This window comes from Peromyscus maniculatus, chromosome 12 (genome assembly GCF_049852395.1).
Source record: "Peromyscus maniculatus bairdii isolate BWxNUB_F1_BW_parent chromosome 12, HU_Pman_BW_mat_3.1, whole genome shotgun sequence".
Classification (NCBI taxonomy): domain Eukaryota; kingdom Metazoa; phylum Chordata; class Mammalia; order Rodentia; family Cricetidae; genus Peromyscus; species Peromyscus maniculatus.
The window spans coordinates 29,693,599-30,270,314 of NC_134863.1; the positions used below are offsets into that span (position 1 = coordinate 29,693,599).

Sequence of the window (576,716 nt, forward strand, 5' to 3'; positions counted from 1 at the left end):
ATTTACTGTGGTTTTGATTTGCATTTCTCCAATGACTAACAATAAAATAAATAAATGTAGAAAACTTGAGATATAACTCAAATTACGTAAAAGTTATCTTTTAACATGTTGGATTAAGTGGTTTTTTTTTTTTGAAAGTACATTTACAATGTAAGGAACCATCACACTATCTTATTGTAGAACGTTTCATTAACCCCTCTCCCCTCAAAAAACAAACAAACAAACAAATTATTAGTTACTACCCATTCTCCCTCCCCAGAGCCCTTGGCCAGCCTTCTATTTTCATGGCTTTCCCTGTTTCAGACATTTTACAAAAATGGAATCTTACAATGTGTAGTCTCCGGATGAGCGTTTTCCCACCTAGCATAACATTCTCAAGGTCTGTCTGCAATGCAGCATGCATTAGCCCTCTGCTCCTTCCCATGGCTGAATATATTACTCTAACCAAATTCTTCATCTTGCGTATCCATTCACCAGCTGGGGGAAAATTCAGCTGTTTCCACTCTCTGGCTAATATGAACAAAGAAGATTCCTCCATGTGTATATTATGTGTGTGTGTGTGTGTGTGTGTGTGTGTGTGTGTGTGTGTGTGTGTATACAGAAAAGGTTTTTTATATTTTTGGCTATAGATCCAGGAATGGGCGGGGGTAACTCTACATTTCATTCTTGGGGAACTGCCAAAGTATTCTTCAAAACAGCTCCCACTGGCCAATCGAGGAGGATTCCAATCACTCCACACCCTTGTCAACACTTGTTATTGTCTATGGTTCCCCATGGTCATCCTCATGGGATGTGCTGGTATTTACTGTGGTTTTGATTTGCATTTTGCTGATGGCTAATGATGCATAGCATCTTTCTCTGGGGTGATCGGCCATGTGTGTATCTACTCTGGAGACGGTCTTTCAACTCAACTTTTAGTTGAATTGCTTGTCTTTTTGTGCAGTTATAATAGTTCTTGAAATATTCTGGATGCGAAACCATCATCACATCCACTTTTGGCAAATGTTTTCTTCTAAGTGGTGAGCTGTCTTTATGCTTAAATATTTTTTTTTAATTTAAAAAATTTGAAATCATAATATAATTACATCATTGTCCTCTTCCCTTTCCTCTTTCCAGACTCTTCCGCATACCCCTCCTTGTTCTTTTTCAAATGCATAGCCTCTTTTTTCATTTATATATTGTTACATGCATATATGTATATACATATATATTCCTAAATATAACCGGCTCAGTCTGTATAATGTAACTCATACACATGTTTTCAGGGCTGACAATTTGGTATCAGATAGTCAATTGGTGTGCTCTTCCCCAGAGAAGGCTGTTTCTCCCACTCTCAGTAGTTCTCTGGGTAGGGTTGAAGCCTCGTAGTCTTCTCTTCACTCACTTTGGCATGTCTGTTGGTGCTGTCCTCGTTCAACTTATTATGTCTAGTCAGCCATGTATACGGGTATAGGGTCTAACCTTACAGGGAAATACAGCATCAGTGCAAACTCCCTGACCCTCTGGCTCTTACAAACTTTAACCTCTCTCATCCACAATGTTCCCTGAGCCTTAGGTGCAGCAGTGTCTTGTAGATGTATCTACTGGGACTGGGCTCCACAACTCTGCAGTTTACTTGGTTGTGGTTTTCTGTCGTGGTTTCTGTCTGTTGCAAAGAAAAGTTTCCTTGGTGAGGGGTGAGGACTACACTTACCTGTGGGTGTAAAGACAAATATTTAGAATGCAGTTAGGGATTTTGCTGGTCTAGCAAAGTAGTGGTTGTAGGTTCTCCTCCAAGATCCATGACTTCATGATCATTGAGTAACTTAAGGTTTTAAAAATTGATTTATTTCATTTAAAAATTAATATCTTTTCAAGCATAGTGGTATAAGCCTCTAATCCCAGCATTGGGAAGACTGAGGCAGGCAGATCTGTGTGTTCAAGGTTAGCCTGGTCTACTTAAAGAATTCCAGGATAGCCAGGGCTACATAATAAGACCATGTCTCAAAAACAAGTGTCTCAAAAACAAGTAAGTAGATAAATAGATAAAATTAATGTCTTAAGCTAGAATACAAAGACGCATACATAGATAAGTAAAATTTTAAAACTCAATTTGTCATTGGCAACACTGTCGTTGTTAGCGTTTTTGGTATCAGGAAGAGAATTTATCTCCAGTGTATGTTGTGTGTATGCCTTGGTCCTCCGCTAACACACGCACAGGAAATGATGCTGCCAACGATGCAAACTGCTGCTTGTCACACAGATCAGGGCACACAAATGCAGAGGTGAATTCTCCTTTGGGATCTGTCAGTATTCTATTCAAGGCCTCGAACTCACAGAGATCCGCCTGCCTCTGCCTCCCAAGTGCTGGGATTAAAGGTGTGCGCCACCACCACCCAGCTAGCATTTTCTATTCTATAAGCAGAGCCAGCCCAGCAAACAGACGAAGTTCACCTCTGTTTTGAAACATGAAAGTTGATTCAGGAGAGGCTAGGCCAGCTGCCCCACATCGCACAGCTCCCCAGTTCCGAGTTGGGCTCCAACCCCAGCTTTGTCGGATGCCACAGGCCATGCCTTTTCTGTGACGTCACTGGGGTGCGACGCAGAACGGAGAAAGTCCCAGGCCTACCAAGTCTTTCTCTTTAGGACAGGACCTGTTGTTAGCCGCGCTGCCTGGGGAGGACAGAAGAGCGGTCCTTGGCTGCCAGAGTGACAAAAATTCCACCACCACAGGCCAACCTAGGTGTTAAACATCTCTACTCAGGAACCACTTAAAGTGTCTTTGGAAAGGTTGCAGAAGAATACAAGTGGCTTTTAAAAAATGAAAAATACTTCCAGAACTGGGTGTGGTGGTACACCCCTGTAATTCAAGCTGGAGGCAGGAGGTCAAGGGCAGATTGGAGTATGAGAAACAGTATCTACCAACTACCAACAAAAACAAAACCCCAAACCAACCAATCAGCCAAGGAAAAAAACCCTGCCTTGTTTTATATATTAAATGGCTGGGGGGTGCGGATGGGGGCTGGAGAAGGGAACGAGGACACCACTGGAATGTTAACAGTGACTGCCTCTAGAATCTAGAGTCTAGATAGTGGAGAATAAATGGCTTGCTTTTCCAAGTTTTCTGAAGGAGCAGTGCTTTCTAAAACTGGGGTTCTGAAGAGCAAGTTGGAAGAAAAGAAGCTGGAGGCCTTCCCGAGACCAGTGAGGCAATGTCATGTTTGCGGAAGTGCTTCCCATGAGGCGATTGCCCTCATTAAGCAGAAGTGTTTGCCCAACCTGCTGGCAAGACCTCCAAGGACCAGCCCTGTTCTGCCCAGGCTCCCCGGAAAGACTCCAGTCATGAGCCTGTTCCTAGAGCTCAGGGCCCAGGGGCTCACTGGGTCCTCCCCTCACTACCTCCAAGGTCTCAGATGCCAAGTCAAGCCACATGGGCCTGGATACTGTCACTATTTTCATCCATTGCTGGGGGCCCTGGGTGCAGTCAGGACAACCACCTTAGGAGGGAATTATTCACCCTGTTATACAAACGAATGCACAACTTAGAGGTATTGAGCAACATGGCCAATGGGAAAATATCCAACAAAACATGTTAAGGGCTTTAGACAGCCACAAAAGATTGTAACTGGTGCGTTTTTGTTTTTGTTTTTAAAGACTGAGCACAGTGGTGGGGTATAGGCAGGGATTTCGGGTTTTGGCCAAGTCCAGGAAATAACGTGCATTTGCAGGACTCCAGCTGTGCGAGAGGGATCATGTTAGAGAGTGCTGAACCTGGACCTTCACACTCAGGCCTTACTGTGTTAAGACAAGTGGGATAAAGGTGGTGGTGGTGGGGCATGGGATGGCAGGGAAGTGGCGGGGAGAAGGGCAGGGGGACGGGATGGACGGACAGATGGACCCTGTCTGAGCCATGCAATGGAATTCTAACCCTGAAACAGGACTGATTTGAAGTGATGGGATATGCACTGTATGTCTGAAGAGTGCTTGGTCAGCTAACTGTCTGGCACATAATAAGCACTCGGTGCATGGTGAACAGAGGATGGTATAAACAAGGTAGAACCAGAGAAATAACGCTGCGAACCCCAGGAATGCTGCCTAGACCAGTCTGGTGGAAGGCTGCAGGTTAATAGGGGAGTTTTTAAATGATGGCCAGGAAAGATTGCATTCTGTCTTGATCTGTACAACCAGGTAAGTCTTTCCAAACCACCACCTGGACAATAGTATTCCTCTTTGTGAACATGCCACATGGCTTCTCTAGAGTCAGTTCTCACCCAGGCAGCTCCTGGGCTAGATCTGCAGCTGCCTTGAGGGGCAGACTCTGAGAGGACAGGACTGACACAGGGCGCCTCCCGGTGGGTGTATGTATGGGGTGGGGGTGGGCGTAAGCATGCTGCTGAGCTAAGTGTGGAGTGCAGCGAAGAGGCTGTAAGGAGTACCCTGCTTGGGGCCTTGAGCTGGGCTAGTTCACCTTGCACACGGAAATCCAGGATTCCTGTCTGTTTGCTGACAGACTATGTGTAATTTGAAAAGATTATTATTATTATTATTATTATTATTATTATTATTATTAAATCCTTTCCATTACCTGTCTGTGAATAAGGCTTTGTTTTGCTCTTAAGGGATTTGCTCCTTTCTACCAGTCTGGGGTGGCTCACAGGATAGAGCTCTTTCAACCTCCAACACATCCCCCAAGCCCCATTTGTAAGCAAGAACAGATCGTGTAAAATGCATAGAATCCCAGCTTCACTGCTTAAAAGAGCACGATCATTCTGAGCCGCCAGCCAGAGACTGTACTTGCAGGGACCAAGGATGTGACGCAGCTGGTATAGAGGGCTGGCCTAGTCCAGCATTTTGTAAGCAAAGGCCTGATGGCTCATGCCTAAAATCCCAGCACTTGGGAGACAGAGGCAAGAGGTTATCCTTGTCTACATGTAAAGTTCAAAGCTAGCCTGGGAGATCCTGTCGCCATATGTACACACACACACACACACACACACACACACACACAGATATACAGGTATATATACACACATACACACATATGTACACACACACACACACACACACACACACACACACACACACACACATGTTTGCTGGACAGGCAGCTTTATTGCTACCAGCTTTTGAAGGAGCCTTTGAGTGAAACCCCTCCCTGGCAGTGGTCACACCTACCTACAGACAAAAAGTCTCAGGGAGAGGAGGAGTAGAAACCCAGGAGGCCAATGGGAGTCAAACAAGAAAATAAATCTGTTTCTCAAAGGATGCTTAACTGGCATCAGTCACCTTAAACAGGAGGACAACGAAGCCTGCTCCTCCCTTGATCACGTGTCCAGGCCACTGTTACTTGCATGTCCCCAGGGCGGTTGGGGCAGGGATGACCAAATGCTCTTGGAACCACAAGCTTTGTTATTATTTTATTTATTCTCATAACTCTGAGGAGGAGGCATTGCTATTCTTATTTCCTTAAAAAAAGAAAACGCTGTGTGTCTGTGTGTCCCGTCCTTTCAAAGTCTATCCCAGGAGGTGGCAGCAGGTTTAAAGCCAGGGCTGCCTGGACTGGACCTTACTCTGGGGAAGCCATGGAGCTCACTGACAAAGAATGTTATCATCCTGAAGGCGCTCTAGGAAGACTTACCCGGCAGTAGAGCTCAAGGGTGCATGCGCATGTGTGGTCACATGTAAAGGACTGAGGTTGATTTGAGGACATCCTCATCATTTCTCCAATTTCTCGACTTTATTTTCTGAGACAGGGTCTCTCACTGAACCTGGAGCTTGCTGTTTGGCCATACTGGCATGCCAGCGATCATCTGGGATCCCCCGGTTTCAGCCCTCAGTGCTGGGGTTACAGGCATTTGCCACTGTGTCTGACTTTTACATGGATTCTGGAGATCAATGCTTGCTAGGAAGCACTCACCCACCAAGCTAGCTCCCCAGGCTGTGATTCTTATTTTTCTAGGTGGGAACAAAGACTATGATAGACCAAAGAACTAGTAGTATAGCACTGGGATGTCATGACGAGTCTGCCTGCATCTAAAGTTCTTGGACTTTTCACTAGGTTTTAATAAGCATAACCCTGTCCCAGGGAAACCTAGACACAGGCCAAGGCTGGGCAGAATGGAAAAAAGAACAACGCGGGGCACTTCTTGAGTCATGAAGGCAAGGGCTTAGGTGAGGAGTTAGAAAGCCTGGATGCTTCCTGACCCACAGGAGTCAGACTTTTGAGGAGAACAAGTCACCCCTTCTTTGAATTGTGACAAGAAACTCTCAGAACAGCAACATGAGTCAGCAGAGGTCCTGGGCCATTCGCTACTTCCAGCCTCACACTTTTATCTATGCTGGGAGCCAGTTCTGGATGGAGTGAGTGAATCCTTCCGCCATGTCATTTCTGGGTCAAACGTCTTGCATGACCCAGGCCTGAGCACATCTGTCCCTCTCCCTTATCTTAATAAAACTCTTGTTAGTGGATTCTGTCATGTTTCGTGACTTTTCTTCGCAGGGTAAGAGCGCCCCAAAAACCAACAACAGTGAGGCTGATGTTCCCTTCTGAACTAATGTCCCAAGATCTACCAGCTTTCCGGATAAAGCTGGAAGGGCAGGCTGGGTAAGAACGTAAGAGTCCAGTCCACCTGCTGATGTTTGGGTCCTTGCTCATGCTGGTTTACATCAAGGTCTTCCTGGACAAAGGACGACAGTTACTCTTGCTAGCTCGTTTTGTTTTTGTTTCTCATTTGTATTCTCCGGGACTCTCCAACTCACCCCACCCATAGGAACGGAAATTTCTGCTAAATAAAACACAAACTTCAGTCTCAGAAGGTTTAAACGTATCTGCTTTGGTATGGCTGGACTCCCATTAACCCCAGTGCTATATTTACTCTGCCAGTGTGGGAGTCCTTCGGGGACTTCACTGTACGTGGTGGTTCTTAGTTCATCTAAGGTCCTGCCCTCTACTGATGTCACCGCCCCCTCCTGCTTATTGTGCCCTCTGGTTTCCCGGGTGGCACAGCTTCCTAATGGTTTCCAGATCCCTGACGCCGCGGGGCTCCTGTCATGTGGGCAGCTTTTCTGACATCAGTTTTGCCGAGGGGAGATGGGGAGAATTCAGAGAATGTGATGTCATCCTGGGAAGACCTGCCAGGTAGCAGTCTGTCAGCTTCTCAGTGCCCCCACCCCCTCCCCCACCCCAGCACCTTTTTCATTTCCGGTCCAATATTCCTGAGCCACAGGCAGCCATTGTTTCCAGAACGGCTCTGCTTGGAAGCCTTGGTATGGAGGCCTCCCAGTGCTTCCTGTTGTTACAAGACTTCTTTTTCCTGCTGAAAACAAGGGCACCTTCCTGCAGCATGTAACCCTTTTCAGGCAGTTGATGCTGTGCGCAAGCGTGTCCAGTGATTGAGAACACTGGGTGCTCAGTACGCTTATTTTATTTAACGTGTCTTAAAAATTATTACTAGAGGCTGGCCAGTTGACTGAGTGGGTGAAGGTACCTGCCGCCAACCCTGATGACCTAAGTTCCATCCCCAGGCCCCAAACGATGGAAGGAGAGAACCAATTACCATAAGTTGTCCTCTGACCTCCATACCCTCCAAGACCCAAGTAAATAAATATAATGAATTAAAAAAATTTTAAATTATTATTGTACAAGTACTGCAAATAATTACTAGAAGAAAAAAAAAAAACTACAGGTGAATTAAGAAAAAAGCCACCAAATATCATCCTCTGTATTAGCAATGAAACCATCTTTGGTGTTTGTGACTTAAGAGATGTGTCTCCAGCCACACAATTTACCACGGGCCTTGGGCCTTGCAGTAGGGACTATTCCCAAGAATCGAAATGAGGCAGGGAGATCTGTCCAGAACCAGCGTCCCGAAAGGACAGCCTCCTGGAAGTTCTCCATATCAGTGTACAAAAGGGTCTCCTCAAAGCTGACAGAAAATGCTAACCCAGGAAGAGTGCCTCAAAAAGTCTCAGGAGCACCCTCGGGGAAAGATCTTTAAAGAGCATCTGTCTGTCTGTCCGTATGCACTTGAGGTAGCAGAGATCTTCGAGATCCCTCCCTCAACATCACTCTACTTACATCCAACTTTTTGCAGGACTCTGGAAAACGACCCCTCACACCTTTTCCAGATTGAAAGAGCGCCATCAGATGCTTGGACTGTGTTCTTCAACACCCACCCGAGAGAAGCCATCCCTAAGGCTGCTAGCCTTGCCACTTAAGAGGAAGTCATTTTCAAAGTGACTCCAATCCCTGGGCACGGCTGAAGTTTCTGAGCATTTGCATCTGGTGCAAGTCATGAGAACCTGAGTCGTTTGAGTCTTGGATTTGTGGCCCTAGGGAACAGAGCTGAAGGCTAAGGGTGAGCACCCTGCCTCCTCTCCAGATCACTAACTAGTTCTCAGTGTGCTTCTGCAGGAGGGCTGGACCTGCACCTCAGCAGACAGCCCCTTATCTGTCCTGGAAAATCAGGCAAACCCTTGGAGCAATCTGTGGTTTGTTCAAACCACGAGGGATGGCCACTTTCAGGCTTCTGTCCTGAAGTTTTGCAGCCCAAACATTGGTTGTACCCTATTTGACGACTAGCACCCACCCAGAGGCCTGCCCTGACCTCTCCCTCCTCATCTGCTCCCTTATTCTTCTGATGTCAGGGCTATCTTCAGATGGGATTTTTGCCAGATATATTTAGGAATAAGGCTGGAAGATGATGACTTGGAAAGGATGTTGATAAACATGCTTCACTCTGTGCCAGGCACCTGAGGCCCCAGGAAGTTCAGGGCCCCATCCAAGGCCACCCAATTCAATAGTGGCAAAGCCCAGAGCTGGAGAGAGATTGAGAAGGGTAAGAATGGTTTGCCAAGTGCTTCAGATTTCCTTTCTCTGTAATTTACAGAATTAAGGTTTAACTACCCAGTAGGCTTTTCTTTGTGACCAAACTAATGCACACTTTGATGGTAGATGTAATTCAGGGTGTTTAAGCTTAGACACACCCTCAGTGGTCAAATCAAATTAATCACGTTTATCTGATCCCCACATGTAAAGTGCTGCGCTATGATTCAAAGATATACCTTATAAGACACTACCCGTGACCTCGGCTTGCAAGTTAGTTCAATTACATGCCGCTAAATGGTGGGTAGAACAAAAATGTCAGGCAGAGCCCTTGTTCATTCTATAGCTGTGGGCCAGAGTCACTGGATTTAATGACATCTTTCTGAAGAGGAAAGGGAGCAGGCTGCCAGAGAGTGCCTCTCCTCTGTAAATATGCAATATTCTGAAAAAAAGAAAACCAAAAAAACGAGTCGCTGATCCCGTGCAGAGAGGAGGAGTTCGTTTATTTTTGTAAGGATCTGGGGATTCCTGTTTGAAGAGGGTGTAGGCTGGCAATGGATTGTCCTAGGCTTAAAGTTCCTGCAGAGAGATGGAAGTAGGAGGGTGTGGTCACAGCTGGGAGGGTGTGGCCTCAGGTTAGAGCTCTGAGGACTGCAGAGAAGAGGAGATCCGCAGGACATTCCAGGGGATCAGCGCCATAGGGTGTTCCCAGGCCAGGGTCCCTGTGGAGGCTCAAGGGGACTGGTCAGGCCCCAGGAGATGTGACCCATTCCCCACCTACAGGATCTGGATGGGGGAGAGTAGGCGGTGGGCCCTTGAGTGACCACATAGGAGAGATGTCCAAGGACTGATGGCTTTTATGACCTGACCTGAGGAAAGAAGCCTCTGTCCTGTGGTTTGCAACCACGTGCTGATCTCACTTAGCGAACTTCTGTAGTGCTATTTAAGCATCTGAGACAGGGGATAGAACAGGGAGAAAAGAGGTCACTCACTGTTCAGGTCCTCTGCGCGAGACAAGCCGTGGTCATATGCGACCCTTCTTCAAAGGCTTCCCAGGTTCACTGGCCCATCAAGTACTTCTTGGCACCTACTCTATGCATAGGGACTGAGAACTAGCACATAGCTAGAAGCAAAGGGTGGAATCCTCACCTCCAGGGAGCCTTGGGTCTTGTAGGAAGAGGTTCACGTACATAAATATTTTTCTGGTTTCTAGTTAAGCAGATGAGCTCGGGAGCCAATCTGCCTGGGTTTTTAACCCTTCCTTCCACTGTTGAGACCAGGACATGTATTCTGTAGGTAGAATACCATCCTCCTACTGTGCAGGGAGGGGCAGGTCCAGTTTACGATAGCTTCCTCCCCTTTCAAACACTTCCCATTTGGAGGAAAGACACCATACGATCACCTGACTGAGAAGGTTTGGTTTGCTTACTTGTAAATCCGAGTTAATAATAAAAATCTACCTAAGGGTAGTTGTTAGGATTTGGGGAAAGTGCTTAAAATCATAGCCCACAGCCACACATTATGTGGAGAGAGAGAGAGAGAGAGAGAGAGAGAGAGAGAGAGAGAGAGAGAGAGAGAGAGAGAGAATGTTTTTGCAACACACAGCTCTAAAAGAATGTCGCCATCAAATCTCTCCTCTCAGAGCTCAGGGAATCCCTCAGAAGAGGTGGAAGGGGTGTAAGATCCAAAGATGGATGGAGGACACCAGGAGACAAGGCCCTCCCAGTCAGCTAAGCAAGGCTCGTAGGAACTCACCGAGACCGAAGCAGCAGTCATAGGCTGACGACTGTACCAGGTCCCGTGTATATGTGTGTGTGTGTGTGTGTGTGTGTGTGTGTGTGTGTGTGTGTGTGTACATCATAGCTTTCAGCTTAGTGTTTTTACAGGATTCCTGAGTGTGTGAACGAGTGGGTCTCTGATTCTTATGCTGGCTCTTGGGGCTTTCTTCCATCTGTTGGTTTGCCTGGTCCAGCCTAGATGAGATTTTTTTTTTTTATCTTATTATAGTCTATTTTGTCATGTATGGTTGTTATCTCTTAGAAGCCCGCTCTTTTCTACCGAGAGACCAAAAGGGAGTGGATCTGGAAGGGAGGAGAAATGGAGAAGAACTAAGAGAAGTAAAGGGAGAGGAAACTGTAAACAGGACAGAGTGTATGAGAAAAGAATCTATTTTCAATAAAAAATAAAAAAACAAGAAAAAAACCAAACCATCTTAGAATTTCAATGATGTGAACAACTTCCTCGCTTCTCTCTGTATCCCTCACACCCCGTACCTGCCCTGTACAAGGAGGGTGGCCATGCCTACACAAAGGGCTTCATGAAAGACTCTGTCATAACCGGGTGCAACTGTAAGACAGTAGGTCACTGGGTAGCCCGAGACGCTGTGACTCATCTAGTCCCAGACAAATAGGACCATGGTGGTCCCTCACTCCCTTCCGAGCAGGGCTGCCGTATAAAGTGCAGTTTGAGTTCCACATAAACAATATGTAACTGCTGGTTTCAGTATCGTCCCAATGTTGCACGGACCCTCTGTTAACACGTGATTTGCTGTTTGCCTGATGTCAAATTCAGTTGGGTATCCAGCATCCCAACTCTGACCAGTTCCGAGTCCCCTCCTGCTCTGCTTCCCACAGGCTAGAAGCAGTGTTTCCAGGAAGTCTCATCTCACAAAGCTGCAAATGGCTCTTACTTGCCCTACAGGCCAGCCCCAAGCCTGAGCTCTGGACACTTCTCAAATGACGTAGCTCCTTCCCCTAAAGAACTGGAGAATGAGAGAGCGGCAGATACAAGGAGTTGTGTGTGTGTGTGTGTGTGTGTGTGTGTGTGTATGTGTGTGTTTGTTGTGGTGTGGTGTGTGTTGTGTGTGTTGTGTTGTGTGTATGTGTGTGTTGTGTTGTGTGTGTATGTGTGTGTTGTGTTGTGTGTATTGTGGTGTGTGTTGTGTGTGCTGTGTGTATGTGTGTGTGCTCAGTGAGCAGGCCTTCAGGGTGCTCAGATGAGCCCGAGGCTTCCTCCCATGCAGAGAAGGTGAAGCTTTCCTCAACTTGGTCTCCAGGAGAAGAGAGCAAGGATGAAGACAGCTTTGGCATCCCAAGCAGGCTTTCTCTTCCCATGGGAGCCCTGCCTCCCACCTGTCCCAGCATGCTCCCTGCTTCTGTTTCTTCTTGGCTGCCAGGCATGTATTTGATCATAGAAGTGTGTAGACCAATATCTATGCCTTAGAAAAAGGGTTGAGGAGGAGTTTACTGAGCTATCTCTAAGTTGAAGGCTCTTCCCTCACTTAAAATATTAATGCTGTGCTAAACATGGGCTAAGTGTCTGATAGATAATATTTCACTCACATACACACCACATACACACACACACAAATATACACACACCACACACACAAACATACTATATCACACACACACGTTAGACACCACACACGCACCACACCACATACAGAGCACACCACACACACATAAACACAAGCACACACATACCACACCACACCACACACACAACACAAACCACAAAGAATCTAATCCATCATTCCTTTGATAATTCCTGCCAGATGAGCTTACAGGGTAAACCGTACGGCAACTGTAAGTATCTTCATTTTACAGATAAGAAATCAAAGGCTGAGTGAGTTTCACTCCCTTGCTGAATAGCTCATATGTGAGCAGTAAAGAAGGTCTTTAGGGCTGTCTCTCTGACTCCCAACCCCACTCCAAAGCAGCTTGCTAGTCCACCTTTTCCCCATACCCACCCTGGTACTGATTAAGCAATCAGTAAATATTCCTTGAATGAATGCATGATTGAATGTACAAATGAATGTAAACAGACCCAGGGAGGCATGTTTACATTGTAGGCTCATCTGACAGGAATTATCAGAGGAATGATTGATAGACTGTATCTATATGTTTTGATTTAAAAAGTCACTATTAATTTGTGTGTGTGTGTGTGTGTGTGTGTGTGTGTGTGTGTGTGTGTGTGTGTGTACGCACTCACTCATGCACGTTGGGCATGTAGAGGCCAGAGGATAACTTTCGGGAGTTGGCTGTTTCCTTCCGCCATGTGGCTCCTGGGGATCAAATTCAGGTCATCGGGCTCAGCAACAAGTACCTTGACCTTCCGAGCCATCCTGCCAGCCCAGATTTTCGGCTTTGAAAATTCATCGAAGTTTTTGGAGTATAGAGTGTCCTTGAATTTGAAGCAATCCTCCTGCCTCAGCCTCTCAATCATGGGGTTTCAGGTATTACCACCGTACGTAGCTAGCAGAGTAGTCTGTGAGGAGATGCTTCATGCCTGCCAGTTTTGTGACAGTATTTGGTGTCTTGCATGTTTTTCCTGCAGGTCCTGTACCATAGCTGATGTTCTCAACATCTGCCCCACTCACTGCAGTGTTTGAGAGGAACACTTTTCTGTGGAATTCAGGATTCACAGGGGTTTGTTTGTTTGTTTGTTCGTTTTCTGAGAGGGGTCATCCTTTTGGAATTCTTAATTCAGAGCCTCTGGCTGGTCCTTCCATTTTTAAGGATTTTATTGAGACACATTCTGACCTTCAATTTTATGCGAAACAGCGGTACCCATGGTCTCTGCACGGTTCTGAGTATCCCATTGAGAAACTTATTTCTTCTTTTGATCTCACTGTACATTTGGTATTCATTTTTTCTTGGTGTGTTTCCATTTACACACGAATGACCTCAGTCCGGTTTTAGCTAGGACTGGATAAAGATGCAGAGCTTCCTAACCGAAACCCCTGAAGCTGAGGCCTCGGTTACAGCTGCTCTTTCAAAGCTCAGTTTGTGCACATTCTGTGTTACACACACACACACACACACACACACACACACACACACACACACACACACACACACACAGAGACAGAGAGAGAGAGTCCCAAGACAGCAGGGTGTGAAACAGAGGGTCTACCCTGAAGAAGTGTGACAAGGAATATGAAAAGCAAAAGCCCATCATCTTGAGAAAGGAGCAGTAGGACCAGGTTGGTTCCAAGCTGTGACATCAGGTCTGGGATGGTTTTGATCAACATTCCAAGAGTGTTTACAACTCCTGAGTCTCTTGACAGAAAGTGAGAGGAGGCCTGGGAGGTCCTGGAGAGTTGCAGGGATAGATCGCATACAGATTTCTGGTTGCCTCATGACACCAGTGACGGGCTTTAACCCATGCGTGACATGTTCCTACCACCAGGGCAAGTGACCGCAGTAGAGTGGTCCCATAAAAGGCATCGTCAGAAAGGCTGAATATAAGCCGACAATGAAGGACTGCAAGCAGGTAATGGTCACAAGTTATGAAAGAGGGCATAAAGCTAATTGTTTTTCTAACTCTAATTCTGGCATAGATTTTTTGAGTTTGGTGGTAAAGAAGTGCATAAAACACATTCAACACTGAAAGTGTAAAATTTAATGCAAAGCTCCACACTTTCTGTGCCATATGCCTAATCTAACTGTATAGAAGTTCATTAAGCTGTATAGACTTTGGATCTGGTTAATCTTGGTGTGTGATGTTTTTATTGATCTACAAGTTTTTCAAAACAATAAAGCTTATCAATTAAAAAAGTTAAAAGGCATTGCTCGTCTTTGTAGGAATATACTTCAAGGGTTAAGAGTCGTGCTGTTCTCAGCAGATGGATCTTTTTGTTCATCATTAGGACCACATTTGAAAGGCTAACAGTGCTAATCTGGGAATAGTTTCTTCTTGCTATCTGTGTGACCTTGAATAAAGTTCTTGACCTCTTAGTGCCTTAGTGCCCTCATCTGCCAAATGAGGACGCCGTAAGCATCTCATACAGCTGCTGAGCAGATGAAATGAGTTAACAGAGTGCTTGGCATGTCACAGCACTATGTATACAGGTTTGCTATCATCATCAATGCCATCACCATCACCACCATCATCACCACCACCATCATCATCACTACCATCATCATTATCAACATCATCACCATCATCACCAGAACTGCCACCACCACCACCACCATCATCATTGCCACCATCATCACCACCACTACCATCATCATTATCATCACCACTACCATCATCATCATCATCGTCATCATCACCAGAATTGCCACCACTAACACCACCATCATCATTGTCACCATCATTACCATCATCATTGTCACCATCATTACCATCATCATTGTCACCATCATCACCATTATCATCACCACCACCATCATCATTGTCACCACCGCCATCATCATCATCACTGGTGGCAGCAGCAGTAGCTTAAAGTGACCGTGAACGCCATGTCCTCTGTGCATCTTTCCTGTGTCCCACAATTAGATGACCCTTCTCTCTCCATCCTGGTATGGGCTTCTTTCTTATTCCATCTAAATATAAACTCTCTCACATCCTTGCTACTCATTTCTCTTTTCCCTAATAATGATCATCAACACCACTGTTCTGTTCTTGGTGCCCAGTGTATAGTAATTGCTTGGTAGGTCATTTCTAGTTGATTCCAGTCTCTCCAGATGCTGTTTGGATGTGCCCTGACTCCCTACTCCTTGGCTGCCTTTGATTCCAAATAGCTTCCTGAATAATACAACATCTGTGTCTTCCCATTCTCAATTCGTAGTCTTTTGCAAAATCAAAACTCTTGTTTTTCATTCAACAAGTATTTACAGGTACCTGCTTTGTGTAAACTCTGCTAGGCACTTACGAGAAATCTTGCGGTGTTCCCATACAATCCACACATTGAAGGAAAGCCCCAGCAGACATTTGGAAAGCTCTATCCACCAGCTAAATGAACAAGGGAAGAAATGGGGTAGAAGCGAGATCTTGCATTTTTGAAAAATAATCAAGATACATACCCAGACACATATTAGCAGACTTGTGAAAACAGCAGAGGGGGAGTAATGCATTTGAGAATATCCTAGATATTATTGGCCAGATGGTCAACAAAATTAGACTTTTCCAAAAAGACTCATTGAACTTCTTTCTGAGGCTTGCATCCTTGGCTTTTGTACAGAAGCAGTGTACATGGCAAGCCATGAACATGTGGAAGGCTATCACACATCCATGGTGTTGGTGCAGTCTTCACAGCATCCAATACACTAAGAATTATCATTCTCATTTTCAGAGGTGGAAATTGTCAGCAAAATGGGTTCCTTTTCCTCCCACACAGCTAAGCAGTGGTCCAGGCTCTGTCCATCCCACAAGACTTGCTCATTGGGTCAAATGGTGCCGATTTTCACAAACATAAAATGCATTCTTTCATCTAATCAGTCACTAAGCCTTTCTGGAATTAGATGCTTTGGAAGAGGTGCACTGGGAGACCCCTATGAATCTCCAGTTTTAGGATGCTACTAGAGCACTTAATTTCTATAAAAACATGACAAGAAAACACGTGACATTTAGCCTGGCCACCAAAGTTAGCGCAGCTCTTAGCAGCTGAGCGCCCCCTCCTGGGTCAGCTCTTTCCCTGGGAAGAGTACTAATTTCCACATACCAGACACACCAACCATGTGCTACAAATGTATGGCTCAACCAAAGTAAGAATACTATAAGACATGTGCCTCATTGTGGATTTAAATTTGATTTTCTAGCGGCTGACGAAGCAAATGCCTTTTCCTGCGTTTCTCATCTGGACACCTTCTTCAGTGAAATGTCTGCTTATATCTTTTGTCCATTTTCTATATTTTTGGTTGTGAGCCTAGCCTTTAACGACTGAGCCATCTCTCCAGCCCTTTTGTCCATTTTTTAATTGGATTGCTCTATTTTTTTTTCTGCTGAGGTTGAAAATTTCTTTCCATATTCTATGCACTAGTCCTTTGTCAGGCTTGTGGCTTGCATATATTGCACATATTTCCTCCCTTTCTGTAGACGATCCTTCCATCTCTTAGCAAAGTCCTTTGTTGAACAAAAATATTTTACCTTTAGTGAAGCCGAGTTTATCCATGTTGCTGTTTATAGATGATGCTTTTGGCACCAACTCTAAGAATTTCTTTTTCTAGCCAAGGATTCCAAAGATTTTCTTTGAATTTTTGTAAGAATTTCACTGTTTTGCACTTTATATTTAAGTCTATGATCACTTTTCAGGGCTGGAGAGATGGCTAGGCAGTTAAGGCCGTACACTCAAACACCTCTTGCACTGAACCTGAGTTGGTTCCCAGCACCCACAACGGCAGCTCACAACCTCCTGGAGCTATAACTCCAGGGAATCCAACATTCCCTTCTGACCTCCTCCAGAACCCGCATGCAGGTGCACTTTCCCCACACATAGACACACGGACATTATTTATTAAAAATAAAAATTTTAAAAATCTATAATCACTTTAAAGCTAATTTTTATATAAAGCATAAACCATACAGTAAGATTCTTGTTTTGTTTTGTTTTCAGACAGAGTCTCACATAGCCAGATCTAGCCTCAAGCATCCTCTGTATCTAAGGATGGCCTTGAACTCCTGATCCTCCTGTCTCCACATCCTGAGTTCTAAATTATAGATTTTTTCGCCATGCCCAGCTCAAACTTTGTTTTAGTCCACGAATGCAAATTTCTCTAGCACCATTTCTTGAAAAGGGTCTCCTTGCTCAACTGCATCACTTACATACTCCTATAAAATCACTTATACATCGTATAAAAATGGCTTGGTGGATGGTCTGGGAGCAGGTTTTTCCATTCTCCTCCACTGGCCCACACATCTACCCTTTGCTACTACAACACTGTCTTTAGACTGTAGCTACACACTAGGCCTTAATATTGAGAAGATTGATCCTTCATATTTTATTCTTGTCTAAAGTTGTTCTTGCCACCTCACTGCCTGTGTTTTTTTCACACGAATAGTAGGATAAGATTGTGTTTATTTAAAAAAACAAAAACAAAAACCCCAAAACCTGCCTGTATTCAACAAAGTAGGCCAATTTCAGGGAAAATTGATGTCTTGCCTATGTTCAATTTATGAGATCTTTTCAACCTGTCCCTTCTCCATCCTTATAACTACCACCCTGAAAGAGAGTATAAGCAACTGATCAATGCCTGTACTTCCTGGCCAGTCTTATAACCACTCTTTGGATTGTGGTCATCTGTTGTCTCCATTCATGCTAAATGTGTGTGAACCTCCAACTCACCTCCAACGGGGTGCTTTTTAAATTCAGGAATCCCAAACTGCTTTCTACTCCAGATTCAGGCCTGGTTTTACCCTCTTGTTCAAGCTCATAGAGCTTCTAATTCTCAGTCTTGACAATTCAGGTTCTTTCTGACTCTACACTTTTCTTGGCCAGGAATTCCGGTCTGTTTCTTGCCTTCCAACCCAAGCTCACTCAGTGCAAAAAAAAAATAGTTGGGAAATAGCTCGCTTGGTTTGCGCATGTTTGTATACAGCGGTGGCCCGGAACATCTGTCACCCAGAGCAGGGCATTTCTTTACTTCTTTGTTCGACAGAAGGTCTCAGTGCAGCCCTAGCACTTGTTACATAGCTAAGGTTGGCTTTGAACTGTGGATCCCATGCTTCCCACTTCCCAAGTGCTGGGATTCCGAGTACGTGCAACTGTGCCAGGGCTAGAGCAGATCATCTATAACGTGGAATGGAATCATGCTCAGTTACAGGCGTATCATCCAGGAGCAGTAATCACTGACATTTTATTATCGCATTGTTCAGTTTTAAGAAAATTGGCTGAGAAATAATATAATTTGACTTTAACCAGTTACTACTTCATTGTTGTAGGCATGTGCCTGACTTGCATGTGTGGGTGTTGTTCCCGCAGTTCACATGCGGAGGTGAGAGGACAACTCTGTGGAGTTGGATCACTCCATCTACCTCTACGTGGGTCCCAGGGGTTTTCAGGCTTCTGGGCTCTTGTGACAGGTGCCTTACCGACTGAGCCATCTCACCAGCCCCCGCCCCCCAATTCTATTTTAAAGTTGTGTAATTCAACAAAATAGTTAATTCACGTGTGAAGATTTGCACATGTGAAATAAAGATATAGTATCTTTAAGTTGCCATTGTTTTTATTGTTCTAAGTTTTTGGCTTATGTAAAAACACTTTAAGCAGTCCCACACCAGTTTGGGGTCTGCTTTTTCTCTCTGTTTATAGTCATTGTGCTCTTTTGGCTAACTTCACAATTATTATTTGTGTGGATACTATATGGGTGCAGGGATTGGAAGCACTGAACATACCAGAGGGATGTCAAACTATTCATGCCAGGACGAGTGAGCACGTAGTTCAAATGAGTCCACATGTGTCAGGGCGGACTGTAACTAGGTCTTCAAATCACAGTCGAAGAGAGTGCAAAGCTTTTTAAGGAATAAATGGTAAGAATCTACTCATATCTTCCCTAAAGTACTAATAAAAACACACCAATATACTAATCTTATCTGCATATGTTATTAGAATTCATGGTCTCTAAAAATGCTAACCTAGTTTTAACATGTGACTAGCAATTCCATTCCTAGGTATGTCCATCCAAGAGAAAGAATAACATACATTCAGGACAGTGGGTAGAGTGTTTACCTAGCATGCATAAGGCCACAGATTTGATCCCTAGACCCTCATAAAAACAAAACTCAGACAAAACCCAACCAAATGCTCATACAAAAATTATCATAACTAATAATATTATTATCAAAATATGTGTTATCATAAATGCTAATAGCAAAAGTAGGAAAAACTCAAATGTCCATTAGCTGATGAAGAAACAACCTCTGGTATATCCACACAGTAGAATACAAACTTTGCTATAAAACGACTTAAGTACCATTACATGCTTCAGCATAAATGGATTTTGAAAATACTATGTTATGTGCAAGAGCTCACATGGAAAATATCACATACCATATAATCCCATTCATGTGACATGCCCAGAGGAGGGAAATCTACAGAGACAGACAGCATATTGGCAGTCACCTAGGGCTGGAAAGAGTAGGTAGGAAAGCAGGAATGGGGTCACTGTGAGGCTGGTGGAACATTCTGAAATAGTCTGCAGTTGGGGCCTGCACAGCTACACACTACTGCCCTGTACACTTTCAGTGGGAGAGTCGTGTTGGATGTAAATTAGACTCAACAAAAAGTCTTGTAAAAGCAACAATAGCTAACAGTGCAACTGTTTGGAATTCAGACAAATAAAATATTTTGGAGACAAAGACTATTTTATCATGGTTATTGTTGGATTAGGAGTGCACGGTGATTACGGAAAGTGGAGCTTTTCCTAGTTGGTTACACCGTCATATTTAACTTTCTTGCAGACAAGTGTGTATTATTTATTTCAGGTGTGTGGGGAGGCTCTCCCCATCTGTTACGTATTGAACTATTCTCATTTCCACAGCTCATCTAGAGATGGGATGATAGAAGACCTTACTCACATGCAGAGAAAAGTCCAATTTGAGACCTAGAAGACATTTTGAGTGAAAAAGTGAGCCCCCTGTCTGGAAGGGAGAGGGTTGAGAGCCGGCGAGTCTTTGTCCCTGTTTGATCTAGAAACCACTCTTCATAAGTGCACTTAACCCAGCCTCTAGATCTCTTGTAACCCTGAGCTCTAGGCTCAGGACCTGGGAACAGAGTGCTCGTAAGAATGCTTGCTGTTCTTCCCAGTTCCAAAGCAGTCAGAGCTCCCATTTCCATAATGGTAGAGATCATGAGCCAGAATTGTCTCAGCCCTGGACCACAGACCAGTGCCCTCACTTCAGAATCTGGCCCCTGGGCAGCACCACTGCCTTGGAGCCCATGAATCTTCTCCCTCCATAAGCCCTTTTCCTCCTTAGCTCTTCTTTCCCCACACTCACCTCCCCCACCCAGGAAGTTTTGTAACTTTCCTCAGAGTTTCCCAACCCTGCTTTATTCTGACCATCCACCCTCCCCCCCAACCCCACCGGGTTAGGGAGATATATGTCTCCACTCTGGGAACCTTACTTGCTTTTTGGCAATGTTGTAAATGGTGGCCAGTTCCTATACCATCATAAGCACTATTATTCTTTTTTCTTGAGACAAAACCTTGTTTATCCCAGGCTGGCCTTATAGCTGAAGATGACCTTAAAGTTCCGAGTCTCCTACCCCAAACCCTTGAATGCTAGGTTTACAGGCATGCACCACCACACCAGATTTTATGTGGCGCTGGGGACCACTCTCAGGGTGTCATTGCATGCTGGGTAAACGCTCTACCAACTGAACTCCACCCCCAGCCCTAAATGCTGTTTTCAGAAAACCTCTTACGTACATTCTTATCTATAAGTCTTGCAAATTTTGGAAGCTAGACGTGGTCTTGACTTTGAAAAGTCTATGGCTCAGAGAAGTTTGTCTCAAGGCAAACAGTTGATCAATACAGGAACTGTGATAGAAACTTTTACTCTCTGCTTCCTGTTTTAGTTTAGTGTTGTACAGAGGGGCAGACCTCAGTGAAATTATAGTCTGCACAAACTTTTTTGTGAGTTGGGCTTGGAGCCTAACCACCACTTTAGACTTTTTTTTTTTTTTTTAATTTTAAACCATGGGAAAATGCATTTCGAATCCCAAACAATCAACATACAAATGTTCTTCTAAAAAAGAGCAATCTTGAATTTGGGGCCTGTGTCTGGTGTCTCTCATACTGGTCAGGGCCCAAAGGGAGGATTAGAAAATAAAGGCCCATTACTCATGAGATGTTTCTTCAAGTTACTTTTTTTTTTCTTTAAATTTAAAAGAAAGATTTGTTTGTAGTATATGGTTTCTCTTGTTTGGGTTATCTCAGTGTTGGGGAAGAAATAGGTCCTTGATAAATATGTATTGAATCTATTTGAAAATACATTTTTAGGCCGGGCGGTGGTGGCGCACGCCTTTAATCCCAGCACTCGGGAGGCAGAGCCAGACGGATCTCTGTGAGTTCGAGGCCAGCCTGGGCTGCCAAGTGAGTTCCAGGAAAGGCACAAAGCTACATGGAGAAACCCTGTCTCGAAAAACCAAAAAAAAAAACAAAAATACATTTTTAGTGTAGTTGAGATGACTCGGCAGGCAAGGGTGCTAGCTACTGAGCCTGACGGCCTGAATGTGACCTCTGGGACCCACATGAGGGAAGAGGAGGATCAACTAGGACCCACATGGTGGAAAGAGAGAACTGACTCTTTCAAGATGTCCCCTGACTGTGATACCATGGCCTGCAACACACACACACACACACACACACACACACACACACACACACACACACACACACACACATGCCCACACACATACAAATTAAAATGTAATAAAATTAGTTTTATTTTAATGGATATTCAGTGTCTGCGTGTGTTTATGAGGCCCAATGTGACATTTCCATGCATGCGTGTAATAGGTAGTGATCAGATACGGGTAACAGGCACATCTAGCGCTCTAATATCTGCCTTTTTCATGTTAGGAACATTCAAAGTCATTATCAAGTAAGTTACTTAATTTCTTGGAGTCCCTGTTTCCTCTGTAGAATATAGGCAACTTTACAAAAAAAAAGATTAGTGTAAGAATTACATAAACAATTCCTGCTTGGACTAAGCACCTTACAGGGTCTAAGATCAGCTTGCAGTGATTGTGGAATACTGCTGTTGTGTAAAATGGGAATTCAACCTGACGGACTTGAAAATAGGTAGCTGTAAGAATCGCCTGCAACACCCCCCCAGTGGGCAGCTCTTGTTTATGCGCAGTGTTGTGGGAGGTGGTTATGAGCATTCCCTTCCATTCTTAGTGTTCCCCCAAATGGGGATGGTAAGTTACACCGTCACCCTACCTAGAGATGGGTGACTGGCAGGTCCCAAGAGTTGACACTTCAAAGGGTCAACACAGATCCAAGGACAGTGCTCCTTAATCACGGGGAAATCTAGCCTTTGTCAAGAGTATCACCAGTGAGCTGAGAGCTACTGTTTGGATGTTTCCAGAAGCAGTGCCCAGGTTCCTGTTGAGAGTCTGAAGCCAGGGTAGAGCTTGCCAGGGTCTAGGGAGCCCAGCCAAAGGAACCAGCGGTCACACAGTTTCTGGTCAGGCAGAAGCCTTGTCAAGGGGCCAGGCCATAATGGTAGGGTGGGGGCTGGAATGGGGGCCAGGACAGCAAGCCAAACAGGAGGTGAAGGGAAGCCAGGAGACAAGGTGTCAGGGACACACTGGTAAGGGAAGGCAGCAAGGTACCGGAAGGACAATGGGTTTCACTAGCTCGGGGCATCAGTCCCTCCTCTGGGGCCTGGCTCCATCCTTCCTCATCTTTAAAAGGATTGAGGCATTGTCTAGCATATATCCGGGTACACCCTCTATGATGCTGTGCCCATGTGCCAGGGTTGAACGGTGACGCCCTAGGAGACTGTCGGGGGCTAAGAAGGAGCAAACACCGAGTGGCAGAGCCGCTTAAACCTCCCACCGCGTGGCTTTCTCCCCTCCGCGCCAGTGATACGTTCTGTAAACAGAACGGGAGGACTGTTTTCTCCGAGTATCAGAGTCTCCCTAAATAACTGCAGGAATCACTTCTCACAAGGGATGCGCACGGTCAGAAGCCCCGTTAAAAAGGCATGGTGTGGGAGAACAAGGAACAGGGGCTGGCAGGCAGAGCAAGGTCCCGTCAGCTGCTGCAACCTCGCTTCACACCCTTGTGACCATTTCTTCATCTGCTAACCCAGATGCCCACTGTCCTGAAGACAGGGAGACTGTGCATCCCAAAGACAGGGGCTGCCACACAGTGCCCCCCCCCCAATGGTGAACAAAGTATCTGTCCTTTCTAAACTAAAGTCACCATTCTTTATGGCCCAGAAAAATAACATTGTATTTTAAAAGGACTGTAGTCCAGGTAAATATGACAAATTCTAATTTTTCTGAAGAAGAATGACTCCAAATATTGAAAATCGTCTCTTTAAATGTTGTGTGTCCATGAGAGTTGCCAATTCTGTCTTCTTCTGGAAATACAAAACAGAAATGACAAATCTCAAGCCAAAGTGTGGGAAAGCTATGGGGATGAGAACTTCAGGGTATAATATTGATATTTTGTGTAAGGGTGTGGAGCTGTACGCGATCATATTCATATATGCAGGCGTCTTGCCCACGCATGTGCGTGGAGGTCAGAGGTCAACACTGGATGTCTTCCTCTATCGCTCTCTACCTTTTATAAATATTTGTTTAATTTTATGTGTATGAGTGCTTTGCACACATGTATGTATGTGCACTACATGCATGCACAGTGCCCATGGAGGTCAGAAGAGAGTATTGGATCCCTTGGAACTGGAGTTATGGATGGTTGCGAGCCACCATGTGGATGCTGGGAACCGAACTTGGTCATCTGCAAGAGCACCAAGTGCTCTTAACTACTGAGACATCTCTCCAGCCCGTCTACCTTATTTTTTTTGAGATAGGGTTTCTCGATAAACCTGATCTGGCTGATTTGGCTGGACTGGCTGTCCAGAAAGCCCCCAGGGGGCCCACCTTCTCTATTTCCCCAGCACTGCATTACAGATTCAAGCCGCCGTGCCCAGATTATACGTGGGTTGCTGGAGATCTGAACTTAGGACTTCATGCCTGTATACCGAGCATTTTACCCAGAGAACCATTTCCCCAGTCGATAGGATATTAATATCAGTGAAAATTCAGAGCCTCCTTTTGAAGAAGAAAGGAAAATCTTGTTTGAACCAGAACACTAGGATATGTTGTTTTGGGTCATAGATTTCCAATATGTTGACCAGACAGCACCTTTGATCCGGGCGTCGTAATGTGACACAAAAATGAGCCCGAGCTCTGCCATCTGATGAGCCTGGCTCTGCTCCAAGTTGGCCCTGGCTGATTCCGTAAAACCGTAGGCAAGTGCCTCACTCATCCCCTGTGTCCTCAGGTGGAAAATGGGGACAGCTGTGTCGACCTCCTAGGTTAAATGAAGCAACATCTGCCTGCTTTCTATGACACAGACGAGGACGAGGAAACGCAGGTTCTCATCATCCTAATGGAAGGGCCGTGACCTCTCTTTCCAGCATTGCCAGGAAGCCAGAGACAAAGACCAGGGCAATTATCTGCTGCTCATCAGCGTGAGTGAGCAGCTGGGCGAGGAGGCTGAAACAGCTAACACAGCCATTCTACACTAACAGAAACACAGGATCTGCCACGTGCATGCGTGTGTTTGCCTGTGTGTGCTATGTATGAAATGCCTGCAAAATCCCTTCCACTGCTTGAGGAAGCTCTTTATAGTACTGAAGGATCAAGGAGAGACCAGATTACTTACAGCAGTGGTTCTCCACCTTCCTAATGCTGTGACCCTTTAGTACACAGTTCCTCATGTAGTGCTGACCCCCCCCCAAGCATAAAATTATTTTCACTGCTACTTCATAACTGTAGTTTTGCTACTGTTGTGAATCATAATGTAATTATCTGATATGCGACCCTTATGAAAGGGTCATTTGACCCCCCCAAAGGGGGTCACAATCCACAGGTTGAGAACCACTGACTAAGAGCCCGCCTCATGTGGAGAAGGGTTAAGGACTCTGGGAAATTTAGCCTGGAAAAAGAGAATTCTAACTGCAGAATGCTGTTTTCAAATATTTCAGGGTTGTAAGCAGAAGTAGGTGAAGCTATAGTTTCTGTGACTCTGTAACTCAAAACAGAACTCAAAGGCAGAGTTAGCGAAGCTACTGTTTAGCTCAGTCACATGGCAACCCCCATCCCCTCACCTCCACCCCGGGCATAGGCTGCTCTGAGGTGGTCAGCATCCCGTCACTACATGTGACTGAGAGAAGCTGTCGGCTTCCTGACTCCAGAATTTTTCACAGGGTCAGCTACCCTGTAAGATGTCTTTGTCATCAATTAACCCTTAATAAAATCCTGGTTTCTACAATCCTGTGAAAATTGGTCCCTGTTAAATCATATTTTATAGATGTCAAGTTTTTCCAAAATGATTGTTCAATGAATACCCCTGAACATTGTTGGTAGATTCAGAAACCTCAGATAATTGTCATTAATATAGAATTAATATTTACAAGTTCCCAGGAAGTTGTCCACCATACCCTCCCAAATTACCCCAGCCCACCTTGGAGTCACAGTCCTGTTTATTTACTGTTTCATCCAAAACAAAAATACTTTAAAATGTAGTTGTTTTTTTTTTTTAAATGTAAAGCCTTTAAGTAGTTAATATCACTTTGCTTAGCTCCTTCCATTTTTTTGTTCTTTCTCTCATCTTTATGAAGTTCAGAGCTCATTCGGGCAGACACAAGTGCCACTCATGGACACAGGGATATACCGTAGAAGGAAACAGAGTACAGGGCTCCTTTCGACTGCCTTTTTCTTACAAACGCAACTGTAAAGGTTACATTGGCTATCTCTTGTCAAGCGTGGAGCCCTGCCGAGATGTGACTGAGGGCAGACACAATGTTCCATTATTCACCACAGGGACCCCGGGGCAGTTCGAGGACCCCGTGGTCTAGCTTGTTTGGTTAAGAGCAGACTATCAGAAGTGGACATGTGAAACATGTCAGCAGTTTCAGAGGCGCACCCAAATGACATTTTAATCTGAAAAATGACAAACAACCGCGCGCCTCCCACTGGCCATGGCACCTCCTGAGGAATGCACAGTGGGGTGGATGTGAAGGAGCCATTGATAAGGATGGCAGCTTCCAGGGCCCCAACCAGGCGAGAGTTTGACAGCTGAGATTATTTTTTTAATGCTTTCAAAGGCACACGCTCCATAGACCCATCGAAACACAGACCACAGAGCTGCTGCACATACCATGCACACAGCACACCCATTTAGTTCCGACTTCTAAGTGTGTGAAAGATAACGACACCAAGAACCCCAAGCACCCCCTTCCTGAGCGTAGATATTTGGTACAAGCATCGGTACTTGGAGGCTGTCTCCATTTTTATCTTTCTACAGATAAGGAAGCTAGGGTTCCGGGAGAGGGGAGGTGACATACTGAGTGTCATCAGACAATCAGGCTTTAGAGTCTCTGATACTGATGAGTTTATTATGTGGCTGTAGAAAGTAAATATCTGCACTAAATAACACAAAACAACCCTACAGACAGCCAGAGCCGCTGGTGGCTGGGCATACTGGTCCACCTCTCAGAAGAAGGCATTGCAGCATCTCACGGCACCCTGTGTTTCAGCCACTGCAAACCAGACCATGGGGTGCTCACAGTGGGTCAGGTGACAGCCTTGGTCTTCCCTGTGAAGCCAGCAGGCTGAGCAGCTTACAAAGAATAGAAATATACCTATACCATCTTTCATCACCGGGTGTGTAGGGGTGTGTGTGTGGCGTGTCTGGAGCCTCTAAAGATAGGAAACGGCACACGGGGAAACAAATAATCCTATCTCCTACATTTTCCCCGAGTGAACTCCTACCCTTTGAGCATTGCTTGCTCTTTTCACACATCACAACACTGGCTGGAACTATGAGGATCAGTTGGAATAATCAGATAATTGAAGTATGTACTCCCCCCCCTCAACCCCCCCCTCCCCACCAAGTTGATGATATGAAGCAACTGGTTCATTGAGTCACAGATGATGGCGGAAGAGGCGCCCTGCAAAGACACAGCCCTATTCTCTTCTCCTCTTTGACCAGTCAGTGTCTGCCTGTTTACCCAGACAGGGTCTTCATTTACCCCGATCTTTAGCACTAGGGAGGCCTTGCACAATGAAGTTGGACGGTGCTCCAGTGAGGGCGCTGTGGATGGACGCCTCTCAATCCGCTCATGTTCGGTCACAGAACAGGCTGTCCTTTCATGGCCCGGTGGAATGAGCGCCAGCTCTGTGCGCCGGCACGCAGGGCATCCTCTGTCCGAGAGCCAAGGCCTGTTCCCAAGTTCCCCATGGTAGCCTTGGATACGGCTGCATGGGGGTGGGAGGCCTGTGAGAGGCCTTTGTCCCCCGAGACTCTGTGGAAGGAGGCCATGGACAGCTGGCTTCTGGGCCCGCCAAGGAGAGGAAAGGGATGGTAAGGGACTGAACCAGGTGTGGATCTACTGTAGCAAGCGTGCCCTCCAACACCGTTGCTGTTGTGTGGCAAGGTGTGTGGCTCTGGTTATACAACAGTACCTAGGTGAGCTCTGGTGACATGATGTGGGATGGGTTGACATGTGGCTCATGGCGGTAGGGGAGATGGACAGACAAGCTTGGAAACTGTTTGCCACCATGACCTAAATGGCAACAGAGTGACAGGGCCCCCAGTGTCCAGTTCCTGGGATTCTCTCGGGACTGTGCACTCTAGGCTCACCTGTATCTCCACACTTGCTTTTCTGTAGGATTTTCAGGTCCTTCCCAAAGTATATGATCATGTCTTGAGGTCCCAACGTGGGCAATGCAATTGCCCAATAGCATGTTCATGGGATGGTAATGATGATTATTATCTTCTAGGCATCTGTTTAAATCACCCATTCATTGTATATCAGTTATTGCTTATATAGCTTCATATCCTTCTAATGGCAATCCTAGAATGGGTATTATTATTTCCTTTAATAAACAAGAGCAGCAGCAATTGCTTCTTTTTTTCCTTCACTTGAGGCTGTCTCCAAAGCTCATATCGCCATTGTATGTTGGTGCAAAAGTAGTACGTAAATACTGCGTTCAGTTTGAAACTATCTTCATATATCTCCTACTGTCACACAATGTACATTCAACTTTTGTCATCATATCTTCGTCTCTGGGGGCACAGACTGTCGTCTGAAAGATGACAGCAGTTACAAAGAACACTGTGTTTAAAATGACATGTGGTTGACAATGGTATTCCTACATCTTAGGCTGCATTACCACAGAAATATAGGGTCTAAAAAGAGGGAGTGGAAGACACCCCCCCCCCCCCCGCCCTGCACCATCCAGGCTGCCTTTCTTGGGGACACAGTTAAAGAGAGGTACAGACGACCTGGCATTTCAGAGCCATCTGAAATGTTAAAAGGGCATCTATCTGACTTTGACAGCAAACTTGTGCAGAAAAACGAAGTGGAGACGTTTCTAGGCTGAAAAAAACCCAGAGGAACCAAGGTGCCTCGGCGTCAAGAAGAGTCTGGATGCCTGAGTCCATGTTGTGGCTAAGGTAGGCTGGCCGAGAGGAAAAGGAGATCTTCAAAGTTTGAAAAACATTGTCCTAAGAGTGAGGTCCTCCAGTGGGGTAGGTTGAATGGCCCTGGACCCACCGAAGGGTATTGCTAACGGTTCAAGGGAAGGTCCTGCCGGTATTTGGAGCTGTTCATGAGCGAGCAGTCAGTTTTGTGAGGGGGTGAGCTGGAGATGTCCAAGCAGAGGCAGGAATGGGTGACGTGCGATTTTCTGGAGTCAAGCATGGCGGCGACTTCCTCAGTCATCAGTTAATCCCCCTCCCTCTCCATTTTCCCTCCCCAAGGTCTCGTTTGACTATAATCTGTTGCATGCAGGCCTTTACCTTTTCTCTTCTTTTGAGACACAATTATATTTTAAAATATGTTAATACCAATCACTGATGGGGTTTATGAGGCTTTCTTGAAGTAATTTAAATAGTGACGCTCTTTGGTCACACACTGGGCTTCCAACATAGAACATCTAGAAGCAAATCTCCAGCCCGTGGGGAGGGCAATTTATTTTTATGCCCTGGCTATTTCAAATGTTCCTCCCTAATGACCAAATCCTGTCTTAATTTCCTCTTCTTTGATGGAACAGTTGCAAAACGGATCCTCTTGGTTTCTCCTGCCCATGAATGTTGAATTTACTTGTTCTGACACCAACTATATATATGCCCTCATTTGTTCATTCATTCATTCATTCATTCATTCATTCATTCATTCATTCAACAAACAGGGACAGAGCATGCAGATTGTTCTAGGCACTGGGGAAAGCAGCGACCATCACCAGCAAGATTCTCTCTCACCAATAAACTGGAGTTGCATTTAATGGAGGAGACAGGCAGTAAGACAACGAGGTAAATACACACAAGCTAAAACATAGAGTTCATGGTGACAAGCTCCCAAGGGAAGGCTCCAGCAGGGAGGACTGCGTGGGAGGAGGGAAGGGAGAGAAAGAGGATGCAGCCCTTTAACTGGGGTGGGCAAGTCCCTTGAGATCTTATTTAAACAGGAGGAGCCCCTCTAGGAGGTGATAGGCTTAACCAGGCCCAGCATGCATCAGGCCGGCGGGATAGCAGAAGCAAAGCTGCGGCCATGTGCTGAAGCCCTGCCAAGTGCTTTAGCATCGTGTGTCCCAAACAGAACTGGAACACCCACCCCTGAACACCAGGATCTTGAAGAGGAAAGAACACATCTGCACCCCACACAATAGGCTCTTCACTGCCAAGTGCTAAATCGGGTAGATCGGATCACCTTATTTATGCTGGACCAGCCATTGTCCCAGGAAGCCCTCCTCACATGCCCCCACCCCCAGGACTCTGACTGAACCACCTCCTCGTCTAGAACCCCTCTTCCTACACATGTGCGTTAGAGCTCAGGTGCCCTTTGAGACCCACCCAAACTCCCCCTTCTTTGTTACGCATTTTCTGACCACATAGCACCCAGTGTTTTTTTTTTTTTCTTTCTTTCTGACTTTAGGAGGTAGCGGGTCTCATACAACCTACAGAACCAGAACTCCAGCTGCAACACACTCACAAGGGATCAGGGATGCACCCCGAAGTCTGAGAAGCTCTGCACACATTGTCAAATGTCACTGCCCCTGTAAAGCCCAGGAAAACTTTCAAAATCCCTGCGCCGGCTCCTACCTTCTGAGATTCCAATTAGTCAGTCTCAATGAAACTGGGCATCAAGGTTTTTTTCCCCAAAACTTTCCAGGTGATTCCACTTTGCAAGCCAAGTCTGAGAATGACCAGTAGCAGCTCTTTCATTTCCCTCCAATTCTCCCCACCTGTGTTTGCTGAGGCTGGGGGGGAAAAGCCTGTCTGAAAGCCACGTCATTCATTCTTCCCCTGAGTTAGAGTCTTAGGTATATGGCAGCAGAGGCTGGTTTCCCCTCCACCCTTCCTCCTCTGGCTCAAGGCTCCGAGACTGGTCTCATAGAAGCCTTCACAGAATGAGGAACAGTAGCAGTGGGCAGAGGCAGGAGGTAGACTCATGGCCTATGGTCAGAACTTTGGCAAGTCACTTAAATAGCTTCTCTGTAAAGGAGGAATGGAGATCGATGTCTTTCCAGTCCACCTAATGAACACAATCTTGGAAAGACCAGTAGCGAACATATATGAATGTGCTATTTATTTTTATTAGTAGGGCATTAATAGACATGCAAGTTTGGGTGGACTCTTATTTAATAGTCCTAGGACACTTGTTTCAAAATTTAAAACCATCGTAGCTCCTACCCTAGAGGTAGAAGCAAGACTTTTAAGCAAAATTTTATCGTAACATCCAAAGAGGAAGTATATACGTGTGGTCTCCACATTGGCATGGGTAGAAGCCATGCAATAGTCAATAGTCACCACTTCATCTATTCATTATTAGTTGGAAGTTATTGTATGACCTGAAAGTGATTTAAATTAGCACCACACACTAGGAGAGTATTCAATATTAACCAATGAGGGTCAATTTAAGACGGTACCAAATTAGTTCTCATGCTACTCCACTGAAGGCTGCTTACTCACATTACCTAGCTTTTCCTTTTAAGGAAAAGCACATTTTCAGTTAGCTATTCTGTTGATCTGCTAACTGAAAGACCAAAAGACTCTGGCTTATTTAAAGCAGGATTTCGGTTTCACTACAAGCAGTAGTCCATTAAAATTTACCTTTCAAAGCTGAGGATATAATTTAGTGGTAGAGCCCTTGCCTAGCTTGAGACTCTGGGTACAATCCTTGGTACAGGATTTAAAAAAAAATCACCATACAGTGCTGTATGCCAGAAGTTAGGATAGCTACAATTGTACTACTCTAATTTAGACCAGGGCTTCTTGAGTTTCTTTTACTGCTCATGATTCCTTTTTGCCTGAGAATTTTTTACTTGACTCTAGGTATAGCTAATAGGCATACAAAGCAACCATCGACTGGTAATTTAATAATTTAAAAACAATTATTGGCTATACAAATAATTTTACCATTTATTAAAGGTGGAAGCACATTTCCATACTAATGAGATGGTGTACTTATTTTTACATGAAGAATTAAATCTTGGCTGAATATTGATACTGCCCTGATATAGATCCTCTCCAATGGGTTTTCAAGTTTACTGATATTTGATTTTATAATTATCAATCCTGAGAATGTTGCTTTGTAAATACTTAGTTCAGAATAGCAGAACTATCTTTTAGGGTCAAGATAGTAGGAAAATATTTTTTTTTAAAAAAAAATCATTGTTTCCTGCAGTTAAACCATCGTATTTCTGTAAGAGCAGAAGACTGTGCTTGTGTACAGTAAAAATACTGCAACTCACAACACACAGCGTTCTTGACTCTGAGGTGAAGTGTTTCAGGAGATCTCCATTGGTTCTGTCTGATGTAGCACTCACAGGGCAAGCCTTGCAGGCTGTGTGTTCAGAACCAAGGCTGCAATGAAGTCCCTTGATGGGAAACGCCTTGGATTTATTACATGTTTGATTTTGAATTAATTTTTGGTGTGGCTGTGTGCTCAGAAACTTTTCACTGTTGGTTTCTGGGGACCTCCCCAATTCAGTTATGTGACCCCACTTTAAGAATCTGTGATCTAAACTAAGGAATTGAGGAGGCTCTTCTGTCTACATATGAACCAGATGGTGAACGGGACCACTGTGCTTACGCCTTTTTGATTTCACAAATCAAGTTTGAAAGATGTGGGGGACCCATACAGGATTGCTAGACTTCCCCCCCCTTTTAAGAAACAACATCAACTGACAATAATGACAATGACCACCATTTCATAATAGAATGGACAGTTTGAGATACATAAAGCTATGAAGACACGCATTCTCAGCATAAAGAGCTGCTCTTTCTATGGAAGGGCAACCCTAACCTAATACAGTCAGGGGAGCATATACTGTGGCTCTAGATTGCCTATAGTCTGCATCTGAGCGCCACTATTCAAAAGTTCAGGAGGAGCTGAATCGAGTTGAAAAGGTCTGGCATCTTATAGGAAGGACCAGGGCTAAAGTGGAAGGCATATTCTAAAAGGGGAATCTGGAAGGGCAGAGAAGTGAACCACAGCAGTAATTTTACCTGGGATCACCTACAGGTACAGATCACAGAATGCTTCGGTGTGGGCAAAGGGGGATGCCAGTCCTTGGTTACTGAGCAGGGATGCCAGGAGCCCCACCCACTGATTTCTGAAAAAGAGACATGTCAGTGGCAGAGCCCTCCTCGTGCTAACTTGTCTTTGATTCATGAGCTCATGTCTCACTTTCTTCCAGGACCCAGGAGGGAAGAGGAAGTGGAAACAGTGCGCAGCCCGAACATAAACTAGAAACGCAATTTCCATTTAAGGAAGGGTGGAGGAGGCAGGCTCTGAACTTGAACACTTTCACAATGAAAAGAATCCCTGCCCAAAGGGCCAGAAAACGTTCTCTGGTATAGACGATCTCCATCTGGGGGGGAGACCGACACTGTTAGGATCCTCTCCATGCCGTGCACCTGGTGAGCTCACAGCCTGGGCCCCAGCCTCAGCTCCCAAGGCCACACCAGTGGTTTCCTTTGGCCCTCCCTCCCGCAGTTCATCATATGTCCCATGAGGCAGTTAAACAATTTCCTTAAATTATGATGCATCCTCTCTCTTTCTGTGACCAGGCAGGCTTCGACTCTCCTTGGATATGGCAAAAAAAAAAAAAAAAAAAAAAAAAAAACCATTAACAAGAACAACAAAAAACCCTCCAACTGAGTCAAAACTACATTTTTGCAGAGGCTGCACTGGAGTCAAGGAGCGGGCAGGGGCCTCTGAGATGCACGACCCCACCCCCACCCCTGGCTCAGGACAGATGCAGCACAGCGGGCAGGCTGGAAAAGCACGGCCTGGGTACCATGGGGGAGGCGCAGGCCATGGCAGGCTGAGGGGCCTCATGTGGCTGACGACCTAGGAGCAGGGAAGGGATGCTCAGCCCAGGACCGACTCTCTTACCTCAGCCGCTTCTCCACCAGAAACTGTTTTGTCTTCCCCGTGGGCCTCTCCAGGGCCGTGGGGAGATGGCTAGGCTGAGCAGTAGTGGGGACAAAGAGGGGGTGCTGGGCGCACCCTGGCACAGGGAGACTTCCAAAACTAACCCTGAAGGCGCCAGCAGGGCAGTATGGGAGCTAGGCCTGGAAGAACGATTGCTCCCAAGGCTCACCTGCCAGGCAAAGCGAGCTCATTAATGAAGCCTTGACTACAAAACGAGGCGAGGGGCATTTGCACATTGTATAATCTTAGTTTTTGTTTATCTCTAAGATAAATGCTGTTATCCCATTGTAGAGACAGAAAAAAAGAAATCTAAATCCTGGTCTCTGGTCCTATCTTCCTAATCCCAGACCCTGTAATGCCAAGGGATTGTCTCTGTTAGTGACCACCACCACCCATTTTTTCTCTCATGTTAGAATTCTTTCATTCATAACCAAGAAAAGTCCAGACTAATAGTATAACTTTAAATTCAGTAATTTTGCTTGGGACAATATATTCTAAAGAACTATTATAACAAAAGAGCCACACACTTACAAAATATATGCTGTGGCCTTATTTATGATATTAAAATGATTATAAGTGAAATATCTAGTAACAGGGAGAAAAAAACAGGTACTTATATAAAAATATTATTAGGTCTTAATGTTTTATTTATGATCTTATAAAAAAAGACAGGCCATAATAAAAAAACATAGGCTCAAAATAATAAGTTATATGTTATTATATAACACAATCACAATATATAGAACACACACATATAAACAGTGATAGAAAGAATCGCCCCACATTACATCTATAAATGATATAATTATGCCCACTTTTCCTTTCTATGACATGCTTTTCAGACTTTCTACATTCAGGATAAGTATGTATTATTAGTTAAAATAGGAAAGCATGATTAAAAATTTTATATATATATTTGAAATCACTGCTGAAAAGGAACCTCACTAATCCTTGGGCAAAAAAATGAATTTGTCTTGGAGCATTTTTCCTGTATCTTAAAAAAGCACATGGACATTGAGAAGGATATGCTAATTTTTATATGTCTGAGGCATAGCCGAAAAGGAAGGACATGCCACGGTGTACCAAGCATGGAGAAATCTTTGAGATTTAAACACAGAAAAAGGAAATGATGAGATTTTAGCTAATCTTATTGGCAAGGACGTGCCCATTCATGGGCAGAAGAGACTGGGAATGGAGACTTGAATGGTAAAGAATACATCACAACGTGACTTAAGAAAGGAAGAAAGGGCATGCTGAGCAAGGAGATGGTATCAGAAGAAGATTTAAACAAAAACAAAAACACCAGAATACTTTCTAACCTCAACATCAATGAACTTCATTGAATGAGTTCACGTTTAACCTGGAGTTGCTGCTGTACTTGAACATGGGTGTGGATGTGTTCTTGGGTATAGGTGCATGTCAAGTGTCTTCTTCTGTTGCTCTCCAACTTTTGCTCTTGTCTTTTTTCTTTCACATTTATTTACTTGTGTGTGAGAGCATGTGTGCACTCCTTCCGTGGCCTGCAGGTGGAGGTCAGAGGTCAACTTGCAGGACTCAGGTCTCTCCTTTTGCCTCAGGTCTTCCGGCTTGTCAGCAAGTTAGTGATCTTATTAGCAGAGCGTGTCCCTGACCCTTAAGTTTGGAGACAGGCGATCTTACTAAGGCTGGCTAGAAGTCTCCAGGGATCTTTCTACCCCTGCCTCCCCAGTGTTGGGATTAAAGATGTAGCACCTGGCTTTTAAAGGGAGTGCTGGGCATCTGAACTCAGGTACTTGTCCTTCCAACTGAACTCTCTCCCCAACCAGTATCTTTATCTCAACCCAAGCAAGAGGATGGTCATGCTCATTTGAGGTTGGAAAAGGCCCACCAAGCCAGCGGTCACCATATTTAGGGCCTATTCCTATTCTATGGGGTGGGGTTGGGGGCGGGTGAGAAGAAATCAGGAGGGCCTCAATGTCTGCACAGAGTGGCAGCGGGAGTCAATACTACTTAGTAGGTTTTACCTTGTTTAAGAACTATTTCATCTTTTGTGAAGGTCTGATGGAATACAGAGAATGAAGCACGTCCCTCAAGTAACCTCACACTACCTATCATATTTTGAATGATTTACTGTGCTGAAGTCTCGTTTCAGGAATGGGACCAAGGTCTCAGAGTCTCTGGGTGGTACATGTAGAAGTTACCAGGCCATATATAGAGCTCTCTTTTAGTTTTCAGGAACTCCCATTGGTTCCAATTCCCCTCCCTCTCTTCTCCTGGGTAAGAGAGGAGAAGTTGTACTTGAGCGATTCCCCCATTAGTTAAACAGTTTTACATCATTTAAAAGAGCACATGAAAGAGGGAAATCCCTTCCCGGACTTCCCTTCTCAAAGTGATCTCACCAAGTGTGGGCCAGCCCGCCTGCCTTCCTTTCCTTTTTCCACTACCTCTCTCCCTCCCCTCTAAATCTTTTTTACACTAATTTTTTTTGTGTGTATGTGTGTGTGTGCATGTGTGTGCATGCATGTGCAGTGCATGTCTATGCACATAAATGTAGGAACTAAAGGTCCTTCCTTTTTTTCTTCCTTTATCATTTTCCCTCTTCCGCCTACTGAAAACTCTGCTGTTTTCACCAGGGATAAACCCAGAGGACTCACTAGGTCCCAGCTACAGCCTGGACTCTCACCTAATCGTTGTCTGCTCCTTCCCCACCAAGCTGGTTTTCAGTCACTGGGAGATGAGAGAGGCAGCAGGAAGCACCCACAGTTTTCACGCTTTTGAAAGAAAAGGGTACCGGTACGGGAGCCAGAATATGTTCACAATGGGAAAAATCTATGCTGTGTACTAATCCTGGCTTTGTGTTGGCTATGACTTTGTATTGGTGCCGAGATGGAAGATGGAGACTGTCTTGCCTGATAGCCAGCAATGCACGCGATTCAGAGAGATGCTGCTTTCTCAAGATGCCTCATGATGCTGCCTCGTGCAGTGATTTCTCAACAACCGCCATCCAACACTTCTAAAAGGTGGCGCGGGGACCATCTTTACAATCACAGCAGAAAAGGGTTCTGTTTGTTTTGCTGAAAACTCCAAACACCAACCTAAGCATTGGCACGACGACGACGCTTGGACTCCACCGAGCTACGGAGTTTCCGACTGGGCCCTAAAAGAAATAAATGAAGCCGCCACCCAGTTCTCTCAAAAGATCACTGTTTGAAAATATGGGATGAAAAGGGGGTGGGGGGGGAGGTGGCTTTTATCTTGTAACAGCCTGTGGTCGGTGTCTTGTTCTGTTTGGGAATACGTTTGAGTTCAGCTGTGGAATTCTCTCCTAGTCAAACATCTGCTCTCCAGTTGTTTAGGTTTGTTTGGTGTTGGCCCAAAGGAGGCAGCACAAGGGGAAGAATTCTTGACAATGAGTCCCAAGATAGATCAGGCCAGCCACACTGCTTATTTTGAAAAGGCATTTCTCTCTCTCTCTCTCTCTCTCTCTCTCTCTCTCTCTCTCCCCCATCTGACCTGAGTGTGAAAAAAAAAAAAAAACAACAACAACAACAACAAAGAATGAGCAAGTCACTAGAGTAAGGGATGGGTGTCCATCTGTTGCTGGAATGTAGTTTAACTTGTTTTCTCAAATTTTTTTCCCTCAGAAATTCCTCACTGAAATATTGCTGTATCGCCTACCCGAGAGCCTACTTTTTGAATGTTTGGAAATGTGAATATTTAACTCAAAATTTTGAGATTTTTTTCCCCCAATATCTCTTCAGTAGTGTACAAGAATTAAAAGCTTTTAGAACCAGAAAAATCAACCTCACAGTTGTGGTTAGACGGTGACATCTCTAAAAATTTGTAAATTTCTCTTAGCCAAGAAAAGAGGGAACTGCCTCCTCTTCAGCTCCAAGAAGCTGAGCTGAATTATTTGGTAAGAAAACAAGAGATCTCCTTAGACACCTACAATCACGCACAAGGCAAACTAAGCTGATCCCTATTTTCAGAGTAAAGCTTCATTTAACTAAAAATTCAAATTATTGGATGACATTTTCAAGAAATATCAGAGTTCAACCTTTTTGGTCAATAACACTATCTCTAAAAATATTCTTTTATATGCTCAAGAGTTCTAATGGAGATAATATATCATGATTTTGAATTTTTATCCATTGAAAAACCATTGAGACCTAGTATTTAAAACTGTAGAAACAGCTGGGTTTAGTTTAGGAGCAGAGAGAGAGAGAGAGAGAGAGAGAGAGAGAGAGAGAGAGAGAGAGAGAGAGAGAGAGAGAGAGAGAGAGAGAGATTGATTGAAAGAGGAAACGACCCTAATCTCTCAGACTAACTGTTCAAAGACAGTGAGGAAGATGATGGCAGGTTCTTAATCTGAGGAGGCAGTGGTCCCTGAGCTCTACAAGCTTTCATTCTTTGCACTATTTAAAATGTCCTCAAAACATCCCTGCGAGGTCTACCACGTGGAGGTGCCTGCATTCCTGTTCCTGTGTGTAGGTGGAGGCCAGAGGACAACCTCAGATGGTGTTTCTTGAGTTTTTTGAGACAGGGTTTATCACTAGGACCTAGGATTCACCATGTAGGCTCAGCTGGGGAACCCTAGGGATCCACTTGTCTCTGCCTCTCCAGTGCTGGGATTACATGCATGTACCACTGCATTTCTTTCTTTCTTTCTTTCTTTCTTTCTTTCTTTCTTTCTTTCTTTCTTTCTTTCTTTCTTTCTTTCTTTCTTTCTTTCTTTCTTTCTTTCTTTCTTTCTCTCTCTCTTTCTCTCTCTCTCTCTCTCTCTCTCTCTCTCTCTCTCTCTCTCCCTCCCTCCCTCCCTCCCTCCCTCCCTTTCTTCCTTCCTTCCTTTTTTTAAATGTAGTGTTGGGGGTAGAACTTAGATTCCCGAACAGCAAGCACTTTATCAGCTGAATTATTTCCCCAGTTCCCCAAGCACTGTAATCCTCCTATTACCCACAAAGAGATTGAAGTCTTGCCAGACATTGTGGTGGACACCTACAATCCCAGAACTCTGGAGGTCAAGGCAGGAAGATTATCAACTGTTCAAAGCCATCTTGAAAAACACAGACTCTGTCTAAAAACAAACCAAAAATAAAAACAAGACCGAACAAAGACAACACCAACTACTCCCCCAAAATACCTAACACACACACACACACACACACACACACACACACACACACACACACACACACACACACCCCACATGAATAAAATGAAAAAGAAAAAATGTAAGTGATGTTTAGAGAAGAAACTTGCTTTCTGTCACACCAACCTTCATGAATAAGGGCAGGAATCTCTCCCAGGCTGCTGACCATTTCTAGTAATCTAAAGCCACTTTTGATTTCTCTGTATCTGTTTCCAATCTCCATTTTTTTTTTGTCTCCTTTCCTTTCCCTCTGTCCTTTCTTGGCTCTCCCCATTCCTCTCGTATTAATTGTAACATATCTCTGGTGATGGAAGTTGTTCCGTGTTAACTAATGTTCACGTAAGAGACACATAATACCTTCATAGGGACTGATGGTACAGCCTTCTAATCCCAGATAGCTCAGAAGCTGACACAGAAGACTCACGTGTTCAAAGTCACTATAGGCTACAGAGTGAGTTCAGGGCATGCCCAGACAACTTAGAATCTGTCTAAAATTAAAAATAAACATTAAGAGAGGGTTGGGGTGTAGCTCAGTGGTAGAGTATGTGCCTAGTATGTGCCAAGCCCTGGGTTTCATCTCCAGGACCAGGGGAAATGGAAGAAGGGGGAAGAAAAGCAAAGGAATAACTGCTTGCAGAAGTATGGGTGGGGTTGGAGAGATGGCTCAGTGGCTGAGTGATAATGCTCTTGCAGAAGGCACACATTTGGTTCCCAGCGCCCACGCTGAGTGGCTCACAATTGCCTGTAACTCAGGCTCCAGAGGCTCTGTCACCTCTGACCTCCAGGGGTACCTGCACTTATGAGCACATACCCCAACACAGACACGTGTTTAAAACGATAAAAATAGAGTGGCATTTAATGCTATCTCTATAAGTCTGCCTTATTTCTTTATTGTTTCCCTTGAAAGTAAAATTTCCATTATCATACAAAGCCCAAGTTAGCACATTGCAGACTGCTATATGCTCGCTCTTCCTTCCTTCCTTCCTTCCTTCCTTCCTTCCTTCCTTCCTTCCTTCCTTCCTTCCTTCCTTCCTTCCTTCCTTCCTTCCTTCCTTCCTTTCTTTCTTTCTTTCTTTCTTTCTTTCTTTCTTTCTTTCTTTCTTTCCAAATCATTGATTCTGTGTGTCTGGAAGAGAGGTCCTATGGTGTAAGCCTGAGGCTGACAGACCCCCCAGAAGGAGTTACTGAAGAGGTGAGCAGAACAAAAACAAGAAGAGCTGGGAGGTGACTTGGCTGGCTGGGTGACCTTCACACAAAAAGAACTTTTGGTTCGGATTTGCACGTTTAAAGAGCCATGATGTGATCTCCAAACCCATCTAATGAAAAGCATATAATACCTTGTTCAGATACATGTTCCCCAAGCACAAAACAAAGAACACTGACAAACAGAGCTCTCTGGCCAAAGTGGGCTGAGGAGCCCCAAGCCCTCCCTCTAGGCCCCTCTAGTGGTCCTAGCTTAGCTCAGAAATAAAATTACTCACCCTTATATCCCTCAACATAAACAGGCAAAACCAATTTCTTAAGATTAGAGGAGGGCCCCACAGCAACTATTCCCTCCAAGCCCCTAACTCAAGCCCACTGCAAGTCAGGGATTGCCAAGCCTAAAGGCAGCAGGCCAAGAATTCCACGCTTTCTTGGAAACCTGATTACTTCTCTTCAGAGCTGAGTCTACTCTAACCAGAGCGAGGGGTGTGAAAATAGAAGGTTTGGCTTCCTAGTGAAATGGCTGGGGGGTATTGGATTGCTGTGAGCTGTATTAAGTTTGTCCAGTCTTAAAATAACATTTCTGCATGGAGAAAATTATTCCCCCAAACATCTCCCTCCACACTGCAACTGAAGAAACTGTTCGAGTTTCGTATTCCTTTAGAAACTCAAGGTAGTCAAGACGTGGTATTTATTTTTGTGCCTTTATTTTGCCAGATCCTGTGACCTCCCGAGGCGAGCTATCATTACCTCATTTTGCAAATGAGGAAGCTGAGGCTGAGAGAGTTAGGAAAAGAATCCTTCAGAGTCACGGGACTAGTCTACAGGTTTTCTGATTCCTACCAGGGCTTGAAATGTGCACACTGCATAGACCTGACATCCTAGAGTGACTCTAGGACGCAGAGTTGATATTGGCAGCTCCATGTCCTTGGAGAATGGGTGTCCTTTTTGTATACCACGTCTAACAATTACCTGCCTCACCTACGTCACAGAATTTAGAAGAACAAAGGAGATTCAGAGCAAGTACTCTGTCACATGCAAAGGGTTACTCCTTTGTTTCTCCTAGCCCAACGCGTTGGCAGGCTCTCTAGCCTTCTATTAACTTGGACCTCGCTTTTCCAAATCCAATCCAATCCAATCTGTCCTACATTCTGTAGGTATTGTGCAAGTCTCTTTCTATGTCAGCAGCTGGCTATGGGCCAGGGCAGCCAGCTAACCAGGGTTTTGTACAACCTCAAACCAAAGCTCCTTTTCTCCCCTCGTTAGGGATTTGAGGACACTTTGCCAAAAGTTCTGAGGCTGCTCTACCCGGAGTCCCAAGCAATGGCTCTAGGGACCATGGGTCAGGCTGATGTCTTAGGAAGGGCCTCAGGGCAGGCAGAAGGGGTGCTGGGCCTCCGTGGGGGTCATCACCTGCCAGGGTCTCGTCTTCAGAACTTGAACTTGGCCGGTGCACCTGAGAGGATCTGTCCTCTGCGGCTAAGTTCAGAAGGACATGACTTTGTAGAGTCAAATGGAAATTTAATCGTTTCTTAAAAATAGCAGTTCGAAATTGGGCTTTGGCTTTTTATAGACGAGGGCTTCCCTGAGGAGTGTTGCTGTAAATGACCGAATTCATTTCAGAATCAAGAAAGCTGGACTCATTTTGGGTTGGGTGACGATGGTTCACTGAGTGAGAGCAGCTTGTGACATACGTAATTAGAACCTGAGTTTGGACCCCTAGCACCCACCTCAAAAGCTAAGTGTGGCAGCAGTGGGGGATGGGAGTGAAGACAGGGGGATTACTGGGACTCGCTGGCTGCCTGCCTAGCTGAAAAATGGCCAGCGCCGGCTTCACTAAGAGGCCCCGTCTCAAGGGCACAAGGTGGAGAGAGACAGAAGAGGACACCTGATGTCCTTCTCTGGCCTCCACGACCACGAGCACATGTACAGCACACATTTATTTTTATGTCGAATTAATTTAGGGAATAGGTACGCTTTGATAAAATGAAAACAACTTTTCTTGGGTTTCCAAACTCTAAACGTTACGCATGTTCCTGGGTATGGGAGGCGCAACAGAAAATTCAGAGAACACACAAACACATCAATGTACGAATGAACACAGAAGAGAGAAACATCCATCCAAAGGGAGGTATTGGCAATGTGTATGTAGATATCCTTAAGTATTTGGTAAAAAACAGAATTACACTATGTAGGCTGCTTGTAAGCTTTTTTTTTTCTTAACACACACACTGTGTTCTTGGATATATTTCTGTTCCATTAAATATATGTCCTACTTGTAACTAGCTATATTAAAAGGGGGCATTTTTTTTTTTTCTTAAGCTGTGAGATAGGCTGCGAACTGTCTCTTTCCATCAGAAGGCACCACCGTCTGATGGCCTGTCTCCTGAGACCCTGGTGCCTGTGAGCAACTCACTGACCTGTTGTTTCTGGCCAACACAAACAGGCAGCCAAAAAAGCAGCTGCTGCTTCTCAAGCAAATGACTTCACCCTCCAGGGCCTCAGGTTCCCCTCAAGTGAAATGAGAGGCTTGGCTAGCGATCTGCTGCGAGCCGTTCGGCTCTTAAAAAAAAAAAACGCCGCATTAGCTTCTCATTCACTTGTGTCTGTGTTTGTCTTGGCGCGGGGTAACCCCAGGACCGTGTAAGAAGGGGTCCCACAGGAGCACTGGCTGTACACCTGATGTCACACTCCATGGCCCTGAAGAAGTGTTGCTGGCGGCAGATAGTTGGACCTGGCAAGGCTGGGGGGGGGGCGGTATAGGCCTGTGCAGGGTTACATTAGGAAAAGTCACTCTGCTAACTTCCACAGTGGCAAAGGCCGCGTTTGCCGGAGGCATCACATTCATAGCATAGGAGTAAGTACAACCTTCGGGGCCGGTTAGCACTTCCTGAGCGGAAGTCAACTGTAGGATAGCTGCGAATCTGGGTCTCTGTTTTGGAAGCCCGAGTCTTGCTTCTGTTATCTGGTTTTCAGCCCTCTTTTTAGTTATCTTACTTGTTTATGAAGGGGAAGCACGGAGTCTCACTATGTATGTATTCCACAATGGCCTTGAAGTCTCGATCTTCCCGTCTCTGCCTCCCAAGTACTGTTTTCAGGTTGAGCCACCAGAAGAAATCGAGATTCAAAAGTAGCGTTCACTAGTCTCAGAGCAGGTGACAGATGCAGAGAAAGACTCAGGCTGTGTTCCACGAGTGGATTCCTCCCCAGCCTCCAGTTTCCAAGGGGATGTACGCAGACACATACAGATGCACGCACATGCGCAGATGGTTCACATAGATACCTTCACCATCCCTGCCTCATCGACACACAGGACCAACACAGTATGGCCTTTTCCTGGATCGAGCCACTCGCCCAACAACTATTTCTAAGCATTTTTCTAAGCACTGGGATCAGGGGACGACACAGGATGCATGGCTTCTGGAATCGTGGAGTTCACCCAAGATCCTCTCGAGGGTGTAGGGTGAGGTGGGGGGGCAGGTTGGAGGGGAGCATGCTATACACAGTCAGTGTGAGGAAGGGCTGAGACCTGCGTTGGGGAAGCGTGGGGGTAAAAAGGAAAACCTGGACAGGACATTCCTTCTTCCTCAGAGCAGCGAGGGAAGGCATCACGGACATCCAAGCTGAAGTCTAGAAAGCTTGGTGGAGCCCAAGACAGAGTGACAAAGAGTGGTGTGGGAGTGTTACGTAGGGGAAAGAGCACGTGCAGGGACTAGAGGTGGGAGGAACGCGACACTGGGCACACCTGTGGGAGCTCCAGTGTGGCTAAGACTAATGCTCAGGTGGGAACCGTCGGGGCTGCTGAGGAGACAGGCATCTGAGAGTGAAGAGCTGATCTGTCTGGTGTAGATGGAGTCATCATCTGCCCTGAGCATGTCAGGAAGCCTTACCGAAGGGCTTAGGAGCACACTCTGTTCAGACACTCCCATTTCGCCCATGTAAGATTCTAGGTGGATAGCCATTTTGAGATGCTGTATTAAAACACACTCTCGCTGTAATTTCTGCAGAGATGGAACTGTTCAGCGTCAGCGTAGTTTTCCAGTTGGAGCTGCCCTGCCTTTTCACCTGCTTCTGCACTCTGCCCGGGTCTCTGTGGGTGGCGCCAGGTTAGTTCAGATAACTGGTATGATTAGATACCATGGCTATGTGGGTATGGGGGCCAAATAGCGTCTAACTGTCCCTCAGCCTCTGCCTTGACCCCTTGCCTCAGATTCTAGCTGATAGAACACCGACCAACCAGATAACATCCCTCACAAATCCTGAAAAGCAAGTTTACAATTTGAAGCACACGGCTAGCAAATTTTACTCTCGTCCTAAGCAAAATGAAACAGTGTTAGTATCCAATAAGCTAACAGAAATTGCTGACATGGATGATGCATGGGTCATACAACATGTTCAATAAATGATTGATTTATTTATATTTAATCAATGAGAGGTGTCCTGAGGACACTTGTAAAACAGGGATATATAAAGAGCTAGATAAATACATTGTGATATTTTTTATTAAAATATCTATATTTGCCTGCACATGTATGCAGGGTAGCCATGGAAATATTTCCAAAAAAATTAACAGCCATTTATTTTAGGGAGAGGAATAGGAAGGCTATGGTTGGAGATGGGAGGGAGAGGTTTTTTCGTCATACACTTCAGAATCTTTTATGTTTCTAGCCACAGGAACGTGGTACTTGATTTATTAAAAAAAAAAACTGCACAGCAGAATTCCATGTAGTAAAAATGAATAATATGAACTTACAATTGTAAACAAGAGTAGTTCTCCAAGATTTACTATTGTTTGAAATAAGCATCTTTCAAAACATATGCATCTGCTGAATAGTTTTATGTCAACTTGACACAAAGCTAAAGTCATCTGATAGGAGGGAACCTCAGTTAAGAAAATGCCTCCATAATATTCAGCTCTAGAGCATTTTCTTAATTAGCGATTGACGAGGGAGGGCCCAGGGCCCAGCCCATGGTGGGTAGTGCTATCCCAGCGCTGGTGGTCCTGGGTTCTATAAGAAAGCAGGCTGAGAAGCTGGGCGTGGTGGCACACGCCTTTAATCCCAGCACTTGGGAGGCAGAGGCAGGCGGATCTCTGTGAGTTCGAGGCCAGCCTGGACTACCAAGTGAGCTCCAGGAAAGGCGCAAAGCTACGCAGCGAAACCCTGTCTCGAAAAACCAAAAAAAAAAAAAAAAAAAAAAAAAAAAAAGAAAGCAGGCTGAGCAAGCCAGGGCAAGCGAGCCAGTAAGCAGCACCCTTCCATGGCCTCTGCATCAGTGCCTGCCTCCAGATTCCTGCCCGGTTTGAGTTCCTGTCCTGACTTCTTTTGATGATGAACAGCGATAAGGAAGCATAAGCCAAATAAACCCTTTCCTCCCCAACTTACTTTTTGGTCATGGTGTTTCATTGCAGCCATAGAAACCCTGACTAAGACAGCACCCTGTAATTTTTTTTTTTTGTGAAAAAATGATGAAAATTATTTTCTATGTGTATTTTTCCTCTGTGCACATAGGACAGTTATCAGCACCACAGCACAACGCAAGGGCAACGAGCCACCCACTCTATGTGTATTTCGATGAAGGAAAACAAAAGCTTCATTCCCTCAGTAGCACTGTGCCATTCAGGGCCCAATAGTCATCTCTGGCTAGTCAATGCTACATTCGAATATCTGGAGCTTTTCCATCGTGCAAAAAGGTTCTGCTTGATAACGCCAGTGTAGATCAACCAGCCCAGATTGGTAACTGACCTACAGAGTGGGATGAAAACCTTGTGAGATGCAACTGTATATTTTCTAAATCTTCTCATATTGTTTGATAGTGTTTTTTTTTTTTTAAACTACTTTTGTAATTTTACAGGAGGGAAGGATAGCTCGCATCTGTAGCAGGTGTTCATTTCTCATTGAAATCATACCCTGATTTTTTTCCCCCTTCTCTGTGTGTTGGCTAGTTTTATGCCAACAGGACACAAGCTGGAGACATATCCGAGAAGAAGGACTCTTAATTGAGAAAACGCTTCTCTAAGATTGGCCTGTGGCAAGTCTGTGGTGCATTTTCTTTACTGGTGATCGATGTGGGAGAACCCAGCCCCCACATCTGGGCAGGTGGTCCTGGGTTCTATAAGAAAGCCCGGTGTGCCAGCCATGGGGAGCAAGCCAGTGAGCCGTGCTTCTCCATGGTTTCTGCTCCAGTTCCTGCTCCCCGTTGGTACCTTGAGCTCCTGTCCTGACTTCCCTTCATGATGACCTGCGACTGGGACATGGAAACTGAAATAATGCCTCCCACGTTGCTTCGGGTCATGGCGTTTATCACAGTAATCGAAACCCTAAGACACCAAGAGTCTAACATTCCACTCAGGAGCCAAGAGAGTTACAGAAAGGGTTGCCAGAGGAGCTGTATTCATTTTGTTTTACTACAATGAAACACCCGAGGCAGGCCAATTTTAGAAAGAAGATCGCTGATCATTTTGGAGGCTCATGGGCACCGGGCTAGCAATGACTCAGCCTTGGTAAGGACCTTATAATGTGATAATAGAATTTTAAGTGAGAGGAGGAGATCAAATCACACTGAGAGGCAGGAAGCCAAAGAGCCTGATACCCCATGATGCCTGGAGGGAAACCACCTTCAGCTGACTTCACGATCTGCCATTGGACCCACATCTTTTTTTTTTTTTTTTTTGGTTTTTCGAGACAGGGTTTCTCTGTGTAGCTTTGCGCCTTTCCTGGAACTCACTTGGTAGCCCAGGCTGGCCTCGAACTCACAGAGATCCGCCTGGCTCTGCCTCCCGAGTGCTGGGATTAAAGGCGTGCGCCACCACCGCCTGGCCTGGACCCACATCTTAAAGGTCCTCCCATCTAACCTTGAATACCCTGGGGACCAAGACACATGAAATCTGGGATGGAGGTGAAACACAAAAAAGCAGGAGCCATTCTGGTAAAGATGTAATGAGATGCCAGAGCGAATTCAGCTTAGGAGCAGCTTATCAGGCCGTGGTGACCATTGTGCCCCATCTCCGTCCCTCCTGGACTGATTTTTTAGTAACACAGGATAAAAACACTGTTAGCACCTGCCCTCTGGTAAAGTAAAGCTTCACTCCTTTCAATTCTAAAGGAGGAGGTGGGATCCTGGTCGGAGAGATCCACTTCCAAGGAAACCTGAAGTCTCCCAAGAGACAAGGACAGGGAAGGACACAGCTTTGAGGGGGGCGGGCAGCTATCTGCGTAGAACAGGAATCAGAAAGGGAAAAGGAATGGAATGGAAGCATGACCAGGAAGCAGGTGGGGGAGAAACATCACCAAGCTTTTCACCACTGAGGAAACTCCGGATTTGGAATGTTAAACAGCCTTCTGGTTAGCGTCCACAAGACAGAGCAAGGCAACATTTCCTAAGGTTATAAATAAATGGGACAGGCTTTGAAACTCTGGTTTACAGTCGCTCGAGGCAGACCTCAATTTCCCTCCAAATGAAAGAAGTTCATTCCTTGACTGGGGATGGTGTTTTCTCTACTGCAAGGACAGAAACCAGGGAAAGGACATGGTAGCTTTAGAGTGGCGGCGGCGGGTCTTTTGGAGATTCTTCCTTTATCACGTGCATTGAAGGAGACAGGTTTGTCCAGATCATTCTCTTCTCCCTGGAGGAGTTGTTTGTACAGCCAGGACTCTGCCTGTTCCTGAAAACATAGCCCATATGAGGAGGTACCATCTGCCTAGTGCTCTCCTGAGAATGTGGGTCTGGCTTGCCTGTGTTGTACCTCCGTGCCTTTGTGTAGCCTGTGCCTCTAATCTAGACTATCTCCCCTTCAGGGAGATAGCCCACTCATCTTACAGGATTCCACTCCTCTGAGTCAGAATGATGTTATCCACTTCCTACTGGGATGTGTATGAAGATCAGCTTGGGACAAGTCTGTCTTTTGAATGAGATAGTGATTCTCCCTTAGGGACAGAAAATGCTTGTTCATTCCTCTGTTCCTTCTGACTCAGTGGCTGATGTGGGCTAAGAGTGTCATTAAATGTTGGTGGCATTTGATGTCTTTCTCATCCTGCACCTATAACACCAAGTTACTGTTATCATTAAACTGACCATATGTACTAGGAGAAAAAAAAAAAGACTGTGGTTGGTTGAGTAATTTTTCCCCTTCCCCAAAGAAGTCTACATCCTTATTCCTGGAATCTGTGACTGCTGCCTTATATGGCAACAGGGACTTTGCACACGTGACCAAGTTAAAGATCTTGAGATGATGAAGTTCTCTTGGATCACTTAAGTGGTCTTCTTGTGACCATGGGATCTTTATAATAGAGGTGGGAGATGCAGATTTGAGAGAGACGGGGTGAAGACAAATGATATGATGGGGGTCAGAAGTCAAGGCATAGGGATGGCTTCTAGAAGCTGGACATAGATTAGACTCTTCTGTCTTAGAGCCTCAGGGAAGCCGCTAACCCCTCAGGTCCAATGCAGAGGAGGAGTCAATGGTCCCGGTCTGCACAGAGCTCATTTGCTTTGACTCAAGGAAGGAAATAACTTAATGGAATTCTGACAACTGATGGAGGGGAGGGGTAGTGGAGGTCTATACAGGGGCAGGAACCTTGGGAGTGGGAAGGGGGGACCAGCTGGGGCTGTGCTGGCGTTAGAAAGGACAGGAATGTGGGGAGCTAGCGTCAGAGGTGGAGAGTCTGAGTTCTCCACACCAGGTCCTTTCATCTATCACTTTCTGCCTGGTTGGATTTTAAGGCATGCCAGACAACCCACCCCGCCCCATCTCACCCAAGCGCCTGCCCTTCAGAGGTATCTTTTCTGCTCTAAAAAGCTTGTCTCTTTAATTCTAAGTTCGTGTTGGGAAGACTGAAGCTGATCAGACCCCTTCCTGCTGAGATGAGGACAGTTGATAGCACCTTTAATCTCCCAGAGCCCCAGAGCTCTGGAGCCTTTATGAGGCGTTAGAGAACTGAGTCTCTCTAAGTGAAGCTCTCTAAACCCTGGTGCCGAGGCAAGGCCTCCTGACCTGGTGAGTCATCGGCTTAAAAGCATTTGAGAATCTCCTTCTTGGTGTACTACCTGGTGGTCCTGGGATGTTCTTTCACCATCTCTGACTGTCCTCCTGGAGGTCTTTCCAAGTCTCATCTAACCAGTTCCCTCCGAACGGAGTCTCACGGTACAGACAGGCTGGCCTGGAGTTTGCTATACTATATAGCTCATGATAGCCTCGAACATGAGATCTTCCTGCCTTGGCCTCCTAAATGCTGGGACTGTTCACGTACCATTCCCAGAACCAGTTTGTTCTTGTGGCCATTTGAGCTGAACCTGGGCTGCCTGAATGGCAGGACATTGAGTTCTTCGCTGTCCTTAGCTCTCCTCTAGCTACCTGTCAGGTGAAGCTCACCTCTGCCTGATGACAGAGTAACTTAAGAAGGGATTATACAGCCAGAGTGGGATGGGCCTCGCTTTGAACTTGGATTTGCCAAGTACCACTTATGTGGTCTTGGCAACATCACTTCTCTGAGCCTTTCTTTTCTCGTTAAAAAAAAAAAAATAGTGGCATTGTAAGTGAAATAATCCAGCCACAGAGGGACAAATACTTCTCTCCCATGGCTGTGCTGTCCTTAGAGTCACATCCCTGGAGATGGAAACTAGATTGGAGATTCTGGGTCTGTGGGAGGGAAGACCAGGGAGTTAGCCTTTAATGGGGACAGGACGCAGTTAGGGAAGGTGAAGTAATTCAGAAGATGGATATGATGACAATTGTGCAAGAATGTGAATGTGCTCACTATTGCTGAACCATATACTTAAGATGGCAAAAATGCTACATTATATGTTATGCATATTTTGCCGTAATTAAAAACAACCGCTGGCATAGCTCAGTGATAGAGAACTCACCAGCATGCTCAGGGCCTTGGGTTCTGTCCCTATCTCTGCAAAATAAATAAATAATTAAAGCCTACAGAGTAAAGCTATTAATAATACCTACTTTTCGTTATTATATCTAACCATGCTACCAAGCTATAGTGACCAAAATGGCATGTTTGACATTAAAAACAAAACAAAACAAAACAAAAAACAGATAGGAATAATGAAGATCCCAGAAACAAGCTAAGAGATTTGCAGCCAGCTAAATCTTTACAAAGGCACCAAGACCATACAGTCAGTCTCTTCCATCAGCTGTGCTGGGAAAACTAGATACATAATTGTGTAACAATGAAACCACATCCATAGTAAATAAATCACTGCATAATAAGTCAACTCAAAATGGACTGAAGACCAATGTAAGACCCCAAATGATGAAATAACTAGAAGAAAACCACTGAGGAACTGTCTCAGGACATTAGTCTGGGCAAGGATTTCTCAGACAGGATCCCAAAAGCACAGAATCCAAAGGTGAAAGCAAAGTCAGTGTTTAACATGGGGAGAGACAACTTGCAGAACGTGAGAAAATATTTGCAAACCACTCATTTGGAAAGGGAGGAATATCCAGAACACACAAGGCACTCCAAAAATGCTACAGTCAAACCACCCTATTAGAACATATGCTAGGGCTAGGGTTATAGCTCAGTGGGTAGGGTGCTTGCCTACCATTCGAGAGGCCTTGGGTTCAATTCCCCACAATGAATAAACTGGACGCAAAGACATACTCCTGTAATGCTAGCACTCAGGAGGCCGAGGCAAGAGCGTCACAAGTCCAATGTCCTCCTTAGTTGCATAGTGAGTTCAAGGCTACACAAGACCCTGTCTCAAACAATAACAAAAGAACTGCAAATAATCTGAATACACGTGTCTCAAATGAAGAGATGCAAGTAGCTAAAAATTATGGAACAATTTTCAATATCACAAATCAGGGAAATGTCAATCAAAGCCACATCAGCTGTCATCTCATCCTACTTAGAATGGCTACCATCAAACAACAAAAATAACAAATGTTAGCGGGTGTATGGAGAAAAGGGAAGTCTCTGAACACTGGGGGCACGAAAATGATTATAGTCAGTATGGAAAACAGTATGGAAGTCTCTCAGAGGACTAGGAATAGAATTACTGCATGATCCAGCAATTCCACTTCTGGGTTTATATCCAAAGAAAAGGAAATCAGTATGTAGGAGAAATTTCTACAGTTCCACATTTATTGAAACACTATTCATAATAATTAAGATTAGAGTGTCAAGCTAGGTATCAACAGATTAATATCATATGTATATATAATATGTTTGTGTATGTATGTATATATGTGTGTGTGTCATTCATCTGTTGATGATGCCTAGCTTCATACACACACATACACACACACACACACACACACACAGGAATACTATTTGGCCACTAAAAAGAAAATCCTGTCATTTTGGCAACAGGGATACGCCTGGGGAAAAATGTAAAATATGCCAGGTAGAGAAAGGTAGAGAAAGACAAATGCTACTTATTTTTATGTGTGGAAAGCTAAAGAAGTTGATTACCTAGAAGTAGAAGTATAATTGTGCTTATCAGAGGCTGGGAAAGACGTGAGTCTGAGAGAGGATGATTAATGGGTCCGGTCGTGTAACTGGTTAGGACTAACTTAGTGTTCCGTAGTACAGTTGGGTGATGACCATTGACAATAAATTACAAATTTCAAAGAGCTAGTAGAACAATTTAAAATGTTTCTAAAACAAAGAACTGATCGATCTTTGAGGTGATAGACATGCCACTTACCCTGATCTGATCATTACTCATTGTACTGAAATTTCACACTGTACTCCACGCATGTGTGCAGTCATTGTACGCTAATGACAACGTAATAACCTGCCTCCCAGAGTTGTTTTTGGAGACACATGAGTCAACGCTGCAAGGCCTGGTGTGTGGCCTTCTCCATAAACAGAAGCCTTAATCCCACACCTCTGGCCCAGCAGAGTCCTATCAGGCAGCATGACCAGCACACAGTACAGACAGAACATCCAGGAGACTGTCTGGTTCTACACAGACCCAGACCTTAACAAGGATTTTTGTTTCCAGGAATCCACAATGGAAGGGTATTTCCTTTTAACAGCTTAGAACTTGGATTAACATCACACAGTTACCAGGTGTTGGGGTTGGCGAAGATCTCAGAGCTTATTGGGGAATCTCGGTGACTTGCCTTCAGCTCTAATCCCTGGAATCTTTGTAAGCCATGCTTAAGTTGAAGACCTGGAGGTGGAGACAGTGTCCTAGAGATAGGCCAGGTCAAATCCTGTGGGTCTTTTCAGCTGTGGGAAGAGTGACTGTGTGACCGGAAGAATGGTCAGAAAGCCAAGTGTCACTGGCTTTAAAGAAGAAGGGTCCAGAAGCCAAGGAATGTGAGTAGCTTCCAGAAGGTGCAAAGGTAAGGAAATGGATTCTTTCCCAGCGCCCTAGAGAGGAAAACACTCCTGGCACGTGGTGAGACATGTGTCGGGTCGGACTTCCAGAACTGAAAGGTAGTGCTCCAGATTTATGTTATGTTGCTAAGTCTGTGGTGAGTGGTTATGGCAGCCACAGGAAATGAGCAGGAGGGGCTACAGGAAGGAGGGCCACCTCAGTGCTTAAAGCTGCTTTTGCTTGCTCACAAGTAACGACACTTGTCATACTCAGCATTTACAACCCATCACTGTCTAGATCACCTTGAATGACTGTACACACACCACCTGCTGTGAAACGCAGCCATCTGCCTCAGAGGGCGGGACACACCCCTTGGCCTGCCCTATGCCGGCTGTTTCTCCAGCCCAGCAGAATGCACCTACTTCACACTTAGATTCCGAGATCAGCCCACCTTGAGGTTGTGGGGCAGAGACAGGCACACGGGAAGGGCCCCTTGCCCTGCCCCCCCATCAAAGATGGACACAGGCTTTCTGTTCAGCGTTCCCCTTCTCCTGAAGCCCAGATGGAAAGAACATGGCCGTCACTGTAATGACAAAGTCCCACCACAACACACGCCCCCACCCTTATTTGGGGTTTTCTTGGGAGATTACTAAAGAAATGTGAAAACTTGAAAAGTTTGCCATGGTCCCACCCCAACTATGGTTACCAACAGACAAGATTCTTAAAGCTGGCTTTTTTTTTTTTTTGAGCCATAGGAAGGAAATAATTTTGTGTACCTAAGAGACTAAAAGAAGCCGCCACGAGGGACAAGTGGGACCATGCAGTGTTTGTGCTCGGGGCTCTCAACGTCCACAGCTCTGGTGTTCTAAGGGATGAGGCTGAGCCTGGGTAGGTCACCCTGACGCCATGCTGAGGAGAGCTGCTCACAACTCCGGGAAACCACTAAGGCAGCCCTGGTTCCTTCACACTCGAGAACAACCCAGAGGAGAGGTTGACGTCCTAGGAAAAGCACCCGACAGACTTCCTCCAAAATAAAGCTGGAAACAAAACTTCAACAACTCCAGACACTCTGTTCCCATAAAAATTTTTAAACAGTTTTCTTTTTCTCTTCTGACTTAAAAAAGTCATAATTCATGTCCCCTGTGGACACTGGGGACAACAGTAGAAGAATTCAGAAGAGGACGATCAAGTCACGTGAATTCACGTCACGGCGTTTTCCCAGCAGCCAGCTCACCGTGGCTGTACCTGAGATCTTCAGGCCGTAGCCGCCGGCATGGCCTGAATGGAGCTCATCTAAACAAGCCTGGGAAAGCAGATCCCCCAGGAAGATCCCGGCAGGAGCAGCCAGCACGGCCCCAGTCCACTTTCCGGGCCCACTGGGTGGGATCATGTGTTCCCAATGGAGCCACTTCAGCACCTGGGCAAGCAGCCATTTAAACCTCTATTCCGTGTTCAGTTGGTTTTCAAGGGATACAAGCACGCACACAGGGAATTTAAAGAGGATCTGACTAATCTTTTGTTAACGTTAGTTTTGAATTTAATTTTTTTTTTTTTTTTTTTTTTTTTTTGAGACTGAGTCTCTTTGTGTAGTCCTGGCCATCCTGGAACTCACTATGTAGACCATGCTGACCTTGAACTCACAGAGATAGATCCTCCTGCCTCTGTCTTCCAAGTGCTGCTACTGTAGGTGTGCACCACCATGCCTGGTCTTTAAATTAAATCTTGAAAGAATTATATTTTTCTCATTGTAGCTTAAAATTTTTTCTAATTCATATTTCAAAACTCATATTCATTCTCCCTAGGGATTGTATCCCTTTCATTCTGGAGCCAAATTGTCTCTAAGGGCATAAAGGAAAGGGAGGTGGGATCTATGCTCCATTCAGAAGTGCAGCTTCGGATGGGGGAATACAGGATGTTCAAAGATGACGTCATAGGTGTATTTTCCTGACCTTACACTGTAGGCCTGGTGCCCCGGTCACTACAGTTTTCAAGCTACTCCACTGGGGGCCTCCAGGCAGGATTCTGTTGTTGCCTCTGAGCATACCTCAGAGTCTTGCCTTGAATACTGCTTTCTCTGGAGAGGAAAATGGCCCCTCTCCATTAACACCGAGCCCACGTTCCAGCCATTAGCCAAACAACAAAGGATTTCCCAAATATGGACCCAAAGAGACACGTGCACTTTGAAGGCCTCACTGAAACTTAAACAGCTAATGCTTGTTAGGAAAGCCAACCGTTGATGCCAAACGCTGCTGAGTCCCTAAGCGAACAGCAAGACAAAAGCCAGAAAGAGGAACAGAACTATGCATTGAAGGGGCGGGGCCAACAGGGAGGGGCCGATTTACACAGAAGGACTGACATCATTGTTTCCCAGTCGACTCAGCGTGCAGGAAACAGGTGGCTAAGAAGTGGTGGAGGGGGGCTACTTAGGGTCACAGGGGCGTGTGGTGCTCCCCATGGGGTGCCACTGGGAACCCACGCGGGGAAACTTTACTTTGAAAAACCAGGAGTGGGAACTCTGTTGTCAGAGTTTTACAGTTATTTCAGACCCCGCCGAGGTTAGTCTGGCAACACATGTTCAAAACGGAAGTCTCCATTGCCCACTGCCAGCAAAGCTATGGCTATTTGGGACAGGAGCAGGCAAAAGCCACCGAGAGAAACTCAGTGTCCATCAGATATGGTTGGTGTCTGGTTTCTTCCAAGTCCTGGGTAGGTGGCAGGCACTACAGTGACTGTCTGAGTCGGTCCTCACTTGTCAAATAGAGATAGATAAGGTTGAGGGTGAACGTTTTCATGGCCTATAGCTACAGACATCAGAAACCCGATTAGCCATGTGTGTTGGCGAACGCCTTTCATTCTAGCACTTGGGCAACAGAGGCCAGAGTGGTTTAGACTCTGGCCAGCCAGGGTTAGTAAGACCACGTCTCAAAAATTTTTTTTTCTAAATTAGTTTTTAAAATGGGGGTGGGGGGAAGGGTTGCCACACAAACCTGGCAACCTGAATTGGATCAGCAGATTCCATGGAGGAAGGAGAGAACCAACTTCCACAATTGTCCTCTGATTACTTCATGCAAATACACAATAATAATTTTTAAAAAGAGAGAAAGGAAATCAGGGTGGGCAGGATCTTCTCTTTCTCTGAGCGTGTGTGTGCATGTTTGTATTTGTGCAGGTGCGTGTGTGTGTGTGTGTGTGTGTGTGTGTGTGTGTGTGTGTGTACTTTGTGGAAGCCAGAGGAGAACCTCAGGAGTTAGTCTTCAGGTGCGTTGTCCATCTTGTTCTTGAGGCAGGGTCTATCATTTGCCTGGAACTCACCAAGTAGTCTAGGCTGCCTGGCCAACAAGCCACAGGGATCCACACCTGGCTTTTTTTTTTTTTTAATTTTTTTAATATGGGTTCTGAGGCTCAAACCTGGGTTCTCATGCTTCCATAGCAAGCACTTTACTGACAGATCTGTCTTTCCAGGACTCTTTTCTTTATTTCTGCTATCCTGTTCCTTCTTTCATTCCTCCCTTCATTTTCCTTAGGTTTTAGTAGTTTGTCTTCCTCCTCCTCCCCCTCCTCTTCCTCCCCCTCCTCTCCCTCCCCCTCCTCTTCCTTCTCCTCTTCCTCCTCCTCCTCTTCCTCTTCCTCCTCTTCCTTCTTTCTTTTGATAGAGTCTTGCTATGTAGCCCTGGCTGGCCTTCTAGCTGCCTTCAAACTCGCAATAGAGTCTAAACTGGCCTCAAAACGACAATATTTCCTACCTTGGCGTCCCGAGCACTAGAATTATAGGTGGGTGACGCCAGGACCTGCACAGTTAACATCTATTTTTTTTTTTTTTTGAAAACCTTATCTTTCTGTAAAACGTCTTATTTTTCTGTGTCCAGGCAAGAAACGGGTACGGGCCCAGGCAGTCAGACCAGTGGCCATTCTTATCCTTGCAGCTGCTATGTGCTGGCCTAATGGTGGAGTCGCTCTCCTGCCCTGGAGACAGGCTCCTGTCTTCCCCATCCCTTAGCTGCCTTTCCAGAGTTGAAATTTCCTCCAGGCTACACAGGCTGTGACCAACCACAAGGATCAGGCGAAGCCACATAGTTTCCGGCCTCTAGACTCCAGCCACCCTTCTCCTCATTCCTCTGCTGTTCCTCACAGTCGATGATCTCTGTTTTATTGGCTTTCCCAGCTACATAACCTCTGTCCAGTGGCTGTCCGTCCGCTGCTACCTGTGTTAGCATCCCTTGCTTAGACATCCTTTATAGCCCTCACCTCACTCTTTGTACTTTTTCGAAAGCTGTCTTCTTGTCTTTTGATCACCTCTAGGCCAAGACCAATATGAGAACACACATTTCTAAACCCAGTAGTGCGGTGGTTCTCAACCTTCCTAATGCCAAGGCCTTTTCATGCAGTTGCTCATGTTGTGGTGACCTCCCCCGGCCATAAAATAGTCGTTGTTGCTGTTTCATAACTGTACGTTGGCTAGTTATGAATCATACTGTAAATATCTGTGTTTTCCAATGGTCTTAGGCGACCCCTGTTGAGAACACTGCACTAGGGTCAAGTGTACTACCATTCCATTCAATCTTGGTTGCTTTAATTCGAAGTCCCACCAAGCTAGTTTCGGATTGAAAACCTAGGGATGAGTTTGGATGTGTAGGTCAGTGCTACAGCGTTGGCCTGGCATGTGCAAGGCCATGGGTTGCACACTCAGTATTGACTCCCTGCCTACACACACACACACACACACACACACACACACACACTAAAAATTGTTTTTAAAAAGCAGAACAAAACAAAAAGTAAAATCATAACACTCCAGGGAAAGAGATATGCACATGAGTTTCCCAAGCACGGTTGACTTATTTATCTGCCAGCTTTTTCCAGCTGTGGTCTAACATCTGTAACAGTATGAGCTGGTATACAGTACTTTTCAGGGGCATGAGTAACACTCAACCCTCTCCCCACCAAGGGCACTCTGGGCCAGCATCAAGCTGTGGGTGTGGTACCAGACAGAGCATGATGTACCAGCCAAGCCTGAACTGGAACAAAAAGTGCCAGAGACTTGATCTCAGAAACCCAATTGGTTCACACCAAGGAGTGAGATGGCAAAAGGCAGTTTCTGCAGAGTTCCATGCACAGCCTGGGTTGTTTTCTATCTGGGACTAGCTGCAAACCCTCATGGGACCATGAAAGAGTCTTGGATTCCTGATAACACAGCTTTGAGCAGAGTCCTCATCATCAGATACCTAAAAGGGCTCCAATACCCACTTCCGAGATAGGAAGATAGATCCTCGATAGATACCAAGCAACGCTCTTGTGCCCACCACAGGCTCACAGAGGCAGGCACAACCTACTACATCTGTGTACTACCTCAACTGAGCTCGCCACCTGCCTACCCACACAGCCAAGAACAGCACAGAACAGTGGGCAGAATGGAGAAGTAACTCGGCGCCTCGGACTCTAAGGCTGTGGGTATTTCCAGAAGGAAAAGGCTTGTGGTTGCATTGGTCAAGAAAGGGCCTATGAGGATTCGAAAGCTGGTGGATTTGGATAGAGGTGTGTGTGTGTGTGTGTGTGTGTGTCTGTGTCTGTGTGTGTGTGTGTGTGTCTGTTTTTTCAAACGCATGCACAAGATGTTCACAAAGCAGCTTGCAGAGGATAAAGTGCTTCTCAGTCCCCAGTTGTTATGACTATTTCTGGTTTGGGTTAGGAGAAAGCAAAACAGAAGATAAAATATTTTTTTGGGGGGAGGGTTGTGAAGAATAAAATGGGTTAAGTGCAAAATTGTGAATTATTCTCTTCTGGGAGATACGATTCCAATCTAAGACTGTGGCCTTGGGTATCTTATAAAGCTGGATTTAAATCCTCCATGTCCCATCTGGATAATCTTGGTGAATGATTTAACCTCTCAGAACTCAATTCTCCTCTATAAAATGGGTGGGTGTGAAAACATCCAATCTTAAAGAGGTTGAAAACATTCCTCTGTGTGAACAAAGTGATTGGCACAAAAATTTAAAAACAATATTGTAGTCATTTCTGCTAATGATAAAGATAGCAATATGGTCTTATTTGGAACCCAGCCTTCACACTCTGTCCCTTCTCTCTTTCCAAGAAAACCTTCCTTTAATTTCCTCCCCTACCCCCCGCAACCTGCACCCCCCCCCCCGCCACCTTTCCCCCCCAATCACCTAGCAAACTGTAGCCAACCTTCTTTTTCCAGTGGAGGAGAATTCTTTATTTGAACCTTTATCTAAGGTTGCATCCAGGAAGAGTAGTTCTACAGGGAAGGCTGGCCAGACTCCTAGAGTTCCAGCAGGCCGTGGCCCCGCCTTACATAGTACTCGAGGCCAGCCTTTGGAGGGAGAGAGAGAGGCGCCAAGATCAGTTCAACTCAAGCATGGCCTTTGTGTTGGAGCCTTGGGAGAAATACTTAAGAGGACTGGTCGGCACATGCACTCATAAGATTAATTTGAAGAGTGGGGGTGGGGGGGGAGGGATGCTGCACTTGATTTAAATGTGTGGCGAACAATATGTGGGAAAAGAACTCATTCCAGGTCCCTGGCTCCAAGACTGCCCCTGTAGGAACCACAAGAAGGAAGTGGGATCCTGAGACCCTCGGGCCAGAGCAGAGAGGCAGCTCCAGCGTGGGCAGTCTGCTCTGGAGGGAATGAGCAATAGGACGCCCTGACCAGGTGGTTTTATCACTACTGTCTTCCAGAAACATTAGCTCCAATATCCAGTGGCAGAGTGGGTGGTGGTTCAAGGTTCCCATGCCCAGCCTGAGTCTTGGAACTTTCAGTCCCACCCACTTCTTCCACTCACTGCTCAGAGCCACCCACAGCATCGAATCCCAGGAAGGCTTTTTTTTTTTTTTTTTTTTTTTTTTTCTTTTGTAGGGAGGCTATATCCCTGGGGAACAAACTGTCCCTGCAAGTGCTTGAAAATTGTCTTGGTCAACCAAACCCTGGAGTTCTCAGTGTTTTCCTCCCTAACAAGAAAGCTTTCAGGGCTAGCCCACAGATGCTGTACAGCACTGATTGGCCTCCAACCCACAACCAAGAGGATAGACAATCGCATCCAACACTAGAGTCTGGGTGGTGCTGGAGAGCTTGTTTCTCTTTGGGGGATGACATGCTCTTTCTCTGTCTGTTTCCTTCGGCTCCAGTCTAGGAGTGACCCACAAGCACTCCGCTGCCGGGCAGAGAGGTCTCTGGCTCCAGGTAGGTAGAGTAGGAGGGCGCAGGCTTCCTTAGAGGCAATGGCACCAGGACTTCCTGAAGTTGGGAGGCATTTGGGAGGCTGCCAGGGGCTGCCAGAGGGGAGGTGAGGGTAAGGCTGTTCCTGTGGTCAAGGAGCTCTTGGCAGAGATCTGAAGAGCCTGCAGAAGGGAGCCGCGTGGTAGGTGGAAGTAGCTGTTTCCATTCTTTGGTTGGGTTGTTTGTTATACCCAGAAACAAAGTAGTCCCTGCTGGCCTGAGGGTTGGCTAGGCAGTTTGCTCTGGGCCTGATTCCTTGTCCCCCCCCCCCCCCCCCCCCACACACACCCTTGCCTCTTCCAGTTTCACTCTGGCAGTCCGGGGTGGGGATGCCTCTCTACCCTTAAGCCCTTCTGGTTGCTCTTCTGTCTTCACAATCTCCCCCAACCGTGACCAGGCTTCTCTTTCAGTTTTCCGAGGCCTAGAAGTAAGTGGCTGTCTCTGGTCTTTCAAAAGCTGGCTGGATAGCCCAGGCTGGCCTCCAGCTTGAGATCTAACCTAACCCGGCCCTCAGATCTACTGAAGCACTTTTCTATCAGGTTGACATTTGTCTTTTCCACGCCTGTGCGCTGATGGTCTTCTCAGCAACTCTGGGAAGGCACCGCATCCACTGGACTCTCTCCCAGTGTGGCAAGCAATCCCGCTCCCATTCCCTCTGGGTGGTTGATGAATGCCCTCACTGATGAAAGAGCCTCATTCAGTCTTGGCGGTTGTGGTAGGGTAAATCCAGGCTATTTGGGCAGTAACAGGTTACCAAGTGTGTGTCCTCAGATAGGTGCTTTACCCATATTAACCCATGTGCTCTCACATCTGTCCTATCTATTATCTCTGTTTCACAAGAGGGGAAACTGAGGCCCAGAGGCAGGAAGCAAGCCTCTCGAGGGCCAGTCATTTGGGAACAAGCAAAGTTGAGATTCTAGGCAGGAGACTTCCAGCAGTCTTAGTGGAAGCCCCCAACCAAGTCCCCTGACTTGGGTTAGGGAATGCTTCTAGAACTTTCCATAGCCGAGACCCGCTTGGTGAGGAATTTGCTGGGGAAAGGTGTGCAAATGATGTGCCAGACCAAGATTAAGCTGCAGAGGATACTGCCCCGTCCCCCCGTTCAGCACTAAATCGTAAACAGAAAAGTATTAGCCTTCTTTGTTATGGCCTTGCTCTGTTTATGTCTGTACAGTATCTTGTTATTTAACGGGAGACCAAACTTTTCACATTTTCTCCTACAACTGCCTCTTCAGAGTCAACTAGTGTCTGAAGGTTGATTGGTTCGCATCCCTGAGACTACGCATTTCTGATATCCAGGGCCCATCTTTCTTTCCCACTGCATCCAAAACATGGCTGGACTAGAGTTTTGTTTACTGGATTAATAAATAAAGGAAACGAATAAACCAAGCGAGGGAACTATTTAGCTTCAGACATGAAATGAAAAGAAGCGACGACTGATGTTCCCACTGCTCACCCTCATCCTTCGGAACACCAGCAAGCTCCCAGCAAGCTTAGCATTAGATTTGCATCTGTCAGTAATTTGTTATGAACCTCCTCTCACCTCTCAAACTAAATCTACGTTATACCTATACATTCTTTGTTTTATATTAATATACATGTTTTCAGCCTGCTAAGGATGAGAAAAAAATTCCTCAGCAATTAAAAGGTTCACACTTTTCATGGAACATTCAGAGGGGACCCTACTTATGCAGGGAACATGGCCTACAAACCACGCACTGTGTACAGGCTCTTCACCCTGTCCACATACCAAAACCATCTAGGAGAGAGTCTGATTTAGTTGGTCTGAGATGGGCCCTTGCATCCCCATTTTTTCTTTTTTCTTTGAGAGATGAAGAGAGGATCTGGCCATGTAGCCCAGGCTAGTCTCAAACTCTTAATCCTCCTGCCTCAACCTCCCAATCCTTGGGACTATAGGTGTGTGCTATCATGTGCAGTGGCATCAACCTTTTAAAAGACTTCCCAGGTGGTTAATATCTGTCACCATCATGGAGTGACATTAAGGCACTAGTTGAGATCAGCCTTGCTTTTCACCAAGGAGTAGGTAAAACGAGCAATGATGGATTAGAAAGACAAGGAAGTCAGCCCAGCCCAGGCCGGGCGATGGTGGTGCACACTTTTAATCCCAGCACTCAGGAGGCAGAGCCAGGGGGAATCTCTGTGAGTTTGAGGCCAGCCTGGGCTACAGAGCGAGCTCCAGGACAGGCACCAAAACTACACAGAGAAACTCTGTCTTGAAAAACAAAACAAAACAAACAAACAACAACAACAAAAAAAGTGTGGCCAGCCCAGAGGACGAAACAGTTTCTGTCCTAGCACCTTTTACTTGTTCCCTGGGCTCCTGGTCCCACCATCCCCAAGCTCTGCTAGAAGACGCAGAATACTTGGCCCACAAGGGAGAGTTAGGAAATGACCCTGAACACATTCCAGGTCTCTGGGTTTCACTCACACCCTAATGCCATCGGTAACAACAATCGGGTGTCGTTTTTAATCACATAGCTGTAAGAAAAGACCTCCACATGTAGTGATGGAAAAGAAGGAGGAGAGAAGCAGACTCCTTCCAGCAGCAGTAGGGAAGCGATCCCAGATAGGAAGAGAGAATTAGCCGGTTCCCAGGGGAAGCGCTTCAGACAGGGGCAGCAGTCACTCTGCTGGTGAGTAAGTGACAAAGGTTCCCCGCAGCCACCTTATGGTCTGCTGTGGGTCTCTTATCAGGTGACAGTCAAGTGGCCAAAGGCTGGGGGTGTAGCTCAGGGTTAGAACACTTGGCTACCCGTGGGGAATCCCCCCCCCCTTGATCCACGACACTAGGGGTTGAAGGGGGAAAAGTGAGGAGTTGTCACACCAGGCTTCGGGGCTTCGAGGGATGGTCACAGCAGAGGGTGAACCTGTCATCTCTGTGCAGCTCTGTGGCTACCTGCAGGAACTGCACATTCAATGTGTGTATGTGTGTGTGTCTAAGAAGAGGTAGCTCAGCTTTCATCAGCTTCCCACAGATTAAGCACGATAGCTGGCCATGAGTAAGACTCATTTCAGGCTGAAAAAGAAAATGTCACTTTTGCACCCTGCCCTCTCTGATTTGACCAGTCGGAGGTGGCAAGGCTCGGCTTGGTGAATTAGGGAAGTAGCTAGCAGCCATCCTTTGTGCTCAGCCTCTCTCCCTTTTCCCCTGGAGCTCTCTTCACTCAGAGCTGCAGCTTCCCCATATGCAGAGGGCCCAGGCTCAGCCAGCGCTCCTCCTCACCAGCTTTGTCCTCCACCCCAGCCTGTGGCTTTGCTGGCTGTCTCCCTTCTTCCTCTGTCTCCTTGCGCTCACAAGTGAAACCCATCGCCCTTCCATTTCTACCTAGGTCCAGTGCCCTGCCCTTTGACCCCAAAGTTCAGTGACCATGACACGACTCTCAAAAGGTCCTTCCTAGCTTCCTGGTTCCTGGCGACCACTCTGATTTACCACCTCCAACACCCTGAGAAGCTCTTCCAAGGTTGTGAGCAAAGGGATGGTGCCTTGCTCAGCCTTTTTTCACCTGGGTCAGAATCTGAGTCTTGTCTGTTAACTAATATATGTCTCTATATCACTTTAGAAAAAAAAATTATATATTCTATCATAACACACACACACACACACACACACACACACACACACACACACACACAAGGAAAACAATGAATTTGGCTGTGTTGGGGCAGAAACTCTATTTAGTCTCATTTCTATAAACTGCTTATTATTCATGGCTAATTCCCATGTCGTACATCCACCGTGTGGGGACCAAGAGTGCCAGCCGCCTTTCATTTCAAAACCAAACTCTGTTCAGGTATGTCCAGTCTGAAAAGGTTGCTCATCTGCGGCGGGGGCTGTTTGCTTTCTATCCGGGGGCGGGGATCATTAAAAGAGAAGGTTGACCTGCACACAGGAGCCAGAAAGAGGTCTGGAGCCTCTCCACCCTTGGTGATGGATGAGCCCTGTGTGTCTACTCCTCTTGGGGCTTCCCCTCTCCTTCGCTGAATGGAAAGCACGGAGTACCAGCACTCCGTGTTTTCTATTGAACATCAGTCCCCTTCCTCCTTTCCCATATGAAGCACACACAGAAGTCCAAAACACAAAAACAAGCTGGAAAGAGGAGCTGCCTAAGGGTGCCTCTGAAGTTCTCTCCCAGAGCCTGAGGGTTTTCAGGTTCTTCCTTAACCTGTGACGATAAACGAGTGGGGCGTGGCTAGCAGGCCCCTATTATACAGCTCTCACTGTGTGTGTGTGTGTGTGTGTGTGTGTGTGTGTGTGTGTGTGTACACAACACCCACATGCAGGAGGTGGCATCCCAGGAGCATGCCCAGTGTACCTACAGGTTAACATGAGGACCCCTGCAAAAACAAGGGGAGACAAACATTTCATTCTTAATTTCAAGCCACCGTGGCTAAGATGTGTACTTGGGCTTCCGTCAAGTTCAAGAAAGCTCAGTCGGAATGATTTTTGTTTCAAAACCTCTCCGGAGAGTTGTTGAGAATTCAGTGAATTGACTTCAGTGACGCCTCAATTTCGGAGGCGGTTTGGAAACCAGTGGTTCCTCCGAGCTCTAAAATACTAAGCCATTTGTCCTAATAGTACAGCAGCCTGGACTCCCGAATACCACAGGAATATCACACCACTGCAAATTACTAGGGGTGCTGAGTCTTCAAAAAGGGGAAGCAAAACAAAAGCTCTGCACTGTTTCGGGGATGCACGCTTGATACGGACAAGCCAGTTGTTTGGGGGAAGAGTTTTCCTGGAGGCAGAATCCCTCTGCCCAGATACACGGCCCTAGGTTGACTTTTACTGTTCCTATCTCTGTATAAACACATGGCCCACATAGTGGGCCCTTTTCTCTTTCTCTGAAGCTCCCAGAGAAGCTTTTTTTTTTTTTATGTCATGGTTAAGTGCAGACTTTATAAGTCGACTTTATAAAAGCAGTCATTTAATGCTCAATTGTCCCAACTTTCCTCTATTACAAACTTTCACCCTCCGATGGTCTTATTGGACGGAGCCGAGATGGTTTTCCTTCTGCCTCAACCAACAAGTGTTTAAATTGTCTCTGCTGGCTCCTCTTTTTCTTTTTCCAAGCTAACTTTGATTTTTTTTTCTTTACAGCTTAAACTGTTTTAAAGCCCTCTGACCTTTTTACAACAAACTTCTCGCATGACGCACCAAAGGCGAAAACTGAAAACCAAAGAGGAGGTAAAGGGTCTGGTTGGGGGGTGGGGGCGTGGGGGGGCAGAGTTGGGGGAGGTACTATATAGATTTGGCATCGACTCAGAAATACAGAAAATGTTTGTGCAACCACTCCCCCCTGCCAGGATTCCCCGCCCCACCCTCACCCCACCGCCTCCTACCACATTAATAAAAAAGGATGTGGGCGAGCAAACCTCCGACGCTACAGGAGGGACATCGAAGCTGGTTACAGTAGCACATCCAGAAAAACCTACCGATGACCGCTCCACGCTTCAGTCACCTCCCCCCCCCGCCCCTCCCATCCCCAATCTTTCCCTTCCAACACCCAGAGTTTAAGATCAGAGCCTCCCGGGGGTTCAACCTCAGGAATGGCCACAGCCGGTCACCACCACAGCTACACCGCCACTCATCAACCGCTCCTATGACACGTCGGAAGGACAGACGTAGCTCCTGAACGTCGGGGTGGCAGGGCTGTGCTTAAGCACAATGTCGTCCCCCCCCCCTTTTTTTAAAGTACAGTGAGCGCCTGGAACACATTAACTTGTGAACTGCATCCAACACACCCCAAGAGAACCCATCGCTCTTAAACAAACAAACAAACAAAAGTGTGTGGTGGGGGGGGGGGGAGGAAGGGGTACATTACCATCCTGTCCCGAGCTTTCCAGATACTCCGTCAGGTCACATCCAAACGCACTGGCGGCTCCCTTTCGTTTCAGCTTCTGCTTGGCACCCTTGTTCTTCATGAGTTAGTCCCACAGAGGCTGCCCCTCCGTCTCCGCTCTCTGCTCCGCACCGCTGACGAGGGTTTCGGGGTCGGGTCACCGGGGCAGAGCGGCGCCGCGGGTCGGCATGGGCGCGCAGATCCGGCCGTGCACCGCCCCGGGCGGGTGTCACCTCCCTACTCGGGCTCCCGCGGCGGCGTTTTCCCCGCGCTTCTCCGCTGAGCCTTGCGAGGAGCAGGGGCCGGGGCGCGGCGGCGAGGGGACCGCCCCGGGGCTGTGAGTGTGCTCCGCCCTTAGGCCCGCACTCTTGCTCAGCCTTCAGACCGCTGGGGGACCCCGAACAGCCAGCATCCCGTCCCGTCGCCCGCCCTCGCGCCGTCCCTTTTTTTTTTTCCCTGTCTTACAAATCCCAGGATCGTCCAGCTCAGGAAGCGCTGGAAGGAAGTCAGCTCGGGAGGGGGGCGGAGGTTGGAAATTTTTGGCAGCTCTGAGTGTGTGTGTGTGTGTGTGTGTGTGTGTGTGTGTGTGTGTGTGTGCAGTCGAAGGAAGTAAGTGGGTGGGTTGAGCGGAGCGGGGCTAGGGGGAGAGATCGAGCTCTACCGAGGCGGGTCTGCGAGTCCAGCGATCGCCCAGGGCCGCCCCCGGGAGGAAATCGGCCTCGCGAGGACCCGCGGCCGGCCGCCCGCTTCCTGCCGCCAGCCGGGCTCTGTGCAGAGCGCAGGAGGCGGTGCCGGGCTCTGCCGGGAGGGCGCGGGATGGGTGCTCACGGAGTTATCCTCCTTGACATCCCAGTCCTGACACTTTCTATTTCAGTGCCTGCCTTTCCCCCCTTCAAGCCCTTAGTGACATTAACAAAGACTGGGATTGCAGAAACCTGACCAGCGGAGCCTTTCCGTTGGCCACTCCCATCTCTCTTAGCCAGGGTCTGAGGTCCCTGAAGCCCAGACGGCTCCTCTCCCACGCTGAGGTTAGGATACCCTCGGGCGAGAGAGGTGCAGCTTTGTAACCACGGCCCAGGAAGTTATATTTCTAGCTACAAATTCAAGTTCACACACACACACACACACACACACACACACACACACACACACACACACACACACACACACGCTCGCCATGCCAGCGGTGCTAAATGTGAGGGATTTGAGCAGAGAACCCAGGACTTGAGGGGGCTCTGTCATTTTGCCATTACGCAGAGTACAGTCTCCCAGGTTGTTTTTTAAAACTTGAGGCCTGTGCCTTCAGGAGGGCATGTTTTTCCTTCGCTTAGTTGGAATTCCTTGAGTTCTGTGTACTCAGCACACAGTGAGCACTCAAAGTCTTGTGCCCTAACAGTTTGAAGATTAGATTAAACTTCCTGCATACATTCAGATCCATATATAGGCTTGGAGGGTAGGGACAGCCATAAGGCTGGCAAAGACATTATGTGCAGTATTTCAGTTACTGATTTCCCCCCCAAAAGTTACTTATGTACCATCGTGTCAGTTTATGAACTTTGACCTCTGACCTTGTCTCTCTGTCTGGACATAACCTGATAGCCAGCCTACCAAATCTGGCCTACAGATGTGTGTGTGTGTGTGTGTGTGTGTGTGTGTGTGTGTGTGTGTGTGTGTTTGGAACACATCCTGTTTTTAAAAAATTAGCAGCCAATATTAAAGACTTAAGGTATTTCTTCATAAGAAATCTGGATTTCTGCTGTTTCCTATGAAATAGGAGCTCTGGTTATAGGTAGGACAAGTGTGTTCTCACACAGCAAAGACTGTGGGTGCTAAGACACGGCAGCCCCCTTTAGAGATGAACCTCCTAGTCTGGAAGTCCCCTCGGCCTGTCTTTGAGCCTTTTTACCTGCCTGGCTTCTGTAGCCACTGGAGTCTGTGCCCAGTGCCCAAGGTCCCCTTCGTTCTGTTTTCCCATCTCTCTCAACGACACCACCACTGGCTCAGTCACTCTGATGAGACATCTTCAAGTAAGCACTGACTCATTGCTTGCTCTCCTCCACCTTCCAAGCTAGTCCAGCCCCAAAAGGATGAGTCTTTCACAATGCCTCTCATTTCGGGTTCTTCATGGTCAGGCCTCCTGGGGAGCAGTCACATCCTCCTCCATGGTTAGAATTACTCCCCCACCCCTCCACCCCCCACCCCCCCACCCCGCCTTTGCTGAGCCCAAGCTCCTCCCACCTCACCCATCCTACAGACTAGAAGCCTGATGGGTTCTTCTGAAGTGCTGCTGTTGTTTATAAGCTTGCTTGCTCAAAAATCTATCAATGACTCTCTGTTTCCAGTAGCCAGAGCAGCAATTCCTAAGCATCCTGTAAGCTGTTTGGATTGTTTAACATATTGGCATATTTCTCCTCTTATTTCTTGAGAAGCATCTCTTTGTGGAGCTGTTCACATTTGCTTAGCAGTTTACTTTAGCAAGAACTTTCAGAGTCTTATTGTTTCTCTCTCTTCTTGCTTACTTGAAGCAGATTCTTTTATAGGACCATGGTGTGTGTGTGTGTGTGTGTGTGTGTGTGTGTGTGTGTGTGTGTGATCAGATTTGGGTTCCAAAGGGTTCTTCTGTTGTACTGCGGATTTCCTAGGATGCAAGGGTATACAGTGATAGAGTAGGAATGTTCACTGAAGCAGTAAGTAAACTATCTGGTGATAAGTTATGAATATACTGGAAAAGCGTTTTTGCTTACTGACACCTACTGGGTACCTACTGAGGACAGATGGCTACCTAAATCTTCCTCACCATTAATAAGTAGAAACCAGACAAGCAGTATTAATAGGTTTTAGCATCACCTGTGGTTACAACCTTTTCTTTACCCAGTTCGCCCATACAACTAGACTTAGTATCAGCAACTTCATCATCCATCTCCCTCTTCAGGTAGCCAATTAAATGCTCTCCTAAGACTCCTTCCTGGAGTGTCAGTCGGTTGTCCAGCCAGCTACATTTCTTCCCTACTTCCTTCTCTTCCTGCTTCCAGCTGTCCCTGTTTTAAAGGTGCTCGGATAATATCTGGGGGTGAGACCAAGTGTTGGGGAAACTCTTCCGTGACAATGCCTTGTGTCTTACCTTGCCCTCTGTACTCCAGGGTTCTGAGGCCAACAAAGGACAGAGGATGACCAGGGTCAATGGACTTCAGAAAGCTGGCACCCCGGGCTCCACCGTCGTACTTCTTGTGCACGGTGCCTAAGTGTATGTTACATTGCCAATGGCTGCCTCTGAAGATCCAGAGGAGGTGGACCAGGCTTTCTTAGAGGGCATGCAAACTGCCGAAGCCACGCTGCCAATCCCTGACAAAGCACAAGTGAAGAACTCTACTTCATGAGAGAAGAGCAATGAACAACGAGAATCGGTTCTCCATCCTGACCAGTCCGTTGCCCAGGGCTCCGTCAGCTCCAGGGCTCTGAAAACCAGTGTTGTTTCTAACAGGACTTCCAAGAGTGAGCAGGGACAGTGTTGCGAATGAGCCAGGAGAGATTTCAAAGGGTCTCCCTCATCTCAAATATGGTCTGGAATAGTCTGTCTGTCTGTGTGCCTGCCTGCCTGCCTACCTATTTCTTTTGGATTCCACACTTGGAAAGCTACATTACTCAAGGTGAGAGCTCTATGTACATTACTTTGCTCTCCCAACTGAAGAAGTTAAGTAAGTAGGAATTTGGGGACAGACAGGGTGGAAGAGAAAGGAAATATTAGACAAAGACTAGGTTACAAATGGCCTCCTCTCCTCCTCCCTAGACTTAAAAAGTCTAGATGTAGGAAGGTAGTAGAGTCAATGGCCAAACCAAGTTCCTAAGAACTTGGCACGGGTTAGGGTAAAATTCTCTCAACTTCTCTGAACATCAAGGGCCACACCAGAACTTTCAGGAATAGTCTTTGACAGTATGAAAGGTCAGGCAGAGTAGAACCTGATAAGACGGAAGATGAGTTATCTACATGTAATATTTGAAACAAGTTCCAAAAGTAAAATTTCCTCACCAGTATTCGTCACTCTCTAATATCTTTACAGTGAATACTGTCACTGTTTTTTTTTTTTTTTTAAATATAAGAGGTCTGGAGATTTTCTGTGTTCCCTGAATGTTAAAAAACAAAAACAAAAACAAAAAAACAAAAAACCATTGTGACATTTGACCCACATGCACAGTTTGCAGTTAGCATTTCAGACGCCATGAGTGAGCACAAAACTCACTTGTCCCACTCCACATGGGCCCCCGAGGCTGCCAAAGAGCAGCGGGACACTTCCTTCCTGGTCAAGTACCGAGAAGAGACTTCAAGGCCAGAGGGAGAGAGCCAAGTGTCCCTGCTGAATGGCCATTATGCCCACATCAGAACCTACACAGCCCACATCTGAACTCGCACAGGGCCCGGCCTTAGGCTCTGAGTCTGAGTTTGCATCCATTTGGCTTGAGGTCTTTGATCGGCGGCCCAGAGAGAAAAATGCCTGGGCTGTTCTGATTTAAGAGTGGTCCCAGAAGCTTGGCAGGTCTGTCCTGAGTGTCTGGAGGTGTTTTCTGATCCTCTCCCCCGCCCCCCCCCCCCCAGTAGCTACAGCTTGAGATCATTTCTTTTGCTATGTCTTGTCTTTGAGTAGGAAAACCATTCTCCATTGACTAGGGGCGGGGGTTCTCGGGATAAAACACGTCTTGCCTCTTTGACTTATTTCTATAATCCTGGTTTGGTTCTGTTGCCTCCTTCAGCCTCTACTTCCTCTGGATTCTGCACCCTTTGGGCACGTTGCCTTTTTTTTATCTGACTTGGAAAAAGAAAACTATAGAAGGATCAGAGGCCGGGCTCCGAGCCCCATCTGTCTCCCTCCAGGGTCCCTCCACACTGGAGCAAGCGATTTTCTTAGGTGGGTGGGGATCTGTCCCCGCCCCGTTCATTGTGTTCCCCAGTTTCCTGTACACTGCCTGTAACCCTTTACCAATCTGCCAGGCGCCTTGTAACACAAAAGAAAAGCGAGGGGGCAGGGACTGCTGAGGAAAAACATCCCTATAAATAGCCCTCTTGAACAAAATTGTTTTCCTCATACACAGTTGTTGTTAGGCCTTGACGCCCGGTAGTCTTCCTCCACACTCTCCTCCCCTGCCCCTCCAGCCTTCCTCTCCGGGCTTGCTTTTCCTCCTCAGGCCTGCTGAGAGATGCAGGTGTAATTGGGGGCTGGATGGAAGCGGCAGCAGCGCTCCAGCCCAGGTTGCTGCTCCCAGCTGCAGGGAGAGGCTGCGGGCTGAGGTGGATCTGGGTCCTAGGTCAGGCACTGCTGAGTTTTTGCCCTAGGACCTCGGCAAATTTTATAGCGTTGCTGAAATGTATAGGGCCCTCATCTTTAATGAAGGTGGTGGTGACACCTTGTAGAGTTGCTACAAGGATTTAAAAAGATATTGTAAAGGCCTGGCGATTAATCTATACCTACATAGGTCCTGCATACCCGAACGACAAACAAGTGCTTTTTTTTCTTGCGTCTCATCCAGTGTTTTTGGCATGTCTATCCCCCCCCCCCCCCCCCCCCCCCGCCCCGTTTGTCATCCTGGTTTCCTATCCCATATAAATCGGTTGGTAAGCCTTATGTTTATTTAATTTTTTATTTATTTATACCTTCCTCAGTTCCAACATGAATGCAGCTAATTTACTTTATATGTAAGTGGCTCGAACCTAGTGGAGTTTTCAAAAGGGTAAGATAGTCCCTTCCTGGAGCACTTCCCCAACTCCAAGGGGACAGTGCCTCTTGTAGGTGCTTTGGGGGTGGCTTTGGCCACCGGCTCCCTCTCTTCTGCCGTCTCATGGATCCCAGGATCTGCTTTCATTCCTCCCTTGGGAACAGAGCACGTAGAAACTAGTATGAAAATAAGAGGTAAAACAGTCACATACACACACACACACACACACACACACACACACACACACACACAGTTGTAGGGTTTGGGGGTAGTGAAGAACTGGCCCAAGTTAACCAAAATCACACTTGAAAAATGATTTTACAATGTTCTGCATTTTCAACCGTTAGTTCACAAGCATTGAATTCTTCATACCAATCCAAAACGAAGCCAGTCAAATACGCACACTCTGATGTACTATGATGTACATGTATGTGTATGTCCACATGTCTGTATTCATGTCTGTGTCTCCATGTAGTGTGCATTCATTAGATTTCATGGGAGTCCTCCCTAATTCCATTGGACCTAATACTGTAAAGGACCCACAGGTTTAGGCTCGAATCTTACAGATTAAGCAGAAATTCTATAATTCAGAATTTTCCTATGGACATTCTAAAATCCTTTCTGAGATAACATGTCCCGTCCCCCCCCCACAGTCCCAATTGCACACATTCTGCCCCTCCCCCCTGCTTCAAACCAGAGGGTGCACTCTGCTTCTTTCTTTAGACAGTGCAGCCAATGTTAGGTTGAATTTTGTCCTCCCAAAACTGCTGAAGTCCTAGTAATGTAGGATGTGACTTTATTGAGAACAGAATGGTCATGATGTAATTAGTTAAGACGCAATGAACTGGAACAGGGTAGGTCTCTGACCCAGTATGGCAGGTTTACTTGTAAAGGGGGGGTAGTTTGTATACAGACCCTGACACAAGAAGGATGTCATGTAGAGATGAAGGCAATTAGAATGCTGATCCAACAAGGCAAATGTGGTGGTTTGAATAAGAGTGGCCCCCAGAGGCTCATATATTTGAATGCTTAGTCATCAAGTAGTGGCACTATTTGAGAAGGACTAGAAGAATTAGGAGGTGTGGACATGGAGGAAGAGCGTCACTGGGGGGTGGACTTTGAGGTTCAAAAGCCCACATCAGGCCCAGTCTCTCTCTCTCTCTCTCTCTCTCTCTCTCTCTCTCTCTCTCTCTCTCTCCCCATGTCAGGGTGTAGTTCTCACTACTCCGATGGCACCATGCCTGCTGCCATGCTTCCCACCATGATGGCCATGGATTAAGCTTCTGAAACCATCAGTAAGCCTCAGTTCAATGTTTTCTTTTTAATAAGAATTACCACGGTCATGGTGTCTCTTTACAGTAGTAGAACGATGACTAAGACAGCAAGGAACATTGACGATGGCCAGAAAGCCACCAGAAACTTGGGAAGTTTACCCCAGTGATGAGATTGGAAACAGTCTAAGTTATCTCCGAATCCCTCCTGGTGGGGGTCTCCGGACAGTATCTATAGCTCCGGCTGGGAGGAAGCTAAGCAACTGTATACAAACACACATCAGCAAGAAGCCCCAGGGTGGTCGAGGATGACTGCTATAAACATAGACAGAGATGCCTGTGGTTTAGAGGATGCTGGGATGTGGGCAGTCAGGGGCCTTCTTCCCACATACTGTGGTCCCCTTTGTCCATGGGAAGATGCTTCGAGACCTTAGTGGAGACCGAACTACAGTACCAAACCTTATACATAGTAGTTTTTGTTTGTTTGTTTGTTTTTGTACATGTATACTTATTCTCAAATTTAGTGTATAAGTTAGGAACAGTAAGATAATAACAACAAAAACATATTGGAATAGAACATTTTTGTAACAATATCATTACGCATTCCCATCTAGCATTTTTAGACTCCAGCGACTCCAGGTAATGGCAACAGAGGGAACTATCACATTTTGAAGGACACCAGAGTCTTTTGTTTGGGAACCAGAGAAAGGGAAGCTCTGTGGATCCACCTTAACAGCCCAGCGTCTCCCCACTCCCTGGGTCACCAGAGGCTCTTACTCTTTGCATGAGAAATTTGGTGATTCTATCCCAGGGCCCCAACAGTGACATTTTTGAGAGTCCGTGAAATCTCTTTATATTTAGCATTTGTTCATGGCTTGGACTGGCCTGTCAATACCATTTTCAGGACAGCAAGGAAGGACCCAGTGTGGGGTAGGATGGTATAGATTTGAGATCAGTCTAGGTCCTAGAGTACAGGGTCAGCTAACCCTGGGTGGTGGGGGGACAGTAGGCAGTTAGTTACAGGAGAGGTAGCACAGCTTCCTCAAAGCTCCTTCCCCATGCCTTAGTGAGAGAGGAAGTGTGCCCTGGCTCAGTGTCTCAGCCCAGGATTGAGGTTACTTGGAGTCCTAGCTTTGTCTTGTCACATACTTTGGTCACACAGTTAGTTTAGGTACGCCATCAGATGGTTTTGTTAAGGGAATTTATCTATATTAAGACTGTCAGTTTGCATGGACGATGAGTAACAGTAGACTCAAGGAGTGATGATGTTGTAAGTTTACCCCGCATTCCTAGAAGTTATCTGTAAGATTGCCATCACAAAGTTGATTTGCATAGTCTTAAGCGATATACAATATTTTGGCCTTTCAGGAATTGGGCTTGGGTTATTAAAATTTCCCAGACTTCCAGAAGGAGGATCCCAGTCAGCACTAACATTTGAGATGTGGGTTTGCCATCTAGTGGGCATCTTTGAATATGTATGTGTTATAAATACACGTGTAACATGCACATGTGTGCAGACACGTGGGCACCCGCCCTTTCAGGGTTTCAACAAAGTTATTTACCTTTCTTTCTCATCCTTAATGCTTAAAGTTCAAGCAGGATTTCGGACACAACCTGATTGGCAAAAGCGTCTGTTGTCTCAGCTTATGTGTGTCAGGGTAGAAGAAGGATTCATACTGTGTGTGATCGCACATATAGTAGAGAGTACCTGAGTTCCGTGGGGGCTCATTTGAACTTTCTGTACTTCTCCGTGCCTACCTTTCATGCTCTGCTTGAGAGTCACTGAACCAGAACAGAACACCGAGGGACACATCCCAGGCACTCTGCCTGTCCCACAGCAGATACTCAGTAAACATTCACTTCCTTCCTTTTCAGTCACGCCCACTTTCAGAAGAGTTGTATTCCACATGACAGTTTCAGTGTGCATTTGGTGTGTGAGGCTTTGCCATGTTCGAAGCATTGCTACAGTCCAGGGACTTACTTTTGTGAATGCAGAGCTGAAGAAAACCTAGTTGAGGACACACGGAGCTGGAAACAAGAGTTTTGCAAGAGATTCCAGCAGGTTAGTTCTCAGACATTTGGAGTAGATTTTCTGGAATTTCAAGCTAGACTTTCCCTTGGAAGGACTATCACACCCATGCTGGTTTTCCCCGACAGGGAGTGTTCTAGTGGTCAGGGAAGAAATGGACACAAGGAGGAGACTCATCATCTCCCATGGGGTGTGAGATACTGAGTGAAGGTCGGAGAGGGGATTTTAAAAGGTTTTGTTCTGATTTATGAAGGGAATCCCCCATTGATGTGCTCGTGGCATGGAGGTGGAGACTTAAATTCCCTTTCTGTTATTTTTGGATGTGGGTTAGCGTTTCTTTGGAAAACAACATCGTGTGGAGACAGGCTGTGAAGTGGCTGAGCTTCGTCTGGAAAACATAAATGTACAGACCATAAAACTTTAAAAATAGACATATTATACTTTCCTCATGTGTCTTTAAGTCTAAAATTAAACGACAGCAAAATGATAAAGTGGAACATGGGACGTTTATTTTAAAAGTAATACATATGTTTGGTTAAAGAATTCAGAAAGTACAAAATAATATCAAATAGAAAAGGGGCAAGTTTTCTCGTCCAGAGCCTGTCTTCCGTTCCTTTGGTGATTAGCACTGTGACTGTAATGTCTATGCTGACGTCACAGCTTCCTGATGGCACAGCCTGATTCAGTGTCTACTAACTCCCTGCTGTGAATGATGAGAAATACAGTCACATCTGAGGCCTTTCCATTTCCTGCTCCCCTCCTGTGTTTTTCTTACTTTATTGTTTTCCTCTTTATTTTTGGTTGTGACTGTAAATTTATTTCTTTATCTTTCTTTGACAGGGTCTCACAATGTACCCCTGACTGACCTGGAATTTGCTATGTAGACCAGACTGGCCTTGAACTCACAGAGCTCCACATGCTTCTCAAGTGCTGGGATTATGCCCTGGAACTTTAAATTCTTGTTTGGTCAGTATTAGTGGTGGCCTCATCAAGGCTCTGTTGCAATACAAAATACCTACATATGAAGAACAGAGGTTTACTTTGGTTTATGGTTCTAGAGGGATCCATGATCTAGACTAGACTTATGGGTTATTGACGGGAATATTTATCTTCTGGTTGAAACTGTGGATGTGCCCATTTCTCAGCACATATTTTGCAGGGTTTTTTTTTCTCTTCTGCATATGCATCAAGGGTCTGTTATTCTGTTTATTGATATTTAGGATTGTATTTTCCCCTTAAGAACTGACCCATTCTTTACTGGTATAAAATGACCTTCTTTATCCTATTCATAGTTTTTGCTTTGAGGTATTTTGTGTTTTGCTTGACTTTGAAAACAAAACAAAACTGACCTCTCATTTTCTTTCTTCCCTTCGTTGTATGTGTTTGTGTGTATATGGGGGTCTCTCTCTGTCTCCCTCTCTCCCTTCACCTCCCTATCCTCTGCTCTGGCGATTGAACCCAGGGACTTGTGCATGCTAAGCACATACTCTACTATTGAACTGTAGTCTCTGTTTCATCTTAAAAACTTTTAATTACACTTTATTTATTTGTATGTGGGTGGTGGTGGTGGTGTGTTGGAGGAGGGGCACAGAATGTATGTAGAAGCCAGAGGGTAACTTGGCAGAAATCAGTTCTGGATTCTAGGAATTGAACTCAGACTTTCAGACTTGATGGCAAGCACCTTTGTATGCTGAGGCATCTTGCTGGTCCTTTGTATTTCTTGTGATTTATATTAGTGGTTTATCTTCTCCCCTTTTAAAAAACATTTAATTGGTTGCTATACCAACTCAATAGTTACATTTAAAGTGTGCTTTGCAGGCAGTGTGTAGTAGATTCTTGCTTTTGAAGAAATGTTTTATTTTAAATTAAATGTTTATGTGTGTCTCTGTGGGGGTATGTACTTGTGAATACCATGCCCACAGAAGAGGGTGTCAGTTCCTCTGGAGCTGGAATTACACGAGGCTGTGAGCTGCGTGAGGTCGGTGCTGGAAATTGAACCCTGGTCCTCTGCAAGAGCAGTGTGTGCTCTTAACTACTGAGCCTTCTCTCCAGTTCCAAAGTTCTAATTGGTGTTCTAAAATATAATTAGTAACATTGTTCAAGAAGATCACCTTCTGTTTGTTTTCTATTTGTCCCATCTGTCATTTGCTCCACTTTTTCTGCACACCTTTAAAATTTATTTTACTAGCTTCTTAAAGGTTAAAATACAATTATTTTTTCCCTCTATTCCTTTCCCTTCCTCAAATTCCTCCCATGTCCTGCTCCTTTGTTCCCTTCCAGACTCCTGGTATCTCCTCTCCCTAACTGGTATCGTTATATATATAAACATGTAAATATATAGATGAGTCCTATATATTTCTATTGAGTCCTTCAGTGGCCCATGTATACGATTTCAGGGCTGACCACTTGGAATCGGATAACCAATTAAGAAATTCCTCCCTGAAGGAAGATTCTTTGTCCATTTTTTTTGAACTAATAGAATTTGTGAGCATGGAGTATGGGGCAGAGGTATAGTTTCTGCACACACACACATGCACACTGAGGCCAGAGGAGAGCATAAAGAATTCCCTTCTATTGCTCTTTGCCTTGTTCCTTTGAGGCAGGGTCTCTCCCTGACCCTGTAGCTCATGTTTTTCAGCTAGGCTGGCCACCAGCAAGCCCCAGTGATCCTCTTGACGCTGCCTCCATAGTGTTAGCTTTAAGGAAAGTGAGAGACCATGCTTGGCTGGTTACATGTGAACTGAGATCTGAGCTTAGGTCATCAAAGCTGTGCAGCAAGCACTCTTAGTCATGAGCTAGCTCTCCAGCCCCATAGAAAACTTCACAATTTTGCTTTATCTCCTTTATTGCTATATCAGCTAGAATTTATTTTTGAGGCAAGCACAAAAAACAGCTCAGTAACCTGGGACTCTATTTAGGTTGGGTTATGCACTTCCTGAACTTTGCTTCTAATAATGCAATCGATAGCCCAGCTCCATTACCAGGAAGTGCTATGCATATACAGTGCTCTCTGAATAATGGACCCAGCAACTCTGGACCCCCACCTGCATAGAGCTACACATACATCCCCTCTCTGATCTGTGGGGTAATTTTTTCCCCCAAGAAATGAAATTTTTTTGTCAATTCTTTGAGAATTCCATACAATATATTTTGATTATATTCACCACCTACTTCTCCCCCAGATCCTCCTTTCCTCTTTTATTTATTTATGTGTTTTTTTTTTTTTGACAGGGTCTTTTTATATAGCCCTGGCTGTCCTGGACCTCGCTCTATAGACCAGGCTGGCCTCCAACTCACAAAGATCCACTTGCCTCTGCCTCTTTAGTGTTGGGATTAAGGATATGCACCACCACACCCACATGCTCTTCCTCCTCCTCCTTCTCTTCCTCCTTCTCTTCTTCTTCTCTCTCTTTCTCACTTTCTCTCTCTTTCTCTCTCCTTCTCTCTCTCTCCCTCCCCCTTCCCTCCTCTCTCTCTTAAATAACTCACCTCCAGTTTGTTCAGACATACACTCCAGGGTTTATCCAGGGGAGCATGGTCAATTGTGCAAGGGGCCACACTCTTTAGTAAAAGTGTCTCTCCATCCCTTAGAGGCCAGCAACTGTTAATAGTTCCTTGGTTGGGGTGGGAGCTCACGGACAAGCCAGTCCATGTTATAATGTTGATTGTCTTGATCTTGTGCAGGCTTTGTGTAGATAACCACAACTGTTGTAAGTTCACGAGTGCAGAGGTCCTGTCATGTCCAGAAAATATTGTTTGGTTCTTGTCCTCCAAAACTTCTGGCTCTTGCAGTCTTCTGCTCCCTCTTCAGTGATGGTCCTGAGCCTTGGGAGTGAATTCATGATGCAGGGCCCCATTATTCTCTGCACTTTGTTCGTGAAAGACAGTTTCAGTTCATATACATTACCAATGTATCTGGGCACAAAGAACGGAAAGATCTGGCTCGAAGTGGTTTAGAGTTCATTCACAATTAAATCAAACTGTGTCCTCAAGTGAACTTCTAGGGAGAATCCCCAACTTACCATCTCATACCTATGCATACTTGAGCACGCATATGATTAAAATCAGATGCATTGTGGGCAGGGGCACATACCACAGAAAAAACGATTACACAGAGTAATCTATCAGTTAGAAGAGAGAACCGCTCTCACTGTATCCCTTAGCGACTGAAGTCACCCTTTCACGGAACTCCAGAAGAGGAAGCCCTGAACAATAAGAGGGACACTTCAGAGTCTCCATTCATGTGCTCACTGCTGTCTTGCAGCGTCTTCTGACCTGTTCTATTATTTTGCTTTAAATAAGGTTTCTTTGCTACTTTTGCAAATCTGTGTGGGCTTTGATTTCAACTCTTCCAATAAAAGGCCAAGAACTTCGAACCCCCCGATCCTGACCCAACCAACGGTTGTTGGTTTTGTCCCTTTAGTGGCTGCTCAAAAGCTTATATTATCTATCATTTTTTTAATCTTAAAATATTATACACATATAGTGTAGGAATTTTGCTGTAAATTATATAGCATGAGAGCTTTACAATAGGGGTTGGAAAAGATGGTTTAACAGATAAAAGCATCTGATGCTCTTGCGGGAGACTCAGATTCAGTTCTCAGCACTCACGAGGTGGCTCACGACTTATCTGTAAGTCTATTTTCAAATCGGATGCCCTCTCCTGACCTCTGCAGGCACCTGGAATGCACGTGGTGCACATATATACATGCATGCAGACAAGACGTTTGTACACATAAAATAAAATTTTAAAAAGAACCTTATAAGAGTATACTTCCATTTCTCCCCTCTGACATGTTTTGTCATACGGCCTACCTTTCATTTCTATAAGTCCAGTTAGAATCTTTCTTAAAAAAAAAAAAAAATCCCTGCCCCACTTTGAGATAGGGATTTATACAGTCAAGGTGACCTCTGTAGTCACCCATGTAGTTTTGGATTATCTTGAACTCCAGATCTTCCTGTCTCTAGTTCCCAACTTCTAATATTACAGGCATGCGACACCACACATGGCTTTTTGCTGTTTAATGAGACAGTCTATGAAGCCAAGGCTTGCTTCAAACTCACATCCGTCTTGCTGCTCCAATTGTTGAGAATACAGACATGAGCCACTACAACCAGCTCAACTTGTTGAATGTGTAGAATATACGTGTAGCTGTCTTAACACCCATCTCTGCTAATTCTAGCATCAATTCCAGTTCTAGATCACCTTCAGTTGATTGTTCTGGGTAGTGGTTGTTTCCGGCCGATTTGCGCATCTGACCACTTTGGATGTCAGGCATTATGAATTTTTATCCTGCTGGATGTTGAGTACATTTTTACATCTCTATAAACGTTCCTGATTCATTGGTTACAATTTGCTCCTCTGGGATCTTGTTAGGCAGGTCTGGAGCAGCACTCAGGGTAGGCTAATTTTCTACTGAGGCAGGCAAGGCTTCTTTGGGTGCTCTGCCCAGTGTCCTGTAGATAAGTTTTTCTACTCTGGTCATGGAAACCAACACTATTCCCAGCCCGAGCAAAGGACCAGAACTGTTTTCTCTAGTCCTTAGGGTTCCTTGTTTTCTTTGCCCTCCCATTCTTCCTGATCCTCCCCAAATGACATTCTGTCACAGCAAGAAATCCCACTCTGGGTCCCAATCTCTGTCTGCTTCCCATTGCTGTGACAAAACACTGCCCCAAAGCAGCTTTCCGAGGGAAGGGTTTATTTCAGCTTACAGTTGTAATCCTTCATAAAGGGAAGTCAAGGCAGGAACCCAAGGCAGGGGCTGAGGCACAGCCATGGAGGAGTACTGTTTACGGGCTTGTTCCGCCTGTGTTCTTGTATAATGCAGGGCCCCCTGCCTAGGGTTGGCATCCCCTTCAATGAGCTGGGCCCTCCCACAGTAATCATTAATAAAGAGAATGTGCCACAGACTAATGACACAGGCATTTTCTCAGTTGAAATTCTGTCTTCTCAGATGACTCCAGCTTTTGTCAAGTTAAAAAAAAAAATCTAACCAGGACCCTATACTCCTTCCATGTGATAAAAGCCTGATTCGTGGATGTCTAGCTGTTCCAAGTATGTTAAATTCTTTCTTTTTTTTTTTTTTTTTTTTTTTTCTGAGACAGGGTTTTTCTGTGTAGTTTTGTGCCTTTCCTGGAACTCACTCTGTAGACCAGGCTGGCCTCGAACTCACAGAAATCATGCCACCACCGCCCGGCTCAATTAGTTAAAAGCTTTTCTTTTTACATTTCTTGGGGCGGCGAGTAGTTCTATGGTGTATTACCTTAGCTGTCATTCACATGTGGCCCCTTGGCTTGGTGACTGTTCTAGCTTATTGGTATTGTGATAAACAAACACCATGACCAAAAGTAACCAGGGGAAGAAAGGTTTTTATTTACTCTTGTGTGTTACATTGTATCCTTGAGAGAAGCCAAGGCAGAGACCATGGCAGAGACCATGAAGGAACTCTGTTTGCTGGCTTGCTCTCTTTACTTTCGTATATAGCCCAGGACCATCTGCCCAGGGGTTACACCACTTATGTGGTGACCTTCCCACACGACCTAGCAATCCGGAAAATGAATCCACAGACCCACAGGCTGGTCTAATGGAGGCCATTTCTCACTTGAAGTTCCATCTTCCCAGATGACTCTAGTTTATGTCAAGTTGACATAAAATTAATTGGTATAATTATTTTAAAAGGATTTTGGACTCAAGGTGTGCTTGTGAGGAGAGGCTGGGAGTGGTGATGGTAATGTGTAGTTGGGTGGTAGTTTTGTCTCAGGGTAGCCCAGGCCTTGATTCCTGTCCTTAGCACTACACGGTAATTAAATACATAAATAAATGAAAATTGAAAAATTGTTAACTTGTATCCATGGGACCAAATTGGGACCAGTTTTCTAAAGGGAGTTTCCATTGCTTCTGCCCAGATCACAGCAGTCGTGGGACCTCTCTAGTGTTCTTCAGAGGCTTCTGCCTAAGGCAGGAGGCTCAGGCTCCAGCATCTGTATATCACTCCCATGTCACAGTGATGACTAGGACATGTGATCAGAATGGCCTTAGACCTGTTTAAAGCTCAGTGCCTCAGGGCTGCTTCACAGTCTGCTCCTTGAGAGCAGTGATTCTCAGCCTTTCCTAACACTGCGACCCTTTCATGCGGTCCCCTCATGTGGTGGTGACCCCCAGCCACAAAATTATTTCATTGCTACTTCATAACTGTTTTTGCTACTGTTATGGATTGTAATGTAAATAGCTAATATGCAGGATATCTGATATGCGACCCCTGTGAAAGGGTCGCGACCCACAGGTTGAGAATCGCTGCGTTAGAGGGAAATGGATGGGGTGGTTTTCATATAATTTTTCTGAGAGAGCTGGTAGCATGTGGTCTGCTGTCCTGTGTGCCTAAACAGAGCCCACCATTATTTTTCAGTCAAATTTTTAGCGTAAACATCATTCTGTCTTCAATTTGGTACGATGTATGGCTGAGAAGGCTGCAACCTGTCAGGACTTTAGAGTTGCTAAGTCCAACCCTTGGCCCAGATTAGTTATGAATTCAGCCCAACATAAAATTGTAAACTTAATTAAAATGTTATGAAGGGTGAAGAGCTTTTTTCCCCCCCCCCCTCCATTTCAGGGTTCTCGAGCGTGAACTTTGTAGATGACGATGTCGCCTGGTAATGTCACGCAAAGTAAACACGGAACTGCGGACCTCTGGATTCTAGGATGTGGCCTTAGGCCACTCTTCACTCAGCATTGCCCAGAGAAGCGAAAGGCTTGCACATTCCAGCGAGTCCAAAGCGTCATTTTCCTGCTGTGTAAAGCAGGGGGTTTCAATCTCTTTTCCAGGTTCCGGTGACGTCCCCGGGGAGATGCGATCTGAGAAGCACCAGGGGCCTAGCTCGCTAGCGGCAATAAGGTTTGTGATCCCCCAAAGGCTGAGCTGTGCATCCCTTCTTTTTCTCAAGCCCCCGCTGCGCGTTGATGGGGCTGGCCTGGCCGGCCGGTGGCGCCAAGTCCCAGGAGAAGCGGGCAGACCCGCCCCCGATGGCATTGCACTCGAGGCGGAGCCGGGCCTCCAGGGCCGCCTCCTGGCGGCGCAGTCCAAGAGGGAGATCCTTGGGGCTGCTCCTCACCACCTCCCCTTCCCCGGGCGGCCTCACGGTGGCCGCGTCCGGGGTGAGTACCAGGGGCTGGAGCTCCGCGGCTGCGCGCTCCGAGCTCTGCTCGCCCGGCTGCGGGGCTGGCGGGTCCACGGGATGGGACCGGGCGGGCGTGGAATCGGCGCGGTCAGGCCTCGATGCGGCTGTCCAGCCTGGCGAGCGGCCGGCGGGGCTGGGGAACCGGCAGAGGCCCACCTCGGCGGGGCTCCAGCTCGGGCTCCGGCTCGGGCTCCGGCTCTGGCTCCGGTTTGGGTGCCGGCGCCCCAAACGCCCAGGGCCGGGGAGATGTTGCGCGCAGATGGGGAGATGCAAGGCGCATCCGTGACGTCCCGCGTCCCGGTGCTGGCCCAGGCTCCTCCACCAGGCAAAGGCCCATCCTTGTGGGTCCGGGTTAGATAGACAAGGTTTCACCTGGGGAGACAGCTCAATGGAGCTGCACAGGTGAGGGCCGGGCGAGCGCTGAGCTTCCTCAGCAAGAGGTAGTCACCGGGGATTTGAAGGACTTGAGACACACCTGCTGTGGGTCGGGCATCTGATCCCTCTAGGGTCTGTGGATCCGTATCTCTTGATGGTCTGGCTTTTCTTAGATAAAGGTGATTAACTCTTGGTTTGGGGTTCGGGTGTTGAAGGGTGTGGGTGATAAATACGGAGCGAAGGCCTTTGGGGGCGGTAACCTTAAGATTCCAAGGGCGCTTGTGGTTGCAAAGTGTGGCCAGCTGCCCTGGTTCTGACTGGTCTCCCCACTGTTTTGGTGATGAAAGAGCAGACTGGTCTCCCCACTGGTTTGGTGATGAAAGAGCAGAAAGAAAGGTAATTTGAGAGCTGAGAAAAGGCCTCTCTGTCTCATTTTAAAAACAATTCTCTCTCTCTCTCTCTCTCTCTCTCTCTCTCTCTCTCTCTCTCTCTCTCTCTCTCTCTCTCTCTCTCTCTCTCTCTCTCTCTCTCAAGAAATCTCAGGTTGAGCAAGTGAAATTCAAGATAGAGTGTTTTGGAAAGCTGTTCCAGCACTCTGCCAGAGAGTGATGGGACCTGTATCCCGGAAAGGAGACAATGCTTTGTTGGTTAGTTTTCCTTTTCTTCGTTTTAAAGTTAGTTTTAAAGAACGGATTTGGGCTCTGCGGACACTGAAAACTCCATGAGATAGCACAAACGTTTGTGTACCTGACCGCTTTGGAGAGAGGTCCACAGTTTTGAGGGTTAAAAACAATCTCAAAGACAATTGCTGACCATGCTAAACTGTTTGAGGAAGAATAGGCAGGGCCCTAACAGCGACTCCTTTTATTACATTTTATGTGCCACTTGATGTAAGTATTTAGTACCTTTTCTAAGCTGGGCTAGTTATGGTGTGTGCTTTATCTGGAGAGTCGTACAAATGCTTTGGGAACCAGCCACTGAATCTCTCCTTGAAGACCTTTTATCCACAGTGGGGACATCCGAAGCAAGTCAGTCCTAACCTGGAACTCACAATTACAGTCCAGACTGGCCTGGGAGTTGGGTGGGTGGGTGGACGATTCTTCTGCTCCAGTCTTCTCAGTACTGGTATTATAGCCATGAACCACAGGTGACTCCTGGCTATTCTGGTCTTTTTTTTTTTTTTTTTAACCCATCAGTGAACAATGGTATGTGTCAGAATTATCCAGGTTCCTGTTTAAAATATAAATTTCTTGGCTCCTCCCCAGACCATTGGAACAAAACCTTTGGGTGTGGACCCAAGAATAGGAATTTTAAGAAGAGTACACAGGGTTACCGTTCTCTGGCTAGTGCGGAAGTTCGCTGACAGCTCTCTCTCTCTCTCTCTCTCTCTCTCTCTCTCTCTCTCTCTCTCTCTCTCTCTCTCTCTCTCTCTCTGTATGTGTGTGTGTGTAGATAGGTGCTGTGGGATGTCTTTCTGTACTCTGCGAATATATGTTGCTCTGATTGGTTGATAAATAAAGCTGTTTGGCCAATGGTGAGGCAGAATAAAGTTAGGCGGGACATTCCAACTGGAGAGAGAGAAGATGAAAGCCTCTGAGTCTTTATCCAAAAGGGTCTTAGATGAACTGCTTTAGTTCCTGTTTCCTCACACCTTATATACCTTTCTCTGCCCTGCCGTCACTTCCTGGAATTAAATATATATTGGCTATAATAATGGCATTTTAAAATTTTAGAATATTTTAATGGACAATTACTTACTTTTACCAGAAAGCAACAACATTATTTCTGGTAATGAGCCACCCCCAACCCTGAATTAGAAACTTTCTCAAATTTGTTTCAGTGACTATTTCTACTATTTTGTACAGGTAGAAGAAGTCATGCACACACACATATGTTGCAGAATTGGGGTTGTGTTTTATGACATCTTTATGTTTTTTTTTCCCTACTTGTCTATGGGTGAGCCCTTCTACCATAGTTAGTGTCTTTTAAACACCCACTTTGGGGTGTGCATGCTTATGTGCACACTTATGTGAACATGAGGAGGCCAGGGGACCACCACTTGTGTCATGGGTTAAAAGCCTGTGTCAGCATACCTGGCTCTTTTCGGTGGATTCTATGGATCAACATCAGGTTCTTATATGGTAAGCACTTTACTGACTGAACTCCAGTCTCTTATACACCCTTTTAATAAAAGCATATGTTCTAGGATTTAGTCTGTCAGTCAAATCAGGTTCCTGTATTAACTTTTAGGTTCATTTCAAGGTTTTGTTATTTTAGCAATGCTGATATAAATACCAAGATCTCCTCTGATCATATACTCAATGATGGAATCAAGAGTTTTATGTATAGCAAAATGCATTTTAAACATTCCATTTTCATATATCTTCTTATTGTTTTTCCTCACCAGAAGGAAAACTGATATATCTCATGGTTCTCTTTCATCCTGGGTCCATTCTCTTTCACTGGCTCTCAGACTTCACTGCATGTATGAGTCACCTCTTGTATAAGTTTCAGTCTGGGTCTCAGAGGTAGCTGTTTGGATCTGTCAGTTCTGGGGTGGAATTTGGAAATCTGCCACTTTCCACACTCCTCTAGAGAGCCACCAATGCACATTTGGAGCCACAGATGAGAAATGCTTTTAAATACACTTAGAGAATCCAGATCACTTACCTGTAAACAGTCACACACTTGGTAAGAAGTTGAACTATCACTTTGAGATATCAGAGGCCTGTTTCCTCCTCCCCCCAAATTATCTTAGAGCTTCTCAGCTCTTAGGGTCATGGGTAGACCTGACCTGTAATGACTGCAGAAGGTGAACTTTAAAAAAAATTTTTTTTAATTTGTTCTTTCACACAATACATCCCTACCAAAGTTTCCCCTCTTCCTCTCCTCCCAGTTCCTCCCCATCTCCCCTCTCCCCTAAATCAACTCCTCCTGTTTCTCTTAAAAAACAACCCCCCCCCAAAAAAACAAACAAACACAAACAGGCCTCCCGAGGATATCCACCCAACATGGCCTAACAAGTTACAATAAGACTGGGCATAAACCCTCATATCACAGCTGGACATGCAACCCAGTAGGAGGAAAAGGGCCCCAAGTGCAGGGAAAAGAGTCACCCCCCCCCCCACTCCCATTGTTAAGAGTCCCGATAACACCAAGCTACACAACCGTAAGGTATATGCACAGGTCCTGGCTCAGACCCATACAGGGTCCATACTTGTCACTTCAGTTTCTGTGAGCCCTGCCTAGTTGATTCTGTGGCCCATGTTCTCTTACAATAAGAAGGTGAACGTCTACTGACCCCACTGCAGAGTTCTCAGAGAGCTGGAAATGGCATAGAAAGACAGACTCAGTGAGCCTCTACTGAAAACTCCCAGCGGAAATTCTTGTGACTTCTGCAAACATATATTACATAAAACACCTTTCAGTCATTTGCTAGTTGGGTTTGCTTCATGTTTCCTGGCAACTTTGGTTATAAAATGGGTGTTGTGGAGCCACATGCATGCCCTTGACGGGGGTAGTGGATCCTTGCCCCTTCCTCTTTCTCTTACTTTTTGGCTCCAAGGTAAGAGCTTGTGCTTCCTACAGGCTGCCTACCATGATAGGTTGCCTCACCACAGCCCATAAACAATGAGGCCAATCGACCATGGGCTGAACCAGGTCAAATTGTGAGCCCAAATAGTTCTTTTCTCAGCCCATTATCTCAAGACTGTGCACTCTCGGACAGAAAGTTAGGAGCGGCTCCCACAGTACAGCTTGGGTTCCCGGAAGGGGTGAGCTGGGTGGTAGAGGGAAGTGGTGGGTGTGATCCAGAGCTGCTTTAGAAAGGAAAATGGAAGGGTGCTAAGGTGAGCCTTTTCGATTGTTAAACGTCTAAGATGATACTTTGTATCTGTTTAATACCTTTTCTTCTTCCTTAATCTCTGTTTTCCACATTCTCTCTCTCTTCCTCTCCCCTCTCTCTTCCCCCTTTCCTCCCCCCTCTCTCTTCTCCCTTTCTTCTTCCTCTCTCTCTTCCCCCTCTTTCCTTCCCCCTCTCTCTCTCTTCCCCCTCTCTTCTTCCTCCCTCTCTTCCCCTCCCTCCTTCCTCTCTGTCTCTCAGTCTCTCTCTGTCTCTGTCTCTCTCTCTTAAATATAGTCCCCCTTTCTTCAGTAGGCTTGAATTATGTCATATCCTTATTCATATAGTATATTTTAGAAAGTTATGTGTTAGGTTGATTTGGGGCATCAGGAATACACAGAGTTGGAATCTTTTTGAGAATTGAGTTAACTGGAGCTATACTCAGATTCTGACTTTATGATTTTTTTGAACATTTTATAATACTTTAATTTTAGGTTGCTTAAAAGTTTTGAAAATGCTAGAGAACATTCATCTAGCTTCTTCTAATATAGTGACCCCTTTACACAGCCATGAGACCTTTTATCAATACTATCTAGACTTCATTTCTCAATACTGTTGATGGCCTTTATTTGTCAATACAATATTAACAGGTTTGCAAGGTGGGCAGGTCTCACCTGGTGATGTGATAGCCTCTTGAAGATTATGTTAGTTCCTCTGTGAGGTTAGCACTTGACTGAGAATCTTTGCAGCTAAGCAGAGCACAAAACTGTTCATCCTCAAATTTCCTCCATTAAATTTAATGTCCATTGGTGAAACTGGCTGGAAGCAATGATGGCTGTAGTATGATTTTTTTTTTAATTCCTGGCTCCTAAATTGAAAATTTCCTGCAAGAAAGAGCTACCTTTTTGTCTCCTATCCCTTTCTTTTATTACATTACTTATATCAGTATACACTCATGGAAATTCATTGTATTCTGTGTGTTAAAATACAGGGCCGCATTAAAAAATATTATTAAGCATTTCCAGTGTGGAAGTTGAAATGACTTAAATTTTAACACTTGTTTATTTATTTAGTGAGTGTGTGCATTTGTGCAAATCACCTCTGCACATGTGTGGAGGTCAGAGGACAACTTGTGGGAGTGAGTTCTATCCTTCTACCATGTGAGTTCTAGAGATCAAATTCAGGCTGGCAACTTGGTGACAGGTGCCCTTATCTGAGAAGCCATCGTGCTGACTCCTATGTGGTAGTGGTTGTTATCCATTTCTATACCATTCTTACCTCAAAGGTGCCATAGGCATCAGGATAATGGTCACTCAGAAGCTCCCTAGGAGGTTAAAATTGAGACCTAAGGAAAGTGGGAAAATATGTACAGTAGTCAGTTCCTGGGAGCTCTGGTGGAGTACCAGTATCAGCTTTTCCTCTGTGCTGCCCCAGAGAGTCTCAAGCAGCAGAACCAAATGTCCAGGGCTACGTGCCCACTCACACACCCTGTCTATGGTACATGTGGGTAGCCTCAGAGGTATTGAGATGCTGACGTTAGTGTTCATCAGCTGCCGAATGCCACCACATCCTTTCTGTGTGGTGCAATGAGAACACATAGTGCATAAATGTGTGGTACCTACCATATCTGCCGTGGAGGCACGGAGAGGATGTATTGCTAAGAGATTTCCCGAGAATGGATGTTTATGCCATGTTGCTATTGGTTATAACTTCCTAATTAGATTATTTTTATTATTATGGAAAGTTTAAAAAACACAGACATAGAAAGACAAGGGGCCCTTAGGTTAATATCACTTACCTAGCTCAATGTTTTACCAATCTTGTTTCATGTGTTACTATTCTTTGGAGTGAGGAGGGGCAAGCATATTTGAAAAACAAGTTGCAGACATTTAAGGTCTGGGAAAAGACTCAACTAAATAAAGGCAATACTTCCCTTTCTGGCCCGTGGATGTCTGAGCCTGTGCTTATAAGTGGCAGGTGCTCAGAGTGTAGTTGTTGTGTTGAGGGAAGAGAAAATAAAAACAAAGTCTAGGGCAGATTTCTAGAAGGGAAAGGTGGGTGAGGGTTGCCCTTAAATAGTTCCTTGATGTTGTCTGAATTTGCTTTCTGCAGATTGCTCTGTTATATCCCATATCAGTGTCTCGATTAAATATAAGAATGGCTCTGGGAAGAGGGAGAGTTTCACAGTTACTTAAAGAATAGGACAAATAAGCCCGACGTTGCCTTCCCGAGCACCATCCAGGAGTCACCGACCCTAGAGAGAATTTCCTTTTGAAAAGCCACCCTGTTTTTAATGATAGAAGTATTATATACTCATTAAAGAAACATGGACATTATTGTTAAAAGTATCTGTACTTCAGCAGCATTATGGTTATTATTTTGGCTAATATTCTGATAACACATGAGTCAGAATGATAGACGACAAGTGCTTGTAGCTCTGGGAATATATAGCAGGTGTTTGGGTGTGCCTTCTCATTAAATTCTTACAACATCATTATGAAGTGAGTATGTTCCAACCTCCCAAGCTTTATATAAGCTAGGGAACTGTGGAGAGAGGTTGTCCCCAAGCCTCTGGTCACTTAGCTGACATGCAGAGAATGGGGTGGGAGATCCCTCTTGAGTACAGAGAGGTGTTTTAACCACTTCGTCTGTTCTTTTCCCCACAGAAACAAGTTTTAACCTTGAACTTTCTTCTGTATCATCAGTTTTATGGAAGACACTTAAGCTTATAAGGGGTAAGTGATTGTTTTTTTTACCTGGGCCAGATTTAGTCTCAAGTGGGATTAGGAGTGGAGGACTAATGATTAAGCATTAGTCACACTCTTTGCTTTGAGGATAAGTGTCTTGTCTTTGAACAAATTCTATATATTGCAGTTCAGAAATATGAGTTTGTCATTATTCATAGCTCTTTAGTTCTCAGGTAGAATTCTTAAAAAATATTTTTAAGGCTGGTGAGATGGCTAAGACTACTTATTTCTCTTTCAGAGGACTCACATTCAGTTCCTAGCACCCACATTGGGCAGCTCACAGCTGCCTGTAACTTCAGCTGCAGGGGACTTGATATTCTTTTCTGGTCTCTGTTGGCACCTGCACTCACACGCATATACCCATACACAGACATATACATAATTACAAATACAATCTTAAAAATTATTTAGCACAATTTTAGATTCACGGAAAAAAATTGAACAGAAGGTATGAAGTTTTCAGACCTCACTCCCATCCCCTGTAGTTATTTACTTATTTATTTACTTATTTTGTTTTTTTTTTTCGAGTCAGGGTTTCTTTGTGTAGCCCTGGCTGTCCTGAAATTTGCTCTGAGACTAGGCTGACCTCAAACTCACAGCAATCCTCCTGCCTCTGCCTCCCAAGAGCTGGGATTAAATGCGTGTGCCAGCACCACCTGGCTTGGCCAGGTTTTAAAATTAAGTCAAGCCTCCCCACATCCTGTAAATGAGAGAGCTACATGTGTGTTTTTTTTTTTTTTAAATCTTTTCTGCTCCTTACACTGCATTCATTTTGTGATCATAGGTTCCTTTAATTCAGTGAGAATTTCCAGGCAGTGTTTCCATAACTAGCTTTTAGAAAAGCCGTGTTCAAAGGCCATATTTACAAAAGCCTTGTATAAAACACGATCACCAATCCCCACATTTAAGTTTCCTGAAAAGAAGTTCACCAGCCCACAAGGGGTTGTCTAGCTGGCCCAGAATCCTGATGGCTTCCTGCCAACTGAGAGGAAGAGAGCAGGCCTTGAACTAGTCCCAAGGATAGGGACCGGAAGATGTGGAGAGTGAGAGGGCCACGAGACGCACCTGGATGTTTCAGTTGCGTGCATTGAGCCTATCCAGGCATGAAGGAAAGAAATGAACTGTCCACATGAGGGGTGTGGCTGATGAACACAGGGGCTTACACCTAGTTCCCCTCTTTAACCAGCTGTGTGGTCCTGGGCAGGCTAACTGGCCTTTGTGAGCCGGTTTAGTGGGCCAGGGTGCTTGCAGATGAGTCTGACACCCCAGTTTCACCCTTGGGGTCCACATGATGAAATGCAAGAATGACAGTTCCCACAAGCTGTCCTCTCACCTCTGTGCCCAGCCCCATAGATAAATGCCGTTTTAAAAACTAAAATTCTTACAGAGAATTGTTTGCCTGTTGTTCCCAATTTTCCATATGTATTGAAGTCTTAGTTCCCAATGTGATGGTACTTAGCACAAGTACCCCACTCCTTTGGGACTTTTAGGTTAAGGTGAGGCCATGAAGATACAGCCTTCATGTTGGGATTAATAGTCATATAAAAAGAACAAGAGAGCCGGGCAGTGGTGGCGCACGCCTTTAATCCCAGCACTTGGGAGGCAGAGCCAGGCGGATCTCTGTGAGTTCGAGGCCAGCCTGGGCTACCAAGTGAGTCCCCAGAAAGGCGCAAAGCTACACAGAGAAACCCTGTCTCGAAAAACCAAAAAAAAAAAAAAAAAAAAAAAAAAAAAAAAAAAAAAAAAAAAAAAAAAAAAAAAGAACAAGAGATATGCAATCTAGATTTTAATTCTCTCTCTCTCTCTCTCTCTCTCTCTCTCTCTCTCTCTCTCTCTCTCTCTCCCCCTCTCTCCCTCCCTCTCTCCCTCCCTCTCTCCCTCCCCCCCCCTCTCTCTCTGTGTGTGTGTGTGTGTGTGTGTGTGTGTGTGTGTATACATAAATACCAAGGAAAGGCCATTGGGGATTTAACAGTACCAGGGCCCCTAACTAGAGGCTGACCCTACTGGACCCCAATCTGAGATTGCCAGAAAGCCTCCAGAAGCGGGAGAACTGAAGTCATGGTGTTTTCTTATAATAGTCGAGCAGGGGTGAGGCCGAGGGACTGCTGTCTGTGAGGCTGCCTAGGAAGAACAGGCCCACAAAGAACCCCAGGTCACCTGGCAGACAGGTCTGCTTAGTGTACACAGGGAACTGTAGTTCCCATTAGGGAGAGGTCCAGCCTGCTCTGATGAGGACCTCAAGTGGGGGGTGGGGTGGTATACGTACTTTATGTATGTATGCATGCCTTTCTTTTTCCTTTCTTGTCACTGGTGATTTAACATCTTGTGCTCAAACTCTCCTACCCCGTTGGTTTAGAAATTATCCCGAGTCTGGCTTTAGCACTAGCTGCATACTGAGGCGTAATGGGACTTCGCTGGTGCAGAGAGGATGTGGGGGGTGTTGTAAGCTGTGCCCCACAGGTCCTCAGCAAGTATCCTTACTATCTAGTGAATTTACCGGTCTCAGTGGTAGACCTTAAGTACCCTGAAAAGCTGCATTTTTTGTTAATAACGAAGCATGGCTCCTCTTAGAGGCGAATTTATATTATCCCACCTCGTGATATTGAAGTATGAAATCAGGATACTTTATCACCTGTGAGGAACACCATTGATAAAGTGGTGGTCCAGGTGGCTGCCAGTACATCTGCCCACTGGCCATCCCTGGACTAGTATCTTTAATGCAGCAGCGAGAGTGATTGTGACTATTTGGTGGCTGCTTTAGTGTGTGCCAGGAGGCTGGTCAGTACTTTATTTGCTCGTCCAGCCCTATAGGAAGGTAGATGTTATCTAGCTAGGTGTTTTTTTTACCCCCACTTTCCAGATAAGCAAAGAGAGGCTCAGTAAAGTGACTGGGAATAGATCTCATGGCTAATATGTGGTAGAATTGTGGTTTCTGTCTGAACCCAAGTCACAGATCTTTACTTGTTTTTCTCGTAGATTGTTGACCTCCTCTCTTTGGGTCCTCTGGTGTTTCTTGTCCCACCCTGCCTCTGTTGGACTCTGCCCTGGACTAGCATCTCCCTGAGACTGTGACTTGGCTGGGATCGGGTTTCTAATATGTGCTGAGGCCTGTCATTTTAGAACAGGATTTCTATTTAAAACAACACATCCTTTGTGATTGCCTTTCAGTGGTTTCTGGACCAGAACTGCTGGGCAATGGCAATCATCACTCCTAAGTTACCTTCTTAGATTGGAAAAGTCTGGAAACTTCTCCACTCCAGCTGAAGCGGAGATACGCGCTGCTCACAAAATAAGAGACATGGGCTGTAAGCCACCGTACCACCTCTCCTATAGATTACGATTATTGTTGCTCTTTACCCTATGCCTGACTGTGGTTGGATGGGCCACCAGCAACTACTTTGTGGGTCCTATTCAAGTGATCCCCAAGGCAAAGATCTTCATGGCTAATTTCCACAAGATGCTACCTCTGGGGAAGGAAGACACTCTGGCCCATGATGTAACCATGAAAAAAGCAGAACTTGATGACTGCCCTTTTGTGTCTCCAAACCTCAGTAAGTATTTGCTGTTTTTGTTTTGTACTACAAAAAAATGATTTAATAGATGTGCAGAGAAGTACAAAAGTCAGGAGAATACAGCCTAATGAAGTTTCACAAAATGAATATACCTTGGAGTCAGCATGCCAGTTAAGAAATGATGTCTCTTAAGAATTTTGTAGGACCCATACTTTTCTCCTTCCATATCCTGACTTTAGGATTCACTGGTCTTTGAACCTGACACGGGCAGCATCTGTTGTGACTCAAAATTATGCTCAGCTACTACTTTGTTTATTCTCGTCCATATACAGTTCAATCCTATCATTTGAGTGAACATCATTTTATCATCCATACTGCGTTAGGTCAGCTGATCTGAACTTGTGGTTCTGTTCCACGTGCTTCTCACTTTCTTTCTAAGACAGCGGACTGCCTGGGCATGCTCTCCTGAATTAATGATGGAAGATGCAAGCGTGGGCAGTCTTTCACTGGCGTCTTATCTGTTAGTGCTCCTTTGGCCAGAGGAGTCAAGAGATAAGACTAAGTTCTTCAGCGTTGTTTTAGGCTTATTTCTTCAGGATCTTGTATGTTTTGATTTCTTGCCTTTCAGCATCAATGAACAATACATTGGTTTTAGTGGACATGGTATATTGGAAAGAGAAAAATTTTCACATATATTGATTCTTCAGAGCATCAGAGGGCTCATACTTTCCCAGAAAGCTCTTTAAGTCCTGTCATGTATTGGTCCCTGCTGTCTTTTTTTTTTTTTTTTTTTTTTTTTTTAAATGGTTGCTGCCTTTTAAGCCACAGCTGTCTGAATCAGCAGCTGCAACTCCATCACTAACAGCAGCAGTTAGGCCGCAAGGGCCATAGCCTGGAGGGAAATCTGTTCCCTCAGGCTCCAACTCTCGCAAAGCTACGAAGGGAACTTAACTAAACCTCTGTCCCCCTAAAGAACTCAAGATCCAAAGGTTAAGGTGGAATTCTGCTCTTCAGAGAGGCTGAATAGCAAGTAGCTCACCTCCTCTCCTTGCTCCAAAAAGCCCCGTACTTCTTGTCCCTCCTTATAAACTGCTTTTCACCTGGCTCTCCTCCCTACCACTTCCTGTCAGCTAGTTGCTGACTCAGCCTCCTGAATGCAGATGAATTTTATTTCATCAAACACATCTTTGCATCATTAAACAAACGTTCCAGAGCATAAGCGAAAATAACACACCTTGAAATAACATTCTACAGCAGGTCCCCTTACCCAGAATGTCTTTCCTCAATCCATGCCTGTCTAGTGGGTTCCTATGTAATTACCTGAAACTCGGCTTAGATCGCTTTCCTCTTCTAGGAAGGACTCAGGGATTGCCTTGGCACCAGCCCCAGCCGGAGCCCCAGGAAATCTCAGCTCCTTGTGTGCTACACCTGCTGTTCTGGTCACAGTGTGGTGCTCATCTGTTTGTGTTTCTTTCTCTGGAGAGACAATAAACAGCAGTATGTGGACTGGGTGCCCTGTTCTGACTGCATAGTCCAGCTGCTCTCCCAGACAGGCATCTCTGGCTCCCTGTGTACACTAAGAGAATGGTTTGTTGGGTGGCCTGGGGCTCTTTGCAGATCTCTTCCTAACCTGATATGGAAACTGCAGTCTCTCTATCTTAGTATGCCTCAGGCTATTGAGAGAGGCCACAGGTACAGCGTGTAAACAGCTTGAGAATTTAAAGCCCGTTCCGTGTATGTGGGGGTCTCAAAGCGGGTGTAAGGTATAAGGAAGGTTATCTTAGTCCCTAAGCAGAATTCTGCCTCCTCCCTTACTAGTCAGTACAGCCTTTGAATTCAGGTCAGAAAATGGGGATGCTTTACTGCAGTCTGATATTTGAAGCCTTGCCCAGGATTGATTACCATGGACAGTCTTGAGTTTCACTGGCAGGTGCTGTGTTAGCTGGAAATGTCTACCCTAGTGGCATTATGGGAGAGGAGTTGCAGAGTGTAGGTGGTTGTCACCCTGGCTAGGGAGTGAGGTGGCCTTCAGCTCCTTCCTAGCGCCTTGCCTGCAGGAAGCTAAGCATGAGGGGTGGAGGGCAGAAGTAGGAGAAGGGCCCTGTGCAGGCATTGAGTCTGCAGAATGTTCTTGGCTTTTGTATTCCACTCTTCTTTCGGTGGAGGAGTGACTCAGTCTTTTCTGGTCTCTAGTGAGCCGTGAGGTGGCAGGCACGCCTCGTTCAGAAATGGATCCTAGAGCCCAGAGTTGATTGCCCAGGCACAGGACATGCTCTCAAACACCAGTTATGTGCTTTGTCACCAGGCTGGCATTGTCTTACCGTTCTATGTACAGTTCATGACGACATGGGACTCCTCTGGTGCCCACGGTGCACCAGGCAGAGGGCCAGCCAAGCCTTCATCCGAGTCAATTGTGCAAACCCCAGGGCTTTGTGCCACAGCCCCTCTTACAACACGTGTTGATTGCAGGAGGCCAGAGCAAGCTCATTTTTAAGCCAGACCTCACTTTGGAGGAAGTCCAGGCAAAAAACCCCAAAGTGTCCGGAGGCCGCTATCGCCCCGAGGAATGCAAGGCTCTGCAGCGGGTTGCCATCCTCATCCCCCATCGGAACAGAGAGAAGCACCTGATATACCTGCTGGAACACCTGCACCCCTTCCTGCAGAGGCAGCAGCTGGACTACGGCATCTATATCATCCACCAGGTGAGTGTGGGGCTTTCCCCGGGTCCCGTACTCCTCGGAGGCAGCCTCAGGTCTGTCTTTCTGTCTTGGGTGAAAGGATTATCATCAAAAGGAAAGTTTTCTTCCTTCAGAGAGCAGAGGAAATTCTGATCCCGAGTGTGGAGTCACGGACCAAGCGCCGTGTGAAATGTTACTATCCTAAAATGTACCCTGGAAGGAAGCCTGTTTTTTTTTTTTTTTTTTTTTTTTTTTTTTTTTGCAAGCCCTCCCACGTTAACCAGCACTTGCCCATGCACACCCCTGAGCTCTCCTGCCTCTCCTGTTCCTTCTGGGTTGGACTTCTGCCTGTTGTTTATTGAGTGTGGCTGTGCAGGAGAGATCTCAGGGATTTCGTGGAGGGCCAAGTGGTACAGCCAGCCAGCCAGTTCTGTGGCTTTCTAATCGCCCCGGCCTTTAACTCCACCACTGTTTATCATGCCAAACAGGCGAGGTTTATTTTTCACTTTCCCGACTCACTCATTTGGCTTCCAGAAGCAGTTAGGAGGAACAGCACGTAACCAAGGGTAGGCCGCCTTGGAAGAGCTCAGCTTTAAGGTCAGTCAGTCAATGGTGGGCGTCTGAAGAGGCCTCTGTTTGGTATTAACGTTTATTAAAAGAGAAATAGAGCATCAATTTAAACATCTGTGTCTAATCTTTTTATTATCATCCTGGGCCATTTAAATAACACCCCTTCAGATCCTTATAAACTAAGAAGAGCGGGGGCAAAAAGTCATTACTGCTTACTTAATATTGGATGTAGCTGATAATACCAATTTTGGGTAGAATTGACAGCTCTTGGGTTCTCCTGTGTAGTATATACTTTGAAAGATTTGATAATCAGGGCCTTATCTAGTCCATCTGTGTCCAGTTTTTAGGCCTTGAAATAAAACTTTAGAGTTTTCTTTTTTAAGATTTATTTTTATTTTATGTAGATGAGTGTTTGCCCACATGTATGTAAGTACATACTAGTGTTCATGACTGGTGTCCACCGAGGTCAGAAGAGGGTGTTGGGTTCTCTGGAACTTGATTCACAGACGGTTGTGAGGCGACATGTGGGTGTCGGGGACCAAACCCACATCCTCTGCAAAGCAGCAAATGTTCTTAACCACTGAGCCACCTCCGAAGCTCCTGTAGCTTCTTGTGTGTGGTTTCTTCTTTGAACGGGGTCCTATGTCACCCAGGCTGGCCTGAAACACAGCCAGAGATGATCTCCAACTCCTCAACTTCCTGCCTCTGCTTCCCAAATATTGGCATTGTAGGCAGGCATCCCCACACCCACTTCCACTGGAGGTTGAACTCAGTGCCTTCTGGGTGCTGGCAAGCATTCTACCAACCGAGCTAAATCTCCAGCCCACTTACTTGGTTTTAGAATTAATTTTGTTTTTTAATGTCATTGGCCAAAATGGTGATTTATTGAGTCTGAGTTATTACTCAGGATGGGTAGCTACCAAAGTGTGGCACTATTTTTAGTTTGCTTTCAAAAATTATTTGTGTGTGGGTGCTTGTGCTTGCTGGGGCATGATAGCTTGGGTTGTTTGTCTCCTTCTACCGTGTTGAGTCAGGGTCTCGCTTACTGTGTCTGCTGTTAATACGGCACATTAGCTTACCTGAGAGTTTTCCAGGCCATTCTGTTTCTCCCTTCCATCCTACACAGGAAGGCTGGAGGTGCAGCGGGTGCACCCCATCTGGCTTCTTTTTTTCTTCAGTTGGACCGGTCATTGGTTGGCCACTCCCACAGTTCTGTACCACCTTTCTCCCAGCATGTCTTGCAGGCAGGACAGCTTGTAGGTTGAAGGTTTCATGGCTGGGTTGGTGTCCCAATCCTTCTACTGGAAGCCTTGCCTGGTTACAGAGTCATCTGGCTTTTTTACTGTGAGTTCTGGGGATCGAACCCAGGTTGTTAGGCGTGTGTGGCAGTCTCCCTAGCCCCCCTTTTGTCTCCCGCTCCTCTTCCTGCTCCTTCTCCTACCCCTCCCCCACACAGATTGGCCAAGTTAGCCTGATGAAAGCCTCAATCCTCCTGCCTCTGCCCCTGAGTACTGAGATCATAAGGAGCATGTGCCATCACCCCGCCTGGCTAGGTCTTCTGTCATTTGTATGAGCAGAAACGTATCTACTTTGTTACTCTTCCAGGAAAGTGCTATGGTAATATCTAAATTGCATGTACTCTTGTTACGATAAACTGTCAAATCAGACTTTATTCTCACAGAGTTTGATTTGCCTTGAACAAAGCAATACTGAAAAGTCCTTGGGTCATAGTCCATATGGAGTGTTGATGGTATTGCAGGTCGAGTTTCGTTAGATCCCTCTGTAAGGCCACTGAGGAATAGCCTCTGCCGTGAGTGGTGTAACAAGATTTTTTTTTCTTTGTTTCCAAGAAAGTTTTAAGTAGCTTAGAAGTATTAGCAACAACCTTCTCTGTTGATGGGTCACAATTTCTTGATCTTTGCTGGCAAGCTCTTAACTTAATCTCTCGGAAGTTCAGTGCCAGTGTGTAAGGTTAGCCGGAGGTCAGCGGAGGGCTGACAGGACAGTAGTGACGCGATGTGACAAGTCCATTCAAGAGGCTTTGCAGTTTTATATGGAGTAATAAAGATACTCTAGAAATCGAGCTTGGAACACTTAACATGAGCTCTAGCCTCGGAAATCTAAGTGCCCCATTAATGTTGTTTCGTTTTTATTTGTATTTTTAAGCTACATTAAATTTTTTTTTGTGTGCTAAAATACCACATAAAATTTATCATCTCAGCTGTTTTGTTTTTCATTTTTTAAGAACTATCTCGTTAACTTTTAAGCATACTTAGTATTAAGTATGTGGGGTGCGGTGGGGTGTGGGAAGATGATTCAGCAGTTAAGAGCACATTGTGCTCTGGCAGGGGACCAGTTTGGTTCCTTGCACTCAATTCCAGCAGCTCACATCTGTTTGTAACTCTAGCTCTAGAAGATCTGATGTCTTCTTTGAAGGCACTTACTCTCTTGTGGCATATGCTCACATGAGCATACACACACACACACACACACACACACACACACACACACACACACACACAGAAAAGTATTTTTAAAACAGTGAGGATGTTTTCTGATCTGGTATAGTGGGTCATTCTGTTATCTCAGCATTTGGGAGTCTGAGGTAGGAGGATTGCTGCGAGTTCTGGGCCAGCTTGGTCTACAAAAGGAGGAATGTCTCAAAGACAAAAAGAAAATGTACTGTCATTAAACTTTTTAGTCTTTCTAAGCATATTATCCACCATCAGACACCTTGCCAGACTCAAGGGGATGCTTTTAGATTGCAGAATATAAATATGTGTGCAACGCGAAGCCCAAACCGGTCTTTTGTGATCATTGCATTTCCTCTCTGGATCCTGGTGTGTGTTGTCTTGTGAATTCACAAGGGTAATGTGGCACCCCGGAATGGGTGTGGAGGGGAGAACACTGGGGAACCTCATCTCCAGAGCTCTTTTTATTTTGATTTCCCTCCTCCACAGACTGGAAGTAAAAAGTTTAATCGAGCCAAGCTCCTGAATGTGGGCTATCTGGAAGCTCTCAAAGAGGAAAAATGGGACTGCTTCGTATTCCACGATGTGGACCTGGTGCCCGAGAACGACTTCAACCTTTACACATGCGGTGATCAGCCCAAGCACCTGGTGGTCGGCAGGAACAGCACTGGCTACAGGTAAGGCCGCTCTGGCTGTGCAGTGGGTAAGACTGATCCAGGCTGTAATGGATCCAGAATGAGTTAGGGAAGCAAGAGATGGGGGGCGGGGAACGACCCATTTTCCCTTAATGTGCAGAACAGCAATTAAAGGATGAAATGAGGGGGGAAAAAGACCTCCACGGCCTTGACAAGAAGCACAAAGACAAAGGGAAAGGAGAGGAATGTAGTTCAAGCATAGCAAATCCTGGTGGCCTCACCCTGCAGCACCTGTGGCAGGACATGACAGGCTTTCGCACACAGTGGGATTCTAGTAACCGCCCATCCGTCCTGATTTCCTCCATTGGACATGATGGCGCCCCCTTGGCCAGTGTTTGGACATGCTGTCTCTTTTGAAGATAGTTTGCCAGAGTTCTAGGGAAAGGTGAGGGTGCATGTGTCCACCTTAAGAGTCTGTTTGGGGGACGGGCGGTGGTGGCGCACGCCTTTAATTCCAGCACTCGGGAGGCAGAGCCAGGTGGATCTCTGTGAGTTCGAGGCCAGCCTGGGCTACCAAGTGAGTCCCAGGAAAGGCGCAAAGCTACACAGAGAAACTCTGTCTCGAAAAACAAAAAACAAAAAACAAACAACAACAACAACAACAACAACAACAACAACAACAACAAAGAGTCTGGGAACCAGGATATCCAGGACAAATTCCTGTCTTTCAGAGCCACCATGGGAAATGCCACCATTCCTTCATTCCTCTCCATTTCGGTCCCCAGGTTTTTAATTGTATTTTATTCCAGCTCCTAGTCAAAGACAACTGAAGGGAAATATGGATCGAGATAAGGTCTAGGGAAATTAAACTGAGTGCGTGCAGCACACACGTCCCTGTCACCTTCCTCCAAGCCCTGCCATTCATGTAGACACTAGGCTAGGGGTCAAGAGGCCAGGTTGAAGAGGCAGAGTAAGTACTGGTAGACTGGGACAGGAAGCGCCTATGGACATGTGTTAATCTGCAAACACAGCTGTGAGCACTTAAGTTAGGAGGGTGGGAGAGGAAGTCGGGACACAGCTAAAACTAAACGGTGAAATATGGTGGGGGACTCTGGCAGAACATACAGAGTGTGAAAGGGAAACCGAGTCTCTTGACGCTTTCCTTGGTCTTTGCTTCCATGGTGCGTCTGCAGTACAGGCCTCTCACTTTGGACTGACTACTTAAGTGGTTTCTTTTGTAACTCTCCTGAGAATTTCTCTCAGGGTAGGAGCGTAACCCACATCTGCACCCTGCTTATGAGGTCCCTGGAATGAACCAAAGTTTGATTCCACCAAAGTTCACCCTCTGAGGAGCAATGTGTTTATTAGGCTTATTTATATAGATCATAGGTGAGAGGCCGCTGCAGTGTAGAAGGATGTGTGACCCTAAAGCAGCCTTTCTGGATGGTCTGCACTAAGCATGGGGGTCAGTTTCCCAGTGCCCACATAGATGGTGGTCCATTGGGCTAACCTTCCCTAGCCCAGGTCATGTAGCTCAAGGCCATGAGACCTCAAGGCCATGTGTAGTTAGGGCGTTTCATACATATGTCTGGGAGGAGTAACTGGGAACAGAGGTGAGGGTCCAGTGATCCTCTCTGCTCCCTCCTTCTATACAGAAATGTCAACAGTCCACATGCCCGATTGGGATTGACTCTTTAACTTTGAACCTTAAGCCTCTCATTCTGTCTGAGCAGTTACACAGGATTGTTAAGGACAGATCTTGGACTGCGAGTCTAGAGGGCATCAGTGTGTTAACCGGCCATCAGCGGGCAGAGATAATTGCACATTCCTGCTGGGAACTGCTGGTGACTTATACTTTGGTGTCCCCCTTATGGATTCCATCAGATGCTGTGCACGCTGAGAGACAGCCCATGCCTGAATCTTGCAGTTTAATTTGTCCTTCCATTGCTGCTATTCCCAGACACCACCCACAAGCCTTTGTCTTCCTTGCATAACTGAATATGCTTACCTTTTGATTTAAATGCAGCTCTGAGGAAAATGGTGACCCTCTTTTAGAAACCAAAAATAATCTTGCTTGATGACGTGTGTGTGTGTGTGTGTGTGTGTGTGTGTGTGTGTGTGTGTGTATGTGTGTATGCATGCATGCACGCGTGTGTGCACACATGCTGATTGATGGGAGTTAAACATAAGGCCCTTGCAATATGCAGGTTCTCCATCACCGAGTTATGCTTGCCTGTACTCCCCATCTTCATCTGTTCAGACTTAGATTTCATATTGTATTACTTTCATTTTCCCTGTCTTATTGTATGCATCATGCAGACGCCTCAGCTTTCGTGGCTGGGGAGAGGTAGGCCTTCTTTCTCCTTAACTTTGCTATCATGGGCAAAATTCTGCTGGTGTCTGGCAAGTCCAATTGTAAGCACTCAGTGTCTCCTGCTGGCAGCTCTGTATTCTTGTGTCATGGAGCATCAGTCAGCTCAGTGGGGTTCACTGTCCCCTTTCGGCCATGGGAGCCATCTTCCAGTAAGTTCCCCAAATGACAAACACAAAGGGAAAGAGGAAGGACACCAGCTGTATGTACTCTAGGCCTTTTAGGAAGCATAGACTCGTTCCTTTGGCCACATGCAAGTGAGTCTACAAGAAGGGTACTGTTGTAGACATCAAGGGAATGGGCACTGTTCAAAAAGGATTGCCCCATTAGTGTTATCATGGCAAACCGGGAAGCGTCCACCGCATTACCCAGCATGCTGTGGGTATCATTGTAAACAAGCAAGTTAAGGGCAAGATTCTTGCCCAGAGAATCAATGTGCGGACTGAGCACACCAGGTTCTCCCAGAGCCAAGATGGCTTCCTGAAGCAGGTGAAGGAAAACTACCAGAAGAAAAACGAAGCCAAAGAAAAGGGCTCCTGGGTGCAGCGGGAGCACCAGCCAGCCGCTCCACTCAGAGAAGCACACTTTGTGAGGACCGACGGGAAGGAGCCTGAGCTGCTGGAGCCCATTCCGTGTGAATTCATGGTTTAATGTACAAGAGGGAATAAACAGCCCCGTCTGTGAAAACAAAACAAACAACAAGAAATGTTTTCACTTGCCACACGCTCAGTGCTCAGAGGAAGTTAAAGTGACTTGCCCAAGTAGTTCAGCCGCATGGCGACTTTTACTGCGAAGGATCCCTCTGAACCTCCCCCCCTCCCCCACATGTTCTCCAAGGACTCCATTGTTATTGTGTGACTACATTTTCCTCATTCTGGGGACCTTACAGCCTTTAAAATATATGTGTAAACTCACCCGAGGGCCAGTTAAAACAGAAAAGGGACCAAAAGCAGAAGGCAGTAGACACAGGCGTTTGCTGGAGAGCAGTAGTGAGAACAGTTTTGTAGTTTTCCATGGGCGCGCCTGCTCCTCCTCCCTGTAGCAGAGCTGGTCTCAGGTGCTCTGGTCCTAGTGCTCCTCAGCCTATGCTTGTCCTCACCAACTTCTCACCACCGGCTCCTCCCCTTTTCTGCAGATCTGGGTCCTTCCAGGCGCTACTCCTCTTGCTGTGGCAACGAGTCCTTTCTAAGAACCCTGGTGGTGGTCAGTTCTGAGCTCTAGGCAGGAAGAGCCATGATGGCACTGTGCTCTCAGCCAGCTGCTGAGGCGTCAGGCGTGGTGGTATTGGCAGTCCCCTCCAGCTCGTGCATGCTGGGTCTCTCATGGAGACTGCTCTTTGGAAGGTTGTCGTGTGGGCTGATATTTCTCTCCACAGGGTCCAGATGTAGCTGCTGCTTTGGTAGTTAAGAGTCCCTCCCCTATTAACTAGACCTTGGTAATCTTAAATGATAGTAATAGCCATGTTCTACATATTTTACTTCTTTTTTTTTATATATTGGTTTTAGGTTGAAAAATGTCATTTGCCAGAATTTTAGATGCATGCATGTAACTGTGACAGTCAGTCTTGGTTGTCAACCTGAACAGACTGAGAAGTGCCAATGAGTTACTTGGGTATACCTCCGAGATACATATGAAGGCATCTCTAGAGACAATTAGATCCTGAGGGCTCTGACCTAGTCAGTGGTTTCAGTGATGGGTTTGTAATCTAATGGCATTAATGGGAAGTAATGGATATTTTCAGAGGTGGGGTCTACTCGGAGGAAGTAGGTTTCTGGAAGTGTGTTCTAAGGGGTATATCTTGTCCTGCTCCCCTTCCTCATCTTTCTTGACTGTCTTAGAGTAGCCTTCTCCACTGGCCATACCTTTCCATCATGACACTGTCAATTGCCACAGGCCTGAAAGCAATGGAGCTAGCTGGCCATGGATTGGAACTACGAGCCAGAATAAAAATTTCCTCTTTTAAAATTGTTTCCCTCAGATATTTGTCGGGATTACAATCTGGTTAGCATGGGTAACTCTGTTTCTATGATGGCGTACCTAGGGTTACTAGATTGTAACTAGGTGTGTAGAAACTCCTCAAGCTCAGAGAAGCCTTGGGATGTCACTTGGTAGGTGGGAAATGTGTACAGTGCATTGTGTCTTCCTTTTTGGTTTTTCTTCTTGTCTGGGAAACATCAGGATTCAGTTGGCTCCAGACATTTCGAACTGAAGTTGATTGAAGTTAGAAATCCTCCGTGCGGTCCCTCCACCTGCAATTCCAAAGGCTGTCAGAGTTGCATTGAGGGCTAGCCTCATCTCCGCTTGCAATTCCAAAGGCTGTCAGAGTTGCATTGAGGGCTAGCCTCCTCTCAGCTTGCTGATGTGTCACTATAGTCTGGAGGATTTGTGATGTGTCTCCCAGTCCTTTTCCTGGGCTCTTAGCTCCCACTGTTCCGTGTCAGTCTTCACAGCAGTTCCACAGATGCTCAGCTCTTCCTGATCACTCTGTTGTTGTCCAGTGGGTTCCTGCTACTCCAGGATCTGCAGGTGCTCACAACTGCCGAGTTATCCATAGCCACAGGTGTCTTGTGAGCTTGGACCCTGCGTCCCTTGCCTGTTGTCAAAAGGCCCAGGAACATATCAAATTTAGCCAAAGAATAATTTATTGTCTTGCTCTCAAAACCATACTCAATTTTCATGAAAGGCACTGCATTCCACACCCAGTTGCCCAAGCCAACAGTTCAGGGCATTGGGGTGGTGTGTTGAATTTTGTAGGAAACTAACTCTAAGATGGAGATTGGCAGAGTGAGCACACTCATAGCATGGGCTGGAAGTGTCTCCCAATTCACACTTCTTCACTCCCAAAAGAGAAAGAGGTAAAAAAAAAAAAAAAAAAAAACAAACAAACAAACAAAAAACAAAACAAAACAAAAAAAAACTCATCATGACACTCATTCATGCTGAACACGGATCCAACCCAGAATCCTTACTCACCTGCTGCCCTTCACACTCATCGGACTGGTATGTGGGATGAGGTCTTTCATTGACGTTTGAGCAATAGTGCACTCTTAGGTATCTTTACGGATCTCCGAATACCAGTGTTATCAATAACAGGTATGTGGGTCTTAGTGACGTCAACAGTAGATTGCGTGCCAGGAGGACAGGGTGGTGGACACGAGAAAAGACTAAATGGATAAAATGGGCAGAAGTGTATCCTCCTCAGGCGGTCCTGGAATGCCATCCCCAGAACCAGAGATAACCAGTGTGTCCGTGGGACCAAAGGGTTCTTGTGCTAAATGTCACCACTTTTCTCTCTTCTCTTTTGCTGCAGGTTACGCTACAGTAAATATTTTGGGGGTGTTACTGCCCTCAGCAGAGAACAGTTTTTCAAGGTGAATGGATTCTCTAACAACTACTGGGGATGGGGAGGCGAAGACGATGACCTCAGACTCAGGTGAACAACAGAGAAGGGGGCCTTCATGGGGCTCTTCTAATCAGTGGTGACTCTGGAAACCTGTGCTTGTGTGCTGCTCCTGTAAATGACAGGCCAGCAAAGGGTGGCAGGGTATGAAGGGAGGGCAGAGTGGCCTAAATTGTTCTTTGTCAATTGAAGTCTAGACACCAAGGAGGGTCATCTGTTGCTGGGTTTGGGGTGCAGAAGTGTTGGTGGGGGCCTTGGGCACACTAGTGAATGGGAAGGCCCAAACTTAAGGTTGTCTATGAGACTGACACTCTGAGAATGGCCTATGATAAGTCTTGTGCTTTTCTTCAGCGCCCCAGCCCCCGCCCCCCCCCCCCCCCCCCCCCCCCCCCCCCCCCCCGGCCCTGACACTGTTCCCAGCATGTGGAGCAGAGTGCTGTCTCCTCTATCAGAGAGAGATACCCTGACTTAGAAGACTCACTCTGGGCTGCTGGTGTAACTCCTGGATCCCTTTAGACAACTTTCTGCTCTGGAGGACCAAGAGAAACTCCCCAGGATGCCTGGCCTCCTCTTTTATTTTCTTCCCGAGAAGTCTTTTTCTTTTCTTTTCTTTTCTTTTCTTTTTTCTCTTCTCTTCTCCTCTCTTCTCTTCTCTTCTCTTCTCTTCCTTCCTTCCTTCCTTCCTTCCTTCCTTCCTTCCTTCCTTCCTTCTTTCTTTCTTTCTTTCTTTTTTCTTTTCTTTCTTTCTTTCTTTTGTGTGTGTGTGTGTGTGTGTGTGTGTGTGTGTGTGTGTGTGTGTGTGTGTGTGTTTTGATGGTTAAAGATGTTCCCATTGCCCGGACAATTCTACCTATTCAAAAGCCCAGAAATTCCTAACTACTCAAAAGCTCATGGCCCGTATGTCAGAGCTGTAATCGCAAGGGCCTCCTGGCAGTCAGGGGACCTTTTCCTCTTCCCACTGCCGCTTGGAAAGCATGTTCTAAGCTGCAGCTCTAATTTAGTAGATGTGTGACTATCAAGTTCCCACTGGGCTGGCGTGAAGGAGCCGAAGGCCTCGTGCTGCTCAGTCTTGCTCCCTTTGGGCAGAGAGCCTTTGCAGTTTTCTGAAGAGGGAGATTTTCCTGCCTATGGGCTCCATGTCTCCAAGCCCCTCAGCAGTCACACAGACTGCTCAGTTCAGGGTAGGATAGAGAGGGTTGGAGTTTTTTTCTGCAGCCAGCTGAGATCTCTAAAAAAGCATCCTTGAGGTTACCAAATGAAACCAAAACAAGAGTTTCCCTCTCCCTTAAAGCTGAAGGACAAGCCAGTAGAAAGCAGAACTGGAATTTACTTAAGGGCATTCTTAATATAGATTAGGTGCAAGTGTTCATATAAATAGAGGTTTTTGTTGGGGGGGGATGGGGTAGGGAAAGAATAAGAAATACCCATATGTAGGTGTAGACTTCTTTCAGGGAAATTATGCATGTCTCATGTGCGCACGCACATGCACACAAATGTTCGCACACAACGTCTTAAGAAACTGTTTAATCTTTATTTTTTATTTTATATGTATGAGTGTTTTGTGTGCACCATGTACCTGTGGAGGCCTGCAGAGGGTTTCGGAATCCACCCGGGACTGGAGATGGTTGTGAGCTATCACGTGGGTGCTGAGGATTAAACACAGGTTCTCTGGAAGGGCAGTAAGTGCTCTTAACCATTGAGCCATCTTTCCGGCCCCACAACAAGGTTTAAAGATTAAGTAGCACTTAATGTCTAAGTAGAATTTAAAATCTATGAGCTGGCTTACTTATTTCTCTCCAAAAATTCCCTTTTGCAAATGAAATTAGAATGTGGTTTTAGGAGGTGGGTGATCTAGATTTAGGGATGAGAGCGGAGTGCTAGCATGGAAAAACTCAAGGGTATAAACATTCTGTCTCTAGGCAGACACAGCTTGTTGTGTTTAGCATCCTGGTGTGAGGTGTCTGTAGGAAAACCCTGCATTATCTCTGCAGGCATTTTTGGCCTTAGCAGTGCTGAAGTTTCCTTGCTGTCTGCAGGAAAGGCATCTAGATCCCAGGGTGAGGGGCTCTTCTTTTTCTCATGTCCCTCTGCTTTTCTGTCTTTCTCTTCTGCCTCTATGGGAACATCAGTGGTCTTCAGAACAGCCCTCCATTAATGCACTGGATAAGCCGGGAAGGACAGAACATAACATGGGCTGAAATGTGCTAATGTTGAGCACCACGTCTGTGCGCCTACAGACTGCATTACCAGCTGCAAAGCACATTCCATTGAATCCTGTTATCTGGGCCTTTGAAATGCATTCTTTGTCCCCAGCCTCACTTCTAGAGGAGGCTGAGATCTGGGAGAATGAGCTGACTGACAGAAGTTGTCAGGTACAGAGCTTAGGCTGAACCTTGGTTTGTGGCTTTAAAGATTATAACTTTGCACAGCCCTTCCTTTTCTTGTGATGGGCAATGTTATTAATTAGAGAGCCCGACAGACTTAATTGCCTTGCTTTTTGGAATGTATTAAAATTAGTATTTTTTATCAGGTCTTCTCTCTCTTTTTAAAAATAATCAACTGCAAATTGGTGTTTCTCCATTAGTAAGTGTTAAATATTACTTCTTTGTTTATGAGACAGGGTCCCATCTGCACCTCAGGTCAGCTTGGAACTCGATATGTAGCTTAGGCTAGTCTCAATTTCTCACTGCCCCTCCTGCCTCTGATCAGCAGCTCCACTCAACCTGCTGGAATCACAGGTGTATGTTACCACTCGAAGCTCCTTTTAGTGCTTGAATGATCTTTTTCTAAAATAGGACGCTGAAATTTTTGCAACAGTTTTTTTTTTTTTTTTTTTTTTTTTTAAAGAAATCACATAGGGTTGCAGGATGCATTGTTTGTTAATTCCTTCCTTACAAGATAGGACTGTGAATTATCTGGTGGCACTTTGGTTACAGAGGACAGTGACTATGTCTCAAAGATAATATTTGCTCATGTTAGTAGCCTCACACTGTGCCAGCCACCTTTGTGTGTGATTGTTTTTCTTGAATCACAGGTGATTCTTTTAAGGACTTAACGATAAATAGATGGGCTAGATTTCAAAATCAACCTCGTTGTCTTTCTAGGGTTGAGCTCCATAAAATGAAAATCTCCCGGCCCAGCCCTGAAGTGGGTAAATACACTATGATCTTCCACACCAGAGACAAAGGGAACGAGGTGAACGTGGACCGGTAAGATCTGGATTCCCCCACCTGGCATCCATCTCGTGAGTCTCCTGTGTAGCCAACACACCATGCTGAGATTGATCGCATAAGCCGGTTGACCTTGTTAAAAGCTTTTTAGGAGCCGGGCGGTGGTGGCGCACGCCTTTAATCCCAGCACTCGGGAGGCAGAGCCAGGCGGATCTCCGTGAGTTTGAGGCCAGCCTGGGCTACCAAGTGAGTTCCAGGAAAGGCGCAAAGCTACACAGAGAAACCCTGTCTCGAAAAAAAACCAAAAAAAAAAAAAAAAAAAAAAAAAAAAAAAAGCTTTTTAGGAAGGAGCTTTTAAAGCAGAACCCAAGTAAGGGAGAATAGTCCACAGACCCCTTGTTTCTGCAAGGGTGAACTCCTGGCTTCTCTGCCTTGTCCCACTTTTTTCTTCTGTCCATTGGATTCTTTATCATAGCGTCTGTGTATGTATTTTCACATGCATCCTTAAAATATAAAGAGTCCTATAATGAGAACCATAGTACCGTTATTATGCCTAAAATAAAATTAACAAAATAATTCATTATGTCTGTTATGAATTATGCACGCATGGGAAGCCCCCAGCTGGCCTGGCCAGGGTATCCCACGATGCAGGGGACCGAGCTGACATGCTGCAGCGGATGTGGTGGCAGGTGACGGCATGCCATGCAGGCATGGCGTGGGCAGTGGCAGGTGGACATTCACAACCCCGAGGCTGCATCTGCTTGGAAGTGGTTTATTATAACTAGGGGTAAGGAGAAAGATAGGAAAAGACAGAAAGGAGAGGGAGGAAGAGAGGTGCGCACCTCTTGAGAGGAAAGCAGAAGAGAAGAAGGGGCGGAGTTTTTCCTTAAAAAGAGGCTTTTAGGTCAGGACGCAAGGTGGCACCAAGGGGCAGGATTCCAAGGGGCGGATCAGAATATTAACAATGTCACCGCATGTCCAAAATCCGTTTTTAGATTTCCTGATTGTCTAATAAGGACCTTTAAAAAAAGCATGGGTTTGTTCAGTGTGATAAATAAACAAAGTCCGCATTATTATCAGGATAACCTTTGGCCTGGAGGTTCTCTTTTGATTCTTTTTTGAGACAGAGTTTCACTGTCCACGTAGTCCCCTTTAGCCTCAAGTGACTCCACTGTCTCACCTTCCGAGTGCTGGGAGTGTAGATGTGTACCACCGTTCCCTACCCTTTCTTTTTGTTTATTCCTTGCAATGCATTGTTGAACGTATCAGGTAGTGTATCCAGTAGATTCAGCAACAGTAACCCCCTTTAGGAATTTTTGCTAATTGCCACCTAGAGATTTGATGTGTTCCTGTGACCTCTGTATTTCTTTTTTATTTATTTACTTCTTTATTTCCAAACTAGGAGAACAGGTTTGGTGTCAGGATTGTTCTGGGGCTTGGGTATGGTTGGCCGGATCTGCTCATTTTGAGATTTCTCATCAGATCTTTACCTAGTGATTTTTAGCACCTGTTGCCCATCCCTTCAATCAAGGGTTTCAAAGCTGTGATATCCTGATTCTACCACTCTTTCTTCCTTTATTAAATCTTCTTACAAAGAAGGACATACTCTCTTTATCTGTTTGAGTACCGTGGGGTATAGTTCCTTTAGGAAAGGCAGACCGAAGGGTGAGAGGCCAGCACTGATGGGTCGTTTTCCAGAGTAATCACCAGGTATCTCTGAGCGTCCTTCAGTTTGTGGTTCATGTTCTTTTTGATAAGAAAGTGGTCTCACCGGGCGGTGGTGGCGCACGCCTTTAATCCCAGCACTTGGGAGGCAGAGGCAGGCGGATCTCTGTGAGTTCGAGGCCAGCCTGGTCTACAGAGTGGGATCCAGGAAAGGCACAAAGCTACACAGAGAAACTCTGTCTCGAAAAACCAAAAAAAAAAAAAAAGAAAGTGGTCTCGATTCTGATCAGCTGGAGCGCTTCAAGCTGGCCCCAGTCCCAAGGATGTAACTGCGGCTGTCTTTGGGAGCTTCCTGCTCTGTGCTCTAGGGAGAGGTGATGTCCTAGCCCTGTCCTGTATCTTCCTGCCCAGCTTTGGCCCTTTCACTGAGGAACTCTGGCAGATAAACACATTGTGGTTCTGATGGAAAAATTTATGTTTTTTTGTTCTGAGTTTGTTCCCTTTGAAAAGCTGTATTCAAGAATTTTCTTGCCCATTTATTAATCTCTACATGTTAAGATGGTGTTAAAAATCTTTTTAGCTCTTTTGTTAGAGGCGACAATTTCAAAGGAATAGACTTTTCTATGCCTTTCCAGTCGTTATCAATAGTTGTGCACTTTTCTGTTTGTTATTTAATACTTACAAGAGAATACTTATAAATTGTATGACAAGTATGAAGTGTCTTGATCCCCACACCGACCCCTTAGGTATGTCTGTGTGGCCTCCCTAAACCCACACCTTCCTTTCAATACCCACCCCTGCCCTAGGTGACACTTTGCTGAACTTTGTGATACTTATTTGTCATAATGATAATCCTTTAGGCTGTTTCTTCACTTATTATTTGTTTTAAAGTTTTTTTTTTTTTTTTTTTTTTTTTTTTTTTTTTTTTTTTTTTTTTTTAAATTGAGACAGGGTTTCTCTGTGTAGCTTTGCGCCTTTCCTGGGACTCACTTTGTAGACCAGGGTGGCCTTGAACTCACAGAGATCCACCTGCCTCTGCCTCCCAAGTGCTGGGATTAAAGGCGTGCGCCACCACCGCCCGGCTGTTTCTTCATTTATTGTTTTCCATACTTTCTTTATTCCTAAATCAAACAGAAATTAGTTTTGCACATCTTCAACTGTGTGTAAGTGAAGTTATACTGCATTTCTTCTCCTTTGACGTTATGTAGCTCAACATTGTGCTTCTGGTCTCCAACCATGTTGTCACTGTCATGGCTGAGGTCCTAGAGAACTCTTCAATGCCTACTTCTCTACCCCTGTTGCTCAGCTCCTCCAACTACAGGGGCAGACTATCCTTCCTCAAACGCATCCTGTTCTTTTGTCTGCCTGTGCCTCTTGCCCAATAGTGTTTGCTTTCTTTCCTTTTTCACTTCCTGAATTTCATATTTTTAACCTTCTGTGAAACTATCACCTCGATGTGTCCCTCCCTAGAGTCTTTCAGGAAATAAGGCGCGTGTGCGCGCGCACACACACACACACACACACACACACACACTGTTTTTGAGACTCTTATGAGAACTGTGTACCCTCTTGTCTATAGACAACTTCTCACAATAGTGGAATGATCAGAGATCCCGTGATGCTCAGCCAAGGACGTATTCCGAGTGGGCAGCAAACCCCCTTTCTGTCAGTGGTTCTTGTAACCCCTCTGCCCTATGGATGGGAGCCCATGGGAGGCAATGTCCACTCTTGGTCCAGGGCCTGATGTAGGGTTTGATCCACAGATACACAGCTGTCATTAATGCCTAGTCAGTGAGGAAAACACTTTTTTCTTTTTTTTTGTAATGGGAAACTCAGCAAGTATAGTGAATTGTAAAATTGCTTGTGCTACACTCTGGAGAAGGACAAAATGCAGTGGAACTGCGTGCCGTGTTCTCATTTTCATCATTCTCGTTTGCTTTTTTTTTTTTTTTATCTTAGGATGAAGCTGTTACACCAGATGTCACGAGTCTGGAAAACAGATGGTTTATCGAGTTGTTCTTACAGATTACTCTCTCTGGAGCACAATCCTTTATATATCAACATCACAGTGGATTTCTGGACTGGGGCATGACCTAGATCTTTGGATGGTGTTCAAGAGAACTGATGATTTGATTGTAATCATTTTGGCCTAGAGACTTCCACAGTAATACACGTTAAGAACTTGTTCCAGCTGATTATTGGGCCAAATTTTTCCGTTTCATGTTTTTTTCAGCAAGAGCTCTTGGTTATGTGGAATGTAGAACCATCATAACAGGACAGCTTTCTTAGCTGTTTTGATCATGGTAGTGAAATGGCGTAACGAACATACTTGAAGGACTAAAGATAAAAGGTTGCAGTGAAGGCAACTTGAGAACTGTGTCTTCAAAAGATTGACTTCAGCAATGCATTATGAGATTAAGGAGTGGGGGAATCAAATTCCCACGTGTCTTAGAGAACCAGCATTGACAGGTCTAAGATAGGAAGGTACTAAGATGCGTCTCTGTTACTCATCTCTCCTGCATGGCACCCTGTGAGGTGATGGATTTTGGATGAGAAGAAAGCCATGGAAGACAGGAGCAAAGTCAAGAATCAGATGTCGAAAACTTGACCATGAAGAGGTGGCGCTGGGCAGAGGGTGGGGTGAACTGGCAGCAGTGGCTGTGCTGGCTGCTGCCCCCAATCCTCCATGGTGGATGCTTCCTCACCAGACACACCTTCCAGTCTGCGGCCACCCGACCTTGAATGTACCCAGTCTCTTCAGAGGCACTCACTAGTAATAGCCTATCAGAGAACACACTCTCTCCTAGTTTTTAAAGCATTTTTATAAAATGATTTTGTACGTGTAGGATATGAATGAGCAGATAATAAGCTACATAATGATCAATAATACATCTATAGAGTACCTCTGTAGTAAAATATGAAAAAGCTTCTGGCTCTTGGTCTTGTTTTTTTACTGTTCATTTAGGCAGGAGGTTTATTCATTTCAGCCCTTCTCATTGTAAATGTCTTAAAAATCCAACAGTGGACTGGAGAGATGTCTCAGCATTCAGGAGTAGGTGCTGCTCCTGCAGAAGACTTGGATTTAGTTCCCAGAACTCCCTTGAGGGGGGTAGCTTATAGCTGCCAGCTTCAGGGGATCCAATGCCTCTGGCCCTCACAGCCAACTGCTTCATGTCACATCTCAGTCTTCTTCCCTGGCCTCTCTGAATTCCTCTGTGTGTCCTTTCCATAGTCTGAAGTGGGAACGGCGGAGCTTTGGGAGCGTACCTGTCTGGTTAGTGCTCAGGCGGGGTGCAGGAGGCCCTTGAGGGGGCAGGGCCTGCCATCTGGAATACCGTTGGGGTTGCGGTACTGACAGAGAATTAGAGAGGTGTGAGAGAGAAGGCCCCAGCACCGATGAGCTGCCTGAGGAGCAGGGCAAAGGTGAAGTGGGAGAAAGGTAGTGGAAGCCATCCTGTTTCTGAGTCAGAAGCGTAGTAGGAATATTTCAGTTGCTTAGGAGGATGAAATCACAAGTAACACAGATGTTCTCAAGTATTGTGTGGCTGCATCCCAGGGCCTCTCAATCCATCTTCATTACGTGATTCCGTCTCCACTAAACCTGGTTAGTAAGTGTAAATATCTATTTCTGCCAAACGAGGAAGAAGGATTTGAAAGGTTGTTATTTTTTAATAGGCTTGGCAGGTTTGCTTAGGGCTAGTCTGGTTTATCAATAACTCCACATAGGAAGTAGAAGTTGTATTTTTTTTTTCCTCTGTTTAACAAAATTGTACTCATGGTTTTCCTGTTTTTTTTTTTTTTTTTTTTTTTTTTGTGCCAAACCTTATAAAGGGAGTTGTGTTCTTGGGAGATTGGGTAGTGAGAAAGCCCCTCCAACTTCCCTTCTTTTGATGATGAGACTTTGGTATTGGTCCTATTTCCTCTGATGATGAAGGGCTGAAGGTTGGAGCCAGAGGCTCTCTGAACGCGATTGCGGAGGGTAACAGAAAAGAAGGGTGTGGTAGGGGATTTGAGACTCAGACTCTTAACGGAAGCAGAATATAGTGAAGGCCATACAGAAACTGCCTGTCTTTTGTTGCTAGTCACAGGCATCTGTGTTAACAAAACGTTGGGGACCACTGAAATGTGCCTTTCACTTTTCTTCAGCTAATTCTTTCCACTAGGAAAATGTACAATGATATGTTACAAAATTTCTTGAGGTGAGGGCAATCTTTTGGGACCTTCATGCCACCCTTGTGCCATTTGACTTGTGCAGGTGGTCCAAGGCCCATTGAGGGGCTGGAGCCCTGGAGTACCTACTTGCTAATACCTACCCCTCCCCAGCTGGTTTCAAAGGAGCCAAGCTCCCAATTCCTGCGTACGAATTTGGTCACAGTCAGTGCCATAGCATCACACATTCTGAATGTTAAAGGTAGAGATGCCTACCATATCATGGTTACTAAGAACTATATGAGCGTTGGCTGTTTGGGCATTGAAACTCCCTATGGTCATGAATGGCGGTTGCACAGTTTTTAATTGGTTTTCAAAAATTACTTGGGCTGGCACTCATTTTTATGAGGCTTGCAGGTTGTAATGTTTTTTATATAATCTCCTGAGATTAGAGGACTATGTGAAGGGGTGGAGGCCCAGAACAGATGGGCAATCGCTAGAAATCTCACAGTTGGGCAATAGCAGAGTCAAGCCCAAATTCAAGTCATCTGACTGTAAGACCATTGTTCCATATTGTCTCTAGCAGGGCTTCATTCTTTGGGGGTAACTTTCCTGAATCTATATCCCTGCTGTGACTCCTAAAGAGATTTGGTATCTTCTGGACCCTAAAAATGACTTTCAAGAATTCATCTGCTCTCGACCCCTAGTTACTTGGCTCTTAACCAGCACCCACACTTCCTCCTACACCCCAGCTGGGTGTGTTTCTTGGAGGTGCCCACATTTTCTGTGGATGGACTCCTGAAGGAGATGAAAGACGTTTTCTGCTAGACTCATACTTTCCACTTTCCCCCAGGTCCTACAGAAGCACAGCACCTACTAAGAGCCATCGATATGTGCTACAAGATGGAAAATATTAAGGCATAGTCTCAAGTTCTCGTTTGCCAAGATAGTTTAGACTGTTGTACTTTCATTGTTTGTAGTATAGGGAGCACTCATGTCTGCTGAGAAGGACAGACAGGTCTCTAAAGTGCACTCATGTAAGTGGCTCAGAGGTCCCACCTCCAGGGAGCACACCTGAATAGACAAAGGGTCCATTGACGACTGTTGAGAATTCAAATAAATCTTGAGCCTTGAGTATGCATGTGTCTAAGTGTGTAGTTTGGGAGCTTAGAAAAGTCGATGAAGCATAGAATACAACTGAATGTTTATTCTGTATCCATTTCTCTCTCTTTTAAAACTCTATCTCTCTGTCTCTCTCATGTGTGTACAAATGTGGGTGACTACAGAGGCCAGAAGAGAGTGTCAGATCCCTTGGAACTGGAAGTACAGTCAGTTGTGAGCCCCGGATGAGGATGCTGGGAACCAAACTTGAGTCTTCTGTAAGAGCAGCAAGCTCTCTGAATCACCCAGCCACCTCTCCTCTGTCGTATTACTGTTTGTTTTATTTTTTATGGTACTGGGCCTCCTCACACGTGCTAGGAAATGCTATACTACTGAACCACTTCAAACAGAAGCAAATTCTTTATTCTGGTTCCAGGGCTGACAATTACAAGCAGTGGGCTGTAAAGTGTTCAGTGTAACCAGGCCGCCACGGCTTAAGGGTAAGGCCAACCAGAGACGCAGTGACCTTTCTGTGTGGCAGTCAATAAAACTTGCCCCAGAGTTAGCCTGGCTGGTTTGGGGTTTGGTGATAACTGGTGGACAGGCTTATGGCTGAGAAAAGGAAGGTTTCCCAGATGGCCTGTCTGGGTGGCTCTCATGTACAACAGCCTTCCCTCTCCATTGCCTGGTTTAGGGGCGCTGGGCCTGGACCCTGCTGAGCTGGGGCTGGCACCTGAGGCTTGCCGCCCTATTTCCAGTTCCAGGAGCTGAAGGAGAGAACGAAGCTAGGGGCACCAGAGAGAGAGGCAGGGGCGGACGTGGGAAGCTGTGAAGAAATCCTGGGTGACCTGAAGGGAGTGGTCATGGTGGTCACAGCTCACGCCTGGGAATGGCAGAACCAGGAAATGAAGGCTTGTCCCTTTTAGGCACTGCTCTCAGCCACTGGGGTACCTGGGTTCACCATCCTTCCCTGGTTTGGGGAGGAGCAAAGCCTATTCCTGTGGGTAATGGAGCTGGAACTTTCTATACTGTGCTTTTGAGGCTGAGATCCAGTCACAAAGAGATGAGGGGTTTGCAGCAGAAAGCATTTTGGAGCATAAAGCTGAGAGGGAAGGCAGGGGTAGGTTTGGGCAGGAATCACTCAGCCAGTGGAGCCCAGTGGAAAACCTAGTTAATGGTGGAAAACAAAGGGCACCAGGAGGCAGGCATACAGCTTAGTGGGCAGAGTGCTCGCCTGGCATGCATGAAGTTCTGGGTTCAATTCCCAGTGTGTATGTGTGTGTGTGTGTGTGTGTGTGTGTGTGTGTGTGTGTGTGTGTGTGTGTGTGTGTGTGTGTATTTTAAAGGCATCAGACGGGAAAGATAGTTTAATTCCACACATCTCCCTCCTTTTAAGAACCACAGTGCAGGTGTTATCCTGGTACCCAAGTGCAGGTGTTATCCTGGTACCCAAGATGCCTTCTTCCGAAGAGACAAAGTCAGGTGGAGGGGGCTGGAGGCAAGCTATGCTCAGGGTCAGAAAGTGGGCTTCTGCTGCAAGGGAGTCCACTCCTCTTCTCTGACTGCTCCTCTGCCCCAGGGTTCTGCCTAACTACAGGGACCTGGTGAGGCGGGACGTCCAGTGCCTGGGTTGACTGTTCCTAAGTGATGGGTGTGTCTTCTGCATAAGGAACACGATTGGGCTGGGCATGTTCTCTGCAGAAGGAACATGCTTGGCTTGCTGGTATCACATGTGCTGGCTCCAAGTATAGAGGAGCAATAGCTTCAAAGGTCAGTGTAGCAGGAGAGGAAAGAAAGAGAATTCCAGCCATCTCCTGTCCTTCCGGACAGTCTGCCAGCCATCAGGAACTCACGGGTGTGTGTCCCCCACTTCTTCTGCTTTAATCCCCACAGTTGGGGCTCTTCTTTTGGAAACCCTGTTTTGTTAGACTCACGCAGGACCAGTTGAAATCAGAGGAAGTGGGCATATTTTATGGGCCTCTTGTTAAGCAAACAAGGGTGAGTTGTCAGGACTTCCTGCAGGATCAAACTATTTTGACAGCAAACAAAAGTTCCTATAAATCACCTGCTCTAATAGCTGACTTGGATCTCCACGTTGAAACCGTTGAGGGCAAAGACTGAGCTGGTGTGAAATGGGCAGTGTCCATGTCCCTAACGTTTATATACTTTCAATTAACCGAGAATGAAGTTGCTAAATGCACGTCACTCCACAGGGCAGGAGAGGAAGTTGGAAACGCTTATTAAATGAAAATCAAGGATCATCCCAGAGAATAAAAAGTATCCAAAGGTGGTGGGTGTGTCAGGAGCACCGCCAGTGTAGACAGAAGCCGTGGCAGAACCAGAAGCAGAGGCGCAGCTCTGCAATTCCCTTCCCCCCCTCCCCCAGTCCACACGGTGACAAGCAAAACCCTTGCAAGGTCGAAGAAAATAGTAAGAGATACAGGCTCCCTGTTTCTTGAGTTTGCTATTAAATGCAGACAGAGCTTATGATGGTAAGGCAGATTCCCTCGAATGTCATTGTGCCCCCACCTTAAACATGAGCAGGAATGAGAGTCATCTCCACTCTCCAAATTTTCTGTCTCATAGTACATAAATATGTTGCAGAACGTTAGCCAAGGATGAGAAATATTTCTGCTGAGGACTGCAGCAGCCTGAGAGTCTAAAGGAAGCCCATTCCACCTGAACTGGCATTTGAGTGAGAAAAGCATCTGTCGCTATGGAGCACACAGAAGGCATGTGATGAAGCAGCGGGCTCCAGCACCAAATCCAGAGTCACCCGAGGAGGGAGGTATGGCGGAGACACTGTGTGCTTAATATTCAATTCTGCTCCAGTAGAACATGGTACCCAGGAGAACCCAAAACTAGAATTAAAATGGGAAAAGGAAAACAAACGATTAAGACAGGATTGTAAAAACATCCACCTTAATATAAAACAATGACATTCATTTTGTTCAGACTTAGGCGACATGGAGTTTCTAGCAGTAATTTAAGTGACGGTAATCTTAGGGGCCAGCTGCGGCTGTGTCCATTCCACGTGAGAGCATTGCTTACAATCTGCCACTCAGAGCAATTTCTCCATTCCCTGTGTGCCCAGCACTTCCTACGCTCTCTCTCTGACTTCACAAGTACTCTACCCATTTCTGCACTGAAATAGCCTTGGGGAAATTCTTCCTGCCTGTTATCAAAGCTAAGGACTCTCCTGTGATACTGTTTCTAGTTGGAAACTTGCAGGAGGCCAGGGGAGTATACAGCAGGTGACAACTAGTATTTAACAGGTCAACCCACCAGACCCACCTGATGGGGAGCCCTACCTGGAAAGGCTGTTGAGTCACTGACTGTAAATGACTGGTTGTTTCTGTCTGTAATTTCTCTCATGTGCCACTTCATTTCTTCCTTAATAACAGCTATGGGTATTCTCCCTACCGCCTGTGTGTTTATCGAGAGAAAATATCCCATCTTTGGGCACACACACTGCTGTGGATAGTCAGGAAGATGATTTCTGCTTAATCTGTATAATTCTGATAATACTAGAATATTTTTCATAGCTGACACAGGAAAGTAACAGTATTCTCAGTCACAAAGACAGCTAATTTTAGATTTCAGAACAAATTCAAAAACAGAGCAGCTGAGAATACACAAGGACAAATTCCCAGGTGTTCATTGCTAAATCAAGGTCAAATATGAAGCAACTTTGGTAGACATAACCCTCTGCAGTAATTCTCTTTCTGCATGTACCCCAACCACTCAAGGTTCAGCAAACTACTGTTGATTGTTAAGTCCTGAATTTCAATGACATTCTCTGCTTGGAAATGCTAACCACTCAGGCTACGTGTTTGGCCAAGCATTACTCATTGGTCAGTCAGGACGAGCTTCCTAGCCTGAGAAAAACTGCGTGACTTATCATATGTTATGAGAATGGGTCAGACCTTGAAAATGTAACATATAATTGTCCAGAGTGTGGCTGTGTGAGAGAGAGTAAGGTGAGAGAGTGAGTGAATAATGTAGAAGTGTGTGTGTGTGTGTGTGAGAGAGAGAGAGAGAGAGAGAAAGAGAGAGAGAGAGAGAGAGAGAGAGAGAGAGAGAGAGAGAGAGAGAGAGAGCAGTGTGAAGGAGATGCTGCTGTGTAGAGGAGCTGTGGAAAGAGTTAGTTGTGAGTGTGTGTTAGATTGTGTGTGTGTGTGTGTGTGTGTGTGTGTGTGTGTGTGTGCATGGGTGTGCAGAAGGAGCTGAGGAAAGAGAATGAGAAGCTAGGCAGGAGAGAGAGCAAAAGAAATTTTTCAGAAAGAGATTCTGAGATGTGTGTTTGCAAAGAGAGATATATAGCTGTATGTTAAGAGATGTAGCTGTGTGAAGACAGATTTTCAGAGAAAGAGATTTTTTTTATATGAAGTAAAAGAGAAAGTTACCAGCAGAAAGAGTGTGTTTTGTTATTTTTTCCCCCTCAGATAGAAAAGGTTTAGCCCTCACTGAATTTGTGGATTTTTTTTTTTTCATACCCTGGTAGTGACTAGAGGCTGGCCCTCCAGCTACCAATAGAAACTGCATAGATTATTTATCTTTTTGATTTTTATTTATTTGTTTATTTTTGAGATGGGGTCTCCTGTAGCCTAGGCTGTCCCTGAACTTGCTACGTAACTGAGGATAACCTTGGAATTTTGACCCTTCTGCTTCCAGTTTCCAAGTAATGGGATTATAGGCATGGCAACCATACTTGCTTTGTTCAGAGCTGGGGTATAATTTGGGGGATTGGGCGTGTTCAGCAGGTGCTTCACCAACTGAGCTACATCTCCAGGCATTTGGGTCACTTTCTCCTTCTAATCTTGGAACCCTTTCCTCCTAAAATGCCTGCCACCTGGAATGACTGCCTCTGAAGACTCCCGCAGAGCCTAAGACCTCTCACTCAGGTGTGGAGTTGGAAAGTCCGGCCTGTGCCAGATCTACCGTCTACTCCCAGGGATCCTAGCCCTGCCATTTTACTTTCCTGAGCCCCAGTCTCTGCGTGAAATAAACTTCATACCTTCTCCCTCTCCCTCAGATCTAGAGCTGTGAGGGAGACAATGAAATAATTCCTGGGCCTGATGTTTATTATAACTTGTATGCACCGGGCACATTTGTTCTCAAAATTCTCTGAAGAATTTGAAGCACAGGGAAGTAACAAACGCAAAGACATAGAACCCAACAGGCTTTAGGGAAGCGGTTCTCAGCTTCATAACTGTATTTTTGCTACTGTTATGAATCATAATATAAATATCTGATATGCAATCTACAAGGGAGTTGCGACACACAGGTTGAGAACAGGAAACCCCTCTGTGAGCAGAGGTGAGCTGGTTATGCTAGGAGTTCTTCTCAAGGACGGTTCCTTGTTGGGCAGACCTATTGATCTTGAGGGCGTTTCGTGTGAAGACTAGCTGACATGATGTCTCATCCATAGCAGAGCCTCGATATCTCTAGCTCTTATCCCCCTCTCCTGAATTTCAGGAGATTTACAATATCTATCATTTAGAGTTTGATACTTGTGTACAGTCAGTTGGCAACCCCATGATGCTCAAAAGCCTTTAAAGGTCCTGTAACTCGTGGTAGCACAGGACCAATGGACACTTCCCTGTTGTCATTTAAATGGACTTAGTAAATAACTGAGCCTTTACTCTGTTAGGCTAGGTGTTGGGGAACTAAGAACAGCTGGCCCTCGGCCTCTGGCAGCATCAAATATGCATTGGGACATTGTTTCACAACAGACATGAACTCCTAAGAGTGATCATAAAACACTTCCTGAAGGAACAGCTCTCTCTCCTCTCCCTCATTTTATACCCTCTCGCTCAGTACTTTCCAAAGCATAATACACAGACACCCTTCAGGGGCCAATGAGGTCAAGAATATTTAGGTAACAGGACTTCATTTGCCTCGTCAGTGTCTTTTACATGGGCACTGGTGATACAAGATCAGCACAAGGTAAGACTGCCAAGTCGCAGAGAGAGACAAGGCAGAGGCACTGAACTGCATTAGTTCTCCGTGTACTCTGCATGGCTGTGCGCTTGTGGGGAGAAGGCAGAGGCAGGGGTTTATCTGGGATCGTCCTTCATGGAGCAACCAAACCTACCGATCCTATTGTACTGTGACCTTTGATTACCCATCCTTTTAATATTCTGTATGATAAAAAACACACCAAGTCCCATGGCGTATTGAAATACAGTTGTGCAAAAGGGAATCACATATGTAGTTGGTTATACATTGACCCAACTTTGTTTTTCTTAAAACACCATTTTTATTTGAAAAAAAAAGTTAAGAAGTTATGGTTATTTAGGCTTGGATATTTGGGCAGATATTTTCTTCAAAACTTACAAAATTAGTCTGTTACCTCAAGGAAAACACTTAACAATATGTGGATGAATAATAAATTTGAGTTTTCAAGCAAAAAGTCAGATCTCTGGAGAATTAATTGATATGCTGCCATGGGTTTGATAGTATCCTATTCGAGATCTTTTCCAGGGTGACAGCATTAATGAATATGATCTTTTGGTGTCCCATAAAGAAATCAACAAACACCAGCAAATGCTGTGAAGCATAATGAGGCAGCATTTCCCCAAACAGCCAGTTCGTGACTTAGGTATTGATCCAAGATTTGTGCAAATAGTACAGAAAGTTCTTCATTAATCTAGTTTCAGATTCTGTATTGCAACTGATCTTGAAGAAGCTTGTACAGAAGGGCACACAGTTTCAAAGGAATATTCATGATATTCATCTTGAATAAGGTTACCAAAACATTCCTGTTTATAACGACACACTGTAATGAAGGATCTAATTTCTTCCTGTCCTTCAACGGTGGTGATGTGTTAGCATAGAGTGAATGAAGGAGCACTTGTGAGAGACCCAGCTTCCTTTACGAAGCCAGATTTCGACAGGATCGGAGGAACACTCAAAGCAATACTACTTCACGAATTTTTCATTTTGTAAAATAGTTGTTATTTTCTTATCAGGGTTATGTTGTTTATATGAACTCGTAACTATTAAATATTTAATTTTTTCAGTCATTATACTTAGTGGAAATAAATGTCAGTAGTCACTGGCCACATAGAGAAAAATATATATATATATTTTTAAATCCTTAACACATTTCAAGGTGTACAAGAGTAACCAGTATCAAAGTTTGGGATTGTTTCCCAAATATCATGGTTCTCAGCTGTAACAGAAATTTAGAATCATCTAGAAAAATTACTAAATCAAAACACAAACACAAGCCAAATAAAACAAAGTGCCCAGGCCCAGCTGTAGGATCAAGTGAAGAATCACAGAGTGGTTGGTACATACAGGTTCTGTCTGTCTAGGAAGTTTCAATATGCAGCCAGGGCTGGGAGCCAGGGCTCTGACCTCCCTGTGTTTTCCTCACAGAGAGGCAGCAGAAAGTGATGAGACCGTGGAAAGGAGCTAGACAGCTAATGTTGGGCCTCAGAAGCTGTCTAGAGAGGTGACAGGATGGGCCTTGAAGTCTAGTTGCAATGAATGACTTCAATGTGGAACACAGCTGGAGTTCACTAAGAAGCCCAGGTGGATTCATCTGGGACATCTAGAAGAAGGGTTTCTAGAGTAGGCCCATCCTTTCCCTGGGAGGGAGGTTGCCATCCCCCACCTCAAGGGAGCCCATCATCCTTGGTCTGGTGGTAGAAGTCTTCTGACTACCTTAGCTGCAAGAATTGGTGTCCAGACTTTTTAGGACTGTTGAATTAACGAGGGACCTTCTCAAGGTCTCTCATTATTGCCCCTTTCTGAAATAAAACATGTGCTGAGGATACTCACAGTCCAGCAGAGGATGGCAAATCCAAACCAGGCAACTCCCCAGGCATGCCGATCCATTGGTCCAGAGATCAGTTCATAGCAGCCCTGGGAAGGCAGCATGAGTTACATTAATATGGAGAGGCTAGAGCAGAGATAAGAACTGATGCCATTGGATTAATAATTGACAACCACGCAAGGCTAGAGTTGCCATCTAAGGGACTCTACACAATCTTAGGGATCACAGGGAACACCCAGGAAATGCACAAGCCCGGCGATTCCATGCACTGAAAAGGTCCAGAGGCAAGTGTGCTGGATTTGTCTGCAAATTTCAACAACTATTCTAGGTTGGCCATGAAGTTCAGGCTCCACCCAGTGGCTACAGGTGTGCACTTGAGGTTCTGTCTCCCATGATTCGGTGTCCTCACCTTCTTAAGCCATATACATGCCGATTTCCTCCACCCCTGTGCTTTAATAGTTCCCTCAGTTCCTCTATTACATTGCAGAATGCCCAAATGAAGACTCCTGAAATTTTCCTTGCTTTCTTTATCCAACATTCAACACATAAGCAAATCCTTTAGGGTCTATTTAAAAGTATCACAAATGCAGACACTCCCAAGTCTTTTTCCTTGTACCACTCTGGCCCCTACAGGGCCTCACTTGAGGGTTAAGCCCATCTCCAAGAAGAGCATGCATGGGCATCCTCCTGTGTTACTGATTCAGCAGATCATGGGACAGGGCCTAGCACATCTGACCCCACTCAGTAGATCTAGGTTTAACCATCCCTTCTAGACATCTCACAATCACTCTGGCCTTGTAAGGCTCCAAAGTGCTAAGGATTGTACAGGCTGCTTCCTTTGCTTAGAAGTGTTCCCTAACACTCCAGTTCCCCATCTCCGCATATAATTCAGAACTCTGCAGATATCATCTCAACAAAGGCGTTCTGGACAGCCGCAGAAAAAGCAGCTTCCTTTTTATCATACTCCATTTACAAACCCTGCTTTATGTCTGCCCCTGGCATTGCCACTTCCTGGAATTTGTGTATTTGTGTGCAGTGGGTTCCTTATTTGTCATCTATAATAAAAAGCAGCCTCCACAAGGGCAGAGGTTTTGAGTGCTTGGCATCTAGTAGGTACCCAACAATACTTTACAGAATGAGAGCTTGTAATCCCAGCATTTAGGAAGCTTAGGCAAGAGAATTATAAATTCAAAGCCAGTCTGAGTTACATAATAATGAGTTTAAGGCCATTCAGAGCTACATAAAGAGTTCAAAGCCAGCCTGAGCTACAGAATGACATCTTATCTTAAACAAATGAATGAATAAATGAAAGAACAAGAAAACAGACAATTAAAAGATACTAATTAATGTTTACAATCTTCACTTGGAAAACACAGAACACTCCCATTCTCTTGAAAATCTTGGGAGGTAATCATTCATCAAATACTATATGTAAAAGACAATTTATGCCACGTGCTGGATCCTGACTTGGTCACTTAGCTGGGGCAAGACAGAAAGGACTCTTGTCTTTGTGGGACTCACAGTCAAAATCTCCAGTTTTCCAACTCATTACTGAGTTTCCAGGAGGCTAATCATTTCATTAGGACTTTACACTCTTAGTATATATTAATATTCTTGAGGTAAAGTCATCAGAATTTGTATGTAGCATTTTTCAATGCTTATGAAGCCTAAGTGTGTGTGTGTGTGTGTGTGTGTGTGTGTGTGTGTGTGTGTGTGTGTGTGTGTGTGTATTTGACCTACTATGTGGAATTCTGGTTGATTTCCCTCATTACTATACTTAGACTCTCTTTTCTAGTTTTACCAGTTTTTATAGCCGTAGCCACACTTTGGAGCCTTGCGAGTGTTGAAAAGCTTCAGCATGCTTACGGAAGGGGGAGTCATCCACTCCTTCATTCCCTTATCCACCCACCGAACAGTTATTGAGTATCTGTCTTGTGCTAATCATTGCGTCAAGTACTGGAGATAGAGAACTAAGCAACGCAGTCCTTCAGGCAGCTCATAGAAAGTCATGGACAAGGTACATTGAAAAACAGCAGCAAAGCATAGCAGATATTGGGTGGACTGTTTTCTTGTGTAGCCAAGGATTGCTGGAGCAGAATTAGCAGCACCTGTATGTCAGAAAGTGGGGATGTATGGGAATCTGGGGGAGCGAGATAGGGGGAGTCAGGCTGATAGATCTGCTTAGGTTCAGGGTGAAGAGTGAGTGAGATTGAGGAAGTGGGGGCGAAGGAAGAGAGGGAGAGATGTCAGAACTTGGGAGCTCCGTTGAAGAGTGGGGATGACTGGTGATGTTTTATGCCTGTGCTTCAGCTGGCTGGTGGTGGAGATGGAGACACGGAAGGCAGGGAAGGTCAAAGGACGGTGTCCAGATGGGTGTGGAGGTCCCAAAACAGTCGAAAGAAGAGGAGTGAATTTGTGTTTCGCCTTCAAACGCACCTATCTAAGCCTGAGTAAGTGGTTTTAGTAGGTTTTCATAGCTGGAGTGTTCTGTATTGCAGGGGGAAGACAAGGCTTTGCAATAATTGGAAGGTGGATGCCCTTTTTGTCCCTTTTAGAGAGAAGACACTGTTGGCACATGACTGTAATTCAGTAAAGACTGGTGTGCATGGGCCACTTCCAATGCTGAAAACATTTCATGTTTTGAATGTTTCATGAGTAGTTTGAATAGTTGGAGTGATGGTTACATCTTATGCTGATTATAAGCAATACATTTATTTTTTTATTACAGCCCGAGTATAACTGACTAAAACAAGGCCATAACAAGGTAGCTATAAAGCTCAGTGAGGGTTGCTCTGCTACAAAATCGTCGGTATCACTCCCATGTCCTTTGTGAATGAACACATCCACTTGCAGTCCAGGTACCTGCCAGGTGTAACAATGGCGTCACTCACTGCAGATGTATGGATGGCTTGTGGCATTACTTCTGTAGGGAAAAGCCTGATGCTTCTCAATTATTCGACAGACTGACGTACTGCTAGGCTTCCTCACATTGACCACTCCCAAAGCAGGGCAGCAGAGTGTTTCGGTGTGCTGTGTCAACAGATGCCGGTTTACAGGGTCTGGGAAAGCTCACTAAGACTTTGGAGGACTATTTCCAAGCCTTTATGGATGTGGGGTCTGTGCTTTCAAGCTCTATGGCTTGGGGTTGAAGCCTGGCAGGCATTTACTAATTGTGTGAACTCGGGCAAGGCCCGATTAGCTTCTCTCGCTCATGTACAGACCACAGAGCACAGCCAGCAGTGATGTTGGAGCACCCCAGGCATTATAGTCTGTGTGTGGCACAGGACACAACATCTGGCCTTCAGGAAGACCTCAGTAAGTGTTTCGTGATCATCATCAGGACGCTTTCATCAGCCCAGAAGCACTCTGATAAAAACCATATGCATGTAAATATTTCAGCCCAAATCTCCAATCTAATCCTGCTAGACACTGCCCGCCTCTGACCTCAGCAACTGCCATTGTTTTGGAGCTGAATAATATTCTCTTCGTATATCAACCTTTCCGATTTACATTTTGCATGCCTTCCTCTAATGCAGATATTTCTCATAGAACCAATTCTAGACATTACACAGATTCTAAATGAGCACTCACAGAGACGGAACTAGATAACACGAGGTGTAGGGAAACATGTAGACTTCCTTACGACATTACTCACAGCTGACCATTATTTTCTTCATAAAGCGCAGAAGCACTTCCTGCTAGGTCTTCGGAGGGGAAGGGACTCACCTGACTGTGGTAATAACCCGGCACTCCGAGTTTGCAAGCGTCCAGGTTGACAGGCTCCATAACCTTGTTCATGACGCAGCACTGCCGAGGCCAGGGAAAGTCAGCATCGTTATTCTTCTCCCGGAAGGCAGAGGTGTATTTCTGCCAGTCTGATGGACCATTTACACCACAGCAGTGGTCCTGCCAGAGGATAAGAGACACAACGTTATCTTTATGACCCATACCAAAGCCATCAATGTCACAACCTAAAGCTTTGTGGACAGAGTACTAGAAAGCATACCATATCTTACATGACTCAAATATTTCCAAGCTGGAGCTCAAGGTTTTTATGTTTTTAATTTACCAGCCATTAATGAACATAACACTGTAAGTTTCTAAGGCAGTAGTTCTCAACCTGTGGATCACAACCCCTTAGGGTTTGGACTGACCCTTTCACAGGGGTCGCATATCAGATATCCTGCATATCAGATATTTACTTTATGATTCAAAACAGTAGCAAAATCACAGTTATGACAGCCAGGCAGCGGTGGCACACGCCTTTAATCCCAGCACTCAGGAGGCAGAGGCAGGTGGATCTCTGTGAGTTCGAGGCCAGCCTGATCTACAGAGTGAGATCCAGGAAAGGCATAAAGCTACACAGCGAAACCCTGTCTCAAAAAAACAAAACAAAACAAAGAAAGAATCAGAGTTATGGAGTAGCAATGAAATAATTTTATGCTTGGGGGTCACCATAACATGAGGAACTACAATAAAGAATTGTGGCATTGGGAAGTTTGAGAACCACTGTTCTAAGGCTTATTTCATTTGACTATAAATTTGAAATGAATATAGGACCTATCTTACAGAATTTTTGTGAGGATCAAGTGTGTTAATATAATTAATTTACTTGGTACAGCAACTAGCTTGTAGTAAACTCTTAATAGGCATTTACAGAGAAATAAGTTGTTTAAAAATCATAAAATGAAAAGTTTTAGTAGTAAAGACATCATTAGCAATTATTCTTGTTTTCCTTTTATGTATTTGTAATATTTTCCTAGAGTAATTATGCATTATATTTATTTATTTATTATTTATTTATCTATTTTTTGAGACAGGGTTTCTTTGAGTAGCCCTGGCTGTCTTAGAACTCACTCTGTAGACCAGGCTGGTCTTGAACTCACAGAGGCCTGTCTGCCTCTGCCTCCTGAGTGTTGGGATTAAAGGCCCGTTTCAGCACCTCAATTTATAAAGGAGAAAGTAAACTGGAAAAATATTTCAGACCTGGTGGCACACACCTGTCCCTCTACATAAGAAAAGGGGGTCAAGCAGACACACATCTGATGCCCATGACTCTGTACACACTGGAGAGAGGCTATAAAATCCATACTGTGTTCTCTCCTTACCATTATCTGCTAAAATGTTTCAGGGAGGAAGCAAAAATTATAGGCCTCCTTCAACTTTTAGAATGAATATAGCCAAGCAAATCTAAGGACAAAGATCATCTTGAAATAACGTGCAATTTCACCATTTAGATATAGGATATAGCTAACCAGGAAACAGACTAATTCTGTGTTGTGTGTGTTGTGGTGTGTGTGTGTATGCATGCACATGCATTGTCAATACTGTAATCCTCAGTGAAAGCAGGGGATGACTGGAAGGTGGTGATAAAAAGCCCCAGTAAGGAGACCACAGGCTGATGGCGTGGACTTCAAGTGTTTGAACAAAGAGGGAACCAAGGGAAGAGAGAATATAGAAGCTGTGCAGAGAAGGGGGGAAACCTAATCAATTTCTAGGTTTTTAGGGCACATGAGGGTAAGAAGACAGGCAGGGGACAGTATTTGGAATAAGTTTGGATATATGGAATGATGGCCACTTAAAACTGGGTGATTAAATCAAATCACATCTCCTGATACTTAGCAGAATTCTTCATAGGAGATAATAAAAGGTGAGACAAGTACCTATCACTATTTGAGTTTGCTGTGGGGGGGGGGGAGAGAAGGCCCCCTGTTCTGTCAATGTAAGGGAGACCTAACATCATAAGAGGCAGAACATATTATTAATCTAATGTTTTTTTAACATACACTCTATAAAGGTCGGCTAATCAGCATTATAGCTTGATATAAAATATGGATCCCGAGGCCTCACTGAGTTGTGTTTAGCATTCCCCCTTCCTCACCCTCACCAGTAAACAAGAGGCATTTCTGACCCAGCCAGGAACAAGTCTCTACCTGAAGGAAGCCGCTGGAGACACTGACCTCACTCCCACCCACATTCAGGTTGTTCCTGGTTCAGATGTGCAGTGGCCCACCGCAGGACCACACGCCTTACCTGCAGCATGAGCCTATCCCAGGTCTTGGTAACGCCGGCGTTTTTCCACTCATCATCATTGGTTGGGGGGCTGTTGTTTTGATACCTCACCAGCATCTGCTTCAGGAAGAGGTTGGTTGTGAACTGCAGGGGTTGGGGAAGACACAAGAGGGAGCCTCAGCACACCTGCTCCCAAGAAAGGCAACATCTTCTGCGGAGCCGGTTGTCGAGGACACTGAGCATCCTCTTGGAGAGAGGCTAAACTTGGGCACCGAGCACAGTTGGCTGGGGCTGCTGCGGGTTTCCATAGAAGAAACTACCGCCTGACTGGGGTAGACGGGTGTTCTAAGATGGGATAGATTAGGGAAACAGTGAGAAATAGAACAAGAAAGAGTCTGAATTGTGTCTTCCACAAGGCAGAACGTGCAGGGAGGCCACAGCATGGTCGAGTGATGACCAATGCTGGGATCACAGGCTGGGCATTGGGAATCAGGTTTCCTAGGATCGGAAGTCTTGCTGTGGTCACTTGTCAGTTATGCGTCTTTAGATAACTTTCTTTGCTTTTAAGGTCCCTTGCTCTTTCTGAAGGAATCGCCTCTCTCTTTTCATTTAGAAAAGACAAGCAATACTTCCCATTCTAGGTTTCTGAGTATTCAGTAAAAACGCACTCATTAATAGTGTGCATATCAGCATAACCAGCACACAGCCAGGGTTTAAAGCATGTCGGTTGCTCCCGTGCCAGCCAGTGTGGCTGTCATTTTTGCTCTATGCTTTGGGGACCATACTCACAAAGTCTCGCTGTGTCGCTGCTGTGATACAAGATGCCACTTCAAAACCATACACTATGAACATCATAATGAAGTACTGGGAAGGAAACAGAGAATTAGAACAGAAATCCCGCCACGTGATTCCTGTGAGTTTTAGCAACATTCGTCTAAATGTAATACCCAAGTACTGAGTAGTACAAGCTCTCTTTGATCAGGTGCTTGGAACAAGGCTAGTGCTAGGTACTAGGGACAAGGTGGCATGTGGGTCAGCTCGGTTCTCGGCTTATCTCTAGAGAAATGGCCATTCAATTCAGAGTTTTCTCATCCAGCACCATGCATTTCGATTTTAACTTGGGGGAGCTGATATAAACAATGAAGGAATGTGCAGGGGTGGGTGTGGGTGGGTTCAGAGTCTTCGTGTACACACACACACACACACACACACACACACACACACACACACACACACACAGTGACTGGCAAGACAGCCTTGGTGCTTCATACACGACACCAAGCATTGTAAATCTCATCTAAGTGGGAGTCACTGTCTTCATGGATTGCTGAGAATGTAGAACTACGGAAGCCAGGAAAAGATGACAGAACACCTTCAATGCCCTGTGTCTTTCCTACCCAGGCTCAGCTGTAACAAGCAGGCAGCCTTCAGTCATGGAGACTCACTGGTGAGCTCCTGCCACCGGCCCGTGTGACACCATCTCTGGTGAGGGCAGAGCAGAGCTCTCTGTGCGCTGCTTATGCTGTGCGTGCAGGCGACGAGCCACTGTGGGTGGCCAGCTCTGCACAGCCCTGACCCCAGTGTCTGGCTGGAAAACAGCAGAACAGCGAGTGGATGCCTTTCAGTGCGTGTCAATCTCTTGTGAGAACTTGATCTCTGCCTTGCACACTTTTATACATGCACTGTTGCCCCTTATGTCCTCTTTGTGCAGAAGGACTATGGGAGTCAGTGGGGGGAAGACAGGGGAAGCTGTCTTCCCTTTTGTGGGGTATCTGTGCGTTCAAAGGTCAGGGCCATTTGCTGCTTTCACTATCTGGCCCTAAAAACAAACCAAAACAAACGCAATCGCCTCGGTGAAAAAAATCAGTAAAAAGGGCCTTCTGAGACACCAGAGACCCATACCCCCCACCCCCATATTGGCTGTTGCCCTTGTTTCCTGTCTAGAGCCTTGGTGGCTCCCCTCACAGATCCTCAGGATCCTCTACAATTAGGACAGAAAGGAGGCATTGGTATAGGCATTTCTCCTTCAGCTCCATAGAGAGGACTCTGTTCCTTGCCTTTCTTCCCCGGCTCAGTTCTGATTTGTCAGACACATATGGCTGGCCCAGAAGGAGCCCAGGGTGCAGTGGAAGCTGTCTTGAGGAAGATCCCCCTCTTCTCTCCCTCCCCACTCCATCACCCTCCCCCCCGCCCCGGCCCCGCTCTCTCAGAGTGGGTGTGTTTGCCCTGGAACTAACTCACCCAAAGGGGTCACAGAAGGTAAATATTCTGTGTTCCCAGGCACTAGGGCAATGCTTTACCTTAGGGACGTGAACCAGCAAAGTCCCTTAAGCGGCCGAGCTTCTTCTGTAGAAGTGGGACTCAGGGTAGGAGATTGACTTCAGGGGGAAAGAGGGGTGGGTGGGTGAGTGTGTATGTGCATGTGGTCACGATGGCATAAACTGATGGCCTGGGGCCCAGGAGCACAAGGCGGAGGTCTAGACCCAAGTGAGTTTCTTCCCTGCTGGCTAACATTTCCATTTGCAAAGGCAGAGCGTGATCTAGTGAGTGGCTTGAGACCACAGAGTGGTGTGAACTGGGTCACTTCCCATGGTGCTGTTCAGGGTCTTCCAGGGTTCCTGGACGGCAGACCCAGTGACAGTGTGGGAAGTCCGGGCCATCGCACAAAAACCGTAGGCCTTGAACTCAAAAGCCTTCAGGAAGGTTCTGGTTTGCTTTGAAAATTTCATGTCTGTTTTGTATCTTAACATACCAATATTTGACTAATATTAAAACAATACTTAAAACTAGTATACTTTATACTTAATACTTAAAGCTGTTCAAGGGAAGAACAAAATCAAACAAAAAGGCTCCCCCCTGCCTGTGTCTTTTCTCCTGCTCGTATAATTCCTGGCTGCGAATGTTGGGCACATGCAGACGGTAGGTGAAGAAGAATGTATCGGTGCACATAGTCACTAGACCACCTACAGGTGTTTCTGTTTTCAGTTATTTTTACTGGCACCTGAACTTGCAATCATGGAGGGCATCTTTACAACCTGCATGGATGATCTCGCAACAGGGGATCTCCATTTGTTGTTATTTATTTATTTTTTTTTGTTTTTACCACTTACCTGGGACTCTTCTTCCACTTAGCTCAGTGCAAACCAAAGCTCTGTGCTCAATGGAGAAAAAACAGTTCAGCAAAATCGGCCCAGGAAAACAACTGCAGAGAATTTGTTGTTGTTGTTTTGAGGAAGAGTCCCTTGTAACACAGGCTGACCCTGAACTTGCTACACAGTCAAGGATTACCTTGAATTTCTGATCATCCTGCCTCTACCCACAGAGTGCTAGGATTGTAGATGTGCAATACCATACCCAGATAATACGGTGCTAAGGTTTGAACTTATGTGTGCTAGGCAGGCACTCTATCAACTGGGCTACACCTCCAGCTCTCAGAGCCTTGTAAGGTCTTACCGCCAAGAGGATTTTCCTGCTGGACTTCATAATTCCTACAATGGCTAGAACGGACAAGCAGAAGAGGCAGATGCCCACAAACATGCCTATCCAAGCTGCCCCGTAGATATCATCATTGTTGGTGGCTTCAAGCAGTGGGTAGAGACTGTGTTGGTCGGATACAAAGAAGATACACTCTGCCGTCAGGGCGATGCCACACATCTGGAAACAAGCCACGAATGGATTTGTCAGGCTGGTGGCCAAGAACAGAGCACTGGGAAGGGGATGGGGGCAGGGTACGTTCTAGAGCCAAGTCCCTTCCCTTACAGAGGCTTTATGCAATGGATTCCTCATTGCCAGGAGATCCAACAACTATTTGTACTTTGCTCCCTTCTTCATATACCCTCTGTCTTTGATGCTTTCTTCCACATATAACTCTGTCTGTTTGCTATTTGGGAAAAGATTTAGGTAATCTCAGACCATCCATTAAGCCCCTGTGATATGACCCACTTAGCACTTTCTTGTATGAAAGTTATTCCCCATATCCTGTCTCATTGCAAATCTTCCTCTGTTGTAATACTTGAAGTGTCCTGGCCATTGTCACAGTGGTTCTGGAATCCTAGTGACTGTCTTCCCAGTGTTCATATTCTATGGGTGAGGAATCATGGCCCCAAATGATGATGACTCATCCACAGCTATACATAGAGAGGCAGAAATGGAACGGAGCCACAGACCAGCTCTCTTGACTCCTTGATTAGTGCTCTTCCCTTACCCTCATGCCCACACAGCTTGGCCTCTGAGACACTCTCACACTCTGTACAGAAGAACGTCTATCCCAGCACCTTCAATAACAGAGTCCCCAAGTCAAACCAATGTGAAACTGAACAGAAGCATAAAGGAATGTTCAGCAGGTGTGTTTGGATGTTGACCTTGGTGAACACGACTCTTAAATTCATTATGTCTTAAAATTGGAAAGGAAATATCTATTTTAAAGTTGATCATGGTGTTCTGTCATAACAGGTAGTTATATATGGCTATTTTAAGATTCTAGCAAGTATATTTCTTACCACATTTCTTAAAATGAAGGTGCTATAAAGGGGAGCAGTAATTATATCATTTTCTTAAACTTTCACTTTTAATTAATCTAAAAACCATGCTTACAAGAAGAATACGATTTTTTTGAAAACTACTTATGACTTACACCAACAATCACATGTCCAAAAATCAGCAGGCCCTGTAAGCAGCGAACAGTGGAATCATCTTTGGCCATCTTCAGGAGTTCCCACAAGCTGAGGACACAGTTCAGAGTGTTAGAGTTTGATGGGAGCAGGTAGCAAATATTGCTTCAATGTCTACACCGTCACCAAGTCATGACATCACCTGTTTCCTTTTTTGCATCCAAATCAAAGTTGTGAGAGCTTTTAGTAATGGTAGCAATTTGATACCCAAGGTCAGCAATCATGGAAGTTTTATAAAGATTTTTAAAAAGGCCTTTATAAAAATAAAGGCTGTCAGAGTTTGATCAGTGCCTATCAGGAGTCCTTAGGGTATGAAGGCCTCCAGTGTCATTATCCTGAGTCATTATTCTTCAAGGTTCCCAGGGGAACAAAAAGTAGGTCTGTCATGGTGATGACCAGGCTGACAGACACTGATAGTCCCTGGTATGGGCTCTGCCATGCTTGGACAAGGCCATCTGCAGCCACAGGGAAACAAAAAGAGTTGGCTGAGATCACTACGGCCTGTGGGTAGATGTTAAATATTTTGTTATGCTAAAAAAGACATAAGTTGCACATAACAACGTTTTCTGTTATATAGGAGACATGCAGAGAAAAGAGGGATATTTAGCTCCCCTGTGCACTCTTCTAGGAACCTCATGTACATACCAGATTCTCAGAACCCAGCTAGAGCAACAGTGTGGGAGAGAAGGAGGCTCTTTTGCACACCAGGAAATCAAAACCTAACTAACTGATAAATCAGTACCTCTGAGGCCACATAGACCAGCGATAGCAGATACGGTGGCGTCTTTGGTCTGTGTGACTCCAAGGCCCACACTCTTCCCTGCAGCTTACACTAGCTCCTAGACACTATTTATACTGTTTATGCCAGATGCAACTAAACACGGACCTCTGTCTCCTTGAGGATCCTCTGGAAGGAACACAAGGTTAAGTGTTTGGGTCAATCGGTTTGGCTTCTGCCCTTGAGACACTGAGAAAGGCTGTTCACATCCCTTGACACTTAAACTAATTGCCATTATAAGTCTAAAGGTATTAAATTACAAAAGTGCATGTTGGGGCACGTAAAGATGCATAAGGAAGATCGTTACATTCTAGGATTTTGTGCTAGAAGAGAAGCTAAGTTCTCAAGTAGCTATAATACTTAAGTAGATGTCTAAATACATGAGTGGGGTCTGGGTGCGAAAGACTCCAGCCTAGCTGATTATAGAGTCAGCCTTTGGATCAGGAGAGGAGAGGAGGATGTGAAGGGGGAAAGTGAGATGGACGGTAGGCATTCCAACGAGAGGACCAGTGAGGGAGGAGATTCTGAAGAGCGACGTGAAGACAAGATAGCGCGTCAGCCAGTTTGGCTGAACTCCTGGGTTGTGGACAAGATCTGCTGGGAGGAGCGTCTTGCTTGTTTTATTTCTCCCCTTCATGTTTGCCTTCTTAAAATCAGGTGTGTTTATGTGTCTGTGTGAGTGTATGCCGTATGTGTGTGTGTGTGTGGATGCCTGTGTAGACCAGAGGCTTTGGATCCCCTGGAGCTGGAGTTAGAAGCTGTTGTGAGTCACCTGGTGTGGGTGCTGGGACGTGAACTTAGGCCTTTTAGAAGAACAATTTGTGCTCTTAACTGCTGAGCCATCTCCTTCAGCCCAAGTCTCTTATACGACTCCGGCCTTGATAAATGTTAACTCCATTGTTGTACTATAATGTATTAATAGCCTAAGTAATTTAAACTAAATTACTAAATATTTTTCTATTTCTTTTTACCTTAAAGGCCGTGGCTATTTAAGGAGTTAAAAATGTATGAGTGTTTTTGGCTCAGGGTTTGGCACATAAACTCCTCCGTCAATGTTTGTCAAAGAAACAGAAGAATCTGGGCCCTTGTTACACCATCTTTCGACACCACCCACCCTGCGGAGTTTCTGCTTAGAGATGCCGTTTATTTATCTGGAATAATTCTTCCACATCAGAAGGGTAGAACCTACGGCGTCCAGAAGGCTCCGCCAGGAAGAACCTAACTGGTACAGCCGGATCAGTTACATTGTAGAGTTCAGTATTGGCATGCACGGACATTAATCCTGACCAGTTGGGCTGCTCTCTAAACCAGACACACAAATAACCCGACTTTGAAAGATAGAAATTCGGATAATAGGAACAGAGAGTAAAGGGCAAATATCTGGAGAGGCCAAGTTCAACACTGTCACTGACCAGCCGTGTACTGACTGACTCTGCAACCATTTGTCCCACAGCCGTCTCTTGGTAGTGGTTCGTTGGCCTCAAAGGACAGAGAATTTTTTCTTTCTTTCAGGGAATCTAAAGGGGGACTCTAGCAACATGGATTTAAAAAGCACATTCACTGGACCCAGTGCTAATTAAGGGAAAGCTTTGAGGGATGCGGAGAAAAAGGAAGGGGACCAGGTAGAGGTGCAATAAGGGGTCTTAACTGGTCCAGAAGGAAGCTGAAGGGATCCTGAGCAAGGGATGTTGCCCCAGTGACTGACAATGATTTCCCAAAGATGCTTTTGTCACCGAGCTTTAGAAGTGGGTAGTTACTGTTTGGCTTCCTGGCTAAAGCCGGGTGGAATAAGAGGCAACGACAGATCAGCACCACACGGGAGAATTCCCAGAGTCAGAATTAGGATGAGAAAATGCCGACCAGCATGGAGAAGAGAAGGGAGGGGGCAGGCAGGAAGCTGGTCTTGGGCAAGAAGAACCTGGGAGGAACCTAGACTGTGGCTCCAGCTCCAGGGGATCCAATGCCCTCTTCTGGCCTCCAAGGGCACCTGCATGCTCGTGCATGTACCACTCTACTCCCTGACACCTAATTAAAAATAAATCCTTTTATTTTTGTTCTGTTTTGTTCTAAAGAGAACTATGCTTATTTTCCAAAATGACCAAAAGGAATGCAAGCTGCCACCTACCAGCGCCCACAGTGCTCTCTATTCTGTGTCAAGTACCTTTTGTTCATCTTCTCAATAGACCTAATAAATGGATATTTTTGCCAAAAAAAAAAAAAAAAATCTGTGCTTGTTTCTTATTGCCATAGTAACAGATTTCCTCAATCTTACAAATATAATATCTGACAGCTTGGGGTCAGAAGTCTGAAATGAGAGTCAGTGGGTTAAAATCTGTGTTGGCTGGGCTGCACTCCTTTTAAAATTTTAAATGTTTTGCATTTCTTAGAGTTTCATGCATGAGTACTGTACTTACAATCACTCACACTTCCTTTCCTCTCCCCTCTAACTCGTCCTGTGCTTGCTTAATCCCTCTCAAATTTATGACTTCTATAATTATTATTGTTTTACACACACACACACACACACACACACACACACACACACACACACACACCCTACTGAACCCATCTAGTGTTACTCCTATGAACCTGTATTTAGGGTTGACCACTTGGGGTTGGATGACCCATCTGGGGGCTGGCCACAGAGAAAAGGGGTTCTCTCTCTCAGCAGCCATTGACTGCCTACAGCTCTGCATCTAGGGGTGGGGCCTTGTGAGATTTCCCCATCCACACTGGTGTTGTTGTGTTGAGCATCCCTATTGTTGAGATTTCACAGGATACATACTCCTTAAGGATCTAGACAGAGAACCTTTTCCCTTCCATCTTGACAATGAATAAATTCGGAGAGACTCATTTGCTCAAGGCCATGCTGCCAGAAAGCCCAGGACCCAGAGTCAAATCCGAGTCATCCTGACTCTAAGTTATTTAACACCAGAGTTTAGCAGCCCTGACACAACACTAACACTTTAAGTAGAAAAAGGAATGCCTGTCTAGCTTCCTTGCCAACTTGGGGACAAAGAGAACACATACGTTTTCTCTCTTCAGAAGAGCCTGTCTTGACAAAGGTCAGAAATGCCAGGCTGCCCTCGAACACTTGACTAGTTTCTTGCCGTAGCCTTTTCATGGGGCATTAACACACTAATATTTCCCCACTGTTATCCAGGATCCCGTACAGATGTTTTCCAAGCCCATAGCTTTCCCTTCTACTTTCTGGAGATAAAGGGTGCAGTGTGAAGTCAGTGGGAGACCGGCGTTTGACAGCATTTCCTCAGCCACTTGCGTGCTCTTTCATGGCGATAGGGTCTTTGGCGATCGTCCAGACTAACCTCAAACGTGTGAGCTTCCCACCTGGGCTTCCCAAGTGTGCCACGATGCCTGGCTTTGTCTCCTGTTTAGATGAAGTAGGTGTTTGTGGCAACCCTCTCATAGCCATAAATGTCTAGAGGAAGCCAAATGCGAGCTTCCTGTTGGTCACGGTATAGTCTGGTAGTTGTGGTCTAATGCTGAGCACGCTAAACTAGGCGGCAGGATGCCAGATTCGAAGTCAAGCCTTCCTGTCCAGAGTTACTCTGAACAGTGACCAATCTTCCTCGGGTCTATTTCCTCATTTATAAAATGGGTAGAATACAAGTTATTTCACAGGACTATTATGATCATCAAATACTAAGATGGTTTACAAACAAGACATTGTTAATGATGACCAGTTTGGAAAGGAGAGGGTCTTGGGTTAAGGTTATGTTTAATACCCTAGAGACCCATGGAACATAGGGAGGAGGTACTAATGATGACTGGTTGGTCCTACTGTTAAGGACTGTTAAGGACTCCCAGGTCAAGGAGCCTTGTCACTGATGGGCAGCTACTCTGCCAGAGGGCACTGGAGGCCTCGCACCCACTCGTACCCTTTTGTGATTCTTTTTGTTTCCATGATTGGCTTGAAGAGGTTAAAAAAAAAAACTCACTAGGAGAAGAGAAAAAAGCTTCCTAGCTGTGCTGGGGTGTGGCTAGTGTCAGGTACCAAGTTGCACGTCTGTCTTCAGGGAGGGTGTCTGTACATTCCATCAGCATTCCTGCCCAGTTAACGCTTGCCCTTGTGCCCTGGCCGTTGCTGAGCCCTCTGACTCAGACCATAGTGATGAAGACATGACCTCTGAGGTTTCTCTCGCACAGGGGATGCTTTCTGTCTCTTTTCTTCCCCTCTGTAAGAACGTAACGTTAGAATCCAGCTGCTGCTCAGGCTGGCATAGCTCGCAGCAGCTCTTTCTCTTCTATAGATGCTGGCAGGAACCCTACAAGGATACTGTCTGTGAGTCTCTAATGGACAGACTTCCAGGTGCCTGGATCTGTCACCTGGGATGTGAGCTTACATTAAAGGCAGGTATTGGTGGCTACACATCCTGTTCGCCTTCTCTGCCTCCTTCCAGGGAGCCTGGGTTCAGGCTTGTGCTTTGAAAGCTCCCACATCCCCAGTTGGGTATAAAAAGAGACCCCACTTCCGCCATGTGGTCCCCGATTCCTCTCTTTAGAGACCCTGCGATGTTGTCTGTCTCTGATCCTGGGGCCTGAACATTTCTCCGAGGCTCCACCATGCTGCTGCCTCTGCCTGCCTAGGCATGGCATCAATAACTGTTCTAATAGACTTTTCACTCCCCACGTTCCCTCTGTGTCCTTCTTGAATGGCACTCTCCTGCAAACCCTTTACTCTTAGTATTTCCCATGGAGGGTTTCCTGAGTGTTATAGCAAGAGGCTCCCCAATGGAAAGCACTGGTTTCTGTTATACTTGTTCCGCTCCCAGAGTGGCAATAGTGTCTGACACACAGGAGGCATTCCGGCATTTTTCTGAATAAAGAGAAAAAGTACATGGATGTTTGTTTGAAGAAGTGAGCGCGTAACTGAACGTGTGAATGAGTGATTTGCCTAGAGCTTGTTGCAGATGAAGTTAAGGAATAGGGAGGAGCAGAGAGAATATGGGCTTTGGCTAGATCTTGGCTTGACTCTTAGTTTGATCACTTGGTTCTGGGACACCAGGACTCCTGTTGAGCTCTATCTGTTAAGGAGAATTACAAGGCCCAGGATCAAGAGTTCTGCAAAAATCAAATGAGACTATGCAAAGGTCTCAGGCCCATATTGGTTGTCTGGCCAATATTAATTTTCTTGGCTTTTTGCCTCAGCTTCTTGAGGCAGTCAGAGGAGCTCTGACAAGCCAGGAAACATTGAAGGCAGCAAAAGCAGTGGTTTCATTTAAAAAACAAACAACACAACACAGCACAGCCGTGATTTCAAAGGAAATGAAGATACACGATTTCAGTCTGGACTCTAGTATATAAGAGCAGCTCAAAGTGGTGCTTCCTCAGCTGGAAGAGAGTAGGGAGTCTGTGACCCCAGAGCACCCCCCACCAGCTCCCCATCTTGTCCAAAACCAGTGTTCTAGGACTACCAGAAAAGAAAAATGTAAGCAGATCCCTAAGCTCAGAAGACAGTCACCCAAAGAATTTATGGAGTCAGACAGCCCTGGCCACAACGGATGTTGACAGCGTACAGTCTCTGTGCAAAGGGACCCCGAGTCAATGGAGGAAGTCTAGAAATTGTTCCTGGACAACGGACAAGTGAACTTACTTCTGTCACACACAACTAGAAGGATATCTGGAAAAAGATGCGCTCCTAGTACGGAGGGAAAAGGAGACAGGATTTGTGTGAAGGCTCATAAATGCCTGGAGGCTGGGGATGCTGCTCAGGTGGTAGGGTGCTTGCTTCATCCATCCAGTGCCCTGGGTTCCATTCCATGCACCACATAAAACCAGATGTGGCACATGTCTGTTATCTCAGCACTGGGAGGCAGAGGCAGGAGAAGCAAAGGCCGAAATCTTCCTCAACTCCATGGTGAGTTCCTGGCCAGCCTGGGGTATGTGAAACCCTATTTCCAAACTAAACAAATCCTGGAGAAAAGAGTGGACTAGTACATGTTTTGGATTAAAGCCAAAAGGTTTGATGAAGTTCTATTGTGAGAGTTATTTTTAGCTTTTTAAAAACCTTTTATTTTATTTTATGTGTGTGGGTGTTTTGTCTGCATGTATGTCTGTGTACTATGTGTTCACAGGGTCCAGAAGGGTCGGATCCCCTAGTACTGTAGTTACAGACCAATGTGAACGGACATGTTGGTGTTGGTAATAGAACTGAGGACCTCTGGATGAGCAGCCAGTGCTCTTAACCACTGAGCCATCTCTCCAGTCCCCTGGTAGTTATGTTTTAAAAGACACTATGACTATCTTACCTTTCCAAGAAGAGAAAGAAGTGGGAAAGCACAAACAGGCACTTCTCCACACACAGGCTACAAACTGTTCTCTTCGCATGTTTGATAAAGAAGTATTGAATAAACTTCTTACTAGGGTTAATTAAACAATTTTTAAGAAGATTTATTTATTTTATGTGGGTGAGCATTTTGTCTGTATCACATGCATGCCTGGTGCCCTCTGAAGTCAGAAGAGGATGTCAGGTCTCCTGACACAGAGTGGGGCGTGTCGGCCACCATGTGGGTGCTGAGAATCGAACCTGACCTGGGTCCTGTGGGAAAGCAACAAGTGCTCTTAACTGCTGAGCCATCCCTCCAGTTTCTGTGGTTGCTAATATTATGCGTCAACTTGGGTAGGACATGGTGCCTAGTTTTGGCTTGTTTTTTATTTTTATGTTTTCATCCCTTGAAATACCAGTCTAGGTATTGCTATGAAAATTCTTTTGTTCAGATGTAACATTTAAATTAGTAGGCTATTTTTTTTAGATGAGGTCTCACTGTGTATCCCAGACTAGCTTTGAATTTGTGATTCTCCCACCTCAGCTTCCCAAGTGCTAGGATTAAAGGTGTGTGCCACTGCACCTGCAGGGTCAGTAGATTTTAAATAAAGTAGCTCAGGAAGGCCTTCCCCAGCCATTTGAAGGCTGTAAGTGCAAACAGTGGCCTACTTTCTAAGATTATAACATAGAAACCCAGCCTGAGTTTCCAATCTGCATGATCAACTCTGAGTTTCTAGGCTGCTGACCTGTTGTGTAGATGTCAGACATGCTGGTAGCCAAAATCGCACAATCTAGCAATCCAGTTCCTTAAGATCAAGCTCCTCTTAATAGATCAACACACACACACACACACACACACACACACACACACACACACACACACACACACACACAGGCACTGGTGTATGTGTTGTGTGAATATGGGTGTGTGCATGCTATCACCTACGTGTGGAGGCCAGAGGACAACTTGAGAGAGTTGGTTCTCTCTTCCTTCAATGGGTTCTAGAATTGATCTTAAGTCATCAGGCTTGCTAGGCAAGCACCTACCTGATGAGCCGTCTCACTGGCCCTAATATTTCTTCTTTTCAAGATAAGATGTTTCCATTTATATTTAAAACTGAGAGGCGTTTAACTCCCCTGCCATTGACCTGATTTTATTCTCACAGTTAAGGGAATCTTGTATACAAAACCACCAGGAGGGAGCCTTCCACCCTCTCCCACTCCTCCTCTCCTGCTCAGCCTTCTCTCTTCCCTCTAATTCATGAGACACCATAGATACAGAATCACTCCTAGGCTCCCGACTAAAATGCAAAAACTTCCAGGAGAATCATGGCGAGTTTGCTGAGCTATCAATAGCAATGCCTCATTGCGAGTGATTTCATTAGATCTTCCTTCTTACTGATCGTCAGAAGGAGAAGAAAGGTACTACCGGAAGGAAACAGACCCCAAAAGGAAGTACGACTTAAAAAGACAAACCTCCCTGGTCAAGCCTGGAGTCTCAGGCAGGGTGTGGTGGCACGTGTCTGCATTTGCATCACTCTGGGGCCAAGAGAGGAGAGCTCTGAGTTAGAGGTCAGTCCGGGTGACACTGTGAGAGACCCAGTTTCAAAACACAAAACAAGGCTGGGGATGTACCTCAGTGGCAGAGTGTCTACCTAACAAAACATAAAACAATGACGACGACGACGACGACGACAAAAAGAAAAGGTAAAGAGACGGAGGGAGAGAGGAGGGAAAAGAGGCAAACACAGATATACACACACATAGAGTCAGAGACAGATACAGGGAGAGACAGAGAGAGAGGAGAGAGAGAGACGAGGAGAGACAGAGAGGAGAGGAGAGAGCGAGAGAGCAAGAGAGAGAGAGAGAGAGAGAGAGAGAGAGAGAGAGAGAGAGAGAGAGAGAGAGAGAGAGAGAACGCACAGGCACACCTGTGGCTTGGGTCTTTCTCTCTGGATAGATGACTCCCAGAGATGTAAGATGTCCTCTTATCTTGAATTCCGTTCAGCACACAGCGCTAGAGACTGGCTCACAACTGTGACTTTCTGAAACGTCCCACACTATTCTCACATACCATTTCCCTCACATATGTTCAGTTTCCTTACCTGGCCGTACTAGAAAGGAAATAGGCAGGCTGAGATGAATTACACAAGCGTCAGGTAGCAGAGAGCAGAGAAATGGCTGTGCACACTTAACAGTGACGGCACCGTTGGCTGACTGTGTGCCTCCCTTTACGGGTTTCCATGTAAGGGGCCCCACCCTAATGAAGAACAAGTCCCAGTGACCCAGCACCTCCGTGATTTAATTGCTCAACACCCTGGGAGGACCTTTGCTTTTAGAAGTGCTGATTTTTTTTTTTTAGAGGTTAAAAATGTTTTTTTTTCTTTTCTTGTGCGTTCATTAAGTTTTTTTCTTTTCTTATGAAGTTATTCACACCCAGGGTGTTGATAGCTCCAGACACGTTGAATAGGTTTAAAAACAATTGCTCACCGCACAAGCTGATGTTCAGAGCAGAAGAGAGGTGAGGCTCACCTACCCGTCATGAGATTGTCTTTCCAACTCATTACTTCCTTTTCTTACTCAAGTTTCTTGCACCGGAGAATACACAAACCACACCTCAAACTCATGCTAGAGAAATTTGGATTAAGAAAATGGGAGGGAGGGATGTGGGGAGAGGGAGAGAGAGAGGAAGACAAATCAGGGGCCTTCCTCATCAGCGTGGTCTCTGCCCCTGGTAGGCAGCACTGGCTGGCTCATCGGGTTTTTGGGCGGCCTGCACAGCCATCGGGCCTGGATTCCAGAGCTGGGCACAGCTGATTCTGCCGTGGATTTAAGCTGTTGCTCGGAATGTAAGCAAAAGTGGAAAAAAAAATTGATGTTTCACTTACTTTTTTTTTTTTTGGTCTACGGGTTGCCTAACTTTTCTTGCTATCTAAATGTTTATGAGCCTTTCTACATAGTTAAAAAATATAGGAAAGTTGATAAGTTGATTTTGTAAGCCTAGTACAGCAGAAAGCCAAACAGTGTGCTGTAAGGGGTCGGGGGAGCATTTTTACACTTATTAGGAAGATTAATGAAGAGGAGAACTGCTTTCTCATGGAACTAGAAAAAGTACAGCCACCGTGTTACCTGTGAAAATGAAATGATGCAGAGGCGAGAAACACAGTGTCTTCTTCCGGCTGTGCTTATCAATTCTACTCAGCAAGAAACGGTCCACAAGCAATTGCCCTGACTTTTTATAAGGACCTTAAAATTAATAAAAATTCATAAATGTTCTTAAAAATACCTAAAGCTACTGATAAATGGAAATTTAGGCTTACAAACAGAATCATAAAAGTATAAATACCCAATAATACCAGTGTTAGTTGAAACAATTTGTGTAGAAGTACTAGAATAAAAATAATGCGTATCGAGGACCTGCAGATCCTGGTGGGTCGACTCATTGGCGAACAGTAAACATCGGTCCCTAAAAGTGGCCTTGATTAGATAAAAACTAATCTGTTGACTTATTCCAGACCACACACTGATGAAAGCAGAACTGTTTGCAGGGAAGACGCATGAAGAAACTGCCTCACAAATTCTTTCAAGGCTTGTCAGACCAAATGATTTTTGACAAGAACAGGGAACTTCTTGTCAGGCGAAGAGGCACAGGTAATTATCGAAAGAACATTTCCCAGAAGAGTTACAAGATCTCAAACGACAAAAGGGACAGACTCTAGCCATTTGGGGTATATCCCCCCCCCCCTTTTGCTCAATCCCACTTCCCTGCTCCCAGGAGAGCGGAGAGCTCAGCAGGCTTCCCTGAGAAGTTCCTGTACTCACATAGTGGCTGCCGGGTGGGGTGGTCTCTTCTCCCTTCTCCTCCCGACCTTGGGCTGCACTGACTCACTCTGAGGTGCACAGCAGCCCAAGGTGCTTTTCTACCCTACTGCGTTCTCTGGAGCTCCAGTCCCACGGAAGGGTGGTCTGTGATTGGGAGGAGGCATCTCACATGGGCTGAGTCTGATGCTGCCTGAACCTGCCCTGCTGAGCAGGAAGCGCTGTGGGCAGATTTCTGCTGCTTTGGAATGTACATCTCTGATGGAGAGTTCAGCTTTTCTCCTTGAATAGAAACTCAGGAATTTTGTGTTTCGCTGATGTTCCTTCGCTTGAGCGGACCATTAAGTTCTCTAGCGGTTGCGTATTAAAGAAGCCTGCTCATTCTTCCTTCTCTGTGTACTTGCACAGGGTGAGGGCCAGGCTCAGTTTCTGTGACCACAGGTTATATTCTCAAGGACAGTCAATGCTTAAATAATGTTCATATGGTGAGTGGTACAGCAACTGGTAAAAAGAGAAGCAAGTTAGAAACATAGATGGGGAAATGCAAAAAGACGGGAACAAGTAATTATTTGATATCTAACTAGGTCCTTCCTTTCTCTTCCCTTCTCTTTGCCCCTTCCTTCAGGACCACTATGAGTCGCACATGAAGAATATTGCTTTTAATGGGTAAACAGCAGCACATGGTTAGTTTAGCCTGGTGTTGAGGGGTTAGGAAGGGCAGTCATATTAGAAAGGACTAAGCACTTTGATCAATAGACTTGGGAGTTCCTCACAGATTAGTGCCATCTCACCACAGGCAAAGCTCTTCTTACTCAAGGGACAGCATTAGTATGTAATTTGCTTCTTAGGTAGTGCCCTGAGATCCATACCCACAGGGACTCAAGCACAGCAAAGGGGGGACAACCTCAGGCCATGCCCTGGCAGCTTTGAGGTTTTTGGCCTGTCTAAGCGAGGGTCACCCAAGGAAACAGATTTTTATAGCTGAGGCCAATTCCTGAGCAAGGCTGACAATGGGAGGCAGTTAGTCTTTGAAAGGGGACAGTATGGCATGTCCATGTCCCTCTGAATGCCTTTTTCCTCTTCAGTGTTCCAGAGTCTGGTTAGATGAATTGGGATACATCACACAATAGAATTCTACACAATGGTTAAAAATGAAGCCATGGGAAGACAGTACCATGGGAATAAGTTTAGCCATTTATTCAACAAATGTTTATGAGAACCCATGACATGTCAGGGCCAATCCTAGAAGCTAAAGATGAAAAACATCAAATTGCAACCGAACAGAACAGCTCAGCTTACACAATAACCTCTCTGATTTGAGACAACTTTATTTTTACAAATTATATATGAATTTCAACTTTAGGAAGAACATTCAGCAGATATTAACATGAATCCATTTGGGTGGTAAAGTATGGGTGATTTTACTATTATTTTACAGTTCATCTCCTTCCAGCACCTACATGACACCTTTACAAAGAGAGACATAAGTCATTAAGAGCGTGCTCCCTTGGGAATCTGTAAGCACAATGGCGGAGTAAGGAAGCCTAAGGAAGCACTCGGCATAAGGTCCATGTCCCTCCACTCACTGCGCCTTCAAAGCTGCCCATGTGTTCTTGTCCACCTCCCGGGCACCGTTGGAAACCTCTTCCTCCTGGCCATTACCAGACTGACGCCACCCGACTCTTAGGTGCATCTGGGCTCTCTCATGCCAGCTGAGGAATCCTGTCCAGTTGCTCTTACCTCCTTAGATGTGTCTAACGTTTCCGGTGCTCACAAGTAATGCTACTTTCGTTTACATCACCCTGTGTCATTTCCTTCTATAAAAGAATCAAAGTCGAGCTGGAGAGATGGCTCAGCAGTTAGGACCACGTCCTGCATTTCTTGAGGCCCTGTATTCAATTTCCAGCCTCCACACCTGGTGGCTTCCAACCAACCCCCTGTAACTCCAGCTTTAGGGGATCTGACACCCTCTTCTGGCCTCCATGGATCCCCTGCGTTCATGTGCACAGGCACACACACATATCCACATAAGTGAAAATAGATCTTTTAAAAAAGAACAGAAGCTTGGCATTGCTGTTTGTGTTTTGTTCCTTACCCACCCAAACAAGCCAGAGTAGTATTGGATGAGAAAAGCATTTTCTTACTGGGGAGGGCTTAAGGTGGATTAGTTCTACCTGGTCTCAGAAAAAAACAAAACAAAACAAAACATGATTGCTGCATAACCAATGCTTGAAAAGAAACCTGAAAACATAGGACCAAAGTGCCAGTCATATGACATTTGCTCTAAATTATTTTCTGCTTTTAACATTCATAATTTTAGTCTGATAACAAGACTGATGTGTACCTATGAGAGAGAATAACCACCCGTATTTCCTTTAGTCCCTTGCTCACTGGAAGACACAGAACAATTTGTAGTAGAATCATTCCTTCAGGAACTATGGAGAGGTCCTCCATGTTAGAGACAGTTTCAGCACGAACCAAACACGTGCAACCCCTGCTCTCCTGTTTCTTTGCATTTCACTCCACAGGACTGGAGTCACAGTGTCTCTTACACCAGGTATTTTCCCTTAGAAATGGTACACATGAGGCTGAGGAGACGGCTCAGTTTGCTAAGCTGCCTTCCATGCATGCAGAAGGACTCAAGTTCAGATCCCTAGAACCCACATAAAAAGCCACGTGTGGCAGCTGGTGTCTGTGACTCAGTGCTGGGGAACAGGGACAGGTGGGTCCCTTGAGCTCACTGGGCGGCCAGCCTGGTCAACCAGTGAGCTTCAGGTTCAATGAGAGACCTTGTCTCAAGAAATACGGTGGGGAGTGACCAAGAAAAGCTGCCATGGTCTAGCCGCAGCCTGGGTTCAGGTCCTGAGATGGGGAAGGGGCGTCGGCGTGAAGAAATGAATGGTCCGACCATCAGATGGGTTTCACACAAGCGGTGAGCCTATGTAGCTCCAGCTGTCTTTATTTATACATCAAAAACAAGCATGTGTTTTCCATACTAACAAACAAGTTTTTCCCATCCTCCAACATTAACCTCCAGCAAAAACAAATATGTCAAATATGTCCCCCCCCAACTTTCACATCAAAACATCTTTAAGCCCAAAACAACACTTATCATTTTGCTAGCTTGGCCAAATACCAAGCCAGGTACACCCTGTCTTTACAAAACCAAAGGTGATAACATACACAGACATTTTCAAGAACAATGCCGTTCAAAACATATTTACAGAAATAGGGGTGAACTGCCTCCGATCCTGTCAGCACTGAATCAGAACAGCTCCTGGGGCCTGGAGCGACAGCTGGCATCCCCAGACAAGAAACCTGAGAAGCATCAGCTCCCAAGGAATTTTAAGGGAAGATATTTGAGAAAAAAACAAACAAACAAAAAATGGAGTTTCCAGGAATGATTGATTATATGTGTCCCATGCATGATTGACAAAATGACACTAAAACTGCCAAGAAAATCATCAATATTGCAAGAGAGAAGAGAGCATGCAGGCTGAGTGGTCCCAGCAGTGTTCTGCGCTAGCCTGCAGTCCACTGGTCCCTGCTGAGTGAGATTGTCCCCGTGGGCTTTGCCTCATCTGGAGACTCAATGGACAAGCACTCATCTACTGATCTGAAACTAGGCTGCACGGCTCTCAACAGAAAGCATTCAGTGCTAACCTCTGGACTCCACATGCCCGTGTACCTTCATGTTCATGTTCACAACCCCACATGAACATGTACATATCACATACAGAGAGATAACTATGCTTATTCACACCACAATTTTAATGGATTTATTGTATTCTGCTTTATGAATTTGAAATAATCTTCCTGGTTGAAAATTCAGGTCACTAAAAAAGTTCCTGTTGTTATAATAATGTTGCAGAAAATGTAGGACTTTAAATACTCATTATTTCCTTGGTAAAAAAAAAATCTTAAAATTTAAAGCTGTGGCTAAAGGCTATGTTTATTTTAAAGTATTTTGATTTATGAGCATTTCAGAGATGTTGTGAAATGATTGCTTCTTGGAACAGTGTAAGAAAGTCCCCATTTATCTTCACTTTTAGATACTATCTTGAGATAAAAAGGCATTTAAAAAGTCTTTAACTTTTTAAAAATTTCTGTTTCTTTGGTCAGTCACAAGCTTTCATTAGCAAATGTCTTAATTTTATATTGCTTATATTGTCATGACAAAAACACCATGACCAAGGCAACTTATAAAATAAAGCATTTAATTGTGTTCATGGTTCCAGAGGGTTAGAGTCCATGGCTATCATGGCAGACAGCATGGCAGCAGACACACAGGCATGGCACTGAAATGGTAGCTGAGATCTAACATCTATCTGATCTACGAGCGTGAGGCACAGGGAAATACAGATTAGGAATGATGTGGGCCTCTGAAACCTCAAAGCCCACCACCAATAACACACCTTCTCCGATAAGGCCACACCTCCTAATCCTTCCCAAACAGTTCTAGCAACTGGGAACCAAGCATTCAAATAGGTGAGCCTATGGGGACCATTCTCATTTGACCCACCACAGTATATTTTCTTTCATGTTCTTGGCCAATTTTCTTTAAGTGGCAGCGTGTGTTGTCTTACAAGTTAGCCTGAGGAAGTCTTGATACATTTTTGAGATTAGTACATCGTGTATGTTGCAATTATTTTTTTAAGATACCCTTTAGGTTTCTCAGTTACCCTGTAAGTTTTGTTTGTTCATGTCAATTATGTATAGCTCTTAATGATTTCTGATTTGGGCATTATATTTAAAGGCTTTTTAACTCAAGATTTTATATTATCCTATTTTTCTTGATTTCATCCAGTTTTTATTCTTTTCATCTATTTGACTGTCTTTGTCTATGCGTGTTTGTTATTATGTATGTCAAAAGGTATTTTATGATGTGGGTTAGATCATATACTCACACATAATAGTAGTAACAGCAACATTATTTGGTTTACTGTAATTGTATTTACTGTAATTGTATGTATTTGACCAATGAAAAGTTGGACAGTTCTGTGGTTTGACAACTATCCTCACGTTTTTATTATAAAAATTTGACACAAATCTTCCCTATGAAACCCTCTAAACTCAGTGCCATTTCTGGAGGTATAATTCATCCACTTGAGTGGTTTTGTAGTGAGGGCAGTTTGGGTGATGCCTATGTGTGATGACTAACAATTCTAAAGGTCATCAGAGAAGGGAGTCTCCCAGTGACTCACAGTCATGTCGAAAACACAGCTCTCTCTGAGTTTTGCCCTCACAATGGTCCTAACTAAATGCTTCCCTTCCTTGAGGCTGAGGATTGAACTCACAGCCCCATATGGCTGTCATGAAGAGTAAAGGGTAGTTAGAGCTCCTGGGACACAGGTACCCTGGAACAACACGTGTCTACATCTCTACCTACACAACTATCAGAGAAGACAAAACCACCACCAGGCATAGTTGCACTTATGTGTTCTCATCTGTACTACAAGATAGAAGATAGAAAAGTAGGCGGGGGCCGAATGGAGTCAATACAGGGCTGGCTATGCAAGAGCAAAAGAAAACATGTAGAAAGAATGACTGGATAAAGCTAAGGATGGGTTACTAACAAGTTTCTTGAGTAGGGGACTAATTTTTTTTTTTTTTTAAATAAAATCTTATGACAGTGACCTAAGAGCAAGATGGTGGGACTGTTAGAAATGGGGAAATAGAAAGATAATTCTAGAAGACTTGCACATTCCTGTTCTGAGTTTCACAGTGATTTCCACCCTCTTTTCTGTTTTCCTGCAAACTTAAAAAATGTTCTCCTCCACATTTTTATATAAAAATAAATTTATTAAGCTATGATTACATCTCACAAAATTTTATCTCCTAGAAGCATTCCTCATCCCAACTGACATGCGCTGATCTCTGTCTATGCCCCAGCTTTCCCGTTCTAGAGATTTAGTGTAAGTGAAATCATGAGATCTATGCCTACTAGGCCTGTTTGTGCCACAGCCACGTGTTCTGTGTTCCCTCCCCTTTCATTGCTGAATAACACCACAGTGTGTGGACACACCACCTTCCCATTTTGAATTTAACAACTGTAGAAATAGCACACACTATTCGCTACATTCGTGTGCTAAGTGTACAGTCTGGAGTGTGAAGGACGTGCACATTCTTGGGCAGCAAGTTTCCATAGTTTTCATCTTCCAAAACAGGAAAGTTGACTCTAAGTGGTTTCTAACTCTTCCTCTCTCCTTTAGCTCCCAATAACCACACTGTGCTTTCCGTTTCTATAAATCTGAATATTTGTAAATACGTAAGTATTAATTACCAGCATCAATATAGTTAATAGTAACATTTGATGATTAATATTAATTATTTAATTATTAACAATGAACATTAATAAATAATTGTTGACATTAAGTAAAATCGTACATTTCATTCCTAGTTGATCTTATTTAGAGCAACACTCTTGAGATTCATCTAGACCACAACATGTGCCAGGGCTTTCTTCCTTTTCAAGGGTGCATAGTATTCTAGTGCACATCTATCATATTTGAAAATCCATTTTTGGGTTCATGAACAGGTTGTTTTCAGTTTTTTGGTTATTAGGAATTCTCCTCTGAAGATCTGCCAATAAGCGTATGTTTTCAGTTCTTTCGGTATAGATTGCTGGGTCATATGAAAACACCGTGTTTAACTTTTTGACCAACTGCTAAATTATTTTCCAAGGTAGCTGTACTATTTTACACCTCCACCAGCAGGATATGGGGGATTTAACTTCTTTACACTTCTGCCAGTACTTGCTACTGTCTCTCCTTTTGACAACAACCGTTCTGCTGAGTGTGAGGTGTTGTTTTATTGTGGCTCTCATTACATTTCCCTGATTACCAATGATGCCCAACTTCCTCTTTATGAGCCTCATGCATTGCCCACTGTGCTAACGGACAGGGCAATAGAATCTTTAAATAGCAGAGGGAGGGTCGTTCAGCTGGCCCAGTGCTTGCTAGGTGCACACGGAGCCCTCGGTTTGGTCTCCAGGACTGCACAGAACTGGGTGTAGTTACACACCTAGAATTCCAGCATTTGGAAGGTAGGGATAGAAGTAGCAGAAGTTCAAAATCATCCTTGGTTACAAAGCAAATCTGAGGCTAGCCTGGGCTACATGAGACTCTGCCTAGAAGAAGGAAGAAGCAGAAGGGGAGGGGAGGAAGGGAGAGAACATGGAAGCATGGGGAGAGAGTACATTTGGTTTCTGCTACTGTGAGGAAGCCAATAACTAGAGTGAGGGGGATCCCATCGCTCAGGTCCAATCGGTGTTATTCCTGTTTATAAAAAAACTTCTAATATAATAATGCTAGCTACTGTCCTAGGTGCTTTTTCATATATTATCTCGAGGACAGCAGAAGGTCTGGAGATGTAGTTCAGTGAATAGAGTGCTTGTCCAGCATGCCTGAGGTCCTGGGTACTACAGGAGTCCAGCATGGTGACACACACCTATAAGCCTTTGTACTTGGGAGGCAGAGGCAGGAAAAGCTGAAGCTCAAGGTCTTTCTCAGATGTACAGCAAGCCTGAGACCAGCCTGGGTTGCTTAAGTTTCTGTCTCAAAACAAAAACAATACTTGAGACACAACTCGTAGCCCTGAGAGTGATTCTTTCACAACCATCCTTGAAAGCTTCCTTCAAGAAATCATGCCTTTCAAGCCAAGCATGGTGGTATACACCTTTAATCCCAGCACTGGAGAGGCAGAGGCAGACAGATCTCTGTGAGTTTGAGGCCAGCCTGGTCTACAATAGCAAGTTCCAGGACAGCCAAGGCTACCCTGTCTCAAAAAAACAAATAAAATGAACCGCGTGTTCCAATCTCAGTTTACTGTCCACTGAGACTTTCTCTGCATTTTACTCATAAAGGGCCAGTTCCGAGAGTCCCACCTGTTCCCCCAACCCGTTTCTGTTCCACAGTTGTCTGCTCTCAGATTCCCACGTTGAGTGTTTACTTCTGGCCTGTGAGGGACTACTTCCTGCTGCTGAGGGACTCCTTTTGGTCGATCTGCACTGGATGCCTTTCTGGAGAGAGCCTGAGTCACTGCGTGTGAAGTGTTGTGTACATCTTCTTCTTTCTCAGGTAACTATGTGCAGAAGGAATCACAGGCAGCTGGTCCCCTTTGGTCCACTGCCTCTCTATGGAAGGTCACAAATGGACGATGACGGTGACGAAAGGCATCCGAAACAACCTAAGGGTGGAGCTGCAGCTGCCGGAGAGGTTGGATCTGAGGTGTTCTGCCTCTAGAAACTTGAGAAAACTTGCTAATACTAGGGCCAAACATGAACTAAATTCAATGCTTCAACGTTGATTTTTCTTTAGTATTATTGCTGTGAAGGTCTGTGTGTGGCATGTGAATGATGCATGTGTGGTGAGGGCATGGTGGTGTGGGGGAAGACATGGTGGGACACGTGCACCGCAATGACAGTGTAGAGGTCAGAGGACAACTTTTTTACCCTCTCCCAGAGTCAGTTCCTTCATTTGACTGTGGGATTCAGGGGTTGACCTCAGGTTGTCCGGCTTTTGAGGAAAGTGCTTTTATGCACTGAGCCATTTTATCAGGCCCCTTTTTTGTTTCCTTTTATATTTGAGATCATCTTGTTACATAGCCCAGGCTGGTCTTGGACTTCAGATTGTCCTTCTTTGGTTTTTAAATGCTAGAATTAAAAGTATGCAGCACCAACCTGGCATGGATTCAACGCTAATACACCATGGCTAATACTCCATATTCCTGTCACTAATAATAGGAATGGCCTCTCAGTCCTTAGGTTATTTTGTTCGACCGCACAATTAGTTTACATCACTCTAGTTTGTTCCATAGGTTCCCGCTGGTCAATCAGCTTTCAGCTCATCTTCCAGGCTGACATCAGCAGGCAGTATCTTTATCTGCATAGAGAACATTTATTGAGTTTGAACACATGCACATTTCATGAACAACTTACAGGAAAAGCTAGATAATCTTGAAACCAGACAGGAATGTTTGGGGTAGAATTATGAGAAATAAATGTCAGAGACAGGACAGCAGAATTTGTGTGTGAACGTCAAACAAGCAGAATCCATTGCAATACAGCCACGTAATCTCCCCACATCATTAGCTAAAAATACAGAGTCAAGTCCGCCCCAGTGTTTGCATAGAAAAGTTTAAAAATGTTCGGCATACAAAAATAGAAACAAATAATCATCTCAAGCATGATTTCTGACCAGATATTCTCATACCAGATTAGGCTGAGTTAAAGTGTTTGGCTGTTCAATACCAGTTGGACTGGTAGCACATTCCACATGATATAGATTTCTTTAGAGGATAAAGGTGATGAGGAAGTGACATTTTTGCCTCACCTATACAGATGTATATGGGGTAGTAAAACGTGTCTGAACTTTACTGTAGGCTAAAAACCAGGAGAAGATTAAATCTCATTCACCAATGGCAGAATGAAGCAGGCAGTGATGAGAAAGAAAATAGTACTAATATTATGTTGCTGTTAATACGAAACATCGCTAATCCTAATAATCATTTGTTAAAACAATAAAAATGTTTTCCACACATTTTCTGATTGAAATTTTGTGAGCAGCTTAGAGCTGGGTAAGGTTCTCATGCTCTTGGAGAGGCTGAGGATAGTTACGAGTGGTCTCTTGTCCCTTTTGAGACCTGATCCTTTTCTGGTTCAGGCTTTGTGGGAGCAAGTACTGAAATGCCAATGCACAGGTAGCCATAATGTGTATATTTTGTGTGATTTTCCCAGAGATATCTCTAACAGTTATGTGCAATTTACAAAGGTACCCTACGCATTCTGACCTAAAAATCGAGAACACATTTAGGCAGAGTCACCACCAATGCCTACTGAAAACACATTTGTCGAGAGAGAGCGGAGCGCAGCGCGGCCACCGATGGCAGAGGACACGAGGCTGGCGAGAGGCTCGTCTTCAGATGCTTCGCCGCTGTTCCCTGTATCTGATCATCTCCTGTACCTAAGGAGAACAAGAAAAGGGACAGTGTCCATTTGGAATTTTTATCTACTCAGAATTACTACATCTTTGTGGGGGTTAAATATGTCGCACTTTAAAACACAGAAGCCCTTGAGCGGAGCCAGTACAAGTAATTTGGACTCCACAGATTAAGGCTGCATGGTGTCATCTCTAGATAAAACGACTACAAAATAGAGATACAGGGGCTGGGGGATGGCTCCGTGGTCAGAAGCACACCCTGCTCTTGCAGAGGACTTGGGTTCGGTTCCCAGCTCCCTAGTCTGGGGGCTCACAACTGCCTGTAACTACAGCTCTAGGAGCCCTCTTCATAATGGTCATTTTGATATTGCTATGAATCATAATGTAAATATCTGTTTTCCAATGGTCTTGGGAGAACCCCCAAAGGGGTCACGACCCACAGATTGAGAACCACCGGCTGAAGAAGACACCAATGACTGAACCGCTCTTTGAAATATTAACGTGCTGGATAGGTGGAGACAGGAGGATACCTTTAGGAAGGAAAAAAGGGTGACGGCTTTTTATGTGGGTGCCAGGGACCAAACTCAGGCCCGCATGCCTACGTGGCAAGCAGTTTACTCAGCCCTCATGAAGTGATTTTTCTAATTCAGTTCTCAGTGATAAAATTTCTACTCAGGGGCTGAGGAGAGGGGGAAAAGTAAAAGTACTTGCTGTATAAACAGGAGGGCCTGAGTACAAAATCCACATAAGGGTCAGATGTGAGGCAGGAGCATTTTTTTCTTTTTTTTGAGATAGGGTTTCTCTGTGTAATTTTGGTGTCCTGGATCTCACTCTGTAGACCAGGCTGGCCTTGAACTCATAGAAATTCGCCTGCCTCTGCCTCCCGAGTGCTGGGATTAAAGGCGTGCGCCACTGCTGCCGGGTGTGGCAGGAGCATTTTTAATCATACTGTTTCTGCAGGGATATGGGAGGTAGAGAAAATCTGAGGAGACTCTCAGAGCCGGCTAGCCTGGTATGGTCAGCAGAAAAACAACAAAGAGACCCTGTCTCAAACAAAGTGGAAAGTGAAGAACGATGTTCCAGGTTGCCCTCTGACCTCTGCATGTGTTCCAAGGCACCCACAATGCCCATGTTCTCACAGATGAATACACACACACACACACACACACACACACACACACACACACACTGTACATGAGAGAAGATTCCTTCACTGTGTTTGTGAGCCCCATGTATAAACCTCCATCGGCTCCCAGAAACATGAACTCACAGGACAGATCAAAGTAGTGTAGCCAATGCTTGAGCATTTGATCGGAGGTAAGACATCAACCACAAAAGATAAGCTAGAACTCAGGGTTTGACGCTTAGCACGTTACCAACCAGCAAAACTCCCACTGTTCACCGAAGGACTATAGCAGAACTCAGTCTGCATACTGTGTTCACACCGTTCAAGACTGTCTAAAGTGATCTTACAGACACCTAAAAATGCCATGCACCACGAGCAGGAAAAGTAGAGAATGACTCAGAGATAATCTTATTGTTGAGATGGTCAAAACAGGGCCTCTAAAGTCAGATCTTTGTCTAGGAAACAAAAAGTACACTGAAAAGAAAAGAAAAACACAGGAAATGGCAGAAGTGGAAAAGATCAAAACGATCGAATAGAAATTCTTCACTCATTTTTTAAAAATTAAGATACAATGATATCATTTTCTTCCTTCCTTTTCCTCCCTCCAATTCCATCCATGTCCTTCTTACTCCTTCTCAAATCCATGGCCTTTAGTGTGTGTGTGTGTGTGTGTGTGTGTGTGTGTGTGTGTGTGTGTGTGCAGTTATGAAGCAGCAATGAAAATAACGTTATGGTTGGGGGTCACTACAACATGAGGAACTGTGTTAAAGGGTCACAGCACTAGGAAGGCTGAGGACCACTAGCTTAGGCTCACTGCACATCTAGCCCAGCCCAATTAGTGAACTTCATGTCTCATCTTGTCAGTCAGTCAGTCTGTTTTTTTTTTTTTTTTTTTTTTTTTTTTTTTTTTACACAGGGCTGCCTAGAATTCACTACATAGCCATATAGCTATCTTCAAACTCACCACAATCCTCCTGTCTTAGTTTTCTAAGCATTGGGATTACAGTTTTGAATCACCACACACCACTCCTCTGTATTTATCATATTGTATTCTGTTGTTTCTTATAATTTTATTCCACATTCATTTATTTTCTATCCTCCTCTTCTTTTTCTTCCCCCCCCTTCCCTTCTTTTTAAACTACCTAGTTATTTATCTCTCTAGCTTTGATATTGTTTAGACTCTTAGCTCATCCTGAAGATGTTTAATTCTCATCTAACCTTATCGGAGTGCAGTTCATTCATTCATGTTTCTATGGGGTTTTTGTTTGTTGTTTGTTTTGCTTTTTGGTTGTTGTTGCTACAATTAAATATATAATCTCTTTTGAATTGCTTTTATTACTGCTGTCTGAGGTGACTGAAGACAGGTTGAGGAAATTTCACATTCAGACAGCCATAAAGAAAAAAAAATACACACACGAATATAACCATAACTTTGAAGAACCTTGGGATGTGATCAAGAGGCCAAACCCCAGAACCCATTGTGTAGAAGAAAGAGCTGAGATGAAAAATTAAAGGTTGGCTCTCTGGTTAGGAGAGCTTGCTGCTCTTCCAGAGGAACCAAGTTCAGTTGCCAGAACCCATGTTAGGTACTTCACAATCACCCAAACTCTATGTTGCACTAGCATCAGTCATAACAACCCACATGGGCTCACTGATGTCTTTTTCAGAATAGAGAATTTACAAATAAAAAGGAAGGACGACACGGATCCTATGAGTGAATCTCATTAGGAGGTTGCTGATCAAAGAAGAAGGCTCTTAAGTAATCAGTACATATTTAGTTCCTGTCATATTAAGTTTTTAAAGGATTTGACATTTTGTGTAGAGAAAGGGTAAGGCACAAAGTTGAGTTCTGAGGAGCTGGCAATATGATGTCTCTTGATTTTGAAGGAAGAAAGTAGGACTGTGAGTCAAAAGGTTAACTCTAGAACCTAGCAACAGACAAGACTGCCCTTCATGGGTGGTGGTGATGCATGCCTTTAATCCCAGCACTCGGGAGGCAGAGCCATGTAGATCTCTGTGAGTTCAAGGCCAGCCTGGTCTACAGAGTGAGCTCTAGGACAGGCACCAAAACTATACCGAGAAACGCTGTCTCAAAAAACCAAAAAAAAAAAAAAAAAAAAAAGAAAGAAAGAAAGAAAGAAGGCAGGAGTTGGGGGCTGGAGAGATGGCTCAGAGGTTAAGAGCACTGACTGCTCTTCCAGAGGTCCTGAGTTCAATTCCCAGCAACCACATGGTGGCTCACAACCATCTGTAATGAGATCTGGTGCCCTCTTCTGGTCTGCAGGGATACATGCAGGCAGAACATTGTATATATGATAAATAAATAAATCTTAAAAAGAAAAAAAATTGCCCCACAGGCATTCCTATGTCATCTCCTGGAGATTATTCTATGGCTTGTATGATGGCCCCTTCCAATGAACAGAAAAAATAACACCACATTTAGGAAGTAAAACCTAGGATATTCCCAACGAGACACACATGTATATGAAGAGTGTCCCAAGGTCACTTTGGGATGTCATAAAGAACTTATGCTCAATAAGGATGAGGTTATATAACATAGGTCAGTCCAAGGAATACCCACTCCTTCTGGGAGCCCTTCCCATCCCCTTTAAAATTAAAAGCCCCTGGATTGGTAACAAGGCAGCTCTTGAGCTATGCGTTTGCCTGAGACTGACTCTGCTCTGTGGAGTGTACTCTTTGCATTCACTTTCAATCAAACTGTCTTAGTCAGGGTTCTATTGCTGTGAAGGGACACCATGACTACAGTGTTGGGTCCTGCCTGACTATTGAACAGTCCTTTAAGGGAGGAGTGAGGATTAAGAAATAATAGATATGAAAAATGTATGATGTAAAAGGAAAAGACTGATACATAGAACAGCATTGGGAGGGCTCTGGGTCAATACCACAGTTGCCCTGAGTTTATTCCTCGTGGGCTTTTTATACACAAACAAGGAGACAGGCAAAAGACCACCCCCTCTTTCAAAGACACGATGATTCAAGGTACCAAGTACAGAAAAGTGTAAACAATTAATTCTCAAAACATCTAGTAGACATGCCTTATGGCAAAATATCCTGAAATTAGGCCTTGAAGCATAAGACACCTGGTAATCATGCATTTGGCCAAAACACTCTATTATGCAGCCTTGCAGGGCAAAACAAACTCGGACTTTCTGACCTTGAGTCAATATGAAATAAGGCCACACCATGGTGTCTCTGTGGGTCCCCACACCACAGCAACTCTCATAAAGGAAAACATTTAATTGGGGCCTGGCTTACAGTTCACAGAGGTTTAGTCATCATGGTGGAAAGCGTGGAGGCATGCAGGCAGACATGGTGCTAGAGAGGAGCTGAGAATTCTACATCTGGATCCCCAGGTAGTAGGAAGGAGGGGAGAGACTCTAGGCCTGACTTGAGCATCTGAGACCTCAAAGCCCATCCCCAGTGACACACTTCCTCCAACAAGGCCACACCTACTCCAGCAAGAACACACCTCCTAATAGTGCCAGTCCCTATGAGCCTATGAGGCCCTTTTTATTCAAACTACCACAAAAAGCTATGCTCTTGCATTGATTTTCTGTGTTTTGCTCCATGCTTTGAGTCCCTTAAGACTCATCCTCTGATAACAACTTGGTTGGTGATTTCATAGACCCAATCACTTAATATTAGTCAATTAGGCTAATTTCATCTGCAATTTTCTGCATGTATGATTGAAAAGTTCTAAAAAATGAAAAAATTCTCCCCTTTGAAAGAGCAAATAGTTACTTCCATTCAGCATTAATTATTCTGGAGATTTCTAACCTGTGTACTGTCTCGGTCATTATCCCAACCAAAACAGCAACCAGAAAAACAGATTGTATGTTCACAATAGAATTCTATGAAGGTGATTCATAAAGGGGTTACTTAAAAAAGAAATAGGTTTAGAGAGTCATATGGAACAAGGTAATCATTTAAAGCTAGAGATAGTAGAAGTAACTTTAGGCCTGAAGGGTGTGTGTGTGTGCGTGTGCGCATATGTGTGAGCACACACATGCCTGCGCTGAGGTGGGATATGAATATTATTGGAATCCAAAAGGTAATAGTCATGCAAAACAAGATGCCTCCAGACAGGCAGATCAAAATGTACTCAATAAAGAAGGCTGTAGAATAAACCTGAGCACACCTTTCTTTTTTATTCTTATTCTTCGTCCAGGGTTTTCCATTGGTTTACCCCAGTGGAGAATCAGGATACAAGCTTAATTTAGTCCCTATAGACCAGCCTCTCTGTAGGGTGGAGAAGAGAGGAAGATGGTTGTGAAGTATCAAAGAGAAGACCTGCAATACATGTGATAAGACAAAGGGTCAAGAAGAGTTATTGGGAAGGTCAAAAGACGACTTGCAAATGACATTGTGAGGAAACCCCCAATACTTGAATACTGGAAACACTTTGCTAGAATCAAGTCAGGTTCAGTGAGGCTAATGACTATCAGAATAGCAAAAATATTGTATTTCTACATGCCAGCTAGTTAGGTCCTAAAATTTTAAAAATTTCTGTGCACAGCAAGTAGCATCGAAACATTAAATGCCCATAAGAAAAGCCAATAAAATACATGCATAACATGCATGCAAATAATAATTGTACTAAGAGAACTTAAGACCTAACTGGAGGGCAAGGAAGGATGGGGAACACTCATTTTAAAGCTGCCACGTCTTCCCAAGGAAAAACCCAGTTGAGACCGAAGGAAACCACACACAAAAAACCTACTGGTGTATGCTTGTATGTACATGGAGGTACACATTTGTGTAACTTCATGAATAATTCTTAAAACTCTTAGTATGGAAATAGAGGTCCAAGAAGATCAGAGATATGTTTAAAGAATAATAAAGTGGGCAAGCTTCTCTATTGAGTTATTCCAGTCACAATAATTAAGAGTCTTATTTTGTAGCAAAAGTATAAATAAATATGTGGGATGATTGAAATTCAGAGCAGTGTATAAATTATGGCCTTTTACTAAAAGGAGCTGCTTTCTGGATGAATGAAAGAAGTGAATCTTTACCCAATCCCCTATTATACACAAAACTGATCCAAGATTGTAGACATAGATGTGAAAGGGACAAACAAACCCTGTTTCATTACACACACACACACACACACACACACACACACACACACACACACACACAGTAATGTAGGAAACCATAGTCAAATGTGGGTGAAACTTCCAGCAGAAGACATTGGAAATGATAATCATAAAGAAAAATATTGTTACATTTAATATTAAGCTTAGGCATTTCTGCTCATCGAAAGATATAAGGTAGAAGGGGCAACAGGGAGTGGAAGGACAGACAAAACAGATGTGATTAACCAAACACCATAGCCAGAATACACAGATGCCTGTTGCTAAGGAGTAAGGCATAAAGCAATACTATAGAAAAACAAGTGTTTCCAAATGGCCAGTAAAGAGATGGAAAAGCCTGCAAATGCCTACCAGCTAGGAAAAGGCAAAGGGAGACTGTAAATGTTACCTACTGGCTTACCTGAACAGCCAAGGCTAAACACAGTGGCGACAGTGAACACTGGGAAAGCCACAGAGCTGCCGGGGGAAGAGGTGCACACTGGTGCACTCATGTTGGAAAATAAAACATTCCATGTGAAGCTAAGCAAATACGTGTTCTACAATCCGGTGATTAAAGTACGCAGTGTTGTTCACTGAACGACATGAATGGGAAAGCTCACAGCAAGATTTTTTGTAATAGCTCCAAATGGGAAATAATCTGCATGTCCATGAAAAAAAAGAATGGCTCAGCCGTAGTGTTCTACGTGATGAATAGCATGGAGTGATGAAAATGCATGAACACAATAGATGGATCCATCTCATAGACATAATTTTGGGCAAAAGAGGTAAGACAAAAACAGTACTGAGCATAGATAGTTCAATTCAGAGAGCTCGCAGGTCTAAACAAGTGTTTCACGATTCATGTTCAGCAGTAATATTTTAAAGAAAAGTGAGCAAGTTATTGCAAAGGTCAAAATAAGCAATTCCTTCGTGGGAAGTCATGATGAGGAAGGCTTCTGTGATGCCAGGGATGTTCTTTGTCAGTTGGAGACAGGGTCTCACTACGTAGCCCTAGCTGGCCTCGAACTCACAGAGATCTGTCTGCCTCTGCTTCCTGAGCACTGGCATTCACGATGTGAGCCACCATCCCTAGCTTTGTTCTGTACTTCAATGAAAACTCTCGAATGGAAGCTGCGGTGTGTTTCCTTCACGGCGACTCGGAGCTGTTCACGGCTTGCTTTGTGCGTCTGTCTGTGTAGGTCGTTTTCTGACAATGAGAATAGAAGGGTTGTCCACTCTCCCACTCCGTACCTGGTCGAGCATGAAATACAGGGGATCATCTGGCTTTTCATAGACGAGGTTTTCAGTGATATGCTGAGAGAAAACACAACGCACCATGCTTGAGAGGTTTGCGGTCAGCTCCCCACTACCCAAGGGTATAACATAGTCCATGTTAAAGACATTCACATGTCCCCAAGTAACATCTTACTCTCTTTATTTGAATGAGGTCAGACAAATTAAGATCAAATTTGGAGGGATAAAATTTTAATTTAAGGAGCAATGAATATTTTTTGGTTGTTTCCAAGACCAAAGAGGTGGTGGGTAAGTTGTAAAGCATTTTGAGAACTGTCATACTGCTAGATGATCAGTCAATAAACTGTTTGCTTGAAAAAGAATCAAAGGATGGTGTTTTGAATAGAAATAGAAAACACTGGGGATTTACATATGATCTTCCAAAATGTTTGACTTTAAAATGTGAAAATTATGTTTAGTTTTTGTATTAAATGAGGAAGGATATATCAGATTTATGAGACAGACTTTATGCTTTTTGCTGTTATTGAATAACTTAAAATGTTATCATAAAGCAAGCAAACATTTCATTTTCAGGGAATAATCATCAGGTCCATTTCAGGAATAATACATCCAAATATGATCAATGTATCTGTATTATGTATTCAACATATACTTGGAATTTTTAATTTAATTAATTAATCAATTGATTTTATAGTGCTGGAGACCTTGTGCATGTGAGGCACATATCCTCTCGCTACATCTCCAGCCCTTTCATACATATTTTTATTGAACAATATACATATTTGATAATTTATTTTCCTTAATATCACACTGCATTCATAAGCATTATTTTTTCTTTAATTTGAAAAATTATAGAATCATTAATTTTTAAAAAAATATTTATTATTACTGTGTATGTATGTGTGTGCTTGTGTGTGTGTGTGTGTGTACCTTGGTACATGTAGGGAGCTTGTATTAGTGTGTATGTATGTGTGTGCTTGTGTTTGTGTGTGTACCTTGGTACATGCGGGGAGCTTGTATTAGTGTGTATGTCTGTGCACGTGTGTGTGTGTGTGTGTGTGTGTGTGTGTGTGTGTGTGTGTGTGTACCTTGGTACATGCGGGGAGCTTGTATTAGTGTGTGTGTATGTCTGTGCATGTGTGTGTGTGTACCTTGGTACATGCAGGGAGCTTGTATTAGTGTGTGTGTGTGTGTGTGTGTGTGTGTGCACCTTGGTACATGTGAGGAGCTTGGAGGCCAGCTCTGTGGAGTCAGTTCTCTCCTTCCCCCTTTACATGGGTTTGGAGGACTGAACTCAGGTCATTAAGCTTTTTAGACCAAAAGGCCAGGGCTTTTACTCCACTGAACTATCTTGTCAGCCTTCAAACTCGGCTTTCCTAAATACGTTCCCTCCTTCTATTTAGCGGTGACTGATTAAAGGCAGAAACCTAGCCACTTGTACTATACCAATCAGAGGACATTTTTTTTTTTTTTGGTTTTTTTCGAGACAGGGTTTCTCCGTGTAGCTTTGCGCCTTTCCTGGAGCTCACTTGGTAGCCCAGGCTGGCCTCGAACTCACAGAGATCCGCCTGGCTCTGCCTCCCGAGTGCTGGGATTAAAGGCGTGCGCCACCAACGCCCGGCCCCCCAGAGGACATTTTAAGAAGGAAACACCACAAAACAGACCTAACGAAACAGATATTTTTAAATGCCTATTTTATACGAGGAGTCTGAGTAATATCCCCCACTCATGGAGCTGTGCCAACTTAGAGTTTGAATGGTGGTGCTCAGAGAGTGTGGTATTTATACTCTTCCCCTGGACCAGTGGTTCTCAGCCTTCCTAACGCTGCGACCTGTTAATACAATTCCTCATGTTGTGCTAACCCCAACCACAGACTCATTTTCGTTGCTACTTCATAACTGTCATTTTGCTACGGTTATGAATCATGATGCAAATATTTGTTTTCTGTTGGCCTTAAGTGACCCCTCTGAAAGGGCCGTTTGACCCCCAAAGAGGTCTGGGCCTACAGGTTGAGAACCACTGCTCTTTACCCTACTTCAAACTTGTCTATTTTGGATGCTTTCATTAGGGGCAAACTGCTCTAGTTTTACACCTGTCTAAAACAGATACTCTTAAACACACACTGTTATAGGTGGATATGTGGGTTGCTTGTCGAATAATAGTACTGTGAAAAGAAATGTACCTGATGAACAAAATCAAGCCACTGCATTATAGCTGCAATAATCTCTCGTAGCTCCATACTGCTCAAGAAATCTCTCTAAAGGAAGTTTCCGCTTTAAACACTGTGATCAGTGAGATTTATGAATTCAGGAACTGGAAGGAATTTGTTAATTCTACCATTTCCTTCCGAAGAACGTTGCTCTCAGTTGGTCCTGAGAATGGCCTCTTTTTGAAGACCCAGCTCTAAAAAGCTCTTTAATTATGTTTCTCACTGATTTTTTTTTTTTATAAACTTACTTAAAACTAAAAAGTTAATTGCTGGCCAAATTCTTCCCCAACAACCATCCTTCATGGTCTCCAATGCCTTTGATGGTCTTAATGCTACAGTATCCTTTGCTGGATGTTTCTCATCTACTCCTTTTGGTAAAAACACTAATTGCTGAAATAGACCCGTGCTGCCCCACCATGCCCCCGCCTTTTTCAGAAGATTTCTTCTACCATGTTTAAAGCCCATACCAGGAAGGAAGGTTAAGCATTAAGAGCTTTACCTGGAATATCTGGAGAATGTTGTGCTTTTCCATGTAGCGGAGTGCAACTTGATAAGGGTCTTCAAAAATGATTGGAGGGAACCGCCTCGTGTAGGTTTGACTGGTTCTCTGAGAACCCTTTCTTTGCTCAATTTCGGTTTGAATATCCTGAAATTGAAATATTCCCCCAAAGATTTATCTTTTTTTAAAAAAATAAATCTAAAAATAATAGCACATTTTTTTGCTGTTTTTATCAGTGGGATCTAGATTTGATGAAATTTAAAATTAAGAATTAAGATTTAACACCAAGAATTAAGGATATGTAAAGTATCTACTATTAAGTAGATATGGCTATGTTACTTTCATGGTGTGTGTGTGTGTGCACGCACGTGTATGAGCATGTGTGTTTGTGACTAATGACCTTCAGGGTTCCTTATAGGAGTGTGGTTCAAAGGTTATTTACAGAAGCATGGCTAACTGTAACCAGTGGTTATGCTATTGAAGAAAATATATCTGTCCCAGTAACCACTAACTGCCTATGATCCTCAGAGCCAGTTCTGTGAGAGATCCAACATATCCTTAAGCACTATAAAGCACCTCAAAACTTGGTGGGAGGCTACCTTAAGCTTTTCTACTTCAAATACTTTCTCTCACACAGGGATTTCCAGTTCACTTCAAACCTACTCACTATGGTAGAAACCTAGCGTGGGAAATGATTGAGTAGCACAGTGTTAGAAGCAGAACGGGAAACCCTTGGCTTCCTAAATCCTGCTTCACTGATCCTTCCTGAGAGGCCTGAGGATAATTAGGAGGCAACATACCTCTGTTTCACATCCTTCCTGAAACTTATGGATTGCGTAGAAGATGTTACATGGGTTTATTCCTCATCTCTGATTTAGCATGCATCGTTCTACCCCTGTGTTCTGGTTCCTAACCCCACGGGTCCTGTCCTGTCCTTTAACCTCCCAGGCAGGTATCAGAATGTCCCTTTTACCTACAGTAGTGATTTCTGTGCTTTGAAATTTGTCTTGGCTGGAGGAATAGTACGTTTTGGTTGTGATGGAGGGCAGTTTTTCGTACGAGGACTGCGAGTCACTGGTGAATTCGGTATCGTGTAGGTTGTAAGCTTGGATAGTGGTTGTACTTTCTGTTTCCCCAGCAGTTGAAACCTTGGATTTGAGGTCCGTTTGGCTATCTTCAAATGTGCAAGGCTCTATTTTGAAGTCGGCTTCTTTGACCTCTTTGGTGTCACCAATATCAGCTAACGACCGGTTCTCAGCCTGGGCAATTGTTTTGTAGTATGAACGGTAGTCAGCCGGTTTTTCTGTCTCATGGCTAGTACTGTCATAGTTCCATTCCGAACCTTCACTAAACTTACGTTGATCAGTGGCATCTTCAGCCAGGACATCAGCTTGGTTGGTGACCTGGCGTTGACTCTTTCCTGATGTTCTATAGTCATGTTGGTCTGATAAGGTGTGTTCGCCATACTCCCCAGTTCCTTCATCAGCCTGCTCAGAAGTTTTCCCACCAGATGGCAAAGACGCTTGGTCTTCTATCTTCTCGGAGACTTTTCTCTCGTGTAGGCTGGGCAGTTGCTGACTAGTTGGCTTAGAAGTTCTTCTCTCAGCCTGGCCAGATGATCTACGGTCAACCTGCTGAGATGGTCTCCTGTCAGTGTGACCAGGGGACCTGTGGTCAGTCGGCTGAGAAGCCTCTTCTGAAGTTCTTTGGTCAGTCTGTCCGGATCCTGCACTCGCATCTTGGTTGGATGCCTTGTCACCAGTTTGCTCGGATGGTCCAACCCCAGCATCATCAGAACCTCTTTGAGGAGCCTGGCCTGCTCCTCCTTCTATGTAGGTCTCCTGGTTATTTGGGGACTGGTCTGGGTTTTCATGGTTCAAGGATCCATCTGGAGCCTCTTCTGGAGGCTCATCCATTTTCTGCTGCACCTCTGACTGGCTGGCCTCAGTTGCCAGGCAGTGTGGGAGGGGCCTGGGCTTGGTTGTCTAGGCAACCTTCCATGGGCTTTGTTCTGCCTCTGCTAGGGCAGCTCAGAGTAGGTGGGTGGATATCTGGCTAATGACTGGGCAACAGTCACTGTCAATAGGAAGACTGCCCATGGGCTACTGCAGTGTGAGCAAGAGCTGGGACACTGTCTCCTGAGAAGAGAAGAGGTGAAACCCATAGACAGGCAATCTGGCTCTATTACTGCCTAGTGTAGTGTAGTGTAGTGTAGTGTAGTGTAGTGTAGTGTAGTGTAGTGTAGTGTAGTGTAGTGTTTTTTTTTTTTTTTTTTTTTTGCCAAGACAGTGTTTTTCTGTGTAGTTTTGGTGCCTGTCCTGGATCTTGCTCTGTAGACCAGGCTGGTCTTGAACTCACAGAGATCTGCCTGGCTCTACCTCTTGAGTGTTGGGATTAAAGGCGTGCACCACCACCACCCAGCTTTGTTTTTTTAACTCTTACTCTTTTGGCTCTTTATTCTTTGGAGGCCTGCCAACCAGCTCCCAAATAAATCACACAGAGTCTTATACTTACTTATGAATGCCCGGCCTTAGCTTGGCTTATTTCTAGACAGCTTTTTTTTTTTTTTTAACTTATTCCATTTACTTTTTGCTCTGGGTATTTTCCTTTTCTTACTTCTGTATATCTGACTTTCATTCTTACTCCAAGGCAGGCCCCTGGCATCCTCCTCTCCATTTCTCACTCTTCAATCCTGCTTGCTCTTCCCTGGTCTCTCCTCCTATTTATTCTCTCTGCATGCCAGCCCCACCTATCCTTTCTCCTGCCTAGCTATCAGCTGTTCAGCTTTTTATTAGATCAATCAGGTGTTTTAGACAGGCAAAGTAACACAGCTTCACAGAGTTAAATAAATGCAACATAAAAGAATGTAACACATCTTTGCATCACTAAACAAAAATTCCACAGCATAAACAAATGTAACACATCTTTAACTAATATTCTACAACAGCCTAGCAGTGAGGTCTCATAGGCATCTAGAACTGTTCCTCTTCTTGTATTGTTCTCTGTTTATTTAATTTTTTTTTCAGGCAGGATTAGGCAGTGTGGGCACTAGGTACCACCCTCAGGCTCCACTCTTATAATCAACTCCTCCCACTAAACCACATGAGGGTCCCACACCTGAGAGGGTAGGTTAATATTGCCATTAAACTAAATTCACGCTGCTTTGGGGTAAGACTTCGCCTTGTCACATCCATTCCCTGTAGCGTGTGAGGCATTTTCTTGCTGAGTTAGATGAAAGGTCTATGGCTGGAATGACAGCGGGCAGATCAAGTGAGAATGGGTTCTAAAGGCATCCTGTCAAGTCGTCTTAGAACAAATACAGTGTTAGGGTGAGAAGGCCAAACCAGAGTTCCAGAAAGGAAGAAAATGAAGTGTGGACATATACCAAAAGAAGAAGTTTGACAAATAGAGAATTTGCACTTGGTAGTGGTGGCTACTGGCCACCAGGTTTTAAGATTTGCACCCCTCTTCTGAAATAAAATTTAAATAATGCATGTGTGAGGTCAGATAATCTATTACCGTAAGTTTAATTGCATTTAACAATTAGAGATTTAAAGTTCAAAAACCAATAGTTGGGGCCAATCTGTGGAGGGAGTGGGAACTTGGCTCCAAATTCAGGAGCAGAGAGGGAACTCCAGAGGCACTGAGAGAAAGCCATTTGTGAAGTGCCTAAAACAGAGCAGTACCTCAAAGAGTGTCTGCTGAATGAAAATTTATAAATGATCTGCCATATTTAAGACCATATAGGAGAAATGGACACCATGTTAGCATAAGATAAGTGATGAACTGCCTTATAGCTTGTACCTTCCAAAAGATATGTCTGTGTATCTGCTTTTCATTTACATACAACCATCATAGAAAGAGAACCATAAAGAAAACATTTCCTTAATATTAAGGATACTTTAATATTGATATGCATATGCATATATTTTTTAAATTTTATTTTATAATTATTTAATTTTACATATCAGCCATGGATTCCCCTGTCTTCCCCCCTCCCACCCCCACCACTCCCACCTTCCCCCCAGGCTCCCCATTCCCATCTCCTCCAGGGCAAAGACTCCCCTGGGGATTCAGCTCAATCTGGTAGATTCAGTCCAGGCAGGTCCAGTCCCCTCCTCCCAGGCTGAGCTAAGTGTCCCTGCATAAGCCCCAGGTTCCAAACAGCCAGCTCATGCACTAAGGACAGGTCCCAGTCCCACTGCCTGGGAGCCTCCCAAACAGTTCAAGTTAATCAACTGTCTCAGTTATCCAGAGGGCCTGATCCAGTTGGGGGCTCTATGGTGATATTTTATTTGTAATGAAATGTGATTTTCATTGTATGTTAATAAATAAAGTTCCCCGGGGGTCAGAGCTATTAGAGCCATAGCAAGAGTGTGGTGGTGGTGGTGGTGGTGGTGGTGGTGGCGGCGGCGGCGGCGGCGGCGGCGGCGGCGGCGGCGGCGGCGGCGCACGCCTTTAATCCCAGCACTTGGTAGAAGAGCTAGGTAGATCTCTGTGTGTTCAGGGATACAGCCAGCATTGGAGACATATGCCTTTAAGACCTGGAGGGTAGTACTTACAGGCAGTGACGAGGCAGTCATGTGTTTGGGTTTACAACCAATGAGAAGGCCGAACAGAAAGACTATTTAAAGACAGACACACAGGAAGAAGCTCTCTTTCGGGGAAGCTAGGAGCACTGCAGGAGGTAAGATTTTAGCTCTGAGTTCTGACCTCTCGGCTTTCTCTTTTACATTGGTTCTGTGTTTCTTATTTTAATAAAATGGTTGGTTACATCTACAGGGCTCCTCAGCTATTGGTTCATAGTTCATGTGTTTCCATTAGTTTGGCTATTTGTCCCTGTGCTTTTTCCAATCATGGTCTCAACAATTCTCGCTCATACAATCCCTCCTCTTTCTCGCCAATTGGACTCTTGGAGCTCCACCTGGGGCCTGGCAGTGAATCTTTGCATCCACTTCCCTCAGTCATTGGATGAGATTTCTAGCATGATAGTTAGGGTGTTTGGCCATCCTATCACCAGAGTAGGTCAGTTCAGGCTTTCTCTCAACCATTGCCAGTAGTCTATTGTGGAGGTGTCTTTGTGGATTTCTGGGGACCTCTCTAGCACTTTGCTTCTTTCTATTCTCATGTGGTCTTCATTTATCATGGTCTCTTAATCCTTGTTCTCCCTCTCTGTTCTTGATCCAACTGGGATCTCCAGCTCCCTTAAGCTCTCTTTCCCTCGGACCTTGCCCTTCATTACCCCCACTCACGTCCAGGTTGCTCATATAGATCTCATCCATTTCTCTGTCATTGGGCAATCCCTGTGTCTTTCTTAGGGTCCTGTTTTCTAGGTAGCCTCCCTGGAGTTGTGAGTAGCAGTCTAGTCATCTTTGTTTTACATCTAGTATCCTCCTATGAGTGAGTACATACCATGTTTGTCTTTCTGAGTCTGGATTACCTCACTCAGGATGATTTTTTTCTAGATCCATCCATTTGCCTGCAAACCTCATGATGTCATTGTTTTTCTCTGCTGAGTAGTACTCCATTGTGTATATGTACCACATTTTATTTACCCATTCTTCAGTTGAAGGGCATTTAGGTTGTTTCCAGATTCTGGGTATTACAAACAATGCTGATATGAATATAGCTGAGCAAGTGCCCTTGTTGTATGAATGAGCATTCCTTGAGTATATGCCCAAGAGTGGTATAGCTGGGTCTTGGGGGAGATTGATTCCCAGTTTTCTAAGAAAGCGCCATAATGATTTCCAAAGTGGTTGTACAGACTTGCATTCCCAACAGCAGTGGAGGAGAGTTCCCCTTGCTCCATATCCTCTCCAGCATAAGCTGTCTTCAGTGTTTTTGATCTTAGCCATTCTGACAGGTGTAAGGTGGTGTCTCAGAGTCATTTTGATTTGCATTTCCCTGATGATTAGGGATGTTGAGCAGTTCCTTAAATGTCTTTCAGCCATTTGAACTTCCTCTGTTGAGAATTCTGTTTAGTTCTATAGCCCATTTCTCAATTGGACTGTTGGTCGTTTTGATGTCTAATTTCTTGAGTTCTTTATATATTCTGGATATCAACCCTCTGTCAGATGTGGGGTTGGTGAAGATCTTTTCCCATTCTGTAGGCTGTTGCTTTGTCTTGTTGACCATGTCCTTTGCTCTAAAAAGCTTCTCAGTTTCAAGAGGTCCCATTGATTGATTGTTTCTCTCAGTGTCTGTGCTACTGGTGCTATATTTAGGAAGTGATCTTCTATGCCGATGCGTTCAAGACTATTTCCTACTTTCTCTTCTATCAGGTTCAGAGTAACTGGATTTATGTTGAGGCCTTTGATCCACTTGGACTTAAGTTTTGTGCATGGTGACAGATATGTATCTATTTGCAGTCTTCTACACGTTGATATCCAGTTATGCCAGCACCATTTGTTGAAGATGCTTTCTTTTTTCCAGTGTATAGTTTTGGCTTCTTTGTCAAAAATTATATGTTCATAGGTGTGCGGATTTATGTCAGGGTCTTCAATTCGATTCCATTGGTCCACATGTCGGTTTTTAGATATGCATATGTATATTAATATGTATATGTCATATCTATACATGTCCTATCTATAGGCCTGCATACATATTACCAAATGATCATGTATTTGAGGTCTTTCTTGGGTAGTGTAGATATTTGTAGTCACACATTTTGCTCTCTTGTCGACCCTGCTGCTTCCCATAACTTTTTGGTGCATTGTGCTTTGTTTTACCCATCTCAATCTATTTTCTCACATCCCCTTAGGAGTTCTGATTTGGCAGGTTATCTAGATATTTAATTTCTAACATTCATGAGTTTTCAGGCTTTCTTGATTAATTCCTAGCTTCAACCTTATGTGTTCTGAGAGGACACGATCTTTTCTAATGCACAGAGGCTCACTGTGTGCCCTAACACACCACTGTCTAAAGACAAGGCCCATGAGAGGAGTGTGTATTTCCCATTGTTGGGAAGAGTGGCTTTCCTGTGTTAGATGTCTGTTTTCTTATGTTGTTCATGTCCCATAGTTGCTTATTGAATAGTTTAAACATTCTATCCACTATTGAAAGTGAGGTATTGAAATCCCCAAGTGCTTTTGTAAAACTGCCAAATTTCCCCCTTCAAATCTGTTAAGATTATTTCATGTTTTGAAGTCAGCAAAATTCCATAAAAAATGTGGTTACAATTCTTCTACCTTTGTGTTTAGTTGTCTGTTTTATCAGTATGTAATAGTTTATGACCTAAGTTTTATTTTCTTTTGTCTGATATTACTCTAGCAAGCAAGCTCTCTCTGGTCACGGTGTGTGTGGTCTTTTCAAAGGCCTTCACTTTCAACAATTTGCAGTATTAGAACTAAGAAGAGTCTCTGGTAGACAGCACACAATTGGATCATCTTTTCTAAAGTCTTTTCTGACAAACTGTTTCTTTTATTTGAAGAGTTTAGTTCATTGATATTTAAATTGATCATGGATATGGAAAGACTTCTTCCAGTTTGTAATTGATCTGTTTTCTATTGTCGTAGCCTTCGTTGCTCTATTACTGTCTTTCTTTGTGTTTGATGATTTTTTTGGTAGTCTACCATGTTAATTCCCCTTTTGTTCTTTTTGTGAAGGTAATTTTTGTTATTAGTAGTTATCAGGAATTTTTTTTTGGAGATAAGGTTTCTCTGTGTAATGGTCCTGGTTGTCCTGAAACTCACTCTGTAGACCAGGCTGACCTTGAACTCACAGAGATCCACCTGCTTCTGCCTCCTGAGTGCTGGGATTACAGGCGTGTGCCACCACTGCCCGGCTACGATGAACTTTTAAACTCATACCACCTATTAAGTCTATTCATGAGCTGCTTTACAATTATTGATATGCACGTGTTGCATCACTCCTGCATCCCTGGAATGCAACCGAGTAGGTCATAATACACCATCATCTTCATGTGCCCCTGAGATGTGCAGGTATGTTTTGGGGAATTATTTTTCTAAATTCACCAGGGAAATTGGTTTAGTAATTGTTGTTTTTCATTGTGTCCTTATATGATGTTAGTACCAGGACAGTACTGGCTTTGCAAATTTAGTTTGGAAGTCTTTATTCCTTTTTTTAATGGGACAGTTTGAGAAGCATTGGTGTAGCACTTTATTTTTAAACAAAAAATTTTTTCATACAATATATTCTGATTACAGTTTCCCCTCATCCAATTCCTCCAGGATCCTCCCATCCACCCAACCCCATGCCCTTCCTTTCTCTCTTTTTTAGAAAACAAACAGACAAAGAAACAAACAAAATCCCAAACAAACAAGAATTAAAAAGAAAAAACACAAGAAACGCATACAAATAAAACACACAGACGCAAAACACAGACAACACACACACACACACACACACACACACACACACACACACACACTATAAAAACACAAGAGTGGAAACCATAATATAAACCATAATATGCAAGCGAAAGACCAGTGAGACAAAAAAAATGTCCAAACAAAGCAATATGAGACAGAAAGTCGGTAAAAATACCACTGAGTTTGTTTTGTATTAGCCATCTACTGCTGGGCACGGGGCCTTCCCTTAAGTGTGGTTAATATAACCAGTGAGACTCCATGGGAGAAAACGAAATTTTTCTTTGGAAGCATATATCAATTGGAGACAGCTTCTTGCTTAAAGATGAAGGAAGCTCATGTCCATTTCCCTGTCTTAGCAATGCGACATCATGTGGCTTGAAGCTGTGCAGGTCCTGTGCATGCTGCCACAGTCTCAGTGAGTTCATCGATTTTAGCACTTTCTTGAAGATTTGGTATAATTTTGTAGTACATTCATCTGGTCCTAGGTTTCTTTTAGAAGGGAGACTCTAGTAGTCCTTCAATCATAATACTTGTTGTGGATCTGTTTTAGTTGCTTATATACTTTTATTTTTAAAATTAGATTTATTCATTTTATAAACTTGTAAGCATTTTGTCTGCACACATGTTTGTACACTTCTTACATTCTTGGTGTCCATGTAGGTAAGAAGAGGACATTTTTCTTGGAACTGGAGTTACACAGACAGCTGTGAAACACCGTGAGGGTCCGGGGAATTGAACTCAGGTCTTTGTGAAGAGCAACAACCGTGCTTAAAAGCTGAGTCATCTCTCTAGCCCTATATACTTCTATTTTTTTACGAAAATATTTTTATTTTACATATATGTGTGTTTTGCCTGAATGCATGTATGTGCCCACAGGGGCCAGAAGAGAGTCAGTCCCCTGGAACTGTAGTTACAGATGACTATGAGACACCATGTGGGTACTAGGAACTGCCCTCAAGTGTTCATAGCCACTGAGCCATCTCTCCAGCCCTATGGTGTAGTCTAATTCTAAAGTTTCTTCATTGATTTGAGTCTGGGTGACCTATCTGAATATGAGCATTAAGTCATCCTCTGATACTGTCTCTGTAGCTGTCTGGCCTTTTATTCCCATTAGTGTTTGTTTAGTTAAACTGAGACCTCTAACAATTACTGAATATCTATTTCTGGTTGTTATATATATTTTTTTCAAGATAATTGTTACCTTTATTTTTATGTAGTGATTTTTACCTCTTTTGACTAGTTTTGGATTGAAGTATACTTTATCAGGTATCAGACTAGTCATGTCGACCTATTTTCAACCTCAGTTTTATCAATAAGATTGCCCTCTATCCTTTGAATCTCTGTCTGTGGGTGTCTACCAGTGAGGAGTGTTTCCAGGAGACAGCTGATAGTTGGATGTAGTTTTCAGTCCAGTTAACCAGTCTTTGGTGGTATACTGAGGACAGTGTCTTAGTTACTTTTCTATTGCTGTGACAAAACGTGATGACCAAGGCAACTTACAAAAGAAAGTTTGGGACTTATGGTTCTAGAGAGTTAGAGTCCATCATCCCCGAGAGGACATGGCAGCAGGCAGGTAGGCTTGGTGCTGGGGCAGTAGCTGAGAGCTTATATCCTGATCAGCAAACAGGAAAATGGGGTGGGGGGGAGAGAGAGAGGGGTGGAAAGAGAGAGACTGGGAATGGCATGGGATTTTGAGACCTCAAAGCCCACCCCAATGACACACCTCCTCCAACAAGCCCATATATGCTAATCCTTCCTAAACAGTTCCATAAACTGGGAACCAAGTACTGAAGTATAGAGTATATCAGGTCCATTCTCATTCACACCACCACAGGCATTTGTATTTGCAGTGATTGTTGAGAGGTGCTTAGGAGCTCCTGGGCCTCCTTACTGGTTGTTTTTACGGTTGGTTGGATTGTTCATTCTCTTATTTCTCCACTATGAGGAGTAGGTGTCTTCTGGTTCACTGTGTTAGACATGATGGATTTCTTCCAATCTCTCCTTGGTTAACCAACATATGAAATGCATTCTTTCCTGCCATCTCATGATGGAAACTTTTTCTTCCTTTGTATACAGTTCCTTTAAGTACCTTCATCAGTGCTGGCTTTGTTGCCATGAACTGTGTTATTTTTTTACCTGTCTTGAAATGCCCTCATTTCAACATCAACTTAAAAAGAGAGCTTTGATGATGTAGCAATAATGATTGGAAGGTATCTGTTCTGAGGCTTGAAATGCAGAGTTCCCTTCTTTCCTCACATCTGGATAGCTAACGAGAGAGCTGATGTTCTGATCTGTTTATCTGTGTGAGTGAGCTGGTACTTTCCTCCTTTTAACATTGTTTCTTAGATTTGTATCTTGACTCTAATATGCCATGGAGGAGTTCCCTCTGGTCATGTATCTGTGGTTCTAGATGTGTTTAGTGTTTATATTTCTGTTTCTCTTGGTTTGGGGGAATTTTTTTGCTAGAATTTAATTGAATAGCTTCTTGATGCCTTTAATTTTAGATCATAGCAACTCCCTCTATTCCATGAATTCTTCGGTTTGTTTTCTTGATAATATTCCAGAATGCTTAGATGGTGTGGCTTTGCTCATTTGTGTTTTTAAATTATTGGTATTTGATTTGAGGGTAATTTTTTTTCAAGACAGGGTTCTCTGTGTAGTTTTGGTGCCTGTCCTGGAACTCGCTCTGTAGATCAGGCTGTCCTTGAACTCACCGAGATCCACCTGCCTTTGCCTCCCGAGTGCTGGGATTAAAGGTGTGTGGTACCACTGCCTGGCGAGGGTAGTATTTTTTGAACTTGTTTCCATTCCTTCTTTTTTATTCTTGGTAGAATGTGTTGATGATGCTTTCCACGGTTTCCAAACATGTCTATTTCTTTTCCTAAATTTTAAATTTCTTGGCTGAAGTTTTCATTGTTGCTGACACTCATCCTTATTGCTGATTTTCTCATGTGTTTTCCTAACTTTTCCCACTATGTTCATTTCTTTTCCAGGCCCCAAATTAAATTAATCTGTTTGTTTCTCTCCTTTTTAAGGTCTTTGCCATTTTTGAAAGCAACATTTGAAAGCCTCATCTGCCATTTTTCCTATTTCAGTTTAAATCCCGTAGGTGAAGAGCTATGATCTTTGGGGGAGTCAGGCTGCCTCACTTTCCCCTACTCTTTTTGTGTTTCTGGGATGCGATCTGTGTACCTGTTGGCTCCATATTTCTTCTTGTTTTCTTTGGGGCTCCTCTTACTAAGAAGCCTACTCTAGATGGCTCAAGTGAAGAGAGAAATCCTTATAACATTAGCAACACCAAAATAAATGAGATAGAGAAACACATATCACCAACAAACATAAGGCAGAAAGTGGGAGAACTAATGTAGAATGTGCTATACATTTAAATGTTTTAGAGAAAAGTGGAACTAGTATGAGGCTGGGACACACATACATACACACACACACATATACACACACATACACAGATACACACACACACAGACACACATACACACAGACACACATACACACAGACACACATACACACACAGACACACACACAGACACACAAGACACACACACATACATACATATACACACATATACACACAGACACACACACAGACACACACAGGCACACAGAAAGCAGAAGGTAGAATCAAAGTGAGGTTAATAAATGTGATGAAGAATAGCTGGGGTGGAGAAGCAAATGATGGATGTAAAGAGAAAAGAATAAGGGATTAGGAAATAAGAAAAGGAAAAAATTAGATTCTAATAATGAAGTTCAAAAGTAAAATTAGGAAACTGTGAGAAGGCCAACAGAAAATTAAAATGTGAGTTTTTAAAAAAACTGAATTGAAACAAACTCAACTCAACCCCAAATAGATCAGAATAAAAGGAAACAACCCAAAACTCAGTCAGTTAAACTAAAATTTCTACTAAAAGTAGAGGTGAGGGGAAGGGAAGGAGGGAGAGAGGAAGGGGGAGAAATATAGTGGGCAGAAAAGGAAAAGAAAAAGAGAAAGAAATGACAAGAAAAAAAGATTTCCTAGTGGTGAAAAAAAGGTACAAACAAAATTATATAAAAATATGAAGGCAAATAAGAAAATAATTGAATATAATAAAGTAAAAGCACACTAAAGTGTGAGGGAAAGGGGGCTGAGGCTGTAACACCTAGCACGCACCAGGCTTTGAGAAGTGGCCCAGGGGAAGAGAGGCTACCTGAGGGGAAGGAAGCGCAAAAGGAACCCGCTGCAGACTTGGGGCAAAGGGAATGGCATTGTGCTGAGACAGGAAGAAACTCTTAGGATGGGACCGGCTCCAGGCACACAGCCATAGGGCGGGAGGGTTGGACAGGAAGCCACACAGCTGCTTGGTCTCGCTCTTCTCATTTGCCTTTTCCTGCTTCTGCTGCAGGATCTCTGAGTCCGTCTTGCTTGCAGGCGGCTGCAGACATCCCATCATTCTCGGCCTGCCTCTGTTTCGTCCCCTCGTTTGGGCCTGTCTTCATACTTTTAAGACCTCCTTTCACCTCCCTGCTGCGGGGATGTGGCCATGGTAGCCCACTGGAACATCGTCAGAGTTTTTAGCCTCTGAAGCTAAGAATGGTGGCTTCAGGGCTTGACCCACCTGCTGACTCGAGGCTCCGCTAGCCAAGATTTTTCTCAATTGATGAGCTCCGCTCCTAGCAGCTGAGGTGGGGTTACGTCACCCTCCGCATTTCACAGCCTGCACCCCACCAGCCAGCTTCTTGACACTTTAGAGCTGCTCAGCATCAGGACCTTCTGCTGTCCCAAAACCACCAGAGTTGTAGATTAAACTCATCCTTCCTATGATCAGTCCCTACCCCTTCCCCGTTCTTGTTCAGTTTCAGGCAACCAATTCTCTGTCAAGATAGCGCCTGGCCCCTAACCTCCAAGTCATACAGAGAAACAATTGGGGTTTGTGTTCCCTTGTTAACACAACCAGTGGAGAAGTCACTGCGTGCGTGGTTTGTAAAAAAATGGCCTTCAGAGGGAGTGACACTTTTGGGAGAGGTGTGGCCTTGTTGGAGTAGGTGTGGTCTTGCTGGAGGAAGTACGTCACTCTGGAGGTGGGCTTGAGGTCTCATATATGCTCAAGCCAAGCCCAGTGAGCCAGTGAGCCAGTTCACTTCCTGTTGCCTGCATATCAAAGATGTAGAATTCTCAGCTCCTTCTCTAGCACCATGTCTGCCTGCATGCTGCCATGTCCTGCCATGATGATGATGGACTGCATCTCTGAACTGTAAGTGAGCCACCTCAATTAAATGTTTTCCTTTAGAAGAGTTGGCATGGTCATGGTGTCTCTTTATAGCAATAGAAACCCTAAGACAAACACAATGAATCTGAGGCTAGTGTAGGCTGTGCGGGCTTGCCCTGAGTCTCTTCATAGGGGTCTTCTGATCCCTTCCCCATGGGGACCATATTGTTTGAGCTGTTTCACTTTGTCACTCTCCCACTTAATCATCCATCTTCCACTCTGTATTTTCAGTATCTTACCCCTACCTTTGTGACTCTCTGAAGCTCACCCTCTCTTGGGATGAAAAGTTTCTCTTCTGCCGTCTTACCTAGAGGACACCAATCACCTTCCACACAGCCTTTGACAGGCTGGATCTCTGATGAGATAATCTGCCAGCTGCCGTCACAGCATCACAGATGGAGCAGAGAACAGTTCGTGAGTCTCATACGCTCAGCCTTGTCGGAGGAGAGCATCACGCGTCACCCAGGGCTGCACAGTGCTTGCCACCAGGAACAGGGGTTGTGTGAGTGGCAGGTTTTATAATCACAAAAAGTGAGTGGCCTTCCCCGCCCGCAACTCTCTTGCCTACTATCAATTCTCATGAGATATCATTGGCTTGTCAAGCCATACTGGCTGGCAGGGAAGTGAACCTGTTAGGTGGAGGGCCAGGAACCACTGGGGCCCGAGCTTTGCTTGTGTTATTGCATATCTGGTGGGAACAGGAACTCGAGGACCTTTGTTGACATCAAGACAACTCTTGAACATTGAGGGCTGCCCTATGGATTTCTTCTTATCCATGTTGTATGCTCAGGTGCAGATGTGAGTCAGGTCCTTTGCTCCATTGCTGAGCTTGCTTATTACTTCTAATTCCTTAGGAATTTAAAAACATACATCTTCCCATTACATGAAAGTAAAGATAGTTTTCATTTTTTCTTTCCCTCCTCTCTTTAAAAACCGTTTTTCATTGTGTATATTCAGTGTACACAGTATTGTTGCATAAGGACGTTTTCGGACAAGTATTATATGTTGAGCGTATTCCCCATGAACACCCCTACTTTCTCCTTTCTTACTCTGTTTCTCTCCTTTGTCTCCTAGACAGTTTCATATATTGTTGGGAGCCGTGCGGCCTAGTTTCAGATCAGTAGATGAGTGCTTGTCTATTGAGTCTCCAGATGAGGCAAAGCCCACGGGGACAATCTCACTCAGCAAGGACCAGTGGACTGCAGGATAGCGCAGAACACTGCTGGGACCACACAGCCTGCATGCTCTCTTCTCTCGTAATATTGATGATTTTTTTTTGGCAGTTTTAGTGTCATTTTGTCAATCATATATGGGACATATATAATCAATCATCCCTGGAAACTCCATTTTTTTTTCTTGAATATCTTCCCCTAAAATTCCTTGGGAGCTGATGCTTCTCAGGTTTCTTGTCTGGAGATGTCACCTGTTGCTTCAGACCCCTGGGAGTTATTCTAATTCAGTGCTGTCAGGATCAGAGGCAGATCACCCTATTTCTGTAAATATGCTTTGAATGGGATTGTTGTGTTTGAAAATGTGTGTTTATGTCAATCACCTTTTAGTTTTGCTTATTTATTTATTTATTTATTCATTTATTTATTTATTTATTTATTTATTTATTTATTTATTTATTTTGGTTTTTGGAGACAAGGTTTCTGTGTGTAGCTTTGCTCCTTTCCTGGAACTCACTAGGTAGCCCAGGCTGGTCTCGAACTCACAGAGATTCACCTGCCTCTGCCTTCCGAGTGCTGGAATTAAAGGCATGCACCACCACCGCCCAGCTACCTTTAGTTTTGTAAAGACAGGATGTACCTGGCTCAGTATTTCGCCAGGCTAACAAAATGATAAGTGTTTTTTGGTTTAAAGATGTTTTGATGTAGAAGTTGGGAAAAACCATATTTGACATATTTGTTTTTGCTGGAGGTTAATGTTGGAGGATGGGAAAAACTTGTTTGTTAGTATGGAAAACATACTTGTTTTTGATGTATAAATGAAAATGGCTGGAGCTATTCATTTTCGCTTGTGTGAAACTCCTCTGGTGGCTGGGTAGTTCACTTCTTTGCACCAAGGCCCTTTCCTGTCTCAGGACCTGAACACAAGCTGCAGTGGGACCATGGTAATATAAATGTTCATGTCATATATGCATTAAATTTTTTTGCATACACATTTTTATGCATATAACATCTAGGGATCACAAATGAGAGAAAATAGACAATTGTAGAATATTATTTTAAGATTTGTTACATTTGTTTATGCTGTGGAACATTTGTTTAATGAAGAAAAGATGTGTTTCATTCCTTTATGTTGCGTTTGCTTAATTCTGTGAATCTGTGTTACTTTGTCTGTCTAAAACACCTAATAGGTCTAATAAAGAGTTGAACATCCAATAGCAAGGCAGGAAAAAAGATAGGCAGGGCTGGCAGGCTGAGAGAATAAGTGGGAGGAGAAATCTCTGAGGAAAAGACTTAGGAGCAAAAGAACAAGAAGAGGAGGACATCAGGGGCCAGCCACCCAGCTACACAGCCAGCCACAGAGTAAGAGTGAAAGTAAGATTTACAGAAATAGAGAAAGGTAAAAGCCCAGAGGCAAAAGGTAGAGGGAATAATTAAAGAAAAGCTGGCAAGAAACAAGCCAAGCTAAGGCTGGGTATTTATAAGGAAGAATAAGCCTCTGTGTATTTATTTGGGAGCTGGGTGGTGGGCTCCCCAACAGAGCAACAGAGTCAAAAGCATGACAAACAAATGACAACAGACAATATTTGTCTTTCTGAGACTGGCTTAATTCTCTAGTTGCATCCATTTCCTTGCAAACAACACAACTTTGTTCTTTATGGCTGAAAAAAAAGTCAGTCCATTGTGCATGTATTCCTTGTGTCATGTTTTCCTTATCTATTCCTCTATTGATGGACACCTAGGCTGGTCTCTGACTTAGCTGTTGTGACTAGTAATGCAAACAATGTTGGTGTGCAAGAGTCTCTGTGAGATGGTGACTTGGAGGCCAGCGAGTGGACATCCAGAAGAAGTCTGGGTAGTGTGGAATATCTATGTAGTTTTTGAGAAGTCTTCATACTGATTGCCATAGTAGCTGGATGAGTTTACATTCCCCTAAGCAGTGTGTGATTCCTTTTATCCACATCATTGCCAACATCTGTTATTTTCTTAATGACTGACATTCTAATTGGGATGGGATCTCAGGGTAGTCATTTTAATTTTGTAATTAAACATTTTATTATTATTTTAAATTAAAATATAATTATATCATTTCCCCCTTCCCTTCTCTTCCTCCATCTCTTCCCATGTACCCTGACTCACTCCCTCTCAAATTTTTGGGCTCTTATTTTCTGAATTGTTATTTTAACATATATGTGTAAATGCATAAATATTTAAATGCAGCCTTCTGAGCCATTTAGTGTTGCTTGTGTGTCTTTGATTTCAGGGCTGAGAACTTGGAATTGGATACCCAGTTAGGGGCTCATCTCTGGGGACAACGAATTTCCCCTCTTTTATCAGTCTTTGGGTGCCTGCAGTATGTATGAGTGAGACCCCGTGAGATTTTTTTTCCTTTTCACAATAGCATCTCTATTAATATTGTCATTGTTCAGGTCCTATTGAGGCAGCCATATTGTTGAAATATGATGGGTATAGCTTCCCTTCATTTCTAGGAGATATGGTCTCACAGGAGATTTCCCGATCCTCTGCCCTTGCAATCTTTCTACGCTCTCTTTCCTGATGTTCCCTGAGTCTTAGGTTACTAATTATGTTTTAGATACATTCACTGGGTCTGGGCAATCCATGATCAGTTGGTTTGATCAGTTTTGGCCTTCTGTAATGGTCTCCATCTGCTGCAAAGAGAAGCCTCTTTGATGAGAGATGAGAGCTATATTACCTGTGGGTATAAGGGTATGCAGAATGCGATTAAGGAATTATGCTGGTTTGGTAAGGTGGTGAGAGTAGGTTCTCCTGTAAGATTCATGACTCTACTAGCCTTGGGAATTGGGTAGGTTTCTAGTCACAGGCATGGTTTTCCTCTTGTTGAGCGAACCGTAAGTCCAATTGGACATCGGTTGGTTACCACCAAGGGGTCATTGTTGCAATTGCACCTTTAGGGATATCTTGCTTCGTTCATTGTTGTAGTTCACAAACATCATTGCTGGGTAGGACTATTGCTTGCTTCTCTCCCTTGGCAGCATGGAAGTACCTTCTGGTACTCTGAAAGCTAGTCTTCAAAGAGGAGGCTTTCAGATCAAATCTAGCTTGAATCTTCTGAGTCCTGTGTGTGAAGACCCTTCAGTAATTAGGTCTTATCTTCAACCAAGGACAACAGCAATAGCTTAAATTGTTTGGCGATCTCTTGAAATCCTCTATCCAACAACTCAAAAGGAGGTTTCTTATGCCTGGTTCTGGGGTTGAACCATTATTTTCTGAGTGACTTATGCTGATATTTTTAAGTGTCTTTCCCTCTAACAGTTTAAGAGCTTCGGGTTTTTGATCTATTTGGTTTGGTTTTGCACAGGGTGAGGGAAAGAGATTTAGTATCATGTGGGTATCTAGTTTCCCCATCTTCCTTTGGTGAAGAGGCTGTCTTTCCTCTAATCTATGGTTTTGACATCTTTGTCAAAAATTGGGTCATAGTTTGTATTGGTTTATATGACTCTGTTCTGTTGGCTACATGTCTGTTTTTGTGCCAGAAACTGCCTCTTTGTGGCTATGGCTTTGTAGTCTAACTTGAAATCAGGCATGGCATTGAAATCGAGCAGTAGCGTTTTTTTCAAGATCGAGTTGGCATCAGCCCCATTCTCTCTTTTCCTTCTTAATCGTTTTCTTTTTCTGCCTCTGGCCACAGCCCCTTTATTGCCTCCTTTAATATAAGCTGTTTGAATCTCACCTTGTCGTGTGATCGATCTGATTAAAATTCATCAATTTTGTTTTTCTTTTAGAAAAATCAACTTAATGTTTTTCTCTAACCTTCTATTCTCTATTTTATAACTTTTTTTCTCAATCCTTATTACTTATTATTTATTCCTCCTGTATTGTGTGGGTGTAGTTTTTCTCTTTATATAGTCTTATAGAAGAAATTTAGGTTATTAGTTAGGATTTGGGTTAGTAAACTTTTTTTCTTCTGTACATTGTTCTTCTGAATTCCTTGTTTTGGTACATTCTGTTTACGTTTAGATTTATCTCAAAGTATTTCCAAACCCATCCCTACTAAAAAAAAAAAAACATTGCTTATTCTGGAATGTGTTATTTGATTTTCACATATTCATGAATTTCCTGATTTTTTTTTCTGTTATTGATCCCTAATTTAATTTCATTGCACTACATACTTTGTACCATTAAAACACTGTGATGGTATTTTACTTAAATGAATACTAAGCTTTCAACATTTCAACAAGTAATCATTGCATTAAAATAATTATTGAAATAATCTATACTTATATTAAGTGCTCACAATCTGTTGGGTGATCTCTTTCTGGAACATCTCAGTTCAGATAAGCCACATTTCTAGAGTTAAAGCCAAATATGGCCAGGGCCTGCTTTATGGGACGTATTCATTTAGAACCCGTTGATGCTTGTTTTATGGTCAAGCATATGGTGCTTCTCAGGAAATGTTCACTTGCACTTAAATGTATATTTCGTTATGTATGCAAGGAGGATTTCCTACAAGCGTCTATATTTTTAAAAATATGGAATTTATGCATTATGTCTTCACAATATTTTGTTCTTCTTCACTTCTTTACTGTTTTCAGATATACAGAGAAGATGTCTCTGGTGTCGACTCTTCTGCTGTGGTGGGACTGCTGTTCCCAAACTGGTGAGTGACGTGGTTGTTGTTTGCACCTATTACCTCAGTGGCCTGGATGAAGGCTTGGTGTTGGCGAGTCTTTATTATGGCTAGCAGCTACTACCCCATGGCCTGATTGAGTGAAGGGCTGTATGTGTACCCATCTCCTTCCACATCCTCCTAACATTGAGAAAAAGCTTCCATTTTTTAATCTTGAGAAACAACCAACTTCCCATTCCACACACAAACATCATTAGTCAGTGATCTCAATAGGAACCAAGAAATCAATCTTACTTACAATAGCTACTAAAAGAAGTGAAAAAATCGTTATGGTGAAGACTATAAAACATTGGTGAAGGAAATATGTACACATAAAATGGAAAGACAAACGTTCAGAGAGAAATCATATTGTTAAAAAATATCCATACAACACAAAACAATCAACACAGTCAATTCCTATCAAAACATCAGTGGCATTCTTCATAGGAGTGGAAGCAATCTTAGAATTTGTGTGGAAATAGCGTCCCCTTTTCCTCACCTCTTGCCCTACAACCAAAGCAATCTTGTGCAAAAACGAGAAGGGAAGGAGGCACTAGAATACTTGGTTCTTAATATATTGTAAAGTTGTATTGATCAAGACAGCATGGTCTCACAATCAAAACATACACACAGACCAATGGACTAGAAAATCAAGACATAAACCCACACATCTGTGTTCACTTGGTTATGTTTGCTCTTTATTTTTAGACAGATTTAACTCTGCTGGCCAGGCTGGTCTCTTATCAAAAATTGGCCTTGGGACGCTAGGGTCACAGGTGACAGATGTGAACTATCACACTCAGTATTAGTCAAGTGATTTTTTTTTTTTAAATACACGTGCTAAGGGAATTGTGTTTAGTAACTACTGCCAGGATTGGATAGTCACATGCAAAAGTGTGAAAGCAGGCCCATATCTCTCGACAGCTACAAAGTCAGCTGAAAAAATGGATTAAAGATCTAAAAGCAAGCCCCCACATCATGAAACTACTAGAAAAAAATTTAGGAAAATGTTTAGGATATTGAGATGTCAAAGGTATTTTTGTTAAGACCCCAAAGGCACAGGTAAGAAAAGTATAGACAGACAGTTGTGAGTCCATCCATCTGCATAACAAAGGAAACAGTATAGTACAGCCCAGAGAACAGGAGGAAATATTTGCAAATTGTATCTGAAAATGGGTCAGTTTCAAGAACATACAAGAACTCAGTGGTCAGAACCAACCTGATTAAAATATGTATGATTCATGTAAATAGACATTTCTTAAAAAAGATACAAAAATGGTCAAAAGGTTTTTGAAGAAATGCTCAATATCAGCAATCATCAGAACGCAACATCTCACAGCAGTAAGGATGGCCATAGTCAGAAAGACACATGATAGTATGTGCTGGTGGGGAAGGTAGATTAGTGTGGGAATTATGGAAACCACGTGGGGATTTACCTAGAAATTAAGGGAGCCACTGACTCCTCAATTCTACTACTGGGTGTAGAGCCACGGAAATGACATCAGTATACTGAAGACACATCAGAACTCCTATGTCTACCCCTATCCCAGCACTAGTCACAGTAGTGAAGAAATGGAAACAGCCTGTCATCAAGAAAATGTGGAATACAGACACAGGCAAAAAAAAAAAAAAAAAAAAAAAGGACATCCTGTCATTTGATTGTAACGAGGGGCCATTATATTAAATGAAGCAAAATAGATAGACAAGTACCACGTGATCTCATATGTGGAAAATAAGGTAGTTGCTTTTGTGGAGGTTAAGGATAGAATGAGGGTTACCAGTGACTTTAGAGAGTGATGTAGTGGTGGTCTGATCGAGTTAGGTTGATCAATGGTGGCTAGGGTATAGTTCTGAGCAAGCAGATGTGGTGTGTTATTCCATGTTATTCTGTTCCAAGTACAGACAACAATATACTCCATGTTTAAAAAAGCTGGGGGAAAGATTTTTAAGTTTTTACCAAGAGGAGATGATACACCAGGCAATAAACATGCACAATCTGAATTAAACATTAGGCAGTGTATGTATGTGCCAAAACATCACATGGTTCTCCATAAATAGGTATCATTTTTAATGTATCAGTTAAAAGTTGAAATATTAATGGAAATGTGCAGACTTCAGAAGGAAGTGGAGTACATTTAGTTATTTAGTTAATACTCCTGTTTCTGAAACTGAATCTCAGTGCCTGAAATACAATGATGTATGGAGGCAGACAGAGGGCTTAGGCCACCAAAGGTGATGGTTTGTTTGTTTGTTTGTTTTATTTAGTTTAAAAAATGTATTCTTCTCTAATATATTACATCACAACTGCAGTTTCCCCTCCCCCTCCCCTCCCACCCCCTCCCCCATCCACCCCGCCTCTGTTTCCCTTCAGAAAAGGGCAGGGCTCCCATGGATATCAACTAAACATGGCATATCAAGTTGCAATAAGACTGGGCACCTCCCCTCATAATAAGGCTGGATAAAGGAACCCAGTAGGAGAAAAGGGGTCCCAAAGGCAGGCAAAAGAGTCAGAGAGCCCCCACTTGCACTGTTAGTGGAATCCCACAAGAAGACCGAGCCCCACAACCATGACATACATGCAGAGGACCTAGGTCAGACCCATGCAGGCTCCCTGATCGTCGTCAGTTCAGTCTCTGTGAGCCCCTGTGAGCCCAGGTTGGTTGATTCTGTGGGGTTTTCGTGTGATAACCAAAGACGATGTTTTAGCTAATGACCTCTGTTCTTGGGAGATGATTTCTAACACAGTTCAGTTAAAATTAATTTAAATTTAAAAATCTATGATCAAACACTTGCTGTATGTCAAGACAATATCCATAGTATAGGAAACAGTTTTTCAACCTCACAGATTTTATATTACAGAAGGACTTTAATATGAAAAAGAAACAATTACACTATTCCGTGTGAAAAGACATGATGGGATGGCTTGGGATGCAGCTCAGTGGAAGAGTGTTTGCCTAATGTACCTAAGGCCCCAGTATCTGTCCCTAGCTTGGGGGGAGGGGGAGGGAGGGAGAAAAGAGAGGGTTGTGGTGGAGGAACTATGAACAGCTGCCAGTGGATATTTGAAAGTACTCAGAGATTCAGATTTCAAGTGTAGGACAAGTCAGACATCAGCTGACAAATATTTCATTAGCCTACCTCCTGGGTTTGGAATGTGAGCGTTCACTTTGGAAAACCAGAAAAGAATGGTGGTTTCCCAGACAGAGCTGGACCAGTCACGGGGAGTATCAGAGAAGAAGGGCCCCAGTGGGCACAAAGTTGCAGTAAGAATGGTTCCGCTGTTCCTGTGCGCAGCACTGTGACTACAATGCACAGTAATATTTTGTACATTTAGATGTTGGTGGGAGGGGAAAGTTTAGATCATTCCACCTTGAAGAAGATGATGAGCATGCTAATGAACCTGCTTTGATCGCTGCAAAACACATCCGTGCATGGCAACCACATTATACTACATATATTTGCCAAATTAATGTCAAATAAAAATTAAACAATAAACCAATAAAATGAGGCTTAGAAATGTAGGGTCAAGCTGCAACTTTTAGGCTTTTGTTATACATTTAAACATGAGGAAATGTGAAGTTGCACATTTTTTATCTCCTTTCTGTTCCCTTATCTAGTTCATAAATTGTAAAATTTCTGAGTCATGACAGACACAGGAATAACTTTGTCCTTTAAGCACGTGTGTCAAGTAAGCTAATGCTGAGGCTTCTCTACCGCTGTGATTTAGACACTGCCATCCACATCCGCTTAGCCGCTTAGACTCAAAACCCCAGAGACCTCTCCATTCTCTCACACTCATTCTCCAGACTGACTCACTCTGGCATCAGGTAACTACAGAGAGACTTGGTTCCTCCTCCTGAGACAATCTGTGTCTTTCCCCAATTGCCATTATAGCTACAGTTCAGATTCTCGTGTCTGGGCCATATCACCGCCCCTCTAGATTTCACGTTCTGGTTTATAATTTTTTTCCTTCTAAAATCATTGTGATCCCTTAAAAAATTTCAGCAACTCTTCAACGAAGATAAAGTCTGGGCCTGGGATGGCCTTCACGGCCCTCGCGATGGAGTTCCAATGAGGCTTTTTTTTTTTTTTCAATTGCTTTTCTGCATACAACTGTCGCTGCTAGACTTGTTAGACTTCTTCCTCAAAGTTGCTGCTGTACTTTTCCAATCCTGAGTCCTATTTCTGACTCCTCCCAAGATGCCTTTACTTATTTATTGAATACCTTCTCTGTTCTTCCAGAGCCTACCCACTTTCAGTCTACTGTAGGAAGCCTCTGTACCGTAAACTTCCCTTGCCTCTGACCTCTGGAGTTGTGCCAATAGTGGTGTTATGACAGATTGCTGCCTGTCTTACACAGCAGCACATGTGGCCATGGTTTTTCCTTTTTACATATAAAGACTATGTCTTTTTTTTTACATTCCAACCAACCCTCCCTTTACTGAGCTTTGAAGCTCATCAGCGCTCAGAAAATGTTGGTATTGAATTGAGGATTCTTCGTGACCCCTCTTGGGACATCCTAGTGATCTAAAATTGGGGTATAATCTGAAGTTAGGTAGCAGGATTAACTATGCACACTCAAGTAAGAATGGAACCGAAGGACCCTTGATACCTATTGTATTTATAAATGACTTCCTCCACCTGCAACTGCTTTCCAACTTTCATGTTGCTTATTTGAAAATTGGATATACTCGATGCAAAATTTAAACAGTGAAATATTGTTCCAGATCATCCAGGAGAAATGGATCTTGAATGCAAATAAATTATCTGAGACATTAATCCAAATGTTGAAAAGTAAAACCCTGAAAATGTATGAGATCAAAACATTGGAAAACACTTCCTTAGAAAATCTGTTTTGATTTTTCAGAAATGACATTTAGTTTTTTATTTATTCTTCGGGAATTTCACATATAACTATAATGTATTTGGAGTGTATGCTTCTAGTTAGCAGCCTGCTGAGGTCAGCACCGTTGTGTGCTATGTGCTGTTCTTCCACTAGAGGGCAGCAAAGATTCATGATTGAACAATAGTTAGACTTAGGGGGTTCTCTTTTTGGAATATAATTTCCTCTGCACATTTGGACAAAATACATTTACCATTATTTGAAAAACACACTTTCTAACTTTCTAATCAACTGTCAAGTAAGCTGAAGTGATAGCCTTTCTCTTAGTAAAGGACAGTGTGCTTCATTCTAGAACAAGGTTCCTACCTCGGCTTTTCAACCTTCATCTGACCATACGGCAAACTTTTTTTTTAATCTCACCACCCGACGAACATGAGTGTTAGGTTCTGTCTTTTGCTGGCAGCTGTGCAGTTCTGAGACAGCTGAATCAGACAAAGTTTCTGCTTCAGAGAACTCTGTCCTATGGCAAATCCTGTCCACACTAAGTAAACCCAGGGGTGGCATACTTGTAGAAAACACAGTATGTAGTGCAATGTGGATGTTTCCTGCTGTATTTGTTTTATCTCACTACTCAAAATAGCCATCATAAGTAAGAATTAACGTTTCCATTTTAGGGATGGGAAGTTGATCAAAGGGGTTGAATGTGTAGTATCACATAGAAGCAACAAAGTTGATGTTGGAACTTGGGCAATATTATATACCATGCCCCACACAAACTGTGTTCTGAAAACAAACAAAACTCCATCATTTATGAAGCACTTCCTCTTTAGGCCTGTTTTACAGTGTCAATAAAGGCACTTTCTGATATAGATTATAAATGGTTTGAGAAATAAAAAAAAGTATGAAAATGAAGTCCAAATCTTACCTTTATTGCTGAGACACTTTGAGGAAAGGGAGATTTTGGGTTTAGAACTGTTAAAGAAATCTGTTTGCTGGTCCTGAGTTTCAGTATGGATGGGCTTCATCCTCAAACCTCTATCTAGCACTCCCTCCCAGTAGGGCAGTCCCTGGAGGAGTAGAGAAGTGAGTGTCACTCCGGGCAGGAGGGAACTGTGAGGCCAGCACACCCCGTTTATTTTTCCCAAATCTACTGGTCAGATACATCACTGTCTCCTGTGAGCCAAGAGAAGTCAGGAGATTGCTTCTTAGGGAGGAAAAAGTTGTCAAGGGCTGGAAGTTGTGGTGATATTGTGTCCCCCAATATATTGTGTACCCTAATAAACTTATTTGGGGTCAGAGAACAGAACAGCCGCTAGATAGACATAGAGGCCAGAAAATGCTGGCACACACACCTTTAATCCTAGAATTCTGGAGGTAGAGATCCATCTGGATGGATCTCTGTGAGTTCAAAGCCACACTGGAAACAGCCAGGCATGGTGACACATACCATTAATCCCAGGGAGCGGTGGCAGAAAGCAGAAAGGTATAGAAGGTGTGAAAACCAGGAACTAGAGCTGGTAAAGCTTTTAGGCTTTTGAGCAGTAGTTCAGCTGAGACCCATTTGGATGAGGACTCAGAGGCTTCCAGTCTGAGGAAACAGGATCAGCTGAGGAACTGTCAAGGTGAGGTTAGCTGTGGCTTGTTCTGCTCCTCTGATCTTCCAGCATTGACCCCAATACCTGGCTCCATATTTGTTTTTATTAATAAGCCCCTTTAAGATTTGTGTTACAGAGAGTGCATCACTCCCTATTGCAGAGTGTGTGGCAGCTACTTATTGCTGAATTTTTATAAAGGTGTCCATTTACACCCCCATCCCTGGAACCTGTGAGTATCTCATATGGCAAGGGGGAATGCAGATTGTAGGTGGAACTTAGTTTGCTAATCATCTGAATTGGGAGGTTATCTTGGATATCCAACATCATCACCTTTGAACATTGTAGAGGCATGGGAAGAGTCACAAAGACAGAGAATGGCCTCCTAAAAGCCCCAGGAAATAGTTATCCATGGTCACAGAGATTTTGACTGATGGATGTGGAAGCTTTTCCCTTTTCTGCTCAGTTCTGAGTCCACACTCCCAAGAGCTTCTCTTCACTGTCCCACTCTCCACATGCTCCCAGCTCTCTTAACATCTTCTTGGAAGATATGACTCGATATAAGGATTGTGTTACCAGATCTATCAGGAGGTGCCTGGTGGCTGTTCTTCTGCTTTTCATGAACACAGGTCTACATGAGACAGGATCTGTGGCTGTTAGTGGTTCACCTCTGTTATTTGGGTTTTGTAGGAATATGCTATTATTTAACTTTTAATCAAACGTCATGTGCTTTTGACTTTGCTATTTAGTTACTTTACTGATTTAATATTCTGAAAAATGGAAGAACTCTGTTTGCATTGCCCATCTTTCTGGCATCCATACTAACTCCATCATCTATAACATCATTAGTGTGGCCAGTACACCCCTACCTACCACACACTGTCGCCAATGAGGATGTTTTCTAGGATGCCCCAGCTTTATGAAAACAGCCCTTAAAGTCTCTTAAGAGCATCATTATCTGATTGTATTTAGACTGTCTTCTGGTCCTAATTTTATTTCTCTCTCAGAAGGTGATCATGTTGATTAGCTGATGAATAAATGCCCTTGGATATTCTATTTCTCACTATGAATTATTTATTTATTCAATTCAGGTTAACCTTTCTTTGGGCCCTGCTGTTTATACCAGAAATTATGACTCAGGGTACAAGCGGCAGATAATTGAATGAATTGTAGATCCCGAACCAAAGGGCCTTCCAGTCCTTAGGGATCTGTCCTTCCCTCAAATGATGTCAGACCCCAGGAAACAACCACGGATGAAGAGAATAAACCTGGGTATTTTAACCCCCAAAGTCATGAACATATTTAGTCAGCTTCTTGGAGGTAAAAGGAGCTAAATATCTTTTCATTTCCAAGGGTGAGGGAATGACAGAGATGAAAGAAGAAGGCAAAGAGATAATGTAAAAATGAGTGAAAAAAAAAAAAACCCAAGAAAAATGGAGCTAAGAAGATGAAAAGTGAGTAGAACGGAGACAATGAGGAATAAGACGTGAAAGATGCAGAATGCCCTCCGGGCAGCCTAGTGCATCATCAAGGGCCATAAACAGCCAGTGGACGGATGCTGTTGAGTGGCTGGTGTTGGAATCATTGCGCCATCGCTTTACCTTCTCAGCAGCTGGGAAGCACAAACATCACTGCCATGAAAATTAAAAAAATACATAAACTCCAAACTTCCCGGGTAATATTTTAGTAGAAGGAAATTCATTAACGTGTTAACAGATTTTTGGTCTGCAGGGAAGTAGTTAGAGCAGGATGAAAAGCAACTGCCCCCCTAGGTACAGACCCTCTTCCCTTAAAGATGCAGATTAAGCAGCGCCTCTCAACTGTTACTTAGGAACGTTACAATTAGCCGCAGTAATAACTGTGCTCTCTGGTTCTGGCTTTGTTGTACAGTGACTCTAATTAAGGGCCTAGTGATGTCGGAAAGTCACATTAATTATTCATCTGCAAACATTTACATAGACTTCCCTGTTCCCCTTCAATAAGTGATCAACTTCACATCTCCATAATTTAATCAAAATGACTAAAAATACACCATCTCAAGCTTCGGCTCCTCCTCTCTGGTCTTTGTCTCTTCAGCGTTACTTGTTAGGAGAGAAGACTTCCAACTGTTACCAATATAGAGGAGAAGAAAATCTGTCTGTGGAAATCGCCGAGACAGTGTTTACTTTTTCCCACACTGTCACACTGATTGCTATAAGGCTGTGGTTTGCAAATGTCTGTGATTCTTTTTGCTGTTGTAGTTGAGCAAGATGAGAGGCACCATGGTATTGTGTTATTATTAAAAGCCCTACACTGCTATGGTTATTAATAGAAGCAGAATATGCAAGAATACAGGGACAATTCACACCCCCGCCCCACGCTCAGTATATGAAGAACTGAGGCTTCGACAGTTTAGCATAGAGAATTCACACACACACACACACACACACACACACACACACACACACACACACACGGAAACCTCAGGGGTTACAGCTGAAGCAGCATGGCTAGAGAATTGTATGCAAAACTAGAAATGCAACCTAAGAAAAACAGTCTAAGTAGACAGATGTGAATTCGATGGATTAAGCAGTCACTTAGTTGGTCTATAACTAACTCTTAAAGCTGGCAGCCAGCCAGTCAAACCTGAGGGCTCTTGAAGGGTGGTAATTGGAAAAAATGTAGATGTTGGAGTCAGCTGGACTCGAGTTAAAAAAAAATTCAGTCCTGATTTTCAGTAGTTTCTGAGCTGCTTAAAAAGTCTTATTAAAGTCCTGATAGATGATGTCCTGGTCCAGGATCGTTTGATTGAAAGGAGGAGAGGCTTCTTCAAGCCAATTAAATACAGTGCCCTGGCTGTACGGAACACAAGTGCCCTGGACAGACAGACTGCAGACAGCCTTTCATTTCTTCAAGTGTTCTGACTCTAATTCCAGTATGAAATTTGTATTTTCTGAAGGGTTGTAGAACAATGAAGCAGAAAACCATCCTGTGTTTATGGTTCAAAAGACATTGTTTAAATGGTAATACTCCCCCAGCTGACCTAGAAGTCCAACCGCCTCTCTCTCAGAAGCCAGTTTTTGAGATTTGGGCACAGAAATCAACAAGTGGGTCCTAAAATTCATATGAGTACCCCAGAGAACCAGAATAACCAAGACAACCCTGAAAAGGAAGATGTTAGGTTACTCACCCCTTCCTGATTTCACGATTTCCTATAAAGTCACAAGAACTAAGTGAGCATGGAGGTGGATCAGTGGAATAGAATTGGAGAATTATAAATGTGCACATACATATGGTCTAATTTGTTTGTTTTTTCGAGACAGGGTTTCTCCGTGTAGTTTTGGTTCCTGTCCTGGATCTCACTCTGTAGCCCAGGCTGGCCTCGAACTCACAGAGATCCACCTGGCTCTGCCTCCCGAGTGCTGGGATTAAAGGCATGTGCTACCACCACCCGGCTGGTCTAATTTTTTTTTTTTTTATAAGCTGCCAAATGTTGGCTAGGAAAAGAATAGTCTTTAAAGAGAGCTAGCATAACTGAATAACACCGTGCAAAGTAATGAAACTACACTCCTATTCCATACCACATACAAAAAAATTATCTCATGGATCAGTCATAGATCTGAAAGTGAAAGCTCTAAAACTCATAGGTAAAGCGGTCCACTTGTTCATGAACTTGGATTAGAGAATGTTTCTCCTCCCAAGTTTTTCCTGCCTGCCTTGTTTTTCTCCTTTCTCCCCCTTCTCATTTGAGATACTGTGTAGCCAAGGATGACCTTGAACTCTTAACTGCAACAACAAAAGTCCAGGCAACAAAAGAAACTGATAAACTGACTACATCAGGACTAAAAGTATTTGTGGGTTTTGTTTTTTATATCAGTCTCTATACATTCTAAAAATGTGCACTATCCCTGAGTTACATTCTCTTTGAGCTACACCAACAAATAGTATTGAGAAAATGACATGTTAACCCACAGAACAGGGGAAATTATTTGCAAATTATTTAGCTGATAAGGCCCAATATCCAGAATATATCAAGAGTTTCTGCAACTACATATGACAAAAAAGACCCAAAAAAGACAAACCAATTAAAAATTTGGCAAAGGACTTGAATAAGCATTTCTCCAAAAATGGGTAAACTATCAATAAGTATATGAAAAGATACCCAGTGTTGTAGAATCAGGATAAGGCAAAGTCAAAGCCATAGCAGAAACACCACTGTCTTAGTTAAGGTTTCTATTTGTAGTGATGAAACACCATGACCAAAAGGCAGGCTTGGGAGGAAATGGTTTATTTAGCTTACACTTCAGCATTGCTGCCCATCACTGAAGGAAGTCAGGACAGGAACTCAAACAGGGCAGGATCCTGAGGCAGGAGCTGATGCACAGGCCATGGAGGGGTTCTGCTTACTGGCTTGCTTCCCATGATTTGCTCAACTCACTTTCTTCTAGAACCCAGGACCAGCAGCCCAGGGATGGCACCACTCACCAACGGCTGGGCCCTCCCCCATTGATCACTAAATGAGAAAATGCCTTACAGCTGGATCTCAAGGAGGCATTTCCTCAGCTGAGGCTCCTTCCTCTGATGACTCTATACCTTGGGTCAAGTTGACACACAGAACCATCCAGTACAACCACATATACCTGGAGAGCTACAACCAAAGAATGATAGTGCCTGTGGGAGATGGAGAAATCAGAACTTTCACGTACTGCCAGTGGAATGTAAGATGAGATCCTCCCTTAGATTAGCCTGGCAGAGTGTGTGTTTATATATATGTGAAGTGTCCTATAAAGAAAACTCTATAAATAAAGTAGGTTAGTGGTTGTCTAGGGATGAGAAGGCATTGAGAGAGAGGGGAATGACTATCTATGAGAGTGAGGTTTATTTGGGGATGAGAAAAATGTCCTGATTTATTGTGATGACAGCTGTACTAATTTATGGATATGGCCAACCCATTTTGTTTTGATTGAATGTATTATGATGGCATGAAGAGTGTTTTAATAAAACTTTTTAAAAAGTTCTTATGTCCTGACTTCTGATGACTTTGGGTAAGGCAGGACTTTTTCATGCTGTGAATGGTTAGTACTAATTATTCACTTGACAGACTCTAGAGTCACCTGGGAGATGAGCTTGTGGTGGATTATCTTGACTTTAACCGATGAGAAAAGAGAGGACTACCAATTCCTAAAAGTGCCTACCACAGTTCTCCTATACCACGTGGTTTTACTTTTTGTAAGACAGAAAGACCTGTGAGTGTATGTAGCACCTGTTACAGTTGTTTGCGGCACGATTCTTCAGGAAAGCAGCCTGGCAGAGCTTACGTGACTCAAGTGGAGGATTGATCTTGACAAGCCTGTGTTCTTGGATCTTAAGAACGCTCCTAAGCTTCTGGGCTTGACAACATGTTAAGCTCACCATCCCCCCCAGCACAGCTTCATCCCCAGGAGAACTGTGAAGTGACAGTGATGAACTAGAAGCCATGGAGGGACTTTCAGAGATTGTGAGCCTCCAGAGTGTGCTTGGCATCCGTGGACAGCTGAAGCTTGTAGGGTGGGATTTCTCCACACTGCAACCTCCTCCTATTGGAATATGAAGTGCCTCTCTAAAACAGGGAAATATCTATGTGCATCTTGTAGTCTTTAATGCATAAAAGCCTAGCAATTGACAAGACAGTCTAGGGCAAATGGTGTGTAAATTCTGTATTTTTGCTTTTGAACTTCTGATAGAAAGTTCAACTGTTTCATTTGTGTCATTGAATTTGATGGATAAGATTAAGGTGGACAAGCTAGTATCCAGGATTCGCAGTTTTGTTCAGTATTATCTCATTGATGATAGAAAACAGATCACAGCACCAAATGCTTTGGCTGAGCCATACATGGAAAGATCTCTGCATCCTATATAACTTTTCACAATATAAAAATCTACTTAGTGTGTCAGATGAAACCAAGCATTTACAGTAGCTAAATAATTGGGGCGGGGGGGGGGTGCTTCAGGGGCTTCTGCATCTCCTATATGCTCATGGCTTTTTAAGATTGTATTTTATTATTTTACTTAGGTGTGTGTGTGTGTGTGTGTCCTCATCTATGTCCACAGAGGCCAGAGTGTCAAACCTTCTTGAGCTGAAGTAACAGGTAGTTGTGAGCTGTAAGACATGGGTGTTGGGAACTGTACTCCAATTCTTCATAAGGATAGCCAACATCCTTAATTGCTGAGCTATCTCTCCATCTCCCTTGTGGCTTATTACTAATGGCTACTTTAAGACCCAAAACCACTTCATAAATAGACATGAGAAAATGGAAAGGGGACTAGGTTTGAATGGACTTGTAACAATCTCTCCATTATTAACACAAATACTGTATCCTTTGGATATGTCCTTTGAACAATGAACGAACTAATTCCATGATCTTCTAATTTGTTAATAAGGTATGATAAGGAATAGATTATACATGTAAGCACAATGGCTGGCACAAAGACTGTTAAACAATAACAATGCAGGTTTGAACTTACCTTTGGGAAACAGATGTTTGCTTATTCTTACAGCTTAGGGCACATCGCTGTGTCCACACTATCTTTCCTGGCTCTCTCTACAATTTTGACACTATGATGGTGATCAGAGCTTTGAGTTTCCTTTCTTTCTTCAGACCTTAGTGGTAGCAATTGTCTCATAGTTCAGGTGCATCACCAGGAGACTGAATAATGGACGCTCTCACTGTGACTTATACATAAGCTCCTTCATTCATTGTAAGGATGTTCTGAGGTTAGAAGTTAACAGGAGTCATTGTCACCCGTGGGGATTATGAATTGCTGGCCAGTCCTCCATCCCTGGAGGTAAGCTCTTCTGTAATCAGAGCCTGTGAGAACACCAGGCACTTTCATCCTTATTTGGACCTTCCTGTTATTAGTTGGTTCTACTTTCAGTATAGCTTCAAGATCTAAGATTTTCCGTTTCTTTTCTCAAATTGTTCTTAGAATTTCATCTCATTCCAAGTTTTTGACCTTGCCTCAAGACTAGGTTAGAACTTCTTTGTCAATTTCTTTTTCTGGAACATACATAGTGTACCTTTGTTTACTTCTCTGTAGCCCAGTTTGGGACCTATTGTGGTTTGCCTGCCTCAGCCTCCAGAGTGATGCAATTACAAGCGTAAGCCACCATGCCCCTTCCTTTTACTTCTTCTAGCTTTCTGTCTCTAAATGAAGATAGATTGCTTGCTCTTGAAGTAGTCAATAATGTGGGAAATCAGCCTGTTAAAGCATTATACAACTCTTCATATTTGTTGCCCCACTCTGTGTGTTCAGTGGTTTAGAGCATGGGCAGAGAGCTGAGTGGGCAGCTGGAAGGAGAGTGCAGGGTGCCTTGGCCCCTGAGCAAGAGACAAAGCCTCCAGAGAAAGATGGCCTGTGGGGCACATACCTGTGGGCCAGGGAACAGGTGCCTCTGAGTCTGAGTGTACCCAGCTGACTTCATGTTCTGGGGACACTAGGGTCCCCGTGGATATGAGGTAGCATCCCCAAGGGTGGGACTGTGGCAAGGGCAGTGCTATGGACTGGGGGAAACTGCTTGCTGACAGGACGCCTGGGCAGGATGTGCCCTGGTGTGGAGAGTGCAGCAGAGGTTTTGAAATCCTTCCTGCAATGGAAAATGGAGGATCTGAGTCCTCTGCAACTGCAGCATGGGACCTGCTCAGTGAGGCAGAGCTGCACTCCAGGCTGAAAGTCGGAGATGCTGTACTGGAACCCAGCCCAGCCCAGGCTTCCAGTGATAGGGTGAGGAAGAGCCATGTGGCTGCCCTAAGGGCTTCCATAAGGCAGCACACAGAGGACACAAGGCCACCAGCAGGGCAGGTAATAGAGCCGCGGTACAGCAACCACTACTGGCCATGGCTGGGTTTCCTCTGGGACCTGGGGTGCTGAATGAGAGCCGCAGCTCATAGCAGCAGGGTGGCACCTTTAGCCCCTGTGGTTGAGAGCCCTTGGGCCCCAGGACACAGGGGTCCTGGATGGACAGGCCAGAGACAGGAGGTGCAAATGTACTGGGACTCTATAAAGCTGAATGGGATGGAGCCAGCAACCAAAGTTGCACAGCTTCTGTTTGCTGGTGGTGAACAATTGCATGGCTCCTTTAAGAGATGGTTTCCTGGTTCATGTTGGATGCATGGAGTGCTCTTTTGAAGAGATCTGTACTAGCCAACAACTGTGGTGCAGCATTTGCCCTGGAGCAAATTTCCTAGGAGAAGGCTACTGGCTGGAAAGTGCCTCCGTAGCTGAGAGTGAAGTTTCAGAGACTCTTGTTTGAACCGGGTTGTTGTATTCAAGGGAACTGCAACAAGTTTTTGGATGTGGGTTTCTTCATATTTGGAGCTTTTTGCTTCAGATTCATTATGACTTGGACAGCTATACAAAGACTTCAGGGCAGCTGGCGAGCCAGGCCCTGATCTTGGGCTTTCAATGGAATGATAAGACTGGTATCAGAACAGACTTTTTGGACTTTTCAGACTTAAGAATTGCGATGGACAGCAGTGATTCAATTGCAATGGGACAGTTTTGATTTCATCTACACACACACACACACACACACACACACACACACACACACATACTCACACACACAATTATCAACTGTGATGGCTTATGAACTGTTTTGTGTAAAAGTGGAACTGTTTTGTGTATGCATATATACTTTTATAAACTGTGGTGACTCATGATTTGTTTTGTGTAGGAATGGAACTGTTTTGTGGAAAAATGAATAGAAAAATTTGTTTTTTTTCTACTGAGGTTCAAGATGCAGCTTAAAAAATTACAAAGAAAAGGGGGAGTTATATCCTCAGTCACCTCATCATATATATATATTTTTAAAAATGTACTGATGAATAGGAGTTGGGATGAAGTTTTTACTGCTGGATTGGAGGAGCACAAACACAAAAACATTTTCTCATCCCTTGAGTGGATTAATGTTAGCCTGTGTTAATGTACCCTATGTTTTGTTAGCAGAAAATGTAAATAGTTGTATTAAGAAATTGCTTTTGGATGTTTGCTAAAGTTTATGAAGTGTAAATAGTTCTATTAAGAGTTTCTTTTTGGATGTAAGTTTGTGAGAATTGTAATTGTGTATAGTAATAGTCATAGTAGAATTATGATGTTAACCTGTTAATGTTAATGAACCATGGTATGGTGATGCTAAGGAATCCTTAGATTAGATGCGGTTGTATCAGGAGTTTACTGATTTATTTGATGCAGCTGCATCAAGAGCTTATTGATTTAGAAATGGTTTGAGGCAGCTAAAACTGCTATAGACATCCTGGATCCATTTAAAAAGGCCATTCTATCTTGATCATCCTTTACTTCTTTACTAGGAGGTATAGCAGCCATAAGGAGCAGGTGTAGTGCTATTCCAGCTATTTGCAAGCTCTTAGTGGAATAGCTGCTTCAGAGTCCCACGAGTTAGGTGCTGTACCTTCCTTTTCCAGAGGCTGGTAACCAAAGACAGGTAAGTCTTTCTTGCCAGCTGTCAACCTAACACAGGGTACACTTGGCAGAAAGTGTGTTTCAAAGATGGGTAAGACTGAATGGTTGAAGAAGGCAACCTAATACAGTCACAGTTCATCTGAGGGGTCTGAGGGACCTGTGGTGATATTTTATTTGTGCTTTAATAAAGTTTGCCTGGAGATCAGAGGAAATAGCAAGCCATTATAAGTAAACATAGAAGTCAGGCAGTGGTAGCACATGACCTTAATTCAATCACTTAGCAGACAGGGTCTCTGTGTGTTCAAGGCCATACTAGGGAACAGGACCAAGCATGGTGACACATGCCTTTAACCCCAATGCCAACTGTAGAGACCTGCAGGTCTCTACAGACAGGCAGTGACAAGGAAGTGAGGTAGCTGGGCTAAGAGAGCCAATGAGAGGGTAGAACAGCAAGGTAATAAAGGTGTGGGTAAAATAGGAAGTAGCTTGCATTTGGAAGCTGCAGAATGGGTGAGGTAAGGTTGGCTGGTGGCTATTCCTATTTCCTTGATCTCTAAGGCTCTCACCCCTATATTTGGCTTCATGTTTTTTTATTTAATAAGACCATTTATAAATTTGTCTACAGGAGCCCTTTACATTATAAATAAGGGGAGATCTGTGGGGGATTCACAGAGGCTCCCTAAGGTCTTAGTCAAGGTCAGAAAGTCTGAGCTTGCTTTGCCCAGCAGAGCTGCATAATGGGATGATTTGGTCAAAGGTGTAATTACCCGATATTTTGAAGGGTCTATTTTTGTTGGTAATTTATACTTCGACCTTGAAAGGGGAGGTCTTTTGCCCTTTCCCTTGCTGATATATAAAAATCCCATCATGAATAAAGTCGAGGCTACTGGGTATTGACCCAGGGCCTTCCCGAAGCTATCCTGTGTCTCTGTCTTTCTCATCATCTCCATCTATCTTTCTATCTAATACTTCTTTATTCCTCACTCCTCCCCACAAGATCCCTTTGACAGGTCAGAGCTGGTCCCCAACAACACAGAAACAAATAGCAAAATTAAGAAATTATGGGATATATATAAACAATGGAATATTGTTCATCCAATGAAAAGCAGTGTCATGGAAGATGTCTTAGGGTTTCTATTGCTATGAAGAGACACCATGACCATGGCCACTCTTATAAAGAAAACATCTAATTGTGGTGGTTTGCTTACAGTTTCAGATGTTCAATTCATTATTATCATGATGGGAAGCATGGCAGTGTGTAGGCAGACATGGTGCTGGAGTAATAGCTGAGAATTCTACATCTTGTAGGCAACAGGAAGTCGACTGAGGCACTGGATGGTATCCTGAGCATAGAAAACTTCAAAGCCCACCCTACAGTGACACACTTCCTCCAACAAGGCCATATCCACTCCAACAAAGCCACACCTCATAATACTGCCACTCCCTATGAGATTATGGGGGGCAATTACATTCAAACCACCACAGAAGACATTATGTTTGATAAAATAAATCAGATGCAGAAAGAAGTACTTCATGTTCTCAAATACATGTGGAAGCTAAAAACAACCAAACAAACCCCAAAACAAACCCAAACAACAATAACAAAAAGCAGCTGAACTCAGTCTGGAGCCGAATAATACTTATCAGAAGCTTGAGAGATTTGGGAGAGGAGGGAGCCTAGAGAGGTTGGCCAACAGTATGTAGTTCCAGTTAGACTAAAGAATAAGATCTGGTGCTTTTTGTACAGTGAAGTGACTACAGAAAATAAAATGTTTATTTCAAACAACTAGAAGAATCATAAACTGTAAAGAAAAAAGATATTTACCCTGATTTTAATCACTGTACATCGTGTGCATGTGTTGAACTACTACAATGTGCAACATAAATATGTACAATTAAAAAGCAAAGAAAAAGGTAAAAGAACAAATTCATTTTTCCATTTCTTCACTTCTCTTTTTTTCCACAGCCCACCACAGTCAAGCTGAGATGTCTTGGGAAAGGGCTACAAGTCAATGAAATTTTTGCCCTTGCTCTTTCTGTAGTTTAAATAAGTTGAATTCTTGGAAATTCAGATGACATCAGATGTGCTTAGCTCCTTCAGGGTGGTGTGGCTGTAGAATATCTTTTGTTAATTCATACATCTCCAACTGTGGCTTCTCTGATGTTACTCTTTATTTTTTTTCTCTAGTCTATATTTCTATAGCCTGTATTTGGATAATATCCCCTGAAGGGCTCTCCTTTCATGCAATCATTCTTTGATTTCTTTGCTGATTCATTCTATAAAGATTCCAGTGCCTAGTGTGCAAAAGGCACTGTTGGGTGTAGAGGTATAAAAACACAATGAAGCCATCATCTTCATTGACCTTAATTGTTTTTTCTATGCCGTACTGGCCATTGAACTTGGATCTTAGACACGCTCACATGCTAGGCAAGGGCTTTTCCACTGGCTTTCTCTCTAGCCCTTTTTAATTTTTATTTGAGACAGTGCCTACTCAGGTAAGGTTTGAACTTGTAATCCTCCTGCTTCAGTTTCCTGAGTAGCTGCGTTCAGAGTCCTGTGCCATTTGTTCTGGCTTATGGAATTCAATTTTTTTTAAAAGTTTTTCGAGACAGGGTTTCTCTGTGTAGCTTTGTGCTTTTCCTGGAACTCACTCTGTAACCCAAGTTGGCCTCAAACTCACAGAGATCCACCTGCCTCAGCCTCCTGAGTGCTGGGATTAAAGGCACGCATCACCACCACCCAGCTGGGTCTTAATTTTTTCCAGAGGTGAGCTGGAAAGGTGTGGCAATCTCTTCCTCCAGAAAGCCACATCCTGGTTTTGGAATCTATGAATATGTTGAGCTATATCACAAAGATGGCAGATGGAATGAAGGCCGCATATCAAAGATAAGGAAGATGTAATCTGAGGAAGAGACAAGCCTGAGGGAAGGCAGGACAAAAAGAGTTTTAAACCAAGTGGTATCAAGTACTAAACTAGTACTAACTAGCACTATCTTAGTATATGACAAAGGAAAGTGCCAAAGTGTGGTGACATTGGAAAGCTGCAGTGAATTTATTATATTAAAAATTCTACCTGGGAAGGTCCAGGGGACATATTCTGTGAAAAACAAATTTGTGATGAGAGTTGAATGCTCAGAGCCACTTGGTGGATGATTGGAGTACCAGGCAATTTCCATCACAGAGGTGCAGCACATTACTCTTACTAGAAAACATACTTACTCTGTAGATTTCCCTTTTCCTATACACAGTGCTTCTGCCAAAACTACTCTCTATGGATTTGTAGAATGCTTTAGCCACTGTCGTGGTATTCCACATAAACATCACTTCTGGCTAAGGAAGTCATCTCATAGATGAAGCCAATGGAATTCATCTGTCTTGTCATAGACCTGGCTGTGGTCAAGATTCTGTCTCAGCAATGGTGGAATGACTTTGAATAGGGAGCTACGGTGCCAGGTAGGTAGAGCTGAGGGAATGGCTTCAGGATGCAGAACATGTTCCATGTCCAGGGTTGAGTATGTGGTACTGTTTCTCCCGAAGCCAGGGTTCTCGGGTCCGGTAACCAAGGGCAGAAATTAGTACTGCTTCTCATAGTGTTCTCTAGTGATCTACAAAGTTTTACTTCCTACCTCCAGATTAAAGCTCTACTGGTCTAGAGGTCTTCATTCCAAAGGAAAGGATAATCTCTCTGGGAGGGTAGCCCATGGACTACAATGTTGAGGCTGCCAAGGTGCTTTGGCTCTTCATATCTCTCAATTCACAGGCAAGGGATGGGTTAACTGTCCAGGATGTGGTTATGAATTGTGACTGATCTATATGCTTTGAAATATGTAGATGAGAAGAGATATCAGAGATGACATTTACTAGACTTGAAGTGCCATCCTTAACTTGAACAGTAAATTAAGAAAATTGGTAATACTCGTTTACATTGCCAGTTGTGTCAAATTGTTAGATTACAGATCCCATCATATATAATGTCCCACCAGAAAGATACATGCATAGAGCATATGCCATGCTGTGATGGTTAGTTTTTGTCAATTTCACACAATCTAGAGTCAGCTGGGAAAAGGGAAATCTCCGATGAGTGCTGTAAGCGCAGGAAAATGTAATGGAATTCAGCTACCATCACAAAAGCTACAATTTGGAAAGGTCAAGGACTTTCCCAAAGGTCAAGCCATGGTTTAAGAAGTCTTGGTGATATTTTAGCTTTTGTATATATATTAGCTGATTCCTACAATGATTTTCTTGTATGCTATGTATGTTTCCAAGAACTCATAATAGTGTATTTTATCTAAAATACCTATCAAGCATCCAAGGCCAAACCATCTCCTGAATTAAGGCAAATAAGCACAGACTCTCTTTTCTTTAGACACCTAACATTTTACCTAACCACTTCTAGGAATGTAGATTGAGCACATAAATTCCCTTTTTGATGTATTAACTGATCTTAGCTCTCAGTTGACCTCCTCTTTTAACAACTCCTTTTTTGGGTTGTAAAAGAAAGCCTGACAGTCACTGCCTGAGGAAAACTCTTATCTGCCTTTATGACCCTGTAAGAATTCAAGCCTGGTGACCTTGCTCTGCCAGAGGATTGCTATTGCTTGGGTTTATAGCTGAATCCCTCAGAGACTTGAGAAGAACTGAGAGGTATAAGGAGATTTAGAGGAGGATTTTGACTAGAGAACTTGAGGATGAGATGGAAGATGAGGAAGAGCCGGATGGGGGAAGAAAGAGATGGGTAAGAATGAGATGAGAAAGACCAAGATGGGGCAGAACTGAGATGAGAGAATTAAGATAGAACTTAGAGGGGTCAGCAGATAAATGTAGAGAGAAATCAGGCAAGAAAGGAGCTAGGCATGAGAACAGTACTGAAGCTATGTAGACAGAATTTTATCCCAGAGGAATAAAGTAGATGGACAAAAGAGCTTGTTGTACTTAGATTCTTTTCCCAAAAGTAATTCTCTTCTGGGTCCCTGGGAAGAATATTATTAAGGCTGGTTCTTAATAATATTTGAGAGTTGAGGAATTGCCTCTATCAGATTGGCCAGTGGGTATGTCTGTGGAGACCTTTTCTCCACTAATGATAGATGTGGGAAGGCTCAGTCCACTGTGAGTAGTGCCACCCCTAGGCTGGTGGTCCTGGGTTATATAAGAAAGTGAGCCATGGGGAGCAAGCCAGTAAGCAGCACCCTTCCATGGCCTCTGCTTCAGCTCCTTCCTACAAGTTCCTGCCTTGGCTTCCCTTGATGATGAACTATATATAACCTGTAAGCCAAATAAATACTTCCTCTCCAAATTGCTTTTGGTCAGAAAGCTGTGGCTCTTTTTCCTCTTTAAGCATCCTACACACATGGTTTCATCTTAATACATTAGTTTCAATATAGAAGCATGTAACTGAAGTTTTCCTGTGTCCACCTGGCTCCTGCAGCCTCTCAGACCTAATCAAACACACAGAGACTTATATTACTTATAAACTGTATGGCGGTGGCAGGCTTCTGACTATCTAGTTCTTATATCTTAAATTAACCCATTTCTATAAATCTATACCTTGCCACGTGGCTCGTGGCTTACTAGTATCCTTACCTCTTGCTTCTCCATGGTGGCGGCAGCTGGCAGCATCTCCTGACTCAGCCTTTCACTTCCCAGAATTCTCCTCTCTGCTTATCCTGCCTATACTATACTTCCTGACTGGCTACTGGCCAATCAACACTTTATCAATCAGTCAGAGCAACACATTCACAGCATACAGAAAGATATCCCCAGCAGGAGCAGATACCAGGAATTCCTTTACAGAAACTCCCAGGAAAAGAGACCAGTTTATTTTTTTTTTGGAACCTTCAATGTGTAAGAAAACCACTTCTGCCTTGGTCCTCTTGTGGGACTCCTAACAGTGGGAACGGGCTGTCTCTGACTCTTTTGGGACCCCATTCCTCATACTGGATTGCCTTGTCCAGTCTTAATATTACAAGGGGAGGTTCTTAGTCTTAATTGCAACTTGATATGTCATGTTTTGTTGATAGTCATGGGAGGCTGGCTCTTTTCTGAATAGAAAGGGAGGATGAATAGATGGAGGGGATACAGAAGGGAGAGGGGAGGGGCTGGCAGGAGATGAGGGAGGGGAAACTGCGAGTGGGATGTAAAATTGTCTATCATCTATCTGCCTGCCTATCTATCTATCTCTACTTATCCTAAAATTTAAAAAAGAAAGAAAGAAAATCATTTCTGATACTCATGCAGAGGGCCTGGGGTTAAGATACACAATTTAGGGTGTTTTTTTGTCTGCAAAATCTCTGACAAAGAGAAAACAGCGTGAGTTCTGAGTCAGGAGCTGCTGGATTCTAGCTACCTGGTGACACACGAGGGAGGCTTTTAGATAAGGTCTTGCTAAGTAGCACAGGCTGGCATCTAGCTCAGCAACCTCCTCCCACCGCCTATGGAGTGCTGGGACTACAGATGTGGACCACCACCCCAGCCCATCCTAAGGTACTCTCCATCCAGGTGCCTTGAGAGCCCCAGCCATCTCCTTTGCAGACTGAATGTCATGTTTGCAAGGTGTGTCAACGTTGGGGATAAGTGAGATTATGCCTTGCACCTTGAGGAGCCCCCACAGCTGTTCCTTCCTCCTACACACTGCCTCATTCTCTCAGAATTGCCTCAGACTCGGGTGAATCATTGCTGTATGGGATTTTAAAGCTGGGGAGAAATAGGTCTCAATTTCATTGCCATGACGACAGACTCAGAGAAGTGAAAAATTTCCTCCTGAAACAGTGAGCAACTGTTAACACAGTAGCACCTTTTTTAATTGGTGGCAAGTGTGTGATTTCTTCCCTTCTTCCCCACCTTGCTGTTTTCCTTAATCCTATTTGTTTATTCTGAAAGGACAGAAGGAGAAGCTGAATGTTGACTTTTCTCCTTGCTGTGAAGATGTTAACAATGAGCTCTTGCCCTTTCATACGTCCACCCTGCTGCCCACAGAAGACTCTCAGAAGGAGTTGGGATTTTGTTATTATCTGAAATTGGACTGTGCCATCATCTGTATCTCTATGTTCTTCAGGTACCTTTGAGCCATGCTTATATTTTACTCACTGAGAAAACCCTCAGTGAGGCACAGTGGCCATCAGATCTTTCATACTCTAAATAAGACCATTTCCAAAAGAATTTTATAAAGGAAAATTCGCAAATGGAAGTGAAAAGTATTATTTTGAAATGCTAAGAGTTGATTCAACTAATGTCTAGGGAAATATTTGATATACCTTCGTAGTTTTGTGGTCTTACTTACCAATAAGACTTCCTAAAAGTGAAGCCCATTGCTCTTACAATGGCTAGTGAAAACAATTACTCATTGTCACTAAAAAATTGCTGTCCTTGCTTGCTTTACTGAAGAGGGACTCTAAATCCTAATTTTTCTTTTTAAGATCAAGGAATCATCCTTTTTTTGAATTGCTCTGTATCAAGCCATTGCAAGATAATGTTTCCTCCTTAAAAGTTATTTCTAAAACATTGCTTTTGTAAGCCTGCATTCCCAAAAGTGCTTTGGTAGTGACCAGTGAAGAAAGTACTTATTGACTCTGATTAGAAGAAATGAGAGATGCAGAAACATGTTACTAATATTAAAGGTTCCTTCTCCATTTCAGACAGGAAGGTGGGCTGTTTGTGTGCATTGTGAAATGGTAGAATGTGGTTTGGGCCTCCGATAAGGTACTTGGAGTGGAATATGATTCTTCACTTGGACAGTATATTTTAAAGGTTTTTTTTTAAAATTAAATTTACATACCCATGGGAATATTCACAAGAAGGAGATATTTTGTTTCGTCAGAGGCAATCATCAGATTTTAAGATCATTATGAACACAGATTAATTAGGTAGTATATGCCTGGGCTAGGATAGACAAACTGATCAGTGAAAGCAGAATAGAGGAGAAAACCCACACGTGTTCAGTCAGTCTATTTATATCAAACTTGTAGTTGGTAAAGGGAAGCCATTTGAATAAAAGGTGCTGGGTAAACCAGCTGTCCCTGCCCCACACCCTTTACAAAACTAAACCCCTATGGACTGAAGATGCACATATGAAAAGTAGGAGATTTTAGAAAATGTAGGTGACTGTATTCATGACTTTGCAGTACTTGCTCTGTGGTTTCTTCGTTCCATATTCACAGTTCCCCTGCCCACCAACCTCCTTTGCATCTCAGTCTCTTAACCATAGAACAGCTCTAACCATATGCGGTTCAGTGTGAGACTGTGTGTTGGCTTACCCATTAAGACTTTCCTCAGCCATTCATCTTCCAACATCCACTCCTAAGATACAACAGTTTCAACTTGAACTCTCCAGAAGGAAAGTGGGGACCTCAGGTTTGACCTCTTGCCTTCTCCCTACTTCTCTCCCTGTTCTGTTTCTGGAAAGTTTCACCTTCTTCTTTGCTAGAGTTAAAACTTCTTTTTATGCCCTATCCTCTGACTTGTGTGAGGATGACATAGAATGCATTTCTTTTGTGTGACTCCACCCAACTTGCCTTGACATTAAAAAAAAGACCTATTGGAATTTAACAAAACTACAAATAACAACAACAACAACAACAACAAACAACGAAAGCAGGGCTTTCTCCTTTTTAAATAGCATGCTGGGGGAAAAAGTATTCTTGGTTACTTCCTTTCATATAAGAATCATGAGTCCAGGAAACTCTTTCTAGATTTCTGTTTGCTAATGTCAAATTATTCTATTATAGGCCTACTTAAGACCAGACCCTCCAGGCAGGTGGTGGTGGCACACTCCTTTAATCCCAGCACTCAGGAGGCAGAGGCAGTTGGCTCTCTGTGAGTTCGAGGCCAGCCTGGTCTAAAGAGTGAGGTCCAAGACAGCCAGGATGTTACACAGAGAAACCCAGACCTTCCTCCTTCATAATACTTGTCTTTGTAGGTTTTATTTGATAATGGTCTGCCTTTTTGACTAGACTGAAAATCTTTGAGGGCAGAAATCACGGTTTTTGATGCTTAATGTATCACTGTGGTGGTTTGAATGAGAAATGCGCCTTCTAGGCTCAGGTATTTAAACACTTGGTCCCTTGATGGTGGTGCTGTTTGGGGGAGGTTGTGGAATCCTTATGAGGTGAGGCTCTGCTGGAGGAAGGATGTCAGAGGGAGTGGGCCTTGAGAGTTATTTATAGCCTAATGGCAGTTCTAGTTCAGTCTTTCTGTTTTCTGGTGTGTATGGGGATGTGATTGCTCAGCTTTGTGCTTTGGCTGTCTGCCACCATACCGTCCTCACCATTATGGACTCTCCATCTGGAACCATAAGCCAAAATACGCTCCTCCTTCTATGAGTTGCTTTTGGTCATGATGTTTCATCACAATGACAGAAAAGATACTGACACAATTACTGTAACTTGGACAGAGCCTGGGAATTGATAATGTCTCAAAAAAAATGCTGTTATACTGCACATCATCAACAGTGAGAATTGGTATATGAGTAGATCAACAATCTCTTATTCCATCTCTCTTTTTTTTTAAATCAAAGGGCAGGCAGAAATGTCCACTTTCTAAAGAATGATATGGCAAAATGAATAAAGTTCTAAGTGTAAATGATAAGTAGAGCACCTTGGGCAGTGGAGAGTGAGTTCATGTATATCATGGGCACAGTGGTACCCCACATCAATCTGTGCAGTTCCCTTTCTCTTCCTGGCATCCCCAAAACTTCACTGGAAAAACCAAGCAATACAGGATCTAGAGTCCCTTCCATCAGTGAGTTCGGTTGTAGTTCAAAATGGTTTTAGGAGGTGCTAAACTATCGCCAGACAAGGAGTGGATAGGGAGCCAGCAACAAGATCCTAGGAATTCTTGGCCGTCTATCTGGTCACTACTAGCCCAGTTACCTTATAAGCTCACAGTGTAAGAGTGCATTTTGCATGGTGATGCCTTAGCTTCCACTGATGTCATTACTCTTCTGTACTTGTTGAGTCAATGAAGGACTGACTGCCCAAGAGCTGTGAAAATCCAGTGATGTTCTCAGCACAGGGAAGGACTGGCTGTGAGGGAGAGGTGAGAGTGGTAGTGTTTTGAAGTCCCTCAAAGATTTATGTGGAGGTTTTCCTGGTGTGTTCTATGGAGATATTTTGATCTGCAGCACTAAGTAAGTGCAGGCAGTTACATACGTCTTCAAAATAAGATTCAGTGAAAAGTTTGAGGTGGAAATAGCAAGTCTATAAAAATGGATACATTATCCTCATGGTGGCAGACTTTGAAGTAAAACCAATTCTGCTGATAATGGTAATAATATCAGCTAACAGTACTTGCTCGACAGACTGATTATCTACCTGGCACGATAATGGACATTTTCACACATATTAGTTCATTGAATCCTAATAACAACCTGTGAAGTAGGAATTGTATTCCATTTTTGTAAATGTGGTAGTTGAGGCATAGAGAGGTAAATTGACTTCCCAAAAGGTATTATACTACATAGCAGAGTGGAAATTGAGCAAACCAGTTATAACTTCGAAGTTCAGTCACTCAAGCTCTGTTTTGTCTATGCTTTATTTGATTCTCATATCAGGAGAGCTACATTATGAAGGTGTTACAAAATCTCTAGGACAAGATGAGCGCTGTTCTCAGGATGCAGACATATAATTTAAAATAGCAGCTACTACAAAACAATGATAAAAGCGGTTAGCTGAGTCACACTGAGAACCGTGCACACACATATATAAAATCTAGGTAAATATAGGTCTCTCTGCCTGGATTCTCCTGATGATATGGCCAGAGCCAAGGCTTATATATAATTAGTTTGAGAAGAATTTTCAGGAGAATGCGAGTAATTGGTAGAAAAGTTAACAGAGGAAAAGCCAATTAAAGATGCATCTTCTGTTGGTTGATTAGTGATCATGCCAGAGCCTGAGGAGCCTGATAAAACATAACCAAGAACTGCTATGTGAGGGATAATGATGGGGAAGGATTGTATGATGACATTCATTCCACTCAGGAGTAGTCCCATAAATATTGACATCTGTGAGTTATACATGTGAGTGCCACCAGTTTCCTGCCAGTGCCACAGGACCAGTGGTGGTAGCATTTCTGAGACCCCAGGGCATTCTGTGCATCCACAGCCTCAGATGCTGAGAAGCTGAGATAGGAGAATAAGTTGAGCTCAAGAATTCAAGGTTTATGGGGGCAACACCAGGTGGCCCGTGTACAAAGTACTATTGTGTGAGAGAGGTTTATTGATGAATGGCTATTTTTTTTGTTGTTTCTTAAAGTAGTTTACTTGTCAAGTACTTTTTAGACTTTGACTCACATGCTTCAGTGTTTCGTATGGGATTGCTTATTCTGCTTCATTCTTTAGTAGCCATCTTTGTCACTTTTCTATGGCTGTGCCCAAACACTATGATCAAGGTAGCTTATATAAGAAAACGTTTAGCCGGGCGGTGGTGGCGCACGCCTTTAATCCCAGCACTCGGGAGGCAGAGCCAGGCGGATCTCTGTGAGTTCGAGGCCAGCCTGGGCTACCAAGTGAGTTCCAGGAAAGGCACAAAGCTACACAGAGAAACCCTGTCTCGAAAAACCAAAAAAAAAAAAAAAAAGAAAAAAAAGAAAAAAAAAAAAAGAAAACGTTTCATTGAGCTTAGAGTTTCAGATGGTTAGAGTCCATGATGGTGGAGCAAAGGTATGGTGGCAGGAACAGCTGAGAGCTCATATCCTGATGCACAAGTAGAAGGCAGAGAAAGGCACACTGGGGCTAGCAGGAATCTTTTGAAACTCTAAAATGCACCCCTAGTGACACATCTCTAACAAGGCCACACCTCCTAATCCTCCCCAAACAGTTCCACCAAGTAGGGGACCAGGTGTTTAAACATGGGAGCCTATGGAGGCTGTTCTCATTTGAACTACCACAGTAGGCAAATGAACGCCTTCAACTCCTGAACCCAGAAGCTACTGCTGAGCAGAAAGCACTTCTTCACTGGGCCGTGGCAAGCAAGACGTGGTTCCGGCTTGCAGCTGTGGGAAGTGAACTAAGTTTGCAGAAGGTGGTCCTGAGATAAGCAGTGTGCCCAGGAGAGTTCTCATACCATAGCACACTCCTTTAGGAACACATGATGCTAGTGTGTGGACATTGGTGATAATAATTATTACAGCATATGGATTTTTTTCTAAAAATTATATTAAAGCCTTGGACTGATATATTATAATTATAGTATCTCTTGGGCCATTTAATCTTTTCCTCATTATGTTGCTATAGAAACACAGCATAGCTCACTGTTTTTAATTTAGGTTCCAATTGTTATATGCTATTTTTGATTTTACTACTGAGATCATGTAAAAACCAAGCATTATTTAGTTTTCATTCTCACTGAATATAAAATTTAGGTTAATTTTTAAAAGGTTGGCATCTTATTTCACTGTGTCAAGGAAGAGGGTCATTAGCTGATATAGATAGGCTAAAATTTGAACAAACTCTTAGTATTAAAAGTAGAAGAATTATCAGCTGAAATGAGTCACATTAGTAATTCAAACAGAGGTAGTAGAGCTTAGTTTCCTTGTCTTGTAGACTAGAAACCTGGGAATACTGTTTGACTCTACTGTGTAAGAATGGTGTGATCTGACCATGCAGTTTAAACCTCCCTAAGACCTCTGGTTTCAAAAATTTATATTTATATTTTATTGTATGTATATGGGTATTTTATGTTCATGTTTATATATGCACCACATGTATCTGGTGCTCAAGGAGGTCAGAAGAAAGTATTGGCTCTTTTGAACCTGGAGTTATGATGTGGGTGCTGGGAATTGAACCTGAGTTTTCTCGAAGATCAGCCAATACTCTTAACCATTCAGCCATCTCCCCTAAATCTGTCTCCTTTATTCAGAAAAACAGATTGTATTAGTTACTTTTTATCATTACTATAACAACATACTCTATAAAAGAATGTTATGGCGAATCCCAGAACTCAGGAGGCAGAGGCAGGTGAATCTCTGTGAGTTTGAGGCCAGCCTAGTACAGAGAGTTCCAGAACAGATAGACTTGTTATACACAAACACACACACACACACACACACACACACACACACACACACACACACACACACACACACACAGAGAGAGACAGAGAGAGAGACAGAGAGAGAGACAGAGAGAGACAGAGAGAGAGAGAGAGAGAGAGAGAGAGAGAGAGTTATAGCACATGATTTAAGGGTTTGTAGTCCAACATGGCAGGGAGAGAATGTGAGGCAGCTAGCTACAGTCAGAAAGCAGTGAGAGGTGAATGTTCTGGCTTCTTCCTCTTTCTATCCAGGCTGGGACCCCAGCTCATGGCTGGTGCCACTTACATCCAGGGTAGGAGTTCCCTCTTCAGTTAAGGTGCCAACACCCTTACAGACATGCCCAGAGGTGTGTCTCCTAGATGATTCCAAATATAGTCAAGTTGACAATGACTATTGAACATCACAACAATAGCATGACCTATCACACAGAGTTGCTGTGAGGATTTGAATGAGGCCACATAGGTTAAAGCGTATCTCACAGCTTCATTGCAAAGAATGTAGTAAATATACCATAAGTACGAACTGAATTTAAATATGAACTACACACTGTGTTCTGACTTGACCTCCACATTGGCTGTCGAAGCCACTAGGCTGCAATTCAGTCCATCAAAAATCTTTTTTTCTTTCTCTTCCATGTTGCATTCTTGTCCAGATATTACTCCTTAACAAAGATTTCCTCTGATGACTTCATCAAGTTAAACCCTCTTTACTTTTGAGTTTTTAAAATCTAAGTCGATTGGTATCCCTAACCTAGAAATACAAAAACTTCAGAACATTTTAATCCCAAAGAGCTCCAACCCTTGGTTGCCAGAATAGAAATTTATGGTGACTAATGACAGCAGAGAAAGCCTAGGACTTTGGATAGCTCATAGACAGGAAGCCTGAAAATCACAACACACAGAACAGCCAAGAGGGGTGTGTTAGTTGCTGCTCTGGTTGCTTTAGAAAATATCTGGCAGAAGAAACTTGAAGGAGGGAGGGTATTTTTTTTTTTTTTTTGCTCACAGTTTGAAAGGACACACTCCAACATGGCAGGTGAGGGATGGTAGCATGTGAGGCGACCAGTTTCTTTGTGAGCACAGTAGTCGAAAACAGAGACAGGTGAGTTCTGATTCTCAGCTCACTCTCTCCCTTTTATTCCGTCCAAGAGGTGTGTTTCCATAGCGATTCTAAATCCATCAAACTTACAGTGAAGATGAACCATTACGAGAAGCTAGGTAGTCAAAATGATGCCATAGGAAACCTCCCAATGAGGATTTCTGAGCACCTCCCAGAACCACCCAAACAGCTGGTCTCAGGTCTTAGGGACATCTCCTCTGCTCAGAGGGTGGTGGAGTGCTTTCTTCCTTATTTTTACATCTCATGACTTCCATTTCCCCACTCTTACCTTAATCCTAATGTTTTATTTTTTCAAGATTTATTTATTTTTATGTGTATGAATATTTTCCCTGCCTCTATGAATGCATACCATGTGCATGCCTGAGTTTTAGAACCTCTGGAATAGAAGCTATAGAAGGTTTCCAGGTGCTGTGTAGGGCTGGGGAACTCAATCTGCATCCTCTGCAAGACACGCTGAAAGCTGCTGAGCCATTTTGCCAGCCCCTGCTCAAGGCTTACATTTCCAGAGGTATGCCTGTCCAATTGGCTAACATCTTGTTCTTTGACTGCACATGGGTTCCCAGAGGTGCAAAAGCATTTTTTGTCTCTGCTTCCCTCTGCAAATAAAACTGAGAAATTTTCTGTACACGGGGAGAAGGTCTTGATGTGAGGGGTTAAACATACTAGAAGTAAAATCATTGACCAAAGTATACTGGTACCCTTTCCTTTCATTTGTACTTAAAGAATACATAGAACATATATATTCTTCTGAAGACTGAAACATCACTCAGTGCTCCCACATTAGTCATCATGGCTTGAATGTGAAATATTTCCCTAATGCCCTTGTGCTGAAGATGGTCCCCAGGGCAGTGTTCAGAAATAGAACTTTTAGAATGTGGTGGGATCATGTGGGTTCTGACCAATGAATGCATGGATCCATTGATAGACTCATAATGGAATAGATCACCGGAAGCTGATAGAATTCAGGAAGATAGGGCCTGATGAAAGGAAGTAGGTTGCTGGAGGATTGGGGTCCTTATCTCTGCTTCTGAGCTGCCACGGGGTAAGCAGTGCCACATGATCCTGACGTGGTCAAGTTCTGTCATGCTTCAGGCCCAAAGCAATGGGACCAATCGACCTGGACACGAAGCTTCCAAAATGGTAAGCCAAAATCTTTCATTTAAGTTGTTTATTACATACATTTTTTTTTTTGGTCACAGGACACAACTCAAAGTTTGGCCAGTTATCATTTCAAGATTTTAGTACAATAGTGATTATTCTGTGTTCATATTTTTGTGAGCCGTAACCAATACCTATCACCACCTCCTAAAAAACTAGGAGTAAAGAGAGGGAAAGTGCCAGAAATGGTAGCTAGTGCTCTCTGTATGTCAGCCATACAGCTAGGGATAGGATAGCAATAGAGGCTACAGACTCTGTAGCTGATTATGAGACCTTGGCTATTTCCACCTTGTGGCGTCAAGAGACACCATTCTCTGAAGCTCATGCTGAGGAAGGATGGGAATTCACACCTGGCCCCAAGCCCAGATGCTAGGGCTTTCAAGTGACTTATCTTCTTTCTTTAAGCAATGTGGTGCCAGTGAACTTGATCACCTACTCCTTAGTTCATTCTTTCCCAGCCAGGGTTCTCAGTGGACTCTTTGCCAAATGATCACGTGGGGTTTCTCCAGTATTCTCAGTGTGATGAATGATATTGATTCACTTCAAATTCTAAACCAGGGTTATACTCCTGAAAGAAGTCCAGCTGGTGTGATGTATTATCCCTCCACATCAGCACAGCGAGGTGTAGTTGGCTAATACTATTTTGTATTTCTCTGCCTGTTATTTTTCTTTCTCCTATCACCTTTCTTAATATTTGATGTTCAATTTAATATTAACATCAGAAAATCAGGAGTGATTACTCTCTCTCTCTCTTTTAAAGATTTATTTATTATGTATACGAAAGAGGGTGCCTGATCTCGTTACAAATGGTTGTGAGCCACCATGTGGTTGCTGGGAATTGAACTCAGGACCTCTGGAAGATCAGTTGGTGCTCTTAACCTCTGAGCCATCTCTCCAGCCCAAAATTTGCAAATTTTTTTTGTTGTTGTTTTTTCGAGACAGGGTTTCTACGTGTGGTTTTGGTGCCTTTCCTGGATCTCACTCTGTAGCCCAGGCTGGCCTTGAACTCATAGAGATCCACCTGGCTCTGCCTCCTGTGTGCTGGGATTAAAGGCATGCGCTACTGCCACCTGGCTAGATAAGTATTTCCCCTCCTCCTCCTCCTTCTCCTTTTTAAAGATTTATTTATGCCAGAAGAGGGTGCCAGATCTCATTGCAGATGATTGGGAGCCACCATGTGGTTGCTGGGAATTGAACTCATGACCTCTGCAAGAACAGCCAGTGCTCTTAACCTCTGAGCCATCTCTCCAGCCTTTTACTTTTTTTTTTTTTTTTCCAGACAGGGTTTCTCTGTGTAGTTTTGTTGCCTGTCCTGGATCTTGCTCTGTAGACCATGCTGGCATTGAACTCACAGAGATCCACCTGGCTCTGCCTCCTGAGTGCTGGGATTAAAGGCGTGCACCGCCACCACCGCCTGGCCTCTTTTTTAAAAATAGTTTTCAAAATATTGTATTTTTGTTTCCAGAATATTTGGTAAAATCTGTTGATAGTCTAGATTTGGGTTTTTATTTCTAGAAAAAAGTTAAACTATTATTTCAATTAATTTAGTTACATAGGTGAGTATCCAGTTTTCCTATTTATTTACTTGTTTAATTTTTTTTTTTTTTGAGACTGGGTTTCTTTGTGTAGTTTTGGTGCCTGCCCTGGATCTCACTCTGTAGACCAGGCTAGCCTCAAACTCACAGAGATCCTCCTGGCTCTGCCTCCTGAGTGCTGGGATTAAAGGAGAGCACCACCAATACCGGCTTCTATTTATTTTTATGCAAGTATTAAGTTATAGTTTTCTAGGATTTTGTCCATTTCTTCCGAGTTTTCAAATTTATTGTCAAAAATGTTCATTATTTAACTTTTTAAATTCAAGTGGCATCTGTAGTAATATTTCTTTTTAATATTGATATGTCTCTCCTCCACACACAAGTGCGACTTGGGTGATATGGTTTCTTTTTTTTTCCTTTTTTCTTTTCTTTTTTTTCCGAGACAAGGTTTCTCTGCGTAGCATTGGAACCTGTCCTGGAACTTGCTCCGTAGACCAGGCTGGCCTCGAACTCACAGAGATCCGAATCGCCCTGCCTCCCGAGTGCTGGGATTAAAGGCCTGCGCCACCACTGCCAGGCTTTGATATGGTTTATTTTTAAGTCTTCATCAAATTTCATTAGAATCTGGCTAATTTAACCTTTTAAAAGTACTCATTTTCCCCTTTCTTATACTTGTGTCTGTTTTACCTTCTTTATCAAAATTATTAACCTATATAGTAACTTATTTGTGCCTTGCTATTTATCGTTACTAATATAAGCATCTAACATTTTAGGTTTTCCTTAAAGTAAACACTGTAGCTAAGGTTTTAGCATAAAATATTTGAATTTTTCTAACTATGTTTTAGTTTCCGTTATGATTTCATGGCTTTAATGTCCTGACTTCCCTAATAGCAAATGTGTGTGTATTTGTTGATATCTGCCTCGGTATTATTGTGGCCAGAGAATATATTCTGAATGATTTCACTCTGCAACATTTTTTTAGGGCTTCCTTTTTTCACTCAGCCATTATCTAGGGGCTGGGGAGATGGCTCAGTGGTTAAAAGCGCTTGCTACTTTTGCATGAACCTGGGTTCTGTTCTGAGCACTCACATGACAGCTTATAACTGTTTGTAGCTCCAGCTCCAGGGAATCCAATGCCTTCTGGTCTTGGTAGGTACCAGACATGTGGTGCACGCATATATGCAGGCAAAAAACATACATACATATGAAATTCAAAAAAAAAACTTTAAAAACATTTTCAGTGTCTACTACTGTCATGCATTTATGTTATAGGCACTGAGACTTGAGCAGTAAATAAAAACAGATAAGAATTCCTGTTTTTGTGGGCTTTATTAGATGAAGCAGATATTAAATAAGACTTTTTTTTTTTAAATGATGTGTTAGTGATGGGATACTAAAACCACAACAGGAAAAGGGAATTTTAAGTCTTTTAAACTTTATTTTAAAAAAAGTTCATAATTTTCTTTTTTTCTCCACCTTTTATTTATTCTTTATGGCTTTCACATCATGAATCTCGATCCCACTCATTTCCCTGTTCCCTCACATTCACCCTTTGGCCCTGCAACCTCCCCTCCCAAAACAAAATAAAATTTAAGAGAAAAGAAAAAAAAAAAAAAAAGAAAACTCTTGTTGTGGAAGTTGTAGTGTGACACATTGAGTTACACAGTTTCCCCTTTTATTCATATGTCTTTACTCGAAAGTGTTTGTTGCAAAGAGTCATTGGTCTTGTTTGAGGACTCTGGTTTCTGCTATTGACACTGAGTCCTCACTGGAACTCCTCTGTTGTCGCCTGTATCATGGAGATCCTGCAGCTCTGAATCTGCAGGACTGTGTTCCAGCAGATCATAGATGAGGTGGATGTTGGGGTGGACCAACTCATAGCCCTGGTTCTGGGCCTGGGTGGTTGCAAGGTTCTTCAGCCTGCCAGCCTATCCCCATTTTCAACACCAGGGTGACCTCTCTAGCCCTGCCCCTGCTAGTTTACCCTATGTAATCGAGAAACAAAGGACAAGGCTGGTTCTCCTGCTTTCATGCCCTCAGGGCCAGCTACCTACATCTACACCACCAGGGCCAGCTTGACTATGTTGCCCAGGCAAGGTGCAGGGGCTACTCTCCCAAGTTCTGCAGCTGATGAGGGACAGAGACAGCTCTCCCACTCTCTTGACCCCAGGACCAGCTCTCCCAACTGCTACAGGAGGTGAGGGGCAGAGGGGTTGTCTCTCCCTTGCCCATGCCTCCATAAGGCAGATGAGGGGTGAGGCCACTCACATTCTCTGGACCAGCTCACCTGTGCCCCAGTCAACAGAGTCAGCTCTACTGTGCTGCTCAGGTGCAGTGCAGGACCTGCTTTCCTGAGTGCTGAAGCTGGTAAGGGGGAGGATCAGCTCCTTTGCCTGGTCCTTTAAACTTTTAATCTTCAATATGATGGTCAGTTAACACAGTACAGGCTGTATACCAACAAAACTCTCAAGATGAAGAATAATGCCTTCCTAAAGATGTCCACTTCCTAATCCTCAAGATTAGTAAACATGGTACCTTAAAATGGCAAAAGGGAATTGAGGGTTGCAGGTAGATGATATTCAGTTGACCTGGATATGGCTTATCCTGGATTATAAGTAGGCCCACCATAATCACAAGGATCCTTACACATGGAAGAAGGAAGCAGAAGTTCAAAGGTTATTTATTATTATTATTATTATTATTATTATTATTATTATTATTATTTTTCTGGCAGTGCTAGGAGGTATGGCCCAAGGCTGTAGGCTTTAAAGACAGAGAATGGCAACTGTGAGCTAATGGAAGTGAATGAGTTCTAGAGGCTGGGAATGGAAGGGCATGAGTTCTGTGCTATAGCCTTATAGCCTCCAGAACAGAGCACAGCCCTGCTAATACCTTGATTTTTATCTCCCTGGGACTTAGTTTAATTTTTCACTCCAAAGCCAGTGAAATAATAGACTGTATTGTTTTATGCCATGGGTTTAAGGGATTGGTTATAGCAGCAATAGAAAATGAACACAGGCCCTCTCTAGTAATGCAAATTTTCACCTTCTCACTGACATGGAAATCCCAGAACATGTTGTGAAGGGGAATGACCTGGTGGATCTGGGAAGCCGCTCAACACGTGTTCACATAGACTGGAGACAATTCCCCTTTCCTTCTGGTTTTTGCCTTCTCTTTTCTATGTTTTGCTGAGGGCTCATCAGTTCATTTAAAACTTTTATAGCTTCCCATTTCCTTGTCAGTCAAGATTTCTAGTCTTTGTTGTTAGAAACAAGAGTCTGAATTATGTTTGTAATTGTGAAAAATCCACCAGGATTTGAAAAGAAACAACTGATTCCCAAAATAGACCAATATATAAAAGTGAATGATGAGTTGGAAGCAGATCAGCTCAATGAAAATTGGTGGCGACTTTGCAGGATGTTAATAAAAATTCCTCATAGCAAAGAGACTGTGGCAAACTCTTCAGTGGCATATAAAATGTTATGTAAGGTGTTTCTCTTGTCAAGTTTCTAAAAGTCACTGATGCCATTTAAAATGTGCCATTGGGAAGAATTCAGAATCATTTTGTTACAATGGATCCTATAGAAAAGTGACTTTATCTAAATACTAATGTGTTTGTGATGGATGGAAAGGTTTTAGAGAAAAGGGCTGAGATCCCAGTACTGGGAAGGCAGAGGCAGGTGGATCTCTGTGAGTTCAAGGCCAGCCTGATTACAGAGTGGGTTCCAGGACAGGCTCCAAAGCTACACAGAGAAACCCTGTCTTGGGGGGGGGAAGAAAAAAGAAAAGAAAAGAAAAGAAAGAAAGAAAAGGACTGAGGTTTTCCAATGGATGTAGATGCAGGAACTGTTTCCTTTGACAAAACTCACAATGATGATAGGGACTGGACATTGGGAGAGAGACGGAGATTGCTACTCACCTTTGTGTAAATCCTGTCTAGCCAGAGTTGCCAGGGGAGTGTGAAGAATTGTATAAGAGAGTTAAGCTATCAGTATAGCTCGGCACAGCTACACTCAACTTTCAGAAGGACATTGAAATGCTAAATGCTCTATTTATGTCAGCATATAAGGGACACTTGTTGTTGGCTTTCTTGCTGGTTTGTTTGGATAATACCATCATGTTCTTTTCTACCATTTCTTTGTTATTTTAGAGTTTTTTTCCTGACTCTTGTACCTGTTTCACAAAACCCCCAGAGACTTCCAAGGAGCTGGTTTCTGATGCAAGCACATAAGGGTCCTTTTATTGTCAGCTTTGAACCTGGGCCACTGCCAGGCAGATGGAGGGGAATGTGGTGGCGGTGGCAACAGTGGCGGGCCCAGGGGTAGAGAGTTTTTATAGGGAAAACCTGCAAGCTGGGAATTATATGCTTTGGCATCCTGGGATTACGTAGAAGGGATATGGGGCAAGGTGATTTTATGAAATTATTGGTCTAAACTTTTGGTGCGAAACCATATTTGAAACTATTGGGTTGGACTTTTGGTGGGGAATCACAACTTGCTGAGCTGCTCAGCAGGATTAGCTAGATATCTTCAAGGGTCATGAAATGCAGATAAGATGTCTGCAGGAGCATACTGCCCTGTATCTGTTCTAGTTGTCATGGCGCATCCCTGAGGTCCTTCTTGGAACTGAGTACAGCAGGTGGTCTAAGATAGAGTTTGTATTGCCTTCACGCTCCTTGTAAGGTGAGAAGAATTCCTCATATTTTATCTTTAAAAGGATCAACCGTGACTATAGACAGCATCTGGCTCTAAGCAGCTGGTCAAAAAATAATTATGGAATAAGTAAATGGCCCAAACAGCTCTTTACTAGCATTAAAATAATGTTCATATAAAACACTCCATAAATACTAAACCTCCAAATTTAAATGCAATTAATATTTAATTTATACACATCAATGGAAAGGGATCTGCGGTATTAATAATTTAAAATATCTAATTCAAAAGTAATTTATATTTAGCTTCAGAAAGCTTTATAATTCTATCACTTTTCTTAATTATATTTCTCCTATGCCAATAATAAAATTCATTTCCCATTCTTGAATACAAATGAACTGATCATGGAAAGAGACAGCCCAGCATTTTGATGGACTTAAAAGTTTGTCTAGTGTTAAATTTAAACTTGGATAAGTAGAAGTTGAATCTGTACTCATGCCATCTATGTTTGGAGTCAGGAGGGCTCTGTTATAACCACTGTAGAATCTTACCTGGTTTTCTTTCCTCAGTCCTTCTCTGCTCTGTGTAGGAGTTTAGTAGTCACTGTATGGGGGTAGATAATAGAATGGATAGCTGTTTTTTAGAAGTACTTTGACCTTGAAGAATCCTTGTGGAAAACAATGATTGTTTTGCTGAAGGGACATTGCAGCCATCCCACGACTTTGGCCACAAGATACCCCAGGCACACCTGAGGCTCTTGTATTATTGTGTATCGCAAATGATAAATAATAAAAGGACTAGACTCATGGGGTCTTGTGACGCTCTCCTTTAGTAAGACGTGTAAATTAGACTAGGGATCTTGGTATGAGGAAATACTTTGTGTAACAGTCAATAAATACGCCTTTGTATGGCTGTTTCTTTGTATGGCTGTTCAGTATTTAGCCCATCAGAGAGGCGGGACCTTCCTGCTGCCACATAGGCCTTAAAATTTCATCTTGGAGTGTCTTCTTTCATCAACCTGCACTACACGGTGCACCTTGGAGACCTCTCCATTTCTTTCTTAGGCCTGCTACAGTCGCCCCAATAAACCCTATCCAGCTGCTACTATGTGGGGGTATTGTGTAACAGTCTCCTACAGGATCAAAACACTCTATCCTGCTGGGGAGTGGGGAGGGAAAAACCAAAATAATAATTGCTGTGGGATGGTCTGAATGGCAAATGTGTTGCTCTGATTGGTCAATAAATAAAACACTGATTGGCCAGTGGCTAGGCAGGAAGTATAGGTGGGACTAACAGAGAGGAGAAAAGAAAGAACAGGAAGGCAGAAGGAGTCACTGCCAGCCGCCACCAGGACAAGCAGCATGTGAAGATGCCGGTAAGCCACGAGCCACGTGGCAAGGTATAGATTTATGGAAATGGATCTAATTTAAGCTATAAGAACAGTTAGCAAGAAGCCTGCCACGGCCATACAGTTTGTAAGCAATATAAGTCTTTGTGTTTACTTGGTCGGGTCTGAGCAGCTGTGGGACTGGTGGGTGACTAAGATTTGTCCTGACTGTGGGCCAGGCAGGAAAACTCTAGCTACAAATAATAATAATAATAATAATAATAATAATAATAATAATAATAATAATAACTTCAAGAACTTCCTGGAACTGTCCAGACACACCAGGCCTCTCTCCCTTTAGAGTAAGCAGAGCCCAGCTGCAAAGAAGACTGTCCGGCAAGGGCTCCTGGGAGAGGTTCAGGCAAACTGAGACACACGGACAGGACGTTCTCCAGCCTGTTGAGCTGCCTGCAGGCTGTGCAGTGTGCTCCAGGTTTCCCATGTCCCTTTGTGAGCTGTCACTCATGCTGGGGTCGCCTTTGGTGACACAACTGTCTTGGAGTCGGTTCTGCCCCTGTGTGTAACCCTCACCCCTACTGTGAATTCTAATTGGTCTTAATAGTAAAAACCCAGCATCAGGTATAGGGGTAAATGTGGAAAGATCAGAGAGGAGCTAGCCAAAGTCACCTCTTACCTCAGACCGAAAAGGGGCTGAGCTCCTCTTCCTCTCCCTTATATTACTGTCTCCACCTCCCTGGTGCTGGGATTAAAAGCACGAGCCTTCATCACCTGTCTCTGTTTCCATTTTAAACTGGGTCAACCTCATGTATCCTAGGGGCGTCTTGAACTCCTGATCTTCCTGCTTCCTCCTCCCAAATGCTGGGATTAAATGTGCATGCTACCACTTGCCTGGCCTCTGTGGTTAACTAGTGGCTTTCCCCTTTGTCTCTCTGATTTCTAGGCAACCTTTATTTGCTAGAGCACAAACAAAATATCACTACACTACATATTCCTACGAGCAACCCAGTAAAGCTCATTGGTTCACAAAGTTGGACTTTAGTGGTATCCGTACTCTGGTCTGTTGTGGGCTCGCTATCTGGGGTGAAGAGAAGAGTGTGTTTCATCTCCTCAAGGAAGGTTTTGTCACACAACAAGTGGTGGGTGGTTGTGGGGATGGTGGTGGTTCAGAGAGGGGGACACATACTGGGGAGACAACTTCAGTGTTCCTCTGACTAGCTTTCAGACACCATGATGTCTTTAAATGTAGTCAGCAAAGCTATAGGGAACATATTGAGAGGACCATGGTTCTGGTTCTACCCATTGGTATTTGCAGTCCCCTAGGTATCTTTGGTTCTCTTGAGACCCAGTATCCTCCTGTGTGAATGAGTGTTATAATACACAACTTTCCTACCCTCTGCGACTGCAGTAAAGATCAAACCAGATACCATATGCAAAAGCACTTTGAAATACAAAGTGTGATACAAATGTCTGATGATGTCTCTTGCTTTCTCACACAGAATGCTTAAGGGATTTAAAGAAATCCCACTGTGGTTATAGGAAGATTAGGATAAAAGAGCATGGCAAAATTCATCCTTGCTAATCATGCATCCAGAGCACATGGTGGTGGTGGTATTTCTGTGAATGAAAGAGCACACCTTTCCTGCGTTTCCTGGAAGAGCGAACAGCTGAGAGCCTTTGAGTCCAGCACAGGAGTTCCTAATTCTCCCTGTCTGTTCCCTTGAGTCCACTCTCCACCAGATGACCCCGTGCTTCTGTGTCTCCCAGACTCTGATTGTCCACGCTCCTCCTTCTGAAGCCACACGGGTCTTTCCTATTACAAGGGTTCCTCCATCAAACTGATACCACTGTGTTCTACTGACTCACCAGCTCCTGTCCAGTGGGCAGGAATTCAGCATGGTGACAAAGAGGTTATCCTTTCTCTGATGATTTGTGACAGCACAGAGGTAGTTCAGGTACAAGGGGCGTTTATCTGGGGGCAGGGATCACACCACGTAGTTCTGGTTTAACCTTCTTTCTGCCCAGTGCATTTGCGCTTAGTTAATATTTGCTGCATTTCTGTAATAAGTGTAGGCAGCAATTTGCTTTATCAGGACTTTTAAGCATAGGCTTTTAATTATCTATTTAACTGAAAAACAAACACGATTTGTGTCATTTAGCTTTGGGATTATGACAAGGCAGAATGAATGCTCTTGAGTAACACTGACTGCTTCCCAACTTCTTTTCTTTTCCATGCATATTGTTTCTGTGCCCTGTTGAGGACAGGGACAGACTCTATGCAAGAGAGAGTGAAGAACTGGATGGAGAAGATAAAATCCAATACTTGCCCTGGAGGGTAAAAGAATGGGAATAGGCTAAAGATGACACCAACATTGAAAATTTAAACTTGCTATTAATATGAAAGAGAAATAGGATGCGTGAGCAAAGCTGAAACATCCCTAACCCAGGAGAACAAATTATCTTTTCATGATACTCTTGTTGAAATGATGGGTATTATTTTACAATTTCTTTTTATCTCTATGAGTGTTTTGCCTTATGTTTGTATATATACCACATGTGTGCCTGATCCCTTCAGAGGTCAGAAGAGGGCATTTAATCCCCTAGAACTGGAGTTACAGATGGTTGTGAGCCACTATATGGGTATTGGAACAGAACCCAGGTCTTCTGCAAGAGCAACAAGTGCTCTTAACCACTGAGCCCTTAGTAATTGGCATTTTTAAACTTTTTTTTTACTTCAAAATGTAACATTTCAGTTTTCCAAAAAGTATATCTGTAATTCTACTTTCTTAATATTTTTTGTTTTTCTACGTAGTTTTCAATCTTTGTGCCAATGCATTTTTAAAAATGTTTTCTTGCTTATGAGTATACTATTGTTTCTGAGTTGTCCTTGTAGTAGAATATTTTAAGGTATATTACTTTTGTTTATGTTGCATTTGTTTAACTCTGTGAAGCTGTGTTACTGTACTTGTCTAAAACACCTGATGATCTAATAAAGAACTGGCCAATAGCAAGGCAGGAGAAAGGATAGGAGGGGCTGGCAGGCAGATGTTATATATAGAAGGAGAAATCTGGAAAGGGAGATCGCGAATGAGCCAGAGAAGGTGAAGACATCAGAGGCCAGCCACCCAGCTACACACACAGCAAGCCACAGAGTAAGAATAAGATACAGAAATAATAGAATAGAAAAGCCCAGAGACAAAAGACAGACAGGATAATTTAAGAAAAGCTGGCCCCAAACTAAGCCAAGATAAGGCTGGACATTCATAATTAAGAAAAAACCTCTATGTGTGATTTATTTGGGAGCTGGGTGGTGGGCCCCCCAAAAGAGTAAAAACAACAACAACAACAACAATGTGCCCTAGCAAGACTAATTGTTTGTGGTGTGGGGGCTCAGAATTCGGAATGGCTCCAGGCATTCTAATCTAGGTTGTTTAGAAGCTGGTCACATGGCTGGGCAGTTCCTGGGCAGGTGTGTCCTGACATTTAAAAGGTCCAGTGTAGAGGTGGAAGCAGAAAAATGGCTCTGGGCTGTAAAACAAAACAGAAACTTTCCAAATGGGAAAGGAATGGTTTCTGTTTCTGAGTGGTAAGGTAGCTCAAATAAGTAATTTCAGATGTTATGAACGTCTCTCCAACGTAACCACAGCAAACAAGACACAAAAGGCAAGAGTCCCTCTAAAGTGACCGCTGCCAGTGCCAAGGCACTTCCACACTCCGTGTATTAAAGCCAGTCTGAGGAAACCTCAGCATTGTAAGGGACTTAAAACGTTGGAGATGATAGGCGGGGTGGCAGGCCTGTAATCCCAGGACTTAGGAGGTGAATGCAGAAAAATCAGGCATTTAAAGTCATCTGGCTTTTAATTGAAACAGCATTGCATCACGTTTGCCCTCCATTTGTTCTCTCTCTCCAGCTCTTCCTAGTCCTAGGCACCCTTCCTAACAACACCCCATGTCTTCCTCACTCTCAGGTTGATAGCCTTTTTTTCATTGATTATTAGGTACATATGTACATAATTTATTTCCTTCCTTCCTTCCTTCCTTCCTTCCTTCCTTCCTTCCTTCCTTCCTTCCTTCCTTCCTTCCTTCCTTCCTTCCTTCCTTTCTCTATCATTTATATAATCTATCATTTATCATCTACTATATCTATCTATCTATCTATCTATCTATCTATCTATCTATCTATCTATCTCCATTCATCTATCCATCCATGGAGATACACCTGCTCAGTTGATTTTTTTATTTGTACCTGGTTTCAGGACTGACAACTCAGGGCTGATGACTCTGCACTGGACAGCCCATAAGGGGACTCATCTCTGGGAGAGGCTAACTCTCCTAAGAGTCAACAGTGACAATATTGGTTATTAGGTTCTTCCAGATTAATTGGGTTTCAGGAGCGATTAGAAAGAGAAATGGCTAGAGTAGGGACTGTCTAAAACTGCAGCTAAAAGACATGTCGGATCTGAGGGAGGCCACTCTGGGTTTCAGGTCCTGCCCCACCTGTCCTGGCAGAGTTCAGGGGGGACCAGAGCTGGTGGGCCCCGAGCCACCGCCAGCTGTGCGTTCTGGGCGTTTTGCGGGTGGCCGCCAGGCGTCGCGCTAGAGCCGCGGTTGCCCTGGAGACCGCTGAGCGAGCGGGCAGGCGGCGCCGAGCCCCTGGCTAGGGACTAGCTGGCGGGAGCCGCGGGGGGGAGTGGCCGCGACGGCCGGCCGGCGAGCCCGGGACGCCCGAGCCTGCCCCGAGCCTCGGCGGAGCGGAGCGGCCTCGGCGCTCCGGTGTCCCGCTCGGTCCCTGCTGCACCCCGCCGCCTCGGAGCCCGGTGGACGGCGGCTCCCGCGGCGGCCCCGGCATGACTCGGCGGCGCTGCGCTCCGGCGTCCTGGCTGCTCCTGTCGTTGTTGGGTGAGTAAGTAGCCCAGACGGTCCTCGCGCGGCCGGGACCGAGCTTGTTGGCTCCCGCGGGTGCTGGGAACCCGTTGTCCCGGGCAGTGGTGGGGGAGGCCCGCGTCACCCAGGTGTCCCCGAGCGCCGTAACCCCTGTGCGGCTCCTGGCCGCCACTTCCCCGAAGGAACTCTCGCTGCCGGTCCGGTTAGAAATCGTGTTTAGAATCGCTTGCCGTTATTAGAAGGCTCCAGAGGAAAACTTTGTAGCTTTACCGCAAGGTTTTAAGGAGATTTGAGATTTTAAAAGAATTAAATTGATTAAAATGCGTTCGCAATTTTTAAAAGGTAGCTTCATTATTACATTTAAAGCTCACGCAGGATTAACAATCTGTTTCTTTTTTTCTTAAACAATCCGTTAGTCTACTCGATTAGATCGGAAAGCAAAGTTTATTTACACTCTTAGTTTCGTAACCGAAGGACCTAAGTTGCCTCATAAAAGTACATAGAATGTAGCACTCTGAGGGAGAATTTGAAAGCACTTGCTTATTCAAATTTAATTTCTTTAATTTTCTTGCATTTTGTCGTCCCCCCCATAGTCATCATATGTAGGCTCTGAATTTCATTTTATACAATGCTCCCTTTGTGTGTGCATTGTTTTATGCAATCAAGTTTTCTGTCTCAACTAATCGGTTGCTGAGGTTTACGGAAATTTGTTCTGAAGGCCTTTATTTATCAAGCTAGTTTAGTGATGTAGAGTGCTGTGGTGAACTGTATTTCTCTCCAGAGAAACCTCTAGATTTAGATCTCTCTAGAAATCTCTCTGTAGCTTTCCAATCATTTTTTTTTTTTATGTCTAACTTGAAGTAACTCAGTTTTAGACTGTTCACCTAGAAGAGGAGAAACCAGTTAAGTGTATTTTTTTTTTGGTAGATGTCAGGGAAGATGAAAACATCATTGTTCTGACTTCTTGAAGTTCAGTACGCATATTTTTAGTGACAATATGCAGATAATTGTGTCGTACTCACCAATAGGTACTTTTGGGCACTTGGGCTTTCAAACTGTTTTTGTTGTTGACCACTCTGAGCAGGCCTGTTTCTCTTCCCTCCTGTTAAAGGAGACTGGAGAGGATACAGAGTCGATTCTTACAACCCCTGAACACAGCTGGACCGTTAGAAATGTTGCTGTAAGAACAGCTGAAATGTTTTTGATAGAAAAATCTATTGTTAAACTTGGTCTGTTGGCTAATAGTTTGGGTATGGGTTGACTTTGAATTGATTAGGCAGTACTTTTAAAGAGGTAATTTCATTTCTAGAATCAGCCAGACCTAGTCACCTGAGTGATGCCTTTGCTTTGCGTAGAACTATCTCTACTTAGTACTATAATGCTACCGAAGATTTCCAGCATAGTCTCAATCTTTGGGATAGTCTATTCTGGAGAGCCACTTTTCATCCTTAAAAAAAAAAAATGTGTTCCTCTGTTCAGCAGATATTTTCATTGCTACCACTGGGTGCATTTGGTGGGTAGGTTGGGCAGGGAGATGGTGGAGAGATATAAAGTTTGTCCGCAGCCCTTAGGAGATTTGCTTTCTTAAAAAGACTATCAGCATGCACAAATAATTTATGGCACGGCAGATACATGATGAATAACATTTGCTAGCGACATCAGGGACTCTTTACTAGTCACTGAAAAGTTAACTTTCGATCTGGACTTGGATTGCATAGAATTTAGAGGATGTAAATTGAGAGTGGTTGGGCTTTTGTAGCTCAAGGAACAGTGGGAATAAAACATACATGAAGGGAAAGTGCAGAGACATGTTCTTGAGAGGGCGGGCTTCTAGTTGGAAGGGCAGAGGGAGGGCAGAGGGAGGGTGGAGATGGCAGGTAGAGCTGAGTGCTGGCTTCGGGCTTCATCTTGGGAAAGGCCACAGGGATGTTTCCTTTTTGGCCGATGTGCTGAGAGTGTGGGCATTGCTGTTTCTGGTGTCCAGGAGAATGTTGTGTCCCTACTGAGTTCTTGAACCAGGCAGTGGCAACATTGGTTTGAGTGAATTGTGGTGTATCTTTAGGACTTCTGTGGAGTTGGCTCTGTTATAAGGGAGAGGGAGGTTGGATTCTGGATAAGTGACCAGCAGCAGTGATGGAGGAATCGTATACCAGAAGTAGAAAATGGGTGTCATGACATCACTGTTATTTTTGTTAAATTTCTGTGAAATAAGTTCATAGGGAATTTTGTTAGAAAAGTTTACTTCTGTGTAATTCCATCGGTGACTTAGACATGGTTTAAATGAGCCAGGTATGGTGGCTTGAGTGCCTTTAATCTCAGCACTCAAGAGGCAGAGGCAGGTGGATCTCAGTGAGTTCGAGGGTAACCTGGTTTACAGAGTTCCAAGTTAGCCAAGGCTGCATAATCAGACTCTTATGTACAAATAAACAAGAAATATCTGAAATATTTTTTTTTCTACTTGGGATTCTTTGAAATAGCAGATAATTTTGCAGAATTTGAGAAAGTGTTTTTTTTTTTTTTTTTTTTTTTTTTTAAAAAAAAAGGCCATATCAAAAACAACCACGAATCTTTTATTGTTGGTATTTGGAGAGGCTGATTGTAAATTTCTACTTCTCAGCTTTAAGTTTAATTATGTAACTGTTTTTGGAAGACTTCACTTTTTAGTCAAAATCTGTGGTTTGACCCTCTGGAAAGATGACAGATACCATGTGAAAATTTTAGAGACGTTTAGCTTACTCAGCGTACAGTACTCAGGAAGTGGTTTAAGCGTTAAGTCATTTAGAGTTTTTATAATGTTATGCTTAGAACTGTTATCAGACCCAAGGTGATGATGCAATGGCGAAGGTGCTTGTTTGGGCTCTTACCCCCCGGTGACAGCAAGTGGCACATTTTCAAATGTGTTTTCACACTTCAGTAGTGGAAACACCTATACCAAAAATTCCCATTTGAATCTTCAGACTTAAGCCATGTGATTTAGTGGCAAACAAGGCGATATATGCTGGGGCACAAGATTCGGTATCGTCCCAGTGACAGGAAGTGAGGGGTGGACAGTGTTTCCTGAGTTGGAACCAAGTTGGGGAGTTGTTGCTTTTCCCGTTAGAGATTCAGATGATCTCTAAACCTGTTGTGGTGGTGCATGTGTGTAATCCCAGCACTTGGGCGGCCAAGACGGGAAGATTACAAGTTAGCTTAGACTTAGACTACATAGCGAGTTCTGTGGTTGAACCTGGGCTATGCAATGGAGGAGGGTGGTCTCAGCTTCATTTTCCCACCGATCTCCCCTAGAACCAGCGTATTTAAAATAAGGGTTCTAGGTCTATTGTTATCTGGGCCGATCATAACAATTTATTTCGACTCCCTCAGCTTTTATGTGTGTTTGGCATTTTGAAGCAGGATTGCTGAATTTCTAGTCTTGTCTCTAGCTGTAAGCACAGTCACCCTAAATCCCCCCTTTGATGAGGACTAGCTGGCACCAACAGGTCTCAGCCTGCTCTCCAAGAACAGCACCCCTCCCGACCATCTGGAGGATGTCAAGTCCTCTCCTGATCACACTTGTGTGAGCAACTGGCTTAAGAGAGGTTGTCAGTTCCTGGGTGGCTTTCCGAAGTCGTCTGATTGGAGTTCTGTCATCAGGGCAGGATGGCAGTCAAGCGCATCTTAAAACCATGAAGTTTTTCTCTCCGTGTAAGTTTGGGTAGTTGACATCCCTCCGCCCCCTCCCACCCTCCGTAGGATTTCCGTGTGCAGGAGACTGACTTCAGCCGTGGTTTGCATTTGTTGCAGACATGGGAAGTCAGAGGGAGAAATGAGTTTTCTAATTTGCAGATGAGCCCTTCCTTCCCCAGCACTCCGCCCCAGTGTACCATGGCCAGCATCACTGACTGGGTGGCTCTGCCTCACTCCTGTATCATAGGAAGAAGCAGATGGCAATAAAGCATCACTCTACTTTTCTGATTAGGTTAGGATGAAACCAATACAAATTTGCCAGTGTGGACCAAGACTGCTCAATGGGTAGTCTTTTGAAAAAGTCGACTCGTTTCCATCCACTAAACTTTTGGATCTTAAGAGGAAAGTAAACTGTTACTATAAGAGATGGTACTTTCATGAGAAAAGTAAGGAAGTTTAAATCCTGGAAGAAGGTGCTGAGCTCAGGAAGTACATGTACCACATATTTTTTTTAGAAGAATTTTCAGAGAATTAAATTAACGGTGGCTTCGGCTGATGGTAGGTCAGGATTTAGGGTTAAAGTACATTAAGTTTGTGGAATAGGAACGTAGATGCCATGTTTTCACTGAGGGTCGCAGGGTAACAGTGAACACAACCTTGTCGTCATGGAGCCACAGCTTGGCTAGTCCTAAAAGACTCCTTCGTTGAATATTTTAAAACTCTGAAACGAGAAAAGCCTGTTGGAAATCTCACCACTGGAAACAAAACAAGGTCATCATAGAGCGGACATTCCTCCCCGACCCCTGTCCAAAGTCTCATGGTTCATAGCACTGCTTATGCGAAATTTCCCTACTGACTTCTCGCTAATGTCCATTCTTTTCATTTCTCTTTCCTCCTCCTCCTCGCCTGTTTTGGAGTCTGTTATGGCTTTCTGCTGATAGCATCAAATTCTTCGAAGGTAATCAGTTTAGTCATTCTTGGCTGCGTCTAGTTACTCATTTTACTAATTTTGCACCAACAAAACAGATGCAGAGATCGTCTCAGCTGCTGGGCATTGGTGGGCGTATGGAGTACTGAGTACTACATGGGGCATTTCCTCCTTGTTCTGTGAAGGTCACTCTGTGCGTGTTCTTGGAATACTTGAAAAGAATATTGTTTTCCTTTTTTTAAAAAAAGAAATTGTAGACTCTGTTGTCATTTCTTTTAGGAATTGGAATGCATTGTGTCAGTCTATTATATAATTTTATATATATGTAATACATATATATATTATATAAGTTATACTAAGGTTTGGCATATATTTTGTAGAAGAGGTGACAGAGATTTATCTTCATAGTTTCAAAGAAGTTCTGTGAATTGTTTGGAAATGTAAAAATATAAGTACTCACAGCTTTTGATTGATTCTTAGCTTATCTGTGATTTTGTTGATTTTTGAAATATGTTTTCCCCTGTGTGATTCTGAAGGTTTTGCTCTTTGTAGTAAAATAATCTTAGGCTTTAGGCAGTTCATTGTAACCTGAGCTTCCGACTTTCATACCGGGTACGTCGTCAAACCCTTAGGTCTGCACGTTAGAATTTGCTTTCCAAGGATGGAGTCATACAACCCTTTTATAGCCCCTCCTTTCCCATCATTGACCCTAAAACTCTAGATTTCTTTCCCTTCATTCATAGTTTATGCCAGCCCACAATGTCGGAAGTCATCTACTACTCATCACCCAATCCCCAACCATGTGCTAGAGATGGCTTAACTCTCAGCCAACACCAAACATCCATCACAGAGCTACCTTGTTTCTTTCGACTTTAGAGCATCGCTGTTAGGCACCCCTGTCAGCCCCTGGGCCAAGATCATCTGTCAGAACACAAATACACAGCAAAAACAGGCTACGGCACACTAAGTACTCCTGTGAGGCCAGCATCCTCATTGGGGGGGGGGCTGCTAGTGTTTTAGGCTTTCCTTGGTTAATTTGCAGCTGACTTACAGTGTTGCCCATGTGTAAACATAGGTTACTGTATCAGCTCTTGATGGCCAGGACTTAAGACAGTAGAGCATGTGAGAAACCTGTTAGTTACCCAATTGCAAAGATACTTCTGGCCTTAAAGATTGCCAAGGGTCACAGTGTGCTTTGTTTATGTAGAGTGTATCTGTATTCATTGTGCTAGAAATTAAAAATGAAATCAGAGGTTCACTAAGAAACATGAGATATCAATAGAAATAACATGTTTTCCTGACAAGTAATTATTTCCACCCAAACCAAATAACATGAGTATTTCTGTTTGACATTTTTTGGAAGTCTCTTTAAGATCTGGCTTATCAGCATACACTTGTTTCTGTCTCCTCTGCATTATAATCCACTGTTTTGGTTTTATCAAAGTGTAGGAAGTTTGTCTGACCTGGTATTTTCGTATAATTTTGGATACTCTTAATATTATTCTAAAATGTGATATAACTTTGGATACGCTCACTCTTCTTCCAAAAATGTGATATATTTGTTAAAGATTGGTTGCAGTGTGGAAGTGGACATGTCATTAAGTATTTTACACTTACTATATCAAAAAAAATCTGTTGGTTTGTCTTGGGCTTTGAGTAGATCATTCACACATACATCTTTTTTTAAAAAAAAAAATAATATTATACCCCAACTACCGGCAAATATTGATTCATTGGCTTAACTGTTAATATATGTCACATTATAGAATATGAAAAAGACAGCTGTCCCTCTTGCTACTGATTGCGTCAGAACAGTCTTCCAGAGTTTTAAGCGCACAATGCGGATACGAATTTTGTGACATTTGAATACTCGCTCCAGTTTTAGGTCATCCACAGTGACAACATCAAGGTGCTATGGGTCAGAGGAGTATATTATAAGAACTCAGCTGCTTATAGCAAAGCCACTGCCTGAGGGGATCAAGGAATTCCTTCAGAGGAAGCCAAATCCTAAGGAACATTTGATGTTATTTGGCTTGTTATATATCAGCTGTCTTTTGTTTTGAAAATCATGTGTGCCTTCATAATTTTCCCAATTGATTCTTCCCTAAGAACTGCTAACAGTGTGGACTGATCACTCTCTGGACATATACATTCAAGGTATTTGGAGCCTCAGGAAAGGCTTCCTTCCCACCAGCTCATCTGTTTCTCCCCTTTCAGCACTGGAATCAGATATCTCCCTTAGCCACTTTCAAGGACTAACAGAAATAACAGTCCAGACCACCACATGTAGTCTCCCGATTTAAGGTAAATTTCACAAGGAGACACCGTGGAATTTACCATAAGTCAGGTGGACCTTAAATAATAGCTTTATATAATTTAGCTTGGCTCCTCCTTTTTTTACAGCCTTACTAACTTTATAGACCCCTAACTTCTTACCTAACCACTTTTAGGAATGAAGACTGAGCACATAGATGCCCTTTTTGATATATTAACCGGTCATTAGCACTCAGGTGACCTCCTCTTTTTACCATTCCCATATTGGGTTGTAATAGAAAGCCTGGTGGTCACTGCCTAAGGAAAATTCTTACCTGCCTTTATGACCCTGTAAGAATTCAAGCCTAGTGACCTTGCTGAGGCAGAGGATCACTATGGCTTGGGTTTATAACTAAATACCCTAGAGAACTGGGGGAGTCGGAGAACTGAGAGGGAGAAGGAGGATTTTGACTAGAGAATTTGAGGATGAGACAGAGAAAAGAGAACAGAAGAACTAGATGGGTAAGAAGTGGAGAGGAATGAACTAGATGGGGAAGAACTAGATTAAAGGGCTAGAAGAGAGTACTAGAGGAACGAGATGGAAGATGAGGAAGAGCCAGATGGGGAAGAACAAGATGAGGAAGAACAAGATGAGAGAGAAAGGAGATGGGAGAGAAGCTGAGATGGGAAGGAACTAGATGGATGAGAACCTAGATGGGGCAGAATTAAGAGGAAAGAATTAAGATAGAACCTAGAGGAGACAGCAGATAAATCAGGTAAGAAAGGAGCTAGGCATGAAAGCAGAATAGAAGCTGTGTAGAGAGAGAACCATCACAGAATAATAAAGTGTATGGACTAAGGGGTTTCGTGTACATAGATTCATTTCTTATCCTCAAAGATTAATTATCCTCAAAGATTAATTAATTAATTAATTAATTCCCAGACCCTGGGAGGGGACTATCGAAGGGCTGGACCCCCTTAGTCCCTGATACGAAAGGATAGTTTCACTTTGTCCAGTTTTGAGAAAAGTTCTGTCAGGTCTGGAATCTCAACCACCGCCCTTTGTCTGTGTGTTGCTCTTTCAAGTCCGCGTGGTGAACTAAGAAAACGGTGTGTTCTCTGAGTTCTGAGCACACGTGGGTGTGGTGTGCTTTCCCTTGGGCCAGCCACTTTCCTTGTGTGTAGCACACGTGACTGATGTGTGACCCAGAATACTGTTAAAGATAAAGGTCAGGAGCTAGTCAGGTTACAGTTACGTTTTCATCAACCGTGTTGATGAAACCAGAACTGTTACCTCACGTTGGCGAGTGTGTCGTGGGGAGGACACCAGAGCCTACCAGTACAGCTTATTGTCACGGCCTTGGCCCCAAGTGATAAGGCACCAGCAGTTTCCCCCACCTCAGCCTCTGCGCCATCCCATCCCTGCAGATGTCAGCACCGGCTGGGAGGGAAACAGCGCTTTACTGTTACTAAGAATGTCCGTCTTCATCCCACAGACCTTCTGAAAGGGTTTGAGGCTCACGTCTCTGCTTGGAGTGCTAGTGTTGTGGCAATGCGATGTTAGATCCTTTATTTTGGAGACAATATATAATTAATATGTGCTACATAAGGTGGCGCTAAGTGACATGTGCTTATAGTTTTATTTTATGATGTAAATTTTAATCTCAAGGGCAACATTGTCGTTTTATGTAGATGTATATAGACAATGATTCAGTCCTGACTTCCACCCACTGGATACCCTGGTTTTCTGTGCATGGGTCTAGACTTGATTGTAAGCAGAAAACAAACCCACATACAGATCAGTTTCTTCTTAAAAAAAATCAGTCCACGACATAATGGTCTAATTTATTTTTAAAGCTCGGCAAGTTAATGCTGGACCCATTCTGCATCAGCAACATGCATTCATTTCATTCTTTGGGTAACAATTTTAGTACTTCATAGCACATAGAGGCCATGGTTTATTTCCTCATTGTTGTACCTTTGTGTTGTCTATGTGTATTTGATATCAGTGATTTTATAGTTAATGTATTTGTAGATACAGCCTGTAATCTGTGTAGGCATTTCTATAGTCCATTTAAACCCAAAGTAGAAGTACTTGCATGTACACATCTAACTCATTGTGGGGAAGAGCCCTATGCAGAAGCTCATGTACTTTTCTTTTTTTAAATGTCTTTATTCATTTTACATATCAACCACAGATCCCCCCTCATCCTTCCTCCCACTCCCCCTGCCTCCCCCCCCGCCCCCCGCCCCCGTGCCCCATCATCCCCTCCTCCAAAAGGGTATGTTCTTCCCTGGGGTGGAGGGAACAGCTAAGCCTGGTACATTCAGTTGAGGCAGGACCAAGCCCCTCCCCACTGCATAAAGGGTGAGCAAAGTGTCTGACCATAGGTAATGGGATCCAGAAAGCCAGCTCATGCACCGGGGATAGATCCTGATCCCACTGTCAGGGGCCCCTCAAACAGACCCAGCTACACATCTATCTGCTGTATGCAGAGGGTCTAGTCGGGCCCCATGCAGGCTCCACAGCTGTTGGTCTAATGTTCATGAGTTCCTATGAGCTTGGTTCAGTTGTCTCTGTAGATTTCCCTATCATGATCTTGACCTGCTTTGCTCATATATCATGCACTTTTCTAATCAGTCAAACCGAGTTTAAAATCAGTATCTCGCTATTTATTTTCCCCGTGACCTTATGAATGTTACGTAATGCCCAGGCTTGAATTTATCTTGTGAAGGAGAGGCACTTTTTTCTTATACTGAGGAAAACTAAATTAAACATCACCCAGCATTAGTAGGGATCTAGCATAACACCTGGCATATGGCAAATGCTTAGGGGCAATTGTAAGGATTAATCAGCCTTTTTAGGTCAGGGAGATGAGTGGTCTGTTTAGAGTACACACTAGAGGGGTGACCTGGGCATGTCTTCTCCAGGATGGCATTTACCTGGGGCTTGAAGGAATTAGATTATGGAATCTATTCCTTTAGTTTCTAAGTGGTAAGGCCATTGGTAGCAAAACAAGCTGAAGATATTTTTGGCTGGTTTTAACCTAAAACTTTCACAAAAGTTATTTGACTTTTTTTCTTCTTCATCCATGGTAAGATGAGTTCTAGGAAGTTGGACCATCTCCATCTGTTGTAAAGATTATAATAAGTAGTTAAGATGTAAATAATATTAAATTTTCACTTTGAGACTGATGTCTGCTCACTTTGCAAGATGTGTTTGTGCCGCCTCCCCAGCCTTAGATCTGTTCTATCTCAGACAGATTCTGTGTCAGAAGGGGGTCGTTCAAAGGAGGGTATGAAAATGGTGAGCATCTTTTTGTAACAGTGGCTGCATGGGATCCTTTTGCTTAACTCTGATGGTGTTTGTGTTTATTTAAGATAGGCAGATGTCCAAGTTTTAGCTTGTAGATCACACGGCGGAGAAGCTTTTCGCTGTTGCCTTGCTCTACCTACAGGATGACTGATTTTTTTTTTTTTTTTTTTTTTTTCAAGACAGGGTTTCTCTGTGTAGCTTTGGTGCCTGTCCTGGATCTCACCCTGTAGACCAAGCTGGCCTCGAACCCACAGAGATCCACCTGGCTCTGCCTCCCGAGTGCTGGGAATAAAGGTGTGTGCGGCTACCACCCAGCAGGATGACTGATTCTTAAGCTGAAAGCCTTGAGGGGCGTGGCTAGTCCACAGCTTGATGCCAGTTGTGTTATTGATGGGCCTTGTGCCATTGGTAGTGTTCTTTTGCATTTTTTTTTTGAAAGATGTTTGCACACAAAGCCAGATGGTCTCTAAGATGGGCAGAATCAGACAGGCTGATTGGGCCAGAATAGCTTTGTGATTCATAAACCCACCTAATATGTTAGTTACCATGATAAAAGAACCTTTTCTGCAGATGGACAAATTATTCCTGAATCTAAGCCATACTGATAAGAAGTGGTCCTTAAGTTTTATATGCCAAGATCACTACAGAAACTTAAACAGGAGCCATTTTCCTGTAAAATACTTCCTGGAGTTGTGACTTAAAATTGTTTTTAATTTGCAGTTTCAGTGGCTTCAGAACACAGCACACCATAGTTGCCTCTTGGTCAATTTGTAATGCTAGGTGCATTCTTAAGATGTGCGGTCCTTTGAACAAATGAGTTGTGCTCTTGCCCCACACCCCATGCTTGTTTTGAATCAGAAGGTCAAATTGTCTTTGTCATTAAGGAGAAAGTATGATGGGAGCTGTAGACCAGTAGGGTCTCGTAGAGCCCTTTAATTCCGTAATGTCCTTGATCTGATGGAGTGACTTGGTAAATCTCTTCACGATTTCCGTGACCAAGCCATCTGCCTGCATTAAAATAAATCAAATCTGCTTACTCCTCAGTGTTTAACAAATATTCTATAAACTGATGGTGATGAAGTGCGTGAACACAAAAATAATTTGCACTCTTCAGCACTTCCTCCCGAGCTCTCCGCCCAGATCCTCTTCTGCACTGGAACTTGGCAGACTGGCTTTCTCTGACTGCATTGGAGGGTAATTGTGCCATTCTCCAGCCCTTTTATTTCCCAACTGTGGCACGTGAACTGATTCAGATTTCACATGTCTGAGCTTTGCAAAGCCTTTGATTTATCATCCTGCTTCAAATACATTAAGAGAAAAAAAAATCACATTTTCCATATATGTTGTGTGTGTGTGTATGTATTTAAATCCCTGATTTTGTGGACTGAAATTATCCAGATTGTAAGGACTGTTGACTGTGGCTTTACTATACTCTCCAAGTGCTGGCTTGTTCATAGCTCATTCATTTCTTCTCATGACTGGTAACTGAAAGCCATCAAGTCTTGAACATCTTTCTTCCCTGTGATCTTCTTGCTATTTTCAGCCATCCCTTTCTCAAGTTGTATCTACATTAAGCTTATACCATTTCAGTTTTCTGGCTGATAATTGTCCTTCATGTCAATCCATCCTTTACTCTCTGCTGGGTTGGTTTCCTGTCGGACGTTGCTCTCTTTACATTCCTCTCCTGTCAATAACCACGGCAAACCCTGGAAGTCTTAAAGGATAATGTAGGGGGCACAGAGGTCCTTGTGCTCAAATATAAGCACCAGGGGAACCTGGAATGTTAAACACACAGGCTAGTTCCTCCAGAGAAGGAACACAGTACCTGTTATCCACACAGAAGGCTGGCAGCAGATGTGGTTAATAGCCTGGTGACCTACATGCTATCTGTGTGGCTGAGAACACATCAGATCCTCCCCCGCAGACCCTTTTGTGAGCATGTCAATCTATGGACCCTATCTTTGTGGAAGGCATCATGTGTAGTCAATCTATAGAACCCGCCTTTATGGAAAATGTCTTTATGAAGAGTTGCAATGTAGTCATGTCTTAAGACTTACTGTGCACAGGGGGCTGAGTTAATTATCACCAGGAAAATTTTCACCAAATTGCACCATGCTTAAATATGCCTAAAATAAACTACTCAGGATCAGACTCCTCAAGATGGGACCAGCACTGGCTATTGAGTTGTGTTGAACCAGCTACCTTTAGCCTCCCATGCCTCCCGTGGATTGCTCCTCTGCTGGCTGTGGTAGGTCACGGAGACCCACATGGTAAGTTTTGCGGGCCTAGGGAGATGTATGGCTCAGTTGGCAGAGTGCTCGCCCTCCACAAGGACCAGAGTCCAGTCTCGGGAACCCATGTGAAAAAAGCCAGTGGCGAAACAAGCCTGGACATGGAACACATGTTTGTAACCCCAGTGCTGGGGAAGCAGAAATGGACAGGTCTCTGGGACTTGCTGCCCAGTCAGTCTAGTTTGCTTGGTGAATTCCGGGACAGTGAGAGACCCTGTCTGTAAAAGAAAAGGAAAACATGGATGATGCAAAATAGATGACACCCAAGGTTGTTTTCTGCCCTCCACCTGCACGTATGTTTCAGTGCTTGAGTATCATTTGATGTCTTTTATGGCTTTGCACAGTCCCCTATTAACACTCAGGTTTTTTTCTCTCTTTAACTTTGTTGCTAGAGTACACATCTTTGTGTAATTCTCCATTTAACAGATTAAAAGTTTAAGAATCACAGTCTCAATAAATTCACGAACAGCTGACAACATACAAGAACCCCATTAAAAACTTCCAGTAAACTAAGAATAAAAGGACACCTGCAAAAACACTGTAGTTGGCACAGATGTGGGGCTCACTGCTTCTGTTGGCACCACATGGCACCAATGGGAAGGAGGCTTCTTCATTCCTGGTGCAGACCTGGCTTTCCATCTGCTATCATTTCCTGCTCAGAGGATGCGCATAGACATCTCCTGTTCTGCAGATCTCTCTTTGGTGATGTCTATCGTCTCTTTGTATCTGAAAACCACTTTAATGTACTTTTTTTCTTGCATCTGTGCTTTGCAGTAGCCTCACTATGCAGCCCAGGCTGGCATTGCATATCTGCATGCTGCTCCTGTTTCCATCTTCCAAGTGCTGAGGTGACAGGATTGTGGCATCATTATATCTGCCACCTTCTATTGGAAACCATTTTGACCCAGTGAGGAATTTTAGGTTGAAAGTTTTTTTTTTTTTTTTCCGTTCAAATGCCGAAGAGTCTTCTACATTGTCATGCAGCATAAATCTTTCCAACAGGAATTGCTCTCCATCCTTTGATTCTCTGTATGTGTTTTCTTTTTCTCCCTCATTTGTGTGCTTTTAAGATTTTTCTCTTTGTTTTTAAGCAATTTGGTTATGTTACAATATGTCTTGGCTTACTTTATTTCTTACACTTGTTATTCAAGAATTACTCTTTTCACTGATTTTTGGCAATTATTTCTTAACTTACCCTTCTTGTTTTGTGGATGTTAGATACATAAGCAACTCTTCTCATGAAATTGTCTGATAGCTTGCTGTTGATAGTTTTTAGTCTTTCATTTTCAAAATGACATTGTTTGTTTGTGTGTATGTGTGTATAATATGTGCATGCACACATACAGATCAGAGGAAAGCTTTTGGGAGTTATTTGTCTCCTTCCAACCACATGGGGACCCTGGGATTGAACTCAGGTCATCAGGCTTGGAAGGAAGCACCTTTACCCATTAACCCATCTCACCACACAGGTTTTCATCTTTCAAGTTTTCTCATCTTTTCCTTTGAAGTGTATAGCCTGCCCCACTTGGGTTCCTTGCAGCCATTCATCTAAGATAGTGTATATCTTAGTTAAGGTTTCCATTGTTGTGAAGAGACACAATTTTCTTATAAAGGAAAACATTTAATGGGGTGGCTTACACTTTCAGAGGTTCATTCCATCATCATCATGGCCAGACATGGCAGCGTGCAGGCAGACACGGTACTGGAGAAGGAGCTGAGAATCCTACATCTTGAGCTGCAGGCAACAGGAAGTAAACAGTCTCAGTGCGTATAGCTTGAGCATAGGAGACCTCAAAGCCCACCCCCAGAGTGGCATACTTCCTCCAAGAAGGCCATACCTACCCCAACAAGGTCACACCTCCTAGTAGTGCCACTCTCTTTGGGGGTCATTTTCTTTCAACCACCCCATTGTAGTTTTCATACGATCTGTTTCAGTGTTCCCCAGATTCCCCATACTTCACCTATTCAGCTCTCTTCCTGCCCTCAATTTCTGCAACCCACCAGTCAGTTGTGGTCATTTTTGCTTAGAATATGCATTTAAGATTCATCCATGTTTGTTTAACTTGTAACTCATTCCCATTCACTTCTTAACTTGTAGCTCATTGACTTCTTTACATCAAGATTTTTACAAAAACATTGATTTTTGCTTGGTGTGTGTATATATATGCCACAATGCATATATGGAAGTCAGAGGATAACATAACTAGTTTAATTTTTGTTTTGAAGCAGAATATCATGTAGTCAGGATGAACTTTTATTCTCTATGTAGGTAAGGCTGGCCGTGAACTCCTAATCCTCTTACCTCTATTTCTCAAGTGCTGATATTACAGGTATTTGTCATCACATTTGGTCTTGATGATTAATCATCAATCTCTCTCCCTTTCTGTCGTGTGTGTGTGTGTGTGTGTGTGTGTGTGTGTGTGTGTGTGTGTGAGAGAGAGAGAGAGAGAGAGAGAGAGAGAGAGAGAGAGAGAAATGAGTGATGTGTGTGTATGTGTGTGGTCAGAACTTGATGTTGTGTGTTTTTCTCAATCACTCGGTACCTTATTTGAAGCTTGATAATTCAAGCTTGACTGACTGCCTAGCTAACCAGAGGGATTCTGTTTTTCTCCACCATGATTACAGGTGTTCATCCTTAGCCTGATTTTTTTTTTAATTTAAAGTTTACTTTATGTGTATAAGTGTTTTCATCTGCTTGAATGCCTGTGCACCATAAAGGCCATAAGAAAGCATCGGATTCTCTGGAACTGGAGTTGTAGACAGTTGTGAGCTGCCACGTGGGTGCTGGAAATCAAAGCTAGGTCTTCTAGAAAAGCAACCAGCACTCTTCACTGCTGAGCCGTCTCTCTAGCCTCAGGCCTGGCCTCAGCACTGGAGTTCTGAACTCAAGTCTTTGTGCTTGCATCTCAAGCAATTTACTGAGTGCATCATTCTCTCAAGGCGTGATGGTTAATCTTCATTGTAAACCGGATTGGATAGAGAATCACCTAGGAGATTTGCAAGGCTTGCTTTCGGGTGTGTCTGAGGGCATTTCCAGGGAGAACTAACGAAGGGAGGAGAATCCAGCATGACGGGGGCAGCACAGCTGCTTTGCTTCCCGGCCACCCCGAGGTGAGGTGAGCCGTTGTCCCACAGGTTTGCTGTCACAGTGTTCAACCTCAGCCCAGGCACAGTGCGGTGGAGCCAGCTGGGACCAGACTCAGACGTCTGGAACCATGAACCCAAGCCTTTATCTTCAGTAAGTGTTTTCTAAGATGGGTGTCACGTGATAAAAAGGGACTAACACAGTTATCATTAATTCTTCTGTACAGCATGACACAAAACCAAAGTCACACTTTAGTGGCTTCTTACTAAGAACCAAGATGATGTTTGTCACCGTTTAGAGTCTAGACTAAAGGGAAAGCTAAGATTTATTTCTTTTCTGCCACAGTGCTGAAGTCAGCAGTATCGAGGTGCGGTTTCTTCACGTCCTTTTCTAGCGATAAAATTAACTTGCCTTTTGGCAGCCAGGCAGCCATAGCCCTTCATTAGTATTAGTGGTGGGTATTAGTGTGCAGCACACAGCCTAGGATCTGGGCACTGGATCTCCACAACACAGCTCTGTGGCTTAGTCTGGCTGAAGGTCAAGTTTTCAGAGATCAGCAAGTGGCCAAGAGCCTCTGGTGGCTTGTTCCGGGGTTGTCTCGGTCCCTCCTGAACGCTGGCCCCACTCGGCTTTCCCCAAGTCCGATCCCCTTACCTGGCCATGCACCTTTTACTCCTTGAACGTTTCCTGCTCTGCTCCACACACCCGGGCAAGCATAGCTTGGCAGGTTATGTTCCGCAGACACAGATCCTGTTCCTTTTAGTAAGTACTGCTGTCTTCCAAAGTGGTTGTGCCAATGCTTGCTTCTGCTGGTGTGCAAAGAGTACACAAGAGCTCTAGGCCCTCTGCATCCACCCTGTGACTGCTAGGTTCTGTCAGTCTAGGACATTTCCCTTCACTCATTCTGATGGGTTGTAATCTGTTCATTGTGTCGGCGTACATGTGTGTAGTTATTGTTTATTTTTTTTTTCTGGTTAGAAGCGGCATTACTTCCCCATCTCAATTTAAAAAAAGATTTATAATTTTAAAAATTAGGTGTATGTGGTGGGTATGTACACATGTGTATTGGGTGCCCCATGGTGAGAAACTAATAAATTCTAATTAATAATTATGGTCTCAAAAACCCACCAAAGGACCGCTAGAGGCTCAAATAGAACAGTGGGTAGACTTTGCTCTCAAGTAGCAGCCATTTATTCTTTCTTTTTCTTCTATTTGCTCATCTCCCTGTCTGTTTCTACGACACCATGTTTTTTAAATTAAATGTATTTCTGACACTATAAAATGTATTCCTATCCTTCTCCTCCCACACCCTCTCTTACACCCCCACACTACCCCCGTCAGTTCCTACCCTCTCCTAGGAATCGTCTATAGTCATAGTTTTCTGTTTTGTTTTGTGGCCCACTGAGTTTTAACCAGGGCTGTCTGTGTGACCATGGGTTTGGAACTATACCCTGGAGTCTAGTGGGCTAGCCTGTCCTACCACTGTTCTTATCATGACCAACTTCTCCATGAATATCTTCCCTATTTGGAGCTGCAGTTTTCCGTCTTATGATCTTAGTTTTCCCCCTGAATAGCATTTTCTTTTCAAAGGATCCGTTTGATTGTAAATAGCATTGCACATATTAAGCCCTTCACATCCTAATGCCACCAGTGTTTATTTTGTACAGGGGAGTTTAATTTTTGACCCAAAGACAGCATTTAAGGAAGTTCACAGAGATGTTACGGCCAACTTAGTGTTAGATGGCTTTTACATTTTTCTTTTTCTAGGAGAATTGTCTCATCAGCTTTGAAAGTTTGTTTGTTCTCTACAGTTTTCCAACACAGTCAAGAACCCACTCCACATATGCCGCTGTGGTTTATACAGCACGAGTTAATGTGGGTTTTAGGTACTTAACATATGTGTCACTATAGTTAGAATCGTAACTGTGGTTATAATTTGCAGACTTATGTGACTCAGAAAAGAAGTACTTGTAGAATACTTGCTGTTAGGATCAGGTAAGGAAACTGAAGTGCAGTTCCATCACAGCTAAAATGTCAGGTATCAGAAGATAAAGGCAGGTAGTCGTTCTTGTGTGCCACGTGTGAGGTCTTTATCATAGTGTGCGAGGTATGGCCTTTGCTTCTTATGTTCTCAGCAGATTTTAGAATCAACAACAACTTCCTCACCCGAGAGAGATTATTATGTTCTAGGCCTCGGGGGATAAGAAAGATGAAAAAGGTGTAGGGTCCAGTCTTCAAGTGGAAGTGGTCCAGCTCCTTCTGGTGCAACGATGTGTGTGGCATTAATGGTTTGAATCAAGTGCTGTCTCCTTTTCAGTGCTTATCCTCATTCTGACAGTGCATTCCATCCACAGGGTGCTGTGTTGGTTGGTCTGGGGCTTCTACAAGCTAAGCTGTCCACTTACGGCATGTATACTGGTGAGAAGGTAGTGGCCAGAACCAGGCAGAAAGAGGCAGTGCTGCTTTATTGAGGACCCACCTGTAAGCATGCGAGAGACCTAGTAAGGTGCTGAAAAGGATCTAAAGTTAAAAGAGGAGAGGTTGTCAAACTTCAGATTTTGAGAACAGTGTGCTACCATAGACTGGTGGGCTTCTAGACAACAGAAGTCTGTTTCTCATTGAGAGGCTAGGAGTCTGAAATCTTCGTGTTGGAAGATTTGATGCTTCCTACTTCTTAATTCAGCGACAGCCACCTTCCTGTGTCCCTAGGTGATGGGAGAGACAGCTCTCTTGTAAGGAGCTGACTCCATTCACAGTGGGTACCATCATGATCTAACCATGTCTCAAGAGTCCCCCTCACCCCCTGCCCCCCATGCAACCACCTTGGGGATTAGGTTTCAACATTTGGTTTTTGAGGAGACATGAACATTTAGTCTGTAGCAGTCATACATGAAGGTCTAGGGCCACAGAACAAAGCTGGAAACCTGCACATGCCCATCACACTTTTTTAAAAAAAAATATTTATTACATTTAATTTTACATATCAGCCACGGATTCCCTTGTTCCCCCCCCCCCGCCCCCTACTCCCCCCTCCCCCCATTCCCATCTCCTCCAGGGCAAAGACTCCCCTGAGGATTGAGTTCAACCTGGTAGATTCAGTCCAGGCAGGTCAAGTCCCCTCCTCCCAGGCTGAGCCAAGTGTCCCTGTATAAGCCCCAGGTTCCAAACAGCCAACTCATGCAACGAGCACAGGACCAGGTCCCACTCCCTGGATGCCTCCCAAGCAGATCAAGCCAATCAACTGTCTCACCCATTCAGAGGGCCTGATCCAGTTGGGGGCTCCTCAGCTATTGGTTCATAGTTCATGTGTTTCCTTTCGTTTGGATATTTGTCCCTGTGCTTTTTTTCAACCTTGGTCTCAACAATTCTCACTCATATAAACCCTCCTCTTTCTTGCCAATTGGACTCCTGGAGCTCCGCCTGGAGCCTGGTTGTGGATTCTCTGCATCCAGTTCCCTCAGTCATTCAATTAAGTAACAGCAACAGCAGTAATAGCAAAAAGAGGCCCCAGATAGGACAAGTGCTACTCACCATTTCTCTGTGAAGGAGCAGCTGGTCAAGGTCCTTTAGCAGAGGAAAATGGTGAACCAGAGAACTTCATGTGGATACGAGAGCCAACCCTTTCCTCCCCTGGCCTGGAATAGCTTGAGGAGCTACCTCCTGCATTCATTAAGACATTTTTCTTGGGTAAAGCAGGGCAAAGGGAAGAAATTCTAAAGACTATGTGATCCATCCAAGAGCAAGATGAACAAGTTTGCTCCCAGAAGCTGGTCGTGTTGGGTCGGCCTGAGATGTTGAGATTGGATGGACCTTAGTTTAACTTGCTGACTCCTGCTGACTCCTGCTGCCCATCCAGGATGCAAGTAGAATGTTATGGGGGTAGTGATAACCATTCCTGGTTGTCAACTTGACTGCTTCTGGAATTAACTAAAACCCCCAAATGGGAGCACCCCTGTGAGGGATTTTTGTTGTATTTGAAGAGGGAAGATCCATTTCTATTCTGGATCTTTAAGGTGGGAACACACATTTAATCCAGATCTTTTGAGGGGGGAAGAACTGACTCTAACCTTGGCCACACCTTCTCCTGCAAGCCTAAGTGAAGACAAGGAAGAACGAAGATTTTCCTCATTGCCTGCTTGTTCTCACCTCTCTGGCAAGTCCATTCCTTCACTGGCATTAGAGCCTACTTCTCTGGGATTCCAGCATATACTGAAGATCAGCTGATATATGTTTATATATATATATTTATATATATATATATATATATATATATATATATATATATATATATAGAGAGAGAGAGAGAGAGAGAGAGAGAAGAGGAGAGGAGAGAGATTCATTCTATTAGTTCTGTTTCTCTCGAGAACCCTGACTCATACACGGGGCAAGCATGGGAAGTGGCAAGATCAGGTCAGTTTGAGAGAAAATAGATTCTAAATAGATTCTGCTTTCCATATGCATATCTCCTAACAAAGGAATGAAAAAATCAATACATTGCTCCTCTCTTGATATAGTTTATTTAGATGCACAGCCAGGCCCATAGAACCTAGAGCCTTCTTCATCTACCCAGATGCACCCACTCTTGAGCCCTGTCCTAGTTTTTAACTTAAGCACGGAGCCATTGCACACACAGACTGTGCTGCTTTACCAGATCTCAGCAGATGACCTTTTCTTTCAAGAAAAGCCTCTTTATTTTCTTGATCACTTGGGCTGTTTTCTTTTAATACTTGGATTTGGCAGGCTTTTTTTTTTTTTCTTCTTTCTGATACCGAGGTGCCCACAGTGAGCTCAATGTGAGTAAACAGCTTGGAACACAGAAGCTGAATGGGCTCTGGCCACATGTGCCGAGTGGTGGCCAGCCAAGTCATCCTCCACCCAGTGCCAACTCAGAGAGGCTTCAGTTCTGGTGTCAACACCACTTCCCCAAGTCACACACGCATCCTCTGTTTTTGGTCCTGACATTTCTAGTCTGGGTGTCATTCAAATGTTGGGTACCTCCTCTATGCCATGCACCACCGTACACCTTTTGATGTGTGTTTACTCATTGGTTTTGAAGCTAAGCCTGTGAGGTATGTGATCATCCGTTTCCCAGTGGAGAAGTTGGCCGTGTGCTTACAGTGAGGGATGAATTTCAGTACCTGGAGTTAGTGCCTGGGGGAGGACATAAGATAAGACAGGAAGAGCCAGCCTCATGCCAGGCTCAGATGTCAGTAAGTGGATTAGATTTTGTCCTCTGAGCTCTGGCCTTTGTGGCAGTTTATTCTCTGTCTAGGAATGTGGGAAATATTTGTAAGAGTGGCGACTGGCCCCAAAAGGGCTTTAGGAACCTTTAAAATGGAAAAGTATCAAACTTTAAGCCTGAGGAAACTCAGCTATCCAGGAGGAGTGAGTCCTTCACGGTTCTGCAATTTTCCTCAAGAGACTACATTCTCCCTCATCTCTGTCCCCACATGACTGTGGTTTGGATATGCCCATTGGATAATTCAGCTCTGGCAATGAGAGTTCCTTTTCAAAAATTTGTATCATATAGGAATGCTAGAAGACTTGTGTTGTTACATTCTAAGAGGAAATGTTAAAAATTATTACATATGTTTTGGGGTCAATAAAAGGAAAGATACCCAGAGCTTACTTACCTGTCTTCACCGTGTTTATAACTTTACAGAAGAGAGAGAGATTTGTGAATGTGTAATAGATTCTAGGCTTTCCATATGCATTATTTAATTTGTCTCCAACATATCCTGGCCTTATTTTCATTTTATATTCAAGAAATGTGATGATCAGAAAGATCAAATAGGATCACATGGCTGACTTTAATTTTTATTAAGTGTAATAAACTTTAAAAATTTTAGACTTATTTTCTTGCTTGAAAATACAGTAATAAAATATTATCTCACCTTGAAGCCCCCCCTTCGTTTTTTTAAATTCCTGGGACTTGAAGGCAATGCTGATGCTTCAGCGCCCCACTGGGATTTCACTCCCAGAGCGGTCTCCCCAGACTCAGCTTTCTTTCTCTTTGTCTATGTACTGTGCCAATACCTTAACCCTTACCAGTTTACTGTTACTTACACACTTAACTGTTTGTGCACCCCTTCCTTTCTTAACTAGTCCTTAATAAATGCTCATTTCATAAACAGAAAGTGATAATTGTAGAGATAATTTAGAAGTGCTCCTGGAGCATGTGGAAGCTAATAGAGTCTTGCAGGGTCTGAGTAAGACTCAGAAGAGCTCAGAGGAACCCAAGTACTAGGCAGAACAGAGAGGGAGCCAGTGTCAGAGGTGGTCACGTGGGAGGAAGCAGCATTGCTTGTTCCTATTGGGAAGAAATGTGAGTTACATTTGGATGACATGTTTATTATTCAGCTCTTTCAAAACTACCCCTAATGGTATCTCTTTTCTGTTGTTTCCTCAAAATTAATTATCTTTTGGTAGCTATGGTAACTCATTCGAAGCTCTGTTATGCATGAGGTCTGTACACACTGACCTATTGCCTTCAGCATTCTAAACATTTTCGTGCTTAGTCGGTAGTTCTGCATTACACTGTTCCCTTCCTTCTGTTGAAGTTCGCTTTCCCCTGTAGACTTGTAAGGACAGTTTTATAAGGAATCCGGGATGACAGACTGGCTGACAAGTGGCAGGAGATGCCCACCATCGTGAGTAGTGTTTGTGCCGTGTGTTACCTGTATGCACATCTTCCTAGGCAGGTCTCATGTGGAGGAACTTTCAACACTTGGTGCTTACCGGCTTGGTTTGCCCAGCTTCCATGCTCTGGGACCCCATGCTCTCACTCTGTGGCTCTCACACTGTCCTTCCTTCTTGGGACCCAGTGCCTCCTGTCTGGCCCTGGTATAGCCAGTCCCACCTCTGGGTGTGTGGCTTTTCTTTCCCTGGGCTGCTTTCTCACCTGTCACCACCTTTCCAGCCCAGCTCCCTGCCTGATCTGGCCTCTGGTTTTGCCCTCCCTCATTTGGAGGACTTCCGAGCCTGAGCCTTAGCTCTCTGAGGTAGACCAGATCACCTCATTGTCTTTTCTTCTGTGGTCAGAGTATTGTTTAACTCTTGAGTCTTTCTTTTATGGGAGGAGGGACAGATAACCCCTGCTTGCCAAGTGATTGGGTTAGATAAAGAAGTGGACCTTGCAACTCCTGGTGCACAGTGAGTTTCCCACTCATCCTACAGCACCAGTATTGAAAAATGACTTTTTTTTTTTCCCTTAAGGAACTATTTAAACACTTTAATCATGGGCTAACCGTGTGACTGTGTGGGTATGTACGTGTGGATTCAAGTGCTTGTGGAAGCCAGAAGAAGTTGTGAGATCCCAGGAGCTGGAGTTAGTGGTTGTGAGCCACCCCAGATGGGGGCTGGGACCCGAACCCAGGTCCTCTGTGGGAGCATTCTGAACCACAGAGCCGTCTCTCCAGCCCCTGCTCTTCTTTCTTCATACTTGGTATTTACTTGCTAAATATTTACTTAGTGCCTGCTTCATGTTAGACTTTGTCCTAGGGGCTGAGGATACATCCTGGAGGCAAAGCAGACAACAACAAACAAAGAAAAAAAATAACATCTAAGGCACCAAAAGAAAAGAAGACTCTCACATGTCCATTTCAGTCACCCCTTAAAATATTCACTCACCACACATACAAGTAGACTAAGAACAGTATGACAGGAGAAGGTGGGTGTGTGAGTGTCCTTAAGGTTTTTAAATGTTTTTAATGTGTTTTAAAATGCTTTTGCATGTTTTTACAATGCTTTTTAGGTTTTTCAGTGCTTTTTATGTTTTAAAAAAATGCTTTTAATATTTTAAAAATGTTTTTAAAAATGTTTTAAAAACGTTCTTAAAATGCCTTTACCTCTGTGGGATGCTTGCCCATGTTCATGCTTCCAGGTGCAACATGGATTCCTTGGTGGCGTGACACGGTCGGGTCAGTCCCAGAGTCTTGGCCACAGATACCCTTGTATTCATGTTAAATAAGCTGGATTTTAGCCAAGCGGTGGCGGTTGTTTCTAGGTAAACGACTCCCTTTTGCTCAGAGCACCAACGGGAGCCTTCACCACTTCGCTGTCCCCCAGTATGGCATGTGCCACGGCATCTGACACAGGGAGGTGGCGCAGAAAAGGATTGTGGGCGCAGAAAACGCACATTTCTCCCGGGGAGCTTTTACACTCTGGGGAGGGGTGTTGGTAAAGTAAAGTTGTGCTTAAGTTGTAGTCCCTTTAGAAACACTTTTAATTTTCAGTATTTACCAAATAAATCTAAGCTTCTAAGATCAGTGACTCACACTTTTCCAAGATCCTGATGGAAAAAAGGTATATGGTTAGATATTTATTGACTGGCCTCTGATTTTAATGTTAATAGTTCCCCACCGGAAGGGGAAGAGTCCATCTAGGTGTGGCAGCTTCTTCATGAGAATTGGCATAGCTCTCTGTAGTCCCAGAGTTGAAGATGCCAAAAGCCTTCTCCCAGTTTGTTGCTCCCTTACGCTCAGCCCCTCCCCCTTACCTCTGTTCTTACATATCTCACACAGTGAGAAACCTGGAGGACTAACGTGGCCTTTTCCAAATAGCACAGCATGTCAGTGGAAAAGTTTGGACCAGAGTTTGGGGAAATGCTTTCTCCAAGGGGGGGGGGAAGGTAAAATAATGCAGCTATATAATGTTTCTGGTCCCTTTATTATTTTAAGCTCTTAAAGGGTCAAGCGTCGTATTCACCTGGGTCTCTCTGTCCCTGCATCCTACCCCACAGTGACTTTACCCCACAAGCACACACCAGCGTGCTTCAGCATTTGCATCAGGTCTATTTAAGCACAGTGGGGGTGCCTCATCGTGTACCAAGTATAACCCACGTTGGAGACCCTGCCCCTCAGCTCGTCTGCTTCTGTCGCTTTCCAACAGTCCAGGCTGACTAAGACGACACACAGGAGAAGATACTCCAGCTTCCCTTCAGGATCTGCAGCAGCTGGAGAGAAGTCAAACAGATGGGCTTTTCCACCCTGATTATCCCGACTTCCTAAATTTAGAAATACATGCTTTAAAAAAAAATGTAAATTACCCAAGGGGGTGGCGTAGCACATGCCAGGCTGTGCTAACGAGTGCAAATAGATGTCATCTGCCGGCTCGATGCTCGGCTCCCACTGCTCCGGCTCTATTTTGTTTCCTTTAAGTTTGTTTTATCTTATTACTGTTTTTTTTTCTTCTGAAGCTGTGCTGTCAAGTCTCTGTTCACATGTTGACTATTAGTTTAAGATTTCTTTCCTCCTTTCTTTCCTTCCTTCCTTCCCTCCATCCCTCCCTTCCTTTGTTTGTTAGTTCCTTCCTTCCTTCCTTCCTTCCTTCCTTCCTTCCTTCCTTCCTTCCTTCCTTCCTTCCTTCCTTCCTTCCTTTCTTCCTTCCTTCCTTCTGAGATAGGATTGTAGACCATATTGGTCACAAACTTTTGCTGTAGTCAAGGATGGCATTGAACTCTTTATCTTCTGCTTCCTAAGTGCTGGCAGGTATATAGGATATTAACCTAAAATGGCATGTGATCTATCTTTGAAGGACTCAGAAGTCCTTCAAACTAGTGGACCAGGCTAGGAGAGGAAGGTATTAGATAAGGACCTTCTCTTGTTTTACTTTGGCTATAAACTAGCTGGGTGGGTTTAGGCGGGACACTTCCTCCACTATATGGGTGCACTGGATTCAGTAGATTCTAATGAACCTTGACTATGAGTTATAAGGATCTCTCTCTTGCTTGCTTTAAAAAGTCTATTTGCAAGTTATTTTAAACATCATCATGCCCTAGAATATATAGCACAGTGCCCAACATAGATTAGATGTTTAAATATTGTCAAAAAAAATCAACATTATATATCTTACGTTTCCTCTTAGGAAAACTCATTGAGAAAACTTTAGAAACTAAATGTTTAATGACCATTTTGTTTTCGTTAGAATACACTAGACTAGTCTCTTCTGTATCCTATAGTTGTTGAAGGGACTGAACAATGGTCCAGAGACATGGGAGGCATGAACAGACATTGAGGAGGTTTAGACTTACATATCACCTTCCACTAGGGTGTAAATTATATGGAAGAATTACTTGATTCATTCGTTCATTCTTTTATTATCTGGATCTTGCCATGTGGCCAAGGCTGGCCTGATACTCACTGTGTAGTCCAGGCTGAATTTGAGTTTTTCGATTCTCCTGCTTCAGCCTTGATTGCTGGGATAATAGGCATGTACCATCATGTCAGGATGGGAATCATATTGTATGTGACATGAATATTTATAGGACCACTCTTATTCTAAAGTTCCAACAAAACACACACACACACACACACACACATGTATGTATGTATGTATGTATGTATGTATGTATGTATGTATAACAATCTGTGAGTCCATCAAAGGAAGTGCATTGAGTGGAGATAAGTCTAGAAGGTTTTTCTCAGAGGAAGAGTGGAGAGTGGACATTTAGGAAGCAGGAGGGTGATGGGGAAGAAGGGAGAGAACATGGCTGCTCTAGCCAATCTCAAGTCAGCAGGCAGTCCCAGAGCAGAGCCGAGCTTGGGAGGTGTGAACCTTTTCCTTGTGAAGGGAGGTGGGATCAAGGGAAGTTGAGGCTAGAGATCAGGGCAGAGGACAGCAGAGAAGTAGACATTTAGATCTTACCTGGTGCCCAGGGAGAAGGCTTCTAGAGTTTTACACAGAGGAGTAACTTGCTTCAGATTGCTTTAAGACATTTGACTTCAGAGTTGTGTGGAGGATGGGCTGGCCGTGGGCTAGGAGATAGTGGAAGAATCTGCTGGGATACTTCAAGATCCAGTGAGAGTCCTAATAGACAGAAGAAAGCAAGTCTGAGAGATTCTCAAGGAATCTGTTAAAACCTTGGAATTATTACTGTTTCAAAGCCAAAATAAAAGAAAAAGGATGTGTGTGGAAGCATTGTAAAGAGAGAACTTGCTTCCTCAGCACATATACTAAAACTGGAACAATACAGAGAAGATTAACATGGCCCACGTTCAAGGACGACATGCAAATTTGTGAAGCATCCCCCTTTTTAAAAAAATCAGATAAAGGTGATAAGACACATCATGGAGAAAATGAAAAAGAAAACAGAGGAGCAAGATAATGAAGCTATTGGGGATATTAAACCAGGAGGATGAGGGGGTCGAGGAACTCACTGATGCATGTAAAGAAAGAGAGCGTGGTTCTCGGGAGAAGAAAGTGCAACAGGAGATTTCTGAGGGAAACCGTTACCACAGCTCCAGCTGCTGCTCTTGCCTCAGCTGCTACCAAAGCTGAGCACCTGGTCACTGCGGGAGAGAGATGAAATCTCTGGTAGCTCTCCTGCGTGAAACACAGATGGAGAAACTAAAAAGTTCGGATATTTTGAAGAGCTGGAAACCTTTATGGACAGAGACCAAGAGGCCCCAGAACAACAGCGGCAGCAGTTAGTTACTTCCTGAACACCAGAACTTCCACGTGGAGCAATTGAAATACGCCGAGTTAGGAGGCCAACAACAAACGGAAGGGCAGCAGCATGGCCCGAACCCTCAGCGAGCACACCAGCACTCCAGAGGAGCTGGTCTGGCAGCGGGACACCCTGGCATGATGCCTCATCAGCGGCTCCCTCCCTACCCTCGGATGCTGTCACTCCCGTCTCTCCCAGCCAGGTCACAAGACTGATGCCTGGGCAGCCCACGCCAGGCTGCACGATTCCCACTGTGGCAGCCCACATCCACCCAACTGGGAGTGGCCCTGTCCCTCCTGGTATGCCTCCGATGCCTGGAAACCTCTCAGGACCCCGGGTACCCCTCACAGCACCAGAGGGCATGTATCTTCCTCCTCCACCACAGCAGCAGCAGCTGCCTCCGCTTGGGGATGGGGGTCCCTCCACCTCCCGCTCCAGGCCCATTTCCATGCCGGAACACAAAAGTCCATAGTAGAGATTTGCCTCCAGGTGGTCCTAGTCGCCATCAGAGTACCCAGCTACTTGAGCTAAGGAAACCTCATTCCTTCTTGTGTGTGTTCTAGACTCTTGGAGTGGAAATGGAAATGAGCTTGCCCCTCACAGAGGTGACAGACCCCAGTGCTTTGACAGTGCCCCCCCCCCCCTACTTCCCTCCATTCTCTTCCAAAGGAAACTCGCTCCAAATGCTCACCTCTCCCCCTGGAGTCCTAGAAGGAGCCCGGGATTCTGGTTCATACTGTGGTCCTTTGTAACCTTTTAATGAGATCGCTTTGCACTTTGAAAGATGCAGGTATAGGGATTTTTAAAACGCCGGTAACCTCCAGAACCCAAGTTCAACGCAGCTCTTTGTGTGTTTCATAGGTTTCAGTCCTGTAATAACACCCATTCGATTCTGTGAGGGCCGGGATACTGTGTGGGTTTGTCCAATCCACTCAATGTGGATTTTTTTTCTCTTGTTGCTTTGTTTATTTTTTTAAATGGTGGGAGTTTTGAGATTTTGAGAGAAAATGAGTGAAAGTAGCTTAATTTCTTCTCTTTCATTGGATAGATGAAATACCATTTATGAAAAAATCCTAAAGAGGCTATTTCCACCTTAGCATGGGGGAACAGGAAGAAGGAAAGAAGTGTAGAATTTGACGGAGTTTCAGTTAGTAGGCGAGGAATGTAAAACCAAAATCTGTTCATGGGGAATCAGATCCAGCCTTTAGTGTACATTGTCTGGTTCTAGTGTGAGTCAGCAGGCTGGACCTCAGAAATCTAGACTGATAGAAATATTCACTTCGTTCCCATGAAATAATACCCTTGAGCAGAAACTGAGTGAAAGTGTCTTTCTTATGGGGACAGGAGGATGTGAAGTATAAATGGATTGAATGAAGTCTGTAAAAATCCTAGTTTAGAACTTTGGAATCTTGTGAAAGGCTTGGAAAACACAATGCATGATTTTGAGACTAGCAGAACCCAGCAGATGTTCTCTTCCTGAATTTGTCTGGAGATTAATCACTGAGCCTGCCGGTTTTCCTGTTTCTCAGAGGTCCTCGAGACTCTCTGGCTGTCCCTTCCTCCAGGGCTTTCCTCCTAAGTTACATGTGTGTCGCTTGTCTATCTTATACTTCTGTGACTAGCCTGGGGGGGGGTGCTTTGCTCTGGTCCTCTCCCTTCCCCCTCCTCTCCCCTCCCTAATAGTCGGATATGAAGCTAAGTGAGCCGTGCTTATCAACGATTGCATCTTCTCATCCATCTAAATGATAAAAGCATAATTTTAGTGTGGAAATAAATCATGCCTTGTTTTACAGTTCTGATCTATAGGTTATAGTCTTTGTTGTCATCATGACAGTTTCCTGTAAAATGCCCATTATAAATGGTTCTACCTTGATGCATTAGTGAGAGGTTTAAGCAAGCTAATGTACACACTGGGCATGGTCACTAGCCAGGCGAAATACGCCGTGTGTTTTTGTGGCTTTCCTGTTCTCCACTGATGTCCCTTATTGCCAAAAAGACATCCGAGTATGCATCCCCTCTGCCAACTCAGATTTCCTAAGGACTATGTGTTTGACTTAAATGTTTGACGCAGTGGTGGCATGTGCCTTTATTCCGGGAGGCAGAAGCTGACAGATCTCTGAGTTCAAGGCCAGCCTGGTCTACAGAGTGAGTTCCAGGAGCTACACAGAGAAACCCTGTCTCAAAAAACAACAAAACACAATAAAAAGTTAGACAAAGACACATTCCTGATGTGTCATGCATGCTGATGCTCGGTGCTGCTATCTACAGAACATTGTTAGTCCCTCTCAGGCATAACTACTTTTTCTTGTCAACTGCAATGTAAGACAGGCAATTATCCTAATTTTAGAAATAAAGACAGAGGGGCTCCAGGGTGTGATTAAGCCATTCCTTGCTTGTCAGGGCTGTGGGAACTCAGATGAGAACCTAGGTGGGTCTGCTTGTAAAGTCACTAATCATGCCTCAGAGAAAGGACCCTTACATGGTTACTGACAAGGATTTTGTTGTTGTTTTCCAGTGAACTTCACTGAGGTTCAGTTAGCATTGAAACATTTTCAACTATATAAAGAGAATAGTTTTGAGATGGCTGGATATATCCATTGAGTCACCATTTCAGTAAAATTACAGGGCGTTTTTATTTGTGCTTACAGATTACCTGTAACAGGTGTAAGAAGCTGCTGGTCTGTTCATTGAGATTGTGTATTATTTTGTGCTTGGTAAGCTTGTTTAGATAGAATCCTATAGTATATGCATTTTAAAACCTAGTATGCTTTTTAAAAAAAAATAATTACTATTAACTCTGATTTATTTCCCCTTTTTAAAGATTTATTTTATGTGTAGGGATGTTTGGCCTCCATGTGTGTATATGGACCACATGTGTGCCTGGGAGGTCAGAAGAGGGCGTTGAACCGCTTAGAACTGGAACTATGGGTGGTTGTGAACCACCATGTGGGTGGTGGGAACCGAACTTGGGGCCTCTGCAAGAGCAGCATGAGGTCTTAATCTCTGAGCATCTCTCCAGCCTTGTCATAATGATTTAGAAACTCCTCTGAAGGCATCGATAGTTTGATTGGATTGTTGTTGGTGAGAACTTCATGTGGATATACTTGGTTTTTCCAATCTTCTGCTGGGGAACATTTGAGTTGTTTCTAGCTTGGAGATTACTGTGGACACATTTTATTCTTTTATTTTTTTGGGGGGGGGGTGGTTAATAAATGGTTGGTTTTATATTTCTTGGAAACTTTCAAATTGTTTTACAAAGTAATTGCACCATTTTCCTTGGTGAACTGTTTGTTCAAATATCTTGCTTGCTTCTTTCTTTTTTTTTTAAAGTGCCTTTGTTTTCTTACTATTGAGTAGATGTTAACTTTGAATAGTTCCCCATTTCTGTTATTCTATCTTGAAATTCATTTTCCTTCCTTTATTTTCTATTCTGCTTTTAAGCTTGTCCAATGAATTTTAAACTGCAGACATTTAAAACTTCTAGCTCTTCATTTTATTTCTTATAGCATTTATTCCTTAAAACTAAGATTTCCTGTATATTTATTATAGATGCCCATTTTCTTTGTTGAACATAATTGTGATAATTTAAAATCCACGCCTGAAAATTCCAGCATCTGACTCATCTTGAGACTTGCATCGTAATTTAATATGTCCTGTTACCTGGGCCTTGGGATGCAAGAAGCTGGTTAAGTATTATTCTGAGTGTGCCTGTGAGGTATCTCTTGATGAGATTAGCACTTAAACTAGTCGGCTGTGAAAGGGCGTCACTCATGTGGGTGAGCATCATAATGTTGACAGTCTGGAGAGAACAGAGAGAGAGAGAGAGAGAGGGAGGAGAGAGAGAGGTGGAGGGAAGAGAGGGGGGGGGAGGAGGAGGCTGGGTCCTGGAAGTGCCAGACTGGAGAAGCTGGGGTATAATTCTTCTAGCCTCCGTGCTTCTGATTCTCAGATCTTCAGAGCTGGACAGGAATAACATCCCTTCCCCTCTGGCTATCAGAGCTTACTACACCAGCTTTCTTGTGTCTGTAGCTCACAGCTGAGTGATGATGGGGCTTCTCCACCCCCAAGAATCATATATGCCACAGTACCTTGTTATTAGTCTGTCTATGGAAGTGTCTGTGTGTATATACACAGGGGGAGGGAGGGAAGGAAGAAGGGAGGAGAGAAAGGAGGGCGCAGAGAGAGAGAGAGAGAGAGAGAGAGAGAGAGAGAGAGAGAGAGAGAGAGAGAGAGAGAGAGAAGAGACTGTTTAATATAGCAGCCATCAATTGTCATTTTCTTTTAAAATTAGATTTTTTTCTGAGGCTTTTTTTATGAGGTGCAATTTTAAATTATGTCAGCAGTATATTGAATCAAGCGTAGTTTATTGGAATCTGGTTTCTGCTCCCTTGCCCCTAACATGCTGGTTGTTATTACTCATTCAGTAAGCAGCCAGTTCACTTGGTCAGAAAGCCTGTAAAGTGTGTCATGCCCATGGCGAGTGGTGGCTCGGAGCTCATGTCAGGCTACTCAAGTCTTCCTGTATGTCTGTGCTTCATTGTTCAGCAAGAGACTTACTTGTTCAATATGTCTGAAATTGTGGGGTTCACTTTCCCGCCCTCTCCTTTCTCAGGTTCCTCCCATATACTCTACTTGCCTTGACCTAGCCGGGTTCTTCCATCTATTAGATGGCAGGCATTCTAACTTAGGGTTTCTACATGCAGTGGTCATGCTAGGTGGTGGGCCCTTGACATAGTTCCCACTGAAATTTGGTTTGTCCCATGCTTCAGGTATACGTATTCAAGTATCTTCCAGAAAACTGGGTGGGATTCTCATATAAAATTTGACTCTCTCCTCAGTCATCTTCAAGGGTCTCCCTTATTCTCTTCTGGCTCCGGTCCCTTGAGCCGCTTCCTCTGCTTCTTAGGGATAATTGTTATGATGAACTTTTTTTTTTCAATGGGAACTTATGGTTGAGAGGCATCACCACTATGAAGCCATCCTTAGGACAAAGCTGCAAACACCTAAAACTCGTGTAGGCCAGGCACTTGGGCGGTTTGGACTCCCTGCTTACACTTGGTGAGTCTTCATAACTAGTCTACCAGTGCGATGCCAATCAACTCCAGAAAAGTCCTCAGAGAGACAGCAGAGGCAGTGTTTTTACCACTCATCTGGCTGTTCCTCAGTCCAGTCCAGTTGTCACATAGGCCGAACTACATAGGGGCTCCTGTCTTTTCCTGCTTCTTTTTTTTTTGTGTTTGGTTTTTAGTGACTTATAAGCAACATTGAAATGGGACGACAGCCGTGCGATTACATCTGGACGTCTGTGGCCTCATGAATACTGTTTTGTTAGAAGGTCCTTCTTATCCATGGTCTATCCTTTGCCACCTACAGTGGTTGTCTAAGCTCTGAGATAGGCCTGTGGAGAAGAGGCACATGAGAGGATGCTCCTAATAGGATGCTGATAGGAAAGGTTCTCTGCAAACCTTCCTCCATGTGTTTGTATAGCATCCCTTCGCTTCTCTTCCCTGATTTGCTCACTGTTACTGCCCTTCTCATTTGGCCTAATTTTACCAAATATATACCATCCCATGAAAGTATTATGTTCCATGCCATGGTTTGACTTTTCATGTTTTATTTGTAATCTGGGTGTCACATAATTGAAGCTAGAAATCTAGTCCTTTGTAGTGCTTTTAACTTTCTCAGTTTGTGTGGTACTTGTAAATAGCATGGTATCCCAGTGATGGGTGAAACAAAAACCTCCCACTGGAGAGGCTTGGAGAAAGAGCAAACTAATCTCCAATCTGTTAATAGTTGTCTCTTTTCATTTTTCATAATACAGGTTTTGCAAAGGACTCTGGCTTTGTGGGAGAAGAGAAAGACTGGATAATTGCATTTTGGATATGTTTGTTGGCCTCTAGAATTTAGTCTAGAAGGCTGCACACTGGCACAAGTGGATTAAATAGTGTATAGTTTGTATCTTCAGATGGTGTATTAGGGTTCTCCAGAGGATCAAGTGTACACACACATGTGTTCATGTATTCAGAGAAGTTTATTATAAGGAATTGGCCCCTGTGATTAGGGTGTGGCAATATCTGCAGAGCTAACATCCCAGGTTAGATCTAGGCAGAAGCCACTGTGGAACCAGAAAGAGCTGATGTCCAACTTAGAGCATCAGGCAGGATTTGCTCTTGCTCTGTCACCTGATTGAGACCTGCCCACAAGTGGAAGGCAATTTTCTTTCCTCATCCAGCCTACTTAAATGTATCCAAAAACACCTTCATGGAAACATTCAGAAAAATGTTTGACATACATTTGGGTATTCCTTTTAGCCCATTGATGTGACATTTAAGATGAACCCTCATAAGCAAAAATACTTATTTGTAAAAAGAAAATTAAACCCTAACTTTGGAATTCTTAAAGACAGGGTTTCCCTATGTAGCTTTGTGCCTTTTCCTGGAACTCACTCTGTAGCCCAGGCTGTCCTCAAACTCACAGAGATCTGCCTGGCTCTGCCTCTGGAGTGCTGGGATTAAAGGCATTCACCACCACCACCCGGCCCGACCACTGCTTTCTCTGCAAGTTCTCTTAACACTTAGATCAAGTCCTTGTGCTGTATCCGTGGCAGAGTGGGGAGGAGAAAAAAGACGAAATTTTTTCCTGGAAAGCCTTCAGAGTAGAACTTTTATCAGAGGTTTTAGCATTCATGAGCTCAAGGCCACATTCCAAAGCCAGCTGCAATAGGCTTGGGCAAACTGTTGGCATAGTTGGATTAACCTCCATTGCAGATTACCAGTGTGGCTTTCCTTTCTCCTTTGTGGGGATACCTGAGACCCTGAAGTTAACAATAATCATAATCTTGAAGTTGTATTTATTTGCTTTAATTTTTTTTAACCCAAGAAGAATCTATTCTCGTGGAAGGAAGGCTATTGAGATTTCAGTGTACCCTGACTCATTTTTACACTGGTCAAATTCATTTCTCTAATTCTCACTCTTGTTTAAAATATAGGTAACAGGTGAGCTGAAAGGTTTCCCTTGGTTCAGTGATTAAGCAGGATAAAGAAACCTTGATAACGCTATTTGAAGTAGAGAGTTTAAAAATCAAGTGTACATTTGCTGATGAAAGTGAAAGACCCTAACACTTCAGGCTTACACCCACCAAACCCCAGGAAAATGAGGAACTAAAAATCTAGTTCCAAGGGCAAGCTGACTCAACCATTACTGGATCACCCCTGCCACAATGTAACAATGTAAAGAGATTTCTATTAAGAGATGTGCTCAACTGTGACTGGGATATTTGCAAGTGTTCCAGAAAAGACCACTGTAACCTTTGTGTAACTTTCACTCCCACCCTGATATCCCCCTTGAGGTTTCAGGAAGAATGTGCATGCGGACGTGACTATACCCACCCTGTGATCAGACCGTGATCTTGTGAAATTAGCCTCTAGACATAAATCAATCAAAATGAAATTGTATGGGAATTGTAAAATACCCATGTGGCTGCAGTGGGGGCGACTCTTGCTCTCAGGACAAGAGTAGCCCAACTGTACAGCCGCATCAATAAACCTCTTGCTGTTTGCATCAACTGGACCAGAGTCTGGGTTCTTGGGGCGCCCACCCAAGAAGGTAGTACCCTGGGTCTGGGATCTATCAAAAGGAGGTGGCAATGGATTTGAATTTTAAATTTGTGCAACCTGGGCAGGAAAAGGACTGTTATGTACAGACTAAAAACTTGGAAACCTTGAGTCAAAATTAGTCCTTCCTGCAGTAAGTTGTCTGTGTTAGGTTGCATTGCCACAAAAACAAAAAAGTCTGACCAGCACATACGCAGATTGAAACTTAAGGTTGTATTGAAGTACTGGAAAAGAAATGAAAGGCCGAAGTAATCGCTCAATGGTTGAAAGTCTCCTCCTCCTACTTTTCCTCCTCCTCTTCCTCCTCCTCTTCCTCCTCCTCTTCTTCCTCTTCTTCTTTATGTGTATGTCATGGGTAGAACCCAGGATCTCATCAAGTGACACTTAACACTGAACTATATGCATGCCCAGCCGGAAAGCCTTACATTTTGTGCTTATTTTAAAAGTTGGGCTTGGGGGTCTGGAGAGATGGCTCAGTGGTTGAGGGTGCTTGCTGTGTTCTGGCAGAGGACTGGATTTCGGTTCCCAGCGCCCATGTTAACCAGCTCACAGCTAACTGCCTGTAACTCCAGCTCCAGGTGAGCTGATTCCTTCTTCTGGTCTCTGTGGGCACATGGACACACACATGCACATAGATGTGCACATATGTGTAAGTAAATTAAGTCTTTAAGAAATTGAGATTTCTTTAAATACAATAAGAGATACTTGCAATTGCTGCTTGTGAATAGCACAATAATAGAGTAGATGGTATCATTCATTGTCAGTGGAAGGTTAGTTTGCTGTTATGTATTTTTCTTCTCCTCCCTTTGATTTTGAAATGTCAGAGACATCCTGTTTTAAGGTATAAGAAATTCAACCAGATCAAATGAGCTGGGTAAAAACCTTGAGCTGAAGTTGCAAAAGGTAATGTTTATATTCTTTCTTTTTACTCTTTTAAAATGTTATACAATGCAGTGTATCTTGATTATACCCACCCTCCACTCTCTTCTTCCATCTCCCCTCCACACCCTTCTAGTGTACCTCCTTCCCAAATTCTCTCTTTCTCTCTGTTTATAGCCCACCCAATCTAATTCATTCTGCCCATATGTACATGGGTGAGGAAGCATACACTAGGGCAGAATACCAGTAGCCATTCATCAAAGACAAATTGTTCTTCTCCCAGGAGCCATCAGTTGCCAATTTACACTCCAAAGTATGGTTTCAGGACCCCCTCCATCCTGTAATTTTTGACTGGCTTGATCTTGTGCAGATCTTATGCGGGTAACCACAGCTGCCGTGAGCTTATGTGTGCAATGGCCATGTCATGTCCAAAGGACAACATTTTACAACATGCCTCCTCATCCTGTGGCTCTTCCATTCTTCAGCCTCTTCTAGGATGGTCTTTGAATCTTGGCATGGAGGGTGGGTATAGATATCCTGTTTGTGTCTCAGCACTCACAGTTGGTTATGCTCAGCTGTTTGAGCAGTTGGGAGTCTCTGCATTAATCACTTCCTACTGCAATAAGAAGCTTTTCTGGCCAAGGTTGGGAGCAGCACAAATCTATGAATACAAATAAATATTTAGAAGGCAGTCTGACAATATGACCATTTAGCAGAAGAATACCACCAGTAAATTCTTCCAGTTTTGGGTTTTGATCATGTTTTCAGGTTCTGCCTGATTTTATATCAACTTGACACAAGCTATAGTTATATGAGAGGAAGGAGCCTCAACTGAGAAAATTCCTGTAGAAGATCCGGCTGTAGGCAAACCTGTGAGGCATTTTCTTAATTTGTGATGGATGTTGGAAGTTTCAGCCTATTGTGGGTAGTACATCCCTGGGTTGGTGGTCCTGGGTTCTAAAAGAAAGTGGGAAGAGCAAGCCACTGGGGAGCAAGTCAGTAAGCAGCACCCTTCCATGGCCTTTGTATCAGCTCCTGCCTCTATATTCCCACCTGGTTTGAGTTCCTGCCTTGGTTTCCCTTATTAGACTATGACTCAGGATATGTAAGCCAAATAAACCCTTTCCTCTCAAGTTGCATTTGGGCATGCTGTTTCATCACAGAAATAGTAACGCTAACTAAGATACAGTACTAGGTATGAATTCCTTTTTGTAGAGCATGCCCCAAATGCAATCAAGAGAGTAATTGGTTACTCCAGTAAACTGTCCTGCCACTATTGTACAAGTGGGTGTATATACTTTCATAGTAGGGTGGTATTGAAGCATGCATGGTCCAGTGCTGGGTAAAACTATTGATGTCTTTTGTCCCCAGAAGTCTGCATAGCATCTTCCAGTACTATTAAAGCCAGACACTCGGCATGTAGTTTCCTATTGAACTCAAGATCAATTTCTTTATGTCCTACAACCAAAATATGTTGTGTCTTCAGCAATAGGGTATTACCATTAGTTATGGTAGGCAACCAAGAGAAATGGCAAAAAAAACCATGCTGTTTTGGGAGCATCTAGGACTGCCCTGACCAGTATTTTGTAAGAGGTAACCTGTGCCTGGCACTGAGATAATCATTTAATAACTTATGTTATTAAATGGGTTCTGGAAGTAGCATAATTGTTTATATTATATTGACTTATAGGTCAACCATTCTAAGGTGTGATAGGTTTAATCAGTGGTCCTTTCTAGTTATATTATAAATTATAAATCATATTACGTTAGGATCTCCAAAATTACCATTCTGCCTATTGTTGATGATTACTAGAATAATAATCCAAATTCTTAAGATGTAAGCTGACTCACCTTATGTTTTATAACTATCATGCATTATCCTTGCTGAAGGTGGAGGTTCTTAGCTCTGCTTTAAAAGAAAATATTTATATAATAGTTTTATATAGTGTCATAAGCATCAAAACAGCTATAGATACCATCACCAGTTTATGGAAATTGATGAGTTTACATATAGTAGTTAAGAAACCCCAAAGCTGGGAAAAGTAGAGGAGGGAAAATGATGTAGTATTGAACATTAGAATGTCTTTTATATCTGTCTTTAGAAGAATAACTTTGCTTATTAGACTGATCCTGAGAGTACTGGGTATTTGTCACAGTACTTCATAGTAAATGTTTTGCACAGTACTATCAGGAGTCCACTGTAGAGTATAATTTTATTATTGCTTGAAAATCCTTATAGTATCCATATCCAAAGACAGCCTAGGGAGTCAATAGAAGAGAAGAATAAAGGTGATTTTTGCATTAATTTTACCAATACTGAGAAATTCCCTGGTGTATTTGTCAGAACACAGACTTTCAGATGCACTGTATGAGAATCAGGTAAGGCTTATGACGAGTAAGGAAGTCACAGGTTAGCTGAGCAGAAGTATTGGAAAATAGTTGGAAGAAAGCAGCCATGTGACAGGCTTTGCCACCAACTTATCCTGGTGACGACACCACCATAGAGGCAGTGCCTGGTGGGAGGCTTCGGCTGCCCTTCAAATGCTGGCCTAGGACTAACACCAGAGCTGCAGGCTTGCAGCTCAGAGTGACCCTTTAATCTTTTCCAAGAAGTTGAGCTTGCTTCCAGCAAGTTAACTTAGTTCATGATTACCTGAAATAAACTTAATCCCATTGTCCTTATATAACACTAGTCATGGCATTCCTGACACTGAAAAGCCAGCTGTCAGTGTGGTCCAGGCCAATACTGCTAGTTGACAGTGGGGAACCTACTTTGACATTCATAGGCACCTCACTCCCAACAGGTCCAAAACCCAAGTTTGTTCTCTCGCCGAGACTTGATTCCTTCTTGCTCATTCTTTCAAAAAACATTGTCTACAGAGTATTGGGTACTGAGTACCAAAGTGTGCATCACAAGATTCCTTCTTGGTGATCAAACTTTAAATCAGGGAGTCCATTGAAAGGCTTTACAGTTTCAAAAGATTATTCTTTTGTGCAGAGTAAATTAGAAATGAGTCAAGGATAATAATGGAGCAAACAATTGAGGGACTATTGCAGAATGATAGTGGCCTGGGAACAGTAGCGATAGAGAGAAGTGATGGGTAGATGCAATGTTTTGACATTGTAATGGAGGTGGGGTACTTGGTGATGGACACAGTGTAGGGATGCAGTATCAAAGATGACTCATAGGTATCTTGCTCAAGCACCAGCGTGAGTCTGGTACAGTGAGCTGAGGTGATGAAACCATTCACACTGGAAGCATGTTTGGAGGAGGGGCAGGGGTTTAGTTTTGTGAGTTACTTGGTTTTGAGATGCCTTTAGGAAAGTCCTACCACATTTCATTTATATCAACAGTCATGCTCCTTTATCTAACCAAGAAATCACCCTTGATTTTTTTTTAACTTTCTACACATGGTAAGTGATAAGCTCATCTGAATTTTGTGTCATTTTAGAACTTTCTGGATTCTTTTCTCACCCCCCCCCCTTTTCCTGCCTTTATGCTTGCTTCAGGCACTGGTCATTTTCCTGCTGACCCATTGCACCAGCCTCTTAATCTCTAGTCTATTATTATTATTCTTTCCATTACGAGTAATAGTAACCCTTTTTACTCCCGAGTTTCCCACAACATCTTCTGTAGCATGAGTGTTTCCTCAGTGGTGGTCAAGACAGTGGTTTTGCCTAGATGGGGCTCTCACACTTACACCATTGCCTCAAACAGAAGAGCTTTTCTTTCCACATTGTGGGTTAGCGTGTGAAATTTCATTGGGAGGGTGGTAAAAAAAAAAAAAAGTATTTCCCTGGTTGAGATAAAGGCTGGAGAAACTTGACCCTAGTGAATCTTCACCTTGAAAAAGGTTGCTACAATTTTCCTAAAAGAAATACGCTCCGTTTATCCATCCTTTGAATACCCTTCAATGACTCACTCTTTACCTCAGGATGTGGTTTGAAATTTTCACCTTACCTACAGTCTGAGGTTAATTCCCCACACTCATTGTTGAGGATAAATTTTCCCTAAATGTTCATGTGTTAAAGATGGTACTGGGAAGTAATGGAACCTTGAAGGGGTGGGGTTTAGTGATAGATCCCTAGGTGCCTAGAGTTGGAGGGAATTGTGGGACTTGAGCTCTTCATCCTCCTCTTTTAATTCCTGTTCATGAGGTAAGCAGCTTTTTCTTTGTGTTCCCATTGGCACATTCACCATGCCTGATGCAGCAGGCCTGGCCAACCTTGGAATAGGACCACCTGAGCTGAGCCAAAATAAATAAATAATAGACTTAATACAAGCCTCCTATCAGATATACACATCATGGAATCCATTCATTCCTTTGGTTGTCTTTTCCCTTCTTTGGTGATGGTATTTGAATCATACTTTTTAAAAAAATTAGGTGAGGTTTATCATTTTTTTCCTATTCCTTGTGTCCTTGGCATTACACCTAAGAAACCATTGCTTAATGCCAGCAAAAAACTTTTCATGTCTGTCTTCTTTCCTTGGCCTTTTTCTTTTCAATTCCAAGTAGCCATAAAATCATTGTAACCACACTTGTACAGCGCCAGGGTCAGACTTATAAAACAGGGTGCCTAGGTCAGATGGGTCATTGCTATATGTGTGCTTGGAAGTGGGGTGAGGGTGACGATGTCTACATGCCCTGCTGGTCTTGGTGAGGTATTTGTGAAGCTCTATTAATAAAGACTTAGTTTCATCTTCCTATTGTAGATTCTTGTAGACTTTGTACTTTTTTTGCTAATGTTCAAGGAACACCATATAAATTAACTTGTGCTTGGAGTGTTAGACTGTGGTTTAATCTTGTGTGTAGTAGGGATCTTCAGAAGATATGAGTGAAACTCAGGGTGTGTAGCTCAGTAGTTGAAGGATCTCTAACATCCAGCCTATGCCTAGTGAAAGTTTCAAATGGCAATCAGTAATCTTTCTTATTTCACATTTTGAAATATTAGATGTTTGGGGCATATTTTTCTGCTGTTCCTCTTAGTGCCAGTTTAAGGAGTTGCTAATTGTCCATTCTTGCTGGAAAGTACTGATTTCCATTTGAATATAACAGTCTTTTTACTAAAACTTTCCTATGGTTGATTCGAGCAAAGACAGAAGCCTTCTGTTTGTGGACTGAATGTTCAGCCAGCCGTGACGTAGCCACTATTATCAATGAAGCTTATTCATCACTTTCTGCACTAGCGCATTGTACGGGCCTTGCCGAGGGTCTGGGGGACTTAGAATGCAGCCCCTACCCTCACCCCACTCCATACACTCTTGGTATTAAGTGAGTTTGTTCTATATCTTTCCTAGACCTTGTGTATAATTAGATCTTTTGTTTTCTCTTGATTCCCAATAGTGTTTTGCAGATGCTGGGCACTGATTGAGAATTTGTTCATTTTTTCTAAATTAAAAGAAAAGGGCAATTAATGCTGTTGGGAGATAATTTTGTTCTGCTCTTTTTTATGTGAACATTTATATCACAGGGCTGTTTTATAAGATGTAGGGAATATTATGTTTTTATAGAAATAAAATGAAGTGGCCATTGATGATCTTAGATTAAACACTTATGAGTTTTTGAGCAAATTATTCTCAATATTTAGTTTTGCACATGTCTTGAACAGTGAGTTAACTCACAGGTTAATTGCAGAATTTTACTTTCGCAGATCCAGCTGTAGAAATACAAAAGGGCTTGTTCTACTTCCTGACTAGAATGCCCTAGAAGTTACCAAACTAAGCCTTTGTAAAAATTTTGTGCCCTGAAATATGGCAGCTACTTTCTCTGCGTGCTTTATGACAGCCAATCTGCCATAACACAGACATTGAGCCTGGCCACACAACAGGGGCAGAACAATGGCAGTCCCTGTGTGTTGGCTGTGGGTGAGGGTACAGTGTATCAACGTTGGTCCAGTGTTAATGACCGAACAGTAATAGATTTTTTTTACTTCTAACCATCTGTTTCATTTTAAAAATTATTCCATGAAAATAGGAATCTGCTTGCCCTACATTCTGTGTTCCCAGTTCTTCTCAAGAACCTTGGTTATAGGGTCCTCCATTCTCAGAAGACACGGTGGGCTTGGGGTGGGGATGTATTCAAGAGTATCAGAGTTGTTGGTTTTGTTTGTGGGAATTATGTTGTCTGTGGAGGCATTCAGGAAACACTCACCTCCTTCAGAGGAACCCTTCCTTCCTACCCTCACCTCCATCTGGAGAGATTATCTGAGCCCACAGAATTTGCCTGGGTTGAAAATGAATCTCAATTTGTTACAAACTCCAGCAGCCACCTGAAGTCCGCTGAGGTCCCCAGCTGACTTCTGGGGGACCAAAGAGAGCACCAGTGAAGGCTATTCTTAGCTCCCTAAACCTTTCACGTGTTTATAGAATGTGCAAAATAAACGTGTTAGCGGTAAACCCTTCACCTAGTCTATTTCTGTCTACCACTTTAAGGCAATTAAAGCCCGAGATGATTTTAGAATCTGTATTTTACCACGTATGTGTCACAGTTCTCGTGGCAATTCATATATTTACTGAACCTTGACATTTGCATTTAGGATTTGCGTTTCACCAACAGCCATATTTCCTGTTGTCTCAGAACATGTTTATCCTCCTCCATTAATTATTCCTGATCCCCCTGAGTGCACACGATCAGGCCACACACTGAATTTAGTGAGCACCTGTTCATTTGCAAATCCGGATCCATATTGATAAGAAGGCAGGGATGCATAATACAGGAAACATTTCTTCTAGTCATTCTCAGCTATTCTCCTAGGCACACCCAGGACTCTTTGTAACTTGATTATTCTGGTATGGCCATGATTGATCGGTGCCTCTTGTTCCCCTTCTCCCTTCAGATCTGCCCATCCTGATGCCACAGTGACTCCAATAAAAACACAAACACACTCACCCTTTGCGTGTAGAAATCTTGAGTGCTTTCCTGTTGGGTTTTGCGAGAGCCCAGAGCCTACATTGGGAAGTCACAGCACTGTCTTTTACTTAGCTCTGTGCCCTTTTGCTGCCTGTCACTGTCTTTTAAGATCTGTGACTGTCCCCTCCACTTTTCTGACCCCAAGTCTTGTCAGATTTCCACCTTCTCTCATCCAAGCTGTCTGGAAAGCCTTTGCTCCTTGAAGTTCATATCTTCCTTGGAGTGTCTCTTCGTCCCTCAGGCAATTTCCATCCCTGTGGGCTGGTATTGTGGAGCAAACCTACGACTATTATATCACTTACTGCATGGCTACTCAGTCAGCGTGATTTTGTAAAATGCAATAAAAATTAGATAGTAGAAAAGTGAAATGTAAAACAGACACCATAGAAGCCGCATTCAAAAAGGTATTAGCTTCAAATAATCCCAACTTACCGATACAGTGCCATAAAAGTTTTTAACATGCGTAATGTCAATCTTTCTACTTTAGTGATCTGCCTGTAGCCAGCCATGGTCCAGCACTGCTGGTTAATGCTGAGCAAGTGGTTTTCTTATTTACTGTTATTCACCAGACAGGGGCTGTGTCTTGATCTTGTGTGTTACGTGGCTTCCCACCTTTAGTTTATTCCCCTCCAAACATTGGGTCTTAAAACAGTACCCTACGCAGTGAATCAGTAAGGTTGGTTGATTGAATTGAGTGGAGCATGACTATCCCAGTTGGCTTGCATATTAGTTGTCAAAGAGTGTCTTGGACCAAACTTTAGTTTATAGGAATATTACTTGAAACTTCCTGATGCTGTGTGGTTAAGGAAAGGGCTCCCTAACTCAGTCTGCAGCCGAGGCAATTTTGTTTGAAAATGCTTTAGTTTTAGTGGCCTCTAGCAACTGGAGCATATAGGCAAGTGACATCACTCGATTGTTAGCACGGTGATGAAATACTTGTTTGCCAAAGGAGAGGCAGTTAGAACCAGAGCCCCTTGGAAGCAGCCTTGTAGCAGATAGTTGCTTAAGAAAAAAATGCTGCCTGACAATTCCAAATGAAATGCTTTTTAATGTTCTGGTTTCACCGACAAACCGTGGGCGGTTGCTCTGCATCCTTCAGTTTTTCACCCTGGGAACAGCCAGACCCCACTGGTTCAAATGTTGTTAGGATCCGCACTCCTTTATTTATTTATTTTTATGTGTGTGTGTGAGAGAGAGAGTGAGTGTGTGTGCCTGCTTCTCTGTATGCACACCACATGTATGCTATATATGCTGAGGCCAGAAAAGAGCATCTGATCTGGCACTGGAGTTATAGCAGCTGTGGGCCATGTGATGTACATGCTGGGAATCGAACCTGGGTCCTTTGCAAGAGCAGCAAAGGTTTATAACCATTGGGCCATCTCTCCAGGCCTAGGGTCTTCATTTTTTTGAAAGCTGGATTCCCAGACTCAAGAGCCTAAACTTTTGGCCCTTTCCTCTGATTGCAGAACACTGTTCTGCTGTGGTGGGAGGCACGGGGAAAGGGAATCCAGCCCAGGGTTTGCTACCAGCTGACTAGCTCACTCACACCCTCCTTTGAAATCCAAACTAAATTGATTCTGTTGTTTTCAACTTCTCCTGGGCTCCAGGTCACTTGCCTTGCCTTTCTTTACTCACTTAACTCTGGCTAGTAATCTTTGTATACTACCATTTATATAGTGTGCTAACTTTAGTAGACCGCTTTAACCTTGTCTTTGATTCTCACTCCTCCTCCCAGTAGGTTGTAGCTTTCTCATCTTCAGCTCATCTGTTTTTCACTCCATGTCTCTCCACCCCTGGTCCATTCATGTTGGCTGATTTGTTAAGCTGAACTGCGCGAGGCTTTTGCTTCAAAGTTTGGTTTAGCAGTCTGCCTCTAGCAGGTGGGAAACTGACATACATGGGCTGTGTGTTTGAGTCCCGATTAATACATTACTGAGCTGTTTCAGCTTAGAAATGTTCCAAAGCCCAGTTGGAGTGATGTAAATAGTCATATGCCCATGCAAAACAGAAGAGCATTGTTTTTGTCCATTCATTGTTCTTAGAAAGGTCTCATTAATTATTAGCCCGATGGAGGATAGGAGTTGGTATTTCTCTGTCTGTGCCTTCTTGGCCTTTGGCAGCAGAGAAAAGGATGTGAATTCTGCCCACAGACTGGCCGCCCTGCAAGGCTGACTGCCAAGCGTCACATGCCTGCTGAGTTGATGCTGCATTCTCTTTCCTCCTTTGTATTTCTCAAGGCTACTGTTGTTGGCCTTTCTGCCTGGTGTCCCTGAGTTATAGCCCTTTTAGTTCTTTGAGTGATAAACTCCAAGCATTGTTGAGCAACCGAAGCAATTTTTATGGGGTTTGAATTACCTTCACTAAGGAAGCCAGGCATGCTCTTGATGGCTTGGCGGTACCAGGCTGATCTTCTAGGATGGCATGTGTTACACTTGTTATAGCCTTGGTCCTGAAACTTGTAGCTATAACTAATGCCAGCTTATGGTCCGCAATACTCACAATTTGCTCTCTGGTTCCAACCCTCCGGAGAGAGAGGAGGCAGGGGGAGGGGAGGGAAGAGGATCTAAGTAGTATTTGAGGCCTGTGGTCTCACCACAAGTCCTGGAGGAAGGGGTCTTCTTCTTCTTCTGGAAGGAGCACGTGAAATAGTTCTCACAGTGAGCCGACCTTGCCTTTTCAGGCCCACATTCCATCTTGTATTTCATTTGTGCTGTCTTGCCTTCTTTCTTTGCCACAGCTCATATACACAAATGTCCAAGCTTGGAAGGATGATGGCCAGGCATTGTAAATGAGCTTCTTTCCCATTTGCTGGCTCACGTGCTTGTGAAATGATTTGTAAGAGTTTCGTGAACCGTTGTCTGATGGAATGGAACTAATTAATGCTTAACTTCTCTACCTACTAACCTCAGCTCACCTTTATACTGTGTTCTAGCAACAGCTGTGGTCTTAGGTGACCCCATTACCCAGAGTTACCTATCTTGCTGATGAATGTGGAGAACAGAGAAAACTGAGGATAGGAAAAACCTCAGAGCATTTCTCTTTCCTTATTCTTTGTGTTGCCATTTCTTTCTGTGCAGTTTAAATAGTCCTCTCTTTCTGAAGTGGGAAGCACTTGAACTTATGTAAGACTTAGGTTTCAACACTGACCCTGGTGCTGTAGTTCCCTCTCTCTGGAATGCAGCCATGACTTAGTGGTTACCCTAGGTACTAAGCAGAATGGTGGCATAATGCCCTGTGAGGCTGGCGAGATCTACGTAAAGCCCCCTTTCATTCTCCTGCTGACCATACAAAATATTATTTGATATAAATCTCTCCGCTGTATCTTTATAGAAAAGCAAGATAGAATGTTACACACTATGTCAAGTGGAAGGTGAGGTAGTTAATGACTAGAGTTCAGCTTAGTGCTGTGGTAGTTGTCGCACATCGGGCACTATGGACAGAGAAGGTAACTTCCCTGCCCGGTTAGCGAGCTGATGAATAATGCAGATTGGCCAGTAGATGTTTTATGTGGGAGTCCCGGGTGCTGAGTGGGCATGGCTGCTTCCCACTGCAGTGAGCATGGGAGAAAGCTTGCTGTTGGGCAGTGGAAGACGAGCGAAGTGAGCAGAGGCAAAGGGCCAGGGAAGAGTCCTGGAAGGGGGCTCTTCTGCAGCCTGGCTTGTGGAAGAGGGAGCACGTTCTAGCACAGCGAATCATCTAGGGCGCGAGGGAAGATAAAAAAGCGTAGAGTCATCAACAAGAGCTGCCATGCGTTCGTTCATCAGCTTAACTGTAGGGAGCGAGGTGGCAAGAGATGGAAGATGAAGCTGTTAATGACACACAGGCACTGGGGCATGGAAGGCCTCTTTGTCATGCTAAGAAACTTGGTTTATGTCCTCTGCAGAATGGAGGCTATTCATTCCAAGCCCCTGTGCTGGGTGGTGACAGGATCTCCTTTGCATTTTGTAAGAATTACTCTGGTGTGGGGGCACAGAGAGTATTGGAGGGAGGGAGGCACTTTGGGGGAACGGCATGTTAAGTTTGTACAGAGGGGAGGAGGGGGAGGAGGGTCTGGCCCGAGGCACTAATGGACTGCAAGGATGAAGAGGAGACTTAACTGGGGGTCATTTCGGTTATCTCCATTGTAAGGGGGCCAGAGTGGCAAGGATGAGTCTCTTAGGTCCTTGTTTGGGGGTGTTGCTAATTGAAATGGTAAAAGAAAGACGGGATTTGGGGAAGATGATGAACTCGGGGATGGACTCAAGGGGAGTGTGAGAGTTCATCTCATTTGTCAGTTTAATAAGACCTAGAATTACCTGAGAGCTGCGCCTCTGGCTGTGCCTCTCAGGAATTATGTTCATCGCATCCGTTGAGATGGGACGACGGCCCCACTGTGGGTGGCACCATTCCCTGCACTCGATCCTGGGCTGACTAGAGGAGAGTAAAGGAGCCACAGAAGGCCGTGGTTGCTTCTTCAGGCTCCAGCTGCCTTCACTTCTCTGACGTGAGGTACTGAACCTTGAACTGTGGGCTAGAATAGACCCTTCATTACTGAAGTTTCTTTTGCCACTGCAACAGGGGGAAAAAAAAGATAGGGGATGAATACCAGCATCCAAGCTTGATACATGGGCTGGAGGCTTAATGGAGGTCAGGGCTAGAAACAGCCTCTGCTTTAATCTTAATTGATAAGAATGTTAGAATCAAGTGAAAGGAACTTCTGTCCCTACGCTGTGGCAGAGTGATAAATACATAATCTATCACAAATGAAGCTTTGTTGGAAATTGTCCAATAGATCTCTCCTCCGTCCCACCCGAGTTCTTTCTTTAGTGGAGATGGACCATCAGTGCCTCCCTTTTCTCTGTAAATTCCCATTTATGCTTTTCTGGTCGACATACAGTTTTGAAATGAGGTAAGATGGAGTTTTGAAGGGTGTTACATTTTAATGTGATCTTATATAACTTGAAGCTGCATTTTAATGTGGCTCAGCATCTCCCAGTGATTCTGGGAGTACTTCCAAGCAGCTATTATTATTATTATTAATTTTATCATTAGTCCCTAGACAAAAGTTTAGAGAAAATTATTAGCCAAGCAAGGAGGCCTTTTCCATGTTGGGGTAACTATAAGCACCCCAGATCTTTGGTCCCTCAGCTTCTCACTAATGATCTCCTGGAGGTTTTGAGGGACAGCCTTCAGTCTCCCAGTGCCTGTGTGGCAAATTATCTTCCATATCTTCATCATTTCCTGCATTATTCCATTTCCCCCTTATTTCAGAGGAGTTTAGCAAGCCACAGCCTCAGTGTTGATATTCTAAAGCTTTATAGTCAACATATGAGTCTAAGAATATGTTCTTATCAGCACCAAGGCTCTTAGTGGCTGTTCCCTTCCTAGCATTTTCTGTTTGAGTAGAGATGGAAAGTTCTGCTCATCTGGCTAGGCTCCATTTACACTGTGACTTCACCTGTCATTCATTCATTCATTCATTCTTTCCATCTCTCTGTTTCTTACCCTATTTTTCTTCCTTTGCTTTCTTCTTCCCCTTGCTCCTCCTCTTCTTCTTTTTTTCTTTTCTTTCTTTTTTTTTTTTCAAGACAGGGTTTCTCTGTGTAGCTTTGCGCCTTTTTCCTGGAACTCACTTGGTAGCCCAGGCTGGCCTCAAACTCACAGAGATCCGCCTGCCTCTGCCTCCCGAGTGCTGGGATTAAAGGCATGCACCACCACTGCCTGGCGTACTCTCCTTTTTTTCTTTTGTTAGTTCTTTTAAAAATATTTATTAGTGTGTGTGTGTGGGGGGGGGTGCCAGGGTGTACATGTGGAAACCAGAGGACAATGTATGAGAATTGGTTCTCTCCTTCAACCATGTTGACTCCAACGTTAAGATTCAGATTGTCACTGGGAGGCAGAGGCAGGTGGATCTCTGTGAGTTCGAGGCCAGCCTGGGCTACAGAGTGAGTTCCAGGAAAGGCACAAAGCTATACAGAGAAACCCTGCCTCAAAAAACAAAAACAAAAACAAAACAAAAACAGACAAACAAAAAAACCAGATTCAGATTGTCAAGGTTGGTGGCAAGTGCCTTTACCTGCCAAGCTATCTCACCAGCCTCCCCTCCCAACACCCCCCCCCCCCCAGCTGAGGACCGAACCCAGGGCCTTGTACTTGCTTGGCAAGCGCTCTACCACTGAGCTAAATCCCCAACCCCAACCAGCCCCTCTTTTTTATTTCTTGTGTCTTCTAGGTTAAAAAGTGCTTTATGTCTAATCATCCCTTCCTTTCAACCCAATTACATCTGGTAGGTCTGTATTTTATTCTTGCTGTGCAATCAACCATCCTTTTCACAGTTACGTCTTAATTTTCCGCAGCTTTGATTGTTAAAAGGACCGATAGCTTCTGAATCTCAGCTAAATCTGGAAGCTTGTAACCCCAATTAAGATTAGTCACCAAACAAATGAATGAGTAAAATGAAGTTAGCTTCCAGTCGGTGACTTAGGGACTCGGGTGTGTGTCTGCTCTGTTTAGTTGGAGCAATAGTAAGCTACAGTTAATACTTGCTGAGAGGCTGAGGCTAGATAGACTCGGGTTGAAATCCCAGCTGTGTGAGGTTATTTCTTCCCTCACGTCTGCTTCCTGATTTATTTATCTAGAGGAGTAATATCTACCAGGCTCACTAAAAATACTTCCCTTCATTTCGATTTTTCTGTCTCATTTCTGAGTTTGTGTTCACAAGACTCAAGGTTTATTGAAGTCTTTTTTTTTTTTTTTTGGATAGGAAAATCCTCTAGATATTTGAATGCCAGTTTCCTTAACAGTGTGAGCTCGTGTACCTTCTGTGCTTGGGAAGCAGCATGGCATCGTCTGTTCTGCGGCACGCTGCTTCAGTTGACTCTCAGAGAGGCCACTTAATCTCTTAGGAGAGTTACTTAACTCCTTGGGCCTTAATTTCCTTATTTGTGAAATGGAGATGGCAATAACACTTATCTTATGGAGTGGTTTCGGTAAAGACATTAATGCTTATAAACTTGCTGTGCACACAAGGCGCAAAGTACCTGGGTGGGTCAGAGACAACGCTGCATGTTCCTTTAGTCTTGTTTTCCTCTTAGAGCCACACAGCAGCCCTATCTTCCTGGTTTCCTTGCCGTTATACTGGGGCCGTGCACCTGTTCTATCTGGAACTGTAAATGAGGTAAGGGAATGAGGGGTGTCATTTATGGGCAGAGCGCTGCTGTGTTCATTGTGGAGAACACATGTTGAGATGCAGATTCACAGGATGATGATTGACTGGGTTCCTAAGGAGTTGTATGGGCAGTGAGGTCATGGGTCATGTCAAATGGTTGTATCTGGCAGTGCCAGGAAGAAGGTGTATAAGGCAGACATCTAGATTAATGACAGGGGGAGCCATGGGGAGACAGACAACCAGAAAGTATGTGAAGAGCCCAGGCCTTGCTATTGCTGTGATAATTATGGCATGTTTAAGAGGGCTGCTGAAATGCAATAAAACTCTTAGACTTCACTACAGTGCAGGAGGAGGTAGGCAGGTCCTACCTGAGCCCCTCTATCCCCATGGGCATAGCAATATGGTCCTTGAGGACCATCCCTGGTGAGTCACAAAATGCTGTCACTGTCCTGGAGCCCTGACACACGATGTGAATCAATAAGTACTTCCCCCTCTTGGGAAACAAATTCTCAAGTATTGTTAAGCACCTAACAGGAAAATCTGCCTTCTGCAAATGTTCTTAGTGTCAATTTTCTCTTTCTTAATTTTTAATTATCCACACACTTCTCAGGTTGACACACTATGACCCCGAATAAGGAAATACTGGGCTGGAGAGATGGCTCAGTGGTTAAGCGCACTGAATGATCTTCCAGAGGACCTTGGTTTGATTCCCAGCATCCATACACCAGTTCACCACCTGTTTGTAACTCCAGTTCCAGGGGATCTGACACCTTCCCACAGACATACATGCAGACAAAACACCAATACACATAAAATAAAAATGAATACGTTGTTTTAAGAAATTAAAACAACAACAACAAAAAAAACCCACCAAAATAAATTCTGAGAAAAATACAGCCCAAGTATTAAAGCAAATGACTTAGAGGTCTAAGCCTAGGCCAGCTTCATGTACATATTCAGATAAATATGGGGGAAAAAACCTGGTGGTGGTGGCGCATGCCTTTAATCCCAGCACTTGGGAGGCAGAGACAGGTGGATCTCTGTGATCTCTGTGAGTTCGAGGCCAGCCTGGTCACCAAAGCGAGTTCCAGGAAAGGCTCCAAAGCTACACAGAGAAACCCCGTCTCGAAAAACCAAAAAAAAAAAAAAAAAAAAAAAAAAAAAAAAAAAAAAAAGGGAAAAAAGAACAAAACAGAATCCACAGTGTGATTGCATCATTGCTCATATTTCTTGTGTGTTACTTCTCCATGCTTCTATAATGCCTGCTTTAAAGAAAACGTCAGTATCGAAAAGCGTTCCCAAGTTTTCTTGGAATGATTAATAGTGCAATTCTGCATAGGGGAAGCAAATAAAATTCAGTGTTCAGAGGTGGGATACAGGAAGTCGGCTTCTTAGAGAACGCCTCACTGTTTGAGACGAATAGGATGGGTCATTTCTGATGATGAATTTCAGTGTTGCCTTGGGGATGGGGTGGGGAGGGAGGACAGAGCCCTGGGGTCTGCTGGAGTACAGTGGTACATTAATCACGTAGTTGGAGATTTCATTAGAACCGAAGCAAGCGCATAGCTTTGGGGAAGAGAGGTTACCAGGAATTGGTTCTCACGGTATCTGCCGACATCACACTAGTGTGAAAAGAGACTTTCTATCTAGTCTCCCCCATGGCAGGAGTCAGGCTCTTCTCTTCCACCCACATCTTCTGCAATGGCATTGGGCATCCATCCAAGCTGTAGACCAAGGCCGCCCTGGTGTCTACCTCCTTTGCAGTATTAGGAGGCCGTGGAGGAGAGTCCTGGGCATGTGGTGATAATAGCTGTGGGATCATGCCTTTGTTATTTTATCTGGAAGAATAGACACAATAATATTAAAATAGTGGGAAAAGATAGTTTCAAGGTGTAAGCCTGTTGCCGTCAGCACACAAGGAAAAGTTAGGGAAGAAATTTCTCTCTCTTTTTTTTGAGTTGGGATTTCTCTACATAGCCAAGGCTAGCCTCGAATTCCTGACCCTTCGGCTTCAGCCTCTGGAGTGCCGGAATTTTAGGTGTGCACTATCATGCCCAGTGAACAAACTCCTTTTCAAAAAGACTTGTTTTTTATGTTTTGTGTATGGGTGTTTTGCCTGCATGTTTGGCTTTGTGCCAAGTACCAAATGAGGCCTGAACTAGAGTTAGAGACAGCCGTGAGCCACCACGGGTGCTAGGAACTGAGTGTCGGCTCCCTGGAAGAGCAACAAGTACTCTTAGCTGCTGAGCCATCTCTCCAGCCCCTGACAAGATCATATCTGAGGAAAAGATATTGAAGCATTTTTGGAGATTGAAGTGGTCGTTATTAGAAGGGTGAATTGAAGTTTGACACTCCAGTTGTGTGTGTGTGCACAGCTGGGATTATTATGTTTTAGAGACTTTTTTGTTGTTAGACTCAAGTTCCTTCTCTAATTCCATAATATTTTGTCAGACACATTGTTGAGGTCATAAGAGAGGCTTGTAGAAATATGTGCTCTGTAGCATAAACTCAAAACTTTCTGTGAGTATTTGGTTTTTGTTTTGTATCGTTCAACAAGGCCATTTTCACTTGTAACATAACTACATAAATGAAGAAATTAATTTTTTAAAGGAAAGATACTATCGAAGGAAGTAGAAAAGCAGAATAACATTTAGAGTTATATTTGGCTTTGTGAACAAATTATTTAATTTTGATTTTTCTTTTCAAGGCAGCGTTTCTTCAATAAGAGGCAAGAGAGAGGGGGGATTTCTTTTCGGTGGAACTTAATCTGTAGCCATCTGCTGCTGGATCTCATTATGTTCTTCGAGTAATTAGAGTAATTAGGATGCGGCTTGTGCCATATAGTGTGGTCTTGGAAAGGGGTTTGAGCTATTTCAAGGCTTGCTTTGAGACACCAGAGATTAATGGCCTAATCTTTTAGGTAAACTGATGGAAGCTGAGAAAAGCATTTAAGCTGAGAAAAGAAGGGTAATTGTGTTTGTTTATGCAATGATTATATATATATATATATATATATATATATATATATATATATATAATTTTATCATGATGGTAACTGTGTGTCTTGGGCAATGCATTTTAGTGAGTGTAACTTGTAACTCCAGAGGACACAGAGGAAAGGCTGGAGAAGGAAAGAGAAAGAAAATAGCAATGGTGGCCCAGTGTTCATGGAGGAAACCTGGCCACAGGCTGGACACCGCCCAGATTGGGGGGAAAAATGGCAGAAGAAGTCAAAGGAAATGGCAAAATTAGAGGTGTGCAGGGTTTTCTGGGCAAGGCAGGTGGTGTGTGGTTTTCACAGCAAAGAAGGACAAAATCAGGTTCCCAAAACACCTGTGTTTTGCGTGTGCAAGCACCGTGGGGCCCCCAGGTTAGATTAAAAAACCACTCCAAGCTCTTTTGAGATGCAGGGACCATTTCACATCCTGGGAAGGGCTTCCCATGAGGACTGACTGTTGTTGGTTCATCTTTGGTCTTTTGTGTGTGTGTGGGCTGCCACCCAGCTCCCAAATAAATCATACATGGAGGCTTATTCTTACTTATAAATGCCCAGTCTTATCTTGGCTTGTTTCTTGCCAGCTTTTCTTAACTTTATTATCTCATCTAGCTTCTGCTGTTGGGCTTTTACCTTTCTCTAATTTTAATTACCTTTCATCATTTCTTACTCCATGGCTTGCTATGTAGCCAGGTGACTGGCCCCTGGAATCCTCCTCCTTCTCTGGCTACTTCTTCTTCCCTCCCAGATTTCTCCTTCTATATATTCTCTCTGTCTGCCAGCCCTGCCTATCCTTTCTCTTGCCTTGCTATTGACTGTTCAGTTCTTTATTAGACCCTCAGGTATTTTAGACAGACAAAGTAACACAGCTTCACAGAGTTCAACAAATGCAACATAAACAAAAGTAACACACCTTAAAATAATATTTCTCAACAACTCCTTTTCTACTCATTTTTCTTCATTGTGGTTGCCAGTACATGAGTAGAAATCTTCATTGTGAATATTGACCCATTGTGCTGTTTGTCCAGCTGATCTGTCTCATGCCATTATATTCTTCAAGTCAGTCCACCCATGGCCATCAGATGTGCTGGTGAGAAATTCTACTATCCTTGTGTCTTTCATTCACATGGTTTTATTGAAGGCTTGTACTGTTCCTAGTGCCGGACTCTTACTCTGACATTAAAATGACCTGGATGGAGACCAACACACTTTATCTGCCGTGGAGAATGAGGTCCATTCCCAGCTAGTCTAGTGACCCCTATCTTTCCAATGTACTACATCCAGTCTTGCTTCCCTACATCTGCCATTGATCTTGCCTACCCCCTTTGCCCTCGGTTCTCAGTGTTCTGTGCCTCTCATGGTCCAGCGTAGCATCACTGTTGGAATTGTGTGTATCACTTATCATCTCTCACCACTTTATTTAACAGTCCTTCAGGGTGCAGCAGAGCCGTTGGCAGGAGAATCAGTGGTAGTGGTTGAAGCACAGGTCTGTAGAAACTGGAGCCTAGGAGGCCAAGATGGCCTGACTACTTTGAATGTCAAGTCGCTGTGGCACCAGGTTTTTGGGAACTGAGACAAGTCAGCTTAATGAAATGAGTGAGGTCCTTTATTTCTCCCTCCTCTGTTTCATCTTCTGTCAAAGCACTGGTGTCACTGATTCCAAGGCACCAAATTCCTGACTCAGGCTCTTGACAGAGAAAACCATTTTTTTTTTTTGCTGGAAATTATCCTGAATGCATTGAATGCCTTTCTCTACTGGGTGGGTGCCCAGGCCTTATACACAGAACAGTTAATTCTGGGCTGGCCATGCCCCACTCTATTCAGATCAGGACTCATTTATGTGTGCCAGGCCACTGCTGGGCTTGGCATATGTTGGTGAGCAGGAGAGGCCTGGCCTCTCTCTCTCTCTCTCTCTCTCTCTCTCTCTCTCTCTCTCTCTCTCTCTCTCTCTCTCTCTCTCTCTCTCCTTATGACAAGCTCTGCTCCCTGCTGGGAGGGGCAAGTGCCTGGTGAGAGATGGCTCAGTGTGAGAGGAGCAGAGAGAACTTTACCCTGAGATGAGAGACTGGGAGCAAGCAACCACAACAGAAATAAAAAGATGTGCTAAAAATAGAGGGAACTGAAATTCATATTGCCAATGGAAAGAGCCAGGTGGAGTGCCTTCCAGATGCCTTTTTTCCTTCCTTCTTCTGTCTTTTATTTACAAATTACATTGTTTATATACTCAATTATTTCTTTAGACATATCACTTTTAAAAGAAAGTGTGTGTGTGTATGTATGTGTGTGTGTGTTTGTGTGTGTGTGTGCTTGTGTAGGTCAGGGAACAACCTTGTGGAGTTGGCTCTTTCCTTCTACCTTTACATGAGTTCTGGGGATCAAACAGAAGTCACCAGGCTTGTATAGTATCTTAGTTAGGGTTTCTATTGCTGCAATAAAACACCATAACCAAAAACAACTTTGGGAAGAAAGGTTATATTTCATCTTGTAGATTATAGTCCATCATCCAGGGAAGTCAGGGCAGGAACTGAAGCAGAGTCCAGTCATAGAGCAATCTTACTGGCTGCCCCTCATAGCTTGCTCAGCCTGCTTTCTTATAGCACCCAGGACCACCACCTCAGGGGTGGCCCCACCTACAGTGAGCTAGGTCCTCCCACATCAATCACCAACCATCACTCAAGAAAATGTACCACTGGCTTGTCCATAGGCTGATCCAATAGAGGCATTTTCTCAACTACAGTTCCTTCTATCAGAATGATTCCTGTATCAAGTTGACATGAAACTATATTTAGCACATACATCAAGAGCCATCTTGCTGGCTTTGGATGTGTTTTCTTTTTTAAAAATCGATTTTTATTTTATGTGTAATTGCCTGCATGTATGTCTGTGCACCCCATGTGTTCAGTGCCCATGGGGAGGTCAGAAGAAGGCATCAGATTCTTTGGAACTAGAGTAACAAATGTTAGATGCCAAGTATGTGCTGCAAACCAAACCCTGGTACTCTGGAAGAGCAACAAGTGTTCTTAAACTGCTGAGCCATCTTTCCAGTCTCCAGGTGTGTATTTCTTAATGTTGTACATCCTCAAATTCATGGCCTGTAATTCTTGACCGTTTATGGTGTGGATTGCATGGTTTGGAACTTTTAAAATATATGTTAATTCTTTATTAAAAGTGCCCGTACTTTCCTTCCATCGGGGCTATTGAGCACCTCATTCTTTTCTAAATGAGAGTGAGGCTCTGGGTTACAAACTGAAAGTGTTTTCATTTGTGCTTGTCTCCCAAGCATTAAGCTGGAGTTGCTGTGACATCAGTTATAATTAAGAACCCTGCTCAACAACTAGCTATTGAACAGTGTTTTCTAATGTACATAATAGTGATTCAGTTCTTTCTGTCATAAAACACACATTTTATTTTGGTTGCGAGCCTAGCCTTTAATGGCTGAGTGGATAATAGATGTAAAGCAAGGGATAACCAGACTACAACCCACAGCTCCAGAGAAGCTAGCTAGTAAGGATGACCCTAAGAGGGATGCGTAGATCACCTAGCAAAGGAGAAATAGATGAGATCCACATGAGCAAACTGGGGGTGAGGGGAGGTAATGGAGGACAAGGGATGGGGGATGAGAACATAAGGGAACGGGAGGTTCGAGCTGAAACAGAGTGGGAGAGCAAGGAAAGAGATATTATGATAAATGAAGACATCATGGGAACAGGGAGAACCAGGGTATTAGGGAAGTTCCCAGGAGTCCACAAGGATGACCCCACCTTAGACTACTAGACTATTAGCAATAGTCGAGAGGGTGCCTGAACTGGCCTACTTCAGTAATCAGATTAGTGAATACCCTGTCATCATAGAGCCTTCATCCAGTGACTGATGGAAGCGGATGCAGAGATCCATGGCCAGGCGCCAGGCTGAGCTCCAGTAGTCCGATCAATGGGAGAGAGGAGGGATTCTATGAGCAAGGGACATTGAAATCATGATGGGAAAACATAGAGACGACCAGCCAAACTAGTGGAAACTCGTGAACTGTGGACCAGTAGCTGTGGAGCCCCCATGGGACTGGACTAGGTCTTCTGGATAAGTGAGACAGTTGTTTAGCTTGTACTGTTTAGGGGGCCCCCAGGCAGTGGGATCAGGATCCATCGCTGGTGCATGATCAGGTTTTTTGGAGCCCAGTGCCTATGGTGGGATACCTTGTACAGCCTTGGTGCAGGGGGGAGGGCCTTGGACCTGCCTCAACTGAATGTACCAGGTTCTGCTGACTCCCCATGACAGACCTTGCCTTGGAGGAGGTGGCAATGAAGGGTGGGTTGGAGAGGAAGGCTGGGAGGTGGGAGGAGGGAGGAAAGGGGGATCTGCGGTTGGTATGTAAAATGAATAGAAAATTTCTTAATAAAAATTAAAAAAAGTAAATTAGAATTAATTAAAAAAAATCCACACATTTTAGCAAGGCAGGAAGACAGTAAGCCTAAGTATGTACAGTGCCCTGGTAAGTGTTTTAGCAGGTGAGAAGCACATTGGAAAACAGAAAAGGTGATGAGAAAGGGTGTCCAAAAGGCTGAAAGGAGATAAGATAGTTGAATATTTCAGTTTGGATAAATTCAAACTTTTTATTCTAACAAATAAGCAATTTGAGGAGATTGCGTCTTTCCATGGGAGCATGAGGAACTCAAGTTTAGATCCTAGTATTTAGATGCCATCAAAATCATTGGTTATTTCTGGCCATATGGGATGCACAGAAATAAACTCCAAGTAGCAAGCCTGACTCCAGCTTTACTGAGAACATGCTCCACAGCAACACACCAGAGTTCTTTCCTGTCCGATGGTCTTGGGAGTTTTCTAGTGCTTATCTTTGTGTACATTATAAGGTTTAGGTGATTTTGATTAAACGTCCTGAATAGGTCTAAATATGATATTGCAAATATATTAGCTTAAACAGGAGCGTTTGTTGACAGTGCCATGCTTGCTAATCTTAAGGGTAGGAAGCACTGGACTGATTCACTGTCCTCTTTCATTACCAGGTTTTCCTTTTAATAACTGTAAATTTACCCACTGAGTCTTCAGTCCCAGATGTCCTGTTTCTAGCCTGCTTGGTTTAAAGTGGCATCAGTTGGAAGAGCTAACCATTGCTCTTCCCTGCCATGGCCTATTGTATTTATTCTTGTTTGGAATTTTAACTTTTTTTTTCAGGAAAAGATAACCATAGTATGACCTGCATCATAAATGTTTTTTCTTGGCTCTAAAACTTGGTGTCTAAGTCAGTTTTTCTTTTCCTTAGAAAAGTAGACCTTGGGGTGCTAACATAGAAGTCTGTGTTCCACCCAGCATGGCTGGAGAGCAGTAGAGGTGGCTGTATGTCTAGAGAGACCAGGTCCTCTGGCAGGGTAACCTGGGGGGGGCACTCAAGATGTCTGCATGGTTAGAAGGGCATGTACATGTGAGCTAGCCTCACAGAAGGCTAGCTGCAGGCTGACAGCAGGATCTAGGTGGAACTGAAGGTGGAATAACTACATTTTTTTTTTTTAAGGATAAAGGCCAAGGATGCCCCCATCCCCTTCTCTAGCTCCAGATGTAGAGTCTGAAAGCAGGCCTTGAATGGGGAAAAAGCACTGAAATGACCTTGGTTAGTTTTTAATCAGTCAACGGAATGGGAGCCTCAAAACAGATACAAAGTCCATTTTTCACAAAAAACAATTGTCTCTCAGAGCGAGTATGTGCTTTGCCACAGGCCCGAGGAGGCACTCCCGGGTGCCGCTGTTCCTTATCCTCATCTTTCCCCACAGCTTTTACAGGACACATCTGGATGTAGAGTCTCAGTCCGGTTCCCGCCACCTGTACCCACTCTTCTCCTATAGAAGCTCTTCTTCAGGGGTGGGTGGTATCTTCAGTAGTCCTGACTCACCAGATGGCTGCTGCTGTGGCTCAGATCTGGAATGTCCCCAAAGGCCTGTGTGCTGAAGGCTTGATCTCCAGTGTGGCACTTTGGGGAGGTAGGGGAGCCATTAAGAGAGAGACTTTAGCATCGGGTCTTCCTGTCATTTGTTGTGAAGGAAAGAGTGGGACAGTGGCCCCTTCCCCTCCCCTTCTTCCTTCCTGGTGATGAGGTGAGCAGTTTTGCACACACTTGCTCCACAAGCCCAAGGAAACAGGCCCACCAACCAATCACAAACTCAAACCTCCAAAAGTTGAAGCCAAATATTTTCCTCCTTCAAAGTTGGTTACCTTGGCTATTTGCTAACAGCAATGGGAGACCGAGTAACAGCACCCACCCAAACTCTATTCTGCTGGTTTTATTTTTTCATTTTATCTTCAGACAGCTTCTTAGGTAGAAGAGCCACAACCTGTATTTCTTACTGTTTTCTCTTGAATGCTGGCTTGTAGCTTCAGAGTAAGTACTGAAAACTTATCCACTAATAGGGTAGAAACCTTTGCTGTTTACATTATGTGTACGGGGTGATTTTTTTTTTCTTTGTTTCATCCTTTATGTAACTGTGTCTCCATGACTCCTGCAGAGAGAGAAGCAGGCAGTGGGTGGATGTACTGTGCACATCTCCAAACAAGCAAAACCAAGCGGGTTTGCCCTATTTTTAGAAAACTTGATGGTGTTAATTTTTCAAGTGTCACTTAAAAATAGGTAGCTGAATAAGTACTCTGTTTAATGCAGCGGCCTATGCTGGTGAAGACCGAGGTTGGGGGTCTGGGCCTCACAGGCTTGACATCAGTAGTCAGTACTGCCTCCATGACTGAAGGGATGGAGAAGTTATTTCTGTGTGTCAGGTCGTTTCGTTTGTGAAAATCTTGTGACATTAGGGCAGCCCTTTGACGTAGCCACAGATGAATTCTTTTGGTTACAGATGTTAGCTCTGTGCTTCATTTATGTGCTTGAAGGAGAACTAGCTTTCCTGCCTGGTCCTGCACTTAATGTCTGTTCAGTGGTATGGTTGTTTCTGCAGAAGGGTTCTCCATAGACTTGGAGGAGGCTGGGCTTCTGTTCCAGTGTTACCTCTTTGGCAGGTCTAATTCCCTGAGGGCCTAAAGCGGGCATCAGAGGACGGGAAGGGAGGGAGGAAGGAAGGAAGGATGGACCAGAAACTTGAGAGGCTTCAAGCGTACAGGAATCTCATTCTCGTTTTCTTTACCAACCCTCCCCCTCATTCATTGGTTTTCCCCAGGCCCTGAGAACAGCACTAAACCTACTTTGTAGGAGTAGGCTCTGAGCCCCTCTTAAAGGCTAACCTGTGAAATGTATATATTTTTTTTGCATGTAAAAATATAACACATGAATTTAAAAAAATCTTATGACCCTTTACAAATACTTTGCATTTTGACCCATTCAGTGTGCGAATCAACCTAATTTGCGGTACCTTTGCCCTTTCTGTTTTAAGAAACTTCCCTAGAGCAAAATCGATGCCACGCTTCCCCATGACCCTGAAAATAGCCTGGAATTCCTCCATGTCACAGTAAGGGTGTTGGAGTGCGTCCTTTCGAGACGAAAAGAGAATGTCCAGCGAACTTCTCTGTCTGACCTGTGGCTCTACTTGCCGGTGCACGAAAGAAAACAGACACTTCCTACCCAGAGAAAAGAGACGACTTTGATTCTTCACCTGCTTTCTCATTCACCTGTCCATTTGAACTGTTCCCAAGGAACAGACAGACAGGATGCTTTGGGAAAGAATAGCAGAAAGGGGTTCTGGGAGAGGGTCTTTAAAGTCATTATCGACTGAGACCTAAAAAGCAAATCAAGATTAAAGAGCAAAGGTGTTAAATGTAGTTGACATTGGGCCCCAGCGCAGAGACGGCGCATGCGTCAGAGGGTGGCTGATGGCAGACGCTGGAGGCAGCTTTGCTGAGAAGTGCTTGTGTTTAATTGGTGAAATGTGATTTTGGGATTCACAATTGGTGAATAAGCCTGGAAAGTGAAGTGGCTTGTTTTGGAGAATGAATTTGCCGAAGCAGGAGATTCCTACCAAGTTGTACTTAAATGTTCACAGAGAATATGCAGAAAGACAAGAGAAAAGATTTCACATAGATGGTGCTCTTGACCATGGCTTTGATGAACTTTTTTTTTTTTTTATTTTTTTATTTTTATTTTTATTTTTTTTTTTTTGTCTTTTTCAGGAAACAAGGGAAGTATTTGGGCATTTACATGAAAGACTTCATATATATCCATTTGTCTTTTAGTTTAATATTTTTGGTATTCTTGATGACTGGCATATTTAGCCTCTCTGTATGTTTAGGAACCTTTTAGAATGTTTCTCATTGTGAATCTAACAACATGGTTAAGCTTGGGCTCTCCCGGCCCCCAACATCTGAAGTCAAGAGTGGAAAGTAGTTTTCCCGTTGCTAACCTCTCCCTTTATTAGCTTATCTCCGAGGTAGGATTACAGAAGCCAGTGGGTGGAGTTGTCTCTTCTAAATGTGGCACTGTGTTACCCGTTCCTGTGCGGGCAGAGTTCTGTGTGTTCCAGAGACATCCTGGGAACAGAAAATAGACAAAAGGAGAGGGAATTTGATTGATGTGATTAGCTGCACAAATGTTCAGTTTATGAAAGGATAGAGTGGGCATGAGGGTTAGGAAGTAATGACTAGATTTTCACTGACTATTATTTATTTATTTTGAGATGGAGTCTCACTTTGTGGCCTTGGATGGTCTTGGAGTACTGTATGTCCAACGGTCTGGCCTTGAACTCATAGGACTCCTCTGGTCTCTGCCTCTCCAGTGCTGAGATTAAAGGCCTATATCATCATACCTGGCATACTTGACTTTTTAATGTAATTCTGATTGCTTAACAAGTCATCTGCCTGATTTTTTCCCTCTATTTTTCTAATAACTCTTTATATGCTTTATTTTAAAAAGTGTGTGTGTGTGTGTGTGTGTGTGTGTGTGTGTGTGTGTGTGTGTGTGTGTTTGTCTGTGTGTGTGAATGGGCCCATGTATGTGGGTGCCCGTAGAGGCCAGAAAATGGTAGTTCAGATCCCCCTGAACTAGAGTCACAGGCAGTTGGGGGCTGCCTGGCATGGGTGCTGGGAACCGAACTCAGGTCCTCTGCAAGAGCAGTGCATGTTCCTAACCACTGAGCCATCGTTCCAACTGCAAAGGACAGACATGTCTGTCACCTCCTTGCAGGCATTTCAGCTCTGGTCTCCCAGATGGCAGTGGGGGGATACTTTTATGCTGCCTTTGTGCTAAGCTGAACTTGTAAATCCTTGCATCCACCCCAGTGGAGAGCCGTGATATGGAGGTGAGAGTTGCTGTTTTCACTTCTGCTGCCTAGGAAGCCCCTTGTCAAATGCCTGGTAACAGAAACCAGAAAGGTTAAATGCTTTTTGGAAAACTTTACGTCATTCTGATTTTAGCCTGTGTACAGTTATAATTAGCCAAATAACTCAGGCTTGCAAGAGAGATGTGCTGTCGGGAGAGTCAGGCCTTCTGACACCTCTCCTCTGCCACGAAATGGCCATGTGACTTTAGATTAAAAACAACAACAACAACAAAAGCCTTTCTGTGCTGTTTCCTCGCATGTGAAATAGATATTAGCAATATTTACATAGGTCATCTGTGAAGGTCACAGTGCTCAGCATAGGCATGCATAACCCTTAATTTAACTCGGTAGTTGTTGAGTACATATGATGGGTAGGGTTAGGTAGAATAAAATATCTCTAGCCTTGTCTTCAGACATTTTACAGTTTAGCTGCTGAGACTTGAATCATTTACAATTACTGTCAAAAAAACATTATTAGTGCCATTTGTGCCCTCATGCTTTAATTCGGAGACCAGCGTGGTAGTTACAGGATCCTGTGGCCAGCCTCCCACATGACAGGAAAGCAAAGTGTATCAGCCTGTGGCTGGACCACGCGTAGTCGGGCGCCGGAAGAGTCGTCTGCTTTGGCTGCTGCCTTGGCTGATGGAGTACAGGAGGGGTCAGTCTTGGAAACAGGATCGGGGGAAGGAAGCCTCCATGGTTATGAAGAGAACACTGGGATCAGAGCAGAGCGAACAAGCACCGATGGCTTCAGGCAAACTGTGATGGACTGGTGGGTGTGTGGTGAGGACAGATGTACCACGTGGGCACACAACTCATAGGGATTTTGTTTTACTCCCTTTGCGTTTGTGTAAGAAGGACGACAGCCTTCTTGTGCCTGCGGTGAGGTCTGACTACACTTGTATCACCCTGTTCCTGGGACATGCTGCACTTGCTTTGTCCAAGCAGTATTTCTTACTGTTCTGTTTTGTTCTGTGGTGGTATTTTGTTGTTCTCTAATAAAATCAGCCTGAAGATCAGAGGACAGAGCCAGCCACTAGATTAAACATAGAGGTCAGGCAGTGGTGGCACACACCCTTAATCCTAGCACTCGGGACAGAGATCCAGTCCCGTCTGGATCTCTGTGAGTTCAAGGCCATACTGGGCTACATGAGATTGATCCAGTCTAGGAGAGAAACAGAACCAGGCAGTGCTGGCACACACCTTTAACCCCAGTATTTGGGAAGCACACATGCCATTAATCCCAACACTAGGAAGGTTGAGATAGGAAGTGAAATGGCTGGGCAGAGAAAGGCGTATAAGGCGGGAGGAGACAGGAACTAGAGACCCTTTTGGCTGAGGACTCAGGCATTCAGTCAGAGGATTTGTGGAGTTGGCAAGGTGAGACGTGGCTGTGGCTTATTTCCTCTGATCTTTTAACTTTCACCTTGATATCTGGCTCTGGGTTTTTATTATAAGACCATTTAGGATTTGTGCAACATTGTTTTTTTCTGTGAGTTCCTCTTTATCTTACCTTAATCTTTATATCTGTTCTTTTCTGAACACCACAAGTGTCTCCACTCCTCAGACCTCAACTACTCATCCTTTATTTCTAAAATGACATCTGTGTTGCTATTGCGTAAATATGTCTTGACAGATGCATCCCCCACTTCTGTGGTGTGGATGTGTGTGTGCTTGCACATTCTTGCGTGTGTGTGTGTGTGTGTGTGTGTGTGTGTGTGTGTGTACATGTGTACAGGTGTGTGATGGGGATCTAGCTTGCTTTGGGGATCCCCAGTCTCCACCTGATGAAGATGGAATTACAGGAAGACCAACACACCCAGGCTTCTGAGGATTTAAACTCCAGTCTCCTTTATCCACTGAGCCACCTCCCCAGCTTTAGTAGATGCATTCTTAATTGCAAACCTTTTCTGTAGGAGTTTTAGAAGATAGAAAAGGCCAAAGAAGAACATTAAAATAGCCCTTACTATTTAGCACGTGGAGAACATGTACGTGGCATGTTGGGCATATCTGTCCTCTAAAAGATAATATTTAGAAAGTGGTTTTAGTTTTCAGTGGACCTGCTAGCTATATATAGAAGACAATAGCTCCATCCACAGTTATTTGTGATCTCTGATAATTTAGATATTTCTTCAAAATTATAATCATTTCTGCAAGGCAGCATTTTGAAAAACCCTGTCCTTTATTAGATTACCATGGTCACTGATCTTGAATCATTTATTTGCCTAAAAAGTAGTGAAGTAGAGATAGAAGAAATGAGAGCCCTTTATTATATGGTCAGAATGTTTTCTTCTTCCTTTACTGTTTCTTCTTCTTCTTCTTCTTCTTCTTCTTCTTCTTCTTCTTCTTCTTCTTCTTCTTCTTCTTCTTCTTCTTCTTCTCCTCCTCCTCCTCCTCCTCCTCCTCCTCCTCCTCCTCCTCCTCCTCCTCCTCCTCCTCCTCTTCTTCTTCTCCTTCTTCTCCTTCTTCTCCTTCTTCTCCTTCTTCTCCTTCTTCTCCTTCTTCTCCTTCTTCTTCTCCTTCTTCTTCTCCTTCTTCTTCTCCTTCTTCTTCTTCTTCTTCTTCTTCTTCTTCTTCTTCTTCTTCTTCTTCTTCTTCTTCTTCTTCTTCTTTTCTCTCTCTCTCTCTCTCTCTCTCTCTCTCTCTCTCTCTCTCTCTCTCTCTCTCTCTCTGTACTCCTTTTCAGTTCTTCAGCTTAGCTAACAAATGGAGCCCCATCAAATCTCTGTAGCATCCTTTAGTGTAACTCATTAGGACTTGAGTATGGCTCTTTAATTATCTAATGGCCCTTTAATTATCTAACTTGTGGGTTCCCAGTCTGGGATGAGGAGGGACAGCTGTATTGCCTACAGTTATATGTTAGTATACACTTACGTGCACACTATTCAGATAAGGTGTTTGTTCTGAGAGTTTAATCAGATTCTCCAATGGTTGTCTGACTAGGAAAAAGATGTAAGGGACTGTGTGTGTTAGGTTATGGTTGTAGCTTTGCCCTGTGGTAGCTGTCAACTCTGACAGGGCACATACTTGTGCACAGTACACCTGGACCTCATAAAAAACAAAAAATTATGACAAATTTGGTTTATTGGTTAGAAAAAAGTCAAGGGGGAATTGTCAGGCATATGAGCTATCTATTGGGACTATATTGATAGATTGGCCACAAGAGTTCAAAGCACCAAAATGGTGATTTTTTTTAAAGCAGTTTCTTTCTTTTTTTTTTTTTTAAGATTTATTTATTTATTATGTATACGAAAGAGGGTGCCAGATCTCATTACAGATGGTTGTGAGCCACCATGTGGGTGCTGGGAATTGAACTCAGGACCTCTGGAAGAGCAGTTGGTGCTCTTAACCTCTGAGCCATCTCTCCAGCCCCCAAAATGGTGATGTTTTATTCTCCTCTACAAATTCTCGAAAACTAGACAAGATGTTCTTCAAGTCAAATAGTTTTAAAAAGTGATGTATATAGATCAGTTATACCCATATGATCAGGGTCTGCCCAATAATCTAACACAATTATAAATGTAAAATGCCTTGTCTTTTCCCTGATGTACGTCTTTTTTCTCTGCCTGTTTTTCTGCAAGAAATCTCTCTGTATGTGTCTGTCTCTCTCTTTCTCTCTCTCTTTCTCTCTGTCTCTCTCTCTCTCTGTCTCTGTCTCTTTCCTGTGTGTTGGTGTATGTGTGTTAAGCCGGTGCTCTCATTCTCTTCTCAACTTATGACACATTGCTGGCAAGCCTTTCCTGACCCCTTCTTCCTCTGTTACCTCTTCCATGCTCCAGCTCCCTCCAAGCCTTGCAGTCAGTGGAGTTGTGTGTGTGTTAACCATAAAACATCATGACTAGTCCACACATGGAGGTGTGACTCATTCAATTGAATTGTTTGTTCTTCTGTCTAACCCTCTCCCAGCACATATGCCGTCCTGGAGTGTAGTGGTGCTCCATGACCTGGAGTGTAGTGGTGCTCCATGACCTGGAGTGTAGTGGTGCTCCATGACTTGCAGTGTAGTGGTGCTCCATGACCTGGAGTGTAGTGGTGCTCCATGACCTGCAGTGTAGTGGTGCTCCATGACTTGCAGTGTAGTGGTGCTTCATGACCTGGAGTGTCGTGGTGCTCCATGACTTGCAGTGTAGTGGTGCTCCATGACCTGCAGTGTAGTGGTGCTCCATGACCTGCAGTGTAGTGGTGCTCCATGACTTACAGTGTAGTGGTGCTCCATGACTTGCAGTGTGGTGGTGCTCCATGACCTGGAGTGTAGTGGTGCTCCATGACTTGCAGTGTAGTGGTGCTCCATGACTTGCAGTGTAGTGGTGTTCCATGGCCATTATTTCCAAGATAAATTCTTGTATAGAATGCTGCAGATGAGTCAAAGAGGACATGAAGGGGAGGACTTGTTTGATGAGCAGGTCCTGTAGAAGGTGGGGGTGTTGTTATGCTTTTAGAAAATCCTATAGAAGCTTGAAATGCTTGACATCCCAAAGATCTTTCTGGCTTCAATATTTTAAGAGTTAAAAAGCATTACCTTGACAGAGGCCAGTACAAACAAAAGGCTTCTCTGCATGATTGAGTTCATAGGGTGGTTACCCATTGAGCTTGGCAGAGCCCATCATACAACTGTCATTAGTCAATTAGAGTCGATATCAATTAGGGGGTATTAATTAAAACTGTAGCCTCTTCCAAGGAAAAACCATTGATTCTAGAGGTCTCCCTATAAAACATTGACACTTTCTTTATACATATATATATGTGTGTGTATAGATAAAATATATGTAATTACAAATAGAAGTTTCATTTCAGAGAAAATGGAGACAAAAATGGAGTGTTTTTAGAATGTGTCTGTTAATTGAAACCTAGTGCTTTGGGATCGCATGGCCTCTTTTTTACACTGCACTGTAACTGTACACACCCATTAAAATGCTTTCCTTTTCACTCGCATTTTACACAGTGTACCTGGCCACTGCCCCGTGCCCGTGAGTCTCCTATTTACCTGTGAATGTGGTACCAGAGCTGTGGCTCCTTAGCCCCCAGCAGAATGAAGGTACTGCATGATCAAAATGAACAATAGGAATTAAAACCATCTCTGCCTGCCTGATCTTTGGAGCAGATCCATTGATCTCTGCATTCTGGGGAGATTGAGGGAATCATGCTGTTCTGTTTTCAGAGAGACAGTTCACTGAAGAATAGAAAGTCAGATGTTGAAGAGCATGTAGTCCATTGGGCTTGGGTTCTAGTGTGTGTGTCTAGGCAAAGCCTGGGAGCTTATTGAAGATACGTAGTCATCTTTGAGTTTTACCTCCTCAGATTCTAATTTCAGTGTGTAGTAGAGTCCTTGGAAACAGGTGCCCCTCTTGATGCTGATGTATGTGGTTCAGGGACCACATTCTCATGGTCACCAAGCCCAGGGCTTCCCAGCAGGGTGACCTGGCAGAGGCCCTGGACCATCAGTGATACAGTTCTAAGTGTCAAAGACCTGCTTGTGAAACCCTTTAGGGGCTAGCTTCCAGGCTTCATGAAAAATTAGCTTAAACACACCAGTTGTTTTTGTAAATGCTTACGTTTGCTATCCTCCCTGCTTTGTGTTTCTCCCTCTCCAGATAATTGTCTGTCCAACCATCTCTCCTTTTCTCTTTGTCCAGCTCCCCTTTCTCCACCTAGTGTGGGTGTGATACACTAGGCTATTAACATAGCCCTGGCTATTAACCTTTGTAGTTCCATGTAGCTCCATGACCTCAGTGGCCTGTGTGCTTGTGATTTCCAGACCTTGTTTATGTGGATTTCTGGTTACTTACTGGAAGGTTTTATGTGTCTGTCTGCAGAACCTCTAACTTAGCATCTAACATTAAACCCAAAGTCGTCTTCTCCACATCCCCCTTTACCTATGTATCTTTAATAAATGGACCCAGCAGTGCTGTGGGATGGTCTATATGTCAAATTGCTCTGATTGGTCAATAAATAAAACACTGATTGGCCAGTGGCCAGGCAGGAAGTAGGTGGGACAAGGAGAGAGGAGAATTCTGGGAAGTGGAAGGCTGAGGCAGAGAGACACTGCAGCCACCGCCAGGACAAGCAGCATGTAAAGACACCGGTAAGCCACCAGCCATGTGGCAAGGTATAGATTTATAAAAATGGGTTAATTTAAGATAAAAGAACAGTTAGCAAGAAGCCTGCCATGGCCATACAGTTTGTAAGCAATATAAGTTCTCTGTGTTTACTTGGTTGGGTCTGAGCGGCCATGGGACTGGCAGGTGACAAAGATTTGTCCTGACTGTGGGCAAGGCAGGAAAACTCTAGCTACCCAGCAGTAATCTACAAAGAGAACATGACAGATGAGTTTGATTATTTATTTACGTATTGAGACAGGGTTTTAGTACGTAGTACAGGCTGCCGTGGAACTTATTATGTAGACCAAGCTAACCCCATATTCACAGAGGTCCTGGTGTCTCCACCTACTGAGTGCTAGAACTAAAAGCATGTGCTAACATGCCTGGCTAGAGGAATTTATTTTAACAGCTTTCTTTTCTTTCTATATAGCTATTGTTTTCATTAATAGTCATGTTATAAAGCAATAATGGTAAAGAAAGACTGTTTTTCATATTGAAATATAATAATGTCAGGAAGAAAACACACATACTGCCATACAAAAAGGAGAACTTAAATACAGTGTATAATACTTGATGTCAAGGGCCAGGGGTGGGAGTGTTCATAGGAGCACGCTTCTGAAAGGGTGAAGTGTAAAGTGATTTGTAGTATGAGGACAGAGGTGAAACAAGTCACGTTGTATTTCTTTCTGTTGGTGCTCACTTTGAGGTACCTCTTCAGGCCAGGCATGTGCACATGGGTTGGAAACAGGAAGGACCAGGCTAGGCATGTGCACATGGGTTGGAAACAGGAAGGTCTTAGACTTGAAGTGGACCCAATCCTTCCCAGTAAGCATGTGTTGGGGACCAGGCCGCATAATTACACACAGCAAATGCAATCTTTGAAAGTTAAATTTCATGTGGAATTTAATGTTTGTCAAGGGACAGTAATGAGAATGTGCTAATGCCACATTTACATATATAATAAGTTACTGGAACTTAATGGTAACTAACTACGGCAGTTATTCAGAACTTAGACCAGTGCATCTTCTCAGAGGCAGATTTGCCTTTTTATGATATCAACTAGAATTGCTAATTCATGATGACAGTAAGAAGAAAATATATTATTTGATGTTAAATATTATTTCAAGTTGATCACCAACAGTCCGTCTGTAATTGTCTGGATTCCCTGTGGTCTTGTTTGATTTGGAAGCTAAGCAGGGTCGAGACTGATCAGCACTTGGCTGGGAGTCCTGTTCCCTTAGCATTCACTGGATTCTACAGTTAAATCAGGCCAGGTACTTTTGAGTCAGTTTGAAAATTTATTTTGTTCTATATTTTGGGGGTATATATTTTTTCTTTTTCTTTCTTCTTCTTCTTCTTTTTTTTGTGGGGGGGGGTTTGGTTTTTTCAAGACAGGGTTTCTCTGTGTAGTTTTGGTGCCTGTCCTAGATCTCGCTCTGTAGGTCAGGCTGGCCTTGAACTCACAAAGATCTGCTTGCCTCTGCCTTCCGAGTGCTGGGATTAAAGGTGTGTACCACCACCACCCGGCTTGGGAGGGGGGGTATTTTCATGTTCAGTTTTAACTCTTTCAATGTTTATTTCCTTAAATTCAAGCCTTCTTGGATAATATGGATATTTTTGTTAAATACTGCTTTTGAAACATACAGCTGCTTTCAAGTATGATCTCAATGAGTGTGCTATGGAGGTATGAGGGTCTGGGAGCAGCCAAAGCTAGCACTGGACACATGGTCTTCATGGCAGAGCTCACACTCTCTGGGACCACATGGCCCAGAATATGGGTCAGCAAACCTCTCCAAAGGTTCTTCCACGGCCACATCTCAGCAGAAGCCAGCCAAGAAGGGCTGCTTTGTAGCTGACAGAAGCAGTGACATTTCTGGTGTCACTAGTGAGACAGTGACATCAAGGTTCCCATTTACCACTCATTTAAAAAAAAAAAAAACAATGTAATTGATTCTTTGGGAATTTCATGTCATGCACCCCAATCCTGCTCACCCCATATCCTCCCCTCACTCTTGGATCATTCCCCCTAAACCAAATTGATTGATTAAAAAGTGAAACAAAGGGGCTGGAGAGATGGCTCAGTGGTTAAGAGCACTGCCTGCTCTTCCAGAGGTCTTGAGTTCAATTCCCAGAAACCACATGGTGGCTCACAACCACCTGTAATGAGATCTGGTGCCCTCTTCTGGCCTGCAAGGGCACATGTAGACACAACACTATGTATAATAAATAAATAAATCTAAAAAAAAAAAAAGGGAACAAAACGCACATGCGCACACACACACACACACACACACACACACACACACACACACACACACATAAACCCACCTTGCTCCTCCGTCTTTCCGACACTTCTTTATTCATCCTAGTGGCATTGGAGCTGCAGTGTGTCACACAGTGTGCCCTTTTGTCCAATCAGCCCCACCCATAAAATGTTTATTGCAATGAGTCATTGGTCTGTTTCAAGTCCTCTGGTGTACCATCATCAGTAGACCCTGGCTGAAACTCCTCTTGGACATCCTGCTGTTGCCCTGAGGCATGGAGATCCTGCAGTTATCCTTCTACAGGACTAGTTCCTTCATACACTCTAGCAAGTCATAGATGATGGAGATGTTAGGGTGGGCCAATTGAAGGCCCACCATGTTGGTCTGGGTGGTAGCTGAGCTGGTTGGTTTGGGGCACTGGAACCATCCTCCTCAATCGAACCAGCTCTCCTAGGCCCATGCCATAGTGGCCAGCTCTCCCATACCTGTGGTGGGGCTATCTCTTCTGCTGCAATGGCCAGTTGCAGGACAGAGCCAGCCACTCCAGGGACAGTGAGGGGCAGGGCCAGCTCAGCCCAGCCCTCATATTTCAACAGGCATAGTTCCTGTGACCCCCCTGTGGCAACATGGGCCATGGATATCATCGCAGACCACAACTACAGCAGGACAGAGCCACCTTCAGTACTGTCTCTCTCAGCCTTCCTAGAAAAAGACAGGGCTGGAGTGAGCTCTGAGAGATTGTCCTGAGATCTGCAGTCCAAAGAGACCCTTTAAACTAGCTGCTTGGGCAGTTCTGGTTGTTAATAAATATTTAAACCAAAGAGTTGTTTAAAATGGGAAAGATTGAAATTTTTCTGATTAGCATGTCTGATTTTCTCATTATCAGCTAGAATGAGGCTCCTAATAAGGATGGTTGAGTGCAGAAACTGAAGAAGCTCTGCTGTCTTTATACAGATGAGAGTTTGGAAAGTGTATTTGCTGTATTTCTCAAGAAATAATCCCTGCCCAAATTGTATTATTAGCTATGGTGATTTAAATGAGAATGGTCCCCATAAGTGCTATGGATATCGCTCTGTATGCTGTGAATATGTTGCTCTGATTTGGTTGATACATAAAATGCTGATTGGCCAGTAGCCAGGCAGGAAGTATAGTATAGGTGGAATAAGCAGAGAGGAGAATTCTGGGAACAGGAAGGCTGAGTTAGGAGACGCTGCTAGCCACTGCCATGAGAAACAAGATGTAAGATCCCTACCGGTAAGCCACGAGCCAGGTGGCAAGGTATAGATTTATAGAAATGGGTTAATTTAAGATGTGAGATCTAGCTAGCAAGAAGCCTGAGCCATTAGGCCATACAGTTTGTAATTAAGCCTCTGTGTGTTTATTTAGGTCTGAGCAGCTGTGGGCCCGGGTGGGTCTGGAAAAAACTTCAGCTATGTGTATGTTTGAATATTAGGTCCCCATTTGGTGGAACTGTTTGGGAAGGATTAGGGGCATGGCCTTGTTGGAGGAAATGTGTCACTGGGAGCAGGCTTTGAGGTTTCAAAAGATACTGCTCCCAGTTAGCTCTCTCTGCCTCCTGCTTTCTGATCAAGATGTGAGCTCTCAGCTCTTCCTGCCACCATGACTTTGCTCACAATCATGGACTCTGACCCTCTGAAACTTAACCCAGATTAAACCCTGTTTTAAAAGTTGCCTTGGTCAGTGTTTTGTCATAGCAACAGAAAAGTAACTATGACAGTACCTTACTGTGTGATTATAAAAACAATATAATACATACATGGGAAAAACTAGAACTATGGATTCCAACCACCTCCATCCAAGTACCAAGGAGCTGAAATGTTGTGTTTTTCTATTAATCTGCCTCTACCCTTAAATTGTCTGAAATTAATTGTATATTTTATAGCTAGAAGAAACAGACACAACTTTTATTGTACATAATTACATTACTACATTCCTTTATCACACATTTTATACATATATATTTGATACAACATTGCTGTAAGGTTTTATATTCTAAGTTTATCATCCATTTTACAACATAATCAGTTGCCCTTTTCCCTAAGTGCTCTATAAAAGCAGTATAAATAATAATTGTGTGTTTGTTTGTTGAAGACTTTTTCTGTTACTGTTAGGTTATCTAAAATTTTTCATTTTTATAATGCTATTATATATATGTATATATAAACATATTTATATATAAATTTCAAAACATATGTTTTTATATATTTGTTACATATGCATTTATATATATGTAACATATATGTGTGTGTGTGTGTGTGTGTGTGTGTGTGTGTGTGTGGTGTGTGTGTGTTTATTTATTTGTAATCCTGACATATTTGAGAGTTTTCTTAGGATAAATTACATGGAGTAGAACTGCTGGGACAAAACATTACTGGAATATTTCTAATGTCCTTTTTAATTTTAGTGATCTTGACTAAGGACTGAGGTATATTATCTGCAATTAGCCTTGATATTCTACAGTTTTTCATTTCTTAAAAACAACATCAGGGCCGGGCGGTGGTGGCGCACGCCTTTAATCCCAGCACTCGGGAGGCAGAGGCAGGCGGATCTTTGTGAGTTCGAGGCCAGCCTGGTTTACAGAGCGAGATCCAGGAAAGGCGCAAGGCTACACAGAGAAACCCTGTCTCAAAAAACCAAAAAAAAAAATAAAAAATAAAAAAAAATAAAAAAAAATAAAAAAAAAATAATAAAAAAAAAAAAACATCAGGGGCCGGGCAAATGACTCCATAGGTAAAATGTTTGCTGCTCAAGTGTGAGGACCCATGTAAGATGCCAGCTGTGGCAGAGCACATCTGTACCCAGTGCTGGGGGGAGCAGAGACAGGCAGGTCCTGGGGTCTTGTTGGCCAGCTAGCCTAGGAGAAACAGCAGGCTTCAGGCTCAGTCAGAGACACTGCCTCAGGAATTAAGATAGAGAGAGACACTTGGTATTGATTTCTAGCCTGCAGCATTGATGCTTTCTCCCTGGATTCACTGCTGGCTCCTCCGTCAGGAATGTGGTTCTATGTCCTTGAGGTTTAATTAATCATTTTCCTTGACTCTCCAGGTCTTACCCCAACCTCAGACCATCTGTAGTCTTATCTTTGAGCCAAGGGTGTCAAGCTCCTTCCTGTCTGACACCCAGAGACATACGTAATCAGAATTGGGCATCTTATTGATGAGCGTTCATCCTTTCTAATCAAAGAGTTGTAACTCACAGTTCACTTAAAGGTATGTCACATTGACTCCTTGTTTATAGAAAAATCTGCTTATGAGAGGGTAGGGGTCCTATTAGTGCTCCTTGCTGAGTCCAAATAATATGTCCAGTACTGTCCTCAACATCTAGTGAAACACACTCTGTCCAACTTTAGTTTTAGCAAAGTGGTATTTTCTACCTACAAATATTGGCTAGATGCCTTGAGTACATTAAATTAAGCATAGGTAAACATTTCTGCCAAGAGAAAAGGAGAGCTACCACTTGGAATTAATTAAATCAGATGACGGCTCAGCTGGCAGGACGGCTCAGTGGATACAGGCACTTGTCTCCTAGCCTGATGACCTGAGTTGGATATGGTAGAAGGAAGAGGCCCAACTCCCTTAAATTGTCCTTTGAGTGACACATGTGTACTGTGGCGCATGCACCCACCTGCACACACACACACACACACACACACACACACACACACACACCCCACACATTAATGAGTAAGGAGATTTCTATCAGCTTTGATTTGAATGTCCAGAATCTTTTTTGCTGCTTTTGTGTTCCCTGTGATACTTAACTCAGGGCTGTGGACGAAATGTGCCCTTCGTGACTGCCCTCTGTTCTTCTGCACTCCTGTTTTGTTATCACTGTGATAATGCCTCTGGTGATAATTAAATGTTGGAGAACAGCTATTGGGAGACACACAGATTAATCCTTCATGGTCCAGGCCGACCTTGCCCCTATCTCAGCCTTTTACTCACTGCGGTTAGATCCAGTGTGCTTTGGTTGAATCCGTCCCAGCAGCAGAAACAGGCATAGTTAACTATCAGATGTTTAGATAGTCATTCAAGTTACTACGGTGAACACACATGCACCATGTGGCCACCCTTGTTTATTCCACGGACTGGAGAAAGTTGGAGATGAATGGAATGCACAAGAAGACTCCTGGCCCACGGTCTGCATGTAAAGCCATCTTGGAGCACACTCGGAGTGAGAAAGTGAGGAAAGGGAGAATTCAGCCATCAGGGATCCTTATAAAATTTCCTGCTTCCCTCCTAAGGCTGAGTAAGCAGTGATGATGGTAACCATGCTTCCTGTTTCATTCCCACATTTGTGAGCTCATTATTCCTCTTCTTCACAAAGGAACGGTAATGATGCTCATTAGTAGCAAGGCTCGTTGTGAACTTTAACCTTTCCCTCGACGCTGTTGTGAACGTTCCCCGTCTCCTATGAAATGTCACGGAGAAAAACTGAAGCAGTAATGATGATTCTGAGAAATAGGAAAAGAGAGGGTCTGTGAGTGATGGCAGAGCAAGCATCACAAAGGTTTCTCTTCTGAGATTCCTCTTCTGTGTTTTGGCGCCCCTGCAGGTTTTATAACTTAGTGGGCTGCTAATGCTTCCTGATATAGTTTGGATATGAAAAGGCCCCCAGTGGGGCCATGCATTTGAACAGGGGTTCCCCGGCTGGTCCTCTGTGAGTATAGACTGTAAAACCTTTAGGTGGAGTCTGGAGGGCGGCGGGGATCAGGCTTTGAGGATCACAGGTGGGTCCCCCTCTGGTCTAGCTTTCTGCACCTCAACTGCTGTTCCAGTGTAACCAGTGACCTCAAGCCCCTCTTATCCCAGAACCTGCTCCTGCCACCATGCCTCCCTGCCCGGGTGGACTACACCCTCTCATCCCCTTAGTCAGAATCGATCCATCCCCCTTTAAATTCCTTCTTTCACAGTAATTGATGTATGCCCAATCAAAGTGAAGCTATGTGACAGGCCGAGGAGCCCAGAGAAAGTAGGAAAGGTGGAAGTTTGGCGACCAGTGCCCCTTCTTGGAGGGAAAGAAGGGGATTCTGCTTACTCTGCTGTTGTTCATGTTGGGAACAAAACCAGGTAGCTGTTCTCTTGGTTTAGCCTGTAGATGAAGCACCTTCCACCAAAGCTTGTGCTGACAGGTAGATGCTGTTTCCAAGTAGAAACGTTCCCTCCTTAGCAAGGGTGAAGTAGGGACCGACAGTTGCATCAGAAAAAACATGTTTGACATATTTGCTGGTGAGAAGGATGATCAGGGAAATTGGGCAGCCAAATAGAGGAGAGAGTATTGTGGCTGAGGACACGAATGGACTTTGGAACCAGACTTCTGACATTTGAAATTTGGCTCTGATAAGGCATCACTAGGAAAGACTTGATGCTAAAATAGTAATAACAATATGAACCATGAATTTCTTTAAAAAACCAACCTGCCAAACTTATACAAGAAGATATAGACAATATGAATAAGCTTATTTCTGATAATCAAATCAAATCAATATCAATAACTATGATGGTTGATGTTATATGTGAAGTTGAATGAGCTTTGAGCACTCTTATTGTTATGTAGATTTATTTATTTTACATGTATTAGTGCTTTGTCTGCATGCATGCCTGTATGCCATGTGTATGCCCGATGGCCATGGAGGTCAAAAGAGGGCATTGGGTCCCCTGAAACAGAATTTACAGATGGTTGCTAGCCAACTTCTGGATCCTCTGCAAGAGCAGCAGGTCTCTAAACCACTGAGCCATCTCCCCAGCCTCCATATTGTTTTTTCTACATGTATTTATGAGAATATTTTTAGATGAGATTGGCATTTGAATTGATACTTCTAGTAGATTGCCCTCTTCAGTGCAAGGGGGCATCCAAACATTTAAAGCATTTATAGCAATTACACACAATTTCTCTCAAAAGATAAAAGCAAAAGAGTACCCTAACTTGCTTTATGAAGCCTTTGTCACCCTAATACTAAAACTAGACAAGATCCAGAAGAAAACAGAGCTAACAGCTAATATCTCTCATGAACATACACGTGAAATATAGTACTATCGAAAAAAATCCAACAGTGAATAAAAGAATTATATGTCATGACCAAGTGAGGTTCTTCTCGCCTATGTGCAACTGACTCAGTGTTTCAAAGTCAGTACCTATAATCTATCACACGAGTAGACCGAATAAGAAAAATGATTGTATTACATGCTAAACGAAACCTGAATGTAGTTGGACTCGTCTGTTATCCTCGCAATTTGGGAGCTGAGACAGGAGAGTTGCATGTTTGAGGTCAGTTTGGGCTACATTGTGAGTACAGATCACCTTGGACTATCTAAGGAGACTTTATTTCAAAACCAAACCAACCAAACACACGCATCTTCAAAGGTGCTGGAGAAGCCTTTGACTTCTGAATTATGTCATCTGGGAACAGTTTTATTTCTGCCTTCCCAATCAATATGCACCTAAAGTCCTAATATTATTTCACTGTGTTTTCTTTTATGACCAATATAGTGTTGAAAAGAGTTGTAAGGAGAGAAACAAAGAGTCCTATTCATCCAAGCTTTAAAACATTTAGCATTTATATAGAAAAATCTAAAGGAATCCCTAAAAAAATAAAACCCTCCAGAAACTAATAAGCAAGTATAGGGAAGTTTCCAGATACACAAAGGGCAATTGTTTCCTTATGCACAAGTAAGAAATAAGTGGTCTATTACATGAAAAATGCAATAGATTAATATTAGCACCCTTAAAGTAAAACCTAATAATGTTAAAGAAGAAAACTACAGAACCATAATGAAAGAAGTAAAAGAAAAACGAAGTATGTGGAGGACTAGTCCCCATATTCCTGGGAGAGAGATCAGGCATTGAAAAGGGTCAATTTTTATCCGATATCATCTAGACATTCAGTGCAATCCCAGTTCAAATCCTAGCAGGTTATTTTATAGGTGTTGAAAAACTAATTCTGACATTTACATTGGGAGGCAAAGGACTCAGAATGGCTAATGTAGTGTTGAAGGAGAAAAGCTGAGTTCTGGAGGATTGATGCTCCCTGACTATAGGATTCAGTATGAAGCTGTAGAAAACCAAGGCAGTGCCCTTGAAAGGGAGGACTTGTTAGTGGAGCAGAACAGAGGACCTAGGAATAAACCCACCTAAATGCAGTCGGCTGCTTTTGATAAAGGAGCAAAGAAAGGCAGTACAGTGGGGAAAGGCTGCTTAATAGATGATACTGGGGGCTGGACTTCCCCGGCACAAAGCTAAGTAGACACGGGCCTACCACCGTTTAGTAAAATGAACTCAGCACAGGCCCTAGGTAAAAGTTTAAAATACAAAGCTAGAAAACTCCTAGAAAATTACACAGGAACATTAGATGACCTTGAGTCTATCAGTGACTTTTTAGACACAGCGTCAAAAATTGATGAGATAACTGCCAGGCTCAGCATTGTTAAAAGTAAACGTTTAGGGATAGGGTGTGCCTCAGCGGTAGAACATTTGCTGAGCACAGGCGCTCAGGAGTCTACCCTTGACACTGAGGAAACAAAAACCAATATTTCTTCCCTGAAGACTGTCAAGATTATAAGGTGAAAGGCAACAAATTGAAGGAAAATATTTCTTAAAAGCTCCTCTAATAACCAACTGAGATCCAAAATATGCAAAGAACCCCTCAACCTCAACAAAAATTGTTACCTCATGGAAACATTGACCAAAGACTTTAGACAGATACTGTACTAAAGAACACACAGAAGTCAAAAAGAAATACATGAAAACATGCCTGTGTTCCACAAGAAAGGGAAATAAAAGTGACCGCGAGATCTCAGTATACACCTGTGTCAGGACACGGATAACCTTATTGCAGCAGCAGGTGCTGGAATGAGCATGGAGAAACATACTCTGTATTAATGCAGATATGTATGTTACCTTTAGAAGTTTATGTATTTTCAGAGCAAGGAGACCAGACACCAATGAAAACGCATGGCCCAGGAGATCCAACATCTCAAAATGCCTCTGTTACAGTCACCTCAGAATTCTGCATCCAAACAGCTTCCAGGCTCTGACTGAGATGATCCAGCCTCACAGAATACTACAGCCAAGACTTAACAATTGCTCTGATTTTCTCAAGGTTCCCTCAAAGATTAAACAGTTCCCCCAATCAACAGGAAGTAGTCTAGAAAACTACGTCCGCATTCCCCCAAATGGGTTATGGATAATTATTATCATTTAAGGGGGGTTGGTTACAAGTTGTTATTGGTAATGGTATTGGTCAGGAAAAAAGCTAAACAAAGGAGTTTAGATTCAGGAATATCATTTTGAGGCAGGAAAACACTGTTACAGACCTTTGTCATAATTGCTAAAACTTGAAAGAAACTATATATCCCTCAGGAGATGAGTGGGCAAATAGCTGGGGTACTGCAAGCAATGTATTATTTATTGTTTAGGATTAAGGAGAAATGATCCACCTACCTGAGTGACTAGTATCTACATTAGTCTCATGTAGATATTTAAATAAAAAGGAAAAAAAGTCTGTTTCTTAGTCATACTAACTACAATTTAGGGTCAGAATATGTATCTAGTAGATTCCATCTGGGTGATATGGATATTAGGGCATTACCATTTTCACAGAACATTCCATTGGCTTGAGCTAATCCACTGGCATATAAAACTATTTGTTAAGTGTATACTGTCATGTGTACACACACACACACACACACACACACACACACACACACACACACACACACTTTGGTGAGAAATAGTCAATCCAGGGCCAATAGCTGTGTGTCACATAGCAATGGAAGTGGTTTATAATCCACTAGCAGCAGTTTGTAAGTTTTTAAAAAGCTTATTTATTTGATGACTTTAACATTTGATGACTTGCCAGTTTGAAGCACCAAAGGCAGAGTGATTTCCCCCCCAAGAACTTGAGATTCTTTGTGACTTTTCATGCAGGAGGGGGAAATGGGCTGGGATATATGGATATGAATTTGCTTGCGTGTGTATTTTTTGCTAACTTAGGAAAATGACAAATTGAGAAACCTAAACCTTCATTATGTGTTAAGGAATAGGTCAAATGCCTGCTTCCTTAGGCTGCTCTTGTAAAGTCTAATGCTGTACCTCATGAGAGCAATCCACATTTGCAATCCCTAGAATAACACGTCACAATTAGAAGTCACACACTTAAATGCTGGATGGTGGTGGTACAGGTCTTTAATCCCAGCACTCAGGAGGCAGAGGCAGGTGGATGTCTGGGAGTTTAAGGTCAGCCTGGTCTACAGAGTGAGTTCCAGGACAGCCAAGGCTACACAGAGAAAACCTGTCTTAAAAAACAACAAAACAAAATAAAACAAAAACAAACAAAAATGAACCAGAAAAGAAGTCACATACTTTAAGTAGTGAGTTGAGGAGTTTCTACTGTGTGAAAATTTTGCTAGAGGAAGCATGAGCTGGAGATAAGATGATCTGGTAGGTAGGGCTCTTTAGGCTAAGACCTCTGATGCCATTCACCACCCAGGGTAGACAGCACAGAGCCCAGGGATGGCATTGTCAGACAAGCTTTTTGGAAGAACCAGCAATTGCATTGGGGTTGCACATGCCACGGGGAATGACCTATTCTATCTGAACAAATCTATTTTTCTGTTCCTGACTCAATAAATATATAGCTAATCTTGTATTTTCTTTCTTTGTCGAGCTGGCTTTTCCATTAGCAGTTACCTCTCCTCCCTCCCACTTTATGTAACTGTAGGCTTCGGGCTGAAGGATGCAGTTTCGTTGGTGAGTTCCTTTTGGATATTACCCCCACAATAGAGTGAAGGTAGGTAGCCTTTCTCCTGAAGGTAAAGCGTGCATAGGTTTTTTTTTAAACCTGTGTCAGACTGCTTTCTGCTTAATCCTTCCTCTTGGGGTTGAGTGTTACCCTGGATAGAGAATGAACAGCATGAGGCTTGGATAATAGTCTTGGCTTTGACAAATTTCTTGAATTATTTTATGTAAGCTATTTAATCACTATGTCTTATTTTCTGAGTGTACAAAATGAAAAAAGATAGTACCAATGTCCATTTAACTCATGAAAGCATTGAAGATAATGTATGAAAAACTGCTCAGAGTCTTCAAGAAAAGAACAAAAGAAATCCCAGGCCAACAGTTCATTGCCAACATCTCAGCTACAAATATAGCATTGGAAAAGCCTTGTAGATTTTTAAATAGCTACAGAGTCTGTTTAGATTTCAGGAGACTCTTTCTTGCTTTTGAATGGTGTCTGTGTGTGGTTTTGTGTCTATGTAAATTGCCTGATTGCTATCTTCGCTTTTGAAGCTTTTGGCCAACTCAGAGTGCAATACTTTCCCCATGTATGGCTAAAGTAGTTCCAGTGAAGGTGGGTTTTTTTTTGTTTGTTTGTGTGTGTGTGTGTGTGTGTGTGTGTGTGTGTGTGTGTGTGTGTGTTTTCTTGCAATAGGATGCTGGAAAATCTGTTATTTTCCTTGTGGTCATTTAGCAGAAAGTTCTGGTTGACATTTTCTATTGGCTCTGGAGTCTGGTGTGACCTTACCCGAGTGGGGACAAGAAGTTAGCCTCTTTCCTACAAGTGATTTTATAGGGTTTTCCAGGGCATTTTTGCTTTTTTTTTTTAAGTGTTCTTTATATCTAATCAACTAACAAATGCATTGTATAATTATCATCTTGTGGTAAAAAACCACTTGATATCCACACTACATTTTTTTTCAAGAATACAGCATCACCACTGACTGTAGTTACTATGTTGTACAATACATCTCTTTTTGCTTCTTCACTGTGTTCATGTTTCCTTTGACCATCATTTTCTCAAACTTCTTCTTGACTCAGCCATCTAGTACCTCTCTACAACTACTATCTCACCCTTAGGTTCATATAGTATAGTATTTCCTTGCTTGGCTTATTTCATTTAACATACTATTCTTCATCATTGGCTTTATAATTGTGAGGGCAAAGTTACAATTGGCAATAACTTATTTTTAGTTCAAAGGACATCTACCTTGTCCAAAACTCTGTGTTGAGAGAAAGAGACCATCTCCAAAGTGAATAGAGCAAGTATTAGGGCAGTACTTACCCCAACGGGGTGTCTGTTTCACCCAGCCCTCCAAGGCTCAGGGACCATTACTGAGAGACAGAAGGATTGGAAGAGCCAGTTGGTGAAAAGGACTGGTGCTAAGTAGTGTCTTTTTGGACATGACAGACCACTGGGCTCATCACCTCATAGCAGCTGTGGTGGCCTGAACAAGACCGATACAAGATCAAGCTGGTCAACCTTTTAGCATTGAGGGAAAGGGGCTCATGAGCCCTACTCCCTAACTGAGGGGCTATGAACAATGATAGAATGGGAAAGGTTATCATTAAGGGTATGGCACTGGATAGATTGACAACACACCAGTGAATGTCCCTATACACAGGAGTATATGGGTAGTACAAATTGGACATAATAGGTTATTTAAAGCAACATCAAAGAAGACATGGATTTGGGTGGTGGGGAGGCAGGCAGATCTGGGAGGAGGTAGGGAGAAGAGTGTGGGGTGAATATGATCAAAGTACATTGTACGAAATTCACAAAGAATTTTTTGAAAAATGTATAAAAAGAGAGCTGTTTGATAACATACCTTACATTTTGCCACTAGAAAGCATTTATTGTTTTGTTTTTATACATACGTACACACACGTACATACACATTCACTAGTCTCTTCAAAGGACTTGCTGGTTGATAGGATTTGGATATGTTTCTAAACTATATACATCTTTTAGAGAAAGAGGGTACCTTGCCTTAGAGTTTTCTCAGAAGCCTAAAAGCCCATTGGGTGGTGTTATAGTTCATACCACCAACAAGAAATCCAACACATAAACATACAGACACAAAAATTGTTAAACCTTTTTTTTTTTTGAGTAACTGTTGCTCTTTGTCACCCAAATGCTTGTCAACAACAAAGTGGCTGAATACATAACAGAATAGTCCACAGCAGTAGAAACAAGGCGAACTTCAGCTTTATTCAGTAGTTGGGGAAGCCTTGCCAACAAAAACTTGGATCGGGGATGCAGCCAATACACTGACAACTATGTAGTTTGATTCTATTTAGTTTGGATTAAAAAAGTGTGACTGTAAAAGTCAGAATAGTAGCTACCTGTATTTGGAGAGGGTAGTGACTAGGAGAGGTTTCAGGAGGCTCGTGGGATTATGCTATGTGTTGGTTGTCTGTGTGCTTTTCATAAAATATTGTTGAGACCTCTGTATGAAATATGTGTGCCTTCAGTTACATCTGTTATACTTTAGATGCTTTACATTAAAAATGAAATTGTAGTTAGTCCATAATAGATTTGTGCTAATAGTCTTTCTTGATAATAAATCACTTTTAAAAACATTTATCCTTTCATTGTGTCTCCTGATTATAATGACCATTAAAATTGTAATTGCTTCATGGTGAAACTTTCTAATACAAGTATTAAGAGCTATTCAATTCTCTTTAAGTATTACTTTAGCTGCATCTCAGATATTTCAGGGAATAGCGACATATACCAAATGCTCAATTGGAAATTCAGATTTACTAAGAGAGTTTGTATAACGAAATGATAAAAGGCTCTTATTAACTTTTGTGCACCTATAATGTAGAGCCTGAATTAGCTTCACTTTGTGTTGGAGTGTATCATCATAGCGTAATTGATGCTGAACCCCAAATTACAGATCCACATAAAAATTTAACAGGCAATCCAATCTACAGAAATCCAACTAAATACTAATAAGGAATAAAGTAAATTTAAAGGAAATTAACCTCTTATAAAATAGGGCTCAAATAAATATGCCTCCCTAAACCACTGGAATTATTCCTTCGGTTAAATCTCCTAGACAGTTATAGTACCCATCAGTCTGGAATACCCCACAGTCCACGGTCAGCACCGGAGCTCTGACCCGTGAGCGGTAAATTAGCATCAGATTAGGTATTTGGCATCTACAGTTGACCTGCACACCCTCCTGCTTACACGAGTTAATGCTGCCCTAGATAGACTCATCAGAACTCTACCAAGGCCTATTTAGAGAGGAGATGATAGCACTGTTTAACGGCTCTGTTTTACTTAGTCTCAAAGTTCAACAGACTGAGTACATTTCACAGTTACTGTAATATTACTGTAATTGCTGTTTTGCTGGGACAGCATCTCATGTAACCCAGGCTGGCTTTATATTCGTAACTCATATGTAGCTGAGGATGACCTTGAACTCCTGATTCTCCTCCTTCCCAAGTGCTAGGATTATAGATGTTTCTCATCACACCTAGCTTGATGATCGTGATCTCAATATGTTGATCCAACTATTAAGGCCCATATTTTCAGTATTAATGAAATTCCTGGCTCCATGTAATCCACAACTGAATGGCATTTGCCAATACAGATTGAGCCAATATGATTTATTCCATGCCAGTTTCATCAATCTGCTTATACCTTTAAAGAAACATAATATACATTTATCCACCTGCCCAAGGGGGCTTCACCAATCTTGCTGGTCAACCATACACAAATCTCTGTGGCAGGGTCTTAACCACACCTGACTTCCTTCAGAGGCATAAGTAAGGTATGGCACCACCCTGATGACGTCAGCTTCATTTGACTTCCTTGTCCATCCAGGATTTCCTAATCCTCACAAAGGCCAGGAGTCATCACCTAATGCATGGATGCAGGACCTTGCTACTTTTGCTAAATCACTGAAAATTACTGGAGAGCAGAAAGCCATTGCATTCCAGATACTGTCAATAAATGGCTAATAGCCCTTCGAGCGGCAGCATATGTTACCACAGGCTTGGCTTGGGCAGTTGATTTTTGAGATTTTATATATACACATATATGTTTATATAACACAGACACATATACACGCATATAGAGAAAGTGCTCCTTTTCTTCCTTCTCCCTCCCCCATTTCCCTCCATCCCTCCCCACCCTCCTCCTTTTGTGCACCGGTTTGGATGACTTCTGTTGTTCTATCTCCAAGTTCATTGGCCTTATTTTTTTCTTCTGCAGTGTCAAACCTTCCCATAAGCCCATGCCAGGAATTTTTATTACCGGTTTCATACTTTTTATTTCTTGATTTTCTAGCTTCTTCCCTTTTGTATGGGAACCACTGTCTGTTAAAAAATCATTTCACTCACGAAGCCCAGCTTTTCCGTTGAATCCTTAGCATATTAAAGATAGCTGTTGTGGAGTGCCTGTCTGTTAGCTCTAACATTTGCCGTCTGTGCGCTGGCGTTTATTGATTTCCCCCCACCCTCACTTGAGGTCGTATTTGCTTGTCCTTTTATATCTGGTGGTTTGTATTAAATGCAGACACTGTTGATACTGTTCCTGGGAGTCCAGATTTAAATGTCAGAGTGCTGCGTTTTATTCCAGCAGGAAGATAATTAGCTGGAATATAAACTTGATTGATTTGAAACTTGGTAGTTTAGGTTATGTTAGGATTTGAAATCTGGTGCTTTGAGGTTATATTATGGCGGTGCTCAGGGCTGCCTTTACTCCAGGGCTATAGACACTATTACTCAGACTGGGGCTTAATTAAAAACTTTTAGGATTTTCAGTGCGGCCCTCCACTCTACCGACTCTGTTCCTCCCAGCACTACCAACCCACAGACCTATTCAGCTCACAGCTCCGTCCTGTCCTAGCGCATCTGCATTGACCCACAGGAAGTCTTGCCCTTTGCACAATGCACCAGAGTCTCCAATCAGACCTAAGGGGAGCTTCACGTAGATTTCTGAAACTCCTTTTCACACTTCCTATTTGAGTACTTTCTAGCACACTCCACAAGGTCTGTTCGTCACAGTCGCCCTGAGATTGAACCCCTGCTCACTTTCCTCGATAGGATAGCCCGTTGTTCTCTGCTTTGATCTCCTCCTTGGACACCAGGAGTGAAGGCTTCACTTCAGGGCTGAAGGCTGGCGCACAGCCTCTGTTCTCTTTCTGACGCTACCCAGCCTTTTCTGCCTGCACTTGCTTTGTGTATTTTGCTCAATTTTATAGTCATTTGCAATGGCAGGGTTAGCCTGAAATCATCCAGTCTTTTATGGCTGGTGACAGACATTACGGTATACTAATATTTAGTGGCAGTTCCTAATGTCAGTCTTAATTATGGGCTTTAATAATACCTTAGACCTAGCTTCATTTCTATAATCTAGAATAATTAATATTTTATCACGATCAGATTTTTATTTCCATTTCCTTTTCTTTTTTTCTTTTTGATTTTATTGAGACAGGGTTTCTCTGTGTAGCTTTTTGCCTTTCCTGGGACTCACTCTGTAGCCCAGGCTGGCCTCGAACTCACAGAGATCCCTGCCTGCCTCTGCCTCCTGAGTGCTGGGATCAAAGGTGTGTGTCACCACCGCTTAGCTTCCGTTTCTTAAATAGTTATGAAGTTACTGTTACGTTTTCTACACAATTTATACTTAATGCTATCAGCGTTAATTGTCTGTGGGTATAGTACATTAGCATATTTCATGCATTTTTACTTATTTAATTCAACTATGTAACATTTTACTAATTAAAAACTATACATGAGCCGGGCGTTGGTGGCGCACGCCTTTAATCCCAGCACTCGGGAGGCAGAGCCAGGCGGATCTCTGTGAGTTCGAGGCCAGCCTGGGCTACCAAGTGAGCTCCAGGAAAGGCGCAAAGCTACACAGAGAAACCCTGTCTCAAAAAACGGAAAAAAAAAAAAAAAAAAAAAAACTATACATGAGACTTTTGTATCCTATAAGTAGATTACCAGATACCAGCCACTCTGGCAATAGATGATGCCAGATACTCTTAGATACTTTATATGAGAGTTGGGGTGGCGGAGGGGTGTGCCATTAAAGCGCTTGTTTGAGTTCATGCAGAGACACTGACACTAACATTTGGCTTTCTGACGAGGGGATATTTGTTGCGTCTTCCCAGGAGCTGTGGCCAAGTAAGTTAGAAAGTGGAGAGAGCAGGAAACAGAAAACCAGGTATTTGTAAAATTCCCCAATTGCAATTTCTCCCATACAGTTTCAACCCCGCTTCACACCCACGCTTTGAACAACTGTACTGTCCAGAAACCATTAGACGGATTGATTTCTGAGTTGGTTTCTTTACTCTTACCTACCACTGGGCGAACAACCAGGTGAGTGGTGGCTTAAATCACGGCAGGACGCAGAGAGAAGCAGGGATTTCAGCGTTCCTGCTGAGAAGTCGCTGTGCATGGCTCCCGAGTGTCTGAGTCTCTGACCTCTGCGCAGCAAATGGGATGGCACCGAGACAGCACTCCGTGGAAAATGAGGTCACAGCACTGGCATTTCACACAAATGGCGTTTCCCGTGTGGGTTCACGGTTTTAATTTTCAAATGATCAGAGTGAATGATAGTAGGATGTGTTTTAAATTCCGAGACTTGAAAATGTAATATATGTATATTAAAATGATACCTAACACATAGGGTTTACCTTAAATGTTTATTTTTACATGAAAATTGAAAGAATATATAATCTGTTCTGTAAGGAAACTCAAGGGTGATACCTAAAACCATTCAAACCAAATACTTTCAAAGAAACTTTCCAAACTCACCTGCCATCTGGCTGCCGTCTTGGGTTCTGAAGAGTTGGGTAACTGATCCCTTTGTGAATAGCCTCTCACCGGAGGCGGAAACACTGAAGTGGATTTGTCTTGGCAATGAAAACTCAGATTAAGGTAAGATTTGTATAGTCAATAGATGGTATGTTCTTTATAAACATTTCAGTCTGTGAGGTTGGAAAGTGGGGTAGTTATTGGATCCTCTTTTATCTTTTAACTTATTTTATTTGAAAACCAGCTTACTAAAAACACCCCCTTACCCTACATTGGTGATTAAATACCACTTTTAATTTCTGCTAACACTGGTGGATGATGCCCCAGTTGGTGGCTTATTCTGTTTATTTTCCCCCCTCAAGCACATTCCCCTCCCCATTACAGATCCAGGCCAGATACACAGTTTGCTTAATGGTTCTTGCCACTGGATATTGATGTGTGACCATCTAGAGAAGGCTATTTTTATCAAATCCTAATTAAAACATTGGAAGTGACTATTTTTAAAGAAACAACTGCTGAATTTTAAAATGAGTGACTTATCAGACTCAGCTAATGTTCTTCAAGTGTTTTCATTGCTAGTATTATATATAATATTATGGTATACATATATAACACATGAATATTCATACACAAAATACACACCATGAATACTATGTATATATGTGCATATACATTTTATTACACACATATAACTCATTGTATAGAATGTTTATAAATACCATAAGATCACTAGCCTGTCATTTCCCTGTTTATTGATCAACTCTGTGGTCCTCATTGGAGACTGCCCTCCAAGGTGAGGTGAAGGTGGTCATGAAATGGGGAAGAAAAGAATGTCCTGTGATCTCCCATTTCTTAGGTTTCCTTTGTCCATCTTATTTTCATAGTCCTCCTGTTGTTCAAATCTTAGATGGCATTTTAATAAAAAAAACCCAGAGCCAGATATCAGAGTGAAAGCTGAAAGATCAGAGAAGCAGAGCAGCAGCCACTAGTTCTTACCTCTGTGAAATCCTCAGCCTAAAGCCAGTGAGTTCCTGTTTCCTCATGCCTTATATACCTTTCTCTGCCCTGCCATATTACTTCCTGGGATTAAGGGTGTGTGTGCTTCCCAAGCAAAGGCATGAGATCTCAAGTGCTGGGATTAAAGGTGTGTGCCACCACTGCCTGACCTCTATGTCTAATCTAGTGGCTGGCTCTGTCCTCTGATCCTCAGGCAAGTTTATTAGGGTACATAATATATCGCCACACCCTCCCTTTGAGAGCTACTTTAAAATTTTATTTTAATTAATTTTCATTTCTGTGTATATGTATGTGATCTTACAAGTGAATTGTACAGGTTTGTTTGGGTGTTTGTGCCTGTGCATGTGCAGGGGCCAGAGGGGGCATTGGGACTCTTGGAGCTGGTGTTATGGGTGTTTGGGCTTCTCTACTTGTTGTATAGTACCAGGATCTGAACTCTGGTCCTCATAAATGTGCAGCAAGCACTCTTAACCACTGAGCCGTTTCTGTGGCCCCAAGAACTACTATGAAACTGGTAGTGCTCCTGTCCTGTTGGTATCTAACCTGAGTAACTGGTTATCCTCTACATTCTCAGACTGCACATGTATACTTTTGTTGGACGCTTCACGATTGTCAATTAATTGTAAGATATTTTGCACCGAGTAGTCTTTTTCTGGCTAAATTTCTTAAACTTGAGACAGTTCTGAAGAGCTGTGGAGCTGGGGAGGGATTGCATTGGAGTGCCATGGCACTGTTGTTAGTGGGTCCAGGCTGTCTGATGATGTGCACACAATTGAGGAAAGGTGCAATGATGTCTGACACAGCCACTATGTCCCATCCAACTAGCACATGTCTGTGGAGGGGAGAAAAAAGAAGACATTTAAATTGCATGGCAGGAGCATACTAAGTCATCATGGTGCATTGGTTCGGGTTGCATTCTACCATTTTCCTCATAGTTGGTGGAATCATTTTAATGCACCGTGCCTTTTCATCATGAATAGGATAATTCACAATTATTGGATAATTCTTACTCTTAAATCATCACCTATACTGCTACTAAATTTCTGAGAAAACTATATGACGACTAAGTAGAAAGTTCTGTCTGTCCAGCCTGCTGTCTCCAGTTCTTTTTCTTTTCTATTTCTTTCTTTTTTTTTTTTTCATACCAAAGGAAATATCTTCCCACCAGCTCTCTGCAGCAGTCTGGAATGCCCTGTGTAACTGGCGCAGTGTTGGCAGGGCTGGATAACTGGAATGCGAGCCCACAGACCCCAGTGCCTGGGATCACAGAGTCTGCGGACCCCAGGGGAGGGTTGACTCTACTGTGCTAGCTTAATTCAGGTTTCAGTGGGAATCTCATTGGAAATGTGTAATTTCTTTTAAACCATTGGCTGAATTCAGTTTTGTAAGGGTCTTTACAAGTGTAGGCATTAGTCTCCTTCCTCCCTGGACCTGAAAGGAATTGAGTATATTCAAAACTTAAGTGCAAAGAAAAAAACATAGAAAAGAAACATTTAAAAAAAATGTTAGCAGGAAATACAAAAATCTAAATCTCTTCCATATTTATTATGCAAATGCATGCAACACACACATTTTTAAAATCTTTCCACCTATTTCTTGTCTCTGTGGTTGGTTCTGTAGTTGCTATGGGGAAGGGAGGTCATAACGGGGTTACAAATTCTCTGCAACCGAGACAGAAATAACAGCCCCTCACTGCACTCGGCTCCATCTCCATGCCCTCTGCCCTCACAGGCGGATTGGCCTTCAGCCCTGCTGGGCTGCCTGCGGAGGGGAGGATGCCCGAGGCTGCATTTTAAAACTCACATAGAGGAACCCGTCCTCTTCATTGTACTTCTCTTAAGCCTGCTCACTCTCCTCACTTTAGTAATGCTGCCATGGGTAAGAAGGTACAAGAATGAACTCCCATTCTGGGCCATTTGTGTTGTATGTGGGTGTTTTGTTCCTTCTCTTTTATTTGTGTATTTACATTTTAATTTTAATTTTTTTTTGCATGGATATGAGGGAGGGAAAGCTTAGAGACAGGACCTGATGTAGAACAGTTGGGATTTGGTTAATCTGCTTAGAAATAGCACTAATCGGTGCATCAGATGCTTGGACAACAGTGCCCCCACCTGCTGCTCCCTCGCTTTCTTCTGGTCCCTTGATTTCACGGAGAGTCATCCATTTATTTCCCACTCCTTTTTTTTTTTTTTTTTTTTTTTGCTTTATAATACTTCGTTTCTCTTTTATGTGTGCATTTCATTTTTGAATTTTACCACTGCTCCGTCCTGCGAAGTATTTAGCCCTTTGACCTCTTTTTCAAGTGGGTAGAGGGCATAGAAATACATTCAGTCATATATTAAAGTGTGTTTTTCCTTGACACATAAGTAAGAGCAGTTTTGTATTCCTTTTAGTAATCAAAGTTAAACATAGCTAAAGATTTGCATCAAAAAGAGACTACGGCCATACTTTTTTTTTTTGAGGGATCTTCTGTCAGTGGGGCCTTTAGAGGGCACACCAGAATCAGTCAGTTTTCTGACTATCAGTGCTTACAACTTAAAGACACTTTTATGAGATCAGAGTCAGTTACTGGTTATTAAAGATCTCTTTGTGCCAGGAAAATTTAAGGTATACTTTCCAAAGTGATCATGTGAGGTAGATATTCTTATCTGTTAAAAATACTAAACTCCTAAGGCTGACAGAATTTAGGTAACATGTTAAGAGTACACAGTCAGCCCACTGCCACACTGTCATGACAAGTAGGGACCATGTGACTTCGAGTTAGGAAAGATTCTGCAGTTATATTAAGCAATGAACTAGGCCCAGCTCCATCTCTGGGCCTCTGTGTCCTTATGCGTAAAATGTGACCGACAGCCACACGTCTATGACCTCCTAACCTTGTTGCTGAGATTTATATAAAGTGCTTGCGACACTATTTAGCACCTACGTTCCTGATGGCCTGCACACTGGGGATTCACTGTACTCTTGTCTTTGTGTGCTGGGACCTGGACAGATAGTTTCAATATAGAATCTAAGTGAGAAAGTTCTGCTCTAAGAGAATTTGAATTGTCACGATAATCTCAAGAATACCTAGGGTACCCACGGGCAGAATTGGAAGGTCTGTGAGGTGATTCGAGCCAAGAATATAGACCATCTGGAGAGCAAGGTGGGAGAGATGGCTGTGCTGCTGAGCCTGAGTAAATCTACTGAAAAGATAGGCAAAAGCCAAAGTAAGCAGGGTCTGCCTGGCCTGGGAGGCTGAGTAACGTATTTGGATTCATTATCAGGACTTGGTTCCATCTCTATCCTGTTTCTTTCTCTGTCAGTATTCCTAGAAAGATTCCCCCATCCCAAGTGCTGTTCTCTCATGTCCTCCCGTCTTATATCCCCTAAAGAATGTGTTAACTACTTACCAGTTAAGCTGGAACTGACACAAACACATCAAGGAGATCAAGGAAAAGAAAAACTAGAGTTCTATTTGGAAGAGGCACAGTGGAGCCGTGCTTAGAAAAAGCCCGTCCGTCTCGGAACATCGCATCCTTCTGATGGTCTCAGATGGCTTTATTTGTTCATAATAACTCCACTTGTTGGTTTAAGCCACTTCTATCATCTGAATGCCTCATTAAACAAATGGAGCTTGCTCACTGTCGCCAAGTGAGGATGCTCCACTGAGTGATGAGGTTGAGAGAACGCTTGTGTTTAGCAGCAAAGGCCATTACTCTGGCCTTTTGCCACCTGGAACCCTAGATAGCATTTCCCAATAGAAATAAATCTTGAATCCAGTAATCCAATGAATAGAGACCATCAAGTACAGTATGCCAGTGTCCAAAATATAGATTATTCTGCCAGTAAGGAAACCTAACCCAATAAAGAGAAGGTATGTTCTTCTTAGCCTTGTTTGAAAGACTATATTTTTCAAAAGTTCTAGGAAATTAAGCAGCAAGAATTTCAACTCCCCCCCCACCCCCGCCAACCCCCAAGAAGGCAAGTTTCTTACCAGTTCACATTTGACTGGAGAGTTATCATTAGAATGAAGGGATGTCCCCAAACACCAGAAACATAGCCCTCAGGTTCTGTCCGTTTTCTTAACCACCCCCACCCTGGAGATTAACCGGAGTTTCTGAGATTTGAAGACACAAAGATGACCTTTCATCTAGTCATTGATGCATTAATACTTCCTTTAAAATGATTATAATTCATTTCTAGGCTGACAGTGGTTAGCAAGAAATGTTTTTTTTTTTTTCAAGTTGTTTTAACTTAAAATCTGAAGCTCTTTTTTGGCATGGAATTTGATATCACTTATTGAGGCTCCTTTTGTATCTGCAAGGGCTTTTACAATGCTAGACTCTGAAGCAATCCTTTTTCTAAAGGCTGTCCTAAATCTTGCTCTGCAGATCAGGCTGGTGTGGAACTCACAGATCCGCCTGCCTCTGCCTCCTAAGTGCTGGGATCAAGGCATGCGCCACCACTGGCTGGCAGAAGTACCCTCTTAATTTCCTGTGGAATAACTACTGGTGTTTCCCTCCAGGGTCTTTGAAGTCTGCTCTGTAATTTCTGTGCTCGGGGAATCCTGTGACGATGAAATCCGTTTCCCAGGGTGGCCATCTTTTTCTGGTCTCGTCACTTCTTATTCTCTTATGTACAAAATAGAACACGAGTCTCCTCTTGTCAGGGAACTTGGACAACTTCCATTCCCCTGCCTCTGGACACTTTTATCCAGCTCAGTGGCAGCCGCCCCCGCCTCCTCAGAGGGCAGAGGGCTCATATAGGATAAGAGGGCAGGTTCAGCTTCCCACTCTGCAAGGCCATGCAGTGCATGATGGGAAAGAGGGCTGGGCAAGAGCAGGCATGGTGAGGTGTGGGAGAGGAAAGACAGACAAGGTTTTTGAAGTCTGCGTTTATGGCTGGCTTGAATATGCATGGTTGCCCATCGTATTTTGAATATTTCTCCAAGTCCGCGTCCGGAGTAGATGCTAGAGATGATGTCTCCAATTTCTCAGCTCACATGCAGAGATGTAGGTCTTCCATTCGGAACCCCATAGGTGAGATGTCACAGAGACACGAGCCACCAGAAGGAGTGTGCTGTGTGGCCTCTGCAGCCAGCAGAGATGGCCACAGAGCAGTGTGGCTTTGCAGCATGCTCCTGTCACTGGTGAGATAACTGAGATTGTTGTTAGTTGCAGGATTGCGGGAGGATCCAGCCACTTGGCCTATGCTTACAGGGGCCACTGCAGTGTTTCCGTATCAAGCCAGTTTCTCTGTGATGGCTTTGACTGCTTTCCTGGAAAATTAGTCTTTAACTTGTTTCTTTGGTCATGTCGCTGGCTGTATATTCTAACACACGTCTGCCCTAAATTTGTCTCTATTCAGGTCTTCTGTATTTGTACTGATATTTGTCTGTTCTATGAATTGATGTTAGAAAAGCCTGGCAGTCTCTAACAGTATTTATTTCCTTTTTATGTTTCATGTCTAGGAGTTTTTGCTTCCTGTACTCTGACGCACTCTTTAGTAATGAAGAGAGCCGTGTGCCTGTAACACACAAGAGGCCCATTAAGTCTTGATGGGCTGCCCTTTTCTCATGTAACATCCCTTCCTACCCTCATTTTAGTGATCTAGCTCTTCTCTTCACATACTGCTGATTTTCCCAGGTTCCTGACAGCAGGGAAGGTGGTGTTGGGTTTGCCAGACATAATTACACTTGATATGTCTCTTTTCCTCTCTGGTGTTGGAGACTGAGTTAGACCTTGACTATGCCAGATAAGCAGTCTATCACTGACTTACACCCCTAGCCTGTATTTGGTGTATCTTTAGATAAGACCCATCTCATAATAGCGTCTAGCCTGGAGAGGACTCTCTCTCTCTTTTTCTTGGTCAAGTTCTGATTCCCGGTGCAATTACAGTTATCTGGGATGTGAATGATCGGGAGCCTGCATCTCAGCTCTGGTGACTAACATGTAAGGAATTCCTTTCTGCTTTCTCTGAAGGGAATTTCAGCACAGAATAGTTAACATCCTCGTTTGCAACTCTGCAAAGCTGGTCTCTGCTTTCCTGCCTTGCTACTGTATGGTTAATTCTTACCACACACCTTATGTAAGCCTTAAAAAAGGCCTCACAAATGCAAATGCCCATAGGAGTTAGCAGCAAAATGACTGAGTAAAGTGCTGGACTGTGGAGAGACGGGGAGTGATGGGGCTCACTGTGTGTGTGTGTGTGTGTGTGTGTGTGTGTGTGTGTGTGTCTGAGGGCTCAGCTCTTGTGAATTGCCATGCCAGTTGGAGGCCTGGTGCTACTAGGTCTTCAAGATTAATTTGGTAATCGAGGCCTGTTTTATTAAGTTATAAATAATTCAAGGTTATTACAAAACTCAGTGAGTCATGTAATATCGGCGAAACAAAATATGTATATAAATTATGTGGCCGGTCTGTGGTACTGCGGTGACTAGATTTTCTATAATTACTCTTAAGCACTCCTCTGCATCCATCTTGCGAGACTGTAGTCACACTGAAGGGGGATTTCTAAGTGGAACAGAATGCCTCAGCCCATAGCTGGATATGACCTCAGGAGGGGGTGACAGGAATGTGACATTTGAAGAGGATTCTGAAGTTGATGATAGGGATTAGGAGACATCGCTGAGTAAATGGTACCCGGGATATATGTGCCATGCTGCGAGGATGTATGCACATACTCCGGAAGGTGACAGAGAGGGGCGGGTATCTACAGAGCTCCCTGTGCCTTGTCTCTCAGTACAGGTGTTGAAGTCCCCCTGTGTCTCTGCCTCATCTCTAGATCTGCTCTTTAGTGTCTGTGTCCACGTCCCTTGCTGTTCTGATCACCCTGGAACAGGCTGGTGATTAAAGAGGTGAAGTCCATGGGAAGGCACTAAAATGACTGTCATACCATTAAAATATAATGCCACGTGACGTAGTCTGTATAGTTGGGTGATGCTTCAGCAAGGAAATAAGGATAGGAAACTTCATGGTGCTGCTTCTGTATACCAACAATAAAATGCATTGTGTGAACTGGCACAAGGGGGCGATTTGGCAGCAATCCCATACATTGATTAATGAAGGTAACCAATGTATAATAGAATCATCTGCATTCATAAAATTAAACAGATATTAATCACTATTTACTATGGTGTTTATGGCCAAAATGTTTAATTTAATTGCAATTAATATAGACACATTTTTGGTTTCTATAGCATTTTTAAAAAGATCATATAGTAAGTCTAAAAATAATCTTATCAAATTAAATTTAATTAAAATACAGGAAGAAAGTCATCTGTTTTTTAAAAATCCCAGTGTTAAAGAATTGTAATATTTCCTCAGTTTCCTTCAGAAAATGTAGATTAGAAGTTTAATATGTTGAAACTTATTTCACTCTGATAGGAGTATAAAACCCAATAGGTTAGAGGAAATAGGTCAATATTCTGTTGTGCATATACTGGACAACACTTGTAAGGTCCTGTGTGAATAAGCCACTGAACCTTCTTTGAGTGTGACTGCTGCTAAACATGAGAACAAAAGGATAATGGAGGTTGCCCAAAGTGCTACAAACAGAAGGTCTGGTTTGCTTTGCCGACTGCATTCTGGGGGAAGTGTTCTGGGGGGGGGGCATTCACCCCAGACATTAGACAGTGCTCCATTTTTGAAATCTCAGTTGGGTTGCTTGGGCCAGTAGCCATTCTTAATTTCCACTGTTGATGGCCTTGCTGAAAGACATCTTGTCATTTGCATCTGGCCCTGGGCAGAGGGCTGGAACACATTCTTGGTCTCTTCTGTTGGCCGGGGATGATCCTTCAGGACTTTGCAGGGTTCCTAACTCGCATCTTCTGTTTGGATGAATCATACTTCTTGATCTGACATGGTATAAATTCCCTTTTGCTTTAAATCTTAGGAAATGAGTCTTTAGCCTTTAGAAAGAGGAAAGAAAACTTTAACTTTTGATCTCAACTCCTCAGAGGAAACATGGCTATGTACTTTACTCCTTTCTTATTTAACTGCGGAGCCATTCAGAATTCATGAGGTGACTTTAGTTTTGGGGGGAAGCAGTAAGAAAAGGTTGAACTCTGCAAAATGCTACCAATTCAGCTCTTGAATAATGCATTTTACATGTAAATATTGCAAATTGTAGGACGTCATAAGTGAATTTTTAGTCTAATATTTAGCATTAAAGTTTAAATCCTTGCCTAGAATTTTAAACATGGAAATATACTTGAAAAGAAAATTGGGTTTTCAGTTGATGTTTTACAGGTTGGGTAAGAATTAAGCATTTAAAATGTAAAACACTCACTACCTTATACTAAGATTTTTTTTTTTTTTTTTAAACATATTCGCTGCACTGAATGTACCAGAGTCCTGGGACATTGTTACAAAGCGGCATTTTTTTTTTCCCCTTCACACCCTTTGAGTCTGTTCAAAAGCAACTTCTTTTTAATCTAACGATGAAAAATGAAAGCAGGTTATACAACTTTTTTGATTATTCCAGATAAAAATTAACCAACAAAATCTCAGCTCATCTCCAGGAACATGTATGTTCTTGCCAGAAGGGTTTTCAGGCACAAATTCCCAGGAGTCCATGTCCCTCCACAGCTGCCTTCCCCTGAGCCAATCAGGCAGGCCCCTTGTGCAGATGACATGTATGTGTTCACATCTAATCTCAGCTGCCTTTGCTCAGATACATTTAGAACAGTGGTCCCCAACCTTCCTAATGCTGCAACCCTTTCATACAGTTCCTTATGTTGTAGTGACCCCCCCAACCATAAAATTATTTTTGTTGCTACTTCATAACTGTGATTTTGCTACCGTTATTGATTTAATGTAAATATCTGATATGCAGGATATCTGATATGTGACCTCTGTGAAAGGGTCTTTTGACCCCCAAAGGGTTTGAGACCCACAGGTTGAGAACCACTGATTTTGGGTGTGTAGACCCTTTCTGAGATAGAAATGGGGTGGTTCCTATCACAATCATAATTTAAATATTATCTCCATAAGACTCCTCTGTGTGCTTTTTCTCAAGAAAATGTATCTTCCTCATGTAGCCCTGCATCATGTTTTAAGATGTTTGTAGTGATGGAGAATGTCTTAGGTGACTTCAAAATTCCCAATTTATAGAGCAAACAAAATGTGCTGGCTAACTTTATGTCAACTTGGCACAGGCTAGAGTCATCTGAGAGGACTGGGTCCCAATTGCAAACGCCTCCTTAAGATTGGGCCGTAGGCAAGCCTGCAGAGCATTTTCTTATTAGTGCTGGTGTGGGAAGGGGCAGCGTATTGTTGTTGGGGACATCCCTGGGCTGGTGGTCCTGGGTTCTATAATAACACAGGCTGAGCAAGCCATGGGGAGCACGCTAGTGAACAGCACCCTCCCACGGCCTCTGCATCAGCTCCTGCCTCCAGGTTCCTAGCCCTGTTTTGAGTTCCTGTCCTGACCTCCTTCAGTGATGGACTGCAATGTGAAAGTGTAAGCCACATTAACCCTTTCCTCTCCTACTTGCCCCACAACTACAGCTGCCCGATGTCTGACAAAGGTGTCAGACATGTGTCACAGACAAGGCAGCAAAGATGCTGTTAACACATGTTAACGGATGCATTTGGATTTTCCACATGTAGAAGAAGGAAGGAAGACCGTTCTCTCTCACCCTGTACTAAGAGTCACTCAAAACAGATCAAAGACCCAATATAAGCCCTGGAACTTTGCAACTGCTAGAGACAAACTCAGGGAAAACACTTTAACATGCAGACACAGATGACAGACAGCTTTGTGGAAAAAATAAATCTAGTAGTATAGAAATGATCCAAAGAATTCACGAATAGGATTACATGAGACCAAGAAGCTTTTGAACAGAAAACGAAATCAGCACCAGAGGGAAGAGAGAACCTAAAGAGCAGGAGGAAAATCTTCTCCAACTCCACATCAGGAGGTGAATATCTAGACCATGTGAATAAATGCAAACTCTAAACACCAGGATGCAGTTTGAATCACTGTCCAGTGAAGGAGTAGTGGGGTGGGGCGGGATCTTGCTCTCTGCCCAGCCAACCTGTTCTCTGCCTCACTTGTCTGGGGGTTCAGCTGGATTTGAAATGGCTGGCGGTATGACTGGAAACGTTTCTAAAAGGCCAAGACCAAGATAATTTCCATCTGTAGTGATCTGGCTTGTGGGGTGTGTTTAGAGACATTGAAATCCAGAGCAGCCTCACTTGTGGGGTCTATTCCCACAGAGACCAGTGCGGCCTCCCTGGAGTAGCCCACTGAAGACCTGCTTGAACTGGCAGGAAACACCAGAATTCTTTTTGTTGTTGTTGTTGTTTTTCCGAGACAGGGTTTCTCTGTGTAGCTTTGTATCTTTCCTGGAACTCACTCTGTAGACCAGGCTGGCCTCAAACTCACAGAGATCCGCCTGCCTCTGCCTCCTGAGTGCTGGGATTAAAGGCATGTGCCACCACTGCCCGGCACATCAGAACTCAAACTGTGTTACTTACACATCACTTGCAACTTGGTTTTCATGGAGGTAAAGAGCTGGACTCTCATCAGAGCTATAGTTGCTGCTGATGGTGTTGCCCCAAACATCTCCAATCTCTGATTGGGAAGAAAGGACAGCAGAAGAGTGCCTGGGGTAGCTCTCTTCCTTATTACTTTAGAACTGTATTTTAAAGATTTCTCTGTAGTTTTTATATGTACAGAATGCATGCCTGGGTGTGTATGTGCATGTGAGTGGAGGCCAGAAGAAGATGCCTGGTCCCCTGGAGCTGGAGTTACAGGCAGTTGTGGGCTGTGTGACATGGGTGCTGGGACCTAAACTTGAGTCTTCTGCAGGAGGAGTACTTGCTCTTAACTGCTGAGCTGTCTCTCCAGCCCCAGGGCTCTAAATATTCTCAACTGCCAGGCAGTGTTGGTGATTTCAGTAGACTGTAATATGTGTGAAGAACACAGTTTGGGGGGAAGGGGGGAAAGAAATCATAGAAACAATCCCCCCATTATTATCCCAATAATGAAACCCAGAAAACAAAAACAACCCTCACAAGTTTGCCTTTTTGTAATTTTGTTTGAGCAAGTTAGGAAGTCAATTAGCTTTTCAACCAACCAGATTTCTGCATTTGAGTCTTAACCGTATTTAAGCATTCTTGTGGTTTCAAAGAAGGTGTTGATTCTGAAGCAGTGGATTTTGATTGAGTCTAATGTGATGTTTTTGTTTTTGAAGCTGTGGATTTTGTGATGCAGAAGTTATAGTAACACACATTTGATTTGGTGTAGGCATTATTTTCACTCTGGTGAATTAGGTCAATAAAAGACATATGTCCCAGACCAAGCAAGCAAACAAAAGTCAACCAAATGACAACAAAAAGCCTGATCACCCCTTGAAACCCCCCAACAATAATTAATTAATTAGTTTATCAATGAGCTAGGAACTGAATTAACAGTTCCAAAATGAATAATGTTTGATAAATGTTTGAAAAAGTGTTCCTTGGCCATCAGGGAAAGGCAAATTAAAATTGCTTTGAAAAACAAACAACAAATGTTGGTAAGGACATGGGGAAAGAAGAGCCCTGGTATACTGCAACTGACAGTGTAAACGTGTAAAGCCCCTGTTGAAATCAGCATGGTGGTTTCCCCCAAAACCAGAAATAGAACTACCATATATCCCAGCAGTACCACTCTTGGGTATGTACTCAACTAATTTTTAAGTCAGCATACCTCAGAGATTTGCTTGCACACCCATGTCTGGAGCTGTACTTTTCATAATAGCTAGGAAATGCAAGCAGCCTAGATGTCTATTAATAGATAAATGGAGGAACAAATGTGATACATGTATATGTTGGAACTTTATTCACAAAGAAAAAATGACATCTTGACATTGACAGGAAAATGGATTCAATTAGAAACCATTATGTTTAAATGAAATAAGATAGACTCAAATACTGCATATTATCTCATATTTAAACTTAAATTTAAAATGAAAAATTTTGGATGTATCCGTTGGTATGTGTGTGTGTGTATGTGTGTGTGTATACAGCATGCGATTCCTGAAACTACAAAGGAGATTATAGGAGAGGAAGAAGAGGGTAATGGAATATACACGTCATGAAAGCATGGAGCAGAGAGAAAGGAGTCTATGGGGAAAGGCAGAAAACCTCCACCAGAGTGGGGTGTCTCAGTTAGGGTTTCGGTTGCTATAAAGAGACACCATGACCGTGGCAACTCCTATAAAGGAAAACATTTAACTGGGGCCGGCTTACAGTTTCAGACATTTAGTCCTTTATCCTCATGGTGGGGCATGGCGGCATGCTACCCGACATGGTGCTGGAGAAGGAGCTGCAAACCCTACATCTTGATCTGTAGGCTGAACAGGAAGTGAACTGTTTACTACCCCGAGTGTAGCTTGAGCCAAGGAGCTTAAGCCCGCCCCCACAGTGACACACCTCCTCCAACGGGGCCACGCCTCCTAATGGGGCCACGCCTCCTAACAGCGCCACTCCCTTTCGGAGCCACTTTCTTTCAAACCACCTCACGGGGGAGGGAAGTCAGGGAGGGTCACGGATGAGAACAAAGTCTAATGATACATGTACGGAAATGCAAAATAAAACATGTTGTTTTGTATACCAACCTAAAAACGAATAAAGACATTTTAAGAAGAAAGGAGCCTGGCATGGAAGGGATGCTTTTGGTCGTGGACACTGACTTGAGATGCCGTGGAGATACCAAGTAGATGTGTCTGGGAGGTGATGATGTACGTTTGAGAAAGACTTTTGGAAACCATTGCAAATGAGGATCCAGTTCAAGACTGCAGATGTGCTTCTGCAGGGCAAGTGTGGAGATCAGGAAGTCCTTGGAGGACTACAAACACGTGAAGCCATGCAGCAAGGAGTGAAACTGCAGAGAGACCAAGAAACACTCAGGGAAGGGGAGTGGAGTTCAGACTGTCTCCCTTAAGCTGAGGGGCAGTGGGCTTCAACAGCGAGCCTGCTCATCTCTGGTGGATGCCCTTGAGGGTGCAAGAGAGATTACAAAGGCTGTGCAGCCATAAGGTCTCTGGGATGCCTGGGGAGGAGCTTTTAGAAGTGGTGGAACCGCATTGGATCAAAGACTGGGGGAGAGAGTGGTCAGTAGACAGCCAGTGTAGACAGGTCTTCAGAAAGAGTCACAGGAAGACTCTGAGGCAGCAGATCCTGGTGGGGGGAGTGGGGAGAACAGGACACTACTGCCCTTGGGCGAGGGAGGGATTGCTTTGAAACTGAGCAACTGGAGAATGTTTAAATGCTGCCAGGGAATTCCTGTGCAGAGAGAAGGCTTGAGATCCTGCAGTCTGTGGCAAGGTTACTAAGGGACCAAAGGGAGAGGATTCAGAGCTCTCCTAGTGGACAGTGGGCACGGCTCTAAATAAACTCTTAACAGTAGAGAGGGCATTGAGGCAGATGGAGCTGATTTGTAGGTTTACAGTCAGGAAATTGAGGTTTTCATCTAAGGGTTTTGTGTAAAAGTCTGTTATAGTTTTAAATGTTGTGATTGCTTAATGCAGTGGTAATAAACATTTATGAGATATTTTAGTGTATGTTTTCCTTAGGTAAACTGCATGGTTTGAGTCCAGAGTGTACATTTTTTTTTGTTTGTTTTTTTCAAGACAGGGTTTCTCTGTGTAGCTTTGCGCCTTTTCCTGGAACTCACTCTGTAGACCAGGCTGGCCTCCAACTCACAGAGATCCGTCTGGCCCTGCCTTCCAAGTGCTGGGATTAAGGCATGCGCCACCACCGCCCAGCCAGAGTGTACATTTACTAACCTTGTGGTTATGTGTCTTCGAACTGGCTTTTAGTTTTTCTCTGGGCCTCTATTTTCCGTTTTTGAGGGGACAAATTTTATTAGAACAACTCCCAACAAGGGGATCAGAAGGGCCCCAGAGGTGGGAGTTCCTTCTTGATTCTTTGTGGAATTAAATGAGTCTTTCTGTATTGTATTGGCTGTAGGCTTGGATGGTCAGCGCGCTCCATTGCCTCCCAAGCAAGGACAGTCATGGCGGGAGCCACCATCTCTGACACTCCTTCTGTGGCAAGTGGGTGGGAGCACAAGCCCTTTGTGTAGATGAAGCACCAAGTTTCAGAGATTAAGTGACTTGCTTGATGTTCCATAGCAGATTAGAAGCAAGAGCCAGATTGCCATTCAGACCCGTCCAGCTTCACCTGCCCCTTTGCAAGCTCTGGAAGCTCTCTAGAATGTTTCTTTTGCTGCGGTGCCAAAGTGTGGGATTCAAGAATCAGATGATATGAGAATGTAAAAATAAAAAGTGAGTGCAGCAGAGGCTTTCTCTTGCTAACAGGCTCCTCTTCCCTGCCCCATCCCTGCCCCATCCCAGCCCATTCCTGCCCATCCCAGCCTCATCCTTGCCCATCCCTGCCCATTCCTGTCCATCCTAGCCCCATCCCTGCCCATCCCTGTCCATCCCAGCCTCATCCCTGCCCATCCCTGTCCATCCCAGCCTCATCCCTGCCCATCCCTGTCCATCCCAGCCTCATCCCTGCCCATCCCTGTCCATCCCAGCCTCATCCCTGCCCATCCCAGCCCCATCCTTGCCCATCCCAGCCCCATCCCTGCCCATCCCAGCCCCATCCCTGTCTATCCCTGCCCATCCCTGTCCATCTCTACCCCATCCCTGCCCTCTGCATTCCCTGTTTGGGCAATTCCCCCCATTTCTAGCTGTTGCTTTCAGTTTGTTTTAGTGTGTGTGTGTGTGTGTGTGTGTGTGTGTGTGTGTGTGTGTGTGAATTATGTGAGTTCAGCATGAAATTAGTATATTTGAGGATGGATGATAAACATCACCTTGCATAGGTTAACAGGGGAAAGTGCTTTCTCTCCTGTATTGGAGCAATCTGAAGAACTTAATGGTGGACCCTCTGTGGCTCATTTTTTTTTGTTGCTGTTTTGTGAAGTATGGTCTTGCTGTGTAGCCCAGGCCCGCCCTTGCCTAGGCTATCCTGATTTCACAGTCCTCGTGTTTTCATCTCCCCACTCAGGAGGCCTTTGCCATAATGCTCAGCTCTTCCTCTCGCTGCCCTTCCCTTCCCCTCTCACTTCCTTTCTTTCCAGGCGGGGTATCACTGCAGTTCAAGCTGGCCACAGACTTGAGCTCCTCCTGCCTGTAGGTGTATACTACTGTTGGGATATTTGTACACTGTGTGAATATATATTACTGTGATTGGTGTAATAAAAAGCTGAATGGCCAATAGCTAGGCAGGAGGCATAGGTGGGACTTCCAGGCAGAGAGAGAGGAAAGTAGAAGATAAATCTAGGCACAGAAGAGATGCCAGAAGACACAAAAGAAGCAGGATGGGTGGTACATGTTGATTAATGGAAATGGGTTAATTTAAGTCATAAGAACTAGTTAGGAACAAGCCTAAGCTATAGGCAGTATGTATGTTCAGTGTCTGTGGAGACCAGAAGAGGGTGTTAGACCCCTTGGAACTGGAGTTAACAGAGGGAGTAAGTGACACGTGGGTGCTGGGAATTGAAGCTGGGTCCTGTGCAAGAGCAGCCAGTGCTCTTAACTGCTGAGCCATCACTTGAGCCCTTGACCATCGTTCTTTATTATGTTCTTTTACTTCTTTTGACTCTTTGTGATTCTTCCCTTTTCATGTGTGCGAAAATTAATTCATTGCCATGTACTTAAAAAGCCTAGTGGAGTTTTAATTGAATTTGCTCTGAATTTTATCAATTTCGGGAGATTAATTGACCTCTTATTAATATTGGATCTCCCATCTCATGAACACTGTACATCTTCCCATTTCTTTTACTTATTACCTTTTTCATTGATGCTTTATATGCATAAAGACATTCACATGCTTTGTTAGATTTACAGATGAGCACTAAATTTTGTGGTGTGCTACTGTAACTATACTTAGAAAATTCAGTTCATGTATTTTGTCAGGATTTATCAACTTTTGCGTGGACTTTGCTATGGTATATCTGAATCTCTCCAAATACTGGGTTACTGCCTTATAAGAGAGAATAGAGGGCAGCGGTGGCGCACACCTTTAATCCCAGCTGTCGGGAGGCAGAGCCAGGCGGATCTCCGTGAGTTCGAGGCCAGCCTGGTCTACAGAGTGAGATCCAGGATAGGCAGCAAAACTACACAGAGAAACTCTGTCTTGAAAAACCAGAGAGAGAGAGAGAGAGAGAGAGAGAGAGAGAGAGAGAGAGAGAGAGAATAGATGGTCCCTAACATTTCAAAATTACTTTCTAAGATGTAAAGGGGTGAGCCACTTTCTTATTTTGGCTCTGTGAGTGATGAGTCATTCTCTGGTTAGACCATTCTGTCAGTGTGTTCACAGATCCAGGTCAGATGTCATGTGATACCGTGATACTCACAGAGCTGTTAGGAAAGGGCGCACACAGAACCCAACTGTTCCTTCCTCTACAGGTGTTGCGGTGTCCCTGGAAGTGTCTGAGAGCCCCGGCAGTGTCCAAGTGGCTCGGGGCCAGACAGCCGTCCTGCCGTGCGCCTTCTCTACCAGTGCTGCTCTCATTAACCTCAATGTCATTTGGATGGTCATTCCGCTCTCGAATGCAAATCAGCCTGAACAGGTACTTCTGTTCCACCTCTACAACTGTGGATCTTGGCAGAAGAGATGGTGAGGGAAGCACCATGGGAATGTTTGGTTTCTAGAGTAAGGTCACGTGGTCAGTGTGCCCCCCCCTTGCACTATTAGTTCATGGTCTGATAAGGCTGCCCTCCGTTTACAAGGATGTCCTCATGATCTGGATAGCAAATGATAAAGAGGTTCTCCTGAGGGTTCTGTGCAGGACTTTGGAGTGTTAAAAAGAAAACACTGCTGAGAGGCAAATACTAAGAAGGCAAGGTCTATCTTTGAGGAAGAGATTGGCACTAACTCAGGTGACTTGGAATGTTCTCTAAAGAGAGTGATGATAGTAAGAAGCTCCAGGCGGCAGTTTGCTTTGATGAATTACTTACCAGCCAACATGCATCTTAACACAGTAGGCTTGTCAGTTTAACATGCATCCAAACACATTAGGCTTGCCAGTCAACATGCATCCTAACATAGTAGGTTTACCAGCCAATATGCATCCTAACATAGTAGGTTTACCAGCCAACATGCATCCTAACACAGTAGGTTTACCAGTCAACATGCATCTTAACACAGCAGGTTTACCAGTCAACATGCATCTTAACACAGCAGGTTTACCAGTCAACATGCATCCTAACACAGTAGGTTTACCAGTCAACATGCATCCTAACACAGTAGGTTTACCAGTCAACATGCATCCTAACACAGTAGGTTTACCAGCCAACATGCATCCTAACACAGTAGGTTTACCAGTCAACATGCATCCTAATACAGTAGGTTTACCAGTCAACATGCATCTTAACACAGCAGGTTTACCAGTCAACATGCATCCTAACACAGTAGGTTTACCAGTCAACATGCATCCTAACACAGTAGGTTTACCAGTCAACATGCATCCTAACACAGTAGGTTTACCAGTCAACATGCATCCTAACACAGTAGGTTTACCAGTCAACATGCATCCTAACATAGTAGGTTTACCAGCCAACATGCATCCTAACACGGTAGGTCTACCAGTCAACATGCATTCTAACACAGTAGGTTTACCAGTCAACATGCATCCTAACACAGTAGGTTTACCAGTCAACATGCATCCTAACACAGTAGGCTTGCCAGCCAACTCAGACTCTCATACAAATGAGAGTGAGAGTGTGCCACATAGAAGGACACATGTAAAAATGGAAGCTCCTCCAGAAATCTGTATCACGTGGTCAGTGTGCCCTCCCCATTGCACTTAGTTCATGATCTGACAAGGAAATAAATTAATAAATTAATTAATCTCAGGAAATAAATTAATCTCAGATACCCACTATAAAATTAATTAATTGCGGTAACCACCACAGCTTTATTTACAAAGATGACATTCATTTTCTGAAGCTCTTCTGATTTTATCTTACTACTTAGTGTATTTAGTGAAGTAAATTTTCTGGCACAAAATTCTATAGAAACTTCTTTTAAATTTATTATTTTTTAATTTATTAGTTGAAAATTGCATACATGGATACAGTATATCTCCAAACCATGAAACTTTGGCAGGAGAGTAAGCTTTTGGGATCATGTTAAATCACACCATTTTAAGCATCAATGATGGTTTGAAAGTGTTTAAAAGAAGAACTAAGGTTTCCCACACATGCACACGAAGATCCTGAAAGGCCCCTCTCCATTTTCAACCCCCGGGGGCTTTCTACTATATTATAGGCTGTGTTTCTCCCGAGAATAGTTAGCTCTGATAATTGTTAGCTCTGATAAGTTGGCAAGCACAGTAGTCATGGGCTTGCAATGTTCCCTTCCTTTTATGATGTGGATATTCAGCCTGTGAGTGATCTGTCATTCTGTGGCCTAATTAGTATGAGAACAGCAGTGCAAATACCTTTTGGATTTCATCTCACCATTAACCTTTTCACTGGTAGAAATATTTACGTGTTGAGAGTCTGGTTGCATTCAAGGTATTTTCTATGTTCTGATAAATTAAGGAAGGGAAAAGTGATTCTAATTATGCTGTGAGAGTTTATAGAGTCCTAAGATGCTCATGGATGGGGCAGTCACCAAAAGCTGTTGACAAACCCTGAGAAATTAAAATTTCCATTTTCTGTTGCAGGTACATTTGGTTCTATCTACTAGGTTATGTGCCAAGAAGGGCCTACCATGGCCAGTTTACTTACATATTGCTTCCTTTTGCAGGTCATTCTCTATCAGGGTGGACAGATGTTTGACGGTGCCCCCAGGTTCCAGGGTAGGGTAGGATTTACAGGCACCATGCCTGCTACCAATGTCTCCATCTTCATCAATAACACTCAGCTGTCAGATACGGGCACCTACCAGTGCTTGGTGAACAACCTTCCAGACAGAGGGGGCAGGAACATTGGGGTTGCTGGCCTCACAGTGTTAGGTGAGTGACAGACAAGTCCCACTACCTCAGGCTTCAGTTACAAATCTGCTCTAAAGCATATTTACTTACGTCCTTCATGTTTATTTCTCTGCTCCCTCCCTGTGGTCTTAGTTCCTTCCCTGCCTGCCTTCTTACCCACAATGCCCCTCGACTTCTCTATGATTCCCATTCTTAAATCTCCAGATGGTCTTTAAATTTACCTAATGCTATTTCTTGGCAGTGGATGAAGGGTGACATAAAAACTATCTTTAAGGTCCTGTAGGACAGCAGCCTTCTGTTGTGGTAAAACTCAGTCATGAATAATTTGTTGTGAGTAAAAAGTAGAGGTGTCAGCATATGTGAGGATAATGTTTTCACTGACTACATCTGTGACAGGAAGTCGGGTCACCATAGCTCTCAACTTGCACTTGTGGACCTGGTATAATTTTAACTCTACTTCCTTACGCTCTTAATGACATCCTTGTTTCTATCATACATTAGATTATCACCTGGAAAATGAGACCAAACTGATGTAGGGCCTTGTCCTTTAAGGCAGGAAATGAGCAATGTTTAGATTAAAATTCGGATCTGCTCATTCAAGCAGCATTCTTTATATCATAGAATGTGGCTTGACTCTTCAGCACCAAATTCTATTCCCTGCAGCTGTTAGATGTCTCAGTTCTCCTGTCTCTCAGGTGGATTGCTTGTAGAAGTGGTCCAAGTAGATTCTTGTGGTAGAGGGGGTGAATTCCTCATTTGGACAGAAGAAGAAGTACTCAGAGAAAGCCCTTCCTCCTTCTGTTCAGGTCCCAGCATCTATCTCCATGTCCTGTCTAGCCCTCTCCTCACCCCTTTCCTCCTCTCCCACTGTTGAGTTATTTGAGGATACTGATGTTTTTCCTCAATAGGGAGAATGTGCTTTAATCCTTGGTGCCCTGTTCTCCCAGTATTCAAGTAATTCTGAAAGCTAAGGACCAGACTGGAGGTGTATCTTCTGAAGATAACATTCATTATATTAAAGCTATATATAGTTCTAAGTACTCTGAGTACAATATGGAGTACTAAAGGAAATAGTTGCTATTCTGAAGTTTACATGATAACTGAGCAACAGATTTCCTACACTATCCAAGCTTAAAAACATTTTTTTAAGGTAGAAGAAAATCCTTTACTTTATAGTGAATGTCATCTCAAAATAATTACTGTAGGTTTTTCTTCACAGTTTCATAGTGGTAATGTTGAATGGACCGAGTCCAGGAGGCTGCCTTAGCCCAGCACAGCAGACCCATACCCCTCACCCTCTTTTGTGTAGTTCTGGACCTTATGTGTGCTAGGCAAGCATTCTGCCAGTGAGCTGCCCTCCCAGACCCCCATTCCCTCTGGTTGCTTACACCCCATACCCTCTGGTTACTTACACCCCCAAACCCTCTGGTTGCTTACACCCCCATACCCTCTGGTTACTTACACCCCCAAACCCTCTGGTTACTTACACCCCAAACCCTCTGGTTAATTACACCCCATACCCTCTGGTTGCTTACACCCCCAAACCCTCTGGTTACTTATACCCCATGCCCTCTGGTTACTTACACCCCATACCCTCTGGTTACTTACACCCCATACCCTCTGGTTACTTACACCCCCATACCCTCTGATTAATTACACCCCCATGCCCTCTGGTTACTTACACCCCATACCCTCTGATTACTTACACCCCATACCCTCTGATTACTTACACCCCCATACCCTCTGATTAATTACACCCCATACCCTCTGGTTACTTACACCCCATGCCCTCTGGTTACTTACACCCCATGCCCTCTGGTTACTTACACCCCATACCCTCTGGTTACTTACACCCCATACCCTCTGGTTACTTACACCCCCATACCCTCTGGTTACTTATACCCCCATACCCTCTGATTACTTACACCCCATACCCTCTGGTTACTTATACCCCATACCCTCTGATTACTTATACCCCATGCCCTCTGGTTACTTATACCCCCATACCCTCTGATTACTTACACCCCCATACCCTCTGGAAGAGGGAGTCTCTTCTTCCACTCACTCACTTTCTGGTTGCTCTGTATGTCTCTAACTCATTTTGCACTTTCGTGTATTTCGGAAGGGGTGAAATCATTTATTGAGAAGGCGTTAGGATTAAGACCGTCATCACACGTACATAAACTCCAGTGGTCCCTGCCCCACCAAGCTGGAGCTCCGTGCCGTGGGGTTCATTTATATGCTCATGCTTTTGTGCCGGTGTGAACCTACGCTTCCTTTCTTTGGTGTTGCTCTGGTGACTCTTGTGTTCTTGTTACTTACGCCCTTGTCAGCCTTGAAGGGACGGAAAATGTTTTGGATTTTGAAGTGTTCCCTTCCTCGTTGTTAGCTTTCTCTAACTCGAGCCTCACTGTAAGCTGAAGCATCGTAAAGCTGAATTCGCTACAGAGCGGGGCCATCTAGTCTTTGTAAAATAACAGACGACCTGACTAAAGCGGGCTCTGTTAGAGGACTGCCGTCGGGCTGGCGGGGTCGATTTCTGCTCCTGAGATGGGTTTAAATATGTCTTTTCAGCAATGCCATTAAAGGCAGCGTGTTGACCTGAAGGCTCTTAAGAATCCTTCTTTAGAGGGAGCATCCAAACCAAGACTCTAAGATACCTTAAAATGTAACCAAAAAGCCATGGCTCCTTTTGTAGATTTGCTTCCTGCCTATGGCACTTGCAAGCCTTGTGTCCATCACCATGCCCTGGGAGTGGGATGCTTGATCGTCCCCTGGTGTCTCCCCAAGTGAGCCATCATTGTTGCCTGTGGTCCCCCAGTGGTGGATATTCCTGTCTCATTGGCTCTCAGTAAAAGTGAATTCGTGTTACTTATTCTTCCCGTGACAGTTCCCCCTTCTGCTCCACTCTGCCAAATCCAAGGATCCCAGGACATCGGCAGTGACGTCATCCTTCTGTGTAGTTCAGAGGAAGGCATCCCTCGGCCCACTTATCTTTGGGAGAAGTTAGATAATACGCTCAAGCTACCTCCAACGGCCACTCAGGGTATGTACAGTGCTGTGAAACCTGTTTGATAAGCACTTGAGGAAAGTCATGAACTTTAATTGTTTGTAACTACAGAGAATATTGTGCTTTCAAGTTTAAGGTAAATATGACGTTTCCTTTCTCTTCCCTATATGACTTTCAAGAAATGTATCTGCTAGCATGAAAATTTTATTTCCTCAGTGAATATTTAAAATAGCACACCAGTAGCATCTTTGAGTTAATGCTAGGGCAGTTCTTGACACCTCTGAGAACCCACTTTTTGCTTGAGGTACAGGTGCCCATTTTAGTGCGAGAGAGATCTGCATAGACACAAGAGGATTAATTCTCCTGTTTCAGCCTCAAGTCTACATAGAGGAAGAAGATGAAAAAGAACAGGAAAGGGACCCATGACCTAAGCTCATACCAGATAGGTAAAGGTGAGGAGCCATGCATGCCATGGGTGGTTCTGGATTTGCAAATCCATTCATCTGGATTTGATTGTAAAGAATATATCTTTGAAAACCTCACATGTTATGAAATGAGATGAGATGAAGTTATAGGCTTGTGTAAAGCCTTGTGTTTCAAGAAAATCCAATTCAGTGTCCTTGAATGCTGGGTTATCTTTAATACGGACTATTTTCCTCATATCGTTCTTGGGGTGGATTGCCAACTCTTTATTGAGAGCTAGCCCTTCATAAAATGGCCCCAGATGGTGTTGGCTGTGCCTTAGTTTGAATTGTCCTGATGATCTGTGCCTGTCACAAGGAAGGAAAGCCCTGGGCTGCTGGGTGACATTAGATGTGGTTAAGAACCAGGGCTCCATCCCTCTAAAGAGCCCATAAGTAAACTTCCTATGGAATCCAGAGGGACACTGATGGACTCTTTATTTTACTTCATGTAGCTCCAAATTCATTAGTTTTAAAACCTTATTTTCAGCTTAATGACTTTTAGGCCACTTTTGTAGTGACTGCTGCAGCACCCCCTCTCCCCCCATCCCCCCGATGCCTGTTCATCGCTAAATGTTTCAGCTACACTGTGGGATAAATAGCTTTTTTGTGGACTGACTTGTTAATCTCACTACTGTAAGTGGCATGCTTAAAATAGCTCCTGTTGAAATGCTGAAAACTGTTTGAAGTCCAGCTTTTCCAGTAACTCTGTCTACAATAGTTTACTTCTCCAGACCTGTGTTACCTTTTTGTAAGATGAAGGGTTTGTTGACAGTATCATCTAGAACCTCTGAAAATCATTGTGGTTCTGTGCTTTCCATCTGTGTCATCCCTGTGGAACGCTGGATAAAGGGTGAAATTGGGGCAAACATCTGACAGTCCTGTCTATGTGGGCTGACAGATACATGTAGCAAGGGCTTCCTGTATCTCCCTGTTTTAGACGAGTCTACATTTGCAACTTGAAAATTCTTTGGTATTTCAGGGATAAAGGTGAATGAACTTGAATGTCAATGATGAAAATGGTGGTCTTTTGTAATTCAGTCTTTGGATAAATTATCAGAAGTACTTCAGATAACTGTATTTGTTCTCATTAAATGTGCCATGGTTTTTCTTCAGTTTCATTTCTTGATACCTATATTAACAAAGTAGATCTTGACATACATCCCTAAAACAACTTAAATAACTTTTTTTTTAACTAGAAGATTTACCTTACTGCTTATATGTACGATATTTTAAAATTTGAACTCCTAATGCATTTTCTGAGGAGATAATGTTTGGTACAAGGGGAGGGCATCCTATGAGTCTGGCCAATCACAGAACACTATTTTGGAATAAGTAGTGTCTTTTATACATAGGGCTTGAAGGAGCTCCCTCCGGCAAATCTGGGGTGATTTAATGTAAATACACAATCCACAGAATGGAATGAGAGGTGTAAATGAAGACAATGGTGTGTTGTCTTAAAGCAGAATGCTCACTAATGCACATTGAAGAAATAATACAATACTATAGCAACGTTGACTGATGCCTGAGTCATAAACAAATGGTTGTTGATAACAGACTCTTTTTATAGTTCCATAGTAGAGCCCCACAAATCAGTGATTAATATTTTTGTTTTTATTTTGCAGGGAGTGGGGGAGGAAGTGGGAGGGTTTGAGACAGGGTGTTACTATGTATTTCAAGCTAGTCTTGAACTCATTATTTTAGTCTCCCAAGTGATGCTATTACAGAATTGAGCCACTACCTCACCTGAATATCATTAAGAATTTTAAGACAAACCACTAAGAAAAAAAACTAGAGCTTATAAGGTAGAGGAGTAAATGAAAGATATTGGAGGACACTTGGGGGCTTGGCGTGTAGCTCAGAGTGCTTACCTATCATGGGTTCCATTCCCCAGCACTACATAAAACCAGGTATAGTGGCACAGGCCTGTAATCCCAGCACTTAGGAAGTAAAGACAGAGGATCAGAAGGTCAAGGTCATCCTGGGCTATATAACAAGTTCTAGGCCAGCCTGGAATATATGATATCCTATCTATAACAGCCATACATACCCCTATTAAATCACTGTAGAAGGTATGGATGGAGCTGGAGTCAGTAGCCAGAAGGTCTGGGAACTAGAACAAAACCAAGTAGATTTAAACATACTCACAGTAATGACCAATAGAATTAATTCAGAAAATCAAAGGATAGAGGCTCTTAGGTTACAGATTAGAAATCAAACTGAATCGACAAACACCCTATTATTAGGGATGCACCTAGCACACGGCATGAGAAACTGAAAGCAGAGGAGCCTTAGAACAGAATCATATGGACGAGAAGGTAGTTACCACTAACACTGCATTGTGCTTAACTGCCACCAATCTGGTATCTATATGTTAATGTATTTGTTCTTTTGGTTTCATGTCAATATTGTTTGCTAACCTGGTACTTTTAATGAAATAATATGATGGCCATTTTCCATATCATAAACATTCATTTCACACAATTTTTATTGGGATTACATTGTAGATTTTAATCTCCCAATTACTGTATTCTTGAACTGCTTTGATTGTGACTTTAGTTTTGGCCTAATATATTTTGGGAGATAGTTTTGTAATTTCTGTTAAGTCATAAGAAGTCTTCATAAAAATGTATCTTTATATTTGTTCTGCCTGTGACATGATGTTGCCAAAGTTCACACAGGAAAAAAAATCTCATAATGTTTTAAGTAATTTTGTGATTTTGTGTTGGACAACATTCATAGCTATTCTGAATGATGTGCCACAAAGTGAACACTCCAGGCAGACTTTTTAATCCAATGTAAAATATTTTGAAAAAAAATATAATTTGCTAGGCACTGTAATTTGTAGTACATATTCTAACACAACTGTGTATATCTTACTGTACATAAAAATCACCTGTAAGCCTTTACTACATGTCAATTCCCAATACCTTCTCCAAATATTCTGACTCAACTCAGTCTGGAGTTGAATCGAACATTGATGCTTTAAATAAATATGTCTAATACACAGCCAGAACCACTTGAACAGCTCATTAACACACCAAGAAGAATGTAGCTCATGCTGCACAGGGTGACTGGTTCCAGGAGTGACACCTGGTCTCTATTCAGCCCCTTGGTAGTCAAGGGCTTGGATAAACATGGTGGTTCCTCTCAGTGGCTTGGGAAAATTTGAACTCAGCAAGAAAAGTTGTGGGATATAACTGGGATATAATTAGAACTGCATCCCTCTGTTCTGACTCTCAGAGGGAGAAAAAACCCTCATAAAACCAAAATTTGGAGAACCTAAAAATATCTTTTTTTAAAAAACAATTAGAGCAAATAATGACAATTTCTGACATTCTTTCCTTTGGAAAATGAAACATTATAATTTTATTTATCAACAGTTCACAGTTTCCAAAGCTAAATTGTACATCTTTTCATATATTTCTGAGAACAATTTGATTGGTCCCATTTTTTTATAATTGAACATAGGGGAGGAATATAATGGTCTCTTCAGCTTGCTTGAGACCTCTATGCAGAGCTTTGTTAGAAATCACACAGCTAGAACAGGGGAAAATCTTAGAAATCACTGTAGCCTAACGGTCCTTTCTTACAAGGGAGAAATCCAAATTAACAAAGTCAGAAATGAAAAGGGGGTCATCAGTAATAACACACCATACACAGAGAGGAAATCTAGAGAATCATAACCTGTAGTCCACCAAATTGAACTAATTTGGAAAATCTAAAGGAGGGGGATAATTTTCTCAATAACCACTAACAGGTTAAATCATAATCATATGAGCAATTTAAATGGATCTATAACTCCTAATGAAATAGAAGCAGTCATAAAAGTCTCTCAACCAAAAGGGCACAGGACCAGGTGGTTTTAGTGTAGAATTCTGCGAGGTGTCAAAGAAGAGTTAATACCAGTACTCCTCAAATTATTCCATAAAATAGAAACAGATCATTGCCCAGTTCGTTTTACAAGGCCACAGTTAACCCTGATACCCAATCCACATAAAGACCCAACAAAGAGAATTATGTACTTTTGCGTGAAAAAACTTTTCTTAGGGAGACAAAATACACATCTACTCACCCCAGATAGGGATCCCACTCAGAACAAAGAATGCTGCTGAAGTCCAACTTGATGAGCCAATGAGTTTGATTAGGGTTACTTACAGGGAATATATGGGCCAGGGGTTACTTACAGGAATAGAAATGACTCAAAGGCAGCAGCATCTTCAAGGTCTACCCCAGCGTGGGTGACAGCTCACAAAGCTGGGAACCTGGAGCATGCTGCATAGTCTACAGGCAGCTCAGCAGGGTAGAGTGTCCTTTCCAGGTACCTTAGGTGGTCTAAACCCTTATAGGCATCACAGCTGGTCCCTGCATCTTCCAGCAGCCATTTGGACTCAGAGACTTCTTTGTAGCTTTTCTCCTCTGAGAGTATTTTTTGAAATTCAGTTTCCTTCCCTATAAATGGGACTCTCAACTTTTATTGTTTACTCTTATGAAACTGTTTCTAGTGAAACTGATGAGTTTCAGGGACTTCCTGATGCTGTCTTGAGTTGTTTACCTTTCCATTTAAAGAGTTTCCATATAGGAATCTGTTCAGTCTTGGAGGAAACTGTTTAGACAATATAGACCAAATCCCATATTAACATAGATCTAAAAATTCTCATATAAAATACTTGGAAACTGAATCTAAGAACACATAAAAAAAATCACCCACCATGGTCAAGTACGTTTTATCCCAGAGATGCAGGAATGGTTCAGCATATGTAAATTGATAAATGTAATCCACCATATAAATAAGCTGAAAGACAAAAAAAATGCACGATCATCTCATTAGATTTAGAAAAGGTCTTTGAGAAAATCCAACACTCCTTCATAATAAAAGTCCTGTGGACATTAGGGATACAAGGGGCATACCTCAACATAATAAAGTCTGTTTACAAAAAGCTCATAGCCAACATCAAGTTAATGGAAAGAAACCCAAAGCAATTCCATTAAAATCAGGAACAAGGTTGCCTACTCTCTCCAAACCTATTCAATATAGTATGTGAAAAATGTATTTTCAATAAAAGACGCACAACTCTTTTCTTACCCAGTCTGAGTATTTCTGTGACTCTCATGGTGGAAGAAAAGTTTTCATGAACTTAAACTTTGAGTAAGTGGGTGCTTCCCCCCCCCCCCTTGCTTGGTGACGTGCCATTCTTACTGGAGACAATCTGGAAAAAGAGAAACAAGAACCATGTAATGTTCAATATTATAACTTCTTAAAAGATATAAAACACTAGAAGTTATTATTTGAAGCACCACACACAGATTATGAAAAGCTTTATGAAACATTTGAGGAGTCTGGATGTTCTCTCCGACACTCTGAATATCCGCTGACGTTGTAACCAAAAAAGACAGCAAAAGGTACATTTTAGAAGTGTTAGAAATCAGGGTGAAAGTGAGCAGCCAGGTCATAAATGGGAGGCTTTGATGGATGAAGAAGGCCTGAAGCAGGTGATGGGGCAGAGAAGAAATGGGGAAGGTTAACATTCAAGATGAATGAAGATAAAATCATCTGCATCTTAACTCAGCCAACGCCACCACAAAAGTGATACATAATTCATTCATATGTCTGCTGATAATTCATGCATATGTCTACTGAGCAAAGACCAAACCTCCTGAGTAGTATACAAAATGTCACATAGCACTTAAATGTTCTCTTTAGGAGTGGTAGATACAATATTAAGTATTTGTAACATTATCTTTAATTTTTATTAAGATTTTATTTTATGTGTCTGTGTGTGGTTAGGTGCACTTGGGTGCAGGTGCCTGTTGAAGCTAACTATGGAGTTGGATCCTCTGGAACTGGAGTTACAGGCAGTTGTGAGCTGCTGACATGGTGGTGGGAACCGAACTCGGGTCCTCTGCAAGAGCAGTTTTTGTTCTTAACTGCTGCACTGTACTTCCAGCCCCATATTCATGTTTTTAAATAGATTTTTATTTGTCATTTATTTTGTGTTAATATTCCCTTTGGATTTATATTTACCATCCAAAAATTTATTTCAAGGTGAGATTGTCTTCGCCTATCATTTTACTATACCATGTTGGCTAAAATAATATTAAAGCATTTATCACTATCTTTTAAACAGAACTTCTGATACTTTTATACAAGAAAATTTTCACTATTACTGCGGTCATTCTTTAAGATATATAAATCATGAAAATACAGACTAATTATGATATTTGGCATTACTCCTGTAAAAATCCCAAATATTGAGAACTTAAGATACTAGAGGCTTTTCTGTATTTCTTAACCAAGTTTTCTCAGGATTTTAAATATTGTATATAATCCCAAGAAATACCAGTGTAGATAGAGCACCAGACAGCATCCTGGTCATGCTAACATGCAGTGCCTCATTTGGTTCTCCCAGGTATACAGGCTTTCCTAGTTCCTGGCTCACAGTTATGGATGAGGAAGCTAAAACACACATCGTTATGCAGCTAGCGCCCTCAGGTCCACGCCGCTGGTAGGAGGCAGAGCAGACTTGAACACAAGCAGTCTGGCTCCCAAACACATGCCCTTGGCTCACACACTGTTGACCCAGCCAGATGTGGGCTCTGGAACGGAGAACAGATAGACTAGGGAAGAATCGCGTCTGTTTGTTTCTCAGATTCCGAAGGGCCTGCTAGGCCATGTGTACAGCCTGTGTGTAATTGCTTGTGCAAACCAAAGCAGTGGGTTTGGCTGTTTTTTTTTTTTTTCACCCTCCCACATGATAGTTCCCCAGAACCACATGTCCTTGTTTGGAAGAGGAAAGTTCAGAGGGACACATCCCCTTCATCCTTCATGTCAGTGAATTGCTCCTGTCCCCACACAGGCCTGACTGGTTTCAGGGTGGGATGTTTCTTTTCTGTTGTAGTCTGGTGTTTGCTGACGGTTTGCCCAGCTCAGCTTTCCTGATTTGTTTCTTCTTAATCCTTCCTTATCAGTATGCGTGTGTCTTCTGTCACCTGATTACATCTGAGTAAGCTGTACCATGGCACGTCAGCCTCATTGAGCCACAGCAAATGGTCTTGGTGTCTGCATCTGAAGACAACAGTGAAAAAAAAAAATCATCGGTGGCCTCGCCTTTTAGAGTAACTCTTTACAGCAGCATCCCTTTGAGTTGACTGACTGCTTTGTACATGCCCAAGTGCTGCTTAGAGGAGCTGTTCAAAATTCCCCCAGCTGTCTCTGGGGATGTCAACAAAATTAGTGGCTTGATGTGAACTGATTGAATTTTTAGAGTTTGGGACCTTAAGGGAAAAAATGGAAGAAAACCAGTAGCAGTGTGTGGGATTTGTAGGGCTGGTCACCCCCGGGTTGGTGCCTTTGTTGCCTGGAGACTTGGGGATGTTTGAAGGAGGAGTTCTGCAGATGGTTGGTTGGTTTTGCCAACGGTGCTGGCCCTTTGCGTGGTTAGGTGCTGTGTAGAGATGCGCCCGTGTAATGAGGTAGTGTTAAGTGTCTTGCTGGAAGGCAGGTGTGTTTATGAGGATTATGGTCTTTGGCCCTGGACAAGTCTGATTTGACAGACATCTGTGACTCGTGTACACGTGATGTCATGGCTACTCTGAGATTTCTCGGTTTTGGAAAGCAGGGAACATAGAAACTAATCATGTTCTGAAGATGAAATCAGGCCTACTTAAAGCTCTGTCTGTCTGTCTGTCTGTCTGTCTCTCTCTCTCTCACACACACACACACACATATGAAAAGGAAATAATGTGTGCAAAACAAGTAACCATTAAGTATATTGACTTAGCTATGTACAATCCAATCCATATACGATATCCATGTAATATGGACTTAACTTTTCACTCCCACAGAAAGGGCAAATACCAAGTCTCTCTCCTTGGTCTGGCCTGTGATATTGATCTTACTTCAAGTGTGTTTGATGAGTCCATCATTCATGAATTCATCCCACTGTATTATGTTTGAGGGTTTAGACAACCCTGACAGCATTGATAGATGAGGATCTGTGGCTGTGGTTTCCTCCTCGCCTGGATTCTATTCAATTTCCAGGTGCTCATTAGGTGGCCCTCCCTTGTGCACCATTAGCAACCTGAGGTCTGTAGCCCCGGCTGGCATTTAACCCACTTACTGAGACTCCTTACCCCATTAAGGTCTGTCCTGTTGATAGTCCTGGCACTATTCTCTGGATTACCCAGCCCAGAGAGATGGTCTCCATAAGTATTTATGAAGTGAATGGAAGAACTGATAAAGCCAAGCCCCTCTGGCTTTGATGTAGATAAAGATGAAAGTCACTAGCAGATAACTAAATCTTAGTGCCATATAAAAGTCAAGCCAGGGTGGGGACAGTTCCCAATAGAGGCTCAGGAATTCTTGGACTTTGTGTCTGGTGCTTTTCACATGTGCCATTAAATTGGCAATTTTCAGGATGTTTCTGATTCCAGCTAAAGGGAGGCAGTAGGGCCCAGAGCAAAGATAATAGACGGCCATCCATACAGTTGCAGTTTCTAGCAACCAGCTGTGCGCTCTTATTAGCCAGCTAGCTAAATTTTCAATGTCTTTATTTGTTCAGTAGGCTAATAATAAAAATATCTCAAAGGGTCATTGGAAAAATAGCGACATATAAAAATGTACCCAATTCTTGGCATATTTTTGCTATTGTGGTGAGTCATTTAAATTTTGTAGGAATAAATGACTAAACTGTGTTAGTACTGTTGAGTTGCCCAGTTAGAGCCTTTTTCAATATGCCAGTGTGGTGGCTTTGAAAATAAAGCACAGAACAAAAATCTCCTTATGTGGGGAGCAACACTTATTGGCTACTCTGACTTTTTTTTACTCTGGATCCATTGTTGCTCTGCATCAAGACCAAGCTTCCCTGAGCCTCTCCTAGAGAGTTAAGAGGCACAATGGAGCTGCTAATGTAGGCTATTCTTGCAAGGGCATGGTGTGCCTTCAGTATATGACTTAAGCTCAAGAATGCTCTGTATGCCTGGTGGGAAATTCTGTGAAATGATACTGTGGTCTAAGGTTCCTCTTTTCCAGACTCCCTTCTGCTCCCCTTCCAACATTTTGTGATACCTAGAATTAGAGCATAGAGTTGGTTCTTTCTCTGTCATGCATAAAATGAACTGTGTACACTGTAACCTGATCTTCATGTCACTGCATTTCCCTAGGGTTACAACGTGGTGCTTCCGATCACAGACTGTCAAGGACAAGCCATAACCTCCCTAGTCAGGAAAGACCACTAACATTAGGCTGTGATTCACTAGTCTGGAGCTCGAGTTACAAGGTTGTTCTTATTTAGGACAATCTTTACTAGTTCTGTCTTTAATATGCTGTCATGATTTTCTTTAACATTTGTGAACCAACAATTTCTTCTCCCATTAAAAAAAAAAAGGAAAATTGGCAACTCTCCAGTGTGTGTATGATGGCATCTTTGTGCTGATTTCTTTGTTCTCCTTCTTCATTCCATCAAGCTGTCACTTGATTATTGTCTTTGTGACAGACCAGGTCCAGGGAACAGTCACCATCCGGAATATCAGTGCCCTGTCTTCGGGTCTGTACCAGTGTGTGGCTTCTAACGCCATCGGGACGAGCACCTGTCTCCTGGATCTCCAGGTTATCTCACGTAAGTACATAGAATTAGGAGGCCAACTCAAGGTGCAGATGTCTAAGGCCTTTGTTAAGTCATAAAATGCAGGGTTCATCATAATGGTTTGGAGAGTGTGAAGAGTAAACAAATTCTTTTACTCATTGTTGAAAACGTTTTATAAAAATGTTACTATTTAAGCCTCCTGGATATGCTCATCCTTGTGACAAAGTGTCTTCTCAGGACCATCAGAGCCAAACTAATCTTCATGTCATGGTGCTGTGGACATGACATTAACCTGCAGTCATGGTAGAGCTCTCATAATACTCTTGTCTCCCCCACTACCCCTAATTCCTTAGATTTTCTGGGTGTTCAGTTATAAACAAGCAGTGCAGAGCCCTTCTTTTTGGTGGGGAAGTCTAGATTTTATTTATTCTGGTTGTAGAAGGGAGTCATGTGACCAGGATGAGGCCATAAAATATCTGAGCTCTGAGGCTCTCTTGGGGCACTAACTAAAGCTGGTTGGGTAGGCGCTGTTGCCTGCCCTGCTCAAGCTGCTACTCTTCTGGGGCCTTGGGAGGTTTTGGTGTTGTACTCATTCAACGCTTGCCAAAAGCCTACTGGGAATGTCAAGGGTCAGGCAAGATCTGACTTCCTGTGGGATGGTTTTGTACATTTTCTTCATTCAATGATTGCCGAAAGCCTACTGGGAATGTCAAGGGTTAGGCAAGATCTGACTTCCTGTGGGATGATTTTGCACCTTTTAAACAGACTTATTTGTGTGAATATTGTTGCATGGCATGTGCTGTTTCTTTCTCGTTTACTTGAATCTGCCTTAAATATCTTTTGCAGCCCAGCCCCGAAGTGTTGGAGTAATAGCTGGAGCTGTTGGTACCGGTGTGGTTCTTGTCATTATTTGTATTGCACTGATTTCAGGGGCGTTCTTTTACTGGAGAAGCAAAAATAAAGAGGAGGAGGAGGAAGAGATTCCTAATGAAATCAGGTTAGTCGATCAGATGCCTCGTCTAGCCGAGTCATGTGGATTTCTAGTTTCGAGTCAAGGTTTCTTTGCCAGTTTTATAACTCCTTTGATCAAGGTCATAGAAATGTCCAAATGCCATTTTCTTGCTATGTATATCCATTTTCCTCATGGTCATGCTCATTTTTTAATTCACAAAGATCCTTCATGAACCTGAGTAGGATGAAGAGCTCCCCTGGGCCCCCACATCTGCAGGGTAGGTGGGGACTGTCACACCAGAAAAGTTAGCCCATAAAACCTGTGTTTCATGTCGGCCATTATAATAGATGGTAACATGCAGAAGTAAAGGGGATTACCTCACAAACATACCAGTTTCTCCTCCGACTTATGCACTGTACTGTGGTTTGGTATGAAGGAGCATATTAATCATGTTTCAACAATATAATAATATACACCAGGCATCTGACTTTACGTAAAAATACTTTTGGTTGATGCTTCCGGAGGAGCTATCTCTAGGGGATATTGACTGGTGGATGCTTCCTGTCTGAATCACAAGGCAGTGCATAGCATCACACCGAGAGAGACAGTGTGTATGTATCTGTCGGATCTTTCTTTTCTCACAAGGCAGCCTGGATCCAGTCATTGTGCCCCATCCTGATGGCCTTACATAGTCCTAAATACCAGCCAGGACTCCTGCTTCTCAATGTCATAGTTAATTATATTTCACCCTCAATGGAGATCAATTTTCAACCCTTAATCTTAGTCCCTTAGTGGACATTATAAGGCATAAAAAATATAGCAGGCAACTCATAAGAGAATACAAATGTTTTAAGAGAAAAAAATGTCAAGATAATCTTTAAAGAAAAATAGCTCATGGGATTTGAGGGTCCAGACTGTCTCAGACTTGACTACATCGTATCCTTGTGGATCTGCCTTAATGACTTGTGACTTCTCGGCATACTCAGCCTTTCTGAATTTGGTTCCCTTTCCTTCTCTGGTCTTCCTCTCTGCTACCAGTTCTCCCTGTTCCCATCCTCTAGCCCATCATCAACACACCACCATGGTTCTTCAAGTTGGGCTAGTAATACAGTCTAGACACCATGATTGACTTTTTCAACTTCTTCACGTGCTTAACTTGCTTTCCTGGGTATAATTTAGTGAATTTCTTTGTGGGTTGTTATCTTTATAGCTAAAAGATGTGTGTGTGTGTGTGTGTGTGTGTGTGTGTGTGTGTGTGTGTGTGTGTGTTTGTCTATATCTGTATATCATATGCATTTCAGTTATATATAATTTTATCTTTGTTTCATTTCAGAGAGGATGATCTTCCACCTAAATGCTCTTCTGCCAAAGCATTTCACACAGAGATATCCTCCTCAGAAAATAACACGTTGACCTCTTCCAATACCTACAACAGTCGATACTGGAACAACAACCCCAAAACCCATAGAAACACAGAGTCCTTCAACCACTTCAGTGACTTAGGCCAGTCTTTCTCTGGCAATGCCGTTATCCCATCCATCTATGCAAATGGGAACCATCTGGTCTCTGGCCCACATAAGACTCTGGTAGTGACAACCAACCGGGGATCATCACCCCAGGTCATGCCCAGGAACAATGGTTCAGTCAGCAGGAAACCTTGGCCTCAGCACACACACTCCTATACCGTCAGCCAAGTGACCCTGGAGCGCATTGGGGCAGTACCAGTCATGGTGCCTGCCCAGAGTCGGGCAGGATCCCTGGTGTAGGATGTTTGAGGATGCCGTGTCCAGAAGAGAATAAATGGAATGCCTCCCGACAAGGGGGAGAGCAGGGGTGGGTGAGTGCTGGAAAGATAAACTTTTGTTATGATTACATTAGTAAAAAGCACCAAGAGGGCGGTGCTATTGCCTGGCCACTGCAATGTGTGACGTGGCCTGGAATATTCCGTCATGAAGACTCAAGAAGATTGTTTGCCCACCACGGTTGTCCTGGGATTCAGTTAAAAAATGCTGTATCTCAAATGATGTGCCAAGCCAAGGAGATTTCTAGAAGCAGAATAGCACTTAAGAACCCAAACCGTTGTCCAGGTGGGCCTGTTCTTTAATTCTTGCCTAACTTAATAATTTTCAACAGACTTTAAGTGCCAGGTGGAATTTAAATAATGAAATTACTTTTTAAAATAGGTGTCTTTACAAAACAAACAAACAAACAAACAAACAAACAGAGCAAGCTTGTGTCCTGTTCTGCCTCTCCCACCTCCCTTTAATGGTGAGGGCTTAGTGGTACTAGCGATGCATTCCTCCTGGGCTGGCTCTTTATCATAGAGGCGAAACTTTGTACAGAACACAATTTGGCTAGAAATGGGGAAAAATAAGGAAACGTCTTGTGAACACCCTACACGCTTATTTATTTACCTCTTCCTGAACCATGAACTTCCATATCTGGGATTTTGCTATATTGACAGATTCATGTCTGTGTTACTCTGGGATCTCTTACAGGTCCATGGCAATTACTGTTCATGATTTCCTGAAAAGAATATTTTTTTAAAAGAAAACTATTTTTGTTTAAATACAGTGGACTAGGAAAGCATGAACTTAACACCTTGTCCAGTGATTGTACTCGGTGACTGGGCAGAAAGCCTTCACCGTCAGGGGATCAAGTAGGCTGTCCAGAAAACAGATCGGAGGCAGGTGGGAGGGGCCTTTGCCTTGCAAGCAGGACCCCAAAGAAGCAAGGTTGTTGTGTATGGCAACCCTGCTGTCACACAGGTCACTTTTAATGAGGGCAGGGCCTGATGTCTTTTGTACTGAGGAGGATAATTCCTTCTTGTTTGACAAGTAGAGGTTAGTAGGTTGTTACAGAAAGGGCAGGAGTTGTTTTGTTTTGTTTTTCTTTCAAAAGAATTCTTTTTTGCAAAAGAATAATAAGGGTTAGACAAATGGGAGGTCTTCCAGATCTTCCAGTGTGCTCTTGGGGGTTTGCTTAGCATCTGAAAATGTGGGTGTGCAATTTTGCCGAGATGCATTGCATACCAGTGTAAAAAGACACCCCCCCCTTTTTTTTTGGCTAATTACTTGGCTTGGCTAGCCTTGCAATTCACCAGATTCATTTACAGACTTTCTGCTCTAGATTGTGCTGTGTGTATGTGGCTGTACTTGTATCGTTGACTATCTTGCCTTAATCACACTTTAGGGCAACTCGTGATGGTGATTTCTTCCAAGATTTGTTTTTCAAGTTGTTTGTACTGAGCCCACAATTTTCAAAGCACCTTTTTTTCCCTTACATTCCCTCTGTCCCTCTTCCAGCAATCTTCTTGCCTTCCTTGCCTGTGGGCATGGTCTTCACAGGGAGTGGCCTCTTGGCTTCAGTTATTGCAGGGAATGGAAACCAACAGTGATTGCCTATACTGTTTTTCCAAGAGGGCCACACTCAGAACTTCACTGCTGTGACCATTTCAATGTTGATAAGAAGATGAATTTACCATAGTGTTACTTTTTTTTTATTTGATGGTTATTGACTTTGTACAAATTTAAATAAATGAATGTCTATACTTTTTAAAGAAAAGTGAAAATACCATGCCACAGAAGAGATAATACTATCAGATGCTGTTTAGAAAGCATTTATCTTGCATTTCTTTATTCTTTCTAATTGCCTAAAATTCAATAAAAGTTTATTCATATAAAGTGCGTTGTCATTAATTGTCATAGTAGTAATGGATCCATGACCTTTAATTTAATGCTCCCTTGGTGTTATAAGCATTCCTCTAGTCTGTAAAATAATATCCCTAGTTGTTTTAATGGACATGGGGTATTTCTAAAATGACTTAACTTTTCTTGTATTAGACTTCTAAGTGAGTTCTAGTTGTCACTCCTAGGACTGGGCATGTAATGACCATTTTTGAACATTTAGCTTTTTCCACATTGTTCATCTGAAAGTTCCTAAAAACAGGTGTTAGACCAGAAGTTAACCTCCAATCCCCACCTGCCCAAGGACAAGGTGACTTCCTGGGATTCTGGGGGTTGGAGATCTTGGAAAAGAGCAACAAAATCTCGTGGGAAAGTACAGTGGCCTGTGACTTTTGCCCATATAAATTCCATCAAAACGTGTCTCGAGGCCACTTACCTAGAAAATTTCCAGATGATGGTCCTGACCAAAATTCCATCTTGGTCAGTATTTATGTTTTTACTAAAAGCTTGCATAAATTTGGCCAAAATGGTGGGCCTGGGTTTTCTGCCAAATTTCAGGATTAACACAGGACCCAGGCTATTTCCACTACTGAATCCATCATCAGGTACCACAGTGAGATCTGTGAGCACTGCATACATAAATGACTGAGGATTTCTGAGCTAAATCAAATTAGGGGCATGATTGAATGTAATCTCTGATATATGTTGGAACACATTTTTCTAAAATAAATATGAGACTTTGTTTTCCAATTTTCTTATTGAGATAACAATAGTGTATTTATAGGCAGATGTAAGAAACATAAAAACCACAAATCTCTTTAACTTAATTTCTCTGCCCAGAGACATTTTGAATAGCTATGATATATCGCAAGTGAATATTAATAAACTCATTAATCTTATTCAGAATTCAAATCCTGCATTTTCATTCAGTTGTGGTTATATATTAATGTACTTTTAATTTGTGAGGCAGGGTCTCACTGTATAGTCTAGGCTGGTCTTGAAGTTGTAGACTTTCTGTATCTGAGTGTCAAGTGTTGGGATTACAGGCATGCCCCATCATACCTGGCTTTAGTTATATACAACTTTATCACGTGTAGATTCATTTGACCATCACAACAGCTGAGATATCATATTCTGTGTGCTACTCTTTCATAGTCATAATCATCTCCCTCTTTGCAGGCCCCTGGTACTTGGAAAACTACTGCCCTGTGCCCCATATCTGCCATTTTGTCATTTTGAGAATGGTGTATAAATGCAATAAAGTATGCAACTTTTAAGAATTAACTTTTTCTCAAGATCATTAACTTGAGAACCATCCATGTTGTTGGTTGTTGCATATATGAGAAAGTTGTTCCATATACCCCAGTTCACTTAACCACTTATCCACTGAAAGATGGGGAAGAAATTTTGGTTGTTTCCACTTTTACCTATCATGAATAAATCTGCAAATATTTATGTACAGGTTTTCATGTGAACCTATATTTTAGAAAATGGCAAGTGCAATTTCTGGCTTGCATGTGGTAAGCAAATGCTTGGTTTTAAAAAAATAATGCATACATATTCTTCCAGAGTAACTAAACAGTTACATGTTTCTTCTAGCAAAATGGGTAATCCAATTTCTCTGTATCTACTACATGTCTGGGCATTATGGACACTTTTAATGTTAGCCATGTTGGTAGATATTTAGTGATATCTCACAGTGGTTCCGTGATTTTATTTTGCAAGCTCCAGTGGCTAATCATCCTGATGGTGGATGTGTTTCCATGTGCTTGTCATCCCTATATCATCTCCAGAGAAATGTCTGTTCCTGTATTCTGTCTGTTTTAGGGGTGCTTTTTGTTGTTTTTACTATTGGCTCTGGAGAGTTCTCTGTGTATAGTTTATGAAAGGTTTCTGTCGATATTTGCAGCTTCTCTGATCCGTAGGTTACTTTTTAATTTCCTTCACGGAATCTGGCACAGAACAAATTTCAACTATAATAGGGTTCTACCGGGTGCAGTACTTGAGCTCTGTAACACGAGGTACTCCAGTGTCTGGAGCATGAGTTTTGTGAGTTCTCAGCCCAGTAGGGCAGTCACTCTTTCTTACTTGCTCTTAGCCAAAAATCCAAGAATGATGTAAGAGATGTAAGAACCTACCAAAAAACAAATTAGATAAGGTCCAAATGAATTGTTTTATTTATTTATTTGTGTGTGTGTGTTCTTGCATGCATATGTGATAACATGCATGTGACATGGCCTACATGTGAAGGTCAGAGGACAACTTGTAGGAGTTGATTCCCTCTTTCCATCAGGTTGATCCCAAGACTTGAACTCGGGTCATCAGGCTTGGTGGCAAGCACCTTCCCTGCTGAGCCATCTGTCTGCCATGGTTTTCCTTTTATGGACTGTGCTTTTTGTATCAAGGCTAAACTCTTCACTTAGACCAGGGTCCTAAATATTTTTACCATTTTCTCTAAATTGTTTTATGCTTTCACATTAAATTCTCTAATCAGTTGAATGTTTTGGTTTGGTTTTTGTTGTTGTTATTGTTTTTTAAACAGTAGGTGGTTTCAGTTGAGGTTTATTATTTTGCTGTGTGGGTCTCCTTGCTGTCTGTCCTCAAGTAAATTGCTTTTGTGAAATGGACTGGACCCTCCCACATCGATCACTAATTAGTAAGGTGCCCTACAGGCTTGCCTACAGCCATGTTTTAGACCTTAAGGGGGAGGCATTTTCATGGAGACTGAGACTACATGCACAGGGCCTATATGGATCTGCACCAAATGGGGTCCTAGAGCTGAAAGAAGTGGATACATTCTCTGTCCGTAACCCAGAAGCTATCTTCAACAGAAAGCAACTTGCTGATGAAAAATTAATTGTCTGCAAGGGAGTATCCCTGGAAAAGAAAACCATTCTTAAGGGCAGACCCCATGCCCAGTAGTAGACAGCCAACACAAAACAAACTCAACAGCGGCTTTGGAGGATTTTTTTTTTTTTTTTGCCATATGTTCAATCAGGGCATTTGTTTTCTACCTTATAAGTCCTTTATATTATGGCTTCCAGTTTGGGGTTTTTATGAGATTCCTCTGTATACAGACTCGTGTGTCTCTACATCTATATGCATTTTTTTTTACTTGTTTGGTTTTGTCATATTCCAATTTGTTTTTTTAATCTTTTATTTTATTTTACCTTATTATTGTCCTTTAGAAGCCTGTTTGTTTTCTAATGAAAGACAGAAAGGGGGTGGATTTAGATGGGAGGGGAGGTGGGAAGGGACTGGGAAGAGTAGAGGGAGGGGAAATCTTAATCAGAATATATTGTATAAAAATCTATTTTCAATAAAATAAAAAATGTTGTTTTCCTCACTTCCTTGTTGTCTCTGATTAGAGCAGGATCTGAAGTGATGTCCCTGTTCCACTCCTGACTTTGGTTACTGAATCTTCTACATTTCACTTTTTGTTTGTCTTACTAGGAATTCGTTGGGTTTTCTGACATTTTTTCTCAAAGGAATGGTGTTTTAATTCATTGGCCTGTCTTTGTTATTTATTCCCTTCAGATTATATCAAATTTATGTTGATCTCATTTTCATCATTGTTTTGGGACTGAGGAAATACTTTATTGATGGGAAACTTTTGTCTTCATCTAATGTATATATCTACAGCTATAATTTTCCCTCAGAACTGTTTTCACTGCACTTAACATATTTTGACATGTTGTATTTTAGTTTCCATCCAGTTGTATGCATTTAAAAATTTTTGTAGGAAGCTTCCTCTTTGGCCAAATTGGTGCTTCGTTTGGTTCCCTACCTATTTAGGTTGATGTAACTGTAATGAGAAAGCACACTGTATTTTTATTCTTTTAAATTTGTTGAAGTTTGTTCATGGCTGTTCTGAGAGTAGGTCTGTGTTAGTCCATGTTCCTTGAGCTCTTAAAATATTTATTCTACTGCTATCAGGCTGACTTTTCCTTGGGTGCTAAATACATCATCTTAGAGAGCTGTGTTAGACGGCGTCATGTCTTTAACACTTTTCTATCTAGTAATTCAACTGCTGGAACTGGGGAGCTGAACCCCAATTCATAATTTTAGATTTGTTCTTTATGCTTTGTGTACCTTGAGAATGTGGTGTGTGTGTGAGTGTGTGTGTGTGTGTGTGTGTGTCTGTCTGTCTGTCTTCCTGGCAGATTGATTCTTTCATTATCATATAATGTTGCTATTTCTATTAATTAGTGCACTGAAGTCTACTTTATCTGATGCTGATTTACCAACTTTGACATTACTGAAGTTGGATGATAATGTATTCTTCACCTTCTCATTCTCAGCATTTCCACACTACTGTATTTTAAATGAGTTTCTTGTAGGCAGCATACTGTGTGACAACATTTCATATCTACCCTGTTAGTATCTACTAATTGCTGCATTTTGAACACTGACATTTAAGGTAATTATTGACATTTGGACTCATAATTGCTAGTTTTATTTTCAGTATCACCCAGATCTCCAGTTTCTCATAATTGTTTTCTTCTCCTTATTTTTTCCTTACACGTTTTTAAAAGTATTTTGTCTTGATTTATTTATAGTGCTTCCTATATAATGCTTTGTATAGTTTTCTTGCTTTAGATGTTAAATGTTACATATAAAACATGCCACAGTCTATACCAACATTTTGGCAATTTGATTATAGAAACTATTCTATTTATATCTAGTTATCTCCTCTTAGGTATAAGTTGTTGTATACTTCTGTTTTCAGTAATGAAAATATTTTTAAAAGATTTATAAAACTTGGGAAAAGAGAAAAGTCATTGTACATACTCATGCTTTTGCTTTTTTTTTTTTAAATTTCTTCCTTGCATGGTCTGAGATACTTTTAAAAATAATTTCATTTCTTGGAAAAACTCCCTTAGCTAGTCTTCAGGGTAGATCTTAAATTATCAGCAAATTCTTATTAGTTTTTATTTGTCTAAAATGTCTTTGTCTCCTCTTCAATCCCCACTGGATGTTGTATTGACAACTGACACCTGAAAAAGTGTAGGAAGTGTTCAGCCCTTGACTCTCAGGATCATTCTCGACTCATATGTATCTTCCTGGAACTCTGATGGAAGTGCACTGTGGTCTTCCCTGTTGGGTCTTCCTGTCTGTGTTAGCTTTATTGCTCTATCTTCTAGTTTATTTCTATTTGCTGTCCTGCCACTTCTCCAGTATTGAGATTCTCCAGCAAACTTTTCTTTCAGCTACTGTATGTATGTATATATATATATATATATATATATATATATATATATATATATATATATATATATATAAATTTCTTTTTTAAAACAAATTTCTGGTAATACAGATTCAAGTGTCCTGAGATACAGTTTACAGGCCTGAAGTTACACTCATCTTAACTGCACATGAGTTTTGGTATACTTTTGGAATTGAATAAACACCACATTGTGTAATTTTAGATTTTTATTATCCTGAAGAGAAGCATACATTGATAGTCACCCTTATTTTACTCCATCATTGGCCCCAGACAATCAGTAAATATAGTCTATTTTTACAGACATTTTTCTTCTGGAATTTCCTATAAGTGGTATATTGCACATAATCTGTGGGGTTTTGTGTGTAAATATCTTATTTTACTGCAATGATTTTTAAGTTCATCCATGGCATGGCATGTATCATTCCTTCATTCCTGTTTTTTTCCTAAGATTTTTTATTTTTTAAATTGTTTTTAAGAGAATTGATAATTGATAATTGCCTTTTTTGAAGCCTTAAAAAAAAACTATGGCTGTTTTAAAGGTTTTTTTTTTCCAGATATTTCTAGCATTGAATTCATCATAGCGTTGACATGTACTGTCTTTTCACATTCAAGCTGTAATTTTCCTGGTTCTTAGGATGTTGTGTAATGAGTAAGTTACTATTTTCACTTAGACATTTTGAATATTATGAAACTCTGTATTCTCTCAAATTATTTTTCAAATTTATTTTTATTTTAAAAAATAAGTATGTGTGTAGAAATATGTGCAAGTGAGTTATGGTGCCCATGGTGTCCAGAAGAGGGCATCAGATCCCTTGGAGTTAGCGTCACAGGCAGTTGTGAGCTACCCAAAATGAATGCTGAGAGCCAAACTCAGGTCCTCTGAAAGACTAATATGTACTCTTGACTACTGAGCCATCTACTAGTTGCTCAAATTATTATTTCTATGACACACAATTACCCCTTCATAAGGTATGACATTAGTCAGGTGGGTATATATTTAGTTTTGCACTGGGCCTCGCTGGTAGTTCCCTGTCAAAAGTCATCTTTACACTGCCTTCTATGAAGGAGTAGAGTGAAGGAGAGCTTCTCACCTTGGCTTCTGCATGCACCTTTTTGGTGAAGTGCAGTACCAAGTTACACCATGTTGCCTCCTAGTGTGAAATCAGCTGTGTTGTGGTGACACCCAGAATACCACTTGTTGCTAAAGGGTTGGTCTATAAACTCAGTTCCAAGCTTCTCTGCTGACATTAGAGAGAGAGAGAGAGAGAGAGAGAGAGAGAGAGAGAGAGAGAGAGAGAGAGAGAGAGAGAGAGAGAGAAAGAGGAGGGGAGGGGAGGGGAGGGGAGGGGAGGAGAGGAGAGGAGAGGAGAGAGAAGGGAAAGAGGTAGAGTCTCACTTCACTGAGGCTTGTTGACATTAGGTGGGAATGGATGCTTATCACAGGCTCAAACAAGGGGGAAGAGAGAAGCGGTATATCAGCAATCCTGCGTGGTACTACTACCTTTTCCTGCCACGTTGATCCTGAGTGAGAGCTCAGCTCCCCCATAGGAGAATTGCAGGGTCCCAGTAAACCCACCTGCTTTCATTATTAGGGCCTTCCTGTGATTGCTTGTTGTGCAGTGTCCAGAATTATTTTTGTTGTTTGTTGATTTTTTTTTCTCCTTAATTGTGAGAAGACTATCTTACAATGGAGTCTGCCATGGAGCTACTCCATCTTTGCTGGAGCCAGAACTTTGAGATCATTGCTACAAAGTAAGCATTAGTTGCACAGGTCTGATAGGATTTTTATCTGGAAGTTTTAAGATATGTACATTAAGTAAACATCTTACTCTTGGCTGGACTCACTCAGTTCCCTCCATAAATGGTGGCTTTCCACTTTGAGTTTCCAGTTCTCTTAATGAAAACATCTTCACCTCCTTGCAACTGACTTCTCCCACAGCTCTTTCCCTTTCCCCCCTTTCTTTGCCCTCTTTGCCTCCCCTTCTTCCTGTACCTTCTAGGCGTCATCACCACCCAAATGTTCCTGTGCTACAAGTCAAATCCACATAATGTGTCCTTTGTGAGTCCTGGCTTTTCCAGCAATGGAGAAGTGACTGCTGCCACTCATGGTCTCTAGAATGTGACACCTCTGAGGGAATTGCCACAGTTTCTATTGCATCCCTGTCTTTTGGGTGCATGATGGATCGCCTATTGAACTGTAGGTTGAGTTATTCTGCAAAGATTTTTGTCTCTTCACTCTTCTGAAAGAAACGCCATTCTAGGATATAAAACTGGAGAATGATTTGTAATCTTTGTCCCCAAGGAGTTCATATAACCAGGGGGTGACAGACCTGCCAGCAACAGTTACAGTAAGACAGTATACAGGCAGATGTTGGAGGAGATGAGGCAGGCTCCAGATCTTGGTTATGGCCACAACACTTAGCATATTGCTTAATTCAGAGAAAGTACTTGAAGGATATGCTAAATTTGTGAAAATGAAAATATATCATAAATGTCTTAACCTGTGTTAAAGATAGCAGTTGACAATGAGAAAAATTTCAAAGCAAGGCCACATCAGAATTGTTTACACAGGTGCCCAATAATGGTGCCAGTTCCCTTGATGGCCTTTGACGTTAGAGCATTAGAGCATCAGTACTCTTTGGGAAAGCTGTAGGGATAACATACTACTGGATGCAATGGTTTGAAAGAATTCTATGTTAAACAATTGTGAAGTGTTTTACTTAAAAATAGTATATATCATCTTTGTGCTTACATGGAAGACATTTTTTAAAAATGTGTGTTAGGAACTAATTTATTTAATCTTTTCAGATTCCTACCTGAAAATGTCATCACTCAAGTTTTACAAAACTAAGGCGAACAGTGAAACAATTTGCCTAAACTAGTAAGCTGACAGATGTTTTTTTCCTACCAAACTGAAAAAATCCCTAAATAGAAAGCTCTGGGATCCTCCTGGTTTCACCTCCTAATAGCACTCGTTTGGACACTGCCTTTAGCTTAGGTCACATAGTCCTCTGCTTCTTGGAAAAGTCAAGATGCAAAATGCAGTGCAGAGCAAAGTGACCTGTAGCTTCCGTGTGTATTTGACTACAGCGTTTCCTCATCTCCCTTTTCAAGGAGGTATTCCTGCTCTGGGCTAGATAAAGGCAAGGCAACAGCATCCTGACTTCATCAGAAGACCGTGACACAGGAGACAGTCATCAAGCAAAGTTAAAGTGCCAGTTGCACATTGAACCCTGGGTTTGCTTGGTATCAGGTGGCAAGGCTAGGGCAGGTCATTTCCCTGTAGTAATGGCTCGTGAGTTCACATTTCTGTCCATCAGTTGTTCCCCAAGTTCAAGAGAGACTGTTTTTTGCACGGGAAGCTTAGGGAAAAAAATAACACTTGCATTTATTTATATTCTATTGGATCCCAGCAGCCTGTTGCATTGGACAAGTTACAGAGTTCCTAAGAGCTAGCTCCCCAAGAGCTAGCTCCCTAGCTATCATCAGAGCTTCAAGGCTTTCTAAGCAGAGTGGCCAGGCTGCACACTTCTTCACCACTTAATTCTATTTACAAATACAGGCAACAGTAGGTACCTTTGAGGCTGTGTGGACTAAATAAAATAATGCATACAAAATGAAGAGCTTGGTGAATGGCCATGGAAAACACTGGGCATTCTTTATTGTTGGTAATCGCTGAGAAACTAAACTCCTGGGCAATAGCCAAATCATTTACGCCTATTCAGCATTCCAGCCCTTCTGGCCAGAGGTACTGTTTGACTGCTATCACATATAAAAGAGCACTCTGGGACTCTATTAAGAAGGGAGAGGACTTGGTAATTATTATCTGTCTGCCCAAATAGTCCCTTGTTACCATTTTTTTCCCTTCACATTTTATTCCAAAATAACACATTCATATTCTGATCACTACTAATTTAAATCACCAAGGAGAGTAGGAGGGGAGGAGGACATTGATATTTACATAGAACCCACTAGATGCCAGAAGGCATATCCATCACTGTGTGCAAAACATTTAATCCTTATGGCATCCAAATTCAATATTATGCTCACTGTACATATGAGGAAATAGGCTTAAATTGGCTCAAGTCAAACTCACAAACTTTGTAGGTTATGAAGCCAGGGGTATGGCCCTCTGACATCAGAAGCAATCCCTCTTTTAAGAAAGCTAACATTAAAGGCATGGCACAGGCAGAACCCTGGTGTATTCTAGTCATTCTTCGCCCACTTAAAAAAAAAATTGCTGGAAGAAAATTTCCATCTCCAACTAGACCATTAGAGTAATTTTTTTCCACGCAGTCAAGCGTTTTGAGTCTGCCTTTTTAAGTTCCTACACATTAGGGAGCCTCCCAGCCTTTTAATTCCTTCTCGTCGGTGTCTCAGGGCATCTGCAATTTACATAAAACACTGAGTTCAGTGTTTTAGATCGCCATCGCCATCTTTAGCTCTGCAGAGGGCTGTATCCACAGAACTGTAGTCAGAAATAGATCCTCGGGAGGGCGAATTTGCAAGTCCACCTAGCCAGAGAGTTTTAAGGGGAACAAGGTCTCTGAATGCATGTAGTAAGCGGGGAAGAGAATGCTCCCTGGAAGGAGGCTCTGCCTCACCCTGGACCCAAGCATCAGCTCCAATTCCATCAATCCCCACTCCCAGATAGCAAGCTCTTCATACGCTCTGAAGCTAGATAATGAGGGTATGATCTCTATTTCACAGACTGTAAAATGGCCTAGTTTTGTATTTATCTCTAAAATTGTATTTTTTAACTCTTTTGGTCCTCTCTCTCTTAATCCTTCTACTTAGTAAGCTGGCAAAACCCGCCATTACCAGCCACACCTGCAAGAGTTGTGTTGAAAGCCAACCTTAAATGAATAATGTAGCCCGGCTTCAGCATTAACTAACCCGAAAATAAGGAGTAGCTTTCTATTAAATCTATCAGGGAAATTCTTGAAAGCATGTGAACTTATAGATCATAAAATGTGCCAAGTGCTAAATATTCTTTATTTGATACTATACATAAACCACACTTTAGGTGCCTAAAGTGCCTTTCTGCAAGTGAAAGGCAGTGTTTTAGACACAGGGAATTCTAGTTAAATTGCCATATCCCAAACCAAAATCATAAAGTAGATCTACTTTCTTTATGTATTGCCTATAGGAACTCATGAACACTAATAGGAACAAAGGCAAGTCTTACTTGATTCTGAGACAGAGGGAGAATTTTCCCTAGGACCTTGTGGTGGTTTGAATAAGAATGGCCCCCATAGTCTCAGGGAGAAGCACTATTAGGAGGTGTGGCCTTGTTGGAGTGGGTGTGGCTTTGTTGGAGGAAGTGTGTCACTGGAGGTGGGCTTTGAGGTCTCAGCTACTCAAGTCAGGGCTAGTGGCTCACTCTCTGACTCAGATGTAGACCTCTCAGCCACCTCTCCAGCACCATGTCTGTCTGTGTGATGCCATGCTTGCCACCAGGATGACAATGGATAGAACCTCTGAACTGTAAGCCAGCCCCAGTTAAATGCTTTCCTTTATAAGAGTTGCTGTGGTTGTGGTGTCTCTTCACTGCCATAGAAGTCCTAACTAACAGGCCTCTCAACATAACCAGATCTATAAGGTTTTGAAATGCTTTTCTCTGTCTTTGAAAATGATGGGACATTACTAAGTTTGATAATAGCTTTAGAAACTGAAAACTGATTCATTTTCTGAACTTTAGTTGCTATTTTTTAAAAAATGACCATAGTTAACTATAGGTGAGTTTTATTTAAAACAGGAATATCCACCTAAGTGTTCTATTGGTCATTCATGGTCTTACTTCTGGTGTATGAGATCAGTTGAATTATACACATCGTAAGTATGAGGCATAGCTGTTATGTAACACATAAGGCAGTGGCTGTTACTTAATTCGCCTTCTTGAGATAACTATTAGATCTGCCTTTCCTCCCTTTTCTTTTTTGCTTTCCCTTTCTTTTTCCCTTCCTTCTTTCCTTCCTTCCTTCCTTCCTTCCTTCCTTCCTTCCTTCCTTCCTTCCTTCCTTCCTTCCTTCCTTCCTTCTCTTCCTCCTCCTCCTCCTCCTCCTCCTTCTCTCTCTCTCTCTCTCTCTCTCTCTCTCTCTCTCTCTCTCTCTCTTAAACTTATTGAATCTTTGGGGGTTTCACATCATGTGCCCCAATTCTGTTCACCTCCTGGTCCCTCATATCCTCCCATTCCTGTTGTATCCCGCCCCCCCCCACAAAAGAAACAAAACAATGTGAGCAAGCAAACAACAATAACAGCAACGACAACAACAAACCAATAAACCATAACAGAACAAGCACCGCACCAGAAACAGAAAAATTCTCTGCTGCTTCTTCTCTCTATCACCTCTTTATCTGTCCTGATAGCATTGGAGGCTTCGGTGTGTTATAGACTCTACCCCTTTGTCCCATCAGCTTGACTGGCAACTGTTCATTGCAATGAGTCATTGGTTTGGTTCAAGGCCTCTGGTTTTTGGTACACCATCCTCACTGGATCCTCACCAGAGCTCTTTGGGGGTATCCTCTGTCTTGAAGATCTTTTGGGTTTTGTTCTGCTGGACCAGTCCCTTCACGAGCTCCAGCAGGACCTAGATGGGGTAGAAGCTAGGGTGGGTCAACCCAAGGCCCAGTTGTAGACCTGGGTTTTAGCCAGGCAGGTCAGATGGAGCCACTGGGGCCACCTGCCTCAAGTGTGGTCGGAGTCAGCTCCCCTACATGCTTGCCCTTAGGGTAGGTTCATCCTCACCTTCGGTGAGGGGTGGGGGCCCTCTCTCCCAAGTGCAGGGGCCAGCTCTCTTGCTACAGTGGCCCAGGAGACACTGGGTCAGCTTTCCCAGGGCAGTGATGGGCAGAACTGGCTCAGTATAGCCCTCTGATTTCATCTCACATGATTCCTAAGGTCTTCTGAGGTGACACTGGCCACAGACACCAACACAGACCTCAGCTGTAGCTGGATCATGGACCCAGACATGGCCCCTGGCAGCAGCTTAGGCCCAGATGACATCCTGGCTCTGGGTGGAAGGTACTGCCACCCAGGAGGGAATGGTTTCAGCAGCTGTGTGGTCGCCAGGCATCACCAAGGCCTCAGGTTGCGGCCCCAACCCTGGGCCTCTGCATGACCATTAGTGGCAATGCAGGACCCTGACCTCAGGTCAGATCCCCAACTGCAGTAGGACCATGGACTCCAACATGGTCCTTAGCAGCAGCTGAGTCTGGACTTCACCACTGCTCCCAGTGGCCACATGGCCCTAAGACACTAACTTGATCTTGGATGTCTGTACCACCTTCAATGGCAACAAGAACATCGGACATCAGCACAGACCCTGGCTGCATGAACCCTGACATGGCCCTCAACTCCAGCTCGGGCCCAGACGTCGCCATGTCATTGAGTAGCAGTGCAGGCCACTCAGACATGGATGCATCCTGGTCCTTGGATGCCAACTCAGACACAGGTAGCTGGTTTGACCTTGGGCTTCTTCATGGTGCTCTGTGGTAACCGGGGCCACGTATGCCAATCTGGACCCTGGCCGTTACTACAGGGTCACTGGTGCAGACATAGCCCTTGGCGGCAGCCTGGGCCTGGATGACACCCTGGCCCTGGGTGGTAGCGCAGGCTACCCATATCTGTGTGGCCCTGCTGGGGCGTGGCCCTCTTGACTCCACCCAAGCGGTAGGCTCTGGTCCAGATCCCCGGCTTCTGTATGGGCCCTAGTGGCAACATGTGCCACAGACTGACTCTACTCAAGCCTCAGGCTCTGGCCCAGATCCTGGGCCTCTGCATGGGCTCTAGTGGCAACCTGTGCCACAGAATTCAACACAGACCCCAGCCACCGTTGGGCCATGCACCCAGACATGGCCTCATGCAGTAGCTTAGTCTGGTCGACATCCTTGCTCTGAGTGGTAGCTCTAGTCACTCGGATCAGGATGGCTCTGATGGCAGCATGGTCCCTGGACACCAACAAGGCCGCAGGACGTGGCCCAGACCCCAGGCTTTGGTGGCACCGTGGGGACATGGGCATCAACATAGACTTCAGCTGCGGTAGGACCATGGGCAGCAGCCTAGGCCCGTTTGTCATCATGTCCCTAGGTGACGGCAAAGTCCACCCAAATCAGTACGGCCTAAGTGGCAGCATGGCTCATGGACCAATACTGGGACCCAGGAGGCGGCCCAGCCCACTGGAGTCATACAGGAGCCGTGGATATTAACACAGACCTTGGCTACTGTAGTACCTGAGACCCACACATGACGCTTGGTAACAGCCTGATCTGGACATCGCAATGGTCCCGGGTGGGAAGCAGACCTCCCTCCTTAGTCCACTCCCTACCGCCATCACCATAGACCCAGGTGTCAAGCCAGCCTCCAACATCTGCCCAGTCCTCTTAGTCTACCTTCTTCCTTTATATGTCTTTCCATGGCGTATCAACTATTCAGATTTTTTTTTTCTCTCTCTCCCAAGTCTCCGCCCCTTATTTCCTTAAAATGAGGGGGCCCACAAGCCCGGCCCAAGGACCCCCGCTGGCTTTCTTCTTGCCAGCCAGCCAGCCAGCTAGACCCGTCTGAGCGAACCTCAGGCATCCTGCCTTCTTCTCAATGACAGTGAAGATAATGTTTGTTCCTGGATGTACTTTTGGGGATTCTCCCAACACTCCCTCAGTGTTTCTTCTCACCAGAGCAAGCCTTGGCTCTCATTCATGTGACAGAACCCAGCCTGATCTGTCTTCTTCTGGAGAGACCCTAGAAATCTGATCCAGTCTTATGCTTGCTACCCTTGGGCACTCAATCGTACAAGAAAGGCAGAGAAGCCATTGCTGCATTTCTGAACAAAACTCTTGTTGCCTTGCTTCACATCACTCATTAAAAGCCTTATTTCACTTACTGTGTCCAGAGGTAGGGGTGGGGTGGGTGTGATCAGAGAAAAACTGGTCAATTGATCAATTGAACAAATGATCAATTGGCAATTCCTTCTCTTCTCCCGCCAGGTGGGGTCTGGGAATCTGGCTTGGGTTGTCAGGCTTCTTGGCAAGCACCTTCACCAGGCAGAGGCATCTCACTGGCCAAACCCATTTTTAATTTGCTCTTTAGTCACTGACACAGAGGAAGTTTCCAATTCCTCATTGGAAGTCAGATTTTCCACTCTGTAGCCTAGCTATGATCAACAGGAGCTGTGACCGCCGTCGCTGTAATTGATGTACCTTATATGTTTGAATTTCATTAGGGAAAACAATCTCTAGTCTCATACAACCAGCCTGGAATCTTTTCACTTCTCCATACCCCAGGAGGTCAGAAGTCAAGGTCTAGGGCCCCTCGCCAACTTTATAGGACTAATATATTTTGTTGGTCTGAGAAAGAGTCTCCCTATGTATCTCAGGCTGGCCTTGAATTCAAAATGCTGGTGCCTTAGCCTCCTGAGTGCTGGGATTACAGCTACACTTGGCCCGTGACATTCCTTTATAAAGATGTAGCAATAAACCAACTTTCTGAGCCCCTATCCTTCTGCTATCAAGATCACATCCTCCAAGACCTAGAGAGGTTAAGTAAGAGAACTGGGCTGGGTAGGGAGTATGCTTCCTTTCGAGAATTCAGTAGCTTCTCAACTCCTGCCAAGTGTTGCCAGTATGGTCCAGTGTGGTCCAGTATGGTCAGGTTCCTTGAATCTGAGAGATGCTGAAGATGCAGGTTTGAATGTTTCGTAGATTGCTTGTGTAGGGAACGAGCTAAATGTAAACAAGTCAACCTTTGTTGGCATTAGCTGTCTATGTCGATGTTTCCTTGGCCTGTGATCCAGGTTTTACAGATGGTTTTTTAATAGAGCAGAGCTCTTTGCATTGATCTAGCCAGAAGCTTTCATTGTAGCATCCTGTGTAGTGACCAGGATCTGTGTGCTGGGGCACTGTTCAAAGAACTTTCTGTCTATGAAGTCCTCTACCAACCCCGTGGAAGGTGCTGTGATTCCACTTTATAGAGGAGGGCACAGGTTCAAGAGTTTAAGTTAAACTAGTGGAGACAGAGGTAGGGTGCAGATTCCGATGTGGACAGACAGTGTGGCCCTTTCCTGTTGCAGTCCAGTGTTCGCTGCTCTGTGTGGTTCCTGAAGAGGGAAAGATGCAGTTCTGATCAGCTTAAGATTTAGATGTGGCTGGGAACAGTCTGGCTCTATGCTCACCCTTCCTAACAAGAGGGAAGGCTGGTTCTCCCATCTGGCTACTTCACAAGGCCCTTCTGAAGTAGGGAGCTGAAAGCCCCCTTTGTTAGCCCAGAAGTCATGAGGGCATCTCAAGCCCCAGCCTTGCTGCAGAAGCCAATGGAAGAAAACTCATTAACAACGCCTTGATCTGTGACTGCACTTTTAGAAAGAGAACAGCTTTAATGGAGGCCTCTGCAGCCTTTTTCCTTTCTATAAAGTCTAGTGTTTTTAGTTCCTTGCAAGGCACTGGAGAGGAATTAACTTTTAGATGGGTCCAAGGAATCTTCAGATGTGTTGTTGTTAGCACTTACCACTACCCTCCATTTGAATAAAGGATGAAAAGAAAGCTAAATTTCAGGAAAGATTAGCAGGCTGAGAGAGTTTCTTCTCAGTTAATGGAACACAGCCCAAAGGGGGAAATCTTTCACCCAGCTCTGACTTTAATTATCCCGACGCAAGGAAGAAAAATTCCTCTATCTTGTCCGAAAAAGAAAGTGCAAACCTGCCATATTAATCTTTCACTAGAGCGCTTATGAATATGTTTATGAGAGGGGAAGGGAGCAAGCAGGGAGGGTCTGCCTTCAGTCTCCCCTTGCGTGCAAAGGGAATGACTCCTGGAGGGCCTGCCCTGTGCTAGATGGTCCATACATCATCCACTTCCTCCTGCTTTGCATCCATAAGGCATGGGACAGGCAGCTACTCTTAGATCCCCTCCAACTCCATGTCCCTCTTCCTGTGGGTCCAGAAGGAGAAACTGCTTAGAAGAGCCATCTCCTGGAACATGGAGAGGGTGGAGAAACGGAGGATGGAGTATTACTATCCACCCACTGGGATTCTGTTAGTACAGAAATCTGTCTTTTTACTTCACTTGCTTATTTGCCAACACTGCCGACATATAGACCCCCGCTGTACACCTGACCTTTCAGTAGCCTCCTTTCTCCAGCCCAGCTGCTTTCCTTCCAGCTTTTGCCTTTGCCTCTTCACCTGGACCATCTCTGTGTGCTCTTCAACTGCTCTCCCTGCCAGTAAGCTCTCCCATTCAGACCATGCTCCCCGCGCACTGGTTGAAGAAGATATGTTAGTACACCTTTGCGTATTGCACTTTCTAATTACCCCTTCTTGCCTACAGAAAGAGGTGCCCCTCACCAAAGGCCAACTAATCAGTGTTACTGGGGGTGTGGTGGGCACTGTAACTTTTAGATTCTTAGCACAACCTGTGTTAAGAATCTGCGACACGGAGAGTCTAGGCTTCTTGGCCCAAGAAGCCCTCCGTGATTTCACCCATGCTCAGTTTTCTAGCCTCATTGCCTAACCCCGCCCCCACCCTACCTTTTGTTCCAATCAAACAGGACCTTCTGCATGGCCCAGCATTTATTCCCTGCCTGTGCCCCAGGTCTCCCATCAGCAGAGTTCTTCCTTCCCCCCTTGACCTCTTGAGGTGAATACATTCTTAATCTCAGCTCGGGGAATCCCCCTTCTAACGGAACTTTCTCCCCTCCCATCTCATCCCATAGCACATCCCGGGTCCATCATCTGCAATGCGGGTATGCTCATTTGGTGAGCTGTTTGCCTCCTCCTCATAGGTTGGGGCCACTTTTTCATGTTGAGCACTGAGAACATAGTATTTATTGCCAATAAATGTGTAAAGAATCAGATGACTACATGATTAACTCAAGGTTACCTAGGACTCTCAGACTGTCTGCATCTTAGGCTCTTTCTCATCTGCTCCCTGCAATAAATTGCAGCATAGAAATATTAGACACGTTTTATTGATATGATGCATGGGATACCTGCCTTTCCTAAATGGAAACGGAGGAACAGTGGATTGGGAGGGTGGGAACAGGAGGGGAAGTTGTGGGGAGGGACTGAGAAGAGCAGAGGGAGGGGAAACTGAGGCCAGGATGTGAAATAAATAAATAAATAAATAAATAAATAAATAAATAAATAAATAAATAAAAATGTAAAAGAAATATTAGGCACACTGAAGCACTCTATCTATTTAGAATGACCCCAGAAAACTATACCAATTTAAAGAGCACTAAAACTAGGCTCTAGAGACAAGTGGCATCTTGATTATTATAATACTACATACATATTTCATGGGGTAATTATTTCAAATATTTTTATAGCTAAGGAATATTTCACTATATGGTAAACATAGCTTGATTTAGCCTGTTTTCAAATTGTGGCTCACAATAGCACCTAGTGGTGAGAACCATAGAACGCCAATTCTTGTTTAATAGACGCAAACTCAAGTTCGTGAATTTTGGTGAGCCCTCACACTGTTCTCTATGCTGCCATCATGTGGCACAGGAGCGGATTAGCAGAATGGGGTGCCCAGAATAGGATAAGTCAGGAGTCCAACTGAGCAGTAGTTTGTAATATTAGCAATAAATAATATCTGCAAAAAAAAAAAAAAAAAGAAAAAAGAAAAAAAGAAAAACCCCACCCACAATGGTGGTAGCAAAAATAATACTAAGGATGGTTTTCAACTATGACAATTTCTTTCAGGATTCTATATTTATGCTGTGGTTCTAGTTAAAACAACACAACTCTTTGTGCTCAGAAAGCGGGTGTGTAGAACTTTGGAGGTCACCACGGTGTACACTGTTGTTGGTTGCCTGCTTTTTGTTTTGTTGTTGTTAAAGACAGGTACACCATGTAGCTCAAACTGACCTCCAACTCACAGTCCTTATGCCTCAGCTTCCTGAGTGCTGGGGTTCCAGGTACCATTATGCCCATTTATCTGATTTGATTTTGGGCGGGGGGGAAGTCCAGTGGTTACCACATCATCTGTCCTGTCTCCACTATACCCTCATCAACCTCTTCGAATCTTGCACCAGGCACATGTGCATCTCTGTGAAGACTTCATCTTCTTTCCGTGGGTGGGTTTAGCTATGAGGGACTGCTGTGAGTTCCAGTTTTCCTCGCTTTCTGCCTTGGACCACTTTGCTCCTCTTCGCCACTGCATGCTCTTCTCAGCCATCACTCCCAGCTGCCAGCAGACATGGAGGAAGTCCTTCTCAGCCAGTTCTCCTTTGTGGTCCTTGAACACCAGCCTCCTTTCACCCATGCCTCCCTTTGCAGACTTGTGCTTCCCAGCTTCCTCACACTTGCAGGAGGTCTGGTCTCTGTGCTGGAAGCCTTATTCCATGACAGTCGTGATAGCTCTGCCGTCTCCCATCCCTGCTTTCATAATGTAAACTTAGAGGCTCTCATAAAGCATTTTATAAACACTTACATATTTAATTTATACCACGTGCCTGATAATTAGGTCCATAGCTTGAATATGTTGAAATCAAGACATAGAAAGGTCCACTAACTTGCCCAACATCACAGTGATTAAGAGTCAGAGCTGGGATTTGAACCCCAGCTTCAGAATGGCTCAAGAGTCTGCACCCTTAGATTCTGGATTCTCTGCTGGTTGCTCTTTCAATGCTATTGCTACTGGAGTTTGACACCAGGAGAAAGCTCTTAGGCAGAAATCACTCCTCAAAGGCAATACTAGTGAAATGGGACTGTCGAATCAGAGTGTCCTGGTCCTGAGCCTCCAACAAATGTGTGCTGTAGACTTCATGGAAAAAACAAAACAAACAAATCCAAGTCAAACCCAAGGGGCCTGATGGCAGTACAGTGTTAGATGGTCTCACGCTGGCTGCTTATCAGTGTCAGGGACACCTGGCCCTTGCAGATTTGGGAGTGGAAATCCAGTGGGGGTTTGACTCCTGTAACACAAAGATGATGGTGTGGCAGAAAGGGAGGAACAGGTCCTTGAGCTCAGATGGGGTGGGCAGCTGTTAACACTGACCTTTCAAACTCCTGACCCTGGGCCTGTGCAGAGTGGTAGTTAAATGGATATATGTGATTTCTGTTGCATCTGTTCCTTTGAAAACCATCTTCCAGGATCATGTGGCTCAGGTGAGGCTGATCAGTTCCCTCAATTCCCACATCCAGAGCAGATCTGGGACCAAGCCTGGGTTCTGTTTATTAGCACTAGTGAACATGATGTGGGTCGAGGCTGACTCCATTCTCCTAGTATGAGGGCGTGGCTCAAGGGGATCATGTGACATCAGCAGGACCAATCACAGCTACCAGCTGACATCTCCCCCCCCCCCACCGTGAATGTTAAACCTAATAAAACTTAGATTACCTGGGGGGCCATGTTCTCTGACAAATAAAGTTATATCTGTTCTTTTCAAAAGGATGAGCCCAAGACACAAAGAAAAAAAAACAAAAACAAAAACAAAACAAAACAAAACAAAACAAAAAAAAAAAAAAAAAAAAAAAAAAAAAAAAGGGAGAGAATCCAGGCTGCACAGTTTGATTCCTGGATCCACCTGTTTTGGTGAGTTAGATCTGTGTGAAAACTTTCTGTACCCCAATATCAAGCCTACCCATAGATGCAGTAAATCAGATCAGGGCAATTAATAATCCAGGTTTAATCTGAGCAGAGCATTCCTGGGTGGTCACAGGGGACGAGGAGAAGCCATGAGGGGAACCGCGAGGAGAAGTTAAGTACCCTCCGGGGGTGGAGCCGCAGCTGGGGGGTGGAGCCGCAGCTGGTGGGCTTCCTTAGGGACAGGGTTTGGAGATGGCAGTTCCAGGGAGGATCCCCAACACTGTGTTGTCCAATGAGGTTGCCACCAACACACGTGGCTTCTAGGCCAAGTCTCACCAGATCTCTATCAATCAGCTTTTTTTTTTTTTTCTTCTGTGTCAAAATATCAACTGAAAGCAGTGGTTTTCAACCTTCCTAATGCTGCGACTCTTTAATACAGTTCCTCATGTTGTGGTGACCCCCAACCAGAACATTTTTCCTGTTGTCACTTCATTTTTTTTTTTTTTTTTGGTTTTTCGAGACAGGGTTTCTCTGTGTAGCTTTGCACCTTTCCTGGAACTCGCTTTGGAGACCAGGCTGGCCTCGAACTCACAGAGATCCGCCTGCCTCTGCCTCCCGAGTGCTGGGATTAAAGGCGTGCGCCACCACCGCCCGGCCCCGTTGTCACTTCATAACTGTAATTTTGCTACTGGCATGAACCATAATTTAAATACCTACTATGCAGGGTATTATCTGATATGTGACTCCCAAAGGGGTCACGACCCATAGGTGGAGAACCACTGACTTGAGAGGATGAAAAACGTACTTTGGCTTAGGGTTTCCGTGCCTAGTCAGTGGGCTCCATCACTTTGGGGTCTGTGGCAAGGTAGAATGTTACGACAGAGAGCTTGTGGTGGAGAGAAACTGCTCACATCATGGGAAACCTGGGGTGGGGTTGAGGTCCTGACTCTATAGCTCTTCCAAGGGTGTATCCCCAGTGTTCTAACTCACTTTGCTAGGCTCTGCCTCCTAAATCATCTACCCAGCTTCCAATTGCAATGCCCCAGGACCTTTAGTGTAGAACAGTTGGGAAAAACTGAATCTTTAAACCACAGCATAGCCCACACTAAGATATTCTGTGTGCCGCGTGTAAACACAATGTAAAACAGGTCTCAGCAGTCTTAACATTTTAACTATATACTTGTCTTAGTTAGGGTTTCTATTGCTGTGACGAAATACCATGACTGAAAAGCAAGTCGGGGAAGAAAGGATTATTTGGCTTACAGTTCAGCATTGCTGTTCATCCCTGAAGGAAGTCAGGACAGGAACTCAGACAGGCAGGATCCTGGAGACAGGAGCTGATGCAGAGGTCATGGAGGGGTGCTGCTTACTGGCTTGCTTCCTATGGCTTGCTCAGCTCACCTTCTTAGAGAATCCAGGTCCATCAGCTCAGGGAAGGCATCACCCACCATGGGCTGGGCCCTATCCCATTGATCACTAAATGAGACAATGCCTTACAGCTGCATTTCATGGAGGCATTTCCTCAACTGAGGCTCCTTCCTCTGATGACTCTAGCTTGTGGCAGGACGACACAGAAAACCAGCCAGTAACAAGGCTGAAAGTAGAATAATTTGGGATATGTTGGATTCAATGAATTATGAAAACAAATCTTGCCCTGCTATTTTAACTTTCAAAAATACATGTCTACTACCAATGTTTAAATGTGTATGTCTGACACTGTATTTCTACTGTTTAATGCTGTCTAGACTTCAGATGGGAGAGTCGGTTAAATTCCCCTTTTACTGATTCTGATTTGAAGTGAGCCTTTGTTAGCCACCTGCTAATAACAGAATTAGGAAGACAGAGTAGTGGAGCACATATGCCGGTATACATTATTGGGCTGGGACCACAGAATGTTCTCAAGGTATGCGGCTTCTATGACCTCTCAAATTACATCTCTCTCTTCTTCTTTTTTTCCCTTCATTTTTCATTTATGAACTCTGGGCACAAATCTCCTAATGTCAGCTAGGTATAGCTATTTTGCCAAGCGACCACCACACCCTCAATATGTTTAAAACCAATTCTCCAGTCCCTCTGCTCCTCCGTACCCAAAGATCCATTTATCTAGATCTCCCTTGCCTCCTGATTTTCAATCAAAACAAACGGGTTTTTGAGACAGGATGAACTTAAAGGTGCCCCTGCTGGGTGACAGATCATTTCACAGTTATGAAAACCGATTCACCACCATTCTCCTCCATGCGTTTTGTCTGACACACTGTTCCCCAGGACAGGGCAAAAGTTCTGCAAACTGCTAGCCTCCCCTCTGTCTCTCTTCATAATCCCTTGGGTGAGCCGATCGGCTTGACTGCACTGCCCCCTTGTGGCACCAGCGAATCGGCTAGCGGCGCCGTTTGGTGTGATCTGGGGAAAAAAACAACGGTGTAATCCAGAAGCAGATTTTCATTTGCTTATATGTTTAAATACAGAAGAGGCAGATTCCACTTGATCGATTACGTGTCAAGTTAAAAATCTGGAGGGAAAATTCCATATTGAATAACCTCGAGACAGGAGTGGTTTCCAAGGGTAAGAGTGAAAAGGGAGTGATCGAGAGAAAAGCGGCAAAGACTGATGACCTCAGTGAGGCGGAGGAAGAAGGACTAAAGGACATCTTAAGGGTTCGGCCCGGAAAGCTGCATTGGGCACTACTCAAGCACGCAGGGAAAGAGAGCCTTAACGGAGCAGCAATCACTGGGAAGCTAGCACAGGTCTGACTCTGAGGAAAGGCTCTGGGCAGCTCTGCAGGGCCAGAGTTCTGTTTTGGGTGTTGACGCTATACACGGGTCTCCTGTGCTGCACAGTGAAAGGGACATAGGGAAGTAATAACTAATACCCCACGGGGGCTGGGTGGACGGGAAAGGTGGATGGTTTCAAACACACGCCTCATGCTCCTTCCCCAAATCACTTGGACTCAGGTCCTTAGGGGTGCCTCAGCCTCCAAGGGAAGCCACTGTGGAGGCTCGGCCTCAAACGGAGGGTTTAGTGGTAGGAGCCAGAGACAGTGCAACTCCGTCCTTTAGGCGGGTAGACCTGACAAGACAAAATTGCACAGCCCAGGCCGCTTTGAAGGCGCCTTTCGGTGAGGTCATTCTTCTAGGCTTATGGACGGATGCTTTCTCCATACCTTTCCTTACGTGTCCTGGGAGACAGACCTCTCTGCTATCTTTTCTTAGATTTCTTTCCTACCAGATTAGGACCACACCCTAAAGAGCTCATTTAACCTTAAGTATCTCTTCAAAGCCCTGTCTTCAAATACACCCCCTTGGGTGCGTGGGTGGGGGCGGGTGGGACATCAGCACAGGAACTTGAGGGGCATAATTTAGTCCATGGATGGAACCCAGTTGGGATGCTGGGACCTGTACGGTGAGAAACTCTGTATTGGCGCTGTGCAGGCATGGCAAAGAGCGGCGAGGCAGAGGAAGGATAGATAACAGAAGGGATGGCTGGGGGCCAAGGTCAGCCCACTAGAGTGACGTTCAGGTGCTTGGAGCGTGACAATGACCCACTAGAGAACTCTGCTGTGAACAGGAAGTGGCTCTGTCTGGCAGAACCGGGCTCTAGAATTTTCACTAGTAGGATTTTGGCTTCAAAAAAATAGTTTTCAGCTGGGTGGCAGTGACGGCGGTGGCGCACGTCTTTAATCCCAGCACTCCAGAGGCAGAGGTAAGCAGATCTCTGTGAGTTCGAGGCCAGCCTGGGCTACAGAGTGTGTTCCAGGAAAGGCGAAAAGCTACACAGAGAAACCCTGTCTCAAAAAAACCCAAAATAAATAAATAAATAAATAAATAAATAAATAAATAAATAAATACAATAAAATAAATCTATTCCTTTTTTTTTTCAAGCTTGTGAGGCAGAGGAGGCCCTCCCTCCAGAGTTGAGGATGAATGATACAGAGGGGCTGAGAGATGTGGGCTGGTTGTTATGTGAGGATTGGCTGAGGGAAGACTCACACACACACACACACACACACACACACACACGCACGCACGCACGCACGCACGCACGCACACACGCACACACACGCTAGAACAGTAAACCTGAAGGTGCCCTCCACAGTGGAGAACCTTTGCTATCTGACCTTTCAGTTCCTCACTATATAACCTTATACCAGTGACATTTTCCCACTTACGGGTCCGAGGGGAAATGTAGTTCTTGGTTATCGCCCCTAAACCAAAGGTTGGGGACTCGGTTTTAGCAGCCAGGGGGTTTGTTCCTCGGCCTGCGCTCCCAGTGCCTAGGACCCCCATGGATTCCCACTGCAATCCACAAGGGGGCAGTGAACTCCAAGAACGGATTAGTTCTAGAGTACCGGGCTCATAGCTAGCTCCTCAAGCCTTCCAGGAGTGCGATGGAGCAGAATGAAAATCAGCATGTTTACCCCTCCGGTGTGGGATAGTAGGACGGGGAAAATGGAAGGTGACAAGGCATTCGTACTTCGAAGAGGCCGGGCGCTTCTGCAGTTGGAGCAAGGGAGTCCAAAAAGTGGCTGTGAATTAATGAAAAAGTCAAGTTGTCGTGTTAAGTGCAAAATGCCCAGAAGGTCCGGCCTAAGCCAATGAGAGGGCAGACACCTGCTGGCTAATTTCAGAGCTCACTGACCACAGACCAGTGAACATTTTTAGTGGAGAGACATAGCCACTGTGTGAGTCGGGCCAGGGAAGCAGGCGGTGGTTTCAGAGTGTGGCAGTAGCTTCCTGGTGGCCCCGCAGGCCAGCCCTTCCTTCCTTCAGGGGCAGACTCATTAGTGCGTGACAATGTGTGGTTGGGACCACAAGGAGAACAGTTGTCCCGGGTCCTCTGAGCAGACAAGGTGTGTCCAGAGGTCAAGAGGCGCTGGGATCCTGGGCCAGCGAGCGTCTGTGCTGCGTGCGTAGGAGAGTCAGCCTCGATGCTACTGTAGAGAATATAAAGGAAAAGGACTTTTCTGCCTCGGTGGTCATGGGGCTCGAAGAAAGAGTTGAGCTCCAGTTCACCCCCATCGGAGGCATCTGCTTCCCAGGGTTCTCTTCTTCCACCGTTACCAGGTCTACGGGTCTTGTTATTTGTTTTCTCTGGGATAGACTTAAAAGCACAGTGCTTTGCAGAGAATGGGATTTCTTTGCAAGGCTTATCACAAGCAGATGCAGTGGTTAAGATAACTCGCCCAGTGTGCTCGGAGTTCTAAGGTTACTATGCCCCAGGGCCAATCTCCATGTGACACAACTTGTTAGGAGCTTGGCAGCTCATCCTGGGTCCTGACACTGCAGACTAGTGCCTTGGTAGACTCTTGCTCCCAGGACCGGCAGCGCAGATGGCTCGGCTTTCATCCTAGGATCGCAGCCACCTCCGAGACTCGGCTGACCTTTTGTTGCTCATCGAGATGATAGCAGGAGGAGCAATTTGTCAGAACCCGCTCACGGAGCTAAATTCGCTCCGAGTTTTGCAAAGTTCAAGTCTCTTTCTACACTAGGGCAGCCTCTGGCATTTTTTACTTTTTTCCCCTCTCTTTCTGTAAAGGACCAAAGAAAACCATTTTAGCTCCGTGGGCCAGTTTTCTATTGTAACTGCCCATCTCAGATGCTATAGCTTTTTATATGGCCATACACACTGGGAAATGAATGAGCATGGTTGTGGGCCAATAAAGAGCTATTTACAAAAAAAAAAAAAAAGTAGGAACTGGTTAGATTTGGCCCACAGACCATTGTTTGCAGACCCCATATACAAAACACCTTTTTATTGTCTCCCATCTTGATCTTCCGTCAGCCCAGAGCCACCTAGGGTCCTTGGTTAAAAATTCAGGGTCTGTTTTCATGGTTCTCCTGGAGTTCTTGGTTAAGTTCTTGGTTAGCAGAAGTCTATGTCCTGAAAGTCAGCTCCAAAAGTCCTGCTGGGCACAGATTACTGAACTGAGCATCTTCCCTACCCCAAATGGCGAGTCAAAGATGCTGTCACCCCCACTTAGCAATACAGGAAGGGAGGAACAGCTCAGCCCCAATTTTACCCAGTTATGAAATGAGTCTTGAAAACTGTTTCTAGGTAAAAAGAGAATTAAGAGAACACAGGCTGGCCTAACGAACATGTGATCTTACTAACAGCCCAGTTTTTCCCTCCCTACAAGCTGGGAATTTATGTTTCACTGCCGCCTGGTCAAAGCAAACTCATGGGTTTTGCTGGGACTGAAGTGAGAAACAGTGATGACTCGGTGGGATTTCTGTTGTTCATTTATTTTTCCTCATAAGGTCTTACTTTGTAGTCAGCATAACCTGAAACTCATGAGCCATAATTTGTTGTGTTTTTATAATCAGAAACAGGGTACTGATTTTTTTATCATGTGCATATATATGAAATAATTTCCACTGTGAACATTTTTTTTTGTGTGGTATGATATTTATTTCCTCTACTTATTTTCCAAAATTACAGGAGAAACAATGGTCTAGAACTACTTGAGGTGGGGGCGAGCCAACCTCAGTTGGTGAAGGAAACTACACAAAGGTTCCAGACCCAGAGCCCCTAGCATGACGCACACAGGCCACCTGCGACTCCCATGCCGCAGTGCTGGAGCCCAGGACTGGCCTACCAGTTCTCACTCAAACTGTGAGGCTCACCGTCATGGCAGTTTCCTTCCAACTCTGTCCCCAACTTTGGAGTTCGATGCCAATGGCAGATGTGTTTCTGACTTTGCTGAAATGGGCCAACCAGCTGTGCTGTCCCTCTTCACTGTCTCTGCCCCAGAGCTTCCTGAGTCACTGTCGTAAAATGGGGACACAGTCGGAGTGAAAAGCTACCGTGACTGCCCCATGACTGTCCTATAGCATGGCCCCTGCGCAAGGATGACACTGTGAACATTTTTAAAATGTGTGTGTGTGTGTGTGTGTGTGTGTGTGTTTGTGTTTGTTCATGGGTGAATACAGTTGCTTGCCGAATCTAGAAGAGGGTATGGGATCCCTTGGAGCTGGAGTTAAGGGCCATAGTGACCTGACTGAAGTGGATGTTGATCATTAAACTGGATCCTCGATAAGAGCAGTGTATACATAACAGTGTATACGTAAAAGCTGAGCTACCTTTCCAGCCCCTTCTAGAAGTTTTTAGAAATCCTTATATACTATGAAGACTGTCTTAGTCAGTGTTCTATTGCTGTGAAGAGACACCATGGCCATTTAATTGGGGCTGGCTTAAAGTTTCAGAGGGTTAGTCCATTATCATCACAGCAGAAAGCATGGTGGCACACAGGCAGACATGGTGCTGGAGTTTTACATCTGGATCTGCAGACAGCAGGAAGAGAGAAAACCACTGGATTTGGCTTGAGCAATTGAAACTCCAAAGCCCAAGCTCAGTGAGGCACTTCCTCCAACAAGCCCACACCCACTCCAGCGAGGCCACACCCACTCCAGCGAGGCCACACCCACTCCAGCGAGGCCACACCCACTCCAGCGAGGCCACACCCACTCCAGCGAGGCCTTACTTTCTAATCCTTGCCAAGTAGCTCCACTCCCTAATGACTAAGCATTCAAATATATGAGCCTGTGGGGGCCATATTCAAACCACCACAGAGACTATCCGTTTAAATGTCTACATTGTATTTTTTTCTGTTTGTTCCTTTGCACTTCAGTTTTATGCTTTTTAAAAGACAAGTTTTCCTTTTCCTCCTCCTTTTTATTCTTTGTAGTCAAAGAGGTTATTCTCTCTCATTATTGCATCTGAAATTTAAACCCCATAGGAAGATCCTCTCCCCTCCTCAGCTTATGTAGGAATATACCCAGTTTTTCTTTTAGTTTTTAATATGGTGTTGATTTTTTCACACAGATGTCTGTAATGTATTAGCAAAATTATCTTGGTGGATTGTGGAAGAATGAATTACATTTTATTTTCTTTTTACCATGGCTGTCTAGTTATCTGAAGATGAGTTATTAAGAAGCCACCATTTCCATCAGATTTAGTGTGCCACCTTTTCATGTATCAGATTGTGCTATGTACGTTGGAATATTTCTAGACCTCCTTTGCGTCTCTACTACCATGCAGATATCATCAAGTGCTTTTGGTGCTTCCATATACAATCCAGGGCCTTGCATATGGAAGGCAGGAGATCTTCCACTGTGCTACACCTCAGCCTTGGTACTTAAATTTTAAAGGATTGTGATAAACCTTGATATTTTGCTGACTAGCTTATTCCCTCTTTGCTCTTCTTTTATCAGGACGTTATGGTTGCTTTTTTCCTGTTTATGCTTCCAAGCAAACTTTATAATTAAGGTGTCTATATGCAGAAAATAATCTCACTGTATCTTTGATAGGGTTGCATTACATTTATGGATTACCACTGAACGAAGATCTTCATAATGTTGGGTTTTCTTATTCAGGAATAGCGTGTCATATCTACTTTAGTGTCTTTCATTAATATTTTATAATCTAAAAAATTTTAAATTTAATTTAAACTTTTCACATTTATTTTGTGCATGCTCTGGTGTACATGTGGAGGCCAAAAGACAAACCTGACAAGTTGATTCTTTTCTCCCACTCTGTTGGTTCTGGGATTGAAATCATGCCAGGCTTGTTGACCAGTGCCTTTACCCATTGGGCCACCTCTCAGTCCTATGTTATAATTTGTATTTAACCTTACTTCAGAGAATAGCCTTATTGGCTAGACCTGTTGGCAGTGAGTCTCTAGGCCTTTGTTTATCTGAAAATGTGACTATTTTGCCATTATTTATGAAGAATATTTTCAGTACATATGGAATTCTAGGTTGACAATGACTGTTTTTATACTTCTGGCATTTTAGAGATGCCTTCTATTAAGCTTCTGGTTTATGTTATTCCTGATGAGAAGCCAGTGGTAATTCTAGCATTTTTTTTTTTTTTAATTATTGACTTCTACCAGCTGTTCGACTACGGTAAACATGGGTTTTGTTTTCTTTGTGTTTATTCTGGTTGTAACATGGTGAGCTTCTTTAATCTCTGAACTGACAATCTTGGCCAATTTTGGATTTTTTTTTTCTGCTATGGCTTTAAACACCTTTAAAATAATTCCAGTATTTCTCATATCACCCCCTGGAAATCCAATCTTTTATTTATTAGACTCTGAATACTGGCCCCTAGTGGTTCAGCTTGTCTATCTCTCCCCCACCCCACCCCTTCCAGTGTCTTCCACCCATTCCCTAGCTCCACTCTGGATAATTCTCATTGTATCATTCATGTATTCATGTTTTTTCTTCTCTGCTGTCCAGCCTCTGCTAGGCCCATTGGCTAACTTTTCATTTCATTTCTCAGTTTTAAGTGATAGGATTTGTACTTGGTTATTTTACATGGGCTCCACTAACCTCTTGGGATGCTGTGTACTGTCGTCCACTATATATCCACTATATATTTTTCCTAGTAAACCTTTAGATATTTGGTATTTTTGCAGTTGTTTGCTAGTTGTAATGTCTCTGGAGTTTATGAATCTGTAATCTCTTTCAATTGATTTTCTTGTTGTTTTAGATCACATTTCCTTAGTTAGGTCTCATGGCCAAAAAAAAAAAAAAAAAAAAAAATCTTTCCAGTGCTAATAGTTGCACACAGGGCTGCATCCTTAACTCATGGTGAATAATTTCCACTGTGTATTGTGTACTATTGATTTGTGAATGTTTTCTAGAGAAACAAAGCTCACAAAATGAATATATGCACACACACATACATATATACATAATTATTTAAATTATATATACATATATACACATATAATTTAGTAAACAGGCTTACACTGGAGTAGTAACAACACCTGTCTCACACCGGTGAGGTTGAGAGCCCAGTAGGTGCGTGGACCATGAGTCTGTATGCCTCAGCACTCCTAACCTGTCCCCCAAACCTGGATGATGCCTAAAGAGCTGTTTGTTGGTCCTTAGTCATCAGAGACCTGAAAATGCTGGCTCTGATATCATTAAAGGAATCATCACCAACAGAACTAAGGGAAATCAACTCAGCAGCAGGAGGGAAGGCCCAGGGAGACAAGGCAGTTGGTGTGATGGTTTGAATGGGAATGGCCCCCATAGGCTCATATATTTGGATGCTTGGTCATTAGGGAGTGATACCACTTGACAGGATTAGGAGGTGTGGCCTTCTTGGAGGAAGTGTGTCACTGGGGGTGGACTTTGAAGTTTCAGAAGCTCAAGCCAGGCCCAGTGTCTATCTCTCTCTTCCTGCTGCCTGCTGACCCAGATGTGGAACTTTCGGCTCCTTCTCCAGCCAATGTCTGCCATACTTCCTACCATTCTGACAATGGACTAAAACTCTGGAAGTGTAAGCCAGCCCCAATTCAATGCTTTCCTTTATAAGAGTTGCCATAGTCATGGTGTCTGTTTGCAGCAATAGAAACTCTAAGACAGAGTTGGTGCCAGGGGCTAGGCTATTTCTGTGATAGGCCTGGCCACATTTCTTTTTGGCATAACGTGGACTTTGGGACTTGGGACTAGGGAAGCAGTTGAACATCTTAAGTGAGGATTAATGGGCTGTACTAGTAGGAATAGAGAGGATAGTGGTGTTGAGAGCAGTGTAGATTCTGATGATGCCTGACTCAAGAAGTTTCAGAGGAGAACAGTATTAGTATATGGCCTAGGGACCATTCTTGTGATATTATGGAGAATAATATGGCTGCTTTCTGCTCTTGTCCAAAAAATCTACCTGAGGCTAAATTAAAGAGTTTTGGATTAATGGCACTGGCTGAGGAGATTTTTTTTCAAAACAGCCTATTATTGACTCTGTCGCTTGGTTATTAGTTTTCACTCTTATGAAGATCTGTAATGAATAGGGGTAAGCTGAGCAAGGAAAAATGCAAAATGTGTAGTTTGGGCAGAAAAGGGGCACCAGGAAGTGGAATGGAGCTAAGTCCCGTCTTTAAGGAGATAAACAAATTAAAAGCCCAATGTTAAAGGGAATAAAGGGAGTGGTGATCTCAGGGCCAAACCCCACCCAGCTAAGCTTCCAACTTGTGAGAAGAAATTAAAGAAACGCTTAGGACTAGGTCTGGTATCCCACGCCCTTAATCTCAGCCCTTGGGAGGCAGAGGCAGGTAGATCTCTGTGAGTTCAGGGCCAGCTTGGTCTACATAGTGAGACCCTGTCTCCAAAACAAACAAACAAACAGCAGCAGCAGCAGCAGCAGCAACAACAACAACAACAACAGAATCTTTCAGGTGGTGAACTTAATGGAACATGACATTAAGCAATGCATTATGATTCAAATGTAAAAATTCCTGTTACAGGCTTGGCTGCTAGGCTTTTGAATGATGCATGGCCTATTATGGGGTGGGGCCTGCTTGGAGGAGTAGGTCACTGGGGATAAATCTTTGAAGGATGCATCTTGTTCCTAGGTCCTTCTTTCTCTTCTCCCCATCTCCTATACATCATGAGATGAGCCACTTGGCTTTGTCACATTCTGTCTTTCATGATGCTCTAGGGTACCATGAGTCCTGAAAGGAAGGGATCAGTTGACCACAGACTGAAGCATCATAAATCTGCATGTTGTTTTGCTCAGGTATTTTGTCACAGTGACAAAAAGGGACTAACACATTATTATATTTGTGTAAGTTGGTAGTGGCCTTTATTCTATAGGTAGAATAAAACAAGTCTTGTTTGCTTTTTTGCGTGGTCCCAGTTGGATTCCTTGAGTGTGTGGTAGGGTTTCTTTACATCGGCTGGCTGGAACACTGTCTTTTGGGACTTTGTGTCTTCAGCAGTCTTCATTTGTTTTGTGGGTCTCATCCATAGTAGCTGCTCCTTGCTTAGCCTAATCCTGTGCACACATGACTTAATCTTTCTTCACTCTTGCAAGCAGATCACTTAGCAGATTTTTTCCCCCTCTATTTCGGTGAGGCTCCCTTCTTCCTACTAAAGTGGCAGTTCACGGAATTCTTGGATCAGGACCTATTTATTGAAGGATGAAATGGATCAACACACTCATGAATACAGAATGAAGCAGCCCTGCTGCCTCTTTGTCCACCAGGGAGGGATGGGGAAAGGTCCGGAGCAGGCCACTGAGCCATGGCGTCAGGAAGCCTTCCCCAATCCAAGGGGCCACTTGACCCTTCCCCCTCCATTCTTCAAGCATCACATAGCCTCTGAGAAGGCCATGTCCATCGGGCCAACCCTTTCTATTCCCTTGGTCGCTAGACCAAATGGCCACATTCCCACAACATCCTACCCCTCCATAGATTCCATTGTGTGACGTCCTCATCTCCAAACTTTGCCTCTCACACTGAGGTCTGCAGAAGCACACAGACTGAATGGCAGCCCAGAAGTGATCTCCATTCAGGAATCCAGAGAGGCTGTGAGGCTTATATCATTTCCTTTCCTCCTCTCATACATTGCCTCCAGTCCAACCACTGATAAACATTTATTCTGTACACTGTCTAGTTTGATAGCTGGGTACTATGAGAACACAACCGATACCAGCTACTGTTAATCTCAGAAACAGAGGTGTGGCCTACATAATCCTCCTTTCCCCTTATTGATTCCTTGTTGGTTGCATGGTGTTCAGGAGGAAAACATGTAGATCCAAAGATGGGAAAATAAATAAAAATGGCTCTAAAAGCTTCCGTTATATTGCAGGATCCCAAAACCTTCACCTAGGAATTGACCCCAAGTATGTCCTTACCTCTGGATTATTTCAGCATTCACGTTTTTTTTTTTGCCTTGGGTTTTCAGCAGTTTATTACACTTGTTTCTCAGCTCATTGCTATGTCTTGAGGGATTCCCACTTGGCCTGACCTCTACCTGCATCTTTGGTGCTATCTTTAAAACATGAGCCACAGCTGTGCCTTTGCCTAGCCCTTGTGTTTGGATAGACCATCAGCCGAGGCAAATTCAGTCCTTCAAAGAATAGGATGAGAGAAATAAGCATCGTCAGGCTCTAGAGTCACAGTGGGGCACAGACACACTGCAGTGCACGTGGGCATGGCTTGAGCATTCAAGCCAGCAGCCCCCATGGTGTTTGGGCTGACAGCACACCCTTGGTAGCAAACCACATAGGGATTAATAGGGACTTTGCCTTTGAATCTTCTCACCCTCTATAGCAATGAGGCTGTCACTTCCATGGAATTATAGATTCATATAGTTCAGCTGCTTAATTCCCAGGGAGAACCAACGTGGTTTCTCACCGTCATGCTGAGATGCTCTTTCCAAAGGCTTTTACAAAGATAGCCTCTGCGTTTCCAGCCTTCCCCTCTCCTCTGCTGGGCAGACTCAGGGGAAAAATGTACAACAGTTCTAGCAGAAGGCTGTAGGGATGCTGACTTCTTTTATTACTCTGTCCCGGGTTAAAACTGTAGGTTCACAGTGGCACTCAGTCACAATTTGATTTTGTTTTCTTTGGCTTATGGAAGACATAGCTTCTCACAATTTATTTATAGAAACTTACATATCAAAGGCGAGAATGAGGGTAATTGTTATATGATCAGGCTCTTAGCAAGAATCTGAAAATGGTGCATTTTCCCTCTCATGGTAGATGTGTAGTCTCTTCAAAGGGCAGAGATAGGCAGAGCCCTGCCACACCTTTCTAGCAGGTCATGGTCATTGTATATTACTTCTATTTAGTCTCAGCAGGAAGAAAAATCCTTATGTGATTGTGCCAGAAGATACTGACCCTATTAGGACATTTCCTGGAGAATATCTCAGACATCATATAATATGAATGTGTTATGGATACTTTTACAGGAAACTCCCAGGACATTGATTTCATTGACTATTTATAATATTGCTTGATTTCCTCCCTTTAGCATGGCAAAAATTAAAGAAATTTCCTATCAAAGAGTTAGTTAATGAGCAATTGAATTTGGAAATGAAACACAATCCATATTAATTGCACAAAGTAGCCAAAGTACATCATGTGACCGGTGGTAATATTCTTTACGTCATCTGTGTGGCTGTATGTTTCAAGCCCTCGGTGAGGGGCAACATCTAACCCTTTGGGAGTCACTTTTCCCCACATCTACTGCCCAAAGCACATCTGTTGCTGTTGGTTGGGTGATGTAGAAACCCACTACTCACATCACAAGTCCTGTGAGAGACTGAAAGGAAACAGGACCTCTAGCCTTTTCTCTCCATGCGATGCTATCTTAGATTCATTTCTGTCCAGTTAGTCACTCCTGCCCCTCTTTGCTGGCCAGCAAGCCCCTGCTGGTCTTTGAGATGCTTCCCCACTCAATTATTCATCCTCTACTCCTCCTGATGGTGCACAAAATCTTCCGTTGCCTCTATATTGCTGTATTAAACATTTTTTTTGGTGATAAACAATTCAGGGCAAATTCCAAAATTAAAAACATTCATCCTGAGGCAAATGAGCACTCTAGTTTATTGGAATGCAATCCAATAATAATCTGATATTTCTTATAAGACGGTCCTTCAATTATATTCTGAGTGGCTGGGCAGTAGATCTCCATTGAGAAGCCAAGTGCCCACTCCCTGCCTGTATTCTCCCCAGGACCTTACCAATTTGCATCTTGCAGAGCTGTGAGCTTCTGGAAGATTTTCTGACTTCTCTCTCTCCACAAACCATTTTTGAGAAATAAGAGTCATGCTGCTTTTTCCCTCACCCAGGAGTTCTATGTGAACTACATTGACTGCTTGGCACTTCCCCCTATTTCTGGAAACATCTTCCTTTTCTTAAGATCCTGTCTAGGCTAATCTTAAATCCTTCCTAATACTCTTCTTAAGTGCTATCGCCTTCAAAGAGCTGTATTTCTCATCTGCCCAAAGACAGACAGGGACAGAACTGCACAAATGGTAGATACAACACTTCCACTATCTTCTAAGACTTCACAGCTTGTATACCAGTAACTCCATTTCTCTAATGCAAAATAAGGATAATAAAAGCACCCAGCATTTGAAATTACTGCAAAACCACAGCGGATTTACCAATATGGAACACTTAGAATAGTGGCCGAAACATTATTTAGGAAGTGTTACTGTATTAGTGTCATCACTCTTATTTGAAAGGACTCATTGGTTAAGATGCACATCTTAAAGTGTGTACCACAGTGACATTTGTGTTCGACTTTTCCATCTCTCTCCTAGTTAGATTTGTGATTTTTTTTGTCCCTCCAGGAAGAACCTGAGCTCAAGGCAGTGACTGAGTCTTACTGTAGTTCAATGGGCCACCAGGAGATTGAATTCGTGACCTGTTTTGCTGAGTATCATCTGTCCCACATTTGTTTTCAGTGGCCTCTGGTCATCCCCTAAATGAGTCTCTGATTTTATCTTTGTGGTTTGGAATGGAAGCTTCTTCTAGGAGGCTCATGTATAGAAGGTTTGACTGTTAGCTGGTGGGTCCAATCATTGAAAGGAGATTGCATCATGAGGGCTCTGACCTAATGAGTGGACGACTCCATGGATGGGTCATTTCGATGGTAGGTCCAATCATTGAAAGGAGATTGCATCATGAGGGCTCTGACCTAATGAGTGGACGACTCCATGGATGGGTCATTTTGATGGATTTTTGGAAGCTGGGGGAAATTAGAAGGTGGGGCCTGGTTGGTAAAGGCAGGTCATTTAGGAAGTCTGACTTTTAAGGGAATGTCTTGTCCTTGGCTCCTTCCAGTGTCTTTCTCTGCTTTCTGGCTGCCATGAGGTAAACAGTTTCCTCTGCCACATGTCCTCATTATCAGTATGTTCCAGTTCATTCAAAGAAATGGAGCAAGTTGACTATAGACTGGACTGGCATCTCTGAAACCATGCTTCTTGACAAATCTTTCTTTAGGATTGCTTTCTCAAGTATTCATCATGGCCACAGGAAACTGATTAACATCCTCTTCATCCTCTTCCTTTCTCTGTCCCTAGCCAAACGTGAATATTTACATGGTGTAAGACTGAAGAATGCAATAAGCTAGGTTTATTTATTCATCAACCTCTTATTCAATAAGATGCTTACTGCTCTCTGTGCCTGTATATCTAACTGCTCATTCCTGTGCTTAGGCTACGTGTGTTCCTAACACAACCTTTGTTGTGGTTACGAATCTTAGTGAATGATGTGTATGTAGTTGAAGTTTTCCTGGTCCTGCCTGGCCCACGGTCAGGACAAATCTCTCTCACCTGCCAGTCCCACAGCTGCTCAGACCCAATCAAACATACAGAGACTTATATTACTTATAAACTGTATGGCCATGGCAGGCTTCTTGTTATCTAGTTCTTATATCTTAAATTAACCCATTTCTATAAGTCTATACCTTGCCACGTGGCTCATGGCTTACTGGCATTTTACATCATGTTTCTCATCGCGGTGGCTGGCAGTGTCTCCCCCCTCAGCCTTCCTGTTCCCAGAATTCTCCTCTCTCTCTGTCCCGCCTATCCTGTACTTCCTGCCTGGCTACTGGCCAGTCAGTGTTTTATTTATCAATCAATCAGAACAACACATTCACAGCATAGAGAACATCTTACAGCATGTGTACACACACGATCCTGATGGCCAGTGTCTGAGTCTTCTTGTGCTGCTAGAGCAAAATACCACAGTCTAGGAAATTCAATTCATTCAACAACAGAAATGGATTTCTCATCTTTCTAGAGGTGGATACATTCCAGGTATCATATAGTGTCTGATGAAGCCTTCTTAATACATGCTCATATGGTGGAAAGAGTAAATACTGTATTCTCATGTGATAAAGGGAATGAAAAGGCTAAAAGACCCTATGATATTTCTCTCTAGTCATTTCATAATGCACAAATCAGTTTATCAGGATAGAAGATTTATGACGTTATTCCCCAAACTTCTCCCCTTATAATACCACCACAATGGTGATTAAGTTTTCTTAAATGAATATTTTGATAGGGTACTTAGTCTATTCACTATGAAAATATTGCTTAATTTCAAGACCAAAATTAATCACAGGTTTTGTCAGGTATGCTTATTCAGAATCACTCATAGTTTAATCTCAACATGATGTAAGGAGACCAGTGATCACAAGGTATGTCCTTAGGGGTGATTATCATTACCAGTTGGCTGGATCTTGCACTTGTGAGCCCTATTACCAGCTTAGCCAAATTAGCTTCAGTTCATATCACAGTCTAAGCCATAGTGTGTTCCTTACCACCCTCAGAATGCATTCATTTGAGCAATCAATGGTGAGTTTTCCTTATCTCAAACTCTTCCCTATAACTACCCTCCAAATTGTTTATATCAGATGCTCAGAATCTGACATTCAGATCTTTACATTTGTAGCACAGCTGGTGGTCTCCTTAGACACCACTGATTTAACAGCTCTGACACAAGGCTTCCAGGAAGGTTCTGTTGTTTATGTTAGAAATCAAACATACTTGGTGAAAGGATATGATATAATAGGATACCAAGCTAGAGCTGAACAGAAAAATGTCTTTTCAGGTTGTACCTTTTTCTGTAGCCTTCCTTGACTGCCTAAGGCAGACAAAGAAACCTGTGGAGGTCTAAGATCCTGTGCATGAACGTATTTTAGGGCTTACTGTATTATATTTAAATTAATTTTGTTCTGTGGCTATTCTTCTTGGTAGCAGGGATTATTGTAATTTGTGCTTTCCTAGGGCTTTGTACATTGCTTGGCACAAAGCAGATACAGAAAAAAATTAATCAGTATTTGCTGTATTCATTTGAACTCAAGGTCAATTTTGTCACATCTTCAATTGATCAGCGTTGATTAGCATATACTAGAGACTGCTGCTCCCCTACTTTAGAAACTGTATTAATTTGATGTGTTGTTAGTCAAGCAGACCATGTCTTTTCTCTTTAGTTTCCTCTTCCACCCCACATGGAGGCAGGTGAACCTCTTTTATTTCTCCCTATTTTCAATAATTCTCCTTATTTTCAGTAATTGTTTTGGTTGTCCTAACCCAAGGCAACACCTACTTTCAGCCAAGAATTTCTTAGTAACTTCCAGTTAGGGACTGGAGCCAATCCCAGAAATATGTTTCCTAAGGGCCAGTGGCTAGAATTAAGGAATTGGGTAATAGTTTGCCTTGCCCAGAATCATGAGTTTAGAGTCTGAAATAGAGGCTTGACAACAGGCTAATCAAATAATGAGAAATCAATTAGGACTGTTCTCAGAATCATTTTTATTCTCTGCCTGTAGTTCTTGCAAAACATTTGAAAGCAATGGGTTACATATAGTGTTTAGACACATATGGTGGATTTGAATGACCAAAGCTATTATTATCTTGTTATACAATGAGTAATTGAAATTCAGGAATGTGGCAAGATGAAAAAAGTTTTAAAATCTAAAATGACTATAGCATTTTTTGCTTTTTAATTGGAGTAGAAATGATGTATTTCCTGTCAGAGGAAAAAAATGTCTCTAGTTGTGCCAATTCCTTCTACACATGAAAGAAGAGAGGATGAAGGATGGCAGTGGAGACTTCAAAGTCTCTGTGAGTTTTCCTGGAGAACTAAATATTGAGAGCCTAGAGGAGAGAACCCTTTGTTTCACCAATGGGGGAGAATGTGGTTTTTGTAGATGCAAAAGGGAGCACAGATTGAGGATGAAGAAGAGAATGAATTTGTGGAATAAAATGAGAACAGTTGAGATTTGCGATTGGAAGGATGGGTGGGCAAAGAGCAGGTCAAGATGTTCGAAAGACTTTTAAGGATACATTGTGGGTGGCAAGTAATTGTAAAGTATAGCATTGCTGAATACTATTATTAATGTGAATGTAATCACACTATAATATATCATTTATTACATGTGATATAAATATGTATGTAATATAATATATATATGTAATAACTTTTATTCTTTGACAATTCCATACATATATGTAATACATTCTGGTTACCTCTCCCATTCTGTTATTTCACTCCCACTTCTACTAGCCTTTCTTCTTCCTTACAAACCCCTTCCCCATATTCATGACTGTTTGTTTTGTGCACCACACACTTTACTTAGTGCCTGTCTGTACGACCTTGGGTTTGAAATTATCCATTAGAGTCTGGTGAAGTCACCAGTAAACTAGCTCCTACTCTTCCCTTCTTTCCATAATTTGCTAATTTCCAATAGTTATACAGTAAGTAGATGGGCCTGTAGCTGAAGTTTTTCTCCTGGTCCTGCCTGGCTCCCATGGTCCCATGGTCCCATGGTCCCATGGTCCCACAGCTGTTCAGACCCAAGTAAACACACAGAGGCTTAATATTAATTACAAACTGTATGGCCATTAACTCAGGATTATTATTGACTAGATCTTACATTTAAATTAACCCATAATTTCTATCTATGTTTAGCCATGTGGCTTGGTGCCTTTTCTCATTTCTGCCTTCATATCTTGCTTCCTTTGTGTCTGGCTGGTGACTCCTGACTCAGCCTTCCTCTTTCCAGAATTCTCCTTGTCTGCTTATCCTGCCTATACTTCCTGCCTTGCTACTTGCCAATCAGCTACTGGCCAATCACATTTTATTAAACCAGTGTACAAAAGCATTATCCCATAGCATGGGCCCAATGAGCCCTTTCTCCATCCATAGCTGATCGTTGGGTGGCCTGACTCGTATGAACTCATTGCTAGTAGGTATAGTTGCTTTGAGTTCATGACTACCATGTGTTGGGCTTAGATGAGCACATTTTGTAGCCTTCTTCCTTTTCTTCCTGCTTTTACATTCTTTCTGCCCTCCTTTTCTGTAATGTTCCCTGAGCCTGAAAGGGGTGGTACAAATGTTTTATTTTGGGCTGAGCCCTCCATTATCCATTATTATCAATACCTTGTGCAATGTGGGCCTTTTCATTCACCTCTGTTCACTGTAAAGACAGGCTTATCTGATTAAGGCTGAGAGTACTTTTTATCTGTGGGTTTACTCATTGAGCATTAGAAGGAGGTTTGATACTATGCAAAATTAGTTAAGTGGTAGTGATACATTTTCCCCTAGGGCCCTTGCAAGAACTTTTCAGTCATAGTTTTTGACCAGGTTTACAGTACTAGGTGTGGATTTCTTCTTGTGGAGCGGGCCTCAAATTCAACTAGGGAGTGGTTGATTACCTCCTAGCAGTCATGTCACTATTACACCAATGAGCACATCTTGTCCAGCACCTGGTGGTGTAATTCATAGACTTCATAGCTGGGTAAGACCTTTGATGCCTTTAGTTCCCCTGTTAGCATCATAAACCCTGGCATTAAGAAAGCTAGTCAGTAGGAGGAAGCTTCCAGCTAAGTTCCAATGATTTCTCTGTGTGCTACATCTAAGACTTGTGGAGTTTTCAGGAATAGGGTTTTGTTGTCTAGTTCTGGTAGGTAACTAAGAGGAATGTAGCAACTTATATTGTTCTGGGGGACTTGGAGGCTTCCTTGACCAACAACTCCTATGAAGTAATCACATACTGAGAATTTTGCTTTGTGACCTGATACTTCTAAGACTGCCATAGTCTGGGTTTCCCAACATCAGTGTTGAAGATGCTGCCTTTTCTTTTCTCTCTTTGGCTCCTTTATCACACAAGGAGCCATAGTTTCATAGACTTATATCTGGGTCCTTTATACTATCCTATTGATTTATGTGTACATGTTTTTATTTCCAAGGTTTTGTAGTAAAACTTTAGATCAGATCTTGTAATACCTCTGACAGCACTCTTTTTGTTCAGGATTGTTTTGGCTTTCCTTGATATTTTGTATTTCCATATACATTTTAAGATTTTTAAAAGTATCTGTGAAGAACATACCTAGAATATTGATTGGAGTGCTACTTAGTTTGTCTTTGGTAGGATGGCCATTTTTTATAATATTGATTCTTCTGATTCATGAGCATAGACAGTCTCTTCATCTAGTGTTTTCCTCAGTTTCTTTCTTTAGAGTCTTAAAGGCTTTGTTTTGTTTTGTTTTTACTGTATAGGTTTTTCATTTATTTGATTGGGTTTAATTCTTAGCATTTTATTTTTTTTTTTGGTGGTTAAAGTGAATGTGATTATTTCTTTTTCAATATGTTGGCCATTGGTATATAGGAAGGCTATTGATTTTTATGCATTAATTTTGTAGCCTGCGACTTTAGTTAAAGCATTTTGCTCTAAGAGGTTTTTGGTGGAGTCTTGAGTCTCTTGGGAACTGGATCATATCATTGGCAAAAAGACACTTTGACTTCTTTCTTTCCTGTTTTTATCCCTTTTAATTCTGCTTCTCTTCTTTTGTTCTAGCTAGGACTTTAAGCACTGGAGAGAGTGGACATCCTCATTTTGTTCTTGAACTTAGCAGGAGTGTTGTAAACTTACCTCAGTTTAGTATATTGTTGGCTATAATTCATCATCACTATTATTTTGAGATATGTCCTGACTCTATCATGAAGGTATGTTAAATTTTGTTGAAGGCCTTTTCTGCATCTATAGAAATGACCACATGATTTCTATATTTAAATCAGTTTTTATGGTAATTTATGATTAACATATGTTAAGCCATCCCTGCATCCCTGAATGAAGCCAAATGGATCATGATGATTTTTTAATGTGATTTTTGAATTTAATTTGCAAGTATTTTATTTAGAATATTTTGCATCTGTTTTCATCTAGGACAGTGGTCTGTAATTTTGTTTTGGTGGTGCTGTGTATTTTTCTGGTTTTGGTGTCAGGGTAGTACTAGCTTCATAAAAGAGTCTGAAAACATTCCTTCCTTTTCTATTTTGAATAGTATTGAAAGTCAGGTAGGACTCTGTGTGAATTTTGCTTCTTATTTTTTGTTTGGTTTTTAAATAAAGGAGTAACCAAATTTCTGAGCTATGTTGTCTGTGTTGAGTATGGAAGAACTTCTTACACTTTCATATATGTTCACATCCCCAGGCTTCTAATCAATGCTCAGATTTGGACCTAGTAAGTCTGAAGTTGACCCATAATCTCACTTGCATCACTAACAAGTCCCAACTGTTACCAATACCTGAGGTCTCAAGACTATACTTTTGAATGCTGTCTTAGGGTTTCTATTGTTGTGAAGAGTCATCATGACCATGGCAACTCTTATAAGGAAAACATTTAATTGGGGCTGGCTTACAGTTCAGAAGTTTGGTCCATTATCATCATGGTGGGAAGCATGGCAGCATACAGGCAGACACGGTGCTGGAGAGGGAGCTGAGAGTTCTACATCTGGATAGGCAGGCAGCAGCAGAAGAGAGAACCCTGGGATTTGGCTTGAGCAATTGAAACCCCAAAGCCCACCCCAGTGACAGACTTCCACCAACAAGGCCACACCTCCTAATAGTGCCACTCCCTATGGGCCTATGGGGGCCATTTTCATTGAAACCACCACAAATGGCAAGGAGAGAGGCAAAAACAGCCATAAAGAAGAATGCAGGTGCAGTGTTATATTCATGGCTTGAGAGATCTACAATCAGATAGGCCGTTAGTATTTAAACCCTAGAGATTTTTAATAACTTGGGAGAGAGGGTTAAACTGTCCCCAGTCCACTGGGAAGACAGATGGAACCAGCTTTATTCAATTTCAAGTGACAGGCAGAGAAGAGCTGACACTTCAGTCATAGGTAACCAAACTTTTTGTGTTTCAGTGTTGAATTCTTCCTAATTTGCTTTCAAGGCTTACTTTCCTTAACTTCTCTTTTTCTTTTTCAACTTTTCATGATACTTTGTAAATTCCAATCAACATTTTACTCACATCTAATGCAGTCTCGACTAGAATCTTGGGAAGAAAAGTCAAACTTGCCCTAAAAGTGTCACGCCTAATTAGTATCCTAGAAGGCTACCCTCTCATTAGCATTCAGACAGGGTTTCAGCCTAGATTATTAATGGACTCTTTTCTCTGAGGATGATAATTATGGGTGATGTTGATGTGGCCTGCCAGTCTAGGGCTATAAAGAATGGTTACCACTGTTAGGCTCATCAGACCATTTATGGCCTGGCTGAAAGCTGTTCCACCAAGAAAATACTGACCCTCTTTAAACAATCTTTCAACCATCACCAACAATCCTGATGCTTCGGTGTAGTTTCATGGAATTTAAGACATCACCAGACTGTGGGTCTGCTGTTTGCTGTCATGGATGTCAGCAGACACAATTCACAGTTCTTGGCAGCTCCATGGGATCACCTAAGGATGAGGGTCATATGCAGCCATCATATGAGTTCTTCCTGTGAACACAGTTCTCATCTAGCATGCACCCATTCTGATTCAGCTCAAATGAGAAATTGCTCACCTCAGGATGGTGTGTTCGAATGTGCCCTTCCCCAGAATTCATATACTGAAATTTAAATGAGAGTGATTCTGAAGAGCCAGCTCGTCCCATCTGGAGACATGGTTAGAATGCATCATTATTAAGCAGGAAATGTGTTTTCATCAGACTCAGAGTCTGCCAACGCCCTGATCTTGGGCTTCCTAGGCTGTAGAACTGTGAGAAACGAGGCGCTTTTATTTATAAGCCAGTCTATGGTATTATGTAGTAGCCAGAATGGACTAAGACATATGATGCTTTCCAAAACCTCATTTTTCCTCCTCTCAACCTTTCATTCTGTTGACCATTCTCCAATATAGAGTTTTATAGCTTTGTGTGCATCAGAGAATATCTGCATATATTTTTATTTGATGCATTTGCCATTATCCTTTTCTAATTCTTTTTTATTGCTTCATCACCTTTCCACTGGAAAATTACTTGTCACTTGCCCTGTCTTATATTCACAGGACAGTGTGTCCCACAATATCATGCATGCATTTTCCAATATTTCTCTATGTTGTGGCTAAGTCTGACACACTTGGATGTGGGGAGAAGCTCTTCTGATGTGGAAGATGAATAACTATGGTAGAGCTTGGTGACTGGAGCCAGAACTGTGAGCCAGGTCCGGGACTAGGTAAGGGAATGAACCTGGAAAGCAAAACAATGCAGGCAGTCTGCCATGTAAGGAAAGGATTGGTATTTACAGTTATGCCAAAGTTGAAGGGACAGAGAATATCAAACAGGCAGGCATACTAGAGCTCATAACAGGGATCAAATGATGCTATTTCCTGAAGCCATTTTCTTTTTTTTTTTTTTTTTTTTTTTTTTTGGTTTTTCGAGACAGGGTTTCTCTTGTGTAGCTTTGCGCCTCTCCTGGAACTCACTTGGTAGACCAGGCTGGCCTCGAACTCACAGAGATCCGCCTGCCTCTGCCTCCCGAGTGCTGGGATTAAAGGCGTGCGCCACCACCGCCCGGCTCCTGAAGCCATTTTCAGTCCCGAAGGTCTATAGATGCTTCCTGTTAGGGTCAGATCTGTTCATTTGAGTATCTACCACTGAACTTGCTGGTAGGAGTGAGTGGAAATGCTTTGGTCAGCAAGAATTGAGTGGTGGTCAAAACACAAACAGAAGGTAGATACTATAGTTCTTTCTATTACAGATACTCTTCTATGTAGAGTTGCAGGATGGCCTAGGAATACTGCTCTCTGGAGGAACATCATCAATTATACTGCGATTAAATTTTGGGAATATTTATATATATAGCCACTTGAACCTTACTACCAACACAATTCTAGTATTTGACATAGTGACTACCAAAGATGTTTTGGCTTGATTGGTACTAAGTGTCAGAAGCCTAGGAATTGAGCATGTAGAGGTTCTAGATGTATGCATTAGGAAAAAATGAATAGGAATTAGAACAAGTACAAATACTGGGGAAAATGGCTTGTGGAAATTAAAGAGATTCTGCATGTTGGGAAGGGAAGTTTTTTTTTTTTTTTTTTTTTTTTAAATCAACCAAGTAAGCAAACAGTCATAAAGACAAACAGCATGAAAAATCTTGAAGCAGGGCATCCCCTGGGTAGAAAAACTCGGTGGTTGGCCAACATCAGGAATGGGCAGCTTTCTTAATGCTTTCCATTTATCCCCAATGTGATATTGCCTCTTCAGGATGATGACATCCTTGATGATGAAATGTCTGCAACTGCCCTAGAGTTGTGTATGAATGATTGTGAGGGCAAATACTTCTGGGTTCTGTTTCTTCAGAGAGAGGTCCCAGTAGACCTTTTCTCACATTTCTTTGGCTAAACCTAAGCTCCTGATTACTCCTAAATCAATCACTGCCAAGTGGGATAAAATTTTCCTGTTAGTATATACTGTGTTGCATAGAAGGACGTACCTAAGCCTGGTAGAGCTAACAACAGCAAGAATCTCTTTAAGCATTAGGTAGCAATAGCTTTACATTGAATGTCTACAATAATATAAATTTGGGAGTTTGGAAAGCTTCTGACCCCCATCTCTATAAAGGCCAACATTGAGCTCATCTCTGATAGAGCATGTATGCTTGGACTCACTGAACTGGAGCTGTAGTTGAGAACTCACTACAAGAGCATAATGGAAAGATGGAAGAGGCTGTACCCCAAGTCATGGTTGCTGGAACTGGTACACATACCACAGACTAAGAGACCAGCTCCCAATCTACTCCAGGGTAGCAAAACGAAGACCTCAGAGTAGCGAGGGTTTAGGAAAAATTCTTATCTGAGGACTAGACCTTTTTTATCTGAGGGGAAAATAAAGAAACACAGATGCTTTCTGATGGTAACTTTCTCTTCATCTTGAAAAAAAAATCTTTCTGAAAAATCTCTCTCCACAGCTTCCTAATTAGCTCTTCATCCCTTCTCATTCTCTGCTCAGCATCTTTCTGATTCACTTTCACTGTCTCCACAGCTCTCTCTCTCTCTCCTTTTTCCTTTGTCCTCTCTCTCTCTCTCTCTCTCTCTCTCTCTCTCTCTCTCTCTCTCTCTCTCTCTCTCTCTCTCTGTTGCCCTGCTCACTTTGCTGCTCCTCCTCAGCCACTCTCTACATCACTCCTGCTCTCTTCCATAGCCAAAATCTGGACAATTATAAGTTACATTTTCAGAGCCCTACCCATTCTCAAAATACAGGATAAATCACATAGTTTCTCTTAGGCTAGTAATGTCCCATTAACCCATGCATGTAACTCTAAATTGATGGGGGGTCCCAGACATTAAACAATTGGCTGAATCTTGAGTGGTCAGGGTACATGGAGAGAGGGAGCTACCGCAAGGACTGTGTCTTGATGTAGACAGCCTGGCCTTGATTTACCAATAACCAACACTTGGGAATCAGTCTTTGTGTATTCTCTGTAGGGCAGCTTTGTCTGTTTTGGACTAGTTCTAAGGTCTTTGCAAAATATGTAAAATGTCTTTGAGACTGAGACTCCTATGTTAGTCTGAGTAATGTAAAATATTCCAGTATTATTTCTATACATCAAAATTATATAGCTTAAACAGAAATCATCTTCCTGAACACCCACAGCTATATGTGTGCCCAAAGATGTAAAAACACACTAGCAATGGGCTGTGGAAAAGCATCCCACACCTGTTCTTATTTAGGGAGGCATAGTGTAAGATGAAGTGCTAAATGGTCTTATTAAAAAAAAACCCGGAGCCTGATATTGGGGTTAAAACCAAGGATCAGAAAAGCAGAAAGAAGCCAGCCATGTCCTCACCACTTGGAGATCCTCAGCCAAAGAGACCTACTTCCTGTATACCCGAGCCCATATGCTTTTCTGTTCTGTCATCTCATTTTCTTTCTCTGCCCAGCTACATCACTTCCTCTTCCTGCCCAGCTCTGTCACTTCCTGCTGTCTGTACAGACCTCCAGACCTTTATGGTTAGTTCTGGGATTAAGGATATGAATCACCATGTTTGGCTCTGTTCCCAGTGTGGACTTCAACTCACAGAGTTCCAGACTGATCTCTGCTTTCTGAATGATAGGATTAAAGTAGTGTGCTATCATTGCCTGACCTCTATGTTTACTAGAGTGGCTGGGTTTTTCCTCTGATCTTCAGATAACCTTTATTGAGAGATGTAGCATGAATTAAAAGGTCTTATTAATAAAAAAACAAAGCTGGAGCCAGGTATTGGGGTGAACGCTGAATGATTAGGGAAACAGAATAGGCCACAGCTAACCTTACCTCGCCAATTCCTCAGCTGATCTTGTTTCCTCAGACGGGAAGCCTCTGTGTCCTCATCCAAATGGATCTCAGCTGAACTGCTGCTAAAAGCTAAATGCTTAAAGGGCTCTAGTTCCTGGTCCTCATGCCTTATGTACCTTTCTGCTTTCTGCCATCACTTCCTGGGATTAAAGTCGTGAGTCACCATGCCTGGCTGTTTCCAGTGTGGCTTTGAACTCACAGAGATCCAGATGAGCCTATGGAATGCTAGGATCAAAAGTGTGTGTGTGCCACCATTTTCTGGCCTCTATGTCTATCTAGCGGCTGTTCTGTTCTCTGACCCCAGATAAGCTTATTAGGGTGCACAATATATCGGGGAACACAATATCACCACAGAGGCACACAGATAAAATATCACCACAGGCATAGCAGTGGCACCTGAGAAAGTTACAGACAGAAAACAACTGGTTTCCTCAGCCAGTGACCCCATGGTTTTGCCAGGTGGGGCTCCCCATCAGGAGTCAAACACTAGTTGTCACCTGCTGTATACTCCCATGGCCCTCGGCATACACGCCTGTTCTTCTTGATGTAGTAAGATTGTGGCAGAGGAACCCTCTCTGGGTGCATTGTCTTTAGCCTAGGTCACCGCAGAACTTTACTGAGAACTGTCTATGAGGGAGGTCATTCTTGGTCCACTGATGGCTCTTTGTGACCCTAATTTAAAGATTAAAAATGTGCATGCTTTTTCTTCTGACTCCACCACCCCCCCCTTTTGTGTTAACTAAAAGCTCCTCCGCCCTGGTTGGTAGCTCCTACTTTCATTGATACTCATGTGATTTCCAAAGTCCGCTTCAAACAGGTGGGAAAGTGTACTTCCCTGTGGAACTTCTGAGAAAATAAGGAGTAGGACCCTTCTTTCATCTCATCCCTTGTCTTCCTGGATAACTGTCCAATTTGCTTCCCTTTTGAACATTCTCATCTTTATTCTATGCGTATGAGTGTTTTACCTGAACATGTATGCATGTGCACCATATGCATGCAGCACCTGTGGCAGCCAGGAGAGGGTGTTAGATCCTCTGCCACTGGAATGACAGACACCTGAGAACTGCCTTGTGATAGTGGGAACCTAACCTTTGTCCTCTGCAAGAGAAGCAAGCGCTCTTAACTGCTGAGCCATCTCTCCAGTGTTCAATCTCCTTCCTTTTACTGTGTGTTCTTCTAGGTGCGTTTCAAGTTTAAGGACCAAGGAGAATGCTCCATTTTCCTGATGCTTCCTATTTACCCTGGATGGTGTTGCAATGTTAATGAAGTGGTCTAGGTCTACACTGGAAGATCATCTCACTGCTAGTTCTTGCTTTACTTCTTAGCAGCACCGGGTGATGATTTTTTTGGCTAAATTCAGTTGGAAATGAGATCCCCTTGATCTCATTCTCAATGTCTTCATGTGAGAAAGTTTCAAAAGGTACTCTTTATGTTCCCTCCCATGAGAGTTAACTTCTAGTCTGACCTCTTGTACCCTTGGCACATTGTCCCAAAATGGTTTGGTGACAGACATCTTAGATGCCATAGGATATTTCATAACTTTAAATATTTTATAACAAATTAAATGTTAATTATATGCTGGTCAGAGGAGAAAATCACTGAAGTATTTAATTAACATTTAATTTATTAGTCATCAAATATTTAAGTAGCTCCTATCAGAGGGACTTTTTCACCTCATTAGTTGTTAAGTTAGTAACATGTTAATATTGTTGATTTCTTTAGTTCCTACTGTCTGAAGTATGTATGGCTTCTATAGATTTCTTTATTTTCCAGTTCTCTTTTATTAAAAATAGATTTTTTTTCATACAACATATCCAGATTATGGTTTCTCCTCCCCCAACTCCTCCAATGTTTCCTACCTCCCCTCCCATCCACAGCCACGACCTTTCTGTTTTTGTTAAAAAACAATCATCAAAACATAAAATAAAATAAGATAAAACAAAACCAAACAAACCAGAATAGGATAAAACAAACAAACAAACAAACAAACAAAAGAAAAAAGAGCCAAAGAAAAAGTACAAGAAACACTTTTGCACACAGAGACACATACTGTTGTACACATGGAAATCCCATAAAAACACAAAACTGGACATCATAACATACGTGCAAAGGCCCTGTAATGTAAAAAAAAAATATGAAGCAATGAATCCCCAAGTATGGTATGGAATTTGTTTTGTGTTGGCTATCTACTGCTGACCATGGGGCCGACCACTAGGGTAGTTTATATATTCAGTGAGATTCTATTGGAGAGAACTAATTTTTCATTTGTGAGCAGTTATCAACTGGAGATAGCTTTTGGGTTAGTTCAAACAATCCTTGTACACATGTACAAACAGACCCAAAATAGCGAGACCATTTCTTAAGTCTTTTCCTCCAAGGCTCTGTGGCTCTAGCTGATGGCCACTTGGGTGTGTTTTCTCACAGAAGCCTTCTGTTTGCACAGTACTTTGTACTTTGGAAAATGCTGTGTTTTAAGTTTTAGCGTCTTATAAAATTTTCATGACACCAGTAGAGTGAATGGGTAGAATCACTGCTATGTAACTAAAGGGGGAAATCACAGAGGACCTGGGTGACTGCACCTAAGGCACACTGATGTTAGGAATTTCAGGTAACACTTGATCCCAGATTCTCTGCTTGGGAACTTCAGGTCGTGTAACTTTCAATGTCAGGTGATATTTCTGCCTCAGGAAATCCTGCTGTAAGTATGCAAGCCATATTTTACCATTTGTTTGTAATTTATTGGGAATGAAAATGTAGCCTGTAAGAAACTTCCTTGAATAAACTTTTATTTGCACAAATATTAGATCAATTTTTGTAAATGTTTATTGGACATAAACAGAAAATGGATGTTTTCTTTCTGGAGCATTATGGTTTTCCCTATATCTGATATAGTTATTTGCATTGCTCAGTTTATGCTTCCTTTAGGTATTTGCACATGTTTTGTTTAGCAAATATATCCATTTTTGAAAGGAGCATAGAGTCTTTGTATCACACTTGAATTTTCATTAAAATTCCCTGGTTTCCAGTTCCTTTGGATTTATATATTTATTCTTATCCTCTTTGTTGGCTGTTAAATCTTCTTTATAAATGATGTGCTCATAGTATTGCAAGATATCTTTGCCTTTTTCTTCAACCTTGTCTGATTTTCAAATGTGTTATTCAACTTTCCTTTTCTTTTCCCAATATCTGGTTTTCTATTTGCATTCAGCCTTTATCTTCTAACTTGGAATTTCATTTTCAGAGAAAACACAGATTTGTGTTTTGTCTTTTGTCTTTTGATGGATGAGGTCAGTCATTCACAGTGTAAGGACTTACAGATGTGATGTTTTTCATCTTTATTTGTTGTTGTTGTTTTCCATTTTGTACTTGTTAATGTGGTAGAGTCCTCATAGGCCAAACTCATTGATAAATAGATCCACACAAAACATAAATATATGCTTCACATTTATAAGTCTATAATATCAGTTTTGATGTATTTATACATTTGTAAAACCCCTTCATCAATCAAACCAACCTTCCTGCTACTTTTGAAAGTTTCCATTTTTTTTTTAGTCTATTCTTCTGTTTACCCTCATGGTTTTGGTAAATACTGATTTACTTTTTGCTGATATAAGTAGTTTGCATTTTATAGGTTTTTATGTGAATGGAATCACAGATTATCCATTCATTTTTTAGTTCTTTCAAAGAACATAATTGCTTTGAGAGTCATCCACTGATCGTGCAGCACCGGTTTCTTCGACAATCCAGTCTATGGATATGCCACATCTTCTTTGTCCAGTGACTCTAGTGTACATTTGTGCTGTTTCCAGCATGTGAGGTTTATTTATGAACAGAGCTTCTATGAACATCACTGTTGAAGTCTTTGTAAGAACATGTGATTGCAAGTAAACACACAGGGGTAAGGGCTGTTTCATGTAGTACGTATAATTTTTACTTTATATGATATTGCCAAATTATTTCTCAATGTGGTTAAAACATTTTACTCTCTGAAAACACACAGGAGTTCCATTTCCACCTCCTCAAGACAGAATATTATAATAGGACGTCTCTGGTCTCATGAGGTAGCCTGGGGTAGCTTTAAACTCAGTGCTCTCCTACTTCAGCCTCTGAGTGCTGGGATTACTGGTATATGCTTCCACACCCAGCTATGACATGATGCGTCCAAGTGTCCTGATATAAAAGAACTAGGGAACTATGACCAATTCTTAAGGGGAAAGACACTCAACAGAGAACAGCCCTGAGATGCTCTGAATGCTGGAATTAGTAGATGGAATTTTAATTCTTTTGTTATAGATATGCTCTATGAGATTAAATAGACAAGAGTTCACAGAAGAGAAATAAAAATTATAATAAGAAGAAAATGGAAGCTTTAGAACTAAAATTACAATATCTGCAACAGGTAAGTTCCTTGGATAAGCTCAGCAGACCAAGAAGCAAGTCAGAGAGTAGGAAGATGGATCAATGTAAGTTATTCAACCCAAGAAGCAAGGGAAGGAGATGATGAAAACATTAGCAGAGACCCAGAAACCCATGAAATAGCAAAAGGTATGACTTTCATGTCATAAAATCCCTAGAACAAGAAGAAAACAGATTATAGCTGAAAACACATTTCAAGAAATAATGACCCAAATTTTCCATATCTGAGGAAAAAACTCTAACCCCCTAAAAACAACTATATGCCCGTCTACTCCAGAATCATATGAAATTGAAAGAGAATAAACTAAAAATGCTGTGTCAGGATTCATCATGGTTAAGCTGATAAAATTTAGAAAGGGGAGAGAAAAAAAACCAAACCAAACCAAAAACAAACAAACAAACAAAAACAAAAACAAAACAAAACAAAATAAAAACCAAAAGAAAAACCTCTTGGAAGCAAATAGAGAAAGTGACATTTAGGGGTACAGCGATTATAATAACTGAATCTCTCATTTAAAATATGAAGAAAGAGGAGGGAGGAAGAAATAAAAATAGTAAGTGCTGAAAGAGATGAGAGGTCACCTACAAGCTGTATGTCCAGGGAAGCTATCCACCAAGAGTGAAGGCAGAATACACATGCCTTCCTCAGATGACGGAACGCTGACGTTCATCAATGGTGAAAATGGCAAAGGAAATTTTTCAGAATGGAAGAACCCTGTAAAATGAAGGAGGGGGTGACAGAAAGTCTAAACTATCTGAATGGATAGAAAAGATGGCATTTTTGTCTTACAGTCTTTGAAATATTTCTAACCCAAAGCAAAAGTTACAAGCTTCTTAATGTGTGGAGACACAGCCTACGTGGCATTTATGCCATAAGCATCGAGGGAACTGTTCCCTTCACACTAAGTAGCACAAACACAGCTCTAATTAGATGGAGCTGGTAAGTTGAGGAGTGGTGTTACAATACCCAGAGAAGCCACTGAAAATAAGACAAAGACAGAAGACATACATGACCCTAAAGCCAACATGTAAATGAAGATGGAATTTCAGAAATAGTTAAATAATTCAGTCAAGCATTTCTTGTTCATTGTTTTTGTTTGTTAAAATTGATATTCATTGCTTAATTTCCTCTTGTACATATATATTGTACTACAATTTTCCATTCCTTTTTCTATTAATCAAATTAATATATATATTTCTGTACAATGAGAAAATATCACCTATTTTCCTCATTAATACCCTGTCCCTCCCTTTAGCTTCCACTACTATCACTACCGAAAGAAAGGACCTTAAGAGCAACTTCACTCACACCAAGTTGTAAATCTTCAGCCCAATTCAGAGTGCACATTTGGAATAAAATAATGTTCTTTCTTTTCTCTATCTCTAACCTTAATTTTTTTCTAAAATACTTTAGTGCTTTTGGTCTTGAGCACAACTAAAATTTATTGCTGCACTTTTAATAATCCTTATGTAGTATGTGGATCACTCGTTGTCATATCTTGTCAGTATTCAATGCAGTCTGTGTGTGGTGACTGTGTGTCTGTCTTTAAACATACCCACTGCAAAGCTTCCTGCTCACCACTGTCTCCTCTTCAGGATCACAGTTAGTGAACTTCCTCCTCTGTCCTGGTTCATCTGTGGCTTGGCTAGAGTCTTTTCTTAAGTATCGTCTTCTGGTAAAGTACCAGTGATATACATATCTGCTATTTTTTTCCCTCCAGACATTTAACCTAGATTAGGGTTGAGTAAAAAATTTTCAAGTTCCAATATTTTCCTCTTATTAGCTTGCAGGTATTACCCAAATACTTTCTGGTTTCCAATGTGGAGGAAAAGCGTTTTGATACAGTTTCTAGAAGATAACAAACATATTCATCCTCCCTGCCAGAAACTCAAGATGTAACTATTTGCATCATCTGTACCTACATCATCTGTATCTATTTCTACAATACCTGCTCTCGCTCTCCCGCTCTCCGCTCTCCGCTCTCGCTCTCGCTCTCGCTCTCCCGCTCTCCGCTCTCCGCTCTCCGCTCTCCGCTCTCCGCTCTCCGCTCTCCGCTCTCCGCTCTCCGCTCTCCGCTCTTGCTCTCGTTCTCACTCCGCACCCTTCCAGAACTGACCTAGGCAAATACTCTATCTTTGAGCTACATCCTCCACCTTCATAACGTGTGTATTAACAATAGATTTTTATTAGCTTCGGGTCCATACTAACCACTGGAAATCACTAGGTAATGGAAACTAGGGAACAGACCATTTAACAAGCAACACCAAGTGTCCCAAGCCTACCACCATCCTCGGAGGGGCAAGTCTTCCCTCTTTCTGGGTGAGGCAACCTCTGAAATATGTACATGTGTTTTCTTCTCATTCTCTTCACTTAAAATTCCATTCTCATATCCCCCACTACTTTAGTGCAGAATCAGCTTGGGCTTTTTAAAGACTCCACAGGAAGTTGGAGTCTGGGACTATATCATCTGGAACGGCTCCCTTTCTCCTCCTGAATCCGTAGGATCAGGCAGTCTAAAAGAGACAGCTGAAGGCTGAGATGAGGGGTCTGGGTTGAAGTTCAGGAATTTTAAGAAGATGGCCCCAAGAACACCCTTTTGAGTCAAATTTACTTAGAGCATACTGCATACTTTTTAATCTGAAAAATTGGATTTTTTTTTATCTCAGGAAATTCTTTTAGTATTTGTTTAATTATTTCCTCTAATCCTTGCTTTCTGTTAGCAATTTCTAGAGCTTTGATTATTGCCACTTTGGTTCTCTTGAATCTATTCTCTGAGTCTTCTACCTTTTTCCTCAAAATCCCCCTTTTCTGTCCTTTGGGATTGTTATTCTAATTGGTGTTCTAGGGCATTGATTTGAATCCCAGCATTGCTAACCTGTCAGTTAGTAGCAAGTTTTGATTCTGATGGTCATCTGTAGGAGCACATGTGTTATGTCTGGATGTCATGAGGGGCCTCTGATACACTTTTGCTCATTTGTCATCGGCTTCCTCTTACAATACCTCTTTTGCCTTCCCATCTCTGGATCCCTTAGTTGTGCTGTTTCCCTTTGTGTGACACTGTGACACCCCCCCCCCCCCATGGTTACTGAAGTGTCCTAAGGTGCTGCAGCCCTGGTAGTAATGAATGAACTGGTGAACTGAGAATCTTAGCATCAGAGTAGGAGGTGTCAGCAGTTGGGGACCTTTGCAGAAAGTCTCCTTTCTACAGACTCTGCACACTCTCTTTCTATGATGTGCAAGGACATCTCCATTCCACGTTTCAGTACATGCCACTTCTTGGGGGACATGAGAGACTCTGAGAGACTCATAACAATGCACCTGTGCTGACCTCTCCTTTAGGGGATACCAGCTCTATCAAGTTCTCCAACCATCATACCAGTCCTTTTTTTTTTTTTAAAGAATTATTTATTTTTATCTGTGTGCATTGGTGTTTTGTATGGGTGCCAGGTCCTTTGGAACTGGACTCACAGACAGCTATGAGCTGCCATGTGGGTGCAGAGAATTGAACCCAAGTTCTCTGGAAGAGTAGTCAGTGCTCTTAACTGCTGAGCCATCTCTCCAGCCTCCCACCCCAGTTCTTTGATGCTATTGTTAAAATGTCCCGTGAACTTTGTTTTTTTTTTTTTTAGATTGGAGCTCGTGTATCTGGGGACTTCCAGGATAAGGAATAGATCATCTGTAGATTCAGGAGGAGAAAGCAGGCATATTCCTGGATGATCTGGTTCCAGGCTCCAACTTCTTTTGAAGGCTTTAAAAAGCCCAAGCTGATTCTGCACAAAGTAGAGAGAGAGAGATGGGAATGGAATTTTAAGTCAATCAAATGGGAAGAAGATGTGTGTACATATTGCAGACATTAACTCCTCTAGAGAAACAGAAGGAAAACTCCTATCTTCAAGGATGGTGGCAGGTTTGAAACATTTTGTTTCTAGTGTTGTATTAAATGAACTGCTACCCAGTGCCCATTGATTAATGACTTCTAGTAATCTAGTTTGAAAAATATCATCAATAAGATAAGGAATGACTTTAGCCTTTGTAATTATTTGAATGTGTCTTCCTAAACAATATGCCTGCTGAATGGTGACAGGGTCAGTGTGGCTATTGCCTCATGAATAGATAGATTATTACTGTCATTATGAGAGTGGGGTCCTTATAAAATGGCAGGTTTGGCCACCACGGGGTCTCTTTCATCATCCCTTTACCTTTCCATGGAAAGATACAAGAAGACAGGCCTTGCCAGATGCTGGCCTTTTGATCTCGGATTTCCCAGTCTTCAGAATCCTGAGCTGGTAACTTCTGTTCATTGTGATGTATCCAGGTTGTGGCATCAGCAACATCTGACTAAAAGGGTCTTAGATATGTACATAGGGTCAACTTACCATCTTGTTTTGATCTGTTTCAGATCTGGAGACAATGCTGTTATGGGGGAACTAAATCATTCATTCTGTAAATTTTAATTAGATTTGTAGCATCAGGAGGAAAGATAGGAACGTGGCTCAGCGAGCACTGAGATTTTCAGATATGACTACTGAAATATTCCCTTAATAGATGGCTATGGTAGGGAAGGAAAGTCAGGTTACTCGTGGTTTATTGGACTCACGTTAACTCATCCTGGAGACATTTGTTTTCTTTCCTCATTTGCTGTCCAAGTATGAGGAGATACTTTGTTGACTCACATTACATGGAATTGACATCAAAGTTGAGTCTTGGTAGAAAGAGTAAAGATGAGCTTGATCCGCCAGAAGCCGCTTTGCCTGGGACTTTGTCAGAGGGCAGAAAGAAACTCTGTTTCCTTCCCTTGCTTACTGTGTTTTTCTGTCAAATGATATTTCCTCCCTACTAGAGTGATGATAGATACAGAATTAATCTTAATCTTGTGACTGTGCTTTTAGGGGAAAGCGGCCTAGGAGGACTCTCAGTCTACTTTGTTTTAATATTCCTCATATGTAGAACATTCTTCCTGATAGTTCCATTGGGGGCTATACTGGGATTTGAATAAACCACTCTTGGCAGCAAAGAGCAAGGTTTCTCTTGGCTTTGTTCAGTGTGTGTGTGTGTGTGTATACCTACCTACACATCTACCTACCTGTCTATTAAACTTCCATCTCTTAGAGAACTTGGTAGAGTGATACTAGCCAGTATCTAGCTGTTGATGAATATTAGGGACTTATCTGGTATTCCAAATCACTCCGCTTCTAGTATGGTTTGTAACTGGGGAACTGAGCTAGAGCTGGGCAATTAGGGAAGGTGCTTTTCATTTCTTTGGGAGATCTCTACTTCCTTCAGCTCCTGGGACTGAGGTTTGAAGGCCAAGGACAGAGTATATATCTTTGAAACCTCCCGTGATTCACTAGGGTGGGAGATCTGTGCTCAACAGAGAGGATAGGCACTTATGTCAATCATTAAGCTGTCACCTCTCATTCCCAAAGATACCCTTCTCTGCTGTGATCCTCTAATTTCATGTAGCCTTGGCCAGCTGGATCCCTGCTAGCATTGCCAATAGGGGGCGCTAAGAAAGAGCTGAAGAAGCTAGACTTATTTTGACTTTTTGTTTTTCTGATTGTCACACAGTAAAACTTCTTCCTGCTGGTAACAAATCCTCCCTATGGGAGCATCTGGGTTTGGTTTGCAGTTTGTCCAGTCTCTGGATGAGTGGCTTTATTTTACTGTTACTAGCCACCTGGCACATTCTCAAAGGTCTGTGTCCCTCCTATAAGTTTTTTTTTTCTCCTTCTCTAAGTTTTAATTATTAGCTTTTCCTTTTGTTCTTCCAGCTCTGGGGATGATAGTTATTTTCCGTAGTTGCTAGATATTGTAATGTTCTTTTATTCTTTTCAGTTTGCTGGTTGATGGCTTTATCCTATCTTTTATATTACATTTTCTCTATTCAGATTTTGTCTGTGTTTTACCTTAACTGATGTAAGATTTTTATCTGGACTTGTTCCTGGAACTACACTGAGCATTTTTCAGACAAGGCCAGTATTGGAGCCCTTGAGACTCACAGGGAAAGCCATGAACATTCTCATATTTTCAGTTCCCTGGGACCTTTGTGAGGAGGGATAATGGAGATCCTGCCTCACACAATGGTTCCCGCTGAGAGTGCCCTCTTCCCCAGATATTGTGTATTTCTGGGGCAGATAAGTCTGAGCTAAGGTAACTTGGCAAGATGTTCAAGAACCCAGGAAACCATGAAGCAGTGTGGACCATGACCTTTAGCTCTGCCAAGAGTCTGCAAAGCCCACTGAGGACTGAGCCAGGAAGATAGGGGCAAATGATGAAGAACATCTGGAGTCTCAGGCCAGAGCACTGAGGAGAGACTCACAGTTCCTGTGCTCCAGCTGCTGCCCCACGTCACCCCAGCTGGGTTTATCTGAAGCCAGAGGTGACTTGACGTGCAATTAGAAATCTGGAAAGTTGAGAACAGTGATCAGCATTGACTAGCAATGGCATCTGCAGTTTATCAGTCATTAGCTATCTCTTCAATACTTTATGTGTACTATCTTGTTTAATCCTTTGGATCATGATTACTTTTTTGTAAAGAGAAAAATATTATTAAAGAGGCTCAGCGATTATTGCAGTCATATAGTTAGCAAGTTTTGGGGATGGGTTGTGGATTCAGGTCTTGAATCCAAGACACTTAAGTGTAATTTTGATTCGTTCACTGTGCAGAAACTTGCATAGGAAAAGATTGAACATTCCAACTAAGAAAACTAGCATAAGCTATTTCTTTGGCTATAGTTGCCTAGTTCCTAGTCCTCCCTCTCAGTCAGTATTTAGTTTAATAACATAATGTTAATTTCAAATAATAATATGTCTATTTTATCTCTAAGCAGGTTGAAGGTTTTTTTCCCCCTCTTTGGTTTAAGTTTCACCTGTTACTTTGGTAACCAGAGCTATCACTCCGGGTGACAAATCCCTTCTCTTTGCTCTCATTGACCTCTCTCTCTGCTTCCTGTCTGGATGCATTTACCCTACAGCATCCTCAGAGAATTGGTTACAGGCCCACCATATGGACAGCAAAAGCCGGATCTCACATACAAGGGCACAATGTTTGTGTATACACATTGCACATGTTTAATTCGGCAGATATTGTTAATCTCAAGATTGTTGACTCTAGATGTAAAACTCATTGCTGTGGCCCAATGCAATTGGTTATCTTTAAGCAAAACTAGGCACTTCTTGGTACTTCCTGCTGCTGTAGTGACAGAATGATTTTGGATCCATCTATTAGGACCTGAAATACTTGTCACAGACTCCCTCCCCAGTTGATGGCTTTATTTTGAGAAGCTGAGGTAAAAGCGGGTCACAGAAATGTGTCACCAGGGGCAGGTCTTTGCAGGTTGCTATCAGTCTCACAGTTCCTGTCTTGCTCCCTCTGCTCCCCAATCCACAATAATGTCAATGGTGTCTACCATATACCCTCCCCATCATGACCTTAACTGCCCCACTGTGCCGTCCTTGCCCCGATGGACTGAAACTTTCTGAACCCATGTGTCAAAAGAAATCTTTCTGCCCCTGATGTTTTTGTCTGGTTTTGTGGTCTCAACAATGCAGAAGTCACTAATACACTACTAATAATTATTTAGTGCATGCATAGACAGAATCTCATGACAACCTCAGGGTGTGAGGGAGGAACACTGTTGAGGAAGGTGACAGGGAGAGGAGATCTCTATCTTCGTTCCTCCTCCCATGAGTTACCAAGCTCTTAGGCAGAAGCCGTGGCTGAGTCTATATTGCCTAAGCGATGCTTTAAACTGGTGTCTACGAGCTACAGCTTCCGTTCTGCTGTGATTTGTAGCCTGTCTTGTGAGAACAAGGTACTGAGCTGCTAGGCTGTCTGTATGCCTTAGACTGTTGATGGCAGTGTACTTGGAGCTATCTGATGGATACTGCCCAGTCCAGAGAAGGTGTCGGGCTCTTTGGTATAAGAGAGAAAAAGAAACAACAACAACAAATAACAACAACAACAACAACACTGCTGCTCATTATCAGGTAGTTATTTTATTTTATTAATTTTATTTTTACTTTGGAATACTTCCATTTAAACTTAGTGGCCATCATAAATCTGAAAACAAGGCTTTTTTAGGGCAAGTTTTCAAGGAGGTGACATTTGAAATTGGGGAATGTATTAAACTTGGACACAAAGGACTTGGATTTGATCCTTGGCTGCACTGTAACTGCAAGTGTAGAACTGTCTTGGGTTTCAGTGTGGCTGGGGTTCCTCAGACCACAGTGTGGTCTTCTATCTCTGCCATCACCCCATCTACAAAAATCTCCCTGTTGCTTTCTCGATTAAGGACTAATCATGTGCTTTCTTGTCCACAGGGGCCATGTATGCATGCAAACCCACTGGAAGCCTTTTCGATGAGAAAAAATGGGTCTTTCCTTCAGTTCGCTTAGAAAAGCCCAGTGTCCAGTCTCAATGGCCCACTTTAGAGCATATTCTTAACCAACTGTAGCCTAAAGTAAGGGTAGCATCTTATATCTAGAAAAAGGTTTGCCATGAGTTGTATGAGCTACAGTGGGAAAGCTGTGTATTCCACAATATGAGTCTTGGTTGCTACTAAGAAAGGTAGGGTGAGAAGCGAAGGCGGTACCTACAATACCCATGATAGTTACATTGAGGATAAAATCTGGCCATTTATGGCTGTGATGATTAAAATTCAGTGTTTGCTTGAGCCTCAAGGATGTGAGGGATGGGACATCCAACACCAATCTGTGATAGCACACACCCCTTAAACCAAAGGGACTCTAGCCACTGAATTATGGGAAAATTTTACAACTCTGTCAAGTTCTGTCTGTGGTTATTATCAACACAAGCGAAACCACCGCAGCAGTTTGGACTGGTTTAGGCTTGGACATTGCTGCACCCTTTTTGTTTAGCCACAGGGAGAGAGAGATTATTCTGCAACTTGCTCATATCTCAAGCGTGTTGAAGAATGCTGATCCTCACGAGCTCAGATCATTCTCCGCTTACAATATATTTGAAGGCGTCCTTTCTGTACCTGCAAATGCAGATTGGTTTGTGTTTACTGTTGCAAGAGACACCTTTTATTAAGATGTAAGCAGTGTGGAAATAAAATTATAGAAGGAGTTTTCAGTCCTGACCTCCTTGACTTTGTTGCTAATAAACTGTCAAGATAACACATTACCTTATACGGAGCACCTTAAAATATTCAAGACTCCACTGGTCAAATCCTTAAGCAAAGGGAAGATAAATCTGTGTATAAACAGGTAGATTACCAATTTATCCTGTCTGTTCCTTGTTTATCAGCCACTGAAGTTCAAGGCCACAATTGCTTGACTTTTCCCCACCAGAAAGGTTAACTTGGTGTTTTGGATAAAGACTCTTAGCTCTTCAGTTTCTGACCTTGGGATGTCATTCAAACTATAGAGTCTCCTTCTAATGTAGCCTCAATTATTCAAAAGTCTTTTAATCTTCAAATTAACCAAATCCCGTTCACTGCCCTTGCCCAGGGCTCAGGGTAGACCTTTATCAGTTAATGAAATTTGACTGGAAAAATTTTTTGAGGTTTTGATCATTTATGTTTCATTTTAAATTCTTTTCTTCTTTATTACAAGAGTGAAAGCTATAGTGAAGAACAGAGTTACTTAAAATCCTGACAGCATAATTTTAAAACAATAGATCTCATTCAAATTCTAACCAAAGAATAAGCTAGTCCCATTACACACGGGCCAACCTTGGATATAAAGTTTCTTCATCTCCTTTTGGCCTTAATTTAAGAGGTGCTCCCATCCCTTCCTCCCCTCCCTCCTCCTCCCTTCTCTTGTATTTTCCTTTAGTCTTCTTGACCTTTATTTCCCAGCCTCGTGTCCTCTCATGTCACGTGCTCAAAAGCAGATTACTGCCCTCCTCGTTCAGCACTGATTTATTCCAGGGGCCGCTCGTTAGGTTTCTTTGTAGATATCATTTCTGAAGGATGCTTTTTTTTTTTTTTTTTTTTTAAATCTATCCCGAGCTCCACAGCCCAGATACGACCGAGTAGGAGTGTCATACGCCTGTCCACGCCTTCACAGCTTCGGATCCAGCCACAGCCCCGCTCTCCCTTTCCCTGAACCCAGGACTGCAGTTATCTCTGGATCCTCTTCGGTGCTTTCAGAGCCCTGCTTCCCATATCTTCCTCCTCCCAGCCACCTGGGCATGATTGTCTGCAACTGTTCTTTTTGGAAATGGCTGAGCGTGAGACCAGCCAAGGGTGGCCAGGTGCTCAAAGGTTACCCCGACTCTGCCGCCTGGAAGCTTTTATTCCATTCCACCACTGTCAGAGGTCCGACTTCTTTTAAAGACCACTAAGGGCTGGTGGATTCCCTGTCCATCAAGTTCCTACTGGGAAAATCTCTTTCCTGTGATTTAGTGACCAACCCAGGAGGTTTCACCTCCAGGTTGCCAAGGGCTGGTGTTCATTTGGCTTCTGTGGGGGTCACTTGTCGCCTGATGTGGCTGAGGCTGAGGCATGGCTCCTGCCGGGAGTGGGGGTAGGGGCGGGGTAGGGTGTGTGTATGTGTATGCTCACTTTTCCTGTGTGCTGGTCTCGGGTTCAGCCTTCATGTCTGGAGGGAGGCACCTGGCTGAAGGAGTCAGTACAGAGCACCCTGTGGTGGTTTGAATAAAACGGCCCCTACAGGCCCCTAGGGAGTGGTACTTGTTGGGGTAGGTGTGACCTTGTTGGAGTAGGTGTGGCCTTGTTGGAGTAGGTGTGGCCTTGTTGGAGTAGGTGTGGCCTTGTTGGAGGAAGTGTGTCACTGGGGATGGGGTTTGGGGTTTCAAATGCTCAAGAAAGGCCAAGTGGCTCACTGTCTCTTCCTGCTGCCTGCGGATCCAGATGTAGAACTCTTGGCCACTTCTCTAGCACCGTGTCTGCGTGCGTGCAACCTTGCTTCCCGCCATGAAAGATAATGTGTGTAAATTGAACTCAAAGGAGAAAGAGCATGAAGTTGGGTGGATGGGGAGTGGGAAGGATCTGGAAGGAGTTGGGGAAGGGGAAAGAATATGCTTAAAATATGTTGTATAAAATTCTCAAAAAACAAGTAAAAGCATTTTAAAAAAATGAACATTAAAAATAATTTGTTAAACTGATCTGGGGGTGGGGTAGCTGTTGACTACCCGGCTCACTCCAGAGAGCTTCCCTGCCTTCCGTGAATGTGCCTGTCTGCCACTCCCTTGTGCCAGCTTTTGTGGAACGGAGACTGCTTTCTGTCTGCAGATTGGCTGCCCTTAGAGCTTAGCTCCTTGGACATGGCTTTGGTGTGCTGTACAATTAGGGTTCTGATTGCACTACCTCGGAGGGCCTCCAGAGGGCTTAAACAAGCGACCGCCTATTGAAGGATTTAACCCTGTGCTGGGCACATTCCAAGTGCTCGGTGAATGTCGACATCTGTGGTAATTGTTGCAATCATATCTATATTTGGCTGCACTTCTATTATCTTGTCAGTGTTTTCACACTCATTATCTGATTAGAATCACCAAGTTAATCCAAGAGGCAGAAATTATCGTGCTTTTTTTTTTTTTTTTTAACCAGAGCTCAAGGGAAAGAAGTCATTAGCTTAAAGTCATGAATCTAAAACACAAGGAGCTCGTTCATTTGGACTTCAGTCTGGGAAACCCAGACTTCCATCTTCCAGCTAGACAGTGAAGTAAGAGCAAACACCTACTGTCTTGCCAAGCCCATTCCCCATCAGGAAGACCCTGAACCTAACCTACCCCTTCCTTCAGAACTCCTTCAGAGCCTCATATATCTAGATTTTCCCTTGGATCCCGAGAGTACTGCCTTCAAACCTGCCCAGTCTCTAATGGCCCTGGTTAGTAGACTTCTGGGTATTTGCCCCTACCCTGTCCCTCTCCTCTTCCTGGTGGGCATCGTTTCCTGCTCTCTGCCACTGCTTCTTGATGGTCGAGGCCACTCTGGAGGTCCTTCTGCTCGCACAGGAGGACTCTCTGTGGGCTCTGGTCCTAGGAGAGTCGAGGAAGCTGGCAGGACAAGACTTCTCACTGCAGATTGTCAGGCCCAGGCCTGGGAAGTCATATCCTAAGCCTCCAGGAATACTTCAAGCAAAGAACAGCCCAGAACTCTTCCCATGCTGTTTTCCTTTAGTGATAGCTGAGTGCTTTCAAAATGAGCCCAGCCAGCCGCTTAAAACAGCTCGTCAATTAAAGCTCTGGAAATATGCATAAGCAAAGGCAGAGGGACTTCTAAGAGCGTATGAAAAATTCAGACATAACCTTTTAGCTGGGATTAACTTAGCCCCGTCTCTCTGATGCTCGTGCTTATGTGCGTGGTGTATGCTCTGGGTACTGATCGGCATGCATCTCTAAAGGACGGGGGACTTCATGGTTAATTATGTTGGAGAGATGCAGGGCTAAACCATCCTCAGTGGAAGACATTTCCTAGCTTTCATACAATGTCTACCATTGAAATTCTGTCTAGAGAATTTCTTTTTTTTCTTTTTTTTGTTTGTTTTTTGTTTTTTGTTTTTGTTTTTTGAGACAGGGTTTCTCTGTGTAGCTTTGGAGCCTGTCCTGGAACTCACTCTGTAGCCCAGGCTGGCCTCGAACTCACAGAGATCCGCCTGCCTCTGCCTCCCAAGTGCTGGGATTAAAGGAGTGCACCACCACCACCCGGCAAGAATTTCAGAACATGCCAAATTACAGTTGTATTAGACACTGGAAAGTTTCCCCTTATTTCACAGAGTACCACCAAGTAAGAGCTGAGAGGCAGAAGAATGGGGCACACCCTTGTGCCTCCTCCAGCCATGGCATGAGCTAAGTCAGTCAGCTCCTCTGAAGGAGCATAGTATCTTCAGCCACATAAGAACACAAGACCTGGTGGTGGCACACGCCTTTAATCCTGGTGTTTAGGAGGCAGAAGCAGGTAGATCTTTGTGAGTTCAAAGCCAACTTGGTCTACATAGTCTCAGTCATGTCTATATAGTGAGACCCTGTCAAAAAGAAAAAAAGTAAGATGTTTGAATGTGTGCGGTGTGTGTGTGTGTGTGTGTGTGTGTGTGTGTGTGTGTGTGTGTGTGTGTGTGTCTCGGGATTTAGGTCAGTTCCTAGTGGTAGCAAGCACAAGGGCATTGGGCTTAGCCCTGAGCAAAGAAACTTCACTTCAAGTTTTTTTCCAAATACCTGTCTTTGGGTGGCATTAGAATATCTACTTTTCATAACCCTGAAAGACACAAATTTAAATGCTGTAATCCTGAATATTACAGTCTTGAATGATCAAAAGCCGATGCCTAAAACTTCTAAACACCAAAATCTTTAAAGTCGAAGCTTAATGTCCCTAAAGAATAAAATTCCAAATTATAAACGTTGAAATGTTGAAACTTGAAATTCCCCCAGACTGAAATTTCCATCAAGGAAGGCCATAAAGAGGGGTAGAGAGCTAAATTCAAGGTTTATTGGGATTAGAGCTCTTAGGATAGTGCGGCAGTTGTATTCTGTCAGGCAGGACAATCAAGGAGGCCAGCATCAGTGATTTGGGTGGGTAGGTATGGAATACCTTTGGGAGAATGGATTTCAACTGAATTTCCAAAGTCTGATGATGGAACTGGAGTTGAGAACAGTTGAGGCCACTGAGGTGAATTTTAATATATCCCCCCGCCCCCACTTAGCCCAAAGCATTTGGCAGAAAAATCCAATGAGTGGCTTGGCCACGCAATATTTCAACGATGAAACATCAATTAAAATATGCATCATTTGTCTGTGCTGGCATCCCTCCCTGCTGATGAAATTCCAGGAGCTTTTCAGGAATTAAAGCCTCGTTTGCTTGAAGAAGCCAATGAAGTCACCAACCCAGTGGAAAATAATTACGTGCACAGTAGGATGAGAGGGTAGTTGTGCTGAGGTCTTGTTCTTGGATCGTCGGTCTTGTTCCCGCCCCACCCCCATGTGCAGTCTATGTGTGAACACACTTGGCCTGGATTTCTACCTTCTCCCCAAATGAAGTGTGGCATGCAAGATCAGGAGGCAGGGTACGTTTACACTGGAATATAACAAGTCATAGAACAACTTCAAAAGGACGACCTAGAAAAGTGTGTGAGCATGTTCCCATAGAGAGTCACACACTTGGAGAAAAACGCCGGGCTTCCAAATGTCCTCAGAGATCCCAGAAGCTAGCCAGCTTTTCCGGGCTGCCTCTGTACCACCCATAATTAGAGACCATAGAAGGTCTCTAATATACCTTCTCAGGTGCTAATTTTTTTTTCTAGTCTTCCCTCCGTCACCCTAAATTTTCAGATTGTCAGTGGTACCTTACAATTCACTCTGCTCTGTATCTCATCTTCATATTATTTCCAATATTAGAGTAGGTGTTACATAAAGATTCTAGAGGGTTTGGCTGTATTTTATGTATTTTCATTTTATTTTTCTGTAATTTCAGTCTAAAAGTGCATTACCACAAGGTAGACTAATGTGTAAGCATTGCACACACATGGAAAACATTGAAAGAGCCTCAATAAAGAAAGAGCCTTCATCTGTACATTTGCAGACATGAAATTTCTTGCAGGTATTAGCTTCTTGGGTGATTGCATTGTGTGGTGATTCACTACAAATGAAAAAAAAACTTGAGGAAATATTTTTAAAAATTTATTTATTATTATTATGATGATGATGATGTGTGTATGTATGTATGAGCACCATGTTATTATTTGTGTGTGTGTGTGTGTGTGTGTGTGTGTGTTTGTGTACATGAGCACCATGGTGTATGTTTGTAGGTCACAAGACAGCTTTATGGCATCCGTTTTCTCCTTCTATCTTTAAATTGGTTCATGGGGTCAGATTTAGGTCACCAGGCCTGGGTAGGAAGCACCTTTATCCACAGCGATTTTTCTGGCCCTAGGTCCACGTTTTTAATTTACCTTTAATGATGACCTGTATTTATGAGTATTCTATGATATTTCCATACATGTATATAATATGTAGTGGTCACATTAGAGTTTATCATTTCTATCCTTTCAAACATCATTTCCTTGTGTTGGGCATATCAAAGTCTCTAGTATCTTGGATATTAATTATTACCATGTATTCTATTGTGCTACATAGAACATTAGAAATTATATCTCTCTTTTTTTTTTTTTTTTTTGGTTTTTCGAGACAGGGTTTCTCTGTGTAGCTTTGCGCCTTTCCTGGAACTCACTTGGTAGCCCAGGCTGGCCTCGAACTCACAGAGATCCGCCTGGCTCTGCCTCCCGAGTGCTGGGATTAAAGGCGTGCGCCACCACCGCCCGGCTGAAATTATATCTCTTAACTAACCTTCTCTCTGTCCCTCTACCCCTCACCTTTTTTTCCTGACCTCTGGTAACCACTCCTGTACTCTGAGATCATTTTTTTTTTTTTAAAGCTTCCACTGTATGCGGGAGCATGTGCTGTTTGCCTTTCTCTGCTGGCTTAGTTCATTGATTTCCATCTCATTTCATTGGTATTGCCACGAATGGCAAGAATTCATTCTTTTTTATGCCAGATTAGTATTCCATTGTGACCAGATGGTGGTAGCACATGCCTTTAATCCCAGCACTCGGGAGGAAGAGGCAGGAGGATCTCTGTGAGTTGGAAGCCAGCCTGGTCTACAGAGCGAGTTCCAGGACAACCAGGGCTATACAGAGAAACCATGCCTCGAAAACCACCACCACCACCACCACCACCACCACCACCACCACCACCACCACCACCATCACCACCACCACCACCACCATCACCAACAGCAACAAAATTCCATTGTGTATAAATACCTTTTTTGTTGTTGTTGAGATCAGGGCTCCCTTTTTAGTTCAGGCTAGCTCGGAACTCTGTGCAGTCCAGGCTTTCCTGGAACCTGTGGCAATCATCTTGCCTGAGCCTCCCAGCTGGGATTACAGGAATGAGCCACTACTTGAAGCCACCCTATAGGTTGTTTTTCCCCACTGATAGGCATCTAGGTTTATTCCATTTCCTGGGTGTTGTATATAGTGCCGCAACAAGCGTAGAAGTGCAGGTATCTATTTGAGAAGGCAACACAAGCTTAGGGCCAAAGAAGGGGTCAGGCTGGCTATGTCTGGTCAAGAATATTTCAGAATGTGCATATGCAAAAAGCTTGAGGTGAAAAAGAACTTGATATACATACATATATATACACACACACACACACACACACACATACATGTACATATATACACACATACATACACACACACACACACACACGGACATACACACATATATATACAGAGAGACACATATATATTTCATGAAATATATATATATATGAAACAAAGAAAGCTGGTGTAGCTGGAGCAGAGGGCGGGAGAGGTAAGATCATGGAGGACCTTCCAGGCTTCAGTGATGACTTCCTTCTGGATACAGTGTAGTTAGCAGTGGACTGGAAGACAGAGTATGAGAAGTCAGAACCTGGGACTGTGGTCATGGACATGCCAGTAAGAAGTAGATGAGAGGGTGGATCTTGGAAACTGAGTCAGAAAGCTTTGGCAACAGAATGGGTCCGGAGGGTGTGAGTGAAAAGAGTAAGAGATGGATCCCAGAATGATTCCATTCCATAGGGCGAGGCGATGGTATGTACTTTAAAAAATACACTGGGTCTAACCGTGAATTAGTTAGCTGGACCTACACAGAGGGCTTCCCTGAGGGCAGGGAGGTCCTCACTCTGTTTCTTGCTAGTGCAGACTCACTCCAGTGCTCTCCCATGATACCTGGTCTTGCTTCCCCTCATCTTTCCCACTCCCGCCAGTTCACTTATCACTCATTTTTCTGCCTCACAAGAGTTTGTACCAGAAGCTCCTTGTTCAAGATATCCGAGAATTTACCCGGCCTATCAGAGAGTTGGCAAAAACAAACAAAACAAACAAACACCAGGGTAGTCTGATAAACTTCAAATTCCCAGGCACTCCCCTCCCCAGTCCGGATGGAGATCAAGGTGTCTGAGTTTCAGCGAGATAAATAAGGCTGGTGCAGGGGAGGAAAATGTCACTTTACAGCCGGCTGCTCAACATCATCAGCATTGTTTGTGAGCTTGCTAGAAATGCAGATTCACAGGTTCACTCCTGGCCTTATAAGGCAGAATGTGCAAGATCATGTTGGTTCAGTTGGGCAATAGGTTTGAGAAACCTTGCTCTGTGGACCGACCTTCAGCGACTCCTACAGTGAACTCTGTCTCCAAGGCTCATGAAGCAGAGCATCTTGAGTTTTTGGGGGAATCTGGCTGTTCTCTTTCATAATCAGGACCAGTCTGATTGCTCTGAAGCGGCCTTTGTTTTATCTATCTGTTCTGCCATGGTCTAGGTGGGAGGAGGGTGAGCTTGGGGGACTGGAAAGGTCCTGGTTCAAGGTGAGAGGCTGCCCTGGGCAGGGCCTTGCTAGAGTTCTCTGTTCCTATGCTGTGACTGTTCCTTCTTCTTGCCCCCAAGGAGGCCCCTCTGCCCGCTGCAGTTTTATTGCTTTTAAAATCTATTTTATATTCCATTATGAGATTCCACTGTCCTCCCTCTCACTCAGGCGTTCTGCAAGCTACATTCTAATCTAGGTTAGAACATTTCATCAGATGGTCCCCGATTAAAATCCAATAAAATTTAAAGTAGGGGAAAAGTACAGAATAAAGCAGATGCCATGTACATGTGGATTCTGAATGAAATTCTGATTTGAGCCTTCTGTATGCGTTTTGGAGACCGCCTGTGAGGTCTGTATTAAAAATGAAACAAAACAATAAAAGCAATCTCCCGCCTCTTGCCATAGAACTTATTTTGTGTGTTTAACCTTAGGAATTAAATATTGTCCCCCAGGAACTCAAGGGTGCAATACATGTGTTAGCTACTTGCTATGCGGGAGACATGTTTTCAAGTGTGATATGCTAGTTCTCCGCTCTCAAGTTTCCCCTCCTTGGATGGCATTTTCCTTTCTAAGTACTCTCTCTCTCTCTCCTCTTAGAGACAGCATCACCCCTGCTTCTCACAGTGAGTGCAGAAACCAGTATGAAGAATTGGGAAGAAGCCTATTCTCTTTATCTCCCATAAAATACTAAGACGCTGAGTATCTATTATGGAACATGGATTATGAACCTGTTCCTAGTGTATGTTCTTCTTGTCACATTTCTCAATATATGTAATTAGATGCATCCATTGTATACGCATTTTCTGCCCCTTCATACTGATGCTCCCTCCCATTCTGTGCTGGAAAGTGCATCCCCCACAAAACCCCTTCCTTTCAAATAGCACAGAGCTGCAGCCAGGCACGGTGTCATGCACAGGCTGACATCTTCACTTAGAGTCCCCATTAAAATTCCTAGCATAAAGAATTTTGGCTTTAAGCAGCATTTCTTTTTCTAGGAGCTTAAGGAATTGTCATAATTGCCAGAGACAAAGCCTGGGTGATGTGGAAGGAGAGACAGTGTAATTAATGTTGTCATTGATTTGGGGATGGTCTCTCTTCTCTGGTGAGGCAGGCGCACACCTCCTCCACCTTGCTGGGACAGACCTTAAACTGAACACATTGACAGTGGTGCTGGGAGGGAGGGGTGTGCATGCAGAAACGTGAGGGTTCTGTTTACACACTATTATCTTATATTCGGGCTAGCAGAGTGGGAGTGAGAGAAGGGAGCGAGCTAAAACTCAAATCAGTCACTTTCATTGTTTGTTAAGCTGGAGGAGGAGGAGGAGAAGTGCCGGGAGGGTCTCTATTATCTGTTATTCAGTTTTAAATATTTCAATTATGCTTCTCCATTGGTATGGAAAATTGAGAGCTGGCTATAAAATGCTTATAAAAATAACCATACTTGGAGCAGTTTAATTACTTTAATGAAATGGAGACAAATATTTGTAAGTGAAGAGCATGCTCGTAGATAATGCAAGTAGAATACATGTATTATTCAGCAAATGACTTAATTAGTTTTTAATTAGTAGGAATTGCAATAATTTTTCAGCATATCTTTTATTGGAATGGTTTTTAATAATAAAAAAAAGCACGTGGGTATCCTTTGTAGAAAGCCATTTACTGTAGAGCAGGATAACAGATTTGTTGTTTCAACTAGAAAAATTTCAGTTCCATTATGAGCTAATTATAGTCCAACTTATCTTAGCAGTGCTCAGTGTAGTGCTTTCTATATGTCATCTGTGGTCTGCACACATTCACACAGGTGAAACAGCAGGAAATGGCCTTGGTCTCTGGATTCTACTATCTTTTGAAAGCCTATTGGTATCTCCATCCATCCATCATCCATCCATCCTCTATCCATTCATCCATTACCCATCCATCCATTATCTATCCATCATTCACCAATCTTCTATCTATTCATCCATTATCCATACATCCATATATCCTCCACCCATCTTCCACCCATCATCTATCCATCATCCATCCATCCATCCATCCATCCATCCATCCATCCATCCACCATCCTCTATCCATCATTGATTATCCATCCATCTATCCATCCACCCTCCATCCATACATCCATACATCATTCGTCCATCCATCCATCATCTATTATCCATCTATCCATCCACTCTCCCTCCCTTCATCCATCCACCCATCTGTTGTCTTATCCATTTACTATTTTTTTATGCACACACTGAATATTTATGGCACGTTAGGGAAAGTACCAGGTATTAGGGACTTGAAGGATTCAAATACTCAGGGTCCTAGAAAAGTTCAAAGTTCATTGGAAAACCAGGATATAGAAATGAATAATTACAATCAATTTTGCAAATGGAAATTCTATAACCAAGTATGGAGTGGTTTAAAAACAAAGATGAAGAAACAACCTTTTCTTACTGGAGACTTCAGAGAAAGCCACCGAGAAGAACGGACTTCCGCGTGATCATTAAGAAGAAAAACACTAACTTCTGATGTGTTTAGGAAACAGCCAGACCTAGAAGGAAGCAACTGGGACAGACCTTTTTGGGGCCTTGAACATCATGCTACTGAACGTACCTTAATCTTTATTTTTAATTTTCAGAGTTTATGTGCCCAATATGCAGATCTTGGAGGAGAAACAGAAAGTCTATAAAGAGCAAATGAACATGACTTGTGGCCACGCTTGGTGCTTTTCTCTTTGCATACAAAGTTCACTGAAAGTAAAACAAAATGGGACTGCTAAAGTGAGTAGCTTTGCTTCCTGCTTCTCCTTCTTGTTGGGCACTTCCCCATGTTGTTCAGATTCCTGGTAAATGTGATTTTTAATAGCTGTGCAACAGTCAACAATATGCATGTTTGCATGGCCTGTAATTTATTAAGGCCACCTTCTGTCGTTGGAGATTTTATTATTTCCATTTATTACAACAATAAATAATGCTATAATAAACATATTTGTGCATAAATTGGCTTGTGTTTCTGATGATTTCCTTAGGGTAGTTATCTAGAGTTGGAATTAATAGGTCAAAAGATATAAAATTTTAAGACTATTGATTCATATTGTCTTAGTGTTTTCACAGGGGGAGGATATTGGCATAATAAAAGACACAAATAGTACTGGACAATAGGGGATTTTTATATTGATTTTATGTTTTTAATATTTTCCTGCTTGATAGAAAACAGCATCTCATTGCTGGGGTAGTTTACATTTATTTAATTATAATGTCCATTTAAGGTATGGATTATGTAGCTTATAGTGATGGATTGCAAGACTCTAATACACACACACACACACACACACACACACACACACACACACACACACAATGCCTCTTTCTTTCCCCTACTTTCTTATATTGTTTTAATATTTTCAGTGTTGATTTATTACTTCACAGACAGATAAAATATAGTCAAAATGTAAAAAAAAAAAAAAAACAAACAAACCAAAAAACCAAAGCTTTCCTTCAATATTTCTTACATTCCTTAACATTTCTGATGTCATTTAACTCTGAGGATCTCTTGGCTGATCTTTCTTTCATTCCTATGCCAATGGGCTCCTCAGTACTACTGGGTGTTGAAGTCTAAGTTATTCTGAAGAGAATGTGTAAAAAGCTATGGAAAAGAAATGAGTTTTTTGGATATTCATTTGTTATTTTCTTTTTCTTCTTTTATGTGTTTATGTGTGGCGTGCATGCATGTGGACACTTAAAGTTGATGGTGTCTTCCTCAATTACTCTCCACCTTATTCCTTAAGGCAGGGTCTTCCAATCAAACCCCGAGTTCATCTATTCAGCTAATCCACTCCAAGGATCCCTCTCTGCCTTTCAGGCTTGAGTTAACTTCAGGTAGGCTTTTGTGCCTATGTTCTTCTGGGGATCTGAACTCAGGCAGGTCCTCATGACTACATGGAGAAGCACTTTAACCACTGAATTATCTCCTTAGCCCTCATTAGTTTTGTACTGTAGCATGTCAGCATAATGTTTGTGTTCTTCACAACGTGTAATATATTTCAAGAGGAACAGCCTACTGCTTTGAGCACCAGATGAAAAACAGGAATGTTTTGATTGGTTATCACTGCTATCAATCATATGGAGTATAATGCAGGGTGTGACTGTATTAGGCAGAGAGGGGAAGTAGTTCAGATCCCTTAACCATGCCTGCTTCTAAATCTATGAATGTGTGCATGTGAGCATGTGAGCATATGTGTGTGTTATGTATGCATGTATAGGTGTGATTATGTATCTTCTGTTTGGTTCAGGCCTCTGAAACACTTCAAGGAGAACTGATATCTGATGATTTCTTAATGTTATCTAGAGTAGAAAATAAAGGGGCTTTGTTGGAATAAAGTCTGATATCTGGGCCTTTCACTCAACAGCTTTAAAGAGGATATAGTAATTAAGTTGGGAGAAAAGACTATTGATTGTTAGAGAAAAAATTTAAATCCTCTGATTCTAGTAATATATGTCTATTAACCTCTTCATTAAATGATAAACAAGAGCGATATGTAAATAACTATACAATATTCTGAAATGTTCCCATTCTTCCTATAAGGTATATTTTTTTATAGTTCTATTTTTTCCAAATAAAGTTTAGAGTAACTTATGAAGCACACCCCTCTCTTTCAAAACAGTATCTGATAAAAATTCAGACAATGTAAGATGTTTCAACAGCGTGTTTTATTCATAAGTTTGATCAATTGACATTTTGTGAATGAACATTGTATAAAATGACATTTTATGAAATGAAAAACAATGTGGTTGATGTTGAACAAACATGTGACCCTCCCAAATGGGACAAATGTCCCACAATGTCATACAGAAATAAGAAACTGCACAAACCCTCTTCTGAATGGGACAGGTGAACACTTGTCTTTGACACAGGTCTGAGAAACACTGGCTACCCCACAGGCCTACAAGGATGATTGCATATAGGACTATTTTCTGCTATGTGGGGTTCCTTGGCTAGGTTCTAACAGAGAGATGAAAATAACACACCTCTGGGGTTTGATGGACAGGAGCACATGTCAGACATAGCAAACAAGCCCTGGACAACTTGGGGTGGGGTGAAATGGTCCGGTCAGGATGACACTCACGCCTGCGTGGTGAGGCCGTTCTGACAGAGATGCCTTGCTGCATAGCCAGGTTGACTCTGAAATCCTTCGATGATGGATAAGCACATGGACACTACATGATGCTGACCTGCTGACCTGTGGTCCAGCCAGCTGGGACCAACTTGCTCACAAGCATTTCTTCTTTTTTACTTTGAGTGTGTGAAAGCATTTTTTTTTTCTGAGAAATCAGGTCCTTAGGAGTTATGTCAGGGAGTGGAGCATTCCCTGGCAGGTTCCTGATTTTCATTCTTTGGCTTTTCCTAACCCTGTCTTCACAGTCCCTGGAGTTCTTGGGAAGGCTTAAAAAAACGAGCTGTTATTCAAGAGAAGTGTCACGTGTATGCACGTAAACCTCAGGTTTTTTTTTTCTTTCTGTAGAATGGTATACATTTTCTGCTTAGTTCTTGGTGTCTTTTGATTAAAAAAATAGAAATTACATATATAGAAGTGGCCAACAATTACGAGACGTTATATCCCAATATTAAACTTGAGCAAGAATGGCTATCTTTTGGAATTTGATTGTTTGGGAAGAAATCAGGCTAAGGTCCCCTGAAAGTGGGCTCAAATGGCTTATTGTCTCTGAGTGAATGAAAATTTGAGCCGGGTGATTTGTGGCCAACTTTGTTTTTTCCCTTCACGCCCTGGCAAGGTTTAGTACCAGAGAGCGGATATGTATTCTTTCGTGTTACCACAAGGTGGTGCTGGCGTATCCAGTAAGACGCCTCATCCATTCAAAAAAAAAAAAAAAAAAAAAAAAGCACCTCTTTTCATTCCAACCTTAATTTATGATCAGGATTTACAACTGGTTGTTATAACGTTGCCTTTTCTAAGCTATCAATTCTCTGTTTCATTTTTTAAAAATTCTCTTCCTGTAAAATTACTCTTTTCTTTTTTCTTAGGATTAAGTTTGCTTCGTGACAAATCCGTGTCTACACTGCGGAGTAATTGACTCCGTGTTTGGGGGGTGGGGTGGGGTGGGCGGGTTGCTCAGTTTTACCTTTCTTCACTAGTTTACATTAAGTCCCACCCTTGGGCTTATTGGCGGCCAAGCACTGTCAGGGTCGGTTTTAGATATGTTTTAATGAACGGTCAAGTGGGAGGAGATTGTAAAGGATCTCTCTATTGCAAACACAGTGTTTTAGGCTCCTCCCTGTGTGACTGTGGGCAAGCTACAGGACCTTTCCGAGACTCAGTTTATCATCTGTAATGTGATAATAATGGTCAAAGCAATCTCCAGATTGCTACCAAATTGAAAGCAATGATGATTTTTTTCCCCCTCATCTGTAAAATGGAAAGAGACTAGATGCTTCAGGACTGTAGGCTAAGTAAACAAGGGAAAACACACATAATTTGTAGCATCGTTTGAATGCTCTGGGAGTGCTGGTTGATTATTGTCATTGTCACCAGGGAGGCCTCAGGGTGTGTGTGTGTGGGGGGGGGGTTGGGGTCAGGAAGGGCTTACTCTCCTGGAGTCCTTGACTTTGTATGATGGCAGAGAGCATCTTCGGGGGTGGGGATGAACAGGTGACAGAAAGCAGAAGGAGGCAGCAAAAGAACTAGTTGAGGCAGGCAGAGAAAGGAGGAAGAATGAACGGGAGCGGGTTGTGCTTTTTTGAGCGTGATCATGGATCTGCCTTAGGCGTGGTAGGGTCTGTCCTTTCTTATCCCTTCCTTCCCACTTCACTCTATGGAAGAATAAAATATGCCCGTTTACATTAGCCACCTCGGTACGAGAATTCTGCAACAGCATTTGAAGGGAAGGCAGGGAGGGGATCTAGTTTTCCTTCAGGCAGCCTTGTCAAGAAGCTTCCACAGACTGAAGCCAGCCACTCAGAAGCCAGGGGACAGCAGACACAGTGACTTGGAAGCAAAATTCCCTGTTAATGGTGGCCATTTCCTGATTTGATGATTCTTTAAAATTTTAATAGCAACATTTTTTTTTCCTTTTTATCAGACTAGCTTCTTATAAAGAATTAAATGTGCATACAAGATGCGGCTGATAATATTCAGGTTCTGGGTGTTAGTATTAAAACCAGAGGTTACCAGGCACCTGATTCATTCTCTCTCTCTCTCTCTCTCTCTCTCTCTCTCTCTCTCTCTCTCTCTCTCTCTCCTTTGTGTGTGTGTGTGTGTGTGTGTGTTGAATGAAAGAGCTCATGATCTTGGATTGGACAAAATATTTGGGCAAAGATTATAATTACTCTCTGTCTCTGATGTCTCTAGTCTCTCTCTCTTTGTCTCTGTCTGTCTGAGTTTCTCTCTCTCTCTCTCTCTCTCTCTCTCTCTCTCTCACACACACACACACACACACACACACACATTCTACACACTCTAGTTCCATTTTAAAATATAGGACAATTATTTGTCCCAGTGGAGTTGAAAATGGAACAAACATTAAAAATATGGGTCATCCCTAGCTGTGTTTGGGATACCTAGTAATTTTGCTCTTGAGGGGACATGAACATTATTTTCTAGGGCAGGGATCAGCCAGGTCTCTCCTTAAGAACCCTAATGGGAAACAAAGAGTTGCTTAAGCATGAATAAATAGAAGACATGGGGGTTGGGTAAAGAGCAGATAACAGGAAGGTGGGGGAGGCAGGAGGGAGAGAGTGGGGGAAGAAGGGAAAAGAAGGACTTCCTATGTTGTTAGGAGTGAAGCCGTTTAACCAGTTCAGATGCAGGGCAAGTGTAAACTGAGAAGTTAGATGTGAGGACACTATAGCTGAGGTCTCAGGTGTGCTGCTGGACAGCCCTGTAGCCAATTTGAATTCGGTCCCCTTAGTTCTCAAGTGGGGTTAGTGATATCTGTCTTTGAATAGGCTTAGCTCCATCAGTAAGAGCGTGTGTGTGTGTGTGTGTGTGTGTGTGTGTGTGTGTGTGTGTGTGTGTGTGCGCGTGCATGTGTGTGTATGTGTGTATGTGTCCAGAGACACTGGATTCCAAATATGAAAAGAGCAACCAGAACTCACCATCCAGGTAATACAGGGGCTTCTCCTTTCACCAGCTCTCTCCAGTCCTTCACTTCTCACATAGGATAATGTATCCTGGAGCCTGGGTGGGATAGCAGCCTTGTGAAATATAAGGAGGCATTCTGTCAGAAATGTACTGGTCTTAGGTCGATCAAGTTGGAGGTGCATCCCTGCTCCATCCTTCCTGAGACTGTCCACTCAAACCTGTTTCTGTTGAAGCATCTGGGAATGACTTTCTGCTGTTGTCCTGTGCAGACTGTCCTTGAGATCATCCACTGTGTACCCACATGCAGCAGAGTTCCAAAGACAGGAGCCTCAGGCTCCTCTTGGCTAACTCTGAAGACAAAAACCAACACTACTTGGGACAAAGGTTGAGTGGGGGAATGGTACCTACCTGAAGTCAAGGCTTACTGTGCTTGTAAGACCCTGAAATTAGTCTAGTAAGTAATTGCAACGAACAGGCCTGGTTAGGAATTGTTTTTGATAAAGTGTGCTCTACATTTTTAAGAACTGGTAGGTACCATGTCGGCGTACAGTTACCTGGAACCATTTTTTCTTTGTTTAAAAAGACCTATGATTTATTTGATCTTCTTCAGGAATTATTCATACTTTTGATGTGTTATCTATCTTTGATTTTGTCATGCAAAAAAATAAAAAGTAAGAAAGAGCCACATCAATGTGCTCATGCAGAAACTCCTTTAGAACCCAGATTCTAGTTTGACTGGATTTTGCTACATGTTTTCTTTCATTTAAAAACAAAAATGGTGAGTATTAGCAGAGGAATGAATAGCAGTGGCTAACTTTGTTTCTTGTCTTAGAACTTTTTTTATTTTAAAGGTTTGGTGTGTGTGTGTGTGTGTGTATTTTGGTATGTGCACCTGAGTGCGGGTCCTTTAGTGGCTGGAGGCATTGGATTCCCAGGAGCTGGAATTACAGGTGGTTGTGAGCTGCTTGATGTTGGTGCTGAGAACTGAATGTTGGTCCTCTTTAAGATAAGAAAGGTCTCTTATCCTCTGAACCACCTCTCCAGCCTTGTTATCTTAGAACTTGGAAGCACTACCTGCCTTATGCCATGTGGTCCTCACAGCCCTTTGTGAATTTGAAGGACTGGCTGAGGCTGAGTATCCCTTGTCTGAAATATTTTGGTCCAGAAAATCTTTGGATGTCAAATTTGTAGGATGGGGCATATTTTCATGTACATAATGAGATAACTTGAATATAGGCACCAAGTCTAATTACAAAATTTATTTAGGTTATGCACACATACAATTTTATATAATATTTTGTATAATGTTGTGCATGGAAACAGAGATTCATAGCATGAAATTTTCCATGTGTATCATCCTTTTAGTGCTCAAGTTTTGGATTTAAAATGTTTAAATTTTGGGTTAAGGATGTTCAACTTGTATTTCCACTTGAAAAACAAATAAGCAGACTTGGAGATATCAATAATGACTCAAAACTTTACTGCACCAGTTGGCAGATCTTGTTCTACAATGTGCCTTTGACTTGTTTTTTTTAAATGTCTTGTTTTATATATATAGTTCATTATATATGTGCTATAGTCTTCTTATATGAAAAATAAACTACAAATAGATAAGAATACAGGCACATATGTGACAGTGTCCAATTGCCTATTCTGTGTTGAGGAAAGCAGCCTATGTATTACTCTTCATTTGTGATTACCCTTAGCCACATGTGGGTATGAAATAGCTAAAATGGGCTAATGTGATAGAGGGGCTTAGTTTTTGTTCATTAATTTGAATTGAAATGGCTTCATCTTGAAGTGGCATATGCCCAGGCGCTGCTGAGACAGGACTGTCCAGTGGAGTTAAGACAATGGGTGAGCATTGCAGCCCCAGTTGCAGGCCAGCAGGCAGGACTCCTACAGGTAGACCTGACCACACCCCCCACCAGACTCTGTAACCTACAAGTCCCATTCCACGGCCCCCAAACCTACCCATTCTCTGAGACTGCAGCTGCTCCCTAAAACACAGACTCTACCAGCTCTGATTGGACTAAGAGTGGCTTCCTGAGACACAGACACCATTTGCACCAATCGGAGGAATAGATGGGTAGATGCCAATGCAAGAGTATATTCAACAACATAAAGAGCAATATAGCACCACCAGAATCTAGTGGTTCTACATCAGCAAGACTTGAACATCCCAATGTAGAAGAAGCAGAAGAAAAAGAACTTAAAAATGACTTTAAGAAGATGATAGAAACCTTTACAGAGAAAATGAAAAATTCCCTTAAAGAAATTGAGGAAAAGACAAACAAAAAACTTGGGAGAAATCAATAAATCCCTTAAAGAAAACCAAGGAAAAGCAATTAAACAGGTGAAGGAAACAGTTCAAGACCTTAATATTGAAATAGAAACAATGAAGAAGACACAAACCTAGGGAACGCTAGAAATAGAAAATCTGAGTAAACAAACAGGAAATACAGATGCAAGCATAACCAACAGAATACAAGAGATGGAAAAGAAAATCTCTGGCATAGAAGATACAATAGAGGAAATAGATTCATCAGTCAAAGAAAATACTAAAGCCAAAAAAGTCATAACACAAAACATCCAGGAAATCTGGGACACCATGAAAAAGCTAAACCTAAGAAAAATAGGAATTGAAGGAGAAGAATACCAACAGAAAATATATTCAACAAAATCATAGAAAAAAAATTTCTCAACCTAAAGAAGGAAATGCCTATGAAGATACAAGAAGGTTACAGAACACCAAATAGACTGGACCCAAAAAAGAAGTCCCCTTGCCACATAATAATCAAACCACTAAACATACAGAATAAAGAAAAAAATATTAAGAGCTGAAAAGGAAAAAGGCCAAATAACATATAAAGGCAGACTGCTGTGGGATGTTAATGTATGTCCTGTGGGAGCCCTTCTTGGGTTCCTTGTGGCGTTACCCAGCAGGTTTGCATAGAGGATGATTAGGACCATGGGCCTGAGTGCAGGTGTCTGAGATGGTCTGCACTTTGGCTGTGCTGGGGGATGGTCTGTATGTCAAGTTGCTCTGATTGGTCAATAAATAAAACCTGATTGGTCGTGGCTAGGCAGGAGGTATGGGCGGGACTAACAGAGAGGAGAGATAAAAGAGCAGGAAGGCAGAAGGAGACGCCGCCAGCCAGCCGCCAGCCAGCCGCCAGCCAGCCGCCAGCCAGCCGCCAGCCAGCCGCTGCCAGCCACTGCCAGGACAAGCAGCATGTGAAGATGCTGGTAAGCCACGAGCCACGTAGCAAGATATAGATTTGTAGAAATGCGTTACTTTAAGATATAGGAACAGTTAACAGGAGGCCTGCCACGGCCATACAGTTTGTAAGCAATATAAGTCTCTGTGTTTGCTTGGTTGGGTCTGAGTGGCTGTGGGACTGGCGGGTGACAGAGATTTGTCCTGACTGTGGGCAAGGCAGGAAAACTCTAGCTACAGGCAGACCCATCAAAATAATACCTGACTTCTCAAGGGAGACTCTGAAAGACAGAAGGTTCTGGACAGATGTTATGCAGACACTAAGAGATCATGGATGCCAGCCCAGACTATTGTACCCAGCAAAACTCTCAATCGCCATAGACAGAGTAAACAAAATATTTTATGATAAAACCAGATTTAAACAATACCTATCCACAAATCCAGCCCTACAGAAAGCACTAGAAGGAAAAATCCAACCTAAGGAAGTTACATGCACCCATGAAAATAAAGGCAATAGATAATCTCATACCAACAAATCCCAAAGAAAGGAAACATACAACACTACCACCAAAAAATAACAGAAATTAACAATCACTGGTTGTTAATATCCCTTAATATCAGTGGACTCATTTCACCTATAAAAAGATATAGGCTAAGAGAATGGATAAAAAAACAGGATCCATCCTTCTGCTGCATACAAGAAACACACCTCAACTTCAAAGACAGATACTACCTCAGAGTAAAGGGCCAGGGAAAGTCTTTCCAGTCAAATGGACTTAAGTAGCAAGCTGGTGTAGCTATCCGAATATCTAACAAAATAGACTTCAAACTAAAATAATCAAAAGAGATGAGAAGGACATTACATATTCATCACAGAAAAATCCACCAAGATGAAGTCTCAATTCTGAACATTTATGCCCCAGTACAAGGGTACCCACATATGTAAAAGAAACATTGCTAAAGCTTAAATTGCACATCAAACCCCACACACTAATAGTGGAAGATTTCAACAACCTACTCTCACCAATGGACAGGTCTGCCAGACAGAAACTTAACAGAGAAATAAGGGAACTAACAGACATTATGACTCAAATGGACTTAATAGATATCTACAGAATATTCCACCCTAACACAAAAGAATATACCTTCTTCTCAGCACCCCATTGAACCTTCTCCAAAATCGACCACATGCTTGGTCACAAAGCAAATCTCAACAGATACAAAAAAAATTGAAATAATCTCGTGTATCTTATTGGACCACCATGGCTTAAAGTTAGATTTCAACAACAACAAAAATTACAGAAATCCTACAATCTCATGGAAACTGAATAATGCCCAAATGAATCACCAATGGGTCAAGGAAGAAATAAGGAAAGAAATTAGAGACTTCCTAGACTTCAATGAAAATGAATGTACAACATACCCAAACTTATGGGACGCTATGAAAGCAGTACTAAGAGGAAAGTTCACAGCGCTAAATGCCCACATAAAGAAGTTGGAGAAATCTCACACTATTGACTTAACAGTACATCTGAAAGCTCTAGAAGAAAAAGATGTGAACTCACCCAGGAGGAGTACATGCCAGGAAATAAATTGAGGGCTGAAATCAATAAAATAGAAACAAAGAGAACAATACAAAGAATCAATGAAACAAAGAACTGGTTATTTGAGTAAATCAACAAGATAGACAAACCCTTATCCAAACTAAAAGACAGAGAGAGAGAGAGAGAGCATCCAAAATCAGAAACAAACAGGGAGACAGAGCAACTGACAATGAGGAAATCCAGAGAATCATCAGGTCATACTTCAAAAACCTGTACTCCACAAAATTGACAAATCTAAAAGAAATGGACAATTTTCTGGATAGGTACCATAGACCAATTTAAATCAAGACCAGATAAATAATTTATATAGACCTATAACTCCTATGGAAATAGAAGCAGTCAAGTCTTGCAACCAAAAAAAGCCCAGGGCCAGATGCTTTCAGTTCAGAATTCTACCAAAATTTCAAATACCTAATACCAATACTCCTCAAATTGTTCCACACAATAGAAACAGAAGGAACATTGCCAAACTCTTTCTATAAGGCTACAGTTACTCTGCTACCCAAACCACACAAAGATGCAACAAAGAAAGAATTACAGACCAATCTCCCTCATGAACATTGATGCAAAAATACTCAATAAAATACTGGCATGCAAAATCCAAGAACACATAAAAAAATCACCCATCATGATCAAGTAGGCTTCATCCCAGAGATGCAGGGTTGGTTCAACATACAAAAATCTGTCAATGTAATCCATCATACAAACAAACTGAAAGAAAAAAAAAACACATGATCATCTCATTAGATGCTGAAAAAGCCTTTGACAAAATCCAACACCCTTTCATGATAAAGGTCCTGGAGAGATCAGGAATACAAGGGACATACCTAAACATAATAGAGGCTATTTACAGCAAGCTGACAGCCAATATCAAATTAAATGGAGAGAAACTCAAAGCGATTTCACTAAAATAAGGAACAAGACAAGGCTGCCCACTCTCCCCATTTTTATTCAATAGTGCTTGAAGGTCTAGGTAGAGCAATAAGGCAACAAAAGGAGATCAAGGTGATACAAATTGGAAAGAAGAAGTCAAACATTTGCTATTTGCAGATGATATGAGAGTCTACATTAGTGACCCCCAAAATTCTACCAGGGAACTCCTATACTGATAAACACCTTCAATAATGTGGCAGGATACAAGATTAACTAAAAAAAAAAAAATCTGTAGCCCTTCTATACACAAATGATAAATGGGCCGAGAAAGAATTCAGAGAAACATCACTCTTTACAATAGCTGTAAATAATATAAAACACCTTGGGGTAACTCTAACCAAACAAGTGAAAGACCTGTTTGACAAGAACTTTAAGTCTCTGAAGAAAGAAATTGAAGAAGATATCAGAAAATGGAAAGATCTCCTATCCTCAGGGATAGGTAGAACCAATATAATAAAAATTTTAATCTTACCAAAAGCAATCTATAGATTCAATGAAATCCCCATCAAAATCCCAACTCAATTCTTCACAGACCTTGAAAAAATAATACTCAACTTCATATGGACAAACAGAAAATCTAGGATATCTAAAACAATCCTTTACAATAAAGCAACTTCTGGAGGCATCACCATCCTTGACTTCAAGCTCTACTGTAGAGCTATAGTAATAAAAACAGCTTGGCATTGGCATAAAAACTGACACGTGGAACAGTGGATCCAAATTGAAGATCCTGACATTAATCCGCACACCTATGAACATCTGATTTTTGACAGAGAAGCCAAAACTGTATAATGGAAAAAAGAAAGCATCTTCAACAAATGGTGCTGGCATAACTGGATGTCAACATGTAAAAGATTACTAATAGATCCATATTTATCACCAAGCACAAAAGTCAAATCCAAGTGGATCAAAGACCTCAACATAAATCTAGCTACACCGAACCTGATAGAGAAGAAAGTAGGAAGTAGCCTAGAAAGCATTGGCATAGACCTCTTCCTAAATACAACACCAGTAGCACAGACACTGAGAGTAACAATTAATAAATGGCTGTTTATTTATTTATAGTAATAAAAACAGCAATGCCAAGCTGTTTTTATTACTATAGCTCTACAGTAGAGCTTGAAGTCAAGGATGGTGATGCCTCCTGAAAATGAGAAACTTCTGTAAGGCAAAGGACACAGTAAATAAGACAAAATGACAGCCTACAGAATGGGAAAAGATCTTCACCAACCCAACATCTGACAGAGGGCTGACCTCCAAAACATATAAGAACTCAAGAAACTAGACAGCAAAATACCAAATAATCCAATTAAAAAAAATGGGCTACAGATCTAAACAGAGAATTCTCAACAGAAGAATCCCAAATGGCCAAAAGACATTTAAGGAATTGCTCAACATCCTTAGCCATCAGGGAAATGCAAATCAAAACAACTCTGAGATACCACCTTATACCTGTCAGAATGGCTAAGATAAAAAACACTGATAACAGCTTATGTTGGAGAGGATGTGGAGCAAAGGGAACACTCCTCCACTGTTGGTAGGAGTGCAAACTTGTACAGCCACTTTGGAAATCAGTATGGTGGTTTCTCAGAAAATAGGGAATCAATCTCCCTCAAGACCCAGCTATATCACTCTTGGGCATATACCCCAGGGATACTCAAGCATACCACAAAGACACTTGCTCAACTATGTTCATAGCAGCATTATTCGTAATAGCCAGAACCTGGAAGCAACCTAGATGCCCCTCAACCAAAGAATGGAAAAAGAAAATGTGGCACATATACATAATGGAGTACTACTCAGCTGGAAAAAACAGCGTCGTGAAATTTGCAGGCAAATGGATGGAACTAGAAAATATCATCCTGAGTGAGGTAACCCAGATTCAGAAAGACAAACATGGTATGTACTCGCTCATAAGTGGATACTAGATGTAAAGCAAAGGATAATCAGACTACAACCCACAGCTCCAGAGAAGCTAGGAAACAAGGAGGACCCTAAGAGGGATGCACAAATCACCTTGGGAAGGGGAAATAGAGGAGATTCCGATGAGTAAACTGGGGGTGATGGGGGTGGCAATAGAGGGTAAGGGATAGGAGATGGAATGGTTGAGCTGAGGGAGGAATGGAGTGAGAGAGCAATGAAAGAGATATCTTCATAGAGGGAGACATTATAGGGTAAGGGAGTAACCCAGTGCTAAGGAAATTCCCATGAACCAACCCAGATTAGACTATTAGCAACACTGGTGAGGGTGCCTGAACTAGCCTATCCTGGTAATCAAAATGGTGAATACCCTAAATGTCATCATAGAGCCTTCATCCAGTAACTGATGGAAGCAGATGCAGAGATCCACAACCAAGCACCAGGTTGAGCTATGGGAGTTCAGTCGAAGAGAGGAAAGAAGGATTTACATGAGCAAGGGGGCGGGGTCAAGATCATGACATGAAAATCTACAGAGACAACTGAACAAAGCTCAAAGGAACTCACAAACTTTAGACTAACAGCTGTGGAACCTGCATAGGACCAGACTAGACCCTCTGCATACGGGAGACAGTTGTGTAGCTTGGTCTGTTTAAGGGGCCCCTGGCAGTGTGATCAGGGTCTACCCCTGGTGCATGATCCAGTTTTCTGGATCCTATTACCTATAGTAAGACACCTTGCTCACCCCTAATAAAACAGGGATGGGCTAGGTCCTGTCTCAACTGAATGTACCAGGCTTAGCTGTCCCCCCATGGGAGAACTTACCCTGTTGGAGGAGATTAATGGGGGGAGGTAGGGGGAGCGGGAGAAAGGATGAGAGGGAGATCTGTGGTTGGTATGTAAAATAAATAAAAAAAGAAAAAGACAATGTGTGAGTTCAGGCCCTGGCAGAGAGACATGAGGATAATAAAGAAAAGAATCCTGGGTGTCCTGAACATTTACTCTGATGTGACTGTGTGGTGTAGAAATGGGGTTCTTAAGCATGGAGCATTAAACTCCACTTCTCTATCTCCGTCATAATATGCACATTTTAGATTCACTATGTGGGCAAACCTCAGGCTCTTTGGGGATTTTTCCCTGCTGAATTATTCTTATGAGGCTGCACAGTTGTGTGGATGACTCTGCTTATGTGCTCTGCCTTCTAATTGCCCACTTTCAAAGTGTGGATCTCATCAGGGAGTTGTCCACAGAGGTAATTGGTTTCATTGGTCCTGCTTAGAAAGAACACGAGGTTTCCTGATCTCCTCCCTCACAGTCCTGCAGCCAGTAGCTCTCACAGGCTGGTTCACTTTAGAGCTGTGGTTCAGATCCAGGCTGTGCTGCCCATTAACTAGCAAACAGGCAGCTACAACGTGCTTGCTTGCCTTTCCTCATCTGCAAAGTGGGCGTGGTAATAATAGCGTCCATTTTACTGGGCTGGTGGCAAGATGATGAGATGAATGGCTATTTTTAACAGAGCTCAGCACGGTGGGAGCCATGTGTGTGCTCAGCCACATTCTGGTATCAAGGGTCACCTGTGTCTAAACAGTCCTAAGGAACACCAGCCTATTTCACCTGCAACCATGTGAGAAGCTTTACTGTCAACCCTGTCCTAGACAGCAGGGTGCTCACCAAGTTCCTGGAGTCCTGTCCCCATGTCCAGACCTCACGTTGCAGGGGCACTAGAGGGGGACTTTCTCAGGCCTGAGCACCGTGTGCCTGCTGGTGCCTCATGGGTTAACCCTTTTTAACATGTTCAGACCAGTTACTGAGCCTTCTGCTGTGAGTTCTCAGGAAACTGACAAGTCCGATGCCCTATTGTGATGGGCTTGTCCATTTTTCAGGGACCATCAGCATTACTTTCTGGATTACTCAGCCTTTCATCATCTCCTTTTCCTTTCCAAGTAAGCATGACTTTGGGAGTTGAGTTAGACTTTTAAAATTTAAGGTAGCAATGTACCATGTGCTACGAATTGTGTTTCTTCCTAAAATAGAACCAAATCCTATTGTTTTTTTTCCCCTTACATCTTAAAATCCCTTGACATAAATTCGAGCATTGCCAGCCGGGCGGCGGTGGTGCATGCTTTTAATCCCAGCACTCGGGAGGCAGAGCCAGGTGGATCTCTGTGAGTTCGAGGCCAGCCTGGTCTGTAGAGCAAGATCCAGAACAGGCACCAAAACTACACAGAGAAACCCTGTCTCAAAAAACCAAAATAAATAAATAAATATAAAAAAATTTCAGCATTGCCTTCTTTGACGGTACAGGACAAGTACTTCATTCGCTCACTCAACACCTCATCACCAACCTCCTACAACGCATTAGACATTGCCCTAGAAGCTGGAGATGCAGTTAGATGTATAGGAGGCTCTCAAAAGGCTTTTCCAAACTATACTTAACTAAACATTACTCATTTTGTATTTACTGTTTGTATTTAATGCCCTTTGATGGGAGGGAAAGAGGGGCACAAAATAGAAGGGGGAGAAGATAATGAGCATCAGCATCACTAAAGCCATCACCAGGTTCTGCTCTCTTAGTCCATAAGTATCCTTCCCCTAGCTCCCTTCACCTGTCCATTGCAGAGGACACTGAGGATATCAGGATCAGTGGAGTGGAATCCTAACTTTTTATGTGCATAGGTGTTTTGCCTGTATGTCTGTGTGCCACATGCACACCTGGTATCCTTGGAGGCCAGAAGACGGCATTAGATCCCCTGGAGCTGGTGTTACAGTGAGTGTTGGGAAATCGAACCAGGGTCCTTTGGGAGAGCAGACAGTGTTCTTAACTGCTGAGTCACCTCTCTAGAATCCTGACTCTTACCCAGAGCATCCACCAGTGCCCTGCCAGATGGAGATGACTAGCTGTATCTCCAGAATCACAATTTTGAAAATGCACGTATGACAATCAAGCTTGAACTCATGTGTGTTGAAGCTTACTTACTCTAGGTAGGAGACTCGTTTGTCTCTGTTCTAATTGGTTATTCTCTAGGAATTTACAAAGTGGAACACTGAGACAAAGGCTCACAAACATGCCTTTCGGGCTTATTTGCTCTTTCAGATACAAGCAGTTCTAAGCAGGGCATCAGTTACCAGGTTCTGTATGAGAGGAAAGAGATGTAAGTACTTATGTCAACTGTACTGACTTACAGAGTTCAGTGCCTCCCGCAGGTGCCCAGGAGGGCTCCCCTGGCACAGTGGAGGCCTCAAGGTTGGGAGGTGACAGGAGGTGAAGGGATGGTGCAAACTCTTTGAAATTCCTCAGCTCAGATGTGCTCGGTGCTTGGAACAGAGCTGAGAATCAGAGCAGGAATGAGAGACTAGAAACGCCTCTGCTTGTTAATATGTGTCTTTTCCACGGCAGCTTTGAAGAGGAGGCTGCCGTACACACTACTTTACTCCAATTCAGTGAGTTTTACAAGACCACAGGGGGACTTGCTCCCATTTGAACAAGCTGAAAATGTCTTAGAGCTGACAGAATAATGAGTATTTTTTCTTTGTTTAATATTTTTGATCCAGAACGAGAATGGTGGTTTCTGTCACTTCTATCTTTTGCTTTGTTTTTTAGCTTTGTTATTTTGGCTTACTAGAAGGTTCAATTTCTTATATAAATAATGAAGCCAAATAAGAGCTGTTATTTAAAATCATTATGAATAAATTTCCCAAATCATGCATTGTGGGTATTTGATTTTCAGGTTTACTAGTTAACTTTGAACTGATGTGTGTTTTTTTTTTTAAGTTAAATTACATTTGTTATTTTATTATTTAATTTTTTTTTTTTTGTGTGTGTGTGTGTGTGTGTGTGTGTAGATACCCATGTGGCACCACGTGGGTCCTGGGGATCAAACTCAGGATGTCAGGCTTGGCAGCAAGTACCTTTCCCAGCTGAGCATCTCACTGACCCCTGACTGACGGTTTCAACAGAATCTCTTGCTTTTCTACTTTTTTTCTAGTTGTTTTTTATCATCTTGGTTTGTGAGTGGAGTCTGGCCTTCTGTGACTGGACAGTAAGCAGTAGGTGTGGGAGAATTTGAGGTGTATGTGGGGACAGGTGAGGGTGTATGTGGGGGATGGGGGGGGATGAGGGAGGGTCCAGGTAAACCCATCTGGGATTTGATTTGAGACAGGGAGGAGAGTGAACTCATAGAAGAAATCTTTTTGTCCTGGCCTTGAGGTTGACAGATTTTCAGAGAGGGTTTTCATGAACGTATTCGCTACCATTGTTTACAGTGCTACAATTTATTCATTTCCTAGCATGTGTCTATGAGTCTGGGCCTCAGAGATCATAGATGACTTGCCTAAGGCCAGCCAGCTGTTGTAGAAACCCAGCTCTGCTTCTGGATCCTGTTCATGTTTCAAAACATATCTTTCCTCCGTCTTTAGGACTTTAGATCAGACACTCTTCTTACTCACAGTCTGCCTCCAAGGTGGTACTGATTACGGTGATAGAACAGTAGTGCAGTTGTGGACTGGATCCTTCCACCATGCCTCTTCTTGCCGGTTTGTGTGTTGAAATACTAACTTCCAGTGATGTGATATTAGGAGGTGGGGCCTTTGGGAGTCACTGTGTGGGTGGAGCCCTGAGGCGTGGGATTGTGGGTTTTATGAAACGTGCCCCAGAGAGCTCTTCCCTGCTTTCATTCTTTCCAGTGAAGCTCCATGGAGAATCCGAAGCCTGCGCCAGGAAGGGGGTCCTCAGCTGGGCCTGGCATGCTAGCACTCCATTCTCAGATGCCGCAGACCCCAGGGCTGGATGAAATACATTATTGTAGCTTATAAGGCACCCGGTCTAGTACTCTATGGTAGCATCCCTAGCCGACTCAATGTGCTTCCCCCCCCCCCCCCCCCCGCATATTCTTCACACTAAATCCCATGCCTCACATCATTTCTACAGGATCAGGGTGATTAACACATTTTACAGATAAGGACATAGAAGTTGGTAGGATCTATTTTTCAGACTCTAGCAAGCTCTCTATGTTCCTGCATGCCAGAGCACATGTACACACTTGCCTGGCAATGGGACTCGTGCCTGTCTAAGAGCAGCAGGCCAGAAGACGTCTAGACAAGACTGCCCTGGCCAGCTATCCCCAGGAGCCCCCTGTGAGGTCTTGCCTGTCCTCTCAGTTCCTGCTGCTGTGTGCTGCCTCTGTGGTTTGCCAGGGAAGCAGAGACCTACTGGAGCTCCGCTGGCAGCCTCCTGCTCTGTGTTGCTTCCCTGGCTCTCAGGACAGGGCTTCATGTGGGCCTACCTTTCCACTGGTTCCTTTCTCTTTGGTTTTCATGGCTTGATGCATACATCAGCGGCTTACAGCCTCCTTGTGCTGCGTAACACTCCGCAGACATGGTGAGGGGAATTTTGAGAAAAAGGAAATTATGATTGTCCCATCAAAATCTCTAGATGAAGCTGGATGATGGTGGTGCATGTCTTTAATCCCAGCACTTGGGAGGCAGAGGCAGGCAGATCTCTGTGAATTCAGGGTCAGCCTGGTCTACAGAGTGAGTTCCAGGACAGCCAGGGTTACACAGAGAAGCCCTGTCTCAAAAAACCAACCAACCAACCAACCAACCAACCAACTAAACAAACCAAAAACCTATAGATGATTCATGAAACTACATGTACTATGTTTTATATTATATGTACATAAACTTTCATTTCTAAGTTAGATACAGTTAGAGAGTAACAGTAATAAAATGGAACAATTATAAGACAATGCACATAAAACTCATCTGAAACACGTGAACTATTTATTTTTTGAATTTCCCACTTAATATTCAGGACCATTGTTGACCGTGGGTAGCTGAATCCATAGGTAGAGAAACAGGTTAAGCAGGAGCCTCTGTGTTTTAGAGACTGGGACTCTGATCTCCCTGGCTGTGTAGTAAGAGTTATCTTTCCTCCTCATTTTTCACTTCCTCCTCTCAGAACAGAGCTTGAACTGGTGGTTGCTAGGTTTCTCCTGGACGTGAACATGCTGAGGCTCCACACAGCTCACACAATGCTGTGGGCTCCCCTCCCCAGCTTCTGGGAAAGAAAGATTCTTTGGTTGCTTAGAACCCCCATCCCCACCCCCCCCACCCCCCCACCCCCCCGGCGACTCAGGCTAGCTGGGACTCACACACTTTATTTTTATTTTCTAATAGGGTAGAAAGGTTTACCGTTCTTCAAATTTTGACAAACTGAAGGGACCCTGGACTTCTCCAGGTTGCCACCTGTACTTAGCTTGGGACACAGCAGAAGTGTCGTGTGCCAGCGCCCACGGCAAAACTAGATGAGAAGCATTCCCAATCCCTCAAGCTCAGACTCAGTTAGGAGGAAAGAAAAGATGGGAGATAGGCTCAACTCTATGGGGAAATTTATTATCACTTTTTTTTGGTAAAACCTCTGAAGAACAGAGTCCTTTTTTCATTTAGAATTCAGTGAAAAGACTGAACAATAAATCCTTTGGGTGTTACACACCTGTGAGTTTGACACCACCGCTCCACATATAATGCCCACAATATCTCCTCGAGGTTGCAATCTTGATTTGGATTTTTGTCATTCACGAGTCTCTAGTCTCTGTTTTCTATTTTTCTTTTTCTTCTGAAAGAGAGGAGGTAAACCTTATTTCTCTTTCAAGCTTTTTGCCTTGTAGTGTTTTACAATTTTCTGTTGTGAATCAGAAGTTCAACAATTTATCTCTTTTCAGCTCTTTCCTGGGATCGGCTAAGTCCCAGCTGGCCCCAACCAGGACTACTGAACAAGGGCCAAAGTCAATGTTCAGCTGCACCGGTAGGGGGCGCCTACCAGTGGGGTCTTGTGCGTCAGTCCAATCAACTGGGGCGTAGCCCCCTTTCCTTCACTTACCACTTGCTTCTGAAGGAATTCAAAGATCAGACAGAGGTTGAAGGAGATACTGGGGCTTACCTTCCCTCTCTCACTGGAGGTCAGAATTTCAACATACAAACCGGAGAGAAGAGAGACAGTGGAAACACCCAGTTCGTAACAGTGCTACTGTTCTGGTGCCATGATCAACATCACCTTAGTGGCAGAAGATGAGTTAGAACTTAGTGAGCTCTCTACTCCCTGCACAGGGAAACCTCAAGGGGGAATGTTTTTGAAGGACTAGGAGTTAGATAGATTCCTGGCGGGCAGACAGATGGGCAGAGGGGCCATGACTAGATAAAAAGGATGGTTCCAGAGATGGCTAGCTTCTTCCTCAGCTCCCCAACAGGAGACAAAGGCTGGCAGGCTTTTTCTTCTGTCAGAAGGTCCCCTTGCTTGTGGACCAGTCTGCTTTGCAAGTTCAAGGCCAGACCAGGACTTGTTTACCCCCCACCCCCAATGGTGGATGCGTCATTTCCTGTCTTTGTTCAAACTGACCAACCCTAAGTTGAGGGATGAAGTCCACTCAATGGCCTTTAGACCCCCCAGTCCTCAAGTAGAGATTGGGTTGTGGCTCCCTCAGGCCCCTCTCTGCTCTTCAGAGGGTCTCTCTCTCTGTGTGTGTGCTTAGCATGTGCTGTGTGTGTGTTTCTTTGCCCCAATAAATGCCTTTTATTTGAAAACCAGTTGCTTCTGTGTGCTGTGTCCAAGATTTCTCCCACTACCACCTGCTGCACTCCAGACCACACCCCCTGCCCACTAGTGGAGAAAAAGAACCTGATCAAGACCCCAGGTGGTAGTGCCTTCTTCCATCATCTGTTGTTTTGTTTTGCCTTCTGCTAAAGATAGAACAAGCTGCTTCCTGTGAGGTTCACATATACTGTGCAGTGCTGAGGGTATTTGCATTGTCCACATGCACCAGAGCCTAGCGAGGTGCTCAGGGCAGGGAAAGGAAGTGGGCAACATTCTTGGGAAGACTTGAGAGGGTGAGTATTTCTTATTTGTTTGTTTGTTTGTTTATTCATTTATTTATTTAGCCAGTCAGGCTTTGAAGTTGCAGCCCCCCTGCCTCAGCCCCCAGAGCAGTCGGAATTACAGGTCTGTGCTACTATTCCCATTTGGGATAATCATATTTTGCCTTCTAATTTCTAACATATTGATGCCTTTCACAGTATTAGAATATCTTAAATTTCCTGTCTTTAAATAACTTGGGATTCCAGACATGTGCATTACCTGTGACTGATGGCTTCCTGGGTCCCACAACACATTGCTGCGTAGTTTATGGATGACTCTGTACTTCAGTGTGGGAAGCATGGGCATAATATTTTTAATAGGTATTTTATATACATGTATAAGCAGGTATATGGCAAGAATCAGGTACTTTAAAGAGGGAAGATACAATTCTTAAAGACAACGGTGGTTTGAGTTGCCTCAAAGTCAGGACAAAACAGGAAATCTCAAATAAGCATTTAAATAAATCAAGATGGGGTGGGGGCAAGTAATCATCTCTCTCATTGAAATAGGATTAAGGCAAAACACTGACGAGTCTGTCAGTATCGACCAATTAGCGTTTATAAATGCTGACTTTGAATATCTGTTGAGTCCTGATAGAGTTTTATGTGAAATGGTCCCCATTTGGCAAGTGTGATTTAACACCCGCCCCTCCAGCTGCTGGTGCGGTCTTAGCGACTGTGAAGCCTTTGTGATGTGGGACCTACCTGGTGAAACTAGGTCATTAAAGGTGGGCCTTCTGGTTCCGACCTCTGTGTTCTGCTTCTTGCTCCAGGCCCAGTGTGAGGCTCTTTACCACGCGTGCCCACCACCTTGCCCTCCCCGTGGTGATGAACTGAAATCTTTCTGGAATTGGGGAGGGGGGGGGTGACGGGGGGTGACGGGGGGCGGCGGGGGTGGGACGGGGGTGTTGGACGGGGGTGTTGGACAGGGGGACACGACACACACACGTCTCCAGAGCGATAACCAAAGTAGCTAATGCTTGCTTCACTGGGTGCATTTTGTTGTAAAAGGCTGCCCTTCTCACTTCCGTATTTCAGGTATGTTCTAGTGTTTTCCACACTTTCTTGCACATGAGAATCACCGGCGGGGGCGGGGAGGGGTGGGGAGTGCAGCTTTAAAATAAATCAAACATCCAGGGTGCAGCTGATATCAACTGAAATCTCTAGCGGGGAGGGGTCTGAAGCAGCCTCCACATTGTTTTGTAAAGCTCTGTAGGTGATTCTAGTGTGCAGCCAAGTTTGAGAAACAATGTTATAGGCCAGTGGTTTTTAAACTTGAGCTGTGAGTCGGAATCACCGGGAGAGCTTGTAAAAACACAGAGCCGGGGCTCCACTGCCATGATGCCCTGAGTTACGTGGCTTAAGAAGGAGATCAAGAATTTGTATTTCTGACATGTTCCCAGTTGATACCAGTGGTCTAGGGGTTACATTGTGAGACCGATCCATTTTTTTCCAGAATTTCAGGTATGCTGCTGATACTATCAAGATGGATGGGATGGAACGGGAAGATTCAGTCATGAAAGACACATTTGCATCAGTTTGGAAAACTCAGGTGATATACAAAGGGCTTGAAAAAATACCTACAGGCCTGTTCTTTTGTTACTGTTAACTATTTCAAAGTGACTGAAAATGCATTTTGTTTCAGGTAGGTTTAGCCCAGGTCTTGAATTCTCAGCCACGGTGGTGGGTTCCCTGTAGGTTGAAGGGGGTGTTGTAAATGCAAATGAAGGGGAGCTGCCTCGGTCCACTGCTTCTTACTCAACACAGGTGTGGGCTGCTGCTCCATCACTTCCCCAGTGGTCCCTGTAGGTGCGGGCGAGGAAGTTGTAGGGCTATGGTGAGCGTCGGTTCTTTAGGGAGACCGCAGCTTTTGCTTTATTGAGTTTCTACCAGTTCCCAGCTTGGGCCACTTCTTGTTTTGGCTTAGTGCAGTTATTTTTTTTTCTCTTCTATTATAAATATTATCTGCGCCGCTCGCTCTCTTAGCTCTCCCAGTCCCATTTAAGTGTCATTAGGTTTCCCATTAGCAGCTACTGTGGATGGTTTCCTGCAGAGGCCTCAGCGTGAGTCTCCTGGTTCTGAATTTGATCTGGGGGAGAGCAAGAGAAAAGGAAGAAGTGTGGACTCCACTAATGTCTGCCTCTCAACTTGAAAACAGAAACATTCATCTGAAAGCCACGTCAGCCTTCTCTAGCCGAGCAGGCAGCAGGTGAAACAATTTGTGCCTCGATTCCCACAGCCCCCAAACAGCAACTCCCATTTAATTTCTCTGCCGCTTTTTACATTTTTAAAATAAAAAAAAAAAAAAAAAAAAACAAACAAAACATCCAGCTGTTCGAGTCATTTTGCGCATCCCCTGCCTTCTGCTGGATGCTGGTATTTGATGGCTTTTACTCATCTTTCTGCCTGGAACTCTGATTAGTTAAGCGGCCTCAGGTGTCAAGTGCAAGATGACCCACAGGCAAGGTTAAGTGAGTCCCAGAGAGAAGAGCACCTTTCTTTTACTCAAGGTTACCCCATTTTAGACAAATGACCACCTTTTGGACGAAATCCCTTACCATGTGTTATTAATTAAACATGATACTTAACAACACATATAATCAGTAAAATTTAAGGAACCAGGAACTCTAAAAAACAGTTAGAGCTCTTGCTAATCCACCTTTTATACTGACTAATGCTTGTCCATTAGAAAAACCTGCATTTTTCAGAGCCATGGCTCAGTCAGCTTGAAGATTCAGGTTCAGATTCCCAGCATCCATGTTAAAAGCTGTGCACAGCAGCGCGTCCTTGTATCCCAGCGCTGGGGAGGTGGAGGCAGGAGGACTATGCATCTCACAGACCAGCCAGCCTAGCCAAATCAATGAGGATGAGCTCCAGGTTTAGTGAGAAAAAGAGGAGAGGTTAAGAAAGACAGAGACATTGACTTCCGGCTTCGTCATGCGTATGCACGCATACATGCTCATATACACACCATATATACAATATGTGTATGTATGTATGTATATGTATACACGTGTATTTGAATAAATGATGCTATCATTTAGAAGTTCCTTTCAATCCACACACATTAGTGGGCTGCTGTTATTCTCGGTCCTTCTTTACCAAGAAAATTATCAGACTTAACCTGTCCTCAATTACCTAAATGATGTCCTCTTCTAGAAGTTTTAAGTGGCCTTTCCTGAGATGCCCACCTCTTGTCTCTTGCCTGTTGGAGGAAAAGGAAAAAAGAGCCTAATTACACCAGTAGCTCGGAGTCACCATGATTGTGCTTTTCTGATTAGGAGAAAATTTGCTTTCTCTGACTGCTGCTTAGATTTAGCTCCCTGCCCTTTCCAGCCGAAGAAGAGAGTCCTAATTTACACTGAATACATACGTTAAGTCATTACCACTAAATGTTACCGTGTCTTGTCGAGGAGCTCCTGGAACTCTGTTATCTGGCCTAGCTTAGCCTCGTTCTCTGGGGCTTCAGTGAAGTTTCAGTTTGTGTGGATCAAAGCCAATCCTACATATGGCTTCAGGTAGAAATGAGGGTGGGTTTTTCCCCCCAGGAGGGGAGCATGTTTTCGAGCCTCTGGGTCCTATCTATGTTGGGCTGAATGGAGGAGATCCTGGGAAGTGTCTGCACTTTGACAATAAGATGCTTCTGAACAGTACAAGACGCAGCCATAGTCAAAATGTGCTATGGCTTGGCAAGTTGCTCCCGTGCTCAGGGAATTGATCCTAAAAGCCCAATGGGAAACAAAATAAAACAAAATCAACGCAACAGAAGTTCTTAAAACTGGTCTCTATTTGCCAAGCTCACAAGAATTACAGAGATTCTTTTTTCCTCTGTTTATACATGGGGCAGTGTCTGGGGTTGAGAGTACATGTGGTACGTCCTGCCCACAGGTGGCCTTTCTACTCAAGAGTCCATTGCCTTTAACTCACGCTGTTAATGTCAACTGCATGGATTATCATAATTACATACACTTGTTAGCCATTATATAAATGGATGGGATGTTAAAGCAGTCTAAAGCCTCCTTGGAAAGATTTGGTTAACAGGTGGCTAAAAACTTGTAAATTAGAGATGGGCAGAGCATCTGCAAAAAGTTTAAGAAAATGTAAGTCTGGCAGACTTCCCAATTTCAGTTGTTTGTTTGTTTTTTTTCCTCTGTGGAACTAAGACACTGCATTGGAGATATGTTTGAGACATGAAAGGTGAAAAAGGAAATCCATCAACAAGCTCCTGGTGGAAGAAACAGTCTCAACTCCACATTAATGCGTTGATGTAGAAGTGGATTTGCAGGTGTAAGTTCACATAAAATGTTAAGACTTCCAGCCCCTATTGCACTCAATAGTGATGCAGTCCACACGTGAGCTGGGTGTGCCTGCTCTTTGTGAATCTCTCCGGGTTGGGGGTGGGTCATATGTTCACGGTCCCCTCTGGTGTAAACAGATTACCATATGTGTGACTTGGTGTTTCTTCTTTGTTCCCGATCTCTCAGCATGAATTGTGAAGCTCAGGTTTCCTTTGTTTCCTCGTTTAAAAGTGTCTGAAGCAAAGCATTTGCACATGTAGTGCACTTGTCTGGAGTGGGGTGGAGGAAGGGCAGGAGAAGGGTTTTACATGGTAGGAACCAAACCTTTTGTCATTTGATACCCAGACACCCACGCTCTTTAAAGGCTTTGGCACTCTGCTACGGGAAGAAGACGTGGCCGTGAATCTCACACAGTGCCAGGGTTACACACCATCTGCCTACTTTCTTCTAATTCCACTCATTTTTCTTCTCCCTGTCTGTCCTTTGTCTCTCCCTCATTTCTGTTTATGCCAGAAGCAGAGAATTTCAGCTAACCCTCTGCTACCTCACTTCCTGTGAACTCTTGCTTTTGGGTAGGTCTTCCTTCTTTCCTTTGTTGATTTTTAGGTAGCAGCCCAGATGTGAGGAATGTGCATGAATGTGTGCATCGTGTACACACACTCACACATACACAATCCACTCACACATCGTAAGTACTAGAACATCATTGAAAGCAAAAGTGGACAATGTCAATAATATTTCTCGGCCATAAGGCAAAAATATGATTGTCCTAGGTAAACCAGAACTCCCTATTTATCAAGTTATTTTCTTAGCCAGTGATAATTTTCTCCTTCAGAGGAATTCTGGTAATAGCTAACAAAACTTGTTTTCACTCCATTACATGTACTTCCAGATTTGGTAAACTCAGCCAGTTCTTTGCCTCATTAGGGGAGTATGTCATTAACTGAAGGGAAATGTTCTTTTTCCCCAGTTGTCATGAAAAATCCTCACTCTCCCCAAACTCAATTTTCCTATCTCTGAAATGGAGAGAATTCTTTTTTTTCTTTTTGCTTGGGCACTTGAGGAAAAGAGGAATTAAATTATAGAAATGTAGGGTTCCCTGAGACCACTGTTTGTTTGATTTATTAAGAAGCTGTGTATGATCCGGAGTTACCTCAGCTATGATCAGTCTTTGGATTGGAGTCTCCGAGCATCTTATTTGGTATCCCTTTAGTCTTGCTCCCTGACTCTCAACCTAGTACTTTGAAATAACTCCACCAGTAATTCTGGATCCTGACCTTCAGCCTCCTTATTATTTCTGTCTTGGACCTCTACTCAGCAAATTCATCCAATCACCCCGAATTGTATGTAGTTGAGCTAGGTTATTGTGATGCTGATAAATGAGAACTAAATTGGAGGCATCAGTCTCCTTTTCCATTCTCACCTTATTTCCAGATGTGGAAGTTAATGGGCTTGGATTGGCTGCTAACACCGAGTCTCATCAAAGACCATTTTCCCTAAGGGCATTAGCTGCAATTTATTGATTGGGTGGAGGCCTGAGGCACTTTGGGTGCAGAATTGTATTATGGTCTAGGAAATCGGCTGGAGCTGAAATCCAAGCCTGCCACCAAATTTGTCACATTGAACAGGAACACTGTGACTTTAGATTCAAAAGCCGGATAGGCTGACAAGATGAGCAGTTTAAAAACGTCTCACCTTGTTAGAGAGAGGTAGGTAGCTTTTTCTTTCCGTGGACAGTAGATATTCAGGCCCTATTTTATGTGTGCTGACGTCTGCATCCTTCCTCAGTCATAGGGACGTCTCCTTGTGTTGTCTGTACCTGCTCTCTCCATTTCCTCTCCTGTTTTGGATCCATTCCATTCAGGCTTCTCATCTATTTTACTCAATCACTTTTTAAAGACCATCAGCGTCCTTCCCATGACCAAAGAGCAAAGTCAGTTCTCACCTCCCATTTCCATTGCTCCACCTCAACAACGTGGGGCTGTCTGTATCTTTCAACTTCACTAGAAAGCAACCTCTGTCAGTTTCTTGATATATTGGGGGCTGTTCTGCCTCAGTCCCATAGACTGATGCATCCTGGTCTTCTTTTCTTTATTGTTTTTTTTTTAATTAAAATTTTAAAATTTATTTTATATACCAACCACAGTTCCCCCTCCCTCCTGTTCCCTCCTCCCACTTCCTTTATACTCCCTGCTCCATCAGCTCCTCAGAAAGGTTAAGGCTTCCCATGGGAGTCAACAAAGCATGGCATATCAAGTTGAGGCAGGACCAAGTTCTTCCCTACTGCATCAAGGCTGAACAAGGCATCCCACCACAGGGAATAGATTCCAAAAAGCTAGCACATGTGCCAGGGACAGATCCTGGTTACATTGCTAGGGGCCACAAATGGACCAAGCTACATTACTATCACCCACATATAGAGGGCTTAGGTTGGTTCCATGCAGGCTCCCCAATTGTCAGTCTAGAGTCTGAGAGCTCCCAAGAGCTCAGGTCAGCTGTCTCTGTAGGTTTCCCTGACCATGATCTTGACCCCCCTTGCTCATATAGTCCCTCCTTCCTCTCTTCAACTTAACTGCCAGTGCTTGGCTGTGGATCTCTGCATCTGCTTCCATCAGTACTGGATAAAGACTCTGTGATGACAATTAGGGTAGTCACCAATCTTATTACAGGAGGCAGCCAGTTCAGGCATCATCTCCACTATTGCTAGGAGTCTTAGCTGAGGTCATCCTTGTGCATCCTGGTCTTCTTGATGTCTGAATACAAGGTTCCCACAGTTTAATCTTTATATGCTTTCCAGAGTCCATTTGGATTCATACTCACTCAGTGTTGCAGATTCAAATACTGTTTACCAGTTGAAGATGTTCACATATCTATTTCTCACTTGAAACTCTCTCATGTGCATGAAGTGCACATAACCGGGTGCTTACTCAGTTCCCTCTTTGGATTTACAATAGATATGTTGAAAAATTAGCATTGCTTTTTATCTTTGGTGAACCTGTGTACCCAGAATGTGGCTATGTCTCAGCACTTCTTCTAGCTCCCTTGTCCCAGCCTCCACCCTTTTCTTCCTGCTTCACTGCAATGCCTTTTCTAAATGTCTGCATTGGCTCTGGAACCTTACAAGGCCACTTTCAATGGCAGCCAAGTTGTGTAGCTTTTCAAAACCAAAGTCAGACTGTGTGGCTCTTCTGCTCAAAACCTTAAATGGATCCATATGTCATTCAGAGTTATAGTGTGAGTCCTCACCAAGTCCTACAAAACTCTTCACATGTGTTCCTAATGGCATCCTTTCTAGTTCACACTGACTTCCAGGATTCCAGCCATAGTTTTGATTCAGAGTTTTGCTTGTGGCTGTCTTCTGCATGAAACTGTGTCTAGACACATACACAGGTAGTTTTCTCATATTCTGACTCAAATGTCACCTCAGTAAGGTCTTACAGTCATCTTATTTCAAATTAGGAAGTACCAACCCCCCTTCCTGATACATATAGAACTAATCATAAATGAAATGATTCAAAATTACTTTTATGAATCAAATTATTTGAGCATGTAACTTGTTAAGAGAATTGGGCTACATTTTTCTTGGAAGTAGCAATGTCTTTTATTTCTGTTGATTTTTAACAAGCATATCCTATATATAATGCATAATATAGTAAATATACCTAAAATTTCTAATTAAATATACTGCTGAGAGTGTACTGCCTGCCTGATATATAGTGTCTCATACTTGTTTCTGTTTGAGGCACTAGTTTTTTTCTTGTTGTGAACAATTTTGCGGTGTTGTGGGTGGAACTCAGGGCTTTGCCCATGCTAGTGAAACACTACTAAGCCACATCTCCAGCTCCAATAATTGACCTTTTGTTATTCTACTTTGTAAAGTCTTGAAAACTTGGTGAATGAAGCATTGTGGCTATTCTCTGTGTAACTTCCTTTATTGGGAATAATTATGTTTTTGCTTCAATATGTTTTAAGGTCTTTTTATTTTTTAATATTATAAACATAAATTATTCTCTTTTCATACAAAGATTTATTTTTTATTTGTGTGTGGGGGTATGTATGTCAATATGTGTTATATGTGTGTACATGCCCAAGAAGGATAGAAAAGAGTTTCAGATTCTTGGGAATTAGAGTTACAGGTGATTGTGGGCTGGCACATGTTGGGACCCAAACTCAGGTTCTCTGGAAGATTAGCAAGTGTTCTTAACTGCTGAGCTGTTTCTCCAGCCCCAAATGTGGTCTCTATTAAGTATGCAGATATAGAGAAATTGAATCCTCATTAACTGAGAGTCATAGGCTGTGGCAAGTAAGCTCTGAAGAGACTCATCCACCACCATCAGTACCTGGACAGCCAAGTCAAGAGGAACCTGAAACAAAGGATACACCCAAGTGGCATTTTCCTCTAATTATTCCAGGGAAGGAAAAGACTTGGGGCTTATACTGTTCTGTCTCTGTTTTCCTATATGTGGAGGTCATCAACCTCATCTCTCTCCAGCAACATCCCAAACCACTTCACCACCTATTAAGAGGTAATAAATTATTTAAATATAGCTTAGCCTGCTTTCAAATATGACACGTTTAAAATACACTTGAAATATAAGTGAATTATTCATTTACCAAAGAGCAGACTTCTACTGAAATAGTTCAGAATAAAACACAGCATATGCAGCCATCTAATTCTCACCTACTTGCGTTCTAACAGCCATATGTACTCTCCCGTTCACTTTCCATATTTCAGTCCTTGGGCAAAAAGGTCTCAAACACAATCTGAGAACGCTGAGGTCTTTGATTAAATCCACGCCTACTCTCAGTTCAACTGTTGATGTTTCCATATCTGGAGATTTTGTGAGAAGAACTTTGTATGTTTGGACAGAAAACACTTTAAAATTTTTGTTTAAGGGCAAATCTAATTATTTAAAATTTGCAAAATAAAAATTAAGATATGTTTTTTTTATCTCTTTATCTGTCTCACTCAATCTCTCTTTCTAGCCCACTGTTTGGAATATGGCTTTATTAGGCTTCAATTCTTTAGTCAATGCTAGAGAAAATATGAATTCTAAATTGAGCCCAACTGGGGAGCTTTGTAAGTATAGCCACCACCCCTTATCAGAGAAGCCTCTAGATATCTACAACTGGACACAATGCAGAGATCAGAGGACCATGGCAAGGTCAATCCTAATGGATATATCCTCGGCACTGCTCCTGCATCTATGGGTTATGGGATATCACAGAAAAGGGGTGGAAAGATCGTAAGAACAAGAGGACTAGGAAGTCTGCTGTGAAACAGCTTCTCCTAGATGTGGAACATGCCCTCTCAGTAGACATGCTAACATAGAAGGGGGAACATTTCATGGGGCCCTACCTTTGATAAAGAAGTACAGGAGTCTAATGATTTCTAAGGAAGGAGAATTAGCCTTTCCCAAGGATGAATGTCTTTATTGGTTGTCCAATGTGGAAATCAGTTCTGAAAGCATATATGCACACAAACAAGAAAAATGAACTCAGTTTGTACTTATATATATTTGTGTGTGTGTGTGTGTGTGTGTGTGTGGGTGGGTGCGCACGCGTGCGCACGTGCACGCACACCAATAATGAAAAAGAAACTATTAACTTGAAAGTGGGGAGTGCATGAGAGGGACTCAAGGAGGGTGCTATCAGGGGCTAGAGAGAAGAAAAGGAGAGGGGAATTGTAAATCTATTTCATTTAAAAACATTTAAAAAATTGGGAAGCTTTGGACAAAACCTATCATCCCTTCAAACATAGACTCCTGGAGTTTGGAAGGAGTGTTAAAGTTTTGGTATGGCAGTTAGTCAACTCCAGTTGCAGGTTAGAATCATCTGGAGAACACTAAAGCATACTGATGCCCAGGACAGCTGACATCAACAATGCCTTAGTTACTGTTCTATTGCTGTGAAGATTTATAAAATTCATTAAAGAAAGCATTTCATTGGGGGGGGGGGGCTTGCTTATAGTTCAGAGGATGAGTTCATGACCCTTTTTCGGGAATGGAACGGTGTAGCCGTTACCTGGTTCTAAGGAACTTTGCAGGCGGTTTAGGTACCCACCAGCCGGGGAGGAGGCTGAGGGCAGGAGCCACCCAGGCCTTTGGAATTTGACCCACGTGAGCACCATTTGTTGCTGGAGAGCTTCTCTCCAGGTTCCACCAAGCCCCGCAGTTCCACAATGCACGTATAAAATAATCACTCAGACACTTATATTACTTAATGAACTGTATGGCCGTGGCAGGCTTCTTGCTAACTGTTCTTTTATCTTAAATTAACCCATTTTTATAAATCTATACCTTGCCACGTGGCTGGTGGCTTACCAGCGTCTTTACATGTTGCTTGTCCTGGCGGTGGCTTTCAGTGTCTCCCTGTTTCCCCAATTCTCCTCTCTCCTTGTCCCGCCTATACTTCCTGTCTGGTCACTGGCCATCAGTGTTTTATTTACATAGAGCAATATCCACAACAGAGAATGGTACTGGGCCTGGTGTAGGCTTTTGAAACCTTAAAGCCTACCCTAGTGACATACTTCCTCCAACAAGGTCATACCTCCTAATTATTCCCAAAGTAGTTTCACCAACTAGGGACCAAGCATTCAAATATATGAGCTTATTGTGGGGGATTCTCATTCAAACCAACACAACAATGGAAATTATCTTTCTGGGGATTGTATGTAGGAATCTATATAGACAAGAAACCAAGCACTCCTAGTGATGAGCTACACCCTGTACAAACTTGCTCCAGATTGGCCTGGGGAGTGATAGACACCATCAAGAAAGGCACGTTCCCTCTCTGTAGTGTGCCCCTTCTCCAGAAGAGCTCTACAGTCATTTCTACCTCATAGCCACACAAAAGCTGCATATATATGTATATATATATATCCCGGTGTTCCCAATTCTCTTATTTGAGACTATAAAATCCAAATCTCACTTTCACACAAAAATTTTCTTCAAAAGTTCAAAGGCAATTTTCAGCCATTCATTTTTTTTCATAACTAAGTATTTATTGTCTATTCTGGGTACAGACCTATGCTGGAAACCTATCACAAGTTTGAAAAGATCATTGCAGTTAATATGTTCACAGTTTAGTAAGGAGGATGAAAAAACAAATGATAGCCACACAGCTCAGCAATGCATGGCTGACCCATCCTCTCATCCTAAGCCTCCCATTAAAATACACTGCTTTTTAGACAGAATAGCAACTTTTCTTCATCTGGCATTATGTTGAGACCTTCTGTCTCTTGAATGTTAAGTTTATTTTGTGCTGTCTACATTCCCAATAAAGGGAAGCTCTTAGCATGGTCTACAGATGCCAGATGTGGTTTGAATGGATTGAGGATAGGGATGGTTACAGATTCCCTTCTCCTTTTAGATGACACAAGGCAGGGCTCTGCTGAAATAAGGTGATATTATGATTAGGATTTGTTGTTGAACTGTTTTTAAATTTTTTTTTTTGTCAGAAGCTTGGGTCATCTTTGAAGAGGGTACCTCAATTGAGAAAATGCCTCCATCACATAGGTAAGTCTCCAGGAAAATTTCTTGACTAATGATTGATTAGGGCCCAGCTCACTGTGGGCAGTGCCACACCTAGACAGGTGGTCCTGGGTTGCAAATGAAAACAGGCCAAGAAAGCGAGGGGGAGCAAGACTGTAAGCAGCACTCTTCCATAGTTTTTTCTTCAGTTCATGCCTTCAGGCTACTGCTTTGAATGTCTGTCCTGACTTCCCTTCATGGATGACTGCAAGTTCTAAGCTGAAATAAACTCTTTCTTTTCCAAGTCAGTTTTGGTCATGGTCTTTATCATAGCACTAGAAAGCAAACTAAGACAGATGTTACACTGAGACTAGTAGATCATAGGAAATGATGTCACCATTCACTGTAAGCATTCACAGGGGATGTATGACATCATAGTTTCAGATGACAGCCCACTTACATTCCAGTTGGGGGAAGACTTGTCTAAGTTTCCTTTATATTTTGTCCTTTCCAATAAAAACAAAGAAAGCCAATCATGGGTAACCACACCTGAACAGATGATGTGTGTTCTAGTTCATCAGGCACTCAGGGGAGTCTGAGACGCTGTTCAACAAAGGGAAAGTGGGAACTCAAGCCGCTGAGTGGAAGTGGAAAGACAATGAGAGAGGAACTTGGTGGTTTTGTGCTGCATCCTAAGGGCCTTAATATCTGCTGCTGGACACAGTGACTAATTAAGATTGGGGTTGCATTTGCAATATATTGGTGGGTGACATCTGACAATAGGCTTTTATCTGCTTGCCTGCCCCCTCTTGACGCATTCTTCATGACAGAGTTTCAGATGGCCAGCACTGAAGGGATGATATATATGAACATATTTATGATGATATTAGTCATCTTCACCATTTTTGCCAACTGTATCATCTTTGTGACATTTGACTTCATTGACAATTCTGTTGTGAGATCTTTCCCTTATGCTAATTTACGATGTTGCCTTGGTAGATTTTTGTCTTTCAGGTTCATCCTTCTCCTATTTATTCCTCCCACTTCCTGACCGTGGGAATACCTCAAAACTCAGTATTTTGTTCTCTGACATTATTGACTGTGGTGCTTTTTTCATTCGGATGCCTCTATCTACATGATTATAAGCTCCAAATCATTATTTTTAGTGGTAGAGTACAACATCCATTATCAATTATCTATTAAAGTCAAATGCCACTTAATTATTATGATTCTCTGTTTCATGTGTCCACCTGCATTTGCTGCTGTCAACTTCTTGTTAATTCTTAAAACCAAGTATTTCATTTTCCCCTTTACTGATTCGTCCATTTCTTCAGAAATCATTGAAATCTTCCAGCTATCCAAGTGTGTGTGTGTGTGTGTGTGTGTGTGTGTGTGTGTATGTGTGTGTGTGTCTCCTCCCCACCCCCACCCCCGGAAAACAGAGGTGTCTGTATCTCAAACAATGTGCTATGTATTGTGTGGACTATGGGCCAAAACATACGGCCTCTACCCAAGCAGCATTAGCAGTAAGTATGTTTATCAGGGGCTGGAGAGATGGCTCAGCCATTAAGAGCACTGGCTGTTCTTACAGAGGTCCTGAGTTCAATTCTCAGGAACCACATGGTGGCTCCCAACAATAAATAAATAAATATACTTTTTTTTAAAAGTATGTTTATCAGTTACTCTTTGTTGCTGTGATATAACACCTTGGCTGAAAGTGACTTATAGAATAAAGAGTTTATTTTGGCTTATGGACCCAGGGGGACAGTACATATGGTGGGGGAGGCCTGGCAGCAGGCGACTGAAACAACAAGTATCCTATCTTTAACCACAGAAAGGAAGCAGAGAAAGAGACCTGGAAGAGGGCTGAGCTTCAAACACTCAAAGCCCACCCCCAAAGTCATACTTCCTGTAGAAGGCTCCACTTCCTAAATGATCCCAAACTGCTCCAAACAGCGCCACCTGCTGAGGACAAAATGCTCAAGTGCATGAGCCTATTAGGGACATTTCTTACTCAGAAATTACACAGTATGTAATCCCCAAAGTGTAGCTTATGACATGTCCAGGGAGAGCAATGAAAGGAAAGTAGCCAGGAACCTGAAAATGTGTAAATAGTATTCCGCCAGACTGAAGGCTTCCTGTCAGAAGTGATGTTTGAACAAGGATTGGTGGATGATGAGTCAGGGCTTGGAAAGGACAGTTCAACAAACGTAAAGTAGAAACCAACCATCCCAAACCAAACATAAACAAACAAATGCCCATCCCCGCCATTGCTAGAATATGTCTTGGCATAGCTGTGGCGGTGGGAGAAAACCGGAAGTCAAAGAAACAAAGGTAACAACTGATATGGATTCACAACACTTTGCCCCCACGGTTGGGCCTGGTCGCACATGCCCAGTGGGACCTAGTCACTTCCGCCTAGTCATTTCCGGGTCAAAATGCCACCTGTGACCAGGACCCCGTGGCTCTGCGTGGTTGTGTAAAGCACACAGCACAACCATGTGATCTACGCGCATGCGTGGAATAGCCACATGGGCCTGTGTGCACAGGCGCAGCCCAGCCTTTATAAGCCGGTGCCGTGATTCCCAGGCCCCCTTCACTCACGGGTCTTTCCACAGGCCTGTGCACATCTGTCCCTCTCCCCTATCTTAATAAAACTCTTGTTAGTGGATTCTGTCATGTTTCGTGACATTTCCACACAGGGTAAGAGCCCCACAAAAAACCACCACCACCAACGGGAGTAGTAAAGGTAAAGGGACCTGGCGAGAGCAGGCACAGGGCCAGAGGTCCGCAGGCTGCTACAGAGGAACTTGTGAAGACAGGGCGATGGTTCTGGAGGTGCAGAGAAGATGCTGACTTTGGGATACAGATTAAGACCTCAGTATTTCTGGTCATGCTTCATATCCAACCAGTCAACAAGTGCCAGAAAATTTTTCTGTATAATGCTTGCATTTAAACCTTTATTCCTCTCTTGGTTTTCTCAGTTGATTCTAGAACTGTGGTTTCATGTTTAAATTGTGGTCCTTCTTAGTGTTTGTTCATGCTGAGGACTGATATTCCTCTTCCCTCAGCTCTCCCTGTTAGTCGGCGTTCAAGGGTTCCAGAGTGTTGTTTGCATCACACAGTCTATGCTGGAACCTATTGCAACTGACTTGCACTAGGTGGGAGAGCGTGAATGAGGCCATAGTTCTAAATACAAATGCTCTACCATCCCGTGTATTTTGAAAATTTTCAGATTCCCAGGCTCAATACCAAGGTGTTTTGAATCAGTAGTGTGTGGGGAGAACCACACATATTAGTCAGCCTTATGCCACTATCACCAATACCTTGATTCTGTGGCTGATATGTAAAATTAAATTAAATTATAAAATAAAATAAAAAAACAAAACAAAACAACAACAACAACTAAACCAAATACGTGGACCACTCAAAAGATTTGAGTGTGGGCTCACAGCTTTGGAACCCCATTGCTTTGGGCTTGTGGTGTGGCTGCATAGCATGGAAGGACAAATGTGAAAGCATAGTGCAGAGTTCCCGATCAGGAAGCAAAGGAGGGCACGAGGAAGTGGCTAGGGTCCCACAGTCCCCTTTGAAGGCATGCAAACAATGATCTTAGGGATCTGTTTGGATGCCCCAGCTCTTAAAAGTGCCAAAAACTTCTCAATAGCCCCATTGCAAGGATCAAGCCTTTGCCATACAGGCCTCTGGGGGCATGCTTAAGGTCCAGCAACTAGGATCTATATTGCACATAGCTGTGATTGTCAGGGACCAGACATCATTTACCTTGGCTCCCTTTGTTCTAAATTGTTTTCTAGGTGGAGTTCCTCCATTCTCTCACTACCTTTCCAATCCCTTTCGTCCCTTAACTAAAGCAATCTTGCACACCCAAATCCTCACTTGACTTGAAGCCTTCTGTTTTGTGGTCTTTCTTTCCACTGGGACTGGCTGATATTGTCCCCGTCTGTACAGCCGCCTGTGACAGGACGTGGCATGCCACTGAGGACCGCTCCTGCCTGGCTGAGTGACAGGGAGGAAGCCTTGAAATTATAAAGCAAACCCTGTATTTGCAAAGATGAGTTGCTGGATACAGCACAAGAGGAGAGCTAGCGGGAAGATTACAGTCTATTAGAGGATGCAGCCCTGTTTCAAGTATCTACCAATTAGATTTCCTCCCTTTTGGTCTGTCGATTAAAAAAAAAACAAACTCAAATAAACATGACTGTGGTGCATCTGTTTTAATGTTTCTAATCTTCTGACTACTAAAGCAAAAAATTAATTTCTTCCTTCTTCAGTTAGAGTTAAAACCTAGATACTAGTGGAAGGGGAGAAATAAAAAAGAAAAGCAGTTTAACTCAGGGTAGGAGACAAACCCCTGTGTACATGTGTATTCGCATATCTATATGATTAGCATCAATTTAATATTTTTTTGGAACTGTAGTAATAGATAATGTTAGATATGGGAAAATATCAAAATTGGATCCCTGACCTAATATACTTTATAGGCATAACTGTGTTATCAGCTACCCGTGAGCAAAAGAAATAACATGAAGGTAAGTTTACTTGGTGTCCAAAGACAGATTTATTACTTGTTAATATTCCCCAATGTCTATTCTTAGAATCACATGTCTTTTTGAATGTCCTTTAAGTTATCTGTTGCCAGCCTACTGATAAGCGATCCCTGAGCCAGGGCAGGTAGCAAGGGAACACGTATTTGCATTCTCTAATTGAGTCACTGAAACCCGAATGAAGAGAAACACAGATGAATTATAAATTTAAATTGGAGAGAGAGAGAGAGAGAGAGAGAGAGAGAGAGAGAGAGAGAGAGAGAGAGGAGAGGGAGAGGTAGAGAGGAAAAGAGAGAGAGAGAGGGACAGAGAGGGAGAGAAAGGGAGAGAGAGAGGGAGAGAGAGAAAAAGTGTTAACATGGGGGAGGAGGCAATGCTTTGAGGAAGAGGGAGGCTGACTTGCTTCCACTCATAGCACAGAGGATAAATCATCATAGGAGATTAAAAAATGTAAAAATGCTTTTCTCATTCGCCTCGCTTCCTTGTGGTGTCTTTGACTGTGCTTGGCAGCAGTGGGCCGTGTCAGACCACCTGTGCAGTTAGCAGATTGCCATGGTATTTAAAGGGCTCCTTTATTAATCTCCTCAAGCAGCCTTTTGGGAAATCGGATGCTTGCTTTGGAATGTCTTCTGGACTTTCGCATTTTTTGAGGCATCACTGTGTTTCATTTAATTTGGTTAATGGGTGTTTTATTTATCTCCCAAATAGACTGGAGGACTCTTGGAGGAAAGACTTCCTTCTTTACTTTGGCTTCATTCAGAAAGACGTGCAGAAATAGACAGGGTCTGTGGATTTTGTAGTTCCAGTGTTGATCCAGAGGTGAATGATTAATATGGGCACATTGGGAAGGGTAGCTTAAAGTCATACAACACAAGAGCTGAAAACTACTGAGTAATCAAGTGACTGATTGAATAAACACCTTTCTTTTCACTTCCAGAGGCACTTTAGTGTAGTTTATGTTAAGTCCAAATAAAATGGAAATAAATGAGCTCGGGATTAAAAGATATTTAGGTTCAATCCTGGGTCCCTCACTTAATTGCTGGGTGGTTTGGGCAATTAATTAGTCATTGTTTTGGAAACCCAACTTGACAATCTATACAATAGGTAGAGCAATGTCTGCCATGTAGATACCTAGATAATATATTTTATCTGTAAAGCATATGTAATAATAATTATAAATATATACATATCCATATGTACTCTCTATAGACATATAAACACATATATCTATCGCTCTCCATCTCTCTCTCTACATATATATCTAGCAGTCCCTGGTATAGAGTAAATAGAGATTATCAATAATTATCCACAGTCCCGTGTATTTTAATCCAACTTCAATTATTTTAATATAGTAAATTAGAAAAACAGAATATGAATACAGGCCTAGAACCCGAATTTCCTGAAGGCAGAGACTAAGCCCCTTAGTCAGATATATGGCTTTCTGTTGTTTCTGTACAGCACAGGGATAGAACTGTTTTGAATGCATGTTGTCATATAAATTACTAGAGTGAGTTGGTAAGTTTTGGAAAGCAAAGAGCATTGGCTCAGAATTACTGATTCTGTATCATGCGATGTGAAGGAAGTGTGTTTTGTCCTATATTAGCTTTGGCCTGTGGTCAAACAGCCAAGGAGAAAGAACGCACAGTGGGATTCTGATATGAACCTCTGCATGCCCCATACAGGTACAACTGAGAGAAGAGCCGTGCTCTGGCTGGTCCAGATTCCTCTTCTAGGTTCTTTGATCTTCTCACCATATGGTACCTTCTTTTTCTGCTGCAATAAATTACTTATCAAGCCTGAAGCCTTTCCTGAAGAATTCATCAAATTTATCCTTTGTTACCAGTTTGCCTACTTCTGAGTGCTTCGTTTTCTTTGTGTGTGTGTCTTTGCTCTTTCCATGCATTTATTAAACGAATTAGCACATTTTCAATGTTTGTTCACAGTTAATGAGGTATTGGTATTTTGATGGCAGAAATGAAAAAAGTGAGACCCATGGGTGAGAATTTTATTGAACTTCAATGTATTTTAGTTTGCAAGATGTATTGTAATTCACACAGTCATAATCTGCTGGGCAAAACAAACTGATACTTATCCACACTGTCTCTGATAGTGCTATGGGTGAAAATATAACTGTTAAGGAATGTTCCTTACCCAAATTGGCTATATCCTGAAAGATTCAAATTTGCTTAATAGTAAAAGAAAACCATCCTATTAACCACAAAGAAACATTTTGAATCTATTACAAATTATTGGAAGTATAGAATCAAAATGTAAATCCCTCTAAATTAATTGGATTATATAGTCATAGTCCAAGTCATTTTGGTGGAAAATGATAGAAACTTACCCAAAATGCACTGGAGCAGAAAGGACGAATTTGTTAACAAGGATACATGAGCATTTAGGAGTTCTCAAAGACAACACAGATGGCGATGTGGAGTTAGTACCCCATCAGAGCCTGGGCATAGATGGGTTGGGAACTCTCTACTTCATTCTTTGATCCCTGCCATTTTGGGGGCTCCTTTCTGCCTGCTTCCATAGGATTAAAAGAAGATCTCAATCTACCCTGCATTCTTCTAGTCTGGTTGCCTAGAAAAATTAGTATGGTTTCCTTGGGAAGTCAGACATTTGGCTGCCCGTAGACCTGGATTGGGTTATTATGGGATGGAGTAGGGAGGAGAGCATGTCAATGAGGCCGATTTGTATGATGGACGCTGTCTATTACGCATTTGGTCTTATGTGAACCTTTTGCAGTGACATTGCCCAAAGCCAGTTTAATGTGGGCATAAAACAACTGTAGCTGTATTGTTTTATGATGCATGCTTCCTGTTAAAAGGCTGAATCTACATACACATTTACAGCAAAGTAAGAGCATCAGGAAACTTTCCAAAACCCTAATTATTTTCTTTTTACTTGCACTCACTAATAAAATATGTAGAGGATGGACATATTTTTATTTCACCCTTATTTTGCTTTCTTTTTTTCTCCACAGAATAAGTTGGTGTAACCATTGAATAGGTTGGTGTAACCATTACTGAAATCTTATAGCCATGATATCCTTTCCTTGGTTATCCATATATATTTATTTTCCCATTGATCCCTTTGTTCTCATCATTATTTTCTCTTTTCTTCCATTTTATCCTCTATTTAATTCTCACCTTATTCTCTCTCTCTCTCTCTCTCTCTCTCTCTCTCTCTCTCTCTCTCTCTCTCTCTCTCTCTCTTGTTTTTCTTCCAAGGAATGAAAAGATGTGTGTGGGTGTTATCGCAAGGGGGAGAGAGGAAAAATTGAGCAATGACAAGTTTGAAAGTAGCAAAAGTATTTTAGTAACTCACTGTGTTGGGAGGATACATATTGATGTATAATTTATACACAGATGCAAATAGTCATGTAAATTGTGTGTGTATTTTAGCTCTTAGAAAATGACTGCCCGCACGTTGCTGTGCAGTGCTTTCCAATGCTTTGGTTGGTTTTGAGTTACTAGGTGGCAGGATCAAGGTGGTCTACTATAATTCAGGGTGAAACACACAGCTTTCCTACTCATGTGAAACGATCAAGGAATGCAAAAGCAAAGGAAGCAGGGAGAACAATAAGAGAAAGAAAAGAATGGGGAAGAGGAAGGCAAGAGAATGGAAACATTGAGAGGACTGGACAGATGCTGGCAGCTGAGCCAGGTGTGTGGAGCTTTGTGTGGTGTACTCTCACCTGGTTTGAAGGACCCTTGTTGGTACAGCCTGCATCTTTATATGATTTAAAAGAATCTTTTTGCATTTCCATGACAGTGTAATGAGACCTTCCTCCACTAGATGAGGCACATCCATGCTGGCAAACTCAAGGATCCTTTATGCAATGTCCTTATGTCGTTCCTGAGGGGCAAGAGGGAATGTGAACTTGGAAGTCGGGAGTCTAACCTAAGCTTTGCAAAGAGTCTTTGCCACTTCAGGTCCTCGATGTGAGCACTGGTCATGTGACAGGAGCCGTGTGGGTCAGAATTTCACTTTGGGGTATGACTGGGTGGAGACCTTGGAGCAAATAAATTCAGTGGGAGACTATTCGGAAGACATCAGAGCAGGCTGTGCTTCCAAATGAAGGTAGTTTAACACATGACTCTTGCCTAGAGGAGGAGACTTCGGGTGGGGAAAGCCGAGGATATCTATTTTGTTGTTGCCCTGGGTACTACTGAGTTCACACCCTGCAGTAGCTAGGGGATCTCGATGGAATGAGAGGGAGAACATTTCAATGGCCCATGGTGCTACAGGGCTAGGCAGCAACTTATCTAGTAGGAGACAGATGGAATTTGAGTTCCAACTTGGACTTGTCTGTCTGCAAAGTTGAGTGCTCTATGGCCTGCCTATTACTGTTCTTGCCTTCCCTAGGGCTAAGGCCCAAGACTCAGTCCTTAGCTAGCATTTTACCCAGCTGTGGCAAACATGGTTCCTTATCAGTCTTGGAGAAGGGACATCATTGCAGCAAATGCTAGACATACGAGTTATCACAGGAGAAAGAAAGACCCTTCAAAGTTGCTCTCAGGTTCTCTGAAATAAAAATGGTGATAAGCAGTCTAACAAAAGAATTTTGTTCTGTTTCATGCTGTGAGCTGAGACTCAGAGACATAGAAGATGAAATATTCAAACTATAGAGACTTTGAAGCCTTAAGAAACAGTAGAATAGGAAGAAGCAGAGTGCTAGAGAGGTCTCCAGAAATCCACAAAGATACCTCCACTATAGACTAGTGGCAATGGTCAAGAGAGTGCCTGAGCTGACCTACTCTGGTGATCGGATGGCCAAACACCCTAACTGTCATGATAGAACTCTCATCCAGTGACTGATGGAAGCAGATGCAGAAATCCACGGCCAAAACCCAGGTAGAGCTTCAGGAGTCCAATTGGTGAGAGAGAGGAGGGATTATATGAGCAAGAGATATTGAGACCATGATTGGAAAAAGCACAGGGACAAATAGCCAAACTAGCGGAAACACATGAACTGTGAACCAATAGTTGAGGAGTCATGGAACTAAACCAGGCCCTCTGGATAAGTGAGACAGTTGATGAGCTTGAACTGTTTAGGAGTACCCCAGGCAGTGGGACCGGGACCCGTCCTTGGTGCATGAGCTGGCTTTTTGGAACCTAGGGCCTATGCTGGGACACTTTGCTCAGCCTTGGTACAGGGAGGAGGGGACTGGACCTGCCTCAATTGAACTTACCAGGCTGGGCTGACTACCCAGGGGAAACTTTGCCTTGGAGGAGGTGGGAATGGGGGGTGCATGGGGGGGGGAAGGCTGGGGGGTGGGAGGAGGGAGGACAGGGGAATCTGTGGCTGATATGTAAAATTTAATTAATTATAAAATAAAAAATTTATATAAAAAAGAGACAGTAGAATAGAGTCAAGTAAAATTCTGGATGCAAGTTCACACTGCTCGTGAAAAGTCACTCTATCAGGTACCACAGGAAGCTTGAGTTAGCACTTTTTTTTTTCTGTGAAATGTATGTTTGGGGACTGCCTGAAATATGGGGGATAAATCAGTGATTTAGGAATATGTAAGGAGAGCACGGAAGTCAGAAGAACATGTAGACAGACCCTTGAGAAACCAACTAGATGAAGTAGCGCAAGGAGGTAGGAAGCAGCCCTGTGTTACATGCACAGAAAGCCATGAAGAGAGCATGGTTGATACACTACATATGAACAAAATCAGGTTCTCCTTCATCTTGGGGTTCTGAGGGAGGGGAGGATGAGAGACATGTGCAGGCTTGAAGCTGAGCAGTAAGCCACTTGCAATTCTCGAGTGTACGATCGTCTCCATCGTTTCTGTTCCCTGAATTCACAGCTGCCTCTCCCTGGAGTGACTTTTCATTTGTGCTCCCTACAGAACATTTCTCCTCCCTGGAGACCAGGTTATGTGTCTTCTCCCCACCGATCTGTAACTCCAAGACCTGGCAAAGCAAAGTGAATCATCCAATAATTTAATACAAATATCTAAAAAATTTCATACACACACGTGATATATTTTGATCATACTCACACCCCTCCATTCATTCCCTTCTCTTATCCCTCTCCTACTCCCTAAAGAACTCCCTCCTTCCCAGCATCTGCTCCTCCTACCTTCATGGCATTCTCTATCTCTATCTACGTCATCTCTATCTCTATTGTCTATCTCTTACCAAGTTTAATTACTGTTGCTTGCTTGCATGTGTATGGATGGGTGTGGGCTTATTTACTGGAGCCTTGGCAATGTGCCAATGTCTTATACCCCTGAAGAAAAATGACTCTCCCAGCAACCAGTTACCAGTAGCTGCTCTTCAGCTAAGGATAGAGCCTCATGTGTCCCTCCCCCTAACAAGAAATATTCGCTGTGTCTGATGCCCAGTGCTAAACACAGGTGATCAAACAACAAACAGATTCAGTTTCTGCTCTTGTGTGAAAATTTCCAAACCTGGTGCCACTGTGATCCATCCATCCTTCTACCACTCATCAGTCAGTCCACCCATCTATCCATCATCTATCTATCTATCTATCTATCTATCTATCTATCTATCTATCTATCTATCTATCTATCTATCTTTCTGGTATTCTTCATAATACTTACATATTGTTTTGGAGGTGGTGGTGGTGGTGGTGGTGGTGGTGGTGGTGGTGGTGGTGGTGGTGTGTGTGTGTGTGTGTGTGTGTGCATGCACACACATACAGACTTTGTTAGAGACTGTGAACCCTTGATGGCAAGCAATATGGCTTAATCAAGGTTTTAATCTTCACTTCTAACAGAGTGGCTAGATTATAACAGTAAGTAGACATGCACACATATAATGAATAGCTTTTATATTTTCCACTTTAACATTTTCAGATTTTGAGAACATTTTCACATTTATCCATTCTCTCCCAACCCCTTTTATTTACATATGAGAGAGTCGGAAAGGGGGTCATTAGTCCCTTGTACAGATTGTTTTTTGATGTCTAACATCTGTTCTAAAGTCATCAACCAAAGCTCTGGCTGAAAGGTGTGATAGTGACATTGAAATGAAGTTGCTTCTTTTTTATGTGACCAGTATCTGAGACTTCAGATACACAAAAATGAACATCGGGAATTGTTTTTAATTTTTCATCATAGGATTGTTTCATCTGGCAAGCTCTGTTGGTACCTTTGAAATATGAGACAGTTTACAGAACATTGATTTACAAATAGCTTTATCAGCAATGTATCTATTGTTTGAGCTCTACAACATATCCTAAACCGGAGCAGAATGAATGATATGTTAATTAAGAACAGGGAAAATAAAACTTTAATCAATAGACCTAACAAATAAAATTTATGGCGGACTAATGCTATGGCCAGGTAAGTGGTGGAGAGAGAGACAGATCAAAATGGGTGGGCATGTGTGTTGAGTGGGGGGCGGGGGGAGGTACACAGTGAGGAAGGGAGCGTGAGAAAAGGGAGAATGTGGAGTGGGCAACAGGAGAGGGGCTGTCAGCAGCAAAGAAGGACATCCAGAGACTAAGAATCTTAGGGCCATTGCACCTCAGAGCAAGTAGTGGCAAGTTTGGTGTGCAGACGGTCCAGCCATTGCCAGGCACAGGCCAAAGGCTTCAAGTCCAGGAATGTAATCCCAGCTATGAAGTCACTGGGAGAAAGGGGTCTGACAGGCAGCTGGTGACAAAGACCACCTTGGTCCTGCATCAGATCTGTCCTATTGGATATCACACATGTGAAGTGACTGATGAAAAGTGAAAATCAATAAGAAACATTAATAGTTGTGTGTGTCTTTGTGCTTTTGTTTCTTTGAAACTTCAGCAAATCATCATTTTAATTGCACCAAGTAACTAAGTGCTGTGTGCATTAACATAGAAGCAAGCTTTCCAAGACTCACAGACTAAGATTAATGTATAAATCACCACATAAAGACTCAAATATGCTTCTCAAGAACTCTCTAATCTCTTTACATATGTTATTTAATACTTACTCAATAGTTAGCATATTATTAATTATAATAAAGTTGTTCAGACCACCCACCTATTCTAGGCAGGAAACCTCTTCCTTTTCTTAGTAAAATCAACTTTAGTTTTTGAGCACTTTTAGGATTATAGAAAAATTGAGCAGAAAGTACGAAATATTTTCTTTAGCCCCGTAGAAAGTGTTCCTTAAGAAAATCTGATATTTAGTCGTTCGGATGTTATTACTACCTTAAAGTATAACTTACTTTTCTATTGGTTATTATTATTACTATTATTATTATTATTATTATTATTATTACTGTAAGACAAGGTCTCCTTAGGTTGCTTAGGCTGCTTGGAGAGTATGATTCTCCTGCCTCAGCCTTCCATGTGCTGGACTTACAGGTGAGCAACACTACATCTGGATATGTTTTGTGCATTTTAAAAAATGCTAGACTGTGTGGGTTGATATCCTGGTATGAAACTGTATTTACTTCACGTGTATTTCCTTCTAGTCTTTCTTCCCTTTTTCTTGCCTTAATTTTTCATGTTAGTATCTTTTCTATATTAGTATTTTCTATATTTGTATTTTTCTACAAACAGCAATTCCTTCCTTCCTTCCTTCCTTCCTTCCTTCCTTCCTTCCTTCCTTCCTTCCTTCCTTCCTTCCTTCCTTCCTTCCTTCCTTTCTCCCTCCCTCCCTCCCTTCCTCCCTCCCTCTTTCCCTTCTCTTTCTCTCTCCTTCTCTTTCTCTCTCCTTCTCTCTCTCTCTCTCTCTCTCTCTCTCTCTCTCTCTGGCAAAGGGTTTATTTCTCTTACACTTCTACATCACAGTCTATTATCAAAGGAATTCAGGGCAGGAACTCAAAACAGGGCTGGAATCTGGAGGCTGAAGCTGATGCAGAGGCCATGGAAGGGTGCTGCTTACTGGCTTGCTCAGCCCCAGCAACATTTTCTGTGTTATGAATATTTGAAACTATCCACTGTCACATGAAGCTTAGGAAATTTTATTGGTAATTGATTTTCAGAAGATACTACCCCATGCTTAGTGGATCATTGTTTAATATCTTTTTATTCTCTCCATGTCTTCTGGATTATATTCCCTAGTTTCTTATATCCTGTAGTATATTACTCAATTTTCTTGCATTAGGCTTTAGTATATTTGTGTGTGCATGTGTGTGGTGTATGAGGTGTATTTGTGTGTATTTGTGTGTATTTGTGTGTGTGTGTGTGTGTGTGTGTGTGTGTGTGTGTGTGTGTGTGTGTGTGTGTAGGGGGGGGTGTGCTCACCTGTGTGCTCATGGTTGGTGGCCAGTTGTCAACGCTGGATGTATTTCTAGACGGTGCTCCACCTCATTTTTTTGATACGAGGTCTCTCACTGAACCTTATTCAGGAATTTTCTCATTCAGAACCTTATTCAGAAATAAGATCAGAAATTTTACTATGAAAATTCTTGTTTGTCTCAAACTTTGGAAGGTGTTGTTTACACACACACACACACACACACACACACACACACACACACACACACATTTTCTCCCTCCTGCTTCTTCCCTTTGCTCACAAACACTGTATCTAGTTTTTGTTTCTGGAGGCTTTATTGAATAGATACTGTATTCCTTGACTCTACCATCCATATCATTTAACTTTTCTCTCCACACTTTCAATTTCTTGGGCCATTTGCTTTGACTTTTGAATCAACATGTCTTGTTTTACAGAAGTTAAACTCTCACATCTCTCAGAGTGCATTAATTAGATTATTAAAGCATTGATATGCATTCTCTGCCAGTTCCTATTAACTCAGTTACTGTGCTAGATCTTTCTCTCTCTCTCTCTCTCTCTCTCTCTCTCTCTCTCTCTCTCTCTCTCTCTCTCTCTCTCTCTCTCTCTCTCTCTCACATGTCTAGTGAGTCCTGGGGAATTGGTGAATGAAGACCACATTCATTAGTTCTTTATGACAGAATTTCCTCTGGTTGTTCAGGTGTGTGTCTTGGAGAGATAGTGTGTGTGGCTGTTGCCTGAAGGGTTCCTTGAGGAGAAACAGATACTGTGTTTGCCACAAGGGTTAAAATTAGAAGGAATGTGCTCCAGTGGAGAGAGATCTGAAGAAACAGATCCCTCTTCCTCCTGCTCCTCCTATTCCTTTTCCTCTTCTTTCTCTTCTTCTTCTTTCGTTTCCTCCCCATTTTTTCCCCAAGCATTTGAGGCAAACCATAGGAATAAGCAAAGCATTTTCCCTGCACTAACCAGATAACTGTTGGCATCCCGACCGTTGTCCATTTTCCTTTAGAGAGTTTCGAGAAATCTTCACCCCAGCAGACAGAGGTTCTGGCATTTGTATCCCAGGAAACAGAGTCAACATTTCCCTGGCTCCCACAAGACTTCTCCTATGCCTTCACCCAGTTGCCTCCCAGCCCATTGGCTTGGATCATCTCCTGCTTTCCCTAGGACCGCACAGATATGTATGGGTGATCTTTCCTGATGCCACCTTTCTCTGTCATTCAGAATATCCTAAAATGCTGTTGTCCTGAGGACCATCTCTTTTGAGTCACCACTCCTTTTACCACTATCCTTTAACCGGTGATCTCATTGGGAGCTCAGGAGCTATGCTTATTAGTCCTCAACAAGAAGAAGTGTTAGTGATATCCTGTATTTCTTTTAGACAGGGCCTCAAACTTGTTCTATAGCCAATGATAACTTTGAACTCCCGATCCCCCTAATTACACTTCCTGAGTGGAATCTAGGGTTACAGGTACATGCCACCATACCCACTTTATGCTACGCTGACTATCAAACCCACGGCAAGCACTCTACCAATTGATCTGCATCCCCAGTCCCTAGAAGGGTCCTTTTTTTAAAGGACTATGCTCATGGAAATCATGATGAAGGACTGTGTGCTAATTTCTGCCCTTACTTGACTACCAGTCATGTGACTTAGGAGAGGCATTACCTGGTGGTAAATCTGAGCCAGGGTGAAATACATGAAAGGAGGGAAGCTTGCTTTTCAGTGGACCTACAAACACATATATTGATAATGGACATGAGTGCTGATGCTCCTGCCACTAACCACTTCCTCACCTTGCTAGCAAGCATGCTCACTACTTTGTCCATGGGTTCCACTGGTGTAGGCTTGGGGATGTATGAGAATCTGAGGGCTGAGGCTTCAGCATTGAGGTGTGCATAGTTCTTGAGAGTGTGAGGGGAAAGCACTCTTTATGAGGCCTTTTGCAATTGCCCCTTTCCTTATGAATCACAGCAAGTCATTCTCTCCTAAAGAATTCAGCCAGCTGATGGAGGGCAGGAATATTCGGGATTCAAGGAAATTTCCACAGAGCAAACACCATTTCCAGGCTTTTCGAAAACCTTTTGATTGCCAACTTGTGCTTGGAGCCATCTCCGAAAAAAAAAATCCAATTTGGTATATTTTATGGATTTTATTATAGCGCTGTTTATTTTCCATCCTAGATAGCTAAAGCCAGTGTTAAATAATGCAAGCTCTGTAGCTCTGAAGCGCCAATACAGACTGGGTCTGTGTGCTCTGCTTTCAGAGAATCAGGCTTGGGGAGGAGGAGGAGGCAGCTGCAAGAGCCAGTTCCCAGTCCCCCTCTGTGCTGAGGGGCTGTGGCCTGTTGTGGGCACTAGAAAGAGCTACCTAGGGAGTCAGGACACCTGGCACTACTGACTCAGCTCTGAGGCTATATTTGGTATGCGTCCCTGGGCAAGTTCTGAAGCCCTCTAGACCTCTGTTTTCTCTTTCATAAAATGTTTAGGGTTTACTAGCAACTCAGACAACTTCATGCTAGATGATCTCCAAGGCTTATTTGGAATATTCGCAGTCTCTTTCAGCAAGACTGCCTTCAGCAGTACACCAAGCTCTTCTGTAAGCTAAAGGAAGACATGGAATAGAATGCAGAATTAGTCTGTTTGGGGGATGATATTCACAACACCACAGGGTTATGCAGCCTAAGAAGGAAGGAAGCATCCTTAAAAGATAAATGGATTAAATGAGGTATTGTTGTGATTCATAATAGCACTTTTACTAAAACCCTTAGTGATAACCATTGAGGGTGACTTAAACTATCTCCTGTCTTTTATGTCTCTTTAATGGCTTGGATGATGGTTCCATTTCAGTTTAAAATGAATATGGACAAAAAAAAGAATGCTTCCAAAACAATAAAAACTAAGAAGACTGGAGGGAGAGAGAGAGAGAGAGAGGGAGAGAGAGAGAGAGAGAGAGAGAGAGAGAGAGAGAGAGAGAGAGAGAGAGGAAAAAGAAGAAGAGGAGGAGGAGGAGGAAAGAAAGGAGAACACATAGTAATCAGCATCTTTTTTTTAATGCCTCATGTTTGGTGAAAAAATATGAATCACAATGAGGCATTAAACAACCCCACTTACATGCACTAGAAATATTTATATCCAAACAATAAAGCCCGGTACACAAGACACATGCAAACCCAGTTTTAAGGCAATGTAAGAAGATAAAAAAAAAAGCTAAAGGACATGGAGCTACTCAGGTTGATGAAGGAAAGGCTTGAGTAGGGTGAGGTACTTATTTGTAGCATGAAGATGCCTTAGAAAGCAATCTCAGAGAAAACCGGTGGATTTCCCTTGGGTTCTGTATGAGTGAGTGGCCTCTGTATTGGTCATATTGGTCACAAAATGTCTAGGACCCATTTCATGGCTAACATTGTAAATTCTGGGGCACAGTCTCAAACTAACCCTATGGTAGAGAGGGAAGACGGTGGTGTGAAGATGTGTGCTGATCCCTGGGGAGGGGAGAAGCCAGCTGCTTCAGCACCACAGCTTCCCCAGGGTGACATTAGCTTGGTGGTCTTGCCTCTGCCTTACACTGGGACAGAACTATCTGAACAGCTGTTTTCAAACTTTAATGAGCACACAAATCATTAGGGAACTTGCCTTTAATGGCATCATCCCCAGGAGATGGCGATCTGGGGGTCTGGGCTGAAATTAGGAGATGTTGCCGTTTAAACCAGCACCCAGATGATTCATGTGCAGGTGGTGACTCCAGATGAGCTTTGAAAAAATTGTAGATGGCTGGACACTGTAGGCAGATTTGGTTTTTAAAGACGGTTTAAATCTTGACCTCTGGACATCTAACTTTGAACTCCTGAGATTCTTAGCAGGCACCCTCGCTCTTCTCTTGTCTCTCCAGGTCTCTGTGGACCTTGGGTTGCCATATCCACAGTCTCTGACAGTGGCTGATAGCAGCAGCTTTCTCTTATCATAGACACGTGGCAAGGGTTCCAGATCAGTGACTGATAAATGACATTATTCCTGGAGATAAAAATAGTAATTTACAAACAGACATACATATTTTGCATAGTTTTGTTGCCTTTGGGTTACTAAAGATTGTTTGATAGACTTTAGACTGTATATGTGCATATATGTCTGCCAGAGCCAGAGGACAACCTCAGTTGGCAATCAATTCCTCAGGCACTGTCCACTTTTTTTCAACCAGGGTCTCTTACTGGGACTGGGGTTCACTGATTTGCCGAAGTTGAGTGGCCGGTGAGTGCCATGGATCCTCCGATCTCTGCTTCCCTAGTGCCAATTACAAGCATGCACCACCACACCATGCTTTTTAACTGTGAGTGCTGGGGAATTAACTCAGGTCTTCAGGGTTGCCTGGCAACCACTTTATCCACTGAGCCTACTTCCCACTACCCTGTTTTAGACTGTTAGTAACATGATGTATACCAGTGATCCTGGGTACAACAGGTTTTGTTTTTGTTTTATTTCCCCCCATGTACGGAACATTTTGATTAGGTTGGCTCTGGTTGTGAAGTCAGTTTTCTGAAACCCCACACTTTTTGCTTGCTTCTCAGTCACTTCTTTCTCACCGGTGTGCACAGGAGCCCAAGGAAGCCATGTGAACAGGTGCTCCTTTGCAAGTGTCAAGCAGAGTCCCAGCTCTGGGTGATCACCTAGAGGTCTTTTCAAAGAGTAGTTCTCAGGTAGCTAGATGTTCAGATACCTCAGTCTCAACCCTAGCCAAGTCTACATAATTGCTGAGGTATAGCCTGGACATCAGGGTTCTTACCAAGCTCTTTATGTATTATGTATAAGTTTGGGAAGCAATGTCCTCTTGGGTTTAAAAATTTTTAACTGTACTAGTGTTGTGTGAATGTTTGTGAATATGGGTGTGGGTGCAAACATACCAATGTGTGTGTGTGTGTGTGTGTGTGTGTGTGTGTGTGTGTGTGTGTAAGTCAGAGGTCAATTTTGTATCTGGTTCCCTCTTACTCCCTTTATATAGGTTCCAGGGATTGAACTCAGGTCATCAGCCTTGCACATAGTGCTTTACCTTCTGAGACTTCTTGTGGGCCTGGCGACCGCTGTTCTTGAACACACTCATTTTCAAGTTTCAACCCGGAGATTTTGGCTTTCTGTGTGTGGGACCCAGGCATCTTCATTCAATAATCTTTCTGGTCGTTTCTTCTGCTTGTTCATGTTTGGGAACTTTTGATTTCAACAAAAACCTTAGGTTTGGGCCAGACACATTTTGCTTGTAATTCCTATTTTATGGCTCATTAGCTGACAACTTACTCTGCTGGGCAAGTGCACTGACCTCTCTAAGTTGTTGTTACCTCTGCAAATTGGGGGTAAGAGGGGTATGACTTCCCAGCCCTACAGCAGAGTGGAATCATTTCTCACTTCTGTTCAAGTCAGACCGCTGGGATTAGGATCCGAATTCCCCTGATGGAAACCGCATCATGGACTCCACAATCTAAGCCCATGCTTCTCAAACTGGAATGTGCACAGGAGGCTCCTGATGAAGAGTGTGTGATGAATGTGCAGATTCCAGTTTAATGGGCCTGGGGAAGGTCCTGCGATTCACCATTTCTCAAAAGTCACAGGGTCCCACATGGGTACTACAGGGTTAGGGCAAACTCGAAATGCAAGGCCCCTTCTTACAGAAGCAGGGTGGGAGGCATCATCTAGGACAAACATTTTTCTTCTCCCACAGTCCTACTCACTGCTCTTCATGGTGTGCTTTCTTATTTAGTGCTGTGGCAAATAAAGGAAAAGGAAGTTCAAGGCCATGTACAAAGCTTTGTCATATACATTGCACAATGTCACTTTCAAAGGCAGATACAAGGCCAGTGAACTCACAGGTAATCCCAGAGCGGGTTCATCTGTATATATTTCATTCACACCATGGTAGTGATATTGCTCCAGAAAACCAACCCAACTGCTTTGATTTCTTGATTCAGACACTGCCTGCAGTGCCCTCATCCCTTGGGTTTGGTGATCCAAAGGAGTGAGGAAGCACTGGAAGGAAAGTGAGCTGCTGCAGGCTGTTCCCTCCCTCTCCTCTCCTCAAGTCATTTTCAGCTTTAAGTGGCTGTTAACATAGGGATGCAAGGCTGTCTTGGTAGTTTGTTTTCCTAGGTCTCCGAGTTTTGCTTCTGTATTCAGTAAATGCGCTGGGGACTCTAGCAGCACTCTTACTTAGCTTGTTTGCTTTGTAAGAACTCTGTGGTTATTGGCATCACACATGCTAGATGTGGACAGGCTATAAATATCTACCCATGACGCTCATATCTCTTTTGTATGTGTTCCATGTCCTTTTGGACTTCATTTGCTGAATACAAGTTTAGAGACTGTTAAGAATTGCAAAGACAACAGAGCAATAAATCAAGCATGGTTATTGTCAGCAAAGGACCTATGAGACTGTATGAGCTACACTTACCAAGAAGGCAGCCATGTCCATCCTTTGAATAGGAAGGATCTAGTGAAATAGTAACTACCTTGCAGGCAGACTTTAGCATATAACAGGACTCAACCAATCCTGTTGAAGAAATAGCAGCCTAGTAAAAGATCCTTTGGGATGCCCAAGTAAAACTGACCCACTTCGGGATGAACTAATGAATGTCCCAGGCTTGGTCTGAGCTTGGTCTCCAGTCCTAGGAAGAGAGCATTGGTAACTCCCTGAGGCTAAGGGCAGCCAAGGCTCAGGAACTCAGTGTGAATTGTGGGGCCCAGAGAGAGGCCCAGCTTTGCAGTCCCTGAGTAGGAGGACTGCAATATTTGCCCATGTCTGTCCCTTGTCTTCCTGCTGCTTTTGTTCTCTGAGCTAATTCCTGTTTGAAGAGCTGATATTTAATTCAACAGCCCCCCGTGGAGCCTTGTGCCTGTGATAGAAGTTTCTAAAAAATCTCTCAGTCAACAAAATGATAACAGCTGGTCTTTGAAACTCTGGGAGCTCTAGACTCAGGAGGTACAGGGGGAGGGAGAACGAAGGGAGCCAGGGACTGGGGCTGGGGAATGCACTATTTGTTAAGGATAATGAGGCAAAAATGTGACAGAGGTTTTTATTACAAATAATAGACAGAAGTCTTCAAACAACAGCAGAGAGTCATTAAAAAAAGAAACAGAGTTAAATAATTGTCTAATTAGCAGGCACCAAGAAAGCAAAATTTATTCCATTAGAACTTCTTAAGGGAGAGTCAATAAATTCACAGCTGGGTGTTTACTTCCTCAGGAAGTCAGAGAACCCATGGGTTGTGCTGCTGCCAACTTGTTCTTTGATCCCTTTGTCAAACTTGCTTTCTGATTAACTCAAGGTGAGCTTTGCCTCAGACAACCACTAGGCTCAGTGACTTTCCTCAGCCATGTCATTAAGCTCTGGAACAAGCAGTTAGCCTTCCAAAAGCCAGGAACTGTGGGGACTGTACTATTAACAACACGACCAGTTCGCACGCACACACAGCCTCACAGTTTAGGAGGCGTGTTGACACAGCTAGTCCATCAAATGCTTGAAGCCTTTCAGAAAGGGAAACAGAGTGGGAGGAGGGAGGGAGTGTGTGGGACCCTGGGCAGCAACTACTTGCTGAGAACTGAAATGCCACTCGCTGTAGCAATGTGACCTTCTTCCGGAAAACTCTTGACTAGAAATATGATGTGGCAAGTAATTATTATTTTATTAAGGAACTTTATGAAAAGCCCATTTATTCAAATTAAAAAATAAAAACTGACCCTTTTTAGAGTAAATAGTCCCATTCCAGAGAAGCAGTTACATCAGACTCGGGAAGCCACTGTTTACTTCTTCATGGAAACATTGATGGATACCCTATGGTATCTATCAATCTTGAACTGTTATGTCAGGAACTGGTCCAATTAGAGTCAGGCCCCCTGAGTTAGAATACCTGCCTTAAACCAGACCTTCCATCCTCACAAATAAGTCTCCTAGAAAATGAGACTCCATCCAAAGAACAAATCTCCCTTACTCCAGTAAGCAATGATAGGACTCTGATGAGTTGCTTTGACAGAAATTAGCAGGAGACACTGCTTTTGGCCCTGGCTGTCTTTGGAAGTTCCAAGCTGTTTGATCTTGGGCAAAATTGCTTCAGCCTTCTGAACCTTGCTTTCCTGATCTGTAAAATGACTACCAACCACAGGGCTTTCTTATAAAGCTTAAGGAGATGAACAGATACTTAAAACAGGTACCTGATATACCTGGCACAGCAACATTTCACCAAATACTGGGGGGATGTTGGTTGATGTAAAGAAACCGCCAGTCACCAGATGCACAAGTCCTGGGATCTCATGATGACTGTGGTTAGCGGTGCTATACTGTTTAGTTGAAATTTGAGAAAAGAGCAGTTTTCTTTTTAAAGTGGCCTGATCCCACATGTGCATTGTATGTGCACATCTAGACACACAAAAGAGGAACTGTGGGTAGTTATGGATATGTTCATTAGTTTATTGCAGTAGTGACTATACAATATTTACAGCTATTCAGTAATCACATGGTATAAAGTGAATAATTACAATTTTTCAATTAAATATTTTGAAATAAATGTTGATATATCTATACCTATATATGAATCTGTTAAATGAGTTGATTAATTCCCATGTTTGTTTAGTTGAAATTTGATGGGACAAAAACTTTCCTTAAAACATGACTGCTTCAGGAAATGATGATTAAAAATCTCCTCATCAGAGAAAACTAATTTAAACAATTTGAGGGCAAAATTCTGGAATGATGTCATACAAAGTATACAAATTGGTTATAACATGCATGCCATCTTCATATATGATTTAATATAGGAAATAATACCTTAAAGGATCTGCAGTTTCCATCTCAAGTATTCAGAGGACTTTGGCAGGATTAATGAGCATTTCTCTTGATGGTGTCTGATTCTTTTTGGGGGGACAGGTCATGTCAGTTTGAAGTGAGAGTTGGTGAGCCTAACATTACTTCACTTACATGGGTTCTTCACAGATTTAGTTACAGAACTGTTTGCAGATTCACGGAGAGTGTTTCCTGCAGGCTGGAGATGATGTTTACTTTGAACGAAGCTTCAGAGAGGGAGCTGCCGTTCAGAGTGGCCTTGCTGCTAGGAAGGGTTGGCTCACCCATCATGTCATCTTTGATAGAGGACCTTTGCTGTTCCCAGGCTTGGTCTCTTCTATAGACTTACCTCACGGCTTCTGAGAGTGATTCAGGCCAACACTTATCTTCCATGCCATACTTCCCAAAGTGACATCTGGAGGCCAGTGTCATCAGGAGAACTATTTCCAGCTCCAGCAGGATGAGAACAGGAACTGAGCATTCCGAAAATTTTATAGCAATTTGATGCAGACATGAAATTCAAGCAGGTGATCAGTGACTCACTGATTAGGGTGCAGACCAGTTCTGTAGTTACGCTCTGCTCATCGTGAGTTGTAGATTACAGTAGAACTCTGTCCTCCAGGCATGACAGAGCCATTGCCATCTTAAAATCACAACAGCTCTGATTACCCATACAGGACTGCGGCACGCTCCTCGGCCAGCGAGGAAGAACGACCACCACGCGAGGATTCTTCTCAGATCACACTTTATTGGAGCGCCTCTTGGTTAAGGGAGAGCAGGAGGTGAGGGGCCCCGAGAACTAAATTGCAGCTGCTTATATGAGGACTCAGGCAAATGTGCCGTACTGTGATTGGGTCCCGCCAGAATGCTAGCACGGGGAGCCACAGGATAGGCTGAGGACATAAGGTCGATTACCATACCCGTGCATGCGCAGGTCACAGGACACGTAGTCCCAAGAGCATAGCCAAATATGGAGTTGTTTACAGCTAGGCTACCAGGAAGCCAGCGCCATCTTTGAATGGCGGCTCCCTACACAGGACCCTCAAGATCTGGCCTAATTAACATTCCCACATAGAAGGAAGATCTGGACAGGACATTAGACTCTCACCTGAGATTTGTTTCCCCCATCCCTATTCTATATGCAGAGAAATCCCCCATGCCATAGCTACATGTGATCTGGGGCTTAGAAGGACTAGGGTATAAAAGATGTGTAAGGATGACTTGGTGAGGATGAGAGATGACTCTAGTTCTGCAGCTTTTGTGAATTGTAACTCAAGATGGGGGTAGGAATTTTCAATGATGAAGCACCAATGGGTCACCCATGCTCCTGTGGGTAACCCTTCACATAGACTCCTGTAAGACACCTCAGTAAACTCATGGTTCACCCAGTCATACCAGGATGGGATTGTTTCTTAGTTTGGACTTAGTGTCCTAACTATGGGCATTTCTGTAGATCTTTGCAGGAAAAGCAATGTTTCACAATTGTGCAAGATACACACTAATCATGTCATCTGAACCATATACTTACTGGTCTACAGTGGACTGAATGCTAAAAACAAGGAAGCAAGACTAAGGCAAACAAAAAGAATGCCCCTCACCACAGATAGATTGAGAAATACTGCTTTCAGGGCCAGCTATTTTATACAGAAGTTGTAATCAGGCTTTCAGCAGCTGCCATCCTGCTATGACAAGGCCTTAGACCTTGCCCAGGGATTGAGACTTCCCAGCCCAGCTGCTTGAGAATTATTAAAGTCTACAATTCATTTGACATTTTTCTATACCCCCCAAAAAATGTGATGCTGTCTCAAAACTTGTCTGGAAGTGGACAAGCATGGGTCACCTATTTCTCTACCATGTGAAAATACAACTTGAACAAATTTTGAAGACACAGTAGATTTTAGACTTGGATAAGCCTATCCTCTGTGGCATTCAGTGTTAGCAAAAACATGACCTTGGATTGTGACATCACTCACTTCATTTTTTCAAAGTGAGAGATCCTTCTGAAATGTCCCCCTCAAAGTTCACTGGTAATTGTAGAAAAAACAAAATAAGTAATTTCTTCCAGATGATCACCTCTGGGAGTCATTCTTTATCAAGTTGGCAAGAAGGCTTTCTTTCCCACTATTTACCGTAAAGACTTACCTCATAACTTTTGACCTACCTAGTCACTTTCCTACCATTAAAATTCAACTACAGAGAAGCAAAACATGATGATGTCCCTTTAACACCAACATTTACTTGTTTTAGACCAGTGATTCTTAACTTTCCTAATACTCAACCCCTTAATAAAGTTCCTCATGTTATGGTTGACTTCCAACCATAAAATTATTTTCATTGCTACCCCATAACTGTAATTTTGCTACTGTTATAAATAATAATGTAAATATATGATATACAGATGGTCTCAGGTGACCTCTATGAAAGGGTTGCTCAACCCCAAAGGGGTTGTGACCCACAGGTTGAGAACCATTGTTTTAGGCTGAGCATTGGTACTTTTCTCTCCAGTGACACTCTAGCCTTTTTTAAGTTTCTAACTATAGCTAATACAATCATTTCTGGTGTAAAATCTGTACATTTTTCTCTGTGAAACAATATGAGTGGTTTTTGAATAAGCACAAGCTCTTCAAAGATGTTTTTACCGGTTTGTTTCTTTATCCTTCTTTCACAGTATCTGTTTCTTTTCATCCTTCCCTGTTACTATATTTTCCTGGATGTTACTACTGATCCTTTGTGACTCTTGGGTTGTGTAGTGTGATACATAAGAGCCCATATTTATTGGGGTCACATTTACTAGCTGAGTGACTTTGGCAATTTAACTGATAATGCCTACCTATCAGACATCTCCCTGGTCAACTTTCCCAGGCTTCCTGTCTTTTAAAACTGAGCTCACTGACTCTGGCTGGGCAGCCATATTTCCCTGATCTTCCATTTAGTGTTTTGTCCACATGTTTTTCTCTCCCAGTGGACTTTGGATTCTTTAAAGACAAACTTGTGTTTTCATCTTTGATTCTATTTCATCACACACCTACATATTGGCTGAGCTAAACTTTAAGCTAGCCTCTCCTACTTTCTATTTTCTAGTACTTTGGCATGGCCTAGAGCAGGGTCAATGGGAATGCTTACTGAAATATGCTGTGGGATGTTCTGTATGGCAAATGTGTTGCTCTGAGTGGTCAATAAATAAAACACTGATTGGCCAGTGGCTAGACAGGAAGTATAGGCAGGACTAACAGAAAGGAGAAAAGAAAGAACAGGAAGGCAGAAGGCACTGCCAGCCACCACCAGGACAAGCAGCATGTGAAGATGCCAGTAAGCCACGAGCCACGTGGCAAGGTATAGATTTATGGAAATGGATTAATTTAAGCTATAAGAACAGTTAGCAAGAAGCCTGCCACGGCCATATAGTTTGTAAGCAATATAAGTCTCTGTGTTTACTTGGTTGGGTCTGAGCAGCTGTGGGACTGGCGGGTGACAAAGATTTGTCCTGACTGTGGGCAAGGCAGGAAAACTCTAACTACAGAAATAGAGTTTCCTTGGTCTTTACAGAACCAGAAATTAGGAAGGTGACAGTCTAGCTACTTCTTTGACAAGCTCCTCAGAGATTCTTGGGCTTAAAAACCACTGATGAACATCCTCTTAGCTGTCCATGTTGGACAATTGAAACATCTCAGACTCCTTACATTTTATAATTATATGTGCCCTTCAAATTATCATCCAGTTTCCAATGCCTCAGTCCAGTTTCAAGCCTCACCATTGCTTGGTTGCATCTTGCAGTACTATTATATGGAAGATAGGCTGTAAGAGTAATCCTGGCAACTCCTGCTTATTTAAGACAGGTAATCCTTCTAATTTATATGCAGGTTTATGCCTTTTTTTCTGACAAAACAGCAAAGACAGTAGGTCATATGTGTTTACATGCATGTGATTACATGGCTCAACTGAGCCTCAGATAAAATTATATTCCTGGATGACACCTTGATCACTAACTAACTCATGAGGCCCTAAGCAAAGAAAAGCCCACATTCCTCACATACAGACATTGAGGTAATAAATACGTGCCATTTAGAGCTATTAGGATTGTGATGATTTTTTCCAAAGACATGAAGACCTATTCTCTTGAATGTTCCTGATTTTTTTCTTTCTTGTCTTTGCTCCTCCTACCTCCTATAAGGGATTTGAGGTGCTTATGTTCAGAATTCCTTCCTAAAGCACACAGACTGAGTCACCAGCTTCATAGTGCTCCCATGTCCTAACCTTTCATTAGCTCCCCAGGCTCCTTAGAGACACAGTGGCCTTTCCTATTTGTTTTTCCTGGTCCCTTTTGTCCTATATTGTAGTCCCAGGAAGCATGTTTATGTAGCTTGCACTTTCATACCCCAAGCCTTTGACTAGCCCTCAACCTAGAATACATTTTCCTTCATTCTTCCCTTCAAGACTCTCTCTGTGGTTTTCTTTACATCCTCTTTGTTCTTTCCATATAGATCAGGTTTCCTGCTGCTGGAGACATTCTTTGTATCTCAGGCTTACATTAATCTCACTCTATCATATTTTATACTTAGACATTTGTAACACTCTCATAGTAAAGTTGTAAGCTTCTTGAGGGTAGGGACAGGATTGCAGCCTTGACTTCTTCTTATCTAATATAAATGTGGCGTTTTGGTATCTGGTTTCCAGCATTGGTACAAAGATCAGAATATATGACTTACAACATTCTGATGAGGTACAGCATAAGATGGATCTTTCTAGACCTCCACCCACAGGTGGGTGTTTACTGCTGGTGATTGTCTACTGAACAGTAAATAGCTGGCACCATCACCAATTCCAGCTTCTAAGAATCATGAAGGCCAGGTGGCGGTGGTGCTCGCCTTTAATTCCAGCACTCAGATAGAGCCAGATAGATCCAGGTGGATCTCTATGAGTTTGAGGCCAGCCTGATCTACAGAGCAAGATCCAGGACAGGTACCAAACTATACAGAGAAACCCTGTCTCAAAAAAAAAAAAAAAAACCAACAAAAAACAAAAAACAAAAAGCAAACAAACAAACAAAAAGTATCATGAAGAATGGTTTGCTCCTTCTCATGTTAGGTTTATAACAATCATTACCTTAGATCTACTTCAGATGTCTCTTTAGTACTTTCTTCAGTTTTAGCAAATTTTGGCATTTCAAAGTATTTTAAAACATGTTTGTATAATTGGATAAATGCCAGTGCAATAGCACGAAGTAATTCTATATTGAGGTCAGAGAAAGTGCAGAATGATATTCTCTGTCCATAATCCCCATGGCATTAGTCCAAGGCATTTTATAAACAGTGCCCCATATCAATCTTAGTAAATGGACTGAGGGGCAAGGTACTAGAAGCTGCTAGAGTAATACTTGAAATCTGACCTTTCCCCTTTCCTATTGAGGCAGCCACAATATTAATATGTTTTTTATTCATTGGTTTTGCTTTGGTGTTTGTGATTTAGAGCAGAGGCATTGAAAAGCTTGTTAGCAGCACCTTCCAATTATTTTTGCAGGTGTGATGTTTAGCTGAGAGACTTTCTCTTTGGCTTCAAATGCTTTGATTTCTTCATGTGAGGTAGAGCTGCTTTAGCTACCATATTTCGCACTTTTGTTTTGTGTTTATTTCATATCGTGCTTTTCCTTTGTAGAATTCATCATAGAAATGCGAGATTATTTGCCTAATGTTTGCTATCCAGCTAGGCGGGAAGTTCCAGACTATGGTGGTGTGTACCTTGTTCTTTTTCTTATCAGTAAGTATTGATGTAAAAAAGATACATTGATTATCCATTAGTTTTTCTTCTACTTTTACGACTCCCCCACCCCACACCCCATGTAGTTTTGGGAAGAGATGAAAACTGGCACATTGTTTAGGTGACTTTTGTGTTACCATTGCTACACTTCGATTCTGTAGAACAAAAGTATTTGAGTCAGTTTCAGTCTGGGTTTCTGTGGTTGATAAGCAATCACATTAAAACAGAGTGACTCGGCACAGATGAGAGGCTGCCTTGAGATTATAGAGAAGAAAATCACTCAGCTGTGTGGTATGGATGAGCAGATGAAGATAAGCATGCTTACATTCAACCGTTTGCTTTCTTCTTTGTTATGGTTCTCCATCCTCCTTTGGATATTTCTTTCTTCATTCCTTGAGGTTTTAGATCATCTTTACCCTAGATTGAAACCAGAGAGGCCTAGGGCTTTCATACCTGCCTTGTTCTCCTGCAGTGAACAGTGCTGCTCCATAACTTGCATTAGTCCCTTTTTGGCACGGTGACAAATGCAACCTTAGGGGGCAGTGCTTCATTGTGATCCATGCATCAGAGGTTTCAGTCCATGATTGGATACAAGCCTGGGGAGGAGGAGAACTTCCTGCTGACAGGAATGTGTGCAAGCAGAACTTGGCAGTCAGGAAGGAGAGAGAGAGAGAGAGAGAGAGAGAGAGAGAGAGAGAGAGAGAGAGAGAGAGAGAGAGAGAGAGAGAGAGAGAGAGGACCCAGGGGGCAAGATACACCCTACACACACACACACACACACACACACACACACACACACACACACACACACACGGTATTTATACTTGAGATTGTAATTTAGTTACAACATTTTCCCCTTCTTTAGGTTCCCTACAAACTCATATACTCCTCCCTGCTCAGCTTCAAATTCATGGCCTCTTTTTCACTAATTGTTATTACTTGCATATATGTATATACATATCCGTGTATATTCTTAAATATAGCATGTTCGGTCTGTATAATGTTACCTGTATGTATGTTTGCAGCACAAGCCATTTGGCACTGAGCAACAAATTAGTGTTCTCTTCCCTGGGGAAAGCCCCCTCTCCCATTCCCAACTTTCCCCAGTTGCCTCCAGTTCTTGAGTAGGGTTGTGGCCTCATGGACTCTTCTGTGTCTCCTTTGGCATGTTCTTTGGTGTTATGCAAATGTTTAGCTTACATTTGGTCAGTCATGTTGGTGAAACTTTGTGGGAATAGCTTCTAATATTACTAGGAGACACAATGCCACAAAAAGTTTTCTCATCCTCTGGCTCTTATAACCATTCCATCCCCTCTTTTGGAATGTCCCTGAGCCTTAGTTACAAGAGTGTTTTGTAGATACATCTACTGGGACTGGGCTCCACAACTCTGCATGTTGATTGATTGTTGTTTTCTGTAATAGTCTGTCTGTTGCAAAGTAAAGTGTCTGTGATGATAGGTGAACCCTACACTGATCTGTGGGTAAAGGACAAATGTTTATAAATTGTTGTTAGGGATTATGCTGGTTTAGTAAATTAGTTGTAGATTCTCCTGCAATAACTGTGACCTCACTGAGTACTTAGGTAGTTTTCTAGTACCAAGCATGGTCTCCTTCTTGTTGAGCGGGACTTAAGTCCTATTAGGGAGCTGTTGGGTACTATGTATACACACTACTACTGTGCTTTTAGGGTTACTGTGTTATGTGAGTCATTGATGTGACTCATAGTCATCATAACTGGGAAGGGCTTTTGGTTTTTTTCCCTCCTTTGGAAGCTTGTAGAGTGCCTTCTGGTACCATGATAGCTAGTCCTCAGGGAGAGGACTTTTGGGTCAGTTGCAACTCAGGGATCTCTGGGCCTTGGTTCTAAAGTGCATGGTGTCCTCAAGCAATAGAAATTTACCTTCAACTCTTGACTGGGTGGTGGTGGCGCATGGCTTTAATCCCAGCACTCAGGAGGCAGAGCCAGGCGAATCTCTGTGAGTTCGAGGCCAGCCTGGGCTACCAAGTGAGTTCCAGGAAAGGTGCAAAGCTACACAGAGAAACCCTGTCTCGAAAAACAAAAAAACAAAAAAAAAAAAAAAAACAAACAAACAAAAAAAGAAACAAACAAAAAAAAATTTACCTTCAACGCTAGGGGGTGGCCAAGAACAGTAGCAATAGGCTGTGTGTTTTGGGAGTCTCTTAGACAGCTCTGTCTGACAACTTAAAGGAGAGTTCCTGTCTGGTATGGGGATTTTGTTAGGTGATCTTTGGCTGTTGGAAGGAACATTTGTTGGCCAGATAAGAAAATATAATTAAAACTATATATGCATATTTATGCATGCAATTAAATGTATTATAGGATTTTTTGTGGATAGTTAATAGCATGAATCTCTGTGGACTTTTCAGACATCCTTATTATTATTTTGCCCATATCCCCCTTTCTTCTGTATTTATACCCCTTCCTTTCCTAAAGAGCCCCCCTTTCACATTTCCCCTATCAGATCACCTGTACCCTGCTTTCTCTCTCTATTAGTCCTCATCCTGGCAATGGTTTCATTTTTATCTTCCTGATTTCTGCAGTTACTACAAGCTAGATACTCACATCTGAGGATTTAGAGCTAGCAGCCTTTAGTAAAATAGAACATGCAACTTTTCTCTTTCTGGGTCTGGGTTACCTCACTGAAATGATCCTTTCTAGTTCATCGATTTACCTGTAAAGTTTGTGATTTCATTTTTCTTTACAGATGACTGGTATTCATAGTACATATAATGTGTATATGTACCACATTTTCATTATCTGTTCATTGGAGGACGTTGCTTCCATTTCCTAGCTATTGTGAGCAGAGCAGCTATGAACATTGCTGAGCAAATATCTGTGGAGTAGGATGCTGAATCCTCATGCCAAGGGAACAACTGACAATAATTTCTGGAGAGGATGTGGGGAAAAGAGAGTCCTCATACACTGTTGCTGGGATTGCAACCTGAGGCAGCCACTATGGAAATCAGAGCAGAGAATTCTCAGAAAGCTAAAAACAAATTTACCATATGACCCAGCAAATGCGTCTGTTTAATAACATAATTCCTCCAGTCAGGCTCTACCCATTAATAGCTTATTCAGTACGAACTCATCAATGGATTGACTCATTGATGAACTTAGTGCCATCATGATCTAATCACCTGTCAATTGGCAGTTAATCCAACACACAAGCCATGTGGGAAAAATTTTATATTTAAGCTATTACAGAACCTAGTAGGTATATCATGATAGTGACATTAGAAGGAGGTCAGTCCTCTCTCCTTACAGTGACTCAGGGATCCTAGAAGTCAAATGATGAAGACGATGATGACTACGACGACGACGACGACGACAACAACAACAACAACAACAGGGCAAAATGAGAAAAAACTGCTTATAGTTTCTTTAACATGTTTAGTAATTACTAATCTCCTATTACAGTTGACCGTCCATTGATTCAACCAAATGGAAAACACTCAGAAAAAAATGTTTATTGAACATTTTAATAAATGTTTTACCTTTATTCTTTCCATTATCCCTAAGCAATGTAATAATAGAATTATTTGTACAGACAGTGTAACATTAGGTAATATAACTAAGATAATTTTACAAGCTGCAGGGGGAGGAGCATATGGCATATATAGCAAGCTTTCTTGGACCACCAGCCCCCAAATCATGACATGGAGACTTATTATTAGTTATGAATGCTGAGCCTTAGCTTAGGCTTATTTCTAGTTACCTTTAAAAAAAACTTAAATAACCCATTTCTATTAATCTGTGTGTTTCCCTGAGGCTCGTTTACCTCATCCATGCACTGTCCATCCTGCTTTCCTGCTTTCTCTGTGTCTGTCTGTCTGCTCCCCAGCTGGCTGGCTGGATCCCCTTTTCTCTCTCCCTACCAGCCCCACCTATCTCTCCTTTGCCCAGCTATTGACCATTCAGCATTTTATTAGACAAATCAAGTGACGTAGCAGGCAATGTGAAACAGCAACACATATTTACATAGTTAAACAAATGCAGCATAAAAAATGCAACACATCTTTACATGGTTAGACAACTGTCCTGTTCCACAATGGGCATAGGCAAATACTGCAACATTTTACATTAGGGACTTGGGCATCCAAAGCCTTTGTTATCTGTGCTGAACCCTGAAACTAATCCCCTGTGGATACCAAGAAACAACTGTGTGTGTGCATGCCAGACAGAGTTCTAAATACTCTTTGTTGTTCACAATTTATTTAAGATGGTCCACAGACAAAAGAAAAATAAATACAACTGTAGATACATAGTGGGCTATGTAGACCAGGCTGGTCTTAACTTGTAACAGTCTATCTGCTTCTGCCTCCCCAAGTGCTGGGATTAAAAGCATGCTCTAGCAGACCTGGTCTATAACTCATTTTCTTTTCCACCTCCTCCTTCTCCTGCTCCTTATACTACCCCCTCCTCACCTCCTCCTACTTCACATCAAATTAGGCAGTTATAGACAGAATAATTGTACTTCTTTAGAAATCTCTTGTTCCTTATGATACTGCTCAAAGTCCAGTTCATCACATACTTGGGGATCAAACATCCTTCCTTGCTCTGTCTCTGATGGAATGCAGCCACATTGTATGTTACAGCTACTTTCTCTGCACCCCTCCTTCTAGAAATATACAGGCTAATCTCTGCTATTGAAATGATATAGAAGGTAGTGTTTTGTGTTTTTTTTTGTCTGTGTATGTGAGAACATGTGTTCAGGTGTACATGTGTGGGGTGTGTAGAGGCCAGAGGTCAACCTTGACTGTCTTGCTTTAGGGGCCTTCTACCTTATTTTTTTTTAAACAGAGTTTCTCACTGGGACCTGGGGTTTATCAGGGTCTCTCACTGGGATCTATGGTTTTGAATGGATGGCCAGCAAGCCCAAGGATTGCTTGTTTCCAGCTCTTCAGTGCTGGGATTATAAGTGTGTGCCATGATGTAGGCAGCTCACGTAGGTTCTGGATATCCGACTCAGGTCCCCATGTTGCATGGCAAGCACACTACTAACTGACCTATATCCCTAGCCCATGTTCTGTCATTTTTGATTTTAAAGAATATTTTTGTCTAGTTTTAAGGCAGAAAAGAGAACTGCCCTTTTTAAGTGAGAGCCACACATAGCGCTCTATTTCGCTACAGCCAGTTTCTACTGGACTTCTCTCAGCTTTTATTACCAGTGCAGGGTGCTCATTTGGGACTATTGATGATAGATTGATTATTATTTCAAGCTTATTCCCTCCACCCCCACCCCCCACCCCCGGCACCGTGTGTGTGTGTGTGTGTGTGTGTGTGTGTGTGTGTGTGTGTGATTCCATGCCACATAAATATGTTCTCCAAGATTCCTACATTACAAGTTAAAAGCAATGCTGTGTTTGTTTTCCTTCTTGTCTGTATTGAGAATAAAGCATTAAGGAAAGAGATATGTTAGGTAAGCAGATAAAGCAGGGCCACAATTGTCATAATATCTACCTAGGTCTTCATCTGTTTCATTAAGACAAAGAAGGTCTGGGTTTACAGAAAGTCCATAAGTGTTCTCTTAAATCTTCTTAAAGGGTTAAAGAGATCAGTCAGTGATAAAGAGCACTTACTACTCTTCCAGAGGACCCAAATTCACTTCCAAGCACCTACCTCAGGCTGCTCACACCTACCTGTAACTCCTAACTTCAGCTTCCAGGGATCCAGTGCACTCTTCTGTCACCCGAAGGCACTGTTCTTGCACTCATGTGTACAAACCTACACTTGCACACATACACATAATTTAAAAATATATAAAAGAAACCTTGAAAAATGGTCATAAGGCAAGGGGTCTTCATAGAGAAGATCTTGAGGGATCTTAAGAGATGTGTAATACAAATGCTTTGACTTCTCAGTGAAATGGATGTAGTTTGTGGATGGCCATGTAGTTTATGGAGGCTTTATAAAAGCATGCATATGTGGGCTCAGTTCTTTAAAATCACATCATTTCCCAACAATTTTTCTATTTACATGAGAACAACTCCAAACTCCTCTGGTTGGTATGGGACATGCTACCATCATGAAGGTACAAGTCATAATGAAGTGCTAATGCATATCCAATCAAACAGCAGCATCAAAATAAAGAGCAAAAATGATTAATGAGGAGTAGAATGAAATGCATTAGTAGTATGGTACTTTGATACTTTTTTCCTTATCCACTGACAGATTACCTAGAGAAATACATGAGTTAGGATACAGAAAACCCATACAGACTCCATAATTAGGATGATATCTCTCACCTCCATCTTGCATCCATCCTTGGTTTATCCTAACACTCTGTAAACAGAAATAGCACCTTCTCTACAAGTGGAACATTTCCAAAAGTGCAATTATATTAGCTCTAAATAGTGGCTTCAACCATTTTCAAAATCACAGACAGCATTCTCAGAATCCGACATCATGACATTAATTGCCAAACTGGAAAGTAAATATTTCTGCCACCTGTATCCCTTTAACCCATATTTGAATTAAAAATGAAGTCAAAACTGGAACTGGAGAACATTTAGAAAATTAAAGTTGCTGGGTGGTAGTGGCACACACCTTTAATCCCAGCACTTGGGAGGCAGAGGCAGGTGGATCTCTGTGTGTTCAAGGCCAGCCTGGGCTACAAAGTGAGTTCCAGGAAAGACACAAAGCTACACAGAGAAACCCTGTCTTGAAAAACAAACAAACAAACAAACAAACAAACAAAAAAAGAAAATTAAAGTAATAAGGATATCACATATTAAAATATGAGGAATTAATTAAAGTTTTGCCATCTAAGTAAAAGTGGGACTTTTAATATTCATTGCAACCAGAAAGAAGAGAAAGACGTACATGCATCCTCTATGAAATTATGGAAACAAGACACATCAGTCTCCTAAGTAAAATAAAAGGAGAAGATAAGGAGAAATAAATTCAGCAGTTGATAAAGTTGTAAATAGGAAAATGAAGGAACTAATGAACCCAAGAACTATTATAAATAAGCACATTAAAATAAACAACTAACCCACTACAGATATGCAATAAAGACAATACCACTTGCAATAATTTTTTGAACTATAAAAGATGGTCCCGTAGGAGCGATGAGGCAGGTTCACTCTGCTGAGTGTCGGCTGCCATGTCCCTTCTTGCTCTCATGTGTGGCATTGGTTTGATGACACTGGCTGTCTAACTGCCTCAGGGGTTGAATCGTGAGCCTCAATGGTTGGAGCATCAGCATCCATGTCTACACACTCTCTCTCTCTTTTTTTTCTCTTGTCCTTACTTGATGTTGATGGTGACATAGTAGGAAGGTCCTGGATGGGGGATTCTGCTGCCCAAATTTGAGTTGTGCTTTTGTTGCTAATCTGGGGGAAATTGTGCCGTTTCTTCTGCCAAACAAAGAGAGTGGATTAGCATCCACAGCCTTTCTGGAGTGATGCTCTCAATGCTTTGTCTTCTGATGATCATGTTTTCTATTTCTTTATAACTCCAGCATTACCAATTACTGCTTGAACTAGCCTCCTCTATATCCCAGGAGAGTGTCAAGTCGTCAGATAGAGGGCAAAGTGACCTCAGATTGCTTGGAGAGTTTTCTAAAATTGCTACTTAAAATGTCAGCAGTGAACTTTTTCCTAATAATTTGTACGAAAATATTTTTTTATTTGGATTCACTGCGTTCACTGATAGTGAGTTCCCTAGGAACTGAGCCAAACTTTCCTTTTCTAAGCCAGGCCATGCATCATCATGTTCCCTTATTAAATCCTAATTTATTCTATGCATTGTCACTCAAGTTCTAAAAAACCAGAATTATTCAAAATAATGGCCATCCATTTTGTATTGTGTGTGGATCATATCTAAAGAAAAGAATTAAATGTTTTATATATCTAGGGTTTGTTCAGAGTTATTTGGTTCTGTTACTAAAAAAAAAAGTATAAATCAACAGCTACAAGTATGTTCTATTCCACATTTGTGCAAAGGTGAAGTCATTCATGGACCAGGCAAGTTTTTACAGACATTGATCTACAAAGGAACCAGTTCTTTATGAGAACAGAATATAATGCAGCACATAGCAGCTCCTTCCTCCCAGATCATCTGATTATTTGAATCCTTATCAGCCTGTATGGCAAGGCACCCTGCACCCATGTTCTCTTATTACTGCTGATGCTAATCGCTTTCCCCTGAGCACAGGTCAGGACCAGGGGAGAATGCTAGCTCCAACCTGCAAGGCATCACCTTTTGTGAGTCCTTAATGAGTGCTCATGAAGAGAAAGCCTGGCAAAGAAAGGGGAATTCAATATGCAATCTGAGAGTCAGACAGTGGATAGAGGATAGAAGAGAATTCACTTACACGAGAAAGGAAATTATAAAATTCATTCAAACTTAGGTGCTAACGCATTTCTTTCCTGTTCTTTCTGACAGGAGAGTGTCAGGGACTGAGTAATGACCCAGGCTATGGAGCCAGGTGGAGACATTGCCTTTCTCTTTCTCCTTTTATTCCTTATGTAAGTGCAGTCATATAGCTCTTTAGTGAGATTGGTCATGTGATAGGAGACTCTTCCAGATCAGTAACATCTCTGAGATTGTTGCTATTGATTTTTTCCTCGGGAGTGACACAATTTAAGTGACTCTTGACAGAAATTTTCTTCTTGATGATAGTTGACTTCTGATTGCCTAGACATCTCTCAACCACTGACAGGAGGGAAAAGGCACCTGTAAAGGAGAGTTCAGAGGCTGTCCAGTTCCCTTGCAGGCTTTCTGTGAATAGAATGTCCTATGCTGTCTCCACAAGAGCCGGGGCAGTAGGAAGTATGAAAGGGAGATGGGCCTGACTGCTTGATTCAATTAGTTTTTCAATTCTGTCCATACCAGGAGATGACGTTCTAATCACCTTCAAGATGAGGCTGTACATTCCCCAAGATGTGTAGATGGGTAGCTAGAGTGACTTCAATCTCTCAAGACTTTGCCTGCATGTCACTAAACAAAGGGGCCAATGAATCCTGCTTCATTCTACTCACCTTCATCCAAGTTCAGTGATACCCATGTGGAAAAAATAACCACAAGGATAACTGATTCAAACGTCTGGATGTTATTCAAAATGGGGTGCGCAGATTGCTGGGCTGGTGACTAATGGAGAATCTTCAGGCTTGTTGGTTAGAATTAAAAAAAAAGACAAAATTATGAAAAAAGTTAGAAACCTTTGCTTTCCCTTTTTTGGACAAGACCATAAAGGCATTTATTGTTAACATGTATTTCCAAAGAGAACCCAAGGCACCCCAGATACAAACAAACAATCCAACGGAGTTAAGATGTAGATAAAGAAACAGAAATCTAGAAAGAAGAAACCACACTAGAATACACTCAAAGCAACTGAACACCAAGCTGAGTTCAGATTGAAAGCCAACAATAACATGGTAGCTATAAGGATAATAATTACGGTTTCCATGACTTTGTGCAGACTGGCTCTCATATGTTTCTTCTAGTTTTAGTGACGGCTTCACAATCAACAGTACTGAGGAAAGAGAAATGGTTTGAGAGACCCACAAACACAATAGGTGATAGAGCCATGACTTAAATCCAGAGCTTCAAATGCAAAGCAGAAATAGAGCACTGGTATTGGGCCTGTGAAGGTTATAGTCAGCCTGATGCACTCTCTCTGCTTCCTGGTCTGCTATGATATGAACAGCCTCTCTGCCACAGACTGAGCTGCTCTGCTCTGCCTTTCTTTGCCATGACATCCTAAAGTCCTCTATACCCATTTGTTAAGACATTTTTCCCTCCCTTTTGTTTGCTTCTGTTACATACTGTGGTTATAGCAACACAAAAGTACCGGATATAGTATTTTACCAGGAGATTCAGTTGCTCTATGCTAAGATGGGAGCGATGACCTCTGATGATCTTTGCAACAAAGGCCTGAGCATCAGGAAGCTGACCCTGGCACTGGGTACCTGATATCACCATCCAGATGGCACCACTGACTCATGTTTTCTTTCAGGAACTAGGATTATGTTAAATAGGTTTCTGAGGCTCTTGGTGGTGACATTTTTTTTGGACAAAAATATACATAAATGGTAAGTATATTTGTAGCCATAAGAGTCTCTGCTCTGTAATAACCGTGTTAATGCTCTCATAAAAAGATATGGGGCAAGTGCAAAGTGACAGAAAGGCTGATTAGCATTTTATGACAGAATTAAGCTGCATGACAAATAACTCACTGGTTTATAGCCCAGCAAATTCTATTTTCAAATGCCAGAGGTGCTGAGGTATTTTTGTTCATCTATTTGTTTTTTATATTTAACCATGAAGGTGCCCAGAACAATTTGTAGAAAAAAATGGAAGGCAATTGCAATAGTAAATATCACGGTGAACACAACACTAATGTTTATTAATACCATAATCAACTTACTCAAAACATTCTGTAAATTTATCCATTGATCCTATTGAATTTCAAGCATGTGTGGTTTAAAGGGAAAAGGTCATCAAATCCTAACTATGGGAGGATTTTACAATGAATTCAGTTCTGCAATTAGTCATTCTCAACTTTAGAGAATGCTCATGTAGACTTTTAAACCTGTGAGTGTAAAAGGGGAAATGATCTTCATTCTGTTCAAGATGCTAGACTATCATGAACTCCCTTTCTGTTTGTAGTTTTGTTTTGGGTGAAGAATGGGAACAGGCAAAAAGAGTTAGGGGAGAAGCCTTGTGTGGTTCAGCGAAATCAGTTATAGTTGCTGAGCACTGATCCAGTAGCTGGCTTTCTCACTTACAGATAGAATAGTCCCTCAAGTGGCCTTAACTGCTGGTGGTAGATAAGGATATTGGTTCTCAAATACTTGCAGAAGACTATAATACTAATATATCAAAGCTACCAACATTAAAAGAGGATGAAAAAAACCTACAAATGATATTATGATTCCACTGTCCTCATGAACACTAATCATACACTACACCACCTGTTTAAATAAAACCTATGCAAATTTGACATCTCCATTGTAATCAGTCAATACCTTAAGCAGCTATTGGGCACTCACCTGCATCTAACACCATGATGGGTAGCTGGAGATACAAGACTAGCTCAGTCCATTTGGGAAATCAAGATGAATGAATGAATGTAGGGTGATACAAGAAAGTGCTATAGGGTGTGGATGAAAATGATGTAGTCACCATGATCTTGGTTGTATCTGTAATTTAGATTGCTGTGTTTCAATTGCTGATGAACACGGGCTGGATTGGGAGTCAAGAGATATTTTTGTGAAAATGGATTGAGGATCAGGAGATATCACTCTTGTTGGCACTTTGAATAAGCTATATAACACATTGTTTATCAACTATCTATGAAGCTACATATGTATATATGTATGTATGCAACATCTCTATCATCTATCTATCATCTATCTATCTATCTATCTATCTATCTATCTATCTATCTATCTATCTATCTATCTATTATCTGTCTTCTATCTAGCTATCTATCTATCTATATCTATCTATCTATATCTATCTATCTATCTATCTATCTATCTATCTATCTATTATCTATCTATCTATCTATCTATCTATCTAATCTATCATCATTATCATCATCATCTATCATTTGTCTAGCTCTGTCTAAGGGTTTCTATTGCTATGAAGAGACACCATAACCACAGCAACTCTTATAAAGGAAAACATTTAATTTGGGCTGGCTTACAGTTCAGAGGTCTAGTCCATTATCATCATGGCAGGAAAATGACGATATGCATGCAGACATGATGCTAGAGAGCTAGCTGAGAGTTCTACATCTTGATCTTCAGGCAGCAGAAGGAGACTGTCCCACACTGGGCATAGTTTGAGAATATAAGACCTCAAAGCCTGCCTCCACAGTGATAGACTTCTTTCAACAGGGCCATACTTACTCCAATAAGACCACACATCTTAATAGGGCTACTCCTTTTGAGCCAACCATTCAAACACATAAGTTTATGGAGGCCTTACATATTCAAACTACTACATCATTTATCTGTTTGCCTATCATCCAACTATGTCTGTCTGTCTGTCTGTCTGTATGTATCTTTGTATCTATCTATCATCTATCATCTATCTATCTATCAATAATCAATCACATACCTATCAATCAAATTTTCATATTAAAGAAAGAAGGTGGGACCAACTAAGTTCCAAAGATCCTATCTCCTCTAGGATATTAAGAGTGTAGATTTTGATTACTATCATCACTAGGAGGATTTTAGTTCTTTCTGCAATGTCTGGAAGGCAGAGACTCTTAGAAAGCACTTCTCTTAGTCAAAAGTGTATGTTAATGTGACCTGATATTATGATCAAGAGTTCTAAGGGATTGCAGTATGGCCTGGATTAGAGGGTGAATGGAATAGCTCTTGGCTGTAGAGTATGTGTGGTGGTCTGAAAGAAAACGGCCCCTAAAAGGAGTGGCACCATTAGGAGGTGTGGCCTTATTGGGGCAGGTATGGTCTTGTTGGAGGAAGTGTGTCACTGTTGGGTGGGCTTTGAGGTCTTTTTCTCAAGCTTCACTCAGTCTGACCGTCAGTCGACTTCCTGCTGCCTTCTGGTCAAGATGTAGCCAGCACCACATCTGCCTACATACTGCCATGCTCCCCATTATGATGATAATGGAGTGAACCTCTGAAACTTTAAGCCACCACCTCAATTGAATGGTTTCTTTGTAAGAATTGCTGTGGTGATGGTGTCTCTTCACAGCAATAAAATCCTGAGACAGTGTGCAATGATGGTGGATATGAAGACATTCCAGGGGAACATTAAAATGAGATGGTGTAACCTCTGGTATACTGACCACACACCAGGGTAGATCTCACATGCAGGAATGGTTAGGTTGCATCACCAACACAATTATATTCAATGGGGGAGGAGAGAGAGAAAGGGAGGTTGAGAGAGAGATTAAGGACAAAGTTGGTAGGGAGGTTGACATGGAATTGGAAGGAGTTGGGGGAGGGTGATGAACAGGATCAGACTACATATTTACTGTGTGAAATATGGTTATGATCAAAACATATATGAATGATTAAAATATACATATGATCAAAATACATATTAACTTTCTGAAAAAGTTAATACAATATTTAGAATAAAAATAAAGTATTTTCATCTCTAAAATATCTTCTGGATTTGACTTATTTTTCATGCCACTATTTTGAAATAAATGAACATATAGCAAAACCCACAATAAAAAAAAATGAGAGAGTCTAGGAGTCTGGTCAATCAAAGTACTGGTTTTCAGGGGCTAGACAGAGATTAAAACTAAGTGAAGGGCAAATGGGCAGGAATCAGAGATAGTGGAACTGAGCAAAGGTCAGGAAGCAGAACCTGAAGAGATAATCTGGGCTCATGAGGATAACCTCAGGGAAAGGAAGAATGTTTTAATTTGAAGGGCATATGTCTTGGACTGTATCAAGGCCAGCAGTGTGGCAGTCATATTCACGTGTGCCTTCACATGGACTTGGGTTTTTCTTCAAGAGTCCTCAGTGTTCAGTGTTTTCTTGCCTCTTCTTTCTTTCTTTCTTTCTTTCTTTCTTTCTTTCTTTCTTTCTTTCTTTCTTTCTTTCTTTCTTTCTTTCTTTCTTTCTTTCTTTCTTCCTTCCTTCCTTCCTTCCTTCCTTCCTTCCTTCCTTCCTTCCTTCCTTCCTTCCTTCCTTCCTTCCTTCTTTCTTTCTTTCTTTCTTTCTTTCTTTCTTTCTTTCTTTCTTTCTTTCTTTCTTTCTTCTTTCCTTCCTTCTTTCCTTCCTTCTTTCCTTCCTTCCCTCCTTCCTTCCCTCCCTCCCTCCCTCCTTCCTTCCTTCCTTCTTTCCTTCCTTCCTTCCTTCCTTCCTTCCTTCCTTCCTTCCTTCCTTCCTTCCTTCCTTCCTTCTTTTTTTTCCATGAGCAAAGGCAGTTAGGAGTTGGTTAGGGGTAAGGAGTACTGTCCCTAGTTTAGTTGTGAAGATTTTTCAGTTCCCTGCTTGAAGTCTGCTTTTTATCAAGTTCATTTTGTTCCTGTTTCTAGTAACTTTCTATAGTGCGTGATCTCTGACCTTGCTACTCAACTCCATGGTGACATCAACAGCTATCTTTGTCAAAACTTGAAATCTTAACACCTTCTACAACGTGGTTTAAACTCATTCTCTCAACTCTAGCCATCACTAACTTCTATTAATCAGCATCTTGCTTTCTAGCTAACTTATGTCCTTTGATGTTTCTCAAGTACACACCACCTTTGTTCACTCGTATGTCCCCATGCTGGCCTTCTGTCCTAGAAGACTGTTTTCCCCTTGTAATCCTACTTAGATCTAGTCTCATTTCAGTTTCCCATTGGAAAACCTCTTCAGAGGCCTCTCTGCAGGTACAGTCTTCCGGTCCTCAAATTTTGGCAGCCAGTTCCACTGTACTGTTTTGAATGCACATTTCCTTCCCTTGATTTATTTCCACAGTTGCCTCATCAGTGATGAGATGGTGGCTCATTTGGGAGGGATCACGTGTTTACATTGTGCTTGATACACAGAGAACTCTTTGTGGTTGTCTGCTGAAGTTTTGAGCCAGACTTGGGAAATCAGAAAAAGATAAAGGTAATCAGTTAAAGTCATGAAGGGTTTATAGCAATTTTTGTTGGCCCTATTAATTTTTTGACATATATACCCTCACCCCCAAATATGCTTTTGCCTATGAAATATGAATTAGTGAAGAAAATATATTTCATATTTTTCAAAATTATTATATACAATAAATACAAGCCTATTTTGAATTGTGAATCCCTTAATTAGAGCTAATTATTTAATATGCCAAAGCTATTGGTCCAAAACTCATGAAGCCATTTTAAGTAAGTTTCTGGAATATGAGGGTCTCAATGGCATAACCCTGCACTCCACTCCTTCCTACTTTCTCTTCTCCAGGAAGTACTCTTTGTCTTCGGCATCAGTAATTTGGCTTCTTAAAGTTAATGCTGACTCCTTATTTCAGACACTTCTTCCATTCATCTCTGTGGCACTTAGTTTTGGCTTCTATAGTGTAGTCTCCAGCGTCCTGGATGTGATGTAAGCGTTCACACATGGCTTCCTCAAACTGCCTGGGCTCCAGCCTCCTGTAGGGGCACTATCCTTGTGACCCTTCATTAGTCCATTTATCTCTCTGCATTTCTTCTTCTCTAAATGGGGGTGATAATAATCAGATATGGTTGAACAATTAAGTGAGTTAACGTCTGCCAACAGCTTAGCGTAGTGCCTGGTGGATAATAAATTTTAGCTGCAAGAACTCTTATTTATTGTTAAGCTTAGAATTGAACTACTCCCTTGGAACTGCTAATATCTGGTGTCAGGTGGCTACTTCTTGGCCAAAATGTGATCCATGCGGGTCTCCACACCATCTTTCCCAGGTCTTCTTATAGAAAGCCATTTCTTTTCTATCTTGCATATGTACAGATTTTGGTTTAGTTTTTTTTTCCCCAATGTACCACTGTCTCTGAGTTTATATGAAGACTTTGTTAGACTCTGATGGGTAGTTCCCTTCATCATCTGGGATAATAGTAATGGCTGATGTTCCATGCTGTACTTTGGGTAAAGGCTGTGAGGAAAATTTACAATATAAATGGTGCTATGCTGTTGGTTTTAGGCATATTGAAGCTTCTTACCTTTCCCTGAAGAACTTGGGGAGAAGAGGCAGGGCCTGGTGGAGGAGCAATTTGATTTGAAAGAGCAAATTCTAACAACAGCAGAGAGACTGGGGAAAGAGCCGTTAGGCAGCCTTCCAAACACACCACACTGCTGATTCCAACAGCTCAGGGGCTCCCTTTGTAGACACTCACTGCATTTTTGAGCCCTTTCAACAAAGACACTGGTAATGCTGCAACTGGAGTCTTGGTTTGTGTTCTAGAACCACCACTGGTAAACTTCTGAGACCAGATGTAAGTTAGGAAAACAATATGCGACTTGGGATCCTTGGGAAGCATGTTGCTCCTGACAAGAGGCACAGAAGGTAATGTTAATGCAAGGTTTTTTTTTTTTTTCTTTTGATTCTGCTCAGGAGTGAAACCAAATTACTAACAGAAGCTCTTTATATTTTGACCTGGCCCATAGTGGTACTGAGTAAGTGAGACACCTCTAGACCATCCGATATGGAACAGCATTCATTGTTCTATTTATTAATATCTCCAAAGACACTCAAACACAGTGTGCTTTCTAGGTGCTCTTTAATCGGATATAAAAAGAGAAACGAGCATTTGCTTTTTCCAGGCAGTCCCTTTTTTATGTGATCAGAAACAAAGAAGCAGTTGCCTCTTGGTTGTAATGCCACACTGAGATTCCATTTCATTCACATTCGTCATGGCCACTCATTCTTACCTGTCATTCACCATTCACAGGTCCCTTCCAGCAAGATTTTCATTCCCTGTGAATATTTGTGCTTTGGAATATTTTCCCAAGATATCTTAGTTTATACGTAGTTTTAATTTTTCAGTTTCAGTCTCTCAATATATACATACATACATACACACTACACACACACACACACACACACACACACACACACACACACACACACACACATGCTTTGGGTCTTATTTTCAAAGTTTTAACCATGTATAGCATTGTAGTATTTTCCTACCTATATAATTAGCTTCACTGGTTCTTGTCTTGTTCCCAGATCAAAAGACTGTGAGCACAATGGAAGGATCTGAGAAGGCAATTGGAAAATACTTCTTAATTTATAGAGTAATTAGCTGGCGGTATTATTAATTTATTTCCACAGTGAAGAAGTATAAATTTTCACATAAAGTGTAGAAAGGCGACACTCCGAGGATGTTCCCATCTGCCTTCACCCATTAAAATTCACAGTGTATTCATCTCTTTTGCCAAAGTCATAACACCTGCTTCTGATGTTCAGGGCTGGAAGGGGTTGAAGACTGTGCGGGGCTGGTGGGAAGGAAGGTTAGGGAAGAATGAGACTGTGCACGCAAAGAGATGGGGGAGAGGACCAGGGTTGGCTCTTCCAAACTGAAGAGATTATTCAAACTGACTCCCGCGACAGCTGGGAGAACAGGGAAGGAATGGGTTCTGCAGTCAAACTGCACGGGCTGGTGCATCAATCCATTGCCCCTCAGTCCCACCATCTTGGAAAAGCACCTGCTTTGTTTTTCTCTTCGTTGCCATTTGCTGTCTTTTCCTTGTCCTCAATTTTTACGGAGTTCATTCATAAGGATACGTCATTTTAAAAATAGGAACTGTCAGAGAGACCAGAAACATCCACGGGTATGTCACCCATTACCCAATTTTAACACTTTGTATTTTTTTTCTTCACATAATTTTATTTAAAAAAGATTGTTGCTCCTGTGTGGTATTGTATTCCCCCAAATATTGTGCATGCTAATAAACTTATCTGGGGTCAGAAACAGAGCAACCACAATATTAAACATAAAGGATAGGCAGTGGTAGCACACGCCTTTAATCCTAGCATTCCAGAGGCAGAAATCCATGAGTTCAAGGATACAGCCAAGCATGGTGACTCATGCCTTTAATCCCAGAAAGCGAGCCTTTAATCCCAGGGAGTGATGGTAGAAAGCAGAAAGGTATATAAGGCATGAGGACCAGAAACTGGAAGCATTTGGCTGGTTAAGCATTTGGCTGGTTAAACATTCAGGCTTTTGAGCAGCAATTCAGCTGAGACCCATTCCGGATGAGGACTCAGAGGCCTCCAGTCTGAGGAAACAAGACCAGCTGAGGATCCGGCGAGGTGAGGTAGCTGTACTTATTCTGTCTCTCTGATCTACCAGCATTCACCCCAATAACTGGCCTCAGGTTTGATTTTATTAATAAGAACTTTTAAGATTCATGCTACACTCCTGCCTGGTTGTATGGCCTCCCATGAAGTTGATGTTTATCACTTCTGCAAAGTTTTACAAAAACGTCTACTGTTGTTCTGAAAGAATTTAAGCTTCATGCAAATAAAATACTGTAAGTTGACACTGCTGCCCAACCTTGTTCTGAAATCCATCCTGTGCATGTAGCTGTCATTCATATCACTGGTTGCATAACTCCTTTGCGAGTTCTTGAGTGCTCTTCATGGTTCCTGCTTAGAGCCTTTTTGGCAATACGCTTTAGACTGTATTTGTGAAAATAAATCCAAGAATATTGTGTAACAGTTTCTCTAGAATATTTACGTAGGACTAATATTGCCAGATTTAAGGTACACATACATACATACATATTTATGCAAAGATCTTTCCAAAATAGTTATACCAATTTGTACTTCTACCAAATGTGTAGGAAGATTGCCTCCGTTCTGCGCCTTTCTGAACTTCAAGGTTTTCCCAGTGGGGTAGGTGTGAGAGCTAGAATGCTATTATTTCAACTCTTGTTTCTCTCAGTAACGTTAACTTCTGCCCTCTATTCTTTTGTTTAGATGTCTTTTGGTTTGACTTTCTGGGACTCATCTCTTCCTAGAAAAAGCCCCGTGGTAACCTCTCACTTTGCTTCTATTGCAGCTTTGAGACAGGGTCTCACGTGGCCTAGGCTGGGCTCAACTTTCTATGTAGGTGGAGGTGACCATGACCTTCCGGATTCTTCAGTCTCTCAAGGTTGGAGATTACGGGAACTCAGTACCATGCCTGGCATCTCTCTGGTTTTCGAAGACTTCCATGGGTAGCTCACACAGGTGAATTCTAATTCATGAGATAGCTGACTTCGCGTCCCTCATCTTATTCTCGTAATTCTTCCTGAGGTTGTTTCCCCCTCTTTTTCCCGCCTTCTGTGGATTGTTATTTTTAATTCCTTCTTCCCCACTATTTGAAATTCATGCCGTCTGCTTTCATCTCTTAAAGGTTACCCTTAAGATTTTAGCGTGCGTGTTTGGCTGTGTTCTCTAAAGTCTTCCCGCCTTCTGCGGAACTGCGTACGGAGCTTTCACATCTTCTGAATCCTCTCTTTCCCTATTTTAATATGTAAAAACTGTCTGGTTTAGGGTCACTGGGTTACCATGGTTATTATTGATTTTACAGTTAATGTGAACCTGGACTGTGCTTTGAACAATTTTACTTGGTGATCATGCTCTGAGTTTTCCAGCCTTTTTTATCCAGTTGGGAATCCTTTCTAATTTCTCTCATTCTCTGGGGGAAGTGTTGCTGCTGGTGGACACCTCTCTTCACTCTGACCTCTATCCTGGAACTTGAACGATATTTCCTTTAAACTATCACTGTTGAGAAATCTACAGTTAGTGACATTCTTTTCTTGTAGAAGTGGTCTGGGCTGTTTCCCTTGATGCCTTTAAAATCATCACCTCAGCGTTTGGTGTTTTAAATTGGGTTTTCTGTGTGAATTTGTTTTCACTTCTCTGCCCATGAAACATCATGTTTACTGAGTTACAGTTTTCCTCAGTACTGGGAAGCCCTGCTATTTACAACTACTGTGTTGGACGTCGGTGGAGCTTTCTCATGCTGTGTTTCATGCTGTCCAACACTTCACAATTTTCCTATCATTAGTTCTAAAAGCTCAATTCTCTGTTATTTCTTTACAAATACTTTCCTCTTCAGAGTTCTCTCTTCAGTTGTGTTTAATCTTTAACTCATTCACTGAGGTTATTCATTCATTACTTCTTAAAAATTAACTTGCACTGAGAAGCTGAAAAAATGTAGAGAATATTATAATGAATGGAAGAGAATTCACCCCCAGCTTCCACAAATAAAACATTATGTCTTTTATGGTGCTTGTTTCACCCAGGTCATTAGTTTCTTATTCATTGATGTTCTACTCTGATCTTTTTCCAACTTTTTATTATTTGTTTCTTTTGATAGCTTTCTGTTCTTTCCATAATTAACTGTTTAAAGTGTTTTGTGGCCTCTTTGGTGGTTCTAGCATTAGAATGTTTTAGAAATTTGATTCTCCTGTTTGTTTTATATCATGCCTCTTGTTTACTGAAGAGACTGTCCTTCATGGTTTTATTATTTTGGATAATAAGTATTTGCTTTTTCTATTCAAATTCTGAGTGACCTGGGTTGAAAATAGGAGTATCTAGACATTTTATTTCCAGATACCTTAGAGACAGTAACCCACCAGATGCTACTTTTATATTTTCTAGAGCCTCATAATGGTCAGTTCATACTCTGCAGGATCAAAAAGATAACTCCTGGTTATGAGATCTTAGGGTAAACTTTACATCTGCTACTGCTAAGACAATGATAAAAATGTTCCTCTGTTGTGTCCCTGTTCGAGTACTTTGACGCTTTCATGAATCCTGGTTTATGGGAGGTCACTTAACTCTAGAAATGAGATCATACACATTCCATGCTTAGAGTGAAGATTTATCTATCTGTCTATCTGTGGCCTATCTACTGGGTTTACTAAATTTTGCCAAATATCTTTTGAAAATTATTATACCAATTTTCTTCTGTCAATTGTATAAAAATACGATCGTTGTTCTACAGTTGGAAATCGAATTTTAAGATTTTTTTCAACTATGTAACAGGATACTATTATTTTGACTTAAATTTCTCTATACACTGCTAGGGCTGACCATCTTTTTTTTTTTTTTTTAAAGTCTGTTCTTTACTTGGCTGTCTGCTCCCATCTGGACATAAAATCCAAGAAAGCTAGGTTATAGAAATGAAGAATTCGCTTGCTCCCTGCACTTACTCTTGTGGATTCACAGTCCTGTTTGCCTTGAGTCCTTGGAAGTGTCTCTCAGTTAATATATGCTCAGCTCTTTGGCAGAGTTGATACTATTTTAGTCCATATTTCTCTGTGACTTTGGATAGGAAGAATGATTTGGTCTTCTGATTCTCCAAACAGAACTCTCCTCCCTTCACTTTCCCCAGGTCTTCTCTTCTTATTTCTAAAGCATCAGCAATAACACATGGTTTTTACTTCTTTTAAGGATCAGAAATAATATATGCAAAGCATCTCTCTATGTCTGGCAATGTCTAGCACATGTAGATATTTGACAAAATAGTTGTTACTAATTTTATTTTTGTTAACACATGAATAAAACATGAAAAGTAAACCATGAAAAATGTTTTGGATTTTATTTATTATGATCAATAATGCACTTTCAGAAACATTTCACCGAGTCAGAACTTGCACTCAGGTCTAGGTCTTGATTACATTTTCTTAAAAATTGTTAAAGATCTCCTGTGGGCTTAGAACTCTATTAAACGTAGTTCCTTAGGACTCCTATAGGTTTTCTGGTCCTTGATACAGGAGAGGGAACAGCAGAGCAATTATTGACGAGAAAATCTTTAGTGACTCTTGAGCTACCACACCCAAAGGCATTCCTTAAACAAGTCTCAAGTCCATCCATATTCTTTTATTTTTCTGTTTTTGCTACCCTGGTAACACAGTGTCTTACAATTAACAATTTCACAATGTTTTACTTGCTTTCCCAGTCATCCTGCTGATAGCCACTCTCCCCAAGGGGAGACCATGGTGTAGAAGGAACCTTAAAAGTTCTTATTAATAAAATCAAACCTGAGGCGAGTTATTGGGGTCCATGCTGGTAGATCAGAGAGACAGAACAAGCCACAGCTATCTCACCTTGCCGGATCCTCAGCTGGTCCTGTCTCCTCAGACTGGAGGCCTCTGAGTCCTCATCCGGAATGGGTTTCAGCTGAATTACTGCTCAAAAGCCTGAATGCTTAACCAGCCAAATGCTTCTAGTTTCTGGTCCTCACGCCTTATATATCTTTCTGCTTTCTACCACCACTCCCTGGGATTAAAGGCTGTCTTTCTGGGATTAAAGGCGTGTGTCACCATGCTTGGCTATTTCCAATGTGGCCTTGAACTCACAGAGATCCAGAGGGATTTCTATCTCTGGAATGCTAGGATTAAAGGTGTGAGTGCCACCATTTTCTAGCCTTTGTATTTAGTGGCTGTCTGTTCTCTGACCCCAGATAAATTTACTAGAGTACACAATATTTTGGGGAACACAATAACACCACACCATGGTAAGACCAAATGGTGAGACTGTGTCTTGCACAGGCTGGGGCTATTTCTGTATAAAGGAAATGTTCATGTATATAGCTGTTCTTTCTAGACTGTACATGTTCTTTCTCCTATGTAGACTGGTTATTTTCATCAGGGCAGAACCTATTAGCAAACATTAGGACTCTAGATAATCTTCAGTAATTACCCTGTTTACTACAGTGTCTGGAAATGGGTAAAGAAGAGAGAGAGAATGGGAAGAGATCACTAGGCCCTATATTTCCAAATTCCTTTAATATAGTTCCCAATTACAATAATCTGATGGAGGTTTTCTTTCTTTTTTTTTTCCTTTTTTGGCAGTGTGATGGTGTAGAAGGTGTGTACACTCAGTAGAAAGTACACATCCATTTTTAAGTCAATAATTTCTTAGGGAAGCAATATGGTGTACAGTAGTGTCTTATAATGTTGGACAGCAGAAGAGAACTACAAGTCCTGGCAGTCAGGTGGTCCTGAGAAGATGTGATCAAGTCTCTACACTGTACTGTGCTCTATGCTGTGCCGTGAGGTAGGTTAGGAACATCCAGTGAGAGTACCACTGGTGGGGTTTTCACTGTATCGGGTCTATTGGGAATGCAGCCTCATCATAATTGGAGGGGCATGTATGGTATCTTTCACTTGATGGAGTTGATCACACTGGCAATACTGTCTTTGTTTTGCAAAAGAGGCCTTTGTTCTTTCCTTCTTGCTTTTTCAGATCTATCTCCTTTATATTTTCTGGATTATAAAGTATTGCCAGACATTCAGGTGGCTGGAATGTAATTCTCTGGTTGGCAACCTTTAATAAAAACAAGTTATTTTATTGAATAGTTTTCAAAGGAGACAAAACGTGTGAGCCAGGTGTTTCAGACTGAACTCAGATGTTTCCTATCTGTGTGTGTCTTTTCTTTGTATCCTGAGCACTAGATGGAAATTGAGATGATTCTACTAAAGCAACAGCATTTTTCCTTTAGGCAGTTAACTTTTCTCTGACTATTAAACTATGTAACTCTGGCTCTGACACTCACAATACCTTTTTTTCTCAACTTGTGAGATTGGTTCATTCATTTTTGTCTTTTGTCCTCTGCTCTGCCTGACCATTCCTCCCCCAACCCCTCACCTGTATTGGCCCTGTGTGATAGTGAAACAGAAAGAGTTCTACCTTTCCCAAAGTTACCAGAAGACACAATAGCTGTCCCTGGGTTGCTCTGTGCATTGAGTAGGTTTCAATTGCGCCGTGAGTTTAGGGCTGGTTCAGGTCCTTGGTTTAAGAAACAAGCACAAAACAGAAGAATTGAATTCTTCACAATCAAAACACTACAGATTTTAAACAATAAGAAAATATAAACATTTCATTCCCAAATTTGCTTTGGCTTCCTTGTCGCAATGATGATACTGAGTACTGCAAGAGTCCACAAACCTCCCAAACACTCACTGTCATTGGCTCCATAAAGATTGGCATGTCCTCTCACTCACAGCTGATGTAGCCAAAGGGAATATTTAGAAAGACAACATTGATCTATGAGTTTTAATATTGAGGCGGAGATCAAAATGCAATAAGGTTCCTCACTTCTGAGGCCATGGTTTAAATCACCTGGACTGACAATTTGAAATGAAATTATGAGTTTCATTTATAAAATCTTTACTCAAGACTTTCTTCTTCCCTAGTATCCAGGAAGCTTCCCTGTAGGTGGATGCCTACCAGATTAAAAAAAATAAAATCTTTTAGATTTATTTATTTATTTTATTTTATGTGTATGGGAATTTTGCCTGAGTGTGTGTACATGTACCACATGCATGTGTGGTGCTTGTGGAGGTAAGAAGACAAAGAAGAAGACATCCAATCCCCTGGAACTGGAGTTATGGACAGTTGTGGGTTGCCATGATGGTGCTGAGAATTGAACCTGGTTCTTCTTCAAGAGCAGTCAGAGCACTTAACTTCTGAGCTATCTCCCTAGCATCCTGCCTACCTGATTTTTCTTTTTCTTTTTTTAAATTAAATATTTTAATTTTGTGGAGGGGAATTTCACACATGAATACTACATTTACATTGTTTCCACCCCTTCTTCTCTCCCCTCTGGCTGCTCCTGTGTCCCCCAACTCCCTCGAAAATTCTTGATACCTCTTCTTTAATTATTGTTTTACACACACATATTCACACACGCATATACTTATGTATACATAAGTATAACCTGCTGAATTCATTTAGTTCTGTTTATATGTATATGTGTTTAGATTTGACAATTTGGGATTGAATAATCTATAAGGTGGTTCAACTCCCTGGAGAAGACTAGTTATTCCTCTCTCAGAAACCATTAATTGTCTCTAGCTCTTTAACCAGATGTGGTGCCTGGTAAGATTTTCCCTATCCATATTGGCATTTCAGCTGATGCTGTCATTGTGTTGGTCTTGCTTAGGCAGCCATATTATTATTGAGATTTCATGGCTATAGCTTCCATATCATATACAGAAGACACAATCGTCTCAGGAGATGTCCTGGCCTCTGTCTCTTCCTCAATTTTGACCCTTTCTTCTCTAATGTTCGCTGAGCTGTAGGTTGTACTGAAGACGTATCAGCTGAGGTTGAGCAACATCACCTCACCAGCCGTAGTTAGTTGGCTGAGTTTAAAGTACGAGGAATGAATTCCTCCCTACTGGTCAGGCCTTAAGTTTAATTAGACAGTTGTTGGTCACTTCTAAGATCTAAGTGCTGCTATTGCACTCTTGAAGATAGCTTGCTGAGATGGTCACTGTTGTGGTTCACATGCTTTACAGCTTTGGATGACTATTGATTGTTTTTCTCTGTTGGCATTTTGCAAAGCATTTTTGGGTGTTATGAGAGCTAGTCCTCAGGGATGAAGCTTCCGGGTCAGTTCCAAATTGAGCCCTCCAAGTCTTGTGTATGAAGAATGTGATCTCTCTCTTCCTCTGTATTTTAAGTAAACATAAATTAATGTTTTCCTGTGGCTTTTCAATTATCTTTGGTATTACAGCCCTCCTTCCCTCCTCTCTCCCTCTCCATCTTCTACTGCTCTCCATCTTTCCTCCCTAATCAAAATTCCTCTGTTTTCCCCTTTTCCCCTTTCTCCTCTCTAGAGCTCTGTCCCCCATCCTGAACCATTGTCCCCCTTTACTTGTATGGATTCTGTGGTTACACAAAAATCAGTTCTAGGTAAATCCAAGAACTCATTGTGAAACACTGAAGTTGCTAGAAGAAAATAAAAGTACTACTGTATAAGCTGTGGGTACAGGAAAGGACTTTCTGAATAAGACTCTATTCTCTCAGGAGTTAAGGCTAAGACTTGATGAACACGACCTCACAAAACCAAAAGGCTTCTATACAGCGAAGGAAACAATCAACTGAGCGAAGAGGAAGCCCGCAGAGTGGAAGAGAGCCCTTGGCAGCTATACATCTGTGAGAGGATAAATATCCAAAATTTAGAAGGAACTCAAATACAAAGAGTCAAGAAAACAAATGACCCAATTAACAAATGGGCTGCGGAGCTGAACAGAGAGTTTTCACAAGACGAAACAAAAAGGGCTGAGAAATATTTTAAAATGCATTCAACATCCTTAGCAATTAGAGAAATGGAAATTAAAACTCCTTTGAGATTTCATTTTACCCCGGTCAGAATGGCTAAGAGCAACAAAACAACTGAGCACAAATGCTGGGGGAAGTATGGGGGAAGGGGGACACTCATTCACTGTTGGTGAGATTGCCAACGAGCACAGCCACTGTGGGAAATCATTGTGGAGAATTCTCAAAAAGCTAAATGTAAATCGACAGTTTGGCTCACCTGTGCCACTCCTTGGCATATATCCAAAGGACTTGATATCCTAATATATGTATACATATTATATATATATATATTATATGGTTATTTACATAGTTATATAGTTTATTTCTGTATAGCAACTATAGAAATACTTGCTCAGCCATGCTCATTGCTGCTCTGTTTGAAAATGTAAACAACCTAAATGACCCTCAGCTGATGAATGGATAATGAAAATGTGGTACATATGCACAATGGAATACTATTCAGTTTATAAAGAAAAATAAAACCATGAAATTTGTAGGTAAACAAATGGAACTAAAAAAATATACTGAATGAGGACCCCAGACCCAGAAAGACAAATTCCACACGTTTTCTCCTTTTCATGGGTTGAATCTTCAAATATCAATATAATCTACCCATTTTTTCCCCGTGGAATTTGAAAAAGCCCTTATTTGTATTGGGGAGCTTAAACAGAACATAGGATGTAGGGACTCCTAATTGTCCACCCAACACCTAACCACAGACTAGGAAACAATGCCCTCTTGAGTTCAGTTCTTGAATATCCCTCTTCTCTGGGTTATGGTAAACTAGTGAATGCGGTGAGAATACCATTTCTTTTGAAGATTCATTAGGGTTAAATGAATAATACATATAAAACGCTTAGAAGCCAGAATATAGCAGGAGCTCAAATGGTCAGTTTACTCTTAATTGGTATTACTTATGATTATTCCTATTGGTTCAGTATGAGAAGATACCTTGTCCTCTAATGAGGAGATACACTTCCCTTCCAAGTCTTCAGTTACACTGGAAAAAAACTGTACTTTGTAATTATTTCCTCATTAGAACCTTCGACATGACTTGCTTCCATTTGGCATTTAGATTTATGGGTATGCATATATGCTAATTTAGAAAGGAAAAATTAAAAAAACACTTTTATTCCTACTTTTGGGCAAAATATGCTCAACATATAATTTGTCATGTTAACTATTTGTTTTTATTTTCAGTGGATTAATAAATACAAATATCATCTTATACATTAATGAGGTACCTATGGCCATCTTAACAATTTTTGGTATACAGTTCTGCAGAATTAAACAATTTATGTTGTGGAATCATTATCACCATTCATCTCCATCACTCTTTATGTCCCCCCAGAATGAAACCTCTATATACAGGAAATGCTCCCTTCTTCTCTTCAGCCCTTGAAAACAACAGTTAGGTTTTCTATCTGTGTAATTTTTAGCTCCTCCAGTTACTTCATGTTAAGTGGAATTATGCAGCATTTGTCTTTCAGTGGCTCGCTTATTTCAGTTAGCAGAATGTCCTCAAGGGTCATTCATGTTCTAGCATATGTCAGCATTTCTTTGCTTGTCAAGACTGAAAAATACTTTAGTATGTTAGAAAGAGGAATTTTTATTTCAAAACCCAGAAACTCCTTCAAGTTTGCCTGGAAAAAAAAGAGAGAGATTAATTTTGAATTTGACAGAACAAGTATTCTTGGATGGGAAACAGGTCACAGGAACACTGAATCTGGACTGTGTACAACGTGTCACAGAGGCTACTTGGTCTCATGCTACCTGGACTTTTTCCATCTTGTAGTTTCAATATTCCTCAGAGAGGTTGAAAATCTATGTGCTAGGACTCACTCTGGGCTGCTCCTTCTCACTTGCTAGCTCAAGAAGCTGTGTCTAAGGAATGGCAAGCAGGCTGCCGAGAGTTAAGCAGGCACTGTGCTCTGAAGTGAGGCTCCAGATGAGCAAAGCATTCCTGGCATTGCTGGGATAACTGATGAAGGGAATGTGTCAAGCATTCACTTTACACGGTTGTTAAGATTAGACAAAGACATTGGGATAAAATTCTCAACAATATGGTTGCCTAAGCAAGACCTAAAAATTGACAACAGCAATTGACATGCCAGTGTGGACGGCAGAAATCTCAGAAGGGCCCTAGCCCTACATGAAGAGGTACAAAGCAATTCAAGGCTACTGAGAGGGGAGAATAAGTCTTCTCCAGAGATGAGGCATCTGGTAGGTTATCCAATCCCAATCTGTTAGACTAACACACACACACACACACACACACACACTCTCTCTCTCTCTCTCTCTCTCTCTCTCTCTCTCTCTCTCTCTCTCTCTCACACACACACACACACACAGATACACAGACACAAACACACACATATGTACATACATAAAACACTAAATGAATGCAGGAGGTTGTATTTGTAATTATATATTATATTATATTATATATTATATATATAATTATATATATATGTAACAGTAATAATTCAAGAATAAGAGGCCATGGATGTGAGAAGTAGTAAAGTGCCACAGGAGGGTTGGAGAAAGGAGAAGAAGAAGAAAATGATATAAATAGAGTACTCATGTATGAAATTCTCAATAACTAAACAGATTTTTAAAAATGCTTGGAACACAGCATTCAGTAAGAGCTCACAGCCACTTTTATATTGCTTTGGGATAGTTGCTTTTTTCTCCCCGATCTGTTTTCTATTATCTGTCAATGAAGGTCTCAGTCTAGGCCCTTTCTAGTTCTGCCCAATGATCAGTGGATGAATAAGTAACCAGGGGTCTTGATGTTTCTTTCCCATCTTGCCCAACATCCTAGAGTGGCTTCCATTGCCGAGTTGCTCATTAAGTTTCTCTCTTCTACTGGTGTGAATAATTAATTGCCAGTATCATTAGGACTCCTAGCAACGAAGTTCTGTCCCACATCTCCTGTGGTGCAGCGTGTACTTCCTGGGCAGATGAAGAAATAACAGTGTATGAGAAATCTGTTTGTAATTAGCACGGCCAACTGGACTTTCTCAGGAGGATACACGGCATCCCCCTCTAAGAACAAGGACTCTGCTCTTCCGCACCAAAGAGAACCATCTGATGTGCTCAATATTTAATAAATGAACCGAAGCTCTAATGAGGTGGAGATGTTATACACCGACAACTTTCTCTCGGGGGATTAGTGGAGCAAGTGTCCTCCTGTGCTTGCATAAACCGAGCCATCATGATTTAACCAGACACCCTGCCTCTTCCAGTAGGGGGGGAGTCCATAGCTCATTTTTCACCTGTCTCCTGTTGCCCAACATTTGCTCACTCCTCCAGTCTCAGTTCTAGAGTCTCAGCAGGAAAGATGCAGCAGGAACCGTTAGCTTTGCCCTGTGGTTGTTAACCTCTCTGTGTGAAGTTGGTAATTCCTTCTTGGTGGGGAGTTTTCCCTGCATGGTGAAGGATTCCATGTGGGTCAATGAGCACAGGGAGCTTGGGCTATCACGCAACGTTAAAACTCTAGGGGTGGCCTGCAGATAGGAACAACACAGGCCATGGCTTAGAAGTTCAGAAATTAGGATTTAAAGGGATTTGACCCAGTCAGGTGATGTGGGTCCACCCTTCTTGAACCTCTGTTCCTGTCATCTGGTCTCTTTCTCACTGTCATGGGCTTCCTAGACAAATAACTTGGCACTTTCTGAGTACAAATCCTCAGGGAGGTGGGTAGACATGCTGACCCTGGAACATGACAGTGACAGGAGACGAGGTAGTGTCTTAGGTTTCTATAGCTGTGATAAAACACCATGGTCAAAAGCAACTCAGGGAGGAAATGGTTATTTCAGTTTACAACTCTTGGGTCAATTCTCTAACTGAGGGAACCTGGGCAGGAACCCAAAGCAGGAACCTGGAGGCAGGAATTGAAGCAGAGGCCATGGAGGAGTGCTTCTTACTGGCTTGCTTCTCATGACTTGCTTAGTTACTTTCTTATATAACTCAAGGCCACCTACCCAGGGTTGGCACCACCCACAATGAGATGGGCCCTGCCATGTCAATCACTAACCAAGAAAATGCCCCATAGGCTTGCCTACTGGCAGTCTGATGGAGGTATTTTCTCAACTGAGGTTTCTCTGCCCATATAAATTTAGCTCACAGCAAGGGGAAGAGCAAACAAATGAACAGATACCCCCTAAATCAACCAGGACAGGTGGCTCCTTCAAATTCTTCTTCCTTATGATCCCTCTCTATGTTCTTTCTCTCCTGTCTCGTCCTGTCCTTTTGAACCTTTGGCTCAACTTTCAAACTCTCAGGACAGGTTTCATTATTGTGGCTGAGGTATCTCACATAGAAAATCATGAACTGAGTTACTGATGATTACGTTAAAAAGTTCAGTGTCTTAACATAAGGAATAATGGGTGTTAAAAAATAGTTTAACCAAGTTTTAGTATCACCTGGACAGATGATTGACAGATCCTTTCTAGGTTTTGATGATTTTATTTGAGGTATTTGTACCATTAACGGGAGTGGTCATGAGAAAGATTTATATGTGCCGTTGGGGTAGGTAGCTAATGGAGAGTGGAAGTGCAGGCGTTGTAGAGAGTAAAGGTTGCTTATAAGACTAGGAATTACTTAAGATAATAAAGCTCCGTTATTGAAGGTTTGGGACAGAAAGGGAATAATAAAAGAGTAATCAAAAATGTGCTAAAATGAATTTGATGCAAATGAGATGCATAAAGTGCCCTGGATGTGTTGGAAGAGGATGTCAGATAATTGGAAAGCATACTTTCTGGCCTACGCATGGCCAATGCCAATCTCTTCAAGAATTCTCTGGAGCCTCACACTGCAGAACCGTTTTAAGCTGAACAGGGACCCTTCCCCCCGCCCCTTCCTGTCAGAGACTTGTGAAAACCTATCTATTTTGGTGTTTGTTCTATTGGGAAATGGGCAAGTTCTGGAGATGAATCAGGAATAAGGCTTGGCAAGCAAGCAAGTTATTCTCACTCAGGGTTTGGCCAAGCTACCTTCTTCCAGCAATTGCCTGGCTGGAGGGTGGGTGTCCTGGTTCAGTAGGAACAAGAGAACTGTGTCTAACAAAGACCAACTTCAGGCCAGCCAGCTCGATCTTATCTCTGACCTTGCCCCTATAGGTGAGAGAATGAATTTCTGAACATGGGGCATCTCAGAGTATGCAGAAATCCAAATGTTCAGCCCTGCTCCTTCACAGACCTCTTTTCCCAGTTATTTTTTTGGTGTGTCTCCAGCAGTCTTCAGGAAGAAGAGCAGCTGGGCAGGCGGACTGGTCAGATTTCTAAGCTACTGTAGGCTGGGCTCAGGCTCAATCTACACATCAACACACCATGCTTTCTTTTCTATTTCCTCTTGCCATGAAGCTGGTTGGTGAATTGGGTCTGAGGCTTCCATCGGGGCCCTTCCATCTCTTTGTCTGTGAACATATGCCATTGAGATAAGATCATCTATGTCTTTAGATAAAAAGAAATCTTTAGCTTTACAGATAGGGTAAAGTAAGAGATTTAACTGAGTCTTGAGCTATAGGACAAGAGCCAGCCCTACTTTGTTCAGAGAAATGACATTGCCTCACTGGGCTCTGGCAATGATTATACTTCTCTCTCTGCTTCTCCCCGGGCTCCTCTCAATCCTCCCAAGGGCTGTTGGGTACAGGTGCTTGGCAAAGCAGGGTGTAGCACGCCCTCCTGTTCTTCATGTATGTCTGGCAAAAATCACAATCCAACCCTTATCACCAAAGGACAGAAATATTGCCAAAAATTTTCTCTCCAAAGGATTAAGTTGCCCTAATCTGCAACCGGGGAAATTGAAGTGTGATTGGGTTTTAGATATGGTAATATGCTGCGCTCATGTTTATCTGGGTAGTGATAATCAGCCAGGATGGTGAAGCTGTGGGGACAGATTTGTGAAGGAACAAAAAGAGGATTTGAGACTTAAAGACAGGCTTCCCAGGCTCACTGGGGTGGTTGTAGACCATGACAAAGGAAAGCCTGGCTTAGGGAGAGTTTATTGTAGAATCATAATCTATTTGTACAGATAAACAGAAGGTGGATTTTTATCTTAGATGAGAGAATATTCATTTCTCATGACCAAAGGATTTGAGCCCTATATCAGAGGCTAGATGGAAGAACAAACAAGGAATGAAAACTAGAGGAGAGATGTTTGGGTGTCTTAATAGTTCTTAACCCAAGATCCTTTCCCACTGAAAATTAAATGTCCCCTTAAAGCACAGCTCATTAATATGTACAGGGGTGTGTGCATGTGTGTCTAGTGTCTGAAGTAGTAGATCAGCTTCCTGAGTTTAGGAGAGTGAACTCCAGCTCATGGTGCTTGTCAGGGAAAAGCTATGCTTTGGCGACCTTGCATACTCAAATGGTGGAAAGAAAATTCTGGCCGTTTATGGGTTTGAATCTTGACTATACCAATTATTGCTAATACCTCAGGTCAGCTTCATGATGTTCTAGACATCTGTTCTAAATGAAGAGCTAGTCACATGACTACTGAGGTCCTTTCATTCTAGCTTTCTATACTCCCCCAACTTCTAGCTAAAAACTTTACTTAGCTGTGTTTCATCCCAGGACACTTGTATTGTCACGAAGTACACTGCAGTCTCTTGTGTTTGTTGTCAACTCAGCAACATCTTCTGAACATTGAGCAAGTTCAATTAAATGTGCAGAAGGCCATTGGCTATATGATTCCTCCATCCTATGATCCCCTATGTAAGGAACTACAATCCAACTCATTATTTAAACCAACTGAAAGCCTGACTTAGGAGTGAAACAAACATCTCTCACCCAGTCAGAAGCAGTCAAGCGTCAGCCAATGACAGGCAGTCAATCAGATCCTGTCCAAATGAGGCAGACCTCCGGCTGTAACCTCACTGAACTCATTTTCTATACTTGATTTCCACACAGTTTACAAATGCTCATTGTCCTCATCGCATCACTGGTCTGTCTGAATCTCTATCTGGTTCTAAGTGCTGCCTGGTGCACGAATCAATCTTTGATGAAACTTTGTTAACTCAATTTACTAAAAGGCTTCCCGATAACAAAAGCAACTATTTGCTCACCCACTCTTGATTGCATCATTTTTAATTTTTAGACCTCCATATCCAAGATTCTCTCTCATCATCATTGATTTGGCTAGTGAAAGGTACTTTTATGAGATCTTGAAGCCATAAAGGAAGGAGAAGCCATGAATTTCTGAGGCAGTAGTGGACAGGTGTGGGAGCCTTTGTGTATGTTGGGCACAGGGCCTCATCAGTTTCTGGACATTCCCTTGAGAATCACCTTCCTGGATTCTGTGGGCAGCTGTGATCATTAAGCACATCTTCCTTGTGATTCCTGCATTGCTAGATTTTCTGAAAGTGAGTCCCTCACTTTTCCTGACCTCTGTTCTTCTTAATACTGCACATATGGGCTCATAGGATGTTTCTTATGGTAGTCTGATTAATGACAAAGATAAACTGGATCCTTTGATCCTATAGGTAGTTCTGCATAGTGTCTTGTCATTTGATGTGAATGGATTGCTGGGATGGCTCTTAACTATAGAAGGAAAGCAGAAATTACCCATGCGAAGAACTCAAGAGAAAGCTAGAGGTAGAGCTTCACACTGGACAGTGGCAAAATCCTTGTTGGGATGGTAATGAACGTGATAGGGTCCAGATTAGAGGCTCAGAGTCAGGGAGAGTTCTGTATACGGATGGATTGTTTGGAGTAAGTGTGGAGCGAATGATAGCTGGAACTCATTGGACTGCTCATCAAAGGGCATTACCTTGAGAGAAGCCTGCCAGTGAGCACATGGACAAGATGACATCTTTGGGAGTGGCTTATAGCTTTCTTCCATAATCACCCCAGTACATGTGGCTGTATGATCAGGGGTAGATGCCATTCATGAGCTCAACAGGATGGTTCCCTCACCAAGATTGATCTGGCTGCTTCTGTGGAGAGCCCAATATGTCAACATGTCAACGTCAAAGACCAAAGCTGAGCTCGCAATATGGCAACATTCCCCAGGAGGACCAGCCAGCCACCTGGTGGAAGGGAAGAAAAATGAAGCCATGTTCTTTGGCTGCAGCAGTAGGCAGGCGTATAGGGATTATACCTTGGCTCGGGTATCCTGCTGGAAATGACCCCCATGGCATTGCAGACAGCTGTGGCCACTGCAGCAGCTGAACTTGAGTCTGATTTCCCAAAACACAGCAATGGCCTCCTTCACCTCCAACCTCCCAACCCTGATGAGAATTGCTTTGACTCACACATGAGGTGTGAAATCCTTTCCTATTTGTAATCCTCCAAGTGGCCTCTGTTTCACTGGCCAAACATGAATGTACCCAGTCCAAGGATACCTCCTTTCCCTTCAAGAAAATCCTGAAACAGTGAAGAAGACAGGTGAAATAAAATAAGGCTATTTCTAGACTGGTTTTACTAAATGAAAACATTGCTAAGGAGTCTTAAAGAAACCTTTTAGAAGTGTCTGGAAGTCGGGATGGAAAGATAACTCAGTGGGTAACAGTGCTTGCTACACTAACCTGATGCCCTGAGTCTGACCCCTGACCCTATTGTGGCAGGAGAGAATGACCCCAGAAGGTTGTCTTCCATGGCACACATGCCCACACTCTTCCTCACATACACAATAATAATAAATTAGAAACTAGGTAATGTCTGAAATCTGAGGTAGCTGTGGTTTTTTGAAGTAATGTCCGTCTTCAGGCCCACAGTTCTGTTGATCATCTTGGTTTCAAATGCGGGATTCCAATTGTCTAAGTACACCCACTGCTATTTAGAATACATGAAGAGAAAAGTGGTTCTTCAATTATGTTCTTTTAAACCCCTCTCTTGACACACATAAACATACCTTTTTTTTCAATTTTTCCCATTAATAGCATACAAATTTGTTTTAAAACAGTGTCAACATATTTATGACTTTCACATTTATTTTTTAGTGTGCATTAAATATGTATATTCTAAGAACCACATCTTCAAAATTTCCTGATTTAAAAAAAAGTTTTATCGTTATAAAATGGTTGGGGTCTACTGCCTTCTTGTAGAGAGTATCTTAGAATTTTCCCTCCATCCTTGAGTGTGACAGTGAAGCCGGCATGTAAGCCAGGACGGCTGGGTTGCATTGCATTTCTTGATTCTTGCTGCCTATCAACTCTCCAATAAGTCATTTCTTTTATTTTTTAAGGCCCAGTCACTCATGTTATTATTATGCCTTCCTTTGTAAATGGGGGCCCAACCCAAAGCCTCATGTGTATGAGGCAATGTTCCCGTAACTCACCTCATTCTCAGCCCACCTTTTTTGTACAGTAGTAATAAGATAGTTGTTAGCAGTAGTAATAGGAAATAAAATACATAACATCAGGCAGTGTGACTGGCTTCATAACATCTGAAGTCAGCTAATACCACATAAACTTCTGACTTGCACCAATAATGTGCAAATAATTTCTTGGACACATAAATTCTTTCACCACTGTGAGCATAGTTTAACACAACACCATATGCAAAAACGGTATGTTGAGGAGAGATCACTTATCCCTGGAGAAATTATTTTTGCTTTTTTATATATTTATTTTTCATTTTATGTGTATAGGTATTTTGCCTGCATGTATGTCTGCCTACAACATGCATGCAGTGCCCCTAGAGGCCAGGAGAGGGCATCAGATTCCTGCCCCCTGGAGTAATCTGAGCCATCTCTCCTAGACTCCCTGACAGACTTCAACAGTTCTACATCCATTCTCCATTGTACCAAGGTTATTTTGCTGTTATCCCTAGTAAGGATAGTGGGATATTTTATCCTAAGGGTGTGGGAAACATGTCAGTAAAATCAAAGGCAGGGAGGCAGCTAAGATGTTAACTGGGGCTTTGAAATAGGAGTGGAACATTTTTTTTCTCTGGAAGCCTCTGTTGTTTCTCTATGAATCCTGCTTTCCTAAGCCACAAGGTCTCCATGGTTTATTACAGCTTTGCAGTTTACATGTTACTATTTTAGAAATTAACCCGAGAAGGACTGAGCCTCTGAGTCCCACGTCAAAATTCTGAGATAGAAAAATCTGGCTTGAATTCCTGGGTTAAATGTCTAGAGATTTCCTGAAGTGAGTGCCTAGTAGTGAAGGTAGCCAGACTGACCTAGAGCAATGCCCCCGGATCTGTATGAACATGTGAAATCAGTGCAGGGGTTGGGTACGACATTTCTGTGGTTCCAAGTCCTGATGTTGGATGTGCCAATGTCTGTATTATATTCTTGTATCTTCATTCATCTATTTATAAATTTGCTGGAAGCTCTCCTGGACATGGGGTACTATTGTGAGTTGGATGTATATAAACCTTGCCTCATGGGGTTTTCAGTTCTCTTCTTTCTTGTTTAATTAAGCCTCACACTCATCTCATGTCACAGATTTTTCATTTCCATTTTGTAAAGAGGCAGAGAAGCCAGATTTTCTGGCACAAGACCAGGACCCTGTCTATGTCATCATACATGACAGGAATGGGCTTGATATTTTATGTACTAACTTCTGATATACCAATTATAAATCATTTGAGTTGCTACATCACATCATAGGATCTCTGAGGCAATTCTTTTCAGAATTATTTCAGTTACTAACTATGTCTGAAACTAATTAAACTGTGTTTTAAAAGAGTGTCCCATAATTGGGCTGGGCCTTCTCCCAAGTTAGTTTAAATTAGTGAGGTCACTATTAATACAACCAACTCTATTAATAAATGCATGATCACTTCCTGTCTATCTATCACATCCAACAAGCTCTAAGCTAAAATCAGATTTTAATATTTTATAGATGGGGCAGGATTTTAGCTCCTAATTGCTCATTTGCCAAACTCTTGTTCCAGGATCAAGAAGGTTTGGGTTATTGTAGTGCTGAGTTGTCAAGAGAGGGGAGAGAAGTAAGAATAATGGCAGGCTGAAGCTCCATGTGTGATCTAGCTGTTCATATGTGCTGCTCAAGATGTAGTTACTTATTTACATTTAATAGATGATCTCATTTACCTCTCTCCATCTCCAATGAAAGATCACTGCTCCCATTGTTTAGATGAAGAAACTATAGTCCAGAAAGTCTATGATGCTTAGTCAGTGTCAAGAAGCCACACCCTATACCCAGCACTTTCTCCCATAAATCCCAGCTCTCTCCACTGCTCCATCCTGAGTCTAAGACAAGTGATGAGGTATTGGTAGATGAAATTCTAGCAGTCCAACCAGGAATCTGTGAAATGCTCTCTTCCCACCTAGCATTGCTCCTCTTCTGTATCTGACTGGTTATTCCTTGGTTTGTCTCCCCTTTGTTGAAGAATTAACTAATTTACACAGTGGAATGTTGGAGCTTCCTTGGAACCTACATCACACTACCCCAAAACTACCAGGCTGAGGACATGTGCATTAAACCTGGGCCTATTTCTTCCACCTCTTCTCTTCCTGTCACTGATGAACTTCATTTCTTCCTGTGTGTTTAACCAAGGGAGACAGAGAGTTGGTCGTGGATGGGCTTCCTCAGATTGCTTCTGCTTTTGTTAAGACTTTCAGAAGATTTCGATGTGCCTAATCTTTTCCTTTTAGCTTGTGCATTGTTGAGGGTGCAGCAGGGAGGGGTTGGGGCAGAGACCCATCATCTGCATCCTGTGCCCATGACTGTGCCTTCCAGAGAGGACCTTAGAATCCAAGGGAGAAAAAATGGATGCTGGGCAGGACAGGCAGACATTCATTATGAGCTGTGAAAGACCTGTAGCATATGAAGACCAGAACTATCCACAAGGTCGCTTGTGTACCCCTAAGGCACACACATTGGGTACCCAATACTTAGCTGGGTGAACCCTTTATATATTACTTTTTGCATGGAGGGAGAGACCAGAAACTCAGTGTTCCCTGGAATATGTACTTCCCTGATTTGAACTCCTCTTCCCCTACTTTGTATTTTCTCTCCAAAGACTTCCAAATGTTCTTAAATTATTTCTTAAAAACTACAATTAAAACAAATCTGTTTATCTCCAAAGCTTGTTGGTTCATTATGGATTCAGAGAATAGTTTTCTGATTTATTTCCTCTTGTTTGGGCTTCTTCTGCCCTGCTGGTGGAATTTGAATCTAATCTTTGTGATCAATTATAATTAATTAGGCCGTATTCTTCCCCAGTAATGGTGACGATAGAACATTTATGGCGATCTGTGTGTTTCTCCCACTCTAAGCTGTAAGCAGAGATCTGTTTGCTAGATTGCTGTTAATTAATCGTTTAATTTGTCAAAACATCACAATGGGCTTAAAAAATACATTTTGATAGTACCACTGCTGACTGCTACTTGTGAATCTCTGCTGGCACCAAGGGAGCTGGTGCTGATGAGAAAGATAAGGTCTCTCTACAAAGATGCTGATGTGGGTATGTAAATCTGTGTCACTTGCTGTTGTGCGCTCCGTTCTGAGACTATATATTTATTTTTAGGATGTATATGCATGTGAGTATAAATGATAACTCACGAGGACAAATGCACCATCTGTATTTTATTTCAGATGGATGCAAACTGGCAAGTTGCAAAGCGGCTGTTTTCTTCAAAGTCTGCATGATATTCATAGACAATACAATGACTCCATGTTAACCAAGAGCATCAGTATTCTTCCCCATCAAGCTTGAAATGGTGGCACCAAAAGCTACCCCACCACCTTTCATTGTGATGACTTTCTTCATCACACTGTATTCTGGGAGTGCAGGGGCAAGCAGCAGATCCCGTGACAGCAATGAGAATTGGTGAGGAAGAGAGCCTGGTCTCGACACCTCTCAAGCTGCATTGCTGAATGCCAGAGTAACGGCCGTTGGTAGATTGTTTCCCCAGCTCCACAAAAGAGAGAAAATGGCAGCTCTTGAGTGCTGAGGCAAGGGAGGACCCCACCATCCCTGTTTGCTTTGAGCAGGTATCTCTGGGAAGTAGATTGTTTTCCTAGATGCTTTTAAAGTTGTGTGAGTCCATAGGGACACAGGGCTGAACAGCCTGGGAAACCTGTAGCTGGTGATGGACTTTAGGGACAGAAGGCATGGAGGACTATTGGGCCATAGAAGAGCACAAGGTTTATAGCTTGGTTTTGACCTGACTTGACTAATGAGTTTAAATACAGAATGGATATGTTCCTTACGGGGATTTAAAATATGATCAAGATGTTTGAAGAATCAGGTACCTTCCCTACTCCTTTCTAAGGTCCTCTGACATCCTCCTGTGGCCATGCCTAGAAAGGTGGATTTGCTTATTATATATTGTTTCACTTAAATCTTTTTTTAGTATTTCAATCTTAGCTTTATCTCTGTCTCTAATGGTGTAATGGAAAACACCGTCTCTAATATGAGGACCTTTATCCATTCCCAAGGGAGAGTGGTTAAGAGCCATCCCCTCCCCACTCCAGAGAAGAAATGCAGGCAGAGTACTCAGCCACTTGTGTGCATTTTTGCTACTCTGAAATTTTCATAACCCTTTTTTAGTCAAGATCTCCAACAATATACAGGAAGGCTGAGATGAGATCTTCATGCATATTCATTCAGGGCTATGTGCTTCAGCTGGAAAAGCAATGTTTCAGTGTAACTAAGAGTCATTCTAGTAGTTAGACCACATTGATTCAAATCAGTTTTTCCACCACCCTACCGTATGGCTATGGACTTGTTTCCTGACCTCTGTGTCTCCTTTGTATTAATGAAAGTAGAGATAACGATTATAGCTTCACCCGTGCATTGTGTAATTTAAATCATTCACACCCATAAAAGTCTAGAATGCTACCTCAAATACAGGGAGCTGCACGCGTTGTCTAGTGTTGGGATGATGAAACATTAAACAAATTTGCAGGAAGCACTTCTTGGTTGTCAGCATCAGGCAAGAGGTGACCTGGAGGAGACAGGGAGCACTGGTGTGGAGAACACTCCTTCTTACCTTGGTCTCCTTATCTATGAAATGGGGAGCAAGACTAAAGCTCAGGTAGCAAGGCCAAGATGGGGGTTAAGTGGGAATGGTGCATGGAGGGACAGGCACCTAGCTGGAAATAGAGGCTTGATAGTTTTTCACGTGTTGCTGTTAGGAATCCTGTGGAGGCAGGCACATGTTGTTTCTACCATCATGGCAGCCCAGAGTTGCCAGACAACACTGAAGGGCCTTCCTTCCCAGTTCCACACACCAGAGCCTGGCTTTCTCTTTACTTCCCATAATGGAGTCTTTCTAGCCTTCTGACGTCACCCTTCATGCTGTTCTTGCCATATAGAATTTGGGAGTCTTCTTTCACTTTATTTTTAAATAAGAAAAATACCTCATAGGTCTAAACAATTTAAGCATGCCAAAGGATATAGCAGACTCTAAATAACCATAGGTCCTGAACACTTACTGTAGATAGAATCTCTTTTAGACAACAAATTTATCTATATAAGTTATATAACCTGAACCACATTGTTTATTTATTTTTGTGGTGTTGGGTGGTTAGGCAAGGACTCTACTACTGAGCTATATTTGCAGTCAAAAGTCATGGTTTAAATGTGTATTTATATTTTAATATATTCAAAGAATGGTACAACCACCCCTGTATCAAAATATTACATTGCCCTAAAGTAAACTCTGTACCCATTGACATTTAGTATCCCTGCTCCTGCTTCCAAGCCCTTGGTAACACCTAATCTGTTTCCTGTTTGTGTGGACCCATATTTTAGTATGACTCAGAACAGCACAGTTAATTGACCTCTTCAGCTGTCAGGAGTTTGAATTCTCCCCACTTTTAAACTATTATACACAGTGCTGATATGGTTGTGTTTGTATAAGTATTTCAGGGACCATTTTAATCTCTCCTGGGATATTTTTAGCTACAGAGTCACCAATGACAACATAACTCCATATTTTTGAGCTTTTTGAAGAACTTTCAGAATGTGATATCCAACTACATTCTCTGAGTTGATTCTGATGCGCTTATGAGGTGGCTATGGACAGTTTCATTTTATACACAAGAAAACTGAGGTATGGTTTGAGTAACTTGTCCTCATTCACAGAATAATTTAGAGTTTTCAAGCATCATTAAGGGACCTTAGTGCCTCCAGAGTGTATTTCAGGACTCTGAGAAATTTGTTCCCTGTAGATTTTTTTTTCACTGTCTCAGTTCTATAGAAAATTTGAGGGTAGAGTTTTTCAAAGACAAAGGGTAGTAGCCAGAACATGATACATTACCTCCTCCCATACTCCATTTAAATCCTCGCCCCCCCCCCCCTTTCTGGTTATCAGACTTTCAGCAAGCTAGTTAATGTCCAAATGCTTTGTTCTCTCCTGTGAAATGGGGATAATAATAATGCCTGGTCCAATGGCTTATCAGGAGGATTAAGTGAGATAGCATATATAAAACGCTGAGCAGGTGCCTGCCATACAGGAGGTACTATGGGCAATGTTTAATTGCTGTTCTTTATGGCTTATATTTTAGTGTCTTGTTTAAGGAACCCTTCCTTACCCTGCAGCCACAATTATTCTCTTTCTGACAGCTTCTAATTTGCTAGTTCACTTGTTCTACAAGGTAGAGTTTTAAAAATCTTTTTTGGTAGGTTTTTTAAACTCCATTTTCCTATTTACGTTTCCAAGTTCCTCTTCTGTTTTAAATATTCAATAAATGTAAATGAAGCATGCTCCATATTTAAATTGTATCTCAAGTGCTTGTTGGTATGTTTGGAAGCAGAACTTTGCTTGATTTTGTTGATCTTCAGACAAGGAGTCTCTTCATCTTTCTGTATTGGTTTTAACAGAGATTTTAAAGTTTCCCCTTGCCACTCTCTCAGTGATACATTTTTAAGGCTTGAAATGGGTTGAAAGCACATTCCTCCAGACAGACGAGGTGTCAGCTGAGCAGGGTCTTTCTTGCCACTGTACTGTTAATGGGAAATTCCGGAGAGAACATGTGTTATGAGTTGGATGTGTTTTCTTCTCCAGAGGTTTCTAAGCAGGAGGCATGGTCCTCCATGTGGTGGTGTAGAAGGATAGTGGACCTCGTGGAGATGGGGCCTGGTAGAAGGAGGTTAGATCATAGATGTGTACCACAGCAGTGTGTGGCACCTTCTCTGGGCAGTGTGTCAAGTCGCCTATGAGGGAACTAGCTAGTTCCACTGACGTAAGACAGCTCTCTTGGCTCTCTGTCACTTCCTTTCTTTCCCGCCCATGATCCTTTTTATATGTGACTGGCCCCTCACTTCCAATTTCCTGTCATGTTATTACCCCCCCTTCACCCCCCCCCCAGCCACACACACACCAGGAATTCTGGGACCTAGGTCATAAGTACCATGATTTATGGACTTTTCAGTCAGCAGAGTCAGATAAGTGTGTGTGCGTGTGTGTGTGTGTGTGTGTGTGTGTGTGTGTGTGTGTGTGTGTGTGTGCATATTACCTGGTGTCAGGTGTCATTGTAGCAGAACAACGTGTACTAAGTCAACATAAATATTCACCACGACCCTTGAGGGCTGTCTTGTTATTCATCCTTAGGTCTTGGGTCTCTATTTAGAGCCAGATCCTAGTTGGTGGTGAACCTCACTACCTCATTTATCTGTGTGGCAGGGTGATTTTTCTCTTGGAAGGGGGAATCCTGATGGGTGGAGGAAGAGCTTTTTCTAGTTTCCCACACTGAGAACTCATGCAGACCATGACACATGGGCCTTGGGTTTTTAGGGTCTGAAGAAAACCTGTGGGGGGAGGACCCACCTGTGGTGTGCACTCTTTTCCTGCAATTCTTCGTTAGAGTTCAGCTCTGGACTCAGTAGTTCCCTTTTGTGGCAGCTCAGCCTTGGATTTGACATGCATTTCTATGTATTTTTGGTCAGTTCTTAGTTGCTGCTATCAGAAGCATTATTCATGTTATTTAGGTTGTGTGATTGACAGAGATGAATATCTTCCATCCTTCCTCATATCCCCAAACCCACTTCCTCTGTTCTTCTCACTTCCTTTCTTTCCTCCCCTACCCACTTTTTCCCTTAGCTTGTTTGTAATGCTTCAGTAAAACCAGCATCATCCTAGAAAGGGGAGGTATAAAGAATAAAGGTCTTCTGTGTAGGTGATGGGATTTACTTATCCTAGGGCCCGCTTGGTTTTTTGTGCCTTTTTATTTATTGAATCATGTAAATAATACTGTGGCTCCTCATAGCAAACTGCGGTGCTGTATTCATTATTACATCTACTGTGAACTGGGGAATTATCATAAGCTAAAATATACAAACTTCCCTTCTGGGTATTTATAAAATAAATCACATTTATAGGAATGCAAACTGTCTAAGTGAAGCCCGTCTTATCCGTAAGCTTTTTGATTGTATTCAGTTTCACTCCTGTGGGCCTGCCTTTCATCTATCTAATCTCTGGATATTCCAAAGTTTCTTAGGCAATTCTGAAGTCTGTTTTCTTGGGATTATTATAAACCTGCTGTTTAAAAATCTTGTTTTATTCTCAAATCTCTAAATTGACTCCTATCTGAGGAACCTTCTCCCTTTTGTGGATGAGGGGTGATCATAAGAGTTAGTCTAGTCTGGACTGTGCCGTTACCGAATTATAATTTTTCAAAGCTGTGTGGTTATAGGTTTCTCCTAGAAACAGTGTCTTGGTAGAGTTGAGACCTTCTCATCCAGAAATAATGGGCTGATCAATCTTTCAAAAAACCATTCACATGAATTTAGCCTAGAGCTAGCTAGCGTGTGATGTTCATAAGTCATTCATTTACCAGACACAATATCCTCTGTGTGCCAGAGCCTGAGAGCCTGTGATAGAGACTCGGAATGTAATTATAAAATACACATTCCCTGACCTCCAGAAGTAACTGGTTTAATAGGAGTGGATTGTAGGCCTCCCTAATACTCAGTGTTCTATGCGAGATAACGTGTCATCCCCTCCCTCCCCCTCATGCTCCACGCACCCTGGAGGCATGGCGGGTTTAATGAGTTTGCAATATTTATAAAGTTGTGATCTTCCCTCATGCAGAGTGGTTTTTGCCTTTTGAAAATCAAGACCTGGAGGTGCACTGTGATAGTTATTCAATATCTCTTTCAAATGTGAAGCACAGTGCTTGGCAATTTCTATTAGCATCTCTTGTTCTATCGTGTTACCTAACTCTTCAATTTAGATTTCTCTTATTCTTCTGTAGTCCACATCTTCTCTCCACCCCTACCCCTTACCAAGTCACCTTGTTTATTCAATCCTGCCTCTCCTCCTTTTGTGTTTACAACTGTCCTGGAAATTACAATTATCCCCCTGGTCGCTCTTCTGTGAAAATCCCCTCCTGAGAAGTTTTGACTCTTTTCATAGACAGGGGATGGGAGAAAAAGCTAAGTAGCAAGGGGATAGCTGTGAATAGTGGCATGCTAATTTCAATCTTGTCACATCTGGTTATGTAAGTTCATGTGTTTTCACCCATTCTTTTCCTATTTGAGGAGCAATAGTACTTTGTGGTCCATGTGTGGGCACTCAAAAATGTCATTTCACAGATCCAGAGAGAGCACCATTACCTCTTGAGATTTCAAGTTGGTCTGTGAAGTGTTTATGATTGAGGCAGGGGTAGGGGAAAGAAAAAAAAAGGCACAATTGGGAAAGAGCTGGGAGAATTAAAGAAGGGCCAGAGGAGCCCATAAACAAAAAGCTGGAATGCAGAACCCAGACACAAGACAAAGGAATTACCTGTCTGTGCAAATCACAGGGTCAGGGGTGCTAAGTTTCTTTATGTTCCCAGAGCACATCACCTACTATTTTACAAAGCATGGCCTATGCTATCTAAGGTGCATCTTCTATCCCGCTCCTGGTACTCTGAATTATCCAACATAAAGTAGATTAAGTTTCCTTCTGTTCACATGGTGTAGACCTGATGATGCAGACATCAAATATCTTTACATTTTGCCACACAATGTGTATATTGTTAAAAAGGAGCATTGTCTAACATAGCTCCAAATAGTTTTTGGTAGGGATGGAATATAAACTTAGAGCCACCCCTTCCTATATTTAACCACAGAATTCTCCCATGCTTTAATATTTTCTACAGTCTCTAGGACTATGTTAGATCTTAAGAGATAAAAGGAAGGGTTAAGGGTTTGCTTCCCTGTGTCCCCAGGAAGGCCTTGGTCACTGCTGACACTGTAGGACCCTGGAGGACTCTCAGAGATCCACTTTATCTCCTGTAGTCCTTGTAACATCCCCTCCAGGTACACTAAAATCAGATTGTTTCTCTGCATTATTGTCACGAGTCAAATGATGCCAAACATTTCTGTTATCCCTTGGATTTGAGGATTTTGATGACAGCTAGGATTTAATCCCTATGATACATATTTGATTTCAATCATGTGAGAACTAATATCTCTGTCTCTTCACTCTCCTCGTCCTCTCCATCCCAGGCTGGCCACTGACTCATAATTTGTGGGTCTCAGGGTCCCAAGGAGCTGGAATTACAGACATGTACCACCATGTCAGTCCCACATGAGAATTTCTCAAAACACATTGGAAAAACCTTGTAGACATTTTTAGGAAAACCATTGAGCTTTACTTAGAAGCGCAGGAACCATTCATTTGTGTCTTAGTTCATAGCTTGCACTAAAATGAGATACAACAACTTTTGATGCCAAAAAACAAAACAAAATGAAGCTTGGAACAAGTCAAGGAAATACTTATTTAACATCTGCACTGGGAAACATACTTAGCCTTACAATTAGGAGGTAAGAGGGGAGGATGGCAAGCCCATGGCCACCCTGGCCTACCTAGAAAGTTGGAGGCCAGCTTGGGATACATAGCAAGACCTTATTTCAAAAAATATAAACTAATAACTAGAAAGAGAAAATGGCTCAGTGGGTATGGTGCTTGCCACAGTAGTGTGAAGACCCGAGTTTGAACCCCAAGAATCCATGTAAAGCTAATGTTATAGCTTGTGTCTGTAATCCTAGAACTTGTGTGGTGACATGGAGGAAGGGAGAGGAAAATTCTCTGAAGTTAATGGGCCTGATATCCTGAAATACATAGAGCCAAACAATAAAAGAGAGGCTCTGTCTCAAACAAGGCCAAAGGTAACAAATGAAGGTAACTTTCTGGTGCAATGCCACACTCATGCCTGAACTCACATGCATACGGGAATGCGAATGCACACACACGAACACAAACTCCAACCAAAAAACTCCAAACTTCCAAACTTTAACAAATATAACTAGGTATAAAGGAAAAAAACATATAAAATATGTGATGGAGAGCAATAAAAGGGTCATTATACCATATTCATAATCCTTTTGAGTTCTGCATCTGGAAATTTATCTAAGATGTTTTGGTCAGGAAGTCATAACTATGGAGTTAGTTGATAAGTTTTGGAAGGGGCGAGTTGTCTTGTTGATATGGAGGGGAAAGGAGGAATAATAGGGGGGAATTTACGTGAGGAGAAGGATGGGAGAGTAGAATGGAGGAGCAGGTGGGGAGAGGGATAACTAATATTAAGAATGTTTGGAAAACCCATGTGGAAACCTACTATATTACAGTTTATAAGCTCCATATGTTTACATACACACATATGTTGCAATTTGAGTGAGAAAATGTCTCACATAGGCTCACGTATTTGAACACTGGCTCCCCAGTTGATGGCATTGTTTAGGTGAGGTTATAGAACCTTTATCAGGTAGGGTTTTGTTGAACAAAGTATATCACTTGACATTGGCCTTGAGAGGCTGTAGTCTTGTCCCACTTCCTGCTGGAGTTCTGTCCTCTCTGTGGTTGAGGTGTGATGATTCTTCTTCCTGATCCTGCCTCTAAGCTGTGCTGTCCTTGCCATAATGGACTCTCTATCCTTCTGGAACCATAAAGCAAAGTGATCTTTAAGTTGCTTTTGGGCAAAATGCATCAGTTGAAAGATGTTGACTGAGCAGGTTAAAAAACCTGGGTCAAGTGCTTACTTTTTGAACAAATATTACTTCAAATATAGACAGATTAAAATTTATTTATTTTATTTATTATAGGAATGACATATTCATATCAAACAAAGAAGGGTTTTTAAATCTTCCTTCCTTCCTTCCTTCCTTCCTTCCTTCCTTCCTTCCTTCCTTCCTTCCTTCCTTCCTTTCTGTCTTTCTGTCTTTCTGTCTTTCTGTCTTTCTGTCTTTATTTCTAAATTTTATGTTGATTTATTTGCATTGGCAGTGTACAACCCAGATAAGTTTTCTGTATATTTCATTTCTTTCTTTTTCTTTTTTTTATTGAATATAGACTCTTCTCTCATACAATATATTCTGACCACAGTTTCTTCTCCCTCCACTCATCCTAGCTTCCCCACATCTCCCCTCTGCCCCAGATCCACTTCCCCTCCATTTCCTCTTCAGAAATAAGCAGGCCTCCAAGAGACAACAATAAAAGATGACAAAATAAGATACAACAAGACAAGGCAAAATTCTGTCATATAGAGGCCAGACAGGCCAACCCAACAGGAGGAAAAGAGTCCCAAGACCAGGCAAAAGAGTCAGAGATACATCCGCTCCCACTGTTAGGAGTTCCACAGAAACACCAAGCTAACACCTATAACATATACACAGAGGACCTGGTGTAGACTCAAGCAAGCCCCATGCAGGCCATTTCAGTCTCAGTGACCCTATGTGAGCCCTACTTAATTGTAAATGTCAAGATTATGTTCTCTTTGTGTCCTCCAACTTCTCTGACTCCTACAATCATTAAAAAAATCTTTTGAAATCAAAATATAATTATATAATTTCCCCTTTCCTTTTTTCCCCTCTAATACTTTTCATGTTACACCCCCTGCTCTCTCTCAAATCCATAGCCTTTGGCCTCTTTTTCTTTAGTTGTTACACACACACACACACACACACACACACACACACACACACACACACGAGTTCCCCAGTGGTTGGCTCTGAAATCATATACAAACAAAAAATTTTAGACAGACTGAACTGAACAGATTGTATTTATATATTTAGGACTCTCTCTTACTTTCTATCAATCAATCAATCCATCTATTTGTCAACCTATCTAATATCAAGTTTTAAAGAACATAAAATTATCAAACTGAATAGCATTATATAAGGTTCTGTCTACCAAGAAGAGACAACAACACAAAATATGTCTGCATCAAACATAGAGCTGACAAGTCTATTTAGCCAAAAAAGGACTGAAATGCAGACAAGTCCAAAGGTATGGCTGGAAACCTCTGCTTCATTCTGACAACAGAGGATGAATAATTAGACAGAAAGATCAGAGAAGACATATAATAACTGTACCACCAACTGAGAGATCTAGTGGAAATTTCTAGAACACTTTGTCCTTCAACAGGCTATGCTTTCCCCCAACTATCTACAGAAGCAAACCAGCAGAGATCATACTATTCTGCACCATAAAAGAAATTTCAATACATCTTCAGGAACTTAAATTTGATCAAAATGGCATCAAAATAGATATTAATAAATGGAAAGTAACTGAAAATTTCCCAAAGTGTTAGAGACTTAACATAACACTTCTAAATAAACCAACACATGACAAGCAGAGAGGCTAGTGAGAACTTGAAACACACATAAAACTTCCTGGAAACCAAGAGTGTTAGATCTAAATTTTAAACACAGCTCAAATGGAGCTGAGAGGGAAGTTTGTACTCTTAAATTCTTAGATTAGAAAGAAAGAACTACCTCAAATCGGCATCCAAGCTCCGGCTTTAAGAACGTAGAAAAAGAAGAACATATTAAAGAGAAAGAAGGAAATCAGTGAAGCCAGATTTATTTATTTATTTTAAAAAAAGAATAACATTGGTGTATTAGTGTTGTATTGCTGGGAAGAGATGCCATGACCATGGCAGCACTTCTAAAAGAAAGCATTTACTTAGGGTTGGCTTACATTCAGAGGTTTAATTCATTATCTTCATGGCAGGAAGTATGATGGCACACAGTAAGACATGGTGCTGGAGAAGTAGCTGAGAGTTCTGTTTCTGGATCCACAGGCAGCAGAAAGTGTGTGTGTGTGTGTGTGTGTGTGTGTGAGAGAGAGAGAGAGAGAGAGAGAGAGAGAGAGAGAGAGAGAGAGAGAGAGAGAGAGAGAGAAACAGACAGACAGATAGATACACAGATTCTGACACCAGGCTTGAGCATCTGAAACCCTAAAGCCCAGCCCTGGTGACATACTTCCTCCAACAAAGGCCACACCTACTCTAATAAAGCCACACCTCTTAATTCCTGTCAAGCAATGCTACTCCCTAATGACCAAGTATTCAAATCTATGAGCTTATAGGGGCCATTCCTATCCAAACCACCATATTCCACTTCCTAGCCCCCATAGGCTTATAGCTATATCATAAGATAAAACAGCACTAAGTCTAACTTCAAATGTCCCTATAGTCTATTACAATGTCAATATTATTTAAAAATTCAAAGTCTATTTAAAGGCTCATGGCAATCTCTTAACTGTAATCCCCTGTAAAATCAAAATAAAAAAGCAGATTACATACTTCCAACATGCAATGGCACAGGATATACATTACCATTCTAAAAGAGCATAATGAGGAAATACTGGACCAAAGCAATACCAAAAACCAGCTTGGAAAACCCGTGCTCTTTAGATCTCCAACTCCTTTCAGGTTTTGCTGGCTACAACACACTTCTTTCTCTTGGGGTGGTTTCACACCCAGTCTGAAGCTTTCCTTGACAGGTATCCCATGGCTCTAGCATCTCCAACATCTTGGGGTCTCCAAGGCAATCCAAGTGTCACCTTCACATATTTTATCAGCTTCATGCAATGGCCTTTCTGGGCCTCCATGCAGGGACACTACTGACATATGCCTGGCCTCAACAGCTTTCCTTGGCCTTGGAGAAAGATTCCATAACCTCTGGTCTTGTATCCTTAACTCTAAAGCCCAAACCATGTGGATGAAGATGGTTACTGGGGCTGGAACATGGCCTCCTCATTAAAATAAATTTCCACCAATTTTCTATTTTTGATGGTGTCTTTCACTGCCTAAGTTTGGCTGTCCTGGAAATTGCTATGTATACCAGGCTGGTCTCAAACTCATTGATCAACTTGCCTCTGCCTCTAGAGTGCTGTGATTAAAGATGTGCACCACCACATCTGGCTTTAAGTTTTTCTTTAATTCTTTTTCACAAGTTGGAAGCTTAGCTGACTGTGGTCTTGCCCTGATGTCACCACTCCCTTTATTCCATTTAGGATCAGGATTTTAAAAAAACTTTTTATCTCCTTGAGCACAGGTCTTGGCTCCATTACACTTCCTAGCACCCCTTTCCTCTTCAAAATGTGTGTTTTGTATTTTTCCTTGCTCATTTTCATTATAGATATGCTAGGATTGGCAACCAATAACCACACAACACAGTCAATACTAGGCTGTTTTTAAATCTCCTCTTCCAGTGACATTAATCCAAAACTCTTCAATTTAGCCTCAGTCAGTCTTTTCCAGAGGTAGGCAAAAATAGCCACATTCTTGGCCAGAGTATCACAAGAATGGCCACATACTAATATTCTTTCCTTCTGAAAGTTCTTGAGCTGAGCCCCCACAGTTCCAATGACCTTTAACATCACTGTCTTCCATACTCCTACTGGGATGGCCCATTAAGTCTAACTTAAAGCATTCAACTGCTTTCCTAACCCAAAGTCCCAAAGTCCACATTCTACCGACAAGAAACATGATCAGCCTATCACAGCAATACCCAAGTCTCTGATACTAAATTCTGTCTTAGTCAGTGTTCGATTGCTGCAAAGATATGGCATGGCCATGGCAATTCTTATAAAGGAAATCATTTAATTAGGGCTAGCCTACATTCAGAGATTTAGTCAGTTATCTTCATGGCAGGAAGCATGGCAGTGCTCAAGCAGACATGGTGCTGGAGAAGGAGCTGAGAGTTCTACACTGGATTGGTAAGGAACAGGAAGAGAGAGACTGGATCTGGCTTGTGCATTTGAAACTCCACAGCCTACCCCAGGTGACATAACTTCCTTCAACAAGGCCACACCTCCTAATCCTTCTCAAGTAGTACCACTCCCTAATGATCAAGCATTCACATCTATGAGCCTATGGGTGCCATTCCTATTCAAACCACCACAACTGGCAAACATCTAAAAAGATAAAAAGAGAAAGGTACAAATGCATGAGCAACATCAAGGATGAAACAAAACACATCACTACAGGTGCCAGGGATATCAAAAGGATTAGGAACTGCTTACAAACAGCAGAGTTTGACAACTCAGATTCAGTCGACCAATTCCTTGACAAATACAGGTTAGAACTTATTCAGTACAAAATATAGAAGGTGAATGACCCTGAAACTGTCAATCAAGTTGAATACACAATTTAAAAATTCTGAAAAGACTGTGGTTTTACTAGGGAGAACAATTCCAGTTCTGATTCTGTGCCATCTATCCTATCTCAACCAGAAAACCGAATGGGAAGAAGCACCTCTCAATTTATTTCATGGGTGTCATTTCCCTAACACCCAAACTATTAAAAAAAAAAACACTTAAAAACACCCCAGCTGGGTGGTGGTAGCACACGCCTTTGATCCCAGCACTCAGAAGGCAGAGTCAGGCAGATCTCTGTGAGTTCGAGGCCAGCCTGGGCTACAGAGTGAGATCCAGGACAGGCACCAAAACTAGACAGAGAAACCTTGTTTTGAAAAGACAGAACAAACAAACCCCAATTCTATGACTGATACCCCTGACCAATATAGATGTAGAGACATTTAAACAAAATCAGTGTGTAGAATTCACTGATAGGTAAAAGGAGTTACCATAGTTGGATTCTTTCCAGAGATATGAGTCTTACTTAATAATCAAAATTCAGTTACTATAATCTCTCACAGGCAAAAAAGAAATATATGACCTTATCAACCATGGCAGAAAAATATGGACAAAATTTAAGACTTAATAATATTTCAAAATCAATGAAATAGCAACCAAAAGATAACTAATTAGAGAACAAAAAGACAAGGCATCGATTTAAAGAGACTAGTTGCAAATATATCAAATAAAGCAATATCATCTGGAGTATGTAAAGCCTCTCAAATCTCAATATTAAAAGGAAATTAAAAGGCCAAGCCTGCCTGAAGGTATCCTGCACCAGTATGATGAGCAAATGTATGGTGGAGAAAGGGGAGAGGAAGAGAAGCAGAGTGGTTCATGTGCTGTGGAAAGAGGCAGAACTGAAGTGCAGGCTGTGAGGAATGGGCTGATGTTGGTAGCCTGCTTGCCAGCCAGGACCAGAGTGACATTTGGACCTGGGCTGCCACCTAGGGCCATGTCTGGGTCCATGGCCCTATGGCAGCTGGGGTTTGGGTGGATATCCATAGCTCCTGATACCACCAAATGTCCGTTTAAATATCCAGGATCTGGGACATCACCGGAGGCCAGATGGGGATCTGAGGTTCATGCAGCAGCGAGGGACATGCAGATCTGAGTGATTTGCACTGCCACAGGTGCTACTGTGATAGCCAGGCCCGGCTGCAAATGAGGGCTATGCCTGGGTCCATGGCCCTACTGTAGCCACAATCTCTGTTTATGTCTGTGGCCCCTGATATCATTGAAGGCTATGCCAATGCCAGGGGTCTGGGCCACCACCAGGGGCTATGGTAGCCAAAGGTCATTCTGCTATAGGGGCCATGCTAATCTGAGTGGTCTATTCTGTCACCTGGGCCCATGGTGACATCCAAACCCCAGCTTCTGCCAGAGACCATGTCTGGGTCCTTGGTCTTATCACAGCTGGGGTCTGTATGGATGTCTGTGGCCCATGGGGTCACCAAAGGCCACACAGATGCCCAGGGTCTAGGCCACAGCCTGAGGCTGTGTTGATATCCAAAGGCCATGTTGTTACTGGGGCAATGTCAATTGGAGTGGCCTGCACTGTCACCGGGGCCATGGTGTCCTCAGGGACAGGGCTGCTGCTGAGGGCCATGTCTGGATTTGTGGCCCAACCACAGCCAGAATCTGTGTTGACATTCATGGTCCCTGATACCATCAAAGGCCATGCTGATGCCAGGGATCTGGGCCGCCATTTGGGGCCATGTTGGTGTCTGAGGGCCACACTGTCACAGAAGCCATGCCAATCTGAGTGGCTTGTGCTGTCTGTCACCTGAGGCCATGGTGACTTCTGAGCCCGGGCTACCACCATGGACTATGTCTGGGTCTGTGGTCTTAACTCAGCCGGGTTCTGTGTTGATGTTCGTGGCCCATGCTACCACCAAAGGCTGCATAGATGCTTAGGGTATGGGCCACAACCTATGGTTATGTTGGTGTCTGAGAGCCATGCTACCACTGGGTCTATGCCAATTTGGGTGACCTGCATTGCCACTCAGGGCATGGTGTTGTCTGGGCCAGGGCTGTTTCCATTGGCTACATTTGGAACCATGGCCCTGTAGCACCCAGGGTCTGGGTTGATGTCCATGGTTCATGTTACCACTGTGGGCTGTGAGGATGTTCAGGGTCTGGATAGCCACCTGAGACCATATTGGTATCTGAGGGCCTTGCTGCTGCTGGGACTGTACTGATCTGGGCAGCCTGTGCTGCCATTGAGACCATGTGATGTCTAGGCTCGAGCTGCTGCCAAGGGATATGTCTGGTTCCATGTTCCTGCTGCAGCTGAGGTCTGTGATGATGTCCATGACCCATGTTACCACAGGGGTTCATAGGAACCATGTGTGTTGAAATCTGAGGGCTGGGCTGAGCTGGCCCCGCCTCTCATTGGCCCAGGGATAGCAGGCCCTGCCCCTAGCTAGACACTGCCCAAGAGAGATGGCCCTGCCTCTCCACACCCCTGTGGGAGAGCTGGCCTCCCACATTTGGGAGAGATGGCATCAGCCCTTACCACAGGTATAGGAGGTGTTGGAAAGATGGAGGAACAGGTTTTTGTTTTTTTTTAAATTGTTTTCTGTTTTTAATTCATTTGGCAGGGAATCTTTTGGGGGCATGCTGTAGGGGTGAGGGGTAGATATGGAGGGACTGGGAGGTGAGCAGAATTGGGGTGCATGATGCAGAATATCCAAAGAATTATGTTTAAAAAAGTAATAAAATAAGATAAAAGGAAATACAAACTGGGCAAAAATCTCTAAACAGAAATTCTACTGAAGATAATATACAGGTAGCCAATAAGTGATTAAGAAAAGATGGTCAACTTTATTGGTCACCATGGAAATTAAAATTAACCCACAATGATATATCCGTATATATATACAAAATTGCTTTAAAAGGAAGTGGCAGCAACTAGATGTTGGAAAGGATGTAAAGAAACCCCCAACCAAAAAAAATTGTTACTGCAAAGTAAAATAATCAGCCATGTTAAAAACAAAACCAAAAACATTTGACACTCCCCTATAAAACAAGGGACTACCATATAACCTGTCCACAGGAGTCAAAGGCATTTACTTGATATTAATGAGAATTATGTTCACAAGAGTCTGTACATGGATACTCAGGGTAACTGTATTTAGTAGTAGCCCCAAGCTGGAAAAAAATCTATATACACATCAGTGATAATGTTGACTCAGTTTGCTTTTTGTTGCTGTGATAAGCACCATGATCAGAAATAGCTTGGGAAGGAAAGGATTTACTTCATCTTACAACTCTTAGGTCTTAATCAATCACCGAGGGGAGTCGGGGTTGAAGTAGAACCACTGAGGAGTGCTGCCTACTGGTTTTGCACCCCACAGTATGCTCAGTTTGCTTTCTTATGCAACCAAAGACCACCTGCCCAGGGCTGGCAGAGCCCACAGTGGTCTGGGCCCTTCCACATCAATCATTAATAAACGTAATGTCTCACAGACTTGTCCATGGGTCAGTCTGATGGAGACATTCTCTCAAATGAGGTGTCCTTTTCCAATATGACCCTAGCTTATTTCCAATTGACAAAAAATACTCAAAACCTGAAAGAAACCCTAATCAGTACACGCGCGCGCGCGCGCGTGTGTGTGTGTGTGTGTGTGTGTGTGTGTGTGTGTGTGTATAAATTAGGCTATGTCAGCATTGTGCAATATTACTGAGCAACACACAGAAAAAAAACCTATAAATACACTCAATACTTAGATGCATCTTCAATAATATGAAAAGTCTATCCTCAAATGCTCTAGGCTGAATGATTCATATGTTTGTCTAGTGACAACATTATGAAAATGGAGAACAAAGTAATGGCTTTTCAGGGTTAAGTAAGGAGAGTGTACATGGGGACCATAAGGGAAGGGAAGGGGGAGAAGGATGCTGATGTACAGAAGAATCCTTGTGGTAATGGAAGCGTTCCATATTACAACGCTTAGTATCAAACTCCTGGTGGCAATACTGCAATATAATTCTGCAAGCTGTTGTGACTAGGGACACCAAGCAAAACACACAGGGTCTTTGTGTCATTTCTTACTCTTGCATGTGAATCTATAATTATCACTTAATAAAAAATTTAATAAAAAAGCAAATATTCTCCTTTCATTAGTGTACTACTTATGAAAGAGAAACTTGAAGCAATCTAAATGTCCAGAAATGAGAGATGCTCAAATAAATTAAATTATATTCATAACAGAACATTGTGAAACTTCTAAAGCGATTTTAACTAAATGTTTTAAGTGATAATACAGAATATTCCTGCAATAATTTGAAGAAAACAGTTTACAAAGTTCCTTATACATTATGATCTCAATTACATTTAAAAATTACAGTAACAAAATTAGAAGCTATAATACTACTGTATGAACAGAAAAATAGACCTGTGTAACAAAGCAGAAAGCACAGAGGCAGTTCCACATGCACAAGGATGTCTGGAAGGAAGGTCAAGGATGCACATTTAAGTACACAATCCTAGAACTGTTTATAGGTACTTTGAAAACAGATAAACTATACTCAGTGCACTTACCACATTATGATAGCACACACAGAGACCTGCACAAGCTGGGCCCAGACAAAATTCTAGCATGGAGAGGTGGGGCAGGCACAAAGTCCTATCCCTGACTGAAGAGCTGTTGGCAACTGAAAGATGTTGAGAGAATTTTCTTTAAGAATGTGGCCCCTGGCAGGTCAACCATGCTCCAGCGAAATCAGGACAGACATCCAAGAGTACACGGGTGGCACAAACAGAACTGAACTTGTCTTTTCAAAATTGCTCTTTTTTTGTTGTTTGTTTATTTTGTATTTTAATTACATCATTTCTCCCTTCCTTTTCTTCCCTCCAAACCCTTTTATGCACCCCTCCCCTCTCTCCTTCAAATTTATGGCCTCTTTTTTTCAACAACTGTTATTGCATGCATATATGTACACACACCCACACCCACACCACATATATATTCCAAAATATAACCTATTGAGTCCATGTTATGTAACATGTCAAGTACGTTCTTAGGCTTGAAGTTTTTTGATTGTTGTTTTTTAAAGGCCACAAGTGTGAGTGAGAAGAGGTGCATCAGGGAAGAGTTGGGAGAGTATGATCAAAATACATTGTAGAAAATTCTCAGCAAACTAATAAAGCAAAGAATACATGTATCCTTTAATACATATTTTATCATATTATATATTTATATTATTAGTATATATACTAATATATTTATATTATATTAGTTATATATAACACTATATAACACTATATATATATATATTATATATATATATATATAATATATATATATTAATGATAGACTTCAGATGAATTAAGGATGAGTACAGCCGATTTGGGTGATTAGTCCCAGTAGTCCACTCCCTCTTCTACTGAAAAGGAAATCCAAGTGGATTGGAAGAGTTAGAATTGATTGAAGGACTAGATTGCTGGGAATGTCCAGCAGGGCATCTCTAGGGAAACCTACCACTTCAGTCTGTGGATTGAGTGGGCAAGATCTGCCCTCAGAGAAATTGGGCCCCATCCAATCTGCTAGACACCTGCATGGGACAACAGAGGAAGAGCAGAGGAAAGGTGAACTCTTGCCTGCCCTGCAACCACAGCATCTTTTCTCTCTCCCTTCAGTGTCAGGACCCCAGTTTCTCTAGATTCTTGACGCCGAGACTTTTACTAGAGGCCTTGCAGGCCCTCGGCCCTTCACTGCCTCCGGAAGTCGTTGACAGTGACTGAGGCATGGTAGTAAGCTCCCTGATGCTCCGGCTACCAGATGTTAGGTTTGGGGCCTGTTCAGTTTTCTGTAATCGAAGTGACCAATCCTGATAGCAATATCTTCTCATAGGTCTCCCCCCTCCCTCCTTCCCCCCTCCCTCTTTCTCTCTTTTGCTCTCTCACTCTGTCTATCTATCAATCTGTTCTAGGTAACTTAAACATGCAAGTGTTAGAAATTCAAAATAGAAAGCTATTAGAATAAAATACGGTCAAATTTCTTTTTAATCTTGGTAAAACAAAATGCTCCAACTGTCTCCAAATATAGAGGCAAGGAAACAAAAGATGAATATGCTTCGTTAATACAGAGGTCTGTGAGACTATGTTGCAAGGCACTGCGGAAGAACCAGGAAGACAGTTGACACATTGCGGAGAGACCTTCAGAACACGCGCTGTGGATAAAAGCTGATGTTCCCAATATATAAAAATCTTTTGAAACCTGAGACATGAAGGCAGAAAGTGACAGAAAAGGAGGAGATGACATGAACTGACAAGCCACAAAAAAACATCTACGTGCCTCTCAATCACGTACAAATGTTCAAACTCACTGATGGAGAGGCACAGAACAGCCGTGCTGAATGCCATCTCTTCCACAAGCAGCTGGTGCAAGCTGGGAAGCATGAACTGACACCTTGTTTTGGTAAGACTCTGTGCAACAGGCACCTTCCAACACCGACTGGTGGGATGCATGCCATCTAGTTCAGCTTTGTGTGTCCTAAGCTTTTCACTCTGCAAGAGACAAAAAAAAAAAAAAAAAAAAAAAAATAAAAAACCTTTGTGTACAAGACACAGCTGGGCCTCTACTTGTCACCTCTTCCATCTTGGAGGGGCAATGTAATCAGGGAGCTGTGCTGTGAGTGGTGAAGCCATCTTTCTCCGATCTAAGAGTCTTGGTCCTTTCCCATCATAAAACGGTAGCCCCTATAGACCCGTTACATTTCATGATTAAATAAATTATGATGCATCTGTCGAGAATGGTCAAATGTGAGATCTTTACCCACTTACAAAGTTGACACGTTAGCTTGTCACAGTTCTATGTAATCCAGCAGAAGGATTGGGAACTTGAGCAGGAACAATGGCAGTTTATTCCTTATTGCAGTTGTGTAACGTTTGTTAGCCATCTTTTTGAATTTCAATTCCAGAGGGCAAATCAGAGGATGATGAGTGATGCTACTAAAGCAGGACCGCCTGAGAGTGTGGAACTTGGATGTGTCATATCAGATTATAAACATGCCTGCCTTTGGTGTGAGGAAAACACCATTCCTGTCTCCAAGGCTATAGTTTATAAAAATCATACTTATGAAGCCAGTTAGGAGCAAAGGGCACTTGGTTCATTTCTTAAAAGCTATGAGGTGTTCTGGGAATATTCACATAGTGGAATATTATGCAGCTGTTTCAAAAGGACATTCTTTACTAATGGATCTGGGGGAGATTTCCAAAATCCACTGCTAAGTGAACATAGCAAAGTGCAAAAACCAAAATGCTGGAACGAAACATCAGACACGCGAGAAACAGCAACAAGTAAGTCAGTTTGCTCCTCTCCCTTTTGTTGTTCCTCTGTGTGGCTGGAGAATTTCTCTCCAGCTCCCGCACCAAGTCCTGCCAGTCCCGGAACCCACTTATAAAATAAACACACAGACTCTTACATTATTTAAACTGCTTGGCCATTAGCTCAGGCCTATCATTGTCTAGCTCTTACTCTTTTATTTAGCCCATTTCTATTAATCTTAACTTTGCCACGTGGCTTGTGGCTTACTGGTACTTTACATCTTCCTTGTCCTGGCGGTGGCTCCAGGCAGTCTCAAACTCACAGAGATCCATCTGCCTCTGCCTCTGCCTCTGCCTCTGCCTCCCGAGTGCTGGGATTAAAGGTGTGTGCCACCACCGCCCGCATTGCAGCCTGCGGAGTGCGGGGGCGCCATGTACGCTCTCGCCCTCTTCGCCAGCCTTCTGGTCACTGCTCTGACCACCCCTGTCCAAGACCCGAAGATATGTGCTGGGGGCTCAGGCATGCTGTGCAGAGACCTTGCGGCGGTGGATTGCGGGGCCTTGAAACACTGCCAGTAGATGGTGTGGAGCAAGCCCACAGCGAAATGCCTTCCATGCGACATAGGCAAAACTGTTGTCACTGAAGCTGGGAACTTGCTGAAAAACAATGCCACCCATGAGAAGATCCTTCATTACCTGGAGAAGACCCATGAGTGGATTCACGACTCCAGCCTGTCAAACTCATGCAAGGAGGCGGTGGATTCTTACCTGCCTGTCATGATTAAGGGGGAGATGAGCAACCTCAGGGAAGTGTGCTCTGCACTCAACCTCTGTCAGTCTCTTCAGAAGCACTTGGCCGAGCAAAACTACCAGAAACAGCTTCAGTCCAACAAGATCCCGGAGGTGGACATGGCCAGTGTGGTTGCCCCCTTCATGGCCAATATCCCTCTCCTGCTGTACCCTCAGGATCGCCCCCGCAGCCAGCCACAATCCAAGGTGAACGACGATATCTGCCAGGACTGTGTGAAGATGGTGACTGACATCTAGACTGCTGTGAGGACCAACGCCACCTTTGTCCAGGGCTTCGTGGAACACGTCAAGGAGGAATGTGACCGCTTGAGGCCAGGCATGGCTGACATGTGCAAGAACTACGTGGACCAGTACTCTCAGGTGGCCATCCAGATGAGGATGCACATGCAACCCAAGGAAATCCGTGCTCTGCTTGGCTTCTGTGATGAGGTCAAGAAAGTACCAATGAAGACCTTGGTCCCTGCCAGTGAGGTCATTAAGAACATCTTCCCTGGCCTGGAACTCATGGACTGTTCCTATGAGGCCCAGAACATTATCTTCTGCCAGGCTTGCCAGTTTGTGATGAGTAAGTTGTCTGAACTAATTATGAACAATGACACCGAGGCACTAATAATTAAAGCTGTGGGCACAGCATGCATACTGCTCCCTGCTCCTGCTTCAACCAAGTGCACCGAGATGGTGGAAACGTTCGGCCCCTCTGCCTCCCTAGTGCAGGGAATAAAGGCATGTGTCATCATGCATAACTTGCTTATTACTCTTTACATAAGGAAGAAGAGGACAAGGCAAAGCACAGATGCATATACTTTTGTGTAAAACTTTAAACTTCCTCACAAACAGGAAGGAGGTAGAAACTGGTTACCTAAAAAGGCCCAATGGGTGAAAGGGTCTGAAAGAACCCTCTGAGAAGAGTGAGGCTTTTTGTGTTGCACTGCATTAATATCTTCCAGTTGCACTTCTTCCCTTAAATAAGGAAAAACAAACCAACATGTGCATGAGATTTAAAAAACAGACACAGGCAAGACTGGTGGCGTCACAGCTATCTAAACTACCATGAATGAGATTGGGCAAAAAAAGAATTGCTTTCATTGGATACCACCAGACTAAAAACAACAACAAAAAACCCCAAATATATTAGTTAGTGTTTCTCAGGGTTAGATATTAATAGAGATTTAAAAAATGCATATTCACTAATGTGTATATGTAGATATTATACACACATGTATTTCAAACGGTGTCCACCGAGAGTCGAAGAATAGCCAACCCTTGCCTCACAAACCCTCACGGACCTGAGTTAGCTCATCAATGCCATCCTACTATTTTGCCTCCCCCTCCCTTCTCTAAGCTCAAGGTATTTCAAGATAAAATATAAAAAACATCAAATTACAAACAAATTATTCCTTGAGTAAAGCTATTAAATATTGATTTTATTACAGTGCTTAGGTCTTCCAAATTTTATTTTGAGCATTATAATTATTTTTTGAAAACATGAATATTTTAAAATACATTGAAAAGTAGAAACCAGTACAGACAACTGCATGCCATCCCAATTCAATTCTGTTCACATTTTGTCATGTTTTCTTCAGTGTTTTCTTTTTAACATAAAATGTTATGCAGTCATTAGACTTTCTTTCTGACCTTGATCTTGTCAAGTTTCTGAGTCTCCTTTCTTGAGAAGTCAGATGTACTTTCCATTCATATTTTTGACGCTTTAAACGTGCATATCTGTCATATATACATTATATATGCATATGCGTATGTAAACATATATGCATCACCATAATAAAGCTTTAAGTTGCTTACTGTGTTTTCAAAAAATACAAAAATAACAGTAGGAACATTCTTCTACATTTTCCAAAATTAAACACCATGCTTCCAGGGTGCATCCATGTTCCATTCGTGTTCATGTTAAATCCTATGCATCATGATAACACATGCATTTAGCTCTTTTTCTATTGAAAGAGATAAACTTGTTTTCTTTTTTTTTCTACCCCTTTTGCTACTATAAACAATCTTTGGATGATGTCACAGGGGAAGCTTCTTGTGAGCATGTGTGCATTTCTATACTAAACCGGGTGGGCAGGAGCATCTGTGTAGCAGGGCGTGTTCAGCTTCACCATTATTCTTCATTGCCAAATTCCTCTCCCAAACAGTTAAACCCGTTTGTACTCCCACTGGCAGACTCTGAGTTCCCATTCCTCCACATCCTTGCTAACGCTTCCATCATCAGACATTTTTAAAATTTGCCAATCTGAGGAGTGTGAAGTGATATTTCATTTTTGTTTTAATTTGCATTTTTCTGCTTAGTAATGAGGCTGAACATCTTTCTATCTAATTCTTGGTCATTCAAATTCCCTATTTTGAAAATTTCTTCGTTATAACCCACTAACTCGCTGTGATAACTTCACATGGACCAGTCCCCCAAAGCTGCAGTGCCTGGTCATACTGATGGAGATAGGTTCAGTGTTGGACTGCCATCCCTGGTTTCAGATATCCATCCAGAGAATGCTAACTCAGATGCTAAAAGGTCTGGAACTCACTACATATGAACACTAATTGTAGCAATACAGAACACTTCTTCACACATGTCTGAGGAGGGACATGACAGCTGTTTAAAAACAAATTGACATGCTCACAGCAGGCAGAGGGTGTCTGTGTGTGTGACTATTATTCCAGGGGAGCCAAGGCCAGTAGGAGAATACTTGAACCTGAGACCAGGGAGATTCTGTTTCTAATGATTGTACTCATTCTAGGATGGAATTGGTTGCTGATTCCTAATGCACTCAAGTGGAGCTCTGCCTGTTCACGTGTTAAGAAGGCAGTCAGGAAGAATCCAGTTCCTAATTCACCTCACAGTTCTTCGCTTCTCTATATAGAAGGCAATTCACAGAGTGAAGTTCCAGGAAATCCACAAGTGAGTCATTTTGATGCTCATCATCATGATTGCTCGCTTACGACAATGCTTGGGGGTACAGTGAGTCAGCTTTTAATGTTTTCTAAAATTCTTCAGCCAAACAAATAAGGCTAAATTGGCTAAACCAAAGGGAAGCACCAACTCCAAACTCAAACCAGATTTGCATAAGGGCATTTGAACCTCATCCCACACCACTTCAGTTCCAAGTAGCACTCTGTCGGGGTCCTGGGATTCCTGGAGCTGGATAATATATATACCCACTGATAGCATTTTATCTTTTCTACCAAGGGATATGAAGCTCGGGAGATAAATGGTAGATAGAAAACCCTTTAGGGAATCTTATATCATTAAGCAAATTGGAATGAAGTTGCTTTTGAGGAACTAAGGGCACTTCATAAATGGATTTGGGGTACAGCATGAATAATTTTAGTTAGTAGGAGAAGTTTCTGATAGATTCCAAAAGCCTTTCATGAATGTTAATGGAGATTGGAGGATATTTTCAGTTCTTTAGAGGCTGACTGCATGTGCAGGTGACTGACTGCTTTGCTGCCATTCTCTGAAACCCACCCTTTGCTTGGGGTGACCACTGAAGGCTCCAATATACATACTCCACATAGCCTTTAATAGTTGAAATTCTTGTATGTTTTAATACTTGCAGGTACTTCCTCTTTAGTGGCCATATTTTATGTCTCTGTGTGGAATATTTGCATAAGTGTGTGTCCACATGCCTATGAGCCCACATGCGTGTGCTGGTGCGTGGTACATACATGTGAAGGCCCCAGGTTGACACTGAGAATCTTCCTCCCTCATTGTCCACTTCATTCACTGAGATGTAGTCCACCAGTTGAAACCAGAGCTCATCTATACAGCTAGACTCTGCAGGCAGCTTGCTCCAGTGTACCTGTCTCTACTTTCTGAGCTGGAATTACAGACAGACCACTATGCTTACCTGACATTGACCTGGGTTCTGGAGAATCTAAGCTCCAGTCTTCACACTCATATGGCAAACACTTAGCTACTGAGCCGTTTTATCAGAACTGTATTTAGTATTTTAATTAAAGGGCCAAGTCCAAGAAACTGACTGTTCTTACCATTATTGTTGTTATTATGATTAGTTTTTAGTTGTGTTTTTTTTATTTTTTTTTATTTATTTTATTTTTATTTTTATTTTTTTAGACAGAGTCTCACTTTGTAGCCCAAACTGGACTTAAGCTCATGGCAATCTTCCTGTCTCAGTTTCACAAGTACTGGGATTACGGATGTGGGCGCCATCACTCCCATCTCTGACTGTTCTTATGGTATTATTCTCCGTGAAGTTGCTGGTACAACCCCTTATATTCTCAAGTGCCTGCTGCACTATTGGAGCAGATCTTCCATCATTTTATTTTCTGCACTAGTTTAAGTGGTCTTATATCTGATAGTTTCTACTATGTCCAGGGCACTGGCAATGATACTGGGATTCTTTTTTTTTTATTTTTAATTTATTTTTGGTTTTTTGAGACAGGGTTTCTCTGTGTAGCTTTGTGCCTTTCCTGGAACTCACTTGGTAGCCCAGGCTGGCCTCGAACTCACAGAGATCAGCCTGGCTCTGCCTCCCGAGTGCTGGGATTAAAGGCATGTGCCACCACCGCCGCCCGGCTGATACTGGGATTCTTACCTCAGATTTTTATTTTGAAACAAATTGCTCTCACTTTTTTTTAATATTTATTTTTATATACATATATGGGTATTTTATTTGCATGTATGTCTGTGCACCATGTGCATACTGGGTGTCCTCAGAGGCCAGAAGAGGGTACCAGAGCCTCTGGAACTGGAGTTATAGATAGTTGTTAAGTTACCGTGTGGGTGCTGTGGGTACCAGGTCATCTGGAAGAGCAGCAAGTGCTCTTAACTACTGGACCATCTCTCTACCCCAGAGATTTTTATAGCTGTTGCTTATTTATTCTATTTGTTTTTTATTTTGGAAAGAAGAAAAGCAACATCATGCAAGCTGGTTGCTATGTTTCTGCTATTGTAATCCTTGCTCTCTCTTCCATTAGGAAAACCTTTCCCATAGATTCCTGAAGGGATCAACCCCTTCCTGGCCTTCCTGGCAGGCAGAGACAAATCAGATGCTGATGTGAGCATAGTTTCAGCTCCCGAAGCAAGTGTCTGCTTCTCAGAGCCTCTTTAAAATGGGCAGACAGAAAGGGTTTTGCAGACATATTATTCTGGGCTCAGGACACACAACAGTTGAAGGGAGACACCCAGGGAAGAGAGAAGAAGTCAGAACCAGCTGGTTAGAAATGTAGATGATCAGGAATGCCAACACCAGGAGGGGTTGGAAATTAAAGGATTGAGTTGGGGTGGGGGGGTAGCTGGAAATTTATGTAAATACAGAGAATAAAAAGACGGCTTTGAGAAAAAGATTAACATAATTATGATTCCAAGAGTGTAAGATTTTGGCTAGATCATTAATTTGGATTCACTGGCGGCAGTAAGTGAAGACGCTGGGGGGAAGTTGCTGAATAAATGTTCATGGACTTGACTGAAATGTATGGATTTGCTCTGCATTATTCCACAATAGCATTCTGTCTCCTTCCTGTAGGATGAACTTAGTGTGGGAGTCACTTCGAGTTCCAAAAGATCTAATGTGTGCAGGGCGCGAAGATGTAAGCATTTGGCTGTTTCTCACTGGAAACCTCAGAAGATCATCTCCCATTTATAGCAGTTCCAAATGCTTGAAGAACACAGTTTGTAATTGATGGACTACACAGGAAAGAGACCAAGGAGCCAGGCAGTTAGGGGGATCACCACAAAGGACACAAAGCCCTGCAATCAGTAGCAACAGCGTTCAGGACAGGACTGTTGTCTCTGTTTCTCAGCTGGCTTGCATCCTGTCCTGTTATATTTTGGACCAGAGTCTCATTTATCACTTGCTATCTTGGTTTTAGAACAAAACAAATTTAAAATGCCTTGCCTTTTGGATGCTGCCTGATGGGTTTTGGAAGGAGTCTGAAAAGGGGATTGCTACCCAATAGTCCTCTGTTGAGTAGATCAACAGACTTTCAGAAGAGAAAAGGAACTGCAATGGATCAAGGCCAATGATCCTTAACAGGGGTCTTGGACATTTGGAGCAGAGTAATTTTCCTAACGCCCTAGTCTTCACATTTCTGTATGTCTCTAGACTAACATTGTACCTGGCTAAAATTCCCACAATTCTTGTTCAACTCTTTACTTTATGGATAAGGAAATGGAACCATAGGGATTAGGTGACTTGTCCAGGGCCATACCATGCAAGAGTACCTCAGCCAGCAGTGGGACCGTGTTCCAGACTCCGTGAAGACCTATGTCCATCATTCTCATCATTTCACTGATAGAGCCAGATCTATGAAACTGGGTTTTGCATTTCTAACAATTCCAACCAGTGTCAGGCAGTTCTAGGAAATATGACAAAGTATGGTCCCTTCAGTTGTTTAGAAACTTAAATACATCAGGATAAAGACATGTTGAAAAAAAAGGAGGGGGTGGGGAAAAATGAGTATAGAGGGAATTGCCCAGGTAATATGACCTGAGAAAGGGAGGCTCAGATAATGCTGTGGTTGGTGGCAGTATTCAGCTATAAGCAGTCTTCATAAGTGCTATATTCCAGGTAGTAGGGCATGTGACTATAAAAGAGACATGTCCAACCTATGGCCCATGGGCTGCATGCTTCCCAGAAGAGCTATGAATACAGCCCAACACATTTGTAGATAACAGCATCATATTGCAATGTCAAATGTTGGACATCCCTGCTGTAAAACATTGAGACTGGCTATGGGTATGTGTGTGTGCATGTGAGTGTGTGTGTGTGTGTGTGTAGGGGTGTGTGAATCAGTCTCTTGACTTCAGTTTGTAGTCACACCTCACAGAATTCACATTATAAATTCAGCTGTGGGTCAGTTCTTTTTCTCACCCACCTGTGCAATCCAAATTTATTTCTAGCTTCTCAAACTCAGCCCATTGTAGGACTAAGACTCTAAGAAATCTATTCCATAAATCCCTTCTTGACCTTAGACCCTTCGTTGGCATTTAGCCAAACCTATGACTGAGGATCAACCCTACTCCTCTTGTGAGACTCACCCCTATTCCCTTTCCTGTTGCCATGACTTTGGGTGCATCTTATATTCTCTGAAACTCTGCTTCCTCCTGTATATGATGAGATGGCTAAGGGCTTATGAGACAGGATGTATGCATGTCCATAATGCAGTTTACATGTGGTGGGTACCCAGGACACAAATTTCCTTTCTCTTGGCCTTACGATAAGTGATTTTCCTGAGTAATTCCTTTGCCATTCTAAAATTCTCATGGCTTTTCCAGCCTTCCAACTCCTCAGCCAGTCTTCCTGGGATTCTTAAAATGCATATGAAGAGCCATTCTGTGCCACATTGCAGAATCTTCAGTAGTTTACATACATATTCAGGAGCACCCAGAGAAGCACCATTTGTCAATGGGCTTCCTGGATGTCCCCTCACCACTGATTCTACAAGATATATTGGTACAGCGTCTTAGGAGATCACAGTAGCCCTGTAAAGTCCCACAATTGCATGTACTAATCATTCAGTTATATCTTCCCAGCCAAATTACTCAGACTGTTTGGGATAAACTCCTCATGTTTGAGACAGAGCCCAAAGCATTCTTTATGCTCCTTCATCTTTATGAAACTCATAGTTCATTCTGGTGAGTGGGGGTGCTGAAGGGATCTGTTGAGTCTTTGGGTAAGTTTCCCACAGGGGCCTGGGTTTTCGACATCCCCCTCTGCTAGTGAGATGGGCCACTGATGAGCGTCTGTGTTGTGACAGAATGATTATGCGTGTTGTGAATAAACACACTTGTGTACGCATGTGCGCTGTCACAGCAATGAGTAGCATCCAATAAATACCGGGTTAAGAGCATGCTGGCGCCTTCCTAACAGCTGGCGCAGCTGAAAACCTCGCCTGCCTTATTAACACTCCACTTATCTGGAATCTACTCAGTGAGCAGAAACAACTTCATAAATTTTTGCAATTTGCATTCCGCCTTAGCAATGCTCCTTACGTTGACCTTATCTTTTCTGTGCCCCAGAGGATGGTCCTCCAACATGGTGGTCCTCCCTCAGGATGCCCCACCCCAACCCTGGCCATCCTGCCTGCTCCATGACCCTTCCCTCTGCAGAGCCGATGACGAAGCCTGTTGCTGCTACCGGGGCTGACAAAGGCAATATCCTCCTCCCCACCCCCTTCATCCCGGAGAAAGTGACATTTCTAAAGTCCTTTCTCCTGGCCATTTGTCACCTTTTCTTTCTGTGGCTGATTAAAATGGAGAGGTCCAAACCCTCTTCCGAAAGGGAGGGGAAAGACACAGGCAGGCAGCAATTTGGTTGTCCAAGTAAATATTTGAATCCCCTTTCAGTGTCTCTCAGAGATTAGTCCGTTGTGTTTGAGATTTATGTCAGTTTCCCGCTAATCACTCTAATCTAGTCCTCCTTTTCTCGGGTAAGTACTGTGCTGCCTTTTAACCTCTCTATCTCCTTTGCCCTGCTTCTTTTATTCCACACTGTGTTCCCAGCAGCTTCATTAACCACAGTTTACTACTCAGCACATTCAGTTACCTTTGTATTCGGGCCAGGTGTCTTTTCTCATTGGTTCTGTAGTGTGTGTATGTCAGGGGTGGGTGGTGGGTGGGTGGGTGAGTGTTCTCCCCTCTCTTGCTTATTCTCAGCTCTTCCAGCAAAACATCATCCTTATTACCCCTGACTGAACAATGGGGGCCTCCCCACTCTCATAGGTCCCTTTTAAGTCGTCTCCCCACCAGGGTTCAGGATCCCTGAACCCCGGTGGACTAGGCAGACTGCTCATGATGAAGCCGGGAACCCCCTAGCTACGACATCATTAAAAGTCACATCACGAACTTGGTTCTATTTTTTTTTCCCTTTCTTTCCTGGCTTGATGAAAACAAAACAAGAAGAGGTAGGGATGGAGGAGGGAGGAGAGGCAGAAATGAATTGCTTAATGGAGACACTCAGTCTGAATATTTAATATGCTGATTTTATTGAATAAAAGGTGAAAAAGTGGCTCTTGTTTGTTGCTTGCCTGTCAAGCCATGGCAAGCAAGCATTCTTTTCCCTGACTGGAGCTTTTTATTACTGTATAGGTTCCAGAGTGTAATTATGGCCTATAGCTGAGCTGTATTACATACGCAATTGAAATTCTCCAGCTGAACTATTTATTTATGACCAGAGGAGATATTCACTCAATTTCCTTGAAGGAGTTTCATGGCCCTGTCTCTTGTTGCCTGGCCCTTGCTCAAGATGGACTGTCCAGGGGCAGCCCTCGCATCAAAGCCCCGAGTCTGGTGCTTTACATGAACTTCCCAGACACACCTGTTCATGTTGTTGGAGGAAGGTGAGTGACAAAAGGAATTTGAAGGTTTTGAATGTTTCAGAACTCTTGTCATGTTTTCAGAGCTTTCTTGGGAAGGACTTTTTATTTCAGATTATTATCATCTTATGACATCTGATTTGGAATCATTTCAGAAAATAGCTTCCTGTGGGTACAGCTTGCTTGTCTAGCAGTTCGTAAAGAATAGCCCCCAGCTGAAGAGAATTTATGCCAATAAATATGTGCTCAGGACTTTGTCATGAGGGGAACATGGCAGGGCTGTAGGGCACAGAGATGGGGATGGATCAAAAGCATTCTGAAGATCTTCCCTGACAAGATCTCATAGCTAACTCTAAGACCTATAATTCATGAGAAATGTAGCATACTGCTGGAATATTAGTTCTATATTTTTCCTAGTTTTATACTGTGTCTGAGAACTAAGCAGGGAGGAAGGTATATTGGAGAAAAATAGTCAACATTTCTCAGGTGTGGTCTCTACCTTCCTTATAGAAATATTCAAGAGAAACACACACAATAATGAAATATTCAAGTTAATAATTAAGGTAATTTTATATATTGATGATGGCTATAAATATAAAGCTGGAAAATGTGCTTGGGAATTTGTACTAGTGAAAAGGATGGAGGGGTAGAGTGCTTAAGGGAAGTCTCTGAGCAGGTGTCATGTGAGCTGAGACTTAAGTGAAGAGAGCCAGTTGGTTATAGGTCACAGGGCAGGTTATTTCTGGACAAAGGAAGAGTTAAGAGCATGGACTGTAAGATGGGTGTGTGTTGGGTCCACAGTGAAGGTGACAGAGAGAACAAAGAGAGGGTGCAGGGGGAGGAGAACGAGGATTTGGAGGTAGCTGGGACTGGCTCAGTTATTCCTTGTAGGCTGTGAAAAGGCTTTGAGGTTTTGTTTTAATTCTAGTGTGAATTCATCAGATGTTACTGGATAGGACCGCAATTAGGAGCCTGCTTTTCCTGAGCTTAGACAAGGGTCTAAGGGTGGAGCAGAGGAATGGGCAGGCAAAGAACTACCTTGGATCCCTCACATCCACAAGACATATGATGTCCGTGCTTACTCTTGGCTATCTTTTTGACCTCTTGGTTCCTCTCTAGTTTTGAAGCTGATTTTCTAATCTTTCATTGATTTTGGGAACCCCAAGATTACTTCTAACAAATTCTCTTGGGTTAAGTAAACAAAGTTCTAGAGCAAACAGGAGACTCAAGCTGAGAGAAGGAGATGCCCAGCTCTGCTGCATGCTCCTGAGTGTGCAGCTCAGGCTTCCTCTTTTTTAGGGAGGCCTGACAAAGCTTAAAAACATGTACAGTTCATTCAGTCACACTCCATGAGCTCCTTACCTATTTACAAAATGTTCCAGGTTCTCCTTCCTCCTCCTCCTCCTCCTTCTCCTTCTTCTCCTTCTTCTTCCTCCTCTTCTTCTTCTCTTCCTCCGCTTTCTCTTCCTCCTCCTCCTCCTCCTCCTCCTCCTTTTCTGTGTTACTATTGGTATTTTCTGGAACCTAGAAAGAGCTAAATCAGGAATTTATTTATTTTAAAATTTAATTTTAGGTGCATTTAGGGATCAAGGTAGTAAACTGTCAACATTTGCTTTTAACTCTGTGACATTAATCCAAGCTGTCACAGATGAAATTTGGAGGTCTCTCTCTCCACACTTGTCTCATCTAGTACTGTTGAACAATGGGTATTTGAGGGAATTTTGAGATCTCCAAGTAAAGGGGATTGTGTGGGGGATAGAGAGAAGAAGCCTTCAGTTATCTTTTCTCCCATGCTATTTCTAAATACTTTTGTGGAGGCCTTATTCCTTCTCTAGATGTCAAGACACAAACGATGGCTGTTTCCTAATAAGTTTATAATGTTTTTTCATCTATTTTTACTTTCATAAAAATTTGTCCAGATGGTGCCAGGATAATGTTTTATTGCTGTGGCCAAAATACTCAATATTTAAGTGTGAAGAATTAGTTATTACCATCTTCCTACCTCCAGATACCTCATTTTTTCCTTGCAATTTCTCAGATACTTCTTTCCTAATTTTTTATTTTTAAGCTCATAATGAAGGTCTCAAAACATAATTTTTTTAAAAAATAAATTGACTCATCTAGTTATACTTTTAAATACTTTTTTGAGGAGAGAATGTTGTTCTTTTGAAATAGGGTTTCCCATAGCCCAGGCTGGCCTTGAACTCTCTATATAGCAGAAATGATCTTAATCCCATTTCTTCTTCCTCAGTGCTGAGATTGTATGTGTATGCCATTATGCCTGCCATTAAGCACATTTTTAAAGTTTGAGTATTTTAATCAGACATTTTCTTTTAATTAAAGCTATCTTCATTTCTCTTGTTAATTTCTTCCTTTACTGTGTTGCCAATAAATATAGACCATGGTATACAAAGGAAACCATTTGTGAAATATTTGATGTTTCAAATATCTTCTTTGCTAGAAACTATATGTTTTTTATTAATTTCATAATAATAGGCAAGAGAGAAAGGTGGATATAATTATCCATGGGAGTGGGTCTACCATGAAGGTCATAATATTATTGAAGACTTTTGGTATGATTTAAGATTTAAGAAGAACCTTTCCTGTCATTTTATACTCCATTAGCATCCTCAATATCAGGGTAGAGTTTTTTATTTGTTGCTTAGGCAAAGGAGATGAACTTGTTCAAAAGTCTAAAGACACAGAACTGATATCTAGATCAGCCAGGAAATAGAGTATATCAGTGGGTAGGGATGTATAGGAGCTATCCATGGCAATAGGGTTACAACACAAAAGTGACATAATTATTTAAATGAAGAAGCTTTTGTGTAGGAGGGGTTCTCATCTTAGGACAGGGAATGCTTTCCAAAGGAAGTGGTTTTAAATGAGACTTCAAGGAGAATAAAGAATTAGTCAAGCAGAAACAGAGTGGAAGTTTCTAGGCAGAAAGTCTGCAGGTAAGTGTATGGTATATTTAGAGCTGTTAGCATAGGTAATGCAAGGGATATTTCTTGATATGGGTTCTTTCATAATGCAGGGAACTAGGGTACTGAATGCTAGGTTAGTGGTCTGCAGCTGAAAGTTTTCCTGTGGTCCAGCCTGCCTGTGGTCAGGACAAATCTCTCCTATTCACATCCCCCAAGTAAACACACAGAGGCTTATATTAACTATAACTGCATGGCCATGGTTCAAGCTTTTTGCTAGCTAGCTCTTATATCTTAAATTAGCCCATAACTATTAATCTATGTATTTCCACGTGTTCTGTGGCTTTACCTGCATCTCATTACATGTTGCTCCTTGAGTGGCTCGTTGGCATCTCTCCCTTTGAATTTCCCACCTGCCTCTAAGCTACCTTGCCATAGGCCAAGTGGTTTTATTTATCAACCAATCAGAGCAACATATATTCACAGCATATAGAAAGATACCCACAGCACTAATCCTTTTCTTTTTTTTTTTCCAAAAGGAAGGTTTTAACTTTACCATAGTAAAATTACCTATAATAAAACAGTTATTAGGCAAGAATTATAGTTATAATATCTAGTCTATTTGTATTTGACAAAATTAAAGAAGATATTCTATCTATCCTATATTTGTGAGTCCAAGGTTTCATATCGACCTTACCTTATCATAGGCAAAACCATAATTATAACTATCTAATCTTCAACTACATCAAAGACCTCAGAAGGATATAATATTACCTAAGTAAAAAGGAAGAGCATTGTAAGCAACTTCCAAAAACCTAGAATGACAGAGACAGCTGGATACCTGTTTTCCATTCTGAGGTCAGCACATCTTTAAAGTATAAAAATATAGGATATAGATATTATAGGATGAAAGGGTGGGTTGTTGAGCCTATTTTTAAAGAGCAATACATATTCATAGCATACAGGAAGATACCCACAGCAGTGGTCACCAAAGCTTCCTTGAACCAGTTGCTTTCTAGTTTGTTGTCAAACCAAAGAAGAGTAAAGAACATGGTCACAGAGTGAATGCAGTCTGTTTGCTTGGTTATTTGTTTACTTGTTTAAGGAAAACTGAGAAAAGCTTCCAAGTGGGAAGACTTATACCAAGAGAGGGGCCTGCTATCTTGTTCAGTGGTCTGTTGTGGAGGGAACTAGATGGAAGCTGAGGTTATTTTTACTGAGACAGATGGTTCTTTAAGCACATCTCCAGCTGAACCACTGAAGGGCCCACAAGGGCCTTTGCTTAACCCTTATCCCAACAGGGGACACAATCTTTCACTGACTGTCTACTCAGCAAATCTCTGTCTGCTCTCTCACATCTCATTTTACTGATTTTGTAGGCTATTGATCTAGCTAGCCACTTCCCTTTCTTGTTCTTGAGTTATGTGAGTAGCTTATAATCACCATGGGTTCCTGTCCTTACACCCCCGAGGGAGTCAACTCTTGTACCAGTGCAAAGGAGCCAATAATGAGACTTATATTCAGAATGATCATTAGGGAAGAAACAGTAAGAAATCTACATTTCATTTGATGTTCTACTATCCCCAAGACTATCATCATATGAGATGTAGATTTCTTACTATTTCTTCCCTGAATGCCAGTCCTAATTTCTCTGTTAAGAACTATGCTTTTGGCAAAATTGCAGGACTATGTTCTCTGTTAAGAACTATGCTTTTGGCAAAATTGCAGGACTATGGGATAAAGGAACATCCAAGAACAGGAGAAGAATGGAGCGTTTAAGTTGTACAATAACGTGATTTCTTTCACCACTCCTCAACTCAGTCTTAAAACCTGCCTGCCTCTGCCCTCTTCTGCTGGCTACCTAGAACACTTTCTACCATGGTCACATTAGTGTGGGGGACCAGCCCCCACTTTTACGACCAGGGTTCTCCTGAGCCGGGAGAAGTGGGAAATATTTAGATAGAAAGAGATACCTGGATGACAAGAGGAAAGACAGAGACACAGGTTAGCCTTGGGAGGGCCTGGGTCAAAACCCACCAGCCTAGAACTTCATTCAAAAGGGCTTTTTATAACAATGCCAAGGGGCAAGGCAAGAAGACCTCCCGCTTCTAGATATAACCAAGTGTAGACTCTTCCAAACACCTGGTACCCAGGCCTGTGGCCCAACCATCCTCTTATGTAGTCCTGCTGGGTACAGCCACTAGGAAACCTCGGTGGGCTCCAACACATTAGCAAGCTCCCACTTAAGCAAAGGCATACAACAAATGCACTTGTCCCTCTTTCAGGATGAAAAATTCTAAGCCATGCATATTTGGATATATGGTATTGGAGAATTCTTCACTGCCAGACTCACACCCTGAACTTTGAGGCCAAGTATATAGAACAGTTGTCCGGAGTGAAATGTGGTGACTCTAGTACTTTTCATTATGACGACTCCAACAGCAACATGCTTCTTATTACTATTGCCTGCCCATACCCAGGATCCAAACAAGCAGGTGTTGTGAAGTTTTCAAGTAAAATGGAAACCAGAAGAAAGCAACTTAAAGCACATCTGTAAACAGATAATGGACATGGCGAAGAGCCAGAGTGCTGTTTGGAATGCAGCAGGAATTTCTCCTCATGCCTATGGTGGCCTTCCAGTGGCTTCTCTGGGCCCCCAAATCAGTATTATTGTGGCATGGGAGCAGATAAAGTCTATGGCAGGAAGATCATAGAGGGTCACTATCTAGCTTCTTTATATGCTGCAGTCATTGTTATTGGCATGATCATTGGTCATGCCTGCCTAATAGGAAGTTCAAATAGTGCCCTATGAAGGAATCTAAGCCATTCCTGAGAAATGGAATGGGCAGACTGTCACAGCAACTTTAGCACCAAGGCCATTGAAGGAGAATAGTCTGAAGAATGTGAAAAAAGCCATTGAAGAGCTAAGCATCAGTACCAGTACTACATTTGAATCTATGATCTTAAAGGGCCAGGAAAGTACCTGTGCCTAAATGGAATCCATAGAGCCATCATCTTCAATGACCCTCAGTGACATTTCTGCTAGTGTTGGAACCATAATGTTAGCATCACATTCCCTGGACTGTCATCAAGAGAAGAGCCACATGGAAGGCTCTTGCCCTTCTGCCAATCGTAACCCCATTGCAGTACCAGAATCCATCGTCCAAAAAGTCTTCTCTGGGGACCTCTCTAGTATTCAACCTAAAAGTAATTAACCTCTCTAGTACATAGCCAAAAGTGTACCAGATGTCAGTGATTCAGACCTTCCTAGCTCTTCATCTCACTCCAACTCTTTAACTTGCACAGTTTTCTGAGTTGCCAAAAGGTAGAATATATGGATCATTTTCATTTTTCATGATAATCTTGCTTTCACTGGTCAGGGTAAAGGGGTCAACTTCTTAATCTCTTCACCCCCAACTATCATTTCCCCCATTACTGAGGTTTTCTAATGCATTAGTTGTTGTGGTGAAGCTGACCACTTCCTCTATCTCATCAAGTGACCTTTCCCTGTGGCTGTGGCTGTGCACACAAAGCTTTTGTGAAATAGCAGAGGGATTTTTAAGGTAGTTGGAAGGGAAAGCCTGTCTTTGCTTAGGATGGCATTTCTCGTCTTGATAGATTTCTCTAATGTTTTTTTTTATTTTATTCAAGTTTTCAAAATATTTTAAAGCAATTTCATACGTGAGTACCACATTTGTCTAGATTTTACCTCTCCCTCTACCCCCTCCCACACCCTTGTTTCTTTAAAAATTATTTATATTATTGTGTTTATGTATAATGTATGTGTGGGGCATGCATGTGTCATAGCTCATGTGTGGAGACCAATTATCTTCTTCCACCTTTATGTGGGTTCCAGAATTTGAACTCAGGTTTCCAAGCTGGAGTGGTAAGTGCTTAACTCACTGAAACATCTCACCTGCCCAGGAAGCTCTTATTTCTAAAGGTAAAGCCAACTTTTTATTACAAGTATAAGTTAAGAGATGAGGAGGAGTTGAGGAAGGTGTGCCTCTTCCTTGGCACCACATGCCATTCATAAATATAGAGCTCAGATCATCAACTGATGGATGCTGTATCTTAAAATGTCCTTTATTTATACACAAATTATCTATCTATATCCATCTATCTATCTATCTATCTATCTATCTATCTATCTATCTATCTATCTATCTATCTATCTATCTATCATCATCTATCTCTATTGGTTTAGAAATAGGATCAATTTTGAATAGGGAAGGAACACTAGAAAATTTGCTTGTCTGGACTCTTGTCTTTCTCCACCATTTAAGGGATCCACTGCCTTTTTTTTTTTTTTTTTTTTTTGTCAGAGCAGGTGCTGGATAGTTAACGGAAACTTGTGAAATACTTTCACTCATCTGAGCCCTGAGCTAAAGTTTAGAACACACACACATCTGTCTATATACTGGTTTAGAAGTATCAGGGGGTATTGCAGTTATCTTCTGGTGGCACTAGTATGTTAATGTGATAGATCTGTATATAATAAAAATTTTTTAAAGCAAAACCAAATTTAGATGGTAATCAAGTTTGTAGAGAGTCTAGACACAATTTTACAGAATTAACTGTTTGCTTCAACTGCCTCCATCCACTTGCCTCTTGGAGGAGCTAGGGACAGGCCTCGTGTTAAAATGCTTATAATTTCGTATCCTCCCATCTTTTCTTGCAGCACAGAATATTCCTCTCCTTGTTAAGATTCACAAGAAGCTATTTTTCCTTTAGTAACAGACATACTCCACCTCCGTTTCTACTTTCCCCTGCTGTTCTCTCTTGTCTGTGCTGGCCGCAGCAGGTGGCTGTGGTTTTCTCTTGCTCTGATGATTTCTAATTGTCATGTACACCCTACTCGAATTTACATAACTTCATTGTAAGCAAACTAACTGCTTAGAGAAGGGCTTATTAATCAACCAACATTAACAACAACAATAAAAAAAAAAAAACATGTATATACCACTGAGGATAGGACTGACAGTGGTAGAGAGAATCCCAAGAATTTTCTTCCTCCTTTGGCCCCAGATTTTTTTTTACCCTATTCTCATGCATCATAAATATGCTCAACTGTCACATGCCTGGTTGTGTGTATTTCTCCACAAAGAGATTTTTACATATGAAGCCAAGGTTAGCATTGCATTTGTCAAAAAGAATATTTTCTAAACGGACTCAGCATAACTATATGAATAATTTAAAAGCAGAGTTTTACCAGCTGGTAGTGAAGGGAGACGTCAGAGATTCCAAGCGTGGGAACGAAGGCCTCTTCTGCTGCCTCCCTGAAGATGGAGGTTCCCATGTTTCAGGGACTGACGGGAAGTCTGGGGGAGCTGAGAACAGGCCTTGGATGAGAGTCAGTAAAGAGATGGGAACCTTCATCTTACAACATCCAGGAACTGAATTCTGCCAACAATATGAATGAGTGGGTTCTTTTGGAGTTTGCATCAGCACAGTCTGGCAGCCATCTTGAAGTTAGATTATGAGAACATGAGCACAGCACCAACTTGAAACCGATGACCTCCTGATCTGACTTACATAATGATGAGGTAATGAATGCTTGGGAGTTCCTAGGAATTTATAGTGCAGTGATAAGAAACTAATACAACGGATATTAGATTTTTTTTTTTTTAAAGCATTGGCATGGGACAACTTCTCATCTTTCCACTCAAAGTTTTTATGACTATGGGGAAGTTTCTTAACTACTCTTCATCCATAGTTAGGAATAGAAACGGAATGCATGTGCTTTACAGGAGTGAGATCAACTAGGAGTATGTGGGAAGCACATGCTGAAGATGAGTGTGTAGTAAATGCCAATTGTTTATGAAGTAGTGGTTACTGCCATTTTTATTGTCAACATGAGGCACAGCATGCATCACACAGTACGCTCTTGTTTCCTGCTGGGGCATGTCAGTGTTCCTTTGTCTCCCATTGTTCCTGGGCAGTCCCCAGTTGTACTAACTGCCTCCTTTCCCCCTGTCTCTTACACTTTGTGCATATTGATTTTGAGACTGGAAGGGAAATATTTATCATTCTTAATTGCAATAAAATCATTACAATGGTGTTAAACATTCAAATAGAAATTAAGTTCCACTGCATAATGCAAAGATAACTATTAATCTGTGCCGCTGGTGGCCAAGGCCAGGAAGAGTGATGTGGATGGAATGGGTGTGATGTGTTAATACTGTCATGATGCTGGGGGAGAATCTTCGATCTGAGCAGAAACAGTGATACTTTCCAGGCGAATCTTTCTGTTTCAAAATGGAGAATCAGCTGATAAATTCCCTCAGCAAGATGGCAAAGTAGAAAAAAATCTTAAAAAATAAAATAAAAACGACATTTAATTTCCAAGTAATTATCAACAGTGCCCATGGAAGATAAAGTCGCAGTGGTGATATGTAAAGATTTATCTTTATCCTCAGACAAATTACCAATGAAGCTGATGAGTGCACATCTTCTGGGCTCCTCTGTTCCTAAAAAAATAGGATCTCAACTCTTGAACCTGGAAGGCAAGACTCTTGACCAGGGTCAAATGGCAGTTCAGGGCATGAGGCTGAGATAATTTGTGGAGCCCCCTTTCATAAGAACATGAAATTATAAATTCAAATTTTAGGTAGAAAAAGGAGGGTTTATTGTCAAGGGAAATAAAACCAGTTGTATGTTTAATAAATATCAAAGCATTACATAATCCAGAAAGATGGGTTATTGTTGCTATTCATTCCCTGCCTGCTGTAATGCTATGATGCTTTTTCCCCTACATATTTGGTAGGGTGTTATTTGGTCATCACTTCATGACAACTGTTTGGTAATATAATTTACAGAGAAAATTCAGTTTCAATTTTCACCCAGTTTGGTTCACAGAAAACTGCTTAAGTGTTTCAGAAAGAATGAGGTGCTGCAGAGCCTTGCATGGAGGGCCATGTTGTGGAATATTAGTCAAAGATATATTAAATTCATTTATACTGTGGAATATTTGTTTAATGATGCAAAGGTGTGTTGCATTCCTTTATGTTGCATTTGTTTAACACTGTGAAGCTGTGTTACTTTGCCTGCCTAAAACACCTGATTGGTTTAATAAAGAGCTGAACGGCCAATAGCTAGTCAGGAGAGGGATAGGTGGGACTGCCAGGCAAAGAAAACAAATAGAAGGGGAAGAGAAGAAAAGAGGAAGAGGGAGTGAGAAAAGAAAAAGGAGGGAAGGATGTCGGGCTAGGCACCCAGCTACATAACCAACCATGGAGCAAAAAGGAAAGAAAGACATGTGGAATAGAGAAAGGTAAAAGCCCAGAGGTGAAAGGTAGGTGGATAATTTAAGAAAAGATGGCTAGAAATAAGCCAAGCTAAGGCTGGACATTCATAAGTAAGAATAGATCTCCGTGTATTTATTTGGGAACTGGGTGATGGGCCCCCGTAGAGCAAAGAGTAAAAATATCAACTACAAGGCCACATATTGGACTTGACAAGGTGTTTTGGGGAAGATGCTTCATTCCCCAAAGAAAACCTAAGAGGATGCCATCGATTGGTTCTTTTGGTGTGGCTTCCAAAGCTGCATGCACTGCAGTGTCTGCCTTTGGTGCCCAGGCCCTTTGTGCCCTTTCTCTGTTCTTTTTTCACTACTTCCTTTTTGGGTTTCAGAGAAATGTCTCCTTTGGATCATCCTTGGAGTCAGTGATGGCATCCAGTTGTTCCTTAAGACAATTAATGGGCAATGCTCTTTTTGCTGTGGGCTCAGTGGACAGAAAAGAACACTTCATGTAGCACCCTAGGAGACCACGGGGACTGACAGGCAGTCTGAAGCAGAGCTACTGAGGCTACTCCTTCCTTCTCTCTTCCCTGGAGTGGAACTTTGTCAGCCTCGGTAAGAATCAGAAAAGAGAAAGCTCTTAAAGCGTCGTTGGCTTAGTAGCAGTTGTCTCTTGCCTTGGTTCACCCTGGGTCCAGCTTTCCAGTTTGTCACACTTGTCTCATACCTGTTCCCCAAGGGTGCAGTGATCTCTCCTGTTTTGTTTCATGCCCTGCATCATCTCATTGCTTTCCTCCATCAGGGTGGCCATTTCCCAATATTTACCTATTTCTACCCCTCAAATCTTGCCTCAAATACTCCATCTCAAGAAACTCTTCCTGCTTGCCCTTAGCAGATGAGCAGAGCCAGTGAGCACCCCCTGACCCCCGTTTTCACAGACATGCTTCTAAGATTGCTTTGTATATCATTAGTGTTTTTACTCACATAGCCATGGAAAATTAACAGAAAATGTTGTCAGCTAAACAGAAAAATAAAAACGTTTAACCTACATGTTTTGATGTATTCATTCATTCAACATATCCCTGTGCAGGTAAAATGGGAGCAATGATAGTAAATAATCCAAAGTGATACCCTTGTTGAGTTTATTCTTTTAGGAGGATAGCATTGGCTTTAGTTGCTGTTCTTTTCAACTGGATATGGCTTTGTGACAACCAGATAGTAATATGTTAGTTACTATTTTGGTTTTGAGTGCCTGGCTTCTAAGGTACAAAATTTGTGAAGTTTTGTGTCCACGTCTTGGCATGGAAACTGATAAGCACAGCAAGACTCTCCATGGCTAAACAGAACAGAAGTACACTTGTGAGGACGAAAGAGATGCACACACAGTGGCACCGGGGTCCTGTCTGCTTTTCTGCCTGTGCACTCTGTGGATAAAGAGGATAATTGCTTTGCTTTATACTGCAAAATGGGATGGCTGATACCTCTGTAGCAAAAGAGAGGTTAACAAGAGAAAGGTATAAAAATTTATTTGATCTTAGTTTTACATGACACAGGGGCTTTCAATCAAAGATGTAAAGACTCAGTGAAATATCTTTTTATGCTTGTGTTTGATGAAGCATGGGCAGCCAAGTATAAACTGTTGTGTAGCTGTTTCCTCTTGGTTGGGCATTATCATCATTGCTGTCTTGACTCAGAGCAGCTGTGATCACCCCCATGGGACCCTCATAAGTCTAGGCCCATTAACTCCCTCATGGAGGAATGGGGAGGGTCATGAGGCTCATGAAACCCACAAGACTCTAGAGATCTCTCCTGAGGTTGTATAAATGGTCAACAATTGCTGGGAGGAAGAGAGTCTTTGGCATTTTAACTGCCAGCAAGGTGTGCAAGGAACATCAGTGATGAGGCTTTGAGAAGTGGTCGTCCATGCTGGGGTGGGGCTTTTTGGTAAGTTACTCACCCTTCTTAAGTAACCTCAGTAAACTTATTGGCTCACCAACATGTGGATAGAATCTTCTTTGATCTGTGGTTGCCTTTTCTACCTAGGGTGATGAGAAGTACGTCCCTCAGGGAGCCACTTAAAAATGGGGTCGGACAAAAAGCTGTGACCTAAAGTAATAGACTGAGTAGGGGCATGCAGCAGAGACTGCTCAGTTGATTCTGGCTCCCATGTATAGTATTCCTTCCTTTTGTGTGTGGGGACAAGACCCCTCTAGGATTGGGATTCTTATAGTCAAGCTAGGTAGGCTGGAGAATTTCTTTATTGCCAGCTCCTACACAGAAAGGCAGGGGAAGATCAGTGGCCAAATTTTAGTATTTCAGTCTCAATTAAAGAAAGTAGATTCTAGTTTCTATAACCAGTCTTGGGGAAGAACAATTCCAGTGTCTGTGTCTTGTTTCCAGTATAAAACAGGGCAGCAGGGCAGTAGACAGTCAGAGACAAGCTGATTCAAATGCTGCTTCTAGGATCATCATTTAGAGCAGTGGTTCTCCACCTTCCTAATGCTGTGACCTTACACTACAGTTCCTCATGTTGTGGTGACCCCAACCATTATTTCATTGCTACTTCATAACTCTAATTTTTCTATGGTTATGAATTATAATGTAAATATCTGATATGCAGGATATCTGATATGCAACCCCCAGAGGGATGATGACCCTACAGGTTAAGAACCACTAATTTTTTTTAGAGTATTTCTGTGTCCCCCAAGTTCTTAAGGTTAAAATCTTCATTGGATTACACTTCTAGTACCTGTGAACAACATTACAGCTAAATGAGATCAAAATATAGACAGCATTCCTAGAAAGGAAACTCTCCCATGGCAGGGAGTTTACCATCTTGAAGGACTCCATTCCAACATTGGGAGACAGTGAATGTTCTGAGATTCTATTCCTGTTGAGATGAAATAGCTTCATGTGGATTTCACAGGTGGTTTTTAGTGCTACTTACAGTCTAAAAAGAAGTCTATTCTGTCTCCTGCTTGGCAGCCCCTCAGCTTTGATACTATTCTTCAAGGTTTCCTTTAAATATTTATTTTTAAGTTGAGAGAGAGAGAGAGAGAGAGAGAGAGAGAGAGAGAGAGAGAGAGAGAGAGAGAGAGAGAGAGAGAGAATATGGGTAAATGGACATTAAGGCACAGGTGCCAATGGATTCCAGAGAAGGGTGTTAGATCCCTTGGAGCTTGAGTTACAAGTGGTTATGAGCTGCCCTGCATGGGTACTGGGCCCTCCATAAAAGCAGTATGTGCTTTTAACTGCTAAATCCATTTCTGCAACTCCTTGATACAACTTCTTTATCAAGGGAAGTACCCTGGGTTCGTCAGCTAAGACCCATTTCATTTGTTCTTTATTAATAGTGGAAGAAATGGTTAAAATAACAAAGCAAACAGTAGTAAAATCCAAAACAGTGTCTAACATTAGTATACCATCTTCTGCCAGGCCTTGTGGTACCTATTTTATATTTATTGAATTATCACAACTACCTTCTGATATAAAATTCATTGACAAGGAGACTGAGGCATAGGAAGAGTCACTTATCCATCATTATCATGCAGTCGGTCAGTAGTGCAGCTGTGTTTGAATTTAAGAGACGTCACATTGTAATTAAGGGCTATAGAATTTCTCAGCCTTGCTTTGGTAAAAGAAAATATATGAGAGGACTCAGTAGTTGTTCATTGAAATTCTATGACTGAAAAGTGGTCTCAACAAAAATGGTACATTATGAAGTAAATTTACCCCGCAGAATCACCCATTTCCCTGGGGAAAATATCCTCAAGATGTGCCAGAATCTGCCAGTTCCAGAATAGACCCCATCTGTTGTCTTGGGTCCCCTGGACGAGATTTTTATGGAAGACACCCTTCTCATTCCTGTGAGACATCACTGAACAGAATTTTTAGATTTGTTAATCACCATCAAGATGCTAAGTGTTGAACAAACCAGCTCTGAGGAGGCAGCTACCCAGTTAAGAACACGGACACACATATGTTTGCATTTTTAAAAAGTTCTGCTCTTCTTTCTCCCTAAAATGAACATGTTGACAAAGTGTAGCGAGGGCAAGAAAACTAGAGGACATCAAGAGGGAAATGTTTTTAGAGTCACTTAAAAAAATATTTCTCTTAAGTCGCTCTGGGTTATAGGATGGTTACTGTTCGGAGATGTTCACATTCTAGGTCAGATTCCTAGAAACACATCCATAAACGAGAGTCATGTCAAACGGTTTATCATCACAGCGATCCCAGTGTAAGACAGAAGAGAAAAGTGGAGAGCAGGGTGGTCAGCACAATTTAGCTCCAGAGTTTGTTTCAGAGGCAAATGCACTGAGTTCTGCCATGACCAGGACTCAGGTTTTGGGTAGAAACTCCTCCACAGGGACTTCTTATTTAGTTCTCCCATGTTTAGACCAAAACAGCTTCAGTAACCAAAAGATGGTCTCTTGAAGACAGATAGGAGGTTCTGGCTATTGGGAAGGTAGTACACAGAAGGGCTGCCTCGAGAAGAGGAACCTGAAGAGGTTTGGGTGGAGTGACCACTTGCACAGTAATTCATCGCTTATCATTGATGTAAATGCTCTTTAGCTCATCTGTGGCTCAGTTTAGGGAATGGGGAATGATGTCTCTATTTTGTAAAGGAAAACAGAATTATTGGAGATCAATTAACTGTGTGAGCTTACAAACTTTGTAAGTGGAAGATTAAGGATTTTCCTTTGGGTTTCTCTGATGCCAATCCCATGTCTTGTCTTCTGCATTCCACAGTTCCTCTCTATAGGCAATTTCAGCTACTTCAATGCCAACCATCAACTACATTTCATGTCTGCTAGTCACATCCCAAGCCACTATTGTGTGTCCAATACTTGACTTGGCATTGTCTTAGTTAGGGTTTCTATTGTTGTGATGGAACACCTTGACCAAAAAGTAAGTTAGGAGGAAAGGGTTTGTTTGACTTACACTTCCATATTGCTGTTCATGAAAGGAAGTCAGGACAAGAACTCAAAAAGGAAGCAACCCGGAGACAGGAGCTGATGCAGAGGCCATGGAGGGGTGCTGCTTACTGGCTTGATCCCCATGGCTTACTCAGCCTGCTTTCTTATACAAGACTGGATCACCAGCCCAGAGATGGCACCACCCACCATGGGCAGGGCCTGCCCACCTCAATAACTAATTAAGAAAATGCCTTACAGCTGGATCTTATGGAGGAAATTCTCAATTAATGTTCCCTCCTCTCAGATGACTCTAGTTTGTGTGTCAAGTTGTCATAAGACTAACGAGCACAGGCATCATTGATGCAAAAATGACCACGATTTACTCCAGTCCATGAAAAATTGTAATAGAACTAAATAACATAAACAATCCAAAAATACCATAATAAGTTTATAAATTAACGTTTATTTCTTTTTTTTTTTTGCTTTTAACATAATGGAAAAAGGAAACATACTGCCAACAGGAGAGAAGAATGGCTTTCAGGAGAGTTTGTCATTGAGTCAAGCTTTTTTTTTTTTTTTTTTTTTTTTTTCTTTTTTTTTTTGTTTTTGTTTTTATTATTATTATTATTATTATTATTATTATTATTATTTTACAACACCATTCAGTTCAACATAATAGCCACAGAATCCCCTGTTCTCCCCCTCTCGCCCACCCCTCCCCCCAGCCCACCCCCCATTCCCACCTCCTCCAGATCAAGGTCTCCCCCGAGGACCGGGGTTGACCTGGTAGACTCAGTCCAGGCAGGTCCATTCCCCCCTCCCAGACCGAGCCAAGTGTCCCTGCCTAAGTCCCAGGATTCAAACAGCCAACTCATGCAACGAGCCCAGGACCTGGCACCAATGCACAGCTGCCTCCCAAACAGATCAAGCCAAATGACTGTCTCACCCGTTCAGGTGGCCTGATCCAGTTGGGGGCCCCTCAGCCTTTGGTTCATAGATCCTGTGCTTCCATTCATTTGGTTATTTGTCCCGGTGCTTTATCCAACCTTGGCTTCAACAATTCTCGCTCATATAAATCCTCTTCTTACTCACTAATTAGACTCCCAGTGCTCCACCAGGGGCCCAGCCATGGATGTCTGCCTTCAGATTCCTCAGTCCTTGGATGGGGTTTATGGCACCACTATTTGGGTGTCTGGCCATCCCATCACCAGAGTAGGTCAGTTCCTGCCGTCTCGCGACCATTGCCAGCAGTCTTTTGAGGGGGTATCTTTGTGGATCTCCGTGGGCCTCCCTAGCTCTCTGCTTCCTCCCCTTCTCACCTTCTCATGTGGTCTTCATTTACCATGGTCTCCTATTCCTTGTTCTCCCTCTCTTTTCTTGATCCAGCTAGGATCTCCCACTCTTTCCCTCGACTGTCGCCCTTCATTGTTCCCACTCATGACCAGGCTATTCATGTAGATCTTGTCCATTTCTCCGTGTCTTTTTTTGGGGTCCCGTTTTCCAGGTAGCCTCACTGGTGATGTGAGTAGCAGTCTAGTCATCCTTGTTCCACATCTAGCATCTTCCTATGAGTGAGTACATACCATATTTGTCTTTCTGAGTCTGGGTTACCTCACTCAGGATGATTTTTTCTAGATCCATCCATTTGCCTGCAAACCGTGTGATGTCGTTGTTTTTCTCTGCTGAGTAGTATTCCATTGTGTATATGTGCCACAATTTATTTATCCATTCTTCAGTTGAAGGGCATCTAGGTTGTTTCCAGGTTTTGGCTATTACAAACAATGCTGATATGAACATAGCTGAGCAAGTGCTCTTGTGGTATGATTGAGCATTTCTTGGGTATATGCCCAGGAGTGGTATAGCTGGATCTTGGGGGAGATTGATTCCCAATTTTCTAAGAAAGCGCCATATTGATTTCCAAAGTGGTTGTACAAGCTTGCATTCCCACCAGCAGTGGAGTAGAGTTCCCCTAGTTCCACATCCTCTCCAGCATAAAGTGTCTTCAGTGTTTTTGATCTTAGCCACTCTGACAGGCGTAAGGTGGTATCTCAGAGTTGTCTTGATTTGCATTTCCCTGATGATTAGGGAAGTTGAGCAATTCCTTAAATGTCTTTCAGCCATTTGGGATTCCTCTGTTGAGAATTCTCTGTTTAGTTCTAAAGCCCATTTCTCAATTGGACTGTTGGTCCTTTTGATGTCTAATTTCTTGAGTTCCTTATATATTCTGGATATCAGTCCTCTGTCAGATGTGGGGTTGGTGAAGATCTTTTCCCATTCTGTAGGCTGTCGCTTTGCCTTGTTGACCGTATCCTTTGCTCTACAAAAGCTTCTCAGTTTCAAGAGGTCCCATTGATTGATTGTTTGTCTCAGTGTCTGCGCTACTGGTGTTATATTTAGGAAGTGATCTCCTATGCCAAGGCGTTCAAGACTATTTCCTACTTTTTCTTCTAGTAGGTTCAGAGTAGCTGGATTTATGTTGAGGTCTTTGATCCACTTGGACTTAAGTTTTGTGCACGGTGACAGATATGGATCTATTTGCAGCCTTCTACACGCTGATATCCAGTTATGCCAGCACCATTTGTTGAAGATGCTTTCTTTTTTCCATTGTACACTTTTGGCTTCTTTGTCAAAAATTATATGTCCATAGGTGTGTGGGTTAATGTCAGGGTCTTCAATTCGATTCCATTGGTCCACATGTCGGTTTTTATGCCAATACCAGGCTGTTTTTATTACTGTAGCTCTATAGTAGAGCTTGAAGTCGGGGATTGTGATGCCTCCAGAAGTTGTTTTATTGTACAGGTTTCTTTTAGCTATCCTGGGTTTTTTGTTTTTCCATATGAAGTTGAGTATTGTTCTTTCCAGATCTGTGAAGAATTGTGTTGGTATTTTGATGGGGATTGCATTGAATCTGTAAATTGCTTTTGGTAAGATTGCCATTTTTACTATGTTAACCCTGCCTATCCATGAGCATGGAAGATCTTTCCATTTTCTGAGATCTTCTTCAATTTCTTTTTTCAGGGACTTAAAGTTCTTGTCATATAGGTCCTTCACTTGCTTGGTTAGTGTTACCCCAAGGTATTTTATGTCATTTTTGGCTATTGTAAAGGGTGATGTATCTCTAATTGCCTTCTCAGCTTCTTTGTCCATTGTATATAGGAGGGCTACTGATTTTTTTGAGTTGATTTTGTATCCTGCTATGTTGCTGAAGGTGTTTATAAGCTTTATCAATTCCTGGGTGGAATCTTTGGGGTCACTCAAGTATACTATCATGTCGTCTGCAAATAGGGAAAGCTTGACTTCTTCCTTTCCAATTTGAATCCCCTTAATCTCCTTATGTTGTCTTATTGCTCTGGCTAGAACTTCAAGTACTATATTGAATAAGTATGGGGAGAGTGGACAGCCTTGTCTCGTTCCTGATTTTAGTGGAATTGCTTTGAGTTTCTCTCCATTTAATTTGATGTTGGCTGTTGGTTTGCTATATATTGCCTTTATTATGTTTAGGTATGTTCCCTGTATTCCTGATCGCTCCAAGACTTTTATCATGAAGGGGTGTTGGATTTTGTCAAATGCCTTTTCTGCATCTAGTGAGATGATCATGTGGTTTTTTTCTTTGAGTTTGTTTATATGGTGTATTACATTAATGGACTTTCGTATGTTGAACCACCCTTGCATCCCTGGGATGAAGCCTACTTGATCATGGTGGATAATTGTTCTGATGTGTTCTTGGAGTCTGTTTGCCAGTATTTTATTGAGTATTTTTGCATCAATGTTCATGAGGGAGATCGGTCTGTAGTTCTCTTTCTTTGTTGCATCCTTGTTTGGTTTAGGAATCAGGGTAATTGTAGCCTCATAGAAGGAGTTTGGTAATGTTCCTTCTGTTTCTATTATGTGGAACAATTTAGAGAGTATTGGTATTAACTCTTCTTTGAAGATCTGGTAGAATTCTGCGCTGAAACCATCTGGTCCTGGGCTTTTTTTGGTTGGGAGACCTTTAATGACTGTTTCTATTTCCTTAGGGGTTATTGGACTATTTAAATAGTTTATCTGGTCTTGATTAAACTTAGGTATGTGGTATCTATCCAGAAAAATGTCCATTTCTTTTAGGTTTTCCAGTTTTGTGGAGTAGAGGTTTTTGAAATATGACCTTATAATTCTCTGGATTTCCTCAATGTCTGTTGTTATGTCCCCCTTTTCATTTCTGATTTTGTTGATTTGGATTCTCTCTCTCTGTCTTTTGGTTAGTTTGGATAAGGGCTTGTCTATCTTGTTGATTTTCTCAAAGAACCAACTCTTTGTTTCATTAATTTTTTGTATTATTCTCTTAGTTTCTAATTTATTAATTTCACCTCTCACTTTGATAATTTCCTGGCGTCTATTCTTCCTGGGAGACTTTGCTTCTTCTTGTTCTAGAGCTTTCAGATGTGCTGTTAATTCACTAGTGTGCAATTTCTCCAACTTCTTTATGTGGGCATTTAGTGCTATGAATTTCCCTCTTAACACTGCTTTCATAGTGTCCCATAAGTTTGGGTATGTGGTGTCTTCATTTTCATTGATCTCTAGGAAGTCTTTAATTTCTTTCTTTATTTCTTCCTTAACCCATTGGTGATTCAGTTGAGCATTATTCAGTTTCCATGAGGTTGTAGGTTTTCTGTAGTTTTTGTTGTTGTTGAAATCTAGCTTTAAACCATGGTGATCTGATAGAACACAGGAGGTTATTCTGATTGTTTTGTATCTGTTGAGATTTGCTTTGTGGCCAAGTATGTGGTCGATTTTAGAGAAAGTTCCATGGGGTGCTGAGAAGAAAGTATATTCTTTCTTGTTAGGATGGAATGTTCTGTAGATATCTATTAGGTCCAATTGGGTCATGACATCGGTTAAGTCCTTTATTTCTCTGTTAAGTTTCGATTTGGGAGATCTGTCCAGTGGTGAAAGTGGGGTGTTGAGATCTCCCACTATTAATGTGTGGGGTTTTATATGTGGTTTAAGCTTTAGTAATGTTTCTTTTACATATGTGGGTGCCCTTATGTTTGGGGCATATATGTTCAGAATTGAAACTTCATCTTGGTCGATCTTTCCTGTGACGAGGATGTAATGTCCTTCTTGATCTCTTTTGATTGATTTTAGTTTGAAGTCTATTTTGTTGGATATCAGGATGGCTACCCCTGCTTGTTTCTTAAGACCATTTGATTGAAAAGTCTTTTCCCAGCCTTTTATTCTTAGGTAGTGTCTATCTTTGAATTTGAGATGTGTTTCTTGTATGCAGCAGAAGGATGGGTCCTGCTTTCGTATCCATTCTGTAAGTCTATGTCTTTTTATAGGTGAATTAAGTCCGTTGATATTAAGGGATATTAATGACCAGTGATTCTTCATCTCTGTTATTTTTGGTGGTAGTGTGTGTGTACTTCTCTTCTTTGGGGTTTACTGTTGTGGCTTTATCTATTGCCTGTGTTTTCAAGTGTGTATCTGACTTCCCTCGGTTGGAATTTTCCTTCTAGTGCTTTCTGTAGGGCTGGGTTTGTGGATAGGTATTGTTTAAATCTGGCTTTGTCTTCGAATGTCTTGTTCCTTCCGTCTATGATGATTGAAAGTTTTGCTGGGTATATTAGTCTGGGCTGACATCCATGGTCTCTTAGTGTCTGCATTACATCTGTCCAGGTCCTTCTGGCTTTCAAAGTCTCCATTGAGAAATCGGGTGTTATTCTGATGGGTTTACCTTTATAGGTCACTTGGCCTTTTTCCTTGGCTGCTCTTAATATTCTTTCTTTATTCTGTACATTTAGTTGTTTAATTATTATGTGTCGAGGGGACTTTTTTTGGGGGTCTAGTCTGTTTGGTGTTCTATAGGCTTCTTGTATCTTCATAGGCATTTCCTTCTTTAAGTTGGGAAAGTTTTCTTCTATAATTTTGTTGAATATATTTTCTGTGCCTTTGAGTTGGTATTCTTCACCTTCTTCTATCCCTATAATTCGTAGGTTTGGTCTTTTTATGGTGTCCCAGATTTCTTGGACATTTTGGTTCATGACTTTGTTGGCTTTAGTGTTTCCTTTGACTGATGGAACTATTTCTTCTACTGTATCTTCAATGCCAGAAATCCTCTCTTCCATCTCTTGCATTCTGTTGGTTATACTTGCATCCGAAGTTCCTGATCTTTTACTCAGGTTTTCTATTTCCAGCATTCCCTCTGTTTGTGTCTTTTTCATTTTTTCAATTTCCCTTTTCAGATCTTGGACTGTTTCCTTTGTTTGTTTCATTGCTTTTTCATGCTTTTCTTTCAGTGCTTTATTGTTTTCTTCCAGGATTTTAATGTTTTCTTCCAGGACTTTATTGTTTTCTTGGAGGGCTTTATTGTTTTCTTCTAATTTGTTTGCCCTTTCCTCTAGTTGTTTACAGCGTTCTTCCAATTTTCTTGTCTTTTCCTCTACACAAGCCTCTACCTTCTTCATGAAGTTACTCATAAGGCTACTTTCTTCTGCTTCTTCCAATTTTTGGTGTTCAGGTCTAGATGTTGGAGGCGAGCTAGGTTCTGGTGATGCTGTATTGCTCTTCATTTTGCTGTATGTACTTCTGCTTTGACGTCTGCCCATCTCCTTGTGATTCCTTCTTGGTCTTATCAGTGGACTTGTTTCACAAAGAGCTGACAGACTCAGGAAGACTCTCTCTCTTGTCCAAAAGGGAGTTCTCTTGTCCAACTCTTTGGTCCAGAAGGGGAGTCAGGGGCAAGCTCTGGTCCAGAATGGCAGTCGGGGACAGGCTGGGAGCTGGGGGCCGGTCTCTAAGTCTCAGGAAGTGGGTGGGGTCTTGGGCAGATGGGCGTGGGGGCAGGGCGCGGAGACTGCAGGGGCTGCCGGGGGCTTGGAAATGGGGATCCCTCCCGGTGGGGCTAGAAGGGGAGCTGCCCGGTGGCCAGAACCCGGCGCCAAGCTGGGCAGGTCCTCCCGGGGTGGCTGGTGGCCAGGGATGGGGTCCGGGCTGGACCCAGGCACTCACCTCTGGTCCAGAAGGGAAGTTGTCGGGGGCAGGCTGGGAGCTGGGGGCCGGTCTCTAAGTCTCAGGAAGTGGGTGGGGTCTTGGGCAGATGGGCGTGGGGGCAGGGCGCGGAGACTGCAGGGGCTGCCGGGGGCTTGGAAATGGGGATCCCTCCCGGTGGGGCTAGAAGGGGAGCTGCCCGGTGGCCAGAACCCGGCGCCAAGCTGGGCAGGTCCTCCCGGGGTGGCTGGTGGCCAGGGATGGGGTCCGGGTTGGACCCGGGTACTCACCTCTGGTCCAGAAGGGAAGTCGTCGGGGGCAGGCTGGGAGCTGGGGCGAGTCAAGCTTTTAAGCCTGATAAAGAATTTGAATAAGTCAAACTGCTGTTTTTACTATCTTCCTAGAGGCAACATATAATAGGGACATGAAGGGAGCAACAGTTCAACAATGGTGATTATATCACTTTGTATAGATTCTGTTCAACAGTGAGCCTTTTTCAAATTCATGTCTTAACTCTGGCAGACACTGAATGTCATAGTCTGAATGAGAATGGCTCCCATAGGTTCATATATTTGAATGACTGGTTCCCAGTTGGTGGAACTGTTTGGGAAGGATGAGATGCTGTGGCCTTGTTAGAAGAGGTATCTCACTGGGGATGGGCTTTGAAGTGTCAAAGAGCTCATGCTATTCCCAGTTAGCTGCCTTGTGCTTGTGGATTAAGATGTGAGCCCTCAGTTACTGCTCCAGAGCCGTGCCTGTTTGCTTGCTTTGATGCTCCCTGCCATAATGGTCATGGACGCTAATCCTCTGGAATGGTGAGCTCCAAGTTAAATGCGTTCTTTTATAAGTTGCCTTGGTCATGGCATCTTGTCATAGCAATAGAAAAATAACTAAGACACTGAATGAGGATTTTTTTTCCCCCAACTCCAGTCATAGGTATTCCTGTTTATTCCCATGAGTAATGGTGACCTTTCTAATGAGAACATCTAGGAATGATGAAACAAGGTCAGGAACAAATGAACAGGTGACTAAGATGACTAGGACCAAGATCAGGGCCAACAGTTTTGCAGAAAATCAAGTGTGAGTGACATTGGGATGGAGCAAAAGGACAAATGAAAGTTGTCAGTGAGGAAGAAGTGATGGGTGGAGACAGTGGACTCCTCTGTCTCCAACCAAAAGGTCTATATTTGACATTGCCATCAGGTGTATCCTCAGACCACACACCAGTTTATTCCTTCCTTTGATCAACAATCAACCAGCCAATCCTCTTACCTAGCCTTTCTGTGACCAATACCAATAGAAACAAAATATGATCACAGCTTAGAATTCTTCAAAATTGCATAATGGCCAAGGTATTGTTCTCTGGGACACTGAGAACAGGGAACAGGTCTGAGTTCTCTGGAATTTTTAGGAATCTTTATAATAATGATTTCAGTGGCTGAGGAGAAAGCTTTGCTGGTTGGTAGAAAAGGCTTAAAAAAATCAAACGAAAAGAACATTAAAAGACAGAACAAAACTGTTATTTCTTTCTCTTGCCTCCAGGCAATATCTTCTGAAATGACATGATAAATGTTGTTTTGGGGGACTTTAACTTGAAGTCACTTGCTGGAAACCATGTCTGAGGGCTGTTGCTTCCTCTCTGTGGTGGGTAAACAGAACCATTCACTCTCACCTTTGCAGTCAGAGAAGGAGGCTCATGACACATGTGTTTCCAAGCAGATAGAGAACTATTTATAGGGCGTGCACTTCATTATTTTTGCTAAGCCAATTAAAGCTCACATCACTGAAAAATAATTATAAATTCCAGACTGATGCTTCAGGCATGAAGCCTATGAATTCTGTTCTGAAGCCAATGAAGTGTTGGGGCTTAGGAGGCCTTTTCTTTTTAGAAGATGTTGTTGTAGAGAGGTGCTAGAAGATGCAGCTTCTTGGTGGGAAGTGGGAACCATTTAGAATTTATGCATCATTCACACACTTTCTTGACTATGATGTTAGATTTTAGCATAGGCACACAAGAAGAGAATCAATTAATTAGATTATTGTTTTTCCTCATTAAAGACCTTAGGCTTAAATATCGTAAACATACCCAAACCATTAAAATTTAATACATGCTCACAGAAGAGGAGAGCTGTAAACTATAAATCATCAAAGACCAGTTACAAGCATGTCTGGATGACTGTTTATAATAACACCTGGAGCTTTTGTGTCGATTACAGAAAGGATTGTCGTTACTTATGAAGCCAGAATTATCTCATTCACTAGCCACA

The 576,716-nt window shown here is 42.9% G+C and overlaps 5 protein-coding genes, 2 long non-coding RNA genes, 1 other non-coding gene and 2 pseudogenes across 25 annotated transcripts in view; 6 read left to right on the forward strand and 4 right to left on the reverse strand.

Annotated features, from left to right (window-relative positions):
* Positions 1-65,908, reverse strand: part of Arhgap31 (Rho GTPase activating protein 31) — a 117,213-nt gene extending 51,305 nt beyond the window's left edge. The window contains exon 1 of the mRNA XM_006975746.4: positions 65,413-65,908. Within this exon, the coding sequence (XP_006975808.1) occupies positions 65,413-65,512 (100 nt within the window). The 5' untranslated portion in view covers positions 65,513-65,908. The remainder of the gene's footprint in view (positions 1-65,412) is intronic.
* Positions 28,616-31,938, forward strand: LOC107401089 (uncharacterized). Its single transcript, XR_013043737.1, has 2 exons — positions 28,616-28,734; positions 29,472-31,938. It is a non-coding gene; the product is annotated as an uncharacterized LOC107401089 (long non-coding RNA).
* Positions 65,909-74,328: 8,420 nt separating the features above from the next.
* On the forward strand, positions 74,329-112,973 carry B4galt4 (beta-1,4-galactosyltransferase 4). Of its 4 annotated transcripts, XM_076548854.1 has the most exons (10): positions 74,329-74,469; positions 75,277-75,402; positions 82,259-82,328; positions 89,494-89,562; positions 92,743-93,125; positions 95,556-95,788; positions 99,295-99,482; positions 105,122-105,244; positions 108,316-108,420; positions 112,006-112,973. In XM_076548854.1, exons 5-10 carry the CDS (start codon positions 92,873-92,875, stop codon positions 112,136-112,138), a joined length of 1,035 nt encoding a protein of 344 aa, XP_076404969.1. In that variant the 5' UTR covers positions 74,329-74,469; positions 75,277-75,402; positions 82,259-82,328; positions 89,494-89,562; positions 92,743-92,872; the 3' UTR covers positions 112,139-112,973. The 4 variants fall into 4 exon arrangements, with proteins under 4 accessions (XP_076404969.1, XP_042115229.2, XP_006975809.2 ...); XM_042259295.2 differs by lacking the exons at positions 74,329-74,469; positions 75,277-75,402 and having other exon boundaries at positions 82,118-82,328; XM_006975747.4 differs by lacking the exons at positions 74,329-74,469; positions 75,277-75,402; positions 82,259-82,328 and adding an exon at positions 82,432-82,588.
* Positions 101,843-102,596, forward strand: LOC143268120 (large ribosomal subunit protein eL21 pseudogene; annotated as a pseudogene).
* Positions 112,974-117,246: 4,273 nt separating the features above from the next.
* Positions 117,247-145,148, reverse strand: Upk1b (uroplakin 1B). 2 transcript variants are annotated; one of them, XM_042259300.2, is made up of 9 exons: positions 144,651-145,148; positions 143,958-144,074; positions 133,728-133,815; positions 132,548-132,748; positions 129,884-129,958; positions 129,116-129,238; positions 126,809-126,988; positions 123,088-123,171; positions 117,247-118,157 (listed from the first exon to the last, which is right to left on the reverse strand). In XM_042259300.2, the coding sequence occupies exons 3-9, from the start codon at positions 133,794-133,796 to the stop codon at positions 118,107-118,109; spliced, it is 783 nt and encodes a 260-aa protein (XP_042115234.1). In that variant the 5' UTR covers positions 133,797-133,815; positions 143,958-144,074; positions 144,651-145,148; the 3' UTR covers positions 117,247-118,106. The 2 variants fall into 2 exon arrangements, with proteins under 2 accessions (XP_042115234.1, XP_042115233.2); XM_042259299.2 differs by lacking the exons at positions 143,958-144,074; positions 144,651-145,148 and adding an exon at positions 137,869-137,991.
* Positions 145,149-152,309: 7,161 nt separating this feature from the next.
* On the reverse strand, positions 152,310-166,712 carry Tex55 (testis expressed 55). 8 transcript variants are annotated; one of them, XR_013043739.1, is made up of 5 exons: positions 165,744-166,712; positions 164,767-164,913; positions 162,056-162,118; positions 154,437-154,609; positions 152,310-153,529 (listed from the first exon to the last, which is right to left on the reverse strand). XR_013043739.1 is itself a non-coding variant. In XM_006975798.4 (4 exons), exons 1-4 carry the CDS (start codon positions 166,680-166,682, stop codon positions 154,565-154,567), a joined length of 1,194 nt encoding a protein of 397 aa, XP_006975860.2. In that variant the 5' UTR covers positions 166,683-166,712; the 3' UTR covers positions 154,348-154,564. The 8 variants fall into 8 exon arrangements, 1 of the variants encoding a protein (XP_006975860.2); XR_013043742.1 differs by having other exon boundaries at positions 154,483-154,609; positions 165,740-166,700; XR_013043740.1 differs by having other exon boundaries at positions 165,740-166,700.
* Positions 166,713-166,798: 86 nt separating this feature from the next.
* On the forward strand, positions 166,799-352,117 carry Igsf11 (immunoglobulin superfamily member 11). 6 transcript variants are annotated; one of them, XM_042259302.2, is made up of 8 exons: positions 166,799-166,919; positions 184,102-184,166; positions 331,894-332,057; positions 334,241-334,448; positions 337,318-337,473; positions 347,393-347,515; positions 348,329-348,479; positions 349,768-352,117. In XM_042259302.2, the coding sequence occupies exons 2-8, from the start codon at positions 184,115-184,117 to the stop codon at positions 350,198-350,200; spliced, it is 1,287 nt and encodes a 428-aa protein (XP_042115236.1). In that variant the 5' UTR covers positions 166,799-166,919; positions 184,102-184,114; the 3' UTR covers positions 350,201-352,117. The 6 variants fall into 6 exon arrangements, with proteins under 6 accessions (XP_042115236.1, XP_042115239.1, XP_006975811.2 ...); XM_042259305.2 differs by lacking the exons at positions 166,799-166,919; positions 184,102-184,166 and adding an exon at positions 214,261-215,331; XM_006975749.4 differs by lacking the exons at positions 166,799-166,919; positions 184,102-184,166 and adding an exon at positions 227,583-227,780.
* LOC121821719 (uncharacterized) lies at positions 247,864-254,796 on the reverse strand. Of its 2 annotated transcripts, none has more exons than XR_013043743.1 (3): positions 254,461-254,796; positions 253,949-254,110; positions 247,864-250,820 (listed from the first exon to the last, which is right to left on the reverse strand). It is a non-coding gene; the product is annotated as an uncharacterized LOC121821719 (long non-coding RNA). The 2 variants fall into 2 exon arrangements; XR_006062535.2 differs by lacking the exon at positions 247,864-250,820 and adding an exon at positions 252,077-252,257 and having other exon boundaries at positions 254,461-254,793.
* Positions 254,237-254,339, forward strand: LOC121821849 (U6 spliceosomal RNA). The gene has a single exon (XR_006062726.2). It is a non-coding gene; the product is annotated as a U6 spliceosomal RNA (small nuclear RNA).
* A 190,594-nt stretch (positions 352,118-542,711) lies between the features above and the next one.
* On the forward strand, positions 542,712-543,928 carry LOC102906896 (prosaposin pseudogene; annotated as a pseudogene).
* Positions 543,929-576,716: the final 32,788 nt, after the last annotated feature.

What these genes read in the sequence shown, in the direction of transcription:
- B4galt4 (XM_076548854.1), top strand. Translation starts at nt 92,873, where the DNA reads ATGGGCTGTAAGCCACCGTACCACCTCTCCTATAGATTACGATTATTG. An exon ending in TTTTGTGTCTCCAAACCTCA is followed by an intron (nt 93,126 to 95,555) that starts GTAAGTATTTGC and finishes TGTTGATTGCAG; the next exon opens with GAGGCCAGAGCAAGCTCATT. An exon ending in GACGATGACCTCAGACTCAG is followed by an intron (nt 105,245 to 108,315) that starts GTGAACAACAGA and finishes TTGTCTTTCTAG; the next exon opens with GGTTGAGCTCCATAAAATGA.
- Igsf11 (XM_042259302.2), top strand. Translation starts at nt 184,115, where the DNA reads ATGTCTCTGGTGTCGACTCTTCTGCTGTGGTGGGACTGCTGTTCCCAA. An exon ending in TGCTGGCCTCACAGTGTTAG is followed by an intron (nt 334,449 to 337,317) that starts GTGAGTGACAGA and finishes TTCCCGTGACAG; the next exon opens with TTCCCCCTTCTGCTCCACTC. An exon ending in GAGATTCCTAATGAAATCAG is followed by an intron (nt 348,480 to 349,767) that starts GTTAGTCGATCA and finishes GTTTCATTTCAG; the next exon opens with AGAGGATGATCTTCCACCTA.
- Tex55 (XM_006975798.4), bottom strand. Translation starts at nt 166,682, where the DNA reads ATGGATGAGCCTCCAGAAGAGGCTCCAGATGGATCCTTGAACCATGAA. An exon ending in AAAGCACAGAAATCACTACT is followed by an intron (nt 164,914 to 165,743) that starts GTAGGTAAAAGG and finishes TTTCAATTTCAG; the next exon opens with GATATTCAAACCGAAATTGA. An exon ending in ACATTCTCCAGATATTCCAG is followed by an intron (nt 162,119 to 164,766) that starts GTAAAGCTCTTA and finishes GTTTTCTCTCAG; the next exon opens with CATATCACTGAAAACCTCGT.
- Upk1b (XM_042259299.2), bottom strand. Translation starts at nt 137,975, where the DNA reads ATGGCTATGAGAGGGTTGCCACAAACACCTACTTCATCTAAACAGGAG. An exon ending in TTGGACATGTGATTGTTGGT is followed by an intron (nt 132,749 to 133,727) that starts GTAAGTCATAAG and finishes GCTTGTTTCCAG; the next exon opens with ATGTGTGGCATCGCCCTGAC. An exon ending in GCAGGAAAATCCTCTTGGCG is followed by an intron (nt 129,959 to 132,547) that starts GTAAGACCTTAC and finishes TTTCCTTCCCAG; the next exon opens with TACTTCATTATGATGTTCAT.